A 498,962-nucleotide genomic window follows, 5' to 3' on the forward strand; every position below is an offset into this window, starting at 1 on the left:
GTATGCCTTCATCAGGACTGATTCTAAACAAATTAAAATCATAAGACACAAAATTACCAAACGAATAGAATACATGAAAAAACATTTTTTAGTGAGCACTCATGTCCTAACCCCCTTAAACTAGGATAAGCAGGTTTTCTTGCTATACGAGCACATTGTTAGTACATTCCCTTAAGCATTTCTTTATTCTTGTGTTTTTCAAACAGTGCAATTTATTATATATCCTATTATCTCTGTTTTTGCCTTTCACTCGGAAAAAAGAGCGCCGTTATTGAGGACACCCAGTGATGCCATTACCAAAAAAGAAGTACCTCCCATAAATCAGGTGCGTACCTTGTTGTCCAAATGGATATAGTTATCCATGTGGTTTTTGAACTGATAGTTCTAACTGGAGTCCTTTCTGGTGATGTGGACCTCGCTGCTTTGCCTCAGAATTATTCGCAAAGTTGCTCTATTGCATAAATAAACAACATACATATGCTCGATAAATATTATGTTAATTCTTTTATGACACAGGGCTTTAGTTATTTATAATGATACCCCTCTATCATACCAAAGTTGTGGGTGAGTTGAATTTCCCCTCCTTCAACTTTTACTTAGATTTCCAGTGGTCAAAAATTTCATTTTCAATTTTAGTCCGCCTGAGGGTGTAAAGATAACAATGTATATCCCTGTTTTTTATCACCATATTTGTTCTTGTATAATCATAAGTCTTTAGGTAGACACGTACCTCAATATGGCTGTATTGTTGCCGTGTATTTAACTGCCAGGAGGAGCCACCGTTCTGTGATATAGGTGCCGAGCTCCCTGTGGGGTGAGTATTTCTATTACTAAAAACAATTTTTCTTTGTGCTTTAATTATTAATTTTTTATATATTGTGGTACATTTCCTTTTATGGCTGCTTACCGTTGGAACTGTATGGTTGATTATGACCCTCAAGCCTCTTTAAATTAGGTGAAGGTAAGTTTCACTGACATCATCTTCTTTCAATCGCTGATATCTGTGGGGGTTATATTATCAGCATTATACCTCTATTTGCTATAAGGTTTTATTCTTCAAGTTCTAAAATATTAAGCCTTTTGGTACATTTCCATCCTTACTTTAATTATTGTATTTTTATCTGCTCTATAGAGTTTGGAACTTTAATATTATGTCCTAACGTTTAGTCTATTCACAAGAATCTTTTTACAGTGCCATGTTTTCTTCAGAGCGCTGAGCTGGGTCTCATACCTGTGATATAGCAGTCGGCCTCCCTGCTCCTTCCTTCCTGGCAGTTCCTTCGTCTGATCTCCGCACGGCGTTCAGGTGGAAATGAAACGACCGTGAAGGGCGGTAGCTTAAATAATGCTTACTTGTTAATTTGGCGCCAAAAAGCACTGTCGGCCGCCTAGGTGAAAGCGTGACCGCGTTGCCGCGTTGTTATGGATACCATTAATCACCCGGCGTTTGGGTGGAGGCGTGCTCGCGTTGCCCGCGTTGTTATGGTTACCAATAAACACTCGGCATTTACATTGCCGTGATCGCGTGTTTCTATAAGAGGCGTATGACTTGTACTGAAGTGGGTTTATGCAGCGGAATTCCTCTATCCCAAAGTCATTTTCATAAACAGGACACTAAGTACTTAGGCGCCTCTGATGTGTTATTATTATCCATTTGATTTATGTTGCCGGCGGATAGTTTTAATAGCGCTCCCACCATTGGACACCTGCGTGTTCCAAGCCCTACCGCTATTGGTTTAAAATAGCATGGCAGGCGGCCGCGTCACGAATGTTTTGTTGCCGCGTTGCTATAGAAAAGGAGAGACATCGTGCGAGGAGGGTGCATACCATCCACGTCTCTCGTGGCACTAATCTTTTTGTTGCAGATCGGCCCATTGCTGTTCAGAATATTCTTATAAGCACAGACCCCGGGGTTTTGGAATTTGTTATTTATTCGCGGGGGACCTTGTTTTTTGTGTTTGATACTACTGGGGCCCTATTGGGTACATTTATAAATCATTGGGACATGTAGATATGGCCTCTGGTTCCCGGTACAAACATTTAATCGCATTATTCTTCTGGAGTGAGGGGTAACTCTCATCACTATTTATGGGGGAAAACTAAAGCGGTTGTCACTGACTATCTTTTGTGCTGGATATAAGCGGAAATGGATACATTAGGATCTCGGAGAAACTTATTTACATAAGTTATGTTCTTAATTCAGGATTATCTTCTCCCAGTCCTCCCTTGAGTTCAATCCACATCTCACACTGTTAAAAGAAGACATGTAAAATTGTTCTCTCCTTTTCCTCTTATTATCTAAGTTACCGCCTCTTTTGGACCCTGTAATTTTCTCCAGTCCGCACCATTTTAAGTCCTCAATTTGGTGTCCTGCCTCCTTCCAATGTTCAGTTAGAGGAGCCCCTAATTTGTTTGTCCTTATGGCTGACTTGTGCTCATTCAAGCGTAGTCTGACTTCTCTGGACGTTTCTCCTATGTAGGATTTCTGACACGGACATTGGATCAGATATATGATGTTTTTTGTCCTACAGTTCATGAAACTTTTTATGTTGACTGAGCTTTCATTAACTGTCACTGTTTTGCCTTTTATGATGCTACTACAATTATTACACCCTGAGCAAGGGAATGTTCCTGTTGGCATCGGGGTATTATTGATGGTACGCTGGTTGACAGTATTACTCTCTCTATATGTGTGAACTAGGCAGTTCCTGATAGTTCTATTTCTTCTGTATGAAAAAATGGGCCTAGCTATCGGGATCTGGGTTTTATCTCTTATTAGGTGCCAGTTCCTGTTTATAATGTTCTTTACTTTGTGGCTCACTTGGGAAAAATTAGTTACAAACATGATGGGATCCTGAGGATCCTGGGTCTTTTCTCTGGGTTGAAACAGATTATCCCTATTAAAATACTTGGCCCTTTTGTATGCGTGTCTAATCATTTTTTTGGGGTAACCCCTATTCAGGAACTTCTCCTTGAGGATGTCTGCATGTTTTTCATAATCCTTCATTGAAGTACAGTTCCTTTTCAGCCTTAAGAACTGGCCGAAAGGGATATTGTTCTTCTGTGAAGCGGGGTGATTACTTTGGAAATGCAGCATTGTATTTCTATCCGTGGGTTTCGTGTACAATTCCACGGTCAGGTGGCCATCAGTGTGCTTAATTATAATGTCCAAAAACTCAACATATTCTTTATTGATATGTGAGGTGAACCTGAGATTGGGGTCTCCAAGGTTTAACCAACGGAGAAATTCCTCCAATGTATCTTCTTCTCCTGTCCAGATGAAGAAAATGTCGTCTATGTACCTTCCCCATTCTGAGATATTCTCATAGAAAGGGGCAACAGGATTGTGGATATGTATATCCTCAAACCTGGAGACGTACAGACATGCCAGACTTGGGGCACAGGTGGCCCCCATGCTGGTCCCCTTGATCTGCCTGAACAGGTTATCTTGGAATAGAAAGATATTGTTTTTTAGAATTAATGTAATACATTCTAGGATGAAACGTTGGTGGTGTTCAGTCATATCCTGTTGGTTGCCTAAGATTTCATCCATAATCTCTATGGTACTATCTTGCGGAATATTCGTATATAGCGCTTCTATATCCAAAGTCACTAATATCTGTGTGTCTGGATTGAACGTCAGGCCCTCAATTTTCTGGATCATATGAGTGGTATCCTTGATGTATGCTTCTTGTTTTTGGACTATGGGCTGTAGGAATACTTCGACATACTTGCTCAAAGGTTCTGTAAGAGACCCTATGCATGAGACTATGGGTCTCATTGGTGGATCTTTATGAAAAACATGCAGACATCCTCAAGGAGAAGTTCCTGAATAGGGGTTACCCCAAAAAAATGATTAGACACGCATACAAAAGGGCCAAGTATTTTAATAGGGATAATCTGTTTCAACCCAGAGAAAAGACCCAGGATCCTCAGGATCCCATCATGTTTGTAACTAATTTTTCCCAAGTGAGCCACAAAGTAAAGAACATTATAAACAGGAACTGGCACCTAATAAGAGATAAAACCCAGATCCCGATAGCTAGGCCCATTTTTTCATACAGAAGAAATAGAACTATCAGGAACTGCCTAGTTCACACATATAGAGAGAGTAATACTGTCAACCAGCGTACCATCAATAATACCCCGATGCCAACAGGAACATTCCCTTGCTCAGGGTGTAATAATTGTAGTAGCATCATAAAAGGCAAAACAGTGACAGTTAATGAAAGCTCAGTCAACATAAAAAGTTTCATGAACTGTAGGACAAAAAACATCATATATCTGATCCAATGTCCGTGTCAGAAATCCTACATAGGAGAAACGTCCAGAGAAGTCAGACTACGCTTGAATGAGCACAAGTCAGCCATAAGGACAAACAAATTAGGGGCTCCTCTAACTGAACATTGGAAGGAGGCAGGACACCAAATTGAGGACTTAAAATGGTGCGGACTGGAGAAAATTACAGGGTCCAAAAGAGGCGGTAACTTAGATAATAAGAGGAAAAGGAGAGAACAATTTTACATGTCTTCTTTTAACAGTGTGAGATGTGGATTGAACTCAAGGGAGGACTGGGAGAAGATAATCCTGAATTAAGAACATAACTTATGTAAATAAGTTTCTCCGAGATCCTAATGTATCCATTTCCGCTTATATCCAGCACAAAAGATAGTCAGTGACAACCGCTTTAGTTTTCCCCCATAAATAGTGATGAGAGTTACCCCTCACTCCAGAAGAATAATGCGATTAAATGTTTGTACCGGGAACCAGAGGCCATATCTACATGTCCCAATGATTTATAAATGTACCCAATAGGGCCCCAGTAGTATCAAACACAAAAAACAAGGTCCCCCGCGAATAAATAACAAATTCCAAAACCCCGGGGTCTGTGCTTATAAGAATATTCTGAACAGCAATGGGCCGATCTGCAACAAAAAGATTAGTGCCACGAGAGACGTGGATGGTATGCACCCTCCTCGCACGATGTCTCTCCTTTTCTATAGCAACGCGGCAACAAAACATTCGTGACGCGGCCGCCTGCCATGCTATTTTAAACCAATAGCGGTAGGGCTTGGAACACGCAGGTGTCCAATGGTGGGAGCGCTATTAAAACTATCCGCCGGCAACATAAATCAAATGGATAATAATAACACATCAGAGGCGCCTAAGTACTTAGTGTCCTGTTTATGAAAATGACTTTGGGATAGAGGAATTCCGCTGCATAAACCCACTTCAGTACAAGTCATACGCCTCTTATAGAAACACGCGATCACGGCAATGTAAATGCCGAGTGTTTATTGGTAACCATAACAACGCGGGCAACGCGAGCACGCCTCCACCCAAACGCCGGGTGATTAATGGTATCCATAACAACGCGGCAACGCGGTCACGCTTTCACCTAGGCGGCCGACAGTGCTTTTTGGCGCCAAATTAACAAGTAAGCATTATTTAAGCTACCGCCCTTCACGGTCGTTTCATTTCCACCTGAACGCCGTGCGGAGATCAGACGAAGGAACTGCCAGGAAGGAAGGAGCAGGGAGGCCGACTGCTATATCACAGGTATGAGACCCAGCTCAGCGCTCTGAAGAAAACATGGCACTGTAAAAAGATTCTTGTGAATAGACTAAACGTTAGGACATAATATTAAAGTTCCAAACTCTATAGAGCAGATAAAAATACAATAATTAAAGTAAGGATGGAAATGTACCAAAAGGCTTAATATTTTAGAACTTGAAGAATAAAACCTTATAGCAAATAGAGGTATAATGCTGATAATATAACCCCCACAGATATCAGCGATTGAAAGAAGATGATGTCAGTGAAACTTACCTTCACCTAATTTAAAGAGGCTTGAGGGTCATAATCAACCATACAGTTCCAACGGTAAGCAGCCATAAAAGGAAATGTACCACAATATATAAAAAATTAATAATTAAAGCACAAAGAAAAATTGTTTTTAGTAATAGAAATACTCACCCCACAGGGAGCTCGGCACCTATATCACAGAACGGTGGCTCCTCCTGGCAGTTAAATACACGGCAACAATACAGCCATATTGAGGTACGTGTCTACCTAAAGACTTATGATTATACAAGAACAAATATGGTGATAAAAAACAGGGATATACATTGTTATCTTTACACCCTCAGGCGGACTAAAATTGAAAATGAAATTTTTGACCACTGGAAATCTAAGTAAAAGTTGAAGGAGGGGAAATTCAACTCACCCACAACTTTGGTATGATAGAGGGGTATCATTATAAATAACTAAAGCCCTGTGTCATAAAAGAATTAACATAATATTTATCGAGCATATGTATGTTGTTTATTTATGCAATAGAGCAACTTTGCGAATAATTCTGAGGCAAAGCAGCGAGGTCCACATCACCAGAAAGGACTCCAGTTAGAACTATCAGTTCAAAAACCACATGGATAACTATATCCATTTGGACAACAAGGTACGCACCTGATTTATGGGAGGTACTTCTTTTTTGGTAATGGCATCACTGGGTGTCCTCAATAACGGCGCTCTTTTTTCCGAGTGAAAGGCAAAAACAGAGATAATAGGATATATAATAAATTGCACTGTTTGAAAAACACAAGAATAAAGAAATGCTTAAGGGAATGTACTAACAATGTGCTCGTATAGCAAGAAAACCTGCTTATCCTAGTTTAAGGGGGTTAGGACATGAGTGCTCACTAAAAAATGTTTTTTCATGTATTCTATTCGTTTGGTAATTTTGTGTCTTATGATTTTAATTTGTTTAGAATCAGTCCTGATGAAGGCATACTAGAAAAAAGCCGAAACGCCGCGTCGACCTCTTGATTCTTTGACTTTTTAATATTGTGGTGATCATATTTATGAAAAATGTTTTTAACATGTTTTTATATTGTGTAATTATGTAATAAAATTTAAATATTTGTGACCAAACGATTGTGTTGATATGCTTTTAATCTAAGAGCTTCCCATATATGTGTGCACTTAACGAAGTAAATGTATTATTTTGACTATATATATTTGAATGAATAGCCCATGACATTGTCACTGTCCTAGACCTGTGTTTCTTTCGTGCAACTTTCCTAAAACTATCTCAAACAGAAATGTTTCCACACAATAGAACTTTTCTCAATATTGATTTGATATGTTGAAACAAGTATGTACAGAGTTTGCCTTCCCCATGGTTAAAAACGTCCCTTATTGCAATTTGTGACACCCACTGGTTCCACGCCAAGAGACAACATCCTGTCCCACGAACCTGGACGCGTGTTCTTTCTTTAATCACACAAATTGCAGATACAAGACGCATTCAGGGCTGTTTGCACCTCAATAGATGCCCCTGCTCCTGAAGCTGCAGCCCCTCCCTCTCAGTCACCTTCAAGCACCTCTTAACAGCTCATCAAGGGTTGGAGGTGTGAGGGGTGGGGGCTGCAGCTTCAAGAGCAGGGGCATCTATTCAGATGCAAGCAGCCCTGAATGCATCATGTCAAGTCAACAAGGGAGGTGAGTGGAAGCTGTGCCTGCTTTAGGGATATGCGACCGTGCCCGGTTAAAATTACGAACAAATGGCGTCTGTTAAAGAATCCTTCACGCACAACGGACAGGCAGCCGAAATTACGGACCGTCCGTGAAATTTACGGACGGTTGGTCACCGGGAGCAGGCATGCCAGGCTCTGCCTCTGGAAAGGCTTCCTGTCTTGGGAAAGGGAGATGAAAGGGGCAGGCTCTGAATTAGCAACCATTTTGCTGCAACATGTAGGGTGGAGGGATGAGAGGCCTGCTGCTTATCAACGTTATGTTATGTTATGTTATATGTATTTATATGGCGCACGGCTGCCCCAGCAAAGGGGCGTCCCGGCGCAGACTGTTCGTGCCTCAGAGGGTGGTTGCTGCTGATGGAATATTGCAGAAGACATAACATGATTAACAGAAGAGGTAGGTTTTTATGGCCTTTCTGAAGGACAGCACGTTGTTAAGTCCGCGTATCTGGGCTGGAAGTTTATTCCAGAGCCTAGCTGCTAGGTATCTGAAAGAGCGACCGCCCATCCGGGCTAGTTTAATGTGGGGGACAATAGCAAGGTTCTGTCCTTCCGACCGTAACGCGCGTCGGGGAGTATAAAATGAAAGGAGTGGGCACAGCATAGGGGGGGAGGCAGATTTCAGGATTTTAAAAGCGAGGCACAGCGTTTTGAAGTAGATCCTCTTCTCTACTGGAAGCCAGTGAAGTTTCAGAAGGGTGTTAGTTATAGGCTTGTGGCAGGGAAGTCCAATAAGTGCTCTCGCGGCGGCGTTCTGGACTCTTTGTAATCTAGCTTTCTCTGCAACATTCGTCCCTAGCAGCAGGGAGCTGGCGTAGTCTAGCCGTGAGAGAATAGCTTATTGTACCACCAGTTGGCGGGTTTGGTGGTCAAAGTATTTTAGGATAGGTCTTAGGTTACGCAGAATCCCGAAACAGTTTGCCGCCACTTTTTTTGTGTGATGAGTAAAATTCAGGGCTGAGTCCACCCATACTCCTAGGTTTTTTACTACACATTTGGGATCCGGTGGTTGCCCCATTGCCTCAGGCCACCAGTTGTTCCCCCAGGCAGTAGTATCTTTGCCTACCAGCAAGGCCTCCGTCTTGCCGGCGTTGAGCTGGAGATAGTTTAATGTCACCCAGCTGGTAATGTCAGAGAGAGTCTCTTTAAAGTTTTGCGCTCCCAAGCCGTTCTCATCCTTCAATGCCACCACCAGCTGGGTGTCGATTGCGTAGGAGACTAACGACAACCCGTGTTTCCTAGCTACTTCTGCCAAAGGTTGCATGTAAACATTGAACAGGGTGGGGCTGAGAGCAGACCCTTGGGGCACTCCTTGTTCAATGGGGCATTCTATGGAGAGAAACAGCGGGGTGGAGACCCTGAAGGATCTACCTGACAGGAAAGACTTAAACCAATTGAGGGCCTGACCAGATACCCCTGCTTCCTCCAGCCTGAATATCAGCACCTCATGGGAGACCGTGTCGAAGGCAGCACTGAGATCTAAAAGGATTAGTGCTGCCGTTCCTCCTGAGTCTAGGATGGTTCGAAGGTGTTCTGTCACACTCAGGAGGGCTGTTTCGGTGCTGTGCCAGGCCCGGAAGCCATGTTGGGACCTGTCTAGTATTGAGTTGGACGTCAGAAAGTTGGTCAGGATGGAGTTGACATGGGCTTCCACCACTTTGGCTGGCCAGGGGAGCAGAGATATAGGTCTGAAGTTTTCTGGTAGGTTAGGGTCTAGCGTGGGTTTCTTTATAATGGGGAGACCCATGCTTGCTTCCGGCTGGCGGGTATATTAGCTGTGTGAAGGGACAGGTTAATAATGTCTCTGAGGGGGCCAAGTACTGTCTCATCTGCTTCTCTGAATTGTTCGGGTTTAAGGGGGTCTGCTGGCGAACCTGACTTAATTTTATTGCAGAGAGCCATGAAGTTTTCTTGGTTAAGTGCTGGAATGAAATACAATTTGGGCCTATTAGGGTCGGCTTTGGGAATGAGTTGTGGACTGGCCGAAAAGGAATTATAGATTTTCTGGATTTTATCCATGAAGAAAGTAGCCAAATTATCGCATAATGTGGATGAGGTGTTGGAATTGCCTAATAATTTTTTGGCACTGAGCTCTTTCAGTATTCTGAAAATAGTTTTGGAGGCGTTGTGGCTATTGTTGATCTCTTTGGCGTAGAAAGCTGCGCGAGCCCTACAGATTTTACGGTGGTAGCTTTTTTGTGAATGGACATAAAGGGTTTTGAGAGCAGGATCGTAGTCTCTTCTCCATCTACGTTCCATTTTTTTTAGCTCCTTTCTGAGTAAGGTGAGCTCATCGTTGAACCATGGGCTGGATACGTGAGAGCGTGCTTTGATCCACTTAGCAGGAATCAAAGTATCTAAGGCCCTGTTAATCCAATCACAGAATCTAACATATCCTAAGTTAGGGTCATCGCTAAGTGTTGGAGGGTCAGCTATGAGGAGAGCATGGAATTTCTCCAAACGGAGCTTTCTCCGTGGCCTTTTCCGCACCTGCTGGGCGGGTTTTATATTAGGATTGTCCCCATAGGGCAGTGTCATGGTCACTAGGCAGTGGTCTGTCCAGGTCATGGGGATAGGCGGTTCTACGTTCACGTTGGTCAAATTGGAAAAGATCGGGTCTAGAAGATGTCCGCCGCTATGGGTGGGGCCATTGACAAGCTGGCAAAGCTGTAGGGCGTCTAAATCAGCTATCAGAGTGTTAACCGTATTGTCAGTGGTGATGTCAAAATGGATGTTCAGATCTCCTATGATGGTAAAATTGGCAGTGCCAGTGATCAAGGAGCACATGTTATCAAGAAGAGATGCTATAAAGTTCTTGTCTGTTCCTGGGGGTCTGTAAATCAAAAGACCTACAAGAGTGAGTTGAGGGTTAATGTGGATGTTATATCGGGTACATTCACAATCTTCAATGTCTAGTCTACTAAACCCGCAGGAAAAGTTAGATTTCACCATCATTGCGATCCCACCTCCCCTAGTGTGTCTATTAAATTCACTTTTAAGAACTAGCATGCATTAAGGCCTACGGACTGTGTACCCAATGTTTTCGTCACTTACTTAACAACCTTTCAAATGTTCTAGCTAGACCCGATGACATTTCTGTAATGCTGGCGCAATCTAACATCATTTTACTAATTTCACATTAGCCGTGTTACGTAACATTACTGAAACCACACTACACAGCATATTTACGCTACACCTGTGCCACAATTTTGGCTTGGGACACAAGAACAATGTGATCGGCCGGCCAGCATACGAGAGGCTGTCGTTCGCACCTCTATGGTTTTTCGGTTTCAAATGTGTCCGTGCTGTCAACATAGATACAGGGATGCATCCTTCCTCTCAAAATAGATACATGGATGCATTTCATACATACTATAGTACTAAATACTGGTTCTGCATTTCGTGTAATTTCGTGATTTTTTTTGTGGATTTCTGTTTAATTACACAAAAGCAAACTTTGCAAATGTGCATACCACTAAACCAGTAAAATCATTCTTTAACACCAACTAGATAGATACAAATTAATTTCTATATCCTGGCCTCTTTCTTTTACATACTTTAGGCACGAGTTACTGTCTTTCTGCTTTTGCGGCATGGAAATTCTTTCATTATGGAAAACTCAGCACATTTTCCATTTTTAGGTCGAGCTGACCTAGCATTCAATGCGAAAGCATTGAATGCTGTCAGCAAGACAACTAATGTTACCCGTATTTGGGAATGTGGACAGCAGTCAGACGCGCGCCTGTTCATTGTCAGATTTTACCGCGGGAGCGCGCTGCTTGCTGTGTGTGCAGTGTCAGTTTCGCTTTTCATTAGTTTTGTTTTCCCGAGGCTGGCTTTGAATGAACACGCTTGCTGTGACCATTATCTGTAAATCAGGCTTTTGAATTACATGCTCGCTGTTAGCATTATTTACGCACGCATAGCACACGCAGGCAGAAAGACACACACGCGCGCGCACCCCCCTACTTCCCCCCACTCACCGGCACCCCCCCGCCGCACACACACAGGAGCGCACCTACACACATGCACGCACACACACATACAGAGACCCCCCCCCGCCGCCGCCACCGCCGCATACATACAAGCGCACCCCCTCAAAGCCCCAAAGCCCCACTTACCGTCATTCTAAACTTCTGCAGCCTCCGCGGGGCTCTCCCTCGGGCATGGGAACCCCGCGTCACCAGCACTGCTTCTCTCCGTGGGCGCGGGCTTCCGAAGACGGAAGTCCCGCCCCATGGAAGGTTTCGGATTCGCTCACGTCGCCCTGTTTTCATTTTCTAGTTACAAAAGAGCCGACCACTTTTCACATCTTCTTCTGAAAACGCAGAGCTTAACATTTGTTTTTAAGACTTTTCCGGCAAGAGATATTTGACGGGGCTTAGGGCTAGAAGGAGAGCATTTGCAAATAACAGTCCCGTGTTTCGCTCACGTCAAATTTCGAGATTTTCGGTGTGATCCAGGCTCATCATCTGCTATTAAATTCCGTGCGCTACAGTGGGGCCCACCGGCGCGTCAGGCATCGCCCCTTTAAGAATGCACAGCTGCCTGCGCAGAGATTGGAGAGGGAGCTGCAGAGGGGAGCATCGGAGCCAGCACTAAGTGGCTGAATTGGCGGGGGCTCCAAGCATAGGCGCGAGGATCGCGACTACCGGCGAGGGGGGCGTACCCTAGAGAAGGTAAGGTTGTTAGGCGAACTCATCTCAGTAATTGCGCGACCTCATGCCTGGAGGGGGCGAGACGGGGACTTAAACACCTGTCCTCCGCTTCCATCATATGTGGCCTGCAAACACGGGCTCTGCGCCTAAGCACTGTGGTGCGTGTGATACAATTTCACTGGCTGCAGCCATTCATCATAATATAACATTGCGTGCGTTTAGTCCGTCATTAGTTATGTCTTGGTGTTTAGTATGCAAGGGGCGCTCGTGCAACGGCGCTACGCTACCAGGGAGCACGCTGTACACCCATGTCTAACATATTGGTTATGACAGCTAAATGCAGACGTGAGTACTATTGCTGGGGGCGCGTGCACATCTTCTCTCACAAATGAAATAGGAATATTGGCTATCACCTTTAGTGCGTGCATTGTCACAATCGCAGGCTGCTATCGATTTATTTGTTTTGTAAAAATAAAAAAAAATAAAGTCAGTGCACCCATTGTTACTATCCCAAACAGTGCATGCATAACTGCTATTGCAGGCAGGAACGTGCATGTCTGCTTTCACGGGAAGTGCAAGTAATTCTGACCACCACATCCACCACAACCACATCCCATCCACCACCACCACCGCATCCGCCACCGCATCCACCATCACCACATCCACCGCATCCACCTCCACCGCATCCACCACCACATCCACCATCACCACCACATCATCCACCATCACATCCACCACCACCACCACATCCACCATCACATCCACCATTACCACCACACCCACCATGACATCCACCGCCACATCCACCACCACATCCACATCCACCACCACCACATCCACCACCACCGCATCCACCACCACCACACCCACCACCACTACATCCACCACCACATCCACTACAACCACCACCCCATCCACCACTAGCACCACCACCGCATCCACCACCAACACCGCATCCACCACATCCACTGCATCCACCACCACCACATCCACCGCATCCACCACCACATCCGCCACCACATCAACCATCACCACCACATCCACCATCACATCCACCACCACCACCACCTCCACCACCACATCCACCACCACCACATCCACCACCGCCACATCCACCACCACATCCACCACCACATCCACCACATCCACCACATCCACCACCCCTTCCACCACCACTGCATCCACCACCACCACCACCACATCCACCGCATCCACCACCACATCCACCACCACATCCACCACCACTTCCACTGCATCCACCACCACCACATCCACCACCACATCCACCACCTCATCCACCACCTCATCCACCACTGCATCCACCACCTCATCCACCACCATCACTTCCACCACCACATCCACCACCACATTCACCACATCCACAACCACCACATCCACCACCACCACACCCACCACATCACCACCACATCCACCACCTCCACCACCACCACATCCACCACCTCCACCACCACCACATCCACCACCACCACCACATCCACCACCACATCCACCCCCACATCCACCACCATCACCACATCCACCACCACATCCACCACCACCATATCCCCCAGATCCACCACCACCACATCTATATGTGTGTGGCTCTGTGTGTGTGTAGGTGCAAATGCAATGTTCTTGGATTTTCGTCACAATAAAATACACTGAACATAATCTTCACAAAAGTTATTTACAAACGTTTAAGTTAATGCCATCATAAATTACAATAACTTTTATTTTTTTGATATGCAGTCTGGTACGAAAATGAAGAAAAGCACACAAAGCTGGTATTTTCGCCTCAGATTCATAAATACTTAAAGCTGTAAATGTAAGGTGTAATATGTTAATATTTCACTTCTGTTCTTGGATTTTCGTCACAATAAAATACACTGAACATAATCTTCACAAAAGTTATTTACAAAACTTTAAGCTATTGCCATTATAAATTACAAAAACTTTTATTTAAGTATTAATTATTAAAAAAAATTAAACCATTGTCATTTGTAATATCAATACATGTAAGTCACGTAAATACAAAACATATTGCATTACAAATGCTATAGGTGTCACATTTGCGAAAGTTATAACTATTGGCATTGTAAATGACAAAGCTATTAATTTCGCTATTTTCAAAAATCAAAACATAAATAAAAAATGTGTCATATACAATACCAATAGCTCAAACTTTCCTAATGCGAGACCTATTGCATTGCAAATGCTTGTTTCTTCTTCCTTCCTACATTATTGTGCCTTCCTGCTTGTTGTGCTTCCTTAATCTGATCCTGCACTTTATCAGATTATTTGAAACTCTTGAGTGTATCTATTATTTTTCTATCCATGATATACACCCATCCTCCTGTACCGTACTTAATTTTTTGGATATTTCTTCCGAGTTGCAAACCTTGGCATGTTACTTCTCTGTACAAATTTCACCAGGCTTTACCTGGCAAAAATTGTGTGTAAAATACCCACTAGAGTGAATTTGAGGCATGGCATAAAAAACGTATTTACTTCACATTCAACGTTATCAGTTCACTTCTAATGAACCGCCTCCCAAGAGTCCTCATTCCCACTTCACCACAAAGATTTCCTTACAGACACTTCTTCAACAACATTATCTATCATTTAACTTTTTAATACACCTACGCATTACATGTGATTGTATTTCAGTATAATTGCAACTCCATAACTAGCACTAACAACATTGCCATTTTCGATGCCAACTGCTCAAACTTTAATAATGCGAGACCTATTGAATTTCCAATGCTTGTTCATTACTCCTGGTAAAAACAACATTAGTAAAATCACCCTCAAACTTAAAACATTGAATGTAACAGTAAATATAATTAACACACACTTTAAAATATGTTCCACGGTGGCCCGAATGACCCCCTGCTAATTAAATAAACAAAAACAGAAAGGCCATGACAGGGCCAGCTTTAGCGCTGGTGCGAAAGTCTTTATTGCTGCCCCACCACTGGCCTCTTTCTCGTAGATACCTTCACTCCCACCCTCCAACAGTGCCCTTCATCTCTCCATAGCCTCTCACCCTCATGCCCTACTCCTCAGACTCCCACACTGCCACACTCCACCAGTGCCCCTCATCTCTCTGTAGCCCCACCCATGACCTCCTCCTCGGATTCCCTTACTGCCACCCTCCATTAGTGCCCCTCATCTCTGCGTAGCCTCTCACCCTCATGACCTACTCCTCAGACTCCCACACTCCACCAGTGCCCCTCATCTCGCTGTAGCCCCACCCATGACCTCCTCCTCGGATTCCCTTACTGCCACCCTCCATTAGTGCCCCTCATCTCTGCGTAGCCTCTCACCCTCATGACCTACTCCTCAGACTCCCACACTCCCACACTCCACCAGTGCCCCTCATCTCGCTGTAGCCCCACCCATGACCTCCTCCTCGGATTCCCTTACTGCCACCCTCCATTAGTGCCCCTCATCTCTGCGTAGCCTCTCACCCTCATGACCTACTCCTCAGACTCCCACACTCCCACACTCCACCAGTGCCCCTCATCTCGCTGTAGCCCCACCCATGACCTCCTCCTCGGATTCCCTTACTGCCACCCTCCATTAGTGCCCCTCATCTCTGCGTAGCCTCTCTACCTCATGCCCTCCTCCTCAGACTCTGTCACTACCACCTTCCACCAATTCCCTTCATCTGTCCAAAGCCCCTCCCTGTCACGAGCTCGTCCTTGGATGCCCTCACTGCCTCCCTCCAACAGTGCTCCTCATCTCTCTGTAGCCCCTCCCTCATATGTATTTCATTAGTTGTATAGTGCTACGCATTGTGTAGGGTGCAACAGTCCTTTATATCATGCACACATTATGCAGAGACAATGAATCATACAAGTATTTTAATCCGCCTACAGGGAGTGTCACATAAGCCAATGAGGATTACCAGGTGTAGGAATCTCATGTCATCCATACTGGTGGGTTGTATGTTTTAAGAGGGTTTGGTCGGGAGAAGCACAAACTCAGGATTTAAAGAGTACTCCAGTGGTTGGCTTTACTGATAAAAGTGTATATCTGCCCAAACAAACTCTTTTTAGAAACATTAGAGTAATAAAAGACTGGGACGATTCTAACTATATTGCAACACACACAAAAAAAGAAGTTCTAAATATAACATTCAGGTTTGTATGCAGCTCTTTGATGACAGTTCGTTGGTTGCTGTCATATGTTAGGATTGTAACTTCTGAACTGCAAGTAACCCACTGAGCTTCCACATAAACTACAGTTTATCTGCATTTCAAAACTACAAACAGACAAAAGATTGTTCTCCAGCAGGATCATTAATCACCAGAGCTATCTGGACATGTTTACTGTAAAGCTGCCTCAGCCCAGGGGCCCACTCGCCCTTGACCCCTGCCCCGCACCCTCCTCTCGGTACAATCTTCCAGGTGAGGTCTGTAACGTGCACATACTCTTTCCTCTTAGAAGCCTCCTTTGCTGCAGGAGGCGCTACAGGCGTGAGGTCAAGGGTGGCAGTTGTTGCCTATCAGCCCTTCCAGGCGCTCCCCTCGCACACTGCCCCCCCCCCCCCCCCCCACCCGCCCAGGGGGCCCCTGCCCCGCACCCTCCTCTCGGTACAATCTTCCAGGTGAGGTCTGTAACCTGCACAGACTCGTTCCTCTTAGAAGCCTCTGTTGCTGGGAGGAGGCGCTACAGAGGGGAGGTCAAGGGTGGCAGCTGTTGCCTATCCACCCTTCCAGGCCCTCCCCTCGCACACTGCCACCTCACACACCCAGCCCAGGGGCCCCTGCCCCGCACCCTCCTCTCGGTACAATCTTCCTGGTGAGGTCTGCAACCTGCACAGACTCGTTCCTCTGAGAAGCCTCTGTTGCTGCAGGAGGCGCTACAGAGGGGAGGTCAAGGGTGGCAGCTGTTGCCAATCCGCCCTTCCAGGCGCTCCCCTCGCACACTGTCACCTCACACACCCGGCCCAGGGGCCCCTGGCTCTGACCTCTGCCCCAGTGCTCCCAGGCAGACCAGTGCAGGGAGGAGTGCTGGCCTCACTGGTGCTTGAGGGAGGGAGGGAGGGGGAGGAGCCGGACTGGGCTCGGCAGCAGGGCTGGGGGAGGAGTTACATGGAAGGAGGGGGTATGTAATAGGGATTTACTACAGCTGGGACCAGGGGCAGGAGACACGGAGGGCCGGCATCTCCCGCAGGCGGTGGAGCGCCCCCCAACCCTCCTCATCACCGGTAAGTGCCCCCGGTGGGTCTTTCACTGAGGGCTGGAGGGACCCCGAGGGCAGAGAGCGAGAAATGAGGCGAAGACGTAAAACTGTGCTATTAAAACGTCTCTATGGTGTGTACTACAAGGCACAGGGGCTGAGCCCCCCCCCCCCCCCCCCGCTCCAGTATCGTGTAGTGGGATATTGTGTATTTATTTACTCATCCGATACCGAACATCCTCTCCTATCTCCATAACATGTGCTTGCCGTTCACCCTGTGCAGCGCTTCGATGCCCTTTGCTGGCTCGCGTGACAGGACACCCCTTACATACATACATACATCTTTCATTCATTTACAAGCATAACACTCACACAGCACAGCTTTACTTTACTCTCTGTAACATATGTTGATATTTGTAGCGTGACTCGGACCCCGTTTACAATGAATGAATGGATGGGTGCTGGTTTGTGACTTCTGATAAACACGAATGACTGACAGTGACGGTGATTTGTGATCGCTTCAAACGCCTTCAAGCGAGAGTCACTTTCATCTCCTCGGGCGTTGGGCAGGTGCACTATGAATCCTGGGACTTGTAGTTTTCCTTTTATTACATGTGTGTGTTGAAAAGACTCCAGAGTGTGGCTTAAAATACCCGACCCGTTGGTGCTGTTCGTGCACAATGTCTTGCACCTGTGCAGAGAGGTGTCATCTGACCCCAGGACGGCCTGAGGGTGACCTCGTGACCCGCGGCCAGTGGGACGTCACAGGGACGTTATTATTGGGTTTATGGCAGGGTGCTGCTAAAGAGATTTGTCACACAGAGCGTAGAATCTTTACACACCTGCGCGAATGTAGCGCCTCCCGCCAATGAACGTGGCACTTTCCTTGGCTCGACACCAGGGGTTGTGAAAGTCACATGTGTGCTGATGTCACGGAGATCCTTCTTCACACTTGTGTTATTGTACGCCGGCTTGTATTAATGTGCACCGTTGTTACTGTATGCACACGTGCTACTGTGCAAATCGCTAACACAATGATTGTACACAAATATGGGTTCCTGTGAAAGTTGCAAAACGCATGCATCTATTTCTGTGCACACCTCGTGCAGGCTGGTCTTACTGCGCAGCCGCTTACGTCTCGGTTCAGACCACTATACATGAGTGTCACTGTGTATTCGCACCCCAGACACCAGTCTTAATGACTTTCCATCCGAGGCAAATGTGCTAATCTACACACACGTGTGCTCTGTACAGCCCCCTATACACACGTGCTACTGTAGGGACACTTGTGTTGCTGTGTATATTTTGTAACTGTGCACACCTGTGTTACTGTGAAAACAAGTAAACGTAAGTGATCGCACACGCTTGGGTTTCTGTTATGTGAAAGCGACTGAACACAACTGTTAATGTACAACCCCTTGTATCACTGTACAGATCACACTACTTGGGTGTTAGCTGCTCACACTTGTATTCCAGTGCAAATTACTTACAACACTTGTGTTATTCAATACAAACTGTTCTCTTGTGGAGACCGCTCCAGAGAACTTTGTGGTGATATAAAGAGCGAAGTGCCTGTTGTGGTGCATGCACAATTACACACACACACATCTGTTAATGTGTAGACCAGAGTGCATCCTGTTGCTGCACAAACTTGTCTCATTGTGCAGGCTGTTGAATACGTGCTTTTGTTACTGCACATCCCCTTGTGTTACTGTGCAAACCTTTGTGCGTGGTTGTATTCCTAGAGGTACTGTGAACACTCTTGTAGGTCGCAGCCCACGCCTGGTTTTCTAAAGACCTCTTGGGGACCTTCAGAAAGCTGACCTAGGACCGCATTCCGCTCGTTGAGGGCCCATGGCTTTGTGGTTTGTGGCTCACATTTGCCCACTCTCTACTTGCTGCTTTATTTTTTTTAAATAAACAAGGGGACCCGAAAAGTTGGCTGAGGACCTCGGGTATAAGTCATGAAAAGAACAATGGTCCTAAGCGGTTTCTAAAATTATTAACAATAGTACATAGACCACAATAGGCTGCTATATATTTACCATGTCCAGCCGGACAAGGATTTTTAGTTTTGTTTTGATACATAAAAATATGTTCAAGGATATTCAAACCACAACAGTTGTAGCAGGGCACAGTCCTGTACCGCACTAAGGAAGGACACACAGTGGGGAAGAAAATGACCAACAGAACCTAACAGGCAAAGAGGAGCAAACTGGCCACTTTTAAAATCAGTGTCACAAGTATAACCAGAGTGGCGAACACTGGCAATGGTAATCAGTGTGGCCACCAGAAAGAGTCGACGTTTCGATCCCGTGCTCAAATTGAACCCTATGCCTGTAACTGATCTTCTGGCTGCAATGTTCAATTAAACAAACTGTTCCCGTTTCAGTGGCGGTGTCTCTAACACCCCACCCAACCCCGCCAGCCTCAAAACTTGGAAAATTAAAAAGATAATAAAACAGGTTTATTATCGTTTTATTTTCAAGGTTCTGAGGACAGGGCGAGACTTGGGGGTGGGGCCATCGCGAGGGCAGAGAAGGTGGTTGCACTGTTGTAAGTGCGCATGTCAGTTTGGCCGTCTATGTCAGGCTGACCAAGCCAACATACACACGGAGCTGTCTCCAACCCAGCTGCATTGCGGGGTTGAAGACAGCAAAGCACAGGCACCCAGTCTCTTTGTGGACGCAAATTCCCAGCACTCAGGCCAATTCTGACACTGCCTTCAAACATGAAGGCAGCATCAGGATTGGCCACAGGGAAGGCTGGGATCCTTTGTTGCAGCAAGGACATGGAAACCTGCATTGAATAGCATGACAAATGTAAGGTTTAAAAAAAGTTTATTTGTTGTTTGTTCCCCCGTCTTGCCACTCCGCCCGCACACCAGCCGCCACTGTCCTTTTTCTCTCCTAAAACGCCTATTGTTTTTTCAAGGTATTTCATGTTCATGGGAATCATCCTGAACTCGGAGCTCAAAATGGACTGCCAGATCAACTCGGTCTCGTCCTCCTGCTTCCACACCCTCCGCCTCCTACGTAAGACCTTCAAATGGATCCCCCTCTGTGAGAAGTTGGCCTGATATGTAGTGTTTCCAATTCTGGAACCACTTGGTATCAGTCCAAACAAACCCCAAAGATGTCTGGTTGTAAGTCAACCTTGTTAGACAAGCTATCCTAGTGGTAGCATGGACTAAGCAGCCTTAAAGGCTTAACTTAAGAGGTCGTGTTAAGCGAGCTGTTTTACCACATACAATCCTGTAATCAAATGAAAGGACACCACACAAGTATATATTATAAAAATATATGTATTTATTTCTAAATTACTCCCCAGTACTCTTTATGAGGAAAGGGGCACAAGCGTTAAATCAAAAGCACTGTTACACATATAAAGTTGCACAATTATGGATGAGGGCGGGTGGCCACTCAGACCATATATTAAAAAAGTGGTATAAGTAACTCTTCTCGAACAATGGTTAGGCCTAGGGCCTAGAGATTCGCTGGGAGCAGTCAGGACTAGCAATGATGAAGTCGGGAGTAGCCCCCAGGAGACGGGTGCAGCACGGAAAGTGCGGCGCGCACCAATGCACTGTCAATGGTGCGTAAAAGTCAGTTAAAGTGAATTAAAAGATACTTCCGCTGAACCTAGGAACACAAAACTTTAGACACAGACCCTAGAGGTGTGTACCAGTGTATAGACACCGGCGTTGCAATGTTACCTCACCCACAGGCCGTGGGTGCACAGGGTCGAAGTGGCGTCGGGTTCTGTCACGCAGGTTCTTGGTGCTTGAAGCTGTTGCAGCTGCAGGCGCTGTGAAGCAGAAGTGTCCGGTGCGATCCAAGGGTGGATCGAAGTAGAAAAGTACCTGAAAGCAGAGGGGACAGAGTCTGGGTCACTCAGCAGTGACCAGGGTGGAACCAGGACGGAACCAGGCAATGTCGGGCGCAATCAGGCGGTTGTCGATAGGCTTCTCTCCGCTGTCACGTGGGCTCTGGGGCATCTGCGACGTCCAGGAGCAGGTCACGATCTGTCCCACGTAGGCTCTCGCCGTCAGCACCGTCGGCTTCAAGATTGCAGCAAACAGCACTTGGCAAAAGCAATCCACGCGGAACCGGGAGATTGCTTATCACTCGAACCAGGAGGGTCAGAGTGGGTGCTCCTTTTCACAGGAGCTGGTGCAGATCTGGAGCAACCAGAAAAGCGAGTCGTATTTCAAGTTTCGTCGGCACAGGGGCCACAAGCCAGCTGGCAAGTGACCGGGCCAACGCGTCGAGCGCACACAAGCAGAAGGGCCCCACGCAGCACTCGTCGAGTGTGGAGGGGTGAGCTTTGGTGCAAGTGGAGCTCGGGGCTGGGGCTTCTCAAACCCCGGTGCACAGCTTCGAGGATCACTCGTGGGCTGCACGGTCAGCGTCTCGTGGCCTTTTAAAGATGGCGTGCCCCACGCTTCCGGTCGCCTCCACGGGTCTCAGCTCTGCAGGGACTGTGGATCGGGCAGGTAGAAGGCAGGCAAGCTTGATCTCGTCGATCTCTGTCGCTCGAGTTCCGGCGGGAACTGCAACAAAGCAAGGGTCGAGGGCTGGATGGTGCCTGTTTGCACAGGGTGGTCACTCCTTGACCACAAGGGAGATTCTTCAGTCTTCTTACGTCGTGTAGAAAGTCGAAGGGTCCAGAATTCGTTTCTTATGTTTCTTCAGGATGATCTGAGTTCCATTGGGACTGCTCCCCCTCTTATTCGAATCTCGGGGGTTGGACATCCTGCTAGGTCCCCTCCTATGGGTGGGACCTCGGAAGGGGGTGGTTACACCCCTCTCCTTTGATCCTGGCCGCGCTGGGACAGGGGCTGGGAGGCCCCAGAACCGGTTTGGCCGGATCCTGCAAGGGGCAGCCTTGTGCTCCCCAGGCAGTGTCTGGTTTCTTTGAAACCTCCCTACTCCAATCCACTATATCCTGTCTGGGGTGGTTTGACACCGCCCTGTGACAGGAAACTCTTTGTCCAGGCCTCCTCTGCCGAGTTTCGGTCAGCAGCAGGAGGCCAGACCCGTGTCTGTGGCAGGGGCATCCATTTTGTGGATCTGAGGCTCATTTTAAATCAACCGCGTTTCAGTAAAGTAACATGTCTTCTCCCTTTAGAACGGTGGAATGCTACCCCCGTCGCCAGAACTGGCGAGGGGGTAGTATTCCAATTCGTATGACACCTTACACGACATGTTTCGATAAAGCCAAACCAAAGTTGCTATATAACCGCGAGGATTATAAGGCGCTTAAGAGTATATGGTATGGCGTTATCCCGGATCAGCTTAGGGAGTTGTTCCCGACAGCTGCAGACAGGCTCAGCTCATGCCAGAGCACCATCTCACATAAAACCACGCACTCTGCCTCCAGGATTGATGAGGCCTTCCATAGGAGTGGCTTACAGGCTATATATGTGTCCAGATATAGGTTTAGATATAGGTATACTATATCTAAGCAAGGGGTGATTACACCCACTTGCCCCAGCTGAGTGATCAGCCAGTTGTGTCAATTTAAGAACCAGCCAGGGGTGGCAAAAGCTATGCTTCAGCCCCTGGTAGGCCTTGGTGGCACCTATGCCCTGAGCACCTATAGTGCATGGTACAGGGGCTGACAAGGAGTCCATTTCCAATTGTGGTATGTACCTATAGCACATGTATCATAAATTTAGAGAGAGAACAGCAGGCTGGGGGTCTGATTAGCAGGCCCACAGCCTCAGTTAGTCGAAAACCAGTGAAGCAAAAAGCAAAAATTGGGGTGACCATAGGATAGCAGACCCTACTCTCCTACATAACCCCCCCCCCAAACGCAGGGACATTAAACTTAACCTTGACCAGATAAGTCTTCATGTTCTAAGTGGAAGTACCTGGAGAGACCATCTGCATTACCATGGTCAGTCCCTGGGCGGTGCTCCACTGTAAAGTCCATCCCCTGTAGGGAAATGGACCACCTGAGCAGTTTGGGATTTTCACCCTTCATCTGATTTAGCCACAAGAGGGGCTTATGGTCTGTCTGAATTAGGAAGTGAGTACCAAACAAGTATGGCCTCAACTTCTTCAGGGCCCAAACCACAGCAAAGGCCTCCCTCTCAATAGCTGACCAACGTTTCTCCCTGGGGGTCAGCCTTCTGCTAATAAAAGCAATGGGCTGGTCTTGACCATCTTGATTAAGTTGTGAAAGCACAGCTCCCACCCCCAACTCAGAAGCATCTGTCTGTACAATGAACTGTTTGGAGTAGTCAGGACTCTTCAGGATAGGTGCAGAGCACATGGCCTTCTTCAGGTCATCAAATGCCTTTTGACAGCTAACTGTCCACTGAACCTTTTTGGGCATCTTCTTGGATGTCAAGTCATTCAATGGTGTCACAATGGACCCATAGTTCTTTACAAATTTTCTGTAATACCCAGTCAGGCCCAAGAAGGCTCTGACTTGTGTCTGGGTAGTTGGAGGAGCCCAGTCCTGTATGGTCTGGATCTTGCTCTCCAGTGGTTGAACTTGACCCCCACCTACTAGGTGGCCCAAGTACACAACCTTGCTCTGCCCTATCTGGCACTTAGTAGCCTTGATAGTCAGGCCTGCCTTTTGCAGGGCCTCCAGAACCTTCTTCAGGTGGATCAGGTGATCCTCCCAGGTGGAGCTAAAGACAGCAATATCATCTAGATATGCTGCACAAAAGTCATCCAGCCCAGCAAGGACTTGATTCACCAACCTTTGGAAGGTGGCAGGTGCATTCTTCAAACCAAAGGGCATTACCACAAACTGATAATGTCCACTAGGGGTAGAGAATGCTGTTTTGGCTTTTGACTCTTCAGCTAGTCTGATTTGCCAGTAGCCAGCTGTCAAATCAAATGTGCTCAGAAACTTGGCAGAAGCCAATTTATCAATGAGCTCATCTGCTCTTGGAATGGGATGAGCATCTGTCCTAGTGACAGCATTGAGACCTCTGTAGTCCACACAAAACCTCATTTCTCTCTTCCCATCTTTGGTATGAGGTTTTGGCACAAGGACCACTGGGCTAGCCCATGGGCTCTCTGATGGCTCAATCACTCCAAGCTCCAACATCTTTTGCACCTCAGCCTTTATACAATCCCTGACATGGTCAGGTTGCCTGTAGATCTTATTCTTCACAGGCAGATTGTCACCAGTGTCCACCTCATGGGTGCACCAGTTAGTCTGACTGGGTGTGAGTGAAAACAAATGTCTGTGGGCCTGCAACACCTGTCTGCAGTCCACCTGTTGCTGCTCAGTGAGGCTGCCTGCCAAGGCTACTCCATCAACTGAACCATCATCAGGGTTCTGGGAAAGCAGGTCTGGGAGAGGGTCACTCTCTTCCTCCTGTTCCCCATCTGTGGCCATGAGGAGACTCATGTCCTCCCTGTCAACAAATGCTTTCAAACGATTTACATGGAGCACCCTGTGGGGGCTCCTAGGGGTACCAAAATCAACCAAGTAGGTGACTTCTCCCTTCTTTTCAATGATAGGGTAGGGTCCAGTCCATTGGTCCTGGAGAGCTGCTGGCCCCACTGGGTCCAACACCCACACCTTCTGCCCTGGCTGGTACTCAACCAGAACAGCCTTTTGGTCATGCCAGGCTTTCTGTAATTCCTGACTTGCCTCAAGGTTTTTGGATGCTCTCTCCATGTATTCAGCCATCCTGGAGCGGAGACCAAGTACATAGTCCACAATGTCTAGTTTAGGCTTTTTGAGAGGTAACTCCCATCCTTCCTTCACCAAACTCAATGGACCTCTTACAGGGTGGCCAAACAGAAGTTCAAAAGGGCTGTAGCCAACCCCCTTCTGTGGGACCTCTCTGTAAGCAAAGAGCAAGCAGGGTAAAAGGATGTCCCATTTCCGCCTAAGCTTCTCTGGTAAACCTTTTATCATTCCCTTTAGGGTCTTGTTGAACCTTTCCACAAGCCCATTGCACTGTGGATGGTAGGGTGTGGTAAACTTATAGTTTACTCCACACTCTTTCCACATTGCTATTAAGTATCCAGACATAAAGTTAGTACCTCTGTCTGAAAGAACCTCCTTTGGAAAGCCCACTCTTGAGAAAACTGCAATGAGGGCTTTTGCCACCACAGGAGCTGTGGTGGTCCTCAGGGGAATTGCTTCTGGATACCTGGTGGCATGATCCACTACCACCAGTATAAATCTGTGCCCAGATGCTGTTGGAGGATCCATGGGACCCACAATGTCTATTCCAACTCTTTCAAAGGGTACCCCCACCACAGGTAGTGGTATCAGGGGGGCCTTTGTTGTGCCACCTGACTTACCACTGGCTTGGCAAGTGACACAGGAGCGACAAAACTCCTTGACATTTTCTGACATGTGAGGCCAGTGAAAGTGTGGAACAAGCCTGTCCCAAGTCTTATTCTGGCCTAAGTGTCCTGCAAGGGGAATATCATGGGCCAAGGTAAGAAGGAAGCCCCTAAACTTCAAAGGTATAACCAACCTCCTGGTTGTGCCAGGCTTGGGGTCTCTAGCCTCTGAATAAAGGAGTCCTTCATCCCAATACACCTTATGGGTACCTTGAGCATTCCCTGCAGCCTCAGCAGCAGCTTGCTGTCTGAGGGGTTCAAGTGAAGGGCAATCTAATTGGGCCTGCCCCAGGTCTGCCCTTGAGGGTCCCCCTGTCCCCAGAAACTCAACCTGATCAGGTTCAAGCTCCTCTGAGACAGTCTCCTCTTGGACTGCAGAATCAGTTTCCTGTGAAACTTGATCCTCAACCTGGGGCAAGTGGGAAGGCACAGCCTTAACCCTCTTGCTCCTTCTCTTGGGTTGTGGTTGGTCTATTGTTTCAAGATCCACCACTGGTTCAGGAAGGCACTTCTTAGCCTGAGACCTTGTCACTGCAAGGACATGAGCTGAAATCCCTAGCATTTCTGCATGAGTCCTGTACTCCACTTCTGACCAAACTGAGCTTTCAAGATCATCGCCTAACAGACAGTCTACTGGGAGGTCTGCACTCACAACAACTTTCTTTAGGCCATCTACCCCTCCCCAGGAGAAGTTCACAACAGCCACACTATGGGAAGTAGTGGAGTTGCTTGCATTGGTCACTAGGTAACTTTCACCTAGTACAATCTGTCCAGGGTCCACAAAGCCAGGTGTCACCATTGTGACACTGGCACAAGTGTCCCTGTAGGCCTGAGCCAGTTTCTCATTAATTAAGGGAGTCTGCCTATATTTGCCCAGGTTACTGGGGCTTACTGCAGTGGGCAAAGATAAGTCCACATCATATAGGAGAACTGCCTGTGTGGGGATTCTGACTAGGCCAGATTCCACCTCAGTACCCAGGGTCAACCCTACTAAACCCTTTGGCTGTGTACCACCACTGTTAACTGTACTAGGGGGTGCAGGTGCTTTAGGAGCTGCAGTGGTGGGGACTGGATTTTTCTTAGTGCATTCACTGCCCCAGTGTGAAACTGATTTGCAGGTATTACACCAAGGTTTCTTTGGGCCATCATTCTTCTTTTTCTTGTTTCCATTTTGGGAACCCCCCTCCTTATTACTAGTTTGGGGGCCTGAAGACTTCTGGTCCTTTTCTTTATCTTTCTGATTCCCACCCTTCTGGTCTGTTTTCTTCTGGTCACCTTGGTTCTGGTTTTTCTGCTTAATCCTTGTTCTGACCCATTTGTCTGCCTTCTTTCCCAATTCTTGGGGAGAGGTCAAATCAGAGTCAACAAGGTATTGATGCAACAGCTGGTTCTGACAGTTATTAAGGATCTGCTCTCTCATCATAAGATTGTACAATCCTGTATAGTCTGAAACTTTACTTCCCTGCAGCCAACCCTCCAGAGCCTTCGTGGCACAATCTACAAAATCAGTCCAGTCCTGAGTCTGTGCTTTTTGGGTGTCTCTGAACAACAACCTGTATTGCTCAGTGGTTAGGCCAAACCCTTCAATAAGAGCACTCTTCAGAACAGAGTAGTTTTTGGCATCCTCAGGCCTAACAGTGAGGAGCCTGTCCCTCCCTTTCTCAGAAAAGGAGTACCTTAAAATTGCTGCCCACTGATCCTCAGGGACCTGCTGTACCATGCAGGCCCTCTCAAGAGCAGTCATCCATTTGTGGATATCATCCCCTTCCTTGTAGGGGGGCACAATTTTTGTCAGGTTTCTATTGTCATAGGCCCTGTCTTTTTCTTTAGGAACTTTGCTGCCACCAGTGGCATCTAAGCCACTTAATTTCTGTTCCCTAGCCAAGGTAAGTTTAGCTTGAGCCAGAGCTACCTCCTCCCTCTCTATCTGGAGTTGGACAGCCCTCATTCTGGCCCTATGCTCTTTTCTCTGGGAGGAAGTCATCCCTCTTTGAGATTCTCTTGAGGCACTAGAAAGATGAGAGTCCCCTGATAGAGATCTCACCCTCCTGTTGCCTGGGAGAATTTGGTTATGAGATCTGGAGTGGTGCTGGCCCTCTCCATTCTCATGTAGGTCCAAGTTGGCCTGGTTAAGCCTGGCAACCTGTACCTGGTTTCCCCCCTGATCCTGATCTTCAGGCTCTTCTACATCAGAGTCTTCTTCTTCCTCCTCCTCCACTACATCATCTGGAAGATCCTCATTCTCAGGGGAGTTTATCCCTTCACCTGATTCTAAGGGAGCCTGGCTCACCTTATCTAGGTCATCCTTTTCTAGGAGAGCTACTAGGGAAGGAATGGTAGGGCCTCTGCCCTTTTTTAGCCCCCTGGCTGTGCACAAGGCACTCAGGTCTTTGTGGCTAAGGTTGTCATATCTGGATGTTGTCCCTATAGGATCAACTATTACAGGAGCAGAGCCTGAGGCTCTACCTGTATCAGACATGACTGCTAGTGAGGTGCAAGTGATGCACTTACCTACACTAAGTGGTTTCCTACTGTACCTTGCTAGTGAGTTGTAGTCAGGGTGTGCTAATCCCTTTAATCTACAACTACTAAGTTCAGTAGAACTTAATATGCTAAGCTTTTGATTTATATGTACCTAGAGGTACTTGATGTGATCTTTCAATTTGATAAAGATTGCAATGGTAAAACAAACAGCAAGCTCAAATCCGCACCGCTGCACACCAATGTGAGAAGTTGGCCTGATATGTAGTGTTTCCAATTCTGGAACCACTTGGTATCAGTCCAAACAAACCCCAAAGATGTCTGGTTGTAAGTCAACCTTGTTCGACAAGCTATCCTAGTGGTAGCATGGACTAAGCAGCCTTAAAGGCTTAACTTAAGAGGTCGTGTTAAGCGAGCTGTTTTACCACATACAATCCTGTAATCAAATGAAAGGACACCACACAAGTATATATTATAAAAATATATGTATTTATTTCTAAATTACTCCCCAGTACTCTTTATGAGGAAAGGGGCACAAGCGTTAAATCAAAAGCACTGTTACACATATAAAGTTGCACAGTTATGGATGAGGGCGGGTGGCCACTCAGACCATATATTAAAAAAGTGGTATAAGTAACTCTTCTCGAACAATGGTTAGGCCTAGGGCCTAGAGATTCGCTGGGAGCAGTCAGGACTAGCAATGATGAAGTCGGGAGTAGCCCCCAGGAGACGGGTGCAGCACGGAAAGTGCGGCGCGCACCAATGCACTGTCAATGGTGCGTAAAAGTCAGTTAAAGTGAATTAAAAGATACTTCCGCTGAACCTAAGAACACAAAACTTTAGACACAGACCCTAGAGGTGTGTACCAGTGTATAGACACCGGCGTTGCAATGTTACCTCACCCACAGGCCGTGGGTGCACAGGGTCGAAGTGGCGTCGGGTTCTGTCACGCAGGTTCTTGGTGCTTGAAGCTGTTGCAGCTGCAGGCGCTGTGAAGCAGAAGTGTCCGGTGCGATCCAAGGGTGGATCGAAGTAGAAAAGTACCTGAAAGCAGAGGGGACAGAGTCTGGGTCACTCAGCAGTGACCAGGACGGAACCAGGCAATGTCGGGCGCAATCAGGCGGTTGTCGATAGGCTTCTCTCCGCTGTCACGTGGGCTCTGGGGCATCTGCGACGTCCAGGAGCAGGTCACGATCTGTCCCACGTAGGCTCTCGCCGTCAGCACCGTCGGCTTCAAGATTGCAGCAAACAGCACTTGGCAAAAGCAATCCACGCGGAACCGGGAGATTGCTTATCACTCGAACCAGGAGGGTCAGAGTGGGTGCTCCTTTTCACAGGAGCTGGTGCAGATCTGGAGCAACCAGAAAAGCGAGTCGTATTTCAAGTTTCGTCGGCACAGGGGCCACAAGCCAGCTGGCAAGTGACCGGGCCAACGCGTCGAGCGCACACAAGCAGAAGGGCCCCACGCAGCACTCGTCGAGTGTGGAGGAGTGAGCTTTGGTGCAAGTGGAGCTCGGGGCTGGGGCTTCTCAAACCCCGGTGCACAGCTTCGAGGATCACTCGTGGGCTGCACGGTCAGCGTCTCGTGGCCTTTTCAAGATGGCGTGCCCCACGCTTCCGGTCGCCTCCACGGGTCTCAGCTCTGCAGGGACTGTGGATCGGGCAGGTAGAAGGCAGGCAAGCTTGATCTCGTCGATCTCTGTCGCTCGAGTTCCGGCGGGAACTGCAACAAAGCAAGGGTCGAGGGCTGGATGGTGCCTGTTTGCACAGGGTGGTCACTCCTTGACCACAAGGGAGATTCTTCAGTCTTCTCACGTCGTGTAGAAAGTCGAAGGGTCCAGAATTCGTTTCTTATGTTTCTTCAGGATGATCTGAGTTCCATTGGGACTGCTCCCCCTCTTATTCGAATCTCGGGGGTTGGACATCCTGCTAGGTCCCCTCCTATGGGTGGGACCCAGGAAGGGGGTGGTTACACCCCTCTCATTTGATCCTGGCCGCGCTGGGACAGGGGCTGGGAGGCCCCAGAACCGGTTTGGCCGGATCCTGCAAGGGGCAGCTTTGTGCTCCCCAGGCAGTGTCTGGTTTCTTTGAAACCTCCCTACTCCAATCCACTGTCTCCTGTCTGGGGTGGTTTGACACCGCCCTGTGACAGGAAACTCTTTGTCCAGGCCTCCTCTGCCGAGTTTCGGTCAGCAGCAGGAGGCCAGACCCGTGTCTGTGGCAGGGGCATCCATTTTGTGGATCTGAGGCTCATTTTAAATCAACCGCGTTTCAGTAAAGTAACATGTCTTCTCCCTCTAGAAGGGTGGAATGCTACCCCCGTCGCCAGAACTGGCGAGGGGGTAGTATTCCAATTCGTATGACACCTTACACGACATGTTTCGATAAAGCCAAACCAAAGTTGCTATATAACCGCGAGGATTATAAGGCGCTTAAGAGTATATGGTATGGCGTTATCCCGGATCAGCTTAGGGAGTTGTTCCCGACAGCTGCAGACAGGCTCAGCTCATGCCAGAGCACCATCTCACATAAAACCACGCACTCTGCCTCCAGGATTGATGAGGCCTTCCATAGGAGTGGCTTACAGGCTATATATGTGTCCAGATATAGGTTTAGATATAGGTATACTATATCTAAGCAAGGGGTGATTACACCCACTTGCCCCAGCTGAGTGATCAGCCAGTTGTGTCAATTTAAGAACCAGCCAGGGGTGGCAAAAGCTATGCTTCAGCCCCTGGTAGGCCTTGGTGGCACCTATGCCCTGAGCACCTATAGTGCATGGTACAGGGGCTGACAAGGAGTCCATTTCCAATTGTGGTATGTACCTATAGCACATGTATCATAAATTTAGAGAGAGAACAGCAGGCTGGGGGTCTGATTAGCAGGCCCACAGCCTCAGTTAGTCGAAAACCAGTGAAGCAAAAAGCAAAAATTGGGGTGACCATAGGATAGCAGACCCTACTCTCCTACACCCTCGAACACAGAAAGACAGTTACTCACGCCCTGGTCAAACTCACGTCCTGGTCACAAGCAGGCTCGACTACGGCAGAGCACTCTATGCAGGAATAAACAAAAACCTCACCCGCAAGCTACAGAACATTCAAAACTCTGCCGCAAGACTGGTCCTCAACCTGCAAAGCCATTGCCACATCTCCCAGCACCTGCGCACACTCCACTGGCTCCCCATCGAAGCTAGAGTCATCTTCAAGATACCCACCCACGCTCACAAGGCCCTCCACGACACTGGACCAGCATTCCTGAGCAGCGGAATCAAATTCCATGCACCCCAAAGGACCCTACGATCGGCCCAGCTCTCCTACGCCGTGGTCCCCCGCACCAGAAAGACCAGATGGGGAGGCCGCTCCTTCTGCGTGACCAGAGCTTGGAACAACCTTCTGCTCCACCTCAGACAGATAACATCGCTCTCCATCTTCGCAAGACACCTCAAAACCTGGCTCTTCGACAGCCCACCTCCTTGATGGACTGGAACCTGCGAACACCGCCCCCCCACACACACAAACACACACACACCGTAGCGCCAATAGACCCTTATGGGTGAGTAGTTGCGCTTAACAAACACCTGATTTGATTTGAAGCCACCACCAGAGCTGATTGGTACCTTGACCCCGACTGCAGCCGAAGAAAGAGGACCCCGCCCAGATGGACTCACATTTGCGCATCTAGAAAGGTGAACAGACACCGCGATTGATTGGAAATTCTGCTGAATCTGTGGGGTAGAGGTCCATCCTGAAGCAGCCAACAGAGGGTAAGAGACTTCATCAAATCTTAACTTAAAGCATTTGGCAAACTAGGAAGTAGCGTAGAAAGATAACCAGCACTGTGCCATTGACAGAATCTGGCATATTACCTCTTTTATGTGTCCTAGCAGAGTAGTCGTAAAACGGCCTCGGCAGCGATCCTGCAGAGGTCATATTTTTTTCAATAGCACACTATGAAAGGTGAAATATTTATTGTATAGCCATTTATGGCTTCCAGGACACTATTTTTGGGATAGAACTATCCTGATCGGGCGGAGTTGGCACCTCCAATCTCATATTTCTTAGTCTAAAAGGGTTTTCTCCGTGCCATCGATTTCTTAATACCATTGATATCCTAAAGGAGTGAGAGATGTTTGGTCCCTTGACCCCTGGTCATGATACAGATGGTTCGCTTGACCCCTGGGTGCGATACAGGGTGCGATTAGGATATTTAGGGCATTCCCAAAGAATTTAGACTGGTCACTGACGCACAAGTTTCGGCTCTAGGAGGTTTCGGCTCTAGGCTCAATACCCTTCTTCACTTTGCAGATAAAAGCCAACGCCAGTTGGATGCAAATAACCAGGTGGGAAATGCTTAAAATGATGAACATAACTGAGCTCTGCCTTAATTCAATCAAGGAAGAACTGCATGCAATCTGCCTTATGGTAATACAGCATTGATATGTTTTGGACTTAATGGCCATGATGGAGGGAACGGTGTGTGTGTCAAGATTGATGTAATGTAATGTAAAATACATTTATATAGCGCTACTACCACTCCAAGGAGCATCTTGGCGCTTAATACCAGCCCAGATGGAATAGGTTGGTTAGCTGAAGCAATTCGAAGGACCTTACACCTTTTACACTAGAGCTTTACAAGCCGCATCAGTGAGCGAGAAAACCCAGGTCTTCAGGGCTTTCCCGGAGAGGGATTCTGATGAGATTTGCCGAAGCTGAGGTGGCAATTTGTTCCATGCTCTGGAACCCAAAACAGCAAGAGATTTCCCACCTTTGGTGGCAAGCCTGAATTTTGGGGTTACTAATAAATTCTGGTTAGAAGACCTCAAACTCCGAACGGGTGAATAGCATTTAAAGCCTTTTGACAAGTACCTAGGCCCTTGTGAATGAAAAGCTCTAAAAGTGATGACTAAGATTTTAAATAGAATACGCTTATGTATTGGGAGCCAGTGAAGGGCATTCAGTGCAGCCGAGGCAGATGACTTTCTGGGCCAACCAAGGACCAGGCGAGCGGTGGCATGCTGGACCATCTGCAGCCTGTGGAGCACAGATTTATTCACTCCTGCATACAGGCTATTGCAGTAGTCCAGTCTTGATGCTATAAGCGCCACCGCTACCGTTTTCCTTGTTGACAATGGGAGAAGGTCAAAAAATGTCTTAAGTGTTCTGATGATAGGGAAGCATGTGCCAGCCACGCCAATTGCTTGTTGCTTGAATGACAATAAGCCATCAAACTTAATGCCCAAATTACGGGCAGAAGAGATGGTATTGGGAGGGGCTTCAGCATCTTCAGGCCACCACTGCTTGGGGGAAAACAAATTTTGGGGACCGAAAGGCAATATTTCAGTTTTCCCCGAAATTGCATTTGAGATGGTTGATCTTCATCCACTCAAATGTGGCAGTGAGGCAGTTTTTGAGATTTTCTTCAGCTTCAGGCAGCTCCCTGTCCAGGACCAGGATAAGCTGCGTATCATTAGCGTAAGATATTGTGCTGATCTGGTAAGAGGAGATAAGCTCGATCAGGGGGACCATATATAGATTGAAAAGTACAGGGCTCAAACTAGAGCCCTGGGGCACCCCTGTACTGATGGATTTTTCTTCCGAGTTAAATTCTCCCAGTACCGTGACTTGACGTCTTTGGCTGAGGAAGTTTTTGAACCAAGTCAGCACTACTCCTCCTATCCCTGAGTTGAGTAGACGGTCAATCAAGATTATATGTGAGACCGTGTCGAAGGCCGCCGATAGGTCGAGTAATATCAGGACGGCCTTCTTCCCCTGGTCAATAGCGGTTCGCAGGGTCTCTGCTGAGAACAGGAGGGCGGATTCTGTAGAGTGCTTGGACCTAAAGCCTGATTGGTTGGCGTGCAAGATGTTATTGTCTTCTAGGAATTTTGTAAGTTGTTTATTAACAAAAGATTCAGTCAATTTAAACACCAATGGCAACAAAGAGATGGGACGCCGGTTAGACAGAATGGTCGGATCAGGTAGAGGTTTTTTCTGGAGGGTTTTGACGGCTGCTAGTTTCCAATCGCAGGGAATCTCGGCTGTGGCGAGTGACTAATTAATAACACCATTAATAATAGAATTTACCTCATTGACCAAGGCTCTTAAGAACATAGGGGGACAGGGGTCAAAGGGAGATCCAGATTTGCTAGATAGGATGGCCTGATGTGACTCCTCCAAGGAGATGGGCGAAAATGCATTAAAGCAGGTCATGTTAAAATTGGTCTCCTTGTTTGATTCCATCCTTTCCTTATCAGAGGAAATCCGTATCGGTTGGGGAAAGTCCTTGGCAATGTCTAGAATTTTCTTTTCGAAGTAATCAGCAATGGAGTTGCAGAGAGGCAGGGAAGGGGGGCTTTCCTGTGAGTGCTCTAGGGTTTGTGAAGCTGTTAACAATCTTAAATATGTCCTTCTGTCCATTTCCAGAGGAGGCTATTGCCTCTAGGAAGTAAGATTTTTTTCGCCAATTTAATTGAGGAGTGGTACTGCCTGCGGGCTGCTTTATAAATACTACGGGCATCGACCTCGTAATTCATACGCCACCTACGTTCCAATGATCTTACTTCACCTAACTCTACTTTCAGGGCTAGTGAGAACCAAGGTGCACTCTTTTTGATTTTAATAACTCCTGAGTTTTTTTAGATTCATTGGGTCTGACTGCTTACTTAGTGTTGTAATCCACTCGCAGAACCGCTGATTGTCTGTCGAGGTGTGCCCAGATAGTATGGGTTTACTCTCTTTCTTTCTCCAGAAGATCTGGCTGGATAAGTAATTTTTTCCAGTCGGGTTTATGGCTTCCCACTGTTCTTTTTATAGCTTTCTCTGGGACATTGTTTTAATACAAGGTCAAAAGGAATACATTTGTGGTCTGACCAGGTTTGGACAGAGGGGGGTTTAATGGTCAGAATGACTGAGTTGGAACAAATACAATCTAATATATGACCTGCTATATGTGTGGGTTCCTTAGTCAACAGAGTTAAGCCAAGGACACTAATTATATCCATAAAACAAGTTACCCCTGGTTCTTTAGGGGAGTCTAAATGGAGATTGAGATCCCCTAGCAACGTGAAATGGGCAAATCAGAGCGTAAGATCGCTCAGTACATCCCCAATGCTCTCCAGGAATTCCTTGGGTTTACCCGGAGGGCGGTATACCAGGGCGTCAGAAAACGTCAAGGAGTCATGAATATTTAGACAAAAGGCCATAGCCTCTGACCCCTTAATGTCTGACAGTTCATAAGTAGTGCATGTCATAGTGTTGCAGTAAATAATCGCCAGCCCCCTCCCTGTTGCTCCTGCCTATCCAGACGCTGGATTAGAAACCCTTGCGGGAGGGCCACTGCTATGTTCGGATTACACCAGGCCTTTAGCCAGGTTTCCGTGATAAGGAGCCAGTCTAAATCCCCCTCGGTAATCAAGTCATAAATATGTTGTGCATTCTTGCACATTGATCTTGCATTAATAAGCCCCCCTCGTAAAACAATGGGTCGTGGCTTCCCTTTGGATGCTAGCTCCGGGCAAAATGTTACCTTACAATGTTGACAGCAGACCGGACCGTCCCATGTGTCGGGTTTTAAAACCTCATGGCAGTGAGTAGAAAGGTTATTCAAAGAAAGAAGACCTGCCCTAGACAGGCCGGGGCCTCTAATTAGGGGAACATTACTCATGGCCCCTGACGCCTCCTTGGCGCAGGCGGGCATGACTCCGGCATGGGTCCGGCGCGTCCGCTACGCGGAGGAATGCCGTCCCCTTTTATACTCAACTAGAGCGCGGCAGAGCGCTTAACACCCCCAATATGGCTGCTGTGGAAACTTCGTCTGCTCGGGACCGATCTCTCAGCGTCTATACTCAGCTGAGAGTGGCCCAAGTAGTGGAAGGGGGAGGAGGGATGTCTGGCGGGTAAAACGCTTAGAAAATCAAGCTAAAATGCCAGACACGAAATAAAATACAAACGCTTATTATATCAAGCACAATACAGGTTTTACGCTAAAAATGCTCAAAGTAAAGTCTGTAGAGAAGGACCTCCCGGCTTCCGCCTCAGGAGGGTGAAAATTGCACAGCTAGATCAGGCGCCGGGAAACAGGGAACCCATTTTATACTCAACTAGAGCGCGGCAGAGCGCTTAACACCCCCAATATGGCCGCTGTGGAAAATTCGTCTGCTCGGGACCGATTACTCAGCTGAGAGTGGCACAAGTAGTGGAAGGGGAGGAGGGATGTCTGGCTGGTAAAACGCTTTGAAAATCAAGCTAAAATGCCAGATACAAAATAAAATACAAACGCTTATTAAATCATGCAGAAAACAGTTTTTACGCTAAAAATGCTCAAAGTAAAGTCTGTAGAGAAGGACCTCCCGGCTTCCGCCTCAGGAGGGTGAAAATTGCACAGCTGATGTGGCCTACTGCACCTTCATTCCAGGGAACGACGCAGATAATGGGACACTGACACTTGCCATCCAAGCAGGGCACCGCTTACAAAGAAACATGTGTCTCCTTGTAACCACTAATACTCAATGCACCCCCACTTGGAGGCAAAAAGCACAATTTGGTATTGCTGGTCGTGCCGGACTGAGACAAAGTTAAAATATCAGGCTAAGGAAATGGAGTGTGGGCTGGCTACAGGGACCCAGTAAGGCCAGCTGAACAAAAGTACCATAATTCTGTTTGCAGAACGATGCATTGATCTGCATTGAAGATACATCTTCAATAGCAGAGGCAATACATTGGTTCCAAGATGCAATAAGGGTGTGCAGCGAGGTCCTGATATGTCTGATTCGAGAATCCTGTCGACAAGGTTTGCAATGCGAAGGCCAGTGTCGAGGATGCGAGCTGCAGTGAACCTGCAAGGCAGAGGGTCAATGTCGTTGTCAAGGCTGCTGTCCATGAGGGATAGGAGCACCTTATCCCGGTTAAAGTGTCACACAGTGGTTGGTTCAGAAGGTGGTGCATCGGTTCCAAGGTGCGAGATGCAGCAGAGATGCAAGTCTTTCGTGACAGGTCCAATCCATGCAACAGTGGCGGTGCATCGTTTCTGCTCGAATGAGGATCGCTCCAGCTGAGGAGATGTCGGTTCTGCTTGAGGCTGCGTCGCTCTGCAGAGGACGTGTCGGTCCCACTGAAGTAACTCCTTGGACCCACCTCCAAGGCTCCAGGGCTGGGGTGGCACCTCTTGGTCGGGTAGACTCGCAGATGGCAGAGTCTTAAGTTCAGAACCAGGTTGATTGGAAGTTTTTTGTCTCTGAGACTTCAGATCAGAAGGCCAGCCCGCTAGCCCGTGGAGTCACTTGGGGGTTCAAGTGATCCAGGTCCAGTTCTCACAACCAGTCAAGAAAGCAGCAGGTCAACACAGCAAGGCAGGAGTCCAGCAGAGTGGCAGAACTATCAGCAGCACAGCAGTCCTTCTTGGTATTGTCTTTACAGGTCCAGAAATGTACTGAAGTGGTGGTGTCGGAGGTCTAGTGCTTCTACCCAGTTGGACTTTGAAGTGGGGGAAACTTCAAAGACAAATCCTTGAAGTGCACCGAGATCATCCCTTCTTGCCCTGCCTCCAGACTCACTACAGGGTAATATGCAGCCCTTTGTTGGGGGTCAGAAAAAAGCCTATTCGGTGTGAGGCTGGATCCAGCTCCTGCCTCCATCCTGCCAGGATGGCCCATCAAGTTAACCTAAGCTCCCATTTTGTGTGGCTATCTAGGGGATTACACAAAGCCCAACTGTCACCCACCCCAGACATGTAAACCGAGACAGGCAGAAGGCATCAAATGAATTAAGAGCATGCCAACTTTCTACAAGCGGTACAAAAGGGGGTGGTGATGGATGGAGCATACGAATTAATCAAACACTCACACCCAGTCAAAAGATCTGGGCTTAATCCATCACCGTTCTTTAGCCCACTCTGCCACCCCTGTTCAGACATGGCTTTATGCAAATCAGTCTGACCCCGTGCCTCATGGGAACCGGTTTCTGGCATTCCAGCCGTCATGGCTTGGCAGTTCGGGCCTGACTGTTCCCATGAGGCACAGGGTCAGACTGATTTGCATATAGCCATGTCTGAACTGGGGTGGCAGAGTGGGCTAAAGAATGGTGATGGATTAAACCCAGATCTTTTGACTGGGTGAGAGTGTTTGATTGAATCAGATGCTCCGCCCATCACCACCCACTTTTGTACCGCTTTTGGCCGCCATAAGTGTGGCAGGGTATGCTCAGACGTGAGTCCCTTGCTCACTTTGCCACTGGATTCAAGCAAGCCGGGCTGAAGACGGCAGGAATGCCATAAACCGGTCCTCGGAAGCTTGTTTCCGGTCCAGGGAAGACATGGCTTGGCAGTTCGGGCTGGACTGTTCCCATGAGGCACAGGGTCAGACTAATTTGCATATAGCCATGTCTGAACTGGGGTGGCAGAGTGGGCTAAAGAACGGTGATGGATTCAACCCAGATCTGTTGACTGGGTGTGAGTGTTTGATTGATTCAGATGCTCCGTCCATCACCACCCACTTTTGTACAACTATCTACAAGTGGCATTTTCAGAATTGCAATTTCAAAATCTAACTTCACGCTAAGTTTTGGTTTTAAATTGTGATTCTAGAGACACCAAACTTGAACCAGTGACATCCTTTTGGAAAATCGACTTGGGAGTTTTTCACTACCAGGCTATGCAAAACGAATAAAGTTCATGTCCTGCCTTTTAAATACAGTGCACCCTGCCCTCTGGGTTGTCCAGGGCCTACCTTAGGGATGACATATGTATAAAAAGGGAAGGTTTGAGTCTGGTAAAGGGATTATTTCCCCACGCCGAACTAGCAGTGTAAACGGCACATATAGGCTCTGCAGTGGCAGGCCTGAAACTTGGTTAAAGTGCTACTTAAGTGGGTGACGCAATCAGTGCTACATGCCCATCAGTAGCATTTAATGACCGGCCCTTGGCACAGGGAGTACCACTTTTCTACAGACCTATGTGTAAACTAATTATGCCAATTAGGGATGAACCCATATTACCATGATTAGGGGAGAGCTAACCAGCACTTTAGCACTCATTAGCAGTGGTAAAGTGTGCTGAGTCCTAATGCCAGCAAAACAGAGGTCAGGGAAGCTGAGGAGGCAGGCAAAAAGTTGGGGTTAAGACCACCCTAAGGCTGTCAGGTCTACCAGTCCCCAGTTTTAGAAACTGTGACAGCACAAGATGTGGCACACAGCAGATGAAATGAGCACCAAGCAAACAGCCCAGCTGCACTGCCTGTGAGCCCAAAAAATAATAAAAAATGAAAAGAGGCCTATCGAAGGAGAAAATAGAAAATGCACTTCTGGGTAGGCAGATGTGCACATGAGGCAAAGCAAAATTGCCGATCATTCCCTTACTCTATATGCCTACACTCTTAGTAGACCCGTAAAGCTGCCAGGCTTCATGTACACATACTTTAATACACACACACACACACAACCAAATACTACAGGTAGAAATATTTCCAAAATGACAGCTGTCAAAGTATTGTATATCCCTTTCTAAGCACACTTTGCAAGATTTGTCCCTGCAAAGCTTCTACCCTTGGGTTATCGGAGGGTTTAACCCACACCAAAACCCTTGTCTACTGCTGAAATCTTTGAGATTCTATGCAACAAAATAACTGTCTGCTGGCTTTACCGCGATGTAATTGCAATCCTACCTTAAAGGCATATTGGCTTAAAGTATATTTTTGTTTTCACTATAAATAAGTCGGCCATACTGCCTGTGTTGTAACTTCAGATTAAACAAATGAGACCTTTTGATGTAACTGTTCTCAATGAACCAATCGGGCCTATCATCTTTATCAATGACTTGTCACCATGACAGCCCAGACTTATGGAACTGACCACTATCTTTCCTATAAGGCAATTGTCTGATACTTATAAAATTAATTATCAAAGCTCCAAGGTTCCCACCTGTTGGAGACGCACTCAGACATCCACTGCAGCAACTTTATGAGGTAAAAGCCGGATCGGCGGGCGGATCCAGTTTACAGCATGCCTGTCGATTCCCGCCGGACGCGTTTCATGCTCATTGCACTCTTCAGCGGCGCAACAGTCATTTTGGCATAGAGGCCACACCTCCCACTTAAAAATATGAGCCCTCCAATGGGCGACTTGAATGAGTCAGCGCTGGTTTGTGGGTCTTGTAGTGCGTGCTTCAGTTGTGTGCCTCTGTCTGAGATGTTTCAAGCCCACCAATGGGCCTCTCGCACATCTGACCTATCGCCTTTATCAGTGGCTTGTCACCATGACAACCCAGACTTGCTGAACTGACCACTATCTTTCCCATAAGGCATCGTCAGATACTTATAAAATTAGTTATATCTACAAAATTACAGTTGGCAAAACAATATACAACGCCTCCTAAGAGGGTCTACCGAGGATTATCACAGTGCATATTTTCCATCCCCACAGCTTGTTGTAGACTATGAGCGACACTAAAATCCATGATTACTCTGGTAATCTGTGAGGCTCCAAGTAAGCTGATGCCGGTGCTCTAGAGGGGCTTATACTGCCCGGTACTGGTACCTGCGTGTCTTTCTTTGGTGAGGGAGAGTACCTGCAGTCAGCAGAGGTGCAGTAGTTTCAGTTGGAGAGTACCAGGACTTCTCAGGTGTCAGCAGGTACTCTGGTTAAGGGTACCTGCACTTCTGTTTTTCAATTTCAAGCACAGGCTTTGGGGCAGTGCATTCATTTTTCTTTACTAGGTTAGGTGCCATTTGTCACTTGGCAAGCAGCCTCCTGAACTATTCTACCTCGTGAAAAAAAACGCATCTCCCTCTCTCCACACATTACCATACGCCTCTTTTCTCTTTCTTCTCACTCTCCTCTCCCCCACTCTCTTTCTATTTAAAGTAATTGTAATTGCATTTATATCACACCTACTACCCCGAGAAGGCGTTAGGAAGAATGCCTCTAGTTTTGTTTGACTTTTATGCCTAGTGTTCATCACTGTTTCCTCCAAAATATTCTCCCTGTCCCCACCCCACCCAAAAAAAAAGTTTCAAATCTGCAGCGGTCTTACTCTTCATAAAAATTTTTTTTAAAAGTGCTTCAGACCCTTGCTCTCCCTTTCGCCAGTGCCCAGGTCTCTTTTCCAAGACACTTTACAGTCTTGTCTTCAGTTTCCTGACTACTTTTTCCTCCTGTAGTCTCCTTCATCAGGCTTCTGTGCACACCTGGCGCTCCATTATGCACATCAATCACTCTTCTCCCCCCACCCACCCCCCCCACCACCATCGCCGCCTCCTCCCGTTTGAAATCTCTTGGCGCACCTCTCTCTCTCCACCAGTAGATGTCGCACTCGGCTCAGTATTGGAACTTGTCTCCTATTTCTTTGCATCATATTATTTATTCTTTTGCTGGTAAAGTTCGAATACATTTTTTTTCCTCTACCTCATGAGCAGAGTCTATGATTGTCTAACAGTCTCCTGGCAAAGGGTGGCACTCTTGTCACTAATGCTCGACTGTTTCTGTACTTTTCGCATTTTTCTCTAATTCATGATGTTTCCTTTTGGTCAAATGTGTGTGTATATATATATATATATATATATATTTTTTTTTTCCACTTCTAGACATTTGCAAATTTTAATCCAAACTAAACCATTTTCTAAAAACAAAAACATAGATTCAATTAATTTTTACATCTGTTCACTATGTTAAAATAATAACATACAATTACAAAACTTCTAACGACTTCCAGACCCAGTGCTGCAACGTGGTAGAGCACGACAGGGGAGCAATAGAATGACAAGTAGTGCCATAGAACATACAGCAAGTATTTATTTTTTACATACACCTTGATAATTTATATGTAACTGCACTACCTCGTACTTTTCACCTCTCAACCGCTTCCCACCATCCCACAACACTTTCTTTGCAACCCACCACAGACCACTTTATAGACTGAATTTTTAAAAATTGTAATCTATGTACTTAGGGTGATATTTATCAACCAAACGGCACACACAAAAATTACCATTATTAGCCTAACAAATTTATCTACAACTTCGCAAACGTAACCCTGCACCCAGGGCTTTAATTGGTGGGTGGAGGGGGGCTGTCTGTGGTGGTCTGAGCACCAGCACTTTATTTTTGGGGGCCTCAAAACGGGTCTTTATGGGATTCTATTTTCGGGCCTCGCAAAGGTAATCCATTTTTAGGGCTCAGGCCTGCCGTACACTGCGCAGCAGTGTCGCGCAGCGACAGTCCTTTTCCAAAGGGAATTTGAAAATGGACCTGGAAATTCCACGCAGTTTGTGCGTGTTATTTCCAAGGTCCATTTTCATTTGCCTTCGCGTGCGGGCTGTTTTTTAACAGAACACACAATAGGCCATGGGCGGTGGCGTAGCTCCACCCATGGCCTATTGGTGTCTGTTACGCGCACCAGAGGCCATATGTTTTTAATTATCGCGGCATGACAGCCGCGATAATTCAAAACCTATGCTCGCAGTGGCGTGCGCGCACCCCTCGCAGGCTTTTATTTTTGTAGTTCGCGATCACTTTCATTTCTCGCAGATTCGTCTTGTTTAGATTAGCGGAGGGAGGCTGCCTGCTGTTCAGAGTCGGGGCACATGCCGAGATGCTTTGATGGAGCTGGCACTTTACATGGCGCTGGAAGTGCAGCGCTGCAGCCCCTGACACCAGACGCGTTTTTGAGATTAGCGGAGGGAGGCTGCCTGCTGTTCTGAGTCGGGGCACAAGTGACGAGACCAAGGCCGAGATGCTTTGATGGAGCTGGCACATTTACATGGCGCTGGAAGTGCAGCGCCGCGGCCCCTGACACCAGCCTCGTTTTTTATATTAGCGGAGGAAGGCTGCCTGCTGTTCAGAGTCGGGGCACAAGTGACGAGACCAAGGCCGAGATGCTTTGATGGAGCTGGCACATTTACATGGCCCTGCAGAGAGTGACAGCAGGGTGAGAGTGGCGCAGCAGGGTGAGAGTGGCGCAGCAGGGTGAATGACTCAGCAGAGGGAGTGTTCCCGAGCGAGCCGGGTATGCTTGTGCGCTTACACGGTACACTGACACACAGGAGCTAAAACAAAAAACAGCTGAACACGTGTCTTGGGAGCTTCATGGAGGGAGCCGGCCCTCTGTGAGGGGAGCAGCAAGGAGGGGACGTACCAACCAAAAAAGCGCAACGACTCACAACCTACTGTACGATTACAACACAGGCCAAAGGGCAGAGCTAGGTCTTTTCGTATTACGTAGGGTGAGCAGTGTGTAGGGTGTGCAGTGTGTGAGCGTGCAGGGTGTGCAGTGTGTGAGCGTGCAGGGTGTGCAGTGTGTGAGCGTGCAGGGTGAGCAGTGTGTGAGCGTGCAGGGTGAGCAGTGTGTGAGCGTGCAGGGTGAGCAGTGTGTGAACGTGCAGGGTGAGCAGTGTGTGAGCGTGCAGGGTGAGCAGTGTGTGAGTGTGTAGAGGCAGTGTGTGAGTGTGTAGGGGCAGTGTGTGAGTGTGCAGGGGCAGTGTGTGAGTGTGCAGGGGCAGTGTGTGAGTGTGCAGGGTACAAAAACTAAGTCCACCACACACATAACACCACACCACACCACACACACATAACACCGCCACACACACACATAACACCGCCACACACACCTAACACCGCCACACACACATAACACCGCCACACACACATAACACCGCCACACACACACACAACCACACCGTCAGTGCACACTTTCACCGGGCACAAATACCACCAGCCGTCAGTGCACGCTTCCACCAGGCACACACACCACCAGCCGTCAGTGCACACTTCCACCAGGCACACACACCACCAGCCGTCAGTGCACGCTTCCACCAGGCACACACACCACCAGCCGTCAGTGCACGCTTCCACCAGGCACACACACCACCAGCCGTCAGTGCACGCTTCCACCAGGCACACACACCACCAGCCGTCAGTGCACGCTTCCACCAGGCACACACACCACCAGCTGTCAGTGCACGCTTCCACCAGGCACACACACCACCAGCCGTCAGTGCACGCTTCCACCAGGCACACACACCACCAGCCGTCAGTGCACGCTTCCACCAGGCACACACACCACCAGCCGTCAGTGCACGCTTCTACCAAGCACTTACACCACCAGCCGGCAGTGCACACATCAACTGTTAACGCATCCACAATTAACTATTGTAACAATCGCAGTATGGTGCACTTTACTTTTAAACATATTCATCTAAAGAGCAGCATGCCACCATTGCTACAATTCCAATCCAACCCACATAATTCCACTACACACCACATGCATACACTCCATAACACATGGCTAAACGACATTGCCATTTACAATGCCATTAGCTCTAAGTCAAATAAATCCGAGACCTATTGCATTTCCAATGCTTGTTTTTTTATCGCACTGCAGTGAGACTGTGAGAGCATGCACCTTGCTACTGAGAAGTGCAGACATCATGCCAGGTGAGTTGCATTGTAGGAGAAGGGAAATCCTTTAAAGAGAGCCATTTCTCTCCGGATTTCCCTTCTCTTTTTGCAACATCATCGTAGGGGGATTAGCAGACAGAGCACTAGGCGCGGAACGCCTATTGCCCCGGACTCTCTGAGACAGCTTCCCGGGTGCACACACAGAGCCGCACCTGACTACTTCACAGGTCTTCAAAAGACCATTTTTTTGTAAATGAGACTGTTCTTTTTCACCCCTTTTTACAGCCCCACTCTGCCTATTCCTGAAAGAATTAAGTTCCCTCGAAATTCCGCTCTGGTTGCACCTCTGCAAACGACCGCAAGCAGACAACTCCAGCACGACCGTACTCTAACCTTACACACTGTCTTGTTTTAGTGCTACGAAAACACACACTTTGCCTGGCTCACTTAGTTCTCACACCTCTCTTTAACCCCTTCCATGCTGATGACGGCCCCCAGCCGTCATGCACTACAGTGCTCGGGGCTGTCATAAACCCACCCACCCACTCGCGATTCTGCCGCACAGGCGCAGAATCGCGGCCACATGGAAGAGGTTAATGAAGATAAAAGCATTGGAATTACCTTTATATTCCTAGACTGTGCTTCACATGGAAATATAGAACTGCAGGTTCTCACCACCCCAAATTAGCTCTCTGGTATACTCTCTCGAATGTAAGAAGTACAGGTATTCAGTATCTGTGAGTCACGGACACTTTAAAGCAGTGTTCCCACATACAACTGAACAAAACGTTCTGTTTCTAAATTAACGTCTTACACTGAAAAGCTCCTTTACATTTCTTTCGCTAGATGTACCTTTGTTTAATACACCACCAGAGAAGGGTGGTGAAGTATGCTCCACAAAGAGCAACTCAAACCTTTGTTGTTCTTTATAAGAAACATGTGCCTGTCCATGCTTATCGCCAGCCTTTTCAACCCCTTCAGAGGCTGGGTGGGTGAGTATAACACGCCGTATTTAGGATCTGGGGCGGCGGGTGCACAGAAATAAGAACGTATAGTTGAATAAAGAGCGAGTGGATGCATGGCCAGATGGATGAATGAATGGATGTATCAATGTATGGATGGAAGGATAAATGAATGCATGGACCTGTACTTAGGATAGACGGGTGGGCTGATAGATGCTTAAAATTGGTTCTGAGATAGATGTATCTACGGATATATAGGCATATGGCGGCATGGATGGCACAGGGCTTACCATAGGCGACTGGGCTCATGGATGCTTAAGATAAGTGCAGGAACAGATGTATGTATATAAGTAGGAATGTATGCATCAATTAAACTATGGTTGGATAGCGCAGTGCTTAGGATGGATAGATGATGGGCTTTAATTAGCCTGGGTCTGAGCACCGGCACTTCTTTTCAGGGAGCCTCCAAACGGGTCTCTATCGAGCTCTATTTTCAGCCCTCGCAAACATAGTACATTTTTTGTTGTTTTTTTATTACACTGCAGTGAGAGCATGCACGTCTAGGTACACATGCTGATTTTTTTTCTCCCTACTGAGAACTAGAGACATCATGCCACGTTGTAGAAGGAAGGGAAATCATTTAAAGAATGTTTTTTCTGAACGTACGATAATTTGAGTGGATTTTCCAAAGCGCACAATGCTACTTATCTTGATTTAGACCATGCATAGCCCACATCCCTTTAAGAGGTTTGCCCCCTCCTTTTAGAGCACCCCACTTTTTTCCCCACTTAAAACCCTGACTACACCATAGTAACAAAGAAATAGTTAAGCTTCCACTGACATCTACAATGGCACCAAGATTCATAATTTGCCATCAGCGCTGGCAGCCTTCTACTTCAGTGCAAGAGTGTCTACCAACACAAACATTTGTTATCTACAGAAATGTTGTGTAATTTGTGTAGCAGTCTGTTAGTCACCAGAAAGTATAAAAACGTGGGAATGTGCCAAAGAAACATATACCATACCATAAATCGATTCATAAATGGGCACACAGCCACTACACCACGCTCTGCCCCATCCTTCCTTAACCGTACAAAATTAAAGAAAAAGCCCCAGCAAACCTAGTAGAGCCACTATAGGAATACAGTAAATTAATTTCAACAAATGTCTGCCGGAACGCTCATCAGCAAACAGTATTAAAACATGCAAATTCGCGGGTAAAACACATATAGGCTGTCCGGTTTTCGGTTTAAACCGACTCTGCTCGAAACTACACTACCGAATGAAAATCAGCTGACACTGTTTAAACCGAGTGTCACTGATTTTCAGTGCTGTTGCACCACTTGGCCACTTGATGGAGCTACAGCATTGCAGACCACCGAGGGAAGAGGCAGCATGCAGAAGTTTTCTTTCGTGCGTTTTTAAATGTGCCAGCATTGATTAATGAGGCCAGTGAGCACGGGCTAGAGCAACACCAGGCCCAGTTATATGTGCGATTGCTCTATTCACCCCCGGGGTATGAAGGTGATTTTCTCAACTGTTAGAGGAGGCTCCTGCCCATTGCACTCACCAGTTCTTTAATTTTACCATTCTAGATCCAATGAGCATGTCTGTTTCAACCCCCCCCCCCCCCCTCCTCCCCCCATGGGCCTGGCTCTCGGCTCCGCTGCAGACTCTCATTGTGGTCTCAGCCAGGTGCGCAACACCCATTGATCTCACTCGGCTTCAGCCACCCCCCCTGCCCGCCCTCCTGTTGTGTATGTCAGCCCGGGCTGAGACAGGTTCGCGGGCTGGTTGACGTCTAATTGCAGCTGCACCAGAGTACTTCACAGGTCTTTAAAAGACCGGGTACTTGTAAATGAGGCTTTTGTTATGCTTTGCATGCCTTTTTACAGCCGCTCTGGTTACGGCTGGAAGAATTAGCCCCCCCTGAAATTTGACTTTAATTGCCCGCCTGTCTCAGAGAAACCACACTAAGCGTGTTGTTACGTTGATAATCTCCTCAGTATCCAAATTGTGACATACTTATATACGTTTACACGTTTTATTTCCGAATTTGTCATAGTAGTGTGAGAATGGTTACCTGTGCTATTATTATTTTTTTACACTCTGTAGCATTGGGGAGAGGAGTTGCTTAATGCAGTCAGTGAGCACGGGTCAGACCACCACCAGGCCCCCTGCCTGACTAACGAGGGGGTGAGCACCGAGGGAAGAGGCGGCATGTACAAGTTTCTTTTGTGCGTTTTTAAATGTGCCAGAATTGATTAATGAGGCCAGTGAGCACGGGCTAGAGCAACACCAGGCCCAGTTATCCGTGCGATTGCTCTATTCAACTCCGCCTGACCCGCCTTGTTATGGCTGCTCTCTCTGCAGTTTCCGTTGTTGTAGGCCCGTGAGCAAAGACCACAGTGAATATTAGATGCTGGAAAATTGCACAGAAGCATGCTTTCACTGTAACAATTGGTATGGTGACGTCCATCCTCCAGCACGAACATAGAGAGTAAAAACACAATTATACTCGTGGCTAGTGAGCAGTTTTCATACATGTGTCTTTAGCGGTTTTAAATAGAATGGGAATCAATTGCCTTTGTGATTCCTCATTCCATACCAAGCTATATTAGTAGTTCAAGAGATGAGGAAAATGCAGCCATTTCCCACGTACTGCGGGCCTTAATGGTGTCGATTGAACCCACAGTCACTGCTGTGCAGTTTTCAGAATCCCCGCCTGCCCATTGTATTCAAACAAGAAAAGAGACAGATCACCTTCTACATGTGAGCATGCCGGCGCTAGGCATGGGCAGCTGCCCAGGGCCCCTGCTGGCAGCCCTGGGGCCTCGCGCCTTTAAGGACTCCAGAGTTCCGAGGCCCAGGGGTCCCCCTAAGAGATTAAAGTTCTTCTTTTTTATCACTCTCCCCTGCAGTCCTGTCCCTGTGGGCCTAATGGCTACATCTTCATGTCGATGACAGTGATTACAAAGTTAATTAAAGTGCCCTTGCCTGGGAAGTGAGCCCTGCCCCTGCTAGAATGAAAGGCAGAATATCCTGCTGGGCGCAGAGCAAAAGAATGGCGGTGCATCACAATGGAAACTCCTCACCTAGGACAAGTGTAAAGGGAGCAGGGAGTGAATAACAGGGGTACGATAAACAGAATAAAGGGGGGGGGTGGAGCAGATAGGTGGTATGGCAACGAGACAAGAGGTGCATGCAGAGAAGCAGTATCAGCATGCAAAAGTGGATGGAGCAGAGTTTAAAGTCTGCTGGGTTACAAGAGTCTTAGACCTGGTATTAAATTAATATTGACATTGAAAAGGGGCCTTAACTTTTCCTGCAAAAAAATTCATCTAGTGTCTGCAAAACAAATGAAAGTTCTGAAAAGCAGGTGATGAGACGGGCCGCTCTCCATTTTTGCAGTCACCATCAGAGAGAAAACACAAATCTTAACTCTGCAGAAGCACAACTCTCTGCTGCCTTTAATGCAACTTCAACAACACTCGTTATAGTTCTTTCAGAGTCTCATCATGTCAGAACTGGAGCATTTTCGATATTATAAACAAGGAAGCCATAGATGTTGCTTATTTATCGTATGCAACTGATAATCACTGACAAAGCCAATAGTACCGGCATGTTATAGGTGTCTTTTTACTTGTTGTAATATTTATCTGGAGGTAATGACAGAAGCAGCAAAATACCAGTCGGGCATCGCACTATGCTAAGTACAGATTTATATAGCTTACATGTTTTTAAGCCACTCCCTTAACTACATTAGCCATGCCCCTGTGAAAGACCCCCCTAGTTTTTTCATACCACTTAAAGCCCCTGCTGTCAGGTCAGTATGTTGGCCGTTTTTTTGGATAGTTGTCCTGCTTTATGGTCAGGTGAGCCAGTTTTTACTGTTGATTTTCATGATATTAAAGATTTTATTGCCTGCAGAAAACTAAAGTCTGTGCAGTCTTTCATACCTTACAAAAAACGTATACAACAGGACTTTACAAGTTTAAAACTGCCCTAGTTTGCAAACATGAGACACTTTTCTAGCTAACTAACTCACTTTTGGGGGCCCCTTTTATTTTGGTACTGGGGCCTATTTTCTTTCACACTCTGATGCTGCATGTTAGGCAGGGCCACTGGAATAATGCGATTGTGCAGCGATTTCTGCACAATTATGCATTTGACGCATTTGCCACATATTCCATCATCTTCTGCATAATCTACAGATTTTAACAACAAAATTGCTTTCTATCTCGAACAGTTCAAAAGTTACTAAAAACGCAGCAACACGTCTTGCACATGTGGGAAGGCCCTTTGAAAAGCTGGAATAGTCAACTTCCTATTTCTCACGGCTAAATTTGGGTGTTAAATTGGTACTAATGGGGTGCAACCGGTTCCCAAACAGTGTTACCAAGTTTAAAAATGGCAAAAAAATGAAGTAATATTATTTCAAAATGTGCCGGATTATGCCGCATAATTTGCTTTTTCATGACGCATAATTTACTCACCCTGCCCCATAATTCAGTGGTCCTGATGTTAGGGTAAAACAATGCAGTGATTTTGTTCCGGTTTATATTTCACATGCTTTAATTAATCTTGCTTTCCTCAAGAGTGCTAGCTATTTTCAGCATGTGTGCTACTGTATTTCATTTCACAGCATATTACTCTTGGATGATGCACACTTTGTACTGTTGTATCCAGGTGTTTCTTACAGGCTACAGTTGAGCACTTCGGAGTTGAGGCTGTTGGCAGTACAACTTTCACACTGGGCCTGTCTGTGGGTCAAAAAGGTGTTCAGATTACATGATCATTCAAAATATGGCCTCTCTGCAGAGCATAAAGAGCAATGGTCCTGCATTCCAGTTGTGATTCTATGCAAATGTGTGTGAAGGAGCTACTTGTTGGTCAACGCAACAAGGTGAAAGGAAAATAATTTATTGTTGTTGCTCATTTAGCTTGAACGGCTAACAACCATCGACAAAACCCAGTCGAGGGTGTGCAGTTTGGTTTCATTTTAATTATAAAAAAAAGCTTTCTTTAGCCGGCCAGATCCAATTCCGCGTGGTCTCTACTTAGGGGCCTCACATGTTCCTATTTTGCCCGGGGCCCCACATATCCTAGGACCGGCCCTGTGAGAAACAGTATGTAATGGAGGCCGGTGTCACCATATGTTACTATGAAAACACCATCAGGACTTTGTATTCCCGGTACATAAAACCATCACATAGGTAAATTCGACTTACAGGGCTAGATTACAAGCACCATTTGTTTGCATGCGGCCGCACCTAATTCATTCACAGGTCTTTAAAAAGACCATTTACTTAATGAGGCTTTGTTGCTCTTGCACCCCTTCATAGAGCCCCTGCAAAGGGCATTAAAGCACAACCATTGAAGTTGTTTAATGTTTGTATATTACAACATTAAGTTCCAGCAGCTGTCTTTCGCATTTGGGTCCAGATGTTACAATGCACTTTGAATCTCACAGTTTTATAGTTTTCTTGCAAGTTTTACTTGGAGCACATCATAGTAAATACTGGAATATGCAGTACACAACCTTTAGAAGAAAGAGCAATTTAAGTGATACATCTAATTCATAAACAGCCATTTCCCACTGTTATTCGCTTTGATGTAAGATGGTCTTACCTTTTGAACGATAGAAAGCATATTTGCAAAGCACCATCTGAACATAAAATATACTAAGAGATCTTTAGCAAAAAGACTTTATTTAAATGCTGGTCTGTCTTTCTCCGCAATCCACTCTAAAAAACTAGCTTCATATATTTGCACTCGTCGAAAACAACATCTTTGTGAGACATATTGCGCAAATTATACTCAGGGTATTTAGCTTCTTTGTAATGCCTCTGTTGGCATTTAAGTGCATCAGAACAGTTTACTAATTAATTCTCAAAATTTTTGTGCATGGATCTGAATCTGCTTTTATGAAAATGTTCAGCATACGGATTATACGAGAAATGACCCCAGTAAACTAGGCTAGAAAATGTGATTGCTGAAATAGAAAAAACAGTTATGGCATGGAAAGCTACGTCAGTGGCCAGAGTTGGCCAATTGTGTACTGGCTGTTTTGGCGTTGCCAGTCTCAAGTGCCAATGTCGAGAGGGCCTTTTCACAAGTAAAAGTGTACATGGGAAGGAAAGAGAGAGCGCGAATAACCAAAGAATCACTGAAGAAATATTGTATGGTCTACTACAATAAATTCGACTTGTAAAAACATATTTGGAGGTCATATACACTGTACGTACATTGTTTATATATACCATGCATCAATGAAGAAAGCAAGCAATAATAAAAACAAGTGTTCCATAAACACCGGTAAAACACCGTTTCAGTTGTTTTTTATGGCGCGAAAATGAGTAATCTCTGAGAAGCACTGTTTTTTTGAGGTATTGAAATCACTGGAAAACACTGAAAAAACACCACCAGAATTTACCAAAAATAGAAACTGAAAACAGGAAAGCCTAAACATATACCATGCCATACGGCGCTTTATAAGTGCACCCAGTGGTACTACCTCACCTTTATTAGCTCGACATCTGCACGTTACTAAATTCAGTGTTTTAATGACCAACATACCCACCTCCCCCACACCCATCCCCGCCCTTGCTTAACCATACGCAATCAAACAAACCCCCACCATTCCTAGTAGCGCCACTATACCCATTTCTAACTCACCTTTGTAGTTGGTATGCAGATTTCAAATGTCACACACGCATACAATTCTTTCTTTGTCACACAGTACATGTAAAGCACTGATTTCATCAAGAATGGAACCAGGAACAACACAATTTCTGTCGCTCCACACATAAATACATGTAAATACTTCATTCCTTCAACAACATTCCAAAACTTATCTCCATTGGTTAATTTTGAATTTTCCATACAAAAAGCTACTTAATATTCCGCGCCACATACAAGTCACAAGTTCATCCTATTTATCACCACATTTTTGGAACATTCTACAACACCTTCAGGTTAAAAGTTCATCATTTTTTTAACCTAACGATATCGTTTTGCAACATTTTATCAAACATTTAACGGCACATGCAGGTTAAAAGTTCCAATAGGGGTCAGTGCTTTATCTCCAACTCCAACAGCACCTCAACGTACGCCCCCATCGCCATCAGACCCGTAGGAGTCCGTGCTTTCCACTTTAGAAATACCAAATTCATTTGATGCGCATGAATTTACCTTCGCACTCCCTATATAACACCCCCCCTAAGCACCAAACACCAGTTACACTGTTCGAAACAGAAGTTCCTCCGAGTATGTATAACTACATGCTGAAGCTACTTGGACAGATGTGGCACAGCGGCCAGAACACATGACTTCACAGCATATGACTCACAGTTTGGGCTCACGCTTTCATCCCCGGCAACAGCTCAGCTTAGCAGCATGAGACTGTAGACAGTACCTCACATATTTTCCGTACCCCAGGACTTTCAGACCAGTACGGGTCAGTAGTTCATCATAGTAGGTGTTGGACCTGGCATCATTGGCGTGAGTCTCCCTTCCATTTTGACGGATTGCCTCTTCTGTTTTGATGTGTTTTTACTGGATTTATGCTTTGGGCACTGTCCCAATGCTAATAAGTGCCACAGTGCAAGTGCTTCCTATGTTAAATTAATGTACTAATTGTTAATTGTTTATTCCATGATTGGGTTATTTGATTTATCTGTCAGCCCCTAGTACAGTGCACCATGTGTGCCCAGGGCTTGTAAATCAAATGCTGCGGGTGGGCTTGGAGCACTGATTGTGCCACCCACAGAAGCAGATTATAAAGTGTGTCTCAGGCCTGTCATTGCAAGGCCTGTGTGCAGTCTAGCACTGCCATGTCGACTTAGCCAAGTGAACCCACTTGCCAGTCCTTAAATCTTCACTTTGCTTCATATTAGGCACCCCTATGGTAGGCCCAAGGGCAGGGTGCATTGTAACTATAAGGTAGGACATGCTCTGATGCGTATAGCATGTTCTAATAGTGAATTACAGCCATTTTCGTTCTTCCCGGTTGAAGGCTACCTGTTCTCATAGGCCAGATTGGGCAGTTAAGATTATTACATTCTTATAATCCTGACTCAGGGAACATGGTAGAAATTCGAATTTAGTATGCCTGAACTCAGAATAACAAAATACATCTTTTAGTAAAGTTTGTTTTAATATTCTGTGTTTGCAAATACCACGTAGGTATTTGCCTGCCTAACCATTTGAGCCTGCCTCTGCTGAGTCGTGTATTCCTTGTCTGGGTTTGTGTGTGACAGGGCTGGGGCATTCCAGGAGACAGGCTGGGCCAGCCCAGTGGTGAATAGGGAGATCTGCATCTAGATGGGAGGGAGGAGTTGCACCTGGGACCTGAATAGGGCTGGGCCTTCCCTCTACAATGCTGGCTCCACCTCCTGTGGCTTGTCTGATGTCTCTGCCCTGCACTGTGAAAGGAGAGGAGGAATCATGTCAACAGAGTGCTCCAGAGCTGTATCTTCCCTCCCCTGTGCTGGCTCCACCTCCTGTGGGGCGGCTGATGTCTCTGCCCTCCACAGTGAAAGGAAGAAGAGTCATGTCAACAAAGTGCTCAGGAACTGGATTGGACTAGGCAGAGTCCTCTCTGCCTTCAGAGAACAAGCGATTTTGGTGTATAAATATTGGGACCCTGATCCCAAGGAGAAGAACCAAGGACGCTGCAGGAGTTTGGACTGCCCCTCTGCCAGTGTGCTGTTTGCTGGGTTGGCCTGCAGTGGTTGCTTCATTGCCAAAGGGAAAGGAGAAGGAACTTTCTAAAGACTTTAATCTACAGAATATTCTCCAAGGGCTTGGTCTGTGCTTGCCTCCTGCTGAAGTCTCCGGGCCAAAAGACTTCACCTCCAGCTCCCTCCTGAATTTTCTTGCTGGGAATTCTGACTCCAGACACTTGCGTTCTGGTGGGAGCTGGAAGCGCGACGCATCAAGAAGAAGCAGGTCACCGCCGCAGCTGAAATCATCGCAACGCTGGAAAAGCGAGCCTTCGTCGCATCTCCCTGGAAGCGTGTGTTCATCGAAGCTGCCTGCTGTCACATCACCGGCGAAGCGTGGCGCCATCGTGAGAGTTGCCATCGCACCACCGGAGAAGCGTGTCGCAGGGCCTGTCACAGCTCGTCGCAAGGCTGGCAGGTCATCGCATTGTCATCACATCGCCGCATCAAGGGTGCCATCTTCTCGCATCGTAACCGGATCATCGCATCGCATCAAGGCGCCATCTTGCGTACCGCAATGGGCCCGCAGGCCGAGAATCTACGCATCACCTCCGCACCGGTAAGAAGCACGACGCATCCCCTACTCTGCGCAAGCATTGAGGCACGACTCCTCATCTCCCCGGATCATGGATCCGACGCATTTCCCCTTTTGCGACCCTTTTGTTTACCTTGCGTTGCGCGTCCAGGTACTTTGTTGAGAACTCTGTCGCATTTACCAACAACTTGAACTAAGCAACTTGAATCATCTTTTAAGTAATCTTAAGTGTAGTATTGTGGATTTTTGTCGTTTGAGGTCTTGTTTGTCTATATAACGAATACTTATTTTTATAAAACCTGTGTTGTGTTCATCTGTAGGGTTTTCACTGTATTACTGGTTATATTCACAAATGCTTAAAACACTGCCTCTGAGATAAGCCTGTCTGCTCGTGCCAAGCTACCAAAGGGGGTGAGCAGGGGTTATTAAGTAGTATAATCCCCTTATCGTGACTTAGAAGTAAGGGTCCCTATTTGGACAAAGGTGAATACCATTGCCAACTAGAGACCCCCGATCTAACAGTAGGTATAAACACATGCTGACACTACTTCCTCAGCTGTAGTGCAGTGGCCACAGCACATGACTTCACAGCATAAGTCACACAGTTTGGGCTCACGCTTTAATCCCAGAGTCCCACACCACCAACTGTTGTTTTTGCATTTGTCACACCGAGTGGGACGGGTATGCTCAGACGTGAGTCCCGTGCTCTCCATGCCACTAGAATCAAGCTATCCAGGCTGATGAGGGTTGAAAGCCTGAAACCGGTACTTGGATGCTTGTTCCCAGTCCGGGGAGGACCTGGCTTGGCAGTTCAGGCTGGACTGTTCCCATGGGGCACAGGGTCAAGACTGATTTGCATATGGCTGGGTTCAAACTGAAAGGGCATGGTGAGCAAACAAACGATGGATTTAGGCCCAGATCTCTGTACTGGGGTGAATGTATGACATTGTTCTGCATTCTGTCCATCAACTGTTGTTTTTCCACCTCACCTTACCAGCATCAGACTCTACGCAATACCTCACTAAATTTCCGTAGCCCAGCACTTTTACACCGGTACGCCACAGAGGTTACAGTGCTCCTACCCTCCTCTTTCCAACTTTTTTTTGCCCTTTTTTCCCCCTTACTTGCCTCAACTGAATAACAAAATGTCGACCAACACTTCCTAGTTGCATGAGACTCTAGACAATACATTACATATTTTCTGTACCCTAGGACTTTCAGACCAGTACAGGTCAGTAGTTCATCCTAGTAGGTATAAACACATGCTGACACTACTTCCACAGCTGTAGTGCAGCGTCCACGGCATATGACTTCACAGCATAAGACACACAGTTTGGGCTCATGCTTTGATCCCAGAGTCCCGCACAACCTCACCATACCAGCATCAGATTCTATGCAATACCTCACAAAATTTCCGTAGCCCAACACTTTCACACTGGTAGAGGTGAATACTTTGCTTCGCACCCCCTCTATACAACACCATAAACGCGCCACAGAGGTAACAGTGCTCCTACCCGCCCCTTTTCTACTTTTTTCGCTTTTTTTCCCCTTATTCACTTCAACGGAATCACAAAATGGCTGCCAACACTTCCTAGTTGAAACCGCTCGCAGCCAATCAGCAGCAAGCTCGTAACGCCTCAGCCAAACAGATGGCAGAATTCCCAAATATCAAGATCTGTAAATTTCAATACTTCTAAAACTACTGAACGGATTTACACCAAATAAACAAAAGCGTGCTCTTGACCAAGACCCTTCTCCCAGCCAAATTTGGGGTAATTTCGTTCACCCGTTCGACCTGTAGCCTTGTCTAAAGTTTCCTATGGATATTAAGATTGAGAAACCAACACATTTTGGGGCCCCCTTTTTTCTCGGCCCCCCCATGACGAATCACCCCCAAACGTTCAACATAGGAGCTGATATGAACAAAGAATTGGTTTTGAAAATTTCATGAAGATTCATCAAACAACGCCAAAGTTATAAGCAAAACAAAAAAATGCTCTTCCTATGGAAACTAGGTCCTAACTATAACTACCTACTGGTGACCGTCAGTAGGTAAAAAAAAATATATTTTATTTTTATACTTTACAGAAACACACATTCACTGGATGACGTAATCTGTGATGTTATTTGAGATGTCATCAGTGATGTAATATGTGACGTCATCAGCAGTGCTTTGCAGGGGTGCGAGTTATAGTTAGGTCTACTAACTATAACAGCCAAATTTCTATGGTTTTGTATGAGTGAAATCTCCAACTAACTATAACGTTCCTGAAACCTATGGCTTTTTCAGTGAATATAAATCTAAGTAATATGGAATACTATATACTTATAAACATACACAAATATATATTTTTATATATATACAGGTATGTAATATAAATCTATTTTTATATATACAGCTATGTAATATACACAATTAATAAATATATTTTACATTATATTAATTTTTTTGTTTTTCCCATTACTGTAAAATCATATATAAAATATTAACAAATCAAATGCAAACTATTGCATAAATTATGAAATTGTTTATAGAAAACAAGACATTTACAAAAATATGATTACATATATATTATATAAAAATAAACACATAATATTTTATATATATTTAAATCATATTTAAAAAAAAAGAATTGAAGCCGGAGAATTATAGATGTAGTATTCCCACTCAAGTCTGTGCAACAGTAAGGAAAGTACTTCACTTCAACACATAACCTATGAAACATAACCCAATTAATTTAGATCAAATTATAGATTACTCAATTAACTTCCCACATATACCCCTACAAACCCAACAGCCCACACCTAATATATCACTAAAATATAAAATGATTACACAACTTGCATAATAATAAATACATTTACAATGTTACTGAATCGATTCATACTTCACTTCCGAGTCTATACCCCGACAAAGTCAGCAGCCTGCTTATAATAACCTATGTTAAAAACAGAATTATTACACAATTACATGATAAATAATCAAATAATTGATTGATTATTAATTAACTTTCCACCCTGCAAACCTAGCGACGTGCTATGACCATATACAGCCTTCCAGCTTTAAATGTACACCCCGTTTATTTCAAGTATGCAGCCAGACAGAAGACGTCCAAGGGAAGCCTGCAGGAACCGTTCCTGGCAGCGAGGGGACAGTGAAGCGAGAACCTTCTGCGTTTGAGAAAGTCCTACCGCTGCGAGCTGCTTTCATGCACTTTAGGATTGGTCAGCAGGCTATCTGGCATTCGCCCGGGGGCGGCGAGGGCGCAGGCTCCCCTTGGGGTACGATGAATTCAAAAACAGGGTCCAAGCATGATCCCGCTATTGTAAATTAACCATGGTTGTACTACATAAAATGTCTCCCAGTCCTGGGAACCGGCTGTACCGGACACCCCAAGTGTGCATGAAGAGAGTAGGTACTCGACACCCAGTAGGGTTCATACCATGCACTTAATATCGTGGATAGGAACACGTGAAACAATTCTACATATTTCATTGATACTTTGGGCATTTTTATTACTTTGATATTTTCACTATTTAATATGTTAACTATAATTTCAAAAGTTTTAATGAAACTAGGAAACTATTGCCTCCAACTCACTTATTTTAATTTTCAAATATCGCCCCTTCTTCAAATCCCAAGAGAGACCCGATTTATAAAATACTGAATCCCTCTGGTGAGGTTCTTGAGAGCCCCTGCTTACGTTTGTAGTTTTTCATCCCCCTTCACCCTTCCCAAAAGTCTGTTGGATTGACAAATTCTTAAAATTCGTTTCATCTTGTTTCAAACATTTTGTCTGCACAGACCCCCACCCCCACCCCTTGGTCTTCTATGTAAACATTGAGGCAGGGATTCTGCTCAGGAACAGAACCATTCTCGGGACCATAGAACATCGGCATGTAGGGACCGAGTCTCCATACCACCTCAGTACCTATGGCCTCAATCCGACCAGCTGTAGGGCCTCACTTGCTCTCCTAACCTTTCCAGAGAGACCACTCAATTGGCACCCCAGAACACAACACTCTTGACTCTTCCGGTGATCGCAGTAGCAGGTCACCCCTCCCCCCCCCCCTTTCGTTTTCTCGCTCGTACCTGTCCATAATAAACAGAAAAGAGACACAAAAAAAGTATACAATATTTATTTAAACTATCATGCTCTGATAGACAATAATTGTCCCACAACTAAAAAACAAATACTGGTCAATAGTGTCATTAGCATGATTTGCAAACCATGTGCAATGAAATGCCAGGTCCTATTAGCTATTTACCTAAACCCACCCTCCCTACAGAGGCGAAGTGATTATAGATTATGGACTATAGAGCTCTGGGTTTGAGTGGTTGACTCCATATTTTAGCATACATCAATAGTTGCTCTACATCCCAGCTGACTCTGCACCTTTGCTCTGCCAGCAAGTCACTGCGCTGTGTTTTTATAATAACATGTCCCTGATTATATGACAAAACATGCGTTTTCTAAAACAGCAGCTGGGTGTCTGTTCTGTCTAGGTGCTAGTGTCCGATCTCAGAGATAACCAGAAGCAATGCTTGACCTTGCCTAGGCTGTTCAGACTAAATCCCAGGAAAAGAACTAAATGCAAAAACATGTGCCTACTATGTGTGAAAATATAATGTGGCACAAAAACAAACGTGATATTTGGTAACGTGCTCAAACAAAAAGTGGCCTACAACATGCATATTTATGCCAACATAGTGAAAACGGCAGTGGGCCATGTCGGAACACGCGACAGTATTATGTTGGAAATGCCCATGACTATATTATCTAGGTAGGTGGGAATTCAGAACAGTAATTCAGTGTTTCTCTAAATACCTTAACTTTGTTTAGTGATAGCCAATATTGTGGGTACAGTCTTTTTTATGGTGGCTTTTCCTAAGCCTGATATAGCGATGTATGGGCAGCACGTTAACTTGGAGAAGTGCAGTGCTAAAATGAAGGCACACACGTATGTTCTCCTTTCAAGATGTAAGTGACGGTAACCCATTCGAACATGTGAGTAGCATGCACTTGTGTGCATTGCGAGGTCACTTTGCAGCCTGTGTCTGTTGATCCTCACACTTGCCCCTGTGACCGACGATTGTTGTGAACTTGCTGTTGTTCAGGTAAAGCAAGCACTGGCCAAGCCAATCAGTCTAGATTTTTGTTAGAGGAAGTGTTTGATAATAGTTGAGTGACTTTGTGTGTGTGGCCTCCAGCTGCCCTAGAAACAAAAGAAAGAGAGGTAGCCTCTTTGGCCACAACTGTATGGAAGCTGGAGTGGGGTCTCTCTGCTGAACAGACTGCATTAGCAGAATTAACTTGTACTGTCAAAGACCAGGTGTAGGGAAAAGAGTTAAAGGATCAAATTTGTGTTTTTTAGTGGTGAACTTAAACGGCTTATGCAGCAACATATTCCATAGTAGATGCTTTGGACACAGGACCAGGACTTTCACTCAAATTAATGTTCAAGTGTGTGGGCCGCAAGAGGATACAGAATGGACCAGACGCCAGATGTGGTGGGAATGGTGCATGTGCTGAAGATCACACCATGCTTAGCTATGGGATGAACTCCTGTGAGGTGCCCGCAGGGCAGAAGACAAGGCCGTGAGATCAAGGATGGCCGGGATCATTAAACATATTATGAGGTCTCCTTTAGGACCACTCGTGGCCTTCTTTTCAACCTCAGCAGGCCTGGTGCTCTCTGCACAGGGATGATGGAGCAGGGCCGGTGACCGCCCCTCCTGACCAGATGGACAAAGACAGACCCCAAAAGACGGCTCTTGACCAGCGGCAGACAGGGACCGGAAGTCGAGCTGGGCACCAAGGCCCCAAGTGAGCGAGCCAGGGAGCTAAAAGAGGCCCACATTTGCAAGTCGGAGCAGTTTTGAGCTTGTAAAGACTGTGCAGGTGTTTTGCAAGTTGTGGAGGACTCTACGACCTCTGACCTTGCAGCAGGCCATGTTTACAGTAATATCACATGTCACCAGAAGAAACCAGCCCAGCAGAACACAACACCAGCTCAAAAACCGCCCACACTGATCTGTCCCACCAGCCCTTCTGGCACTGCCAGGCTGCACTGTTGGCCAGTCCACCCCTGCCAGTAATATTACTAACAGAAAGTAGAGTAGAAAGTTCTTAAATTGTTTAAGGACCTACAAATAAATTGTTTTATGTTTAAACACATTTTTATTTCCTTGTTTTTCATATTTAGGAAAATAACACGATGAATATCAGTAGTGTGGGAGTCGTGACGGGAATGGGATACAGGGTGAGGGGTGGAAGGAAGACTTCACTCTGAGTGTGATCTCTTGAGTAGCTTCAGGGGCATCATCTGGCGATGGCCGAGAAGAGAAGGAAAGAGCAGTATGAGGGGATGGAGTGAACTTGTGAGAAATCTGTAGGGCATTTTTTATCCCTGGACCCTATCCCCACCCAAAATCGTTTCAACTGTTTGGAGGCTGTTGGCTGACTCCAGGATAGAGTAGGAGCACTGACTAGTTCCCCCCCCCCCCCGAATGGTTGCTCCCCCTTTACTTCTGTACCACCACAGTCTCCAGGCCCAGTGTTACCAATTCCTGTTACAGCACATCTGAGGGCTATTAACATCATTAGTCAGGATTTATACCAATCTCCATGTGCTCTAATGTCCTGTAATGATCCCACCAGTAACTTTAAACTTGTTTTGTGGAATGTGGCGGGTCTGCAAATTAAGCTCTTATTACCGGATTGGAATGATTTTATTGATGGGTATGATATGTGTTTATTTCAGGAAACTTGGTGTCTTGATCCCCTGTATAAGCCTGTTTTTTCTTGTTTTCATGTACCTGCTATCTCGGTTGGCCGAGGTCGCCCCTCTGGAGGGCTTATGGCATGGGTAAGGATAGACCGCAACCTTAAGATTACTCATCACACGTGTTCAACACTAGATGTTATGAGACTTTCCATCAAGTGCATGAATGGCATTACCCCCTGGGAATTTTTTAATGTATACGCTAGAGACACCCAAGGGGGGGCTAAATACTCCACCATTTCTGTTCTCTCTGATTTGCTCCAGTTGTGTCCTGCTGATTCCTTAGTTCTGGTTGCTGGTGACCTAAATTGCTCGTTCGAGCCTCTGGCAGCAGATGACATCCTTGGAGTTTATGAGGAAGATGCCAGATGGGGCATTCCGTCTTTGTCGCTTATGCCTGTCAAGAGATGGTCACCGGTTGTCATTCAATTGAACGCCCTAATGATAGAATCAGGTCTGAGAGATGTAAATGGGTGCACTATCTCCGATGCTCGGGGGGCAAACACATATAACAGGGTTTCCTGCGAAAGCAGAATTGAATATATAATGGTGGACAGGAGGGCATGGAAGTTAGTGGAGGATATGGTCGTTATTCCATAACCCCCTGTCCCTCACAATGGTGGATCTGTGGCAGAGGAAGGAGTACACCCCCTCTACTAGCTCCAGATTATTAACCAAGACAGTTGTACCATCCAATTGTAATAGTTTTCTCAAGTGGCCAAAGTTTATTATGGACGAGCAAAGATTAGGTGCATCTGAGGAAATTCTTAGTGAGCAGACTTTAAGGCTTTCTGCAGCATGTAAGGACGTGGCTGGGCCTGTGGCGGCAGAAACTATCTACGTTGATACTATAGATCAGATTGGTAATCTGTTTTCAGTTCCCAGTAAAAAGCGCCAGACGGCAGATGTAGAAATTGCAGAATGAAAAAAAAATAGTCTGATTCTTGCTATTAAATCTAGTAATCCACTTGTTGTTCGGCTGGCCAGATTACACTATAGACAAGCCATCACAATAGCTAAGAGGGAGTGGGAAGAATTCCATTGGGATAGCCTTAGAGCAGCGAGTAAATCTAAAAATGGTGAGCTATTTTGGACCTTAGTCAGAAGAACCAATGGCTGCGACCCGGATCAAGTCCCCAATCATATAACGGATAGGGAGTGGTTTGAGCATTTCAGGAAACTGTACGGGGTGATGAGCATTTGGATACTCCAGGGCCCTTTCATGGTGCCATGGCTACTGATTCTGCTCAGGCCCCATTCACTAGAGTAGACAAGAAAGAGGTGCTGGCTGCATTAACCAAGATTGTACCCGCTAATGCCCCGGGACAGGATGGTGTACCGGGTGACCTTTTTAAAGCGAACATCGAAGGTTGGGCCTCCTACTTTGAGATTCTTATGAATGCCTTGTTGGAAGGCTCAATTTATTTCATGGGTAAGGGATGCACACCTAATTTTTAACAGTTTTTTTTCATTTCTTTTTCTTCCATCTTCCTTGTCCTTAGGTTTGTGATAGCGTGCAGATTGGTATGTGGCATGCCCAAATGCCACCAGGTATGACCTAGAGAGTACAAATGGGACACATTCATGCCCCAGCCAAATGCACAGCAATTATGCCGCCCTTGCGGCATTGAACATTTTAACCATTGTCATCTAATCTTCATATTAACCATTGCTTATTTCTCCATTTTACTAAATTCTTCATGCTCTGTATTTTTTAAATCCACGTCTGGAATTTTTTTAGGCTGTTTTCCAAGTTTCTTATATTCATTCAGTGTCCATCCGGACCTCTTCAATAAATACGATTAATGCCAGGCTCATCTCAGGCAGTGTTTATTTCATAAAAACCCAATGCATTTCGGGCGGCAGAGCTCCCTTCTTTGGGGGTCACTAAAACATGATAAAACATTTACCAATTAATCATCCATTCACAGAAATGCATATAACATCAAATGAAATCAACACACTAGTTTCTGCAGAAATACAGCCTTATACTCATCTGTAGTTTCTACGCTTGTGGCTCGTGGTAATCTTACCTAAACTCTTGGAGCAATATCTATTTAATTCATAAATCACCCCTCTCAATGTTGTTCCAACTTGAGCACTGGGCTGTCTGCATACAGATCTGTCCATTCCACGCAACCCTTTGCATCCTTTCACTTCTCCAACCCACATGTTTATCTTAACATTTAAACTACCCTGTCTGCGTCTGACCCTTCAAACCTTCTGACTTTTGTCTCACAGAAATGTTTACAAAGTTGAACGCCAGCTTAATAACGCATTTTCCCTCCCTGTCCCGCTCTTAACTTTCAAACTACTCTCATCCTTTGTTTTCTGTGCTCATGATTTCAACCTTAAATCAAAATCTCACACGTTTTTGGCTGCTTATTAAGTCAAAAAGTCCTCCGAGTTCACATACCTACCGTGTAGGTTAAAACCAAGGTAGGCTAACTGAGGCATTCCGTCAGCACAAGCCGAAGCCTCGCCTGGAGCCCTATCTAGATTTTATCACGAAGCCTAGAGACAGATCTCTTTTTATCCAGTTCAGGATGGCACTCTTCCTCTTCGCGACCGTACTAGCAAGTGGAAGCCACCGCACCAAACTCCTGCTGACTGTCCAACCTGTGAAGGTGTTATTGAAAACATTGCACATGTGTTTTTTGTATGCCCAGCCTATACAAAACCTAGACAGAAATGGCTCAAACCTGTGTGCCTGTTGCTTGGAACCAGGGACCACTCGGTCGCACTCAGAATACTTAAGGCTGATGCTAGTATAACGTTAGTGTGCGGGGTGGCCACATTTTTAAGTTGGGCTTGGCTGATTAGGCTGAAGGCTAGTCGATGAATTAAGCATAAGCAAAATATCTTTTTATATATCCATATATTCACAAAGCTGTTAAAGTTTAATGCATTTTCAATTATTTATTGTAATATAAAAGGTTTTTATATGTAATTTCTTTTAAATGTATTGTTAATGAACTTTGTTTTTAATTGCAAATGTGCTTTTATGATATTATATATATCGAAATAAAGCTTTGTTGACTTGAAATCTGTAGGATCGCCCTCCCAGTCCTTTCCCATTTCCCTCTGCCCCCCTTTCTCTGTTACTTTCTCTGCTTTGTTTAGACACACTCTTGCTGTCTCTAATTCTTACTTCTGCATCTCTCTTACTTGTTCTCTCTTTTTGCTCATCCTTTAAGTGTCTAGTATTTCTTACTCTTTTTTTTCTTTTTGTTTATCTTCCTTTTATCCTTTTCTCTGTCTCTCATTTTGTCTCGTCTGTCTCTCCGGTTTTCTATTTTCTGTATTTCTGTATTTCTGTTCGTGTCTCTCAATCCACAACTTTCTATCTTTGTTTTGCTGTCTCTATTTTGTTCTTTCTTTCTCTCGAATTCCCTTCCATCGTTTTCTCTCTCTTCCGCACTGTACCAGCTCTAATCAGCTGAGCTGCGATCACAATTCCGCTCTGAGCCAAAGAGCCTTTGCTCAGTCCAAACCTGGTAAATGCCAGCACGTGACGTTGACGTAATAACGGTGACTACAGGCTGCCCTGCCGCCCTGTATGTATGGAATAGAGCAGCCCTTTATCTGCATGGGGCATTGCATAACAGCTGCCAGGCTGGCAGGTGCCCTTTGCCCCTCATGTGATTGCGTCAGCCTCTCTTAGTCAAAGGGCGCGCGCCGGCAGGATAAGCTTATGTATCAGAAATCGCTTTGATTTCAGAACACTGTCCTAAGACTCCGCATAGGGCCCGGACCTGCTTGGAATCGCCTCAAAATGTCTGGAATGTGAGTATTTTTTTCAGATTCTGAATTCTCTTGCGACAGTCTGGCCAGGCTGAGCTGGCATTTCATGTGAGCCGGGTGCATTCTCTGGTGTGGGGCAACCCTCTCCCTGGGTTAGGGTTATTCTCTAGAGTGAGCAAGTCCTGGCTGCTTCTTCGAAGGGGAAACTGGGTTTATTTTTCGAAAACGTTGTTGTTCCAGGCAGATGTTTATAAAACCAACCACATCTGTAGAAGCCTCCTCCCCAACCCTACACCCAATGAGCTTCAAGAGAATTATCTGTGCTTCGTCTTTTAGCTGATTTGTTTAGGGTGCACCTCCATCCACACTCCCACATGGCATCTAATGTTTACATGATGGTACGTATTGCAGCACTTCTAGAAACACCCCCTCCCCCCCCCCCCAATAGACTTTGACTTGGCCATGTCTGTCAGCCGTCATTGAAATCCCTCAGTGTGTTGTCTGCGTTTTGAGATCGCGTGCCTTTACGGCTGCCTCGTGTACAGGTTGCTACCGCCTCTGGCCCTTGCCGAGGATAAGCGGAGAGTAAGAGGGGTAGTGAGATGAGAGGAGTCAGAAGGACTGGATTCAATACCGGGCTGATTTGAGTCTTACAAAAATCAGGCATTGAGGTAGAAGAGGATGACGACCTAGAAGCAGAAATGGGGAAAGTGGAAGCAAATAGTGGGGACTCGGAGAAGAGGTCAACATGTTTCATGCCTTTCATAATCCGAGGGATCTTGGCACTTCATCAGGACCATGAGGTCCTTGTCTACTCAAGTTGGGACGGTGTAAGTGCGTGTCTGTGTGATATTGTCTTTGTAGTGTTGTATCATTTATATGAACCTACAGTGTACCTTCTGGATGAACCTAAAGGTGTGGGCTAATGGCCCCTGTCCTTATGGCTAGGAAGGTCACGCACTATCGTACCTAGGAACAGTAGGGGGTGCTCCGTATGGTAGGTAACCTACCCCTCGACCTGCCGACACGGCAAGTGGTGAGCAGCCAAGACTGGAGAAGTGAGAAGCCGAGAACAGAGAAGTGAAGATGGGGTGGGTGAGAAGCTGAGAGCAGGGGAGTGAAGGTGGGGGAGGTAGGATGACTTTCAAAAGCTAGGAGCTAGAGGTTCAGGAGCAGGGAGAGGGAGTCTCAGAAGCTGAGGGAGGAAACATCCAGAAGTTCTGAGCGAGAACTTCAGATCGTGTGCTCAGTGCTTCAGACACCACTGTACACCAGTTCTGAAGAGGAAAGCTGGGTGTTTGGACAATAGAGAGAAAGGGAATTGGAAGTAGAGAGTAAGGGACTTGGAAGTAGAGAGTAAGGGACTTGGAAGTAGAGAGTAAGGGACTAGGAAGTAGAGAGTAAGGGACTTGGATGGAGGAAAGGGTTTGGAAGTAGAGAGTAAGGGACTTGGAAGTAGAGAGTAAGGGACTAGGAAGTAGAGAGTAAGGGACTTGGATGGAGGAAAGGGTTTGGAAGTAGAGAGTAAGGGACTTGGAAGTAGAGAGTAAGGGACTTGGAAGTAGAGAGTAAGGGACTTGGAAGTAGAGAGTAAGGGACTTGGAAGTAGAAAGTAAGGGACTTGGAAGTTGAGAGTAAGGGACTTGCATAGAGGAAAGGGTTTGGAAGTAGAGAGTAATGGATTTGGAAGTCGAGAGTAAGGGACTTGGAAGTAGAGAGTAAGGGACTTGGAAGTAGAGAGTAAGGGACTTGGAAGTAGAGAGTAAGGGACTTGGAAGTAGAGAGTATGGGACTTGGATGTAGAGAGTATGGGACTTGGATGGAGGAAAGGGTTTGGAAGTAGAGAGTAGGGGACTTGGATGGAGGAAGGGGTTTGGAAGTAGAGAGTAAGGGACTTTCATAGAGGAAAGGGTTTGGAAGTAGAGAGTAAGGGACCTGCTTAGAGGAAAGGGTTTGGAAGTAGAGAGTAAGGGACCTGCATAGAGGAAAGGGTTTGGAAGTAGAGAGTAAGGGACTTGCATAGAGGAAAGGGTTTGGAAGTAGAGAGTAAGGGACTTGCATAAAGGAAAGGGTTTTGAAGCTGAGACCAGTGACTGGGAGGCCAAGAGGGAAGGCTGACCGACACCTAACTGATGCATGAAGAGACTCGACCTGAAAGGTGTAGAAAGGACATTGAACTGCATCACCCAATCATTCTTTTTAAGAAGCGCTACCATGCAACTGGATAATAATACTTGAAGGTCGTTATTTGTTTGAACAAAAATCATAACGAAGAGTAAAATTGTAAATTAAAATATAAAAGCACCCGCTACAATCAAGGCAGTGTCTGGGGTTGAATCAAAGAGGCTGATAATGGGTGTCGCTCCATCGCTGGTCCTTTAAGGTTGGAAAGCATTTAGATGTGTTCACCTTTTATGAATTTGCATTAAAATGTCCCTTCTTACAAAAGAATAAATAAAAAGCAAAATGTAATGCATTTTATAAGTATAGGATAGCCACGTCCATAAACCTAAAAAATAATTAATTGGGAACGAACTGCTGAGTGAAAAGAACTAAGGGATTGACCTAAATTCCTAAGGCTTCACTCGAGGAGGGAGAGCACTGAATAAATGACCCCCATCCTAGTGCCAGGAAAAGCGTCCCATATGCAGAAATTTTGTATTCTGAAACATAATTAATACCCAGGAGGCAAACTTGCAGGGTAACAAAAAATTAGGGATACATGAAAAACGGACAGTAGAGAACGGTGGACAAACTAAAACATTAACCATGAAACCCAAGCAACAGCAGTGAGAACCAACATAGTGAGGAGACCGAAGAGTAAATGTGACCGGCAGAAAGAAACTCGAAACACAGAGAGAGACCAGGAGTCACGTAGCAGTGACTCCGGTTCCAATTCACAGAAAAAGTTCTAAATGTTCGAAGCATAAACTTGGATCAAGTCATTGTGGGTTTTTATAAGTCTTCCATGTCAACACAAACCCCAGATGCAGGACGGGGGCATGTACGCGCTCACATTTTCATGTGTCCGCCTGTTCCCCTAACACTTGTAGATTGCAGATAAGAAACTATGTGGAATTGGGAAGATGTGCATTTGCATCATTGTGTATTTTTCCTTTTTAGGTCTCGCCTAGGCAGCGCTTGCGCTGTCTCTTCGAGACATGCTGTATTCAGGATATGTGAGAACAGGGGATAGGTCCGTGAACTTGCAGTGAGGGCTAGACCTTCTTTTAAATCGCAAAAAAACACAGTGCCCAACACCACAGTTACTAAATCAATGCTTAGAAAGGGTAAGAAACCAATTTATTGTAACTTCCCTAAGACAACCTTATTTTGTGTCCATTATTTTTTACTTTTTGTCTTTTTCAAAAAATCGTAACAGAACAAAGGACAATATATTTACAAGACTAAATGCACTTTGTACAAGCTTTAAACACAATAAATTGGTTTCTTACCCTTTCTAAGCATTTATTTAGTAACTGTGGTGTTGGGCACTGTGTGTTTTTGCGGTATTCAGGATATGGGCATAAAGCTGTGCCCACTTTCTGCCAATCTTTTTAATTAGCCTCAGTCCTGTGTAAATGGTGGCTTTTCATTGGCCAATAGCCTTAGTAGTCCCTCCTTAGTACCACCTTGTAACCTCCCATAAGGACACTCCCCGTTAAATGTGTTTCTAACTAAGTTTTAATTAGAGCCTCGAGGCACTATTTTCTTAAAAGGCTTCAGGCAGAACACCCACTTGGTCCTAACCTAGGCTGGAAGTGGTTACTTCACTCACTAGAACATCTCATATTTATATTAGACCGTCTATACATTTCCCATCATCAGCTCCTCACAGAGTACAACCTAATTCGAAATTAATGTAATCCTTCTTTTGTCATATTTCAAAGCTACTCATTCTATATATGGACATAGCTATTTGAATATACTCTTAGTACTGTCTTCCTTGCAATGCATTATGGATAGGGTGGACTTACCATATCTTCTGCAGGGTGCAGAACCATATGTGGCCAAAAGAGGCCCCCTTTTGGCCACATATGGTACTGCACCCTGTAGCATGGCTAGGTAAAATACATTATAAAAATCAAATGAGGGAGGTAGAGCTGGTCGTTGGATTCATGCTCCACAGGAATAGTTACATAAACAAAGTGAATCCAATAGGGGAGAGGGACAAGAGTGATCAAAAGTGATTGAAGCACTCAGAGTTTTGAAAAATACCCCTCACACACCAAAAGGCCCCTTGGTGTCATGCTTCATCATCGGGGTCTTCGCACCCCTCTACCGGGATGCGGCGTGCTGCGACCTACGACTACGCGGGAGCACTTGCAGTGTTGACTATGTGTGGTGTCCAGTGTGTGGGGTATAAATAGAGTGAGTGGGGGGTGTGTAGTGAGAAAAATTATTAAAAAGAGTATCTAAGATTGTAAACAAACATTGGCGAATACTAACTTGTGGCGAATTGACCTTTGAGAAACCCATGTTTGCACATCGCAGGGGACGTAACCTTAGAGACATATTGGTACACACAAGACCAAAACCAACTACAACAGCCCTTCAACCTACGATTGGCATCCAGGGCCATTTCCCTTGCGGCAATTGCAGCAGCTGCCACCTGACTGAAAAAAGTACGAGACTTATTTTTCGGAATGGCACAACATGGGAACAAAGGAGATTCTCAAATTGCAACTCGAAAAACGTCATTTACATGATCAAATGCCCATGCAACCTGGAGTATGTGGGAATGACCACGAGAGCCATAAAAACACGTATAAATGAACATAAAAGCAATGTGAGGTGCAAAAAGAGCACTACCAAAATGGCAACGCATTTTCTGACCCAACAACATTGTGTCAATGATTTGAAATGGACGGTCATAGAACAACTACCCTCAGAGACCGGCCTCTTCCAGAAGGAACAACGTTGGGTGTTCAGATTGGGGACCCATCTGAACGGACTTAATGATGATGTACCCTGGAGTCAATTATCATCATAAAGGACCAACAGTTCTGATTAAAAACAAGGAGTGAATCATGGACACCACGCATGCGCGTGAAACACTCACTACCTTCAGGCATGTACACATGCAGTAACACGACTGCACATGCGCCGTCTATACTGGATCTCTGATGCAGACACTAACCTCAGACCAGCGCAGGCCAAAACATACACGTGAGCCCTGTATGGTCAGGAAGCGGATGCTCCATACATGGTCATACAATCAGTGGCAGGTAACACCCCTAATTAACACACCCTTACATGCACCAATCAGGATGAAAAGGTATAAATACTCAGAACCACATCCTAACTCCACATCAGCGGAGCAGCGTGCGGGGTAAGACGGTGACCAAGGAGTCCTGTACTTGTGAGTATGATACAGAACATACGACCTAAGATAATCGTCCACAAACGTAAGTGTGACAGACTGAAAGATTACAGCTACATTATTATCCACCACAGATAGCCATTGAAGCAACACCCCGGCGTCCTGACTATGCTCATGAAGCCTACAAGAAAGCTTCACAAGTAGGAATACCTCTTACAGTACACCCTAGTACTATATGTGTTAAATGTTGTATGTGTTGTGAGTCCGTTTTTACAAAGCTTATAAAATAAGCATATGGTATGGTTCCTGGTGACTGCACCTGTTTGAACTACCCGCTACATGGGTAACCATTAGTTGTGATTTTTGTCTTTCTACAGGTCATTGTGCTTGTAGCAGACCGCTGTAGGCACACTTAGCCTAATATTAAATTTAATATTTCACTTTTCTTTAAATACACATTTTTTAACAAGACGTGAGTAGGGAGGGGAGGTTGTGCCCCCGTCCTGAGGAAGGAGCTTGTCTCCGAAACATGTCGACAACAACGCACACCAGAGGTCTTGTTCATTATACAACTTAGACCTCAATCTGCACTTCTTTTAACAGTACCAGCCAGAGTCCAGAATAAATTTTTCTTTCACACTCTAGTGCCAGGTACTTTTTAATAATTTTTCTCACTACACACCCCCCACTCACTCTATTTATACCCCACACACTGGACACCACACATAGTCAACACTGCAAGTGCTCCCGCGTAGTCGTAGGTCGCAGCACGCCGCATCCCGGTAGAGGGGTGCGAAGACCCCGATGATGAAGCATGACACCAAGGGGCCTTTTGGTGTGTGAGGGGTATTTTTCAAAACTCTGAGTGCTTCAATCACTTTTGATCACTCTTGTCCCTCTCCCCTATTGGATTCACTTTGTTTATGTAGGTAAAATACATTGCCATTAAAAATGCCAATAACTCCAACTCTGTAGACATGCAGTGCTGATGCCTTGCTTACTAGGGACCTCTAGGGGAAGCTTGCAGTTATGCACCTAGACCGGCAGTGTTGGTGCCTTGCTCACTGGAGACCTCTTGGAGCAGCTTGCGGTACTGCACTGAGTCCAACAATGCTGGTTCCTGGCTCACTATACAAGCATTTGCATTATTATTTGCAACACCAATACCTCAAACTATCAGTAATGTAAGACCTTTTGCATTGCAAATGATTGTTTGTTCTTGAAAAAGAGTTTAAATACAAACACCCTCTCATCACCTTGTTGCTCTCTTCCAGGTACGAACAAGTGGTGCTGACAAGGATGGAATACGCCATGAAGTCCTTGAGTCTCCTCTCGCCTAAGTCACTGTCCAAGTAAGCATCCTTTTTGTAAGAAATGACCTCCAGCGTGTCTCTGGTCCTCGCTCCCTGCCCTCCAGCGTGTCTCTGGTCCTCGCTCCCTGCCCTCCAGCGTGTCTCTGGTCCTCGCTCCCTGCCCTCCAGTGCATCTCTGGTCCTCGCTCCCTGCCCTCCAGTGCATCTCTGGTCCTTGCTCTCTACATCCATCGCATCTCTGGTCCTCGCTCTCTACATCCAGTGCATCTCTGGTCCTTGCTCCCTGCCCTCCAGCGCGTCTCTGGTCCTTGCTCCAAACCCTACTGCGCATCACTGGTCCTTGCTCCCTGCCCTCCAGCACATCAGGTCCTCGCTCCTGCCCTCCAGCACACCACTGGTCTTCGCTCCCTGCCCTCCAGCGCACCACTGGTCTTCGCTCCCTGCCCTCCAGCCCACCTCTGGTCTTTACTCCTGCCCTCCAGCGCACCTCTGGTCTTCGCTCCTTGCACTCCAGTGCACCTCTGATTCTCACTCCCTGCCCTCCAGCACGTCTCTGGTCCTCGCTCCTGCCCTCCTGCGCACCTCTGATCTTCACTCCCCGCCCTCCAGCACACCTCTGGTCCTCGCTACCACCTCTGATCTTCACTCCCCGCCCTCCAGCACACCTCTGGTCCTCGCTCCCTGCCCTCCAGCGCGTCTCTGGTCCTCGCTCCCTGCCCTCCAGCGCGTCTCTGGTCCTCGCTCCCTGCCCTCCAGCGCGTCTCTGGTCCTCGCTCCCTGCCCTCCAGCGCGTCTCTGGTCCTCGCTCCCTGCCCTCCAGCGCGTCTCTGGTCCTCACTCTCTGCCCTCCAGCGCGTCTCTGGTCCTCACTCCCTGCCCTCCAGCGCGTCTCTGGTCCTCGCTCCTGCCCTCCAGCGCGTCTCTGGTCCTCGCTCCTGCCCTCCAGCGCGTCTCTGGTCCTCGCTCCTGCCCTCCAGCGCACCTCTGATCCTCGCTCCTGGCCTCCAGCGCGTCTCTGGTCCTCGCTCCCTGCCCTCCAGCGCGTCTCTGGTCCTCGCTCCCTGCCCTCCAGCACGTCTCTGGTCCTCGCTCCCTGCCCTCCAGCGCACCTCTGGTCTCCGCTCCTGCCCTCCAGCGCACCTCTGGTCTCCGCTCCTGCCCTCCAGCGCACCTCTGGTCTCCGCTCCTGCCCTCCAGCGCACCTCTGGTCTCCGCTCCTGCCCTCCAGCGCACCTCTGGTCTCCGCTCCTGCCCTCCAGCGCACCTCTGGTCTTCGCTCCTGCCCTCCAGCGCACCTCTGGTCTTCGCTCCTGCCCTCCAGCGCACCTCTGGTCTTCGCTCCTGCGCACCTCTGGTCTCCGCTCCTGCCCTCCAGCGCACCTCTGGTCTCCGCTCCTGCCCTCCAGCGCACCTCTGGTCTCCGCTCCTGCCCTCCAGCGCACCTCTGGTCTCCGCTCCTGCCCTCCAGCGCACCTCTGGTCTCCGCTCCTGCCCTCCAGCGCACCTCTGGTCTTCGCTCCTGCCCTCCAGCGCACCTCTGGTCTTCGCTCCTGCCCTCCAGCGCACCTCTGGTCTTCGCTCCTGCCCTCCAGCGCACCTCTGGTCTTCGCTCCTGCCCTCCAGCGCACCACTGGTCTTCGCTCCTTCCCTCCAGCGCACCTCTGGTCCTCGCTCCCTGCCCTCCAGTGCACCACTGGTCTTCACTACTTCCCTCCAGCGCACCTCTGGTCCTCGCTCCCTGCCCTCCAGCGCACCTCTGGTCCTCGCTCCCTGCCCTCCAGCGCACCTCTGGTCCTCGCTCCCTGCCCTCCAGCGCACCTCTGGTTCTCGCTCCCTGCCCTCCAGCGCACCTCTGGTCCTTGCTCCTGCCCTCCAGCGCACCTCTGGTCCTCGCTCCCTGCCCTCCAGTATATCGCTAGTCCTCGCTCCAGCCTTCCAGCGTGTCGCTGGTCCTCGCTCCCGCCTTCCAGCGCGTCGCTGGTCCTCGCTCCCGCCTTCCAGCGCGTCGCTGGTCCTCGCTCCCGCCTTCCAGCGCGTCGCTGGTCCTCGCTCCCGCCTTCCAGCGCGTCGCTGGTCCTCGCTCCCGCCTTCCAGCGCGTCGCTGGTCCTCGCTCCCACCTTCCAGCGCACCTCTGGTCCTCGCTCCCTGCCCTCCAGCGCGTCGCTGGTCCTTGCTCCCTGCCCTCCAGCGCACCTCTGGTCCTTGCTCCCTGCCCTCCAGCGTGTCTCTGGTCCTCGTTCCCGCGCTCCAATGAAGTGATGGTGTCAGGAAGACCTGTGGTCAGAGTGTATAAGAATGTGGACTTTCCCGTCAGCAGCTGGAATTGTGTATTGAATTTATCTTTAACGCTGGTGGTGCCCGGTGCGACAATCTATGTTGGTGCCCCATGACCCCTTTCTTCACGGATAGTACAATTACAATAGTATTTCTCCCAGGTCTCTTCATCAATGCTGTTAACTCCTGGAAAAGGGCCATCCAATTGCCAGACCATTCCTTGTCGGGATTATTCCAGGGGGTGGGCAAGTCAGTCTCATTGGAGTTTTCCCTGGTTGATGAGGAATGATCCAGCAATGAAGGGAGGATATTAGCCTATGCATTGATTACCGCATTATCGTCCGATAACTGCAGTATTTCTTTCACTAACGATCCCCTGAGCAGCACTTCCACTGCTCAGATTCAAATTATGCTGCTATATTCCATTTAACTCTACAGAGCCTACAATTTTCTCTTGCTTCGGCAATCTTTTTATCCTGCTCTTTGCCAGAAAGGTTTTAAGGCATGAGTAAAGTGGGCTCAGGCCCAGGGCCCCAGCCTTTCCGGGGGCCCCCTGATACTCGGCTCTCTTCTGGAGAGATTCTTTAACGGATTACCTTTTTATAATTCTTAAACAGATTGTTTTAAATAGCATTTTCTTTTAATTTATTTTTATTGTGGGCAGCGAGCAAAAGTCTATTGCAGACCTTTTACAGACAAAAGTAGAGCTCGTTTCATGCAACATCCATAAAACTGTTTCTTCATGATTAAAAACAGTATCTCACATGTGAGAAATGGAAGGGTGTCACATAAATTATTTGCAGTAATAATAGTTATATGCTTCTGTGTTACAATATTTATAATTTGCTTTTGCACTGCCAGTGACCTGGCCAAAGAGGGCATGAAAAAGCTGAAACTGGATCATAAATTCAAAGCTGTTCTGAACAGGGGCCCCCAGAATGGGTCTGGCCCATAGCCTCCAAAATCCCTAAGATGTCCCTGCGTATGGGTGATGGAGTACGAAGAGGGCACACAAAAGGCAGAGCACCGAGTAAGGTGGGGAAAGGAAGAGGATATAGGGAGGGATAGTGGAGGCGAATGTAGCGTTGTTATGTCTCCAATACAAATCATTGCAAATGCGCCCCCTGGTGGACTTGGTCAATTGGTGCAGCACTTGATATGATTTGCCATTAACCTGCCACACCAGGCAACATGTCAACCACCCTTCTCACCCACCGTGCCTTTTATGCCAGCATCCTGTTCCGTCTCCTTGATTCTGGTCTCATTTACTATATGTTGAACCCTTTTCACACCTAAGAAGCTCTGGGGAACTACTGCAACAAACACTGTGAATGCAACGAGCTCCTATTAGATTTCAAGCTTATGAAAAAAATGCAAATAACCCACATTTACTGAATTATGTTGGTGTTCTACATTGTGCAAGCACACCCCCTTCAGCCACTCTGTCCTGGCACCCGCAGACGTGACCAGAGAGGAGGCTGGGTTCATTCCTCTGTGGTCACATGTTGGGGACAGAGGTTACCCTGGACAAGGTACTCCCAGGTCGCCTCAGCCCTGGGCCCTCATGGGTTCTGTGAGGCCGGCCCTGGTGCTATCGGTGAGTGGAGGAGGAGGGTGGGGGTGCCGGATATGGAGTGACGTCCTATGGCTCCAGCATCTGTCACTGCTGGGTCTGTGGATTTCCCTCTTGAACTGGTACAAGGCGAGAGATTTCCCCAACACTTGGGCCCTCGCTAGGGGTGGCACGGTACAATACTCTGTATCTTGTACCCCTGATCGGAGGATCACCAGGGACATCTTAAGAATTTTGGGGATCTGGGGCCAAGCGTATTAAGGGGGCCCCTGTTCAGAACAGCTTTGAATTTGAGCCAGTTTCAGCTCTTTCATGCCCTCTTTGGCCAGGTTACCGACCGGCACACTCGTCCACACTCTAAATCTGTTTACATCTAATATTCAGGGATAGGGATGTATGTGTGTGTTTTCAATATTGTAACACAGCAGCAGCTCACTCATATTACTTCAAATAATCTAGATGACCCCCTTCCATTTCTCATATGCGAAGTCCTGTTTTGATATAAAAGAACCTTTTTATGGGTGTTGCATGAAACAGAAGCACAACATTTCTTTGCAAAATGTCTGTAATAGACTCCGACACATCACACATTGAACATAAATTAAATAAACTGTATTTAAAACACAGTGTTTAAGAATTATTGAGGGCCATCAGAGCAAGACTCTCTGCAGATCAGAGCTGGCTCTATCAGGAGCCCCCCTGAAAGGCTGTGCCCTGGGCCAGAGCCCACTTTGTCCATGTTTTAAAACGTCTCTGCACATTCTGAGTAATTTTTGTGATGTGACAAAGTCTTTGCCTTTGACGCCCATTGGGTGCCAACAATCTGTCCCTGACACTGAAATGGTGAGGGGCAAGACGCTCTGATTTATAATAATGTTAGCTTGTTTTTGGTACAGTTGTTGTTTGTCACACAAGGAGCACAGTCAGCCAGTGGTATGGCACAGTTGTGCGTCGGTTTCTGATGATTCATGTTGCATTTATGTCCATTTTTTCACCTGTTATATTATTACCCTAAGTGATGGTACTCAGTTTAGCGACTTCATTAGGATTAAAGGCTGTGTTGGCCTTGCCATCATTCAAACGTGTGACCTGCATATGAACGCAAATCTAAGGAATGACTTTACTCGCTGAGCCATCCCTTCGGGTTTAGGAGCACTTGTGTTTGTTTAGTCAGTGCCATGCAGGAAGTGAACTTTAAACCAGCTGAACTCGTTCACCTGTGAGATGTCCCAATCCTCGTCTGGTTGCACACCTGTCCGATACCAGCCTGAAGCGTGTTTTTCAGTCTAGGTATGCAATAGGGTAGAAATGTCTTCTTAGTGAAATTTCTGAACCCTTTCAAGCTTTATGAAGTTTATAAAGGGCCACAGTTTTCAAAACTTGCAGGCATTTTGCAGAGAAACCTTTTCAACCTTGCAATCCTGCATAGTGTGTCACCCATGCAAACCTGGGGAGAGGATGTGGCCTAGCGGCTAGATAGCTGACATTGGAGCTAGGAAACACTGTTCTAGCCTCGGCCCAACATTGTGTGATTTTGAGCAAATCATGTAAACTCCCAGTACCTACCAAAAGTGAATCTGTCCTTGTGCAACTCAACTGGTGCTCATGTAAAGCGCTCTAATTCCTTCGGGTCGAGTTCGCGGTGGGCGTAGTTGGCGGAGTACTCCTACGCGGAACTCCACGAAGTTGAACAAAAACTCTATGAATTCCTGGCTCCATCCGACTCCCAATTTATAAAACTGAGGCCACATATACTTTTGGTAGGAGATTAGCAGTGGGCAGTGAATATTATAGTATCCAATATCAAAATAATTCTACAAAGAGCTGCAGTTCAACTAGTCGTTACTAGGTGTCCCTCACGAGTCCAATGCAAAAGCATTGAAACCCTTTCATGAAGCTGCAGTTCCACTAGTCGTTACTAGGTGTCCCTAATGAGTTTGAGGGACACCTAGCAATGACTAGTAGAACTGCATCTCTTTTGTAGAATTTATATTATTAGCTCTCCGCTCAGCCTGAGAGCTGCTGCCCATTGAGGAATATTTTTATATTGGATACTACAATATTCACTGCTCACTGCTAATCTCCTCCCATAATGCTTTGTAGGGCCTTTGGTTGGGATTGTATTCTTGCCCATAACTGTGCTTGGGGTGGTCCTAATAGGATGGGAACACCACCAAATTGTTCAGCATTATGTGCTCTTTGTCTTCAAGGCCTCTGCTTGGTCCTCCCCCTAGGTTAGGAGGGACCCCAAAATGATCACCTCTCTCATTGCCTGATATTTTTCAAAGTTCAATTTTGTGAATTGGTTATATGCTTTTTAGCATGTAAAGTTGCTTTATCAAAGCATTTGTGGGTGCAGTTTAGTAGTTGACTCCTCTATGTGGAGAGTGGAGTTACTGCCTTAATTCCGTATTTTTAATGAAATGCTAAGTAAACAAATTTCCAAGATCCCCAGGGTTATAAGTAAGGGTGGGCGGGCTGCTACGCTCCGTGCACGGAGTGTGCGTAGTGCCGGCTTCTACGCATTTTGTGTAGCAGGCGTAGAATCCGGCACTACGCACGCTCCGCAGACGGAGCGTAGCTGGCCGCCACCCGCCTCCCTCCCGCCCTCCCTAAATACTTTAAATTACATCTGTAAATGAATTAAAAGGCACTTACCTTGCCCGCCGCTGCCCGCCGCGTCCCCGGGGCTCGCTCTCTTCGTCGCTTCCGTCTTGGGTAATATTGCGCATGCGCGGCCGCCCGCGCATGCGCATTATTACCCAAGACGGAAGCGACGAAGAGAGGGTGCCGAGGAGACGCGGCGGGCAGCGGCGGGCAAGGTAAGTGCCTTTTAATTCTTTTACAGATGTGATTTAAAGTATTTAGGGAGGGCGGGAGGGAGGCCTGTGGTGCGTAGTGGGGCTACGCAGAGTGCGGAGGTGGGCGTAGTTTCTCGCCCACTTCACGTAGCTCCGCGAAGCCCCACTACGCCCACTACGCCCAGGGTTAGTTATAAACTTCCTTTCCACCAGGGGAGATGCACCCTGCCCACCCCTGGAACACAGAATTTACAGTGCAATACCCACTCTCTCCAGCAGATGGTGCTAGAGGCCAAGACCTATGCTGCGTTTGTCAGGACAAACCCATATAGCCCCAGAAATACAAGTCTTCAGGTCACGTGATTTAAGCCCCTCAATGAGTCCTTAGCCCCTGGGTCTGGAGGGATTCAGTGGGGCCTCGGGTGTCTCTTTGGTTCAGAAATCAAAGCCCACCAGCTTCGTTGAATGAATCTCTTTCAACACAAGCAAACAGTGATAGTCGTTCACTAACTGCATATTATTCTACGGTGTCGTGAGCTCTGGGCAGTTTGTGAGACAAAGTCACAGCTGCAGACTGTCCATGCAGTTTTAATGCAGTGACCATTGGCCAGTGCACGGTGTTGTCATTTAGGCATTCTTTTTTCACCAATTTTTTATTGCCAATAAAACTATAAAGTCAGAAATATAATATCTTGCAGCGTCTCGTTGTTTGTCAACTTCAAGAGCTTTGTAAAGTGCAGAGCTTGTGAAGTTTAACAGAAAATAAGACTAGCCCCTTCCGCGGCCCATCCATGAAGCAGCAAAGGGCAGCGGGTGGACAGACTGCAGCTACTTGACTTAACATGTACATTTGTAAAGCGCACGTTCACCCTGAAGGGCATCTTGGCGCATAGTTATTTATTGTTACCCAACTCAATGGTACTCATTGAATCGACCTCAGACGTTGGACGGCATTGGCAAAGCTAATGGGTCCCAGAGGCGAGACCTATTGGCTTTGACTATGCTTGTTTACTTTTGTGCCTAGCACTCCTTGGGAGTGCATGTGCTTTCTTGCTCTATCTCCTACCTGGCCTTCACCCTCTGCGCTTCTTTAATAATGCTTTTGATTTAATTTTGTGTCACACAGCGCTCTATTGCACAAGTGTTTGTTTTCAAAGGGGTCATTAGCCTTGCTTGATTCATTGGCACTATTGCAGGTTTCTGTGGTCCTAACTTTCCTTTTACCTTAGTAATTTTAACCTTTCTTGTTGTTTAATGCATTCTGTTCCTGTGAGAAGCACCCCTGGTTGCTGCAAGGGGTGCTGGAAATGTATTCATGCACAATGTTTTCTTTCCCTGTGCACTCTAGTACAAATCTGCACTTGGGCAGATGCCTCCTGTTCCCTCTGACCCATTTGTGACCTCCTCGACCCTTTATGCTGCTTACATGTTGGCAGAGAAGTCTCTAACTCATGCCATGTAGATCCGGTTCTCATTTCTACCTAGTTATCATTTAACCCTGGATAAACTAATAGTTTACTTTCTATTTATTTTGTGGTGCTCTAATCTGTCCCACAGGGTACTCCAAAGTGCCCCATGGTTCAAATGTTTATTTATTTATTTATTTATTTATAGTGTTTTGTATAGCGCGGACAAGACCCGTGGGTATCAGAGCGCTTAACAAGGAAAGAATTACATATAAAGATAATAAAAGCAATACTAACAACAAGAGAATAGTGAGGTAGAAGGCAATATACTGTATGGTCGAGAATAAATATATATATTCATAATGACTGTGCAATTAGCATTATATGGCGAGCAAGGCTTGGCTTGTGTCATGGTAACAAACCATGCTCGTTGAGGTAGGGTTATAAGGCGTTCCAGTGCATATCAAGGATAATAAGTATAAATAAATCAAGTGCGGTAGAAGTTATATATAATGATTGTGATAAATAGTTAAGGTTCCACATATATGGATAAATAAATCAAGTGAGATAGAAGTTATATAGTATGACTGTGAGATATAGTTAAAGTTCACACATATATAAGGTAGCAGTGATGTGTCAAGCCTCGGCTTGCGCACGGCATCAGTTCATTGTCCGATGATCTTCCAATTTTCCATGAAGAGGGCGGCCCTCAGTTATCGTAATTGATCATCCCAGTGATCCTTGGGTTTCTCTAAGTAGGGTATCTACTCATCAAGTGGCTCTTCAGTTCTCGTTTGAATGTTACTGTATTTTGAATCTTCCTGATGTTTGGAGGGAGTGAGTTCCAGATTCTGGGGGCAGCTCCGGAGAATGCTCGGTTGTAGGTCCTTTTTCTTGTGGCTAAAGGCTGGTCGTAATAGCAAATCTCTTGCGCTTCTAGTTGTACTGTTACCTCCTGAGATCGTAAGTTTCTTGGCTAGGTATCTAGGTGTGTTGTAGTGAACCGCTTTGTGCGTAATACAGGCCATCTTCATTTGAATTCTGGCCTCGTAAGGTAGCCAGTTTAGTGCTTTCAGGTGAGGAGATATGTGATCGAATTTCTTCGTTCCCGTAATGAGTCTCGCCGCTGCGTTGAGGCAGGCTTTTAGTGGTGCTGTGGATGTTTTTGGCAGGCCCGCTAATGTGGTGCAGCCGTATTCAATCCTCGAGATGACTAGTGATAGGATAGCCAGTTTTAGATCTGTCTCAGTGATAAAGGGTTTCAGTTTTCTTAAGTAATTCAGGTGGAAGCGGGCGCTCTTGGCCATTGAGTTAATATGGTTTTTCATGTCGAGGTACTTATCTAGTGTAATTCCTAGTGATTTGGCTGAGTTAACTAGGGTCGGGGTGCAGTTTAGCGCTGTCACCAATTTAGTCCACTCTATAACTTCAGATTGGCTCCTTGTCGGTGAGATTAGCAGGAATTCAGTTTTCTGGGCGTTTAGTTTCAGATGGTTCATTGTTAACCATCGCAAAGCACTCTTTAGTGTCTTGTTCATTAGGTCAATGTCCTCAAGGGAGGCGATCTTTATGTATAATTGCGTGTCGTCCGCATACATATGATAGGATACCTGTGATTTTTGAAGGATATCCGTGAGAGGTTCTACATATAAGTTGAATAGATCTGGGGATAGCGTAGAGCCTTGTGGGACCCCTATTGCGTTGGGGCTCGGGGAAGAGATTGCTTGGTTAACCAGGAATCGCTGAGTCCTGTTCTGTAGGAAAGAATTGAACCATTTCAGCACGTTTCCAGACAAACCCATCCTGTCTTGTAGTCTGGTCATAAGCACTTCGTGCTTTACCGTATCAAATGCTGATGATAGGTCTAGGAGGATCAGTAGGCAAGATTGATTTCGGTCTAGGGCTTGTAGGGCGTCATCGACAATGTGCAGGATCGCAGTTTCGGTACTGTGCCCTGTTCTGAAACCTGATTGGCAATCATCCAGTAGCGAGAATTTAGCGATGTGTTGACTTAGTTGGCCCTGCACGCATTTCTCAATGAGTTTAGCCAGTAGAGGGATGTTGGTCACTGGTCGATAGTTGTTCGGGTCTGTAGCATCAGCTGTCGGTTTTTTGAGGATGGGCATCACCTGCCCTGTTTTTAGACAGTCAGGGAGGGTTCCTTGTGCAAGTGAGGCGTTTATTATCTCTGTCCAGATCGGAACTAGAGTGTGGCTGATTTCTCTTACACACTTTCCTGGTAATGGGTCTTGAAAGTGGTTGTTCGGTCTAAGTTCCGCCAGCGTTCTGGCGATCTTTTCCTGGTCGTATAGTTCAAATGTGTCCCATTTTGCCTTATTTTTAGTTTGAAGGCTCTCTGGTGAGAGATTGGACTCGTTACTGGATGGAGGCAGTGCCTTAAGGTTAGTTGCTGCAATTGTGAGGTCATCTTCAAGCAATTTAGATTTTTCCGTGCTCCTACACATTGGATTTGGACACTTTGAGAAGATTGTTGTACTTTCTTTAATTAAAATTGGTATCTTTTACACACCACAGGTTATCATGACTCTGCTACGGTAAATTTATTCACTTCATGGTCACTGTTCTCTTGGCTTCAAAGTCAGTAAGAGTTAATTTTTTTTCCTTCACTCCGGTGAAGAACATTTTAATGCGGTGATAAGTTGGCCTGTGCGTGGTTCGTGGAGTTTTCCAATGCGAACTCCGCAAAGTTACAAAAAAACTCTGCGAGTGGCAGAGTGCAGTGTGAACTGCAGTTTGTGCTGGTATTTCTGCTGCTCGGGTAAAAATTCTACCCAAGCGGCAGCTTGCGCTCGCAAACTTACTGTTTGCGATTGCGAACTTACCATTCATGATCTCGAGCGGGGAAAAAACTCTGCTGCGCATCGTGAAGCGGAGTTTTCTGCACTCGGTGAGTTCTGTGAAGTGCATAAAACTCTGCGAGCGGAGCAAAGATCACTGACCAGACCTAGTGATAAGGTGGAACAGCCATCATCCACAAGGAGTCCCTCAACCGCACAACCCCCATCATGGAACACCTCAACTTTCAAATGAATACCTCCAGCAAAACAACGGTCAGAGGCACCCTCGCCTACATACCCCCGAGGACCATGCCCCACCTTCTGCAAGGCCATCTCCGACTTCACCACTCCTTTAGCCATCAATACTGAAGACTTCCTTTTCCTCAGAGACCTCAACTTTTATCTGGTAGACACCAAAGACACCAACACAACCAACTTACCCGAGAGCATGGACATCCTCTGCCTCTCTCAACTAGTCCTGAACCCCACTCACATCGTCGGACACGTCCTGGACCCATACTCTCAGCCAGCAAAAGAATGAAGTACAGCCAAGCCACATAAATCACCTGGTCCAACCTTTCCATCATCCACTTCTACCCCCACATCGTCCTCCCCTCACCCCATCTCTCCTTGCTGGAGCAAAGTGACTTAACCTCTGAACCAATACCCTCAGTGCCTCACCCCCGACACCACCACCGACCTTAAGGTGGCAGTCAAACTTCAACGCCTGGATCAATCACTGCGCCGACATAGTAGCACCCACCAAAACCAGCAGTTCCTCCAAACACCGCAGATGGTTCACCCCAGATATCAAGTCCCACAAGAGCACCTGCAGGCAGCTTGAAAGGATCTGGCGCACCAGCAAAACAAACACTTACTGATCCAATTTCCAACTAGCCCTCAATCACCAACTCAAAACTTCAGTCTGGGAATGCTGGCAATAAGTAATTGGATGACAGGAAACTGTCTGAAGTTGAATTCCGATAAAACGGAGGTGATGTTATTCGGCAATCTTTCCCCTGCCTGGTCTCCCACATGGTGGCCTGACGCCTTGGGACCTCCCCCCCCTCCCCGTAACCAAAGCCAGGAACTTGGGAGTTATACTGGACACCAAGCTCACCCTCATGCATCACGTCAACGCGGTGGTATCCTCCTCATTTTACACTCTGAGGATGATAAAAAAACTTCTACCTTACCTTCCGATGATTATGAGAAAAACTCTAATCAGCGCACTCATCATGGCCCGCATTGACTATTGCAACGGACTGCTAGTCAACGCTCAAGAAGGTGTCCTAAAGAAATTACAACTGGTGCAGAACGCGGCGGCCAGATTGATTACTGGATGCCCCAAGTACGCCTCTATCTCCGGAACACTCCGAGAGCTCCACTGGCTGCCAGTGAAGAAGAGAGCCAAGTTCAAGGCTCTCTGCATTGCCTACAAGGCAATTCATGGTCAAAGACCAACGTATCTGAAAGACTCCTTTCGTCCTTACGAACCTACCAGATCCCTACGATCCTCAACTGCTGGACTACTGCAAGTCCCTAGGACTAAAAGTCTCCTGGGGAGATAGATCCTTCATAGTCACCACCATTAAACTTTGGAATAGTCTTCCATCTTTCATCAAAACCTCCACATCTCTGCTCTCCTTCCGCAGACAGATAAAGACCTGGCTGTTAAGCAATAACTCCTCATGAACTAGTTCTCTCACTCAGCGCCGAGACACCCACGGGTAGTTGAGCGCTCTACAAATCACCTAAATAAATAAATAAACCTTGCCCTAGCCCCCTGCCTCGAAGCCAGCTCCAACCTCAGCAAAGAACTATTCAGCATCATCAAGGAATTCTCCATCTCACATCCACTGAGAACACCGTCACCCACTTTCAGGTGCTCTGCGATACCCTCGTAGACGTCTACAACAAAATAACCATCTATGAAAACGTCCACCCCCAACCTTCTGCAACCAAACTCAACAGATGCCTCAATCTCACCGACCCCCAACAAAATCTCACCAACCCCATGGGAAACACTCTCAGTGCATATAACCACCACCATCATGGGCTCCATTCACTCGGGAGCACCCAGGGATCCCTCCCCGCCCCCCCACTACATGTTCATCCTGGGCAACAACAGCATCAGGAAGGAACTTGCCACCATCATAAATGCATCCAATGCTTTGGCCTCTTTCTTGGAGGCACGTAAACATGCAGAAGTTAAACCGTTCCTCAAACAACTCACAGCGAACCCTAAGGACCTCCAAAACTACCACCCCAGCTCCCAGCTCCCATTTCTGGAAAAAGCAATAAACCTTCAGCTTGCCATACACCTAAAAATCAACAACCTACTGTACCCCTCCCAATCTGGTTTTTGCTCCAATCGCAGCACCAAAACTGCCCTGATCGCGGCGACAGACGACATCAGGACTCTCCTAGACTGGGGAGAAACGGCCGCCCTGATCCTCCTCTATCTCTCCACAGCATCAGACACCATGTCCCACTACACTCTCTTGCATGGACTCTACCAAACGAGGCTCCAAGGGAAGGCCCTCAATTGGATCACGTCCTTCCTCTCTGGACGAACCCAAAGTGTCCACCTCCCACCCTACACTACTGACCCAAAAAACATAATTTTCGGTGTCCCAGAAGGGTCCTCCCTAACTCAACCCTATTCAACACATACATGGCACCCCTGGCCAGATCCTACAGCATGAACACCATCGCCTATGTGGCTGACACTCATCCTCTCCCTATTCTCAGACCGCACCAACACCAAATCTAACTTCCAGAGGTGCATGACTAGCGTTGCAAGCTGGATGCAGAACAGATGCCTCAAACTAAACACCAACAAAATAGAAATACTTCTCTTCGGGAGCAGCAACTCCCCATGGGACGGCTCCTTATGGCCAATAGAACTCGGCCCTCGCCAACATATACAAAGCATGCAAGAAACCTTGGAATCCTATTTAACAGGAGGCTCACGATGAGAAAGCAGATAATGCTGTTGCGCCCTCCTGCTTCCTCACCATGTGCATGCTCAAGAAATCTTCAAATGGCTCCCCATCAGCGTCAGATGCACCGTCACCCACTCCCCCATTGCTAACCGCTTGGACTACGGCAACTCCCTCTATGTGGGAATCGCCTTGCGTCTACTGAACAGACTCCAGACCATTTAAATGCTGCCACAAGGCTCATCCTCGACCTCCAGAGGCGGTCCCACATTACCCCCCACCTCAAGTCTCTGCACTGGATCCTTGTCAGCAAACGTTGCCAGTTCAAACTGCTCACCCACTCCTATAAAAAGCCCTGCACAACAAGGGACCCATATATATCAGCAACTGGGTGAACTTCCATCAGCCCACCCGTGATCTATGATCTGCAGCCCTCTGCATGGTCCACACACCCCATATTCATAGGCGCAGCGGCCGCGCCTTTTGCATCGGGCAGCCAGATCCTGGAACAGCCTCCACCCTCCGAACAGCCCCCTCCCTACAGGAATTCAGGAAGGGCCCAAAGAACTTGACTCTTTGACTAATCGTCTCTGCAGCAGCACCCCCAGCGCCGGGATATCCTCACGGGTGATAAGCCGCGCTCCACAAATACTGATTGATTGATTGATTGTTGCCTTGTATTTAGCTCTGTTTCCGTGATGGATCAAATTAATTCGAGACACCCACAAATGGGTGATCCTATTTTTGAAGCTGTGGGCATTTGGTGCATTGAGTTGTCACCGAGAACTTGACTTGGTGTCCACAGCACAGACCTTTGTGGTGTTACTCTATTTCTTCCAGGCTGCCCAGTTGTGCCATATTGTGATTCTAGTGCACAATATTTGGTAGGTTTGAGAAGGGCTTCTATAGAAAGATTAAAAATACTTCATGTCACGGCTTCAAAGTAGAACATTACAAATAATATAGGTGGGGAGAAGCTGGGAATCAAATTTAGTGGGTCACTGTAAGGCGAGCTGTATTTTTCTTTCTTTGGAGAGCAGGTTAACTATTTTGTGGTTATTTATGGCTCACTGTGGGCTACAGGATGAAATGCCTCACCTTTATGGAAAAGGAACTAGTTCCTTTTTTTAATTAAAGTTTTTTGTCTATAGAGCAGAACACCCACTCACAAAATATAAAATGTGAGTATACGCCCCTCCACCCCCCCCCAAACACTCTATACCACAGCACTCGCCCTCTTCCCTGCCCCGCTAGAATTTTTGTCAATTTTGAGGTCCTGCAAAAGTGATGCTTGCCTCAACACTGTTGCTAAACTGTGGCAGGCTTTGTTCATGCCCTCCCCAGACCATGCCACTGTCCTATGAGTTGGACACCATGGTGCCCACCTAGTTTCCTCATCCGGTAGGATGCTCTTTCCCAGGCTTGGGTTTCACTGCCCTTGGCATCCTAAGAGCATTGATGGTGCCCAGCACATGTTTATAGAGAGTATATAGAAAGTGCCAACTGGGGAAAGTAAGGAAGGCAGCTGGCTGCCATCTTTAAAGACAAACCCCTAATCCTGGAGATCTTAAAAGATTAAACCTCTCTAGGACTGGGGTGTTATGGGTGGGCATTAATGTGGTGAAAGAGAATGCTATCTTTGGCTGTAAGTTTCCACTTCAGATCTGATATTTGTTTGGTCCGTTTTTGAGGTCTGTATAAAAACAGTCTCCTGGCATTTATACCAAGTCCCTGTGCAATGCCAACAACCACAGACAGGATTTCGACACTCCCCGTTAGTGAACAATGTGATAACACAGGAGAGTGACGAAATCCCAGCCGCGGCTGCCCGGGAGGCACTGTGGTAAGCAAGTAAACTACTTTTTCTTGCTTCTATAAAATTGTTGTTTAGGGGACACTGAAGGCGAAGAGAGGAAGAAAAGCTGTCAATTGAGTAATTTAAATTCAGCTTAAGAGCTGTTCTTCTCTGTGCAATATCCAGTTCTCTTTTCTTAGCTGTATTACATTAGAAGGTATAGAAGTATTGTTATAGTGAATGGAGACAATTTCTATTCTGTATACAGTGAGTGCTGATGATGCAGTAATACTGAAACCAACAACAAGTTTGTAGTTCAAAAACCATGTGTTTTATACACCACAAGACAAGCCAACAGAATATATGCTTTAAGGTTATATGGCGGTTTTGTACTCTGTGTGAGTCACTGGTTTTGGTCTATCAATGAAGTTTCAACTCTTCTGTGAGAAACAAGGCAGAAAGTAATCTTCGTTTTGTCCGGTGGGTGAAAAAGAGTGACCCAAGCTCGCGCTCCTGACCCTGGTGCATTATAACTTGGACTCACAAGATCCCGTGTAATGAACAAATCCCAAATGCTGATCCTGATGATTGGTCATTTGTTGTACCAGTTATGATGAAGACCTTCTACGATACCTGACTGAAGGGGCGAAACTTGTTCGACATACCTATACTGACGAGTCACAAAGACTACAAAATTATATTATGTTCCCCCAAAAAGCATGCATTGGACTATAAATGATCTGTACCATCATGAGGGTGTAGGGTGGAGCAATCCTTTACAAAGGGATTACTAAGGGTTTTGAGCACCAACTAGAGGTAAGAGAAATATTGAAACCCTGTTGACAAGCCTCCAGCTCGGACTCAGGAAACTTTTAACTCAAGAGTCTCAAAATAGAAATTTCTTTGAAACTCAGAAGAACCTCAAAGTCCCACAATGAATTGCCTTTCTGGTTCTCATGGAGTACTTCCTCTGTTTCATTCAAGTTTCAGCTAGGAATGTCCCTTTATGCATAACATCTTTGGACTACTGTCAGAATCTTAAATTTCAGTTTATCACAACAGGGATGCAATTAAGTCCCATAAAGGCAGAATACATGTCTCGAGTCCTGCAAGCCCTCCGCTGGCTACCCGTACCTAGACAATTAATGGTCAAGGTACTTTGCATCGTCCCCAGAGCTTTCCAACAAAAGAACCAACATCCCTCCAAAAGAAATTGAAGTCATTCAAAGACAACAGCACTTTGTGCTTCTTCAGTGCCATGGTTCATTCATCCAGCCACCTTATTGTTAGAAATCCTTCGAAGGCGCCCCTTTCTCAAGGCAGATGGCCAGTCTCGAGCACTTTACCAGTCCAGATTCAAAACTTTCAAGAACACAAACTTCAGAAGAGAGGTACAAATGTATCTGTTCCTGAGATAACTGCATCAACTGCTGACCTTGGAACAGAGATTGAATACATTAATAAAGTGAATTTGTAAAGTGGAGACCGCTTCCTTTGGAGCATCCCGACACTAACGAGAGCGGGCCCAAAAGTAAGCTAAGAAGATCAGTGCTGAAGGACTATCCAGGTCTGCAGCTCAGGATGGGAAATGATCTTCTGACCATAAGGCATGGGAAGAGGATTCCTCAGCTTAGGGCCCAAGAGTGAAAACGCTCTCCTCTGCCCCATGTTGCATGTTTGATACACGGCACAGCCATCAGCTGGGGGTTACACGATCTCATGGAGCGGAGACCGTTCAGTGTGAACAAACCACGGTTCTTTCTTGTAGAAGCTTGATGATAGAAGAACAGCGCTGTAAACTGGACTTCTTGGTGCACATATAGTCAATGCAGTTCCTTTAAATAAGAAAATGTCTGACAGCGGGGAGGCAAGTTCTCTCTCCGTAGCATTTCGAACCTGTTGAGTTTGCTGGAGAGAAATTATGGGAAGGCTGAGGTAAAGCACTCTGCAATAATCGAAGTGTGACAAAATAAGAGCATAGACCACGGTCTTCCACTCAGTTCCCAAAAGTACAGGAATAACTTTCCAGAGACATTTCAAGGAATAGAAGCAGGAAGACCTGATGGAGTTAACTTGTTTTTGATAAGCGAGAGACTTGCCGTCTTCTTTCCAAGATCTATCTGCTTCTTCGGGAGTGTGAGGGGGGGTCCAGCTCTGCTCTCTGGCCACCATCCAGGGAACTCCGTCATAGAGACACCCTCGTTAAGAAGTCTCAGTTTTGTCTCCATGTAATTTAAGTGAATGGCGCCTCGTCCTTTCTGCTACAGACCACATGCAACTGAGAAATCTACCTGGACCTATTCGGGCCTCAAACAAGGAAGCCACAGTTTGAGTATCATCATACAACAGTATCACAAAACTACGAAATAGCTTGGCAATAAGTGTCAAACAGATGATAAAGAGTGTTGGATTCAAAATGGAGTCCCGTGGACCCCACACTTCTAAAAGCCTTGAGATGCAGGGCCTGCAATCAATTACTCAGGAAGAAAATCAGCATCACGATGCAGGGTTGTTGATACCAATCTTCCTGAGCTGGTCAAAAAGGCAAGAATGTGGGATGGTAGCCAGGAAAGATTGTCCCTCCTAGGATCCAGAGCTGTAGAACTGTCACTGACCAGCACGCCATGCAGAGAAAATAGAGACAACCTACTCAACCCAGGGACTTCCATCCACCATGACCTCGCAATCATCTCGACATATGAATGGAATTGAATAGCTGAGACCTCCAAGCGGCTCGATATGCCTCTTCACCCCCTGTTAGGAATGCCCACTGCACTCCGCACTCAAAGCTTTGTTTCATGACTGCTGGGATGAAAGACTCCAACCATAGCTCGCCCCCAAACCCCTCAATGGCATAGCAAACCATGTAGGCATTACCGCCCATCTCCAACTAGAAGCTGCAGTAGAGTAAAAATACTCATCTTGATGGTCTGCATGTCTTAACCTGATATAATCTGTGTCACCATAAAACATCTTACACCAATTCACTCCCTGATCCTTCATCGTTAGCTGGACAGCCCTATAGAGGACCTGTGGAACCTCGTCTTCGACTGCAGGGCATAGATACGAATTATTCTAGCCCGCTTCTTAAATAAACACTCAATAGTAACCACGCAGAGTGATCTCCCCACGTTCCTGGTCACCGGAGGACTGGCACATAGTTTACCCTGCAGGTTCCGAATAGTTGCATGTCATGAGCACAGACATCTTATATTGTCAATGCTGAGTACATCTTGGCAAATCTTCTTACTTGACGACTTGTAACGGCATTCTCGTAAAAGAGGACTGGAACAGTCTGTCTGGGTATACCTCTCCCTCCTTCTCCACACCTGTTACCTCCACCCAATCTATACCGTCCCAGAGAGGACAGCGTCCGTGCAACAGCCAACACAGGAAATCGAATTGGGAACATAAAAGACCAGCATTGGCAAAATCTATAGGTCTGGCATTGAATGTCCAGCTTTTGGCTTTGCCAGTGCTTATTTTGCCATACTTTTCCTAAAACTTTATTGTTGGGTTTATTTGGGGTCGCGTCAATAGAAAGACATTGGCTAAAAGCAAACCCTGTGCGGGGGGCAGCTTCTTGTGAAAGAGCAGAGCGCCGTCACTCACAGTGAAGTGTATCAGTGTCTCAAGTGGGCTGACCCACTGCTAACAGTTTATGGGGGTGTAGATGGAAAAAATATGTGAATGACTCAAAAAAACTCCTTTATAGAAGTGTATTGTATATATAATTTTACTAAAACCAAAGGTCTTGGCTAACTTTATACCCAAAAAATTACAAACACAATAAAGGGACCTACAGTGCTAATGCGAACTGCCAGCGTACCATAAACGATGAAATGCTGGGATATCTCTCAAATGTCCTTCATCTCTCCGGCAAGCGCTGCATCCATAACCAGGTAACCGCACCTCTGTGGTCCTCATGCAAGGCATGGAAACACTTTCCACCTAAGCTCAAAGCAAAGGTAACACCCTTCCACCCTCACAGTGTAGTGTGATGTTCATCTGGGTACACGCATCAGCAGCAACCCGCATAGGGACTAACCCCAGATTCATCAAAGTAACATTTTGCGAGTCCTTATTAGCGAATTTTAAGGAATCGCTATTAAAGACTGAAGAACCGGGGTTTAACCCAGCGGCGTCAGGGGCACGCCTAAGATCTTCGAGTTCACCTGTCTTGGTATACAGAGACACGGAATACTTCTGGATGGCGTCAGAGACCAAGTTTATTAGCTGCAGCTAGTAACAGTGATCCTAGAAATACATCACAGTGTAAATTCTCAGGAGACTGCTCATTTTACTAAGGCGAGACGTCTCCTTTTATACCCAATATTCACATTATAAATGTACACCCACTGCACAAAATTCTAGCCAATAAGGTACATTTTCAAACAAAGTATCGCATAACAAAAACTCAATTTACAGTATCCCAACCCAAAAGTTAATTATTAGGAATGTCCCAAATTCAATCTCCACAAGCCGGACAAACCTATAATTGAAAGCATAACCCATGTAATGAAGAAACATAAAAAAGAAACAGTAACAGATGCTGAACAAGATAAGGCATGTGCAAGGAAACTAAAAGTTAACGATGTCCTGAACATTGATTGGCAATCTCAGACAAAGATCGATCAGGAAAATTGGCTTTGCGAGGTCAGTTTCAGGTGAAAAAATCAGTTTCTTACAGTTCATTTCAGAGTCAAAAAGAAACCTAGTTAATGTATACATGAACTAAGAAGGCTAGGCCACTTTATTCGCCAGGCTACCTTCACAGGCCTACGAGAGGGCAACACAAAATGGTGACACAGAACAAAATGGAGTCAGACTCGAGAATCACAAAACCTCAAGACTAGCAAAACTGGATGCATGTAGAAATCGTAATATTTTAGGCGATTTCTACTGCTTCCTTATTTGCGATTTGCTAATTGCTAATCGCAAATAAGGAATGGCTTTCCCATTCATTCCTATGGGCCTGAAGGCCCATAGGAATGAATGAGGAGTCATTCCTTATTTGCGATTCGCAATTAGCGAATCATAAATAAGGAAGCAATTTCAAGAGAAGTGGAGAAGTGTGGCTCACTGGTTAGAGGAGGCAGACCTGGAAGCAGAGGTCAGCCCGGGACCAGGGTTCAATTCCCGGCTCGGCGGGGTCTTGAGTCCTAAAATGTCCATGGACTCGACAATTCTCGCTCTGGTGCCTACTCGATTCACGGGTTCACACTCTGTGACTCTGGGCAATAGCTTGCTTAATCTCCACAACGGCCCCTCGTGGCTGGATGCCTGGCTTTCACCTTGCGGATACCCTGCCGGGGTATCTCACAAGGGAATACCAGGACGTGTTCCCTAAGCAAGCGCCTTGATGCCTTCGGGTGATACGTGCGCTATATAAATCGCAATACATTTACATTTACAAGGGTGTCAGGGTTTCCAAAGGACACCCTGTAGCACCCCTGAAATAGTAATGTACACTGGTGTTGTGCACACACATGTCCAAAGGACATGTTTGTGTGTGTAACATACAACTTGGAAAAATGCACTAAAGTGCCTTTTTCTAAGTTTTCGCTATTTACCACGTAGTTAGACTTCCCTGTAAATAGCGGCCCCAGATTGCGAATTCGCAATTTTTTAATGATTCATGAATTGCATTGAGATTCCTTAAATGCAATTAATCGCAATTTAGCGATTTCTAGAATTGCGATTTTTGCATTTGGGATGATGCAAAAATAGCGCTCGCAAAGGGCCAGATTCTCAGAATCTGGCCCTTTGTGAGCCGATTTCGGCTTGATGAATCTACCTGTAAGCTCTATACATATGATACAAAGAGACTTTAGGTGTCAAAGAATGGAACAGACAGTATTGTATTTCTTCTGTAATCTATTAAGTAGCGCCAGGAGACTCCATTAGGAGTGACAGTTGCGCTTTATAAATTTTCATTTCATTAAGTAAGAATAACTTGTTTTTGATAGAGCCTCTCACACAATAGCTGCACCTCTGTACACACATCAAACTCCAAGGTGTGGATGTTACTACAACAGATTGATCACAAGACGCATTTTACAGTAGATATACACAGGGTTCATGGTGGGGGGTGCAGCAGACTGTATAGAAGGTGTGGGGCTGGTGTGAGTATTAATAAAACTATCTCCGTCTGCCTCTCCTCTCCTTGCATGTCCTCCTAACACGGCTTCCTTCTCTTCAACAGGTGCGTCTCCGTTAGCGCCTCGATGACTCAACAGCTTTTGTCAGGCCCTCCACCGAAACCTCGGCCCTTCCGTGTCAATAACTATGACCGGAGCATCAGGAAAGGAGTCATGGCCGACAGCTTGGAAGACCTGGTCAACAAGGTGCGTGAAGCGAGTGTACGCACTGCGCGTCTCCATCCGCAGCCTTATCCGGTTCATGGCGACTCGTCTGTGTGTTTACTAGTCCAAGCCGTCTCTTGCTTTATTTGACTGGTTCAGGCCGCCTTCTCTGTGCATTACCAATGTCTTGACCACTCTATGTTCACTGGTTCGTCTCCTCTCTTGCATATGTTGGCTTATTCAAATCCGCTCTTCCATGTGTGTGTTTTTTAGTTTAACCCATCTCATGCGAGTATTGGTAGTTCGGACTGACTCCTCCGTATGTTCATTAGTTGAGAACAGCCCTTGTGTATGTGTGTTAGTTCAAATCCAGTTGTTGAATTCAGACTGGTTCAAAACAACTTTTCATCCTGTCACCTCTCTCTCTTCGTTATCTCTTTGTGCTACGCCTTTACACATGTCTCTCTTAGCTTTTCCAGTTGTCTTTTACATGCTCCCTCGTCTGATCTTCTGCTGGTTGAAGCTGCCCTCACCTGTTCAGTTATTCGTGTCTCTGGCTCCTCACCGCCATCTTGTCTTCGCCTCACCTCTAGGTTCAAGACGCTCTGCTGGTTACTGGCGCCATCACCCTGGTTCTGGACGAGGACGGCACGGGCGTGGACACTGAAGAGTTTTTCCAGTCTTTGGAAAATGGGACCGTGTTTGTCGTGCTCGAGAAGGGTCAGAAGTGGAAACCTGGTGAGGTGAGACATGTCAGCGGAGTGCAGCTCGCTGGGCGCTCTCTTTTCTACTGATGTGGAGCATTTCACAGCGTTGCCAATCCACGCCTGATGCTCGTGAGGGGAGCGTGGTCTGTCGTGTGACTCCCGCTTTTATTCACGGGCACAGTTCCCTTAGGCTGCTGATGGTGCGACAAGGGAGCCTGAAATCTAGGCGTGTGCTCGGAGGTGTGCAGGGATGCACAGGGGTGACTCTGTCCTAATGTGTGGCCATGGGTTCGAGAGCTCTGGATCAGCTTGTAGAGATGTGTGGTCCTCTGGGGCTTGCTATTACTTGTTTTAATCCTGGTTTTCTGTGAAACCTGACTTCGCTGTGAGGTGTGAGCTCGTCTCTTCCAATACCCAGAGATGATGTTGCGCCATGTACAACCTTCAGTTGAAACAGCAAGTTTTTCAACAGAGTATATGCTCCACGTCCAAGTGAACCAGCAGGCAAAAGGTGTATGTATCCTCCAGGCAACGATGCACTTGAAAATAAAGGCAGATGTCCTTCTTAATTGTACTGAGGATGTGGTATTCATCAGTGGCACCGATGTAGCGCCTCATCAGTGGCACCGATGTAGCGCTTGTCCCCACCTGTTTGTGCGCATGTCCCCCACTGAACTGTCTGGGATCCTGTCCTCCCAGTCCCCACCGTCCTGATCTCCATCTTTGGCCTTTTTTAACATCTCGGCGCTAATCACAAATGACTCCTCTCCTCCTTCTCTTTCATACTTCAGATTCATACTCCAATTCCCATCCCTCTCCGCGCTGCTAGCCATTGGGTGGCTCAGCGCCGCTAGCTATTGGGTAGCTCAGCGCTGCTAGCCATGGGGTGGCTCAGGGCTGCTAGCCATGGGGTGGCTCAGGGCTGCTAGCCATGGGGTGGCTCAGGGCTGCTAGCCATGGGGTGGCTCAGGGCTGCTAGCCATGGGGTGGCTCAGGGCTGCTAGCCATGGGGTGGCTCAGGGCTGCTAGCCATGGGGTGGCTCAGGGCTGCTAGCCATGGGGTGGCTCAGGGCTGCTAGCCATGGGGTGGCTCAGGGCTGCTAGCCATGGGGTGGCTCAGGGCTGCTAGCCATGGGGTGGCTCAGGGCTGCTAGCCATGGGGTGGCTCAGCGCTGCTCGCCAAGGGGTGGCTCAGCGCTGCTCGCCAAGGGGTGGCTCACTGCTGCTCGCCAAGGGGTGGTTCAGCGCTGCTCGCCAAGGGGTGGTTCAGCGCTGCTCGCCAAGGGGTGGCTCAGCGCTGCTCGGCACGGGGGTGGCTCAGCGCTGCTCGGCACGGGGGTGGCTCAGCGCTGCTCGGCACGGGGTGGCTCAGCGCTGCTCGGCACGGGGTGGCTCAGCGCTGCTCGGCACGGGGTGGCTCAGCGCTGCTCGGCACGGGGTGGCTCAGCTAGGCACTGGGTGGCTCTGCACTATTAGTCAACAAATGGCTCTGTGCTGCTAAGCAATAAATGATTTGGCGTTGGTAGACACTGAGTATCTAATCAATGTTTGGCATTGGGTGGCTTGGTGCTCTTTGACATTGGGTGGCTCAGCATTGCTAGCCATTGGGTGACTCGGCCCTGCTAGCCATTGGGTGACTCGGCCCTGCTAGCCATTGGGTGACTCGGCGCTGCTAGCCATTGGGTGACTCGGCGCTGCTAGCCATTGGGTGGCTCAGCGCTGCTAGCCATTGGGTGACTCAGCGCTGCTAGCCATTGGGTGGCTCAGCGCTGCTAGCCATTGGGTGGCTCAGCGCTGCTAGCCATTGGGTGACTCAGCGCTGCTAGCCATTGGGTGGCTCAGCGCTGCTAGCCATTGGGTGGCTCAGCGCTGCTAGCCTTTGGGTGGCTCAGCGCTGCTCGGCACGGGGTGGCTCAGCGCTGCTCGGCACGGGGTGGCTCAGCGCTGCTCGGCACGGGGTGGCTCAGCGCTGCTCGGCACGGGGTGGCTCAGCGCTGCTCGGCACGGGGTGGCTCAGCGCTGCTCGGCACGGGGTGGCTCAGCGCTGCTCGGCACGGGGTGGCTCAGCACTGCTCGGCACTGGGTGGCTCAGCTAGGCACTGGGTGGCTCTGCACTATTAGTCAACAGATGGCTCTGTGCTGCTAAGCAATAAATGATTTGGCATTGCTAGACACTGGGTATCTAATCAATGTTTGGCATTGGGTGGCTTGGTGCTCTTTGACATTGGGTGGCTCAGCATTGCTAGGCATTGGATGATCAGCATTGCTAGGCGTTGGGTGGCTCCGTGCTTAGCCACAGTGCTGTCGGGGAAAAGGGTGGCTCAGCGCTGTCGGGCAAAGGGTGGCTCAGCGCTGTCGGGCAAAGGGTGGCTCAGCGCTGTCGGGCAAAGGGTGGCTCAGCGCTGTCGGGCAAAGGGTGGCTCAGCGCTGTCGGGCAAAGGGTGGCTCAGCGCTGTTGGGCAAAGGGTGGCTCAGCACTGTCGGGCAAAGGGTGGCTCAGCGCTGCTGGGCAAAGGGTGGCTCAGCGCGGTCAGGCAAAGGGTGGCTCAGCGCTGTCGGGCAAAGGGTGGCTCCGCACTATTAGTCAATAGCTGGCTCAGTGCTGCTAGGCAATAAATGCAAAGAGAACAATTGATGGATAGAATGCTGCACAAAGTCAAACATTCACAACAGTAATGGTCTAATTCCATAGGTTTTTGGCTCCCTTTGCCATTCCAAATCAGACGCAGCCATATGCAAATTAGTCTTGACCCTGTGCCTCATGGGAACAGTCCAGCCCGAGCTGCCAGGCCAAGCCCTCCCTGGACCGGAAACAAGCATCCTGGGACCGGTTTCAGAGCATCGCCCCTCATCAGCCAGGATAGCTTGAGTCCAGTGGTGTGGAGAGCACGGGACTCACATCTGAGCATACCCGTCCCACTCGGGGTGACAAATGCAAAAAGAACAATTGATGGACAGAATGATGCCACAAAACCAGTCCTAGGATTCTTGTTTCCTGTCCAGAGAGGACCTGGCTTGGCCGTTCGGGCTGGTCTGTTGCCATGGGACACAGGGCCAAGGCTTATTTGCATATGACTGGGTCCAAACTGGGGTGGCATGGTGTGCAAAAGTACGATGGATTTAACCCAGCGTTTGATTTGCTCTGCATTCCTTCCATCATATGTGTTTCTTTTGCTAGGCAATAAATGACTCAATGCTGATCGACATTGGGTGTCTCATCGCTGTTTGGCACTGGGTTGGCTCTGCTCCGCGAGGGTCAGTACTATTAGGCACTGGGCTGGCTCTACTCCGCACTATTAGGCACTGGGTGGCTTTGGGCCGATGCACATCTTCTCCCTCATGCTCGAGTCTTTGAACACATAAATGTATTTTCTGACCTCCCCTGACCTGGCCTCTGATAGTCTCTTTCCTCTCTTGTTCCTCCTCCCTCTGCCAGAGGTCTGGGAGAGCTGCTGAACACAAAGGGCACTTTGGTTTCTTCATCTCCTCCACACACAGAGCAGCCCGAGAGCTTCGGCTCAGTTTTGGATTAACCACCCACTCCACTCTGTGGTCCCTCGTGAGCGCGCTCATTACGAGCATAGTGGGCCACAGTCCTAGTGTACACATGGTGCAAGTGGATCTTATTCTGCCTTGTGAAAGTCCTCCTCTTGCTGTTTACTCTCCCTTCACCCCACTCTAGTCCATCTCCCGCCCCTGACCACTGGCCACGAGTTTGTGTCAGTTCCAGCTCCTCAAGTGGATTGCAAAGTGTGTTCACAAGACCCTTATATTGCCACTGCCCACCCAACCCCTGTGCTCAGGCGTTTTTCACCTACTCACTGTCCTCAAATCCTCAGCAGGGTCCATCGATCACTCCGCAGTCTCTGCTATGCCCTCCTCATGGACCTCATGGGTGTAGCCGCTCCACCTACCTTCAAAACTGCTCTTGAAGTCTAACTCCTCAACACTAAGTCTCTCTTGCAGAGGCTTATCCAACGTCTTGCTGTGCTCGCCTCGTGCCCACAATGAATAACTTCCTACTCGGGCTATTCCTGAAACCCCCCAAACGCATGCCCCTCTCTGGTGGCTTAAAGTACAAAATGAATGAATTGTTTTGCTTTTTGTTACCTTCTTTATCCCCGTTACCTTTACCCCCACCCCCCGCCCCGCCTTATGTGACCACTCAGCCGATTATATCTTCTTTGTCGTGGGTTTTCTATTTGCAGTGTCTCTTGTAGAAATTATATCTCTTGCAATTAATACAAATGCAATGTGGGTTATCCTAGGACAAAAACAAGCCACCATGCATTACATTCAAAATATGGCTGAGTAGTGTTTTCTGCTCTTCTCTAGAACAGTAGTTGAACACAACAAGGCTGAATTCCATTGAAAAGTCTGCCTTACACGAGTCCTGGGTTGGTATCGCTGGTTCTCCATGGTATCTCAATTCTTTTTCATCGTCCGCAGAATTCTGGATACCACCTCTCCCTCAGCCAGAAGCAGCCCAGAAGAATTGATGTGGCGCGTGTCAGCTTCGACTTCTACAAGCTGCATCCTCGCGATTTCATTGGCTGCCTCAATGTGAAGGCGACGCTCTACGGTAGCTACACGCTGTCCTACAACCTGCAGTGCTACGGAGCGAAGCGGCTCATGAAGTGAGTAGGTGGTTACAATCTGTGCGCTAGGTGTTGGGTAAGGGTCAGGACAGTAAGGCACTGTACCTGCACACGGTGTTAAAACTGGCCTGTAGCACGTGTAATGATGACGTAAGAGCCTGCGCAGAGCTTGGGACTAGATAGCGGCCAATGTTGGGCATCAGGCGGCCACATGTCCTGTTGTTGAATAAGCATCCTAATTTTTTCTTAAATGTAATATTTATTTATGTGGCGTGTAACATGTAAATCGTGGTCACGATGGCCTCTAGGTGCTTCTCATGTGGGCGAAGACCATGACAAGACACTCTTGATCAAAGTGAGCGAGCAGACCATGGCAACAAAGTTAGGTAAAATGGCAAATTTCGACAGTGTGTTAATAGGTGAGTCTGCCACAGTCTTTAAATCCTGCTCAATATGATTCCTGGGGCTGCGACAGACGTTTGATGGTCATCCTGGCCTTGGTAATCTCCAGATGGGTGTAGAGGAGCGGCATTGGAGAAATGGGCACAAAGTTTGTCTGGGAGGGTAGGGGGGAGCCTGGCTATGCTGATTCAAGAAATCCAACTGTGTAATCTGGATAGATTTTGTGCAAATTAATGAAATGCTTGCATGCACTAATTGATTTTTGCGTGGGATACTCCAACCATCTGATTCGCAGAATAGGGCTCCGCAAAAATTTCTGATAGATATGTAAAACGGAGAGCGCATTAGTGGAAATCGGGTATAAGTCAATCTGGGTGTCGCTATCATTTGTGCAGCAGGTACAGTGATAGCATGCGGTGTTGGGGTCCCTTTATCTCACTTATAAGTCTTGTACTATCCATGCAGACAGCAGGTAGGGTCAATTTTCACTTCTCAAAGTGCCAATGGCACCCTTGCTAAAACACTGAAGGGTAGGGAACACTGGGGGTTTGTATTGCATCATAGTCTTTTTACAGTGCTCACTACCCATATGTGGGGAGGTGAAGCACTTGCCCGGAATGACGACACGTTACACTGCAGAGGGTGTGTGGATGGAAAGGGGTTGTTTGGTTTGAGCTGATGCAGTGTTTTCATGTTGTGCGCAGTGACGACTGAGGTACAGTTACCCTGTCATGAGGTGCATCACATGGCAGTGTGGTGGATGAAGGTATGTGATTGGTGTAATGGCAAAAGGTAATTATAATAAAGACTGAAACATATAGGTGGGTACTCGGAACGAACCTGTTCAGGGGAGCAGTGTATGTACACCCCAAAAGAGGGGAATTGGGCCCTGTAGTCCATATGGCAACATATGTACAGATGATGTTGAGTGAGTGAAAGGACGCCAGATCGAAAGAACTAGAGTTCTCATGTTTTTTTTTTTAACTCAAGGATCCTGCTGCTGCTGTATAAATACACCCCATAAATGAGAAATGAAGTGGAAAAACAATGTAGGTGAGCAACCTGAGCAGTAGCCACACAAATTCTAACCAAACAGTAAGAACACATGTAAGAGGGCAATTCCTCATGGGAGGTTACAACATTCCAAAAGGAAAAACTACTAAGTGTATTCACCAATGAAAAGCCAGCATTTCTAAAGGACAGCAAGAGGAACCAATAAAAAAGATGGGTGTTTTTTTTTAAGCCCATATCCTAGATGTAGCATGTCTCGAAGAAACTGTGCATGCGCTGCCTAGGCGAGACCTAAAAATTGACAAAAACAACAAATCTTTCACATGAGCATCATTTTCCAGCTGCAGCTCCAAGCTGATAACGTTGAATGATGCCACCTACTGGTCTACAGTATCTAATGTAGAAAGAGAATCCAAATAGGCAGAGATTGTCTAGGAGTTGATGAACCCTCACAAACTGGGAGGCTTGTTGCCTTCACAGATTGTTTCCACTTCTGGAAATGCATGAAAACTACTGCCATAAATGACTTTAGCAAGTACCATACAAGGCTGAGAATTATGCAGCGTAATGTGGCACATTTTTTTATAGTATTTCAGTATTTTGTCGTTTCTACATTTATTAACACTGTCTGGACATTGATTACACCTCATTAACATCAGTTTAGCACCCAAATATAGCAATAACCAACAGAAAGGTGAGCAGTTAACAATTGCAAAGGGCCTTCCACTGCGCTGCAACACCTGTAGCTGTATCTTTAGTAATGTTTGAACCGTATGAGCTAGAAACTTTTTTTATTTGTTTTGTTAAAATCTTCATAGTATGCAGCATATGATGGATTATATGGCAAATGCAGCAAATAATGTGAAAAATGCAGGGGCCACACAATCACATACATCCAGTGGCCCTGGGCATGGTGTACCAAGGCAGTGAAAACAACCATTGGCCCTGAGACTTGGAAAGGAAACTCCCTTTTTAACACCTAACCATCCTTTCGAAATTGGCAAAAGGCTGCATTGCTGCCACGCTGCTCCCTCATCTCGCATAGAGCTGGTTAAGCCACTCCGTTTCATATAGAAGGCCACCGGAAACCCACCGTGCACCTCACAGCCACTGGCTGGCATGGTGTCAGAAGCCACCTCCCTCCCCTTTAGGTCAGCAACTGGCTAAGGCTGCCGGGCGTTCTTTTTCTTCTTGGGCCCGGTGGGCTGGAACAATCTCCCTCTGGATTTGCAAGCAATAAATGAAGCATTATTTAAGAAAAAGCTCAAGACCTGGCTCTTCACGCAGAGGCTGTCATCCCCCCTTCTTTCTCTAACTATACCGTGTAAGGGGAACTCTTTCGAGTACCTGTGCCCTTTAGATATCTCATTACATTAACATTCTGACGTCACGTAATGCTTTTTATTTACTATTCAGCATGGTGATTTCAGGAAGGAATAGATTAATATTGTGCCCATGTGCTGGAATCAAAGCTGCAAAGCATCTCAGACGTTGATATTAAGAAAAAATATAAAGATATTTTCTGGAAATAAATCTCTGCTTTGGGGTTTGTTTGTAAAAAATAAAGTCGGTCCTGCCCCAGGGGCATTGAGAGCAGCCCAGAATGTCAATCTTCACCAACATTGCTCCCCATTTCCTCAGAAGGACGTTAGACAACAAAGCCTTTCCAGCCCAACTGGGAAAAAGTAGTAAGGTGGGGTTGGCCAGCACTGGGCCAGCATAGGCGGTGCCTTCGAAGGCACAACCTGGCCATCAAAGTCATAATGAGCCCCAAAGTCTGTTGTTGGGGAGCTCTCTGCTCTGCACAGCGGCGCAGCACCGATGCACGGCTCTGGAAAGAGCGAGAAGCTGCCAGATGCCGCCGGCGCTGAGGAGCGGGTACTGCCAGTGCAGCGGGGCTGCTGGGGGCTGCCAGTGCAGCGGGGCTGCCAGTTCAGCGGGGCTGCTGGGGGCTGCCAGTGCAGCGGGGCTGCTGGGGGCCGCCAGCGCTGAGGGGCTGCCGGGGGCCGCCAGCGCTGAGGGGCTGCCAGGGGCCGCCTATGCTGAGGGGCTGCCAGCGACCACCAGAGCTGAGGGGCTGCCAAGGACCCCCAATGCTGAGGAGCTACCAGGGACCGCCAGTGCTGAGGAGTTGCCAGGGACCGTCAGCACTGAGGAGCAGGTGCCACCTGATTGGCATATTTGATTTACTGTTAAGTCCCTAGTAAAGTGCACTGAAGTGTGCCAGGGCCTTTAAATCAAATGCTACTAGTGGGCCTGCTGCACTGATTGTGCCACCCACACGAGTAGCCCTGGAAAGGTATCTCAGACTTGCCACTGCAGTGTCTGTGTGCAATTTATTAACTGCCATGTCAACTTGGCCAGTGCACCCACTTGCTAGGCCCTACCCTTCCCTTTTCTTACATGAAAGGCACCCCTATTGTAGGCACAAGGCACCCCCATTGACAGAGTACAGTGTATGTGAACAATAGGACATGTACTTGTGTATGTTGCATGTCCTAATAGTGAAATACTGCCAATTTCATTTTTCACTATTGAAAGGCTATCTTGCCCCATAGGATAGAATGGGAAAAGCTTTGTAACATCTTACAAGTATAACTTCCAATTGGGAGGGACAAGATGGAGAAATAAAGCTTAGGCTCTCTGAACTAAATATTTAATAACACAACTTTTAGTAGATATTGTTTTTTAATTTGTGTGTTTGAAAATTCCACTTTTAGAAAGTAGGCATTTTCTTGTTTAACCATTCTGTGTGCCTCTGCCCGTTTGTGTAGCGATTGTATGGTTTTGGAGTGACGGGGGATGGGGATGTGCATTCTCTGTAGACAGCCACTAGGGGGGCTGGCCTTTCCTGGATGACTCACAGCTGAGCTGAATAGACCTTGGCTGCATTTAGAGTAGTGAATGGAGATTTCGTTGCACCTGAATGGGGCCTGTCTCCCTTGCACAATGCTGTCTCCACCCCCTGTGGTCAAACTGCACCAGTGAGGACAGAACTCGTTTGAACTGGGCTCTGAGACCCTTGCAAAAAGAGAACAAAGACAATTTGGGGTATAAGTATTACACCTGAAACCCCAGGACTTTAGATTACTTCTGGAATCAAGCGGAACCTATGCCACAGAGCAGAGCTGTGAGGAGGAGTACTGCCCCTCTGCTGTGTGGGGTTGGCCTGCAGTTGCTGTTTCTTCCAAGGAGAGGACAAACACTGGAACTTTGCTTCGAACCTGCTTGAAGAAAATCTCCAAGGGCCTGTGTGTGCTGGCCTCCTGTTCTGAAGTCGTAGGGACACATGTATGTTGTTTTTTTGTTGTTTTGGTCTTGAAGTTTAGATAAAGATACTTGATTTTTCCTAAACTGGTGTGGTGTCCATTTGTGGTGTTATCACTGTATTGTGTGTTCTAAGTACAAATACTTCACACATTGCTTTTGGGATAAGTCTGTCTGCTCGTGGCAAGCTACCCAGGGGATGAGCAGGGGTTATCTAAAGTGTGAATCCCCCTTACTATGACCAGAAGCAAGGGTCCCTATTTGGGCAAAGGTACCTACCTCTGCCAACTAGAGACCCCCATTTCTAACACTAGATTTAATTTAATTTTATTTCAAATGCTTGCAAACCACAGCCCTTGCACAGCATGGAAGCAGTCACGGAAGAACAAGTTAGGATGATATAGAAAGACGCCAAAAACAAACTCCTATGCTGAAGGCAATAAACTGAGGAGGATCTTTTCATTTAGTTTAGGGGGCCCTGGCAGGAAATGTGAAGTATACAAGTAAATATATAAATACAAATGTAGTTCAAAAACTTGCAAGTAACTTCAAAAGAACCCAGTAGTAAAAAACACTTGAACTTGACAGCGGTGTGCCTTTCCTGGCAGTGCCTACACCCACCAGACCTAAAGATTGGCCCCACTCAAACTAACAGCAGACAGCACTCCCACACTCTCCTTACTGTTCAAAGCCCCGCTGCCTACACCCACCAGACCTGGAGACTGGCCCCATTGAAACTACCAAGTAGAGAGCAACAGAGCACTGTACAGCCCTGACCTCTTTAGACATTGATGCTGTGTTCTACCCTCCACTGCTCTAGCGTTTTCCCTGATGTTCTTCTCTTCTGTCCTCACAGGGAAGCTCTGCGCTGGTCGCTCCTGACCATGCAGGCCACGGGACACGTGCTTCTGGGGACCTCCAGCTACGTGCAACAGCTGCTGGATGCTACAGAACAAGATTTGCAGCTGGATCCAACAGAGCAGCCAATGCTAACACCGGAGAAGCCCACGTCTGCTCTGAAAGACTATCTCCCCAACAGCTGCCGCAGAATGCTGAAGTATTAGCAAGTGTTGTGAACTGGCTGGCTGATAAGGCAACGAGCTGGAGTGATATATACTTCCAGGAAGCATGCTATATATGGAACACAGGAGCGATCTACGGCTGCTCTGCGTTCCTATGGATATCAGAAAATGGGGGTTATGGGGAAGTTCTAAGGTTGCACAAGGATTTTCATCATCTCCAATTCCGTTTAGACTCATTGCGGGCCTCAGACACCAGGTTTGTGATCAAAGGTGCTCTAATTACATACTGTTGTTTTGGGAACATTCTTTGGTGGATCATATTTCCCACCTGGTGCCTTCTACCAACTGGAGACTAGTCGTTCATAGCACTTGAAAGTGGTTGCAGAAAGATTTGGGTACAGTCGAAGATTCAAATGGATGTCAGCAGATCCTGCAAATGGAACCGTGGCTGAGATGCATTGGTCACTTCATTGCCTTTGGGTACAGTAGAAGATTCTGGTGGAAATCTGCAGACCCTGCAAATGCAACCACGGTTGAGATGCATTGGTCACTTTATTGATTAATGTGGTTCATCCTCTGCGGAAGGAGCATTTGCATTCTTACACAGCGGGTTGATGTACTTGATTAGTCGACTGCCCTTACGCATGAAATGAAGTGTTCTCTACTGAGGGCAGTAAGGGTTACGAACAAATGATGAATGGAGCAGGAAAAGGCAAATATTATATCTAAGGAGTGACCTGTGGCTGTTTTAAAGACTCTTAAAGGGGACTCTAGTGCCCATCTTTCCTTCTCCATGAATGCCCCAGGTTGCATGGTCCTCCTTGGAGCTATAGTACTCATGATACAACAGCTTCAGCAAAGCTCTGAAATGACCTGTGGGTGGCACCATATTTTATAGGATTTGTGAGTTACAGGAGTGTAAATTCTACTTGCGTAATTTCAGGAAAACTATGCCTACTTACGTGTAATATGAGGCAGGCATATGGTCCTATATTTGAGCACAAACATATTCTTGCAAATATTTATGATGCGGGCAAGTATTCCAAGCTAAAAAACAAAAAAGTGGAGGAAAACAAAATCCCAGTAAACCGCCTCTCTCATTCCAGCATTCACATTGTTCCTGGGCATTCACAGTACATTTTCACTGCGAATGGTGCATAATTATGCAAAGTGGCATAATAACCTACTTTTTGGAATTGTGTGTAATGGGAGTAACACCGAATTACCAAAACTGTGCATGATTACACTGGTGTAATACAAATTTCACCTTGGCGTATTTCTGATGCAAAAGGTTGAGTTAAGCTCTGGAATGGCATGAGGCGAGTCACCATATCCTATAGGGTTTGTGGATGTAGGTTTATGATGCAAGAGGTTGAGTAGAGCTTGGAAATGACATGAAGGGGTCACCGTATTTGGTCTTACTGACTGCATGTACCTTTGTAATGTAGAAATCAAGGCACTGCCCCATCTATGCTCATTTTCATGTGGCACTGACATTGCTCTTCCTTCAGCATTGAATCCACACCAGGTGTCTTGCCTCCAGGCTTTGCCAGCTTTAATGGATCTATCCCCTGCTTCCACTAGTAATTGCCCCACTTTCTTTTGAGCTAACTCTTCACCCATAGAAGTAGCTGCCCACCTCCCCAAACAGGATCTCTCAATCTCTGGCTCTAAATGTAATCATTTCCCAACAATAGCCACCTTTGCCATAGTTCCCCACTCTCGCATCATTCCCTCCTTTTCCTGTGGTCGAACTACTCCATTGCCCTAACGGCCCTCCTCCCCTCTACTAACCCCCATTATCTACCATCAGCCTCCCTTCTCATCAGTTTTTATTCCTCTCCTCTAGCAGTAACTATCCAACATCCTAAGCATTCAGTACTTCTCGGAGCAACAAGGGTAAAATCACCATTACTGTCTCTGTGATCAATGCATTATGCAGCTCCAAAGTCTGGCAAATTGTTTTTGCTTCTCAGGTTGCTTACCCAGTCCCCTCAGCAGCACCTCCTCTTTCCACAGCATTTACTCCAGCAGTACTAGCCACATTCCAGCTGTGACCACTTCCTCGTTCCTTTCAGTATAATCCTGGCTTCTAAACATCCAGCTGTTAATCCTTCTCTACCCGTCCTCCTTATCCCCCTCTGCGCCACTAACATTCTGTCTATTTCTTTGCTCTGCCAGACCATTCGCTTCCCTGCAGTCTTTGGAGTGGGATTTTAAGGACAATCTTTACTTTTTTCTGGTTTTATCTAGAATGGCTTGTGTTGCAAGAACAGGTCTTGCAAGATGAGTTATTTTATTTTAGATGTGAGAACTCCAGCATTTTTTTAAGAAAAAGTTCCCGATATGTAAGTGCATATGGCTGTCTCTGCAAACTTGAACTTTGCATGGTGCGTCTGTAGAGAGTTTGTGCAATAAGGAGTGTGTTAAAGACACTTTTGGAAGCAGATGCAAATGTGAGACTCTAGAAATAGGCTAAAGATTGAAGGCCATGGGGAAGTGGCCCAACGCATTGAGATAAGAGGCACTATCTACGGTACTTGAACAAAGGTCAGACATGACTCTGAGTCATTATGAAAATGAGAGGAAGTCAAAAGAACAGTGGGCGAGGCTGCACTTCATGAGTCGTTGGCAGTCCAGTACAGAGTCCAGTGTATACGTGAATATGAAGCAGGAGCTCAGTCGCAGAGCACAGTCACAAATCTGTGATGGGGAGCAGGCAGGGACATGTGTTATTGTGGGGAATCATTTAGTACTGCCACTCCTAGTCTCCAGAAGAGCTTGCACCACTGTTGACTTAAACTAGGGGAGGAGGAAGCTTGCAGTACTGCTGTGCAGTGCTTCAATGATGGAGAAGCTTGAAGTACTACTGTCCAATGTTTTAGCTCTAGGGAAAGCTTGCAGTGGTTCTTCCCAGTACCTGAACTGTGAGGAAGCTTACAGTACCACTGGCCAGTACTTCAACTATGGAGAGGCTTGCAGTACTCCTACCCAATGTCCCAGCTCTTTGGAAACCTGCAGAGTTTCCTCCCAGTACCTCACCTGTAAAGAGACTTGCAGTACCACTGCCCAGTGCCTCAACTGTGGAAAAGCTTCCAGGCCTCCTGCTCTGGGAGGGTTTATCAGTGCCTGTGTTTATAGATCATTAATCTACAAAGCACTCTACTGGTTTTGTTATGTTAATCTATAAATCACAGCCATTTGCAGCCTCCCCACACGCCTGTTCAATACAGAGAAACAAAAGTTAGCAGGTAGCAACTTAAAACTGCATGGTGCATAACGGCCACATTCAACAAAAACGATAATAAGCTGTAACTTGAACTGAGCCAGAGTAAGGTAACTTTGAGTTCGGAATAGCTTGCATGTAGCAGACACTTAGTCTGCACCACTTTGGAAAGGTGTTTGGATTTTTGGTTTGCTTCCCATCAGTTCTAAAACATTAACTTTTTTAAATGTATTTTATTATATTTTATCATATTGTAAATTAAAGAAAACACAGTGATGGTAAGAGTGTTCAAATGGAAGTAACTAATGCAGAAGTATCTGAAGATAATGTGTAAAAGAGAACACCAATGCAAATGATTCAACTAGTTAAACATCTTCGTCTTGGTTCACCTACAGTTTATTACAGAATTTAGCTGAATTTTCACCCTACCTGTACTAGTGAACAATTTCCCGGTTTAAGATTAGGCACTTAGGACTACGTATGTGCATAGACCTCAGTTACATTGGTACATTTATACTCGCGGACACTGGGTTTTAATGAATCTGAAACAGTGAGTAACCTCTATAAAATCATATGTTGTGACAGATCTCATACTTTAGCCTCCCCCTTCGCAAGACTTCTTGTGGTTGTAAAGCGAAAAGTGGGATTTTGAGTTACAAATTACAATTTCTGATTTGCTGAGTTAGTATAAGAAGAGTTTCTGACTCTAAAACTGAATTACAGATGATCTATCAGTACGTTAATCGTTTCAGCATTGTAAGGGGTGGAATAAAGTGCTTCCCAATGGAAATGCAATGAACACCCACGCGCCTATTATACTCTAGTATTTTCTGGGGTCCAGGAGGAGAAAAAGTGACTAATAAACATGGAGAGTCTACCAAGCATATGAAACTAGTGCAATTACAGGAGGAGCACCCCTGAAAACCTACGACTTGAATATGTGTTGGACGCATGATGGAATTGTGATGGAAATCGGGGATGTGTAGCTTTACTAACTTGTTTTTGTGAATTGGATGCTCCATAACATGGTACGCTTTAGGAATATGTAGCATGACCGACTTCATACAATTTGAAGATTTTTAGACTGTAACGTTGCTTGTATCATAAGATATTGCCATGTTCTGTGACTATATAATCTGTCCTTTGCCATATAACATGTTGTTTTGTAAGACTTGATATATCACGGCTGGTGTTTTATATCCTGTTCTATTTTAGGATGTGACCTAATTCGTGTCATATAACATGAGGGTGTTGTAAGATTCTGTGTAACCTAACTGGTGTTATTTCACATGGTGCTTTCTGATACTCCATATGATAAGGGGGGTGTTAAATAACATGGCGTATTGTAAGCCCACATAACATGCTGTAGTATTAGACTGTATGGTATGGTTGTCATCAGATAACAAGACCCATCATTTAACTCCACATAATCTGCTCAAACCTATCCATATAATCCTGGAACTGAAAATGATATACCAACCGCTGTTCTGGTGTCATATACTACAAACAGAGTAGTCGGTAAGTGCTTTGGATCTGTAGGATGTCCTTACGCATTGTATTTTTACTATGTGCGATGAGCACTGTACAAGCAGACTGAGACACGGGAGACATAGTCGACATTACACACTTATCGCATACATTTGTAAAATATTTTGCACAATTAAATCTCTTAGGATAGGAATATATTTGAAGACTGTGCTATACAGCAGGTCTGCGTCATGACTGCAGACTATACACATATTAAAACTTTATAGTACCTATTTATATGCTGTTAATGTAACTATATATATATATTGAGGAAGCTATATTGTGTTTTATAATATTACACTAAATTAAATGTCCTTAAATACTGTGTCATGCTTAATTCAATAATGTCTTAATTGCTTGCAATTCATTATGAGGCGTGTGAGTCTGGGGATCGCTACAAGACCGGTGGATCTGGGGACCGCAACAAAACGTGTGGGTTTGGGGACCACAACAAGACGTGTGGGTTTGGGGACCACAACAAGAGGATGCATGGGTCTGGGGACCGCAATAAGACGCCTGGGTCTTTTCACCCTAAGTGGGATGGGTATGCCCAGACTTGGGTCCCTTACTCACTGTGCCACTGGATTCAAGCTAGCCTGCCTGATGAGGGGTAGTACCCCAAAACTGGTCCTAGGATCCTTGTTTCCTGTCCAGGGAGGATTTGGCTTGGCAGTTCATGCTGGACTGTTCCCATGAGGCACAGGGTCAAGACTGATTTGCATATAGCTGGGTCTAAACTGAGGTGGTATGGTGAGCAAAAGAACAATGGATTTAACCCAGATCTCCTGAGTTGGGGTGAATGTATGATTTATTCAGCATTCTGTGCTTCATTTGTTTGTGTAGCACAGCTAGCAACATGAGAACAACTTTGCTGTAGGGGTGTCTGGGAGCCTCAGCCTGTGCTGCAGAAGAGCAGCGATGCAGCAGGTAAGTGCTTTTTTGTTTTCTTTTTGTGTGCTGTCATCTGTTCGTCCTCCCATCCATTTTTCCCTGAGACCAGTCACTCCTGCAAGGCAGTGTACGACACAGGACCCACATCACTCAACTGCCTCCTTCACTTCCAGCAACACACCGGCTCCTACTCTCAGCCTGATTCTCCCTCGCACAAACACCCTACATCCTCGAAAGCAGAACGAGCGACCTAGTCTTTTACATCACACCCAAGACATGGTACAACCTGCCTCCAGACATCAGCGACACTGACTTGCTTCTTGAGTTCAGCAAGAGGCTGAAGACCTGGTTCTTCGACTAACACCCAGAAGACTGCCTACACACCTGCTCCAGTGCCTGCACACCCTTTAGGCGATAAGTCCTGCTCCACAGCGCCGAGTATTAGAAGACTCTGGCCCGTTTCCAAGTATTGGTGAGGGGTGAAATACCCTGCGGATGCAGGTGATTGGATTACCTGTTTGAGAACTAAATGAGAGTTGGATAAGCACAGGTGTGCACTATAAAGGAATTTCGTCCTGGCTTGAGTCCTAATTCCCGATTTTCATCTGCAGCCTTTTACCTCCTTAGTTTAAATCGGCATTAATAATTGGATAATGATCAACTGGGTCACTTATATGAATTTTGTTGCCCTTTGTCCTGATGAGGCCTAAAACTGTTGAAAGGCCGAAACTCGTCGACAGCTATCATTAATTTCGACAACTGTTTTGATTTTGAGATTGTTTGGATATATTCCCCAGTAGCATCATTTGATTTTGAAGCCACAAAAACCTTTTTGGCTTCGTATGCTCCATGTTGCTTTGGTGTTCGAAAAGGAAATAAGGCCAAGAAAAGACACTGCCAGTTTTTTCCTGGTAAATTAATTATTGGGCTTCTTACACAACCCTTGGATTAAGGGTCCACAACAATAAGACATTTTTGACCTCTTGGATCTTTAATAAAATACTTGGTTTTTGGATTTTTGAAACTTCATTCCACACAAGAATTAAATAATGTGTGGTTTGCTGATTTGTATTAATAATGTATAAAATGAAAAAGGATCTTTAAAAATAATTTACAAATCAGATTATTTGTTTTGTTGTGTTTTTCCTTAAATTTATTTGTTGTTAATAACCATTCGATGAACGTTATATTCGATGACAGATATATATCATACAATTGAAGTTGTGATTAGACAGATAATTAGTAGTGTTTGTCTCGAGAAATAATCTTCCTGAAGAAAATACCGTGGCATCATTTTTTTCGTAACTCTCCACAGAGCCAAATAGCACAGCGTGGCATTCCCCTGAGGAAAGAGCCAATGAGCCTACTGAAGAGAGATCAATGGACCTCCTTCTGAAGGCGCTAATAATAGAAGCTCTTCGGGGGCCTTTGAAACTTGTCTTGTTCTTCTAGAAGTAGAAGACGCGCTTCCTGCTGAGGTGTAGTAAAGCTACTCAGATTTGAGGCATCCCGTCTGAAAGGTTTTAGGGCAGACCCATAAATAGCAATCTCTTGAGCTGTCCGCCGGGATGGGTTTTCCCTGACTCAGGTTGGTAAGGTATTTGATCTCTCAACCTGTCGACAGGGTCCCTTAGTTCTGGATTCCATTAGCATTTGACTTCTTACCATTCCCACAACACCTGCGCGTGATTCATAGATAAATTGAAGGCTCCAAGGGGCCAGATGTACGACCCTAAATTGCATCCTCAAACAGGTTTGTGACCCATTTGCGCCTGCAAAATGGCCCAGGGCCATGTACAATTCCTAAATAGCAATTTATTTGCAACTCGCTATTTGGGAATTATGACTTGCTATTAGGAAGGGACATTTCCTTTCTAATAGCGCCCACAAAGTAATGTATGAATGTTTGTGATCGCAATTGAGGTCGCAAAACAGTCGCAAATTACCACCCTCTTGAAGAGGGTGGAAATGCAGTCACAATTCGGGAGGGGACCTCTTCCACTTTGTGACTGTCTCAAAAAATATTTTAAGGGACCACTACACCTGTCCTTTAAAAATTAAATGAAAACATTTCATTTTTTTTTAATGTATTCAGTTTTCCTTTAAGGAAAGCGGGCTGCATCTACATTTTTTTTAAACTGCTTTATTTAAAAGCAGTCTCAGACATGGTGGTCTGCTGAGCCCAGCAGGCCACCATCCCTGGGAGGACCAGCCATTCCCAATGGGCTTGCAAATTGCGAGAGGCTCATTAAAATTCATGAGCCTCGCAATTTGTGACCACATTGGGAATCCCAAACCGTGTTAAACACACTGTTGTACATGCGAAATAGCACCTCACAAATTGCGAGTCGCAATTTGTGAGGCGCTATTTTGCAGGTTGTACATCTATCCCTAAGTTTCCCTGGTGTGGCAGAGATCCCGAGATCTGGAAAGTAAAGAGGACTCTGAGAAGGAAAAAGAAGTGGGAGGTGGTACTGTGATATTTGTGTAATGTGGAGCTGACCATTGAGAGTGGACATCTCGCAGCGCATGAAGGGTGCCTGTAGAGGCACAGGTGAAGGCAGTGCTCTCAGTGCTGTGTCCAGTTGTGGATACTATGCTCCTCCCTGGACACAGCTAAGGAGAGGGACCCTTGGCACAGGTATCTCTCAAGACGCCAGCGCTCCAGCTGCTGCTTGGTCTGGACCAACCAGCCCATGGCTGCAGCCCTAACGTCTCTGCACAATGGTGTCCAGTGACGAAAGCGTGCCCTTCTAAGCACTCCATCTCATTCTGGAAGAGCTTCATGGCTGCCCACCAAACTACCTCACAAAGCGATTTGCTGCTTATTGGCCGACCACATGTCTCATATCCGCCAACCTGGTGCCAATTGTTGACCTAACCTTACAGACATAAAAGCTATGGTAGTCCGTCCTGCAATTTCTAGGGCTTCTCCCTGTGGCATTCCTAACCCTGTGGTTGAAACTGGACAATGAGTCGATCACATTCAGGAGATTTTTATTGGCCCTGCCCCTTTCAGCTGGCATCTGCTGAGTCATTTGCTCTCTCCCACAGTCTGTCCCTTGGACCTCTTACACCTTGCCAGTCAGTTGCCTAAGACAGCCTCGAGCGATCCACCCAGGCTGGTAGACCCTTTGGTTTTTCAAGGCTTTGCTATGCTGGGGGCACATTTAATGGCCCGTGGACTCCAATCGGTGCCCACTGCTGCTGAGTGACCAGCCAGTTCTCACCACAAATGGACTGTAATAAATCTCATCACTGGCTTAGATATATCCATGTGCAGAACCAGTCCAGGGCACTGGAGGGGGGTTAGGAACACTTTAAACAAGCATTGGAAATGCAATAGGTCTCGCATTAGAAAAGTTGGAGCTATTGGTTTCGTAAATGACAATTTTTTTTAATGTGTTGGTCTTGAAAATAGCCAAATTAATAGCTTTGTCATTTACAATGCCAATACTTTAAGCTTTTTCAAATGTGACACCTATAGCATTTGTAATGCAACATGTTTTGTATGTACGTGACTTAGATGTATTCATCTAACAAATACAAATGGCTTTTAATTTTTTTAAATAATTAATACTGAAATTAAAAAAATTGTAATTTATAATAGCAATAGCTTAAACTATTGTAAATAACTGAAATCTGACAGCAGGTTCTGTTGACTATTAGTCTTGGGCACTACTGTTAAATTCCCTAGTGGAGAGATAATCATGATTAAAAAGATGGCAATGAAATCAGTTGGTGTTCCTTGTCTGTACAACTGTGCAGATTTCTGCATTTGTGTATATGCATTCACGTTTTCTAATGCCATATATGGGAGTCTATTACATTCATGCTCTCTAATGCCTGCAACATCTGTGTAAACGTGGGGGTCATAAGTTCAAAGTCTGTCAGGGCTGAGGTAGCCTTTCATCCCTTTGAAGACGTTAAGATTTCGTGCAAACAGGACACTGTATAATCAAGCAGCCGAGCAATTTGATGTCTTCAGACACAAGACACTCGGAAAGAAGACTGGGAAAGCGGATGGGTGGGGGGAGTGCACGCGCGCGAAGTTGTGAAGATGAATTATACAAAAAAAGACTGCCACGCTCTTGAGATTGCTCTGAAGTATTTTAAACACCACCTCAAACAGAGACAAGCTAACGAGGAGGGAGGGGAAGAAAGGAGGGGGGAGGGGGTAGTGAGAGTAAACGGCAAGAGGGTGGGGCGCATGTATTTCCATCGGAGGAGGGCTGCTTTGGGTTTCCAGTCCAGCCCTGGATTAGAGGGAAAAGGTAGAGCAAAGACAGCCTGTAAGTATAGAAGAACAGCGTGAGACTGTGAGGTCATGCAGAGGGCTCGTGCGGGTTGGAGGAAGGCCAGGAGGGCGTGAGGAAGGCACAGTGAACCTGGGGCTAATCTATTCATGTCGAGGTTTTCCATATTGCGCATCACTGCAGGGGACAATGTATCACAGCGTGTGACAACATGACATTTCAAAGCAGCACATGGTGCAGGTCAGGTTAGCCTGTAACAGCGTGCAGTAAATACAGCGCCATGCAGACATTTCCACCTCAAACTAAACACGCTGCAAACACGTGCGGCCATGTATTTATTTTATTTAATGCCTGCTGAGCACGCCTTTGGGCCGCATGCGGCATGTGCTCTGGGTGGCCGGATATACTGTTTGAGATCCGGGGCACAGAAGGGGTACATAACGGTGCTGCCTAAGGATGGTGCGCATCTGTTTTACAAAAAAATCAAAACAAAAAATAAACGATTGAAATATAAATTAATAAAAAAAACTGCAAATAATATTATTAAAGAAAACATAAAAGCAGACTTTGGCCCACCAGCCACGGCTCTGATCTGGACTACTTTCTAGGTTGCCTGCACATGTCTAAGAGCAAAATGCTGTCACTCTCGGTGAAGAAAACAAATGACCAAAAGGGGCGGACATGTTGACCGATGATGTAGGCTAAGCTGCCAGAAGCCAAATGTGAATGGCGCTTGATTTCAGCAATGGCCCTTGAGAGTTCTGTGTGGTTATATACATGTGCGTTTTTTTTATTTATTTTGAAAAATATGAGGCTGGTTACACAGGTACAGCCGACTCTGTGCCAAATAAAAGAGGGGGACAAATGGCACAAAGAACAAAGAGAAGGGGAAACAAGGTAAACAAGTACCGCTCTAATCTGCGACTTACTTTGAAAAGTAAACGCTCTGGGGGTCCAAACCTGAGCGGCAAGGTTGTGCTGGGAGAGAGAGAGTGGGGAGGAGAGTAGGAGGAGGAGGGGGGAGGAGAGTAGGAGGAGGAGGGGGGAGGAGAGTAGGGGAGGCACGGCCTAGCGGCCGTGCAACCAAGAAGTGAGGGGGTGGAGCTGGGGGAGGCTGTGAGAGAGAGAGTGGGGAGGAGAGTAGGAGGAGGAGGAGGGGGGAGGAGAGTAGGAAGAGGAGGGGGGCCAAAAGAGACAAGACGGAGGGAAGGCACAGAAGGGGAGGGGGGAGGAGAAATGCGACACGGCGGGCAGGGGAGGGGGCAGAGCGGGGCGGGAAGAGGGTGTGAAAGCAGCAGGGCAGGCGGCTGGGGGCATGTGCACGCGTTTTTAAGCTCAATGCGCATGCGCATTGAGCTTGAATTTCACGGGCACTGCAAGGAATCGCCACAATTCCTTGCAAGTTGGTTAAAGACTGTTTAAGCCCCCATAGTCTCGCAAGCTCGATGCGCATGCGCATCGACAGGCGAGACCTAAAAACAACTAAAGTAAAAATAAACAGATCAGAAAATGTGTCACATATGAAAAGAAGGGATACTGAATACCCCGGGGAGGACACCCCTTTCTGGACTTCTGAGACCAAGGTTACAGAAACACATCTACTTTCTGTGTTGCATAAGGGCACTAATTAAAAGGTTATCGGAGCTAAATTTTACTAATTAATGTGCATTGAATCTAAAAAAACATTCTACACCTTGGTTGGATTTATATTCAGTGATACTGTCGAGCGTTGAAAGGCTTGTCTTCCCTCCGTTTTTGTGCAACATTTTACTGAAAAAAGTCACTTAGCAGGTTTTCTGTAGCACAATATATGAAAAACTCCCATTTATCTTTCACTTATTTCTTAGCGCAAGACAATCTGCAATTATTATTTTTTTAACTGTATTCCCCACAACATATTTTTACATTTTTGCCCATGCTTTAATGAAATATGAAGTCGCAAATTGTGACAAATTTAGTTCTGGTGATGCACGAAGAAAGGGAAAGACAAAGTGGCAGGGCGAATGGGCAAAGTATAAGTTTAGGCAGTGTACTAAACCGCATGCAAGCCCCTCTTCTCACAAACACCGCATACACACACATGTCCTTCCTCTATTTCCAGAGACATTGATCCACCCAACATTAATTATTACAATTTCAGAAAGAATACTCGGTTTTGGGCCTCCTGGGGTCTCGGCTGCTCAATGTACCGCTTGTGAGCCAATGGCTGGGCTGCATCGCTCGACGTGTTGACCCCACCCCCCTACAAGTTGCACTGCTGCAGATTGCAGATGGAGTTCCGGGCCGTGACTCATTTTCAGCTTAAATTATCTTTAGACTGCCCTTTGTTCTTGGCCATCACTTGGTGTCAGCCAGTGTCTGTCTGCGGGCAGCTTCTGTTATGATGACGCAGTAACAGCTGGTGATGTTGAGCTGTGGTTAATCTCAACCCTTAGGCTAGATTGGCATCTAAGATCCTGCCCTTGACTCGCCTGATAACACGCCTTGAAGCAATAACCCCTGCCCGAGAGGGCACTACATGTAAGGTAATGCAGCAAATGTAGTCTTGAGGGGGCAGTTGAATACTGAAAACTGCTAGGACATCATTTCCCAGGCAGGGCCAGCGCCATTAATTTATTTATCATTGAAAAACATATTGTGACCTTGCTTTTTTTTAATAAAGGATGAAAAGTATGTCAGTAGGACGAGCCTGGGCAGCGCATGCGCTGCCTGCGAGGCATGCTGTATTCAGAGTATGGATTTTAAGCTCCGCCCATATTTTTCATTGGCTTGTGTCAATGTCCTTCGTAAATGCTGTCTTGTGATTCGTTAATATGCTTGTTAGTCCCTCCTTAGTACCGCCTTGTCTTCATTTGTAACCTCCCTTTTAACTTCTGATGTTTCACAGTACCTCTTACTAAGTCTGTAAGCACCATTTTGTTTAATGTGTTTCTTCTACTGCAGGCAGGACGTGCTTTCCGGCAACATTCAGCACGCCATGTGCAATTTCACTTTCCAAGCAGCCAGGACAATGGTGGCTGCTTCTTTGAAATAGGTCTCACATTTACAAGAGTTTGAGCTATTGGAATTGCAAATGACAATGCCTTTTATTTGTATGTTATCAAAAAATATAAATAATAATAAATAATAATAAAGAAATTTTGTAAAGCGCATGGTTACGCCATCTCGGTGTGTCCCCGCACTGGGGTGAGATAGAGTGTCAGCGACCCGGCTCCATGGCCTCAGCGTTAACTTAGACAGAGAACAAGTGGGTTTTAAGCGCCTTCCTAAACCTAACTTCGGAGGTCTCCATCCAGAGATTTATAGGGAGTTTATTCCAGTTCTGAGCTGCCAAGACCCGGAAGTGCTGCCTCCCATTCTGGCCTTCTTCACTTTAGTCACCATCAATAGACCAGTCCCACTGAATAAAAGGCATTGTCATTTACAATGCCAATAGCTTAAATTCTCGCAAATGCAAACCCTATTGTTGGGTAGTTATTATTTGAGCTAATAACTCACATGAATCACCTGAACCGGGGTATGTCGGCGCGCAGTCAACCTGAAGTAGCCGAACACAGTTCTAGAATAATGCTGTATTTAATAATTTTCTACATTGGCTGAAGTCGGGGAAGGTTTGATCAGAAAATGCTAATTTATTTCATAGGGAGGGGGCCAAGTAAGAGACGGCTCTTCCACCACATCCAGTTATTCGTATGCGTGGGATCGACAGTAACTCGTTATCATTGGAACGCAAATTCTTAGAGCGATTATAGCGCTTAAGCCTCTGACAAAGGTACTTAGGACCTTCCCCCTGCTGAGCTTTTTAGGTTAAACAGCATATTTTGAAGACTGTTATTTTGTTTACTGGCAGCCAGTGTAAAGATCTTAGACTGGGAGTGGAGTCGGATCACAAATCGTCGGTGTAGCCGTGTTTTGCACCACCTGTAATTTAGACAGTAGTGACTTGTTGGCGGAGGTCAATAATGCGTTCCATTATCCACCGACTCACCCCAAGAGCCTGTACCAAGGTCTTTCTGGCTGTCTTCAGTAAACGTTGCATGTAAAAACATGTGCCTGTTGTGGATAGAACTTGTTCCTTTATACTAAGTTCCTGGTCTACCCTAACTCCAATGTTTTTTACTACCTTGCTTGGAGTAGGAGGAGTTCACCAGCTTCTCTCTGGTGGAGGTAATAGTCTTTTCTCAGCGGAGGATGCAGTTGGAGCTTTGATCCGCAGACCAACCAATCGTAGCCTCACATTGCCTTACCGCTGTCCTAGGTCATGTTGTTTGGGTTTATTTGGAAGTAGAGTGATGGACTGGAAGACCCTGGTGTGGGATATTGTGGGCCTCCACCGCCTCCATGAACTGAAATGAACCCTGCGTTGCAACCCTCTGATGTCACCGTGCCCGCATCCTGAAGCCAGCGGTCACCCGAGCTATGGTTCTGCCTTGTCTCTGCCCTACCCCCAGGGCCACAGATGGTCCAGTTTGTAGGACACGTCGGAGGTCTATCAGGCAGGCCCGGGCCTTCAAGTTGGTGGTATTGGGGCTGAAGCACAGTCCGCAGCCTTCCAAGTGGCTCACTGCATCAGCACTAGGGGCTGTTTCTAGGCACCTGCCTGTCAGGTAATCAGGCTTCTGCACTCCTGGAAACGCAAAGTCTGGTTCCTTCAGGCATGGAGTCGCTATCCCTAAGATTGGCTACCATCTTTTCTGACATCGAGGTCCATACGCTACAGCGCGCACTCGTTGCTTTTACTCTCACTCCACAACGCAGGAACAAAGCGGCTTTATTACTAAGGAACAGTGCAGATAATACATTTCAGTGTTAATAAGTTGAAGGAGATGAAGAGGAATCTGCTTTTTAAACACTTTGGGGTGTTTTCTGACACTCCGAATGATTGGCTTGTTGATCTGTGTTTAGTTATTACTGTAAATTACCAGCTTGGCTTTATGATAACTGTCAGTGTGTCCAGAGCAGACCCACAAGAAGGGGTTGAAGAGAGACTAAGACATATAGGGCCTGATTCATACAGGGACTAATGACTTGTAAAGTTACAAGTGTGGAGGCTCTGCCCTGAGTGCGGAGGGTCTGCAGCGAGTGCAGAGGCTTTACCCTGACTGTGGAGGCTACGCCCTGAGTGCGGAGGGTCTGCAATGAGTGCGGAGGCTGTGCCCTAAGTGTTGAGGCTCCGCCCTGAGTGCGGAGAGTCTGCAGCGAGTGCAAAGGATCCACCTGAGTGTGGAGTCTCCGCCCTGAGTGCGGAGGGTCTGCAGCGAGTGCAGAGACTCCACATGAGTGTGGAAGCTCCACCTAAGTGTGGAGGCTCTGCCCTGAGTGTGGAGGGTCTTCTGTGTGTGCAGAGGCTCCGCCCTAAGTGTGGGGGCTCCGCCTTGAGTGCGGAGGGTCTGCAGCCAGTGCAGAGACTCCACATGAGTGTGGAAGCTCCACCTAAGTGTGGAGGCTCTGCCCTGAGTGTGGAGGGTCTTCTGCGAGTGCAGAGGCACCGACCTAAGTGTGGAGGCTCTGCCCTGAGTGCAGAGGGTTTGCAGCGAGTGCGGAGGCTCTATCCTGAGTGTGGAGGGTCTGAAGCGAGTGCGGAGGATCTGACCTGAGTGCGGACGAACTGCAGCTAAGGTGGAGGCTCCACCTGAGTGTGGAAGGTCTGTAGCAAGTGCAGAGGCTCCGACCTAAGTGTGGAGGCTCCACCCTGAGTGTGGAGGGTCTGCAGCAAATGCGGAGGCTCCGCCCTAAGTGTGGGGGCTCTTCCTTGAGTGCGGAGGGTCTGCAGCAAGTACAGAGGCTCTACCTGAGTGTGGAGGCTCCGCCCCAAGTGTGGAGGGTCTGCAGCGAGTGTGGAGGCTCCAACTGAGTGTGAAAGCACTGCCCTGAGTGTGGAGGCTCTGCCCTGAGTGTGGAGGCTCTGACCTGATGGAGGGTCTTCTGCGAGTGCAGAGGGTCCGCCCTAAGTGTGGAGGCTCCACCCTGAGTGCAGAGGGTCTGCAGCGAATGCAGAGGCTCTGCCCTGATTGCGGAGGGTCTGCAGTGAGTACGCAGGCTCCATCGTAGTGTGGAGGGTCTGCAGCGAGTGCGGAGGCTCCGGCCTGAGTGCGGAGGGTCTGCAGCTAGTGCAGAGGCTCCACCAGAGTGTGGAGGGTCTGCAGCAAATGCGGAGGCTCCGCCCAAAGTGTGGGGGCTCCGCCTTGAGTGCGGAGGACCTGCAGCGGGTGTGGAGGCTTCACCTGATTGTGGAAGGTCTGCAGCGAGTGTGGAGGGTCTGTAGCGAGTGTGGAGGCTCCACCAGAGTGTGGAGGGTCTGCAGCAAGTGCAGAGGCTCCACCCTGAGTGTGGAGGCTCCACCCTGAGTGTGGAGGGTCTGCAACAAGTGCAGAGACTCCGCCCTAAGTGTGGAGGCTCCACCATGAGTGCAGAGAGTCTGCAGCGAGTGCGGAGGCTCCACCTGAGTGTTGAGGGTCTGCAGCGAGTGTGGAGGCTCCACCTGAGTGTGGAGGGTCTGCAGTGAGTGTGGAGGCTCTGCCCTGAGTGTGGAAGCTCCACCTGAGTGCGGCGGCTCCGTCCTGAGTGTGGAGGCTCCGCCCTGAGTGCAGAGGGTCTGCAGCGAGTGCGTAGGCTCTGCCCTGAGTGCGGAGGGTCTGCATCGAGTGGGGAGGCTCTGCCCTGAGTGCGGAGGGTCTGCATCGAGTGGGGAGGCTCTGGCCTGAGTGCGGAGGGTCTTCTCGAGTGCAGAGGCTCCGCTCTAAGTGTGGAGGCTCCACCCTGCGTACAGAGGGTCTACAGCGAGTGCGGAGCATCTGCAGCGAGTACGGAGGCTCCACCTGAGTGTGGAGGGTCTGCAGCGAGTGCGGAGGGTCCGGCCTGAGTGTGAAGGGTCTACAGTGAGTGCGAAGGCTCCGGCCTGAGTGCAGACGAACTGCAGCTAGTGCGGAGGCTCCACCTGAGTGTGGAGGGTCTGCAGCAAGTGCAGAGGCTCCACCCAAAGTGTGGAGGCTCTGCCCTGAATGCGGAGGGTCTGCAGTGAGTGCAGAGGCTCCAGCCTGAGTGTGGAGGGTCTGCAGCAAATGTGAAGGCTCCGCCCTAAGTGTGGGGGCTCCGCCTTGAGTGTGGACGGTCTGCAGCAAGTGCAGAGGCTCCACCTGAGTGCAGAGGCTCCACCTGAGTGTAGAGGGTCTGCAGCAAATGCTAAGGCTCCGCCCTAAGTGTGGGGGCTCCGCCTTGAGTGCGGAGGGTCTGCAGCAAGTGCAGAGGCTCCACCTGAGTGCAGAGGCTCCACCTGAGTGTAGAGGGTCTGCAGCAAATGCTAAGGCTCCGCCCTAAGTGTGGAGGCTCCGCCCGAGTGCGGAGGGTCTCCACCTGAGTGCGAAGGCTCCACCTGAGTGGGGAGGGTCTGCAGGAGTGCGGAGGCTCCACCTGAGTGCGGAGGGTCTACAGCTAGTGCGGAGGCTCCACCTAAGTATGGAGGCTCTGCCCTGAGTGCAGAGGGTCTGCAGCACGTGCGGATTCTCTGCACTCTTAACTTTACGAGTTAGTAAATCAGGCTCTATATAGGTAAAAGGAGGGGAGCGAGGGAGGGGTGAGTATAATTGGACAGCATCTAGCACAGTAGGTAGAACCCGAGAGGTAGCTGGTCTCTTTTTACATATTTAGAGCTTGTCCACCTTTCGAATCATTGGCCCGTCTTGCACATCTGCTTGTTAATATTCCTGCATTGTTTTCAACTTGCTTGCCAATGTTTTCGGTTATGGTTTGTGTCTGGAAACCCTGGGTCAGTGGTCCTTCTACTCCTAGAACAGAGAAGCAAGGGAGGAGAATCAATTCCAGTTATTGTTGATTACTCTAGATTTTCAACTTCCTGTAACACTGTGATTGGAGAAACAGTTGTCTTCCCAGAGTATGGCCTCTCTAATAATCACCAAGAAAAGGTGTTCTAGAATGTTCAGTTGATGATGTCGGCTGGGGTTTTGAGATCTATTCTGACGTCATTCTCCGGGTGAACCCTTTAAAACGTTATTTCCATGCGCACAGGTGGCCATCTATTCGTGAATGGTCATGCTCAGTTTTTATTCCTTGAACATCTCTCTCTTTTCATAAAGTGGGCCTCTACACATCCCATTGACTGCTCTGCCTATTGTTTTGTGTTACAGCAAACAAATGATGGACGGAATGCTGACAATGTAAACAAATGATGGACGGAATGCTGACAATGTAAACAAATGATGGACGGAATGCTGACAATGCAAACAAACAAATGATGGACGGAATGCTGACAATGTAAACAAACAAATGATGGACGGAATGCTGACAATGCAAACATTCCCCCCCAGTCAAAAGATCCTGGTTAAATCCATCGTTCTTTTGCCCACTCTGCCACCCCAGTTTGGACCCAGCCATATGCAAATCAGTCTTGACCCTGTGCCTCATGGGAACAGTCCAGACCGAACTGCCAAGCCAGGTCCTCCTTGGACCGGAAACAAGCATCCAGGGACCGGTTTCAGGGTATGTCCCCCTTCTTCAGCCAGGCTATTGTTTTATCAGACTTGAAAGATGGACGGTAAGCGCACGCATCACCTAAGAAGACACATATAGATTGCCATCACGGAAGTCATTTGCACACAACCTTTAAGCATGAAGATATTTAGACTTCCAAAAATTGACTGACATTTTTAGGCATGAATTTGACTACTTCCTTTCTCAAGCCGACGGAGTGGCAAACAAGAGGTTATGAGAAGAGCTCTGTTTTTGGAGGATGTTCACAGACAGCGCCCTCTATAGTCTGGGACCATGAACTGCAGCTCATATTTACCTTTGGTGCTTCACTGTGTCTGGGCACATGGTTAAGGCTTTGGGTGGCAGATCCAGTGCCCTGAGGTGCAATCTCTTATTTTGTTGCTTAAGAGTTTCATATCTTTCTGCAGATGCATTTGTGGGGGAGGTAGAAGCTCTCAGAGATAATAAATCCGAGAGCTGTAGCAATCAATGTGAAATTGAAAATGCAACTGAATGTAAAGAAAATCCTCTGGACATTGTTGTAAAGGAGGGACGTCTGAAAAAGCAGGGGTGTCTGAAAAAGGAGGGGCGTTTGAAAGGGGCGGTTGGGCCCATAACTGAAGAAGGCTATGTTAGGAAGCTCTTTAACTATGCAACTTCTAAGCACACTTGTTCTCCTTCATTGGCTGAGTACTTTCAAAGGCACCTCAAAAGGCAACTTTTTAAAACTTCTTTAACTTCTTAAAACTCTATTGGGAAATTGTGCTTTTGAATGCACATTTCATCCAACAAATTGGGCCCGATTCACAGAACTAACTTTAGACAAAATCCTAAACTTACTACTTTTGGTATTCACAGAAGTTAGGATTTTGTCTTAAGTTTGTCTTAGGTCTGTCTTAAGAAAAACTTAAGACAAAATCCTAACTTCTTTTAGGTTTAGGATTTTGTCTTAAGTTAGTTCTGTGAATCAGCCCCTACATTTTAGGCCTGGCCGGCAGAATCTTTCATATTGGCCAAAAACATTATAATAAAAACAGGTATACACATACAGGAGCATACGGCCCGTCTTCATCAACCATGTGTCTGTTTACGTCATTGACTTCCTGCTTTCACCTAATACAGCATTTCCGTGTGAACTTCCATCTTTAAAAATAGTCCACTTCAATGCCTGTGTTGGTGGTCCAATCTCTGCTTTTATTTCATGTTTTTGTTTTATTTATTTATATTTATGACGACTCATTCTTAGGTTTTTATGTCAAATATATGCAGCAACCTTTGGACAGAAACATTTGTATTTTTATTACTTTTCAACCTGCTGTGCCAGTCAAATATGTTTGTGAAAAAAAACAGGGGCCTGCCAAGGCCAGGCCTGTTGGTTTTGTCATTGACTCTCGAAATACAAGTTCCTCCTTGATTTGAGGTAACCGAGAAGTACATGTATTGACGGTTTACAACAAAGTAGCCAGAAGTAGGCAATATATTTCATTTGTAGAAAACCAACATATTAAGCAATAATTTGAATTAAAATTGATTGATGTTCAAAAATATATTAAAGTTTTAAATCCAAATAACAACATTGGCAAGATTAGTTTGAGAATACTGTGTCAAGTTATAGTGTAGAAAGCGAAAATAAATAGGTGAGCTTAAAAAAAAAAAGGCGACAAAACAAAAGAAGGAATGAAAAAAATTAAGTGCAACAAAGGTTAGTGTAGAAGGGAATGCGAACAAAACAGAAATCAGATTAAATAAAGAGGACAACAGTAAACATCCCAGCCCTACAAGCCTTTCAGGGACTATCTAATGTTTCCTTCAGTTGTGTATACCTCCAAAGGGGACATGCTTCATAATGTACATGTAGCCTTCTGATTTCCTTCTGCAAACCTCGCCTGACTTTAAAATGGCCGCCTTCCCTTACCACGGTGTACGTCACTGCTCCACTGTGGTCTCAAGGGGCAATTTAAGTAGGCTGGCTGGCCAACAAGCCAAGCTTAAAGTTCTAACTATGCGTCTACTGAGGGAAAGGTGCAGCGTAGGGTCAGAAATGAATATTCACGCATAGGTCGACCAAGCACCGTGATCAGTAAAAAAAGCACCATCTTTTAACACCATGAGGTAGGGACGTTGTTCTTTCTCAATGCAGGGTTCACGCCTCTGGAACATCTTGCAAGTGCAACACTAGTCCATCAATAAACACTTGGAACTCGAAAAGCTCCTTATATGATCATTTGTCTAGACACGCCTGCATTGAGGAATATTCAGGCGTGCCTTCAAGTTCATTTACTCCTCCAGAGAACGCTCTCAAGAAATTTACTTTTTGTGACGTTCCGTGTCGCAGGAGCCTGCTCCATATTTACGAGGCAGCACTAAGCCACTTTTTTTGGCTTAATGCTGCCTCGTAAAAATCGTTCCCTTTAACACAGTTTTCTGCGTTAAAGGGGCGTGCGATGGGTGTTGCTGGGGGTGTTCCCAGCAACATCCATGGCTTTTAGACACTTCCCCAGATATACGAGAAATTGTAAATCGGAGGCAGTGCCAAAAACTGATGCCTCCCCAGGGGAGGCGTAAGGAAGGCGCAACGGGGAGAAATATCTTTATTTTGCCTTGTTTTTAGCATAGAAAGAGGAAAAAGCCTCTTGTGATTGTTTTTGTGCAAGAAGGTTTACCTTCCCGCACAAAAATAATCGTTCCCCGCAACACAGGCACCCTTGCACCATGGTGCAAAGGTGCCTGCGTTGTTGCACAGCAGTCCATTATGTGGCGGCGCAGGGGAAAAGGACAGGAATGTGCCGTATCCGTGAGATCCGGCGCATTCCTGCCCTTTTCTTTTGCCATAGGGTAGTGTAGCAGGAAGGCCTGCAGCGCTGCCCTACGGCAAAAGCTCGTAAGTGAGGCACTTGGTTTGCAGTAAGCGCTGTACAAGCACAACAAACATTAAAATAAGCATCATACAGGCTATGGTGAGTCTAAAGGAAAATAAAATCAAAAATATCTACTGTGCAGTGCAATTAGGAACACTACCATGGCCACATCTGTAAAGATCGAATCCACAACGCCTTTTTTCCGAGAGAATCTGTCTGGTCTCCTGAGGAGTTACAATTCCCGAAGGAGGCTCGTGGAGTCCAACACCTGGACATGCCACACTGCCCCGTTCTCCTCTCTCAGACAGGCCTGGATCAGCATTGTCCAACCATGACCCTGTCCTCTTCCGTCGCACTGGGACTCTTGAGCAGCTCAGGGCAGCCATTTTGTTTGGCATGGGCACAAGGTTCCGCCCCTCAGAGTGGAAGAGACAGCAAGAGGGCCGTTCCGCGTGCTTTCAATGGCCCTTTATCGTCCTGGTACCGGATCAAGCTGACTCCTTTGGACCACTGCAGTTGTGGGGTCTTGGACGCGTGCACCCCTTGTTTGGAACACGTGCAAGGCTTATGTAAGTTTGTCATCGACCTCCCTCCCTTGCAGAAGAGGCAGGGCATTCTGGCAATCTCAGGCAGAGCTGAAAAAAATAAAAACAAAACATCACGTGGGTGGGTGGCAACTTCTGAATGGTCAGACTCCTGAATCCACGGCTGTCGCAATATGAGCAGCATGCGCAGTACAAACATAGGGGCACTACCGGAGCGTCACTTTTTCTGAAAGTCCAGTGACATTGCTCTCTACCCCATATTTACAAGTTGGCATTGAGCCACTTAGCATGGTTTAACACAGACTTGTAAATATGCCCTTACCCCAGCAGTCTGCAGCAGCAAAGGGGCGTGCAAGGGGTGCTGCAGTGGCCGTTCCGCTGCAACATCCATTGCTTTTTGAGGCTGCCCTCAACCTGGTCTTCGGATGGTGATTCGAGGAGAAATGATTCATTTCTCCTTCGAGTTTGCTCTTTGGATGTGTTCTGCATTCTGCAGCACCTATAGAAACAGCAAATCATCATTAAAGATTGTTTATGTGCAGAAAGGTGCCCCTTCTTGCATATAATCAATTGCCTCTGAAGCTTAGGCACCCTTGCAGTATGGCGCAAGGGCACCTGCGCTGAAACTAGGCAGCTTGTTTAGCGCCAGCGCTAGGGGAAGAGCAGGGGTGCACCATAATTTGTAAATACAGTGCATCCCAGAGTTTAAAAAATGTTGGAGCGCGGCGTTACCAATTTTGGATTAACACAGCGCTCCAACATTTTATTGTAAATATACCCCATAATGTACTGCTTGATTGCATGCAGAAGGGAAATTCCTGAAATTTTAAAAGTTGTCTGTCAAATACCATGACTTTTTTAGTAATTCAGGGAGTGGGATGCCATGACCCTACTGTGCACTTTTTTAGGTCTCGCCTGTCAATGCGCTTGCGAGAATATAGGGGCTTAAACAGAGCTTAACCATCGGGGCGATTCCATGCAGTGCCCGTTAAAAGCAAGCTCAATGCGCAAGCACATTGACCTAAAATGCGCGTGCACATGTAAGCCAGCCATCTGCCACCAGCAGCTTCACTTCAGTTGAAAGGCATCCGCTCCGCCCCCTGCTGCATTAAAGGCTTTCGGCCGTGTCGCATTTCTCCTCCCCCCTCCCCACAGCAATGCCAAGAGCTTTCACTTTCACGGCCGCCAGGCCCTGTCTCTCGTTTCTCCTCCCCCCTTCCCCCTTCCCCCTCCCCCCTCCCCACTCGCTCATCAAAGGCTGCTCACTCTCCTTCTCCCCCGCCCCCACCCCATCCGACTTGTCTTCATTTCGCGCCGATTTTTTTTTGGGCCGTTTCTCCACCCCTGTCCCCACTCGCTCATCAAAGGCTGCTCACTCCCCTTCTCCCCCACCCCTTCTGACTTGTCTTTATTTTGTGCCGATTTATTTTCCGGCCGCCAATGCTTGTTTTTATTTTCTACTGATTGTTTAGATCTCGCTTATTTCTCCGCAGCTTAATGAATAGTTGCCTCTTGCAATATTACTGTATCAGCCACGGTTCAGGAAATAACACTTCACTCGGAAGCAGACTTGTGCTTGCTTATTCCCTGATGGCATCCAATGTATAATCATTCATTTGTGAATTCATTCTTACCCCTCCGAATGTTTATTCCTCTATTTGTGTGCACATTGCCTCGAATATGTGGGCAGCTGTGGGGCAGCTCAGGAGGCTATGTACCCTCACAGTGGCACCTTCAAGTCAAGGGTTGGAAACCTTTCATCCTTCCCGAGTCGATACAAAGAACACAATTTCCTTGTGTAGTCATGCATAGCCTTTTACCCTTCGTATCTCGATACGGACTTGGGGTTGTCCATGCAACTGCTGTTCAGTTTGCGATGAGTCTTGTACAATCATTATTTTATAATTTGTCATTATGCATCAGGCCACGGTCAGGAGCTATAAGGAGTTCTGGAAATAATGTCTTACTAGTTACCTGTTGGTTCTGGTGTGACCGGCTTTGCACAGAGAGGTTCGGACCTCAAACATTAAAAATATTTGTTTTGAAAACGAGGTAAAACTATACATGTTTTGCAGGCAGTTCGTCACCAGAATTGACAAACTATTCCCATACTTAACTCCCTTGCATAGGACCTAGGAGCATCGCTTCTCCACATCAGTAAATCCTTTCTTTCCCTATCGAGAGTGTGTCCACTCCATCTGGATGTTCTAGAGCTCAGAGTTCCAGAGCCCATGCAGCACTTGTAAGCAGCTTAGAGTCCTCCCTCCTAAGGGCTTCCCGCGTCCCACATGGTCTTTGCAAGTCTAGATTGCCAACACAATACCAACCATGGAAAGAAATCAGACAGCAACGTGACCTCATACTGGGCAAAAACACCAGCCGTGGGCAGGATACCCGGATTATGAATATAGAGAACATGTGAACTGTACAGTCAGGACATTTGGTATTTCAAAGCTGCTTGGTAGAATTTAGATTTAGGCAATGCCATTTTTAGGTTTGGAGTTAGCCAATACCTTTTTATTTCACTAAAACTATATGTATAATCTACTAACTTAAAGGCCCTTTTATACAGCTCTCTTCATCCCTTTGTCTGTCGTTGTGTTGTTCACATTTTCTTTCCACCCACAACAACATACAGCAAAGGGTCAGCCTACTTTAAGTCACTGGCTAATTTCATTTTTAGTGACTGCACCTTGCTGTCTGCAATAAGCGCATGTGCACACAAGGTAGTACCCTTCAGTGCCCTTGTTTTTGTTTTTACTTAAGTATTATTAATTTAATCAGCAGGATACTTTTTCCAGCTCTCTGTGTAAGCACAGGGCACATTGCAGCTTTATCAGTTCCTATCTCTTGCCAATGCTGTTGCAAATTCCTTTGGAAGGTACCTTTGTTTATCTCAGTGCTGCTATTTCACAGCATACCATATTGTGTTCCTGAACTCGGTTTCACCAATTGTTCTTTAAAAAAACGCTGCCTGGTGAGAAAACTAAACTTCATTGTGTTAAATGTGCACCACACTTGTTACGCCTTTATTTAAATGTAGGTGAGATGCAATTTGAGCTTTAGTATCCAATATTGCATACTGTGAACTCTCTTTCCTTCCTTCTTTCCATCTTCTTTCCTTCTTTGTTTCTTTTTCCTTTTCTCCAATTTTTTGCATTGCTTCTTACCTTTTTGTATTCTTTCTATCTTTCTTACCTTCTTTTTTGCCATCGCTCCCTCTTTCTTTCCTTCTGGGTTTGACTCCTTCTTTGCCTTTTCTTTCCTAGTTTCTTTTGTTCTTTTCTCCTTTTTTGCTTTGTTTCCTTTTTTCTTTCCTTCTGTAATTCTTTTTTACATTCTTTCCTTTTTTCATTTTTACTGGTTTCTCTCATTCCTTCTTTCTTTCCTTCTCTTTTTCTTTATTTTCCTTCTATGTTTTGTTGTTGCCTTCTTTCCTATTTTTTCATTCTTTCTTTCTTTTATTCCTTTTGCCTTCTTTTTTACCTTTTTGCTTTTTCTGCTTCTTTCTTCATTTCTTGCCTTCTTCATTCTTTTTCATTTTTCCTACTTTTCCTCTTTCCTTTCCTTTCCTTTCCCTTCTTTCTGTCTTTCTTTCATTCTTTCCTTCTTTCCTCCTTTCCTCCTTTCTTCTCTTTCCTTCTATCTTCCTTTTTGTCTTCCTTGCCCTCCTTCCTTCCTTTTTTGTCTTTCTTCTTCCCTTTTTTGTCTTCCTTCCTTCCTTCTCTCCTTCCTTTCTGTCTTCCTTTCTTTCTGCTGAGTTCACGTGCTCCAGCTTTGGTTGGAACTTAAGTGAATCTATCGATCGCCCTCCCTCGATCTATCTATCTATAGCCCCTCACTATATCTATCTATCGCCCTACTCTATCTATCTATAGCCCCTCACTATATCTATCTATCGCCCTCACTCTATCTATTGCCCTCCCTCTATCTATCTATCGCCCTCACTCTATCTATCCCATCACCACAGCATCACTCAGCACCACCACAGCATCACTCAGGGGCACCACAACCTCACTATACGCTACCACAGCATTACTGAACGCCACAGCATCACTCGTCACCACCACATCACTCAGCGCCACCACAGCATCACTCAGCACAACCACAGCATCACTCAGCACAACTACAGCATCACTCAGCGCAACCAAAGCATCACTCAGCGCAACTACAGCATCACTCAGCGCAACCACCGCATCACTCAGCGCAACCACCGCATCACTCAGCGCAACCACCACATCAGTCAGCGCAACCTCAGCATCACTCAGCGCAACCACAGCATCACTCAGCGCAACCACAGCATCACTCAGCGCAACCACAGCATCACTCAGCGCAACCACAGCATCACTCAGCAACAGACAAGTCAACGCCGTCTCATCATCGTGTTTCAGCATCCTACGCATGCTCCGAAAGATCTTGCGTTGGATCCCCACCGAAACCAGGAAGACAGTCCCCCAGGCACTCGTCACCAGCCGACAGGACTACGGAAACACCCTCTACACTGGAACCACAGCCAAACTGCAGAAAAGACTCCAACGCATCTAGAACGCCTCCGCACGACTCATACTGGACATCCCCCGACACAGCCACATCTCCGGACACCTGAGAGACCTGCACTGGCTCCCCGTCAGCAAGAGAATCACGTTCTGTCTCCTCACCCACGCACACAAAGCCCTCCACGACCTGGGCCCCAGGTACCTCAACATACGCCTGACCTTCTACACTCCCACCCGTCAGCTACGATCGACCAGCCACGCCCTTGCAGCCGTTCCACGCATTCGAAGAGCCACCATGGGAGGAAGATCCTTCTCCTACCTGGCAGCCAAGACCTGGAACTCCCTCCCCATCCACCTCCGTCTTACCCAAGACCACCTCTCCTTCAGGAAGCAACTTAAGACCTGGTTGTTCGAGCAGTAGCGGACCCATCTCCCCCAAGCGCCTTGAGACCCTCCGGGTGAGTAGCGCGCTGTACAAATTTCTTGATTCATTGATTGATTGAACCGCAGCATCACTCAGCACAACCACAGCATCACTCAGCGCAACAACAGCATCACTCAGCTCAACCACAGCATCATTCAGCGCAACCACAGCATCACTCAGCACCACCACAGCATCACTCAGCACAACCACAGCATCACTCAGCACAACCACCACATCACTCAGCGCAACCACAGCATCACTCAGCTCAAACACAGCATCATTCAGCGAAACCACAGCATCACTCAGCGCAACCACACTATCACTCAGCACCACCACAGCATCACTTGTTCAAATATGTTCTCTCCCAGCTTTATTACAAATGGCACAAAAAAATGTTAAGTAATGCTATACGTGTCACATTTGCAAATTCTATAAATATTGGCATTTACAATAACAAAATGAATACATTTGCTATTATAAAAACATAAACATAACTTAAAAAATTATTAGATTACAAGACCAATAGCTCCAACTTTTCTAATGCGAGACCTATTGCATTTCCAATGCTCATTTTAATTTATTTTTTAAATGTACCCTATTGTCATTTTGTGGCTCTGGTTACTAACAATGACACGCTTCTTTTTAAAAATGGGGGCGAAGAGTTCATTTACGGATGGCCCCATCGTCTCATTTAGAGTCAGAGGTCCTGCTGGGCTTCCAAAGTCCAAGCCTTGCCTTCACTGTGCGAAACCCTTAACCTGATGGCGCATGCAGCATAGGGCCACCAGATCGCAGTGGCGGTAGCCAAAATGTGTGTGCAAGTCTCTCACCTATGCCACGGCCAGTGTCAGCACACAATACTCCAAAAGGCCAGCCCTCAGTGAGCACTGCATTCACCCTGCATACCCTGATGAAGGCCACTCAGCCCTCTATGAACAGAAACATGTTCACCGAAGAGAGGCATGTATACAGCATCCTTAACAACAATACCATCAGGGGCTGATTCTGCAACTCTCAGCCAATGGAAGCACACTGATGAACGTGTACCCACCTTCAGCACAAGAAGCAACCGCACTCAGCAACACTAACACTCTCCTAACTGGGCCTGGTAGGAAAAACAATGAACTCTTCCTGCTGAAATAATGCATCACATTCTAAACGTGGCCTCTTGAACATTAGGCTTCATGCAAAGCAAGTCAGGCCCTTGTGAAACTCCTACATCATTAAAGATAATCAAACAGAACTCTTGGGAATGCTATCTTTCCTTAAAAGGAAAGAATGGAAAATTCCTGTTCATCAGAACCTATGCATTATTTAGAAGTAAATAACATTACTGTCCTTTTTCACTAAGGTTTTCATCTACAACACAACACTCAAACCTGTACGAAGTGCTAGAGACATCCTAAAAACCTGAGATGGAAATAACTGAGGCCTCCTACTCCTTTAAGGCCTGTCCCCAGGCTTTGGGACAGTCACCCAAAACCTCTTCCTTTGCCCCCTCAGAGAAAGACTCAGACCACAACACAACTCTGGTTAGTTATATAGTTATATGCTTTTAGTAATCAGCACGGCACAAGTGGCATGCTGCGTTGGTTACAAAAACTTACAATATTGAAAAAATTGAGTTTTGTGAGCTGCGCCTTTCTTATCTTCGGCACCGCTCTCCAAACTCTGGGGCAGATTTACAAGCCCCTTGCCCTCCTTTTACGCCGCCGTTGCGTCACTTTTGTGTCGCAGCGGTGCCGCAAAAGATGCGCCATGGTGTGGGGTACTGACAACGTGACCCATCTGGTAGAGGTGTGTCACGTTGTAAAGCTGTGCGCCAAGGAGGCGTTTCTGCGCAGGGGGGGCATTCTGGCGCAGGAACGCCTCCTTAAAGTGGCTGAGAGAAATCTACAAGATTTCACTCAGTCACTTTTGGGCCCATGCAGAGTCAAAACCCTGCGCCTGCTTCAAGCAGGTGTAAGGATTGATGCAGCATTGTAACAATAGGGTCCCCCAGAGCCTTGCTGGAGCTGTGTCACGCTTGCGACGCAACTCCAGCAATGCACCGCTTTCACGGCACAGATGCGTCACGCATCTGTGCCGTTTTTGCCCCATGGTGCGCTGCATTGTAAATGCGGCCCATCCAGGGTGGCGGAGGCATGGCGCAAAATAACTGGCGCATCCCTGCTGATATGCAGGGATGCGCCAGTTATTGTAAATCTGCCTCTCTATGTTTTCAATATTATATGCTTTCTGCAGCGGCACACTTTAACAATTTTATTTATTTATTTAGAACATTTATGGAGCACGACAGCTGCCCCAGCCAAGGGGCGTCCCGGCGCTAGAAGCAAAACAGCAGCAAAGATACGAAAGACGGACTACACAGTAGGAAAGAGAAAGGTTTTAATAGCTCTCCTAAACTGAGTAAGATTGTCAAGGCCACAAATATGAGAGGGCAGAGAATTCCAGAGAACGGCTGCTCTGTAACGGAAGGAACGACCTCCAGCACAAACTTTCCTGACGCGAGGGACCCGCAACAAATGTTGGCCCATAGAGCGCAGCTGGCGGGGGGGGCATAGAATGAGAGCAAGTCTGCTAGGGAACCAGGGGATCCAAGCCTCAAAATTTTGAAAGCTATACAGAGTGCTTTAAACTCAGTCCTTTGAGCCACGAGCAGCCAGTGAAGGCGACGGAGACTGCCAGACACTGAGCATACTCTACGAAAGCCGAAAAGAGCTCTAACTCCGGCATTCTGCACTCTCTGTAACCTTAGCACTTCTGCCTTATTTACCCCTAGGTACAGAGAGTTCACATGATCTAGCCTAGAGATAATCAGAGACTGTATAATGAGCTGTCTGGTCGGAGCATCGAAGAAGCCCAGGATCGGTAGCAGCCCACGGAGGAGACCAAAACAGGTACCCGCTACCTTCTTTGTTTGAGTCTGGAAACTAAGCGAAGAGTCCATCCAGACCCCTAAGTTCCTTACCACCTGTTTAGGAGGGGGAGGGGTGCCTACATTCTTTGGCCACCAGTGCTCATTCCATAGCCCGTGGTCCTTTCCCACCAGCAACACCTCCAACTTACTAGCATTTAGCTGGAGGCAATTGGCTGTCATCCAGTCGGCAACTACCGCAAGATCACCTTGGAACTTAGAGGCATTGTCCCTAGAGTTACCAGATAATGCCACCACCAGCTGCGTGTCATCGGCGTAGGAGACCACCGTCAGCCCTCTCCTCTTGGCAAAAACAGCCAAAGGTTGTACATACAAATTAAAGAGCAGAGGACTCAGAGATGGACCCTGTGGTACTCCGTGCTTGATGGGGAACAAAAAGGGGGAGCAGTCACCTGGTAAGACCTATCTGAAAGAAATGACGCAAGCCATTTCAAAGCAAGGCCTCTTTCAACCGACGCAGCAAGTTGGCGTGGGACACCGTATCAAACGCGGCACTGAGACCCAGAAGGATCAGTGCCAATGTCAGTCCTGCGTCCAGTGCTGCCCAAAGATGTTCTTGAACCGTCAAAAGCGCAGCCTCTGTACCATGGCCAGCACGAAATCCATTTTGCGAGGGGTCGAGTATATTATTGCTGGTCAGGTGGTCCGAAAGAATGGAATCGATGTATGCTTCCACAACTTTAGCAGTCCAGGGGAGCAATGAAATGGCCTGAAATTCTCTGTTTTTTGGCATCCAGAGAAGGTTTTTTGAGCAATGTCAATACTCTGGCCTGTTTTCATGCTGTAGGGACAGTCGCTCGGCTAAGTAATTTATTTACCACTTTGCCAAGAGAGGACGAAATAGTGGGTAAAATTCTCCTAAAGTGGTCAGGTTTCACAGGATGGGCCGATGAGCCTGATTTGATTTTTGCACAAAGCGGAAGTAGCTGATCCTGCTCAATCTGAGGAAATACCTGAGTGGCTGCGCTTTAATTTTCTTCAAAGTAGGTGGGGGTATGAGACCACAGCTTAAGAAGGAGTCTTCAAAACCCACCTAAGGTGGCTACTAACTGCTCTCCTCCATGGCAGCCGAGGCTGCTTCAGAGCACCGCCAGTGGCGCAGCTGCTCCGCATGCACTGACCATCCAGACTCCACCCGCCTACGGTCCTGACAGTCTTGAAACCAAGACTTCAAGTTTTCAAACACACGGCCGGTAACGGAGGCCATATTTTGTGCCTTGTAGAACCTTTTGTTCGACGCCGACTGGAGTAATCAGTGGGGGAGCTACATTTAGCCTGTCATCTCTATTACATATGCTAAAAGCTATCCTGTGGTTGTGAAATTGTCATGTCATACCATTTAGCCTGTAGGGAAAGTTTGAGATGGAGATTACACTCATCTCTAGCTGTACATACGTTTCTGTGCGGTGTGTTCACTCCACCCCAGGCCATATCCATTGGTCGCCAGACTTTATAAATCCGGCCTTCAGGTTCTCAAAAAAAAAAAAAAAGCATCTGCATAGGTCTCACATTTGCATAGTAAATAACAATGCATTTTTATTTATGTGTTTTGCAAACCTGCAAGCTGTGCGTAAGCATGCACTTTGAAGGTTTTCTCACAATTTTAAAATGCTAATAGCTCAAACTCTCGCAAATACGAGAGCTATTGCTTTGCAAATGTTTGTTTCCTCTATTTTGCAGCAGACATGGAAAGAGGAAATCGCCCGCATTGATTGTTTTGTCCTTTCCTGCACAAAAACAATCGCCCCTAAAAATGCAGATAACCATGCGCTATGGTGCAAGGGCGCCTGCGGTGGCCCACGGCAGCCATTTGTGCGCCAGCGCCGGGAGAAAGGATAGAAATGCGCAGTCTCTGATCGATATGGCTCATTCCCGCCCTTTTCTTTTGAAGCAGCAAGAAGGGCTGCGGCGCTGCCTTTGCGTCAAAAGATTGTAAATGAGGCCTTCAATATCTTGATTCACAGTGCTTCCTTTTGTCGGTTCCATGTTCTTTCTACCTGGAATCCCGTGCTGTGCTCCATCGCTCCCCAGAGCTAGATGTGTGCTTTCAAAATACCTCAGATAAAAGAAAGAAAAAGTGATGTCATTTTCTGCAAGTGTGGAGTTTATTATTATTGTGTTTTTTTTGCAGTCTGTCACTCCTCTCTCTCTGTCTCCCTCATGCATACACAATCTAGAGACATATCATAAAAAGAAAAATCTGCAGCTATTAAAAATCTATTAAACTGAAAAAAAATAATATGTAAGCAAATTCTTTTGTCTGAAAATATCTTACACTTAAAGATATCCCAATGGTGATATCTTCATTTTTTTGCATTCTTGCCAACCCCAACAATTTAGGTGTCAGGTTACTGTTTTTAAAATCTTGCCTGCGCCAGCATATGCAAGTGCATGCGCTCTCGCTTGCAAGGCTCTCGTGTGCTATATTGGCCTTGGAACTAGCCCATTGCTTAAAGGCTCGTTTGCACCGTTGTCATTCTTTGCTACCTTCTAATTGGGCAGCGCTTGCCATGCATCACTTCCTTTTCTTTCGGTGGCGCATGGACCAACTACAGATTAATTAAATTTAAATAGTGTCCCTCCGCTGGCCATCTGCTGCTCACGATGTGATTCAGGTTTTATTATTATTTTAAATACTATGATGCGGTCAACACTGGCTGCATCACAGCACTTTTTTTTTACCTTCCCCAAACCACCTCCATCCTTTTTCTTCTCCCGCCCACCCGATACATCCTGTTTCTTGAACCACCCCAACTGCTCAAATGTTGTTTCTTCTCCCTCCTCCCATCCACCCTTCAGACCCTGTTTCTCCTCCCACCTCCCGTCTGTGTTTCTCCTTCATCTCACCCACCCTATCTGATTTCTTCTCCCCCCCCCCCCACGAGGCACATCCTGTTTCTTCTCCGCCACACTCGCCGCATCTTGGGGCATAATACCAAGCAATAGCGATAATTATCGCTATTGCTTGGTTAGAGACAAAAATTTACCGCTGAGCTGCGGCGATTTGTACCGCAAATAAACCTTGGTATTACCAAGGTTGATCGCAAATGCGAGAAAAATCGCCGCAAATGAATGAATATCGCGAAAAAGTCAGCGATATTCATGCATTACTGAGCTAATACTCTTACCCATGTTATCCACCTCCCATTGGATAACATGGCTAATAACTGCTCAGGGCAGGTGTTAGCATTTGGAGATATTCGCGCTTAGCGCGAATATCTCCAAAAGATGGTAATAGAAGATAGCGATGTTAGCAACTGTTCTCAGTTGCTAACATCTTGGCACGCCCACTTTGCATGTCATTAGTGATAAATATCACTGACATGCAAAGTGGGGCCCAAGATGGTCGCTATCTCCTACTAGCTGTCGCTAACTGGTGTTAGCGACAGCTAGGTAATAGGGAGATAATTTTATCTCCTCTTTCTTGTCTTTTAAAGCCAAAAAAGCGGAGATAAACCCCCTTGATAATATGCCCCCTTGTCTCTTCTCCCCACCACCGTTCTCCCATCAATAGGCAGAGGGGATGCCTGATTGGTCTGTGGCCTTTCCCTCTACTTCACATGAAGGTAAGGCCAAGGTGGATTGCCCTTTGTGCCTTCATGGCCCTTAACATATACACATTCCCGAGAGATCTCAAGACAGCTGTGGACAGACACGGTAGGGAAAGAAAGAGGTTGTCATTATTCCCCAGGCCTTGCACTTTTCCTGGGCCCTTCCTTCCTGTTGTAATATTTATTTATAGATTTTAAAGCAAGATTGCACTATTTAATAATGATGGAACTATTAACACACCTAATATCAGTAGGAAGCTCACAGCTGATACAAGCACTAAATGCCGGATCTGAGATGCTCCCCCTTTTCTCTGCAAATGCAATAAACGAAGAATGGAATACTGAACAATGCAAACATTCACCCCAGTAACAAAGATCTGGGTTTAATCCACTGTCCTTTTGCTCACCACGCCACCCCAGTTTGGACCCAGCTATATGCAAATCAGTCTTGACCCTGCTCCTCATGGAAACAGTCCAGACCAAACTGCCATTCAGATCCTCCCTGGACTGTAAACAAGCATCCTGGGACCGGTTTCAGGGCAACACCCCTCATCAGCCAGGCTAGCTTGAATGCAGTGGCTCAGTGAGCACAGGACCCACATCTGGGCATAGCCTGCCAACTTAGGGTGACAAAAGAAAACGCAACAAATGATGGATGGAATGCTGAACAATGCAAACATTCACCCCCGGTTATAAAGATCTGGGTTTAATCTTTTTTTATTTTATTTTAAAGTTTTTATATAGCGCTGGCTAGACCCGGAGGTATCAGAGCGCTTTACATGAGCATCAGAACATAGTTACCGGTTACATCGTTACAAAGGTTACACAGCTATTAGAGCTTGGCAACATAGGAATATTGTAAGGTCGAGATAAAACAATAAGCAGAAATACGTAAGGGGAAAGGCAGGCAAGGGGAAAGATTCAGGGGAGAGGTAACGAGGCGGGAACGCGAAGAGTAGGGTGCCAGACACAGCATGGAAAGAAGAGGGGAAGGGCGACGGGGACACAAACCGGTAGACGAGTCAAAGCAACGTCCAAAGTTCAGTAAGCTGTGATCCAGGGGAAGTGGTATCACTTCCCTATCTCAGTTGTGGGAGGCTCCCTTTACACAGTGGAGGGGTCTCTGAGACTCCAGGCCTACATAAGGGATCCTTCCCCAAAAAGGGGAGAGGGAGTGCTTTGGCAAGGGGTGCCATACCATACCTCAGCTGTGAGTGGCTCCCTTGGCGCAGTGGACTCTCTCAGCGGGTTCGCTGAGACTCCAGAGTATAAATATTGGATCTTTCCCAGCAAGGGGAGAAAGAGTGCTTAGCCAAAGGGCACAAAGGACAGGGGGCTAGGCAGACTAGCAGGCAAGGTGAGAGATTCAGGGGAGAGTGGATAGGAGCTAGGGAAGTAGACAAAGACAGAAAGAGAACTAAATGGAAACAAATTTAAATTAATGAGTTATTATATAGCGCTAGCTAGAACCGAAGGAAACAGAGCGCTTTACATGAGGAACAATAATGTTACAATATACATCAGTTCAAAATTACATAAGTTTCAGGAAAAGCATTTAAAGAACATAGGGGACAAGATGAATGGTGCAAGGAAGGGTAAGGGGATAGGGTAAAGGGGTAGGAGGAAGATAGGACGTAGAGATAAGGGAAAATCTGCCCAAGGTCCGGCTAGGGAGGTGATTGTTCTTTTGCTCTCCATACCATTGGAGAAAATCTAGCCTGGCTGATAAGGGGTGATGCCCATAAACCCCTCTCAGGATGCTTGATTCTGGTCCAGTGAAGACCTGGCCTGACAGTTTGGACTGGACTGTTCCTATGTGAACAGGGTCAAGACTGATTTGCATATGGCTGGGTTTGAAATGGAATGGCATGGGGAGCAAAAAACTGTGTATTTAGGCCCAGATCTCTGCACTGAGGTGAATGTTTACCAGATGTGAGCCCTGTGCTCTCCATGCCCCTGGAGTCAAGCTAGTCTGGCTGATATGAGGTGATGTCCTGAAACAGGTCCCTGGATGCTTGTTTCCGGTCCAGGATGGACCTGGCCTGGCAATTCTGGCTGGACTGTTCTAATGGGGAACAGGGTCAAGATTTATTTGCATTTTTGGCTGGGTTTGAACTGGAGTGGCACGGAGAACAAAAAAACGATGGATTTAGGCCCAGATCTCTGTACTGGGGTGAATGTATGACATTACTCTGCATTCTGTCCATCAATTGTTCTTTTTGCAATAGTTAACCCGAGTGGGACGGGTATGCCCAGACATGGGTCCTGTGCCCTCCATGCCACTGGAGTGAAGCTAACCTGGCTGATGAGGGGTGATGCCCCGAATTTGGTCCAAGGATGCTTGTCGAGGTCTCAGGAGAACCTGGCCTTGCAGTTCCGGCTGGACTATTCCCATGGGGAACAGGTTCAAGACTGGTTTGCATATGGCTGGATTTGAACTGGAATGGCGAGCAAAAACATGATGGCTTTAGGCACAGATCTCTGTACTTAGGTGAATGTTTGACATTGATCAGCATTCTGTCCATCACTTTTTCTTTTTGCATTTCCCTTTTCTCTGCAGCACATTTCTCTTTAACCTCTGTCCTGTGCAGACCTGCCTCAGTTTATTGATCTAGGCCTTGCATTTACAATGACATTCCTGGCTCTGGGCTACTAACCCAGCATTGAGAGTGCTCCTTGAGACTGCTGCTTGCAGACATATAGTGTGCACGCCCACAGACACACACATTCTCTCACTCTCTGTCTCACTCTCATTCTGTCATGACAGTCTAAACGGCATGAAGCACAGTTTGCAAATACAACACTCGTTTGCTGCGATGTTGTGCCTTAAATTCTCAAGCTTAGGCACAATCAACCCATTTTCATTGTTTGCTGCACACTTCCTACTTCTGCCAAGCTGAATACATGCCTCTCTACTACATTAATGTCACAAGTTGTGTGAGAAAAAAACAAAGCGATACTTCTCACTCTTGGGGTCCTACAAGATCAGAATGCACACACCGCCAGTTTGATTGGTGTGTACAGTGTCGGCCAAACATGATATAAACTGTGGCTCGCAAAAGAAAACAAACAAGTGCTCTCTTCAATACATGTTTCCCAGGTTTTTGTGGTGAAACTGGTCATTTCGCCAGGCAGACTCTTCAGATCACCTTTGAGAATAGGAAGACAACTTTCCATTCCAGTGGAGGCTTCAACTATAAAAATATGGTGAGGCGCAGCGGGGCAAAACTCACCATATACCGTGCCCCTAGGTGAGCAGCTCGCTCGTCAATCAGCGTCCATGTGCAGCAAAGAGAGGGACTTCCTTTCTGCTCAGTGGACACCAATACAACGAATCCTGCAGCTGCTCTCATGCTGAGAGCAGCTCCAGGATTGGTGGGAGCAGGCTAACCCAGCACTCCTTTTGAGGCTGAGGGCCCGTGCCAGCAATAACCTGGCTGTTTCACAAGGTATGGTATTACTGGGTGTACAGTGCGCATGTCAGGCTGGCCGTAGCAATTGTGCTGGCCCACCCGACATGCCCACTGCAGGGGCAGCTGCATTCCTGCAATTACAGGAATCAGCCCAACCCAGCCCGGGCACTGCGATGTTTAGGTAAAATGGCATTGACATGACAATTTACTTATTTGTGTGTGCAGGCTGCACTTGCAGCAGGCGGGGCACGGCTCCTCTGCTCAAACGGAGGAGCCACCCTGTTCCACTCCTGAACCTTCTTCACTGAGCAGGGCCTAGAGGGCTGACGCGCAGGAGAGACGCCTTCTCACAGAAGCTTCAGCCCCACCCAAGACAGTCTTCAAACCCAAGCACCGGGTCACACGCAGTACCCAGTATCTATGCTTGCATATTTGCACCGACACCTGGGATTCCAGACACTACTGGCTCTTCTCGCTGGCGAGTCCATTGCTTGCCAGGTTCACCTAGTGATGCTCATGGTAGGGTCAGGTAAGTTAACAGTGGCACTTCTGGTGGGAAGGTACTGATGGGGTGAAGTCGATCAAGCGTCTGCCAGATTGCTGTGAAAAGGCTGCAGGATCACAGCTGCCCACATATTGTGCTGGTGCTACTAAAATACCTTCTGATGGCCATGCCCTGCGAGCAGCACCCACTGGACCCTGCATGCTCTGGAGCCCGGGGAACTGAGAGCAGAGTGTGGTCGAAGATGACACCCACTAAGGGGGCATAGTAGCAACGGCCAGCGATAATGATCGCTGGCCGTGCTTAGCGATAATTAGATTATCGCAGGCTATCTCTGCTTTTTTATCAACAACACGTTACTCCAGGGCGATAAAAATTCCTGAGATAGCAAGATGATCACCCATTTGCAGGGAACACCGCTGGTTTTCCAGTGATGTTCCCTGAAAATGGGCGATAACCTTGCTGATACGACCCACAGGGTCGTATCAGCACAATCCACCCCCCATGTTAGGGGTGGCTATGTCAAGAATTTAGCAGACGTTACTTTTTGGAGAAAACTGCTGTTGGGGCACACTCATGGCCACAGAGAGAACACAGTCTCCCCCCCTAACTGATGCGGTCTGTTCCCATTAGGTACTCTTTCTCTCTTTGTCTACTTCCTCTGCTCAAATCCCCTCTCACCTGAATCTCTCCCCTTTCCTGCTAGTCTGCCTAGCCCCCAGTCCTTTTGTGCCCATTGACTAAGCACGCCTTCTCCCCTTGTTGGGGAAAGATCCATTTCTTATACTCTGGAGTCTCAGCGAACCCGCTGAGAGAGTCCATAGCGCCTAGGGAGCCACTCACAGCTGAGGTATGGTAGGCACCCCTTGCGAAAGCACTCCCTCTCCCCTTTTTGGGGAAGGATCCAGTAAGTAGGCCTTTGAGTCTCAGAGACCCCTCTGAGAGAGTCCGCTGCGTAAAGGGAGCCTCCCACAACAGAGATAGGGAAGTAATACCACTTTCCCTGGGATCACAGCTTTACTGAACTTTGGATGCAGGTTTGACTTGTCTACCGGTTTGTGTCCCCGTCATCCACCCCTCCTCTTTCCATGCTGTGTCTGGCACCCTCCCTCCTCTTTCCCTCCTCCATTCTCTCTCTTCTTCCCCCTGCTTCCACTCCCTCTCCTGAATTTCTCCCCTTGCCTGCTTTTTCCCTTATGTATATGTCCTTTTTGTTTATCTCGACCTTACATGTAACTATGTTTGCCAAGCTCTAATAACTGTGTAACCTTTGTAATGATGTAACCTGCAACTATGGTCTGATACTCATGTAAAGCGCTATAATACCTCCGGGTCAAGCCAGCACTATATAAAACCTTTAAAATAAATTTAAAAAAATAAAATAAAATAAATGCATGTAAGCACCCTTTTGTAAATAGGGCAATATTTTTATCTCTGCTTTTTTGGCTTTTTAAGCCAAAAAAGCAGAGAAAAAGCCCTTGTAAATATTCCCCTAAGTATGGTGTGAAGTCTCTCAGGGGGCTGGCCAAACGCCTTTACATGGTCAGTGAGAACATGAGCAGCAATCCCTGTACTCCACATAGATGTGGTCCTCAAAAGAACTTTCCAACCAATCACCGTGTCTCATTTTATGTCTTCCTGTAAACTAGTTTAGAATGAACCTGGGACACAATTGTAATCTTGAAAATCACCAGGTGGGGATAGTCTGTGTGCACAGTGTACCCATGAGATAGAAAATGTAGATACAAATCATATTTACCAGCCCGCCACAGGTAGGTTGGTTATAAATATGTTCTGCCTCATCAAAGCCTGTGCTAACCCACCAGCATCATCTAGTGATTAGACTTCAAACTCCTCCCAGGCACTACTCCTTTCTTAATATTGTCTTTAAGGAAACCCCTTCTCTTACCCTAAATATGGCCATGCTCTGCTGTGTGGATTGGACGGCCTGCCATCTCTCGGGTCATAGGAGAAACTCTAGCCAATGGAAACATGTGTCTCAAATAATGTGAGAGCTCTCATAACATTTTAGACATTTCATAAATACGAAACAGGTATTCACAGTTTCTCAAAAAGAGGTACCCCCATCTTCTTGAAGAGCAGCACGCTTCAGGCGACACCCAAGAGCTCCTTACAGAATGGCCAGTGCATCGGGCAGGTTGGTCCGGTCGCGCCTTTTACGCTTAGACATCAGGAGGACCAGACATCTTGGAACCAGCATTGTGACGTTTCACTTTTTCTCTGAAGCTCAAAGTTTATTCATTTCCTTCCTAACGTGTTTTAGCAACAAAATACTACTACTACTCCAAATACTCAAAGTAAATGTGGTATGGTAGGCTAGAGCAGCCTTATTAGCATAACTTGTTTTTTTTTATGGTTGATTTACGTATATTTGCAAACCATGACCAAAAACCTCATGTGCTCCGTAGTCGTAAAAGATCCCACTATTGTGAGGTTTTAAGCACAGACTAAATTGGCCATGGGATATTCAAACATCTGATTTCAGACCAACAAAATGAATATCTGGAAAACCCAAGAAGATGAAGAATTGTCCGTTAAACTACTACCCATGATAGGTCAGTCCAGGCCTCGATCACAAAGCGAAGACAGGCGACAAGTAGCCTTCTGTTCGCGACATGAAACAAAGTCAAAGCAGGAGACATATTTCACTCCATGGCCAGACCCTTGAAAAGAAATATGCAAAGGAGAGTATGCCATGAAGAAACAGGAAGCCCACCCAACCAAAAGACTACCCTTAAAGACAGACATGGTCAGGATCCAAGCAGGTTAAGTAAGGGCCCTTCAGACTAATATCCATCAATTAAGGAAGCCTTGAATTGGGGAAAGGGATGGAAAAAGCCAAGGGAGAGCTCCCCCTACCTCAAGGTGTGAGCACCTAACTTAAATCAATCAATGGACAAAGAAAACCCAACTCCAGACCTACAAAATGAAAAAATCCAACCAAAACGGATAGTAGATCAATATCCGATTGGTCCTAAGTGTATCCTTGGAATCATAACACATCACTTGTGTTTACATAAGAGATCACAGACTTGCGCTTTTATATCTGTGGCTAAGGCGCTATACAGATGCTCTCAACATGCAACATTGGGCTTTCTCTCTATCATTGTCATCGAAGAGGGTTTTAGTATATTCTACAGCAATTGCAACAGGGGGTAGTTAAGCACTTCATTGTCAATTCTGATAATGCTTTGCATTTTCAACACACAGGACAGGTCTCCATAAATTAATGTATGTGATCTTTAAGGTGTTACTTTCTCCAACACCCCAGTCTGGGGCCTTACAGAGAGATAAAGTCTGGCACAATTATCAATTTAACCTCAACATTAAATACAGAATCCTCTAATGGTGCCCTCTGACTTAGCCCAGTTTTCAAAATTGTAATCACACAGGCTGGTCTTAATAATTAATACATTTTATTAAAACTTCTCAGTGAACACAATGGCCTTTGGGAGCTGCAGGGTGATGACAAGTAACTTCCTTTTATTACAGTAGGGTGTCAGAGTCAACAATGTGCTCCGACGACACCAAACTAGCTGTATTGGGTCTGGACACTGCCTTTTTCGAGGATGCATGAGCAACTGTGGTTATCGGCCGGGTCGCTCTGAGCGGAGAGGTTTGCAAACGTATGGTCTGCAGCTCCAGCACAGGCGTAGAATTGATTCGAGTGGCTCTCTTCTTTCTTGGAGGTGCAACCAATGTGAATGCACGTGTTTTTGCAGCTTGCAGCTTCTTACCTGTACACCGGGCCTTCTTCAGCACTTGGAAGTCCCCTGTGTCCAAGCTGGCAAACCTCACCCCTAAGCAGCAGGCTTCTCTGGGTGCCTGTGAGACTTTTAGCTTTGGTGGTTTCTCCAAGGGGCTTCTTTGGGTAAGCTTAGGTGCCGTCAGCATGCGCGGTCGGGGTGGCCCCAGGATGTCACCCTTGAATACTGCCGTGCCATAAGGTAATATTATTTCCTCTCTCCTCTGGGATCCCACCTTGCCCATGGGCTTCAGGTGGTCCATGGCCTCTGCTGGGGTCTTAGGCTCAGACTCCATTTTGGCTTTATTCTCTTTCCCTGGGGCAGCAGTCTTGACTCGTGGGGTGGGTCGGGGGTCTCTCGTAACCACAGCTGACTTGCCGAAAGGTAATGAGGAGCCTAGAAGAGCAGCGGTGGCATGCTTGTTGTTGTGTTGAGGTCCAGTCATGGCGGTTGTGTAGGCAGCAGAGGCTTTGTAGCTGTACCGCTGGGTTTGTATACTCCCCACACCGACACTTTGGCCGACAGCATTCCGTTGGCATAGAGCATGTGGTTTCCTGACAGTTGAACCTTCCACCATAAGGTTGATCCCCACGTACTGGGGCACGTCCACTGCAGCCTGGGAGAAAAGGAGGAGGCATTTACTCTGACTTTCTCATAAAGTATACATGTAATTGTATATTTTACATGCAAAGCTATTCATTCCTTATCTCTTAGCACTGCCCTGGAAGAGAAGTAATCAGAGACTCTCAAACTACAGCTTTGGAAGTACCTGTTCAGAAAGTGAGGTGGGCTTCTGAACAAACAGTTTTGGCCTATTGAAAGAAACTCAGGAAGAGTCACTGCTGGAGGTGGTCATGCAGAATGAAATGGCCCATTGAACTCACCATCCAGCGTCTGTGAAGTGACATCATGCGCGCTGCATAACATTTCATATTCTATACTTGCACTCTACACTAACCCAAAAAATGCTGAGCAGAATCATACTGGACTTGGCATGATTCAGAGTTAATATGTTCACTAGTTTTAGAGATATTTCCTTTACAAATCAATCAATCAATCAATGAAACTGGATTTGTATAGCGCTGCTTATCACCCATGAGGGTTTCCAGGCGCTGATTCAAAGGGGTTGATGGTCTTTGAAGAGTCAATTGATTTCACAGCTCAACCGTCAGGAGAAGGAGAGAAAGAACAGGTATGTTGATAGTAGAACAAGAACAAATCATGGGGCATATTATCTAGGGACGGCAATTAATAGCGCAAAGCAAGCTTAGCGCTTTGTTATTTTTCGCCGTCCATTGCTGGAATTTATCGCCCTGGTAACACGTTATTAACAACCCGTTACTCCAGGGTGATATTATTCCAGGGAAATGGGCCAACATCGCTGGAAAACCAGCGATGTTGCACCCAAAACGGGGTTAGCCATGGTGATACGACCCTGTCGTATCACCATAATCCACCTCCCATGTTAGCTATGCCTTAGTCAGGATTTTTTTTTTTTTAACAAAGGGAGGGACCGTGGGGCGAGTTTACTGAGGTGTCATGCTTCATCATTTGAGCCTGCCCATCGTCAGGTCGGCACTGCAATACCTGATGGGCTCCCAAACCGGGGCTCTTTATCAGGTATCTTTTGTTCCTGCTGGTGGGTGCAGTGGGGGCGAGGGGCCTAGTGAGTGTAGATGTGAAGTGTGTGGGGTTAAAATAGGTCAGTTAGTCCTAACAAACCTGTATTGGGGAGTTGGGGAGGTAAACTGCCTAGTATAAAAAGAGTGAGAGGGGCACAGGACTAGTAACGATGTGTCTAATTGTGTATGCCCTGCTCTCAAGTGATCGACATGTTTCGTGCCGTAGGAGTCATATAGATCAGGGCACCTCCTCAGGATCAAGTGGAACGCTATCTGCACTATAGAGGTCAGTAGTAAGTCGAATCTACATGCCCAATCCACAGGTTGTTGACCTGTACAGCAAATAAGAATTACTTGCAACAGTGAGCCGGCGGTATAAAAGGACACCGATTGGGTCTGATGTTAGAACGCTCCTCGCGTTGGACCTACCCTGCCGACAACACCGGGACCTAACCCAATCGGTGTCCTTTTATACCGCCGGCTCCCTGTTGCAAGTAATTCTTATTTGCTGTACAGGTCAACAACAATCAAGGTTGTACTTTTGGCGACAGACAACCAGTGAGATACATGTGCATTTGCTAACATGCTGATCTGTGAGCCTGCTCGCCTATGAATTGCCACATATCCGCTGCACTATACGTCTTCAGTCTTGGGGCTGGCCAATAGGTACATTTGGAGAATTTCTAAGACACCAATGACTTTGGCAGACCAGTAGGTCTAGGCAAGACAGTCACTTGCCTAGATCAAGATAGGACAATAAATAAACACATTTATAATGGATAGTATAAAGGAGTATTAGGTGGGTACAAATGAAGGTGCAGGACTACTATAACACAGCACATACCTGTGAACAGAGGAGATGTGCAAAGATAGTGTGTGCATCTGACAGAATATGAAATGGATATCTACTACTGGAGAGTAGACTGGTAAGTAGTTATGGATAGATACGAAAGGGCAGAGAACAGATGAGATTGTAAAGTACAGCTAGGACTGGGCAGTGATAGATGGATGGTCAAGGATAGCGATCCTAGTATAGGGGACATAGAAGAATGTAAAGTATGTCTAGGACTGGCCAGTGGCAGTGCCAGGAGCAGCAAAAAAATAAAATGACAATAACGGAATGTTATTATCTTTTTATTTTTTCCGCCTGCTGCTGCAGTGCGCGAGAGGGAAAGTCGGAGCTGCAGGGGAGGAGTGATAGAGCACCCCTGAGCACAGTCAATGTTTGGACGGCCCAAGAGGGCCATCCGAAACTGTCATGCGCACTTCCCTGTTCTCCATGCAGGCTGCATTACAACCTGCATGGAGAACATGCCCACCCATCTAGCCCCTTGCTGAGCGGCGTTTCACAGCACTCATATCAATCACAACGCTTCTTTGCAGCTTTGTGATTGGCTTAGGGGTGGGAGCCTGACTGCCTGCTTCCTGTTAAAACCTGGAGTCGGACAAAGGCAGGCAGGAGAGAAAATGCTGGACCGAGTGGGGGCACGTTACTTTTTTCTTTTTTTAAAGCATTCTGCGCCTTCACCCCCACCCGCAAGCTGTGCCAGGCGCCCCTGGCAAGTGGTAAATGGAGTGTTAAGGATATCCATCATAGGATAGGGAACAGAGAAGAATGTAAAGGTACGGCTAGAACTGGCCAGTGGTAGATGGATGGTTAAGGATACCCAAAATAGGATAGGGGACAGATAAGAATAGGAAGCATGGCTAGGACTGGCCAGGCACTTCATTCTAGTCCATATTTTTTGCCCACTATGCCACTCTGGAAAGATACCTGGAATTTGCAAATCAGCCTTGGTCCCACTCAAACAGGAGAAATCCAGCCGGAACTGCTAGTCCAGGTCTCCACTGATTCAGTGTTGAACCCCTTCCATGAACACTTTTTCAAGGAGGTGGCAGCTATTAAACTCTCCTCAGGAAGAGGCACCAATGAGCCACTTTGTATCCTCTTCCACTCTCTATCTACCTTTGTACCTCTGCCTTCTCCGCGTACCAACCTGAACACAATAGTGGTTTGCTTCGATTTGGCCTGGATAGGATTCTGGATGTTAAGGATGGAAGGTATAAGTTGGGATGTATAGGACAGTGGAGATATACTAGTATTCAGCTTTAGCTGTGGAATGACCGTGGGCAGGTAGAGAATCTGTGCCAAGACTGAGGACATTCACTTGCCCTTCCAGCAATCAAACTGTATTTCCTTATCTGGCAGCGCTCTGAAGGTACCCAATGCCAACATGCAGGTTTACAAAAGCACGTCCTTCATTAATAAATGACCAAGTTAATAAAAAAATAAATACACAAATGCAAGTGATGGAAGTTCAGAGGTAACATATGACAGAAAGGACTGAGCCAATGGCTGCTTATAGACAGGATGCTTAATGCCCTGAAGAAGCACAGACAACATAACAAGGATGGGACAGTGGACAGGTACATGTGAAGGACCAGCCAGAACAGAACAAGTGATAGGTAGCATAGTTAGGGAAAGCTAGAACATGACTCTGGAGAGGTTTGTTAGTTAGACATAAGTGGGATGAATCTGAGTATAGAAATAACTCCAGCTGCCCAGCAAAGGACAGCTGGAGTTGGACAAAGACAGTTGGAGTGGTAAGGAACAGCTAGCCCAGTGCACTGGATGCATGGATGGATGATTCAAAGCCAGGGCAAGAGTGTACTGGTTAAGAGGGATGGTAAAGGGTCCTTAAAATAAGACAGTGGATAACCTGGACTGCTAAGTTATATATTGATAGAAATATTGATGTTATTGAGCGACGGTTACCACGAGGGCAGATATATTGGTATTGACACATGGATAGAGTTAGAGGAGCAATATAGACAGATGTTTCGCTAAACAGACATAAAAAGAGGGTGCAGGCTTCTGCGAATGTTCCTCCAAGGGCACTTGCCTGCTTGAATATCAGTTCGAAGCCTCCTATGTCACAGTTGCGATCTTGCTTGCGATCGATCACGACTCGAAGCGTATCCTCCTGCACGCTCCCGCACAGCCTGGTTGTCACCGCTGTGGATGGCGCCATGGTGGGGCTGGCATTGATCTCAATCAGCCAGGGGTGGAAGTTCTCACCAAACATGAAGTCCGCGCCGTACAACTCAAAGCTGTTCTTGCGGAACTCCACCACGTCCTGTGCGGTCTGCATGGCATTGATCACGGCGGCCTTCATACCCGGGATGATGACCTCCGTCCAGACGTCTCGAAACTCCTGCTCCTGCAGATGGACCCGGAACTGCTCACTCGACCACATGTTGTCTGCAGGGACCTGGGGGTGTCGCCTCATGGAGTTCTCAAAGTGCTTCTGAATTGAGTTATTGCAGAGATGGATAGAGCTAGAAAGAGAAGAGAAGGATAACACTTTGCTGCTTTAGTTGTGAACATCAGGGCTCTCTCACCAGCCAAAGCCTGCTAGTACATGGACACTTCTTTTTTTAAGTGAACCACTCACACAATCCCAAGAGGTTCATAGCTTGAACAATAGAGCCAAACAGGTAGGCACAAGCAGGACAGGGCTAATAAGTACCAGAGAGAAATTCAAATATATAATGTATTCTACATGTGTCTCACTTTGCTCAATTTCTACCTGTTGTATTTCTTCTACTATTCACTTATGGGTTCCAGCCAAGAACAAGAACCGTTGCCCTGATTTAGAGTTAGGTGGACAAGGAGCTCCTTCGCAAATGTGACAAAGTAACCTGTCCACAAAACGCTCCGTCCACCGGCCTCATTTAGAGTCAGGTGGACCGTAAGTATTCCGTCGAAAGAGCCCCAGATGGCTCTGTCCACAGAATACCGTCTCTGATTGCCCGACAAATTAGGTGATGTCAGAGGAGGGACCTTATACCAGGCACACTTTTTATGGTGGACAGTGTCAAGTCTTTTTTTTCCTCACTTTCAGCACCAGGAAAAACTTAGCGGTAAGGGACAGAAAAAAAACAATAATGACCCTCACAGCCGGGAAGTAGGCTTCCTGGGTGTGGGGGCATTAGTTTTCTGTTTTTTAAAAACAAAAATCTTTTTAAAAGTTTGACGGCTGCAACCATGGCTGGTAGGACCATTCATCAAACTCTTCCTACATTGACAGGAATCAATATGTCAGAGGTTCTTGTCAATGTAGAGAATTGTCCGCAGAGCTGGTAGACAACTCTAAATTTGGCAAGTGTAGGTACTTTGGGATGACAAAGGCCCTGTCCTCTGACATCCAGATGGAGTAAACTTTGTCCACCAAATTATAAATTAGGTCCTGAGTGTGGATTTAGAAAACTTAGGGGCATATTATCGAGAAACGGCATTAAAATTATCGCCGCTTTAGCGGCAGAAAACTGCTTCTAAAGCGGCGATTAGGGGCTTGATAATATGCCCATGAGAATTCCAATAGAAGCCCATGTTCTGGTGTCAACACGGGCTTCTACTGGAATTCTCAAGGGCATATTATCAAGCCCATTATCGCCGCTTTAGCTGCAGTTTTCTGCTGCTAAAGTGGCGATAATTTTCACGCCGTGCTTGATAATATGCCCCTTAGTTGCAAATGTCCTGCCATACACATTTAGAGTAAATTTCCCAAACTGCATTCAGCGTATACTGTACAAGACTTTTCTCTTTCACTTACGTGTCGAGATTCTCCAGTGAGAAAGGCTGCGTGGAAAAGCGGATATAGCTCTCACGGTAGAACCAGATGGTCAGAGGGTTCCAGTCGGTCACCAGGAACCACTGCCGCAGGTCAAACTTTGTGCCGAAGAGGAGCAGCGGCCTCTCGATGTACTTCTGCACCACCCACTTGCCGTCTTTCACAATCATGGCATCACCATCTACCAGCTTCAGAATCTCCTCCAGGCGGTCCATGCAGATGATGCCTGGCCAAGAAAGTGGGCAATCGATTCATGAAATAGGGCTAATTTAGGAGGATTCTCGTCCTTGAAGAGATATGTCAATCGGAAAGGAGGATAAGAGGAGAAACAAGAGACTGAAGGACAACAAGTTCAGAATGATGATAGATCCTACTCTTAGGGAGCTGCTAACATTCAGCAAGGTGTTAGTACGATCACCCCTCCCCCCTCCTCCTCGCCTAGAGCATCAGAAGCAGGATTTCCAACCTTCTGGCACAAAGACTCAGTCAATGCACCAATGAGATTAAGGAATCCAAATGGACAGCAACCCATACACAACCCACTGCGCAATACTGTGCAAGAGGTGTTTCTGGTAATGTTCAGTCCTGCAAGATTAGTTCAGGGACACAGTGGAAGCCCAAACCCTCTTTTGTCAATGAATAGTGCACTCAAAATAGCACTAACAAACAGGAGAGATGCTTTAAAATGTTTATTTTAAAATCCTAGAGTAGTGCATAAAATACGAACGGTGACCATACAGACTGGAAAAAGGAATGTAGTGGAGCAATACTTCTTCAGTGAAACAGCAAGAGCATTTGTAACGCAGTGAGCGAGTTCTTAACATCCTAACACCCTAAAGCCGTTTCTAGGTGCTATGCTACATTTTCACGCAAGCATTAAATAGCAAGCCTGTGAGACACATTTCTGAAGATGGGTCACAAGGCATATTTGTTTTCGATGCAAAAATAGCAACTGAGCTATTCTCTATCACTGCTGGGCTGAAGACCACTTTTCTGCACTGTTCTCGAAGATGCCCCCGACTGAGACTGGTTGGCACTGCAAACTGGCGTGGCCTTTGGATGGATAGTCCTATTACCAAGTCCTTCTAACCTATTGTCATATCTAGGTTTTTATGGCATATGATCACCAATCTTATCTCTTTATTTATAAAACTAAACTGTACTTACATATTCTAAAGTATCAACAAGCCTAAAGAGGGAGGCGACAAAAGTGTCATCTCAAATCACATAGGGGCCGATTCACAGAACTAACTTAAGACAAAATCCTAAACGTACTACTTTTGGTATTCACAGAAGTTAGGATTTTGTCTTAAGTTAGTCTTAAAACAGACTTAAGACAAAATCCTAACTTAAGTCTGTCTTAAGTCTGTTTTAAGACAAACTTAAGACAAAATCCTAACTTCTGTGAATACCAAAAGTAGTAAGTTTAGGATTTTGTCTTAAGTTAGTTCTGTGAATCGGGCCCATATTGATTATATGCTCCTATAACTATAAACACTACGGGCCCGATTCACTAAAGTAATCTGAGACAAAATCCTACCTATATGGCTTTTGGTATTCACAGAAGGCATTTAGGAGTAGTAAAGTTAGGAATCCTAACTTTACTTCTCCTAAATGCCCTTTGTGAATACTGAACGTCGTAAAGTTAGGATTTTGTCTCAGATTACTTTTGTGAATCGGGTCCAATCTACCTAAGCAGCACAACCAGACATGATGGAGGGACAAGCAGTGACATCCAGAGTAGACTGAACAAGGCCAGGAATGCCTTCAGGATGCTGAACAATGTGAAAAGGTCCTCTCAGCACAGCGCCAACACAAAGCTGAGGTTTTACAAGAGCTGAGTTCTATCGACACTCTTGTATGGATCAGAACGCTGGTGGATGCCGAAGAGCGACATCACCAACCTGTCAGCCTTCCACACCAGTAAACTGAGAAGAACCCTGCACATGCTCTGGCTGTGAACTATCACCAACCAGGAACTGCTCATCAGATGAAAGCAAGAGAGCATGGAAACCATCATTAGGAGAAAAAGATGGAGATGGACAGGACACACCAACACCAGCGAACAAGACTCCATCAAAAGAACAGCTCCCCACTGGACCCCAGACGGGCAGCAGAAGAGAGGCAAAGGATAGGACGCACATCAGAAGAGAACAAGACTCCATCACAACAGCAGCTCTCCAATGGACCGCCAGAACGCCAATGGAAGAGAGGCGAAGGATAGGACACACATCAGAAGAGAACAAGACTCCATCACAACAGCAGCTCTCCACTGGCCCCAGACGGCCAGCAGAAGAGAGGCGAAGGATAGGATGCACATCAGAAGAGAACAAGACTCCATCACAACAGCAGCTCTCCAATGGACTGCCAGAAGGCCAATGGAATAGAGGCAAGCCAAAGAAACACTGGAGGTGAACTGTGGAAGCAGAAAGGAAGACCCTGAACCATAGAAACTTGCACAAGACAGACGAGAACTGGAGGTCCTTCGCTGCTGCCCTACATGCCAGTCGACATATCTGGCAGTATGTAAGTAAGTAGAACTATAAACAATAAAAACATGTCAGCTAGTACAGTGAGCGTCCATATAGTTATGGCAGCACCTATAACTGAATCCAATAAAGTATGCCAGTCTAGATAGACATGAGGCCAACATTTCTGCACGTCTCAGAACTTCACACTTTTTTCAAAAGAGATAAAAGGCTTTGAAAGCAACCTCAGGATAAAAAATAGAAGAGGTTTAATGGAACTGCCATGGTGTTTATGATAGTGAGAAAGAAAAACTCATATAAGGCTACTAGGCGAGTCCATGTCATGAGGGACACCATATTTTATTTGAGTTGTTGATTCTCTAAACCACCATAGTCTACAACTTTAGGGCACATTGTTCAATTGCGGTGAACCATGGTGCAAGAATTAGAATGTATTAGATTGTGAACTGAAAATTTAGAAGTAAGACAGGGTCCCTGATTATATGGATTAATCTGGTGACCCTACTCTGATGGCAAATGGTGACGGCAAGAGGTAGTCACATCATTCGGTAGCTACGTGTGGGATTGGGAGACCTGGGAGTCTAATCTTAGATTTTTCATTTGACCAAATTAGTTGATCAGGGACAAATCTCCTCATCTCCACAAGCCTTGGATTCTGTGTCTTAAAACACTTAAATTATCTGGGAATTTATACATCGGAAATCACGTTCATCAAGAATTTGTTCTGCTGCCATGTAAACAGGATGTGAAACGAAAGCTGGTATCATCAAACACAGGCTTGCAAAGTTGGATCAGTCTACAGGGACACAGGAGCTTCCCAGCCCTAGTAGAGTTCCAAGGGTCTGTACGGCTTCATACTGATTTCCTACAGGCCACTCGTCTTCTGACAACTTGTACCTGAATGTGTATGGGCCATGTCTCCTCCTGACAAAGGCACCTCCCACGTACCACCTACGGCATTCTTACCTCTGCCACGAGATTTGGCACCGGGTTTGATAATCCAGATGTTCCGCTCCCCCTCGATGTTCAGCTGAGGGTTCACAGCTTCCAGCTGTTCTAAGACATGTTCACATCGGTCTGCATATTGATCTGCATAGTCCAAGACTGCCCCATCACTGCAAGAAGAGATCCCAAAGTCAAAACACATGACTGCGCATGTCACTCCACGGAGTACCACTGAACCTGGGAGTGGCGGCGTACTGGACCCAGGTATAGGATTCACGACAAATGTATTGTCTCTCGATATGTCATATACGTAACAGCCAGGGCTTGTCACAAAGGTAAATTGTACGTGTGAGTAAGTTACGTGAGTAACTGGCTCTTTCACCTTGGGTAACTTTACTACTTTTGACTATTCACGAAATCCAAGTGTAAGGTTCCTGAAAAGTGTAGACTTACACAACTCCACCCTCTTAAAAAAGCAGTGACATTTATGAACGTAAGGTACAACTGCCCAAAAAAAGAACATTAATAGGTCCAGCAGCACATGTGTCCAACCACTGATCTTCAACACCCTCCTATAGAAAATAATGGAGATAGGGACTTAAAATAATAGGGGAGAGCACAAGGAAGCTCAGGTTCTGACCCCGAGGAGGGAACAAGAGGCAATAGGGCGCTAGAAGATGGTCAGCCTCCAGTCAAACCATATATCACAAATAGAGCCCACTTCCAGAGTATGGCCAAGTTAATGTGAAGTGCCGAGTAGTGACAAGGGCATCTCACAAAAAGTGATAGACTGGCATCACACACCACCAGGTGTCATGCTTCATCATCTGCCAGTCCTCGCCCTCCAGAAACCCCGTTTGGTGGAGGGCGGGCATACACCTGACGACAGGGATGCACTTTCTAAAGTGAGTGGGGGCCCAAAGAAAAAAGTGAGTCATCGGGGAGGAGGAGAGACACATACCATAGGTGATCCCACGGGGAAAAGCCCAACAGCCACTGAGTGTGACCACGGGGTATTCCCTAGTCCTCCCCTCCTATGGGGCAAGTCATTCCTTTCTAGTGGGTCATTGGACCCCTGAGTGTATGGTGACTATAGGTCACATCCACAGAGTGGCACTACCAGTATTGTATGGTAAGATTGGGGGCCCTTAGTTCGGTCCTGATGAAAGCCACGTACCCACTGGGAATTTTGGCTGAAACATGTTGACCTATTTCTTAATATTCACATAGCGGTGACGGGATGATTATTTTCGTATTCACTGCGCCTTTGCTTTTAGATTCCACACAGTTTCCTTACTGAATAAAGTCGCATGGGGGAACTGTGATGGCTTTTCAAACTCACTTTTTCCTTTGGGCCCCCACTCACTTTAGAAAGTGCATCCCTGTCGGCTGAAGACGGCTGGAATGCCAGAAACCGGTCCTCGGAAGCTTGTTTCCGGTCCAGGGAAGACACGTCTTGGCAGTTCGGGCTGGACTGTTCCAATGAGGCACAGGGTCAGACTGATTTGCATATAGCCATGTCTGAACTGGGGTGGCAGAGTGGGCTAAAGAACGGTGATGGATTAAACCCAGATCTTTTGACTGGGGTGTGAGTGTTTGATTGATTCAGATGCTCCGTCCATCACCACCCCCTTTTGTACCGCTTGTCACTACTCGGCACTTCACATTAACTTGGTCGTACTCTGGAAGTGGTCTCTATTTGTGACTTAAAATAATAGCCCATCAGAAATTATGGTAAGTTAAAATAAATTATTTAAAATAGCCAAAAATATAAATACATATAATTTACTGTTATCAATTTAACAATAATGGGACAATAGTTTTATTAAAATTTCATTGAATTACTTTCAATTAATGTTATGTTTTATAGCCTGAGGGAGACACTGAAATCTATCAAGATCTGGTTTAATTACCAATTTCAAGAGAACAAGGTAATCATTTTCCATTAATTTCTGAAGAGAAATATGCAGCAAAACAGTATTTTAATAGCAAATAATTTAAAAAGTTTTTTTATAACCAATTTTATAGATTTTTAGTGAAAAAACAAACAAAAAGCAAACAAAAGACCATCAGCAAGAAAATACATCAGTGCACAGCAGAAACATGGTGTCGTTATGGCATGGAATACGTCCTGGATAGGAATAGAATATGACAGAAAACAGAGTAATGCCCACCGCAGGGCCACATCAGCCAAAGAGGAGGGTCAATCTTTTATCCTACATTTTGCGATACTTCTTTGGGCATCCCCTAGCTTCGTACAAGGGCTTTTCCTGCGCCACGCACCAATCCACCCCCTGCGCCATCGTGTCATGGTGGGCGCCACCGGGTTTAGCAAGTTTGCCGCAATGTCCCTCTTGGCCACCTCAAGGCTGTGTTCAGGAAGAGTTTGTCTGCTCTGGATCCGTCCAACCCCTCGGTAACCCAAAAGAAGCAAATTCAGTGGGTTAAGAGGAACCTCCCAGCCCAGGACCTCAGTGAGTTCCCCCACCACAGATTCTCAAAAGCGTGTAACCATGGGGCAAAGCCATACCACGTGGAAAAAATCAGCTTATGGTTGGCTACAACGGCGACATGACAAGTCAGGTCGGAGCCATGCACGGTGGAAGGACAGCGGTGTAAGGTCGGTGGCGTGGAGGTAGTATATTTGGACTGAACGGAGCCTCGCAGAGGCTGTGATTGCTTTGGGTGTCATTAATGCGTCTCTCCAATCGTCATCCTCCAGGGTTCCGAGCCATCCCTCCCAACGGTCTCTAAGCCGGTGTAGTGTGGTGGGAGTGTTGTTCGCGAGGGAACGATAGATGCAGGAAAAGCCCCCTTTTCCCAGGTTGCTGGTCATGATTGAGCTTCGGGTGGGGTGTATTCTGGTAGGGAGGTGCCCTCTGAGATGTGGGAGTGGAGGGCGTATTCCTGTTAGGGAATAGTAAAGATCTCTGGAGCGATTCCCATTGGCCATCGTCACTAGGTAAACTTCCACCTCCAGCCTCTCAGGTTAGAAACCTTGGGGTCATCATAGATGACAGTCTATCTATGACTCAGCAAGCCAACAAAGTGGCAGGCATATGTTTTACCATTCTTAAATGGTTACGCAAAATTGTGTGGATGTTGCAATCTACCACCCAGAAGACCGTGGTCAATGCCTTAGTGACATCTCGGCTTGATTACGGTAACATCTTATACCTGGGTTCAAACAAGGCAGTGATAAAGCGTCTGCAACTAGTGCAGAACGCTGCGGCCAGACTGCTTTGCAGAATCCCTAGATCCGCCAGGATCACCAAACATCTTAGGGACCTGCATTGGCTCAGGGTTGAAAACCGAATTCGTTTCAAAACCCTGAACTACCTATTTAAAATCAAAGCTGGCACTGCCCCCAAATATCTACAGGCCCTTGCTAAGCCCTACCTCCCAAATCGCAGTCTTCGTTCAGGCACAGCTGCGAACTTTGTGGTACCAAGGTTCAAACGGGCCAGAATAGGCGGGAGATCCTTTTCCTACCTGGGCCCAACGCTGTGGAACTCACTGCCTATTCATATACGCAAGGAGGAAAGCTATATGAATTTCAGAAAAAGCGTAAAAACTTGGCTGTTCAACAAATAATTGCTTTGACTGTTCTCTCTCCAGTTGTATTTTTGTGTCTGGTTGGTCCGGCGCCGGGAAACCCTTTGTGGGTAGCTGTGCGCCTTACAAGTGCTATAAAATAAATAATAAATAAAATAAATAAATAAATTGCAAGTAACAGTAAAACTGTGAAGGGTGTAGGGAATACTGGGTTTGTAGGTCCTGAAAGGTACGTAGATGGTCACCTCCCCATATGTCCCCCAGCTGCAAGACACCAATGAGATTCCATGCTTTAAAGCCAGATAAGTTAGCAACCTCCTGGAGCCAGGTGCCCTGCCAATGTCGGGTGTATTGAGTCAGTTTGCCCGACCAGTGGGTGTGGTGCAGAGAGGCCCTCCAGGCCAGTAGCACTCCCTGTGTTACTGCGGGCAGGGTTCTGGGAATGGTGTCTCCGTACAGCATTCCCTGGATGCTAGACAGGCCCAGGGCATGTAGTTCCACTCTTTATGCTGGGTCTGACCAACCGCGGTTGAACCAGGCGTGTATAGTGAGAAGCCAGGTTGCTAAATAATAGAGATACAAGTTTGTCATCCTCAAACCTCCATTGAAGGGTGAGATCTGGCATTGGGCGAGGGCCAAATGGGGCCTCCGACCCCCCCAAAGGAACTTGGTGGCTAGACTGTCCTTATCCCTGAACCATGTCAGCGAGAAGAGTAAGGGTATATTCTGAAGTACATATAAGAACCTGGGTAAATATTTGAATAAGGCTATTCTGCCCATGGGGTTCAACGGCAGCGCGTGTCTTCTGAGGAGGTCAGCGCAGACCCTCTTCACTAGCGGGGTTACATTAAGCGACCAGGCAAGGTCTGGGAGGAGGGCGACCCAGATCATAAGGTACATGAAGGACTGTCTCCGGAGCGGTATTGTGGTCTGCCCGTCAAAGCCATCTCTAGAGAGATGAAAGGGACCAGGACGGACTTAGCAGAGATTAGTCGTAGGCCGAAGGCCTGTTCAAAGAGATTCAACGCTCGAAGACAACGGGGTCCCGACTGCGATGCCTCGACCAGAAAGAGCAGAACATCGTCTGCATAGAGAGCAATTTTGTCCTCTCCCAGCCCAGGCCATTTCCACCCCATAATATGCTTGTCCGACTGCATGAGGCAAGTGAAGGGCTCCATTGCCAAAGCGAAGAGGAGGGGCGAGATGGGGCATCCCAACCTCATACCTCTCCTGATGGGGCTGGGCCATGACAGTGCTCCATTGACCAGCACTTGAGCCCGTGGCCTACTGTATAGAATCTTCACCAGGTTACAGAAGTATTTCTCAAATCCCAGTTCCACCTACACCTCCTTAAGGTACCGCCAGTCTACAGAATCAAAGGCTTTCTCGAAGTCAACAAGAAGGAGCCACACGTATGGGGTCAACAACTGGCAGTTTGCTAGAGCTAGGTGGAGGCGCCTGAAGCAGTGTCTGGTGCCCTGAGAGGGCATGAAGCTGCACTGGTCAGGATGGACCAGCTTGGTCAAATGCGGTCACAAGGGGTTGGCTAAGATGGAGGCAAACACCTTGGCCTCTGAGTTAATGAGAGAGATAGGGCGGTAGCCAGAGCAGTGCTTTGAGGGGGGCTGAGACTTAGGAATCACCACGATGGTGGCAATATCAGTTTCCGTGCGGAACGAGCCCCTGTCAGCCGCCTCAGCGTACACCTCCAGAAGGTGGGGAGGTAGTGTGTCTCGGTTGGCCACGTAAACGCCTACGGGAATCCATCCGGGCCCGGGGTTGTGCCTGAGGCCCTGCGAGATATAGCATCATTGACCTCCTCTAAAGTAATAGAGAGGTCCAGCGCCGTCCTCTCAGGCTCACTGAGCCGCGGAAGAGAGATGTGCTCTTGATAAAGCAGCTCCGGGAGTGAAAGACTGGGATAAAAATAGTTTTTATGTATATAAGTGACAGCAGAATAAGAAAGAATTTGCTCAGTGCTCAGGTGATACAAATGTGCAATGTGTGTATCATAGTCTACACAGTATGTATGCTGCCCATGTACTCCAAATTATTGTTATTTTGACAGGTCTACAGAGTATGTTGATGACGTTTCGATCCCCAATCATTACGGGATCATCATCAGGACTTGAGGAACAATCAGTCCAAGACAGTGAAAGGTATATTAAAAGAACAAACATAAAGAAAAGGCAAAGCTATTATTACATTATGAAACATTGTTTTTCTATAAATTTCTCTTCAGAAATTAATACCATTTTAGTACCTTAGATATCATTGATCTCTTAACATTTTTAGATAATTCTATATATCACTTATTTTTACCTATTAGAAATGCATAATAAAAACTTAATAAAAAAGTTACTTTAGGTGGGAATTTATTTTTAATTTAAACTTCACAAAATATTTTAAATGTAATTGCATGTAATTAAATAAAATGTAATTCGAAATTAAGTTAATAGTAGCATTTTTTTTCTCATTTAAATTAAATAGATAAAATCAATTTACATTCATTTATAACATATAAATAGATTTTTCCAAGTTTAATATTTTTATTTTTGTACTTTTCCCTACACTTTACTATTCTGAGATTTCCATCCCAACTATAGAGTCTCCTTATGAGAAGAATAGGGAAAATTAAAAAAGTTTATTTGAATGGTCGTGCTGGTTTAGCAGTGCACATTAAATGGCCCTGTCATAGGCCCGTCCCTGCGTTTTATGGTCCATCGGTACTCACAGACTGGCCCAGTTATCCCCCTCCCAGTGCTTCGGGGGGTTTACGAGTCCTCAATGAATGCCCGTGTTTTACACCTGCCATTGATTGCGGTACTCTAGGGGTACTCAGTGAATGAGCCTGTCATAGTCCGGGTACTCACTGAGTGCCCTTATGGAGTCTTGCCACTGCTCATGTTAGTCTAGAAGTACGTACTGAATGATGACCCTGTATTCATCATGCCACCGCTTGTGGTAGTCTAGAAGCACTCTCTGAATGAACCTGTACTGGTCCTGCCACTGCTCGTGGTAATGTTGAGATACTCATTGAATAACTCTGTAGACAGCCACTTCTCCTGGTAGTCTAGAAGTACTGACCAGATGACCCCTACTCGTCACTGCTCGTGGTAATGTTGAGATACTCATTGAATAACTTGTAGACAGCCACTGCTCCTGGTAGTCTAGAAGTACTGACCAGATGGCCCATACTCGTCACTGCTCGTGGTAATGTTGAGGTACTCAATGAATAACTCTGTAGTCAGCCACTGCTCGTGGTGGTCTAGACGTACTTGTCAATTACCCTGTAATAGTTCTGCAACTACTCATAGTAGTCTAGAGGTACTTATTAAAGGACCCTGTTGTAATCCTGCAAGTACTTGTGGTAGTCTATAAATAATTGCAGAATTACCCTGTACAGTTCAACCCTGCTCAGGGTAGTCTACATGTACTAAATAAATGAGACTGTAGTAGTTTGGCTACCGCTGAATAACCTTATAGAAATTCAGCCACCACTCGGGGAGTCTAGCAGTACTTACTGAATGACACTGTAGTAGTTCAGCCACTGCTCGAGGTAGTCTAGCACTACTAATTGAATGACCCTGTAGTAGTTCAGCCACCACTTGGTATAGTCTAGCTTTACTTACTGAATGACTTTGTAGTAGTTCTGCAGAAACTCTTCCCAGTCCGTGTTGGTCATCATACCAGAGGAGACTTCGCTGTCAATGTCGTTGTGCTGCAGGCTATTTAGGTACCGCTCGCAGGCCTGCAGTGCCGTCTCAACGATGCGACCTGGAACGCGACCACCACCTTTCTTCTTACTGATTTTTTTACCCCCTGAGGAAGAATAAATAAGATAATAGTTTGGTTCTGGCTCTCAAAGTGATCCAACACAACATCATGATGACCTTGTGTCATAAGTAGCACAAAGTAAAATCTCAAAGTCACATTTCAAGTTCTGCCACTTTGATGTATTCGCCAACATTTCTATCTTAAATTCAAGGTTTGCAATCAAGGAAAACATGTCTTCATCAAACTTCTGGCTCCTCTTGACCCCTTCTTCAAGATCCTGCCCTGATTTCTCCAGAGCTAGGACCCTTTCTTGTAATGTAATGGTATATTTATATAGCGCGGCTATCACTCCGAGGAGCATCTTGTGTCCATCTGACAAGTCTTCATTGAGGCAAGTCATTCCTACAGCAGCACAAGCTTTATTTTTGTTCTGCGGGCAATGCCTTCCTGGTACCTGAATGATGACAGAACTAGGCACTCACCTTGAGTGAGGGTAATCTTTGAAGTGGCCTCCATAGGTTCACCATGGGTTGGAGAGTTGGGTGTAAAAAAGCCACTTTTGTTGGTCCTTTGGAAGCATGGCTGCATAGTGGCATGACCATCACTATGCTGAAAGAATAGAATCCAGAACATCTGGACTTCCAGCAGCTACTTCTACCCTCGGTCTCCACCACTGGCTCTACCTCCAGGCCCTTTCCAGTATCCAGGGGCTTCTTCAGCACACTGCTAACACAATACTGTTCTCCTTAAGCTAATAAACCACACCACGTCCCACCAACACCAAGATTCAGTCAGCTGCAGTGGCTATCACCATCTTGGCTGTCAAGGGGTAAGAATTCGTTCAAATTACAGCACCAACATGTTCGACGCTATAGTAGGCCCAACCATTTGGTGCAATGTTCTCCCACTAGTAGGGGAACACGTGACTCGGACTGGGTGCATGGCAAATTTTCTTCTAACTAAATGAAGCATTTAAATAAAGATCACTCTAAGGAAGTGACTGTTCTTCTGGGTTGGTCTTTATACTGGCCAGGCCCAGATTAAGTGTCAAGTGCTTCCTAAAGCCTAACAACTCCCTGCTGAGCAAGAGGAGCTTACCTTGATGGGGCTTTGTGTTGGAGCTGCCCTCCATCTCTGTCGCATTCTCGGCTGCGGGTTCTATTTTCCAGACTTGCTTCATCACCCACTTCAGAATCCCACGGGCAGCTGTCAGCCAAAAATCCTCTAAAAATAAAGCAAAATACTTTAATCTATTTGATTGAAAAATTGCTAATACCTGGAGCTGCCAAAAACTTCAGTATGTATGCGTTGTGTATGTGTCTAGTGTTGTGTCTCTCTATGGAAGATACTGTCTCCTGCCGGAAGCAATTACTGGTGTTAGAGAACACCATAATTATATATATATATATATATATATGTATATATATATTACCTACTGGCGGTCTCCAGTAGGTAGTTATAGTTAGGACCTAGTTTCCATAGGAAATCCGCAACATTCTATTGGGAATAACTTTGGTGCCGGTTGATGAATTTTCGCGAATTTCTCAAAAAAGATGGCCCGCTCCTTCCCTGAAAGATTTGGGGGGATTCGTCAAGTGGGGGCTGAGAAAAAAGGGGGGTCACAAAACGTGTTTTCCCCATGTTATTTTCCATAGGACGATAAGACACGGCTTCAGCCTGTACGGCTGAACGGAATCACAAGAAATTTGGCAAAATGGTAGAGTCTGATTCGCAGATCACCCTTTTGCTTAAATGGTGTAAATCCTTCCAGAAATTCCTGAGAAAATCAGAAGAAAAAAAATATATATATCTATAAACGCGCACCGTGCGCGAATTGGGTGTGCGCGAGCTGAATTCTGATTTGTTGTTAGACGTCTGTCAACATTCTAATCGGTGGAAACCAGAAAGTGTTGGCCGCCATTTTGTGTCCGAGGCTTTAGAGAGGCCAAAAAAAAATTAACGTGCAAATGGGGCAGGGTAGAGACTTCCTGACCCCCTAGGCCTTCTCAGGGGGTCCCTGAAGGACCCCGAAGGCCAGAAAATAAATTTCTTTTTTTGAAAAAAACGCGAGGTGCGCGCACGGTGCTCGCACCTTTTGGCTGCTATTTTGTCATTCCAAGGGAGAAGAGAGCTCAAAACAAAAGTTGAGAAAGTGAAAAGGGGGCAGGGTAGAGACTCCCCGACCCCCTAGGTCTTCTCAGGGGGTCCCTGAAGGACACTGAAGGGCAAAACTATTTTTTTTTTTAAAATCGCGAGGTGCGTGCACGGTGCTCGCACCCTTTGGTTGCTATTTTGTCACTCCGAGGTAGAAGAGAGCTCAAAACAAAAGTGGAGAACGTGAAAAGGGGGCAGGGTAGAGACTCTCTGACCCACTAGGTCTTCTCAGGGGGTCCCTGAAGGACCCCAAAGGGCAAAGAAAAATATTTTATTTTTTAAATCGCGAGGTGCGCGCATGTTGGGAAAAAATGACAAAAAAAATACAGTTAAATAACAAGTTTGAGTGTTTATATGTTAGTTGGCTCTAAAAAGAGCTGTTGTGTTCATTGAGTGTTTTTTGTACCTGCAAGTAAGTACCGATGCAGAGTCTAAAGTTACAGAGGAAGACTCTGTTCCCCTCATCTGTGAAATGTACTCCGTCTCCTCTATAAATGCCTTGCATGTTGTAACGCAAGTTGTTGTGGTATATGGAACCCATACCATAGTCTCTGAGGAAAGCAGAAACACACTTATTCACATGTTTCCTTGCTTTCTCAATCTGTGGGCAATATTGGTTGGACCAGTTCCATTTTTGTCTTTGGCATATATTAGAATATACAAAGGCAGTTTGTGGAAAAAGTGACATCAATTGCCCAAAGGTGTCCTTTAAAAGCATTTCCAGACCTACCCCAGTCAAAGTGCCTAGGTCATTGCCACCACAGTACACAATTATGAGGCCAGGGTGTGGGAGATGCAAAAAGGATTTTAGCAATGGCATCAATTGGTGACATCTCAATCCTCTCTGGCCAATCCACATAATATCCACATTTGGTAAATCAAGGTTGAGAAAGCATCTATTTGCTGCATACCTTTTACTCCTGAAAACATAGCTATGTCCTACAATCCACACTGTAAGCATGTTGAAGGGATACCTGGTTGTACTCAGATGGGCTCTGGAAATGAAATGGCAGTTTCAAAAGTAGGAGTTTAGAAAAAATGTGGATGAGATTCAGTGCACTTGAAAAAAATGAAATGATTGGTGGTTTCTGAGAATTCAACATTGAAAACTAGGGTGCATGCAACGGTTTTTAAAAAGGAGAAATGCTAATGCTTGAGAAAAAGTCATTGAAAGGTACATTGCACAGGATAAGCTGGAATATTGAGAAGTCAAACACCCTTGCTGGTTTGGTTTGCAACATTTGGTTATGAACCTTTCACCTGTGAGTTCAGTTAGGTGTTCTATGAAGGTTACCATGGTAACAGGCAGAAAGAGCTGTGTGGGAAGGTTGAACATTATGTGAGTTTGAAAGTGTAGAAATGTAGAACCAATTTGAATTTGTGTGGGAAGATTTTAATTGGTTATCTACAAGAATATGTGAGTAAAATTATGTCATTCTATGATTCCAGTGACTGGTGCACAATTGAGAGATTCTGCTTAAGAAAATCTGGTGTGTGATTGTCACTGTTTTAAATCTACAAAAGCCAATCAAAAGTGTTGCTTTCAAGTCACATGACTTTACGTGCGCGCACGGGAGCGCGCACGTTGCGCAACCGTCGCATATGAATGACGTTTTACCCGATTTTCGTAAATGCTTTTAAAAACGTGAAAAGGAGGCAGGATAGAGACTCCCTGACCACCTAGGCCTTCTCAGGGGGTCCCTCAAGGACCCCGAAGGGCAAAAACACCTTTTTCTTTTTTTAAATCGCGGGGTGAGCGCACGGTGCTCGCACCCTTAGGCTGCCATTTTGTCACTCCGAGGTAGAAGAGAGCTAAAAACAAAAGTGGAGACCGTGAAAGGGGGGCAGGGTACAAACTCCCTGACCCCCTAGGCCTTCTCAGGGGGCACCTGAAGGACCCCGAAGGGCAAAAAAACATTTTTATTTGAAAAAATCACGAGGTGCGTGCACGTTGCACGTACATTGGAAACAAAAAAATAAAATTAAAAAAAAATAACAAATTTGACTGTTTATATGCTGATTTAAGATTTCAAATATACTGTTCAACTTTATCCAAATCATAAAAAATAGGTGAGCCATTGCATATTTTAGGATACAATCAATGTATTACAATATACATAGGCAGGTGTTGAAAAATAAATATATACAAAATATATTAATTGAAACAGAAATTAGCATTTTAAAAAACTTTGAAATTCACTTAAAAAAACCATAGGTTTCACTCACGTCATAATTAGGAATTAGCATTTAAAAAAACTTTGCAATTTACTAAAAAAACATAGGTTTCACACACGCCATAGTTAGAAATTAGCATTCTAAAACCTTAGAAATTCACTGAAAAAACCATAGGTTTCACATACGTTATAGTTAGGAATTAGCATTTAAAAAACCTTAGAAATTCACTGAAAAAAACATAGGTTTCACACACGTTATAGTTAGGAATTTGCATTTAAAAAACCTTACAAATTCACAGAAAAAACCATAGGTTTCACATACGTTATAGTTAGCTGGAAATTTCTCTCATGCAAAACCTTTGAAATTCCCACTTTATAGTTAGTTCAGCTAAGTATAACTCGCGCGCCCGCAATGCACTGCTGATGACGTCACATATTACATCACTCATGACATGGTCAGTGACATCACTCATGACATCACTAATGACATCTCAAATGACATCACTGATGACATCATTCAGTGAATGTGTGTGTTTCTGAAAAATATTATTTTTTTATATATGTATATCTAAAGGTCTATGGAAGAATAAATGGGTAAATAGGTGTCTGAATGGATTTAAAAAAAAAATGATTGCATAACTGACTTATTAAGTGTATCTTAGTGAATACATGTATTAGCGAGTAATGTTTACATATGTAAATATCTGTATCAGTATATCAATTTGTGTATAAGTGGCTGCATGGGTTGGCGAGTAGCTACATGAGTGTCTATATGGGTTATTAGTTTGTTTTTTGAGTATCAGTATGAGAGTCTGTATGGTTCGGTGGGGGATATTACTTACCGTATAGATACATAAATGACTGACTCACGGTTTATATGTGTTTTAAAGACAGCATGTGTGCAGGACTGTATGGGTGGATGAGTGTGTATATGGGTGTGTTAGTGACTGATTGACTGTCTCAATATGTTGGTTAATTTTGTTTGAGCACAACTTTATTTAAACACAATCATTGTAAACAATGAATTGACACTGACGAAGGCGGGAGCGCCGAAACGCGTTTGTCGATATATTTTTCTGCAACTAATGGAGATGGAATAAAATTCCTAAACTACAGTCTTTGGGAATCGTGTATTGCTTGGAGTGTGCACTTTATACTTCGGCTCTGACATGTACGGACTGAGCGTGAACCGTTTGTAGCATACTCCACTGTACGCAAAGCAGCACCCGCGTCAAAGTGGTGCAACGGCTAGTGGAACAGAGTTTTTTAATTTAAGCTTCCCGGAGTCTGCATTGTCGATATTGTTGCAAATAAAGGTATTCAACCTTCAGCTGCTGTGGTTATTCCTGCAACGAGGCAAAAGTTATATTTGAATGTAAACACGGCGCCCGGCCGTGGGGAATGACCCACCGTAAAGAAAGCACTGGGCCCGAGGTTGAGATAATTTCCTAACCCGTCTGTTGGCGAAGCTGAACATTAATTATTATCAACAAGCAGAACTGGGAAACCCACTTGGGGGATACTGGACTCAATAACTTTGTTTGTGTGCTGACTCCACTTGGGGAACACTTGGCTTTAGAACTACCGAACTACAAGCACCAGCATGCCTTAACACGAAACTCACAAGGATGTCCATTGGGACTATTTAACAGGTGCATGCAATGTGGTGCTGTGACACGCCTTTCAGCGCACAGCTGAGCTGCCATCCCATGAAGAAGGAGCATTTGCCTGCTCCGAAACGCGTCGGATTTCAAAGAATTTAAGCTTCCCGGAGTCTGCATTGTCGATATTGTTGCAAATAAAGGTATTCAACCTTCAGCTGCTGTGGTTATTCCCGCAACGAGGCAAATGTTAGATTTGTGAATATATATATACATATATACTGCACCCAATATAAGGTGTTTATTGGTGTTTATTTCTGGCACAATTATGTCTATTTGTGACATTAATTTGCTATTGGCATAATAGTAAATCTTGCCATTTGCTGAGGATTCCTGGACTAATCATAGCATAAAGGCAGCTGGTGTTGCCATATTATGACTACATTTGACAATCTATCACATAATTGTGGCCATCCATAGAATAATAATATCCATGGCTGACATGATGAGGTAGCTCTTAACACCACAGTGGTGGGCGGCTATGGCACAATTGTGGCTATTACACTGGCATAATCTAGGCATCTTTGGCTTTTTGGTTAGTATCCGTGGCATGTGATGGTAAAACCTGGATACGTGGATCTATGCCTGCCTACCCATGTGATGCATTTGTACTAGAGAAACCACAAGCTGATGTTTAGAGAGAATGCATTACATCTGATTTTTGAGGCAAAACATGGCCAAATTGTTTGATAGAAAACAATGCGTTCCAAGAAACGGGTATGGTGATGTTTGAAGACAAAATGAATGAGAAACCAAGCCATTTTTCATATGCTTTGAATGACAGTTCCTACCGAGTTGTGGAGATTGATAGCTTTTAGTAGTTCCTGGGCGCCAGTGGACACTTGCTGCTGTGGCTGTCATTTTATTAGTCATGTGGAAGCATTTTATTATGATAAAGATTTTCCTGGCATTACTTGTGGTTAACCTGTCTCATGCTTTGGGAAGGTTGGGGTTGTTCTAAAATATTGAATCTTAAATATCATCCAGCTAATATAGTGTACCCGGAGCGTAGACCACCACAATATGATTAAAGTAAATATATACAGTTAAGTATTGTTTTATTTACATTCTCAGCTCTACATCTATTTATCAGAATAGTAAATATATTCTTACATATATTTGTTATTTCATCACATTGTGTTAGCCAATATTGTGGATCAATCAATCAATCAATCAGAGGACTTGTATAGTGCGCTACTTACCCGGGTGGGTCTCAAGGCCCTAGGGGGGGTGGCGCTGGACGTAGTACGCTGGATGCGGGGGACGGTGGCGAGGGCGAGGCTGGCGGAGCGGAGCTGGCGGGAGGGTGTGTGGAAGCTGAGTCTGCTGTTCAGGTAGGCTGGTCCGGCGTTGTGTAGGGCATTGTGTGCGTGGGTGAGGAGCTTGAAGGTGATCCTCTTTTCGACGGGGAGCCAGTGGAGGTCTCACAGGTGGGGGGTGATGTGGCAGCGGCGGGGTACGTTGACGATCAGTCGGGCGGAGGCGTTTTGGATGCGCTGGAGACAACGCAGGTGTTTGGCTGGGATTCCGGCGTAGAGTGCGTTGCCGTAGTCCAGCCTGCTGCTTACGAGGGCCTGTGTTACCGTTCTTCTTGTCTCGGTCGGGATCCATTTGTAGATTCTGCTGAGGGTGTTGTAGCAGGAGGAGGATACGGCGTTGACCTATTTGGACATGGAGAGGGTGGAGTCGAGGATGAATCCTAGGTTGCGTGCGTGGTCGGTTAGCGTTGGTGCTGTTCCCAAGGTGGTCGGCCACCAGGAGGCATCCCAGGCTAAGGGGATGGGTCCGAGGATGAGGACCTCCGTCTTGTCCGAGTTCAGTTTCAGACGGCTGCTCCTCATCCAGTCGGTGATGGCCTTCTTCCCGTCGTGGATGTTGGATTTGGCGGAGTGCGGGTCCTTGGTGAGGGAGAGGGTCTGGTATTTTGGCAATACTCATTATTGTGACACACCTGGGTGGTCACTATTAGTAAATCAATAATGTGTGGTCACTATTGTGGTTGTCTATAAAGTGGTCACTCCTGCAACAGTTGTTAAAGTCATTAGTGCTGACCAGAAGTAGCGCTTGTTATAAAAAAAGGTTGGAGACCTTGCGTTCCTTCCTAGAAAAAGGCTGAGTTAGTCAAGTCAAGTCAAGTCAAAGAATTTATATAGCGCACTACATACCCAGAGGGTCTCAAGGCGCTTAGGAAGGGGAGGAGGATTACTTGTCAAATATCCACGTTTTAAGTTGCTTTCTGAATGCTAGGTGGTTCTGGGTAAGGCGAAGGTAAATGGGGAGTGAGTTCCATATTCTAGCAGCCAGGTATGAGAAGGATCTGCCTCCCATGGTGGTCTTGTTGATGCGAGGTACAGTGGCGAGGGCTTGGCTGGAAGAACGTAGTTGGCGGGAGGGGGTGTAGAAGGACAGTCGTGAGTTGAGGCATTCTGGTCCGATTTCGTAGAGTGATTTGTGTGCGTGGGTTAGCAGTCGGAAAGTGATTCTCTTATTGACGGGTAGCCAGTGGAGGTCTTTCAGGTGACCAGAGATGTGTTCGTTGCGCGGGATGTCTAATATGATCCTGGCTGAGGCGTTTTGGATTCGTTGGAGTTTCTTCTGGAGTTTAGCGGTAGTACCTGCGTAGAGGGTGTTTCCGTAGTCCAGTCGGCTCGTGACCAGAGCATGGGTGACTGTTTTCCTGGTTTCGGTGGGGATCCAGCGAAATGTTTTTTTGAGCATGCGAAGAATGTTGAAACAGGATGAGGATACGGCGCTGACTTGTCTGTTCACTGAGAGTGAAGAATCCAGGATGACGCCTAGGTTCCGTGCGTGGTCTGTCGGGATGGGTGCTTTTCCAAGGGCTTCCGGCCACCAAGAGTCGTCCCATGCAGGGGGGGATGTACCTAAGATGAGGACTTCTGTTTTATCTGAGTTCAGTTTCAGACGGCTGTGTTTCATCCATTCGGCAACTTCTTTCATTCCTTCGTGTAGGTTAGTTTTGGCGGTGCTGGGGTCATTGGTGAGAGAAAGGATTAGTTGAGTGTCATCCGCGTAAGAGATGATGTTGAGGTTGTGTTGGCGGGCAATGGCCGCGAGGGGGCTCATGTATACGTTGAAGAGGGTGGGGCTGAGTGAGGATCCTTGTGGTACGCCACAGATGACTTCAGTGGCCTCGGACTTGAATGGTGGAAGGCGGACTCTCTGGGTTCTTCCGGTGAGGAACGAGGTGATCCATTCAAGTGCTTTTCCTTGTATTCCGATGTTTCTGAGACGTTGTAAAAGGGTGCTGTGGCATACTGTGTCGAAGGCTGCAGAGAGGTCGAGGAGGATGAGTGCGACTGTGTCTCCATTGTCCAGTAGAGTTTGAATGTCGTCTGTTGCTGCGATGAGGGCGGTCTCAGTGCTGTGTTTTGCTCGGAAGCCAGATTGTGAGGAGTCGAGGGATTTGTTGGCTTCGAGGAAAGCGGCGAGCTGGTTGTTGACAGCTTTCTTGATTACTTTGGCCGGGAATGGAAGGAGCGAAATGGGGCGGTAATTTTTGAGTTCGGTGGGGTCCGCTGTGGGTTTTTTCAGAAGGGCGGTGAGTTCAGCGTGTTTCCAGTTTTCCGGGAAGGTGGCGGAGTTGAAGGAGCAGTTGATGACGTCTCGGAGGTGCGGTGCTATGACGGAGTCTGCTTTGTTGAAGATGTGGTGAGGACATGGGTCTGTGGGGGATCCTGAGTGGATGGAGTTCATCAGGCGGATGGTGTCCTCAGTGGAGATTGGGTTCCAGTCGTTAAGGGTGTTCACGGGGGGAGAGTGTTCAGCATATGGTTGGGTGGGTTGGTCTCTGGGTTGGTTGTCGAAGCTGTTGTGGATGTCAGCAATCTTGTTGTGGAAGAATGAGGCTAGGGAGTCGCAGAGGGCTTGAGAGGGGGTGATGTCGTTGGAGTTGGCCGAGGGATTGGAAAATTCCTTGACGATGTTGAAAAGCTCCTTGCTGTTGTGGGCGTTGTTGTCAAGTCGATCCTTGAATGCTGTTTTCTTGGCCTTTCGGATTAGTTGGTGGTGAGTGCGGGTAGCGTTTTTGAAGGCGTCCTTGGTGCTGGTGGTTGGGTTTTTTTTCCAGGCCTTTTCAAGGGAGCGGCAGAGTTTCTTGGACTTCTTAAGATCATCGTTGAACCATGAGGCCTTCTTGTTGCCAGGTTTGCTTTGACGTTTTTTCAGTGGAGCTAAGGTGTCGGCGGTGTTGGATAACCATAGGGTGAAGTTGGCGGCGGCTTGGTCTGGGTTAGAAGAGTGGGCTGGGGTGTTTAGAAGGAGAGATGAGGAGATCTGGTCGATGGTGATTTTGTTCCAGTTTCTTTGCAGAGTTGGTTGGAGGTGGTTGATGGGTTTTGGCTTGTTGTAGGTGAAGTGAACGCAGCTGTGGTCAGTCCAGAGGAGATCCGTAGTGTGGCTGAAGGAGACATGATTGCTGGAGGTGAAGATGGGGTCGAGTGTGTGACCTGCGATGTGGGTGGGGGAAGTGACCAGTTGTTTAAGTCCGAGGTTGGCGAGGTTGTCCAGGAGGGTGGTGGTGTTGCGGTCGTTGAACTTTTCAAGGTGAAAGTTGAGGTCTCCCAGAAGGATGTAGTCTTTGGAGGGGAGCGCGTGGGGAGTGATGAAGTCCGTGATGTCTTCACTAAATTTTGCGCGGGGTCCTGGTGGTCTGTAGAGGAGGGTGCCTCTGAGTGTGGTCTTGGGGTCGATGTGGATCTGGAAGTGAAGGTGTTCGGAGTTGGCGAGGTTGGCGTCAGAGCTGGTTGAGATGCGGATTGATTTCTTATGGACGATAGCGATTCCTCCTCCTGTGTGGCCGTTACGGTCCTTGCGAGTGATCTTATAGTCTTCAGGGATGGCAATGGTGATGTCTGGGGCGGAGGAAGCGTTCATCCATGTTTCTGTTAGGAAGGCGACGTCCGGAGAGATGGTGTTTAGTAGATTCCATAGGTCAATGGCGTGTCTGTGGACCGAGCGGGTGTTGAGAAGGATGCATTGTAGGTGGTTGGGGTCGGGAATCTGTGGTGTGGTCATAGCGGAGTTGTTGTCGGTGCCGCTGAATTTGCAGGAGTAGCAAGAGAAAGGTCCATGGGTGTGTCCAGGAGCGGCTTGGACGCAGCTGGGGGCGCGACCGGGGTTAAGGGCTAGGAGGGTGGCGGCATCGTAGGTAATGCGGGAGGGCTGGGCAGCGCGAGGGGCAGGGGGTCTGGCGCTGGGCGCGGTCCAGGCGCGGACGGGCGTAGACGGGCTTACCTTTGGCGTACCTTCAGCTCGAATGGGGCGCGGTCGCTGCGCGTGAACGCTGCGCGCGGGAACTACTGTCATATATGGATAGTGGAGGGGGAGGGGCGAGGGCGGTTCAGCTGGGAGGCGGGGCGGGCTAAGGAGGAGGTCAATAACAACAAAATGGAGGCGGAGGGGTCAGGACGGCAAGAGCGCTTGGGGGAAAACACAAATGCTGTAACAGAATCACGCTAGCAAATAAAAAATGCTAATGAGCAAAGCGGCGAATTTGAGCACAAGCACAAAATCTGCAAACAAAGTCACGCTGGCAATGTAACAATGCAAATGGGCAAATCGGCAATTTAACTATGCAAATGGGCAAAAGCGTCAGTCAAAGCACGCAGCGGCAATCAGAGCACAAAGCAGTCTATAGTTCTAAATCAGACTCCAAATCAGATCATATGCGCTGTACAACGATACCGCAGCAGCAGGGGAGTGACCACTCAGCTCGGAAGCGAAGAGCGAGTCACGGCGCTTCCAGGTAAGGGAGCGCTGTTTGTTGTCTGTGGGAGGGCGGTTCAGCTGGGAGGCGGGGCGGGCTAAGGAGGAGGTCAATAACAACAAAATGGAGGCGGAGGGGTCAGGACGGCAAGAGCGCTTGGGGGAAAACACAAATGCTGTAACAGAATCACGCTAGCAAATAAAAATGCTAATGAGCAAAGCGGCGAATTTGAGAACAAGCACAAAATCTGCAAACAAAGTCACGCTGGCAATGTAACAATGCAAATGGGCAAATCGGCAATTTAACTATGCAAATGGGCAAAAGCGTCAGTCAAAGCACGCAGCGGCAATCAGAGCACAAAGCAGGCTATAGTTCTAAATCAGACTCCAAATCAGATCATATGCGCTGTACAACGATACCGCAGCAGCAGGGGAGCGACCACTCAGCTCGGAAGTCAAATTCATAGACAAAGCAGCCGCCCTCGAAATATAAAGAGGAAATGAGAGAAAAAGGCTCCAGTGCCTGCAGCTGAAAGGATAAATGAAAACGGAAATGTGCACATTGACTGTGAAAGCAAAGTAGTGGAATGGGGTGGTGAAAATAAGACGTACTTTAAATGTAACTTTATAGGTAGTTCAATGATGGAAACGTTTAAAGTAGGGGTGGGTGGAATTTGAGTAGTCGCGCTGCGCAAAGCTCCGTGAAACAGTAAATAATCTCTACGAGCACGCAGAGTTCTGCCTGTTCGTAATGCTTTTTTCCTGTTCACGAACGCTGTTTGCGTGATTGGGGGAAAATATCTTGCGAACACGCATTTTGAAAGTGCGAACAAGCTAAAATTTCTGCGAAGCCGCGGAATTTTTGGCAATTCCGCGTTCTCCACTGAACGCACAATTACCCAAATTCCGCGAGCAGAAGGGAATTTACCACCCAGGCCTAGTTTAAAGTCAAGACTTTAGGCCCGATTTAGACTTTATCAAAGAGGGTACAACGTTACAAGAGCAATGGAGTACCCTCTCCAACAAATCAAAGTTTTATCCTCCTCATTTTGAGTTGGTTGGAAATTCAGTATGTTTATGGCAGAGACTACTCTGCTTTTGCCGCCTACATACACTTCTGACAGCCCGATGGAGTAAGGGATATCGGAGGGTTAGCCATGTGCTCACCGGCCCTATTTAGAGTGGGCAAACTCAGGCCAGAGCCTGGAAGCTAATGGCTAGTGAAAACTGCAAAATGACCACCTCGCCATGGGAGATCTGTCCCATGGCGAGGGGGTAATTTTCTTTTCTTTTTTCAAACAGAAGATCCCACTTTGATGTTGACGGAGCCGTCCATAAAATTTTCAATACATTTACAAGAACTACCATGACGGCTATTCTTGTAAATGCAAGTACTGTCTGTTGGTCCAGCAGAGATCTCTAAATCTGATGGGTGGTTCTCCCTGAAGGCAACAGAGTGCTTTACTTCGTCTCTCTAATGGAGTAAATTCCCATCCATCCAACATTAATATGGCATTAATATGGCACTATGTTCTAACTGTGAAGTAGTTCAATTGAGAAAACAATTGTATGAAATAAGCATTTCCAAGCTTCATCTTTGAGCCTTGAGGTTGGACAGTATTTATGTGGGTCACACTCCTTGGCAACCAAGGAAACAGTGAATCAGGGGTACGCTACAGGTTGGTGGGGCAGATGCCCTTGGGGGAAGGCAATTGGGTAAGTCAAGGGTGCAATGTCGGCCCCATTCTTTGCAGTCTCAAACCTGTTGCAGGTTTTCCTGGCCTTAAGGTTCAGAGCATGTGCTCTCTTCCAGATGGTCCTCACGCGGGCCTTAATCAGCTTTTCATTGGCTCTGTCTCCTCTTGGAGGTCAGGGGTATCTCCTCATCTACCAAGAATGGAAAGCACCACCTCAGGATGTCATCTGTTCCAAGGATTAGACATAGCTTTGAGAGAACAACCATGGGGTGTGCTGTTCCTGGCATGTCATCTTTCTAAGCTGGTGCTGCAAAACCTTTTCATGAAGTCCACATGCGTATGAGGCACCAGCACAATAGGTAATTATGGGAAATGGCAGGAAGCCAGCGCCAAATCAGAAAGAGCACCACCATCATGTTCAGTTTCCCCAGCCAATCGGAGCAGGGAGCATCTGCACAGGCATTGTTCAAGGATGCCTAGACTGCAGAGAATAGTCACAGTGGCCAGGAGGTGGATTGAGGGAAAGCCAAGAACAAAGCAGACATCCCAACAAATGGTCACTGTTGTTGGGCAGAACTTGGCCCTGAGCTCCTGTGGGGTAGATCACAGTGACTGCCCCAACCCTGCTGCGTGGACAAAGGTGACCTCCCCAACCCTCCCGGACAGTCATGGGATCTCCAATGTGGCTACTCTAGAGCCTCAGGGATGAAAGCCCTTTCAAGGTGAACCTGCCTTTTGTGCTATATATTAATCATGTCGTAGAGCACACCATTCGCGCAGCCACAGACCTCCATGTATGTGTCACGGGACACAAGTGCACAGCAAACGCTCATTTGGAGCACGGGGGCCCATTTGTGTGGTATCGACTGAATGTTCTACAAGAGGGTCAGATGAAAGGAGCTCCGTCGGCTACCACTAAACCGCCATCAACCATGAATCCCACCTATCCTAGAGCCAAGCCCTCCTCCCCTCTGGACTGGGGTACACTCACAGTCGGGCAGGATGCTGCAGTGGGGCACCAACAAAACAACATGGATCACCTCCAGTAGTCACACAGAGGTCATGCCAAGGGAAGAAATAGACAGGGTAAGAAACTAGCATTGGCAAAGCCAATAGGTCTCGCATATGCAAGAGATATTGTGTTTGCCAATGTGTTTTAGCCATGTTGTGCACCTTTGTGGCTGCTGTGGCATGGATAAAGATTTGTGACATAGAGAAAGTGCTGTGGAGTCACGAGGAGTAGCGCAGAGTGACCCAAGGTGGCATAAGGTTTCGTAGAGTTCAGTGGCATAGAGTGGAGTGGCGTAAAGTGCAGTGGCGTCGAGTACAGTGGAGTGGTGTAGAATAGAGTGCTGCAGAGTGAAGTGGTGTAGAGTACAGTGGCGTAGAGTGATGCAGAGTAGGATGGCATAGAGTGTAGTGGCAGAGTGGCGTAGAGTAGTGTGGTGCAGAGTAGATTGCAGTGACATAGAGTGCAGTGTTGCAGAATAGAGTGTTATAGAGTGCAGTGGTGTAGAGCAGTGTTTCCCAAACTGGGGTCCGCGGACCCCCAGGGGTCCGTGACACATTCGCAGGGGGTCCGTAGGCAGCAGTTTTAAAAGCACTGCAAAGTTTCTTGTATAATTAGCAGCTTTAGAGCAACAATAAAAGTGTATAAATAATGCCAGTGATTAATGTATCTGCTGGAGAGAGATAAGAGTTTTGTTTAGTGGCAGCTTTGACTTAACTAATGTAGCACACAGGATTAATATGCCTATTGCAAAGAACGTGTAACATGCATTTTAAAAAGCAGTCTTTTATGTGCATAGGTCCTTGGTTACTGCTTTTGTCACAGAGACTATTTTCTTACTGTGCACTTCATAAGCGACATTCGTTATCTAGCAGATGGACCTATAAACTGTCATCAAAGAGCTGCTTGCAATCTGATTGGTACCAGTTAGTTACTAATGTTTTTTCCCAGTCATTCATTATCCTGATGCTTCTAAAAAGCCTTGTACTGCGAAATAAAACCAACAATTAAAAAGTTAGTCACGGAGATGCAGGACCAACCTTCCCAATAATTTATTTCCTTTTTTGCAAATTCCTTCAATATAAAATCCAACGGGCCACATGTACTACCCTCTTTTATATGCGCAACAAGTTTGCAAACCCGTTTGCGCATGCAAAAACCTATTGGCCATGTACATAGCCTAATTCACGAATCTCCATTTTTTGGCGACTTGCTAAATAGCTTTTGCGATTTGCTATTTGGAAGGGGCATTCCCTTTCAAATAGCGAGTCTCAAAACCATGTACAAATGTTTTGCGACCACAATTGCGGTCACAAAATTCTCGCAATTACCATCTACTTCAAGTAGATAGTAATGCATTTCCAAATGGGAAGGGGTCCACAGGGAAGTCCTTCCCCTTTGCAAATGCATGCACAATTATTTTTTAAGGGTAGACAGTGGTTCCAGGACCACTGCTTGCCCTTAAAAAATTAAACGAAAACGTTTCATTTTCTTTTTTTTTTTTAACTGCACGGAAAACGGACTGCATTAAAAAAAAACGGAATCATTTAAAACTGGTCCCAGACATGGTGGTCTGCTGAGCCCAGCAGGCCACCATCCCTGGGAGGGCTGGCATTCCCTATAGGCTTGCAAATTGCGAGAGGCTCATTAATATTAGTGAGCCTCGCAATTTGCGACCCCATTGGGAATCCCAAACAGTGTTAAACACACTGTTGTACATTTCATTTAGCGACTCACAATTTGCTACTCGCAATGTGTCGCCCATTACGAGGCGCTAAATGAAATGGTCGTACATCTGGCCCCAAAATCATTAGTAATTTGTTTTGTGTGCACATGTGTGTTTTTTTCGAGTTACTGTTTTAATATTTGAAATTTAAATCATACAAACTGCTTGGGGGTCCCCAGCTTCCAGTAGTGACTCAGTGGGGGTCCTCAGGAGCCAAAAGTTTGGGAACCACTGGTGTAGAGTATAGCGGTGTAAAGTGCAGTGGTGTAGTGTAGAGCGGCGCAGTGTAGAGTAGAATGGCATAAAATACAATGTTGCAGAGTAGAACAGAGTGGTGTAGAGTACAGTTACGCAGAATGCAATAGTGCAGAGTAGAGTGGTGTAAAGAGCAGTGGCTTAGAGTAGAGTGTTGCAGAGTAGAGTGTTGCAGAGTAGAGTAGAGTGGCATAGTGTGCAGTGGTGCAGAGTAAATTGGCAGAGAGTGCAGCGGCATAGAGTGGATGCTTTTTTACTAGAGTGGTGTAGAGTGCAATGGCGTAAAGTGCAGTGGTTTAGAGCAGACCGGTGTAGAGTGCAGGGTACTAGAGTGGAGTGTTGCAGAGTAGAGTGCAGTGGTGCGGACTGGTGTGACATAGAATGGAGTAGCGTAGAGTGGAGTTGTGCAGTGTAGAGTACAGTGGCATGGAGCGGCCCAGAGTAGAGTAGAGTGGGGTGAAGTGAAGTGAAGTAAGCCTGGTGTGATAGTGCACTGCCATTACAGACAAAACAATTTCAATTGAAATGACGATTATATTTACACAGACATACAGTTTTACTGATAAACGAATACTGCATACAAACAATAATGTGTGAAAATGTCATCACCTAGTATATTGATTTGTTTTGATTGTATTAAAATATTTGTTTCTACCACGCTTCAGAATTGCAAAAAAATGTTTTATTTGTGCTTCCTAATTTAGATATGCACTGAAATGTCTGCACAGTTCATTTCAGACATTTAAACTTTATTGTGTGCAAGAAAAATAGCCTTTGACAGCAAGATTATAACATAAATCCTCTCACTTTCAAGTCAGAGAAAGAAAAGTAATCACCAAGCTCTCTCGGAAGTCAGAGCGGAACATTTGGCCTCTGTCTTTGAATGCACAGCAAATGTGTCAAAATAGGAACAAGACTTAATGGCCTGTTTACAGAAAGAGAGCACTCAGAAGGATACAGCAAATAAGGAATGCTCTTTGCCAGGGACGAACTCCAGCTGGACAGCCTAAAACAAATAAAGCCAGCAAATAGAAAGCAAGCAAATGTGAGCTACAAACATCAGAGCCAATGGTAAGCAATGGGTTGCATGCTTTCCAGGGGAGGCTTTCCAAATTCCACCAAGTTGTCTTTGGCAAACCACACAGCGCAGGCTTCGACTTAAAAAAACAGGACAAAGGGCACAGCTGCCAGCAGAGTGCCAGGACCTTCTGTTTTACAGCAACCATCCAATGGAATTAAGAAAATGACTGTGATAACAAGTGGTGTCATCTTCATGACACAACAGAGGCAGTGAAGTTATGGAACCAGTTATGCAATAATGAGCAGTGCTATAAAAAGTAGGAGAATTATGAATTTCTTTGTACAAAGGACAGCCATGTTTTAATAATACAACAGTGATACGTGATACAACAGAGAAAGTGGTAAAAACAAATATACATTAATTATTTGAAAAGTAGTCAAATAATTAAATCAGCTATAAAATGTAAAGATTGCCTATCGATCCAACACATAAAAGCAATGAAAGAGGAAGCTAGTGTGTACGGCACATGCGTGTAAGTGATGCTCTTTGAAGGAAAAGTTATAAAACGATGACAATTGAATTAAAGAAGACCTAATTTAAAATATATATTCTATATAAACATAACTAGTGGTTCAAGGAGCCCTCCTGTGCCCAGTTGTTTGACAAACCAGTAAGCTCCAAGCCACTGCTTTCAGATAAGGATAGTTATCAGTCATATTTATCTGTAAGACTTATTATTGGGGACACGGAGTGCTCCAATGGCAAAATTATATTTTGCTTAGAGTCTTGAAAATTCTTGCATTATTTCACAGAAAAGCAGTATAAACGGCACTCCAACTTGTGCAACTGCTTATTTTCATATATCGTTAGCAACCAATGGGCTTGCTTAGAAGAAATTTGGAAGTCTTTTCATGCAGAATAAGTTGTTTGAAAATCTATCTGGGCTAGGTGGAGGTAGGAGGATGTGTGCTGCCATTTCATCTCCAAGTCATGACCATAGAACAGGGATGTTCGACTTTGATCCACAGGAGCTGAATCCATGCCACACTTTCAAGATATCCATGTGAGGTAATTGTACTTGCAGTGAATTTAAATGACAATTATTTACATAGTGCTTCATGGACCCCCATTGTGTGCATTTCCCAGCCATCCATCCCAGTCATACAAAGAACAGGAAAGGTGGCAGAGCTCTCTAGTTTAGATCTTTCCCCTCTTATTTTACCAGCTGTGGACAGAGCCATGCCCATGATGCTTTGCCCATGTCCTGTACCTCTGAAAGAAACACAGCTCTGTGATTGGACAATGATGAGGCAAATACATTCAAGAATGTGGGCCTCAGTGCTACAAACCTTGTTATGGTATAAGCCCTGCAAATTGATGTCACCTGGGAGCCCTCCATCTGGCTTTCAAGCCCCAGGCATCATGCTTCTGAAGCTGAGATAAAGAGGGTCTCTGGGTCAGTGAGAGGCTAGCCAAAGAGGAGCACTACCACTCCTTCCAGTTGTTAAACTTATTAATTTTTAAACAAAAGTTAACTGGACACCAAGTTACCTCTTGACATTGGGAAGAGGCAAGGTATAGATTATGAGTGAAGCTTAAATACTTCTGCAAGTGGACGAGCTCCATCCGCACCAGAACAAGCCCTTGTGGGCATTCTGTTCTCCTAGGAGGGTCCTCCTTAAGTGGAAGGGTTAGTCGCACTCCCTGGCCCAGGAATATTAGCAGTTAAACTTTTCCTATCCAGTCCAATTTCCCTACTCATCCAGGCTATCCTATTTTATGTTTAAACTTTTAATAACTGATAAAACCCCACCAAAAGGGAAACAGCCCTCCTCAGTGTGAATTTATAAACACTGGTAAACCCCAGCACAAACACAAACTAAAATGTCATTCGAGGAAAAGAAAATGAGAGAGAAACAGTCATTTTTATTGCTGAAGAGGGCAACAAACTGACTTTGTTATGCAAGGAAGAAGCAAGAAGGCTGATCTAAGATTATTCTGCGTAAAGTGTGTTCTTTAGAGATGTCACTAAAATACTGTTTTTCTTCCTTTCTTCTTCCTTGTGTTTGCTCTAGCTTTGTGTGCTTAGGAGCAAGTTTTATGTCTGACCTGTTTATTTTGTACATCAGAGAATCTTGTATATTAAAATTATATTTGATCTTTTGGCAGTGTTTAGTTATTTATCTGATTGGTGAAATGGCTGACTCATTTGAATCTTGTCTCTAATCAAAGAGAGCGACCCCAACAGCCAAAGACGTAGGGTTCCGAAAGACAATATGTCAAATATAATGTCCCCTTTGGACAAATCATAAACAAGCAGAAAGACTTGCAACTTTACCACACACTAATCAGTTCCATACATTCAATTTGAGCAAGAACGAAGATGATGCAAAGATAGTCAAAAATTATAAAACTGTACACAATTTATTATAACATTAAAAAATCACAATAATCAATATGTCTTATTACAATACATGCAAATAATCCTAACACAGTGGGAATAAAACATAAAAAGTTTCAATTAAAAATAAAACGGGATACTGTAGTCCAACTTAAGTTAATCATACTCCAAATTCGTATAAGTATCTTTAAGATGGAGACGTTGTGTAGTCCAATGACTTAGCGTATCCCAATTCAAAAGGGCATCGACACGTTTCGGTTTTGGCAACTTGGTTTACAAGCCAACACCTTCATCAGGATTAAAAATTAAAGATTCCCACAATATATGGTATATCTCATTCTTTTGCTATTACCGGGCGTTCATAGATTCCTCCGATACTTGATCTCGAGTTTGATGATCAATTGGTGCACTTCTCATTGCAGACGCCCATTGAGACTTTCATATGGTTTCGGTCTCACAGCGTCTTGCCGGGGTTATACCGTAGATGCTTTTTGAGTTCTAGATTGCGTCGTAGTTGCACGTAGAATTACGTTGCAATATAAGGCTTTTCTGTCCAATAAAGCTCTCACCCAGGAAGCTAGACCGCCCGCAGTCTGCTCACGAATGTGATGCCGTCGTCAACCCCATATTGACGACGGCATCACATACTCATACGAATTTGGAGTATGATTAACTTAAGTCGGACTACAGTATCCCGTTCTATTTTTAATTGAAACGTTTTTATGTTTTATTCCCACTGTGTTATGATTATTTGCATGTATTGTAATAAGATATATTGAATATTGGGATTTTTTAATGTTATAATAAATTGTGTACAATTTTATAATTTTTGACTATCTTTGCATCATCTTCGTTCTTGCTCAAATTGAATGTATGTAACTGATTAGTGTGTGGTAAAGTTGCAAGTCTTTCTGCTTGTTTATGATTTGTCCAAAGGGGACATTATATTTGACATTTGAATCTTGGCCAATATGTACTATCACATTTACCCACAGACACAGAATGTGCCAAACCTATTGATACATCTGTCCTCTGTTGTAACAAGTCCATTTTGATGGGAGGTCAACTGCTAAACACCACAAGCTTTAAACTCTTCAATTCAAGGTGTATTGAGAGGTAACTGTGTAAAGGAGTGCTGTCAACATGTGATGAAAACATCCCACATACAAACAAAATTCATAACGTCAAGGTGTCTGTTCTCATGTGTGATACCTTCGGCTAGTCTTGGTTTCTTGTCGAACTGCACTTTACTGCTGGGGGTTCTGAGACAATAGTTGGAAGTTCACAGCAAAATTTCAAGTTCCAGAGAACAATGTGATGTCTCTTAAAATGTTAGCACTGCCTTAAAACGAGACATTGGCCATGGGAACACTTGGCAGCATTGAATGTGCACACACCAGCAGCACCACTTGTTGTATTTAGACAAAGAGTGCAGAAAAGCAGTGGTGAGCATGCTTAGAGCATCAAGTTTCAGGTGCCTTAGAATGCAGAGCAACACATTCATTTGGTGTAATTCACATTTCTTATGTTTTCACAATGTACCACGCTGTTGGCAGGGTTGACCTCTCCTATAATCTCATAATGTTCCACGAGGAGTAGGTGCATGGCCCCCAACTGTGTACTGATTTTATTCATCAAAACATTTGAATATAGCACTTCTATTTGTTAATCCATTAATAGTCCTGTAAACCAGAGTCCTGGCAGAGTGAGTGTAAGAAACAATGAGATGTGAGAGTAGGTAATGAAGTGTGTGTGCGAGTGTGCAACACACAGACCCTCTATGCACAAACCAACTCACCGCATGTCCATTAGGGAAGCCACTATATACCCTATATTACAGCTCCCTTAAATTAGGCAGGTGCTTCATGACAATCAATACAAACACATGTTTTTTAAGCAGTGGAAAAACTATTTTTTTCTAGTTTGTGATTTAGGCAACTCGAAAAAAAACTGATTGCCACTGATTTCGAAAACGTTTGCAAAACAATGAGAAAACACCACTGAAATCCAGAAAAAATAAACACTGAAAACCAGACAGACTTCACACATGCTAGGCTGCTTTTCCTTCTCCTGGGAACATAACACAGTCGCCTATGTAGGCAGCTAAACAATTAAGGGCATATTTACAAGCCCCTTGCACCACTTTTGTGTCACTTTTCCCATGTTAAAAGTGACGCAAAAGTGGCGCAAGGGGCTTGTGAATCTGCCCCTTGGTATTTGCTTTCCGCAGATTTCAGTTCGTTGTTTTAGGTACACATTAAAAGAATTGTCCAACCCATTGGCAATCAGTCTTGACCCTGCCCTCAAAGTCCAATCTGAACTGCAAGGTCGCCCCCCTGCAGAGAAGGAAAAGAAGGACCCCAGGTCCATTTCAACCATGTTGGGAATCACTAGCGAGGCAGCTTGAGTCGGAAGCCAACTCGAGACACAACGGTAGCACTGACAGCAAGTCAGCCAGGCAACACCACTCAATATGAGCCACTGGAAATCCTCATGAGTAGTATTCCACTCCATTCATTTTACCTTGAGTGTGCCACCACAGAAACTGACCCATCCAGAAGGGCCCCTTGACCAGCCCTGGAGGTCCCCTTTTGGGGGGCAGTAAGACTGACTTCTATGTGTTTGTACTCGTTCTGAAGTTAGCAAAAGAAGCGTGGAAGTAGTGGAGTGTAGCATTCCTATAGCAAGCCTGACCATTGCTAGTGTCCACCCTCACGACAAAACAACAAGTACCAGTTGAAAGGGCGACACACAGCTATAAAACACAAACCAGTGACCGCCCCATGACCATCCGAAGCTTTGCTCCTTACCAATGAAGGCGCGCTTCTCATCTGTGGCTCCTAAGCGGTAGCACCGGGGGAAGAACGTGTCGGGGTCGGCCATGTCAAACCAATGAAGGTTCCTCAGGTTCAGGCAGAGTCCCACCTAGAGAAGATCAGAGCAAGCTAAGGTAACCCTGGACACAACTTCCAGATATTGTGCACTGCAGTTAAGTTGTTTGTCTGCATCGAGCAGGATCTATTGAGAACTACTGATGATGAAAGGTCTCTCTCCCACCCCTCCCCCACCCTCTTGGTCATCCACAGATACTTCTGTTGTTTCTGTAATCACTGACTTTTAATCATTACAATACTTTCAAGAGAGAGGTGGACCAGAAGATCCTCAGCTGTCACTCACAGTTTGCCCATAAACCTATGTTAAAGAGGGTGGCGGAACAACAACAATACATCATGGTATATCTCGTCCACATTGGGTTTGGCACAGTAAACAAGTGTAAACAAGGTGTTTAAGAGGCTATGGGGCATATTTACAAGCCCCTATCGCCACAGGGATGTCCCTTTTTTACAAGGCAGTGTTAAGCCACTTGTTGTGGCTTAACGCTGCCTAGTGAATAAGGACCCCTTACACTCAATACTTAGAGGGAAAGGGGTGGGCAATTGCTGTTACAGTGGGCGTTCCACCGCAACACCCATTGATTTTTATGCTGCCCCATATTTACAAGGGCGGTGTTAATATGGGCCAGCGTCAAAATTAAGAAAAGGAAAACCTAGTCTTAAACAGGCGTAACGAGGAGAAATGTATAATTTCTCCTCGTTTTTGCTGTTTCCATTCATGCTGCATTGTGCGGCACACATGGAAAAAGCGAAAGGCCTTTGAGTGTTTATGTGCAGGAAGGTGTCCCTTCCTGCACATAAACAATCAATAAAACAAATGGCCTTTTGCAACTTCTATGTGGGCTGCATTTAGCAGCCCACATAGAATTTCAAAACGCCATTAAAAGATTGTTTATGGTGCAAGGGTGCCTGCGTTGGCGCTAGGCTGCTAAATTTAGTGCCCGTGCAGAGTGAAATGCAGGGCTGCACCATATTGTTGTGAATACGGTGCAGCCCTGCGTTCAAAAGTGGCGGACCGTGGCGTTGAGCCAAGGAGGCTAACGCCGCACTCCGCCACTTCCACTGTAAATCTGTCCCAATGTTCCTGCCTTTTTCAGGTTCTTTTTCACCTTGATCCAACTAGGTTATATATTTTGGAAATTTAAAGAGGTCCAAGAGGCTGGGTCAGAGCCATGTATACAGGATATCCACTGAATATGTAGGGTTTCCATTTACATTCCTGTCCGGCAGATGTATTTTATCTTGATAAACTTTGGCTTGCTTTTAGTCCTCTTGTGGGGCTATTGCAGCAAATACGTTGCAAGTGCAACATTACGACAATCAGGGTCATTCCATTTCTCCTCTCACCCCCCTTCTGATTGTGAAAATGGAAATTACGTTATTGAGAAAGACCTTCTTGCCAAGATGAAAAACTGTTTTCCAAACAGGGGCATGTGTTAGTGTAGGCCAGGTTTCTGACTGTACTCCTGAGATTATTTACATTTTCAAGTGTTAATCAGAATGAATGTAGCAAAGCAGGATTACGAAAATGATGCTGTAAAATGCAACATTTTGCCAACATTTTTCCTAGGTGATCTTGGGGAGGGCAAACATGGAAAACCTTTCAAGAGGTTCATACTCGCGTGGCACAACATCAAAGTACTGAAATATTTATTTCATGACTGCCCTTCAGAACGCATGACTTTTTGTCCAAATTCTGTAAAAAAAATTGTCAATAATTGCCAAAGGCGACTGAGTCTGATGTAAGTCTAACCCTCTCCCTAGTTTCGTTTATGGAGTTCTGAGAAAATGTCCACAGACACCATGCACTCCTCATGAGAGGAGGGGAAAGGGAAGTGCAGAGAGAGAAAGAGCGCAGCAGGTAAACCCAGGCGTTGTCTCTCTCTCTGGTCCATGTTGCCTGCAGGAGTCACTTTTGGGGTACGAGGAGGGAATTCAGAAATATGTGCACCACCCTCAGGAGGCTGAGGAATGTCCAGGGTCCTGGCAGTGCAGACAGGGCATGAAGGCACTTATTCTTATGCTGTTTCCCTATGCCATGCTAACTGAAAGTATTACAGGAAAAAGATCCTTACTTTTCCGCCCTTGAGGGAGCTCTCGGTGAACCTGAGTCCCAGTAGGGGACCGCTGGGTGGACAACCAGCTTGAAGGAGAAGCAGGAAAACTGGAGAGGGAAGCAGGGGAGTCCTGATGGAAGAGGCAGGTACACAAAATACACAAACTACATGCCAACACATATTATCCACCCTATTTCTTAGGGGGAAATCGAGTGGCCCCAAACCAAAAAATATGTGGAGAAAATAAGTCAGGGGAACAATTGAGGACCGGCGGTGTCCCTTCAACTCGCCATTTTGCTAGGGACTGGACTTCTCAAGGTGGCGTCCTGTCTAGTCTGCTGCCTCAAATGCTCTGGGTACGCTTCTGAATACCCCAGAGGGAGAGGGCTGGGGGATGTCTGACTTTCCGGCACCCTAGTCACAGTGACAGGTAAACCACTGATGGAAAGACAGTACCACAGCTTGCATCAGCCGCCTCTTGTCCACAAGGGGTAAGGACTTTTCAATGGCCCAATTGCGCTCCAAAATGCTCCATCTAGCCGTATTTAATCTATTGTTGAAAATATCTTGCACTAGCAGCGGCATTCACCAACACCTGAGAACTGAATTACGCTGACCAGAGCCATGGGCCATCCGAACCAGAGACGACTCCACCACTTACAGCAGAAGTAGCCAAACTAACCCCAGGTGCCACCAGACCCACCTTGGTGGTGAAGGATCCTGCCCTGGCGTAGTGGTTCATCATCTGCTCCTTCTTCAGGAAGCGGCAGTCGTAGGAATCCCGCCGCGTGGTCCAGATGAAGTAGGGCATCTCATTTCGAACCAGCCTTGACTGGACGAGAGGGAGAGAACAAGAGTTTGAGACTGGCAACGGTTGATCACATGTGATAGTGAAGCGCTCCGATACCCAACGGGTCATGTTGGCACTATAGAAAACACTGAATAACTCAATAAAGAAATGCATACTGACAAAGGGGAACTGATGGTGGAACACAGGTACTGGGACACTGACACTGACATAGGAACACTGATAAGACCACAACCCTAATGTCAGGATGCTGACACAAGGGCACCCACACTGAGGCACCAACAGGGGAACGTTATAACACCTGGATACTGACACTAACATTAAGAAATGGCATAAGTAACATAAGGGCCCCAGCATAGAGGTGGCACTAGACGCCAGATATATCAAGGGTTCTCTTGCGTTACTCTGCCCTGGGAAGGCGTTACTTGGGTAGAGCATTGGTGTTCCTACGCATTCATCCATGGAGTACAGGGCATTCCCAGACTTACAACCAATAGTAAACGTGGGATCCGTCAATATGCTACGCCTTCCCAGAGGAGGCGCAACGAGGAGAATTATGTTTGTTCCTCCTTGTTTTTCCTCTTTCTATGTGTGCTGCGTTCTGCAGCACACAAAGAAAAAGAAAAAAAACTCAAAGGATTGTTTTTGTGTAGACAATTGCCCCTTCCGGCACAATTCTGGCTGTAACACAAGTGCAAGGGTGCCTACGTTGGTACTAGGCTGCAGGGTGTGCATCGGCCCAGAGAGCGAGCAGGAAGGCACCACGGCTTAGCGATATACACAATCCTACCCTCTCTATTTGATGCAGCACAGAGAGCTACTCTTGCGTTGCACCTAATATTAGTAAATCTGTCTCTCGTTCGCCAGCTCTAGAGCGCCAACACTGGCACAGGAAAACTGCCAGAAACTAAGATTATGAAATGCGTGGTACTTTACATTTTCACTAATGTCTCCTCGGAGAAGGTTTATAATAACTGAAACAGCCTGCGCAACCTATAGATTCTTAGACAAAATGTTGGTACATTGGATGCACAATGCACCATTTTCCCACTATTTTAAAAACATTCTAAGAGATGGGGAGATCAGCCCTCCTAACTACCAGTAGGTGGACCAGGCATGTCTGGCACCCACGGGAGCACTGGAATGTTTGATGAGCGCCTCTTTAGAACTGCCGGTAGCATCATCTAGAATTTATAGGCACTTCTTTTACAATGGGCTGTAACATGCATAGATTGGCCCCATCTATTTTTTAATGTCCTAGGGAGTCTGTGGAGGAGTGATTTTGACTCTCAGAACAGCCATGGTGAAGTTCAGGCTCACCTGAGAGTACTTGTTTTTTATGGTTTAGTTCAGTAGAGTCCCTTCAGAACTGCCTGGAAAATTCTTCTATTTATGAGCCCTTGCGTCACTTTTGCGCCAGTGGCGAGTCCCTTTTTGTGACACACCAGCAGGGTAAAAAATGCACCATGTTGCGTCATGTTTACAAAGTGCTGCATCTAGGTAGATGCCTCACTTTGTAACCCCCTGCGCCACATTATACCTGCGCCAGGTATAATGTATGCAAGGTGGACGTTTTGGCACAAGTAAGCCTCGTAGAAGTGACGCAGTGAAATCTATGAGATTTCACTGCGCCACTTCTAAGACAAAAATGCATCAATATCTTATGCCTGCCTCACAGCAGGCGTAAGACTGACGCAGGCCCTTTCACATGCGGCATGCCCCATGTGAAAGGACGCATTGCTGGAGTTGCGTCACTTTTGTGACACACTCCAGCAATGCGTCATTTTTGCACCTACAGATACGTCAGTATTTCTGAAGTATCTGTAACTCCTTGTGACATGATGCGTCTGTCAAGCTGTAAATTTGACGCATCATTGGTGTCGCAAGGAGGGCGCAATGAAAAGTGACGCATCGCTGTTTTCTCACAGTGATGCGTCACTTTTCTTAAATGAGGCCCTTAGATTTTAGCCAAATTCCTCAAAGCATTGAGATGGCAAAGGTACGATTTGGGTCTATTGTAAACAATTGTTCCTGAGGAGTAACTCCATCTGCAGGTTTATAGGGAGAATGAAGCTTCATCACTCTGTGCTATTCAAAGTAATTGGTCAAAGTGGGGGTGGAGTTGGGAAGCATTTTACTTTCCTGGCAACTCCTTTAACATGTAGGCATTTGATTTATCTGGACTGGGCATGCGCCATGAAGCACATTTTACAGAAGAGCGGTCCATGGTTTACGGTATGCGAACAGGGACATTTCGGGGGCACAGGGCAAATATAATATGGCAGCCCCTACTCAGAATAGCTCTGAATTTATGATCCAATTTAAGCTCTTTCACACCCTCTATGGTCAGGTCACTGACAGTGCAAGGCACACACGTACAAATTCTAAATGTGTTTACATCTAATATTCAGGGATATTGATGTACATTTTCAATATTGTAACACAGCAGCAGTTTGCTAATATTACTGCAAATAATCTCTGTGACCCCCTCCCATTTCCCATATGTGAAGTCTAGTTTTGTACTAAAAGAAACTTTTTTATGGATGTTGCATAAAACATTAGCACAACATTTCTAGTTTGTAATAGACAGTCACACATCACCCACATTAAAAATAAATGAAAGGAAAACGGTAATTAAAACAATATGTTTACGAATTATTCAAGGGAGTCAAGTTAAGACTCCCGGCAGAGCAGATGTGGGTCTATCAGGGGATGGGGCCCTGGGCCAGAGCCCACGTTTCCCCTGCCCTGGATCTGCTTGAAATTACTGAGCTCCCTCCTAAACCCCTATTACTCAGGGGATCCTCTCTGAAAACCGATTACTGTTGTACCCATGAAGTTGGCAGGACCTACGGTATGGTTAACTCTGGGTTCCAGAATTAGCACCGCATGCCGGGGCACTCCTAATGATGGCACAACTGCACATTTGAGCCCCTCTCAATACCTTGACCAAGCAATTATAATTCTGGAGGGAGTAAAATCATGGAGTAACGATGCAAATTGTTAATTATGCAGTGTCAGCGCCAATGGTAGAAATTCCAGAACTCACACAAAATAAGGGTTTTATTTATGAAAAACTTTCATCACTTTTGCACCACGTAAAGTAGTATATGCATGATGCGGGGCTCGGAATGCGATTTATGAAGCCACGCAAAGCCACCCTGTGTTATTTGGGCGTTGTGGTGGGTGTTTTCAAGCAACACTTATGTATTTTTAAGCTGCCCCATATTTCAAAATCATGTGAACATGGGGAAGAGCCAAATCCTTACACCTTCCGAGTTGAAGCGTAACAGGAGTAATGTCTTTATTTGTCCACGTTTTTTCTTCTTTCTATATGTGCTGTTTCTGCGGCACACCTAGAAAGAGGGAAACGCCTCTTAAGATTGTTTCTGTGCCAGAAGGTGCCCCTTCAGTGACCACATCAGCACGGGAGATGTGTGGCTCACTGGTTAGAGGCGGCAGACCCGAGAGCCGAGGACGGCCCGGGACCAGGGTTCGATTCCTGGCGCGGCAGGTTTCTGGACCAGGGTCAGCGGACTCGATAATTCTCTCGCCTCGGTGCCCACTCTGAGCAGCGATCACACTCGGCAACTCTGGGCATTAGCTTGCCTCATCTTCACTAACGGCCCCACCAGACCGCCGGGGATGCCTGGCCTCACCCTGGAGATACCCATTAAGGGACCATCTCTCAGGGAAGCCAGGAAGGGTTTCGCAGCGGTCGAAGCGCCTTGGGACCCTCCGGGTAAGTAGTGCGCTATATAAATGCCTATACATACATACATACAGAACCCTCTACCTGAAAGGACTTGCTTTCTCACATATCCCGAGAAATAGAAGTTTGCGGCTCACATTAAGATCCCGCAGACCAGACGTCACAGTGAGACACTGCCCTGCCAGTTTTGAGAGCTCATTCCCTTGTGACTCCATGAGAGTGTCTAACCAGAAGTATTTCTCTTTGTTACAACCCTTGCTTGCTTCGAGAAAGCCACAGGCCTGTGCGCCAAGAGGGTGCAAAATGTATGTTGGTTGTGTTTCTTCTTTTCGACTTAGATAAAAAAAAAAAATGCCACCCCAGGAAAAAAAATAGAATCAAACAAACGGTCTCTGTCGAGTTTGGATTCTCTCAACCCATTTGGGATTACTACAACAAGATGATTTATTCATCCTTCGGTGTCCTTCTCCCAATACTTGAACTTTACCTCAATGGGGTAGGAAGGGGTTTCCCATTTGGATATCCAGGGGCTTATTTACAAGACCCTTGCACCGCCCTTAAGTCCCTTTTCCCATGTTAAAAATGACGCAAAAGTGGCGCAAGGGGCTTGTAAATCTTCCCCCTAGATTTCCCACTATCACCCATTAAACTAGGACGGATCATTTCACCCCTTGCTATTCTCCACAAAAGCAACCCCGCATGCAACGGAGACACCTTCACGGGACATCTTCAGCCACAGCGCCTCCCCCTACATGCAAAACTGACTCTAAAAATTACACACATGGACTCTCAGCAGAAGTGTCTGGGTTGTAAGATAATTTCTGTAAGTGAATCATTCACACTGCAGCTCCTCCTAGCCCAGAAATCACAGAGCTCCTCTCCAGTCTCCAACTCTCCAACTCCCATTCACTGTGCCCTGAGGTTGACATCTCAAATGCATTCAGGTGAACATGCAAGGACTATACCATGGGGACCTCAGTGACTCTTACTTCCCCAGCCCAATGGGGTGCACAGCATCCACGTCCAGTATTAGCGTACATCTAAACTATGGCCCCACACACACACACAAACAAACACTCACACTCAAAAACCTTTCCTCATTTGTAATCGTTTACACCTATATGGATGTGGTGGAATGATCCCTTTGCCTTACGCTGAGCTTAACTTTAGTTTGTCCCCCTGTGAAAGGTGTTAGAAAAGTGGTGCTAGAGAAAGGAACACACAAAGACTGGCACACACTATGTGCCCAGCTGCGACGGTGAATCAGTAGTGCTAAAAATGGGCATATGTGCTCATCAGGCACATGGGGCGTATTGATAATAGGGTCCAAGAAGCATCATCTCACCGACATCAAATAATTACAGAGCAAGAATTGACCAAAATGCACTCAATAGGAAATGAACTCAAAAGCGAACCATGAGGTCGTAGGTCCCATCGGGGTCGTCGTCCCGCTCGTCCTCCTCGGCAGCATCATCATCTAAGGAGAAAAGTCCCACATTAATGCTGAGATTATGACAATGAATGGAGAGGGTGCTGCACTGTTCCTGGAAAGAGATGAGGATTTAAGGAAGGTTTTAGGAAAAGATTTACCTGGCGTGACCAAGGGTGTTACAATGGTACCCTGGGGCATCCATTATGTTGGATGTAATTGCCTCACACACCCCGAAGAGTGTCATGCTTCATCATCGGCGGTTGCTCCTCGTCGGGGAGGCGGTGCAACCCCCGACGGGCTCACCTCAAAGAGGGGCTCTTTGGCGGAGATCTTTCTCCAACTGCCTTTTGGTGAAGTGGGGGTATGTGGGCAGGATGGTGTATTCCTATTGAACTGGTTAAAAATGTAGCAAGGGGTACCGGAATTACCTTTATTCTGGGGGTCCTCTGGCTACAGTTAAAAGGTGGGGCTAGCTTCCTAGGTGTCAACTAGTTAGGGTTGTGTGACCCTAGAAGAGGCTAGGAGTGCATGTGGTCAACATGTTTCTTGCTAGGGCTATAGTAACCGCGATTCTTCAGGACCAAAGTGAAAACAACAACATGCTAATCTCATATATGTTGTATTTGTTACCTTAGTGGATCCTCCTATGCCTATACATAGAGAAGGGATAAGGAAACAGTCATTATATTCAATACAAATATGTGAGTCACAAGAATGCCAGGGAGAAAATGTATACATATATACTGACATGCTGGTGGTACTGAAGGTGATTATCCACATCCATCGCATGCCAAGTGTACTGAGCATGCAATGTTCAAGGTGAGTAGCACACACAATAACTAGAACTGTGACTAGGACTGTGATAAGTGAGGGTAATGCTTAAAAACATGGAGATTTCTTGTTAAAAATGCAGCAGTATATCCATGATTGCCTTCCTGTAGTGTTTGCAATAATGGGCAGGTCTAAAGTGCAGACACCAGTGGGCAGTTTAAACAAATGAAGTAAGCAACATACACTGTGACCTGTGAATACAAAACCGACACTAGACCCACTTAGTATATTGCCCTACTCACCTAATGGTCATATATTAGAGGCCACATGAGGGATCGGCGGTGTGGTACTCCAGAGTTGAGCCCTTAAGATGTGGCTAGATAGGAGGTGGACAAAAGGGGAGAGAGAGCGTCCCTGTATTACAAATGAGTGGGCTGTCTCAAGCCCAGTAATCAGTATGGGACGAAGGGCTCCACGTATGTCCTGCGTGTAGCGCTAAGCGCATTCACCTTCAGCGCTCCGAGTCCGTGTGCGTTGACCTACCACTTACGCACACGGACTCGGAGCGCTGAAGGTGAGTGCGCTTAGCGCTACACGCAGGACATACGTGGAGCCCTTCGTCCCATACTGATTACTGGGCTTGAGACAGCCCACTCATTTGTAATACAGGGACGCTCTCTCTCCCCTTTTGTCCACCTCCTATCTAGCCACATCTTAAGGGCTCAACTCTGGAGTACCACACCGCCGATCCCTCATGTGGCCTCTAATATATGACCATTAGGTGAGTAGGGCAATATACTAAGTGGGTCTAGTGTCGGTTTTGTATTCACAGGTCACAGTGTATGTTGCTTACTTCATTTGTTTAAACTGCCCACTGGTGTCTGCACTTTAGACCTGCCCATTATTGCAAACACTACAGGAAGGCAATCATGGATATACTGCTGCATTTTTAACAAGAAATCTCCATGTTTTTAAGCATTACCCTCACTTATCACAGTCCTAGTCACAGTTCTAGTTATTGTGTGTGCTACTCACCTTGAACATTGCACGCTCAATACACTTGGCATGCGATGGATGTGGATAATCACCCTCAGTACCACCAGCATGTCAGTATATATGTATACATTTTCTCCCTGGCATTCTTGTGACTCACATATTTGTATTGAATATAATGACTGTTTCCTTATCCCTTCTCTATGTATAGGCATAGGAGGATCCACTAAGGTAACAAATACAAAATATATGAGATTAGCATGTTGTTGTTTTCACTTTGGTCCTGAAGAATCGCGGTTACTATAGCCCTAGCGAGAAACATGTTGACCACATGCACTCCTAGCCTCTTCTAGGGTCACACAACCCTAACTAGTTGACACCTAGGAAGCTAGCCCCACCTTTTAACTGTAGCCAGAGGACCCCCAGAATAAAGGTAATTCCGGTACCCCTTGCTACATTTTTAACCAGTTCAATAGGAATACACCATCCTGCCCACATACCCCCACTTCACCAAAAGGCAGTTGGAAAAAGATCTCCGCCAAAGAGCCCCTCTTTGAGGTGAGCCCGTCGGGGGTTGCACCGCCTCCCCGACGAGGAGCAACCGCCGATGATGAAGCATGACACTCTTCGGGGTGTGTGAGGCAATTACATCCAACATAATGGATGCCCCAGGGTACCATTGTAACACCCTTGGTCACGCCAGGTAAATCTTTTCCTAAAACCTTCCTTAAATCCTCATCTCTTTCCAGGAACAGTGCAGCACCCTCTCCTTTTGTTGGTATCTCTAGTACTTAGTACGGACACTAAGCTGCTACTGGACCTTCCACCATCTTGAGTGGTAAATAGTGTCCTTTCGCCTCCCTCCCTTTGGAAACCATTATGACAATGAACCCACTGACAAAGATGTGATGTCAATGTATCTTGCGTGGATAACCAGGACTACCATTTACATGAATAATAGCATGTCAATGTATCTTGTGTGGATATCCATGACTACCATTTACATGATAATAACATGTCAATGTATCTTGCGTGGATATCCATGACTACCATTTACATGAATAATAACATGTCAATGTATCTTGCGTGGATATCCATGACTACCATTTACATTAATAATTACATGTCAATGTATCTTGCATGGATATCCATGACTACCATTAACGTGAATAATAACATGTCAATGTATCTTGCGTGGATATCCATGACTACCATTTACATGAATAATTACATGTCAATGTATCTTGCATGGATATCCATGACTACCATTAACATGAATAATAACATGTCAATGTATCTTGCGTGGATATCCATGACTACCATTTATATTCATTTTAGCCTGTACATGTATGTTGTGGGAATATCCATGACTACCATTTCATTTACATGAATAATAACATTTTAATGTATTTTGTATGGCTATCCGTGATAAATGGTAATTGTATCTTAGATTGATTTCCATACAGCAATTTACATAAATAATATATTGTAAATATATCTTATGTGGGCATGGATCCGACCCTCCTGGATATAAGCTGGACACCAACATTTGATGGAAAACTAAAGAAACGACAAAGGAATTTCCAGTTAAACAGCTGTCACCAATTGGTTCCCCAAGATTCATAACATACTCTTGTTTGCTCACGAACGTGAAATCCCATCAATGTGGCAGAGACATGTGAATTTGAATATGTAGAAGAAATCTTTCTCTCCCTCTCTCGACGAGTCAAATTTCTGTCTAAAAGTATTAAAACCTGACTTTTCTGGTTGTTAAAAAAGCTTTCAATGGATAGAAACTGGTTTATCCTTTACTGTTGGCTTCTTGAGCATTGTCTTTAAAGATGTTCATTTTCCAGCCTTTGCATCCTTGTATCTCGATCTCGTTCCCAGCGCGTGCTGCACCCCATCCTCTTACCACACCTCTTCGTCCTTGCGCTTCAAGGTGTTTTTGTTCTTTTATATGGTTAGTTCCCAATTAAAGGACTGAACTGTCGGCATAGAGCAGCTCATCCTCTCCAATGGCCAGTTTAAACAAGCATTTACAATGCAATGGTCTCGTCTTTGTTAAAGTTAGAGCTATTGGCATTGCAAATGTCATTTTTTTTCATTTATTGTTGTTTTTTTAAACGATAAATATATGGTATTGTCATTTACAATGGCAATAGGTGAGCCTTAGAGAGTAGCGAGACTATTAGCAGTGATTACTAGTTAGTAGTGAGTGACTAGTTGATTAATAGAGAGTATACTTGTATAGAGTAGAGTAGGAGTGAGTTGTAGGCAATAGTTAGTGAGTAGTGTAGATTAGTGGAGAGTAGCATAGAGTGAGTAGTAGATCGTGTGGAGAGAGCGTGTAGGAGTTAGCGAGTAGTAGAGACAGAGTGAGAATTGAAAAGTACTAGATAGAAATAGATGTAGTGTAGTGAGTTATAGATAGTATATGGAGTAGTATATCTTTTTAGTAGAGTGAGTAGTGAATGACTTTTAAAGTATATATTAGAGAGCAGTAGTTAGTACTTTTTAGTTTTAGAGTGTAGTAGAGAGTAGTAGAGTAATAGAGAGTGAGTTTAAAATTGTGGATAGTGTCATTTAGTGAGTTGTGAGGAGTGTGACTTGTACGTAGTAGAGAGTAGTTAGAGGGTGTATTAGAGTGTGATTAGTAGAGTGAGTAGTAGAGTGTGAATTGAGAGTATTAGAGAGTAGTAGAGATTGAGTAAAGTGTGAGTAGCCTACAGTAGTAGTAGAGTGAGTAGTTAGTAACGTGTAGTAGAGTATTAGATAGTTATAATACAGAGTATTATAGTGAGTAGTAATGAGTAGTATTTTGTAGATACAGTTATTAGAATAGTTTGAGTAGGGTATTATAAACTGAGTATTAGAGAGTTAGTAGTAGAGAGTGGTTAAAACGATGGAGGGTTTTTCCCCTTTAAATGACACAATTATGGCTTCTTGAACACCTCTGCAAGTATGATTGTGCGCACATGTATAACTACATTTCACACATGTACAATGTCAACAGAGTATGTTTAGAACGTTAGAGGGTTTTCCCCTTTTAATCTGACAAAACGATGGCTTCTTGGATGCCTCTGCAAGTATGAACGGTACTGTAATAAAGTGAGTGCGCATGCTCGCAAGTTATAGACATATCTACGCAGCAGGCGCTCAACCGATTGAACGCCCAGCGTGTGGAATCTGACACCCACATACAGTCTGAAAACCCTGAAACAGCTTGAGTCCTCTGACCTTTGGAGATTATGCGTCCACTATCACTATTAAAAGGTCTCAATTCTATGCCAGTCCCGAGCGAGCCCTGGATTCCAGCACAGGCAGGCTGCCTCCATCCCGCCCCAGCCCACCCAGCTCTCAGCGTCTGGCACCTGGGGATAAATGATTTGCTCAGAATCACCGGGAGTTGAACAGATGCAGGGCTCCTGGGTCAGGCACGATCTTTGGTGCCTGCATCCCCTCTCAGCTCTGACCTTCGTCAACGGTGGCTCCAATATCACGCCAGTTGCGTGGCCTCCCCAGGTCTGTCGATTTCCAGTCCCACCAGGAACTGGAAAACTTGGAGGGCCAACCACCCAAGCGTTCGGTTCAGAGAGAACGTTTAAATGGGACAGTTCCTGGGTGAGGTGGTGATACACCTGTAACCCAGGGAGAACTGCTGGTAACGAACGCTCCATGTGTTGAGCTCTGAGAGTCGTACTCAGGACCTGTATTGTGAAACTGGCGCTCTGCATACTGTTAACAGGCTACCGACGTGTATTCATATATTAGTCCCTTTCAGAGTGAAAAAGGTCCTGCATGTTCGTTGTCCTTAGTTTAAGGGACGTCAAATTTGAGGCGAGCTATATTGGTGGGATTCCAGGTCAGAAGTGCAGGACCAGTGCTGTTGCCGGCTGCCTTACGGACCACCGTGAATGGTCATAGGAGCCAGCCAGATCTGTGTCAATAGCCTCTATGCTTTTAGGGGCATGGGACCCTCAAAATAGCAAAACATTATTTTGGCTCAACCTCTGAAAATGTTTGCGAGGTTGCTTCGGTACTATAACAAGGAACACACACTGATACAAACAAGTGCACGCCAAGAGTCTGGCATCAGCTGCTTGCCTCTAAACTGCAGAGTTGGTGCCATAATGCCAGGATGGTCAAATGAGGGGAGCGCTTGACCCTGACAAACTTGGTGTTCTCAAGGTCATGAGCTCAAACTCTCTGAGGGAAGACCACAATCCTTCCTAGATTTGGCAATAGTAACCATAAATTGGGTAATAGTAACTCGTGTTACTTGAAGCGCTATATAAAAACAAGTTATTATTAAAATTTTAATGTAAAATTAGACAAACCAGCTTTGTGTCAGGTGACCTGTCCATGAGTCACTGATAATCATCACGGCCCTGTGAAGTTCTTGTGCCTATTGTTTCTAAACTGGTAACTTAATTATCTCGTTTGTGAGTCTGTACAGATGAATGATCCCAATCATCAATGCATTCTTGCTTAAACTTTGTAGAAATTACTAAAAGGGCCCATTTTCGTTCATCTATACATGTAGCACAACATATGTGTGAAATAGATATACATACAGGTGACTGGACATACTTGTCAACATTCCCCGTTATGTGTCACCTCATCTTTCTTTAAATGGTGTCCTTGTGTTGGGACCAGAGGCCTGGCTTTGAGGACTTTGGAATGTACAGTTTACTCACAAAATGACCCCAAAACCAGAAGCAGAAATTCCTCGCCCTCCCTTATAACAAGAACTGTGCCTTAAAATGTAATATTTGCTTACATAAGGGTAGCAGGGGGCAATCGGGGGCAAAACTAAGGGTAGGCGTAGTTCGCGAAGTAGCGCTACGCGAAGCTACGCGAAGTGCACTTCGCACTACGCGAACTTCACGTAGCACTACGCAAGCTGCGTAGTAGCATGTTCGCACTGTGCAAAAAGTGTTTTCAATGATTGCACAGTGCGGACAAGCATCCGGCACTGTGCAATCATTGAAAACGGCATCTTGCACAGTGCGAGCTGTAGTTTTCTGCTGCTCGAGTAGATTATTACTCGAGCTGCAGCTTTCTCAACACAAACTGGTAGTTTCTCATTGAGAGCGGTCGCGAGCATGCGCAACCACTCACAATGAAAAACCTTACCTCCCCCCATTGAGAATCTCGCCGGGATGTAATTTTGCTTGCTCGCGGTCGTGAACATGACGTTCAGGACCGCGAACAAGCAAAAAATGAGTGCTGCACTACGCTAAGCTGCACTGCGCGTGTTCGCGCTGTGCTACGTGCAGCTCGCGTAATGCGAAGTTGCGCAAACTTCGCAAACTCCGCAAGCGTAGCGTAGTGCTTCGCCCAGGCCTACGCAAAACCACTGACTCAGAAACACTGACTGCCAAATTATGCATCTCTATTCCCTTTAAAAACTTGTTGGCCCCAAATGATTAGAAAAGGGATAAAAAGTGCCTTTTCATTAGTGCATGGGGGGTGCTCCAGCAGCAAAGTAGTTACAGCTAAGATGCTTGTACCGTTCCTCTGACCACCACTATCATTCCATTCTACTCTCCGCTTCACCCCCTTCCTGTACCTCTCATTTCATCCTTCTGTTTCCGCTCTCTTCCACCCTCTCTTTTACTCTCCTCTTGTTCCCTTCCGTGTCGTCGCCTGTCCTTCCATCTTGAGGTAGGCGAACCACCCACGGCTGGTGCCAGCCTCAAGCCTTCTGCCTGGCAGTGTCCCCTCCCTGTAGTATTCTCTCTTTTTATATTTAGTTGTTTACCTTTCCATTTTCATCCTTGCCTCCCTTGGGCCCCAAGATATTTCCAGGCACAAGTTCCATTCACCAAACTTTACTCCCCGGGGTGCACGTGAATTGTACGTCATGGGAGCTGAGTCACCAAAGTACCAGGGCGATCAGAAATGGCGTCACAACTCTGGCCACCAGTGATGTCACAGAGTTGACCCCTTATCCCACCCCTTACTCTACAGAAGCCCAAGCAGCCTTCTTGCTAGGAGTGAGCAGAAAAGCATGGAGCAGAAACTACTGAAAGTAAACATGGCTGTCAGGGTCCTGCTTACTTTCTGTTCCTGCTGCTGTCTTCGTGACCCCTGAGACCAGCGCTGGCAAGGGCAGTGCCAGGGGGACTGGATGAAAGCCAGGGGCACCAGCTGCTACCCCTGGCTACCCACAATTGGCATTCAGGGTTATCCTGTGATTCACAACTGCGGTGAACAAGGCATTGAAACCAAGGGACATCATTGTTTTGCAGCAGAGGATTGCAGATTTATTTATAACATGATACATGTGCAAATGATGTAGAAATCAGAGATATTTAGGATTCTTAATGACACACTGCTAAGCCACGTGTGCATTCTATGGTATTACCATGGGGTGTGGTAAATACCGTACTTTATTGCTATTGTTGGTATGGGACAATAGTGCTTGGAAACTCCATATAAGAAGGATAGACTATAATGCACTTGTAATATGGCAGATGGAATATCCCCTTATGTTTGTGATAGAGTATCCCGTCCGCCAACCATATATCTATATATATAGGCTGACATCATGCATATGAGGTGCCAGGAGGGCATGGAAGTTGGTTCGGCAAAAACCTTGGAAGGCCTTTGGTAAAACTTGGTGAGTTTATCCTACAAAATGGCATGATTCCCTGACTCATTTCCAAAAATGCACCAGAAAGCTTACTATGAGCACAGGGCATAGCAGAGAGCACAATAACATAAATGTCTCATAGGTCCTAAAACATGTGCTTGGGAGTTGTTAATGCCAACGCTTTGTTTACATATGTAAATATACTCAGAAGCCCTGCCCCCTCGTTCCCTCTTTTATAAACATTTGAATTTTCGCGTTTGCCCCACATCACGCACCGTCATCGTCCACGCTGTCGTCTCCGTCCGCGTCTTCCATTTCCTCATCAGCAGCCTTATCCTTCCTCGGTGCAGGTTTCTGGATTTTGGGGATCTTCTTTTCCACCCACCCCCTGCTGCGGAGGGCACGGCGGATCACGGGGTAAGGACCGTGGATGGTGAAGATTTTCTTGTGCTGGTGGAATAGAGAAGGTATGTTTGAGACACTCTAATCACTGGATTCACAGGAGATCACTGGATCACTACAGTGAAACAGGAGATAGGGTCCCAAGGGAGGCACAGCTAGTGAGGGACCCCAGACGAAAGATCCCACTCACTAGAGCACACCTTGGACAAAGGTGGCTCAGGTTGGCTTGTAAAGATGAGGCCCCACAGGCAGAAAAGTAGAAAACATCTAGACATTCTGGTGAGAGCTTTTAAGCAGCAGAAAATTTAATCTAGGAACAAAAAATGAACTAAACAGTGGTGTCACAATATCTGTATTGCATACAAAATGGTCCACAGAACAATTATGTGCATTCAAGTCATCCACACATTACTTCTCTACAGCAAGTTCTTTCTATCTGCCTCTAGCTATCATAGTTGCCGGAAGTGGGGTCTCTGCGTCGATGACACCGATTGCATGGAATGGCCCTCAGGGCCTCTTTGGATGAATTATTCCCTTTAGGGCTTCAGCACCTGGGCACATCTGCCAAGGTTCTCTCCTTTCAGACAGGCACAAATTACACAGACTGGATTTCCTCATGGCATGTACACCAATGGGAGCCATTATTACCCAATATTCGGTAATCTATTTAATAAAGTTAGAAAGGGTTAAAGGATAAACTGGCTCTGTTGGGATTCAAATCCATTATTGTAGCATCTATATAGTGCTTAAACCCCCTATGTGGGGCCCTGAAGTGCTACCTACATGGATAGCAAGCTGCTCTGTGTGGTTGGAAAAGCGTGTAGTGTTGTGAGTTTAGTGTCATACGTGTGTGACCATACAGGTGCTCTTATCGTGTCTCGGGTCACAGGCTTCATAGTATGACGGTGGGAAGAAGTGTAAGAGATTCTCGGCCTTATTTATGACGCCTTGCAACAGTTTTCCACCTACGTTGCGTAACTTTTTGTGATGCATCGGCGGCATAAAACATGCCTCCTGTTGCGCCCTATTTACTAAATGACGCATCTAAGCAGACGCATCACTTTGTAAACACCTGCTCTACCATATACCTGCGTCAGGTATAATGTATACAGGGTGGGCGTTCCCACGTAAGTAAGCCTCGTAGAAGTGACGCAGTGAAATCTACGAGATTTCACTGCGTCACTTCTAGGATGCAAATGCGTCAATATCTTACGTCTGCCTCACAGCAGGCGTAAGACTGACGCAGGCCCTTTCACATGGGGCTTGCCCATGTGAAACGACACATTGCTGGAGTTGTATAACTTTTGTGACAGACTCCAGCAATGCGTCACTTTTGTGCCTACAGATACACATCCATCATTGGTGTCGCAAGGAGGGCGCAGTGAAAAGTGACGCAACGCTGCTTTCACGTAGCGATGCGTCACTTCTCATAAAAGAGGCCCTGAGTGTGCATAGTTTGCACCATCCAGGGTAGATACACTCTTTGGGGCCCATTAAGAAACCTAGAACCACTAAGCACTGGTAAGGAACCAAGAGCAGGCTATCAGGTTTCAAGGGGAGACATGGGGGATTAGAACATTGGAATGTTGTGAGCTCCATTGAAAACAATGGAGTGCTCCGGGCTTATAATGGCTGGTATAAGCCTGGAGCTCCAACATTCTAATGTTTCTTTGTTCAGAGGCTGTGAACAAAGTCTTCAGGGAACCTAAGGGGATTCCAATCCCCTCACGCTCCCAAAAGGCTTTGTTTTTTTTGTTAGAACATTCTGTCCTCTAGTGACAAAATGTTCTAATAGCCTTATAGCCCTTCGTAGATGGGCTATACCGCTATTAAAGTCCCTCTCCTTTGTTAAAGGCCCTCGCCTTCGGCTTCGGGGCTTTAACGCTGGAGAGGGCCTTTAATAGATGGTATAGCCCTCTACGGCGGGCTATAAGGCTATATTAAAGATTGTAGGAAGCTGCATCCCACCAACCACAACCGAGAGGCAGCAGGCTGCTGCGTGCGTTTACACCAAAAAAAGTAGTTAATAACAAGAGGACGAGTAGTCCACGTGGCACCATTCTATTCTATTCTTTTCTATTCTATGCTATTCTATTTTATTCTATCCTGTTCTGTTCTATTCTATTCTTCTATTCTGTTCTATTCTGTTCTATCCTGTTCTGTTCTATTCTATTCTATCCTGTTCTGTTCTATTCTATTCTTTTATTCTATTTTATTCTCTTCTATTCCATTCTATTCTATTCTGTTCTATCCTGCTCTGTTCTATTCTATTGTATTTTATTCTATTGTATTCTATCCTATCCTATCATGTTCTGTTCTGTTCTATTCTATTCTATTCTATTTTATTCTATTCTATCCTATCAATCCAATCATATCCTATCCTATCTTATCCTATCCTATCCTATACTATACTATTCAAGTTCTATTCTACTCTTTTAAATTCTATTCTATTCTATCCTATTCTATTCTTTTCATTCTATTATATCATTTCCTTTCTATTCTATTCTATTCTATTCTATTCTATTCTATTCTATTCTATCCTATCCTATCCTATTCTATCTTATTCGATCCAATCCTATCCTATCCTATCCTGTTCTATTTTATTCTATTCTATTGTATTCCATTCCATTATTTTCTATTCTATAATACTCTATTCTATTCTATTCTATTCTATTCTATTCTATCCTATTCTATTCTTTTCATTCTATTATATCATTTCCTTTCTATTCTATCCTATTCTATTCTTTTCATTCTATTATATCATTTCCTTTCTATTCTATTCTATTCTATTCTATTCTATTCTATCCTGTTCTGTTCTATTCTATTCTTCTATTCTGTTCTATTCTGTTCTATCCTGTTCTGTTCTATTCTATTCTATCCTGTTCTGTTCTATTCTATTCTTTTATTCTATTTTATTCTCTTCTATTCCATTCTATTCTATTCTGTTCTATCCTGCTCTGTTCTATTCTATTGTATTTTATTCTATTGTATTCTATCCTATCCTATCATGTTCTGTTCTGTTCTATTCTATTCTATTCTATTTTATTCTATTCTATCCTATCAATCCAATCATATCCTATCCTATCTTATCCTATCCTATCCTATACTATACTATTCAAGTTCTATTCTACTCTTTTAAATTCTATTCTATTCTATCCTATTCTATTCTTTTCATTCTATTATATCATTTCCTTTCTATTCTATTCTATTCTATTCTATTCTATTCTATTCTATTCTATCCTATCCTATCCTATTCTATCTTATTCGATCCAATCCTATCCTATCCTATCCTGTTCTATTTTATTCTATTCTATTGTATTCCATTCCATTATTTTCTATTCTATAATACTCTATTCTATTCTATTCTATTCTATTCTATTCTATTCTATCCTATTCTATTCTTTTCATTCTATTATATCATTTCCTTTCTATTCTATTCTATTCTATCCTATTCTATTCTTTTCATTCTATTATATCATTTCCTTTCTATTCTATTCTATTCTATCCTATTCTATTCTTTTCATTCTATTATATCATTTCCTTTCTATTCTATTCTATTCTATTCTATCCTATCCTATCCTATTCTATCTTATTCGATCCAATCCTATCCTATCCTATCCTGTTCTATTTTATTCTATTCTATTGTATTCCATTCCATTATTTTCTATTCTATAATACTCTATTCTATTCTGTTCTTTTCTATTCTATTCTGTCATATCCTATCCTATTCGATTTTAGGCACTTCTAAATCACAGGCCTCCCAGTACTAAGCAGAAGAACGGCTCCTGTTTCACTCAGGTTTTGACAAATAAGTAGGGTTTCAACTGCTTTTTGAAACTCCGTTCCTGATTTGTCTTGCGTAGACTAACAGGCAAAAAATTCCTTTGTTTAGGGACCAGATAAGCAAAGCACCGACCACCACTTCTAGCCTTCTGGACCTTAGGGGTCACCAATTGGCGCGAGGCAGTGGAATATACGGTTGCATGAGTTGTTGTAACAACGAGGTCCCTTTTTGTGGAAAGCTCTGTGGGCCATACAGAGGACTTTAAACTGAAGGAAGGGAGGGATACTACCAAATAAGTAAAATAATGCCAAATGGGTGAAATAAAAGATGGACAATGAAAAGAAGTTGATGATAAAAAGAGCAGCCATGCAGCTCTTAACCCGTTCGGCGCTTATGACGGAACCGTTCCGTCACGCGCCTCGGATGAGCTGTGCTAGTGACGGAACGGTTCCGTCACGGCCCGCTCGACGTGCCTGCGCGGCGCTGATTTCGCGCCTTCGCGGCGCGTTCTATTGAGCGGGCGCGTTTGTGACGGAACCGTTCCGTCACTAGCACAGCTCACCCAAGGCGCGCAACGGAGCGGTTCTGTCACAAGCGCAGGTGAGCCGTGCGCCCCCCCCCCACCTCCGAGCACTGTGGCAGAATTGCCGCCGCAGTGAAGGGGTTAAGGCAGGGGCAGCGCCCGGTGTACAAATACACCTAAGTGAAGCATGTGGTGGAAGAGCAATCACGGTTGGCAACCTGAGCGGAAACTACACAATCATCAAAGGTCCTGATTTAACCTACATCTCCGAGGCCAAAAGAAGCCAAATATTTGAGCAGGGGTTGGAACCCCAAGCCCCGCTCAATGTCCCAAAGGCTTCAACAGGCAGAGAAGCACCAGTCAGGAGAACCCTACTTGAGTCATGGCTTAGATCCTAGCCCGATTGGTACCCTGCACATGGGAGGATGGAAACAAAGCCCTTGGTTGGCTGCTGCAGTAACTAAACATGGCTGAAATGGCTCACCCAGGGTTAACCTGGCATACTCACCCCTCCGTGCAATCGGAGTACCTCCTTTCAGAGGCTTTCTCCTCTCCTTTTAGAATGTCTTCCCACTCCTCAGATGCAAACCATTAATGCTTTTATCTCGATGAGACTGGATCATTGCAATGGCTCTTATTTCAAGTCTCCCATTAAAATTGTGGAAAACCTCCAAACAGTACTTAACACAGAAGCCAGGCTGATCATGCATATGATAAACAAGGATTCTGTCTCTTCAGCAGTTACCGCTCTGCGCAGGCTCCCAGTTAAACTATTTCAGGCCGGATTTAGAGTTTGGGAGGGAGGGTACCTACCTGCAACTGTGACAGGGTACCCTCTCTGCCAAACTCTCGGTTTGCCATCTGACTGGGCAGACCGACACTATGTCATCGACAGAGTCCACTCTGGCTCAGCCACTGACATTTTCCACCGATGGCCTGATGGAGTACGGGGCTGTTGGAGGTAAGTCCTCCAACCATCTGGACAATTTAGAGTGCATGGTTGGGTGGCTTTTTTTGCTGTTTGTCATCGCCAGTTTACCTGTCTGCAAAGGTGGCTGGTCCATAGGGGGCGCTGTATCAGCACCCCGCTAGCATCTACAGAAAAAGAAAAAACTCACTGGAGTTTGGCCAACAGGAATGTAAGAAGACAAAGTGACAACTTTCACAATTCGTCTACTTACTTTTCCAGCACTGCACTTCACACAGTTGAAAGTGCGCATGTCAACATACAGGGCAGGAGAAAGCAGGAGTCCAGATGTACTGAACATGTGAGGGGCTCTTTTCATTTCAGCTCCTGAGTCATAGTGAAACCATTAGATATGCTGCACATGCCCAGTGTAGTGCAGCTTGTCTAAAGATAGCATCCTGCTCGGGCGGTGACGTGTTTTTAGGTTTTGCCTGCACAGCGCTTGTGCTATGCTTGAGAAATCTATTGTTTTACTATAAACTTAAAAGGCACTTACATCCTGCCTCCGCTCTTTCCTGGCTTCTCATTGGTTCCTGTGCATGTCACTTACCTTTCCACCATTTCTATTGGCTGTAGCATATTCTCCTGCATTTACCAATGCTTGTTCCTCATCTGCTTCTATTAAATACTGTTAACATCTGCTTTTGTGGAACTATATTTTCATAATGATTTGCCTTTTACTCTTGCACTGTATTTATCTAACAATCTATCACTGGGACAGATTAAGTGATTTGCAAAGAATCACAGGACTTTGTGCAACAGGCCGAGACTCAAACCGGGATCTCCAGCTCTCGAGTCAGCAGCTTTGGCCACTGCGCCACATCGTCTCCACGCCTGTGTTATCTGTCAAGGAGCTCTATCCTTCTCCCGGATGATGATTGATGAAAACAGAGCTTTTGTTCATTACATAGGCGAAACCAATGCATTAACAATGCTGTTGACACAATCGCCCCATGCCCGGTAAAATGTCAGGATACAGCTGAGTAAAGAAGGGTCAACCCCCAGTCACATCCAGCCTTCCGATCTGGTAGTCAGAAATCAGCTTCTGACCGCGAGAGGCATGGCTTCGGAAGGCGCATAGAAGCAGAGGAGAGAATCTATGGAGAAGCTGGTCTGCAGAAAATTGACTGGAAAGGTGCGTTCAAGTCCGTTTCACTTCAGTTAGTTTTAGGAGTTGTCTTCATTCATGACTGGGCGCATGAAAAGTATATAAAGTCATTTTCGAGTTGCTTTTCTTTTTTGCAATGCGTAGTGTTAGCATGAGGGTCTGCAGTGACCCCACTTAACCTTCATAGAGTAGAGTGCTAATCCTATTTAATTTATAAGGCACTTGCAACACATTTGCGCCACTGCTGAGTCACTGCTGTGGTCCAGATGCCACGTAAAGCAAGCGCCATGCTGCTACGGATTTACAACGTGACGCATCTAGGGAGATGAGTCACGCCGTAAACCCCTACGCCACATTATACCAGCGTCAGTTATAATGTGGGCATACCGCCGCATTGCGGGCGGTCCATCACAGGAAAGCCTCGGAAAAGTGCATGAGTGAAACCTACAAGATTTCACTCAGTCACTTTTCCGACGCCGCTGCGTCAAAACCTTGCGCCTGCTTGAAGCAGGGGTAAGGCGTGACGCAGCATGTTAGAGATAGGCTGGGTTGGAAAAGTGCTGGAGTTGCGTCGCGCCCATGACTCTAACACTGCGTCAACCTTACGCCGGCCGATAAGACACGAATCTGCCTATCCGTGCCGCACAGTGCGCCGCATTGTAAATGCGGCACATCCGTGGTGGCGCACGTGTAGTTTTGCGTGTCGCAAGTTTTCTGGCACATCCCTGCTGATCTGCAGGGATGACCCAGACCTTGAGAATCTTCCCCCAAGTTGTTACTGTGTACTAGAAGTAGGCGAGCCACTGAAAGTGCAAGTCAGGCTCAAGCCTGCCTCTGGCTCCGCTAGAGGCTCTGTTAGGTTTCCTGTGGCCTCTGATTCCCTCCCTCTACACAAGGTGTGGTGTTATTGGAAGAGCTGCTTATTATGGAACTCGGGAACCAGGTTCAAGTCTTGGCGTCAGCTCAACATCATGTGATTCTGGGTAAATCACCATGGGCCACATGTATTAAGCATTTTTTAGGTCAGAAACAGTTGATCGGTCCGTTTCCAACTGCAAAACTGCTTTTACATATGTATGAAATACATTATCGAATCGCAATTTGTGTTTGGAAGGGGCGTGTTTAGGGCGTCTCCTACAAATACGGATTCTGAATGGGATGTATGAATTTATTGTGACTGAACTACGGTTGCAAAGCATTCACATTTTATCGACTCCTTGAAGGAGCCCTTCCCTTTTGAAAATGGAAAACAAATATTGTTTAAGAGCAGGCAGTGGTCCGGCGAACCCCTGCCTACTCTTAAAAAATGAAACTGCAAAGTTTCATTTTTTTCTTTTTAAATGCGTCCCGTTTTCCTTTAAGGAAAGCAGGAGGCATAAAAAAAAAGACTGCTTTATTTAAAAGCAATAACAGACATGGTGTTCTGCTGACCTCAGCAAGTCACCATCCCCGTGATGGCGTACATTAGTAATGGGTCGCAAATTGAGACCTACCTCATTAATATGCATGAGGTAGGTCTATTTGCGACCCACTAGGAATTGCTAATGCAACTCAAAAGCGGTTCATACATTAAGAATAGCAATTACCTAAGTGCGATTCGGAGAAAATTGTAATCAGGTAATTGGTACTTGAAATAATTAAACATGTGGCCGTTAATCTCCACATGCAGAGAATACCTAGTTTTCAAACTGCAGAAGAATTCACTAAGAGGTCAAAACAAATCTTAACGTAAGGAAAGACAAATATATACCCATTTACTGAATTGTACAGAGGGAACCCCGAAAACCTCGATAAATCGTGGCTCCCCAGCTTAAATTGTGTCTTCCTAGGCAAATATTTAATTTCACTAAAACTCTTTTTATTTCATTATCGTGTATGAAAGAAATTACATTCAAACATGTGCGTTCAGGCTGCCAGTTGTACAAAATGATTACTTTTAATAGTTCAATGATACAATGTGAACTATTAATGTCAAAGCTTCAACGTGTTACAGAAATGCATTTATATGAACTTTTAAGAGAACTACCCATTGATTCATCAAACATCCATTTTGAGATTCCTTATTAGCGAAAAATAAGGATTCGCTAATAAGGAATAGCAAAATGCTATGCATGAAGAACTCGCCTAAAAAATAGCGTTTTCTTAAAATTCCTTAATTGCGACTCGCAAATTGCGAGTCACAATTAAGGAATAACTCCCCATTCATTCCTGTGGGCCTAGAGGCCAATAGGAATGAATGGGAAGACAATCTCAATTTGCGATTCTCAATTAGAGAATCGCAAATTGAGATTGCAATTTCAAGGGTGCCAGGGTGTCAAAAGGACACCCTGTTGCACCACTGAAATCTGCATATGGGTACATCTTGCACACGCACATGCCCTAAAGGCATGTTTGTGTGTAAAATGAAACTTTGAAAAATGCACTTTAGTGCATTTTTCGAAGTTTTTGCAAATTACCATGAAGTTCAACTTCATGGTAATTTGCTCCCCCTATTAGTGAAATCGCTAATTTTTTAACTTTAATGCATTGCATTTAAGGAATCTCAATTTGAGATTCCTTAAATGCAATAGCAATTTAAGTCATCGCAGTTTTGCAATTTCTTTAATTGCTGCATTTGGGATGATGCATCCCAAAGGCAAAAATACTGGTCGCAAAGGGGCAGATTCTGAAAATCTGCCCGTTTGCGACCCGTTTTTCCTTTGATGCATGTGGGCCCTAATCATATTTTACGTAGTTTGTTGTGTGATTTACACAACACATATTTTCACAGCTCTGCTCGTGCATGGGCTCTGAGATCCGAGCCAACTCTCCCTGTTAATTTGTTGTCCTGTCCACCTCGACTATGTACAACGCAGCGCTAAAAGGGATGTCTTTTGACTCATGTACAACAACAATTGTTAAATCATCAGACAGCTGTAGGGCCGAGGTGGTCCAGCTATAACTGACCTAGTAAAGTAAATGATAAAGGGAAAAATGGTAGAGTGATGCACTTAGTACAACCACATGCAGCATGTGAGTCCTTGTATTCCTAGAAAAGCCAAGGCATACTGCCACATCACAATACTCGAAAATGTCATTAGTGTCCTTTCAAAACATCTAGATTGATGAAGCGATTGGGCTCCAAAGTGAACATTTTGTTCTAATGTTTTACAAAATGTTTGTAGTGGAGAATCCTTGAAGTAGGTTGTGCTCTCTAGGTTAGTGTGCTTGCTTGGTCAAATTTGAAGAAGGTATTTACGCCCTACCACTTTCAAAGCTCACTAGCCGCCACTGCCTGTCCATGAGAGACAGTAAACATAAAAAGCTCTTATGGTGGTGGGGCCATTAGATTTACATTTTTCAGAAACAAACTCCCCTTTTGTGAAAATGTAAATCTTTCAGAAGCTTGGTGTAAGTGTCAGTTGTGTTGAAGTTGTGTAGACTGAGATGTGGGAGCAGCTGTGATTTGGGTGCTTGAATTTAAATGCCCCTCTGTGGGGGTGGGATTCTCTGTCTCAGCTGCTAAATAACGAAATGCTTACTCATTTCTCTTACAACTTGAACCTCTCTACTAACATTTAGGAAAGTGTTTAAAGCAATGTTGTTCTAAACCTGTTTCTAACCTAGCTGCAGCGGGTTGATACAGCTGTGACCATCTGCCTGACCTCATGGTGTGGCCTCTCCTCAGCACCATAATACCTCCAGGTGCACTTCCACACTTTATAAATTGTGTTAATAAAAACAATTAGAATGTCTCTACAGCCTTCTCTGCATCTCTTCCTTGTGAAAGGGAAGCTTGACTTTTCCTGCCTGTGCTTATCCTGTTGTGTGTTTGTGTGGAATATTGCACACCTTCTTCCTGTACTGTGTATATTTCTTCGATGAATGCCCAGGTGGACAAACTAGCAAGATCAAGCTTTGTCACTATAAAAACGCTGCAACACATTTTCCCTCATTTGGGATTTCCACACAAGGTCCAGGCTACCATCTCCCTTGTTCTATCCAAACTTGATTACGCAAATAGGCTCTACCACAGATCACCTTTAACGACCTTGAAAAGACTAACGGATTCAGAACTCGGCTGCTAGACTTCTCTTACATATCAAACCGCAAGACCACAACTCCCCTGCCTTGAAAGCCCTGCATTGGTTACCGGTTGCTGGAAGATCCAAGTTCAAGCTGTTTTGTATCACCCACAAAGCGATACATGGAATGGGACCGCTCTTCATCAGGAATAAAATCACCACATTCAACAAAGGAACCTCCGCTCTAAAGGAGCATCTCGCCTCAAAATCCCAAGATACCAGAAAAAAACCATGGGTGGCACATCCGTCTCTGTTCAAGCAGCCAAACTATGGAACTCTTTACCCCCAAACAGAAGACAGCCACCTTATCTTCAGAAAACTACTCAAGAATTCGCTCTTCCCCACATAAGCACCATACGCAAACAGACATTTACAGCATATCCCTCTGTAGGTAAGCATTTATTTTCACTATAGATATGTACCGATCTTTGTGTACTGCTTTGTATAAACATGTAGAATAATTATGTTTTAAAAAAATAATAATAATCAAGTACATTAACAATTGAATACCGAAGTTAATGTTATGTTATGTTATGTTATGCTATTATGGGTCTTCTATAGCGCACGGCTACTCCAAAGGAGTGTCCCGGCGCTTTGTGCTCCAGACCCAGGAAAAGAGGGCAGGTAGAACATAACAAAACAAATAGAAAGGCAGAACAGGATAATGAAACTAAAAGCTCTAGCCAGTAAAAAGCCAGGTCTTTAAACCCTTCCTAAAAGCGAATAAGTTGGATGTGGACCGCAAAGACAAAGGTAAAGAGTTCCACAACTGAGGGGCCAGCAGCCTGAAAGACCGTCCTCCAATACGGGCTTTCTTTATACGGGGGACAACTGCAAGTGCCAATCACTCCGATCTTAAAGATTGTGTCGGCAGGTAAAAGGCCAGCCTCTTTTGTAGGTATTGAGCACCCGTAGCATGTAAGGCTTTGTGAGCTAGTGTCATAGCCTTAAATATTATCAGCTTCCGGATGGGGAGCCAATGTAAGATTTGCAGCAGATTCGAAGCACTGGCTCGTCGATGCAGGCCGAAGATGGCTCGTGCAGCTGCATTCTGAGCCACCTGCATGCGCTGTAAGAGGTATTCCGGAAGGCCCAGATACAGGATATTTGCGTAATCCAATGAGGACCTGAACAGTTATTCTCCGATGTTCCTCAGAGAGCAGCGGAAAGAACTTTCGGAGCATCCTGAGGATACCGAAACATGTTCCTGTGAGAGTCAGCACCTGGGATTTGAGCGTGAGCCCGTTGTCAATTTTAATTCCCAGGTTCTTAGCTGACTCAGAAGAATGAGCTGGAGGGAACATGTCGGCAGGCCACCAGCCTTGCCAGTCCGGTTCCGATGGGCATCCAAAAAAAAGTATCTCGGATTTATCCGAGTTACACTTGAGGCTGTTCAGTTGGAACCAGTTAAAAACAGCCCCAAGGCACTCACGGATACTTTCGCCATCAAATTCTTCGCTCTTCCGGCAGGTGAAAAGAAGCTGGGTGTCGTCAGCATATGAAACGATCTGGGCCCCATAGGACTCCACCAATGCCGCCAGAGGGGTCATGAAGATGTTAAATAGAGTAGGGCTCAATACTGAGCCCTGAGGAACTCCGACTCCCAAAGGCGACATTTCGGCAGATCCAGGGGAGGCCCAGACCGTTTGTCGACGGTTGGCTAGAAAAGAGCGGAACCAACTGAGCACCGTCCCCCTCAGACCGATGTCATGCAGTCTTATGAGGAGATCCTCATGGGGGACGGTGTCAAAAGCCGCCGACAGGTCTAGCATAACTAACATCACCCTGCCTCCGGCATCCAGCGACTCCTTCACAATCTCTGAAACCTCCAAGAGCGCTGTCTCAGTACTTAGGTTAGGTCGAAAACCCGATTAAGATGCATGCAATAGCTCATTGGACTCCAAGAAGTTGGAGAGCACACTATGGACATGTTTCTCCAAGATTTTAGTGAGTGCTGGGAGGAGCGAAATGGGTCTATAATTGGCCGGGACTTCAGGGGCAAGGCTTGGCTTTTTAAGAAGAGGAATAACCATGGCCTGTTTCCAGGTATATGGTAGGGCTCCCTGACTCAAGGAGAGATTCAAAATGGGGTTGGCTAGGGGGTTAACAACGTCTGCCATTTTAGCTAAAAATTTGGCCGGGCAAGGGTCACGTGGCGAACTTTGGTCTACATGTACTTGCTTCCATTGTGCATCTATGTACCTTCCATGTACTTGGATCTGTGTGTTTTCTCCTGAAAAAGCATATCCAATGCACTACCCTATTTCTCATCCTGTGCCTCTATCAATATCTTTAATCTACATATACTTACCTCCTTTATGCATCTATATACTTTCAATGTACTTATGGATCTATGTATTTATCATGTGCTTCTAATTTAGCCTTTCCAACGCACTACCCTATTTCTCAGCCTATACTTCTCTCAATATATCTTTTAGCCCAACTTTCAGACTCATCTCAAACTTCTTTCTACTACTCTTTCTAATGAACTACCCTATTTCTCACTCTATACATCTATCAATATACCCTCTACATCCACTTTCGTTTATCCCAAAACCCCATACCACTACTATGATCCCCAAAATAACCCTTTCCAGACTCCCCATACTCTACTCCTCCTTGCATCATCTGACACCTCTTTTACTATACCGATCCCTCAAAACAACCTTTCTAAACTCTTCCCTCCACAACCCTTTTTTACTCATCCTAAAGCCTCCTACTGCTATGACCTCCAAAAATAAATATATATCTAAATCCTTCACTCTTCTATACCTCCACTATCCTTTTCAATCAAAATAACAGACTAACATGTTCACTTCTCAAATTTCATGTTCCACTATACTAATTCACCACCAATCATTTATGGGTTCCAGAGTAGCGTGCTACTCGGCAAAAAAAAGCTTCAACCCCCCATCAGGGTTACAAGCGCTATATAAATGCAAACCTTTTTTCCCTTTTCTACCCCTCCCCAGCCATTCTCAATCAAAATAAATGACTAACATATCCACCACTCAAATTACTTTCATATTTCACTATACTAATTCAAAACTAATCCTTATGGGTTCCAGAGTAGCGTGCTACTCAACACAAAATTGCTTCAAAATCCCATTGGGGTAGCAAGCGCTATATAAATACAAACCTCTTTCCCTCTTCTATCCCGCCGCCTACCCTTCTCTATCCAAATACCTAAATAACATATCCACCACTCAAATTACTTCATATTTTACTATATTAATTTTCAACACTAATCTTTTATGGGTTCTGGGGTAGCATGGTACTCGCCAGAACTGTGCTTCAACAGGGGTAACAGGTGCTATATGAATGCAAACCTTTCTTCCCCTTCTATCCCTCCGTTATCCTTCTTGCTCCAAACAACTGACTAATAGCCTACACTCAAATTACTTTCATTTTTCACCATACTAATTCACCACTAATCCTTTATGGATCTCCGGAGTAGTGTGCTACTCGCCAAAAAAAGCGATTCAACACCCCATCAGGGGTAACAAGCGCTATATAAATACAAACCTTTTTTCCTCTTCTATTCTTCTGCTATCCTTCCGAATCCAAATAACTGACTAACGTATCCACCACTTTAATTGCTTTCATATTTCACTATACTAATTCAGCACTAATCCTTTATGGGTTCCAGAGTAGAGTGCTACTCGCCAAAAAAGCACTTTGACGCCTCATCAGGGGTAGTAAGCACTATATAAATGCAATTACAATACAATACAGTACAATACACAAGAGAAGCTTGTGGCTGTTAGCTGTGTCTCTATTCTGTGCAAGAAGCTTGCACTGCTGACGCTGCTGCTCTTACGCTTCTGTGCATGCGAGTGAAGCTTAACTGCTGAACCTGCTGCTCTTATGCTTCTGTGCATGCGAGTGAAGCTTGCACCATTGCAGCCCATGCTGTCCCTGTTCTGTGTGTATAAGGAAGTGTGTGATGCTGCTATCTGTGTTGTACCTGTTGTGTGTCTGTGGGAGGCCCCTGCACTGCTCTTGCAGCCTGCACTGTACCTGTTATTTATATTAAGGGATCTTACATTACACTACTACACATGGTGTAGTTCTCTTGTATGCTCATTAAAAACCCTTTCACCCTACAACATCTACACAATTGACATTTATTGTGCATGTGGTTGTATTTCTTGATGTCTGCAATATCTCAAAGTGCTCTGAAGTGCCCATTGCCTCATTACAGCCTCACCATACCGCACACAATGTGAATGGGACAGTTGACAGGGTAGAAGGACTCAAAAGCAGAATGTTTCCCAAACCTTGATGGCCTTTTCTGCAAGGAGTTTGGCATGCTTGAGGCGTTCTGTGTTGATGATCACACCGTAGCTGATCCTGCGGAGTCGGCCATCCGAGTGCGACACCGTGTGACCTGTTGATAAGAATAAACATGTGGTAAACTTCACACCCCATCAGCATTCACAAACAACCGCTGTCCCTCCTATGCATTACTCTCTTGCAACTTGGGAAACCATCAGAGAGACAACAGCTTACACGCAAACCTCACAAAACACACATATCCCATACAGATCAACGTCCACACTCAGTGACAACAAACACCCAGATCTCATTACCATCCTATACACAACAGTTACCACCCTCAATATCAAGAAACAGTCACATTTCATACAGATATACAACAACATCTACATTAAAAGTCAACAAACATCCACATCTCATGACAACCAAACACAAATCAGCATCTACACTCAATATCAACAAACACACAGACCCAATAGCCATTGTATACGCTGCAGCATCTCCAATCATTGTGAACAGACACCCACATCTCATGATCATCTTACAGACAAGAGCATCTACACTAAAAGTCAACAAACACCCACATCTCATGACCATCACATACACAACAGCATATACATTAAATGTCAACAAACACCCACATCTCATGACCATCACATACACAAAAGCATCTACACTAAAAGTCAACAAACACCCACATCTCATGACCATCACATACACAACAGCATATACACTAAATGTCAACAAACACCCACATCTCATGACCATCACATACACAACTGCAAACAAAACAGGTGATGGACAGAATGTGGATCAATGTCACACATTCACCCCAGTCCAAAGATCTGGCCCCAAATCCATCATTTTTTTGCACTCCACACCACCCTGGGTTAGACAATGGCAATATGCAAATCAGCTCTGACCCTGTGCCCCATGGGAACAGTCCAGTCCGAACTACAGAAGCCATGTCCTTCCCAGAACGGAATCAAGCATCCGAGGACTGGACCGGTTTCGAGGTAACACCTCTCATCAGCCCGGCTAGCTTGACTCCAGTGGTGTGGAGTGCCTGGGACCCACGTCTGAGCATCCCCAGTGCACTTATGGCGGCAACAAAACAGGTGATGGACCGAATGTGGATCAATGTCACACATTCACCCCAGTCCAAAGATCTGGGCCCAAATCCATCGTTTTTTTTGCACTCCACACCACCCTGGGTTAGACAATGGCAATATGCAAATCAGCTCTGACCCTGTGCCCCATGGGAACAGTCCAGTCCAAACTACAAAAGCCATGTCCTTCCCAGAACGGAATCAAGCATCCAAGGACCGGACCGGTTTCGAGGTAACACCTCTCATCAGCCCGGCTAGCTTGACTCCAGTGGTGTGGAGTGCCTGGGACCCACGTCTGAGCATCCCCAGCACACTTATGGCGGCAATTGCAAACAAAACAGGTGATGGACCGAATGTGGATCAATGTCACACATTCCACCCAGTCAAAAGATCTGGGCACAAATCCATCGTTTTTAGCACTGGACTGGACTGTTCCCATGGGGCACAGGGTCAGAGCTGATTTGCATAAAGCCATTATCTAACCCAGGGTGGTGTGGAGTGCAAAAAACGATGGATTTAGGCCCAGATCCTTGTACTGGGGTGAATGTAAGACAATGATCTACATTCTGTCCATCAAATTGTTTTTTGTAATTTTCTCCCTGAGTGTACTGGGGTAGCTCAGACGTGGGTCCCAGAGCCTCCACACCACTGGAGTCAAGCTAGCCGGGCTGATGAGAGTGTTACCTCGAAACCGGTCCGGTCCTCGGATGCTTGATTCAGGTCTGGGAAAGATATGGCTGTGTAGTTCGGACTGGACTGTTCCCATGGGACACAGGGTCAGAGCTGATTTGCATAAAGCCATTATCTAACTAAGCATGAGCGGATTTTGCGGATTGGCAATCCGCGAATTTGCGGATTTGCGAACTCGCAATCCGCAAAATCCGCGAATTCCCGCGAATTTGCGGATTTTTTTTTTTTTTTGTGTTCGCCCGTGTTTCTGCCAGTTCGCGAGGGTTTTTACAATTTCGCAATTTGCGAACTTACCTGTCGGGTCGCAAGTTTTGCGAACTTGTTGTTTCTACGTGTCCAACCTGTTTGGGACACTCTTCTTCATCACTGCCACTCTCTGTCACCACTGCCACTCTCTGACTACTCATGCCACCCTCTGGCCCACCCATGCCACCCTCTGTTTCATCACCACACCCTCTGGTTGTCCAGTGTACATTATTTTCGGCAAAGCAAAGCACACCTTCCCTGCCTCAAGTGACCTGAATTAATTTGGGGCTGATTAATGTGTCACAGAATATTTTTTTAGCTGGCACCTGCTTCCTTAGTGCGCCCTGATTAGTGATCTTTTGCACTTGCTAAGTGCTTTCATTGTTGCAAAATTAGTTACAACACCTGCCCTGCCCCAACTGACAATAATGAATTAGGGGCTGATTAATGGATTTTAACTTCCAGCCTGGCTCCTGCTTGTCTCCCTTAGCTGTAATTCATGACCTTTGTGGCATATGTGTAACTATTCTGAGGTTCAGAGCAGGGTCACATAATAGTTTCAACTGGCAACTGAACTCTGGAGGGGCCCCTCAGGAAGCACTACAGGAAATGGCTACTAATGATGTGCCTGAACTTTTGAACCTGGTAAGTAGTTACTTTCAGTTTTGCTTAGATCGTATTTCTGCAATTTCGCACTTATTCGCGGGGCGCGAACTCACGCGAACAGTGCGAGCAGTGCGAGCAAAATCCGCTGCTCGCGGATTTGCGGATTTTGCAGGAAATTCGCAAATCTCGCGGATTGCGGATTTCCCGAAAATCCGCAAAATCCGCGAGCGGAACGGATTTTCCGCCCATGCCTATATCTAACCCAGGGTGGTGTGGAGTGCAAAAAACGATGGATTTAGCCCAGATCCTTGTACTGGGGTGAATGTAAGACATTGATCTACATTCTGTCCATCAAATTGTTTTTTGTAATTTTCTCCCTGAGTGTACTGGGGTAGCTCAGACGTGGGTCCCAGAGCCTCCACACCACTGGAGTCAAGCTAGCCGGGCTGATGAGAGGTGTTACCTCGAAACTGGTCCGGTCCTCGGATGCTTGATTCCGGTCTGGAAAGATATGGCTGTGTAGTTCGGACTGGACTGTTCCCATGGGGCACAGGGTCAGAGCTGATTTGCATTAAGCCATTATCTAACCCAGGGTGGTGTGGAGTGCAAAAAACGATGGATTTAGGCCCAGATCCTTGTACTGGGGTGAATGTAAGACATTGATCTACATTCTGTCCATCACATTGTTTTTTGTAATTTTCTCATCACATACACAACAGCATCTACACTAGAGGTAAACAAACACCCACATCTCATGACCATCATATACACAACAATATATACACTAGAGGTAAACACACACCCACATCTCATGCCCATCACATACACAACATCATCTTCACTAAATGTCAACAAACACCCACATCTCATGACCATCACATACACAACAGCATCTACACTAGAGGTAAACAAACACCCACATCTTATGACCATCACATACACAACAATATATACACTAGAGGTAAACAAACACCCACATCTCATGACCATCACATACACAACAGCATATACACTAGAGGTAAACAAACACCCACATTACATGGCCATCACATACACAACAATATGTACACTACGGGTAAACAAACACCCACATCTCATGACCATCACATACACAACAATATATACTCTAGAGGTAAACAAACATCCAGATCTCATGACCATCACATACACAACAGCATATACTCTAGAGGTAAACAAACATCCACATCTCATGACCATCACATACACAACAGCATATACACTAGAGGTAAACAAACACCCACATCTCATGACCATCACATACACAACAGCATATACACTAGAGGTAAACACCCACATCTCATGACCATCACATACACAACATCATATACACTAGAGGTAAACAAACATCCACATCTCATGACCATCACATACACAACAGCATATACTCTAGAGGTAAGCAAACATCCACATCTCATGACCATCACATACACAACATCATATACACTAGAGGTAAACAAACACCCACATCTCATGATCATCACATACACAACAGCATATACACGAGAGGTAAACAAACACCCACATCTTATGACCATCACATACACAACAGCATATACACTAGAGGTAAACAAACACCCACATCTCATGACCATCACATACACAACATCATATACACTAGAGGTAAACAAACACCCACATCTTATGACCATCACATACACAACAGCATATACACTAGAGGTAAACAAAGACCCACATTACATGGCCATCACATACACAACAATATGTACACTACAGGTAAACAAACACCCACATCTCATGACCATCACATACACAACAATATATACTCTAGAGGTAAACAAACACCCACATCTCATGACCATCACATACACAACAATATATACACTAGAGGTAAGCAAACATCCACATCTCATGACCATCACATACACAACAGCATATACTCTAGAGGTAAACATACACCCACATCTCATGACCATCACATACACAACAGAATCTTCACTAAATGTCAACAAACACCCACCTCTCTTGACCATCACATACACAACATCTTCACTAAATGTCAACAAACACCCACATCTCATGACCATCTCATACACAACAGCATCTTCAATAGATGTCAACAAACACCCACATCTCATGATCATTACACAGGTACACAGACAAAATATCGAGTTTTAAATATCGATATACCAAAATATCGAAGTTCAAATATCGATATACAAAAATATCGAAGGTAAGTAATATCGACAGTCTAAATATCGATATTGGTATGATATCAGTAATATCGAAGTTGTAAATATCGATGTTAACAATATCGAAATTAATAACTTTGATGTTACTAATATCAATTTTTAAATAAATTTAGTGTATATTATATTGTATTTATTATGTTTTATATTTATTTTTAATGTAATTTAATTAAATATTGTCTTTTACTACTGTAGCGGGTTGTGGGTTTATAGGGGAATAGGGTGGGAAGTAATTTAATTATGTTAAATTAATTATTAATTAGTAGGAATTATTAATTAATTGAGAATTAATTTTTAATTATTTTTAATTAATTGATTAATTGATAAATATGTTCTGTAGCAGGTTATGGGTTTATAGGGGAATAGGGTGGGAAGTAATTTAATAATAATTAATTAATTGATATATGTTTGTACATATTTTAATTAATAATTAATTGGTAATTAATTTCTATTAATTAGTTAATTAATTATTATAATTTTTTACATATTTATAATTATTAATTAGTTGGTAATTAGTTATTATTAATTATTTTATTACATTAATTATAGTAATTTTTTTATATATAATTTGTTATTCTTAATTAATTAATTGGGCAAAATAATATTAATTATTAAATTAAATTAATTACAGCAAATGTGCTAATATATTTACTTTATTGTTATTGTTAATTAATAATTAATTGGTAATTAAATAATATTAATTAATTTTGGGTACAGGGGTATTTTTAGGGTTCAGGGTCAGTTTTCAGTTTATGGGTACAGGGGTATTTTTAGGGTTCAGGGTCAGTTTTCAGTTCATGGGTAAAGGGGTATTTTTAGGGTTCAGGGTCAGTTTTCAGTTTTTGGGTAAAGGGGTATTTTTAGGGTTCAGGGTCAGTTTTCAGTTTTTGGGTAAAGGGGTATTTTTAGGGTTCTGGGTCAGTTTTCAGTTCATGGGTAAAGGGGTATTTTTAGGGTTCAGGGTCAGTTTTCAGTTTTTGGGTAAAGGGGTATTTTTAGGGTTTAGGGTCAGTTTTCAGTTTTTGGGTAAAGGGGTATTTTTAGGGTTCAAGGTCAGTTTTCAGTTTTTGGGTAAAGGGGTATATTTAGGGTTTAGGGTCAGTTTTCAGTTTTTGGGTAAAGGGGTATTTTTAGGGTTCAGGGTCAGTTTTCAGTTTTTGGGTAAAGGGGTATTTTTAGGGTTTAGGGTCAGTTTTGGGTTTTTGGGGTACAGGGATATTTTTAGGGTTCAGGGTCAGTTTTGGGTTTTTGGGGTACAGGCGTACAGGGTAAAAACAAAAAAATATTACATTACATCAAATAAATTAGATGAAAAAAATTATAATTACTTTAAATTTTTAAGTGTTTTATTTATTTTAAATGTATATGTATTAGTTTTAATTTTGTTTTAATATTTTTATTTAATACTTGTAAAATTATATGTATTTAAATATTATTTTTACATTATTAATAATACATTTAAAAAAACGATATTTTTGATTCCGAAATTTTTGTACTTCGATATTATTTTTTCGATATTTTTGTACTTACCTTAATGAAGATAGGATTCCGATATTTTTGCTGTCGATATTTTTGCTCCGATATTTTTGCATGTCGATATTCTGTCTGTCGATATTATGTCAGACATTCCATTACACACACAACAGCATATACACTAAATGTCAACAAACACCCACATCTCATGACCATCTCATACACAACAGCATCTTCAATAAATGTCAACAACAACCAGCATCTCATGACCATCACATAGACAACGATACAAAGTATGGGGTCCCAGTGAAAAGGTATCAAAAGTACACAAGCGAACACTTTTTGAAGAAATTTTTCAACAAGAACAAATCTAAAACAAGTACTTGAACACACTGTTATTTAATCAGAATGTGCTTGTTCATGTTACATATTACAGATTAATAGCACAATTGTCATAGTGCCCTGCGTCTCACAAAACCCACCGGCACTGTGTTAGCCTTCCGGCTAACACAGTGCAGGTGGGTTTTGTGAGACGCAGATCGTGCTTTCCCTAGTAACCAGCGAGAACTAGTGATTTTTAGCGCATTTAGAGTTTGAATACCGCAGTTGCGGTTCCCCTGTTGAGGTACGGATACATCTCCTCCGTTTTTTAGCTTTCGCCAGCAAACAGCGAAGGTGAAGTGATTCCATGTACAGCTAGAGCATGAATACTGCGGCTGCAGTTACAGGTCTCCTCTGCATTTGGTCCTTCGCAAGTGAACAGCGGAGAAGAGCGATTGCAGGTGCAGTTAGCGTATGAATACAGCGGCTGCGGATAATCCTACTTGATGAGGCACGGATACATCTCTTTTGTCCCCGTGCATTGATGGAAAACCTGGGACGGAATAATTACCTCCTACGGTGTTAAGGTCTGAGTCAGCTTTGACTATATAATTCTGATGACCCGGTTGGCATCTTATTGACCTTTTGAATTCACAAGTGAATTAACTTATCCCTGGAATTTTATTCGGATACCTTGATGTACCCCGTTTTTCGTTCTCCTGCCCGTGTTGTGAGCTAAACAGCCCAACTTTCCATTGGAAATCAGTGTTCCCCTGGGTCACTTTTGTCCTGATGAAGAGCCCGTTTTAAGGTGTGACGTATACCTACCACTGTAGTCTTGGGGTTGAAACGTCGACGGCTAATACCATACACAAGCTGACGCAACCATCATTATAATTATTAAATATTACCGTCAATAGCATGGTATTTTATTTAATTGTTGAGCATTAGCTGCTCCATTATTCTACTGGCTCAGTGCTCTGAATCCAGGTGTATCGGTTGTTCATGAATTCTTATGTACTGACACTATTGTTTGCACTATGACCTCCTTAATCCTTCACTCTCTGTTCACTCACAGGTTAATTCTGTTGTCTCCTCTTGTTTTTTCTCCCTCAGAACCATTAGGAAGATCTCTCGCTTCTTCTCCCTACCTGCCCTAAAGATTATAGCGATGGCTATGGTGCTCTCGCGCCTTGATTATGGCAACATTATCTATAACGGCGCACCGGCCTATGCCATTCACCGCCTGCAGCTAGTGCAGAACCAGGCTGCCCGCCTGATCCATGGCCTGCCTAAATTCCATCGTGCCACTCCTCTACTGCAGGCACTGCACTGGCTGCCGGTGAAAGAGCGAGCCTTGTTCAAGCTTGGCTGCCTCACTTTTCAGGCCAAAATGGGCACCGCTCCGGAGTTCATTTGCTCCGCCATTAAGCCTTACACACCGGGCAGAGAGCTTCGCTCCACCCATCTGGCACTCCTAACCACCCCCCGATTCAGAAAGAAAAAGGCTGGCGGAACAAAATTTGCGGTTCTCGCTCCTGTGTTTTGGAACTCCCTTCCTGTGGAACTCCGCATGACACCCTCTTACACTGAGTTCCGGAAAGGTCTTAAAACCCTGCTCTTCTCCCGAGCTCACGCTGTCTAACTCCCTCTGCTCCTGTTGTCTCCTCGCAATCTAAAAAGCGCCAAGAAACCGCGTGGTATAAGCGCGCTATACAAATGTTTTTAAATTCAAATTCAAATTCTTTGCACATCCCTCTCTTCTTACACGAACACCTTATCCTACCCTTCCTCTCCCTGGGGCACTATGAAAATTGTGCTATTAATCTGTAATATGTAACATGAACAAGCACATTGTGATTAAATGACAGTGTGTTGAGGTACTTGTTTCAGATTTGTTCTTGTTGAAAAATTTCTTCAAAAAGTGTTCGCTTGTGTAATTTTGATACCTTTTCACTGGGACCCCATATTTACAGCACCCAGGTCCCTAGTGACTTTATTGGGTAAAACCCCCCATCACATACACAACAGCATCTACACTAGAGGTAAACAAACACCCACATATCATGATCATCACATACACAACAGCATATACACTAGAGGCAAACAAAAACCCACATCTCATGATCATCACATACACAACAATATATACACTAGAGGTAAACAAACACCCACATCTCATGACAACCAAACACAAAGCAGCATCTACACTCAATATCAACAAACAGACAGACCCAATAGCCATCGTATACACTGCAACATCTCCAATCATTGTGAAGAGACACCCACATCTCATGATCATCTTACAGACAAGACCATCTACACTAAATGTCAACAAACACCCACATCTCTTGACCATCACATACCTAACAACATCTTCACTAATTGTCAACAAACACCTACATCTCATGACCATCACATACACAACAATATATACACTAGAGGTAAACAAACACCCACATCTCATGACCATCACATACACAACAGCATATACACTAGAGGTAAACAAACACCCACATCACATGGCCATCACATACACAACAATATATACACTACAGGTAAACAAACACCCACATCTCATGACCATCACATACACAACAATATATACACTACAGGTAAACAAACACCCACATCTCATGACCATCACATACACAACAGCATATACGCTAAATATCAACACAAAAACCACAAATCTCATGACCATCACATACACAACAGTTACCACCCTCATTGTCAAGAAACACTTACATCTCATACAGATACACAACTTCATCTACATTAACCCTTTCCTTGCTGCCGTCGGCCAATGGCCGACGCGGCCCCGCCCGCTCACGAAAAAGCCCGCACCGCGGTGGAATTACCGCCGCGGTTAACGGGTTAAAAGTCAACAAACATGCACATCTCGAGACAACCAAACACAAAGCAGCATCTACACTCAAAATCAACAAACACTCAGACCCCATAGCCATTGTATACACCGCAGCGTCTCCAATCATTGTGAACAGACACCCACGTTTCTAGATCATCTTACAGCAGACAAGAGCATCTACACTAAATGTCAACAAACACCAATATCTCATGATCATCACATACACAAGAGCATCTAGGCTGAATATCAACACAAAAACACAAATCTCATGTCCATCACATACAAAACAACATGTAGACTCAGTGTCAACCATATCTCAGGGTCATTATACACTCAACATCAACGACACCACAGGTATCAGCAATTAAGAAGACTGTACAAAAAATACTTCCATGCAACACAAATAGGGGAAATGTCCACACACAGAAGCAGAGGATTTGCAATGCCAGTCAAACCCCAGTATAACAGAGAGGTATGGAGGACATTTAGAATCTCAGGCTCTACCTCAACAGTGAACTGCACCTTTACAAAACCGTGAAAAACTTGGGGCAGATTTACAACCCCCTGCGCCACCAGTGCGTCACTTTTTGTGACGTACTGGTGCCACATCTTATTGCTCCATATGTACAAGGACAGGAAAAGCCACCCTGTGTGGCTTTTCCTGTCCTTGTAAACACGGCCCCTTTACATGCAGCACTTTGCGTTGAATGAGCGTTCCATGAGTGTTGTTGTGGGTGTTGCCACGTAACACCCATGGAACCAGGCACATTTCCAGGTTAACAAGAAGTCATAAACCTGGAAATGTGTCAGTTTAATACGCCACCCTATGGGTTGCATAGCCAGGCGTAACGAGCAGAAATGTTTTAATCTCTCCTCGTTTTTTACCTCTTTCAATGGGTGCTGTATTTTACAGCACGCCTTGAAAGTGGAAAATGCCTGTAGTGATAGTTTTCATGCAGGAAGGTGAGCCTTCCTGCACAAAAACAATCTCCCCACAATGCAGGCATCCTTGCACCATGGTGCGAGGTTGCCTGCGCCGGCGCATGGCTGCTGTTTGTGCACCAGCGCAGGAGAGAACGACGGGAATGCAACATATTTTTGTAAATATGTCACATCCCTGTGCTTTGAAAGTGACTCAGTGGGCCGCAGCCAAAGGGCTTGCGGAATGCACTGAGTCACTTTTATTGTAAATCTGCCCCTCGGTATTCAGCCCATGTGGTACTCAACTTATATACTGTGGTGTAGCATCCAGTAATGACCAAGCTGGACTATGGCAACCAATTACTAAGTGGAGTCTGACACAGCCCTGGCTCTCTCCAACTCTGTCAGAGGCAGTTTTGCATGATGCTACCAGATTCCAGACACGCAAAGACTCACAGTTTTTATCATATAATGCCCTTTTAATGGATATATTGAACTGACACCATGTGCCAGAGAGGTGTCTGGGGGAAAGGCGAGCAGTAGAAACCACAGAAGGTAAACAGAGCTTTTGGAGCTCTGCCTCATATGTATTGCTGAGGCTGTGTTTATGACTCCTGGGGCTTGTGGTAGTAAGGCAGTGCCAAGGGCACCAAAGAACAAGCTGCAACCTCTGACTACCTCTATGTATTCGTGTCTTCAAATCAGCCTCTCTCATGACAAAGACCATTTGTCGAGCCGCCCACAGCCCCTGGGAAGTATCTCTCTCCACCGGCTCTTCCACCCCGAGCAGCCAGAAGTACCCAGACTTGGAGTTCCTCAGCGTCAAGACTGATTTGCATATGGCGGGGTCCAAGCTGGGGTGCTTGGCGAGCAAAATCACAATGGATTAAACCCAGATCTGTGACTGGGGGTGAGTGTTTGAAAAGTTTCAACACTCCATCTATCATTTTATTTTGTGATGTTGCAGAGAAATGAGGGAGAGTGTCTAACTGGAACTTGCATGTGTCCTTTTTACGCAACGTCCCTAAAAGACCTGCCACCCATCCCCTTGGTCATGTTCTTCCAGGTCACCATAGTAACAGGTGTTTTTCAACCCACAGTCAAGAAGGAGAATGTGTGCACCATTATTGAGAAAACACTTAGATGTTAGCAACATACATCTCATGAGGCAGCAGGGTACATAATCAAGAGAGAGGTGTTGAATGGGAAGGAGGATCTACCCCAGAAGTAGTGTTTCCGCTTGGTCATGACCTGCCCTGATAAATGAACTTATGAGTGACGTTTCACACTTGTCGTTGGTCACCTAGACATTATCATGCCTCAATAGTTCTGTGGAGCAGGTGAACCCTCCAATCTGTGTGTTAGTGATGCAGCGGTCACCAGTTCATTTGTTGTAGCTTATCGTACGCGTGAAACCAAACCACTTTCCTATGAACCCCCTTGTGCAGCTACTCAGATTCCTGCTTTACACCAGGAGCATCCTTCTAACCCCATACATTTCAATGAAAGGTGCGGCTTGGAGCCGCATGGTTAGGTTTCATCTTTACTATGGGCTCTGAATGGTCACTAAAACCATGTGTACCTTCTTGTTTGTGCTTCTCTGGGTGACCTTTGCGCCAGGCGTGGCTGTGAGATGGCTTTTCCTGCTGTGGGACCACAGTTTCCTCCCTCATCTCCTTTACAACTGTAATAAAATAAAGGCCACAATGTTAAAAAATAAAAACGTTTTCAGGGCTGTAAAGAATGTTGTTGGCACAACCATTGCCTATATTGAGAGTATCTGCCTACTTACCTGTGAGGGATCTTGCTGCGGACGTCACCCCAAAAAACTCCAAAAGGGGAGTTTATTTTAGTAAAACAAAAAAGTAATGGCCATATGTGCAGGCAGAGTTCTCCCACGCCTCAAGGTGATTGGTTACTTAACCTGCCTGGACCTACTGTAACTCATATGGCAATCCCAGTCAGGGAAATGTATTGATTGAATGTAGGGGTGGGCGTAGTTCGCGAAGTAGCGCTACGCGCAGCTACGCGAAGTGCACTTCGCACTACGCGAACTTCACGTAGCACTACGCGAGCTGCGTAGTAGCATGTTCGCACTGTGCAAGATGCATTTTCATTGATTGCACAGTGCGGACAAGCATCCGGCACTGTGCAATCATTGAAAACGAAATCTTGCACAGTGCGAGCTGTAGTTTTCTGCTGCTCGAGTAGATTATTACTCGAGCGGCAGCTTTCTCAACGCGAACTGGTAGTTTCTTATTGAGAGCGGTCGCGAGCATGCGCAACCACTCACAATGAGAAACCTGACCTCCCCGCGTTGAGAATCTCGCTAGGATGTCATTTTGCTTGCTCGCGGTCGCGAACATGACGTTTAGGACCGCGAACAAGCAAAAAATGACCGCTGCACTACGCCTGTTCGCACTGTGCTACGTGCAGCTCGTGTAGTGCGAAGTTGCGCAAACTTCGCAAACTCCGCAAGCGTAGCGTAGTGCTTCGCCCAGGGTTAATGTTGACCTGCCCTACTCATGGTGGGATGACCATCACTTTGAGGTGGCAATCTAGTAGGGGGCTGACTACTACTTCAAAGGGTTCTGTGACGGACCCAAGTGAGGCTTCCGTAGCAGAAGAACTATCTCATTGTGGTAGAGATAATGTCCTCCGCTCCCCTGATGGACAGAGACAGTTTTCTAAATTCTACCTTGGAGTAAATTTCCAAACAGGAGTGGGACTGGTGACGTTCATGGGCAGTTGTCCAGCAAAAAACTGTTGAACAGCGACACATTTGTAGGTTTGTGTGTCTTTACAAATACTTAATACACTCTTTCCCACCGGTAAAAGTTATTCCCTCGAAGAGAAGCAGTAGGGCATTTTCCATGCAAGAAAAAGAATAAGTACCTCCCTCATATTTTATCAGGGTGCGAGGGACTGGGCTTCTAGAGGAAGAATAAAAAAAGTTTTACAACACAAACTTTTGCCTGTTTGCATCATGCATGTGGCAGTAGAGCAGCCGTCATGTGGTTGATCCCTGGGAGCATGCAGAGAGTACACTAGTTACTGCTGGGTATCTGAAATTCACAATAGAAGTAAGATATACCATGATAAAGAATGATACACATTACAGAACAATAATAATTGTAAAGCAACAGCTGCATGGGGAGGTCCCCTCTACGCAGGGTGGATCTCATGTAGAGCGGGCGGCCCTTCTCCATGGACGTGGAGGCCAGGGCTCTTCTTACCTGGCGGGCTGGTAGGACACCTGCCAGGCACCTGGGTGAAGACACACTGTCTCAAACTAAACACCAACAAGACAGAAGAGGTGCTCTTCATAAAGGATGCATCTCTGCGGGATCCCAGCTGGAGGCCTACTGACCACAGACTTTCCACCAACCCAGTACACACATGTCAGAAACCTCTGGATCATCACCAATAACAAACTGTACATGTCTGCCTAGCTCTTCCACACTCTGAGGATGCGGAGAAAAACTTGTAAGTGGCTGGAAAGACTGACAGACAAGGCTTCATCACCAGCAAGCTGGACTATGTGAACTCTCTTTATGCAGGAAACACCAAAAAGGTCATGAGAAGACTGCAAACCATCCACAACACAGCAGCCACTCGTATCCTCAACCTCCCACACAGGACACACATCGCACCACACCTCAGGGAGCTCCACTGGCTCCGGATTCACAAGAGCAAGCAATTCAAGCTCCTCACCCATAAATGCAAAGCACACACAACTCAGACTACTTAAACAACTGCATACACTTCCATCAACAATTGTACTACTGAATATCGACACCAACCATATCCCGGCACACAAATACCCATGGCAGAATATCAAGGGACCAAATATCGAAAGGTAAGTGCATGTGCGGAAGTATAGATTTACCATTCTTAACCCCACATCTATGCACTTTGAAGATATATGTACCAAGTAGGTACATATATGTGGAGTTAGGTATTTAAAATCTAGACTTACTCACCTGTCGATACTTTATTTTCAATATTCTGTCCTCCATATTCTCTCTCATCAATATTGCTCATTCGATATACAGGGGTACACCGCCATCAACCCTCTAGGCACCTCAGATGAAGCGTATTCCTACCAGCATACACCGCACAGCAGAACCAACAGTTGAGTGTTCTCTTATATTGCTACTAAAGCGTAGAACAAGTTCCAACTACACATCAGAGCTCTTCCTCTCTCTGTGAATGCTACTCCGGGGGCTGGCCTCACACACCTGCACAGCGCCGGGATACTCTCACGTGTGATAGTGCACTTTACAAATACACATGACATAACTACCCATAGAACACTACTACATAACCATACTCTTCTATGCTATGTCTCTGTGCTACCTATGTATATGCATTGTAGCTTAAATACGTAGCTTCTATTTAACTGTGACTACACGGTTTACTATACCAACTTTACTATACCAACTAACTAGGATAAAAATGATGTAACTACACCGTATACTTACACTGTGTCATATCATATGTAAATACACTAATTATATAACTGATTCACAAATAGTAAATCTGTTGCTGCACTGCCATATTTCAGAGACGACTGTTGAGATTATTTGTGACAGACCCAGGATTTATGGCCATTCTTGTATGTTTCACATTTATGCTTGTTGCTCCTAACTTCATGGTCCCAACTCTTCAAAATGCTGTAAAGCTGCGTGCACAGAGGTGTGCTCCGGCAAAGGTGCACATATATTGATGTTGTCCCAAATTGCCGTCAATGATGTCTCAGTCCCACACCCAGGACCTTTGTGGTAGTCAAAGAGAAGACAGTTTTCTTCTACAAAAGTTGAAGTTTGTTAGACTTCAGATCTTATACTCAGCTTAAATAGTAGGGAATGTTGGCTCTTGGATAGTTTTATGAAGGTCTGAAGGATGTGAACATGATTTTCATGGATAAGTTTAAATTGAGTCACTTTAGGTTCAGCCAGGAAGATTCCAGTCACCATGGAGTAGTTGATATTAGCCCTGGCTGGAACAGAGAAGACTACATGAAATGTGGAGAAGGAGGATAAGGACTAGGTCGCCCTCCAAGAATGTATAACCAGACAAAAACCCAAAGTGTTGGGTTCAGAGACCTAGTTCGTGGTTTAGGGTTACTGGCCACTATGGTCAGAAAAGAACCCTAAAGAAAGAAAAAAAATGTCTTTCTTGAGTCCCCTCACTCACCAGGGTTTCCCCATGGTGACATGCTTCATCATGTCCCACCACTTGTGGGACACCCCCGCGCCGCACGGCCACCAGCTGCTGCGTGTGCCCCTTTGCCTGCCCTCCGCCTCGCTGCCTGCCTCGCTGCCGGCCGCCGGCTGACTCTGCTGCTGTTCTGTTTTTGTTTTGTTTTGACCCCCATTTGTGCTTGTTATTATTTTTGTGCCCGTGTTAGCGTTCTGATCCCCATTTGTGCCTGTTGTACTGTTGTTATTATTTTTTGCCCGTGTTAAGCGTCCTCCTTCCTGTTTGCCCGCCTACCTCGCCGCCCTCCGTCTTCCCTCCCCGCTCCCCGCTTCCCGCCACCACCGCCAACCCCGCCCCTTTTTTCCTTCTGTTCCTTCCCCGCTCCCGCCTCCCAGCTGCTCCGCCCACCTGCGCACTTCGCCTTATATGGCGACCGTGCGAACGCGCAGCGGTCACGCGCAGCGGGCGCGCCGATTGTGCGCCGAAGGCGTGCCAAAGGTAAGCCCGTCTACGCCCGTCCGCGCCTGGACCGCGCCCAGTGCCAGGACCCCTGGACCTCGAAGACCCCGGCCGACCCGCCTGACGTACTCCGCCGCCACCGTCATCGCACTCAACACCGGCCGACCCCCAGATTGCGACCAGGCCACACCACGACGCACCCACGGACCTTTCAGCTGCCACGCCTGCAAGTTCACCTGCATCCGGACCTGCCTCGCACCAGCACCCGCCAAGTCGAACACCAGCAGCACCCACCTCAAGTGCATCCTGCTCAACACCCGCTCCGTCCACAGACACGCCATCGAACTCTGGAACCTCCTAGACGCCACAGCCCCTGACGTTGCCTTCCTCACGGAGACCTGGATGAACGCCTCTTCAGCCCCCAACATCGCCATCGCCATCCCAGAGGGCTACAAGATCGTCCGGAGGGACCGCAACGCCAACCAGATGGGAGGAGGCATCGCCATCATCCACAGGAACACCATCCGTCTCACGACCAGCACCGACAACACCCTGACCAGCGCCGAACACCTGTATTTCCAGATCCACACCAACCCGAACACCACCCTCAGAGGCACCCTGATCTACCGACCCCCGGGACCACGCACACAATTCAGCGAGGACATCGCCGACTTCATCAGCCCGCATGCCCTCCCCTCCGCTGACTACATCCTCCTGGGGGACCTCAACTTACATCTGGAGAACAACAACGACCGCAACACCAGCACCCTGCTCGACAACCTCGCCAATCTTGGACTCAAGCAGCTGGTGTCCACCCCCACCCACCTCGCCGGACACACACTCGACGCAGTCTTCTCCTCCAGCACAGACATCGACTTCAGCCACGCCACAGAGCTTCAATGGACGGACCACAGCTGCGTCCACTTCACCTTCAAGAGAACGACGACCCACCACCACCAGCAACAGGCCGCCCGCAGAAGCTGGAACAAGATCACAGCAGACCAGCTCGCCACCTCCCTGAGCCAGCACCCTCCTGCCAGCTCAGCGAACCCCAGCCAGGCCGCCGACAACCTCACGAAGTGGATCAACATCTGCGCGGACGAGCTCGCCCCGCTGAGGACCCAGCCCAGCAGACCCGGCAGCAAGAAAGCCCCGTGGTTCACCGACGAACTCAAGAGCTCCAAGAAGAACTGCCGAGCCCTCGAGAAAGTCTGGAGAAGGGAACCTACACCGGACAACAGGACCACCCTCAAGCTGGCCACTCGGAAGCACCACCAGCTGATCCGCGCCGCCAAGAAAACTGCTTTCAAGGACCGGCTAGACAACAACGCACACAACAGCAAGGAACTCTTCAACATCGTGAAAGAGCTATCCAACCCCAGCGCAGGAAACAACGACATCACCCCATCGCAAGACCTCTGCGATTCCCTCGCTTCTTACTTCCACAACAAGATCGCGGACATACACAACAGCTTCAACAACCAACCAACGCACACCATGACCGAACAACCACCCCCCACCACCACCCTCCACGCCTGGACCCGATCAGCACCGAAGACACCATCCGCACGATGAACTCCATCCACTCCGGATCACCGACCGACCCCTGCCCTCACCACATCTTCAACAAGGCCGACGCTGTCATCGCACCCCACCTGCGAGACATCAACACATCCTTCGACACCGCCACCTTCCCTGAGAGCTGGAAGCACGCCGAACTCAGCGCTCTACTCAAGAAACCAACAGCGGACCCCACCGAACTCAAGAACTACCGCCCCATCTCGCTCCTCCCGTTTCCAGCCAAAGTCATCGAGAAGACCGTCAACAAGCAGATGGCCACCTTCCTCGAGACGAATGGATCCCTCGACCCCTCACAGTCCGGCTTCCGAGCCAACCACAGCACCGAGACCGCCCTCATCGCCGCCACCGATGACATCCGAGCCCTGATGGACAACGGAGAAACAGCGGCCCTCATCCTCCTAGACCTCTCCGCGGCATTCAACACTGTCTGCCACCGCACCCTAGTACAGCGCCTCAGCAACGTCGGAATCCAGGACAAGGCGCTGGAATGGATCATCTCCTTCCTCGACGGAAGAACACAGAGAGTCCGCCTACCACCGTACAAGTCAGAGGCCTCCGAAGTCATCTGCGGCGTCCCTCAAGGATCCTCTCTGAGCCCCACCCTCTTCAACGTCTACATGAGCCCCCTCGCGGCCATCGCACGCCAACACAACCTCAGCATAATCTCCTACGCCGACGACACCCAGCTGATCCTCTCCCTGACCAACGACCCCGCCACCGCCAGAGCCAACCTGCACGAAGGGATGAAAGAGGTAGCCGAGTGGATGACGACCAGCCGCCTGAAACTGAACTCGGACAAGACGGAGGTCCTCATCCTGGGCTCTTCACCCTCCGCCTGGGACGACTCCTGGTGGCCTCCCGCCCTGGGCACCGCACCCAAACCGACAGACCATGCACGCAACCTGGGCTTCACCCTGGACTCCTCCCTCTCCATGACCAGGCAAGTCAACAACGTCTCCTCGGCGTGCTTCAACATCCTACGCATGCTACGGAAGATCTTCTGGTGGATCCCCACCGAGACCAGGAAGACCGTCACCCAGGCCCTCGTCACTAGCCGACTGGACTACGGCAACGCCCTCTACGCCGGTACCACCGTCAAGCTCCAGAAGAGACTCCAGCGGATCCAGAACGCCTCAGCCAGACTCATCCTCGACATCCCACGAACCAGCCACATCTCCGGACACCTGAGAGACCTTCACTGGCTCCCCGTCAACAAAAGAATCACCTTCCGCCTCCTCACCCACGCACACAAAGCCCTACACGACCAAGGCCCGAGCTACCTCAACAGCCGGATCAACTTCTACGCTCCCAAACGCCACCTCCGATCAGCCAACCACGCCCTCGCCGCCGTCCCCCGCATCCGAAGAGCGACTACAGGAGGAAGGTCCTTCTCCTACCTGGCCGCCAAGACCTGGAACTCCCTCCCGACCGACCTGCGCCTGACCCAAGACCACCTCTCCTTCAGGAAGAAGCTGAAGACCTGGCTGTTCGAGCAGTAGCGGCACCCAAGCGCCTTGAGACCCTACGGGTATGTAGCGCGCTCTATAAGTGTCATTGATTGATTGATTGATCATTGGGGCCATCCCAGCTCTCTACCAACTGGGGCGTGCTATGACTTGCGGAGTTACGTAGGAGCACTTTTTTGGAAGACTATGTGTAGTGCAATGTGAAGTGGAGTGGGTGTTAATGATTTTAAAAATATCTAGATGCATCTAGATGCGGTCCGGCAGGGAAGCTGAATAGGTGTACGAGTGCGGCGTCTCCGATCTTGAAGATTGTTTCTTAGGAGACACCACCACCCCCGAGACCATGAGGTGCTATTACGCACATCGGCAAATATACTACGAGGAATAGGAATAGTATGTATTTAGACGCATGCTTTTATTAGTAGCAGCGTTCATTGTCTTTCTTTATATTTTTGCTTATCTTAAGAAGTGAGGAGGAGGCTCTGGTGTGTCGAGGCAGGTCTCAAGAAGTAAGGAGGAGGCTCTGCTGTGTTGAGGGAGGTCTCAAGAAGTGAGGAGGAGGCTCTGAAGTGTAGAGGGAGGTCTCAAGAAGTGAGGAGGAGGCTCTGATGTGTTGAGGGAGGTCTCAAGAAGTGAAGACGAGGCTGTGCTGTGTATAGGGTGGTCTCCAGAAGTGAGGAGGAGGCTCTGATGTGTTGAGGGGGTCTCAAGAAGTGAGGAGGAGGAGGCTCTGATGTGTTGAGGGAGGTCTCGAGAAGTGAGGAGGAGGAGGCTCTGATGTGTTGAGGGAGGTCTCGCGAAGTGAGGTGGAGGCTCTGATGTGTTGAGGGAGGTATCGAGAAGTGAGGAGGAGGCTCTGATGTGTCGAGGGAGGTCTCAAGGAGTGAGGAGGAGGCTCTGGTGTGTTGAGGGAGGTCTCAAGCAGTGAGGAGGAGGAGGCTCTGATGTGTTGAGGGAGGTCTCGAGAAGTGAGGAGGAGGAGGCTCTGATGTATTGAGGGAGGTCTCGCGAAGTGAGGAGGAGGCTCTGATGTGTTGAGGGAGGTATCGAGAAGTGAGGAGGAGGCTCTGGTGTGTTGAGGGAGGTCTCAAGCAGTGAGGAGGAGGCTCTGCTGTGTTGAGGGAGGTCTCAAGAAGCAAGGAGGAGGCTCTGACGTGTTGAGGGAGGTCTCAAGAAGTGAGGAGGAGGCTCTGAGGTGTTGAGGGAGGTCTCAAGAAGCAAGGAGGAGGCTCTGACGTGTTGAGGGAGGTCTCAAGAAGTGAGGAGGAGGCTCTGATGTGTTGAGGGAGGTCTCAAGAAGTGAAGACGAGGCTGTGCTGTGTATAGGGTGGCCTCCAGAAGTGAGGTGGAGGCTCTGATGTGTTAAGGGGGTCTCAAGAAGTGAGGAGGAGGAGGGTCTGATGTGTTGAGGGAGGTCTCGAGAAGTGAGGAGGAGGCTCTGAGGTATTGATGGAGGTCTCAAGAAGTGAGGAGGAGGCTCTGCTGTGTTGACGGAGGTTTCAAGAAGTGAGGAGGAGGCTCCGATGTGTTGACGGAGGTCTCAAGAAGTGAGGAGGAGGCTGATGTGTCGAGGGAGGTCTCAAGAAGTGAGGAGGAGGCTCTGATGTGTTGAGGGAGGTCTCGAGAAGTGAGGAGGAGGCTATGGTGTGTTGAGGGAGGTCTCAAGAAGTGAGGAGGAGGCTCTGACGTGTTGAGGGAGGTCTCAAGAAGTGAGGAGGAGGCTCTGAGGTGTTGAGGGAGGTCTCAAGAAACAAGGAGGAGGCTCTGACGTGTTGAGGGGGTCTCAAGAAGTGAGGAGGAGGCTCTGATGTGTTGTGGGAGGTCTCAAGCAATGAGGAGGAGGCTCTGGTGTGTCGAGGGAGGTCTCAAGAAGTGAGGAGGAGGCTCTGATGTGTTGAGGGAGGTCTCAAGAGGTGAGGAGGAGGCTTTGAAGTATAGAGGGAGGTCTCAAGAAGTGAGGGGGAGGCTCTGATGTGTTGAGGGAGGTCTCAAGAAGTGAAGACGAGGCTGTGCTGTGTATAGGGTGGTATCCAGAAGTGAGGAGGAGGCTCTGATGTGTACAGAGAGAGGTCTCAAGAAGTGAGGAGGAGGCTCTGATGTGTTGAAGAAGGTCTCAAGAAGTGAGGAGGAGGCTCTGATGTGTTGAGGGGGTCTCAAGAAGTGAGGAGGAGGCTCTGAGGTGTTGAGGGAGGTCTCAAGAAGTGATGAGGAGGCTCTGATGTGTTGTGGGAGGTCTCAAGAAGTGATGAAAAGGCTCTGATGTGTTGTGGGAGGTCTCAAGAAGTGAGGAGGAGGCTCTGATGTGTTGAGGGAGGTCTCAAGAAGTGAGGAGGAGGCTCTGAAGTGTAGAGGGGGGTCTCAAGAAGTGAGGAGGAGGCTCTGGTGTGTTGAGGGAGGTCTCAAGAAGTGAAGACGAGGCTGTGCTGTGTATAGGATGGTCTCCAGAAGTGAGGAGGAGGCTCTGATGTGTTGATGGAGGTCTCAAGAAGTGAGGAGGAGGCTCTGATGTGTACAGGGAGGTCTCAAGAAGTGAGGAGGAGGCTCTGATGTATTGAAGGAGGTCTCAAGAAGTGAGGAGGAGGCTCTGATGTGTTGAGGGGGTCTCAGGAAGTGAGGAGGAGGCTCTGATGTGTTGAGGGAGGTCTCGAGAAGTGAGGAGGAGGCTCTGAGGTATTGATGGAGGTCTCAAGAAGTGAGGAGGAGGCTCTGATGCGTTGAGGGAGGTCTCGAGAAGTGAGGAGGAGGCTCTGATGTGTTGAAGGAGGTCTCAAGAAGTGAGGAGGAGGCTCTGCTGTGTTGAGGGAGGTCTCAAGAAGTGAGGAGGAGGCTCTGCTATGTTGAGGGAGGCCTCAAGAAGTGAGGAGGAGGCTCTGAGGTATTGATGGAGGTCACAAGAAATGAGGAGGAGGCTCTGCTGTGTTGAGGGAGGTTTCAAGAAGTGAGGAGGAGGCTCCGATGTGTTGAGGGAGGTCTCAAGAAGTGAGGAGGAGGCTCTGAGGTATTGATGGAGGTCTCAAGAAGTGAGGAGGAGGCTCTGATGTGTCGAGGGAGATCTCAAGAAGTGAGGAGGAGGCTCTGCTGTGTTGAGGGAGATCTCAAGAAGTGAGGAGGAGGCTCTGATGTGTTGAGGGGGGTCTCAAGAAGTAAGGCGGAGTCCCTGCTGTATTGAGGGAGGTCTCAAGAAGTGAGGAGGAGGCTCTGGTGTGTCGAGGGAGGTCTCAAGAAGGGAGGAGGAGGCTCTGATGTGTTGAGGGAGGTCTCAAGAAGTGAGGAGGAGGCTCTGATGTGTTGAGGGAGGTCTCGAGAAGTGAGGAGGAGGCTCTGATGTGTTGAGGGAGGTCGTTCAATGTTTTGGGTGTGATACAGGAAAATGAGCGAGCGCCAGTTTTGCTTTTGCAGACGTGTGGCGTGTGTGCAAGTGAGAGTAGGTCAGAGCGTAGGCGTCTGGTTGGTGGTGAAAATGTTTGGTGGCTGTTAAGGTTTTCTGTTCCTGTGTTGTGCAGGGCTTTATATGCGTGTGTGAGAAGTTCGAGTTGGCTGCGCTTGTGAATGGGGAGCCAGCGAAGCTACCTGAGGTGCGGGGTAATGTGGGTGTGGCATAGGAGGTCGAGTATGAGTCTTACGTCAGCGTTCTGGATGGTCTGGAGCCTATTTAGAGGCTTTACATAATTACTAACCAATAATGGGAAGAGATGTGATCCTTGTGAAATCTGAAACAGGAACTTCTTGGGAACGGATTATCTTTTCCCCTGCATGATCTTATCTTTCCTGTTTTTGATAAAAGATTGGAACCATGTTACTGCAGTATCCGACATCCCTACCCCCTTCTTCCTCCTGTGTATCACGTTACTCAGGGCCTGATTCACGAACTAACTTAAGACAACTTCCTAAACTTACTACCATTTTGGTATTCCCAGAAGGCACTTACTCATCAATGAGTAAGTGCCTTCTGTGAATACCAAAATGAGTGAGTGCCTTCTGTGAATATCAAAATGAGTAAGTGCCTTCTGTGAATACCAAAATGAGTAAGTGCCTTCTGTGAATACCAAAATGAGTAAGTGCCTTCTGAGAATACCAAAATGAGTAAGTGCCTTCTGTGAATACCAAAATGAGTAAGTGCCTTCTGTGAATACCAAAATGAGTAAGTGCCTTCTGAGAATACCAAAATGAGTAAGTGCCTTCTGTGAATACCAAAATGAGTAAGTGCCTTCTGTGAATACCAAAATGAGTAAGTGCCTTCTGAGAATATCAAAATGAGTAAGTGCCTTCTGTGAATACCAAAATGAGTAAGTGCCTTCTGTGAATACCAAAATGAGTAAGTGCCTTCTGAGAATACCAAAATGAGTAAGTGCCTTCTGTGAATACCAAAATGAGTAAGTGCCTTCTGTGAATACCAAAATGAGTAAGTGCCTTCTGAGAATATCAAAATTAGTAAGTGTCTTCTGTGAATACCAAAATGGTAGTAAGTTTAGTATTTTGTCTTAAGTTAGTTCTCTGAATCGGGCCCTTAGTGTCTGCTGAAATGCTGCATAGGGGTCCGGAACCATAAGAAGGGCCAGATCTCTTATGTCCATATTGTCAAAAATGGAGGTCTGTGCATACAGTGGAGAGGATTCAGTGTCTGTCCCCGGTCTAAACCCCGCTGTCAGGAACCCAACAAGTCACATACTTCAACATGTTAATAAAGTTATAATCTTACAGCATTCGCACTGATCCTCAAAATGCAACGTACATCTGTAATGGGTCAATAACTCTTTGGGTTAGCGATGTCTAGCGTATCTTTTGTATAGGGGGTACATACACTTCTTTTAATTCTGAAGGTATTTCTCCCATCTGGAGGAATAGGCTACCTAAATATCCTATAGGCGAGGCAGGGTTTCTGCTCCTTTGTTTTCCAGTTTAGAGGGTCACGGGTCTGCAAGGCCGGCTGCTGGATTAAGACTATTCATAATCTGGATGCTATCAGTTGGAGAAGTCTCAGTGAGGTCACATTGGACTGAATTTCTTCCAGGCATTGATTTTCCCAGACTAGGACTTGTATTAAACTTGGCAAATCCTGCTTTCCCTCAATATTAGCTTCAAAGTTCAAGATCTTTTCATAAAAATAATTCTGTAAAGTGTGGCAACAGTCACTAGACTCGCTTATCATTATTTTGCTAAATATGTGTTCTAAAAAATGTATTTAGGGATATCCTAGTTGTCCCAGTTGGTTATACCTTTCTTCTTGGTCTCAGGCATAGATTTTTTATTGCTACTCCTCAAATGTTTTAGAAATCAATAGTTATCCTCTCACTTTTCATTATGCCATTACCATTCAGGTTTTCTTACTTATCTTTTCATCCCATGTAAGTCTGTGGTGAACCAGCTATTAGTTTGAGGCCATCTTTGCATCTGTGCGGTTGGAAGGGGCTACCTCGTTGACAAAGCTCAGAAGGATCTAATTATACTTCCGTATGACTTGTTGCAAGTTGTTCTTAGTGCCCATAAAATGAGCTGAGAGGAATTTCCTCAGAATCCTTTCATTCAGATTCTTAAAGATTCATATTCTGCTAGTTTGTTGGTGTGGGTAGGGCTCTTATACAGCCACACCATACAATCATGCTTACAACTTAAATATGCTAAGTGCATAAGTATAGTATGTAGCTATAATATCAGTATTAAAATGCTAATGATATACCTATACCATAATCTATATTAACAAAGAAACTAGGTAACACAACTGTGTAACTATATTAACTATGTAAGCATGTGAACTATGTACCTTGCATGGCGGTAATGGAGGAACCTTTGAGACAAGAAGGCTCTCTATCTTCCTGACTTCCACGACCATCGGTGGTTGCACATACTGTACTTTCAGACACTGCAATGGGAGCAGTAGTGGTCCTGCCGCTGGCATCTGACGTGCTATCGCTGGGCGATGGAGAGCCGGTGGCCGGAGAGTCACTGCCAGTCAAGGGCTTGGCATTGGTGGTAGTGGCAGAGCTCATGCACATAGGACTGGCACAGTCAGTACAAATGTTACCAGGGATGGGCCAAGCGATGGATGCAACAGTAGTTCTATCTGCAAAGGACGAGTCAGTAGTAATATTGAATTATAAATTTTTATAAAGAGCTTTTTCTAATCAAAGTTATATTTGTGTGGTGCTGAGTTTCAGGTAGACCGCCATCTACCACCTGGAACGCAGCACCACATCGCTATTCAGAGTCCTTCTTCAGGGGCTGGGGAAGCATGAATCAAACTATAACAGCATCAAAGACCCAGTGGTCCAGGGGTTGTGAGGACGCTCAGGGGTTGTAAAGAAAAGCACAGTTCTACAACAGATGGGTCTGTCTTCCCTGTGAGGATGAGAAACTTTTGAAATTAGAACAACCCCAGCTGTTGGAAAGATCCATGCCTTTAATACAGAGTAGGGTAGATAATGGAGAAGAGGCTGGTCTGAAGGTCAGTCTTCAAGGCAAGAGACCTTCTAGGGATGGTATCATGCCATTACCATGGCGCTACTGCAAGGGCGACCGCTGCTCGACAAGAACAGCGTGCCATCCAGGTAGGCAGGTGTCCTCTGCGAGGATTACATACGTGTTGAAGTTGACATGGAGACAATGACATTAATAAAGTACAGGTGAAGCGCTTCCAGCATTTGAACACCTCACCTTAGCAGAAGATGTTTAGCCAGCCTTGTGCACATTAAACCAATTGGGGAGAGGAGTTGGCCTAACGGCTAGGGCGCTCAACCTCGGACCTGGGGAACTGGGTTCCAGTCTCAGCAATGTCGCTAAACTTCCTGTGATTCTGGGCAAATCACTTAGGGGCATATTAGCAATGCTTTGCTATAACTATCGCAAAGCGTGCTTAGCGCTCCTTTTCCTAACGCCCGCTAACGCAGGTTTTTATCGCGGAGATATCGCTTTATTAGCAACGCGTATCTCCAAGGCAATAAAAATTCCTGCGATAGCGGGGAATTTGCCGTTTTGCAGGGAACATCGCTGGTTTTCCAGCAATGTTCCCTGAAAAACAGCTATAACCTTGCTGATACGACCCTGTGGTCGTATCAGAAGAATCCGCCCACTATGGTACAGGTGGCTAAGTCAGGATTTTAGCCGATGTCGTTTTTGGAGAAAACAGCAGTTTTCTCCAAAAACTAACGTCTGCTAAAATGCTGGGGCAGCCTTGCTGACAGAGCGAAGCAGCGCTATGGATGTTATGACACGTACTGAATGTCAGGAACGCCCACTTTGCATCTCATTAGAGATGCAAAGGTAGGCGTAGTGAAAAAGGGCGCTAACATGGGATTATGCATGTTAGCACCCTCTTGCTGATAGGGCGATGGTTTTATCTCTGCTTTTCTGGCTTTTAAAGCTAAAAAAGCGGAGATAAAGCCCTTGCTGATATGCCCCTTAATCTCCCCGTGCCAAACAAAAAAGAGTGTGTATCCTCATGTAATGTAACTGGTGCTATGTAAAGCGCTCTGATACCCGATTCGGGTCAAGTTTGCGCTATATAAAAGTCTGCAAAAAACATATATATATCAAGAAGGCGCCATCACAAAATGAATAGCGGAAGAGTTGATTGGATCCACAGTAATCTTTGTATGCTCTACTGTGAACCAGTTAGTTATCAATACTGCCTTCAAGTTGGAGTTAAAAATTACTGCTGGAATTTTACTTGAACTTGGCCCTCAGGTGTGCTGAAGGACAGAGTGTAGGTGATGGACAGACAACTGATGCTGGCTACAGTGGTTTCTGTCCGTCCTAGCAGCATCTCTGTATCTACCAGCAGCACCTCTGTGCCTCCTAGCAGCACCTCTGACCCTACCAGCAGCACCTCAGTCCCTACTAGCAGCACCTCTGTCCCTACCAGCAACATCTCTGTCCCTTCCGGCATCCCCTCTGTCCCTATCAGCAACACTTCTCTACCCTACTAGCAGCACCTCGGTCCCTACTAGCAGCACCTCGGTCCCTACCAGCAGCACCTGCGTACCTACCAACAGCACCTTTGTCCCTTTCGGCAGCACCTTTGTCCCTTCCAGCAGCACCTATGTACCTACCAGCAGCTCCCCTGTCCCTTCCTGCAACTCCTTTGTCCCTTCCAGAAAGCTTCTCTGTCCTGACCAGGAGAACCTCTGTGCATGCCAGCAGCACCTCTGTCCTGACCAGAAGCCTCTCTGTCCCTACCAGCAGCACATCTGTCCCTACCAGCATCACATCTGTGCATGCCAGCAGCACCTCTGTCCTGACCAGAGGCCTCTCTGTCCCTACCAGCAGCACCTCTGTGCATGTCAGCAGCACCTCTGTCCCTACCAGCAGCACCTCTGTGCATGCCAGCAGCACCTCTGTCCTGACCAGAAGCCTCAGAGGGGCATATTTACAATAACTGGAGCAACCCTGCATATCAGCAGGGATGCACCAGTTATTGTGCGCCACAGCTCCGCCATCATGGATGCGCCGCATTTACAATGCGGCACACCATGAGGCAAAACCGGCACAGATGCGTGACGCATCTGTGCCGTAAAAGTGGCGCATTGCTGGAGTTGTGTCGCAAGCGCGACGCAGCTGCAGCAATGCTCTGGGGCCCCTATCTATATAATGCTGCGTCAATCCTTACGCCTGCTTCAAGCAGGCGCAGGGTTTTGACGCAGCATGGCCCTAAAAGTGAGTGAGTGAAATCTTGTAGATTTCAGTCAGCCACTTTTAGGAGGCGTTTCTGCGCAGAAGGCCCCCCCCCCCGTGCAGGAACGCCAACATGTGGCGCAGGGCTTTACGACGTGACGCATCTCTCAGATGCATCACTTTGTAAGTACCCCGCACCATGGCGCAGGATTTGCCGCCGTTGCGTCACTTTTGCGTAAATGAGGCGCAAGGGGCTTGTAAATCTGCCCCACTGTCCCTAGGCTCCCACTCTTCCCAGCTAGCGCCGTGCAGCAGAGGTCTCACCCTGAGGCGCTTCCGTTTCTGCTTCTGCGCCGTCCGTGATGTCTACATGTCCTTGAGCACTTTGGGGCCTGTCGTCCGGCTCCTCGGCTTCCACGTCTGTGTCAGGCTGTGGGACAGAAAGAGAAAGAATGGCTCAGCTTCTGATCGGTGTGGGAGACGCCAGCGGGGACAGAGCGCCTAGAAAATAACATGAACTCACACATTCTGTGATGACTTATGGGGAGTGGCAGTCTAACTTCCTTCAGACATTTCTACCTGCTTGATCTCCATCCCCGTCTGACTTTACTGGATACAGAGAGTTTAAGACACTGGCTTCAGGTCAGGATAGCTGCGCCTTCCCAGCTCTCTACGTTCATTCATACGTATGTTTTTAAGCTAGACTTGGTGCACTTTACTCACCACAGTCCGGTCTGTGCTCACAGTACATCACCCACAGCTTCCTCTTACAAGTGGTGTGTTAATATCAGCTGGGTAAAGCAATGGGGCCAGTGCTTAATTTGTAGAAACAGAAGTGCCAGGGCCCTCGTTACGCGCCCTCTACAGCTTGCAGTATCGATTGCCCCATCTCGCGCTGCCAATGACAGGACCAACACAACCACTGACCCTCACACCCTACAATGCGACAACTCAGACAACACCATGCCGCCCGGAGCTATTGGGCAGCAGGTATTAGCCATTTTAATGTATATTGAATTAATAAACAACTGCTGTTCTTCTCATCTGCAAATTACGCAGAAAGTGTCACCATGCGGCACCGGTCATAAGTGCCGCTGTTGGCAATTAGGTGTTGGTGCTGAGCACCAGCTCAAATTAAGCACTGAATGGCACTCACTAGCCAATCATATCTGTTGAAGCGTAAAGGCAGCCCAAGCACATGCGCTGCTGACACAACATGCTCAGGACCCGCCCCCCGACATCACACTTGGTTCTTTCTCTCCAATCCCAGCAGCCCTGTATCTGTCACTCCAATGTGCAGGCAATGCTGCTCAGGCTGAATGTATCGTTCGGTTCAAGAAGGTTAGAACAGGAACGTACAGGCGCTTTATCACTTGCCACCAATGGTCAGATGCTATTCGTGAGGCCGCAGGGCAGGCAGGGGGGGCCTTCTGGGCTATAGCCATGGGGGGTTGGGGTTGTCTGCCCCTGGTAACCTGGAGCTGCTTGTACTACGTTCTATATTCGTTTGCACTCCGAACTGAGCTGAGTACTCCAGGGAGGGTATAGACTGTGTACTCATCAACCAAAAGAAACACGCATTCCCTTTTCAGCCCAATGCTTGGCTTACTTATGTACTTCCATGTTCGGCAGAATGAAATAATGCCCACAGTCATGCTGATTCAGATGCAGGGTTTCACAGTGGACACTGCGTGGTCCTAGCTCAGTTCCACAGGTCTGTCTACGGGTATCTAGTAGCCGTAAAAGAAAGTCATATGCATGAATCATAGCAGGTGCAAGCTCAAAAGTAGGCTTGGTTGGGCTTGATCATCCACAGGTCAGTGTCTGGAGCAAAAAGAGTTCCCTCTGGCATTTGTTGTCCTCTATAATATACAAGATTATCTGAGTGCAGGACACAATCCCCCAGTGTTAGAAATGGGGGTCTCTAGTGGTCAGTGGCGTGCGCCCTGTTCAAGTAGGGACCCTTCCCTCTAGTCAGTGTAAGGGGATTACACAGCTAAAATAACCCAGGCTCACCCACTTGGTAGCTTGGCACGAGCAGTCAGGCCTATCTCAGGGGCAATGCGTAAAATATTTGTACATAACACACAGCAATAACACTACAAAATGGACACCACACCAGTTTAGAAACATAACCAATCTTTATTTAAACCAAACAAGACCAAAACGACAAAAATCCAACATACACAGATCAAGATATCACTTTACAAAGCTTTCAAACAGTTTAGTCCATATAAAACAAGCACTGGCGTTGCCAATAGGTTTCGCATTTGGAAAGTTGGAGCTATTGGTTTTGTAAATGACATTTTATATTTATATATTGTTATTGACAATGCCAATAACGATATATAAATATAAAATATCATTTACAAAACCAATAGCTCCAACTTTCCAAATGCAAAACCTATTGGCAACGCCAGTGCTTGTTATTTACGTCTTTCTTTAGGAGAAGTGTGGCTCACTGGTTAGAGGAGGCAGACCTGGAAGCAGAGGTCAGCCCGGAACCAGGGTTCAATTCCCAGCTCAGCGGGGTCTTGAGTCCTAAAAATGTCCACGGACTCGACAATTCTCGCTCCGGTGCCTACTCGACTCACGGGTTCACACTCTGCGACTCTGGGCAATAGCTTGCTTAATCTCCACAACAGCCCCTCGCGGCGGGATGCCTGGCTTTCACCTTGTGGATACCCTGCCGGGGTTATCTCACAGGGGAATACCAGGACGGGTTCCCTAAGCAAGCGCTTAGATACCGCTCGGTGATTTGCGCTATATAAATACATGTACATACACATTTACATCTTTATTGGCGTCAGGTTTATTTTGTCTGTGTGCCAACCCATGCCCGGTAGAAATTACTTGTCATTCGCAACAGAGCCGACAGCTGCCTTTAAAGAGCGCAATGACAGGGGACGTCATAAACAGATTGTCTACGGAGCAGGCTCGGACAGTTTCCTTGTTGAATATCTCTTTATCAGTTTAAGAAAATGCGTTCACTCATTGGCTACTTTACAAAAGACATCGGAGGTGTGCCGGACATTTTTTAATTCCATTTATGTGATTTTGCTGATGAATATAACTATGTATTTTAAATAAAATATTCTGTTCTGAAATTGTATTGCCATTTAAATGAACATAAATGAAATATTTTATCAGATTAATTTGCTATCGAAATAATCCCAGGGAGAATGTCAACCCGTGATTTAAAGCAAATGTTTCAAAAGTAGCTGGCTTAGTTCTCGTTCGAAGACAAATTATTTTGAATTGTTATTGTTGAAAATGGTTTGTTGTGTTTATTCATTGCACTGGGACACTAAGACACCAGGGTTTGAAAGCGATTGCCGGATCCCCTATTTGAAACCTATTGTGACTATCGGTGTTCGGGAGTGTTAGTTTTTTGCTCACCATTTGACAAAAAATGTACCCTTCAAAAATCCTGCGTCTCAAGAATATTGTTCACAGTGTCACGCATCACGCGGGTAAGCGTCTTCGACACCTTCGAAAACAGCCTCTGATCGCATCAAAGATAGGACAGTGGGCGGGGGATGGTTGGGGTTAGGACCGGGTGTTTCTTTAAATAAATAGGATTATTTGTCATTCCTGTCCAGCGCGAGGAGCGCAGTTGTGGTTGAATGAAGTTTGTCTGAAGTTTGATGTGCCCGGGCATGGTTCGGACAAAAGGACCGGCTGATCTGAGCGCGCGGCCACCGCACCCTCCGTGAAAAGGCCACGTCCATTTAAAGGGGCCTTTCGCGTCTGCGTGATAACTTAACATGCAAGGCGCTAAGTGGCCCAAATTAGCGCCATCAGCTTCTCCCTTTATGTGTTCGCGTACATTTGCGATGCCAAACGCGGCTTCTTAATTTGTTCGCGAACTCAGTGTTATTCACACTAATTTCGGTCGTCTTGCAGCAACTGTATCTGCGATCATTTTTTTAGGAAACGCGATACGAGTGAAATGTATTCTAAGTGAAAAGTGCACCCCTCACCCTCAATCCCTCACCCTCACCCACACTCACCCACACTCACCCCCACTCACCCCCACTCACACTCACCCACCCTCACTCACACTCACCCACCCTCACTCACCCTCACTCACCCTCACCCTCACTCACCCTCATTCACCCTCACTCACCCTCACTCACCCTCACCCCCACTCACACTCACCCACACTCACCCACACTCACCCCCACTCACCCCCACTCACACTCACCCACCCTCACTCACACTCACCCACCCTCACTCACCCTCACTCACCCTCACCCTCACTCACCCTCATTCACCCTCACTCACCCTCACTCACCCTCACTCACCCTCACTCACCCTCAACCTCATGCTAAAGATTTACAAAAAAAACCATTAACAATTCTAAAAGCACTAACTCTAATGCTGCGAGACCTATTGCATTTCTAATGCTTGTTTTTTTTAGGAAACGCGATACGAGTGAAATGTATTCTAAGTGAAAAGTGCAGCTGCCTTCGTGTTCTCTTTTTCCCCTGGGTGGCTTCACGTAATCAGATTTTGGTTAATTTGGTGCAGGGATGGTGAGGTCCCAGAAAGCAATGCAATGCGTCAGCTGCTTACATGCAGGGAAGGTGATGCATCAGTTCCTTGGTCCCAGGGGAGGTGATGCGTTGGTTCCTTACTGTCAGAGGGGGTGATGCATTGGTTTCTTACTGCACGGGGAGGTGATACGTCGGTTCTCCAGACACGCAGCCTCTGTTCCTTACTGAAGCTCAGCGTCAGTGTAGACTTGGTGAACAGATGTGATGCGTAGAAAATCCGTATGCACTGGAGTCAATTCGGCGGCGCCGAAACAGGCTCTGCATCGACTCTTCCAGCCGTGAGCAGATGATGTGTTGATTCCTTCAGCCGCACAGCAGGGCCTGTGTCGGAGTCAGAGCGGGAGTCTCGGACGTTGGGGACATGGTGCTCGGGACTCCCTCTGCGTCGGTTCTTCTGGCTGTGAACAGGTGCTGCATCCATCCTTTCAGCCTCACCACTGCGATGCGTTGGTTTTTCAACTGCACACCAAGCTTGCAGCAGGAAACACAGCGCTGAAGGGCGATGCATGGATTTTCAGCTCTTCTTGCGGCAGAAGCCACCTTCAAGGGCCCAGAGGAGTTCAGGGGCTTCAGATGAAGCCTTCGATGGCCCTGAGACTTCTTAACAGGAGGCAAAAACACAAGCCCTTGGAGGATATTCTCAAGTAGGAGGCGAAAGCAAAAGTCCAGGCTGTAATCTCTCCAAGGCAGAAGCAGCAACTGCGGGCCAACCCAGCAAAGCAAACACAGCAAAGGGGCAGTGCTCCTCCTGGCAGCTCTTCCAGCTCTTCTCCTTGACAGAGGATTCTCTTGATCTAGAAGTGTTCTAAAAGTCTGGGGTTTTAGGTCCAATACTTCTACCCCTTTTGGCCTTTGAAGTAGGCATATTTCAAAGGAATGTCTTTGTAGTGTACAGATCCTGCCATGCTCTGTTTTTGGCTCCAGAGACACTACGGGGAGGGGGGTGAAGACAACATTATGAGAGGCCAAGCACAGCCCTTTTCAGGTGTCAGTGATAGCTCCTCCCACTACTCTAGCTCAGGAAGGCTCATCAGCTTGGTGATGGGCCATCTGGATAATCAGGGTACATCTCAGCCCCCCTTGCGTGACTGTCTAGAGTGAATGCACAAACAGCCCCTGTCAGTCTAAACCAGACATGGATTCCACAGGCAGGCAGAGGCACTGTATAGTAAAGCAGTGGCGTCACTAGGGCGGTGCGGGGGGTGCGGACCGCACCGGGTGACACCACCCACATGGGGTGACACCAAGGTTACGCTGTGTAACACAGATCTGCAGCCTCGTCTCTGCTCTGTGGGGACGATGGGTAGATGATGTCACTTTTTGCTACCCCAGGCACAGTACTGCATACTGAGTTTTCCTCTGAAGAATCTCAAAAATAGATTTCTTTTGCTACTACAGATCTACTGATCGGTCACTTCTTCGTTTCTTCTTTTGTTTTCTCATTTCTCATTGTGGTTATGTTGCATACAATTATGGCTATTTACATTTGTATGTGGTCGTAAAATGTGTGGAATAAAGTGTTTTTTGCGCTTAATGAAGCACTCTTTGTTATTAAAACAGTGTTGTATTTACTTTAGGATTAACGCTCCTCTTCGGATTTCTTTTGGGCCTCGTGATCATATTCATCATGTTATATGCATCTTCTTCCGAATCTGCTCTTTTAAGGTGGTGCCTGTAAAGACGTTGTGTACTACATGAAATCAAAGTTGCAATATACTCTCACTTTTCAGCTAATAATCTCAATATACGTAGTACTTTTTTTCCCTCGCACGATTATTCTTTGATTTGAGTGCTAGACACCTTCAGATGTGGCTTGAATATTTCAGGGTCTTGGGAAATGTAACTGTCAAAGTATTTGTCTTGCCACTTCATTGACACTGGATATATCCAGCTATTAAGTTGACCTTAAACACAGATTGTAAGCCTGCCTCCTCTACAAAACGATGCTGAGCTTTGAAATGAAGTGCAGTAACTATTTATTTTTAGGCAAGTGGCAAAGACAAACATTTTCTACAAAACATAGTGGTCATGTATATTGAACCTAAACATACAGAGCTCAGCTGGGGAGCAAGTTGATGCAGTTATGCCATGCATTTGGTAGACCGTTTTACTAGTTACCTTTGCTTTAATTTTCACACTACGATAAAAATGTTTTGAGGAGAACTTGAGCCTGGGAAGCTTGTTAGATGCCCCCCTCCATTGTCCCAGTCGCTGTGTAAAAAAGAAAGGCATCTGCTTGAGATAGAAACACCCATTGATTCACTAGGTAGCACTTGAACAAGGCCCAAAAAACTACAAGTAATCTGCAGATAGAGGGTTAAGGTACTGCATCTACCACCTGGATACCCTTAAGGGTGATAAGTTTTACAAAACTGGAATTAAATGTGAGGGCCAACAAGGGCTTCCGAGAGTTAGTTAGGGGTTGACTGAGGTCTGCTAAGGGTCTCTTTGGGTCGTCTGTTGTCAGTAGAGAGTGAAAAATGATGGTCTGAGACCATGGTAACAGGGTCTGTGAGAAGATGGAGACAGAGTAAATGGATCTGTGCAATGAGCCGTGGTAGAGTGGGCTTGAACACTGTCTGAGGATCAACTAAGGGTGCTGATAGACACTTGGAATTGTAACAACCAGCTGAGAGTTTATGATGAGAGTTGAAGGTAGGCTGATGGTGCCTCAGGACAAGCAGAGGGCCTCTTAGGGTGGATGAGTGCTAGCATTTAGTTGGCTGAAGTACAGCTTGTGAACTCTTAGTGTTAGCTGCGTGTTTATGGTGCCCAGTTGATGGTTTGTGAGAACTTGCTGGGGTACTGCTGATACCAGCTAAGGGCTAGAGAGCCATGACACAGTTTGTAATGACAAGTCGGGTACCTTCTTTACAACCAGAAGAAAGGTTCATTAACATGTCCCTGCTGACCAGAGGAGACCAGTATCCACATGTTTGTCTAGCTTCTTGTTGTGTTCCAACTTCCACCTGTTCGCTCTGTGAGGTTAGCTTGCTTTGCTGCTGCTTTTCCTCTGCCTGTTTTGTGTCTGAGCGCATCATGCACAGCTACTTCTCAGTACATGCTCTGTGTTGTGTCTTGTGGAAAGGGTGCACTTAAGATAGCATTCTGTACCTGTTCTGTGGGTTTGAGGGAAGCTTCCACTTCTTCTGGCTGTGCTGTGTCTTTCAGTATGTGTGATGTAAGTTTCCACTGCTACTGTTGCCTGGTGTTTGCACTGTTGGGCACTCATTACATATAATGTTTAGTGGGCAGGGTGGAGGTGTGTACCACTGAATATTATATTTATTCTGCTTCTTTGAGTTTAGCCCAATCCCATTTAATATTTCAACAGAGTAAGCCATTTGGTGCGCCCAGACACTATTTCTTTACTCAATGGGAAATCCCCATAAAACATTTTAGTACATTCTTAGTATCATTGGGATGTTACATTTAATTGAATCAGAGATAGTGAAACTGATTCAGATTATTGAATTATTAACGAGGATTTTGAATTACTGTTGTAAATTAGGGTGCATACTCTTTCCTAAGAAGCGCTTGCAAGGATATTTGATGGTATTTTATGTCCAGCATAAAACGATAGTATGTGACACGCTGACAACTGGGGGCCCTATTTACAAAGGCCTGTGACACTTTTATGCTGCTGTTGCACCACAGTTTGTGACACTGCTGCAGCGTACAAAATGCTCCACATTTACAAAGTGATGCATCTAAGCAGATGCGTCACTTTGTAAAGGCCTGCACTACATTATACCTGCGTCAGGTATGATGTATGCAGGGTGTGCATTCCCCCACAATAAAGGGTTGTAAAAGTGGTGCTGTGAAATCTATGAATTTTCACTGCGTTACTTCTAGGACACTACTGCGTCAATATCTTATGCCTGCCTCACAGCAGGCATAAGACTGACACAGGGCCTTTCACATGGGGCTTCCCACATGTGGAAGGACAGATTGCTAGAGTTGTGTCTGTTTTCATGCACACCCCAGCAATGCATCACTTTTGCACCTACAGATACGACAGGAATACTGACATATTTGTTACTCCTTGCGATGTGGAGCGGTATACGTTTAATATGGTGCATCCACGGTGTTGCAAGGAGGGCACACTGAAAACTGTTGCATCGCTGTTTTCACCCAACGATGTGACCGTTTTCATAAATGAGGTCCTGAGTATTTATCATCATATAGAAGTGCCTGGCACTGACCTACGTCCTTTATCAAGCACACACAGCTTGACTGTGAGGTGAAGGAAATTCCTAATGGGAAGCAGCCTGTCAAGCACAACCAAAGTGGACAAATACCAACTAAGCATGAAACACATGTCCAAGAATATCCAGCATTGGCTATACCATTACTAGGCGGCAAACGCTTGAGAGACAATAAATATCAACAATATTGAGGACTGCATTTAGCATAATGCCTTGGGAGTTCCGGTGCAGGCAATATGCTTCTCTGCCCAACAGTTTAATTTGTTTTAGTTAATGAACCCTGGGGATGTTCCTGTGTGCTTCAATGCGGTAAGTCGTGAGGGGGTGACACCATGAGTTACCTGCACCGGGTGACACCAACCCTAGTGACGCCAGTGTAGTAAAGGAAGAAAATGTCCACATTCTAAAAGTGGCATTTTCAAACACAGTTTAAAAAACAACTACACTAGAAGATGTCTTTTTAAATTCTGAGTTCAGGGAGGCCAAACTTCAAATTCTTCCCTTCCCAATTGAAAGTTACACTTGTAAGATGTTACAAGCAACTCCAATGATACCTATGAGAGAGTACGTCCTTGCAATAGTGAAAAATAAAATTGGCAGTATTTCACTATTAGGACATGTAAAACACACTTCCACATGTCCTACCTTTCACATACACTGCACCCTGCCCATAGGGCTACCATGAGCCTACCTTAGGGGTGCCTCACATGAAGAAAAGGGAAGGTTTGGGGCCTGGCAAGTGTGCGCACTTGCTAGGTAGACTTGGCAGTTTAAAACTGCGCTCAAAGACACTGCAGTGGCAGGCCTGAGACAGGTTTGCAGGGCTACTCGTGTGGGTGGCACAATCGGTGTGGGTGGCACAATCGGTGCTGCAGGCCCACTAGTAGCATTTGATTTACAGGCACTGAGCACACGCTGTGCACTTTACTAGGAACTTACCAGTAAATCAAATATGTCAATCATGGATCACCAATCATAACCACAATTTACACAGGGAGTACTTGCATTTTACCACTGATCAGCAGTAGTAAAGTGCCCAGAGTACAAAAAACTGCAAAAACAAAGTGCAGAGTACAGTCAAAAGCAGGAGGTCAGAAGTAAAAAGACAGGGGGAAAAAACGCCAAAGAGGCCAGATATTACACCCTGTCTCTCACTTCAGGCCTCATGTTACCTGTTCGCTGAGTTGCAGTTCGGCAGAGATATCAGTGGTGTGCCCTTCGAGGTCACACAATCAACATCTTCAGCATCAGGTGCAGGATCGCGGCCACAGAAGTCGCTCATACATTTTACGGCTGGGAATTAACATCACAGCGGGTGTTGCTAGTGGTCATGTATCTTTGGCATACACAGGCTCCAGGCAATAGTCCTGAGGAAGACCCCTTTTGACGATCAATTTATCGCAATATTATCTGGGGTCAAAACGTCAACGCATACTTTCAAGTGCTATTGATCACCCATAACAATCGAGAATAACCAGATCGATTACGAGGCGGGTTGGATCGGATTTTCATTTTTTCTCACACTGTATCTAAATGTTTTGTCTTGAATATATGTTAATTTGTTATGTATATATTGTGTTTTGATATGTAAATAGGTTTATTTTCACTTCACGTTATGTTTCAATAAGTGTAAATACACATCATATGTCTGTGTGTGAGCATATATATGTCCTGTTCTCAATGTTTTGAGTGCAAAGTTTTCACCAAATTGGTTATGAAATCACATAATAACTCAGAAGTAGATGAGTTTCTGTTTTTTGGGATTGATTTTGATTTCTTGCATTAAATGGTAGTCTCCTCCGAGAAGAGGGACAAATTGAGTAAATAAGTTGGAAGGTTTTTGTAAACTGATAGGTGGCAGAACCACTGTTCACTTAATGTACCAATCCCCAGGTTCTGTACATAATTGGGTCACCCCATTGTTTTATACCGACATTTGGGTAAAAGAACAGGGTCTGGACCTCAGAATCACAAGGAACAGACCCAGGCCGCTGTGCGCACACCAGATAAGTGGATAAGTTGGGCCAAAGTCCGGTCCCTCAGGGCAGAGGTATACATCTGTTTACCATGCAGGAAGGGGACATTCCCGACCTAACACTCACTCTCTGTTAGCTAGGTCTCCTTCTTACTTGTGTGGTTAGAATTGTTGTGCTCCTCTTTTCAACATGATAAAATTGTTATACTCTTAATTTGGCACATTTAATTTACTCATAAGTCCCTAGTACATGGTGCTAAGTGTATGAAGGGTGTGTAAATTAAATGCAACCAATGGACTGCAGCATTCATTGTGCCCTCAACTGCAAAGAATGTCTCCAGGCCTACCGTTGTAGCTGGCTGTGCAATTTTAAAGCTGCAAATTCAACTTATTAAAATAGCAGCTATTAACAGGCCTAAACCTTCGTTTTAAATATTATTAAGTTACCTCTAAGTAGCCTTTATTGCCAATATGACAGGGTGCATGGTATTTAAAAGTAGGGCATGTAAAAGTTTAATGTTAAACATGTCCTTACAGTGAACGGGCCCTAAAAGCTTGTTTGGCTGTAGCAGGGTTGATTGCTCAGTAGGAAATCACTGGGATACAATATATCGATTTTTGGACTTTTTGAAATATTTATTACAAGGCCAATTCAGTGGTCGGATTTGTAATAAATATTTTGGAAAGATTACTTTTAGAAAGTTACTTTTGCCCGGTCTGAAGTCCCTGTATGTTAACTCTGCATTTTGCCCTCCTTTTTTTGCCGGCCTATATTTAGTATTTCAGTAAGCATGAATGAAGTGTGAACTTACTCCCAGGATAGGCAAAAGAGTCCTTGGGTCTGGGGAGGTGCTGATGTGCTGTTGACAGGATGGCCTGTGGGCTGGGCCCAAGGTCTTGATTAACTTCAAAGAGGCCTCCTCTGTCACAAGCAGATTTAGCTAACACCCAGGCCTGCCCATTTCTCCCCATCGCCCCAACCAGACTGGCCTCCAACACAGGGGGGCTCTTGTAGGCATCACAATGCAAGTTCCTGCTTGAGTGTCAAGAGCTGCTTGACAGGTCTGCTGGGGTTTTTCATATGACATTTGGGGTGTAATTTAAAGAAGGAAACCAGAATGCTAAAACAAATTGTGTGTGTTCACTGTCTAGTGCTGAAAGGTCAGCTTTGTTCTATCAGACTTGTGTCTCTGAGTTTGTTCGGGGTTGAGGGACTACCCAAAACTGGATTTTAGTGTTAGGGCGGGAGGATTCTAAGATTACCATAGTACACTCACCATAAACCACAGCCCTCAGAGCACACGTTTAGTGTGGATGAAGACTTTGGCCATCTTGGAAATGCCTAAAGTGGGAAAGGTTAGTCCGGGAACCTTTATCCCACTTGTTAAGGCGTCCCCAGGGGACATTCCCACCCACTAGAACGTGTGAGGGCAAAAATGTGGCATCTCCACGCACTCAGGTCATAACATTCCTGGACTTGGAAAGACAAGAAGAGGGTTGAATCTGCTGTCTGAGACCTGGGAAAAGCCTTAAAGGACTGAATTAGCTTTCCCTCCTGTACTCAGGACAAAGAAGAGGACTCCAGGGGCTAAGGCTGACCTCCTGTTCAAGCTACAGGTATAGAACAAGCTCCAAGAGGCCGATCCTGCAAATGCCCAACGGATGAGTGACAACTGGACCGGGACTGGACACTACGTGCCTCCCCACTCCCGCCTAGTGAGTCTCTTAGAGGCTCGCCTGTGGTCCCGGGGGCTTTAAAAGTGTACTCAGGTGGTGGTTTGGGACTTAAGGGGCTAAAGTCAGAAGATCAAATCTTTGACTAAGACAAACCTGCTTAGTGTATCTGACCTGCACGCTATCGCTGTCAGTGACAAATTGTGCCTACGTCCTGTCCTACTGTGATCATGGACACTTTGTGCAGTAGTGGTAAAAAACTGGAACGCTCTCCATACACCCCTAAGACTGGAAGAATCGGAAACTAAATTTAGAACTATGCTAAAAACATACTTATATAATCTATAAGCAGCTGAATAAACGGTGGGAGCAGGGATGTCTGTTTCTGAAGACTTGCTCTCCACAGCGCGGGGACACGCCGGGAAGGCGTCACCAGGCGCTTTATAAACTACCTTATTATTTTATTATTATTTGTGCTTCTGGCGCTATTCCTTCTTAAAACTTAAAAAATGTATACCTCCAGTGCCCCATATTGGATTTTTATCAATTTTATGTATTTTTTTTATCACATATTACTCTTTTTTCCAAATCATTTTGAGATTTTTATTGATTTGCATTTCGAGTTTATTATTATGTTATTGCATAAATACTTTACACATTGCTTGTCTGTTGTGTGCCATCGCTGCCAGATGGTGGAGCTCAGATTAATTTAGTGACTTTGAGTGTTCACCCTGACAAGGATTGTGGTCATTATCTCAGGGGGGTGTTTACCCCCTCAACTAATACCCAATTTTCTTACAATGAGGCAGTTTCAGGGATGGAGCCTTGAGTGCGGAGGACTCTTCCATCATACTTTCTGAACTATTTGTTAGGAAGTTAAGTTCTAGTTGTCTGACCTTAGGCATAGCCCTGGCTTGACATAAGAGTTTGGATAGGCTAGCTGGCACCACTTGTTGACAATTTATTTATTTATTTATTTTAAATTCTTATATCGCGCAGGAATCAATCCCGTAAGGGTATCTCCGCGCTATGCTCATCAAGGCATTAGCGTTACATTAGCAGATATGGTGAGGGTAATTGTTACGGTTGGAATGCTTCTCGGAAGAGTAGAGTTTTTAGGGACTTTCTAAAGGACAGATGGTTAGTAGTCAGTCTCAAATCAGTGGGAAGTTTGTTCCATAGAGCGGGGCCGATTGAAGAGAATGCTCGGTCTCCCTGTCTGGATTTTTTTGTAACAGGTGGTTTCAGGAGGGCTTGATTGCAAGAGCGAAGTGACCGACAGGGTTGATACAGCTCTAGTGATTGGGAAAGATATTTGGGACTATCTCCATATAAGCTTTTGTGTACCGTGCAACATATTTTAAAACTGATTCACTGCCGCATAGGAAGCCAATGCAGCTCTTCCAACAGGGGCTTGGATGGAGTCCTAGGTGGTGCACTCATGACCAGTCTAGCCGCCGTATTCTGGACTACCTGCAAGCGTCCCACTGCATCCGCATTAGCAAGTGTCAGCAGGGCGTTGCAGTAGTCCAGGCGGCTAGTAACCAAGGCCTGTACGAGAGTCTTCCTATAGGTATCAGGAAGGTACGGGAAGACTCGTCTTAAAAGGACAATGGTGTGAAAGCACAATCCTGCAATATGGTTAGTGTGCTCCTTGAGGGTTAGTTTTTGGTCAATTTTTACCCCTACATTTTTGACATGTGGCTTTGATGTTGGAACTGGACCCAGGTCCAGCGGCCACCAATCGGGAGACCACAGAAGATTTGCTTTGCCGAAGAGCATGATCTCTGTTTTTGCGACGTTGCATTGGAGGCAGTTTGCAGCCATCCAATGTGACACTGCCCTCATACCCTCAGCAAAGTTTTCCTTGACTTTAGGGCCAAGGGAGCTGAAAGGGTAGAGGAGCTGGGTGTCATCAGCGTAGGAGACTGGTGTGAACCCGTATTTTCGTACAATCTCAGCGAGGGGGGCCACATAAACATTAAACAATGTGGGGCTAAGACAAGAGCCCTGTGGCACCCCTTTTGTGAGCACACTCGAGATGGAACTGTAGGGGCCAAGGCTGATTGATTGCGATCTTCGGGAGAGGAAACTCTCCAGCCAGGATAGTGCTAAGCCTCCTATCCCCACTCCCTGCAAGCGACTGAGAAGGATGTTGTGGGACACGGTATCAAAGGCCGCAGACAGGTCCAACAGCACTAGAATCATGGAGCCCCCTCTATCCTGTGACATTTTGATCTTGTCAGTCACCGAGAGGAGGGCTGATTCAGTGCTGTGGTTGGGCCTGAACCCAGATTGTGATTGGTCCAGGCCCCCTGTCGCCTCGATAAAGCTGGAAATGATGGTATTAGCGTGTTTCTCAGCCAGTTTGCTAATGAAAGGGAGGAGGGAGATAGGGCGAAGGTTGGAGAGCTCTGACCAGGGTAGAGTGGTGTTTTTACGAATGGTGTTCACAACCGCTTCTTTCCAATGTTGTGGGAGTTTTCCTTCGGCAAAGGAGAGGTTTATTAGTTTATGAATGGATGGGCCTAAGGATTCTGTCAAGGAAGGGATCACTTTAGCAGGGATCAAGTCGTTAGGGGAACCATTCTTCATGTTAGTAATGAGCGTGTTCAGTTGCTGTAAAGTTATTTCTGGAATTACATGTAGAGTATTCCCAGGGGTCGTCATAAGGGGGGTTTCAGAGACTACATTCTTTGGGGGACCTGCAACTTGCATGATTTTCTTATATATCCCCTCAATTTTGTCTTCAAAGAACTGGGAGATATTATTGCAGAGGTCTTGGGAGAAAGTGTCTGGGCTCTCACACATTGCTGGGTTGGTGAAGGCCTTTATAACCCTAAATAGCTCTCGAGTGGAGTTGCCTGCCTCGGTGATTTGAGAGGTGAGGCTGATTTTCCTCGCCTTTTTGATGTTTTTATAATAGGAGTTCATAGCTACCAGATATTGTTCCTTATCTTCCTCCTTACGTGTCCGTCTCCAACACTTCTCTAGTTTCCTACATCTTTGTTTTTCTATTTTGAGGGCCTCAGTGTACCATATTTCCCTTTTAGCCATGATTGGCTGTTTAACAGTTTTTTGAGGGGCTAGAGTATTAATGGCTGATGTCAGAGAGGAGTTAAATTTGGAGAGAGATGTTTCTATGTCATCCGAGCTTAAAAGCACTGGTTCTTTCCAGATTTGAGTAAATCTGGCAGGAGTGACTTTGTGCCATGGTCTGCGATTAATGGACTGAGTGGTAGGGTAAGTAGTGGGTTCAGGGGGGTGCAGGAAGGAGAAATCTAACATTTTCTGGTCAGACCAATGGATATACTTAGGAGATGACGATAAACTTTAGGAAGGGAAGTGAAAATTAAATCCAAGGTGTGTCCACCAGTGTGGGGGGGACCATTATTACGGAGATGGAGGCCTAGTAAAGCGAGATCAGTTACAAGTGCTATTGTATCAGAGCGATCTGTAATGTCAATGTGGAAATTAAAATCACCAAGTAAAATAAAATTTTCATTGGCTTTGATGTATGGAGCTAGAAGCTCAGTCAGGGCTAGAGAGAACCCAGCATTGGGTCCAGGTGGACGGTATACTAGTGCGCCTTTCCAGTATACTGTGGGGCTAATTTTGAGGTGGAAGATGATTACTTCCATAGTAGGTAGCAGTACTTGTTCTAGAATTCTGATGTTCAGAGTATCTTTGTAAATAATAGCGATGCCGCCTCCTACCTTTTCAATTCGGTCCTGGCGAAGAATTTTGTATCCCATGGGTAACCCTAAGGTGATGGTGGGGATAGTATGGGGTTTGAGCCAGGTTTCGGTAATAAAGCAAATCTCAGGATTAGTGCTGTGTAGGGTATCCCAAAGTTGTACATGGTGTTTGGGGAGGGACCTTACATTTAACAAAAAACTTTTCCAACCTTTAGCAATAGTGGGATTATCACAAGGAAGCCCGGTTACAATATGGGTATGGGTAGCTTGAAAACCACAAGAAATACAAGAAAAAGGTCCTTCAGGACATGTGGGTAATCTGTTGGTACATGTATGATTGTCCTGGGGCTGTAAGGAAAGAAGATCCTGTGCTGTGTACCTTATAAGAGGACCAGGTAGTAGCATGGCCATTATACCCGAAAAGAGGCAGAGTGGAGGGTCCCTGGCCCCGTCCTGTCGCGGACGGGCGCAGACGGGCTACTCTTTGGCTACTCTTCGGCGTAGCTTCGGCTCCACTGCGCGCGAACGCTGCGCGCTCATGGAGAGGCGAGGGCTAAGTAGCCCCGCGAGACCCAGCTGCTAGAGCGCTAACCGCCAAGCAGTTGGAAACAGGAAGTGGTGTCCTCCCCCTTGCAATCAGAGGGGAAGACGAATCAGAGATCTACAATGCGTCTCCTATGGCAGCGTTACACCCAAACGATGGAAGTGTGGTAAAGTGAGTGTGAGCAATGCGAATTAGCAAATTTTAAAAAGATTAAAAATCCGTATTATATCACAGAGTTAAAAGCAATGAGCAATCACATTCACAATATTGAAGGAGCGCGAGCTCTGTGCTAGAGCCTGTGGCGAGCAGCGGGTCAAAGGTACTGCCACTACCCCTTACCGCATCGCGATGAAGTCAGGCTCAGCCTAAGTAGCCCCGCGAGACCCAGCTGCTAGAGCGCTAACCGCCAAGCAGTTGGAAACAGGAAGTGGTGTCCTCCCCCTTGCAATCAGAGGGGAAGACGAATCAGAGATCTACAATGCGTCTCCTATGGCAGCGTTACACCCAAACGATGGAAGTGTGGTAAAGTGAGTGTGAGCAATGCGAATTAGCAAATTTTAAAAAGATTAAAAATCCGTATTATATCACAATGCGTTATTGCTCATGACCGGAAGTCGGTGAACGCTTCAGCGGGCGTGGTCTGTGCGACAATCAGAAATGTAGGTGTGTAGCCAGGTCTGGACCCTATGCAGTTTGACGATGGAGAAGTGTGGCTCAATGGTGGAGAAGGGTGGCTCAATGGTTAGAGCGGCAGACCCTGATGCAGAGGTCTAGCCCGGGACCAGGGTTCAATTCCCGCCCGGCGGGTCTTGGGCTCAAAATTCCACGGACCTGACAATTCTCGCCTCGGTGCCTATTCCAATCATTGAGTCCCACTCTGCAACTATGGGCAATAGCTTGCTTAATCTCCACAACGGCCCCCACAACACTAAGGATGCCTGGCCTCCACCTTGGGGGTGCCCAGGAGTGGACGCCTCACAGGGAAAGCCAGGACTGGTTCCACAGCGGTATTCGTACAAGCCCTTGAGACCCTTGCGGGTGAGTAGTGCGCTAAACAAGTATCAATTTCTTGGACACACATTCCACATGGGTGGGAGTGGGTGGCGCGTGGGCACTGGCCAGTTAATTTGAAGACAAGTGGGGATGAGTAGGCGCATGGGCTGGGGTCCCTGTTGAGCAGAGGTGGGGTCAACATTTATGTTCCAGTTTGCACATGTCGGTTCGTACTCTCAGTGGCTGCACCAGCACCTCCAACATATTGCCAAGGAGCATCCAAACACAGTGTGAACCTTTACCTTGGTTGCCATGGTCACCATGGGTGATCACCTCAGGCAGGTATTGTCTGCTGTATAGGGCCTTTGACTTCCGCTGACCCGTCTGTCATGGTGACGAGAGATGGAGCAACCACCTGAGAGGAGAGAGAGGCAGCCAAGGTGAGTAAATGAAGGGAAACAGTGCAGACAGAGAGAGAGAGAGAGAGAGAGAGAGAGAGAGAGAGAGAAAACAGGAGTGTCCACAAAGATGCGACAGGTAGTAAGATAAAGAAAAAGAGACCTACAGACAGCTAGAGACACAGGAGCAAAGATTGAGAGAACAGACACCGGAGAAAGGGGGGGGAGGAGGGGGTTGCTAACTGATATAACAATCATTGGCAAAGCCAATAGGTCTCGCCTATACAGTAGCCTAAACCCATTGGCTTTGGCAATGTGCTTTGCCATGTTGTACACCAGTGAGACAGCTGTTCAGCATGGCTAAAAGTTAGTGACAGAGTGTCCAAGCGTGAAGTGGGGGGAGTAAGGGAGTAGAGTGTCGTAGAGTTGAGTAGAGGAGAGTAGAGTTGAATAGTTCAGTGGCAGAGAATAACATAGAGTGCAGTGTCATAGATTGCAGAGTTGAGTGGCATAGCGTGAGTGTGGTGGATAGGGTGGAGTGGATTGAGGTAGTGGGGTGGATTGGATTGGAGTACATTGGGGTGGACTGGATTGGGTAGAAGGGGTTGGATTGAGTGGAGTGGGGGGGATTGGATTGGGGTGACCTGATTGAAATGAGGTGAGGTGGATTGGATTGGGGAGGTTTGAGGGGTGGATTGGATTGATTTGGAGTGCAGTGAACTGGATTGGCGTGTGGTGGGGTGGATTGGAGTGGATTAGATTGGATTGCAATAGCGTGGATTGGGTTGGAGTGAGGTGGATTGGATTGAGTGGGGCGTATTGGTATAAGTGGGGTGGATTGGCATGGATTGGTGTAGGGCGGATTAGAGTGGGGTGGACTGAGGTGCACTGCACGATGATGTGTTAAAGCATCATTATAGAGATTACACATAAGAAAGAAACAGTGTCGCTTTGCAATAAAATACTCCTCATCGTTTGAGAACAGCGCCCACAAGCAAAAATAAAAGAAATATTAGTGCAAAGTGAGAAAAGAAGACTTGGCAAAATAACAGTAGAGGATGCTGAGTGGAAAGCGCCAGAAGCAGCCACAGACAGGGCAGAAATGTATAGAGGGGTGTAAAGGAGGAAGAGCAAAACAGACAAGTAGGAAGGAGCCCAGGGAGAGAGGAGACAGAAATATAACGAGGGAGAGGACCAGAGACATGGAAAGGCAGAACCCAAAGGGGGAGAGCAGAGACAACATAAGAGTGGGAATGAGGCTGAATGGCCCAGGTTCAGGCAGCAGTTACAGGAACCACGAGGCACAAAAGAGTTCAATTCAGATCTTGACATCGATAAACAGCGGTCGAGAAATAAGCAATATAGCAGTCACCTTTCTCCTCAAGCACCAAGTGAGATTCCACATCAACCATACTGTTCCCAAATTAGCATTTATTATGCAAACATCAGCTGGAAATATATAAGAAACAAGCAAACATCTGCTTGCATTTTTTTGTAAATACGCAGATCTTGACCCCAAATACAAGCTTTCCATTGCAGTACATGAAACTATGTTCCCCCGCGTCACTTTCATCAAACTTCAGCTATTTTCTTTTTCTAAACACACTTTTTTTTTAACGTAAATTGATTTTCACTGACAGGAAATTCTCGAATTTATTCCCCAAACCCAGATTGCCATTTACATTAATCCTTTCTATTCTGTTTAGAAACACTAGCGTGTCACCTTTAGCAAATAACAAAATATATAGATAGATAGCAATTTGATTCCTAAAACCATTTTTTTTAAAACACATTTGGTTGAAGTTTACAATTCTAGTCAAACACACGGCATGTACATTTCCACAGTGAGGTGCAAATAACCAGAGAGAGTAAGGGAACCATCGTGTAAGATGCAATTATTCAAAGCGTTCTATGCAAGGCAACGTCTCTTCTTCTTACTCTCCAGTTCAAGCATAAACTAAGGGCATGGAAATGAATCCCACGTGGTATATCATGTTCTCGACATTCGCTCCTGACATTGTCCAAATTGAAGTCTAATCTAACTTCCCAGAAGTACCCACCTCCTAGCCCTCTCCCCAGGCATGCGACTGCCAATTCTCTGTACAAATTGCAGTGTGTGTATGTTACGGTATGTCTTTTTCATTCCTAAAACCAACTTGTCATTTTTGAGAACATAAATTTGGTCTTAAAAAATGACCCAGAAAGAAAGAGAGAGAGAAAGAGAGCACAGACTGGCAAATAGATGGCAGGGGGTGGGGTGGGCTGAAAAAAGAGAGAGAGAGAGGGAGAGAGAGAGAGGGAGTGGGAGAAAAAGGAAGAGAGAAAGAGCAAGAGTGAGGGAACGAGAGAGAGACAAAGAGAGCGGCGTGGAGAGAGACGGACAAAGAGAGAGAAAAAGAGACACAGAGAAGGAGAGAGAAAAAGAGAAAGAGAGAGAGAGCGAGGGGGAGAGGGAGGGAAGGAGAGAGAGACAGAAAAAACAAGATAGAGAGAGGGAGAGTCAGAGGGAGAGAGTGCATCAAACGACAGGCAGAAACAGGCAGGGCACAAGTCCTAAAAAAGAAGTGGGGGAGCTAACCTAGTTAATCAAAATGCAAGTGACATCACGGCGCGTGACATCACAGCGTGTGACATCACGGCGTGTGACACCACGGCGCTTGACATCACGACGTGTGACATCACAGCATGTGACAAATGCAAAAACCAGGAAGTGACATTATAAGAAGTGACATCAGATCTTAAGCCCTCACATATATGTTTAACATGTCTATTATGATTACATTAAAGCACATCTTCCAGTTCACAGAGAATCCCTCCTGATTTAGGCAGAAGATTTGCACTTTTGTAAGGTACACATAAAACAATGTTCCCTTTTGTCTGCGCAAACTTCCTCTACCCATAGTGCTTTAAAAGAAAAAATGGTGGTACTTAAATTATTTCAACGCTTCCTATTGGGTAGTAAGCACTATATAAATGACATTCATTTTGTGTAAATACTGGGAAAGACCAACACATCTGACACTCTTACAGTGCATATCATCAGCTCAACACCGTAAGAAAAGTCAAGCCATTCTTGCCTTCTGAGGACATCCAGTCAGCAGTCCAATCCCTAGTTATCTCACGCTTGGATAATGGTTTGGTGACCTTAGCCGGCCTTCCTATAGCTGGTCTGGCTCCGCTTAGAGCCACTCTTAATGTGTCGGCCAGACTCATTACGGGCTCCAGAAAACATGACCATATCACGCCGGACTTAATTCAGCTTAACTGGATATCCATCCAAGCAAGGATACGTTTCAAGATAGCTTGCCTGACGCACAAAGCTATTCATTACAACACACCGTCTACCTAGCAAAAAAACGTGAGCAATCGGGCTCGAGTAGGAACTTAAGAAGCCCTAATGCTCTACTTTCTAAACCACCCAAATTCAATATGAAAAGAACTTACAACCGTGCCTTCTCTGGTCTCCGAGAATTTGGAATGCTCTTCCTCCCGAGATCAGATCCAACCCATCGACTATTGCATTAAAAAAACATGTCAAGTGGCTACTACTGAACGACCATCTACAGCAATAGCCGGGATGCCATCTTTAATCCACTTCCATCGCCAGCCTGGCAATCTTTTTACAGGTCGCTCAAAATGTGTTATGTTTCTCTTCACAGGTCCTTTTAGATGTACTGCATGCTGTAACTTTTTTAGGTACTTCTTGTGTTCTATTTTGCACTGCACTCTTGTTTTAACACCTTCGATGCTCAAGACGAGCTCAGCTCGTCATGAGCCACGGTGCTCGTGTGCTCATGACGAGCTGAGCTCGTCATGTCTGTTGGAACGCTCGCACGCTGGGCTAACTCCCCTGCTGTGCGAGCGTTCTAAAGAAACAGGTGTGGTCATGACGAGCTGAGCTCGTTATGAGCACACGACCACCATGGCTCATGACGAGCTGATCTCGTCATGAGCACGGGGGCGCTGCATGCGCCCCCTCCCTCCAGCACAGCGGGGGTATATGCCCCGCAGGGAGGGGACTAAAAACTCTTGCCATGTACCCTCCTTTGTACAGGGCTCTGATACCCTTTTTGGGTCATGTTTGCTCTTTATAAAACTTTTCAAATAAATAAATAAGCTCGTAAACAGGGACTGAACAAAGTGAAAAGCTGCCTCTCTTAAGTATGTGTGAAGTACTAACAAGGTGTGAGCCTTTGTTTCCCCTCTGCAGCATTGGCATCAGGTGTGAGGCTCCTGACTGCTCTCAGCCAGGTGACTCCAACAAAAGGAGGCCTGATGACCCCGGAGACTCGGCTTTTGTTATGGGACCAGCAGGGGTCAGAAATAAGAGAGCCCGTCCCCGCCTGCATGTTGTTGTGGATCCAGGGCTAGACTGGTGGTAGCGGGCACTAGGCTTTTCCCTCGGTGTGCCACTAGGGTGGGGGCCGATTTTGGGCCCCTGGGTGCCGTTTTGTTACAGGGCCGTTTTTGCAGCATAGCTGCAAAATGGGCCCTGTAACAAAATCGTCTGAAACCGGCTCCAGCAAAGAGCTCGGCCGCTCCCAGGGGGAGCCGGCCGAGCTCTTTGTCAGGGCCAGTTTCGGTTCACAGTCCGGCCATGTGCGGATCGAAAGCAGACAACGTGCAGGCGCTGCAGAATGTGTCCCGTGTTTGCAAATTACACTGGGATGAATTCAGCATGTTTTGCAGTGGAGCCCAACTTCTTAGCAGGGTGGACGGCGTCCACCCTGTGAAAAGAGTGAGTGGACATTGTCTACCGGTGTGTACCCATGACTCGTGGCCTTGAGACAAGGTCCCGACAGAAGTGAGGAGAAAGGTAATGAGGAGGAAGAGATGGAGATGCAGTTCAACGCACACATCCCCCAGGCTGGCACTGAGGTGCAGTTTCCACCCACACTGCCACCTGGGAGTCACTGAATGCCCTTACAGCCCCCTCTGGGCCACATGGCATGGCGGTGCAACAGTCAGTAACCCATGTACCTGATCCAGGCTATGGGGTCGCTTTAGAGCACCATAAAACCAGCGGTGCTCGTGACTCCTGCCCTCACTCTATTGAGAACCATGGGCAGCCCTGCCCATGAACCTCAATAGAGTGGGGGCACCGACGTTGATGCCTTGGACCAGGAGGCCCAATTGGAAAGGGCCACCATGCCAGAGCGATGCTCGCCCTGCCCTGGTCATGGCGGGAGGACTGTGAGTTCCTTTTCCCACTTGGGTCCAACATGCGTGACACAGTGGCCACCACAGCAGGGAGAAAACTCCCTACAAATTAGGGTTAATGATTTTTTGTTCATTGGAAACAAACTCTTGCTTTATAAATTTATATTCAGAAAATAAAATGCTTTGCAGAGCAGGCGCGTGAAGCATGGCGCCCACACGGCATAGGGCCAGTGTCTTCAGTGGAGCCCCCTGGTGGGAGTCCTTAGATGTGGTAGACACGCCTGCAATGATCCACTCAGAAAAGAATTTTAAAACTGCAAGCTGGCCATTCCCAACATATGGGCCATCAGCCCACCCGCTCCCCTGAACCAAGGCCATGAGGGAGCAGTACCCCAGGGGCACCACATCTGCCCACTTGCGTTTACCAGTTTAGAAGTTCATCAGCTGGCTTTGGCTCAAAGAGAGAGTACATAGAACTCGAGAAGGGTTCATGAACAGGGGTAATTGTAGAGGCATATCCAAGAGAAACAACAGGTGGATGTAGAGCTCTTGAAAGTGCACAGAGAGAGCTTGGGAAGAAGAGTGGAGACATACAGGTCAGCGGCTAAGAGTACACTCCTGGCGGCAGAAGATGAATTGAGGTCAGAGAAGACTCATGCATAGGAAGAGTGCATAGAGGCGCATATTCAAGGCAAGAAGAGACCAGTGGTCCATGGTGGAGGTGTTCCGCGTGTTGACACCATCCTCCCCTATGAGGCTAAATATGTGTCCAAAAGGAACAAGAGAAGGCGCCTACGGTCTTGTTAGAGATGACCGGAGTGGTAAACGGTCTAGTACAGGAACAATTGAACTTTGAATGGTGAGCTTCATACCTCTGATAAGTGGGCCATATTCTGCAGTTGCACTTATTAAATGGTCACATACGCGGCGGCCCTCATATTAAAACCTAAATATTAGTTATTATGTTATACCTTTGTAAATTTCCAGCCCCTCCTTTTTAACGACTTACCTTTAAAGGATGCTGTGAGGGCGAGCATTCTGGGGACCCCTAGTGGAACGTTTGTCCCCTTATCTCTCCCCGTCTCCTCTTCTGTTTTCACAGACTGTGTCCGAAGAATACTGCCCCTTTAACCGCATCCCTGCTGCCGCGATTTTTGCGCTACACAGCTTTTTTCGAAAAGCTGCTTTAGATGACGAGCTCAGCTCGTCATCCGCACACGCCCCCCGTGGCTGATGACGAGCTGAGCTCGTCATCAGCATCGAAGGGGTTAAGCCGGTGGAATTCCTGGATCATGTGACTAGGTCACATGATCCAGACAACTTCAAAACGGAGGACAGTGAAGGGAGTTGGTGTTCAAGTGGACCGACCGTTGAAAGAAGCCGGGAGAAGACGCTGGTGAAAACCTTCATCGTGACGCCAACGGACGAGGAAGGAAGCTACTGAGAAAAGCAGAAAGACTCGTCGCCCTTGGAGACGCGCTGAAGTGAAGGAGCAACGGATGACGACACAGACGGGCAGCCAGACCCTACCTGGCAACGCGTAGCAGCGATCCACGGTCCCGGAGGGATGTGGCTCAACAAGGTACCGGGCGGTTTGGATTGGTTTGGGGCCGCACACTGAAGGAATTCAGCGGGGAGGTAGTTACCGAAGGTGGGGAACCCGAAGCCTCTTCGTCATAGAATTAGTACACTAAAAGGGACACATTGGTGGCGGTAAGGGTGAACCCCCCCCCCCCCCCCCCCACCTCCCCGGCTTCCTGTGAGTAATTAGTCCGAAGTGAAGCATTCCCCTGACGTTTTTTTTTTTCCTCTTTCATACCCTTCCCTTCTGTTGGCGGTCTTCTCTTCCACATGGGACCTGCTCAACAAGCCTGCCAGCACTGGAGCACCTAAACATCATTTAGTCACCACGAAGAAACTGGGCCAATTTCACAACTCCCAGAATTCCTTACAGCAAGGACTGTCGTTTCTGTTTTCTGACCCACTATATTTTCACTTTATCCATCAAAGACTGACTTGTCTAAACCTTAATTGTCAGCCATTAAAAAGACAACCCTTTAAAAGAACATTAGTTGTCCTGGTCTGCTTCTCCACCGCGCCACAGATGCATTGGAACACGCTGCAGAACTTTACATTTGATAATAGCAAACAATAAAAGACATTTCAATTTCTAAAGAGAATTCTATACACTGCTGTAAACACCAAAAATAATAGCAAGAAACTGTATTACAAGTCACTTACAACCTAGTAAATTATATAATTTAAATCGTATACTTAACAATATTAGTACTTTGATATCTGTGAATCTATACCACGCAATAAGAAATAGTTAAGATGCAACGTTGTAGAAAAGTATTTTGGGAAATATTTGTTTTACTATATAGCGTTGGTTTATAATGAGGTTTCAGTCCTGTACTGTTTTTGTGTTTTATTAATTACAGTCCTGAGGAAGACTTGTGGTTGCGAAACGTGTTGACAGGTTGCGATTAGAGATAGGGAGATGTTTGTCAATAGGGATTAATGCTGGGAGGAGAATGCTACATCAGGTGATTGACTCCTTTGCTCATGATAAATTAACTGAATTCATCAAAGAGAATAAGTGCCTCCTCATGGTTACTTTTATAAGCAGTCCTTTGAAGTAGGAGAGGGCCAGCAAGTCCATCTATTGGGCCCCTTCCCAGATTGCTGCAACGCTCTATCCCCTGTGTAGTCTGTAGTTCAGTAGTTACTATTACTGCATGGTCTTCAGCTGAGTAGATACTATAAATGTATGTTTACCCCAATGTTGTGCATCTTACCCATACCACTTTGTAGACAAGGATATTCACTTCCTCCCCACCACTCCTGCCGGAAGCATGCCTGCGCAGTTATCACCCTACACATGGAAAAACAACCTCCTGGGGTTACCACGCAATAAACCAAAACGAATCCCATGTTTAGGTGTCTGGGCGAATGGGGCAGTATCTAGAAGCCATGGTTACAGCTTCGAATTCAGGTTAGAAATTATTAAAAAGTTATAGAAGTATTTGGATGGAATGGATGAAAGGGTGGAAGGGCTGCAGGGATGGAGGGGGGGGGGGGGCGATTAGGCTTGAGTGGGAAGGAAGCATCAGTCCTTGAGACCCTACATCCCCAGAGGCTGGTGACACTACTCACCAAAAAGAGCGTCAAGAAACTGCTGGCTGCCAAGAGCTTCACAGTGGACTTGACGCGGGGTGTGGCGAGGCGTGCAGCACTCATACGGTTCCAGGTGCAGTGCAGCCTGTATGTGGGTTACATGCAGGGGTTCTGAGCAGGCGCAGGATGCAGTGGGACTAATTTCCCCCAAATGTCTCTTGTAAACATTGCAACTCAACGGGAAGGCCAGAGGCTGTGCTGCGTTATGAGCTCAGAAGTCAGAGGTTCCTTCGGAATTTACTTAAAGATACTTAATGCATTGTAGCGGGCAATAAATGGGTGACCTACAATTAAAAAAACAAAAAACAAAGGGAAAGTGTGTGACTATTAGACTAAGGGATCACCAATCACTACAAATAATTAAAACTTATTTGATAATGTTTGAAAACGAATGTGCTCTGGTGAAAGGAGGCGGCGATGCAATGCTTATGGGTAGTGCTAGTGACCAGAAAACAATAGTGAGGAACAGTAAAACAATTTTAAATAAGTTCATGGGCAGGTTTTGAGCTGTAGCAGTCAGGCGATGAGAGAGCCACATAGGCTAGTAAAGCATCTAATGTCTGAAGGGTCAGCTTCTTACAAGAGAGCAGCCCAGAGCACAATATGGATAATCGACGAACGTTTCGGCACCTTAACAGATACATGTCAAGGTCTTCACCATGACATCCTGCAAGAGCGCGTGCTGGACCTCAACATGGAGAACCTTGATTCTTTGTCCGAAACAAACTAACCTAACAAAACCATTTATGAGTAAGAATAGGAACAAAAATATTAAAAATTGCACCAAAGTCTGTCTTTGGAAAAAGTATGGTGAGAGGCAATGAGAAAAAAAATTGGTCTAGCGCAAGATGTACAATAAATCAGGATTGTATGACAGATCATAAACAAACAGCTAATGGACAAATATTTAGGGACAGAAAAGCATAACAATTCTGTCATATAAAATGAAAACTGAGAAACGAAGCCACAGTCAATCAGAATGGAAGGCAGCTACAAAACCTGTGGGAGCCTTTGGGCGACATGTACAAAGCTAATCCTTTGCGATTATAAAATAGCGAATTTATGCTGTTCGCTATTCGGTAATCGCAAACGCCAATGTACAAATGCGTCTTTGACACATTTTGCGATTCCCAGTGTTACAAATAGATCTACCTTATGAATATTAATGAGATAGGTCTTGGATTGCAACCTATTGGTAGTTGCTAAAATCACAGGGATGGTGGCCTGCTGAGGTCAGGAGACCACCATGTCTGTGATTGATTTTAAATAAAGCATTTTTTTTAAGTGCAGCGTTTAAGCATGCTGCAAAAAAGAAAGATGAAAAGTTCTCTTTTCATTTGGTAAGACTGCCGGCTCTTGTTTTACAAACATTCACAAAGGGGAAGGGGTTCCACTGGAAGTAGGTGGTAAAATGAGAATGTTTTGTAACCTCATTTCAGTAACAAAATATTCAGACATTCCACTGTGATTCGTTATCAATACAGAATCACAAACCCAATTTGCAATTCGATAATAGGTTATCTAATCGCATATAGTGCTTTGTAAATTTGAAAAATAAAATTTACATTTGCAAACGGACCACAAAAAGCGTTGGTACATGTGGCTCAAAGTCTGTAATCCAGTTGGAATAAGAACTGTGCACGGGGCAATTGAAAATGTGTTAGATCTGTGAACAGAGAGACCCGTGCTTGTAGTCAACCCCCCCGCTTTAGCAGCTACAGGGGGGGGGGGGCTCTTGATGAGTCTCTTCAGACTGCAACTCAGCAGAAAAAGACTCATACTTAAAGTGACAGTGTGGGCGGGCGGGTGGATGGATGGATGGGTGAGTGAATGAATGGATGGATGTAAGTTAGGATGGATGAGTAAAAGGGAGTGAGGTTGGATGAATGCATGAATGGGTAAAAGGGTAGATGGATGATGGAAGAATGGATGGATGAGTGAGTGACAGGATGTATGATGATGAATGGATAAATGGATGGATGGAGTGAAAGGCTGGGTGGATGGGTTGAAAGGATGGATGGAAGGATGAGTGAGTGAAAGGATAGATGTAAGGATGAATGAGTGAAAGAATGGATGGATGAGTGAAAGGCAGGGTAGATGGATAGCTGGATGAAAAGGTGGACGTATGGATGAGATAAAAGATGAATGAATGGATGGATGGATGAATGAATGAATGAAAGGGTGGATGCATGAGTGAATTAAAGGATGGATTAGTGAAAGGGTAAATGGATGGATGAGTGGATGGACAGGCCAAAGGGTGGATTGGAGTGAAATGATGGATGGCTGAGTGAAAGGGTTGATGGATGAGCGAAAGAATCAATAAATAAAAGGATGAATAACTAAGTGAAAGGATGTATGGATGGAAATGTTTGATGGATAAGTTTGGAGATGGATGGTTAGGTTTGGATAAGGATGGGTGGGAGGATGGACGGAATGGTGACAGATGGAATGTTGGACGAAAGACTGAATAGATGGCAGAATGTACAGGTGAAATGGTGGATATTAGCAGGTGGATTGAAGGATGAAAGGATAGATGGATAGATGCTCTGATACAAGAGACAAGCAGCCTCTTCTGCAGAGGGCCACAGTGACTTGCTTCGCTTGCTTGGTGCCGTAAGAGCTTTGGTTCAATGTGGGGATATTACAATTTCTTGGTACTCCCTTGCTTCACGTGGCTGAATTTTTTAGCACAATAATAAAATGAATATTGACTCTATTTTTAGTCATAATATTGCTTATAGCTGTTTATGTTTTTACCTAGGCGTTTGAACTAGTTTATTTATTAATTTTGTTTTGTGACGGAGGCAAAGTCTAGAAAACAATATTTTCTTTCAGAAAACAAAACTCATAGCATCCTGGTAAGCAGTAGTTTCCACCTCCTCAGACTTTAGCTCTGGGTGGAAGTGTTGCACGCTGATCCTCTCGCACACAGACTAGGTTTGATTATCTGATTCACACAGGGCACTAAGCATCCATCTTCATACGGGGACTTTCCGTGTCCACTGTCACAATGTCATTCACATACTAGGAAAGCGCCACATTTTCACAACCAAAGTACAATCTAATCCACTAGATCTGTATTACTTACATAAATTGTAGTGTGACTGCCACACACATAATAGCAAAGTGAAACATTTTTGCTAAAAGGTCCAGCTGGTCTATTGTCTTTCTTATTATTTATCTAAATAGTAGTGCGGCTGACATTGTGGGTGCCACTGTGCTTTCTACACATGCCACAGGGTTTCCAGCAGGAACCCCTGACATGGAGGCTTCAGTACAAGGGGATTCTCACAACCCCTGGACAATTAAAAGACTGTCGAGCAAAGATCAGCCTAGGGGTGGCGACCAAGGCCTCGTCTCGATGCTTCCGCTTTGGGCTCCTCTGAGGTGAGCCCATGAGCTCTGGTCGAGGCTGCATCTTTCACAGCCAGAGTTGATTAGTGTGTGGTGTATGAACGACCATTGTGTGTATTGGCATGAAAAATTGATGCTTTCTTTCCAAGCACCTATCAGACGAATACACAAGTTATTTACAATTCACACAGACATAACACCTGACCTTGAAACCATTAGCAACAAGAGGAATTTCAACCAGAATTAAAGTACAAAGTCCATCACTTCCACATTCTTACACTTTCTGTGAGGAAAAGCCACTAACAACTTAAAGTAATTTATTGCAAAGGCACAAAACACAGCTCTGCTGTCTTCTGCCATAAATCACCTCCCTGGAAACTCTAGAAATCACAAATTATAAATGAAGCGCGGCGCAGGCAGTGATGGAAGCAGATATCAGTTCCAAGGTAAGGGTGCAGAATTGTATAATCACAACAGATAGAGCAGAGAGGAGAAGAAATGCCTAACTGAAATGTGTAGCCCCCTTCTGCTCTCACCCCCTTTGTCCCCCTCCAGCCCCCACCCGCCAGCCCCCTATCACTGTGTTCCATCAGCAGCAAGTTAGGGCTCACGAGTTGATGTACTTTGTAAGAGGACACACGGTCTGATTCACAAAAGTAAACTTAGAACAAAAGTCTAACTTAGACCAAAAACGCAAGATTAAGAAATACATTGCATGCAAAACTGGATTTAGTGTGTGTTTAATAGTGAGTCCATGTACGAAGTTGTCTGTGGAAAGACCCACGCTTCAGTTTAAAAAAAAACACATTAGAGCCATAACTAACTATGGGATAAATTACAATACAATCCCACAATGCATCTGGACTAATTGTGTGCTGGCATGCCTTGCAGTGGGCTCCATCCCCCTTTGGCAAGTTAGAACTTCACTCAAAAAGTGTGCTTTTTATGAATTGATGGAAATGGGTTAAGCCATTTCAAGAAATTGGCGCTGGAAGAGGCAGAGACGCTTTAAGGCATGGGCAAAGCAGCATCGTCAAAGGGGCATGGGCAAAGCAGCATCGTCAAAGGGGCATGGGCAAAGCAGCATCGTCAAAGGGGCATGGGCAAAGCAGCATCGACAAAGGGGCATGGGCAAAGCAGCATCGTCAAAGGGGCATGGGCAAAGCAGCATCGACAAAGGGGCATGGGCAAAGCAGCATCGTCAAAGGGGCATGGGCAAAGCAGCATCGACAAAGGGGCATGGGCAAAGCAGCATCGTCAAAGGGGCATGGGCAAAGCAGCATCGACAAAGGGGCATGGGCAAAGCAGCATCGTCAAATGGGCATGGGCAAAGCAGCATCGTCAAAGGGGCATGGGCAAAGCAGCATCGTCAAAGGGGCATGGGCAAAGCAGCATCGTCAAAGGGGCATGGGCAAAGCAGCATCGTCAAAGGGGCAAAGCAGCATCGTCAAAGGGGCAAAGCAGCATCGTCAAAGGGGCATGGGCAAAGCAGCATCGTCAAAGGGGCATGGGCAAAGCAGCATCGTCAAAGGGGCATGGGCAAAGCAGCATCGTCATAGGGGCATGGGCAAAGCAGCATCGTCAAAGGGGCATGGGCAAAGCAGCATCGTCAAAGGGGCATGGGCAAAGCAGCATCGTCAAAGGGGCATGGGCAAAGCAGCATCGTCAAAGGGGCAAAGCAGCATCGTCAAAGGGGCATGGGCAAAGCAGCATCGTCAAAGGGGCATGCAGCATCGTCAAAGGGGCATGGGCAAAGCAGCATCGTCAAAGGGGCATGCAGCATCGTCAAAGGGGCATGGGCAAAGCAGCATCGTCAAAGGGGCAAAGCAGCATCGTCAAAGGGGCATGGGCAAAGCAGCATCGTCAAAGGGGCATGCAGCATCGTCAAAGGGGCATGGGCAAAGCAGCATCGTCAAAGGGGCAAAGCAGCATCGTCAAAGGGGCATGCAGCATCGTCAAAGGGACATGGGCAAAGCAGCATCGTCATAGGGGCATGGGCAAAGCAGCATTGTCAAAGGGGCATGGGCAAAGCAGCATCGTCAAAGGGGCATGCAGCATCGTCAAAGGGGCATGGGCAAAGCAGCATCGTCAAAGGGGCATGCAGCATCGTCAAAGGGGCATGGGCAAAGCAGCATCGTCAAAGGGGCAAAGCAGCATCGTCAAAGGGGCATGGGCAAAGCAGCATCGTCAAAGGGGCATGCAGCATCGTCAAAGGGGCATGGGCAAAGCAGCATCGTCAAAGGGGCATGGGCAAAGCAGCATCGTCAAAGGGGCATGGGCAAAGCAGCATCGTCAAAGGGGCATGCAGCATCGTCAAAGGGGCATGGGCAAAGCAGCATCGTCAAAGGGGCAAAGCAGCATCGTCAAAGGGGCATGGGCAAAGCAGCATCGTCAAAGGGGCATGGGCAAAGCAGCATCGTCAAAGGGGCAAAGCAGCATCGTCAAAGGGGCATGGGCAAAGCAGTATCGTCAAAGGGGCATGGGCAAAGCAGCATCGTCAAAGGGGCATGCAGCATCGTCAAAGGGGCATGGGCAAAGCAGCATCGTCAAAGGGGCATGGGCAAAGCAGCATCGTCAAAGGGGCATTTCAGATGGAGAAATTGGACGAGTACAGCCATCGTGAATTAAAACAATTCTGCATCGAACTAGGTATCGCTACCACCGGTCTAAGTACCAAAGACGATTTCAAGCATGCCCTAGAGTCCTGGGCAGAAACCGGGGCCGTCGAAACCACCGACCAAAACATCGCAGCAGTAGAAAAAAACACCACGGCCCCCGAGGAGCGAAGAACGGGTCTCTCGCAAGACGAGATCCAGGAACGAGAAAAAACACGGCTACATGAACTAGAAATGGCCCGGCTCAAAATGGATGTTGAACTTAAGTTGGCCGAACAAAAACTGAGCTTAGAGCACCTGCGTCTCCGAGAAGAAAGAGAGGAAAAACAGAGACAAAGGGAGCTCGAGGAAAAGAGACTGGCATATGAACACGAGCGCAAATTAGCTGAGATAGACTTACGCAAGCAGCACAAAGAATTAGGGGTGCCCGAGCAACCCCACACCCCAGGGACAACAGATAAGAAGGTACACATCCCCAAGGATGTCGTTCGAGAATACTTCCGAGAGGACGACATCCAGCAATGGTTCAAGGCCTACGAAATCGCTATGACCGCCCACCGGATCGATCGAAGCGACTGGGGAGCCGGTCTATGGGGGAGATTCCTCAATGAGGGCCGCGATGCCCTGCTACAGCTCCCGGACCACCAGATGACCTCCTATGACCACATGAAAGCTGCCCTCCTCACCCGCTATGGGCTCACACCCGAGATGTACCGTCAGAGGTTCCGAGACTGCACCCGCATCCCGGGTACAACTTGGGTGGACTACGTGAACTATTTTAGCCGAGCCTTCGAGGGCTGGATCAAAGGAAGCAATGTCACAACTTACGAACAACTATTCAACCTCATGGTGTGGGAGCATCTATCAAACAATTGCTTCATTGAGCTCCGGCAGCACCTCCTCGACAGCAAATTGACTGATCCACGGCAGCTCGCAGCCGAGGCTGACCGGTGGGAAATCACCAGAGTGGGCCGAAATGGATCCTATGAACAGAACCGGAACAACAACGGTCAGCACCGTCCCCGAGGAGGAGGAGGGGGCCAAGGACGAGGAAGAGACAACGCTCCGGTCGCCTCCGCTACCAGCACTACCCCCCCGGCCAACTGGGGCAGCACCCCGGCGCGACCGGGATACAGAGCCAATGTCACGTGTCACCGATGCCAACGAGTCGGCCACTATGCAAACGACCCAAATTGCCCACAGTACCAGAGCCCAAGACCCCGCCAAGTGGCCGCTGCTGCCCTGGGGGAAGAACAGATCTCCGAGGAGCAGGAAGAATATGAGCAAGAGCATCAAGAATGGGAGCCAGCCGCCATGGCTCTAGCATGCTTAGGGGGGAAAGACATGGTCCCGCGGGTCCCCCTACCCGCTAACACCCGGAAGTACAGCCAATGGGTGAGCATCAATGGACGCCAGGCCGAAGCCCTCCGTGACACCGGGGCCAGTGTAACAGCCGTCCGCTGTCACCTGGTGACCCCAGAACAGTTCCTACCAAACATTCTCTGCCCTGTCCGTTCAGCCGATAACTCGGAAAGTCTGTGTCGGATGGCCTGCGTCCCTTTCGAATGGGGAGGGGTCTCCGGCATGTTGAAAGTGACGGTCCGGGATGATGCCCCCGTAGACTGCCTCCTGGGAAATGACCTTGAAAGCTCTCCGTGGGCAGCCGTAGAACGAAGAGAACACCTGGGGATGTTAGGCATCCCGGACTGGGCGTGCGTCACCACCCGGTCCATGGCCGCCCGTGCCAATCCCCGACCGGAGGAACCCGAATGGCCGGCGCCTCCTCCCCCGGTCGCCCCAGTCGAAGACACCGACCGTGCCGTCCCCCCAGAACCAGCTCAACCTCCGGACCTCGCTGGCCTCGACCAGTGGCATCAAGAGGGGGGGCCCCACTCAGGAGCAGTTTCGCCAAGAGCAGAAGACCTGTCCCTCCCTCGAGGGACTCCGCCAACAAGCCCTCGCCCAGAGCGCAGGGGATACCTCCGGAACACATTGGATTTACTGGGACAATGATCTGCTATACAGTGAGCAAAGGATCGCGGAGCTGGGGGCCAGCCGAGTGCTAGTGGTGCCCCTCCGTTTTAGAGACTTCTTGCTAAACCTGGCCCACGATGTCCCCCTGGCTGGACACCTGGGTCAGGATAAAACCTACAGCCGCCTAGTGACCCACTTCTTCTGGCCCAAAATGAGGAATGATGTACTCCAGCATTGCCGATCTTGCCCCACGTGCCAAGCCAGTGGAAAGAGCGGCCGCAAACTAAAAGCCCCCCTGCAACCATTTCCCGTGGTCACCACCCCGTTCGAGAGGGTCGGGATAGACATTGTGGGGCCCCTGGACCCCCGTACAAGACAAGGACATCGGTTCATCCTGGTACTGGTGGACCACGCCACCCGCTACCCCGAGGCTGTTCCCCTGCAAACTGTGACAGCCCCGGTAGTCGGCCGGGCCCTGATGGGGATCTTCTCCCGTGTGGGCTTCCCCCGAGAAGTCGTCAGCGACAGAGGCACGAACTTTATCTCTAAATATATGAAGTCCCTCTGGCAACAGTGTGGGGTCACCTACCGATTCACGACCCCCTATCACCCTCAAGGAAACGGACTCGTTGAGCGGTTCAACCGCACGCTCAAAGGGATGATTGGGGGGTTGGAAGAGCCCCTCCGTCGCCAGTGGGATGTGCTGCTGCCGTGCCTCCTCTTCGCATATCGAGAGGTCCCCCAGAAGTCCCTCGGCTTCAGCCCATTTGAATTATTGTATGGACATCCCGTACGGGGGCCTCTCAGTCTAGTCAAGGAAGGCTGGGAAATGCCCCCTCTAAAGAACCCTCCAGATGTCTTCAAATACCTCCTAACCCTTCGCAACCAGACCCGACGGTTCAGAGAGCTGGCAAAAGCAAACTTGGAGGCCAGTCAAGAGGACATGAAAAAGTGGTATGACCAAAATGCCTCCTCCATCGAATTTGAACCCGGAAAAATGGATTCAGTCGTTCCTATCGGGCCGTGGTTTCCAAGTCAGGCAGGGTGACTGCTACTCCAGGCGAGTGGCATTGGATCAGGGGGTTCCACAGGGCTCGTCCTTAAGCCCTACGCTTTTTAATCTATATGTGGCCCCGGTCGCCTCCATAGTGGAGAGCTACGGTCTGCGCATGGTGTCATACGCCGACGACACGCAGCTGGTCATCTCCCTATCGCGTGCACCCGGCCTTGCGGCGGACATCTTCAGAGCATGCATGCAAGATCTTGCTGCCTGGATGTCTGCCAATTGCCTTAAACTTAACGGCAACAAGACTGAGGTGCTGGTGGTAGGGGGAGACCGGGCGGCGTGGACGTCGGCGTGGTGGCCTCCTTGCTTGGGACCAGCACCTACCCCCTGCCTGGAGGCGAGGAATTTAGGTGTCTGGTTCGACTCCGACCTTACCTTTGGCCCCCAGGTCAACCGGGTGGTCGGCACCTGTTTCGGAATCCTTAAGACTCTCAGGAAGGTTTTGGAGTTCCTTCCCATCAGAGCCCGCCGAACATTAGTGCATGCTTTAGTCACGTCCAAGATGGACTATGGCAACCTTCTCTATTTAGGAATCCCCGAGAAGAATCTGAGCCGCTTACAGGTCTTGCAAAATGCCGCTGCTCGGCTAGTTCTCAAACTTCCTAGAAGATCAGCCTCCAAAGCCGCGCTCCAGGCCTTGCACTGGCTTCCGGTCAGGAGCAGGGTAGAATTCAAAGCCCTCTGCACATGTCACCGGATCATTAATGGCAGGGCACCCCTTCCTCTTCAGGGTCTCCTGACACAATACGAGCCATCCCGCGCGCTAAGATCCTCTGGTTCAGGGCGCCTAACTATTCCAAAGGTGTCCAGAGCAAGGATGGGTGGCAGGTCCTTCAGGTACCTCGCCGCATCCTGCTGGAATAAACTTCCAGTAGCGCTGCGTCTGGAACCATCAGAGCTTATCTTCAGAGCCAAGCTGAAAACATATCTCTACACCAGATAGCGGCCCTTCCCGCAGGACTCCCTCTGAACACGCTCACATTTCAGCGCGGGGACACGCCGTTGTGCGTCACCATTGCGCTCTACAAGACCCATTATTATTATTATTATTATTATTATTATTATGGGTGATGTCTCCCACCGAACCCTGCGCCTTGCAAGACAAGTGGACGGGGCCCTTCAAAGTAGTCGAGCGCAAGGGTCCTGTCACCTATCTCATCGACATGGAATCTTCACGGAACCCCCTCCGAGTCCTCCACGCTAACAGACTGAAACCCCACTTTGTACGTTCAGAACTCAGCCTCCTGATGGCCACAGACAATGGAGCCGAAGAAGACTCCGAACCCCTCCCTGACCTCCTACGGACTCGGGAGAAAGATGGCTCTGTGGATGGGGTCCGACTCTCGGAGGCCCTCACCCTGGAACAACGCCAAGAATGTCGAGACCTTCTGTTGCAGTTCGCCGGCCTGTTTTCCCTCACCCCAGGTGTCACTTCCTGGTGTGTGCACGACGTGGACACGGGGGACAGCCCCCCTATCCGCCACCGGGCCTACCGCGTACCAGATCGGGTACGGGCCTGCATCCAGGAAGAAGTAACCAAAATGCTCACGCTCGGGGTCATTGAGCCCTCAGACAGCCCCTGGGCCAGCCCAGTAGTACTGGTCCCCAAAGCAGCCCCTCCCGGCACCACACCGGAACTCCGGTTCTGCGTCGACTACCGGGGCTTGAATGCGGTCACCAGAACGGACGCACACCCCATCCCCCGGGCAGACGAGCTAATCGACCGCATGGGAGCTGCCCGCTACCTCAGTATTTTCGACCTGACGGCGGGCTATTGGCAGATCGGCCTCACACCCCGGGCCCAAGAACGATCTGCATTTTCCACTCCTGATGGCCATTATCATTTCAAGGTCATGCCCTTCGGCATGAAGAATGCTCCAGCAACATTTCAGCGGCTCGTCAATCAGGTCTTGGCCGGGCTCGAAGGATTCAGCGCCGCCTACCTAGACGACATCGCTGTGTACAGCCACCATTGGTCCGACCACCTCCACCACCTCCGAGCGGTGCTACAGGCCCTTCAGCGAGCTGGCCTCACGATCAAGGCCAGCAAATGCCAAATTGGTCAGGGGTCCGTAACCTACCTCGGACACCAGGTGGGAAGCGGCCTGGTGGCCCCTCTGCAGCTCAAGATTGCCGCCATCCAGTCCTGGCAGCCCCCCATCACCCAGACCGAGGTACGCGCCTTTCTGGGACTCACGGGCTATTACAGACGGTTCGTGAAAGACTATGGTACCATAGTGGGGCCCCTCACAGAACTCACGTCCAAAAATCAACCCAAGAAGGTCAACTGGACCCCAGATTGTCAAACAGCCTTCGAACAACTGAAGGCCGCCATGTGCTCCGCCCCTGTGCTCCAGGCCCCCGACTACAGCCGGGAATTCGTCGTCCAGACGGATGCCTCCGACCACGGCATTGGGGCGGTCCTGTCTCAATTGAACACCGAAGGCCTTGATCAACCAGTGGCCTTCATCAGCAGGCGACTCCTACCTCGAGAACAACGCTGGAGCACCATCGAGAGGGAGGCCTTCGCTGTGGTATGGGCCCTCAAAAAGCTCCGGCCCTACCTCTTTGGCACACACTTCCGGGTGCAGACCGACCATCGACCCCTGCAGTGGTTGATGCAGATGCGGGGGGAGAACCCAAAACTACTACGTTGGTCCATCTCCCTACAAGGGATGGACTTCACTGTTGAACACCTGCCTGGGCCAGATCACGCCAATGCGGATGGCCTGTCCCGCTTTTTCCGCCTCGACGAGGAGAGTCCCTGTTAGACGGACCGGGAGGGTCGGCCGAGGATAAGGGGAGAGGTCTCCGGGGAGAGCCGTCTCCGACGATCGTACAGACAAGTAACTTCCCCCCCCCACAGACGGACACCACACAAGGGCAAAGTTCAACGATACTTTATAGGCAATTCTTTAAGTACGATGAATGGTACAAGGAGGTCTGGACTCAGGGGTCCCCTCGATTCTGGTCTCTGGTTTGGGAGAAGGGTAGCGGGACAGTCTTGTTACCAAAAGATGGAAATAGCTCTCAATCCTCGAGCTCGGCGTTCTAGATGATCGGGCCGCGGCGGAGCCAGCAGGTCCCGAGATGGACGAAGGAAGCGACGGTCCGCGGCGGAGCCAGCAGGTCCCGATGAAGATGGTAGTTACAAACGGTCCGCGGCCACGCCAGCAGGTCCCGACGACGATGAAGGATTACGAAGGTTACGAGGGTTGCGGCAGCGCCAGCAGGCAGGACGATGAAGCACAAGGCAGAGCTACGGCAGCGCCAGTAGTCCGTCAAGGATGAGTTCTTCTCTGCGTCTCTCGACTCCAGGATACAACTGCCTTCCTGCTCTGGAGCTGCCCCAGTTATAGGGCTGGTGCCCTTTGATGTCCGGACCCTCGCACTTGGAGGTCGGGAGGTCCGGGATGAGGGAGTCCAGACACCCAGCAGGGGGGTGGAGCCAGCGCCCGGGGAGGCGATGGGCGAGCGGCACTTGGCGGGGGAGAGCCATCGACGCCTCTTTCTCCCATTGACTTGCCAAGTAGCCCGCTCACCTCCTGGGTGGATGGTGGTGCCGGGATGTCTGAGGCCTGGCTAGGCCCAGGGTTGAGGTCGATCGGGGGTCAGGCGGCCTCGTGGTGGAGTGTCCAAGATGGCGCCCAGGCTGGGCGCGCGGGCCAGTAGTGGGTCGGGCCCACGAGGTCGATATGTTCAGGAGCCGGGGTCCCGGAGGGGACGGAAGACGAGCAGTGGTGGTGTGTGGCACTTGTGTGACCGGGCTCGGGCCTGGTCGGGCCGAGGGGGGAGCGGCCCTTCATGTGGCCTGTCCAACATGCGTCCCCCCCAGCTGAAGGCGGGGAGAGTCACCCATCCTCTTGGGGACTCTCCTCGTCGAGGCGGAAAAACCGGGACAGGCCATCCGCGTTGGCGTGATCTGGCCCAGGCCGGTGCTCAACAGTGAAGTCCATCCCTTGTAGGGAGATGGACCAATGTAGTAGTTTCGGGTTTTCCCCCCGCATCTGCATCAGCCACTGCAGGGGTCGATGGTCGGTCTGCACCCGAAAGTGTGTGCCAAAGAGGTAGGGCCGGAGCTTTTTGAGGGCCCATACCACAGCGAAGGCCTACCTCTCTATGGTGCTCCAGCATTGTTCTCGGGGTAGGAGTCGCCTGCTGATGAAGGCCACTGGCTGATCAAGGCCTTCGGTGTTCACTTGAGACAGGACTGCCCCAATGCCATGGTCGGAGGCATCCGTCTGAACGACGAACTCCCGGCTGTAGTCGGGGGCCTGGAGCACAGGGGCGGAGCACATGGCGGCCTTCAATTGTTCGAAGGCTGTTTGACAATCCGGGGTCCAGTTGACTTTCTTGGGTTGATTTTTGGACGTGAGTTCTGTGAGGGGCCCCACTATGGTACCATAGTCTTTCACGAACCTTCGGTAATAGCCCGTGAGGCCCAGGAAGGCGCGTACCTCGGTCTGGGTGATGGGGGGCTGCCAGGACTGGATGGCAGCAATCTTGAGCTGCAGAGGGGCCACCAGGCCGCTTCCCACCTGGTGTCCGAGGTAGGTTACGGACCCCTGACCAATTTGGCATTTGCTGGCCTTGATCGTGAGGCCAGCCCGCTGGAGGGCCTGTAGCACCGCTCGGAGGTGGTGGAGGTGCTCGGGCCAATGGTGGCTGTATACAGCGATGTCGTCTAGGTAGGCGGCGCTGAATCCTTCGAGCCCTGCCAGGACCTGATTGACGAGCCGCTGAAATGTTGCTGGAGCATTCTTCATGCCGAAGGGCATGACCTTGAAATGGTAATGGCCATCAGGGGTGGAAAAGGCAGAACGTTCTTGGGCCCGGGGTGTGAGGCCGATCTGCCAGTAGCCCGCCGTCAGGTCGAAAATACTGAGGTAGCGGGCAGCTCCCATGCGGTCGATTAGTTCGTCTGCCCGGGGGATGGGATGTGCGTCTGTTCTGGTGACTGCATTAAAGCCCCGGTAGTCGACGCAGAACTGGAGTTCTGGTGTGGCGCCGGGAGCGGCTGCTTTGGGGACCAGCACTACAGGGCTGGCCCAGGGGCTGTCTGAGGGCTCGATGACCCCGAGCGTGAGCATTTTGGTTACTTCTTCCTGGATGCAGGCCCGTACCCGATCTGGCACGCGGTAGGCCCGGTGGCGGATAGGGGGGTTGTCCCCCGTGTCCACGTCGTGCACACACCAGGAAGTGACACCTGGGGTGAGGGAAAACAGGCTGGCGAACTGCAACAGAAGGTCTCGACACTCCTGGCGTTGTTCCCGGGTGAGGGCCTCCGAGAGTCGGACCCCATCCACGGAGCCGTCTTTCTCCCGAGTCCGTAGGAGGTCAGGGAGGGGCTCAGAGTCTTCTTCGGCCCCATTGTCTGTGGCCATCAGGAGGCTGAGTTCTGAACGCACAAAGTGGGGTTTCAGTCTATTAGCGTGGAGGACCCGGAGGGGGTTCCGGGAAGATTCCATGTCGATGAGATAGGTGGCAGGACCCTTGCGCTCGACTACTTTGAAGGGCCCCGTCCACTTGTCTTGCAGGGCGCAGGGTTCGGTGGGGGACATCACCCATACCTGTTGCCCAGGTTCAAATTCGATGGAGGAGGCATTCAGGTCATACCACTTTTTCATGTCCTCTTGACTGGCCTCTAGGTTGGCTTTTGCCAGCTCTCTGAACCGCCGGGTCTGGTTGCGGAGGGTTAGGAGGTACCGGAAGACATCTGGGGGGTTCTTTAGAGGGGGCATCTCCCAGCCTTCCTTGACTAGGCTGAGCGGCCCCCGTACTGGATGTCCATACAGCAGTTCAAACGGGCTGAAGCCGAGGGACTTCTGGGGGACCTCCCGATATGCGAAGAGGAGGCACGGCAGCAGCACATCCCACTGGCGACGGAGGGGCTCTTCCAACCCCCCAATCATCCCTTTGAGCGTGCGGTTGAACCGCTCAACGAGTCCGTTTCCTTGAGGGTGATAGGGGGTCGTGAATCGGTAGGTAACCCCACACTGTTGCCAGAGGGACTTCATATATTTGGAAATAAAGTTCGTGCCTCTGTCGCTGACGACTTCTCGGGGGAAGCCCACACGGGAGAAGATTCCCATCAGAGCCCGGCCGACTACCGGGGCTGTCACAGTTCGCAGGGGAACAGCCTCGGGGTAGCGGGTGGCGTGGTCCACCAGCACCAGGATGAACCGATGGCCTTGTTTTGTACGCGGGTCCAGGGGCCCCACAATGTCTATCCCGACCCTCTCGAACGGGGTGGTGACCACGGGAAAAGGTTGCAGGGGGGCTTTTAGTTTGCGGCCGCTCTTTCCACTGGCTTGGCACGTGGGGCAAGATCGGCAATGCTGGTGTACATCGTCCCTCATTTTGGGCCAGAAGAAGTGGGTCACCAGGCGGCTGTAGGTTTTATCTTGACCCAGGTGTCCAGCCAGGGGGACATCGTGGGCCAGGTTTAGCAGAAAGTCTCTAAAACGGAGGGGCACCACTAGCACTCGGCTGGCCCCCAACTCCGCGATTCTTTGTTCACTGTATAGCAGATCATTGTCCCAGTAGATCCAATGTGTTCCGGAGGTATCCCCTGCGCTTTGGACGAGGGCTTGTTGGCGGAGTCCCTCGAGGGAGGGACAGGTCTTCTGTTCTTGGCGAAACTGTTCTTGCGTGGGCCCCCCCTCTTGAGGCCACTGGTCGAGGTTAGCGAGGTCTGGAGGTTGAGCTGGTTCTGGGGGGACGTCACGGTCGGTGGTTTCGACTGGGGCGACCGGAGGCGGAGGCGCCGGCCATTCGGGTTCCTTGGGTCGGGGTTTGGCACGGGCGGCCATGGACCGGGTGGTGACGCACGCCCAGTCCGGGATGCCTAACATCCCCAGGTGTTCTCGTCGTTCTACGGCTGCCCACGGAGAGCTTTCAAGGTCATTCCCCAGGAGGCAGTCTACGGGGGCATCGTCTCGGACCGTTACTTTCAACATGCCGGAGACCCCTCCCCATTCGAAAGGGACGCAGGCCATCCGACACAGACTTTCCGAGTTATCGGCTGAACGGACAGGGCAGAGAATGTTTGGTAGGAACTGTTCTGGGGCCACCAGGTGACAGCGGACGGCTGTCACACTGGCCCCGGTGTCACGGAGGGCTTCGGCCCGGCGTCCATTGATGCTCACCCATTGGCTGTACTTCTGGGTGTTAGCGGGTAGGGGGACCCGCGGGACCATGTCTTTCCCCCCTAAGCATGCTAGAGCCATGGCGGCTGGCTCCCATTCTTGATGCTCTTGCTCATATTCTTCTTGTTCCTCTGAGATCTGTTCCTCCCCCAGAGCAGCAGCGGCTACTTGGCGGGGTCTTGGGCTCTGATACTGGGGGCAGTTTGGGTCGTTTGCATAGTGGCCGACTCGTTGGCATCGATGGCACGTAACATTGGCTCGATATCCCGGTCGCGCCGGGGTGCTGCCCCGGTTGGCCGGGGGGGTGGTGCTGGTAGCGGGGGCGACCGGAGCGTTGTCTCTTCCGCGTCCTTGGCCTCCTCCTCCTCCTCGGGGACGGTGCTGACCGTTGTTGTTCCGGCTCTGTTCATAGGACCCATTTCGGCCCACTCTGGTGATTTCCCACCGGTCAGCCTCGGCTGTGAGCTGCCGGGGATCGGTCAATTTGCTGTCGAGGAGGTGCTGGCGGAGCTCAATGAAGCAATTGTTCGATAGATGCTCCCATACCATGAGATTGAAGAGTTGTTCGTAAGTTGTGACCTTGCTTCCTTTGATCCAGCCCTCGAAGGCTCGGCTAAAATAGTTTGCATAGTCCACCCAAGTTGTACCCGGGATGCGGGTGCAGTCTCGGAACCTCTGACGGTACATCTCGGGTGTGAGGCCATAGCGGGTGAGGAGTGCAGCTTTCATATGGTCATAGGAGGTCATCTGGTGGTCCGGGAGCTGTAGCAGGGCGTCGCGGCCCTCATTGAGGAATCTCCCCCATAGACCGGCTCCCCAGTCGCTTCTATCGATCCGGTGGGCGGTCATAGCGATTTCGTAGGCCTTAAACCATTGCTGGATGTCGTCCTCTCGGAAGTATTCTCGAACGACATCCTTGGGGATGTGTACCTTTTTCTCTGTTGCCCCTGGGGTGTGGGGCTGCTCGGGCACCCCTACTTCTTTATTCTGCTTGCGTAAGTCGATCTCAGCTAATTTTCGCTCGTGTTCATATGCCAGTTTCTTTTCCTCGAGCTCCCTTTGTCTCTGTTTTTCCTCTCTTTCTTCTCGGAGACGCAGGTGCTCTAAGTTTATTTTTTGTTCGGCCAACTTAAGTTCAACATCCATTTTGAGCCGGGCCATTTCTAGCTCGTGTAGTCGGGTTTTTTCTCGTTCCTGGATCTCGTCTTGCGAGAGACCCGTTCTTCGCTCCTCAGGGGCCGTGGTGTTTTTTCCTATTGCTGCGATGTTTTGGTCGGGGGTTCCGGCAGCCCCGGTTTCTGCCCAAGACTCTAGGGCATGCTTGAAATCGTCTTTGGTACTTAGACCGGTGGTAGCGATACCTAGTTCGATGCAGAATTGTTTTAATTCACGATGGCTGTACTCGTCCAATTTCTCCATCTGAAATTTCTCGGTGGATCCGCTTTCTTTGTTTGACATCGTGATTTCGTCGTGGGGTGAGCTACTTTCTGTACGATTATGCGGTGATTCGGATCGCGCCGCTGGCCACCAATGTTAGACGGACCGGGAGGGTCGGCCGAGGATAAGGGGAGAGGTCTCCGGGGAGAGCCGTCTCCGACGATCGTACAGACAAGTAACTTCCCCCCCCCCCACAGACGGACACCACACAAGGGCAAAGTTCAACGATACTTTATAGGCAATTCTTTAAGTACGATGAATGGTACAAGGAGGTCTGGACTCAGGGGTCCCCTCGATTCTGGTCTCTGGTTTGGGAGAAGGGTAGCGGGACAGTCTTGTTACCAAAAGATGGAAATAGCTCTCAATCCTCGAGCTCGGCGTTCTAGATGATCGGGCCGCGGCGGAGCCAGCAGGTCCCGAGATGGACGAAGGAAGCGACGGTCCGCGGCGGAGCCAGCAGGTCCCGATGAAGATGGTAGTTACAAACGGTCCGCGGCCACGCCAGCAGGTCCCGACGACGATGAAGGATTACGAAGGTTACGAGGGTTGCGGCAGCGCCAGCAGGCAGGACGATGAAGCACAAGGCAGAGCTACGGCAGCGCCAGTAGTCCGTCAAGGATGAGTTCTTCTCTGCGTCTCTCGACTCCAGGATACAACTGCCTTCCTGCTCTGGAGCTGCCCCAGTTATAGGGCTGGTGCCCTTTGATGTCCGGACCCTCGCACTTGGAGGTCGGGAGGTCCGGGATGAGGGAGTCCAGACACCCAGCAGGGGGGTGGAGCCAGCGCCCGGGGAGGCGATGGGCGAGCAGCACTTGGCGGGGGAGAGCCATCGACGCCTCTTTCTCCCATTGACTTGCCAAGTAGCCCGCTCACCTCCTGGGTGGATGGTGGTGCCGGGATGTCTGAGGCCTGGCTAGGCCCAGGGTTGAGGTCGATCGGGGGCCAGGCGGCCTCGTGGTGGAGTGTCCAAGATGGCGCCCAGGCTGGGCGCGCGGGCCAGTAGTGGGTCGGGCCCACGAGGTCGATATGTTCAGGAGCCGGGGTCCCGGAGGGGACGGAAGACGAGCAGTGGTGGTGTGTGGCACTTGTGTGACCGGGCTCGGGCCTGGTCGGGCCGAGGGGGGAGCGGCCCTTCATGTGGCCTGTCCAACAGTCCCCAAGAGGATGGGTGACTCTCCCCGCCTTCAGCTGGGGGGGACGCATGTTGGACAGGCCACGTGAAGGGCCGCTCCCCCTCTGCCCGACCAGGCCCGAGCCCGGCACCTCCAGTGTCACACACCACCACTTCACGTTTTCCGTCCCCTCCGGGACCTTGCCTCTGAACATATCGACCTCGTGGGCCCGATCCACTACCGGCCCGCCCGCCCAGCCTGGGCGCCATCTTGGACACTCCACCACGAGGCCGCGTGGCCCCCGATCGACCCCAACCCTGGGCCTGGCCAGGCCTCAGACATCCCGGCACCACCATCCACCCAGGAGGTGAGCGGACTACTTGGCAGGTCAATGGGAGAAAGAGGTGTCGATGGCTCTCCCCCGCCAGGTACCGCTCGCCCACAACCTCCCCGGGCGCTGGCTCCACCCCCCTGCTGGGTGTCTGGACTCCTTCATCCCGGACCCCCCGACCTCCAAGTGCGAGGGTCCGGACATCAAAGGGCACCAGCCCTATAACTGGGGCAGCTCCAGAGCAGGAAGGCAGTTGTATCCTGGAGTCGAGAGACGCAGAGAAGAACTCATCCTTGACGGGCTATTGGCGCTGCCGTAGCTCTGCCTTGCGAACTATCGTCCTGCCTGCTGGCGCTGCCGCAACCTTCGTAAACCTTCATCGTCGTCGGGACCTGCTGGCGTGGCCGCGGACCGTTTGTAACTACCATCTCCATCGGGACCTGCTGGCTCCGCCGCGGCCCGATCATCTAGAACGCCGAGCTCGAGGATTGAGAGCTATTTTCATCTATTGGTAACAAGACTGTCCCGCTACCCCTTTTCCCAATCCAGAGACCAGAACCGAGGGGACCCCTGAGTCCAGACCTCCTTGTATCATTTCACCGTACTTAAAGAATTGCTTATAAAGTATCGTTAAACCTTATCCTGGTGTGGTGTCCGTCTGTGGGGGGGGAAGTTACTTGTCTGTACGATCGCTGGAGACGGCTCTCCCCGGAGACCTCTCCCCTTGTCCTCGGCCGACCCTTCCGGTCCGTCTAACAGGCGTGCAGCATCGTCAAAGGGGCATGGGCAAAGCAGCATCGTCAAAGGGGCAAAGCAGCATCGTCAAAGGGGCATGGGCAAAGCAGCATCGTCAAAGGGGCATGCAGCATCGTCAAAGGGGCATGGGCAAAGCAGCATCGTCAAAGGGGCATGGGCAAAGCAGCATCGTCAAAGGGGCATGGGCAAAGCAGCATCGTCAAAGGGGCATGGGCAAAGCAGCATCGTCAAAGGGGCATGGGCAAAGCAGCATCGTCAAAGGGGCAAAGCAGCATCGTCAAAGGGGCAAAGCAGCATCGTCAAAGGGGCATGGGCAAAGCAGCATCGTCAAAGGGGCATGCAGCATCGTCAAAGGGGCATGGGCAAAGCAGCATTGTCAAAGGGGCATGGGCAAAGCAGCATTGTCAAAGGGGCATGGGCAAAGCAGCATCGTCAAAGGGGCATGCAGCATCGTCAAAGGGGCATGGGCAAAGCAGCATCGTCAAAGGGGCATGGGCAAAGCAGCATCGTCAAAGGGGCATGCAGCATCGTCAAAGGGGCATGGGCAAAGCAGCATCGTCAAAGGGGCAAAGCAGCATCGTCAAAGGGGCATGGGCAAAGCAGCATCGTCAAAGGGGCATGCAGAATCGTCAACGGGGCATGGGCAAAGCAGCATCGTCAAAGGGGCATGGGCAAAGCAGCATCGTCAAAGGGGCATGGGCAAAGCAGCATCGTCAAAGGGGCATGGGCAAAGCAGCATCGTCAAAGGGGCACAGGCAAAGCAGCATCGTCAAAGGGGCAAAGCAGCATCGTCAAAGGGGCAAAGCAGCATCGTCAAAGGGGCATGGGCAAAGCAGCATCGTCAAAGGGGCAAAGCAGCATCGTCAAAGGGGCATGGGCAAAGCAGCATCGTCAAAGGGGCAAAGCAGCATCGTCAAAGGGGCATGGGCAAAGCAGCATCGTCAAAGGGGCAAAGCAGCATCGTCAAAGGGGCAAAGCAGCATCGTCAAAGGGGCATGGGCAAAGCAGCATCGTCAAAGGGGCATGCAGCATCGTCAAAGGGGCATGGGCAAAGCAGCATCGTCAAAGGGGCATGGGCAAAGCAGCATCGTCAAAGGGGCATGCAGCATCGTCAAAGGGGCATGGGCAAAGCAGCATCGTCAAAGTGGCAAAGCAGCATCGTCAAAGGGGCATGGGCAAAGCAGCATCGTCAAAGGGGCAAAGCAGCATCGTCAAAGGGGCATGGGCAAAGCAGCATCGTCAAAGGGGCATGGGCAAAGCAGCATCATCAAAGGGGCATGGGCAAAGCAGCATCGTCAAAGGGGCATGGGCAAAGCAGCATCGTCAAAGGGGCAAAGCAGCATCGTCAAAGGGGCATGGGCAAAGCAGCATCGTCAAAGGGGCATGCAGCATCGTCAAAGGGGCATGGGCAAAGCAGCATCGTCAAAGGGGCAAAGCAGCATCGTCAAAGGGGCAAAGCAGCATCGTCAAAGGGGCAAAGCAGCATCGTCAAAGGGGCATGGGCAAAGCAGCATCGTCAAAGGGGCAAAGCAGCATCGCCAAAGGGGCATGGGCAAAGCAGCATCGTCAAAGGGGCATGCAACATCGTCAAAGGGGCATGGGCAAAGCAGCATGGGCAAAGCAGCATCGTCAAAGGGGCATGGGCAAAGCAGCATCGTCAAAGGGGCACGCAGCATCGTCAAAGGGGCATGGGCAAAGCAGCATCGTCAAAGGGGCAAAGCAGCATCGTCAAAGGGGCATGGGCAAAGCAGCATCGTCAAAGGGGCAAAGCAGCATCGTCAAAGGGGCAAAGCAGCATCGTCAAAGGGGCATGGGCAAAGCAGCATCGTCAAAGGGGCATGCAGCATCGTCAAGGGGGCATGGGCAAAGCAGCATCGTCAAAGGGGCATGGGCAAAGCAGCATTGTCAAAGGGGCATGGGCAAAGCAGCATCGTCAAAGGGGCATGCAGCATCGTCAAAGGGGAATGGGCAAAGCAGCATCGTCAAAGGGGCATGGGCAAAGCAGCATCGTCAAAGGGGCATGCAGCATCGTCAAAGGGGCATGGGCAAAGCAGCATCGTCAAAGGGGCAAAGCAGCATCGTCAAAGGGGCATGGGCAAAGCAGCATCGTCAAAGGGGCATGCAGAATCGTCAAAGGGGCATGGGCAAAGCAGCATCGTCAAAGGGGCATGGGCAAAGCAGCATCGTCAAAGGGGCATGGGCAAAGCAGCATCGTCAACGGGGCATGGGCAAAGCAGCATCGTCAAAGGGGCATGGGCAAAGCAGCATCGTCAAAGGGGCATGGGCAAAGCAGCATCGTCAAAGGGGCACAGGCAAAGCAGCATCGTCAAAGGGGCACAGGCAAAGCAGCATCGTCAAAGGGGCAAAGCAGCATCGTCAAAGGGGCATGGGCAAAGCAGCATCGTCAAAGGGGCAAAGCAGCATCGTCAAAGGGGCATGGGCAAAGCAGCATCGTCAAAGGGGCATGCAGCATCGTCAAAGGGGCATGGGCAAAGCAGCATCGTCAAAGGGGCAAAGCAGCATCGTCAAAGGGGCATGGGCAAAGCAGCATCGTCAAAGGGGCAAAGCAGCATCGTCAAAGGGGCAAACCAGCATCGTCAAAGGGGCATGGGCAAAGCAGCATCGTCAAAGGGGCATGCAGCATCGTCAAAGGGGCATGGGCAAAGCAGCATCGTCAAAGGGGCATGGGCAAAGCAGCATCGTCAAAGGGGCATGCAGCATCGTCAAAGGGGCATGGGCAAAGCAGCATCGTCAAAGGGGCAAAGCAGCATCGTCAAAGGGGCATGGGCAAAGCAGCATCGTCAAAGGGGCAAAGCAGCATCGTCAAAGGGGCATGGGCAAAGCAGCATCGTCAAAGGGGCATGGGCAAAGCAGCATCATCAAAGGGGCATGGGCAAAGCAGCATCGTCAAAGGGGCATGCAGCATCGTCAAAGGGGCATGGGCAAAGCAGCATCGTCAAAGGGGCAAAGCAGCATCGTCAAAGGGGCATGGGCAAAGCAGCATCGTCAAAGGGGCATGCAGCATCGTCAAAGGGGCATGGGCAAAGCAGCATCGTCAAAGGGGCAAAGCAGCATCGTCAAAGGGGCAAAGCAGCATCGTCAAAGGGGCAAAGCAGCATCGTCAAAGGGGCATGGGCAAAGCAGCATCGTCAAAGGGGCATGGGCAAAGCAGCATCGTCAAAGGGGCATGCAGCATCGTCAAAGGGGCATGGGCAAAGCAGCATCGTCAAAGGGGCATGGGCAAAGCAGCATCGTCAAAGGGGCATGCAGCATCGTCAAAGGGGCATGGGCAAAGCAGCATCGTCAAAGGGGCAAAGCAGCATCGTCAAAGGGGCATGCAGCATCGTCAAAGGGGCATGGGCAAAGCAGCATCGTCAAAGGGGCATGGGCAAAGCAGCATCGTCAAAGGGTAATGCAGCATCATCAAAGGGGCATGGGCAAAGCAGCATCGTCAAAGGGGCATGGGCAAAGCAGCATCGTCAAAGGGGCATGGGCAAAGCAGCATCGTCAAAGGGGCAAAGCAGCATCGTCAAAGGGGCATGGGCAAAGCAGCATCGTCAAAGGGGCATGCAGCATTGTCAAAGGGGCATGGGCAAAGCAGCATCGTCAAAGGGGCATGGGCAAAGCAGCATCGTCAAAGGGGCATGGGCAAAGCAGCATCGTCAAAGGGGCAAAGCAGCATCGTCAAAGGGGCAAAGCAGCATCGTCAAAGGGGCATGGGCAAAGCAGCATCGTCAAAGGGGCATGGGCAAAGCAGCATCGTCAAAGGGGCATGGGCAAAGCAGCATCGTCAAAGGGGCATGGGCAAAGCAGCATTGTCAAAGGGGCATGCAGCATCGTCAAAGGGGCATGGGCAAAGCAGCATCGTCAAAGGGGCAAAGCAGCATCGTCAAAGGGGCATGGGCAAAGCAGCATCGTCAAAGGGGCATGGGCAAAGCAGCATCATCAAAGGGGCATGGGCAAAGCAGCATCGTCAAAGGGGCATGGGCAAAGCAGCATCGTCAAAGGGGCATGGGCAAATCAGCATCTTCAAAGGGGCATGGGCAGAGCAGCATCGTCAAAGGGGCATGAGCAAAGCAGCATCGTCAAAGGGGCATGGGCAAAGCAGCATCGTCAAAGGGGTATGGGCAAAGCAGCATCGTCAAAGGGGCATGGGCAAAGCAGCATCGTCAAAGGGGCATGGGCAAATCAGCATCGTCAAAGGGGCATGGGCAAAGCAGCATCGTCAAAGGGGCATGGGCAAAGCAGCATCGTCAAAGGAGCATGGGCAAATCAGCATCTTCAAAGGGGCATGGGCAGAGCAGCATCGTCAAAGGGGCATGAGCAAAGCAGCATCGTCAAAGGGGCATGGGCAAAGCAGCATCGTCAAAGGGGTATGGGCAAAGCAGCATCGTCAAAAGGGCATGGGCAAAGCAGCATCGTCAAAGGGGCATGGGCAAATCAGCATCGTCAAAGGGGCATGGGCAGAGCAGCATCGTCAAAGGGGCATGAGCAAAGCAGCATCGTCAAAGGGGCATGGGCAAAGCAGCATCGTCAAAGGGGCATGGGCAAAGCAGCATCGTCAAAGGGGCATGGGCAAAGCAGCATCGTCAAAGGGGTATGCAGCATCGTCAAAGGGGCATGGGCAAAGCAGCATCGTCAAAGGGGCATGGGCAAAGTGGGCGATTGCCCAGCTCCCCCTCCTTCCAAGCGGACCCCTGGGAAAGTCAACCCTCTCTCTATTTGACCTCTGCCTGTTCTATTGTTCAATCCAGTCCTCTCTCCCTCTCTGCCTGCCTCGATATATGACTTTGTATATCTTTACTGTGTCATCTTAAGGATTTTGGGGGTCCTAAGCTAGACATTTCACCAAATGTTGTTTGGCTTTGTTAAAATTAACATAATTTAGCATTGCTTGGCATCACGCGAGCTTCAATTAGAAGAAAATGGGCAATAAAATGTACATTTGTTCCTAAAGGCCCCCACAGATTATGTTTTGCAGAGGGCCCCCAAATTTCTTAAAGTGGCACTGTAAATGGGTTTCCAGTTGGGCCTAAAAGGGTTAAAATGTTAGTTATGGCTGGAATTGTGGTGTCAGATATGCTCTAATTGGTCACTTTAAAGCGGACTAGTCAATCCTGATTGGCTAGCCACAACATGAGCATTATGTTGTGACATTCATCACAGGACTAAGGGACATAGTCCCTGCGTCCTGAAAAAGAAGTAAAAAAAAATAATGAGGCAGGCTTAGCACACTCTTACCCCATTGCCATTGACGCTCAGTTTGTTTATGCTGTATTTGACTATGCTAGTATCACTGATCGTCAGTGACGTCACCAGTACTGTAATCTGAGGTCATCAGTGATGTCATAGCATGTCATGAGTGCTATACTATGTGAGGTCAGAAGCGGGGGCAGAGGTCATAGGTCGCTCAGCAAACTATCACTGGCGAATTTCAGAGTATCTTTTTGGGTTTTTTTAAACATACGTTTTTACCTTATTTCAACACCTACCTATAACGTCAAAATATTTACATTACTCCGTGGCAGTCACCAATGGGTAGTTATAGTTAGATCTGCTATTCCATAAACAGAGCACTGTTTGCTAATAAGTTTGGCGCTGTTTGATGAATCTTCACAAAACTTTCCAAACACAAAGTTCCACCACCTCCAAGGTGATCCATCAAGCAGGGGGGGGTGGCCAAGAAACAGGTTGGATCCCAAAACGCAAAATCCTCATTCATTTTCCATAGATTCTTTTAAGAAGCACTACAGCAAAAACAAATGAATGGAATTACACCATATTTGGCAGGAAGCTAGATCTTGGTCCAGAAAGTGTGATTTGGGGATTAATTGTAAATCGGTCCAGTAGTTTTGGAGATATTAAGTACCAACAATATTTATATAGCGGGACGGTTGGGTTGGAGAGACTCTCGCTAGACTCCCTCAAACCCAATTTTAAAGAACAGAGCCTTTTGATTGGCCGAGGAGGCTTTTTACCCTTGGGCCATCTTGCTAGTTTGCAAGGCTCAGATTGGCTGCTTCCAACATGAGGCAACATGCTGCAGGAAGCCATTACAGGAGTCAGGAACATTACATAACATAATAGAACAATATAATATACACAACACAACACAACACAATATAATAGGGCAGGATAGAGATACCCCGCCTTTCCTAGTTCCAATGCGGCGGATACCCTGGGGCCAAAATATATATTTTTTAAAGTTGCGATCCCGTGGAAGTCCTTCAAGACGTGTAGGCCTCCTGCAGGATTACAATTATTATTTTTTTAAACGCCCATCGCCGTTTAAATTTATACGTGGCCCCCCTCACAGAGCCTTAATCGCCCATGTCTACCCCATTTCCAGAGGACAAAAATGTTTTAATACAGAAGGGGGCTCACGGCCCACCTCCCTGAGCCTGTAGCAATGCCCCGGGATCCCATCGCCTGGGGCCGAGTACATTAGTTTAAGGGGAGGGACACGCGGCCCCCCTACCTGAGCCCAAATCAACCCTGGAGACCCCAACCACTGGGGACAAACAATAGATAGAGAGGAGGTGGACGTGGAGCCCTTCCTAGAGTCTTAAAAGGACCTGGGGACCCCATCTCCTAGTGCCGCCTCTTTACCTGTGGCCTGGGTAGCCCACCCCGAGGACATACTACTTTTTCCTGCCCCCAGGACTGTAGACTGGGAAAGAAGTGTACTCCAACACAACAGGATCTTTAAAAATGCTTCCACCAGGTGGGAGCACACTCCTGTTTCCCTGCCCGTGCCCTTGCGGACAAAGAAACTGTGATTGCTCCCACCCGGCGAGAGCATTTTCAAAGAGCCCGTTGGATGGGTGTACACTCAATGGAGTAGCTAGACCTTGTGCCGCCCACGGCGGCCCCTGCGTTTACCGCTTGTAGGATCGGGGGTGCTGGCAATTCCTGCGACGGACGTCGGTAAGAGGGAGGGTAGGCCACCGTCCCCAAAACTCATGCTGCCCGGGTCGAACCACCTGCCCACGCCCCCATGCTTGATACGTCACCGAGCACAATTCTTTCCCTGTCTACAGTTTGTGTGCCCCCTTCCCTATTAATAGTATTGGGCCCAGGGGGGATGACGTCCCCGGGCTCCACTGGGGCTTGAAGCGGGGGGGGGGGGGGCACATTCCCCTTCCTCTATAATTAGTGTATGGTACCAGGAGATGGGGTCCCCATGACCTAGTTGGGCTTGGGGAGGGGTCCATTTGCCCAATCTCCTATTATAAATGTTTTGGCCCGGGGGATGGGGTGCCAGGCGCCTCTCCAGAATCAGGAGGGGGGAGGTCTGCTTACCCCATCCCTGCAGGGCCAATGGTGGCTCGGGAAGGGGAGGCGCATACACCCCCTCCACTTTTTAAAAACAAAAAGCCAGGTTCTGGCCACGGGTCAGGGCCTGTGACCACCACCGCCGCACACAGCTGAAGGCCACGTTTATTTATTTCTTTATTTATTTATGCAATTTTATATAGCGCGGACTTTACCCGAAGGCGTCAGAGCGCTTCACAAAAGCTCCAGTGCTCCAGTGGTTGGGCTTACATTTGGTAATTAGCTGTGCAAGTCTTTCTTGGACGCACAAGACAACAAACAACATTTCTGGCAGCGGGGCATGCTAAATTAATTGCCCCATGACATCTCCACTGGCGACGTAAAGCCTCGTGCACAGCATGCATCAGGCACAGGTGTGCAACCACAACTTGCAGTCAACACACATTCGAGTAAATGCACTCGCGCGCCCTGGGATATTTCCCAAAAAATAGACTTTCCAGGACTTCAGCAAGAGAACGTTAACTTTTCTACATGGGTATCATAGATTTGTAAACATGCGGTACATTAAACAATGAACCCTGCAGACCTAACTCGTCGAAGTGCCAAGGATGCCAGCTGGTTGTTAGCGCCGGAGCGCGGGCGTCTAGGCGCTGCGAGTGGATGGACAGGGCATGCGCTGAACCTTACCCCGTGCCGCCCGCGTCCACCAGTGTGCTGGCGTCCCCCAGTCGGCGATGGGTCGCTGCCCCTGGCCTGGGGGCCGGCGCCAGCACCAGTTGTCACTGGACCTGTCCCCCTTCCATCCACCGAGCCGCTGGGCGTCAAGCATCAGAGGGGCGAGGACCCTCCGCCCCCTCCAGGTACCAGGAGCTCTGGAGCCTGCAGAGAATCCGTCCTCCTGCCTCTGTTTGCTGTCACCTGGAGACGGTTGCCATGGCAGCAGGACACACAGCCAATGGCTGCTGCTGCTTCTCACCGTGCGCACCCGGCTTCTCAGGACGCATCCTGTCCGGTCCGACCAGTTCGTGTCTGGGGTCGGCGACCACTCGAGAAGACCCTCTGAAGCGCTATAAATGGACAGGTGCGCGTCGGTGACAGAGTAAACACACATTGGCAAAGACAATCGTACTGGCTTTTTTAAAGAGAAAAGGTTTACAAAACTTCAGAAAGACACACCGTGGGAAGGTTTTCCCAATCTGGCTAAGAAAGGCTCGCTAAACGGGTACAACACAAGTAGCAGGGGTGCAAGCTTCCCTCGCACACAGGACACGTGCAGAGGCGGAAACAGAGCAAGGCTATCTCACACACAACAGGTATGAAACAGGAAGACAAGCTGCACACTGCCTCTACACACACACACGGGAGATGCAATGCAGGGCCTGCCATCACACACAGAATGTGGACAGCAGGTTTTCTGCACAGAACAGGAGTCGTGCAATAGACAAGGTCTAGAAACCCACTCTGTGCAGAGGTTTCCAGCTCATCTGGTGCCACAGACACCCTACTGGAAATCAGCTGCTCAGCGTCGCCACGCATGGTCTGGAAAGGCTCTCTGAGCAGAGGGTTCCAGCTCACCTGATGTGGTATCGCCTCTTCACCAGGTCACCTCTTGAAGAGAGCGGTTATCGTGTGACACATGGTGGTCCCGTGAGAGTCAGCCGGTGTGAGAGTGCGTTCACAGCAGATCACAACAGCGCCAGCTTCACTATGGTGGCTGGAATTCCACTATCCCTTCACAGACCAATCAGCACTTAGAAATGCTTTGCCCATTAAAGACACCAATAAAGGTTTGTTCTGGAGGGTGGACTATGAGGTGCAGAGCTCATATTTGGTGCTTGATTGTATAGAGCCTTCCTCCAGTTCAAGCCCGCAATGCTTTTACACTTATTTTAAAAAAATCTTCATTATTTTATTTCTGTCTCTATAAACTATAAAGACAGAGCGACAGTTCCAAGAATGTAGCGCTCAATGCATCCAACCCAGAGGCCGCCACAAACCCGGATCAGAGGGTCAAGAACTTCAATGCCTGGATAACCAACTGCGTGGACAGCACCGCCCCCATCAAGACCACCCGGCACATGAGATCCACCAACCAATCAGTCATTTGTTAAGCGCACTACATACCTGCGAGGGTCTCAAGGCACTGGGGGGGGCGCTACTGGTCGAACAGCCGGGTCTTGAGTAGCCTCCTGAAGCTCAGCAGGTCTCGGGCCTTGCGTAGGCTCAGTGGGAGGGTGTTCCATGTCTTGGCGGTGAGATGGGAGAAGGATCTCCCACCGGTGGTTGTTCTTGGGATGCGCGGGACGGTGGCGAGGGAGAGGTCGGCGGAGCGGAGATGGCGGTTGGGGCTGTAGAAGGAGAGCCGTATGTTGAAGTAGGCTGGGCCGGTCTTGTGGAGTGCCTTGTGTGCGTGGATGAGGAGCTTGAAGGATATTCCCTTGTTGACGGGGAGCCATTGCAGGTTTCTCAGGTGGGGGGTAATGTGGCTGTGTCGTGGTACGTCGAGGATCAGTCGGGCTGAGGCGTTTTGGGTGAGTTGTAGTAGATTGATGAGCTTGGTCGGGGCTCCCACGCTGAGGGCATTTCCGTAGTAGACTCTTCTGCTGACGAGGGCCTGGGTGACTGTCTTTCTTGTATCTGTCGGGATCCATCTGTAGATCTTGCAGAGGGTGTTGAAGCAGGAGGAGACTGCGTTGACTTGCTTGGTCACTGAGAACGTTGAGTCGAGGATGAATTGATGGAGCAAGGATTCGCACGTAACACGACTTGCTCTCTTTCATGAACCTCGCCTTAAATCATAACTGTACTAACTCCGATTGTTTGTCATTTATTTGTATTTCCCCAACACACGGGTGTCCCTAGGAGGCTTGCCTATGTGTTTTTCATCGTAATCAAGCTTGCACATTAATAAAATGGCCGCTTTGCAGAAATCCAGTCTGCGCATGCGTCGGTCATACCCATGTGATGTGACGCACTCGCAATCTGGAGGGAAAAGTTCGCTCATGCGCAGTGGTGTTAAAATGGCCGCTTGTCACTAATCATGCTTCATGCTATCTTAAGCCGCTTTTGTCTATGCATCTTTTCTGCACTTACTCTTAATGCTATAAGTATTATAAAATAAGGGATTAAGAGTAGTTGGTCATGGTGTACAGTGTATTCATTTTATTCTGTGTTATTAATTTGTTTTCGCTTACTTTTCATGTACCGCGTAAATGAGGGCCTTGAAGTGGGGATGGGAACCATTTTGAAGCTGACGTATCCCTCATCACGTGATCAAAGATCTGGGACGTGCAGCAATGGAACCTGGCCGGTTGGCCATTGAAAAAGGGGACTGTCCTTTCCAGGCGCACCTTCGCCCTTGAAGACCTGCTATTTTTACTCTGAAATGCGCAACAATGTTGCAAACCTTTTCTTCACTATTGTACTTTCCCACACGTATGCCTGGGAACCCAGATGTTAGGGGGAGGGTAATGTCACGTGAAACACGTAATAGAAATATAGGTGGTGACAAATGCCTTAAACCACCTCCCTTGACCAATCAGAAGATGGGACTTTGGCATTTTGCAACATTTATGGGTGGTCTTGGGGACTTAAACCTGTATAAATAGCCTAGCTTAGCTTAGAGAAATTGTCCGACTTTTCCGAGTAGCAGACCTGTCACTGACCCTACGAACTCTATAGGTGCCTGATACAGAGTGCTGCGGAGCATTCTGCCTGAAACTTTCCACAAACTCCAAGGGGTGGAAATTAGTCCTAAGTGCTAAGCGAAGCACTTTGCTGGGAGATTCGAAAACCCAATCGGGGTTATTGGCCGATTCCGTGCAGGAGAGGGGGTAACGCTGGCGTTGCATCCGATGCTGTGAGGGGTTGGTCGTGCCTTGGTGAACCCAGTCCTGACCCAGACCTGAGGGGTATCCTGTCCTGACTGTCTATGAGCTGTACCTGCTCACCTTCTGGTATTCCCTGAATCCTTGAGGGTCCTTGTCCCGTTCTTTCCTAACTGACCCGTGGCCAGGGTTAGTCCTCATTCTCACCTAGGTAAATATTGGCATAGGTGTCTGTCTATACTATACCCTTAACTTTTCCTCCTCTGATTAAAGCAATCTTGCCTGTGATATTCTCCATTTCTCCTTTGAATGTAATTTTATGCAATTGATGATTAGTAAATGTTCCACTTTTACCCTTCCTATAGGACATTGTTAAACCCGACTGTTTATCTAGATTGTTCCACTTATTCCCTTTCCCTTAGTATGGTTGCCGTGAAGTTAGAAAGATAGCATAAGGTTTAGGAAGTAGTATAAAATTATTAGGTCACACATTAGGTCTTCCTCACGTCCTTGCCCTAGATTAAACTGTATTAGATAAATGTCCATTATGATTCATGCCCTATAGTGTTCCCTTTTACTCTATGATACTCACTTTAATCCATAGTTACATTCTGGTCCTAATACTAATCATTGATGTATTACTTGGCATTTGCCTACTTGTAATGGCATTTTCGTTCTAAACTTATACTATATAAAACCCTTAAAACCATCAAGGTGTCTGTGGTCATTATACATTAAAGAAATACTAAAGGTATTAAATGTGTAAAGTAGAATTTTCTCCCTTTTAGGAAACCCTTATCACCTGTCCACTGCTAGCTCCTGATCCGTCAGGAGTAATGTGCCTGTGGTAAGTCAGGCACATGAATAGTGAGTGGTGTAAGAGTCACCCACTCGATTACTGATAGTAGCGTGGCAGAGGTTTCACCCGGTTCATTGCAAAACACGGTCATCATATGCACGCCAGGGCCCAGTGCGTGGAAAATTGGTAATCTAAGTGACCCGGGTGACCCGCGCGCTCTATCAGTAATTTCTGGTAAGCAGAGGATGGTTAGGACTAGTAAGATAGGTAGATAAGATAGTTAGAAAAGAAACCGTGAAAAATAAATGTGCTGCTAAAATAGTTTTTTTAATATTGATTGTGTTACTTAATATTTTATTGCAAAAGAAATCGATTTCAAAAATTGTTTTAAATGATTTTATATATGTATTGCTGCTAAATATTTTATGTTTTGTTAACCAATTGTGTGTGATTGTTGAGTGTTGTCTGAAATCCCCGGGGAATTGTATAACGGATGGTGAGTAGAATCCATCGCGTTCTGAGGTCATTTGTAGGGAGGAAAGGTTAGTGCATGGTTCAAGTGGAACTGGAAGCGCTAATTAGGTCTTTTTCGGAAAACTGTATGAATGACAGTGATGGGACTGCTGATAGAAACCTTGGTCTGATATCACCTAGTAAGGGTCACACTAAGGGAGTAATAGAGTCATCGGAGCTTGTATGATAGCAAAGGGAAACGCTGACGAACCCCAGGCTTAGTATATATCCCGGGAAGAAGTGGATGAGACTGGGTAATAGCAGGTTTTCTAATGCTTGCGTGAGGGTAGGCAAGAGAAGTCTATCCGAAGTGTATGAAAAGTAGACAGAAGTGGTTTACTTGCAGTAAAAGAAGAACTTTCTATCTCTTTAGAACACTCCTACACAATGGCGAATGTTACACGTTGTTGACTAAAATTAACCATAGCACCTTAGAGAAAATACAAAGTTTCCGTTACCTTGTAAAGGAGGGAGACAGTCGAAGGGCTGCTCTGACGTCACTCCGTGCCGCGCTGGGATTGGCTAAACCAGCGGGGTGTGTAGTGAAGCTAAAATTGTAAGGGAGGGGTGAGTGCCGGAGCGTGAGAACGCGTCTCGCGAAAAGGCCGCGCACTCATTGGTCAGGAACTTTTGCAACCTCTGTACTGATTCGTTGTTGAGAAATTGGAGTCGCGCTAGCATTGGAAGCACAAACGAAGTAAAAATTTTCCGCACCGAGCTTATAGATTGTTACGAGCGGTGTATGTGGTACCCTGATTTTCTGCATGATCCACGAAATCTAGGGTGTCATAAAGAGTTGATGAGCAGAGGCAGACCTCACAACATGTACGGAGGAAAGAGAAAAATGTCATTTGCCAGCAAGATAAAGAATTTCTTCAAAACTGACAAACCCGTACGAACTAGGGAGGGCGTGATCATTCCTCCGCCAGATACTCCAGCCTCTTTCATGATGTTAGAAAAAGGGTATCATACCTGTGTATGGTTAGAGAACTGGGTAAAGTACACTGCGGAGGATGGAGTTTTAGCCTTTCCCATTGATGGTACTTTTAACGGGAGAGTCCTATTTAACCTGAGGACCCGAATGAATGAATTACATCCCAGACCTAGATTAACTCAGTATGAAGCTCTAGAGGAATGGGAAATTGAGGCTCTAGAGCGAGACAGACCCCGAATGGACAAGGGAGTGACCCGATGGTATCCAAAAATGGTAAAGGAAACCAAGGAGCAGAAATTGAAACAGTGGAGACAAAATATGATGGTAGAAGGGTTATTCCCCATGTTCGGAGCTAATGAAATGATGGGAGGGAAGAAATGTACTGAGAAAACCCGACACATGATGCCCCTGGGTGAATCGGAAGATGAATTTTTAGAGGACTTATTTATGAAAGGTCCCCCGCCTTATAATGAAGACACCAGATCTCAAGGCTTAACTACTCCATTGAGACCTTCAGGAAGAAGAAGTACTAGTGAAGCCGATTCCACAGGGATAGAACAGAAAAGAGCGGGAGGAGAGGGATTTGGTAGACCCGACCCCGTGGTCCCGAATTACAACCCCTTTGGCGAGGAAAGACCAGTTTTATCCACTCCATCTGCTCCGAATATATATCCTTCTTTAGTACCCCAAATGATACAGGATCCCCCCATGAATCGAGTATTACACGAGCAGGAAAGGGATGCCCTGAGAGGACAGCGGAATGATCTCATACATGCTGTAAGAAATGAGACCCCCGGCTGGCCAGGACTTGCACCCCAGCCAGTCAGAGACCACCACTCCTATGTAAAATCGACCCCTGCTCGCCCTCTAGGTAACGCGGCGCGGGCAGCCAGGCCTAACTCGGAGGACATGTGAAGCATTTGCGCACGCACCCACCAACAACAACATCCCCGGCCTCCCACAAAAGGAACTCCACACCATATATATATAAAAATAGTTTCTGTATTAAGCAGGACACATAGGAACATACATTGTACAAGGTGCCAGGGGCACGGGCAGGGGCTACAGGGAAGAAGGTACGGCGCAGGGCCAAGGGACCACTGCTAGGAATCACATACAGGGGACATCTGATATTCAGAGGGGGGCGAAGGAGGTCAAGGTACACAACATACAGGAGCACCGGTAGAGGTGCACATAGAATACTTGTAGGGATCACTCTAGTCTTAGTCCATAGCCATCCACAGGCCAGCGGGCCTTTCTAGGGCAAGGGGCCCAGAGTCTCAATGTTCATGGCAGGGAGCCCAGGGCAAACCTAAACGCAGCAGTTGCCCACTAAGTGCTGGGCAACTGAGGGACGTCGTGTGGGCCTCGCCGACCCTGGGGACAAGGAGTGCCAACTGGAGGAGCCACTCGGGCTCGAGAACGAGGGGGGGCATTGGCACGGTGGAGCCTCGCAGGGCTCGGAAGTAAATGGGGCCAAAGGGGGAGCCTCGCCGGGCTCAGAGATGAGGGGGGGGGCCCAAGGCGGAGCCTCGCCGGGCTTGGAAGCAAAGAGGGCCAAAGGGGGAGCCTCGCCGGGCTCGGAAGCAAAGAGGCCCAAAGGGGGAGCCTCGCCGGGCTCGGAGGTGGAGGGGGCCAAGAGGGAGCCTCTCTGGGGCTCAAGGAAGGAGGAGCCGTAGGCGAAGCATCGTGGGAGTCCTTCCGGACTCTGGGGCCCAGGGAGGAGGCCTCGCGGACCCACAGCACTCCCCAAGGCAGAGGAGCGTCCCGTAGCCCGCCCGCACTCACCCGTTGTTAGAGGCGGCGGCTCCATGGGGCCTCAGCTCTTCGGCATGGCGATGGCGGCGCTCCCTCCTCCGGGAGAGCCCTCGACTGCCGGGTGCGCCTGGGGAAGCCCTTCAAGGTCGGGCCAATCCCTGCGCGGCCCCGCAATGACGCGGTAGGAGTCCCGGCGGCCAGGACCAATAGCGGGGCGGCAATGCTTTCTCCGGGGCCGCCAATGGCAGCGCGGCCCTGGATAGGGAGGCGGGCACAGCGCCTCCACAGCCGACTCCGGGCTGCAGCGGTGAACTCGGGGAGGTAGCGAGGAGTAGGCTTCCTCGTAAACAGGCCACGCAAGGAGGTAGGCGAGTGTGAGAAGTTGGCCTGGTATATAATGCTCACTAATTCTAGTGATCACTTTGTACCATGCCAAGCAACCCTTATGATGATGGTTGTAATTCAACCTTGTAGACCAGTTATCCTAGTGGTAACGTGGACAAAGCAGTCTTAGGCTAAACTCTGAAAGGCATGTGAAGCCAGCTGTTATACCATACACAACCCCCTTGAATACCAAATGAAAGGGACACCACACAGATATATATTGAAAATATATATTGATTTATTAACTATTAAAATCCCCTGGACTCTTTATGAGCACAGAAGCACAAGCGTAAAATCACAAGACAGTTTAAAATACACAAAAGTTGCACAATATGGATGAGCCCTAGGGGCCACCTAAACCATATACTAAATAAGTGGTATAAGAGATACCTAAAGGAAAGTGAAGAGGCCTAGGGCCTTGGGAATCGCTGGAGCTATTCGAGACTGGAGTTAACTAAGTCGGGAAAGGCCCACGGGACTCGGGTGCAGTGTTCAAAGTGCACGCACTTCTCAATACAAAGTCTATGGTGCGTAAAAAGCACAAAGTTAGAAAGTTAGGAACCTTCCGAGTGGCCTACGGAGCTGAAACTTAAAACACAGGCCCTTGGGATGTGTACCAGTGCAGGAGCACCGGCGGAGCTGAGTTACCTCACCCACAGGAAGCGGGTGCACAGGGTCGAAGATGTGTCGGGTTTCGTCACGCTGGTCGATGGTGCTTGGAGCTAAAGATGCTGCAGGCGGCTCGATGAGAAGAGTTCCGGTGGATCCAAGGGTGGATCTGAAGAGTTGAAGACCTGAAAGCAGAGGGGACAGTGTTCAAAGTCACTAGCCAGTGACTACCGTGGAACCAGAGTGGAACCAGGCGATGTCGGGTGCAAACAGGCGTTGTCGGGTAGCTTCTTTCTGCAGCCACGTGGATACCCGGGGTCGAGGACGTCCAGGAGTCGGTCACGAGCTGTCCCACGTAGGCTTCTCGCTGTTGGCGGTGTCGGCGACCTGATCGGAGCAAACAGGCCTTGGCAAATGCAAGCCACGCAGGAGTCGAAAGATGCTGTTCACTCGGACCAGCAAGGTCAGAGCGAGGGCTCCTTTTCACAGGAGCTTGGGTAGGTCTGGAGCAACCAGACCTGCTGTTTAAATCTTCGGGTTCGTCGCCAAGATGGCCGCTGGCCGCGTGGCTAGTGGCCGGGATGGCGCGTCGAGTGGCACAATGCAAAAGGGCCCCACGCAGATCGTGGAGATGCTGGAGGGCTGATCTTCGGTGCAAGGGCTGCTCGGTGGTGGGGGTTCTCAATCCCCAAAGCACAACGTCGAGGATGCCTCAGAAGCTGCGCAGTCAGCTTGTCGGGTGTCTTTCAAGAGGTCCGGTCCCACGTCGCTCGGTGCCTCCACGGGTCCCTTCTTCGCAGGGACTGTGGATCGGGCTCTGAGAGGTCTGGGAGTCTGGTTCTTGTCGGGCTCTGGGCTCGGTCTCCGGCGGGAGGCGGCGGCAAAGCAGACGTCGAGTCGCTGGTTGGTACCTGTGTTCACAGGGTGGTCACTCCTTGGCCACAAGGGAGATTCTTCTTCAGTCTTCTGTGCAGCAGAATGTCGAAGTCCAGTCTTCTTCTTAGTTTTAAGTTGATTTCGGGATGATCTGCTGTGCAATGGCACTGCTCCCCCTCTTATTCCCAAACTGGGGGTGGATCACCTACTAGGTCCCTCCTCTGGGAGGAACCAGGAAGGGGGGCGGTTACACCCCCTTTCCTTTGTCCAGCTCCGCGCCAGGACTGGGGCTGGAAGGCCCCAGAACCGGTTTGGACTGGCCTATGCACGGGGACACCTTGTGTGCCCCGGGCATGTCTGATTCTTTTCAGCCCTGTCCTACCTAATACACAAAATCCTGTCTGGGGTGGTGCTCGCACCTCCCAAGGCAGGAAACCCTTTGTCCAGGCCACCATCTGCCGAGTTTCGGTCAGCAGCAGGAGGCCAGACTTGTGTCTGTGGTGGCAGCGTCCATTTTGTGAAGCTGAGGCTCTGTTTAACTTTAACCGGGGTTAAGGCTACGCACATGTCGTGTCCCTCTAGAAGGGTGGAATGCTATCCCCGTCGCCAGAATTGGCGAGGGGATAGTATTCCAATTCGTATGACACCTTACTCGACATGTTTTGATAAAGCCAAACCAAAGTTAGCATTTAACCGCGAGGATTATAATGCACTTAAGAGTATATGGTATGGCAATATCCCGGAACAGCTTAGGGAGTCGTTCCCGACAGCTGCAGACAGGCTCAGCTCATGCCAGAGCACCATCTCACATATTTCCAAGCACTCTGCCTCCAGGATTGATGAGGCCTTCCATAGGAGTGGCTGATAGGAACATATGTGTCCAGTTTAGGGTTAGGCACAGACATACTGTACCTAAGTAAGAGGTGGTTACACCGACTTACCCCAGCTGAGTGATCAGCCAGTTGTGTCAAAGATGGAGGCCAGGCCAGGGGTGGCACAATACGTGCTGCAGCCCCTGGTAGGCCTTGGATACACCTATGCCCTGGGCACCTAGGGTGCACTATTACAGGGGCTCATAAGGTGAACCAGTTCCAATTGTGTTATGCACCTAAGGTACATGGAGTCCATTTTAAGGAGAGAGCAATCAGCCTGGGGCCCTGAATAGCAGGATCCCAGGCCAACTAAGTCAAAAACCAGCTAAACACCAGGCAAAAAGTTTGGGGGTAACCATAGTCAGATATCCACCTTCCTACATAACCCCCCCCCAAACGAAAGGAGATAAGGCTATCCTTGACCAGGTAAGCCTATATTGCCTAAGTGGCCATATAAGGAAGTACCAGCTCTGGCTTGGTAACCCCCTGTCTCATGGTCCACTAAGCAATCCCTCACCCTAAGGGTATCTGAGGGTCTCCACCATAGGGAATCTCTACCTGTGGTGTGTCTTTGCAAAGTCAAAGGCTGGTGTTGGGATGGAGTACTGAAGTGAGTTTCCTCTGTAGGGCTCAGCTTCCTCCAATCACTCTCCACCATGTGTGCCTTTCTTTCTCTGACTGAGTTGCACTGTGCTCTCAGGGTCAACCTCTGGCTACCTAAAGCTGGAGGCTGGGTCCCTCTGTTTGGCTTACTGGAGGGACAGGTCAGGTTTGGGGCCTTTTGGTCCCAGGTTTGGCTGTGCCCAACAATATCCATCTGGGGGAGGTCCCTAACTACTTTTAAGGGGGATCCCTCAGGAGTTTTTAAAGTTTTCACCTCACTAGGGCTACTAGTTTCGGTGCCCCTAATCTGTTGATGGGGGTGCTTTATTTGACAGGGGGCCCTTTGGGTCTCACTGTCCTTCTTGTCCTCTGCAGCCCTGGGCTGAGTAAGGCAAGGTAGAGAGGGGCAGGTTACCTGCTCCAGACTGGGTCCCTCCTGAGAAGGGTCCACTGCCATCAGAGGCTCTGTCAGGCCAGGCCTAACAACCTCTGGGACAGTTCCTTCATCAGGGGTAAGATCAGTTCCCTGAGGAGGCTGATCTTTTCCTAAAGTCTGGGGGGAGGGAGATTTCTCTTCCTCCTCAATGCTCTCTGTTTGGGTGGAGTGATCCATCATTTCAGGCTTCACTACCCATGTATCAGTTTGAGTTTGGGCTGTGGCCATCACAGCCCCACCAACCTTTTCAGGAGGAGACTCAGTTTGGGTATGGGCTGTTACTAGTACAGCCCTGCTACTCTTTTCAGGAGGGAAGTTATCTAAAGATGGGGCTGAGGTTTGCTCAGCCCTCCCAACCTTTTCAGGAAGGACATCTTGAATTGGGGCTGTAGCCATTACAGCCCCACTAACCTTTCCATGGAGATTTACCATTCTAGAATGGGTTTGCTGTTCAACCTCAGCCCAGGCTGAGATTTCCAAATCATTACCCAGTAGGCAATCTACAGGCAAGTTTGCTGACACTGCCACTCTCTTTGGGCCAGTGACACCTCCCCAGCTAAGATTGACTACTGCCATGGGATGATTGGATTCTATGCCATCAATGTTTGTCACCTGATATTTGGCATCAGGTAAAAGTTGCCTTGAGGGGACTAGACATTCAGCCACCATGGTGATGCTAGCCCCTGTGTCTCTGAAGGCCTCAACTTTCAAGCCATTGATGAGGGGCTCCTGTCTATACTTGCTCAAAGTGTTTGGGCAAGCAGTGAAATTGGCAAACCCCATGCCAGTCTCATAGACAAGAGTATCTGAGTTAGGGGACCTGGATAGGCCAGAGTCCACCTGTCCTCCAAAAGTAAACCCACCCAAATTCTTGGGGGTGCTCCCACCACCTGGGGGACCACTGCTAACAGTGACAGGAGGTGTTGGAGCCTTACCTGGAGGTATATTCTCCTTATTGCCATTCTTGGGACAACAGCTATCTGTTTTGTAATGCCCCACCTGTTTACAGGTATGACAATAAGGCTTTTCCTGGGATGTAGAAGTGTCTTGGGACCCACCCCCATTCTTGGAGTTTTGGGGCCCTGGGGAAGTCTTTTCCTTACTTTTATCCCCACCCTTCTCTTGAGGCTTGGTAGTCTCTTTCTTTTGGTCACCACCCTGGTTCTTAGGCCTGATCCTGGTTCTGACCCATTTGTCTGCCCTCCTACCCAATTCTTGTGGGGAGGTCAGATCAGAGTCAACCAGGTGCTGATGTAGAAGCTGATTTTGACAATTACTTAAGATTTGCTCTCTCATAATTAAATTATACAATCCTGTATAGTCAGTAACCTTACTTCCCAGCAACCAGCCCTCCAGAGCCTTAGTGGCACACTCAACAAATTCAGACCAGTCCTGAGTCTGTGTCTTCTGGGTATCTCTGAACATTAACCTGTACTGTTCAGTGGTTAAGCCTAACCCATCAATCAGAGCACTCTTCAGGACCATGTAGTTTCTAGAATCCTCATCACTAACTGTGAGGAGTCTGTCTCTGCCTCTACCTTCAAAGGAGAGCCACAAGATTGCTGCCCACTGCTCCTGAGGAATCTGCTGTACCATGCAGGCTCTCTCAAGTGCAGTCATCCATTTGTGGATATCATCCCCAGCTTTGTAGGGGGGCACAATCTTACTCAGGTTTCTTGTATCAAAAGACCTGTCTTTATCCTTCTGGATAGTGCTGCCACCAGTGGATCCTAATCCACTCTCTCTAGGCTGTCTTGCTCTAGCAAGTTTCTCCTTGGCCAGGGCAACCTCTAGTTCTTGCCTCTGGATCCTAAGCTCAGCCTCTCTCATCTTGGCCTCATGTTCCCTTCTCTGAGGGCTAGTCATCTCCTTCCTGGAGTGACCATGAGAGCCTCTAGAGACATGGGAGGTATTGGATTCACCTGAGTGATGCCTCCTCCTCCTATGGCCCTGGTTAAGTCCACCTGGGGGTCTGAATGGGTTGTTACCTGATTCATTCCCAAGTTGACTTAAGTTAGCCTGGTTCAGTCTACTGACCAGCACCTGACTATCTCTGTCATCATCTGACTCACTGCTTTCCACCTCCTCCTCCTCTTCTTCTTCCTCTACATCTACCTGAGGAGCTCCAGTGGTGGAGGCTTCCTCATCTACCAGGATGATAGGGGCAGGGGTGTCTACAGTGTCATCCTCTGAAGGATGGCCTCCTTCAGCATCCCCTGTGGGGTTTGCTTTAGAGGTCTTTAGAGCCTCAGACTGATCCAAGAGCTCTCTTAGGTGGTCTGTAGTAGGGGAAGGCCCTGTCTTCAGACCCCTTAAGACACAAAGCTGTCTTAATTCCTTAAAGGGAAAAATAGCAAACTGGGATGGTGCCCTTGGAGGGTCACTCTCAACAGGAGTAAGTCCACTGGACCCCTCTGTTCCAGACATTGCTCTAGTGTGGGTGGATGTGTTGCAATCTACCTACACTGGTGTTTACCTACTAAACCTATCTAGTAGTTGTAGCTAGGGTGTGCTACTCCCTTTGCTCTACAACAACTAAGTTCAGTAGAACTTAAGTATACTAGTCTTGTTTTATATGTACCTAGCAGGTACCTGTATGATCTTTCAAATGATAATCTCAAAGATTGTAATGGTAAAACAACAGCAAGCTCAGATCCCAATCCGCTGCTCACCAATGTGAGAAGTTGGCCTGGTATATAATGCTCACTAATTCTAGTGATCACTTTGTACCATGCCAAGCAACCCTTATGATGATGGTTGTAATTCAACCTTGTAGACCAGTTATCCTAGTGGTAACGTGGACAAAGCAGTCTTAGGCTAAACTCTGAAAGGCATGTGAAGCCAGCTGTTATACCATACACAACCCCCTTGAATACCAAATGAAAGGGACACCACACAGATATATATTGAAAATATATATTGATTTATTAACTATTAAAATCCCCTGGACTCTTTATGAGCACAGAAGCACAAGCGTAAAATCACAAGACAGTTTAAAATACACAAAAGTTGCACAATATGGATGAGCCCTAGGGGCCACCTAAACCATATACTAAATAAGTGGTATAAGAGATACCTAAAGGAAAGTGAAGAGGCCTAGGGCCTTGGGAATCGCTGGAGCTATTCGAGACTGGAGTTAACTAAGTCGGGAAAGGCCCACGGGACTCGGGTGCAGTGTTCAAAGTGCACGCACTTCTCAATACAAAGTCTATGGTGCGTAAAAAGCACAAAGTTAGAAAGTTAGGAACCTTCCGAGTGGCCTACGGAGCTGAAACTTAAAACACAGGCCCTTGGGATGTGTACCAGTGCAGGAGCACCGGCGGAGCTGAGTTACCTCACCCACAGGAAGCGGGTGCACAGGGTCGAAGATGTGTCGGGTTTCGTCACGCTGGTCGATGGTGCTTGGAGCTAAAGATGCTGCAGGCGGCTCGATGAGAAGAGTTCCGGTGGATCCAAGGGTGGATCTGAAGAGTTGAAGACCTGAAAGCAGAGGGGACAGTGTTCAAAGTCACTAGCCAGTGACTACCGTGGAACCAGAGTGGAACCAGGCGATGTCGGGTGCAAACAGGCGTTGTCGGGTAGCTTCTTTCTGCAGCCACGTGGATACCCGGGGTCGAGGACGTCCAGGAGTCGGTCACGAGCTGTCCCACGTAGGCTTCTCGCTGTTGGCGGTGTCGGCGACCTGATCGGAGCAAACAGGCCTTGGCAAATGCAAGCCACGCAGGAGTCGAAAGATGCTGTTCACTCGGACCAGCAAGGTCAGAGCGAGGGCTCCTTTTCACAGGAGCTTGGGTAGGTCTGGAGCAACCAGACCTGCTGTTTAAATCTTCGGGTTCGTCGCCAAGATGGCCGCTGGCCGCGTGGCTAGTGGCCGGGATGGCGCGTCGAGTGGCACAATGCAAAAGGGCCCCACGCAGATCGTGGAGATGCTGGAGGGCTGATCTTCGGTGCAAGGGCTGCTCGGTGGTGGGGGTTCTCAATCCCCAAAGCACAACGTCGAGGATGCCTCAGAAGCTGCGCAGTCAGCTTGTCGGGTGTCTTTCAAGAGGTCCGGTCCCACGTCGCTCGGTGCCTCCACGGGTCCCTTCTTCGCAGGGACTGTGGATCGGGCTCTGAGAGGTCTGGGAGTCTGGTTCTTGTCGGGCTCTGGGCTCGGTCTCCGGCGGGAGGCGGCGGCAAAGCAGACGTCGAGTCGCTGGTTGGTACCTGTGTTCACAGGGTGGTCACTCCTTGGCCACAAGGGAGATTCTTCTTCAGTCTTCTGTGCAGCAGAATGTCGAAGTCCAGTCTTCTTCTTAGTTTTAAGTTGATTTCGGGATGATCTGCTGTGCAATGGCACTGCTCCCCCTCTTATTCCCAAACTGGGGGTGGATCACCTACTAGGTCCCTCCTCTGGGAGGAACCAGGAAGGGGGGCGGTTACACCCCCTTTCCTTTGTCCAGCTCCGCGCCAGGACTGGGGCTGGAAGGCCCCAGAACCGGTTTGGACTGGCCTATGCACGGGGACACCTTGTGTGCCCCGGGCATGTCTGATTCTTTTCAGCCCTGTCCTACCTAATACACAAAATCCTGTCTGGGGTGGTGCTCGCACCTCCCAAGGCAGGAAACCCTTTGTCCAGGCCACCATCTGCCGAGTTTCGGTCAGCAGCAGGAGGCCAGACTTGTGTCTGTGGTGGCAGCGTCCATTTTGTGAAGCTGAGGCTCTGTTTAACTTTAACCGGGGTTAAGGCTACGCACATGTCGTGTCCCTCTAGAAGGGTGGAATGCTATCCCCGTCGCCAGAATTGGCGAGGGGATAGTATTCCAATTCGTATGACACCTTACTCGACATGTTTTGATAAAGCCAAACCAAAGTTAGCATTTAACCGCGAGGATTATAATGCACTTAAGAGTATATGGTATGGCAATATCCCGGAACAGCTTAGGGAGTCGTTCCCGACAGCTGCAGACAGGCTCAGCTCATGCCAGAGCACCATCTCACATATTTCCAAGCACTCTGCCTCCAGGATTGATGAGGCCTTCCATAGGAGTGGCTGATAGGAACATATGTGTCCAGTTTAGGGTTAGGCACAGACATACTGTACCTAAGTAAGAGGTGGTTACACCGACTTACCCCAGCTGAGTGATCAGCCAGTTGTGTCAAAGATGGAGGCCAGGCCAGGGGTGGCACAATACGTGCTGCAGCCCCTGGTAGGCCTTGGATACACCTATGCCCTGGGCACCTAGGGTGCACTATTACAGGGGCTCATAAGGTGAACCAGTTCCAATTGTGTTATGCACCTAAGGTACATGGAGTCCATTTTAAGGAGAGAGCAATCAGCCTGGGGCCCTGAATAGCAGGATCCCAGGCCAACTAAGTCAAAAACCAGCTAAACACCAGGCAAAAAGTTTGGGGGTAACCATAGTCAGATATCCACCTTCCTACAGCGAGGTAGGCACTCGCTGGGCGTCTGGCAACTCCGTGGGGCAGGGCAAATGCCGGGTGGCACCGGCTCGATGAATCCAGCGCTCCCAAGCGCTAGGGTATAGATGCTGCGCTCTCAGCGCTAGGGATCAGGAGAAAAGCGTTTCCCAGAGGCCAGATAAAGGTTGCAAGGTCCATAGGGAGTCTAGGACCTCAGGTGGAGCGTAGCCGCTCCTCGGAGGGGGAAAACCATCAGGAGTCCGGGAGTAGGGCAGGGCCCAGGGAGGCAAACCAACCCTGAGCCCAAGCAGCAGCAGCTCCTGGTAGATTCAAGTTTGAGAACAAGAACAAGTCCAGAGTGTCACAGCACCCTTTTTATACACACATTCTTGGTCTGAAGGGGCAGGCAGGGGGAGAACCAGCTGGAACTGGTTATGGGGGGATTCTTTACACTGGCCAGGCTAGGAACATCAGCCGCACCCCAGGGGGTGGAGCCAGCATTGTCTGGGGAAAACCCAGCCTCATTCATGACACTCAAACCAGACAGTCAATCCACAAGCAGACCCAGGCTCACTCCTCCCCTCACATCAGCATGCTAAACACTCCATTCACCACCGGGGCAGACCCTCCCAGATCCTGGGAGCCAGGCTCACCAGCCAGCCCCGGCCAATCATACGCCAGGCACATATTCCACAAATATGCCAACTTCCAAAAGGGGGACTTCTACACTAGACACACTCATACCTCATATACCGTTGCGCAGCATTCAATCTCACGAGTTCATACATACCAGACTTGACCCTGCACACCCTACGCATCGGGAACTACCGAGGACTCATCCATTCCCCATGCATTCCTATGGAAGGGTAGGTCGCTCTCTCCTCACACTCACTCAGAGGGGAAATCACCCTCCCCAGGTTACATATACCATAAAAACTTCAGGGGCGGACCTGCCAGATGGGCCACGTCCAACACATGCCCCTCCCAGCCCAAACGCCGGGTAGACCAATCACTACCGTGATGGACTTCCCTGCTGCAGGGCGGTAGAACATGGACGTGGCTCGCGCTACCGAGACACCCTCCAGTTCGACGCCTACCTGGGCCGATAGACACACACAGGCTAAAAACCAAGAAAAATAAAAAAATAAATAAAAAAAAATAATAAAGACATAGGTCCAACCAGGCCACCCCCCTGGCACGCCTTAGTTGTCCGTGACTAGGACCAGGCCCTAGGCCACCCAGATACCACTGGTCCCTGCAAATCCGAAGTGGGGGGTGGTAACCCCGGGCCCACAATAGCCCTTCTCCACTCCCTTTCTCAGGGTAGCCACGACTACCACTGTTCCTTCCACCTAGGGTCCACACCCTCAGGCTTGCCAGAGGTCACGGGCAAGAATGCCCCACCCTACCTCTACTTCTGAGGTTCCGCGTTCTCCCAGGAGAAACACCCTCAGAACACACTTTCCTAACAGTCTTGGAACTTCCTTCCTCCACTGGTCTTCCACCTGGGAACTAACCGTTCAGCTCTCCCCAAGGCAAGCCGCGGCCGAGCCAGCAGGTCTTCCTTGTCCGGGATACAACCCAACATAAAGTCGACAAAAACGAGCCGCGGCAGTACTAGCCGGTCTCAAGGTTCAGCTCTCCCCAAGGCAAGCCGCGGCCGAGCCAGCAGGTCTTCCTTGTCTGGGATACAACTAACATGAATTCAACAAAACGAGCCGCGGCCGTGCCAGCAGGTCTCGAGGTTCAGCTCTCCCCAAGGCAAGCCGCGGCCGAGCCAGCAGGTCTTCCTTGTCCGGGATACAACTACCATAACTTTAACAAAACGAGCTGCAGCAGTGCCAGCAGGTCTCAAGGTTCAGCTCTCCCCAAGGCAAGCCGCGGCCGAGCCAGCAGGTCTTCCTTGTCCGGGATACAACTTAACATAAATTCAGCCAGGGCGACACCTGACGCCTAAACCACATTCAGCGGGGTACGGAACGCATGATGCATCAAACACAATTAGCAGGGCAAAAAAAAAAGGGGGGGGGGACACCTGACGCATCAACCACATTCAGCGGGGCACGGAACACATGCTGCCTCCAACACATTCATCAGGATAAGGAAGGACAAGATTAACGTTGATTCAGCAAGCTCCCCATCCCAGAGAACTCATACTCCATTACTCAGCATACCTCACATTCATGCACATACCGTTCCCTAGACTGGTAGGACAGTTTTCCACCGCCCCTGATTCCTCAGCCTGACCCTCGGGGCACAGGTACCATTACTCTAGGGCAGGGACAAGGACCATACATATTTGAACACAATTTTGCAACCACCACTGGATCCCACCCTTCTGGTGAATCCAAAAAAACCATATTACACTAGGGAGATGATTTACCCTCCCAAGCTAGGGACACCTAACTCTCAGCATACATGTACATTTTTTTTCTACAGAACAGATATTTAAGTAACCCTTAAAACTTTCCACAGGACGGGTATTTCTAACAATCTTTAACATTTTTCACAGACATTTTTTAGCAACCTGACCTGACCCTATGTGGCACAGGTATCATTATTCTAAGGAACGGACGGGGACCATACATATTTGAACACAATTTTGCAACCACCACTGGATCCCACCCTTCTGGTGAATCCAAAAAAAAACCATATTACACTAGGGAGATGATTTACCCTCCCAAGCTAGGGACACCTAACTCTCAGCATACATGTACATTTTTTTTCTACAGAACAGATATTTAAGTAACCCTTAAAACTTTCCACAGGACGGGTATTTCTAACAATCTTTAACATTTTTCACAGACATTTTTTAGCAACCTGACCTGACCCTATGTGGCACAGGTATCATTATTCTAAGGAATGGACAGGGACCATATACATTGAACATAATTATGCTGCCACCACTGGATCCCACCCTTCTGGCGAGTCCAGAAAACACATTGTACTAGGGAGTTGATCTACCCTCCCTAGCTAGGGCCATCTAACCAGAACACATCTTTCATAGGACGGACATTTACGTAAACTCTTAAAACAATAATCTCTTTTCTTTGCGACCATTTACAATACAGAGTTTTGTAGGGAGGCCAGTTATCATTGTGGTACTGCGCAAACACAAGTCCGGATCCCACCGCTAGCCACCAGTGTAAGAAATGAGACCCCCGGCTGGCCAGGACTTGCACCCCAGCCAGTCAGAGACCACCACTCCTATGTAAAATCGACCCCTGCTCGCCCTCTAGGTAACGCGGCGCGGGCAGCCAGGCCTAACTCGGAGGACATGTGAAGCATTTGCGCACGCACCCACCAACAACAACATCCCCGGCCTCCCACAAAAGGAACTCCACACCATATATATATAAAAATAGTTTCTGTATTAAGCAGGACACATAGGAACATACATTGTACAAGGTGCCAGGGGCACGGGCAGGGGCTACAGGGAAGAAGGTACGGCGCAGGGCCAAGGGACCACTGCTAGGAATCACATACAGGGGACATCTGATATTCAGAGGGGGGCGAAGGAGGTCAAGGTACACAACATACAGGAGCACCGGTAGAGGTGCACATAGAATACTTGTAGGGATCACTCTAGTCTTAGTCCATAGCCATCCACAGGCCAGCGGGCCTTTCTAGGGCAAGGGGCCCAGAGTCTCAATGTTCATGGCAGGGAGCCCAGGGCAAACCTAAACGCAGCAGTTGCCCACTAAGTGCTGGGCAACTGAGGGACGTCGTGTGGGCCTCGCCGACCCTGGGGACAAGGAGTGCCAACTGGAGGAGCCACTCGGGCTCGAGAACGAGGGGGGGCATTGGCACGGTGGAGCCTCGCAGGGCTCGGAAGTAAATGGGGCCAAAGGGGGAGCCTCGCCGGGCTCAGAGATGAGGGGGGGGGCCCAAGGCGGAGCCTCGCCGGGCTTGGAAGCAAAGAGGGCCAAAGGGGGAGCCTCGCCGGGCTCGGAAGCAAAGAGGCCCAAAGGGGGAGCCTCGCCGGGCTCGGAGGTGGAGGGGGCCAAGAGGGAGCCTCTCTGGGGCTCAAGGAAGGAGGAGCCGTAGGCGAAGCATCGTGGGAGTCCTTCCGGACTCTGGGGCCCAGGGAGGAGGCCTCGCGGACCCACAGCACTCCCCAAGGCAGAGGAGCGTCCCGTAGCCCGCCCGCACTCACCCGTTGTTAGAGGCGGCGGCTCCATGGGGCCTCAGCTCTTCGGCATGGCGATGGCGGCGCTCCCTCCTCCGGGAGAGCCCTCGACTGCCGGGTGCGCCTGGGGAAGCCCTTCAAGGTCGGGCCAATCCCTGCGCGGCCCCGCAATGACGCGGTAGGAGTCCCGGCGGCCAGGACCAATAGCGGGGCGGCAATGCTTTCTCCGGGGCCGCCAATGGCAGCGCGGCCCTGGATAGGGAGGCGGGCACAGCGCCTCCACAGCCGACTCCGGGCTGCAGCGGTGAACTCGGGGAGGTAGCGAGGAGTAGGCTTCCTCGTAAACAGGCCACGCAAGGAGGTAGGCGAGGTAGGCACTCGCTGGGCGTCTGGCAACTCCGTGGGGCAGGGCAAATGCCGGGTGGCACCGGCTCGATGAATCCAGCGCTCCCAAGCGCTAGGGTATAGATGCCGCGCTCTCAGCGCTAGGGATCAGGAGAAAAGCGTTTCCCAGAGGCCAGATAAAGGTTGCAAGGTCCATAGGGAGTCTAGGACCTCAGGTGGAGCGTAGCCGCTCCTCGGAGGGGGAAAACCATCAGGAGTCCGGGAGTAGGGCAGGGCCCAGGGAGGCAAACCAACCCTGAGCCCAAGCAGCAGCAGCTCCTGGTAGATTCAAGTTTGAGAACAAGAACAAGTCCAGAGTGTCACAGCACCCTTTTTATACACACATTCTTGGTCTGAAGGGGCAGGCAGGGGGAGAACCAGCTGGAACTGGTTATGGGGGGATTCTTTACACTGGCCAGGCTAGGAACATCAGCCGCACCCCAGGGGGTGGAGCCAGCATTGTCTGGGGAAAACCCAGCCTCATTCATGACACTCAAACCAGACAGTCAATCCACAAGCAGACCCAGGCTCACTCCTCCCCTCACATCAGCATGCTAAACACTCCATTCACCACCGGGGCAGACCCTCCCAGATCCTGGGAGCCAGGCTCACCAGCCAGCCCCGGCCAATCATACGCCAGGCACATATTCCACAAATATGCCAACTTCCAAAAGGGGGACTTCTACACTAGACACACTCATACCTCATATACCGTTGCGCAGCATTCAATCTCACGAGTTCATACATACCAGACTTGACCCTGCACACCCTACGCATCGGGAACTACCGAGGACTCATCCATTCCCCATGCATTCCTATGGAAGGGTAGGTCGCTCTCTCCTCACACTCACTCAGAGGGGAAATCACCCTCCCCAGGTTACATATACCATAAAAACTTCAGGGGCGGACCTGCCAGATGGGCCACGTCCAACACATGCCATAGCTCAGATTAATCCAAATCCTGAAGCCCTGACGATTCCAGTAACCATTGGTCCAGTTTTTCCCCTATATGGGGACAGAATGAATACTCCAAAAACTCCAGTCATAACCCCGATGATGCCCCCGCCCAGAAGGGAACCACTCATTATTGATGACCAAGCAAGTGAATGTGAGTCCATGGCTTCCTTGATGGATCTGCCTAACAGGGAACAGGGAACTAGTATGTCTCGAACGGGAACTCAGACTGGGAACAAAGACGTACTAATAGAGTCTTCATCAGGAACTCAAAGTGCGACAGTGGTAACTCCCGAGGAAATAGAAAGATGGACCCGAGAATTAGAAAAGGGAACCCCTCATCCGAAACCACTAGATATTTATAAGCTAAGAATAGAGCTAGAGGAACTGAGCGCAGGGAATGTGGGTTTAGAACGATTGAATGTCCGGGAGGAAGATGAGTTGTTGTTCATGTGCAAACACCTTACTCGGAACGCAAAAATATACTATGACAAATTAATGGACACGGCAGTATGTATGGGAATAGATATCAGCAGATCCAAGGTACTACAGAAATCCTATAGGGTAGAATTTTCAGACAAAGATCTAGAAAACCTGAATACCGCAGGGAAGAAGACGCAGATTAAGGAACTGATAAACTTAGCACAGAAATGGGGAGATCTAGACAAGTGGAAAGCCAGGTGGGCAAAGAAAAAGGAGGATAGCAAGGAGCGACCACGGACTGCTGAGTACGCCCTACAAGAAGTGGACAAACCAGAAAAATTATGTCCCATGAGAGAAGTCCCAGGGGGAAAATATGTCCATGTCCCTTGGTCCAGACAAGATACAGTATCATTTACCAATGACTTTCCAAAATTACGGGAGAAACCAGTCGATTGGTACCGACAGGTCGAACGCTTCATAAAAGTTCAGAAATGTCTTCTGAAAGACCTGGATGGTTTTTTCGACATTGTGGTGCCTGTAGATTTGTGGACCGACTGCAAAATTGAAATCGATTGGCCCAGTGAGGAGTACGAGAGAGACTCTGTAACTGGAGCTCCCGCACCTGAAGTAATGAGAAAGTATGAACAAGTCATACAATACTTGAAGAAAAAGGTACCTGCAAAGGAAACTGATTGGACCCGTATAGATAGAACTACCCAAGAGCGTGATGAATCAGTCCACTCCTTTTATGAAAGGTTACTACAGGTGTTCAAAACTTACAGTGGAATCGATAATGTGGACATGAAGGATATGACCCATTTCAGTTATCGATTCGTGTTAGGATTGAGGCCTGAAATATCCCAGTGGATTAGAGACAACAAAATCAGTTGGCAAGGGAAACCCATTGATGATGTTCTCAAATATGCCAAATACTGCGAAGATGAGATCGAGAACAAAAAGAAAGCCCTAAAGGAGAAGGTAATGAGGGCTCAGGTAAAATTAGCTGAACAACAAGAAAAACAGTTAAGTAAAATGACTAATACTAATAATGCACAAAATCCGAATGCTGGGGGTGGAGGCAGGCCCCGGGTAAAAATGAGTAGAGAAGAGGCTATGGGAAAATTCCCCTGTCACGGGTGTGGGGCATTGGAGAGATAAGTGTCCGCATTCGCAGGCTGATAATGCCCCCGTAAATGGTTTAAATCCATAGGTGCAGAAAGAGGGGATCCGAAAGACCCAACAGCAGGTAAATCAACCCCCGGTGCCACGCGCTCTTAGACAGAATTATAGGAATCAGGGTCAACAGAATGAAAGGGTCGAAGTGTGGGAAGGAGAGAATGAAAGAAATGCACCCATTCCACAGTACCTGTTAAATGATACTTTTCTCTGTGATGATCAATACTGACGGGGCCTGAGAGGGGAGGACAAGGAGTGCGTGCTTGGCGCCTCCTTACCGGTAGACCAGACTGGACCATACATTGAAGGAAAGGTTGAAGGGACAGATGTCACCTTTCTGTTGGACACTGGTGCTACCCGTTCCACTGTGAGAACAGCGGACGTTCCTAACCTACCCCTCTCGGGAGAAGCTATCCAAGTAGTGGGAGTTTCTAATCAAATAATCAGTACTCCGGTAACAGAACCTATGGAAATTTCCATAGGAAATTTCAAGGAAATGCACAGATTTGTAGTCTGTGATTCCAGTCCTGTAAACCTATTAGGACGAGATTTGCTGTGCAAAATGCGTTGCACCATCTTTTGCTCACCAAATGGTGTTGAAATTCAGACCCCAGATGAAGATGGCCTATACAAATTGATGTTACTGAGGCCCGACACAGAAATTAAGCCCATGTCCATTGAAAGTCTACCTGAAGAACTCCAATCGAGTGTAATACCTGAAGTTTGGGATTTTACTGGAAAAGATGTAGGCTTAATGGCAAATGTAGACCCAGTTAAAATAGCTATAAAAGCAAATGCTGTATACCCAAATACCAAACAGTATAAAATGAGTGCAGAAGTGAAAGAAGGAGTCGCAAAGGAATTAAACAGATTGCTCAAAGCAAACATCATTCAGGAAGTGATGAGCAGTCCCTGTAATTCACCCATACTTGGAATTAAGAAGCCTAGCGGAAAATATCGGGTAGTGCAGGACCTGCGCAAGGTAAACCAAATTGTAGTACCTTGCTGTCCCATAGTGCCAAACCCCGCAGTAATACTGTATCAAATTCCTTGGGAGGCGGAATGGTTCACTGTCATAGACTTGTGCCATGCGTTCTTTTCCATCCCATTGCATCCAGAAAGCAAATTCCTTTTCAGTTTTGAATTCAACAGCCAGGTCTATGTCTGGAATCGTGTCCCCCAGAGGTACACCGAAAGTCCATCGATTTTCAACCAGATTCTAAAGAAATGCCTTGAATCCTTAGTACTGCCTAAAGAGTCTGTCCTGGTACAGTACATAGATGACCTGCTGGTAGCATCTAGAAGTCAAGACGACTGTGTCACTGATACCATTGCCTTGCTGAATCACCTAGGAAAAGGAGGACATAAGGTCTCACCAGACAAACTACAGTTCTGCAAAACCTCAGTAAAATATCTGGGGCACCAGATAGAGAAAGGGATCCGGAAAGTCACTACAGAAAGAATTAAAATAATTCGAGAAATGTCACTACCAGTAACCCAGAAAGAAGTAAGAATGTTCTTAGGAGTTGTTGGGTACTGCAGACAATGGATCGTGGGTTTCGCGGCTATAGCTAAACCCTTGATTAACATGACAAAGAAAGGAGCGGAAGACCCAGTCTGTTGGAATGATGAATGCATGACTGCTTGGGTAACATTGCGGAATTGTCTGTGCACAGCTCCAGCCTTAGGAATGCCTGACTATTCCAAGAACTTTGAATTGTTCTGTGACACGAGAGACAATTGTGCGATCTCGGTCCTAACCCAGGAACATGGTCTGATTAGACGTCCCGTGGCCTACTTTTCGGCCGCCCTAGATCCAGTGGCTGCTGGATTACCTGGGTGCCTGAAAGCAGTAGCTGCTACCTGTACTAGTCTAGAGCAAAGTGAGAACATTGTGATGGGACATCCTGTCACTGTATTTGTTCCACATTCAGTTGTGATCTTACTTACCCGAACAAAGACACAGTATCTCACCCCTAGTCGGCTGACTAAGTATGAGAGGATTCTCATCGGTGCAGAAAATGTAATAATTTCCCGATGTAACATTCTAAACCCTGCCACTCTATTGCCCCTTCCCATTGATGTAGAGGCAGGAGATGAAATTGACCATAGCTGCATAGACTTGACTGAATTTAGCACACAACCCCGTCCTGATATCAGAGAAGTGGCCTTGGTTGACGAAGACCTCAAAATGTTTGTGGATGGTTCATGCTTGAGACATGAGAATGGAGGTTTGAGTGCTGCCTATGCTGTAGTCACTTTGGAAAAGACCCTGGAAGCTTCCTATCTTTGCGAAGTTAAATCTGCTCAAGTAGCGGAGCTCATTGCTCTAACAAGAGCTTGTAAAATAGGGAAAACAAAAGAGTAACTGTTTATACTGACAGCCAGTACTGTTATGGGGTTGTTCATGACTTCGGCCAGCTCTGGTTGCAAAGAGAATTCATGACTTCCTCAGGTTCTCCTATCCGAAATGGAAAACCAGTACAAAACTTACTAGAAGCCATCCAATTGCCCAAAGAATTGGCTGTGGTCAAGTGTGCGGCTCACCGATCTGGAAATGATGAGGTGACAGCCGGAAACAGATATGCTGACCAAATTGCCCAGTACTGCGCCCGACACAAAATGTCCCTCCTAATTAAATTATGGGGAGGTGAAAGCAGCTGCCAACTGATGTTGTTTGAAAGATTGGGAACATGGGATGAATTGAGAGAACTACAACAGACAACAGACAGGGAAGAAAGGAACAGGTGGAGGCAGGATGATTGTCGACCAAGGAAAGAGGATGGTGTTGTGGTCCACGCGACTGGTATGCCTGTACTACCTGAACGACTGGTTACCGCAATGGCACGGATAATACATGAACCAACACATATTGGGAGGGATGCCATGTGCCGAATGTTTGAAAAGGTGTTCCACAGTCCAAAATTCAGGAGCACAGCAGACAAACTTTGTCAGAGGTGTTTAGTGTGTCAACAGTTCAATGCAGGAAAGAAGACAGTAGTGGAACAAAGTACCATTGGGAGAGCAGAAGGTCCCTTCATTAGGATGCAGGCAGACTTCATAACAATGCCCCTGTGCAAAGGATATAGATATGTCCTGGTCATAGTTTGCTTGTTTTCCCGGTGGGTGGAGGCTTACCCAGCAAAGAAGAATGATGCCCTGACTGTAGCTAAATTATTAGTTAGGGAACTGATACCACGCTTTGGAATTCCTGAGACAATTGAAACAGACCAAGGTGGACATTTTTCAAACGAAGTCCTAAAAGAACTCTGCAAAGCATTCAAAATGGAGCAAAGGCTGCACTGTGCCTATCATCCAGAGGCTTCTGGAATAGTCGAGCAAATAAACGGCACTCTCAAGTCCAGGCTGGCAAAACTGTGTGACTCCACAAAAATGAATTGGATAGAAGCTTTGCCCATGGTGCTGATGAGCTTGAGAAGTATTCCAAACAAAAAGACAGGCCTGAGCCCCCATGAAGTGCTGATGGGAAGAATGATGCGACAGGCATGGGTACCTGGACACAAACTGCTAAGTATTTCTGATGATATGGTGCTAGAGTACTGCAGGCAGTTGGGTCACCAAGTGCGTTCTATCTCTCACCAGATTGGAGAGACTGCTGTCGAATGGCCTACAACTCCAGCAGACAATCTGAGACCAGGTGATTGGGTGGTGTTAAAGAAACACACCCGGACGAGTTGCCTTGGACCGAAGTGGGGCAGGCCTCGACAAGTGATCCTTGTCACCACAACTGCTGTGAAGTGTGCTGGTGTACCAAAGTGGATCCATGCAAGTCACACCAAGAAGGTGACTGGAGAAAACGCGACTGAAGCCGAAGGTAGTCCAGCTGAGAAGACTCCAGAAGAGGGTCCGGATCCCGCTGACATCGAACTACCAGGCACAAGTCAAGAAGTTGAATGGTTTCCTGCTGATGACCAGGTTCTTGATCCAATAAGAACCAGAAAATACTCTTACCTAGGTAGTGAGTGGGACAGTGCAGGTGAGTCAGAACAAGAAGGAGAAGGTCAGATCATCAAAGCCATCATAAAATCTGATCAGGGAATAGGCCAGGTAGGGACAGATCAAGTCATCGACACTCCTTCTGAGACAGAGGAGACTGGAAAGGGACAGATAGTAGTCAAAGCAGAAGTTCATGCGGAAGAAAAACAAGAGATCGAAGAGCATGAACAAGGCCAGTTAGTAATAGATGAACGTGTTCAGGAAGAAGAGTCCAGTGAATCACTCACAAACGAAGATCAAATACAGTCTAAACCTGAACTAGGTCAGCTTAAGGACCAGGCAGAAGAAATAGATGAAAGACCTGGAACTAGTCAGACAGGAAGGGAAAAAGACACTGCTGAAGCAATAGTGCGACAAAGAAGAAAAAGCAAAAGAGTTCACGAGGAAGAGCAAGTTTCCTCGACTACAAATAGGATCGAAAAGAAGGATGAACGGGAGGAGCCAAGATGGCGACCTGAGCGGACGCACAGCCTTCGGCTCCGCCGGCCCCGGAATCCCGCACCTGGATCCTGCTTGCAATGTTCGTCAGTTTTCGACCTGAAAGGTGCGGGCCACGGAGCTGATGTCATCGGTGTTCCGCCGGCCTCTCCACCCGCCCGGATTCTGAAGTTATGGGCTAACGCGCCCTGGCCCGGGACCCAGCCTGCTCCGAGCCGCTCGGTGGACCTCTCGTCCCCACCTGCAGCAACCTTGGTGCCGCGACGGTGGAACTGGACGACGCATCTTTGCTGGGACGCGACCTGAGTGCTGCCTGCTAACGGGGACCGGAGTGCATTCCCCGGACTATGGATGACGGAGGGCAGCGGCGCCTGACCAGTGAGTTCTTTGTGCCTGGCCGCCATACTTGTTTTGTTCTACGGATCCCTCCGTACTGAGGCGGTGCACTCTGCCCGGTTTTGTACACCTCGCCACGTAATTGCCGGCTCTGGGCAGATACCTGCATCGGACGGAATACGACTGGCCAGGGGTTTTTCGCTGCTGCCGGGTCGCGTCCCGCTACTTTTCCCTGTCCTCCCCCGGCGCTTCAGACCCGGGAGGGAGACAAGATGGCGATACCAGCGGCTGGCCACTGAAGGGCAGTCCGACGGAACGACGGCCACTCCGGTGTGCATGTGATCGGAGCACATTCATCCCAAGGACCTGAGACGATGGGGACCCCACAGTCTGATGTGACGCTGACAGATGTGTTGGCAGCCCTGGATGAGCTGCGTTCGATGGTGCAGCACAGCTGTAGCGCGCTGGGGGCGAAACTAGACGCCTGTGCCCGGAATTCCACCCAGAAGCAGGAGGAGGGTTACCCACATCATTCCGGACCGGGGTTGCCGCAGCTTGCCGCCGCAACATTGTCTCGAGAAGCAGCTGAGGACGAAACTGTAACCCTTGTTGTGGCGGGCGGGGATCTGTTGCCACTTCCTACTACAGTCTTTGATACATGGTTTCCCTCCTGCCCCGCGCTCTCTTGTGTGCAGTCACTGGAGATGTCGGGGATCTGGCTGCCAGTGCTTTGTCCCCCTGTTTCGTTCCCAACATGTTTGCCTTGGGCTCTGTTCGCTTCGCTTGGTGCATATCACGGCTGGACCATGCCAGGGGGAACTGATGCTGCGGCGGAATCCTCTATTGGGACCGGACGCCATTTGCTCCTAGTTTTTGCACCTCCCCTCTCCCCCGGGCGGCCATCTTCTCTTCTTCTCCTGCAATTCAAGGGATTGCCGAGCGGAGGGGGCGAGAGACAACGTCCCAGATCGGGCCAGGGATAGGAGACTTTCATTGTTTGACACCCGGGCGGGTGGGTGGAGGTAGGGTGGTTCTCGATTTTGGCCTGTTTTATCACGGACTGTGCAATGACTCTCCCCACATGATTGCTTGCTGTTGCTCTATCTGATGTTGCTGTTGGGGCGGGTATTGCTTAACGGGCCGGTGGAGCTCGCCTGTATGTTTAATTGACCCTCCTCTCGGATCTTCTCGATGGGGAGTCCAGGGACGGGTTTCTGTTCCTACTCCCCGAGTTATTGGATTATACCTTTTCTTTTTCGCTTTCCCTATTGCTTTCTCTCCTTCTTCTCTTCTTTTCTCTTCACTCGCTATATTTCGGGTTTATGGGGCGACAGACACTCTGCTAGGGGGGGGGGGGCAGGCCATAGCCTCTGCATGTGTGTAGGGTGGGGGGTTACTTTTAGTTTGAGTTTTTATTTCTATGGTGCCTTTCTTTGTTCTTTTATGATTTTTCTCTTCTTTTTGGGCCCGTGCTAGGTGTACTGGGGGATGGGTGGTGGTGTATATGCAGATGGGTTGTTTAGGCAGCTTTCTGGTGATTGTCTATTTTGTGGCCATCCTCTGGTCGGGACTTACATGTTGTGAAGCGCTTCGCCAGGCACTGATGTTTCTTGTCAAGTCCCACCTACATGGTCCTTGCTTCTTTCTTTTCGTAGTCACTGTGCGGAACACTTTGACCTGTTCTTACTATTTGCGCAAAAAAAATCTTAAATTTAACCTACATTGCTCCTGTGCCTGGGAAGTATGGCGCTTTACATATTGTCATTTCATCGTAACCGTTGCTATGCCGCATTTCCCTGGCGCCGTATTGCGTGCACTAGTGCTACATGATGTGTCGTGGCCGGCCGGATGGTTGTAGGCCCGTATGTGTACTGTTTATTGAGCACAATAAAGGTTTTCAAAAATTTAAAAAAAAAAAAAAGAAAAGAAGGATGAACCCCGATATGTAAAAAGACTAAGAATAAGAATAAAAACAGTCGAAGAAAAACTAAAGGACCGAAAAAGGGCTGAAAGAGAAGGAAAAGAAGCCCGAGGAAAGTCCATCCGAAAGGGCGGCAGAGTAAAGAAACAGAACAGACTGTATCGGAGCCCTGAGTGGACCTATTTGGTGTTGGAAGAAATTGATGAGCCCGAAGCTTGTGGCAAAAGCGACGAAGGGTCCATTGCTGATCGGAGTTCTGACGAAGACCCTCCTTGAGGTGAAGCGAAGTAAAACCTCTGCTGAAAAGAAACGAAGAGGGGTTGAGAAAGCCACCTGTAAGATAAAATGTCTGATTCAAATGTCACTGGAAGGTCCAGATTTAGCTGTTGCAGAACCTGCTGTAAAATATGCATCTGTAGTGTAGTGGTGCTAGTAATGATATGGATAGGATTAACAGTGTTTATACCTTTTATGATAAGCAAAGACCCTAACATATATCCTACAGACTTGACGACACAAGACGCAGAAGTTGTACATACTGAAGAAACACCACGAAGAGTGGAAAGACGTGACAATGCAATGAGTCTGAGACATACACGACCCGACTTAGAAGCATCAGATGAGGGAGAACTACATTATCACCAAATGAAGAACAGGACACACTTAAATGCTTTCGCTAATCTTTTAGTGCACTATGTAGAAGCTATGGAAATAGAAGATTGCTATGTCTGCATGATGCTACCTACTTCAGTAGCTGAAGGCGTGACATACCACCATTTACCCCTGACCTATGGAATTTCCTGTAGTATTTTAGCTAGTTTGTTCTATAGAAGCACTTTACAGTACTATTACTCAAACACTGACGTTATCTTTTCAGAACTTCCTATTAGAGGGAATCTGAACCTTGTACATACCCTTGGTGGAGTGACTCGCTACATGGGAGAATATTTCCTGACTATAGGTGACATAGACTTAAATGAAGCCAGAAAAGCTAACTTGACTTGTTCTTTACATGCACAAGAGAAAATGTTCTTGAAAATGGCAGAGAAGAGAAGGGAAAAGTTTCAGAAAAAGGCAACTGACGAAAAGAACAGAACCCCTAGATGGGCAGAAAACATGGATAACACCTCACAAAGCGAAGTTACTCCTGCTCTGTTGCTGGATTTTGAACGGAAAGGAAAACTCTGTCTTCATAGAGAAAAGACTAGTTATTATAACAATGTATTCATTGGTTCCAGCGAGTGTGAACATAATTACAAGGTAATTGGAGGTTGGGGTTTCAAAAATGGGTCAGAACCTGTGTTTCCAGGAATTTATTATATATGTGGAAACAAGGCTTATTTCAAATTGCCGGATCACTGGTATGGAAGCTGCTACTTTGGCATTGTCTTCCCGAAAATATACCATGTGAACAATGCAGCTGGAAGCAATGAGATTACGAATGGCTTAGTGCGTAGAAAACGTGAAATTGTAGGAGAAATTATAGGTGATATTTTTAGTGCACTGATACCTGGAATGGGGGTAGTTCTAAATACTCATAGAATCTGCAAATTATCTACCGTAGTGGATCGGTTATCAACTGACACTGCTGCTGGATTTCTGATGATCAATACCGAAATCGTTGCGATCAGATCAATGGTTTTACAGAATCGCCTTGCTCTTGATACCTTATTGGCAAAAGAGGGCGGAGTCTGCAGGATGCTGAGGGCACAACATTGTTGCACTTACATTCCTGATAAAAGTGTCGAAATTAGGAAGTATATAAGAAACATTACTAATTTGGAAAAAGAACTCAAACCATTAGAGGTTGACAGTGCCTGGAAGAGACTGACTGATGGTCTCTCCTCTGTAGGTAGTTGGTTCTCTAACTTAGGTAAAAGTCTTATATGGAAAATACTGATGCCAATAGCTGGAATAGGTTTGATTGTTCTGATCATATTCATCTGTTGCAAATGCCAGAAATGCAGAAAATATATAGTGAATAAAAGAGGAAAGCGAAAGGCTGAAGAATTAGAATTAGAAGAATTAAGAAACCAGATATATAAGAAAATAAAGAACAATCATACACACAGAGAGGCGGAGAGAAAGCTCAACAATAAGTTCATTGAGATTGAGATGGATGAATTGGATGAATGAAGTTGGCATCTGTTTTCATGTGTAGTGATGATAGTAAATATCATCAAAGAGGGGATTGATGGAGCAAGGATTCGCACGTAACGCGACTTGCTCTCTTTCATGAACCTCGCCTTAAATCATAACTGTACTAACTCCGATTGTTTGTCATTTATTTGTATTTCCCCAACACACGGGTGTCCCTAGGAGGCTTGCCTATGTGTTTTTCATCGTAATCAAGCGTGCACATTAATAAAATGGCCACTTTGCAGAAATCCAGTCTGCGCATGCGTCGGTCATACCCATGTGATGTGACGCACTCGCAATCTGGAGGGAAAAGTTCGCTCATGCGCAGTGGTGTTAAAATGGCCGCTTGTCACTAATCATGCTTCATGCTATCTTAAGCCGCTTTTGTCTATGCATCTTTTCTGCACTAACTCTTAATGCTATAAGTATTATAAAATAAGGGATTAAGAGTAGTTGGTCATGGTGTACAGTGTATTCATTTTATTCTGTGTTATTAATTTGTTTTCGCTTACTTTTCATGTACCGCGTAAATGAGGGCCTTGAAGTGGGGATGGGAACCATTTTGAAGCTGACGTATCCCTCATCACGTGATCAAAGATCTGGGACGTGCAGCAATGGAACCTGGCCGGTTGGCCATTGAAAAAGGGGACTGTCCTTTCCAGGCGCACCTTCGCCCTTGAAGACCTGCTATTTTTACTCTGAAATGCGCAACAATGTTGCAAACCTTTTCTTCACTATTGTACTTTCCCACACGTATGCCTGGGAACCCAGATGTTAGGGGGAGGGTAATGTCACGTGAAACACGTAATAGAAATATAGGTGGTGACAAATGCCTTAAACCACCTCCCTTGACCAATCAGAAGATGGGACTATGTCATTTTGCAACATTTATGGGTGGTCTTGGGGACTTAAACCTGTATAAATAGCCTAGCTTAGCTTAGAGAAATTGTCCGACTTGTCCGAGTAGCAGACCTGTCACTGACCCTACGAACTCTATAGGTGCCTGATACAGAGTGCTGCGGAGCATTCTGCCTGAAACTTTCCACAAACTCCAAGGGGTGGAAATTAGTCCTAAGTGCTAAGCGAAGCACTTTGCTGGGAGATTCGAAAACCCAATCGGGGTTATTGGCCGATTCCGTGCAGGAGAGGGGGTAACGCTGGCGTTGCATCCGATGCTGTGAGGGGTTGGTCGTGCCTTGGTGAACCCAGTCCTGACCCAGACCTGAGGGGTATCCTGTCCTGACTGTCTATGAGCTGTACCTGCTCACCTTCTGGTATTCCCTAAATCCTTGAGGGTCCTTGTCCCGTTCTTTCCTAACTGACCCGTGGCCAGGGTTAGTCCTCATTCTCACCTAGGTAAATATTGGCATAGGTGTCTGTCTATACTATACCCTTAACTTTTCCTCCTCTGATTAAAGCAATCTTGCCTGTGATATTCTCCATTTCTCCTTTGAATGTAATTTTATGCAATTGATTATTAGTAAATGTTCCACTTTTACCCTTCCTATAGGACATTGTTAAACCCGACTGTTTATCTAGATTGTTCCACTTATTCCCTTTCCCTTAGTATGGTTGCCGTGAAGTTAGAAAGATAGCATAAGGTTTAGGAAGTAGTATAAAATTATTAGGTCACACATTAGGTCTTCCTCACGTCCTTGCCCTAGATTAAACTGTATTAGATAAATGTCCATTATGATTCATGCCCTATAGTGTTCCCTTTTACTCTATGATACTCACTTTAATCCATAGTTACATTCTGGTCCTAATACTAATCATTGATGTATTACTTGGCATTTGCCTACTTGTAATGGCATTTTCGTTCTAAACTTATACTATATAAAACCCTTAAAACCATCAAGGTGTCTGTGGTCATTATACATTAAAGAAATACTAAAGGTATTAAATGTGTAAAGTAGAATTTTCTCCCTTTTAGGAAACCCTTATCACCTGTCCACTGCTAGCTCCTGATCCGTCAGGAGTAATGTGCCTGTGGTAAGTCAGGCACATGAATAGTGAGTGGTGTAAGAGTCACCCACTCGATTACTGATAGTAGCGTGGCAGAGGTTTCACCCGGTTCATTGCAAAACACGGTCATCATATGCACGCCAGGGCCCAGTGCGTGGAAAATTGGTAATCTAAGTGACCCGGGTGACCCGCGCGCTCTATCAGAATCACCAAACAGGCAAGATGGTACACCGAAGAACTGAGAACAGCATAACGTGACTACAAGCGACTGTAAAGAAGATGGCACGCAAGCAGGACCTTCGACAGGACCACTTTCAAAACTTCCCTCAACCTCTACCACCGGATGCTGAGGGAGAAGATGAATGCCCTGGCTCACACATCAAAACCAGCTCCAACCACAGCAAAGATCTTGCCCTCATTGACAGGGAGTTCTCTAATCCTGCAGCGTTGGGAGGGGCTTCCTGCACATTAGAATATGGTCTTCAGTGCAAAAGGGTAATTGACAGGAGTATGAACAGAAGGGTAGTGCAGCAGCCGGGAGAAACAGAAGCAGAGCACCAGCCGTACTAGCTTTTCAACCACAAAGAGTGCACTACCAGCTCAAACACTTCTCACTATCTCACACACATAACGTGTATTTGACACGCATAACGTATTTATAAAGCGCACTTTCACCCCAGGGTATTTTGGCACTAAATAACAGAAGTTTATTGTTACCCAACTCAATGGTAGTCATTTTATCGACCTCAGAAGGATGAAAGCCTGAATGGACCTGCCGGGACTTGAACCTGTGACCATCAGTTCGAACACAGACCCCTACAGTGGGCGCATTAGTCCACGAAGCCACCAGACCCGGTATACACAAACACCCCTGCCGAACACAGGCACCAACAGTTAGAACAGCCCTCGCACACAGAGCAGGGACTCTTTAAAGAGAAACACAGCCTTGCCTCACAGAAAGCATAGCCACAGCATGCGCAAGAGAAGGGCACGTTCTTTTTTTAAAACATACACAGGGCTCCCTCTAGTGAGGCTAATGCATAACTACAGGCCAAAACCTAAACGTTGATAAATTCAAAAGGTCTGGTGTTAATGAGATCTCGGCGAAATTATAATTACGCAGGCGAAATTATAATCACGCAGGAGTAATTGAAGTGATGTCACATTACTCGTTTGATTCTAAATTACAGAAAATTATGAAATAATATTTGCATAATTATGAGTATTGTGGCACAAAAATCCTCCTGCAGGCGCACAAGAACAACACTTAGCGAGCACGAGCGGCTGCTGCTGTTCTGTAGCATTTAGTGCTATCTTCTTGGCGCAAATTGCATCTTTGGGTCCATTTTTGACGCAATAGTGTTGTTTGCGCTGAGAATAGCACTAAAGAACAAGTTACTTACCTTCGGTAACGATAGATCTGTAAGAAACAGTAGTTAGTATTAGATTCCTTACCTTAGAATATCCCCAGGCGTCAGTCTGGATCCGGAAACTTTTGCGTAGCAGTACCCCTGCGCGTCGGTAGGCGTCGTCTGCAGGCGTCCCCTGCGGCTCCGCGACCGTCGTCGTCGTCGTGCGCCGTGATGACGTCGCTGGAGTATATAGACGCCGCCTCCGCGCGCTGACGTCAGTTCTTTGCACACAGCTTTTCCGCGCCAGAACACGCAGAGCCATGAGAGAACCAACACTGGTGCCATTTGAAACTAGGGCCCTGAAAGGGATGACCTTAACCCTAGGTATCAGTTCGCAGAACGGGGAGGATGGGTGGGGCGGTAAGGAATCTAATACTAACTACTGTTTCTTACAGATATATCATTACCGAAGGTAAGTAACTTGTTCATCTGAAAGAAACAGGTTAGTATTAGATTCCTTACCTTAGAATAGATACCCCAGCAATACCAACCCCGGTGGTGGGTCCGCAAACCAATACAATCCTACACCAGAAAGTCCTGGAGGACCGAACGGCCAAAGAAACCATCCCTCCGGACTTGACTGTCCAGGCAGTAGTGCCTCGCAAAAGTGTGCAGCGAGGCCCACGTAGCCGCCTGGCAAATGTCCTGCAAGGGGACTCCCCGGCCCAGGGCAGTAGTAGCCGCCGTGGCCCGAGTGGAATGGGCCCTCAGCCCAACAGGAGGCTCCTTCCGAGCCAAAGAGTAGCACGCTTTGATGCACAGAACGACCCACCGAGAGATGGTCCGTTTATGTACCGCCCGTCCCTTCTTCGCACCCACGTAGCCAACAAACAGTTGGTCATCCACCCGGAACTGGCGTGTGCGATCCATATAAAATGAAAGCGCACGTTTTGGGTCCAGACGATGGAGCCGCTCTTCATCCTTTGAAGGATGCGGAGGTGGGAAGAAGGAGGGGAGGGTGATGGACTGCCCGATGTGAAAAGCAGAAACTACTTTGGGCAGGAAAGAAGGTCTAGTTCTCAGAACCACCTTGTCTGGATGAATGGACAAGAAAGGAGGTTTGACAGAAAGAGCCTGAGCTCACTCACCCTCCTGGCAGAGGTGATGGCAACCAGGAAGGCCGTCTTTAAAGTCAGGAGATGGAGAGGACAGGAATGAAGTGGCTCAAAGGGAGCACACATCAAGAAGGTTAGAACCAGGTTCAAGTCCCACTGAGGCATCACAAACGGAACAGGAGGATACATGTGTGTGATGCCCTTCAAGAATCTTGTTACAATGGGGGACTTGAACAAAGAAGGTTGATCAGGCAGCCTCAGAAAGGCCGAAAGGGCAGAAAGGTAGCCCTTGATAGTGCCCAGAGAAGAGCCCTGCTGGGCAAGGGAAAGAAGGAAGAGAAGAACCTCAGAAAGAGGGGCAGAGAGAGGATCCACAGCCTTTGCTGTGCACCATGCCACAAACTTGTTCCACCGACAGGCGTATACCGATTTCGTGGAGGAACGCCTGGCTGCCAGAATCACATCACAGATTTCAGGAGGCAAGTCAAATGGCCTCAACTGCCGCCGCTCAATCTCCACGCATGGAGGTTGAGGCTGGACAGGTTCGGGTGGAGGACCGTCCCGTGCTGCTGCAACAGAAGGTCCTCCTGAAGGGGCAGGCGGATCGGGGGACCGACTGACATGCTGAGTAGCTCGGGATACCAGTACCTTAGAGCCCAGTCCGGAGCCACAAGGATGACTTGGGCCCGGTCGCGCCTGATCTTCTTCAGCACTCTGGGCAGAAGTGGTATAGGCGGAAAGGCGTATAACAGACCGCAACTCCACTCGCGCCGAAAGGCGTCGCCGTGCGAGTGCCGTCTTGGAAACTCCAACGCACAGAACTGATGACATTGCGCGTTCTTTTCTGTGGCGAATAGATCTAACCAAGGCTCTCCCCATTGCCGAAAGAGGCCTTGCGGCACGTCCGAGTTCAGACGCCATTCGTGATCCATCGAGCACCGACGTCTGAGTTCGTCCGCCCTGGCGTTCAGAGAACCTGCCAGGTGTTGAACCGTCAGAGTCACGCCCTGATGTTCCAGCCACTGCCAGAGGCGCAGAGCCTCCTGGCAAAGGGTCCACGACCCCACCCCGCTTTGCTTGTTGCAGTACCACATGGCGGTGGTGTTGTCCGTGAACACCTGCACTACACTCCCGTTGACAAAGGGGAGGAACGCTTTCAGTGCCAAACGAATCGCCCGGAGCTCCAACAGGTTTATATGGAGCCGGGACTCCGCCGGAGACCAGATGCCTCTGATCTCCACCTCTCCCAAGTGGCCTCCCCAGCCCTGGAGGGACGCTTCCGTCACAACAACGTGCTTCGGTTGGGGAAGGGAGAGGGATCTGCCTCTGACCCAATCGCGGTCCGTAAGCCACCACTGCAGTTGTCTTGCAGTGCCCTCTGAGATCAAGACATGGTCGGACAGATTGCCCTGATGCTGGGCCCACTGAAACTTCAGGTCCCACTGCAGAACCCGCATCCGCCACCGGGCGTGATGCACCAGAAGGATGCAGGAAGCCATCAGCCCCAGCAGCCGCAGCGTCAACCTGACCGAAACCCGGGATAACGGCTGAAAGATGGGAATCAAAGCCTGTATATCCTGGACTCGCCGTTCCGGAGGATAGACCCGAAACTGGGCCAAGTAGAGAACCGCTCCGATGAAAAGGAGCTTTTGAGAGGGACACAGGTGTGATTTCGGCACATTGATGGAGAACCCCAGCTGGTGCAGGAGGTCTGCCGTCATCTGAAGGTGGTGGATGACTGTCTGGGGCGAGCCCGCCTTCAACAACCAGTCGTCTAGATAGGGGAAGACTGAGACCCCCAATCTGCGCAGATGAGCTGCGACCACCGCCATCACCTTGGTGAACACCCGTGGGGCGCTGGTAAGGCCGAAGGGGGGCACGATAAACTGAAAATGCTCAAGGCCTACCGTGAACCGCAGGTAACGCCGGTGGGCCGGCAGGACGGGGATGTGAAAATACACATCCTGCAAGTCCAACGCCACCATCCAGTCTTGCGGGTCTAGAGCAGCCAAGACCTGAGCTAAAGTCAACATCTTGAACTTCTCCTTCCGGAGGAAGCCGTTGACGTTCCTTAGATCCAAGATAGGACGTAGGCCCCCCCTGTCCTTCTTGGGTACCAGGAAGTAGTGGGAATAGCAACCACGTCCTACTTCTGGCCCAGGAACGCGCTCGATGGCCCCCTTGGCCAAGAGGGCCGTAACTTCCTCCCTCAGAAGTGCCAAGTGGTCCCCCGACACACGGTGGTTCTGCGGTGGCATGGCTGGAGGAGTTGTCTCGAAGGGGAGGGAGTAGCCCATTCGGACGAGCTGCAGCACCCACCTGTCCGATGTTATTGTGCGCCAGTGGGAGAGGTGATGGCGAACCCTGCCTCCCACCGGCGTCACATGGGCCTGAAAGCACGGACTAGGAGGATTTAGTGGCAGATGCTGCGGACGGAGGTGTGGCCTGACCTCGCCGCTGTCCCCGACCGCCACCACGGCGGTTTCCACGGCCGCTAACGCGTTGATAAGTCTGTTGCGGCGCGTGGCTGGCAGCACGTGTGGGACCACCCCTTCCTTGGCCACGAAAGGAGCGAAACGAACCCGTTTGCTGGCGCTGGGTCGAGAGTCCCAAGGACTTGGCCGTGACCCTAGAGTCCTTGAAGCGCTCCAGCGAGTGGTCCGCTTTGTCGCCAAACAGGCAACTGCTATCAAACGGCATGTCCATTAAGGCATTCTGGACATCCGCCGAGAAGTTGGCGGATCTCAGCCAGGCGTGGTGACGAATCGCCACCGTCGTTGACATCGCTCTGCCCAGCGAGTCGGTCGTATCAAGACCACACCTGATGGAGTATCTTGCTGCGTCTTGGCCTTCAATCATAGCCTTGCTGAGCTTAGCCCGTACCTCCGGCGGGCATTCAGGCAGCAGGTCCGCGACCGTATCCCACAGAGAGTGGGTGTAGCGGCCCAAGAGGCACGCGGTGTTGCAAGACCGCAGTCCCAGACTCAGGGACGAGAAGACATTCTTGCCATACTGGTCATACCTCTTTGATTCCCTGTCGGGCGGAGCCGACAGGAATGCGGTCTGGGAGGTTGAGGCCTGGATCACCAGACTCTCAGGGGTGGGGTGGGTGGACAGAAACTTGGGGTTGTCCAAACACAGATGGTGGCGTCTGGCCACGTTCCTATCAACAGGCGAACCTGAAGCGGGCCTGGACCATGTGCCCAAAAGAACGTCAGTTAAGGCCTTGTTGAACGGCAGCAGTGGCTCCTGTGGGCATGACTGCGGTTTGAGTACCTCAGTGAGGATGTTAGTCCTCACGGCCGCGACGGAGAGCACAAGGTTTAAGGCCTTGGCAGCCCTCATCAACACCACTGAATAGGCAGCCCCCTCCTCCGTAGCCACGGTAGGAGGTGAGACAAAGCCAGGGTTGGGGGAGTCATCCAGACCACTGGCGTCACCCAAGTCACCCGTCCAGTCCATGTCGTATTGACACTCACGTGTCAGAGGGTCCTCAGACCCTTCCCAACCCTCTCCGTATTCTACATCCTCACCATACTCTGAGTCAACAATGTAGACCGGCTCCTCGGGGTTCACAGGCCCCATCGGCGTTGAGCCCGGCGTCGAACGACGCCGGTCCGACTCTGCGTCCGGATTCGGAGAGGGATTGGGGACGGCGCCGCCCGGAGCCGGCGCCGGGGAACAGGCGCCGCGCGGGGGCGGCGCCAGGGGTTGCCCTGATGGAATCGGCACCGGAGAGGCCGGTTGACCAGCCGGCGTCGAACCCGAGGGCCCCTGTGGCGCCGGGATCGGAGCCGTCGGCAGCAACGGGGCTGGAGCACCCGACGGCGTCGAGGCAGGGTCACCCGAGCCGCTGGGGCCCCCGGACAGGTTCACAGGGCCCGAAGGCGCCGCAGAACCCGCCGGAGGAGAAAGAGCCCTCATGGCCACGAGGAACGCTTCTATCTCCTTGGGCGACGCGCCCTGCCCAGGGACCGCAGGGTATGGAGCATGACGTAAATAATTAATTTACTCTCTTAATTTCTATGCAGGTAAGTACTTAATCAATAATAACTCAATCGGAAAGAAAGAAACCAGAGTCCGTGGTGTTAGAGTTTCTAAGGGGTTTTATTCCTCAAAAAGGAATGGTCATGACCAGGATATCATGTTCTTCCCACCACTGGGGTGGAAGAAGGGATAGTAAGAGCGCGCTACATTTTATTGACAGTACATAGCTTATATACTTAATTCATGTCATAAGAAAATGGTATAGTAGGCGTAACAGCTGAGAGAAGACAAGATAACAGTATACACGTGTTACTAGTACGTAATCAGAAGGCGTGGACTAGGCGTGAACTGGAGGTGTGTGCTAGAAAATGTCACAGATGGGTGTCACAAAGGGGTGGCACTAACAGAAATGTTGCAATGTCAGCAGAAATCGGAAGCTTGGATGCGCGCGCAGCTGTATGACGTGTGATTGACGTGGAACTGGAGGGTGCAGGGACTTGACATTTACACTAACGGAAAGAGACAGAAGTCTGGCATGTCAGATCAACTTGTACTTCTATCATATCTGATATCTGATGTTTGGGAACCATATTATCTGGACGGAAAGGTCTCTAGGGCAGAAGCTATTCTATACTGACTGTAAATGCGTGTATATGCGCCTGAGTGTCTGCATGAGAAGCGTGGGGGCACGGGGCCTTCCATGGAAGCATGGTAACAGAAGCTATGAATTACTTGCACTGAGACAGGTCGGCCCTTTGGCTCTGCAGCTGGGGAGGATGTTTACTGAAGCTAGTAGGCAGGAATGTATTTTCGAGGAGCGGAACAGATAACTCGAAGGTTATAGTCAGTCTTGGCAGAAAGCAGGCTGAGCTGAGCGCGAGGGGCCGCGCTGGAAGTAAGTCAGAGTTCACGGGTACAGAGGCAGCCTGGGCAGAGGCTGTCAGAGTCAAAAGCCAGAAAAGAGGCTCGATGGCAGAAATTCAGGGCCTACTCCGCCAGAGCAGGAAAACATGTAAAGTACACTACAAAAAGACGGTGGCATGGCATACTTAGGAACGGACCATTTAATCCATTCAGGGTGGATCTGAAAGAGGACATATTAACGTTGGACGCAAATGTATTTGCGTCTTCATAGCTGACACAGGAGGGAAGTTACATGCACTTTAAGCTGGTACATGGAGTCGGTGGGGTACGCGCTAGGGAACACAACTTGACCATAAAATTTATATTTCCTCAAGCAGGCCGCGTCAGCGACTCACGCGGAGCCGCGGGGTGGGGCCACCCGAACCCCAGGCCGCATCGTGCGAGCATCGTGGGGAGTCGGGGGTACGATGACGACGCCCCAACGTTTTGTGCTTCCTACCTGAGGAACCAGATGAATGGTGACGACTCCCAGAGCGCCCGTGACCGCTCCCTCGATCACTCCCTTGACCTCCGGCCGGACCGGGACCGCTCTCGACGCGGGGCCGACACCCGGAGCTCGAGCAGCTTGCGGGACCGCTCCCGCCTAGCTTTATTCGTCAAGGCCCGGCAGTCGACGCAGGCGTCCACGTCGTGGTCGGGGCCCAGGCACCGGAGACAGAGTCGGTGATGATCCGTGACCGACATCGTCCGGTCACAGTCGTCACAGTTCTTAAAACCGGGCATCCTACCGGCACCGTAGAAGATTCAAAGATCAAAAAAGATCAAAAAACTTGGTCACAAGGCCGGAGTACTGCTCTTCGAATCTGCGCTAACTGGCGCGGAAAAAAGAAGAACTGACGTCAGCGCGCGGAGGCGGCGTCTATATACTCCAGCGACTTCATCACGGCGCACGACGCCGACGACGGACGCGGAGCCACAGGGGACGCCTGCAGACGACGCCTACCGACGCGCAGGGGTACTGCTACGCAAAAGTTTCCGGATCCAGACTGACACCTGGGGATATTCTAAGGTAAGGAATCTAATACTAACCTGTTTCTTTCGGATCGCTGGTTTACACTCTTTGCGTCGTTTCACCTAATTCTGCTGTAATTGTATGTAATTACACTACAGCGGATCACATAAATTACACCCAACCGTACTTTAAGTGGGTAGAATGAGCGGGTGGTTTAAGGCATTGATGGAGGAGGCACTATACTAGGAGCCTGGTTATTGAGGCACTTTAGTAATAGAGGCACAGAATGTGTCAACTGTTCTAACTTTTCTGTAAACCAACATAGCCAAAACGTAGCCGATGGACATACACATGGACTGAAAAGTCATGAACATTGCTACACTGGAACTGCGGTGTAATACACTAACTATTGTTTGTAGCAAAGTTGGAACCTCTTCGGTTTCTAAAGTGCAAACATTGTGTTAAGGTAATAGTGGTGCAGGTGTTTGGAACAGAGAGTAACGCCGGAGACTTGTTGGTTTGCCCGCGAGGGGACGCTCTGATGGCCTAACTCAGGAGCGCAACGCCCATAGGGCTAAAAGTCCTTCAACCCCCGTCGTGTCTCGCAGCTCGAGCTCCTGTGGGCTCGGCTGGGAAGTGCCTGCAGTCTTCTCTCCGGCAGGCCAGTTTTTTTCACAGGTCTTTAAAAAACATTTGCCTTCCCTACAGGAGCTCTCCCCGGTGAGGCCCTACAGGAGCTCTCCCCGGTGAGGCCCTACAGGAGCTCTCCCCGGTGAGGGAACTGGGGCTGCGAGCTGCGAGCACTTCCTCTCGTGCTATTTTACTCTGCTTACTGTGTTTTACTCATCCCGCTTTTGGAGCGATTTTTAAAACTATAAAATTGTAAAATTGAGCACTTCCTACCTCACTGTTCCGCTTTTGTTTGGGGGACTTGAAAAGTTAAGGGGAATATTTTATTTAGGCACACTGACACTTGAACACCTCCTGCAGTCCCTCAGCCGGCACAACCGCTTTTGGCGACACTCGGCCGCGGTGGGCGCCATCTTGAGTCAGGCGGGGACAGCGCTCTAGTCGCGCCGTCCTCCCGCCCATTTGTCTACTTAAGGGATCTTTCCCTCACGCTCGTTGCCCTACAGGAGCTCTCCCCGGTGAGGGAACTGGGGCTGCGAGCTGCGAGCACTTCCTCTCGTGCTATTTTATTCTGCTTACTGTGTTTTACTCATCCCGCTTTTGGAGCGATTTTTAAAACTATAAAATTGTAAAATTGAGCACTTCCTACCTCACTGTTCCGCTTTTGTTTGGGGGGCTTGAAAAGTTAAGGGGAATATTTTATTTAGGCACACTAACACTTGAACACCTCCTGCAGTCCCTCAGCCGGCACAACCGCTTTTGCCGACACTCAGCCGCGGTGGGCGCCATCTTGAGTCAGGCGGGGACAGCGCTCTAGTCGCGCCGTCCTCCCGCCCTCTTCTCTTTCTATAACATGTGCAAACCGGCCAGACGGCGCAGCGGGCGCGCCGGACGCGCGCCGAAGCCGCGCCTAAGCCAAGCCCGTCTGCGCCCGTCCGGACCGGACCGCGCCGGGCATGCCGCCCAATTACCCCCTACAATCAGGTATGATAGAAAAAATTTACTCGCCTTACGTTCACACACAGTTAATCACTACGCCGATTGCCCCCCCCCATTGACCCCCTATCCAGTCCATTCTCATGTTTACATTGTAAATGGACACCCCCTGTTTTAACCTCTGAAGAATCTCACTCACCTTCCCCCCTGAATACCAATCCCATTTACTTCAAGGGAGGTCTCATTAATGCTAGATCTCTAGCCTGTCACAGTCAAGACATATTTGATTTAATATCAGACCACAACTTAGATGCCCTCTTTATCACCGAAACGTGGCTCAATGACTCATCCAATCCTGATTTGGCTACTGCCCTCCCTCCTGATTTTACTTTTTTTAGGCGGGACAGACCGCTTGGGCAAGGCGGTGGGGTAGCATTTGCAATAAAAAAAAACCTTCCCCTGCCACATATTCGACCTAGAACATCTCAAAGAAAGTGAGGGCTTAGGCTTCTCAATCAAAATTAATGCCGCTACTTCCTTTTCGGGGGGGACTTCTATACCGTCCTCCTGGGAATGCCACCCCTTTTCTTGACTCATTAGATGAGGCCCTGGGAACACTTACACTGCGCTATCCCTACTTCACCTTATTAGGAGATATGAATTTGCATTTGGAGTCTTGTGTGGACCCCCATGCCATTTCCTTCCAACATTCATTAAACATCTTTGGACTATCCCAACATGTCACTGCGCCCACCCATCTCGCAGGTCATACCCTTGACGGTATCTGCTCTAACCTTACGTCTCTGACCACGTCCATTCCGATACCACAAGTTTGGACTGATCACTCCTTTATTCCGTTTGACATCATGACACAAGCTCCCACTCTGCCCAGCAAGAAACACCCCCCCTCCTCCTTCACAGTCAACTGGAGGAAAGTGATGGAACACATTAAGCTGGACTCTCAACCTTTACCTAAATCCCCGAAACCTACTGGAGATGTAATAGCCGACTCTCATAATTTCCATACTTGGATGGATCAAATTGTCTCGGCGAACTCCGTACCTAAAAACCAACATGTGAAACAGCATAAAAGAAAACCTAACGCACCTTGGTTCACCCAGGCCCTCTCCGATAGCCATCTTCTATGTAGAAGACTTGAAAGAAAATGGAGAAAAACGTATGATGAGGCCACAAGGGCACTTTATGTCCAACAAAGGAAACTATATCTCTCCAACATAAAAACGGCTAAAAAGGAATACTTTACTAAAGCCATAAATGAGGCCCATCAAAAACAAAAACTATCTTTACGATAGTTAAGTCCTTCACCCATCCCAAAACTCTCGCATTTGAAATCCCCCCCCCTCTGCAAGCCTGTGCAATCAAATCGCAGACTTTTTCGTAGAGAAAATTGTTAATATTCAGAAAGACTTCCCTTCTCCTCTGACCACATCTCACGCGGAAACAGACAATTATCCCCCTCTTTCTAACTTCAAACCTGTCTCTATTCAACAAACACGCAAGGCAATTCTGGCATGCAAATCAGGAGCTCCTACTGACCCCTGCCCTCCCAGCATCCTGCACCATTTGATTGATACAGTTAACCCTTATATCAACATCATCATCAATGAATCTCTTGAGTCAGGGATAGTGCCTAATGACTGGAAGAAGGCCATAGTGAAGCCTCTGATGAAGAAGCCGAACAAATCCCCCACCGACCTGACCAACATGCGCCCCATTTCATTACTTCCCGTCCTTGGTAAGATCACGGAACAACTAGTATATGAAGAGCTAAAAACTTTTGTTGAGATTGGTAACATCCTGCATCCGCAGCAGTCGGGTTTTCGTTCCGGTCATTCCACCAAAACAGCCCTTATAGAACTAGCTGATTCCATCAAGTTCCTGCAGGATGAGGGCAGGCAGGCCGTCCTCATCCTGCTTGACCTAACAGCAGCGTTCGACACCATCTCGCACGTCATCCTTATCAACAGACTGCGAGAGATTGGCGTGACAGACACAGTTCTGGCATGGGTTACATTTTTCCTATCTAATAGGTCCCAAACTGTGTCCCTGGGTCCCTATCTATCCAGCGAGAAACCTATAACATCAGGAGTCCCCTAGGGGTCCATATTAAGTCCTCTCTTTTTTAACATCTATATGGCCCCCCTCCTCGCTGTGATAGAATCTCATGGGATCCTTGTCACGTCATATGCTGACGACACACAACTTGTCGTCACGATCGACAAAAAGTGTACGAACGCAGAGTCGCGTTTCCAAAATTGTCTTTCTGATATTTTCCAGTGGCTAAACAAAAATCATTTAAGATGTAATAGCGCCAAAACTGAAATCATACCGCTGAGTAAAGATCTATCCTTCTGCCCGAAGGACTGGTGGCCCATAGGATCTGAGGCCCCACCCAGCGCCGTACCTTCAGCACGGAACCTGGGCGTGCAATTCGACTCATCCCTCTCTTTCGACGAACACGTCAGGATCACGGCTGGACACTGTTTTGGACTTAAGTCCCTAAAGAAATTCTTTGACCTCCTCCCCATTGCAGCCCGAAAATCAGTCGCGGTAGCTCTAAAACTCTCCCGACTGGATTACTGTAATGGTTTAATGGCGGGAGTGAAAAAGTCCACCCTCAAAAAGCTGCAGAGCATACAACACGCAGCTGCTCGATTGGTGCTGGGACTTCCTAGAAGGTCATCAGCCTCCACGGCGCTAAACACTCTCCACTGGTTACCATTACACAAAAGGATCTTTTTTAAACTCCTTCTTACCGTCTTCAGAGTTATGAAAAACTCAGGGCCCCTTTACCTTGCAAAGCGCTTTACACGCTACCACCCCCGCGATGTCTGAGATCCTCTGGCAAAAATCTTATCACCATTCCAAGATTTAAGTACAAAACCAGGGGTGGGAAAACCTTTACCGTCTTGGCAGCCAGGGCAAGGAACACGCTACCGGTCAATCTTAGATTGACGGACAAGGAGAGCACCTTCAGAAAACTTCTAAAGACATGGGTGTACCAACAATGAGACACCTCTGTATTGGCAGCCATCTAGTTTCAGCTTCTTTATCTTTTTTCATCTTTTTCCATTTTTCACGTACTCGTCGCACGCTATCTTAGCGCCAAGATGCTCCTTTCGGAGCGAATGTCTGCGCTCTATAAATACCCATAAATATCAAATATCAAATTTGCATATTTACATACCTTTGTAAACTGGTTACCGAGGCTTAGTTTGTTTCTAGTTACAGTACCCCATTGGCCCCCACTCTGCCTATTCCTTTGCTATAGGGTGAGAATGCATTTCATGAAAAGGAACATAAAGTAGGGTTGCAAAATAAAAACAAGCACTGGCGTTGCCAATAGGTTTCGCATTTGGAAAGTTGGAGCTATTGGTTTTGTAAATGACATTTTATATTTATATATTGTTATTGATAATGCCAATAACGATATATAAATATAAAATGTCATTTACAAAAACCAATAGCTCCAACTTTCCAAATGCGAAACCTATTGGCAACGCCAGTGCTTGTTTTACCTTCCTTCTAACTGCGCCTTTCAGAAATGTAAGATGACTTAGCTACAGATTTTCAAGACGCTGACGAACAATGTAGAGAAGAGTGGTGGGCGAGAGACAGACGACTGTAACGCAGGCACGGGGGTTGTGAGACACGGAGGCAGCGTGAGACCACATACCATGTATGTTACACACATATTCCCATAGGTCTGTATTACACAGACAGGGGGTGGGTTGTCTGTGAGAGAGAGCCTGTGTTAGGCGGGGGAGAATGAGTTAGACAGAGTGGTAAGAAAGGAGGTGGGAGGTGCACGGCCGTGCTAATTACAACACACGGCGAGAGCAAATGGAAGAGACACAGGACAGAATAAGGAAGGGAGACAGCGGAGCGTGAGGGGGTAATAAATAGACTAGGAAGATAAAAAGACGGAGAGAGGGATGGGGTATGTAGCGACGCAAAGAAGGAATAAAAAAGTAGTAGCGAAGGAGGATAAAGGGAAAAGAATGAACAGTCGGCAATAAAGAGGGGAAAGAAGCCCGAAGAAGGGTGCCGGGCAGACAAAGAAGAAAGAGGCAGGCAAAAGCGGAAAAAAGTTGCTGGCATATAAGCGTTTCAGAACCCCAAATTTCTTTAAGGGTTCTTCATCAGGACCGGGACTAGGCCAAGCACTGTGATACACATAAGAAATACAAAATGAGTGATTAGATAGCTGTCCCTAGTATTAAAATTAGCTCTACTTATCGTTATAAGCATAACAAGGTTGTCCTTACCCTTCACGCTTGTAAAATAAACACAGCAATATGAAACCCATGAGGGAACATATGTCCTCTTTAAATGCAGGTTTCTGAAAATAGTAAAGAACAAAATACGGGCTTAGTAGAGCTGTACAAAAACGACCATTAGTATGAGTAGAGTAGACTTTACTGAAACAGCACATTGTTTGTGGAGTAAATGTCCATGAAAAGTAGAACTTCTGAACATAGTTTAAAACGCGATCTCAGCTACCTTTTACCCGTGTAACTGTTGTCAATTAAAGGTGGACCTAAAGCGTGGTCACACTTCTTTGACTAGTTGCGTGGGTATATTGTTGCCATAAAAATGAAACAAAACTGCTACAACTTGCCCCTGAACCATGGGCTCTGTGGTGGATTGCAGTTGTCATAGAGAGAAGTTTGAGAAAGGTTTCACATTGCGGTGACCCTGTGTAAAGTAATTTAATATACGAGTGTAATCAAGAAAGCAGCTTACTCAGTAATTACACTTTTAAGCAAACTGATATAGACTGAACGACCGGCACCAATATTGAACAGCAATTGTACTCTGGTGCTGGAAGAGAGCCATGCGGAGAATGCACAGCATTCCCTCTAAGTCTGTGCTCGGACAGAGTGCAAAGTGGTTGCTGGGTGACGGCTAGGGAGGGGCTCCTGGAGCACAGGGGGCCCCCCGCACCGCGGGAGCTGATTGAACTCACTTCATTCATGAAGGCATCAACGGCAGACTCTTAGCATGTCGGTAAATTCCTGGATGGATTTAAACAAGATGTGAGCGTGTGCGTGAATGCAGAGTGCGCTCTCTCTAGCACGATCGAACAGATCCTCATAACTTGCCTGTTTCCAGAAGCTTGAGCAGTCAAATTTCAGTCCGGCGTGCACGATTCACTGCGTGTCAGAAATGCGGAAGTTTAACAAAGCTCGCATTGGACCTAACTTGTACATTCTGATAATGTGAGGGGGGCATTGCATCATGGTACTAGTAGTCTAACAACTGGCCAGAATGATTAAAATTAAGGAAACAAGCTATGGCATCATACCGAGAATCAAACATGGAATTCTAAGCTCCTGACACCAACAAACTTACCACGATTAAACTGCGGGTAGAGAGACAAGGGAAGCCGGATGGGGGCGGGAGAGCCTGTTGGGGGGGGGGGGCGGGAATGCGTGCGAGGGGAGAAGTGTGGCAGGCAGATGCGCGGAGGGAAGCCGGATGAGGGCGGGAGAGCCTGGTGGGGGCAGGCGGATTAGGGAGATGCTCGTGTAAATATTTGTAAGCAAACATTTTAATAGTTTCAATATAAAAAAAATACCTGATACACATGCTAAATTCTTCAATGCGTACTTTTTAGTTTAATCATGAATGACGTTGTGACCCGCGCCTTGGGGAGGCTCGGGGATTCTTCCTCTCTCTCCTTCCCCTCGAGGGAAGCCGGATGGGGGCGGGAGAGCCTGGTGGGGGCAGGCGGATTAGGGAGATGCTCGTGTAAATATTTGTAAGCAAACATTTTAATAGTTTCAATATAAAAAAAATACCTGATACACATGCTAAATTCTTCAATGCGTACTTTTTAGTTTAATCATGAATGACGTTGTGACCCGCGCCTTGGGGAGGTTCGGGGATTCTTCCTCTCTCTCCTTCCACTCTTCTATTGCCGGGCTGCGAGCATGAAAGTGGTGAAGGTGGGTGTTGACCAGCTGCAAAACGCACTAGCTGAACCTGGATATGAGGTAGCACTGCGTGTGGTGCGATGGGCAGACTGCATATTTTTTTGCCCTCATACTCCATTAATGTAACACAATGAAGCGGACAATGCATCTGGTAAAAAAAAGCTGCACGCAAGGCATAGATGGCGGAGGGAGGGTAAAGGACGAAGCGTCCAAGTAGATTTCTTTCATTAAGAGCGCGCCTGCTTTGTGGGTGACAGAGGGGGGGTGAGGAAGGGGAATGGAGATTAGTGTATTTAGATTAACTGAGGGTGAGGGCCAAAACAAATGCAAACACAATGAAGCAGACAATGCATCCATAAACAAGTTCACACCCCAGCCTCTTGTCACCGCAGTCCTGCCGCAAGTTGAGAGAACAATAGTCGGCTGGGTCTGCTGCAAATCACAGAAGAATAAAAAAGCAAGCTCAAGAAAGAAAGTAGCCTCTTGTCACCGCAGTCCTGCCGCAAGTTGAGAGAACAATAGTCGGCTGGGTCTGCTGCAAATCACAGAAGAATAAAAAAGCAAGCTCAAGAAAGAAAGTTTGAAAGCCTTGATGCAAGACAAAGGCGGAAGAGCTGCACTGCACAGATGAAAACGCGCGAGTCAGCAAATTGTATTGATTAACAAGCTAAACCCGGGCAAGCAAGACTATTCCGCCATGCTCGGCTCCAAAAAGCAAATGGCCGGATGGGGGCGGGAGAGCCTGGTGGGGGGGGCGGGAATGCGTGCGAGGGGAGAAGTGTGATAGGCAGATGGGCCGGATGGGGGCGGGAGAGCCTGGTGGCAGATGGGCCGGATGGGGGCGGGAGAGCCTGGTGGGGGGGCGGGAATGCGTGCGAGGGGAGAAGTATGATAGGCAGATGCGCGGAGGGAAGCCGGATGGGGGCGGGAGAGCCTGGTGGGGGCAGGCGGTTTAGGGAGATGCTCGTGCGTGTGTGGTCACGTGACCCGCTTTTGTGGTCACGTGACCTCACATGCACTGTAAAGAAACCGCAGTGGAAACCGCAGTGGTTTGACTATTCGATCGAGCCCATGAATTTTCGCCATTCCATTCGCAAGCGAATGGTAATAGGCGAAACCTAATGACAGCCATGTGTTGTTTAAAGAGCCTGCAAAGACTTTGTCTTGACCCCAAAAAGGGTTATAAATAAAAAAGTATGTATTCATTTGTAATTTGACGTTTTCTGTCTTTGTTCCCTTTAAATATCAGTCATTGATCATTCAGGCAGCCCTAGAACACAATTAAAAGTGCTTACTATATATATTTGCTGTTTGAAGTATGCACAGATAAATGCTGAAAATAAGCTTTAGGTGACTGCTTATTTTTGTATCTTCTGGGACATCAAAATAATGAGCTGGCAATCCTAATCACAAGACTGGAAGTTTGTTGCAGGATCAGCACAACATGTATTTCCTCCACCCTCGATCCCCGATTAATACCATAATAGCAATAGTTAAACTTATATCTGAAACCCTACGCCGCCATCAATAACATGTGGATTTACTTCAAGCGTCTGGGAATGCACCCAGCATTCAGACAACTCACTCCTCATTCTCGCCCTTCACTTTCACGCTCACTCTGCACTCAAAATGCACTAGTGCTGTTCACGCTCTACCTCACTCTACAGTCACACGAGCACACTACTCTCCCCACACTGATGTGACACTTCACTCACCTGTCCCCCTTGCTGACCAATCAGCAATCTCACTCAAACCAGCCCATCGCTAAAAATGCATTAATTCGTCCCACTCTGCACTTACATCCGGACCCAAATTCATATGGTCACCTCCAGGGCTTTAAGTGGGCGGGGGGGGGGGGGAGGGGGGTCCGTCAAAAGGGCGTGGCCTATGCAATTAAGGGCGTGGTGTAAAAAAAAACATACGCTAAAAAAACGTGCTTAGGATAGTGTGCATCCTGACTGGTATTTTGCTGCTTCTGTCATTGCATCCAGAAATATATATGTAAAGCATTACACCTACGGTAGTTTATAAGTATCAAGGACTCCCTGAGAATTAAATACAGTAATTCCTAGGTCAGGGAAAGCAACATATGAAATATAACAACCTAGGCAATAAATTCTTAACAATTGTGAAGTAAGAGACACAGAAAAAGAAAAGGAATTTATAATACCAAAAAATTCCAAGACAAGAAATGTATTTATACATTAAAACAATGGGGACAAAATTCTTTTACAATCAAGTAAGGGAGTACATTTAAATCAACACTGTAAAATACAATATACAAAAAACAAACAGAATTAAAAAAGTGGCATGGATAAATTCTCGACGCGCGTTTCGGCGACCAGCGCCTTCTTCTGGAGTAGCCACGTAATACCTATAAGAAATAATGATATAAAATATATATGCTATTTTTATAAAATTAACAACAGTCTACAACGCATAAAAACAAAATTATATCTAAAAAAGAATATTATATAAACTTTTCTGTGTCTCGAACAGGCCTACAACACATAGTATACATGACAAATTTTCATAGTCAGCGAACATTCGAATTCATTTTAGGTCATTGCTCGTTAACCCATAAAAAGTTCATTAATGTGGGACCGATGGATATGGCAAGGCGAAGGTGAAAGGAGAAAAGGATAGTGGCCAACTTTAACTAAACAATAAAAGCTAGGCGGCACTCTATTACTTTAAATGTTAATAAACTTATTTCAAAGAAAGTATTGTCTTATTATTATATAGCGAGAGTTATGGTTATACTCTGATACATGCAAAATGAATTTAGTAAATGCAGAACTTACAATTTTTAAGAAATTAAGAGTGTGTCTTGATTACGATAAAATCCATGTAGAATATTTTGATCATGAACTCCTATGTAGTCAGCTCGGAGTATTCACTTAAGGTAACGAATTTTCTGCATAAAATATATATTTAAATGAAGGTGAACCAGATTGGCCTCGGATAATTCATATTCCTGTTATTTCTACCCTATATGCTGTATATTATTGTGTTATGGCATAGGGATAGCTATGTAACAGGTCTATCTATGGCATTAAGCTGGCGATACATTGGGTTTATTTTATACAGCTATATTTTATGTAGTGCTGCTAAGCGCCTATTCCATAGTACATTCCTTATAGAGACCAATGTCTACAAGCAGGTCAGAAATTAAGTAAACTTGATTTTAAATTAAATCTAGTAACCTCCTAGAGAGACCTATCTAAAAAAGACACCGGCAATTTAAAAGGGATGCGCAGTAAATAAACTAAACGGACCTATCTAGAAATTACATAGAAAGGTCAAAGAATAAAAAAGATTTGCATAATTACCTTTAGGATAATATACGAATTATTTTGATATCAAAAGGCATTGACACTGATAATAACGCAAACGTTACAGTCTGTAAGCTGCAAGTAAAATAATTGCAGTCACTATATATAATCAAGATAAGGTACGACAATTGAGAGTTTGTTATTCTCAAACAATTACCTGAAATACAATGCAATGTGCATAGCCTCCTGGTTGCCAAAATAGGTAAGTGATAAGCTGGTAAGGAAAAGCAAAATGAGTATTTAAAAACCAAAGTTCGATACGTTTTTGATAATCATGAGATTTGCAAAACCTCCAAAAACAAGGTGTTTAGTCATAGGATGTCCTGAATTTACCTTAGTTTTTAAATTTGATGGCAGGATACCTCTGATAAGATATCTCAAGGTAAGGGGCTCTGGTTCGATGCTCCCACTGAAAAATAGGTGAAAAGTGCGGCATAGTAAGATATTGCGTTTAGAGATATACTAGCCGCAACTTTGTTATATACAACATTCTCCCTAATTCGGCCCACACTCACCGTATTTTTTGTTAATGTGTAGCGAACCAGGGGCGGCATACAGGCAACTTAGTTTCGGGATACAAGCGGAGCAAACAAATGTTTCCCGCGCAAGCTATTTAAGCGCTCAAGTAACGGTCAAAAGGCATCTATTTCCGGAAAAAATGATGTCAATGGGTACACAAGGCCGGAATTGTGAAGGAGGCAATACGTGAACATTATTTAGTTGTTACGAAAATAAGTTTATATTATTTTTATATTTAAAGGATGTACCAGTTTTAGCGTTTTATTAATATAAAACTTGTTTACGTGTCCGACTGATTACAGAACAGGACCCGACCAAACAAACAAAAATTGGTTCTGTTACCACGTAATAACAAAGGAAACTGACAACAGACTGGGGATCATTTAGATACATTCCAATTGTTCTATGGTTTCGATCTTATTCTATTCTAGCGAAGATATAACGTTACATACGAAGATTTATCTATCAGGGATAGAAAACCAAGTTATTTAGAATACTTATTAATTGGAGGGGCAATCTTTTTGCGAGAAATCGATCGACTATTTTAATTCAGGTATTTTATTGGGGGGGGATCTCGATTATATATAGTGCAACCTTATTGTCTAAGTTCAGCAAGTAAATATATGTCTATAGTTGTATATATTTATTATCTTATCAAAATTTCAAAAACTAATATTAAAAAGAAACTAAAAATTCTTTAATGACAAAATTAAAAACACTGACTAAATAAATAGTCACTGATACTTCCATATTTACTATAAAGGAATATCCTATTTTATAAAGTTACCTAAATGATGATATATATTATTATAAGATTAACAAATTGCATTTTCCCATGGGATTTCACAGTTTAACCCGTTTTTAAATGTGTCAAAGATAAACATCCCAAAAACGTTGCGCTTTTTCCTAGTCTGCGTACCGCCTTTAGTCTCCGGTATGTGTATTTTTTCAAGTATTCTCCACTTGAAATCTTCGGGGCCATGATTATGTTCGACAAAATGTTTCACCAAGGGTGCCAACATTTTCTTTGTTTTTATTGCCGAACGATGCTCTGTTAGGCGTACTTGAATGGGTCTAGAAGTTTCTCCTATATATCCAAGCAAGCATGGGCATTGGATAAAATAGATTACATTGGGGGTCTTACAGTTCCATAATTCTCTAGCTTTGGTCGTATGTCCATTGTGACTAAACTGCTCACCTGAGATGATGTTACTGCAGGATTTGCACATAGAGCATGGTATTGTACCTATGATCGGTTGATTTGTGAGAATGGATTGTTGTACTAGATTCTGCTGGCGCGAAGGATCTTCGAATCGCGAATGGACGATATGATACTTAATGTTTTTATTGCGTCGTTGCGCAAAAAGAGGTTTAACTAATTTTTGATCGTCAGAACAGTTACTATTAAGAATGTGCCAGCTTGAATTAATGATCTGCTTAACTTTGGCATTAACTGTTGAATGTTTAGTGATGCAAACTATCTGCTGATGTTCTTTCACAGGTTTGACTTTAAGTAGGCAGTCTCGATTGTAATAGCGAGCCCTTTTATAGGAATCCCTCACCAGCCGGTGGGGATATCCTCTTTCCATGAATTTTGCCCGCATGATTTTTGCTTGCATGTCAAAGTCTTTAAGAGTAGAACAATTTCGTCTCACACGTAAAAATTGTGAGAAGGGAATACTATCTCTTTGGTTACGGGGATGAAAACTTTTATAATGTAAAAGGGTATTCCTTGCTGTTGGTTTAACAAAAAGATTAACTTTAAGGTGATCCTGATCATTAAAAATGACAATATCAAGAAATTCTACTCTATCGGAGCGGATATGTGCAGTAAATTTTAGATTTATATCCGCAGCATTGATCCAATACAGAAATTCTGATAGTGTTTCCCTCCCATTGGTCCAAACAAAAAAGATGTCATCAATGTATCTGGACCAATGGGAGACCGATTAAAAAAAGGGGGCAACTTTGTTGTAAATGTATTTATTTTCAAAGGCAGCCATATAAATATTAGCTACCAATGGTGCTACTGAGGCACCCATACTCACTCCCTTAATCTGACGTTAAACTTGGGAGCCAAATTCAAAGATGTTTTCAGTAAGGACTATCTTTAGACATGCAAGAACAAACTGCACAGCGCAGGGTATGTTCTGTTTTTCAATAAATTCTTTGGTAGTTTCCATGGCTGCTATAAGGGGAATACTACTGTATAAGGATTCCACATCCAATGTAACTAATAAATCATTCAGGGGGTAAAAGGTAGGCTGCAATCATATCGCCAGTATCTCTCACATACGAGGTGATTTTAGGAATATAGGGGTAGAGGTAATGGTCTACATACTTTGATAGGGGTTCTGTTATTGTGCCTATGGTCGAGACAATTGGCCTGTATGGGGGATTCTCATGATCTTTATGGATTTTAGGTAATCCATATACACAAGCCAATTTTCCCTGATTAAAATTCAAAAATTCATATTCTTTATTTGAAATTTCTCCATTCTCTAAGGCCTGCTTTGAAATCCGACGTATTTCTCTACTACGGTTAATTGTAGACTTTGAATTAATTTTCGAATAGAAAGAGGGGTCATCTAGCATCTTAGACATATTGGTTTCATATGTAGAATAATCTAAGACTACTATTCCTCCTCCCTTATCACATCCTTTTATTATTAAATCTTTATTGGGGGATAAGGTCATTAAGGCTGAGTGCTCATCTTTATCCAAGTTGTAGAGCGGCTTTGGAATGAACTTTAAGGCCTGATCTAGCTTTTTTAAAACTACTAATTCAAATGCTGCGACCTCTGGTCCTAACTGATCTAAAACGGAACTAAATGTGGATGGAAGACTGACGGTTTTCATATTATTAATAATTTCTTCTCCTGAATCACCAGAATCAAAGAATCGTTTGAGGCAATTTTTTTTAAAAAAGAGATAATGTCACAATATAGCTCAAACCAATTAAATGAGGAGTGGGGCACGTGTGATAAGCCTTTAGATAAAAGCCTCATACTATTGATATCTAACTCAGTATTGGAAAGATTGAAAATAGGGATTATTTCCCTGAATTCCAATATTGGCGGCTCCTGGTCTCTCTAATGAACTGGGGTTCCTCTTGGGGATAATGATGCTGAGGTTTGTAACCTCCCCTGTCCGGACCTTGAAATTGTACTCTAGGACGTCCCCGGTTCGTTCCTCGGTTCCCTAAAAAAGGTTGGCCTTGATTACGCTTTGTTTGAGCTGCATTAAAATTTGCCTCAGGTTCATAATAAGCCTCATTTTCATTGGCATCACCGAGCCGTGAGGGCAACGGCAATACTGCCTCTAGAACTGACCCAGGGCAGGACGCTGCAGCCACCATCCTCGCCGCCACCGCCGAGAGGGCCGGACTCCAAGCCGCAGGTGCCCCGGCGGTCGCGGACGCAGCCAGCCTGTCACAGCTGAGCGCCCGGAGGCGCGATAAAACAGAGGTGCGCCGAGCGCACACTGGGGGCATAATCCGAAGAACCGAGCCGTGAGGGAAACAGCAATACTGCCTCTAGAACTGACCCAGGGCAGGACGCTGCAGCCACCATCCTCGCCGCCACCGCCGAGAGGGCCGGACTCCAAGCCCCAGGTGCCCCGGCTGTCGCGGACGCAGCCAGCCTGTCACAGCTGAGCGCCCGGAGGCGCGATAGAGGTACGCCTTTCGCCTCGCGAGTCGCGCCCGGGAGAAGACCGGGACAAGGGCGGGGCCGTCTGTGGCCGTCAGTGGACTTCAGCGGCCGGCCGGCTCACCCATCTGACATTTCCTTTTAGGGGAGTGAAGTCCCATTGATCATGGCAAGTACTGTTATCACGCCTGCACTGGATGACTTCCCATTTCCGCCCCCCTCTTTTGAAACTCTATTAGAAAATGCTTTAAATATGGTGTCCAACGAAATCGCCAACACAGAAAGGAGAATGTCAATGAGCAATTCTAACACAACCCCTAAGGACCCACCAACACCTATTATCCCTATTTCCCCTGTGGTACTGATTACGAAATCTACCTCCGGCTCTTTGCCACAGGAGCCCGTCCCGAACGAAACTGGCTCTGCCATCATCATTGATTCTCAGTCTGACACTATCTCATCCAATCTGGTGAATGGAAGCAATAAACCGGCAGGGGAAAAACGTAAAAGGGCCTCCACCAAACCTTCTGCCAATAAAAGGAGACAACCCACTTGCAACAAGAACCAGCCCTCAGCGCAGAGTATGTGGACTAAGCAGAAACAACAACCTTCGAGTGGGCCATTAATCTCCATTGCTGACTCGGAACTTGTTGATCTCGATGTTACTCCCACTCATACTGACATTCCCATTGGTAACAACAATACAATATGGACACAGACTGCCCCAGTAGGGGATAATAACCCCTTAACTAAGCAAAATGGGAATCTAATATAGACAATTGTGGACACTATTTTTAAACGTTTAGAGAGTCAAATGATCGTACAGTTTAAGAATGTTTTTAAGAGATTGGATAGGCTGGAAAAGCTGGTAAAAAATGAGGAAGCTAAAAGAAAGGGAACTGTTGTCCTTGACCAGATTAGGGGGGGATCGTCTACTGAAAGACTTGGAGACACTTAGTAACACCCTATCCACCGGGGGGCCTGTCACCCGTTGTATTACTAGTACTAAATCTGCCAATGCACCCACCATTGGCGGTACCCAGACACCTAGCCAACTACCCACCCCTCCTGTAAGAACTAACAGTACTGGACACAATAAGGCTGCAACCAGTTTGCAACCTAAAACAATTACACCTAATGCCTCGAGCACTTTACATCGTGCCTGCTCTACCACTAGCAATTCGAAAGACTCTCAGATACCAGCAAGATCAGGGTCTAATTTGGCCAGTACTAGTAACACGGGTCGGTCCAGGGACAGTAGACCTAAAAAACATCAGGGACCCGCCTTGCACTTGCCCCCTGATGCCTGCCCTTAGGTCTTGGTTTTGGCAGGCATTCCATCACTCAGAGGGACAAGGCGAATCATTGGTCCAGTTAAACAGCTGACAAAGCACAAAGAGGTGGGCTATGATATATCAAATGAGACCGTCTCAGCCCGTAGGGTATCGTGGGTAGGCCCCCTATTTAAAGACATCCAAGGTGACTGCATTGTCATTAATTTCAGGAATCCCGGCACAGTCAGATTTTTGCTTAATACAAACTCGGCACGATCAGGCCCGTCCACTGTTGTAATTCCACTTCCCCTAAGTTATTTCTATAGACCCCCACAAAGGCCACTATATCCAGCACTCTCTCCTTTTGGGCTATATAATAGGTTTGCACCCCTATCAGACCTGGATACCTTGGACTGACCACCAGTAGTCAAGTTAGCATCCACTATAGTGACTGATCAGTTACCAGTGCCAGCGAACCAAGACTTCGTACCAACGACCTCTGTGACCATTCCGCCTATTGTTAAGAATAAATTGTCATGCACCACAGAAACGTTAGGGCAGAATTCTGACCGGTCCCTTATGAGTTGGAACATAGCTGGCCTCAAGTCGAAATTAAAAATCAAAGAATGGTCAGATTGGATAAAAAAAACTTTGATATATTAATGATGCAGGAGACCTGGTGTACCACCCCACTCACACTAGAAGGGTTCTGTTGTCACAATCAAATTGTAAATGCCCCGCCTATGGGCCGACCAAGCGGGGGCCTTTCAATCTGGGTAAAGATAAAAGCTGGTGTGCAAACCAAATTGATTAAGAGCAATGCAAAGTGTTTTATGGCCTTGAAATACACCAACAGGTTAAAGTTATGTTTAATCAATTTTTATAATAACCATTTTATATCTCACCCAAATGAAATTTTTTTAATACTGTTCAAATTTATTGATGATGTGATTGTCGGGCAAAAACATGGAATTTTTGATGGCATTTGTATTGGTGGAGACTTTAACGCTCATATGTATCGTAGCAATTATACGTGTAGGAGTGGAGAAGAATTGAGGGACATTCTCGCCCCTCGTGTCTTATTAAATGTTATGGAAATTGCCGGCACTGAGGGAAATGATGTTTGTACCCTCACATGTATTGGTCAGGGGAGTCCCTCAACTATAGACTATATATTGGTCTCCCCAACACTGTGTGATATCTTGGAAAAAGCCGAGGTTGTTTGCTCCCCATATAGTGACCATTACCCCCTATTAATACAACTAAAAAATCATGGGACTAATCAAGTTGAAATTAATAGGTTAACCAGAACAAAAAACCTAGAAGCATCAACTGATGGGTTAAGGGTTGTATGGAAGGGAGTAGACAACAAGGGCATCCTAGCACATGTGATTCACAAACATCTTACACTAGTTATGAACTGCCTGGCCTGCGACAAACCGGGGCATGTTATCATTGACTCTTTCTGTGAACTCTGTATTGCCATCAAAAGAGAGACCTCTAAACCAGCACGGGCTAATAGAACTAGCAACCCACGCTGGTTTGATTCATCGTGTTCCCGGGCTAACAGAGATCTGAGGGACGCTATTAAGACCACACGAGAGATTTGGCACTTGTAAGAACATTGAGGGCCAGATATAAGTCCACATTACGTACCCGCTCTGAAGCATTATTTAAGGATCATTGGGAGGCTCTTGTACGTACTGCTGCTTTGAAAGACACTACTGGGTTTTGGAGGGAGGTTAAGGCCCTCAGATCGCTCGGCTCCAATTTAACACCTATCAATTGTAATATCACGGGGGATACATGGGCTGAGCACTTTTCTAAAATGTATGCTGTCTCAGGGCCCCCCCCCCTGGACACTGTCTTCCCGGTCAGGCCCTTGAAGATCGAGTTACATGAGGTTGAGGATGCCATATCAGAAAGTGCGGGCAATAAAGCCCCTGGCCCTGATGGTCTATCAATAGATCAAATAAAATCAGAACTTAGTTTTTGGGCACTCCTCCTTTGTAACCTTTTCAATAATCTATCCGATAACTCCATCCCAGATTCATGGTCTAACAGGGTTATCGTCCAGAATTTCAAAAAAAGGCGACAGATCAGACCCAGGCTGCTATCGCCAGATATCACTGATCGACAACACTTTAAAGGTTCTCGGGAGGGTGCTTTTTAAGAGGATAAACAGCTGGGCTAACGATAATGATATTTTACACCAATGCCAGCTCGGCTTTAGATCCAATGTGGGCACTGTTGAGCAATGTTTGAACTTAAATCTGTTAACCGCAAAATATACTATAGTAAAAAAGTCCCCCCTGTATTTTGGTTTTATGGATTTAAGTTCTGCCTTTGATTTTGTTAACCGTTCACGTTTGTGGTCATTACTCCTTAAATATGGTTTAGATGATTCCCTGGTTTATTTTCTTTCCTATTTGCACAGGGACTTAAAAGCCCGTGTTCGCATCAATTGTGAGGGTGAGCTTTCCAAGGACATTTTAATTGGCAGGGGGGTCAGACAGGGCTGTGTTCTCGCCCCCTGCTTTTTATTCCGTATATCAACGAGCTGATCAACACCCTATGCACCTAAACCAACGATGTTCCAATCGTTAATGGCACCCCCATCCCCGCCCTATTATACACGGACGACGCTGTGCTAATGGGCCGCACACCCAACGCCTTACGTATTTTAATTTCAGGCTTTGTCTCCTTTATGGCAGACTTGGGTCTATCTACTAATTTCAACAAATCGTATATTATGAACTGCGGCCCTAAAATATATAACATCACTACAATTAAATCTGGAGAAAATACCTTAAAAAGCACAAGCACTTTTCCGTATTTGGGACTACTCTTTTCAAACTCAGGATCCTGGCAACCACATGTTGCGTATGGGAGAAATAAGATTGGGAAATCTATTAACTCGGTTCTTTCCCTTCGTTAACCTAGACATGCAGATGTTGTTTCCTCCCTTATAAAGATTTACCGTACTCAGTGCCAACCTACTGGCACGTACGGATCAGAGGTGTGGGGATATTCTAAATGTATCTCCATTCAAACTGAGGAAAACAGATTTTGTCTAAAGGTATTGGGGGGGGGGGGGGGGAGTTGTCTCTGCTGCAACATACGTTTGCCATAAAGAACTCAACTTACCCTTTATAGAAGACTTCATCCGTTCAAGACTAGCACTTTTTTGGCTAAAAATTTGACTTAACCCTTTGGCCACTTTAACACGCAGTATACTTACTGATTGCCTACAAAGTGATAGGTCCCATCATATTACTTGGTTGAACGCGGTAGAGAAAAGTCTGACTAGCGTGGGGTATGGTTCTTCATTTACTTCCCCTAACACCATAGACCACTCCCATAAGAATAAAATTAAAGGGGCTTTGTACAACCTTTATAATATGGAACGGATAAGACTGGAATATCTAAAGCCATCTGTTATTAAGTACTCTACCCTTTGCGACTCTAATGTTGGTCTATCAGTGTCACCTCAGAGATATCTGCTTACTACATTAGGTAGATGGAATAGGAGTCTTCTGTTCCGTCTCCAGGATGGTAGTATTGTGAATCGGTTAAATTTTCCTCTGGGATACAACAAACATCTTGATAAGCTGGATTGTCCATGTATGACGGGTGGTAAACAAAGTCTGGTGCATTTCTTCTTTTTCTGTAATTTTTATAGGCTGTACACCACTCGCTACTTAATGCCGTACTGTCGCAGATATGAACTTAGAGACTTTAATCTGGCATTAAAAACTTTTCGAATGTTAAAGTCAGACGAGGAGATATTCTGTGCAAGCTCCCGTGCTTCTATGGATTCAGTATGACGAAGAGTGAAATTGCATCTTTTGCACAAATTCCTTTTTTGCACACTTTGAAGGATGTATGTACGATTGTACATGTGTAAGCTCTCCTCTATATGAAATGATATTTTTACCTTTTATAAATTTTTGTATAAATCATTATTCGGTTCCATTAATTGTACTAATATGACGTACCTGTTTTAACTATGACTATTTTTAATGTATACTGTACTTTTATGGATGTATCTACTCCGAATAAAGATCATTTGACTGACTGACTGTTTTCTGATAAAGAAGTTAGAGACACTACAAAAAAGGTATTAGAAGCCTTCGAAGAGGAGGGCGTGGCTTAGGTTCGGACAAAGATGGACACCTCCTAGCGAGGCTCCATGACGGCTCGGGAGAATTGTGGCCTCCCCGCCGGCTCTGTGCCGTATTCTGCACACATTTGGAGTCCTGTGGCACAATGGAGCATTGAGACTTCGGATGCAGCCTCTAAGACGAGAGAGGACACCAGTAATTGCTGTTGCGGCGGGTGTTTCCTTTCCTAAACTCAGGCCCACCTTTTTAATTTACTGCCGCTACGTTTTTCCTGTCACACGGAGCGGTGTTTTGGCTTACATGCGTCTCCTCACACTCATGCGAGTTTTTTTTCCACCAATAAGCCTGGCGTTCACCACAATGAAATACTGTGTGTGACAGAATTTGCTTTTCTGCATGAACTCCTGTTTTATTTCCCTGATGGTATTTACACAATGAAATACCAGGTTGCCTAGCTGTAATTATTTCCGCATTAGGTAGCTCCACTTGGCTCCATGTTTATTTTAATCTCTCCTACCGGGATTGTATTTCTCTGCATCCTTAGATGTTTCTAACTGAAGTTCATTTTCACTTTTTATGGGGCTACTCCTCTATTAGTAGCCCTAGAGGACTGTAATCCTTTTAGTATCCTTTTAACAGGCATGGAGGATTCGGACTGTAATAATACTCCTCCTTCGATGGGAGCTATGCTACCATCATCAAATATTTCAATTTCAAGTGCCAAGCATGCATCTAAAGCAAATACTTTCTCTTCACTTGTAGCTGGCAGACGCGTTAAAAAAGATCCTCCATCATCAGTCACTTCTCCTCCACCTAGTTCCATGGACTTGCTCCTTGAGGAGATCAGAGCACTTCAACCTTATATGGAGGAAACCAATAAAGGTCTTCATGATATAGAGGATAAGTGGGTGTTCATGGAAAATAAAATTGTGCAAATGGAACGTTTAGACTCTTGTGATGCCGTGGCGATCAAGGTTTCCCCTATGCAAATGGAAAGTGCTAATCTCAAGAAACAAGTGGAAAATCTCGAAATCGAAATAGGTGCAACAACCTACGTATTTATGGATTGGCAGAAGGCTTGGAGGGTCCGGATCCTATGGCATTCTTCAGGTCTTGTCTTCCGAAGATTCTTGATCTACCGACCACCTCAACTGTGAACATTCAAAGAGCTCATCGCCTGGGTCGTGAATCACGTGCCTCGTCTACATCTACTAAACCAAAAGGGGTAGCATCTATTTTTTGGAGTATACTGATCTATTGAAAGTTATTCAAGCAGCCAACCTTAAGGGTTGAATATCTTGGCAGAGTTCCACTCTTTTCTTTTCCCAAGATTATGCTAGGGAAACAGCTGATAGGAGAAAGGCGTTTTTGGACATGAGCTGTGTTCTTCGCAATCGGAGTGCTCAGTTCGGTCTGTTCCACCCTTGCTGGTTTAACCCCTTGCATGCATCGGACGGCCCCTGGCCGTCAGACGTCACAGTGGCATTGTGCGGTGGACAGCCGGGGGCCGTCCAACCCCCGCCCACTCATTATTTCCCCAGCACTGCGGCAGAATTTGCTCCGCGGTCAAGGGGTTAGGGTAATTTGTAAAAACAAAACTACGACTTTTGAAGATTCTGCTGTGTTACAACAGTTTTTTGGTTAATTGCAGGGAGGAAGAAATGGATATAACCAGACTTTCAAGTTTCTGATTTGGTTATATGTTATTGTTGTTTGGTGCCTCTTGGTGTTATAAGTATATATTTTGAGTATGGTCATTAACTGGTACTCATATTCTGTCTTGTCTTTCCTTTTATTAGGTGCGGTCTTTGTCTTTGATCATTATTCTCTCAACCCATTAGGCTGGTGTACCCTTCCCTCCCGATCCATCATGGATTTTCTGGTTGGCTGTTTTGTCTTCCTAGTGTGGTGTCATCACCCCCATTTTGTCAGTCTTCTTTGGTATGTCCACTTCTTCCTTACTTGTCTGATTCTACTTTTTTCCCGTTTGTCATTTCCTTTTTGCTCTCTTTTCTGACAATCTATATGTATCACTATATCTTTTTTGTATCTCCTACATACTTTTCTCCTTATGCTTATTATTATATTGGCTTTTCACTCTCTTAACCATGTGTTATATACATGCTATTCAATTTTGGTTTATTGCAAATGGTTTTTCGATGAAGGTTATTGCATTTACGATTTTAGTATGCCTTAACCACTGTTACTCTATCTCAAACATATATTTGTGCTACTATAATATAATGACTTTAAGAATTGCTTATTGGAATTTTAAGGGTTTGGGTTGTCCTATAAAACGTAAGAAAGGTTTAACACATCTTTCTCATTTCGAAATGTAATATAGCCTTGCTGCAGGAAATTCACATTCTGGACAAAGAAATATCTACACTCAAACGACAATGGGTGGGCCATATTTTTGCTTCTTCCAGAACTTGGAAACATAATGGTGTTGCTATCTTATGCCATAAACAGTTGGAAGTACAAGTGAGAACACAAGATACTGATACAATGGGTTTCTATTTCATTGCTAGTCAATAAAAAACCCATGAACATTTTTATTAACCTTTATGCAGCCACTTACCCAGATAACACCTTTTTGGCCTGACATCTTTTTTACATTGATGTCTTACAAAGGTGATTGTTTAGTAGTTGGTGGGGACTGTAACATGGTCTTTGATCCCATTATTGATCGGAACGCTAAATCTAAATTCATTCCATGTCGCATGCACTCCCAATTCACGTCTGCTCTCCACTAAAGATCTGTTGTAGATGCTTGGAGATTATACAATCCTACACTTTAAAAATACACATTTTTCTCCCTTGCACACCTCTCCCAATCTCGACAGGACTATCTAGTCCTTCGAAATCTGTTACAAAACAGGTTACTAGCTCAAGTAAAGAAGCCATATCAATTTCAGATCATGCTCCATTTATTTTGGACTTGGATACTTTTCCACTTACTTAAGAAGTTAAAAGGTGGAGATTTAATAATTCCCTCTTATTAGACCACCAACTTCACTCAAAGCTTTGAATCATTTGAAAATACTATCTTTCTTGAAAATCAGTACCCAACAATGTATCTTCAGGTTATAGGGGGTACTTTTTAAGCTTCCTCAGGAGACGTTGTCATCTCTTTTGTATCCAGTAAAAAGGAAAGCAGCTTTCATTCAACTGAAGGCAATTAAAATTCATATTAATCAACTTGAAAAAGCTTATCTTCAAGGTAATTCTAAAACATGTTTAGAGGAGCTTATCCACAAAAAGTGCCAACTCATTCTTGCTCAAATCCTCCACCAAATACTACAGTGGTCACAATAAAGTTGGAAAATTGCTAGCAAAGGATCTAAAAGATAAAAAAGAACGCACTAAGATTGAACCTATCCTCACCTCTTCTAATACAGGCTATAAAAACGAAGAAATTTTAACAGAATTTACTCAATTCTTTCAGAATCTTGATACTCTGGAGTTTCATGTACCTCAAGAAAATACTCAAATATTTGTCTTCGATTACTACTCCTTCTCATTTCAACATTGTTTTTTCATCACTAGTTAACATTCACATTCAGGACATTTCAAATGCTAGCGCACTATTAAAAGGGGTAAAGCACCAGGTCCTGACAGCTTTACCGATTTGCATTTCTCTAAACTACTCCTTCCTAAGCATTATCAACTCTTACTCTCCTTTATCTCTTCTCACAAGTCTAGTGGCTCTTTTCAAGATGCTTTAATTTGTCTTATTCCTAAAGACAAAGATCAAGCATTGTGTAAAATACTACAGGTCCATATCTTTAATTAATGTAGACTATAAAATATTTGCCAAAATTCTAGCTCTCCGTTTAGAACGCCTATTACCTCAGTTGATTGGTCATGAACAATGTGGTTTTATAGAGGTCAGACATAAATAATAGTCTATTTTTTAATGTCCTTAGCAAATCAACCTCCTATAAACATTCTCTAGCCGCTATTCTCTTTAGACACAGAGAAGGATTTCGATCGAGTCAGCTGGCCTTTTATCTTTTCCACTCTATTCTGGTTTAGGTTTGGTCCTACTTTTATTAATTCTGTCTCTTTGTTGTATTCCTCTCCTGCATCAGCTATTTTAGTTATTTGGCCTTCTCTCCATCTTTTTTACTTTGAGGGGTTCGACAAGGATACCCTCTTTCTCCTCTTCCCTTTCTTCTGGCTCTTGAACCCTTTATGATCAAGATTCGTTTAAATGCCCAAATTACAGGTTTTCATTATGGTGATAATCAGTTGAAACTTTCTGCTCATGCCGATCACATTCTATTATTGATCACATCCACAAACTTTGTTACCAACTTTCTTATCAGAGGTGGAACTTTTTGCATCAGTCTCGGGCTATGAACTGAATCCAGACAAGTGTGAAAATCTTCCATTAAACACGTTATGTTTTCATGCTGATTTTGCCTATTCTCAATTCCACTGGAGTCCAGCTAAGATGAAATATCTTTGCTTATAGTTTACTCCATCTATTAAAGAAACTGTTTTTCTCAACTTTAAGGGATTACATACAACATTAAGATCACTTACGTCCCTATGTAATCCTCTACTTTTGTCTTGGTGGGGTCGCCTAGACACTATAAAGATGATGCTAGTACCTTTACTTTTTTATATTGCTAACATTCCTGTAAATATACCTAATTCTCAATATAAGTTACATTATTCGATCTGGTCTAAATTCCTGTGGAATAATAAGAAAGCTTGTTTGTCTATTTATAAACTTAAAAATCCGAAACATATAGGGGGAGAGTACATTTTCCAGGCTTTCATTCCTATCATACAGCTTTTCCCCTCAATCTTCTTTATTATTACGCAAAGAACTCAACCTACCCTTGTGGACTAATATTGCATTTTTTTTATCCATTTAAAGATTGTACGACTTACACATAGACCACCATCTTCATCTCTTCCTATCCTTAATAAGACTTGCAACATTTTACAACCTATTATACCTTCTTACCAAGACCCTAAAGAACAATTTTTACAATCTTCTATTTGGTGCAATAAAAATCCTCAAGATTAATAACAAATTTATCTTTTGGAAAACTTGGCATGCTAGAGGTCTTTGTTGGGTTTATCAACATTTTCATAAAAATAAATGCATTTCTTTTCCTTCTGCTCAAGCACATTTCTCTTTATCCAATTCCTATGAATCTCAATATTTTTCTTTAATTCAATTGACCTACGATCAACTATTGTCAGTACCTACTGCTACATCTTCTAATCACAATATACGGTCACTTCTAACTAGTTCTCCTTCGGCATCTCAATTATATAAACAGATAACCTACCCTTCGTATACTCAATGTGGAAATTTCTTGGGAAATCGACCTTTTCTATTTGGAATCAAATCTGGACTAAAATAGGAAAACGTCTAGAGCAGCTAATACTACTCAGTCTTTGTTTTTCATCTATAATAGACTTATACACACTCCTCTTTCGCTATCAAGATGAACTCCACTCTCTCTTCTTCCTGTTGGACATGCAATGCTGTTTCAGCAGACTGGAAACATATGTTGTTTGAATGTTCACATGCCTACAACTTTTGGTTGCAGGTTTGCCAACAAATCAATATTTTTCACAAACAAATCCCTTTTCTTTTTATTAATCTGTTCCCAGGTAGGGTTTCTGAAGACTGGGCTACACAATACAATAATTTCCACATAATTGACTTACTTCTGGCAGTTTCTTTTTTAACAGGTTACTAAGGCATGGAAGGATGGTACTACAATATCTTTCCAGGCTTGGTGCCATGGTGTCTGTTACAATCACAGCCTAGATCGACGTGATCTTTTATGGTTACCCATCACCAATTTTTTAGACATATCTGCAAACAAGACAGGCCTTCATGCTCCACGGATTGAATAAGTGCCTAAACCTCCCATGAAGTGAGTTTTGTATAGTTTATGATATTTAGAAATTTAATTCCCATTTCTTTTTACTCTGTTATTTAATTATACAGTGGTTAGATAAGTGTTAAATGTGTACGATTGTTACATTTCTTTCATATTTTTTTACATGCTTCATATACCAACTTAATAGTTCTTATATATGGATTTTATCTTGATTGTACACATTGTATTTTTTCTTATTTTCTATTATAAATACAATCGTTTCTTAAAACTCAGAAACCTTCGAAGAGAATTTAAAATCATCACGTCAATTGCGGTATTAATTTTCTTTCACGATTATGTTTCTCATATAGAGTATGCAAGTTCAAAAATACTCATTTGAATGGCTCGTAATGAACATAGTGGTAGAGACAACAATGAATTTCAGGCACTTCCAATATACACCATGAGATTGCAGAATGTAGGAGCCATAACTATGTCTCTGTTCCCAATAACTTTTTCATTTTTGGTTTTCAGAATGGGTGTGACAGAATCAGTTCAGACAAAGGCCTCTAAAGTTACACTAACATCCCAAGTCACACTGAGGAGCTACCCATCTCTTCTCTGTCCTTTCCGATTCCCCTTCCCCCCACTTGGCAGGCAATTAGCCATTACAGGTGAAGGAGTGATGCCTCACAAGCGCAATGCGCAAATGGTGGATTTGCAACCTTCCAGAAAGATCTATTCATATAGTTGTCAGGTCAGTGATTTTCAGTACATATCAAAAGTGATTCGGACACCCAATTGTGAGCTTTCAAGGTTATTTAGGAACATGGGATTCTAGGCACGCCTATCGACTGCTGGAAGAAAATGTGGTCAAAAATGAACGTAACAGTTTGAGCGCAACAGCAGATGCCAGGATTATTTATGAACAGCATGTAAATCAGCAGCAAAAAGATGTCGTAAAAATATTGCAAATGTTTTGGCATTTGATGTTGCTCGTCGGAACTGCATGAACGCTCAGCGTATGCTGAACATGGGGGATTAGTTGCAATGTACGCTCCGGTGAAGAAAAAATTTAAAGGGGAAATAGCTTTTAGTGTAATTACAAAAAATTAGACATGTGGACGTCCATACAAAAGTAAAATACAAATGATCATGCATTCTGGGTAGGAAGCATTACGAGGGGTGCAATACTTAACGTAAACTTTCAAAAGTTGGGATGGAGGACAAACTATGCAAAATTATACAGCCATTAACAACGCAGAGCTGCTGCAGACGCACATGTTCCCGCTCTCTAGGCAAACGTAGATCAGTGTAAATGCAGAAATTCTTAAGAGAACAATTATGACAAAGATGTAGCTACTACGTCACAAGTTACCTTTGACTTTTGCTCTCTGAACCCAGAGTCCCTTCGATCTCTCACTGATGGTAGCTTTGTGTTTGACCCTGTACAGGGCTCCGCTGCACTTCAGTTAAGATCAAGCTATACAAATTCTGCAACCATGAATACATACATACATACATACATACATACATACATATGTAGTTCTGCACAATAAATAAACCATCAAAGCATACATGATACCAAGGCCAAACAACAGGCAAGAAGCTGGACAAAAAGAGCTTTTAATATGAATTAAGAAAAAGTGTACAGAAAGTGCAAAAAGCAGAACAAAAAGTACAGGTCCTTCGTTCCCCCATTGCAGGGTGTACCCACTAATTTCAGGCAAGGAGGGCAGAGAAGGGAGTTGAAGTAAGGGGAAGGAATACGCCCGAGTCGCCATTCACTCCAAGACATTGTTGAAAGGCCAATCGGACTGCTAATTTACGAAACCCTGTATACAAAAGGAGGTACTTGCTGGACAGGAATGTATGATTGCATCAGACACTCTGAGATGATTTTCTTTCAGAACGTAAATTTGCATTTTCTACTTGAATTGTCATGCGCCCCAACATTGAAGATTAAAAACAGTACCGTGAACACAAGATCTTCATCTGGCATCAATTCCATTCTGATTCGCTTTGCCATTTCCAAACAAAATACCATAGGAAATCCAGAGTTGCCCAAAAACGTCTGATGTTATCAAACTGGCCATTTGTCTTACACAGACCTTAAATGTAATACATGATATGTGGGTGGTCCCACCTGCATGACCCACTTGTTCTCATTTAGACCGGGATTCATGGTAAGTGCTGGCACAAGGGACAAGAACGCGAGTACCCATACACTTTTAAATAAGAAATTGCAGCTGCATTGACCGGGTGATCCAGCAAACAGTGTACTTTATTTGACCTAATCCAGGCAAATATTGTAACCGATTGAGGTTGAAAGCAGGAGTATGAATAAGACTGTGTGGATATCTGCAAAGTTTCCACACCAGAATCCTAATCCCAACCAGAGGACATTAAAGGGGAAGAGGAAACAGTTACCCTACAGAGCCAAGCATCTTCCACACTTGATGGGTACTCAATGAACAACGGAATGAGTGGTAAATACACAACGCTCAGGGACCTGTTACTAGTATTTCCTTGTTGTAAAGCGAAAGAACCTCTGGTCAGTGTCTTAAAAATAAGGTAACAAAGGAAAAAGGCATGTTTAACCGATGACTGGTCTCCCAAATTCCTGATCTTGGAAGTCACAACTGCGCAACAAACTGCATAAGTAACACCGAGATGCGCCCATGAAATCCTAATAAACCCCCAAGGTGAAGGAGGTGGGGGGTGGACTAGAGTGATGCAAGGGCTCCAGTGAAGAGACCCAATCCTCTAATATTCTTGAATTTGTGTAGAAGGCACATCACCAGAGCAGGTGACCGAGGCAAAGAACACTTTAATTTATCAGCCACATGATCACTGCATTACCAGCTGGAGGGCTCCTTCAAACACTTTTGCCGGAAGTCCCGCCCCACTTCCACCAAGCTCCCTCCATTGAAGACCCCATTTGGAAGCATGTATGCCTAACATAAGGCAGTTTCTGAACGCACTCATGATACAGATCAATGCGACAGGAAGAGAGCTGTTGTACCAAAAGGGAACATATTGGGAGAATCAATATGAAGCAACTATAGCAAAGAATTTAGAAAATACAAAAACGCAGTCATAATAAGCACAATACTTCTTCGGTCCACAATAACAACTGAAACAAACCATGAGGATTGACGGGCAACAGAGAACGCAGTCTGCGCGCCCTTTGACAATCAACAAGGTTTGGCAACGTCTCCTCATGTCTTTCCTCAGCAGATCAGGCCTTCGGTTTCCCTATCCTCCCCCCACAGCCCGTCCCAGACAATGTGGAGCAGTTGTACAGGAGCTCATGAGGCAGCAGACGTCAGTCGAACATTCAGGTTTTTCAAAACTGTCAGAGAAAAAAAAAAAGAGGAAATTAGTCATAACCCGAGGCATGGGCGTACGATGCACAAGAGGATCAAAGGCAGACATATCTTAGGAGCTAAAAATGCATTACAGGATTATTTTAAGTTTTAGGCACTTGTAAGGTTCAAGGATACCTGTAATACAACTGGGGAATTGGGGCAATGAAGTAATAGGGTGTGTATGCTTGTGTACAGGATCAAGGTGTGTCTGTTTGAGGGAGCGGTGAATATCAACGTATCTGCGAGACACCTAAACAACACTTTCAGTGGCGAATGGACAAGCCTTTAAAGCACTCACGAGAACAATTTCCAAACAAAATAATTCCAGAAATTATGGATTTTTGCACTGCACTACAGCTGGAAAACAACTGCCCAGTTAATATCTAACAGCAAGCTCTTTATTGGCCACATATGCAGTCCACGTGAAGTTGCCTGGCAACAGCAGAGGTGCTCATAGTGTCAACGTGGATGGTAAATCATCCACAATGTAAAAGGACTCCTATAAACTGCATGGAACATATCTGAATACTTGGCCAGCAGGACAAACGGTAACTAGCCCCAGGGAAGGTCTTCAAGAGGATGCTTGCGGCAAACCAATTCAAGCAGCATTTCATGCAAAGCAAACCTATGGGTTAAACCAGGACCATGCCCAATATCCCGGGGTTGACTGTTAATCCAGGCAGAGCTTATAATTTACTTCCACAGCAGTTTAGCAAATAATTGCAAACCCATCATGAAGCATCAACTTAAACAGTAAGGAAAACAAAAACAGACCTTGTAATGCTCAATGGAAAGTTGACAGTTAAATGGGCTCAACATAGTTCCTGTCAGCAATGCTTCCCTGAATACTGAATACCCACCAGAACTCTGGTAGAACGTTTCTAATCTTTAACCTAAGGCTGCCAAGAGCAGTTTTGCTTTCAAATTCTTTATCCAAGCAGCAGAATAAAGGACACAGTTTCCAAGAGACTGTCGACACATCACGGACCCTCATATTCGACCTGTTGAAAGAATAAAGTCCAGATATACCTTTTTGCCCACTCTATCATGAGAGCACTGGGCCCCACTTTGTACCTTGGAAGTTTGGAAAACTAGGCTAAGATGCTAAACCCCTTTGGTCTGCAGAAAAGGCGGAGAGAAATACAGATAAGTCTTGTAAAAATAAATCATCTACTTCTCACTGTCATCCTAGTCTCTCCTTTGGAGCTCCTATGGACTTAACGATTACCACCATGAACATTTAAGAAATGTACCCAGCCAAGAGTGTTTATTCCAGGAAGGCCAGGCCCCTTTAAGTGTACTGCAAGTTCTCCTATCCATTGCACACTCGGATCCATTGCTGACGGATGACGTAGATGGATACAAGCTCAGATTATGACAAGGAGAACAGATGGGACCCAACTCCTAAAACAAACAAGGTCTGTTCTACAGAAAAAAAGAGCAACATAACCAAAGGGGGATCCACGGGACAAAACTTGCTAAGGAGGCCAGGGATGTATTACTGAAGTGCCTCGGGGGCGGAATGGGCGTTTGCAACTGCTTTATGAGCCCACAGGTACTTTGGTATTACAGAAGGGGCTATAGACAGTGGCAGTGTTTCCCGGACCCGCTGGCCTGCTTGGGACGATCAGCCTGTGTTACCAGCTTTTGCGTGTTGCGAATCAATGAGAATTTTAATTTGCTGAAATCGTGAAGATTGTTTTAGAATTTACACATCTGTGACACTAGAAATTTAAAAGTGCACACACTCGCCGAAATTTCACCTGAGGCATTAGCTTCCTGAGCGCTCGCTTACCCGTGATTGTGTTCCGGGGAGGGAGGACACCACTTCCGGTCTCGCTGAGCGGTTAGCGCTCTAGCGGCCAGGGCTGACGGGGCTATTTAGGCTGAGCTTTGCTTCCCCGCGCTGCGGTAGGGGGACAGTGGCAGTGTTTCCCGGACCCGCTGGCCTGCTTGGGACGATCAGCCTGTGTTAATAGCTTTTGCGTGTTGCGAATCAATGAGAATTTTAATTTGCTGAAATCGTGAAGATTGTTTTAGAATTTACATATCTGTGACACTAGAAATTTAAAAGTGCACACACACGCCGAAATTTCACCTGAGGCATTAGCTTCCTGAGCGCTCGCTTCCCCGTGATTGTGTTCCGGGGAGGGAGGACACCACTTCCGGTCTCGCTGAGCAGTTAGCGCTCTAGCGGCCAGGGCTGACGGGGCTATTTAGCCCTCGCCCCCTCCTGAGCGCGCAGCGATCGCGCGCAGGAGAGCCGAAGACAGCGCCGAAGACTAGCCAAAGAGTGGCCCGTCTGCGCCCGTCCGCGACAGGACGGGGCCAGGGGCCAACCACTCTGCCCCTTGTTACTATGGACTGCTCTATGATCGCCCCTTGTATCAGGTATTCACCACATGCTCTTCTGGCGCTACAACCCCAGGGGAAACATAGTTGCACTAATAGAACGCCAATATGTCCAGAGGGTCCCTTTTCTTGCATTAAATGCGGATTCCAAGCTACTCACTCCAACATCATTGTTGGACACCCCAGAGACAGTATAGACACCCAGGGAGGCTGGAAAAGCTTTCTGTTAAATGTTAGATCACTCCATAAACATCATATGCAATTATGGGACACTATTCACAGCATTCAGCCTGAGATATGTTTCTTGACTGAAACATGGCTGAAACCCCATACCATCCCCACTATCACCTTAGGGATACCTATGGGATATAAAATCCTTCGTCAAGACCGCCCTGAGAAGGTAGGAGGCGGGACTGCCATAATATATAGAGATGCATTGAATATTAGAGTTTTAGAGCAAGTGATGCTACCTACCATGGAAGTAATGATCTTTCATCTAAAAATCAGCCCCAAGGTACACTGGAAAGGAGCATTAGTCTATCGCCCGCCTGGACCCAACGCTGGGTTCTCCCTTGCCCTTACTGAACTGCTAGCCCCCTACATGAAAGTTAACGGAAATTTTATTTTACTTGGAGATTTTAATTTTCACACTGACATTGCTGATCACCTTGATACGAATGTATTTTTGACAGATCTTGCTCTTCTAGGTCTGCATCTCCGAAATAGTGGACCTACTCATTCAGGTGGTCACACCCTGGATTTGATTTTTACTACCCATCCCAATGTTCACTGCCACCCTCCTAAGCACATTTATTGGTCTGACCATAAAATGGTAGATTTCTCCTTGTTACATTTACCTAATCCCACAAATCACCTTGCCACGCAGTCCACTAAACGTAGACCATGGCATAAAGTCACTCCTGCCAGGTTCACACAAACCTGGAAACAGCCTATATTCTCAAACTCAGATAACATCGATACTGCTCTCTCTAAGTTTAACTCCACACTGACGGCAGCCATTGACACCCTGGCTCCCCAGAAAAATGTAAAAAAAAAATCTACCATAGCTAAAAGGGAAGCATGGTACACTGAGGCCCTTAAAATAGAAAAGCAGGGATGTAGAAAGTTGGAGAAACTTTGGAGGCGGACAGGCAATGGGGAAGATAAGAATCGATACTTGGAGGCTATGACCACCTACTATAAAAATATAAAAAAAACAAGGAAAATAAGCCTCACCTTCCAAATTGCAGAGGCGGGCAACTCTACAAGAGAACTATTTAAAATCATACAGACCTTCACTAATCCTGTGATGTGTGAGAGCCCAGATACTTTCACTCAAGATCTTTGTAATGAAATATCTAAGTTCTTCGAGGATAAAATAGAAGGGATATAAAAGAAAATTATCTCAGTCTCGGGTCCCTTGGATGTCGAGGCCCCTGAAATCTCCCCTATGGTGACTTCTGGGAAAACCCTTCATGTAATCCCTGAAATAACCATCAAAGATCTGACTGCACTTATCAATCAAATGAAGACCGGCTCTCCTACTGACCTGATACCCGCTAAACTAATCTCCCCTCTGAACGAGATATTAGGACCCTCTATTCAGAAATTGCTGAACCTCTCCTTTGCCGAGGGACAACTTCCACAATCCTGGAAGGAAGCGGTAGTGAACCCTATACGCAAAAATTCCACCTTGCCCAGGTCAGAACTCTCCAACCTTCGCCCAATTTCTCTCCTCCCTTTCATCAGCAAACTGGCAGAGAAACACGTTAACACCATCATTTCCAGCTTTATCGAGGCAACAGGGGGCCTGGACCAATCTCAATCTGGGTTCAGGCCCAACCACAGCACTGAATCGGCCCTTCTCTCTGTGACAGATAAGATCAAAATGTCACAGGATAGAGGCGGTTCCATGATCCTGGTGCTGTTGGACCTGTCAGCAGCCTTTGATACCGTGTCCCATAACATCCTTCTCAGCCGTTTGCAGGGAGTAGGAATTGGAGGCTTAGCTTTATCATGGTTGGAGAGCTTCCTCTCCGGGAGATCACAATCTATCAGCCTGGGCCCCTTTCGCTCCATCTCAAGGGTGCTCACGAAGGGGGTGCCACAGGGCTCATGCCTTAGCCCTACATTGTTTAATGTATATGTGGCCCCCCCTTGCTGAGATTGTGCGGAAGTATGGGTTCATACCGGTCTCCTACGCTGATGACACCCAGCTCCTCTACCCTTTCAGCTCCCTTGGCCCTAAAGTCAAGGAGAACTTTGCTGAGGGTATGAGGGCGGTGTCACATTGGATGGCTGTGAATTGCCTCCAATGTAATGTGGGAAAAACAGAGGTCATGCTCTTTGGCAAGGCGAGTCTCCTCTGGTCCCCAGACTGGTGGCCATTAGATCTGGGCCCAGTACCCACATCCAAACCTCATGTTAAGAATCTAGGGGTAAAGTTGGACCAAAAGCTGACCTTAAAGGAACACACCAATTACATCGCAGGGTTGTGTTTCCACACCATCGGCCTTCTCAGACGTGTCTTCCCGTATCTCCCTGCCACCTATAGGAAGACACTTGTACAGGCCTTGGTCACCAGCCGCCTGGACTACTGCAACGGCCTGCTGACATTAGCAGATGCAGTAGGTCGTTTGCAGGTAGTCCAGAACACAGCGGCGAGATTGGTCATGAGTGTACCGGCCAGGACTCCCTCTAGGCCCTTGTTGGAAGAGCTACACTGGCTCCCCATACGGCAGCGTATCAACTTTAAGATATGCTGTACGGTCCACAAGTGCCTATACGGAGCAAGCCCTAAATACCTGTCACAATCTCTTGAGCTGAACCAGCCTAGCAGGTCTCTCCGCTCAAGCAATCAAGCCCTCCTAAAACCCCCTGCTACAAAGAAATCCAGACAAGGAGACCGTGCTTTCTCCTCGGTTGGACCTGCCTTATGGAACAAGCTCCCCACCGATGTAAGAATGACCACCAACCACCTGTCTTTTAGAAAGACATTAAAGACCCTTCTTTATCAAGAAGCATTTCTGTCCTCCTAACTCCTTGTGTCACACTACCTGATGATCCTATGGCTGGCAAAGCGCGGAGATACCCTTACGGGATTGATTCCAGCGCTATATAAGAAATTAAAATAAAATAAATAGACGATTGTGTGGCTTATTCTGTAATACAGATAGCGCTTGTACAAATGTTGCGCAAGCGCTATCTCAAGATGGTGTTCCTTCATCTTAATGGGGGTGTGGCCCATGCAAATGAGGAAATCTCTTGAACTCTGCACCTCCACTGTATTATGGACATGAGCACAGAGGTAAAGAAGCTGTCAGGTGGCACACTTAGTCCGCCTCCTGAATGCAACCCCCTAGAGAGTCAAGATGGTCCTATGGATCCCCCCAGACATCTCCTTGCAGGCGATTGCAGTCACTCACTGCACCCATCTGCAATGGGACCTCTCTTAAAAGCGCAGGCAGGTGCCGCCTGCACACAGTAAAATGGAGCATCTTTGAAGCAGCAACTGCGCATTTCATTTGAATGAGCGGGCCAAAGGTCAGCACGGGTTTACGGCATCCCTGAGGACAGCGTATTCATTCTAATAGGGTGCAATTTCCCTGTTTCGCGCATGGTGCACCTGTTTGAAGGTGTGCCGTAGCGCAAACAGGGAAAGTGCATACTACACAAAATATTGCCCAGGAAAGGCAATATGTTAGACAAGGATGGGGTGTTCCACTCTAGGTCTTGCAAGCATTCACTCTCTTCTGGGGGCAGACTATTTGCAGAACAAACTTCATAAACCTCTGGACAAAGGTAATTAACCACCTCATCGCTGACTGCCTGCGGCCCGACAAGGAGCATGAATGTGACGGTTACTCCGGAACTAGACCTCTGCATCAGGACGTTTTGTGTTCCTGACCCAAAGGATGCCAGGAGTAGGTTCACGAGAGTGTACAATTTAAAGTTGTTGGATCCGTGCAGTCTTGTCACTAACATAATGGACAAGGCAGGAGAAACAAATGTTAATGCATGCAGGCACATCCAGGGGGTCACATGCCTTTAAGGGAGCACAAGTTTTGCCATATTGGCCAAGAGACTGAGCTTTAACCTTAAAGATGACCTTAAGTTAGGGAAATTGGCAACATCAGGGGCTAAGAGTGGTCAATTCCATAACTCATTCAAAAAAGTGGCAATATTTGCGAGTACCGACAGTAAAAATATCCACAAAAAGTATTACTCAACTGAGTTTGCGCCCAAGGCAGGAACTGCTATTCTCACATCTCCGGTTTGAAGTGGTCCCCATGTCTGGCAACGGTAAGACCAGTTCCCAGTTCTTAATGTGATGGAAGCGTGACCAAGTTAGTACACACTTATAGGGAAGTTTTGGTGATACACATGAGTAAATAAAATAGACCATGTCTTCAGACTGGGGTTTTACAGCTCTTTGGTTCAGCTGTATCCTCCCTACATTTGCTTTGTGACAAGTCTCCTAGGCAGGGAGGTGCAGATCACATCTACTAGACTTAGGCCTTTTTTGCCAGCAATATTGGCCTTCTCCAAAATATCAGGAAAGGGGCCTGGTTGGTCATCAACTGCAGGTAGATTAACGTATGGGGCATGCGCCGTCACTTTAGAACGGGCGTCCTCGTCCCACAGCAGATCCGGATGCTTTAGGGCCTCCTTGGGATAGAAAGCGCAGCGCAAGAGGAGAGTGGATCTGGATCACATTTAACCCGGCAAACATGAATTTCATGTCCCAAGAAAAACATGCATATGTCATTGGCATCAATCTGCTATCAGATCGCCTTAAATTCCAAGGTTTGCCTAATTTACAGAGAAAGACAGGAACCTTTCAGGCATGAAATACAGAGGGATGGCCCGTGAAATGGCAAGGTTTATCCTGCTCCCATACGCAAGGATCAACATCTTGGCTCTGTTCTTTCAATGAAACAGAACAAATAGTTCAGGTGTGTACGGATATTTCAGCCATTTTCGAATCATTGTTGGGTTTGGGTATCGTGGGGCACATTTCTAAGTTCACCTGCTGGTGCGTAGATTGCATGACAAGGCAGACCTTTGCGGTACGCTGCCCAGCACCAGGTGTGTGGAGAACTCCAGGGACCTTATTCATATATGTTGGATATGGCAAATGAGGGAAGTCCAGATACCCCATCAGGCCAGACAACTCTTAACACTCTTTATCCGCTCTGTCAAAGGTGGGAAGAGGTGGTGGAGTTTTAAGCCCATTTTCATCCAGTCAGAGGAATGACTATTTGAGAGTTCATGTTCACCATTGGCATCGAGTAACAGCAGTAGCTGTCCTGGATTGGAGGGTGAGCTAAAAGGGATTTGTTAAGGGTTGAGAAATTTTGTCCTGTGTATCTTTGCTTGGCAGTGCATGAAGACATTGTGATGGTTGATATAAGGTTAAGTTAGCAAATCATTTGTTTCTAGAAAACTAAAGAAATTAAGAGGCTGCCCTGGAACATGCCAATTTCATAAGTGAAAAACAAAAGGGGATTGAAGACAATAACACAGAAGTTATAGAAATGCATTATCCTATCGATGGTGGGGCTTGTTGCATTACTAAGAGAAGGATGGATTTTAGCTGTGCAGAGCACAACTATTTAAAGTAAGAAACCTTTGATGAAAACAAATATAGGTACGGTGTCCAAGAGGAATTTGGAAAGGGGGGGGGGGAGGGGGAGTGGCATTGAGAACAAATAATAAGGGCACACTTACATTCTTAAGAAACTCCTCAGCCACAATTCGAGCCCTTGCGTTGACAGAGAGCTTCATCTCGCTAATCTCCTTATCGATCTCCTCCATGAAATGGATGACAAAGTCTACCAGCTTGTGTTTGTACATTTGCTCAGTGTGGAAGTTTGTGATCAGAAAACTGATATCGTAACCCTACAAGTGGGGTAATAAAAAAACAAAACTTTAAAATCCTGTCATGCTGCGAAAAGTTTCATCAACCAGTAGGTAAATTCACTGCAGACTTCAACTCACCTCGACAGGCTTTCGACGAAGGATGAAGAAGTTTTCTGCTCTCATCATCATGAAGCGCATGAATTTGTGGCACAGAATTTTCTCAATTTCATCAGCCTAAGAAGCAGAATGTGAGAATGTCTTTAAAGAAACACACGAGGACCGGGCAGCAATGGCACCTTTCCGTAAGCAACGTACCATGGCTAACATCATGGAGCCCTTCTTGTTTCTATAATACAAAGGAAAAGTCCCCTCTTTCACTTTACACATTATCCCACCAGATTCACCCCACACACCACTAACTGCCAACTGCACTGATCGCTGTAGTGCAGCGGTCTTCATAATAATAATAATAATAATAATAAGGGAATTTTATAAAGCGCCTGGTTACGCTCAGATGGCGTGTCCCCGCGCTGAAACCAAAGAACTCAGAAGTGGAGTAAGCTCGGTTATCGTGAAAATAGATAGGTTTTTAACTTATTCCAGAAGCAGGATTCAGATGACTCCAGGCGGAGATTAAGAGGTAGGGCATTCCAGCTCTTCGCCCCCAGGTAGCGAAATGATCTTCCTCCCATGCGAGCCCTCCTTATCCTAGGAACCTTTAATAGGCCTCCATGGGAGGAGCGCAGGGAGCGTGTTGGTACATACCTGGTGACGAGATTCTGGAGTGGTGCTGGTGCCTTCCCGGCAAGGATGCAATGACAAGTACAAATAGCCTTAAATTCGACTCTGCTCCTTACTGGCAGCCAGTGGAGGGTCTGAAGGGCAGCTTTAGAGGTCGATCTTTTGGGAGATTTTAAAATGAGGCGAGCTGCCGCATTCTGTAACACCTGAAGGCAGTTTATTACTTTACAGGTTGCTCCCAGATACAGCAGATTGCCGTAATCTAGGTGCGATGTGACGAGGGCATGTACCAGCGTTCTATGGACAGCCGTAGGAAGGAGATCTAAGACCTTCCGTAGGTTTTTTAGAACGCTAAAACAGACACCCGCCACACGACCTATCTGGGGCCCAAAAGACAGGTCAACGTCGAGCCAGACTCCAAGGTTCCTGACTTCCTGACGAGGTGTTGGAGCCTCACCTAAGCAAGTGGGCCACCAGGCCGACGACCAAACAGATGGGTTCCCCCCCACCACGAGCACCTCGGTCTTGCTGCCATTTAATTTGAGGCAGTTAGGGGGGGCCCCTCAACCACGAAAAGCCCAATGAGATGACCCAGTGGGTTAGTGGGGAAAGCTGTGGCAAGGAGGAGGACTAAAGCTTCCCCTGTCACTTCTTAAGTGTGTCTGAAAAATAACAGCACTTTGATCAATTATCAAAATGATCTACTCGAGGTAAAATTGACAATCTTTGCAATGATTGAAATACTTCCAGCCCAAGTCGCTAAGCAGTTTAGTCTAGTGACGGACGTGGCCTTTTGCTTTCTCAAGTCCACACCTACAAACGACTTGACGATGAATGGGCCCATGCCAGGCTGCCAGACCAAGACCGGGCAACTACTGGCAGGGTCTGCCCCTTTGTTTTTGCTGAAAGAGCTGGGCATCGTTTTGTCGCAAATTAATTTGTAAAACACCCGGAGTGCAGGCTGAACTGTCATAGGTTCAGGTACGCTGAAGTGCAGGCATTTTATTTTCAAAGACCATTGGCTCGGATAGTTTGCGGATCCATGTGAGCTTCCTACTCAGTGGAGGGGTCGGTACTGATGAGAACTTGCGGCTGGGAGCAAGGAATGACCTGCACAGTAACAAGTTCCTCTTGTTCCTCTAATGAAGTTGGTGCTGACCCCTCTGCTCCGCCAACACTAGATCTCCCAGCTGATCAGTTGACTGGGGGGAGAGTGCTTGCAATGTTCAACACTCCGTCCACCATCCCCTTTGGTTTTGCAGTCTCTTGTGGCCGTCTTACCTGGCACTGTGCAGAGGGCACCCATGCAGGTCTGCAGCTGTTAGTACTATAAGGCCCCACCATTCCTTACAGTTTCATTCTCACTGTCACAGGATGTGACAGTTGGCAAAAGTGAAGCAGCGTTTGACATGCCATCACTCTCTCGTTGCTGGTTTAAGCTTTTCCTGTCACTTTACTGACTACGGCTCCCAAGAACAGTTGTGTTTGCTGGGAGCAAAGGTGAGATTTTGTGGCATTGAAGTTGGACCCTAGTAAGAATGTCTGCGAGTCTGTGTTTGAGAATGGGTGAGAAGGAGTGAGTGGGAGTGAGTGAGAGTGTGTGAGAATTTTTCAACGAGAGTACAAGTGAGTGCTGATGAGGGTGAAGTAGGAGTGAGTCCGAGTGAATGTATGTGAGTTAGAACATTAGAGAGAATAAGTGAGACTGTGAATAAGTGACAGTGAGTGAGAACGTATGAGTTGATCAGTGACAGCAAATAAGTAAAAAATAAAAAATAAAAAGAGTGCATGAAGATGGGTGAGTGAGTGCAAGTGAGTGGGAAGGAGAGTGACAGAATGGAAGTATGAGACTATGGCGTTATTCTTGAGAGTCTGCTTGTGCCCCTAGCATACAGGAGGCACCCATGGCAAGTTACTGACACGGATATACAGGAGGTAATACTTAGCATTAAGAAGATAAACAATGGCAGAGGGGAGAATGTCAACCATTAGAAGACGCGACTCTTGAAATACTAGAGGTCATTTATGATGCAGAGTTACCATGGTATTTGGACGGCACCAATAGCAAAATTCTGGCACTGACATATTGTACGTAAATTCTGGCCTAAAGACCAACTAAGGCATGTACCCATGACAAAATGCTGGACCTGAACCATCGCAGGTAATCTTGACACAGGGGCACCCACAGTTCACTTTGAAACACATGATATTTGATTGGCTTGGCTCACCTCAAAAGGCTTCAATATTTAATGTATGCCCTTTCAGCACCTATGGCTTTTTAGCAAATTCATTTAAAAATTGTGTTTTAAAATGCACGTTTTCACCCCACTGTTTTCATTTTATTTTTTTCTTGGAGCGGGGCTGTTTTTACTCGAAGTGGCCAGTTTCACTCGCTTTGCTTAGAGGAGTCCTTGACCATAACAGGACTGAAAGAGTTATAGGAGTCTCCTCTATCACATGTGCAATTCAAGCTCACAGTGAACAAGAGCTTAAAGAGACACTCGCATGTGGAGGATAAAGCCACGTTTTCTCACAGACACCATGCCTGGATGACCCTGTTTACTTATAAAACACCGGGCCTCCAAGCATATTTTGGTCTGGGGTATGGCTGGAAAACTAAGGAAGTCTTTTTAAAACACAGGCTAGGGATCCTACCCGCCATTCCTCACTTACCACCATGGCTGAGACAGAACTATGGGACTAAATGCCGGCTTTGCGGAATGGGGACTGAAGACCTAGAACATCTACTATGCACATGCTCGAGGCTGAACAAGGAAAGGGCAGCTCTGTTGAAAACAACCTTTAACGAACTAGGAGTCCGCTCACGCAGACAAGCCGTCCTCGCCTGCTTCTACCCTGGTCTCTTGACACTGAACGGGAAGCTGGTGAAATTTTTGAAACTAGCGGAATGGAAACAAACAACCCAGGCAGTTGGCTAAGAGGGAATCTTGGGCCAGGGTCAGGTTGCCACGAACAATATATCCTACCTGCACTTTTTACTGTCTTTTATCTTGCCTTTTATTCAAAACCCTTGTTTTTAAAGGTCTCTTTTAATTTCTCTTGTGTGACTTGTTTTTTAATGTATTCTTTTTGTAATGGTTTTTATTAACCTAAAAACAATAAATTACTTACTTACGCTTTGCTTGCTCACTACAATACGAGATAACTATTGCGCCCCACTACTTTCAACGTTCATCAGCCACCACTACAAGAACAGAAGGTCTTGATAGGCATGGTTTACTCTGACCGCTTTCATTGGGACCACACCACCATATTTTAGGGTTTTCATTAAATAAATGAATTCAGCATTGCAAGGCTTACTCGTCTAATTAAATAAAAAAAGTGAACTCAAAAACACATTTATAAACAAGACGTTGCCATTCATTATTGTGACTATATGAAAAATGAAGTTTTTAAACAAAGCGTTCACCACTGTGCTTGGCACAACGGACTCCACCTTGCAAATGATCATGAAAAGAATGGATTAACAATGAGGAATAATGTAAACCGATAACAGCTCATATTCAAAATATAACTTGCGCCAATTAATGCATGTGAAGATAACCACAATTGCTTTTTTAAATCTCATTCCTCTCCCCATGACCCATCAATATCTTTCTCGTTCCGGGGTATAATAGGAGAACGGTTAAGTCATACCGCTGTCGCATTGGGTCTTCCTCCGAAGAACACGCAATTTGTATGTAATACAAAGAGTATGTTTTCCTGGACTATGTCAACACCCTAACATAGATGGTATCTAAAATAGACATTTAAGGTTGTTTTTACGATATTGATCATTCAGATATTAAGGAACTTCAGCATTGTCAATCACGAGATGAAACCAGCATCTAGGTCATGTGACATCACTTCCTGGGGGAGAGTATTAAGGGTCACTGACCATATAATGTAACTTCTTGTAGTGTCATTTATGTCAAAAGGAGTGTGATGTCATCTCTCCTACCCTTGGAATTTTGATGAACGCATGTCCATGCACAAGCCACCTCGAAACCGAAGCCTCTACTTAGAAAACAGAACCTTGCAACGTCCACGCCCAACGTGACCAAGCGTGTCCAGAGCACGTAATCTACAGCTACACAGAGTGCAAATCTTTCAATTCACACAGTTCATTCATTTTATGGGAAAAATAGTTTTTGAATTTTTCCCCCCTAACTTGCCTGGCCCAATGTCAATTCAAAAGGTAGTCATGTTGCAGCCTTGTACACCGCATAAACTAATTGTAATAAAATGAAAAACATCACTTTTTGTCCGAGTTTAATGGAGTAAATACTTCCACGCACTAATACGAGGCTTCGCTTCTTCACAGCTAATATAACTGTGCAATGTGTTTTTTGGTTAAAAACGACACTATAAAAATGTAATGTTGACCATGCAAGTCTAGAGGGTTTTCCAAAACGTAGTAGTAAGTCCAAGTCTGCACCTCTGCATTTTTGGACCCCACTTTAATTAGGAGTTGTTTTGTGTATGTCAATTCGTCCCTCTGCCTTTTTTCCTATTTCTTCCATCTTATTTTGATCTCATTATTATATCATGAGCGGCGGGTACCATAGTGCATCCATTCATCTTCCTTCCACTGCGCTCCTCTCTTACCAGAGTCTCCTTTTCTCCATTATTTAGTGTATGTTTTGCCCAGGACACCCTCCCATAACGACTCCCGCTCAAACTCTTCCTTTTTTTTTCAACCTCGAGTCCACCTCTGTTTCCAAATCTTTACGTTTCTTTTTGTTGTCTTTTTCATGCCTAGAGCCCCCACATCGCCCTTGCTTTCTGTTGTGGTGGAAAGACGCTGCGGCATGCCAAGGAGACCGATTTACAAATAAGCTTTATTGAAGACACAACCCGGTGCCAGCCCTTACCAAGGTGTCAGGGGCGACTGACCCCAATAGAATTCCCTCCGCCTTTCAATCTAAGCCGAACCTTATAAATAGAACATATTCAAATGTAGGAATGAAACCCATGCAAATGCAACTACAGCATAACACTTCCCCTCTCCTTTTTTAAGTCCCGGTTACTTATATTCACCTTTTCCATAAAATGTTACTGGTGTGTACGTGTGGTATCTCCCCATCAAGACTGCTCAGCGCGTCTAGGTGGGGGATTCTGCAACCTGCACATTAGGTACATTTTCACTGAGAGTAACAAGTTTCTGTCCCATGATTAACAAGCATTAAGCTTCACTGACCTGTACTGAAAGGAAACACACATATGCTGGGTTGATTTTCTAAGAGTTTCCTCCATCTGACCAGTGTCTAGCCAGAGCCCTGGTCAGTTGAAATGACAATTGTCTTTGACCCTTCGCTGTGCTGCTTGCTACTTTGTTTTTAACTCGATTTGGACCTTAGGCGTCCCCAGGGTTTTATTCCTAACATCTCCACCCACCCACTCGCCACAATCTCCATTCCTTCAGGAGGGTGCCCGTGCAGTGACTCGCCATAACAGATACTGACCTGCTTCACTGCTATGCTGACTCGTACAGAGTTGATGGACCCTTCTATTAGCACTTTCTCCTTTTCATTTCGACTGATTATCACCGGCTGCAGGAGCAGTTCTTTGCTACTTCTGGAATGGTAAATAAAGAAATAACAGCGTATTAATAAGGTAAAGCCCGAGCATCATAAGTATTATTTAAGTAAACACCACAGCAATGTTACCCATCGGAGGTTCAAGCCCACTCGTTTGTCTGCCTTCTCATTCCACCGCCCTCCTTTCAAGGTGTAAGCAGACATACAGTAAGAGCTCCAAAGTCTTTGCCGCAGGAGAAAAGGGGATTTTAATTTTAAAATTAAGTGAATTTATATAGTGACTAGCCAAGGCGTACAACAAAGAGCTTTACTGAAACTGTGAATTAAATTGATCTATTTTTTTTTTGTATCTACTTTTGCTTTAATAAGGGTTTGGTCCTCTCCCAGTAAGCTTCTTTTACCAGCCAAATAGAAATATCTTCCAGTCTATTATGTTAAAGCTAATTGACTTTCATCAAAGCCGTGCTCTCCAAGCAGACATGCCCAGTCAAGATTGACAGATGTTTCCACTCATGATTAAGGGGACTGCGGACGGACACTTTCCTGATGGTTAAATGGCCTCAATCCCCATCGGAGAAACAGGAGATACGGATGTTCGAGTGAACGTGAAACCTCTTCTGACTACAGAGCACAACCGTTGTCTACATTTCATGGTGTGCAACTCATGCGTCTTGGTTCTGTATTGAATATCTGCCTTTCTGTCTATTTCCAACAAGTCTTCGTCCTCTCTGTCAGAGTTTGTGCATGAAGCAGCGGTAGAATAAAACATTTCTTGTCTGTGTAATGAGCCGTTATCACCGACATCCCTGTACAGATAGGCCCATCTGAAGTAGAGAGCACAGACATGCTTGTAATTCCATCCCAAACGCCTTCCATCTCTCAGCTGTAAACACGTCAAACCTGTACAAACAGCTTCCAGAAGATTATGTCTGGCCTCACCTGCGTTGGCAGCTCGCGAGGTAAGGCGTGTAGCGACAGGCGCAGCCTTTCTAACTAGACTGTTGTTGCTCATATTCAAAGTGACTGATAAATTCAAATCCATTAGTGGCCCAAGAACTGCACCGCGTCCTGCAATACACGGTTAATGTGCTGTACCTGCACCCAAGCACGCGTCACACTGGGCGTATGCCCAGCACGCGATAACATTCACTACCTTAGTTAATGTGTAACATAACAGGAACCAGCACACATGGATCTATAGCTTGGCCCGCCAGAGGTTCATGCTTATCAAAGTGGGCAGGTCTTTTAGTTGTATCACAATAAATCTTAAGCATTCACAGCAAGGCGCCGCGCACTCGGGGCTCTCGAGCTTTAAACCAGTAATACACATGAAACGTCACTCGAAGTATTCTGCATAAAGGCATACTCTTGATAATCTCTGTGCCGACTCATAATTCACATTAAGATTTATTTAAGTAAGTCGCAGTTAATAAAAGCTTTCTAACAGAGAAAAGCATCACATCTAGCCATGGAAGGGGGACTGGAAACGAACAGTAGGTTGTCAAACAGACTTTGAAGCCTGAAATAAACTATTTATTTTATTTATTTTGAAAGTTTTATATAGCGCGGACAAGATCTTTGCAGATATCAGAGCGCTTTACATAGTAGGGGTACACGAGGGAGGATAGACAAACAGGTAAGTCAATAAAGCTAACAGTACAGATAGGTGGTCGTGGATGCAAAGCCAATCATGTAAATCTGTAAATCAATAAGACAAGTAATACAAATAAGCAACGTGGTCAAACATGTAGAACAGATCGGTGCAGAGTCTTTAAGGAGTTCGAAATAATAGTTCAAGTGTATTTAGCCATGAGGATAGCTTTTACTTCTTTCTTGAAGAGTGTGGTGGAAGAGATGAGACAATGAGATGATGACAATGGTCAGATGGAGCACATGCCAGTGAAGCTTAATGCTTGTTAATCATGTGACAGAACTATGTGTCCCAATTTAGAGTGGGAATGTGGAATGACCCCGATTCTGCTTACAAGGTCAGCCCAATCACATCCAAGGGATTAGCTGGTTGTAGGTTTCAGGGTACATTCGTCAGTGACGGACATTAACACAAACACTCATCATGAGGACATAACTGAGCCCAGTCCCGCTGGGGCTGAGCTCTCAGCTACATTAGACCCGCAAGGCCATCCCACAATTAAATGCACCGACTGACAGAGCGCCCACGGCTCGCGTTGGAGGAACAGAGGAGGCAGTGTTAACAGATGGACAGGTTTGGCAGTAGAATTCCAGCCTCGGACACCCTCTTTCTTTTACAACAAAGCACCCTCCTTAAATTGCAAAGTATAAGTGACGTGAACAGAAATAAAGTGGGGCATCTTATTTGAGTATTAAAATAATTCAAGCTACCTGGAGGAGTGATCTTTGCTATACAGATGTATCGCTGCATGTTCCATTGTTATGAATATTAACATAAGTAACAAGCTGTACCAAAGGAACCGAGGCAAACACTGGTAACTAGAAGGATGTCACGGCTTCAGAAAACGATGGGGAGTTACTTTATCCATCTTAAACTCAGACACTTCAAATATTCACCTTCCTAGTAACAGATTACTAATAAGTTACATTTAGGAGGAGGTATGACAAATCGAGCTTAAGCCAGGCACAGGGCGCTGCTTAGCCAAACAGTTTAATAGGTCTAGAGTTAATACCCAGGAACGATTGTTCGCAGCGGGCACAGGTGACAGGCTACACTGTCGCAGCAAACAAAACAACTACCCACAACTTGCTTCTGTAATATAAATCTTAATTTATTTAATCACAAAGGATTTTATGTAAATAAGCATATCAAAAACATGCTTTAATAATATATATTTAGTATAACAAACTAGCTGCCACATCTCCCCAATCAGCAAATAAAAAATACACATCATACTCTCACAATGCATACATATCGTTCATACCTTCAAACCATGACAAAGCCATCATTAAAACCCATGTAATTAGCAAAGTACAGCACTATAGGAGGACCTGTGCATAGCTCCTTTGAGTATTCCACTCTATACAATTTTATAGTAATTCCTCAATTTTGGATATCAAACAAACAAAGAAAACCACTGCACTTAAGAGCACTAATAGGTTTGCTTGGTGTCTGTACAACTGTAGCGCAGGTGTCAACGCGTGTTTCGGTCAACAGTGGGCAGCCGACAAAACACCACCTTCAGGGCCCAAGCGCAGGTGTCAACGCGTGTTTCGGTCAACAGTGGGCAGCCGACAAAACACCACCTTCAGGGCCCAAGATGATCAATAAAACCAACAAGCATTTGCAACGCAATAGGTCTCGGATTAGGAAAGTTTGAGCTATTGGTCTTGTAAATGACAAATATTTTTTTTATGTGTTGGTTTTGAAAATAGCTAAATGAATAGCTTTGTCGTTTACAATGCCAATAGTTTTAACTTTCGCAAATGTGACACCTATAGCATTTGTAATGCAATATGTGTTGTATTTACGTGACTTAGATGTATTGATATTATAAATAACAATTGCTTTAAAAAAAAATAATTAATACTTAAAAAAAGATTTTGTAATTTAGAATGGCAATAGCTTAAACTTTTGTAAATAACTGTTGTGATGATTATGTTCAGTGTACTTTATTGTGACGAAAATCCAAGAACAGAAGTGAAATATTAACATCTTTTTGTGACATTTGTAATAAAGCTTGAAACATTGAGAGAACATATTTGAACCAGTTGTTGTTGAATGGTTGCACAGATTGATGCTGTGGTGGCGCTGAGTGATGTTGTGGTGGCGACGAGTGATGCTGTAGCGTTCAGTGATGTTGTGGTAGCGCATAGTGATGTGGTGGCGCCCCTGAGTGATGCTGTGGCGCCCCTGAGTGATGCTGTGGTGCCCTTGAGTGATTGGTGCAGAGTGATGCTGTGAGGATGCGATAGATAGAGTGAGTGTGATAGATTAATAGATTGAGGGCGATAGAGTGAGGTTGATAGATGGACTGAGGGCGATTGATAGACTGAGGGCGATTGATAGACTGAGGGCGATTGATAGACTGAGGGCGATTGATAGACTGAGGGCGATTGATAGACTGAGGGCGATTGATAGACTGAGGGCGATTGATAGACTGAGGGCGATTGATAGACTGAGGGCGATTGATAGACTGAGGGCGATTGATAGACTGAGGGCGATTGATAGACTGAGGGCGATTGATAGACTGAGGGCGATTGATAGACTGAGGGCGATTGATAGACTGAGGGCGATTGATAGACTGAGGGCGATTGATAGACTGAGGGCGATTGATAGACTGAGGGCGATTGATAGACTGAGGGCGATTGATAGACTGAGGGCGATTGATAGACTGAGGGCGATTGATAGACTGAGGGCGATTGATAGACTGAGGGCGATTGATAGACTGAGGGCGATTGATAGACTGAGGGCGATTGATAGACTGAGGGCGATTGATAGACTGAGGGCGATTGATAGACTGAGGGCGATTGATAGACTGAGGGCGATTGATAGACTGAGGGCGATTGATAGACTGAGGGCGATTGATAGACTGAGGGCGATTGATAGACTGAGGGCGATTGATAGACTGAGGGCGATTGATAGACTGAGGGCGATTGATAGACTGAGGGCGATTGATAGACTGAGGGCGATTGATAGACTGAGGGCGATTGATAGACTGAGGGCGATTGATAGACTGAGGGCGATTGATAGACTGAGGGCGATTGATAGACTGAGGGCGATTGATAGACTGAGGGCGATTGATAGACTGAGGGCGATTGATAGACTGAGGGCGATTGATAGACTGAGGGCGATTGATAGACTGAGGGCGATAGATAGACTGAGGGCGATAGATAGACTGAGGGCGATAGATAGACTGAGGGCGATAGATAGACTGAGGGCGATAGATAGACTGAGGGCGATTGATAGACTGAGGGCGATTGATAGACTGAGGGCGATTGATAGACTGAGGGCGATTGATAGACTGAGGGCGATTGATAGACTGAGGGCGATTGATAGACTGAGGGCGATTGATAGACTGAGGGCGATTGATAGACTGAGGGCGATAGATAGACTGAGGGCGATAGATAGACTGAGGGCGATAGATAGACTGAGGGCGATTGATAGACTGAGGGCGATTGATAGACTGAGGGCGATAGACGGTTGTGTGTGGGGGGGTGGGGGGATTTATGTGTGTGGGGGGGTTGAGTGTGTGTGGGGGTTTTGTGGGGGGTTTTGTGTGTGGTTGTGTGTGTGGGGGTGTGTGTGGGGGTGTGTGTGTGGGAAGGTGGGGGGTGTGTGGGGGTGGGAGGGTCGGGGTGTGTGGGGGTGTGGCTGTGTGTGGGGCTGTGTGTGGGGGGTTGTGTGTGTGGGGGGTTGTGTGTGTGGGGGGTTGTGTGTGTGGGGGGTTGTGTGTGTGGGGGGTTGTGTGTGTGGGGGGCTGTGTGTGGGGGGTTGTGTGTGTGGGGGGGATTGTGTGTGTGGGGGGGTTTGTGTGTGGGGGGGGGTTTGTGTGTGGGGGGGGTTTGTGTGTGGGGGGGGTTTGTGTGTGGGGGGGGTTTGTGTGTGGGGGTTGTGTGTGTGGGGTTGTGTGTGTGGGGGGTTGTGTGTGTGGGGGGTTGTGTGTGTGGGGGGTTGTGTGTGTGGGGGGTTGTGCGTGGGAGGGGTTGTGTGGGGGGGGGGTTGTGTGGGGGGGGTTGTGTGGGGGGGGTTGTGTGGGGGGGGGAGGGTTGTGTGGGGGTGTGTGTGTGGGATTGTGTGTGTGTTTGGGGTCGTGTGTTGGGTTGTGTGTGTGGGGTTGTGTGTGTGGGGTTGTGTGTGTGGGGTTGTGTGTGTGGGGTTGTGTGTGTGGGGTCGTGTGTGGGGGGTTGTGTGTGGGGGGTTGTGTGTGGGGGGTTGTGTGTGGGGGGTTGTGTGTGTGGGGGGGTGTGTGTGGGGGGTTGTGTGTGGGGGGTTGTGTTTGGGGGGTTGTGTTTGGGGGGTTGTGTTTGGGGGGTTGTGTTTGGGGGGTTGTGTTTGGGGGGTTGTGTGTGGGAGAGGACGACCAACAGATGAGAGAGGGAGGAGAGATAGAGAGAGAGAGAGAGAAAGCCATTTGCTTAGCTATACAATACCATTAGCAAAGCGATTTGCTTTAAGTTAATCAGAAGCGAGACCCATTGCATTTTCAATGCTGGTTTTGTTTGGTCTGCAACCACTATCTGCGAAGTTGGTGGCTGGATAATTTTTTAAGGTCATGCTAAAAATAGAATATATATGATTGAATAGATGGCTTATGCCGATTGAATATTGTATAGTTGTAGGTACTAGTTTTTAGCAAAACCTTTATTAAAAAACAAGGTTTATTATGGTTATTAATAATATTATTATAGTGGGGGGCGGAGCTTGCTGGCGTCCATGAAAGACGTGTGAGAGCTGAGCTCCTCGCCTGAGCCCCTTTAATGTTCGTCAAAGATATCCTTTTTGACGCCTTACTGGCCCTAGCAGGGGCAGTTTTTGCTTCTACGATCCCCAGAGCTGATAGGGGCACCTTCCCGGATCGAAATCGGTGGTGGCATCGATCAACGGGCCGGCGGAGTTTGGCGTGGCGGACCAGGCCGCAATCCGCGGACTATCCTTGGAAGCTGCCCGCCCTACGTAACGCTACGTGCGGCGTGAAGTCCCGGTGTGGCCCCGGGCTGCCGGACTGCCTCCTATCCTGTGGTTCTCCTGGACTGGTCTGCACCGGTGCTTTAATCATTGGACTCTACCGCACTGCTCCTTCGACTGTGTCCACTGTATCTCAACGGCGGAGCCCTGGGGCGCTCCGGAGAGGCCCGGGAGCCCGGCGGCGGGAAACTGCGTCCTACAAACGCCGGCTGGCGGGCGGCATTTCTACTCTAGCCTGCTTAGGGACTGGAAGGGCATTGGTGCCGGGACGTGTTTTTTGGAGTGTGCTGGCGCTTCTCGGCAACCTGTGGTGAGACCTGCATCGTGGCGAGTGTCTAGGGGTTGAGATCGTCCCTCTGGTCTCGCCTGTACCACGCGGCCCGCGGCCGCCATTTTAGCCTCCATTCTTTGCTACGCTCAGGACTGCTTAACGGAGTTCGCTTTCCCGGTGCCCCCCCTGCATTGAGCCGCCTCTTGCTCTTTGCCTCGTCAACGCACTGTGAGCACCGCCATGGGAAAGGGCGACAGAAACCAGCCGAAGCTCACGTTCGAACAACGGAGGCCGAGGGGCGCGGAGGGGGCTCCTCCGGAGACCTCGTCGCAGGCGGCTGATAGCTCGCTTTGCGCGGACATTCGCGAAATGCTCTGTACCATGGAGAAAGGTCTGCAGGAGAGTATGTCTGCGATTGGCACAAAAATTGACGCTTTATCCTTCAGAATGGACCGGATGTCGGAGAGGGTGGACAAACATGCTGAGAGGTTGGATATGGCGGAGCGTAGGCTGACGGAGGCGGAGGAGGCCCAGACGGAGTGGGATAAGGACCGTAAGCAGTTCGGTCGCCTCCTCCAGGTCATACAGGACAAAACGGAGGACTTGGAGGCGCGTTCACGGCGCTCCAACGTCCGCATCACAGGGGTGGCGGAATCCCCCAACACTGGCAAGATGGAACTGTTCGTTGAGAAGTTGCTTCACACGCTGCTGGGGGAGGACGTTTTCTCCCCCATGTTTATCGTCGAGAGGGCCCATCGCACTCTGGGTCCCAAGCCGCAGCCTGGCCTCCCGCCGCGGCCAATCATTGCAAAACTTTTGAATTACAGGGACCGTGATTTGGCTCTGCGGCTGGCGAGGGAGAAGGGGGAACTACAGTTTGAAGGCATGAACATTTCGCTCTATCCTGACTTCACGGCGAGAGTACAGGAGGAACGGAAGCGCTTCGGCCCCTATAAGAAACAGATGAGAGATATGGGGCTGGACTATGCCATGCTGTACCCGGCGAGACTCCGGATCAACAAACAGGGACACTCGCACTTTTTTACCGACCCAGCGGACCTGAAAAAGTCGCTTAAGGAATGGGCTAAGGAACAGCGTAATAGCCCGAGGGGTCAACGTACAGATGAGGAGGAGGCTGTGTCTTTAGATGGTCAGGGGTGAGCTGTCCTTCGCCCCAGAGCCAGGTTTGGCTAATTCGTCGTGAGTGATTGTGTTGCACTTCAAAACCCGATGTGCCTTTTCTTTGCTTTAATTTTTTGAACCACGGTTGATGAGCCCGGAGTAGTGCCGCAGAGCTGGGTTCTTGCTGACATTTACTGCTGCACTTCTGTTTTTGGGGGGGTGCTACCTGGAGGACATTGGGACTGGTCATCCACCACTCTGCTTGCTTTCCTGCTGGGGCTGGGGTGGGGTGTCGAAAGAGGTGGGGGTGGGGCGGGGAGCAACGGTCGTACCTGGTCCTTGTCAGAGCGTATTATTGTCTGGCTGGAACCTCTGCCCCTGCGCTTTCGGCTTCTTGACTCTCTAGGGGGTCTTGGGTTTGTAGTGGGTTGTGTCGGGTGGGTTCGGGGTGGGTAGTGCCATGCTCTGTCTGACCGGGTTGGGGTTGGTCGGCTGTGGGTGGGTGGTTGTTTGCTATGTTCTTGTGCTGCTGCTGATATGTTATGTGGGGTTCGGGGTCTGTTGGGAGGGGGGTCGGTTTCTGCCGACTACTGCAATGTGTCTGATGCTTCGTCTGCTCTGCCCTACTGTTTTCTCTAACTTGCTATGTCGACCGCTGAGACTCTAGGACCAGAGAGCGCCCTGGGCTCTCTGCGATTGCTATCATGGAACGTGAGAGGGCTTAACGATTTCCGTAAACTCAGGAAGGTTTTGGCGTACTTGCAGTGCCACCGGATTGACCTCGCCACACGCAGAGCTCAATGGAGAAAAGCGTTCTTCACCCTACTCACCGTCTCCTCGACTAGAAAATCCGCACACAGCCAAACTCTCTCCATCTCCCCATCCCGGGTCTTTCCAGGCAGAGCCACCATCACTATTTACAATACCGGGATTGTCCTATTACAATCCACAGACAAGAACCTGGAACTGCTAGACAACATGTTCCCCACCTTCAAAGAACACCTCTCCAAGTCACGGACAAACACGCATATCTCCCCCAATTCCACCAACCATGACCTCTCAGCTGCATACTTTTCAATCAGGGACACACCTACCACCCCTGACCTCCCATCCCCCACCCACAACCTCACTATCCCAACTCAGCACCCCATCTCAGACATAGATCGCTCCCCCTCATACGCCGCCCGTTCCCCCGCCCCCTCCACCAACGTCCGGACCTCCACACATACCCTCAACACACCTTTCACACCTACAGCGGGCATTAACACCCCGCTCGGCGCTGACAGCACAATCCCCACACTTAACACTCCCAACTTAGTCCAGCACCAGAATCACACGCATTCTGACAATTGCCCCCTTTTATCCCCCCCCATTCTCAGTCCTCACTACCCACCAATCTACTACGCAGAACGTACTCCCTCTCTTAATTTAACGCCCCTTCCCCTTAACAGGACCATCTCCACTCCCACTCCCCCTCCTACTCTCAGCCCCTACTATCCTCCTTCCAACACAGCTACCAGTCTCCCAGCCTACACGTTGTCCCCCACGCCTACCGCCAATGCCCCCACCCATAACATCAATTTCCTCCCTATCCCATTCACTCCCCAACAGTCCAGAACCTCTCACCTCCCTAACCCTATCCCACGCTCCAACACAACGCAGACCTGCTTGAACACCAGCCCTCCCCCTCGCCTGCACACGAGTTCCCTGGCCAGCCAATCACCCCTGACTGCCACCCCCACCCCCACCACCTACCCTACGATGGAACTCATCATGGCCACCCTCACTCAGATCAAAGAAGACATCCAGGTCATCAAAGAACGACTCTCCACATGTCCTACACACCACCCAGCCACCTCCACCCCCCTTCCCAGCCTGCCTCCTTCCCCCCCGGCGGTCCCCCACCCTCACCACGCCCCACACCAGGCTTCAAACCCTGCTCATAGGCGCAGCAATTCCCGTAGTCCTCAGCATCGCCCCTGCAACGCCTCACACATCCACACCTCCCCCCCGGCGGTCCCCCACCCTCACCACGCCCCACACCAGGCTTCAAACCCTGCTCATAGGCGCAGCAATTCCCGTAGTCCTCAGCAACGCCCCTGCGACGCCTCACACATCCACACCTCCCCGCCAAATGTGTCCCCCACCTCTCAGGCCAACTCTCGCACTCAGCTATGCCCCAAGCTGACATCAATCCCAGCTCTTAATCGCAACAACCGCCCTCGCCGCACCCACAACTCTTCTTCTGACCTCGACACACTCACCCTTCTCCGCTCCTATGAACCAGCCCCCCAAACTCACACAAGCACCCCACACCGCAACATTCCCACGATACACCCAAATCCCCTTAGACCACCCACATTAAACAGCAGAGCCTCCATCCCCAATAACCTTAGAGAAGTCCCTCTCTCGCTAGAACAATCTAACACCCTCTACACACCCCGCCTCAAATGCGCGCTTCTCAACTGCAGATCGGCGACGAAACACTCAGCAGCCATTGCTGAACTCCTCTTATCGCAGGGCCTTGACCTAATCATCTTGACTGAAACGTGGCTAACTGAATCCTCGACACCCATAATGGACATTCTGGTTCCTCCCAACTTCCACATTATCAGGCTCGACAGAACAGGCCAAATAGGTGGCGGAATCGCATGCATATACAAGAACAACCTCTCTGTTCAGAAAGTCAATTCCACATCCCTGCCATCCCCAACATCCTGTGAATACATCTGCCTCAACATTATTAGTGAGGGCAAACCGATATGCACTCTGCACAGCATATACCACCCACCCAGGGACAACCTCACCTTCTCCCAACAAATCATGGATTTGATCTCAACCAATTCCGGTCGCCAGCTCACCCAAATATTCCTTGGTGACTTCAACCTCCGCTGGAATGACAGCAGCGACGCAGTGGTAAACAGTCTTAAAAATTTCCTCGATGCCCTGAACCTCACCCAAATATGCAACAGTCCGACCCATGAGAAAGGCTCCATCATCGACCTGATCATCTCCAAGGAGCAATCTATCCAACTTGAATCCATCCAACCTTGTGACTGGTCGGATCACCACATTATCACATTCTTTATCAACGAAAAAGTCAAAGTCAACCCTGTGCAGCTCTCCAAGCCCAAGGTCTGGAAAAGAAACTCGAAAAAGCTCAACCCTGGCTCTCTGCCCCCTAACAGCTGCAATCTCCTACTCCCTCCTGCAGGCGCCTCGGACGTCCAAACCCTGACTGACCACTATCTCAACACTATGACTTCGATAATCAATGAGGCTGCACCTATGCAACTAAAAAGAGTCGCCACTAAAATCTCCAAACCATGGTACGACGGGAGTCTCAACGAAGATAGAAGAGACATGCGAATGGCAGAACGGACCTGGAGATCAGCCCCCTCTGCAATGCACCTAAAAGAGTTGAAGAAGAAGAGAAACGCCTACTTCAGGAAAATAAAACGCTCAAAATCGGACTTCTTCCGCCTCCAACTTAACCAAGCAAAGAACCGCCCGAGAAAACTGTTTGAGCTAATCAAATCGCAATCCAAAGAGCTACCACAACCACTCAACACTGGGAGTGTGGTACCCTCATGTGAAGACTTCGCTGCTTTCTTTATCCAAAAAACCGACAAAATAAAAAGCGATCTCCTCACTGACGCAAGCCTCTACTCCAAACCCAAATGCCCAGCACCCGTTGAACCAAAAAACAATGCGACATGGTCAACCTTTGACACATATTCGGAAGTAGAAATTGGCAAATTACTCAGCACCCTGAAACCTTCCAATCACCTCACGGACCCCCTCCCTGCCTTCGCAGTAAAAGATTTTACCCCACTGATTCTCCCTCTCTGGACTAAAATCATCAACAGCTCTCTCCAACAAGGAAGCATACCTGACTCCCTCAAAGTTGGTCAGGTCACACCTCTACTAAAGAAACCAACAGCCGACCCCGCGGATCTCAACAACTACCGTCCCATCACCAATATCCCCACTCTCGCCAAACTGCTGGAAAAATGTGCACAACTACAATTGACTAAACACATTGAGCAATTCGATCTCCTCAACCCTCACCAATCAGGTTTCCGAGCAGGACACAGCACAGAAACGGCCATGACTCACATAATTGACGACGCACTTCAAATGCTAGACCAAAATGACACCTGCCTCCTCATCCTTCTCGATCTCTCCTCCGCATTCGACACCGTTAAACATGAGAATCTAATAGAACTACTAAACAAAAGAATGGGCTTATCTGGAACTGTCCTCAAATGGTTCACTTCCTTTCTCCGCAACAGGACGCAGAAATTCAAGAGCAACAACCTGATGTCCACGCCAGTACCTGTAACGCTAGGCGTCCCCCAAGGATCTTCTCTATCCCCAACTTTGTTCAACCTAGTCATGGAACCGCTCACCACTCTGCTACAAGAATCCAATGTACACTTTCACATGTATGCCGATGACACCCAACTCTACCTCAAACTGCAATCTCCCAATGACATCCTGCTCCTGAACTCAACGATCAGATGCACCCAATCCTGGCTTGCCGACAATCACCTCAAACTCAATGCCCTGAAAACAGAGTTCCTTCTGATCGCACCTCCAGCGAAGATAACCACCACTCAACATTGGCTTAAACTCCTAACCGCACTCAATGTCCAACCCACCATCGTGGAATCAGCAAAATCTTTAGGCATAACACTCGACACCAATCTCAACATGCAGCAACATGTCAGCAAAGCTACAAAGGGAGCGAACTTCCAGATCAATACTCTGAGGAAACTTAAACCCTACCTCCCAGCCAAAGACTTCCAAACAGCGGTGCAAGCACTAGTCATCCCACGAATTGAATACGGCATCACCTCCCTCTGTGGACTCCCACTAACTACAACCGCACCACTAAAAGCATCTCTAAATGCTGCAGCGAGACTTATCACGGGGTCAAAAAAGCACTCCCACATCACCCCTGACTTGAAATCCCTGAATTGGTTGCCGTTTGAAGCCAGAATACATTTGAAAATAGCCTGCATGACACACAAGGCTGTACACCTAAACTCACCCGGCTACCTTGCTCAGAAATTGACAATCTCTGGGGGAACCAGAAACACGAGAGGCGCAAACAATCTTCTGCTGAAACCTCGAAGATTCCGGAAGGAGAAAACATACAAGCGCTCTTTCTCAGGAATGGCGCCTAGGATTTGGAACTCACTCCCTCCCGAAACCAGGCTTCTCTCTTCCACTACACTCTTCAAAAAAGAAGTAAAAGCTATCCTCATGGCTAAATTCACCTGTACTACTATCTCGAACCCTATCAACACCCTGCGATGATCTTTATTACTTGCTTGACCCCTTATCTATTTGTACGAGCTGTCTTATCACCCACTTGATTGCTTTGCAGCCACCCAATTGTATTATTTGTATTGTATGATCTACTGATTTACTTATTTGACTTTGTTCCCTCATGTTCCCTTCTGTACTCTGTGAACTATCGACCTACCTATTTGACTTTGTTCCCTCATGTACTCTTCTATGTAAAGCGCTCTGATATCTGCAAAGATCTTGTTCGCGCTATATAAAACTCTGAAAATAAAATAAATAAAAATCTGCCGCTTTCCAGTCCTATGTTGCAGGTGAGGGGTCTTGGTTCCGCCTGTGTCGCTGCAGGGTTTACCACGCATGCTAGAGGGGTGATCACCTGGGCTAATCCCAAATCCCAATTGTCGCTGAAACGGGTGGCTGTAGACCCAGAAGGGCGGTATGTAATTGCACGGTGTGTTGGGAAGGGTCATGATCTCTTGCTGGTGAATGTGTATGGCCCCAACTACGATTCCCCAGATTTCTATTCCTGCTGGCTGACAGCTGCAGGCAGTTTGTGGGCTCTAGAATGCTGTGGGGGGGGGGGGGACTTTAACTTGGTGTTGAACCCAGACCTGGACAGATCAGCGGGCCCCCCTAGATCCCCGGCTGCTTCGGCGTTGCTTCTGTTGTCTGAATGTGTGAAACTGGACTTGCTTGATGTGTGGCGTCATAGACACTCGGGGCGGGGTGGGTTCACCCATTACTCGGCCTACCACAACATCCATACACGTATAGATTACTGGTTTGTTTCCCGCTCCCTGCTTGATGCGGTGAAGGGGTGTACAGTGCTGCCGCGCACACTGTCTGACCATTCGCCATTACTCTTACTGCTGGTTGCTCCTCCTAAGAGGATTCCCCCATTCACCTGGAGGTTCCCCCCGTATTCCCTCCTAGATGAAGTTTTCAGAGGGGAACTAGCCGAGGACATAGAGACCTATTTCTCAACCAATGTGGGATCGGTGGATAGCGTTCAGGTGCTTTGGGATGCGTTTAAGGTGTACATCAGAGGGATGACTATGGCAAAACACTCTGGGGTGCTCAAGGCTATTAGGCGCCGGCTGCAACTGCTTGAAACACAACTCACTGACCTGGATCGGCAGGCGGTGGACTCGGGTGCTGCCACAGACGCAGACACACTTAAGTCTTTGCTAGAGGAATTTCAGGAGGAGGCGGATAGGGAAATTAAACATATGGGCAAATATGCCACAGCGCGGGTGTATGGGGAACGGGAGCGGCCTGGTGCTCTCCTGGCCAAACTGATGCGCAACAACAGGCCCCCATTGGTTATTGAGGAATTAGTGACTGCTGCTGGGGAAGTGGTGGCGGAGGAGCAGGATATCCTAGCGGAATTTCACTCTTACTATACGGCACTCTACTCTTCGAGGGATGCCCACCTTGAGGAGGAAATCGACGACTATTTAAGTTACATCCAAATGCCCTTCTTGGCCGACTGGCAGAGAGAGTTCCTTATGGCCCCAATCCAAAAGGAGGAGATAACGGAGGCACTGGAGGGCATGAAGTCTGGTAGTGCTCCTGGAGCGGATGGCCTCACGGTGGCGTTTTACAAGGCCTTTCAGGACAAACTCGTCCCGTATTTGATGCTCTTGTTTGATGACATTTGTCAACAGGGCAGCATGTCGAAATCCATGAGAGAGGCGCTGCTTATTACCATCCCGAAGCCAGGCAAACCCCCTAATCAATGTGGCTCTTACCGACCGCTGTCGCTGATCAATGTGGACGCGAAACTGTATGCCAAGGTACTCGCGACCCGTTTGGCGCTGCTGGTCCCGGACCTTGTTGCCCCTGAGCAGGCTGGGTTTATCCCCTCACGCAATCTCACTTATAACATCCGCACGGTACTGGGCACGATACAACATGTCAAGCAAGAAAACAAAGCTGTAGCCATCTTCTTAGACATGGAAAAGGCCTTTGACTCTGTTGAGTGGTCGTTCATGTTGAGGGTCCTTCGTAAGTTTGGACTCGGTGAGCCGTTTCTACAAATGTTGGGAGCCCTATATTACAAGCCCACTGCGAGATTAAAGATAGGGAACTTAGTCACTGCTCCTATTGAGATTGGAAGGGGCACGCGTCAGGGCTGTCCCCTCTCTCCACTGTTGTACGCCATGGTGGCGGAACCCCTCGCTTGCGCTATACGAGAGTACCATCGGTTCGAAGGGATAAACTTCCCGACGTACCAGATTGGTATCTCAACATACGCGGATGACACTCTGCTATATGTCCGGGACCCGGAGACAAACCTCTCTGCGGTGCTGCGGGAAGTGGTGAGATTCGGGGCCTTATCGGGCCTTCGGGTCAACTGGAACATATCGGTGGCGTTGCCCTGGACGCCGGTGACACTCCCTTTTGACTCGGAGTACCCGTTGCAGTGGACCACAGACTCTATCCGCTACCTGGGGATACGCATACATACTGACCCGTAGGTCCTGATACGTGAGAATTATGGGGTCGCCTATTCCAAACTGGTGGATGATGTCGAAATGTGGTCCAGACTCCCGCTTTCTCTCATGGGCAGGATAGCACTCATGAAGATGGTAGTGCTCCCCAGATTTCTTTTTCTATTTACGAATATACCGGTGGTCCTTTCCAAAGCCTTTTTCCGGCAACTTACTCAGACGCTCGTCCGCCTTGCGTGGGGGGGAAAGCAGCCGCGGGTGCAGTGGCAAACGCTCACCCTTCCATATGAGCAGGGGGGCCTTGGGGCTCCAGACCTGGAGCGGTACTATAGGATCGCTCAGGGAGCACATCTTCATTCATGGATTCATGGGGATCCTGGTATCCCTCATGTGAAACTGGAACGGCTCTTTGCAGACCCCATCCCGCTCCCGGCCACAGTATGCTATCCACCTGATCGAAGGGTCGGCAACCTGGATTCTATAGCAGCCACGAACCATGCTTGGCATGCACTGGTTGGCTCCAGAGAGAGTGTGCTGCTGTACTCCCCTTTGCTCTGCGTGGAATGGGCAGCATGGCTGGCCCCGCTGACGGAGAAAGGCGTCCTGAAGGCGCTACGTGACTTGGGTATTGTTACCGTAGGAGATCTCTTTTTAAATGGCACCCTGAAGACGTTGCAGCAGGTCCTTCAATCCTGCCCTGGGGCAACGCTGTTACATAGCTTCCAATATCACAGGGTTCGTAGAGCGGCTCTTGCCATATTGGGCCCGGAACTGGCTGAACCGCAGGAAGTGCCAGAGCTCACGTATATAATCAAGACCCCCTCTTCTCGCAAACTGGTCACGGCTCTCAGGACACTGGGCGATAGACACCAGCAGTGCCCCCCCTCCAAGGCCCGCTTGGCCTGGCAGGCTGACCTCCAAACTCCTATCTCAGACGACATGTGGCGTTATTGCGCTACCAACACTAGAAAAATCTCGCTCAACAGTCGACACCGTCTGATACACTTTACATTTCTACAGCGTGTCTACTACACGCCCGAAAGGCTGCATAGGTATGGGCTGCGGGAGTCGGCGAAGTGTGAGCGCTGCCACTTCCACACGGCAGACTTTCTCCACATGGCCTGGACTTGTCCTGCTATTCATAAGTACTGGGTAGAGGTCTTTGCGGACCTCAGCACTATTCTTGGTGAGGAGATTTTGCCCGGCCCGGCACTCGCATTGCTCGGTTTTTCCAAACCGCTCCCGGTGGCAGTGCGGCGGCTTGCGGACATGGCGTTATTGACGGCAAAGCGTCTAGTTGCCCTGTGTTGGATGAGGGGGCCAGTTCCCACGAAGAAGCGTTGGGGTCGGATTTACTTTACTGTTGCACGCAATCAGAGGTGTACAGTGAACTACTACCTCCGAAGAGTCGCCCCAAAAACTTCTGGGGGTTGTTTAGGGCGTTTCAGAGCGCGTAAGAGGATGGGGAGTCAGATCCTGAGGGGGAGGAGCTGGATGTGCTGCAGGAGGATGGGGTTGCGGCGGCTGTGGATGAGGAGTGTGGTAGTTGAAGGCTTCAGTGTTATGAGTGAGTAGTGGATCGTGCCTGGTCTTCACGGTGCGTTGTGTTGGAGGGTTGCTTGGGACGGCTGTCCTAGATGTGGATAGGCGCTACCCCCCACCTGAGCTTTGTTTCGCCCTCGTGGGCATGTGAGTTGACACCCATGGCCCTATTGAGGGGTTTGTGGAAGTGGTTCATGGTGGGAGCGGGCGAGTGGACACGGGTTTAGGTAGTCTGGCTAGTTTTTGGGGTGGGTGGGCTTGTGTTTGACTGGGGGTTTTGGTTCCTTTTTACACCTTTTCTTGGTTCCCCTCTGATGAAACTACATCCCTGGGTCTTCATGCAGTTACTACTGTGTGTCTATACTGATCGTACCATCCTGACACACTACACAGCGCTTAGAACTGACATTGCTGGCGCTGCCAGGCGGGCTTTCCTTTGATATATTGCGATCAATCATCTGCTGCTGCCACGGACTGAAGCTACTGCACGCTTCTTCTACACCTGCAGTTACGCCTCCGGGCTGTTGGTTTTATGGCTGTGTGTTTTATCTTTTCCCAGGGATTTGAAAATGAACTTTTGATGCCGCCGGCCTCCGGGTTGTAGGCGATGATGGCTGTGTGTGTAACCCGAAGGTGTAATAAAGTACAAATTTAATAAAAAAAATAATATTATCATAGTGTTTCTCATTGGAAAACTGAACATGTAACTTGTGTGTTTTTTCTTTACTTAACTTATTTTTGTGCAACAATTCACCATTGATCTCCATCGAGATTTCTCATCCCTTTTGTAGACTTTAGTTATTTATTGCATGCATATTTGCCTATTAGTAAGTTCAACATGGTATTTGCAAAGCCTCTGAGTTGGCAATGCGCTTTTCCCTTTTGCACGTGTGTTCATTGATTATATTCACATTGCGGCCAGAATTCGCTGCTCTTTTTCTGTCAGGGTGCATTGCTTGGAATGGCGCACAATGGTCATGATGGAACGTGTGGGGAGGGGGAAGGAGAAATGCGAGTCACGGCCGCCAGGCTGTGAAGTGTGAAGCAGTGGGCGGGGAAGCAGATCCCTTTGAAGCTGCTGCCTGCTTGTGGGGACTGGGAGGAAGGGTGACGAGACGCAGGCCTTGCAGTGAATAATTATGGGAGGAGAGATGCTGGCCTGAGGCAGAGCGCACCATATGGAGAGGGAGGGGGGTGGGCCGAGTGCAGGAGAAATGCTGCTGGCAGGGGGAAGGCTCGGGCAAGCTCGATCATGAGGAGCTTGTCACGTGATTCTATTCTCGTGAACTGTTAGAAATCCGCCTGTTAGGAATTTTCTGGTTTAGCAGTAATAGGTTCGAGTAAACTCGACCTTCTGGTTTAGCAGTAATAGGTTGAGTAAACTCGACCTAAAAATGGAGAGAGAGAGAGAGGGTGGTTGGTATGGCAGCCCAACAATGCCCCACTCCATATTATAATTCTTAACCTCGGAGACACTTCAGTTTGCATTACTACAATGTATTGACAAACATGCATATTTGTTTGGCACGGTTATGAGGCCTTCCCCAAAGGTCACTTGCATTTGGAAACTCACAGATCGGACTCATTGCAATTTGAGAGGATCTCCCTTCTAAGATCTCATTTGAAAACATCACAGCACTGTTTCCTGTTGTCACAGGGAAAGTGCTGGGGTGAGCTCTGCGAGTATCCACTACCTGGAAGCTAAAAAGCTCTTAAAGCTGACATTTACTGAGCTTATATATGTCTGGCCATCATTAAGGTTCAGAGACAGAGTAATCATTTCAGATAACATAGCAAGAAAAAAACAAAGATTTACGGTCTGACTCAATGTACTTGCTAAAAGTTAAACATCAGAGGCCATAAAACAAAGAAGAGGGGACAGACCAGTGGCAAACAATTGTTACTCCTGAAATTCAAGGTCACAGAACCATGCCTGACATGAGACCAAGGGGTCAGAAACCAAAAAAGGCTCATATACACAATCATGGACCAGACCGCTAAGCTAAAGACTGAAGACAACACAGAAAAACAAGCTATTTTCCTTCAGGCACAGGACATAACTCTAGATAAAGGGGAAGACATTTTCAACACTATTACTCTGTGAATCAAAGGTACTTAAGGGAACTCATTCCTTAGTAAGAAACCACGAATAGTACAGTCAAAGGACTGTTTCCTTTGCACCATTCAAGTCATAGCGAGGGCACTTGTAGTTGGTCTCAGTGTGAAACAGATCGAAATGGTTTCTTACCTGTAGGAGTAGTTATGATGCTCGAAGACTTTCCTGGATTCACACCATGTGTTTTAATCAGCTATCTAGCTGTTTGGTTCGAAAAGTCCTTTGTCTCTTGGGCAATGACAAGTAGATGGGCCTATCTCTCCCCTATGATGTCAGACGCAACCCCAGAGGCCTAGTGAAAGTCCTAATCTTCACATTCTTTTTTCTGCTTTGCTGACCCGACTTATCTTTAGGGCTCAGTAAATTTTAAGTAAGCATGTTTTTTTATACTGTTTTAATATTGTTTGAATACTCACAGGTCTTCTAGAGGAGGCTAGATAGTTGGACGTTAATCCAGAAAAGTCTTGAAACTGCAAAACTATTTCTACAGGTAAGTAACCATTTCGTTGTGAAGCCCGCAGCACAAGCGCATTAGGAGAAATACACTTTCTGACCGCCGTGAAAGTGGTTGCATCCAAATCATGGTAGTGGGACTGCCGAATCCTTGTCGGGCGGTCCCATTTCTACGACAGGTCGAACGCTTGTCTGACTGGCATCGTAATGAGGCCCTTAGTGTTTCTTGAACTGAAGCGGACCAACCAAATCAGCTAAACTTGAATCTCACTTCTGGTCTGATAAGAGTAACTACAAAAAGAGACAATGGTTTCCCCCAGCAGGGATTCACATGAATGGTCTTTTTGACCCTTGTGCTGCACATTCTGTAGGGTCTGGACTGTTAATGACTTGCAAGGGGTATAGCTACTTATTTTCAAACCTGGCAGCTATTTAACTGAAGTTAAATGCCCTGACTTTAGGCAGCACAGTTTCGGGTACCCAAACTGGACACTGGGCTGCACAATTCATAACCTTAGAAAATGAATGCATCAGACTCCGCTTAACAAAACAAGGACTCTCACCTGTAGTAATGGCTAGTCTCACTCAAGTTCAACTCAAGTCTTACCTGACTTCAACTTCGGGTTTGTTGTGCCGTTCTACGACCTGCGATGAGAAGTTCTCCAGGCATAGTGCCGCCTGTAGAGTGGCACGAACTGCATTAAGATACGGGCGTAGTGTAGCAGTCTATGAAATATAAAAAGAAAAAGGAATTACTAAAGATACCATTTTGTAGTGAAATGTTAAATTTCTTCTAAAAGGGTAAATTTTAATCGAAAAGCAGTATAAAATGGTTACATGTTCGCAACTCTTAATAATTAGAGGCTACTGATAATGCTCACTGATTAATAAGAAAGAGCCTCAATGCAAAATTGGTGTTTGATGGCTTTCTAAATTTAAACGAAAAAATATGCAATAAAAACAAAATGTATCTAAATTATTGTGCAGTTTTAAAAACCATTTTGGGGGCATCGGTTAGTAAACGTTTTTTGATATGCGTCAATTTTTTTAAATAGACAAAGATTAAAAAATGAAGAATCAGTGTAAGACCAATACAGAAACCATGACCGGTCACTTGAAATAAATTAGGGGCCTAATTCTTAAAGAAAGTCACAACAGTGCGCTCGGGGCACACTTACGAATTTCAATGATTCCCAAGAGTTTACAGGAGGAGACCTGGAAACATAACTCCTCAAAAAAAATTGTGAGTACCATTTTTGGATGAGCAAAGATACACACATTTGCTCATGATAAAATCTGCAAGTGACTACAAATTTACTTTACCTACACCTACCTTTTCCCCACCTTGGTAAACGCTTTACTTGTACCCTTGTCAGAAGTAGATTTCCAACCTTTTCCATCTGGGAACAGATCTGAGAAGAGTTGGTGAATACCCTTAAACATGCAAGTTTCTGGGTAAGGCAGACTGCATTACAACCCTAGAACTACTACTTCCCGTCTTCATCCAGGCCCTGTATGCAGATTTGCAGAATGACAGCAAAATCAGAGCCTTGCAAGAATCCAAACCCTGATATAATATGAGACCTGACATAACCAGAGTGACTATTATCAGAGTTCTGGTATGAGAACGTGGTCATAATGTCTCAGTTCATTACCTGGCATTAAAAGGGACATGTGGATTTTTTTTTACAGGATAAATGGATTAATGAAGCATTCTTGTTTAATGGACAAGTAGATATTTTATTAAAATATATGCTTCCTAGAGGCAGGTGTACCAAGGACAGGAACAGAAACCATTTTTAGTTTTAATGCACATCACAGAGAAAAATATGATATTCTTCTTGGTGCAAAGAAAAAGTTGTACTAGCCTTGAATTACTATACCTTCAAGATATAACCCGAATGACAAACAATAAAGGACAAAGAATAGTATTACCCCACAAGCTCTGGAACAGAGGAGTACTCAGTTTTGTGCACATGGGATCAAGCTAAAAGACATTTTCACGGTGCACGATGGCCAAACGCAAAAGTGGACTAACCTATTGGCCCACATGCAGGAAAGGGCAGAAGCAAAATGTGAATGGACGCTCACAAGACCAATGGATGAACAGTGCTGGACCACGGACTACTGTATAGTTCTGGTTGAGAAAGAAGTAGTTTCCATTTCCATTGAAAAGGCGTTTTTGATTTGCCTATAACATTTGACCCCATGGGCGGATCTACAAGAAATATGTCAAACCAGAAGCCTAGTCAGATAAGGTTCAGCGTGGCAAGATTTGTGAAGATCAGTGAAGTCGAAAAATAGTTACTGGGGGTGAAAAAGAAGTGTTTTTCCATTTGGTTGTGCCTACAGTCCACACCTCTTAATGGATTTACACCAAACCGGGCATGGAAGTAGAACTTTACTCAGAAAGTGTGCTTTCATTGGTTTTGGGTAGTTCAGGAATCTAACGACTGCAGGCGGACAAGCCCCCGCGAGCAGCCAAGGAACCCCACCCAACATTCTTCCTTTTTTTAAATGTTTTTCTTGGTGCTGCTGGACTTCCACTGGAGCACAGGGAATCCGTGATGGCTTCCGCTGGACCCTGCAAAACCCATGTTTCTTTTTTCATTTTGGCCCTTTTGTCTGGTAGTGCACTGGCATTTACAGACTGCTAATTATCCAGTGAAATGACCACTAAATTTGCACAGACACAGTTAAACTGTTATTCAGCTGTACTGCATACATATTATATTGTGTGGAAATCAGATTTCAGTGAATATGTATCAACTGTGCATCACCAAGTTAAGTATCTTGATTCAAACTGCTGAAATTGTACAGTTGACTTACCGGTATTTACATTTTCTTATGTGGTACAAAAATAATCACATCTTACAGCTTTTCCTTTCACAGTCCCTGAAAACCAGCAATATTCCCACATAATTCACTTTACTTTTCTTTCTCTGACTGCGGAGTGAGAGGAGACTGTAAACACCAATCTTAACGTTAAAAAATAAGCAGCATTTTGTCAGAAGACCCAGCCTGACATTTGAAATCTGTCTTTGAAGTACAGCAAATGTGACACGATAAATACAGCATTTAAAGTCATCTCCATTTATTGCTTGGACTTTGGTGACCCACCAAAAACAAGCTCGCAACCCACAGTTTGGAAATACTAGGCCAAAGTATCACTGCCTGCCCCTTCTATGTTTTGTTCAGTGTTTTATTTTTTGTATAATGTCCTGGAGTTCTGTGACGGCAGCACAACACTATTTTTCCAACAAGCCCTTAATGTCTTACCAGCTAAACAGATTTACACCAAACCTCAATAAGCACGCTTTCCAAGAAACGAAAATTTCTGCCAAATTTGGTGTAATTCTATTCAGCCGTATATTCTGTAGCGTTTCTGTATATGGCACATAATGAAAGTGGAAAACATACCATATCAAACAAAAAGGCAATTAAAAGACAAATAATCTGACTTCAAGACACTCACCTAGATGGTCAACAAGTTAATAAGTGGAATACAGCACCTTGGATAGAAAATATTGGGCCAAATGTAGCAAGCAAATTTACAGTCGCAAAAGGTCAAATCTGAGCCATGGCAACTGCATTTTTAAATACACAAACCCAAATTGTAAGGGGTGTGAGTAAATACTTAATTGGTATTCGAGAAGGGTATGTAATGGGCGTCCCTTCCAACTACAGATTCCTTAAGTTATGTATTCATGTTTTGTGATCCCAGTCTGGTCGAAAACCTGCTACTGTGGCCTTCACTTTTTTTATTTTAATAACAGGCAGTGGTCCTTGGGACCACTGTATATTCTTTCAAATTGTTGTATTTTATGTTAAAGTCATCCTATTTTCCTCATAGAATCAAATAGCTACATTAAAAAATCTTCATTTAAAAGCCATCATAAACATGGTGGTTTTAGGACCCCAGCAGACCACCATTGATCGGTGGGCAGCAATTTGAGATCTACCTCATGCATATTAATGCATTTGGTCAAATAGAGACCCACTATGATTTGTTACTTTGTGATCCAACTTAATATATATGTTGGTTCGCAAAATACAAAAGGATTCGGTAGACATCAGTGTGCAAATTGCAACAACGTTTGAATACATTTTAGTACATTCGATATAAGAAATCCGAAATTGCAAATCGTTTGTATTCACAATTTATGATTACCTATTTTGAATATTAGTACAAGGACCAATAATTTTCTAAAAAACATAACCCTCTCGTATTAAGAGTGGCACCATAATCATACTAAGAAATACCGATAGTCACTAGAAAACTTAAGGATGTTAGATAAGCCAACGAGACAAAATAAAATAGAACAGTCAGTCAAGAGTATTTGTAAAGCGCGCTACTCACCCGCTAGGGTCTCAAGGTGCTGGGCAGAGGGGGAGGGGGGGGCTGCTACTGCTCGAAAAGCCAGGTCTTGAGTTGCTTCCTGAAGGAGAGATCGTCCTGGGTGAGTCGTAGGTGGGGAGGGTGTTCCAGGTTTTGGCCGCCAGGTAGGTGAAGGATCTTCCTCCGGTGGTGGTTCTGCGGATCCGTGGGACGGTGACGAGGGCGAGGCAGGCGGAGCGGAGTTGGCATGTAGAACGTGAGGCGGTTGTTGAGGTATTCGGGGCCCAAGTCGTGGAGAGCCTTGTGTGTGTGGGTGAGGAGTCTGAACGGGATCCTTTTGCTGACGGGGAGCCAGTGCAGGTTCCTCAGGTGGGCGGAGATGTGGCTGTGTCGGGGGATGTCCAAGACGAGTCGTGCTGAGGCGTTCTGGATGCGCTGGAGTATTTTCTGTAGTTTGGTGGTGGTCCCAGCGTAGAGGGCGTTCCCGTAGTCCAAACGGCTGGTGACGAGGGCCTGGGTGACCGTTTTCCTGGTTCCAGTGGGGATCCAGCGGAAGATCTTACGGAGCATGCGGAGTGTGTTGAAGCAGGAGGAGGTAATGGCGTTAACTTGCGTGGCCATCGTGAGGGAGGAGTCAAGGATGAAGCCCAGGTTGCGTGCGTGGTCCGTGGGCTTGGGTGGTGGGCCCAAAGCAGGGGGCCATCAGGAGTCGTCCCAAGCGGAGATGGATGGACCGAGGATGAGGACTTCCGTCTTGTCGGAGTTCAGTTTCAGGCGGCTGAGCTTCATCCAGTCTGCGATGTCTTTCATTCCGTCCTGGAAGCTGGCTCTGGCGGATGTGGGGTCGTTGGTGAGGGAGAGGATCAGTTGGGTATCGTCTGCGTAGGAGATGATGTTGAGGTTGTGCTTGCGTACGATGGCTGCGAGGGGGCTCATGTATACGTTGAAGAGGGTGGAGCTGAGCGAGGAGCCTTGAGGTACGCCGCAGATGATCTTGGTGGCTTCTGCGAGGAAGGGCGGGAGACGGACTCTTTGGGTTCTGTCGGAGAGGAAGGTGGTGATCCATTCCAGGGCCTTTCCATGGATCCCGGCGTGGGGGAGGCGGGTTGTCCGGGTGCGGTGGCAGACCGTTTTGAACGCAGCCGAAAGGTAGAGCAGGATGAGGGCGGCGCTTTCTCCGTTGTCCAGCAGGGACCGGATGTCGTCGGTGGCCGCAATGAGGGCGGTCTCGTGCTGTGGTTCGCTTGGAATCCGGACTGCGACTGGTCGAGGGAGCCGTGTGTCTCCAGGAAGGCTGTCAGCTGTTTGTTGATGGTTTTCGATGACTTTTGCAGGGAAGGGGAGGAGCAAGATGGGGCGGAAATTGAGGTCTGAGGGGTCTGTGGTGGGTTTCTTCAGGAGGGCGCCGATCTCTGCGTGCTTCCAGCTCTCCGGGAAGGTGGCGGATATGAAGGAGTTGTTGATGGTGTCCCAAAGTATGGGTGCAATGATGGAGTCGGCTTTGTTGAAGATGTGGTGTGGGCAGGGATCGGCTGGGGAGCCAGAGTGGATGGTGTTCATCGTGTGGGTGGTATCTTCCGTTCTGACCTGAGTCCAGGCGCACATGGTGGTGGTGGCGGGGGGTGTAGGTTCGGTGGTGGGGGTACGTGTTCTGAGCGCCAAAGCGGTCGTGTATGTCGACGATCTTACAGTGAAAAAAGGTGGCCAGAGAGTTGCAGAGGTCTTGAGAAGGCGTGATGTTGTTGTCGCAGGTGTTGGGGTTGGAAAGCTCTTTCACGACGTTGAAGAGTTCCTTGCTGTTGTCGGTGTTGTTGTCCAGTCGTTCTCTGAAGGATGACCTTTTGGTGGTGCGGATCAGCTGGTGGTGTTTGCGGGTGGCGTTCTTGAGGGCTGTCATGTTATCCGTTGACTGGTTGTGGCGCCAGGCTCTCTCGAGGTCACGGCAGGATTTCTTGGAGTCTTTGAGATAGTTGGTGAACCACGCGGCTTTCTTGCTGTTGAGGTTGCTGGGAGGGTTTTTCAGTGGAGCAAGGGTGTCGGCGCAGTCGGTGATCCACTGTGTGAGGTTGCGGGCTCCTTCGTTGGGGTCCGTGGTGTTGGTGGGAGGGTTTAGGCGCAAGGAGGTGGCGAGTTGGTCGGTGGTGATCTTGCTCCAGCATCTTCGGGAGGTTTGTGGAGGGCGGTGGTGGGTCGTTGTTTTCCTGAAATTGAAGTGTACGCAGCTGTGGTCGGTCCAGTGGAGCTCAGTGGTGTGGCTGAAGGAGATGTGGTTGCTGGAGGAGAAGACAGGGTCGAGCGTGTGGCCGGCGTAATGGGTGGGGGTGTTGACCAGTTGCTTGAATCAGAGGTTGGCAAGGTTCTCTAGTAGGGCGGTGGTGTTGTTGTCCTGGTCGTTCTCCAGGTGGAAGTTGAGGTCTCCTAGGAGGATGTAGTCGGGGCAGGCGAGGGCGAGCGGGCTGATGAGGTCTACGATAGCCTCGCTGAAGTGTGAGCGTGGTCCCCGGGGTTTGTAGATGAGGTTTCCTCTGAGGGTGGTCTTGGGGTCGGTGTGAATCTGGAAGTGCAGGTGCTCTGCGGTGGCGAGAGTGTCGTCGGTGTTGGTCGTGATGCGGATAGTGTTTCTATGGGCGATGGAGATGCCTCCACCGGTCTGGTTCACGCGGTCCCTCCGGATTATCTTGTAGCCATCCGGGATGGCAATTGCGATGTCGATTTCGGGGGCTGAGGAGGCTTTCATTTAGGTTTCTGTGAAGAAGGCGTCGTCTGGTGCCGTTTTGTCCAGGAGGTCCCATAGTTCGACGGCGTGCCTGTGGATGGAGCGGGTGTTGAGCAGAATGCACTTGAAGTGGTTGTTGTTGGCGGCTGTTTTGGCTGGCGCGGTGCAGGACCGAGTGCAGGTGAAGTAGCAGGCGTGGCAGATGAAGGCTCCGTGGGTGCGTTTCGGGGTGGCTTGGTAGCAGGCTGGATGTCGGCCGGTGTTGAGTGCGTGGAGGGTGGCGGCGTCGTAGCTCAGTCGGGTTGGCTGGCTGGCGGGATCCAGGGGTTCTGGCGCTGGGCACGGTCCAGGTGTGGACGGGCGTAGACTGGCTTGCCTTTGGCACACCTTCGGCGCGCAATCGGCGTGGCCGCTGCGCGTACGCGCTGTCCCCGCCATTTAGGAGCAGCTGGGAGGCGGGAGCTGGGTGGCGAATGGGGAGCGGGAGACAGGAGAGGGGGCGGTGCTGCAGAAGAGCAGCGGCTGGGAGCAGAGGGGGGAAGAGCAGGAAAGCGGAGCGGGGGAGAGCGAGGGCAAGCCTGGAGATCGGGGCAAGCCTGGAGAGCAGGGGCCCTAAGGAGAGGCGGCAACAAGAGGGCCAAGCTGGCAGCAGAATCCGGGCAAACGGGGACCGTGCGGTAGTGGAGTGACCGGGTCTAGGGTCACAATATTGTAGTAGGGTTAGTATATGGTTGCCATCATGATAATATCTAATGGTTGAACAATCTATCCCTTGATCTGCAGCCATAGATAAAGGTTATGGAACTGCCAAGTAAACGTAGACTAAGGGAAAGAGCAATAATTCCAAGGAGAAGAAAAGAAGACTTCCGAAGAAGATCCTATACCTGTTTATAATGTACTCACTTCAAAATATATTTCTAGTTATTCATAACCCGGAATGTTCTTCAGCTTGTTTTTCAAGATCCAATAGGGAGCTCATGTGACCCAAATTAACAGGAAACGTGTCTGTATAATGATTTTGAATATAGCAGAGTAGTTGAATTGCTGCTCAGTGGAGAGAGAATGAACATGAAAAAAACACAAATTATGTGAATCTGATGAACTGGTATCATCCCTAAAGGAAGTCCTCAGTGGATCATTTCCAGGAGATCCACATAAAAGGAGGCTTAATGAAAAATATGTTTATGGATCAAATAGTACTTCATAAAGTTTTAAAGTTCAAGTTTATTTGAATTGATTTTGTTCTCTTTGGAGAACAACAAATAGGAAAATTAAGAGCAATAAAAGAACACCTGGTATAAAAAATTATTAGGCATTCATACTAGTAAAAATGTATAAAAGTTTAAAAAATGTAAACACGTTATAAACACACAAATTCGTTGGGAGGAAACTTAAGAAGAGAAATCAAGCTCTGTACAGTTATGGTGTTACACTTTGTTTGGATTGGCTTTATAAACCGCTTTCTGGCCACCGACCCATGTCAAGTTAGGGCAAACGAACAAAACATGCTTCAAGTCTTGCACACCACCTTTACAAAGGTCACAAACTACTGGCATATTCATTACGAGTCCATTTACAGGTAAAAGATGGACTACGATGATTAACATACTGGAGGTAAGAAAACAGAAAAGAAGAACAGAAGCACAATAGAGGAGCGGAAAGAACGCATTAGATATTTTAAAATGTTATTTTGTCCTGGGAACATTTACAGATTAAAAACACTTTGGCTAAATATCCAAACTATCGAAATAATGAGATAATGGTCCAAAATACTTAAAACAGTCCGATAGTTGACACATTCATAAATAAGCCTGTGTGGAAATGTTGTATACAGGCTTGCAAGCTAATTTCTCTAATAATAATAATATAAAATGTACAATAATGGTGAATTGGAACCAACAGATTAACACGAACCCTAATGCATCCAGACCAGAACTGATTAAATCCAGAGAGATTGCAATAATTATCAGTGTACAGTTTTTTTTAAAGCAAATTATAGTATATGTAGTGCACATCATTTATGATCTGCATTATATGCTTGTCACTATTGCATGCACTAAAGTCTATTTATTGAAACTAATAAAAAAAGTTATTTAACACTAAACTAAGTCCACAGAGAGTGCAAGACCGAACTTAGCCATCGGAAAGAAACCCAAACACTGCTAAACGTAAGAAAAGATTAACAATATTGACAGAAGGAGAAACAAAAGCTCTAGATAGGGTTATTCTGGATTTACTGTCGGCAGTTGTGGGGTTAGAAGCTAGATCTAGAGGAGTAGGTAAAGCAAGGTACAGTGAAAATAGTGGTTTTCATGATTATTACTAGGTACCAAGCAAGATTGTCAATTATGCCTTATATTACTTGTGATATTTATAAAAAGGACCGCAAAAAAAGCTGAACCCCATTTAAGTATTACACAACAACTGGAAATATAGCATTTTACGCTAATGGCCTCTTAAGTAATGCCTCTGTGCCAAAAGGGCATTAGAAGGATGAAACCATATTAAGAATAAAGTCCAAAGTAGGACTTGATATAAAATACACATACGAAAAAAAAAAGTGGCAAATAAGCTGGAATGTAAAACACATTTAGAAATGAAAAGCAGGAAATTCGATCATATACAGAAAGTATTTTAAAGTGAAATGTAACAAAAATGGAAAAAAGCTATAAATACAGGGGCCAAATATTTATACCTCAAATAATGTTACTATGTCAAATCAATTCCATTAAATGGATAGGCACAAACAAGGTAAACTTGCCAAATAGCCATCCAAGATGAGCAGTTTTATTTCAGATAGTACGAGTTCAAGAATCTCATGGAATATTTAGCCTTTAAAAAGAGTTTGGTTTTCAATGGACCTCTAGATTTGTTATCAGGTGAGATTAAGAAATACAAGCTAGAGGAAAGCAAAGATATGCATTATCTACGTCTGCTCCCTACAGCCACTTCAGCACAACAGCGAGGATGTTTCAAACCAGCATTGGTGAAAAGTGGGTACAGGGTAAAGCAAGATGGCGTCTGGCTGACGGCGGCGGTTCAGATCGCTCCAGATGCCGGGAGATTGACCGCGGCTAGGGTGTGCTAAAACAACGTGAAATAGTTAGCAATTTCAATGGAAACGCCCACCTGATGACAGACTACGCGGCGGCGGAGAACCTGATTTCGGCGATTTTGCTGTCTGTGTCAGCAGTGCTTGTGGAGCTGCAAGAGCATCGAGTGAGAGCCTGCGGAGTCGGCGGAGTTGGAGGCGGTGACGTTTACAGCCAGGGCAGCGGAGCCCAGAGCCTCACCAGCAGAGCACTCCTAAGGATCCATTCGGTGCAGGTTGCTGTGGAAGTTGAATCTGTGGCTAAAACTGTAGAAATCACCAAGATTGCACCAAAGAATACCCGTGGAGGATGGGGGAAGATACCTGGAACAGGTGGGGGTACCCCAAAAGGTAACAACACAGGCTAAAGAACCGGGAAAGGAGTCGGGGAAAGGCACCAAAAATACTCCAGGTGAGCCAGCTGATGCACGAAAGGGAAAAGACACGGGGACATGGAGTAACACAAGGGGGAGAGGACCCACGCCAGGGGAAGCGAACATTGGTGGCCTAAAGAGCATAACTGGCTTTTTTTCCCCTGCTAACCACACAGGCCAGCAAAAAAAGGCGCATGAACATTAGACAAAGATAGCATAGCCCTAAGGGAATCAGGACGCGCAGGTCGGCCCCCAACAGACCCCAACTATAGCAGCTCCCACTGTAGCACTCATTGAGCCAAGACTAAAAGCTATCACCCCGAGAACTGAATGGGGGGTATATAGAAATGGACACCGAGACATCTGTAACCAGCACAGAGAAAGGTGCGGGGGGTGCAGCGCAAACTCTTGAACGAAATCAAGAATGGACAGTTCAACAGGTCATAACGGAACAAGGCCTAAACGCGGCACCTGAAGATCCCTTAGGTGAGGACCAGAGGATTACGAATGCACTAGTCCAGGAGGTCACCGCTAGCAGTGGAATCTGTGGGGCAGAGGACACTCAAGAACTTGGAGATAACATTTTCCGTGACGGATGGATCAGAACCCACCCCCAAAGAAGCGGAGACCGAGGACAGCGAAAGTGTCTCACGGGCTAGCTCAGAGGTGGGGGCTGGGGCAGGACTAAAACACAAACATACGGCAGTAAGAAAAAAAAGGCTGACAAGGATACAAAGGGACTCTCTCCCAGGAAAAAATAGATCAACCTCGAGCTTGAAGAACCCATTCGGATGTAGCTCTTAATTGGGATTACTCAGCCACCAGGAATGTGTATCCAGAGCACCCGGTACAGGAAGCAACAAGAACAGAGGATGAAACCCCCTATTTACGGACAATACTGGAGTCTATAAAGCAATTCCAGGAGGAGGCAAGAACAGAGGGAAAAAAGAACAGGCTGGCTACCAAGAACCTACAAGGACTGTAAGAAAGGTGGCAAAAATCTGCACCAATACGAATACTAGGTTGGCACAATTGGAAGAACGCGCGAGCCAGTTGGAAGATTGTCAGGGTAAAGACTAAGCTAGACTAAACTTGTACGATAAACAGTACTTGGATGTGCAATGGAAACGGGAAGACCTGGAAAACCGGCAAGGACGAAACAATCTCAGGGTCCTGGGAATAGAAGAAGGGGCAGAAGGGGACGATATCAGGGCTTTCGTCTTGAAATTAATTAAGGGAGCCTTCCCAGAACTAAGCCAGTGGGAGTGGGAAAAAGAAATACAAAGAGTTCACCGATTCCCACTAGCCCTCAAGAAAAATTATACTAGACCACAGGAAGGAGCACCAAGACCGAGAGCTATATTGGTATATTTTGGGAACTATCTGCTGAGAGAGGAAGTTTACTCTAAGGCTTGCCCGAATGCTAAACGATCCTATGACAATCAGACATTCTTCACTACCCCTAACTTCTGTCATCTCACCGTCGAGAGACGCTGGCGACTGAGAGAATTGGTAGAACCATGTCGGCAGATGGGCCTCCAGGCGTATCTTATGAACCCGGCAAGGCTCAAGATCATATATAAAAATACCACTAGGGTATTTTTATCTGAAATTCAAACCAAAACCTACATGGACACACTAGGACCAGGAAATGGAAATGCTGAACCCCCGCGAGAATGAGAAGAAGGATGATAAACTGAGTAATCGATATGGATATCAACATTGATATTGATTCCCTATGAAAGCGATATAGGTAGTTATAAGAAACAGACTAGAGTAGAGTGGGGTGTGGGAGTGGAAGTTAACACAGTTAAACATTTAATGGGGTAACTTTTGATTCAGAGGATGAATCCAAGGGGGTGATTTAGAGATAAGCACACCATAGAGGAAGGTACATATTAAAAAGCTCTGCATCTGGAGGTCGACCGCCAGGCACCATCACAGAGACCTTAAGTCTGCTTGCTTTTGCTGGGGGGGGGGGGGGGGGGGGAGAGGAATAAGGGGGAGGGGGCTCACCAAGGGGGGAGGTTCGGGTTGGGTCTCGGGGTAAAAAGAGAGAGAAAATCATCAGCTAACAAAATAAATCAGAGTGTGGCACACAGGAAAACAGAAGGTGAATTTAAACACACTTCATGCGGATAGTTACATTAAACATATGTGGATTGAATGACACAAGGAAACGTAGGGATGTGAAAGAATATTTGAGATCAGTACGTGCTGACATAATATGCCTGCAGGAAACGCACGTAGAGGCCTCCCGTAAGTTCCTACTGGAACAGCTGGGTTACCAACTTCTAACATATACCACGCAAGGAACCAGAACAAGGAGGTTGGCGATATTAGCATGAGCTAAGGTGTTAACAGCAAAAATAACTCACAGATAAATATGGGCGCTGGGCTAAAGTGGAATGTCAGATACAGGGATGGAACTTCACTCTATGCTCTATATACGCCCCCACAACCGATGACCCGGAAATATTAAATCAAGTCAATACCCAGATGGCGTCTTGGCCTCTCCCAATAATAATGTGTGGGGATCTAAATATTACTGTGGAAAGATGACCCGGCCAGATTTAAAGGCCGAAAGAGAAAAAGCCACAAAGCCCCGATTCAACTAATGAGGGACAACGGCCTCAGATATGTGGGAACAACAGAACCCAATCGGGGGAGGCTGTACATATTACTCAGCACCACACAAGGCCATAGCACGTCTAGGCTAATTTTTGGTCTCGCCAACGTTGATATCACTCTCTAAAATAAACCGGTTGCCACTGGTAATATCGGACCACAAGCCCCTAATATTAGATGTAGGAATTTCAAATAACCAGGCACAATTCACTAGCTGGTCATTCGAGAGAGCCTTACTACAAGATATGAATTATGTCACACATATGGAAAGGTGGCTAAAGGAGTTTCTAGAAATAAATAGAGGGTCAGTGCAATCTGGGGTAGTGTGGGATGCATTGAAAGCCGGCATCAGGGGGGAAACAATGAGCTATTCCATCAAGCGCAAAAAGGCAGAAAAGACGGGGATGGAGGAGAAGAGGAGATTGATCATCACATTGGAGGAAGAACTAGTTCAGGCCATCAGTCGCAAAGAAGATCTCAACGAGATTCTACAGGAATTAGCCCTAGCTAAGGCAGCGGTGGGGGACTCAATCGCTTCTAAAGCGGCTGGAAAATTCTTAGCCTGGAAACAGGAGCAGTACGAGTACAGCAAGCAAGTAGGACGCCTATTGGCAATCAAAACTAGGCAAGCAGCCACGAGAGGGGACATCTCAGAGCTATCATCAAACACTGGGGTCACAGCTACCGCACCTAAGGAGATCTGCCTGATATTCCAAGACTTTTATCAAGAGTTATACAATGCAAATAGGGGGGCGGCCAGAGAAGACAGAGCAGTACCTGGAGTCGGCGTCTATTGAAAAATTTGAAATGGAGGATAAAGAGGCCATGGAGACTTGTTTCTCCCTCGAGGAAATACAGGCAGCGGTCAGTGACTTACCTGCCGGCAAGACGGTGGGGCCTGACCTCATCCCATTAGAGTTTTATAAAAAAAAATCCTTCCTGTATTACAAGGGGATTTATATAAACTTCTGATCCAAATTCAGAAGGGTGATGCACCCCCGACATCTTGGGGAGAGGCCACAATGGTGGTATTCCTGAAAAAAACCAAACCCATCTCAACCATGTTCTTACAGGCCAATCAGCCTTATGAACAGAGACACAAAAATGTGCTCAAAGGTCTTAGCAAGTCGACTGAGCTCTAAAATCGGGAAGATAATCTCGCCCAGGCAACATGGGTTTATCCCAGGGAGGGGCACCGCAGACCACATTAGAAGAGTCTGCACGCTTTTTGATGGTGCGGCAGCCTCACAAGACCCTATGGCTCTTATCTTATTAGGTGCCGACAATGCCTTTGATAGGGTCTTGTGGAGCTTCCTATGGTCAGCGCTAGAGAAAGCTAATGTCGGCAAAGGGTGCATAAGGGCTCTACATGCATTATATATAAATCCCAAGATCAGATAGAGTAATGGGTGAGGTAAGCGGAGCAATAAACATCGGGCGAGGGACTCGACAGGTCTGTCCCTGGTCCCTGCTACTTTTCGCCTTTTACATCGACTCATTTATAAGGAGAATAGACTGCAATAGAAACATCTTGCTGATAATATAAAATGGGTACGAGACAAAAATCCTAGGCTACGCCGATGACTTGGCGATTACATCACCCAAACCAATGTCGGCGATGGTAGGAATAGAAAGAGAGGCGATATCTTTGGGGCATTATCGGGGTATAAATTAAACCAAGGGAAGACTCAAATCAAGGTTAACAATAAAATTACATTGGTAGACCTAAGAGTGACAGACTCAGCGGTCGGGAATAACGATAACTTCTGACCTAACGAACCTAGTAGAGAAGAATCTTGCCCCAGTGCTTAAGAAAGCTAGGAAAGATCTAGATAACATAAATAACTTACACTTACCAATAATAGGCCGCTGCAACATAATAAAAATGCTATTTCTCCCTAAAATGTTATATCTTTTTAGGACGATCCCACTAAAGTTCAACGGTAACTGGTTTTAAGAGATGGCGGGAGTCGCGAATCTATTTATCTGGGCAAAAGGCTGAATATGCATCATCTCTTACGCGGATGACACTCAACTGATCCTCTCTCTCACCAAGGACCCCAGCACCGCCAAAACTAACTTACACGAAGGAATGAAAGAAGTCGCCGAATGGATGAAACAAAGCCGTCTGAAACTGAACTCAGACAAAACAGAAGTCCTCATCTTAGGTACATCCCCCTCTGCATGGGACGACTCCTGGTGGCCGGAAGCCCTCGGAAAAGCACCCATCCCGACAGACCACGCACGGAACCTTGGCGTCATCCTGGATTCTTCACTCTCAATGAACAGACAAGTCAACGCCGTATCCTCTTCCTGCTTTAACATTCTTCGCATGCTCAGAAAAACATTTCGCTGGATCCCCTCCGAAACAAGGAAAACAGTCACCCACGCTCTAGTAACGAGCCGACTGGACTACGGAAACACCCTCTACGCAGGTACCACCGCTAAACTCCAGAAGAAACTACAACGAATACAAAACGCCTCAGCCAGGCTCATATTAGACATCTCACGCAACGAACACATCTCTGGTCACCTTAAAGACCTCCACTGGCTACCCGTCAATAAGAGGATCACTTTCCGACTGCTTACCCACGCACACAAATCACTCTACGACATAGGACCAGATTGCCTCAACTCTCGACTGTCCTTCTACACCCCCTCCCGCCAACTCCGCTCTTCCAGCCAAGCCTTCGCCACTGTACCTCGCATCAACAAGACCACCATGGGAGGCAGATCCTTTTCATACCTGGCTGCTAAAACATGGAACTCACTCCCCGCTTACCTTCGCCTCACTCAGAACCACCTGGCGTTCAGAAAGCTGCTTAAAACGTGGATATTTGATAAATAATCCTCCTCCCCTTCCTAAGCGCCTTGAAACCCTCTGGGTATGTAGTGCGCTATACAAATTTTATGACTTGACTTGACTTGACTTGTCTTTGTCAAAAGAGCGGGGGGTCTGCCAGTACCAGATTGTAGGGTATATTATTGGGCAGCAGTACTCCAATATGCAAGAGGCCTCCTGGGGGGGTACTATCGAAGACAAGTGGAGAGGCAGCGAGAGTATCCCAGACACATACAAGCTTATAACATCTGTGGCTAAAGGCTGGCTTTTAACATATAGCGAGGCAAATTACTACAAGAAAGTAAAATTTAAGACACTGGGGGCTGCAATGCCAGTATGGACCTCGGTCAGGAAAAGGCTAGGTATTGGCAGGATGAATCATTATACTCCCCTATTCAATAATCCTTCACTGCCGATGGTGTTTCATGATAACATAATGAAACGGTGGGACGCGCTCGGCATTAAAACTATAGGGCACTTCACAGATCCCATCGGTATAATCACCTTTGATAAGGCACAGCGCCTTTACCATCTAGAGCGCAGAGATTTCTTTAAGTACCTGCAGATCAGATCTGCCCTAACAAACAAGCATTGGAAATGCAATAGGTCTCAAGCGCAGAGATCTCTTTAAGTACCTACAGATCACGTCTGCCCTAACAAACAAGCATTGGAATTGCAATAGGTCTCGCATTAGAAAAGTTGGAGCTATTGGTCTTGTAAATGTAATATTTTTTTAAGTTATGTTTTTATAATAGCAAATGTATTAATTTTGTTATTGTAAATGCCAATATTTATTGAATTTGCAAATGTGACACCTATAGCATTATTTAACATTTTTTGTGACATTTGTAATAAAGCTTGACTCAATCAACTGTACATTCCACGATGGCCATTTTGTGAAGGCTAGTCATTGTTGCAGGAGGCGGCTCTTTGGTGTGGGCTCCTTTAAGACACTTAAGAATAGATAGCACCATTCATTCTAGTGCCACCTGCTTGCAATAGCCCCACGTTGTGCTGTACATAGGATTTGTCTCATCATCCACCATAAAAGAAAACAATCACATGCCACAATGAGATGCTTTTTGACAACAACCTCATCGCTATCAAAAAACATGGGAGCAATTTATTAAAAGCCGCAGTACTGTGTGTCTTTAAAATATTCTGAAAGCTCGTCGACATTACATAAAAAAAAAAAAACAGAATGCAATGCATGCGCATTATTGACTTTGGACCCTACTCCGGATCAATGTGAAACTGAAAGAAAGTGTCCCTGTGCTATCTTAATGAGCATTAAAATAAACATTTACAGGGCTGTTTGGAGGTATTGGGGGACGGCATGGGGAGATAAGGTCATTTACAAACAAGATATGGCAATTACATATTTGAAACCGCTGCTGCCAGTAGGGCTGCGGATAAGAGATATGCTGCATCTTAAAAGGGCCAGGATGAAGCCATTTGTATACTAGTGAAATATGCTTTTTTTTTTAACTGCATTTGTGCCTGTTAGGTATGGATGGGGATGGAGCAGGCACCTAAAAGACTGGAACAGAAAAAATCACGTTTGTGATGTGACAGCCAGATCAGCTGATGTTGGAACAGAGTAGAGTTTTAGTGCTGGCTTGAAATGCTGTTGTTTTGAGCAAATTATTTAATGTCTCAGTGGCCACCATAAGTAAATGCATCCTTGTGTAATGTAACTGGTGCTTATCTTAAGCGCTACAATACCTTATGTGCGAGTTCACGGGATATAAAACCGCATAAAAAAATTAGATGTAGGGCTAAATATGAAACAATCACTTATCAAGCATTCACATACAATAAGCAGCGTCTTGCAAATGTCGAGAAAAAGAGTGAATCGGTCAATTGTAAGCAGAATGGTGCTTCTAAATGAAAGCCTGGTAAACCTCAAAACATTCATTTTCTATTAAAAACGCAGAATGCCGCGGTAAAAAGGTCACGGCGAGTGTTGGTTTTGTAGATGGAAAGCAATGCAAGATTAACAATCAACCCAACAGGCGCACGAAACACCAGCTAAACACAAGGTTAGCTAAAACAGCGGAAAAATAAACAAGCCGGTACGTTAGAAGGGAGACAAGCTCTAGGCATTGGTGTGGGGGGGGGGGGGGGGGGGGGGGGAGAAATGCGACACGGCCTGGCGGCTGTGAAAAGTGCGAAATGAAAGCCTTTGATGCAGCAGGGGGCGGAGCGGATGCCTTTCAAGTGAAGCTGCTGGGGAAGCAACAGATGGCCGGCTTTCATGTGCACGCGCTTTTTAGGTCAATGCGCTTGCACATTGAGCTTGCTTTTCACGGGCACAGCATCAAATCGCCTGATGGTTAAGCTCTGGTTAAGCCCCAATATATCTTGCAAGCGCATTAACAGGTGAGACCTAAAAAACAAGGGGGCAATATGGTATTCAACAGAGAAGAAGTCATGGAACAAGTACGGAGTGAGGGGGGATGCACAATTTCACATGTATACGAGGAACTGAGCCAGTACTCTGAAGATGATCAGGGGAAAGCCTCTGAAAAATGGCGAAGACAATTGAATTTAGAAGGGAGCGAGTTTGAAACCTCACTTAAGCTGGGAAATACAGTGCTAAAGGTAGCAAACCTCCAGGCACAATACTTTAAAACTATCCATGAGCTCTATAACACTGCATATAAAATAGCTCGCTGGGGGGGGGGGGGGGGGGGGGGGGGGGGAGAGAACAAGTGGCATAACCTGCCCACGATGCCAAAGTACCGAAGCTGATACAACACACGTTTGCCTCCTGCCCAAGCTTGGACCCATTCAAACAGTCATTAGAACAGTTTTGCAACAGAACATTAGGGATTTCTGTTAGCTTAACCAATGAATTAATGGTATTGGGCGTAGTCAAGGAGGGTGTCTCCGTAGATTACCAAGAATTTATTTTTTTAGTGATGGCGATAAGCAGGATATGCATAGCTTGTTTATGGAAAGACCCAAACCCTCCAACATTCCAACAATGGATTTCACGGCTATTAGCTACATATAATGAGAAAGCACTATATGAAAAAAAGGGTCAAAAAGCTGAACAGCTGGGGAAACGTATCTGAACTTCAATGGCAGAATGGAAAGAGGATGGAAGGAAGTCAAGGGTAGTAATAGCAGCATGGAATACAATTGGTGGTCAAGAGGCTGCAGTTTGTCTAGACACTCATTTAACGTTGTAAATATTGATCCCTTGTCTCCTTTTTTAATTTTTTTTCTTCTCTTTTCTCACTTCCTTCTACTTTTGTTTATTTTCCTTCGACAAAAAACTTTGACAGAAAGTACTCTCTGTGTAACAATGAAATCATGAAAATATGTACTGATGATCAATAAAAACATTTTTTTAGAAAACCAGGATTAACAAAGCCATAGGTCTTGCCTATGCGAGATCTATTAGGTTTGACAATATTCTTTACCCTTGCTACACATGGCTGAAAAAAAAAAGAAAAAGATTTATTATTATTGTTATTATTACATTTCTTATATAGCGCCAGAATCGACCCCCGAAGGGGTATCTCCGTGCTTGCCTTGGGAACCCGTCCTGGCTTTTCCCTGTGAGATAGCCCCTACAGTGCATCCCCAAGATGAAAGCCAGGCATCCCGCCGCGGGGGCCGTTGTGGAGATTAAGCAAGCTTAATGCCCAGAGTTGCAGAGTGTGAACCCATGATTAGGTCAGGCACCGAAGCGAGAATTATCGAGTCCATGGACATTTGAGCTCAAGACCCTGCCGCGTCGGGAATTGAACCCTGGTCCCGGGTCTGACCTCTGCTTCAGGGTCTGCCTGCTCTAACCAGTGAGCCACACTTCTCCACTTTATGACAGTCAGCATAGACTGTCTTATAGCGTTTTTTTGTTGTTTATTTTTTTACTCGCAGTTATGATGCACTGAAGGCAGCACTACTGTATAAACCATACTATAACTTTCCTGTAGATCTATAGTCTTGGGGGCCGCAAGCACACTGCTGACCTTTGCATGAGGCCCCCTAGTCAAAACAGGCAAGCATGTATTTACAAGTTAATCGATGTGAAAGACAGCAAGTAACTAAGGTGTCCTGCACAGTTAACTTATGGGCCACCTTCATTTTTAAAGACATTCCGCAACAAACTTGTGAAGTATGAAAAAGTGTCTTCAGAATTTCCCAAACTGTATTTTATTGACATGCAGAACTGTTTTATCGTGGTAGTAGTACATCAGGCTAAATCAGTGGAAGTATATATATATTTTTTCAAGGAACAGTTTTCAAACATGAAATTTGAAACGTTCATGCTTCCACTCACCCTGACAATGCCAATACTGACCTAAGAGGCGTCAGTTACGTGTACACCTTGGACGTCCTGGGTTTGCTATTCTACATGGACAACATTTTAGTCAAATCAAATGTTGGAGACATTTCGTATAGCGCACATCCTGAAGGCATGCATTTTAAGATTGTATTGTATGTAATAATAAAGAACAAGCATTGGCAAAGCCCATAGGTGTCGCCTATGTGAAATCTATTGTCTTTGTCAATGTTTTTTGTCCATGTTACCGATGACTAGAATTAAAATGTGAAATACCGGAAAGAGCTGCCGACTTGGAGAACCGGGTTCCAGTCTCTGCAACTGCTCAACATCCTGTGATCCTGGTCAAATCACGTAATCTACTGAGGGCCATTAAAAAGTGTCTTTGTGCAATATAACTCGTGCTCTTATTAAGAGCTGAAATACTTTATAGAACTTGGAGTGCTTTTTATAAAAGCTGCCCGTATTGTGAAAAAAGGAGTTCAGTACACGTGCCAGTATTCTAAGTGGGGAGAAGAGGAAGCCTGCGAGAGACGAAGTCCGTGAAGGGAAAGAGGAAGGGTCAGGTTGCGATGCAGTGGAGTAGGAGGCGGCGATCACACTGAGCCACAGGGAGCACTGAGACGGCTGATGGTCGCTAGGCATTGGAGGGGGATTGCGGCCAGAACTGGTCTGGAGTTGGTGATAGTAGAAAAATATAGCAATTATCTGTAAACAGTAAATTTCCTGGACATTTTGGCCCCTGTGCCACTGCACCTGTAGCACCATTCAAATAAAGACCCTAGTGACTGCAAGGTAATTTGCACTTCTGACTGCTTGTTTGGTAGTCAAATATAGCAGTGATCAATGGGTTTCCTAGACCTTTTGGCCCTGTGCCACTGCGCTATTCAAATCATAATCCTAGAGCATGCAAGGTAACTGCACTTGCGACTGCTTGTTTAGTAGTAAAATACAGCAATAATCTGTGTTCAGTGGGTTTCCTAGAGCTTTTTGCAGCTATTCCACTGCACCATTCAAATCATGATCCCAATGCCTGCAAGGGCAACTGAGGACATTTTTTATATCCAGGAATATGTGTGTCCCGAAAAATTAACAGTTGCAGACAGCATACAAAATTAGTGGGTAGCAAATCAGGAGCATGAAAGCTTTCATAAAATGCACTTTAAACGTATCCAGGTCTCCAAAACGAGTTGCCACATATGTCAGAAATAAAGCATATGCTTTATACATCAAAGAGTAAACCAAGCATTGTTAAAATGTGTTATGATGTGGCTGGCTCTTTCTTGTGATAAGATCTTATCCTGTGCTTCACAGTGAATGGGCCATAAACAATGCAAATTAACCAAAATCACCACGCTAGGCTGACACATAGCAGCAAATGTGAAGAGATAAGAACAAGATTTACAGGCCTGTGTATTACAGAAAACGGGTTTGTGGAAGAATATTGTAAACACGGTTTTGGCATGGGGAGGTAGTATGAATGAATGAATACGCACTTATATAGCGCATGGCTACCCATAAAGTATGAACTCAAGCTGGACAGCCTTAAACAAATAAAGCCAGAAAATGAAAGCCAGAAAATGAAAGCCAGGAACGTGAGTTACAAACCACAAAGCCAATAGCAAGGAATGGAAGGAATGCATTCCCAGGTCAACTTACTGAAAGTCCCCAAGATGTCTTGAGCATAGCCACACAGCTGCGCTGTCTGGTAGGCTGCAACCTTAAAGATTTTCGCATCCTAAATTTGAACATCTCAAAGTATATTGCAATGTTTCTTAGGTAATACTATGAATTGAGTCAAACAATTATATATAGAAAACAAATAGTTATATTCCTCGATGTGATTCCCCAGGCATACCTCAAATCTTTAAAGATGATCCAGGCAAATGCCATACAAAATTACAGGATCATGAATAAGTGAATGTATTTGAAAATAGAGAGGGAACCTCCTGAAAGACCCAAATCAAAGAACACACCCAGAACGTAGCTAGGTCAAATACATGCACAATAAAAGTTGCATCTAGAAAGTACAACTATCTGTAATAGTGGCCCACTTTCTGTACAACATGCTGATGGAAAGCATAAGTATAAGATGCCTCCACACAGTATAGACAATAGTTCAAGATTGCAAAGGATAGAATGTTTTTGATGTGGTCATACTGGCAATCTGGAAACTGGAGTTTACTGAACAGATGAGAAATATTAAAGCATATTGGGGCTCTTCGGAAACATGCTTGTATATTCACTAAAATGCACTGTAAGAAGTGCTTTGTTTGGAGAAGAGTTGAATCGAGAACTTTATTAGTAAGAATGCATAACTTCGCTGAACGAAGTGGGCGATTATATACACAGCATTTTTTGACCTGGTTAAAGTATATATGCACATTATATGAATAAACAAGTGTGCTTAATGAACTCCCCTGTGTGCCCAGCTGGACCATTGCTGCACTCGCTCAAAAGGAGAGCTGCAGCAGCTAGATGGCTGTCTCTCTGTGTGTGTTGTCTGGAACTGATGCTGCGCTCACTTTAAACAAGAGAAACAAAGAGAGACAGCCCTTTAGCACTCGCAGCGAGTGCTAAAGGGCTGTCTCTCTTTGTGCCCATCTGGAATTGATGCTGCACTCACTCAAAAGGAGAGCTGCAGCAGCTAGAGGGCTGTCTCTGTGAGCCTGTCTGGAACTGATGCTGCTCACTCATAACGAGGGCTGAAGCTGCTAGAGGGTTGTCTCTCTGTGTGTGTCTGGAACTGATGTTGCACTCACTTAAAACAAGAGCTGCGAGTGCTACAGGGTTGTCTCTCGTTGTGCCCATCTGGAAGTGATGCGTCCCACACAGCACCTATTCGGTGGGTGATATCAGAGGGTTTTTATTGACCCTCTGATATCCAATTGTTATTCCCTCCAGCGCACAAAATGACAGGAAGGCTCATTATAAGTCAACTCAAACAACTGGAAAAGGATGTATATATAATGTTTAAGGCTCTTATAATAGATCGTTAAAAAGAACAACGATCACACTGCATTAAAAAAGCCTGGAGAGTGGCTGCTCGAAAGTGGATTGGTTTCATGAAATTACAAAATCAATGTAAACTAACTTTATCAAACTTTCTACAATAGACAGTATTTAGGTATTCAATGGAGAGAAAATATGAGCAAAAGAAATGACGGTAGCTATTTATTTGTTTCATTAAGTATTTTAAAAAATGTTCAACTGTGCTACATGCACTACTCGACAGGCTTTCCTTCGTCACTTGGTCGTAGAGGGATTCCAGTGGCCTGTCCCCTGCAAGTCTCCACAAGCCTTCCCTTCTGAAGATCCCCTCTACAGCAGATACCCCGAGGCCCCACGCCCTCCTGCGTATCCCCCGGGTCCTTCCTCTCCGGGCTCTCACACGTGCCGGCCCTACAGCTCGTCTTGTCACCTGCGGTCCTGTACAACAGCCCCCTCCTCACTCATATTCGGCCAACTGCAGACCTCTCACAGGCTACTGCTCCTGCAGTGGACAAGAGACCCTCAACTAAACATTCATTCATAGCAGGTCAAACATGCCCTCACATACTCTGCCTCTCACACATGCCCTCCTCCTTCCTGCATATCCTCACATACTCTGCCTTTCACACATGCCCTCCTCCCTCCTCCTTCCGGCATATCCTCACATACCCTGCCCTCTATCCCATATGCCCTCCCTCCTGCAGGCCCTCACATACCCCGCCCTCTATCCCATATGCCCTCCCTCCTGCAGGCCCTCACATACCCTGCCACTATCCCACATGCCCTCCCTCCTGCAGGCCCTCACATACCCTGCCACTATCCCACATTCTCTCCCTCCTGCAGGCCCTCACATACCCTGCCTCTATCACATATGCCCTCCCTCCTACAGACCCTCACATACCCTGCCACTATCTCACATGCCCTCCCTCCTGCAGGCCCTCACATACCCTGCCTCTATCACATATGCCCTCCCTCCTACAGACCCTCACATACCCTGCCACTATCCCACATGCTCTCCCTCCTGCAGGCCCTCACATACCCTGCCTCTATCACATATGCCCTCCCTCCTACAGACCCTCACATACCCTGCCACTATCCCACATGCCCTCCCTCCTGCAGGGCCTCACATACCCTGCCACTATCCCACATGCTCTCCCCTTATGCAGGCCCTCACATACCCTGCCCCTATCCCACAATCCCTCCTACCTGGAAGTCCTCACATACCCTGCCTCTATCCCATATGCCCTCCTCCCGTCTGCAGATCCTCACATGCCCTCCCTTTAGCCCCCAAATCTCTCCTGCAGGTTTTCACTTGCTCGCCTCCCCCACCCCTGCAGGTTTTCACTTGCAAGTCCTCTCCCTCCCTCACAGGCCCTACTTCCCTCCTGCAGGTTCTCACTTGTCGCCGTCCTTCCCTGGAGGTCGGACCTCCACCTCCCCTGGCCCACCCTTCAGGACCCCACCTGACCCCCCTCTTAGAGTGCACTCGAGTCACCTCACCCCCTTCCTTCCTGGGGGGCCTGGGCAGCCCTCCGTCAGCCCCCAGTGTCCCTGGCTGGTTTCCGGCGGGATGGTCCTCACATTCTTCTCGGACCCTTGCACTCTCATGTGTTCCCTCCCTCCCTGCAGCCCCTTCCTGGCTGACCCCCCCCCCCCCCCGACTCAGCTCCTTCCAGCCAGAAGCCCCTCTTCCAGGCGCTGCTGCCCCTCCCCAGCCTCGCACACAGAGCCCTCCCCACCTCCGCATGTGCCCCCTCCCGGCACAGGGACCCTCCCCGCGGGACACCCCCAGTACCCCCCCTGCGCCGACCCCACCCAGGACTCACCATCGCAGCTCCTGTCCGGGAAGGCGGAAGTCCTGGACGCGCATGCGCAGCTGTCACTTCCCGGCGCAGCCTCGGGGCGAGACCATTACTGACAGGGGGGGCGAGGCTGGAGAGCACCCGACTGGCCCAGTCTGTTATCACACCGCACCCGACGCCGTGACTGACAGAGAAACGCACCGAAGGCGCAGTGCCGAAATACGGGAGCGGGAAACACAGAGCAACGCGAGCTGAAGAAGGTGCACCCCCGCGGGATGGTGCGTCCCTCCTCAAATGCCCATATAAGGGCACGAGCAGTGGAGGTGGGAGTGGGCGGCTGCCACGGAGCCCCGCGCGTGCCTCAATGCAGCCAAAGGTGCATTGGAAAGTTGACATTTTCTGTCATGCACGTGCCGATACATGGTTTAGCTTCCTTTTAAATGCACCCGAATGCTATCATGTTTTCAGAATTTTTACTGCAGAATTTGTAATCATTCGGGAAGGTTACTGTGGGATATTCATAGTGCCAAAATAGGCAACTCACCCCAACTTGGAGACATAGCATGCACAGCAATAAATAATCACATGAGATGAGATTTGTTTGTTGGGAAACATTTCACTGCAGGTTTTATTTCATACCAGAAATATGCCAACACGGTGGGTCTACTTACGTCGATCCAAGGGCACGAAGCGGTGACTAATCTAAGCTGCCCTGCCCGCGTGATGAGCTAAATGCACCTTGGCCAACCCAATCGGTGCTACCATTTTCTGGGGTTATCCCCCTAAAATACAGTGCACCACCATTCTATCGCTTTACTCACTCCTTTTTAGGGCAGATCGTATCCAGTCAAGCTGCCGGTTGCTCAGGCTTACAACTGCCCGAAGAGCTAGCAGGGTGCCATCGCTTTCCTCCAGGGTACTGCCATAAAAACTCCTGGGGTTGTTTGGCTTATGCACCCCTATTGTGCTTCTGAAGAGGGTACCCCTATGTACAATTCAAGCCTCAGGATCGCCCTGTAACTCCGCCAAGCCCTGGATGCAGCCACCGTCATATCTAGGGCTCACAACCATGGCAGGCTCCATAATCTCCTGCAGAAGTGTGGCTCAATGATTAGAGCTGCAGACCCTGATGCAGAGGTCTAGCCCGGGACCAGGGTTCAATTCCCCGCCTCATCGGGTCTTGGGCTCAAAATTCTACGGACCTGATAATTCTCGCCTCGGTGCCTATTTCAATCATGGAGTCCCACTCTGCAACTCTGGGCAATAGCTTGCTTAATCTCCACAACGGCCCCCACAACGCTAAGGATGCCTGGCCTCCACCTCCCTGCCCAGACCCCAGCTTTAGCATTTACTGGTAAGCATCGAGGTGTCTGTAAACATATTAAAGTTGTGGCCAACTGCATACCCCTCTCTTTATCTACTGACCTCCCTAAGTGTAGGTGGGCAGCAGCAGCCAGGAATGGGGTCCCTTGGGGATATAAAGCAGCACTTGTCATAACCACACATCTGTGTGATACAATCCATTGCGCACTGTCTGCAAATATGTGCGTATTCCTTGGGTGTTGGTTAATACCTGGATGGCCCCCATTACTTGGATAATCCCATTTATTAGAGTCAGACTGCTTACTAAGTGCCACACCCGCAAGTGAACCTGTAGACATGTCTTTAAATTAAGCTGTGTCATGTCCTATGAGGACGCCCGGTGAGCCTTCTCACCTAATCCAAGACAAAGGTGGATCTGACCACAGGGGGGAAAGCCTGAGGTCCTCTTATGGAACTCCTAATATTCTGCTACATTTCATGTCATTATTGCCTACAAAACCCATCAGTCTGACTGCGATCACAGCTGCTGTGTCGCCATGCTGGATTCCCCAACCCCATCATATGTAGCCGATACACCTCACCTATTCATACAGATACTAACACATACTTACTGTCTTATACAATCACTGACACAAGCACACACTCATCCATACAACCACTCCCACTATCACTCACTCTCATATATAGTCATTTATATACTTCAATACTCACATATACTGCCTTTCATATATGTAGTTACTCACCCCTATACCACTGAGACATCCATTCACTCACCAACACAGCCATACGCACACTCACTCACCCATACAGCCCTTCACAGACACACTCCTGAACTCATACACCCAGTGAATCACCCACTCACACATCTATGCACAAAGTCACAACCACCCCCACCGACCCACACAAACACTCAGGCACGCATGCAGATACTCAGGCAACCAATCAATAACCCATATAGACACTCATGTAGCTACTCACCAACCCTTGCAGCAGCTTACGCAACTGCAACACAACAGTTGATGGACGGAATGTTGCACAATGGCAAAACATTCATCCCCCAGTCACAGATTTGGGTTTAATCCATTGTTATTTTGCTCACCACACCACCCCAGTTCAGACATGGCCATATGCAAATCAGTCTTGACCCTGTGCCTCATGGGAACAGTCCAGCCCGAACTGCCAAGCCATGTCTTCCCTGGACTGGAATCAAGCATCCTAGGACCGGTTTCTGGCTATCAGCCAGGATAGTTTGATTCCAGTGGCATGGAGAGCACGGGACTCACGTCTAAGCATACCAATCCCACTCAGGGTGACAAATGCAAAAACAACAGTTGATGTACGAAATGTTGCACAATGGCAAAACATTCACCGACCAGTCACAGATCAAGCGTTCCGTCCATCATCCCCTTTGATATCGCTTTGTTGGCCCTAAATTGGCAGGGTATGCCCAGATGTGGGTCCTTTGCCACTGGATTCAAGATTATCTGGCTGATGAGGGTTATGAATCCGAAACCAGTCCCAGGATGCTTGTTTCCGGTCCAGGGAAGACACAGCTTAGCAGTTCGGGCTGGACTGTTCCCATGAGGCACTGAGTCAAGACTGATTTGCATATGGCCATGTCTGATCTGGGGTGGCTTGGTGAGCAAAATAACGATGGATTAAACCCAGATCTGTGACTGGGGGTGAATGTTTTGACATTGTGCAACATTCCGTCCATCAACTGTTGTTTTTGCAGTTGTGTAAGCTGTAGTTGTCCACTGTGGAGGAGCTGAGGGAGGTGGTCAGTGTGCTCCCCACAGAGAAGGCACATGGCTCGTACGGATTGCCTGACGAATTTTGTAAACAGTATTTCAATCTCTTCGCCCCTAGATTGACAAGGTGCAGGCAAACAGGCTCGTCCCACTGTCCATGTGGGAGTCAGTGATTATCACGTTGCTTAAGCCTGACAAACCAGCACATAAATGCGACTTATACTGGCCCCTTTCACTTATAAATTGTGTCTCAAAAATTTTGAAAAAAATTGGTAGCTAACTGGCTGGCACTCCTCCCTGGGCAGGTGCGACCTGATCAGCCTGAATTTGTTTCGGGATGCTCCACAATCCACAACCTGAGCATCCAATTTGCTACAATGTAAGATATTGACCCTGACCGTGACCCTGCTGCCATTTTCTTAGATGCCTCTAAGGCTTTTGACTCCTTTGAATGGGTTTACCTATTCACGGTGCTGGGTAGGATAGGCATACCCAGGGTTTTTTTCAGTTGGTTATTGTATACTGCACCTGTAGCACAATTATGTATCAACAATGCCTATTCTGCCTCATTGGTGATCACTAGGGGCACGTGGCAGGGGTGCCCCCACTCACCTCTCCTTTTCGCTGTAGCCATGGATCCATTGGCTGCTAGGCTTCTGCAGCTATTCTCAGTACGCTCAGTGGCGTAACGAAACTTCAGCCCCCCCCCCTGCAAGTTACATGGAAGGGGCTCCCCATGCTCCAGACCCATTCTAGCCTGCTGCCCATGCACAGTGCTGGAGGGGGCGGCAACCTGCAGCTCAGGGTACCCCCTGCATTGCAGGGGCTATTGTTACGCCACTTACCCATGGGGGATCTGTAGCTCTATATGATGATTTAATATGTCACACCTCGAATGAACCCCGCTTCCCAAGTAGAATGGGAATGTAACTGGAGAAGACACATATTAAACAAGCATTTACAATGCAATAGGTCTCGCAATGACATTGTTTTGAGCTATTGGCATTCTAAATGGCAATGCCTTCTATTTGAGCTATTGGGATTGCAAATGACAATGTGTTTTATTTATGTTTTGGTTTTTAAAACAAATAAAAGGCATTGTCATTCGCAATGCTAATAGCTTAAAGTTTTGCAAATGTGCACCTTTACTGCACATTTTGCACTATTGAATTGACCCAAGGCAGCACTGCACACTGTATGTAGGGTTTGTACCAACATCATAGGTGTACAAAGTTGGATCCACAAAAGATTTCTAGGATATACAATCATACATACAATGGAGGGGTATCTAAATACAGACATAATACATTCATTGCAATTGTTTTACCTACTATGGGGTAATCCTGAAAATCTGGCTTGGATCACTCCCTTTTGACCCTACGATGGACATCTCCCTATAGACAGACAGTGGATGAACGCTCACTTGTGCTCACACAGCCCGTGCTTAGAAATTTCCAGACCTAAGGTTCTGCTTTCTGCTTGGTAACAAGTTTATTTCTGTTAATAATGCAGTGTAAATGGTCGGGCTGAGAGCAGGGCTATACAGAAAGTCACTCTTAATTTCCTATCCTTAGCATGGTACCTAATGTACAAATAAATCCATGAACACCACTGAAGGAATTTTGAAGGAAATGACCATTTTGCTCCAAAATAATCTTGCTGCCTACTAAAGGTGCAAATATACATAATTTAAAACTCCTTTTATTTGTAAAGGGCATCTTGCTGGTGTAACCGCACATCAAACATTGCTACACCAGAAACGCATAATTAACTTACATCTTGAAAAAATCAGTATGCAAAGTGGATTTTATGTACAGAGCCAATGGTGGCTGTCAATGGTGTGAGCTGGTTTGTCACAGAGGTATTTTTCACCATCAAAGGCAAACCAGGACAGTTAGCACTGCTCCTCCGAAGCAATGTAGTCGCATCACCCATGCACCCTTGATCAAAGTATACACTATGTCCAAAAATATCAAACATGCTACCTTCCAATGTGCGGTTTCGAAGTGACAGTGTCTCATGGAAGCCAGCTAGGAGCATAATTCTATCTAACAGCTGCTTACAGCTCACAAGCGTGATGTTTCCTTGAGGTGCCTTTGAAATCACACTCACAACACGTGTTCCAAATCTGCAGCCATGCACCACCAACAAATGTGTGAGATGCAACCTTTCCGACTTTTACACCGGAGCGGTTATTTAAATTTTACTGAGCTTATACGACATGGTCGCCATGTCATAAACCTTCAGAGCAGTGAAAGCAATAATCAAATCAAGCTACCATCTCTATGCATAACATTACCGCCGAAACCATTCAACTCTGGTCTTTTAAAATCCATTTGAAACCCTCTTGGGTTGAGTTTTACGTGGGCGGACTGTCCAACATATTGTGCCAGCCTGTCAATGGTGCTCAGGTGTGACAGTTGTTTTCCACGTGGGAATGACCGAACGAAAGATTGAATGGGAAGATGAACAAATGAATGAGTGCTTGGGTGTAGCGCAGCTCTGTAAACCAGTTCGATACTGGCCACATCACAACAGTACCTCTAAGTGCATTTTCAGAGTAGGAAGAGGCTCTATTGGATGAAAAGTGTTTTGTCTAATGAGCACAATGCAGCCACACCAAGGCTGTCAGGGTTACGTCAGATCAGGTGACAGCCTCTGGCACCTGACCTGACCCCATCTGCTTGGACAGCCCAGCTCGCATTATGTTTAGTTCACATTGATGCGTCCGTGTCGGATCACTGTTTCTTGTGCGTCCTTGGCTTACTTATATTGGCTGTACCCATATATCCATAATCCCAAATAAAGGTTTCTCGGCGGAGATTTTATTGGGGAAAGCACGGTCACGGACACCTCTCCTTGGGAGTTACACAGGCTCCCAGCACATGGCCCTTTATTTAAAAACAAATCACACGCCTAATGCTGCGGTCCAGACAGCAGAACCACCCGCCGAGTGCGTCCCGCTGACCCCACTGTGCAGGATGCCAACACCGACCACCTACCTGTGCCACCTGCCTGCTGCCTGCTGCCCTCCCAGCCCCGGGTTACAGAAGCCCCAGAGCCGTGCACTGTCCCTCTCCAAGGGCACGGCAGCACGGGGACTCACTGGGCTGCTGCAGGTGCTGTTGTTCGCTGGGCAGCTGCACTTGCTGCTCCGGGGCGCCGAGGGCCAGCCTCGCCCCATATGATGCCCGTGGCATTGTCCTTAGAGGCGGCGGAGGTGCATTTAGGCAGGGACAGCGTCCTCCCGCGGCCCAGCACGGCCATTCTTCATCGCTTGACGTCTGCTCGGTGCTCGGTCTGCATTTGAGGGTTCGCGGCAGTGTTCGTGATGCGCTGTGTTTGCCCTTAGGTGCAATGTGCTAGTCTGAGAAACCGAGCTGGGTTCGCATCCTGAGCGCACACGGCTCAAACATTACACTGTCAGCGTGCAACACAACTACAATTGCTTCGCTAAATATATTTTGAACAAGTGTTTATGTGCAGCATTGTCTAACAGGCCAAGGGTAAAGGGTGCGGTCTTAGTTTGTCAGGCTCAAAACAGAGCAGCATTAAAAACAAGAAATAGTAATTTAGAATCCAGGTTAGAATGAGTAGTAACCAGGAAGTCAGGCATCCTTGCCCGTGACATGGGCGGGGCCTGTGACGCGGCCGGTGTTGCTCGTTGATGCGGGGCTCCCATCATGGAGGGAGAGCCCCGCGGTAGCGTGAAGATCCAGAGAAGTGCCCGCGTGTGGAGATGCGCCGGAGAAAAGGAGCGCAGCGAGGCAACGCGACAAAAGAGCACGGTGAGTGGAGGGGGGGGGGGGGGATATGTGTCTCTGTGTGTGCGCGTGTGTGTGTGTGTGTGCGCGCGCGTGAGCCCAGTGAGTGGTGTGTGTGTGTGTGCGTGTGTGTGTGTGTGTGTGTGTGTGTGTGCGCGTGAGCCCAGTGAGTGGTGCGCGCGTGAGCCCAGTGAGTGGTGTGTGTGTGTGTGCGCGCGTGAGCCCAGTGAGTGGTGTGTGTGTGTGCGTGTGTGTGCGCGAGCCTAGTGAGTGGTGCGCGCGTGAGCCCAGTGAGTGGTGTGTGTGTGTGTGCGCGCGCGCGCGTGAGCCCAGTGAGTGTGGGGTGTGTGTGTGTGTGTGTGTGTGTGTGTGTGCGCGTGTGTGCGCGTGAGCCCAGTGAGTGGTGCGCGCGTGAGGCCAGTGAGGTAGGTAGGTAGGTGTGTGTGTGTGTGTGTGTGCCCGCGTTTGGAGATGCGCCGGAGAAAAGGAGCGCAGTGAGGCGACGCAACAAAAGAGCACGGTGAGTAGAGGGGGGGGAGGGGATATGTGTCTCTGTGTGTGCGCGTGTGAGTGGTGCGCGCGTGAGCCCAGTGAGTGGTGTGTGTGTGTGTGTGCGCGTGAGCCCAGTGAGTGGTGTGTGTGTGTGCACGTGAGCCCAGTGAGTGGTGCACGCGTGAGAGTGGTGAGTGTGAGTGTGAGTGTGTGTGTGTGTGTGTGTGTCCAGTGAGTGGTGCGCGTGAGCCCAGTTAGGTAGGTGCGTGTGTGTGTGTGTGTGTGTATATATATATATATATGTATATATATATATATATATATATATATATATATATGCCTGGGGGGAGGGGGGGGGGAGTGTGTGCGCGTGGGAATGTGTCTGCGCATGCGTGACTTTGCCTGTGTGTGATTGAGAGAGCATGTGAATGGGAGGCAGGGGATGTGCACGGCGCCGTGCGCGCCCTCGAGGAGGAATCTGAGACAGCAGAGGCGCGTGCCCGAACGCTATCTCAGATTCCCACGAAACCGCGACAATAGGTCCTTCGCTGACGCTCGACCTAAAAACAAGTCAAAGAGAACACAAGGGTTTGTGGCAGTGGTGGGATAAACCAGGAAGTAGGCCCAGGCTGCGGTGGCTTGTATCCCGTCTTTTTTAATCCACTGGCCTGTCTTCTTGTACCCAGTTTTTTTTAATCCACTGGCCTGTCTTCTTGTACCCAGTTTTTTTTTTAATCCACTGGCTTGTCTTCTTGCTACAGTCCACATTAGCAGACATAAACCAGAAGGCCAGATAACAAGATGCGCTGCACCTTGGTTGTTCAGCGTTCATCTCCTAACCAGTAGAAGAACATTAGCTATTCTCTACGTAGCCAATCAATGCTGTTTCACAGAACATTCTCTTGACCAATTACCATATTCTGGTAATGTGTGTACCATCTAGCATCCTAAGGCCAGAAACAAGCATTCAGGCAGAAATTGCTAGCTACAGAAAAGCTTGTCCGGGAAGGCTTTTTCTACACAGCTCTGGGATTCTAGATGACCACCAAGGCAGGCATGAATATATTAGCGTTCACTGCAACTGGTTCTCTTCCCTCCAGCATACCGACTCCCTTGATGGGTTCCAGTGCTAAAGGGCCAGCCCAGCAGGGCTTACACCGAGGGTTTAAAGTAAGCATATCTAAGAAGCACGGGTGCCACAAAAAGCAGGGGCCTTGTTAGGTCAATAGGCTTGTTCTGCAGTTAATTTCTAAATGTATGCCTGTGTTGATGAAGAGGAATATGTAAGCGTCACTATGTGTAAGGTAACCTACATTTTGCACCATACGTCCTCAGGCACACCCATCTACAAGCATGTGAATCACAGAAGAATTTCAGAGCGCACTATCATCCTGTGAACTAAAAAAACGATTTTTTGTCAAAAGAGGTGCAGGCAAATGGTCAAGCAGTGGGGGATGTGTACACTTGTGTCCTATGAAAAACAATATTCTAGACTACATGCACACTGGCAGAAAACTGTGAAAGACAATGATAGCCAGCTAAAAGCACCCATATTACTACTGTACGAAGAAAATGTAATGTTACCGGCTCCAAAATGGAGGTTGCAGTGTTGTGGACTCTCCCTCACACGCGCAACTAAAGTAATCCACAAGGACTGAATGAAGCAAGGACACAGTGATCAGACACAGAACTGCTAGTATTAGGCTTAGGTAGGGTTAGTGTTGCAAGGAACAGGCAAGTATAAGGGCATCGGGAAAGAGTAAAGAAGTGCAGCAGAACCCGAGATCACTTGGTCCCCTGGCTTCTGATGGTGTGCGTAATTGAACAAACATTATTCAAACTATCGCGGATGAAGGGTAGACGAACCCTGATAATGTTTTAATAATCCTGTATCAAAGATGCAAGTGCTGCAAGACTGACGTGGCCAAATGGATAAAAATGACATTTTCGAAACAAATCTGCTAAGCCATAATTTCAACAATCAGTCCTGAAGAGAAATTCCTCAAAAATAGGAACTTCTGAGCCTAGCAGAAATCCCAGGAAGATCTGAACAAACTAACGATTAATGGATATGCCTTCACACTGATCACGCACCAGTGAACCCAGAGGAACAGACACAGAGGTGTCCCGGACAACACTCATACAGTCTTGCGCAGCAGGCGACCACTCTGTGAAGACCCTTGCCTCCAGAGGCACTCGATGATTCAAACTCGAGTACATAGCCAGAGATGGTCACCATGTCTAATGGGACCAGGTCAGACAGCTCGTTTTTTTCTTTGCATTGTGAGACTTGTGGCTTCTTCCAGTTATAAACACAAAACTTCAAATACCAGAATGCAGAGAAAAAAAATACTGGGACCAGAAAAGTAACTCGAACTTCACATTTTTGTAAGAGACAGAACGACATGCTTAGCCTTAGAGTTTCACTAGAGTGATTTATTTTAAGAGGCATACTCTCAGATGACGTTAATTAAATATGGTTTTTACAGGCAATCACATGTACAAATAACCCACAGTGGCACATATCCAGATGTGCACAACCCCTCCATCTGGTGTAAAGGCACAGCGCGCTGGAGGGCCCCTCTGGCTAGGTTGGCACTTCGGAGATGCGGGTACTTTTTAAGCCCTCTAGCCACAAACTCCCTCCTACATCCAGAATAGACCCAAGTGAGTTAGAATCACCTCGTTCTCCCAACTAGGCCTAGACTGGTAGAACTAAGGCAGACCGATTCTGCTTACTTCCGTACTGACCCGACGAGGGGAGGCTCCTGCTGGAGGGGTGCAGAGCCCATGCAAGGTCGAGACGAACGCTCTTATGTCCCCACTAACCTGGAGGTCGAACAAATAATTCTTCCTTGGTGGCAAAGTAACAAAAACTAACTGTTTGACTGGTTAAAGAAAACAATCACGGCGCTATCTAATGTGACAAATATGTGTACGTGCACTAACCGTTAACTAGGCAAACATAAGGAAAACACAGCTGTGAGTTGTTGCTAACAGGCTACATTAGCCTGTATTGAAGGGCACTACTGCCACCTAGAGGCAACCGAGCGCACAGCGCACACAGAATGATGGGTAGAAGGAGAGTCACCGAGTGGACTGCATGCTCTTGGGATGGAGACGGCGGCCATGCTTGGAACTCCTGCGCAGGATGACCCCCCCCCCCCAGAAAGCAAACACTCAACGGCGGGCACTAACCTGTAATGACAAGGATATAGTGTAAAACTAAAAGAGAGAAGGACCGCAAGGAGACGGGAAAAGAATCAACAGAAGGTACAAACAAGCCGTGAGCGTGCACTCTCCCGAACTTCCGGTCTCGGGATGTGCACGCTCACGGCAGTCGTGGGGCGGGACTTCCGTCTTTTGGAGAAGCCCGCGCCCACTCTCACAAAGTGGATGGCAGCAGAAGTCAGGAGAGGCGGCTGAGGCGGTAAGTGGGGCTTGGCACCTGTGTGTGAGCGTGTGTGTATGCAGTGTGTGTGTGTGCGCGTGCGTGTATGCAGTGTGTGTGCGCATGTGACTGGAGAGGCATGGCTGACCCTGGCAATCGGCTTCTGGAGATGTGCACGGCTGGGGGGGGGGGGGGGGGGGGGCGGGGCATGGCATGCGCGTCCACGAGGAGCAATCCGCGCTCGTTCACCAGTTGAACTCCCTTGAGGAGCCACTCGCTGACAATAGGTCGAGACAGAGCTCGACCTAAAAAGGGTCCTAAAACAGCAAAAAAACACAAAATCCAGGATGCTTTTTTGAATGCAAACCTATGACAGTACCTACAAGCTTTGTCAGAATTTCACAAAAGAAAGGGTAAAGTTACTAGTTGATGCCCTGTCAAAAAACACACACAATGCACTGTAGTGTATATAGATCACTGTTTTCAGGGTCAATTAATGGGATAAAAGGCTAGGAAATGCTTTGGTTGTTAAATCAAATGTCAAATTTGGAAAACTGCATTCCTGTTGACATGGAGTGACCTTACAAAAATGTAACGAAAGCCGGAGCCACCTTTAAATGAACACTATGCAATGCCGGCTGTAAGAGCCCTAGAGGATTTAACCAGGCTCAGTAGCATAGCTATCATTGGTGCAGCCCACTGCACCGTACAATGGCTGCATTTGACTACTCAAGCTGTAAGTAGGAGGATGGTTCTCCTTACTTGCATTACGGCTGTGTACACCCTTGATACGCACTGCCCACATGTGTAATTTATGCAGCAGCTTAAGTAAAATCTCCTGGCAGTTGCTTATCTATTTTCTTAATTGAGTCAAGCCTTGGTATGCAGGACATTCAAAGATCCCAGACTCAGCAGCTGATAAAGAACGTTGGGCATATTCTCAAGGACTTATCGCTGATTTATCAGCACTTTAGCGCCGCAAAATTGGCGATAGATTTATCGCCCTATTCTGAAGCTGGTGCAAACTGCTGACATCGCCAGTTGACCAGTGATAGCTGCCACAAAAAACATCGCCGTGGATGAGAGCAACAATTAACGCTAATGATATGCTGAGTAGGCGTTACCATGCAAAACCACATGAAAACACCACTGTGCGACATTCACATCGACCCGCCTGAGCTCCGATGCAGTCCAAAAACAGGCGATAGGGCGCCTTAGCAGCAGGGATTTAACACCTGCCTTTTACTGGTGTTAAGCAGGATGACAACCTGCAGTCTGAAAGGCAAGTTCAGCCCACAGCCACATCTGAAGACCAACACATGTCGTGGAGCTACTGATCATGCAGATCAGAGACCCAAGAGGGCCACATCACCAACCGCCACCACCCCCAGGCCCCACCCTTTGGACTACCACAGAGGCAGCGCAGAACAAGACAGCTGACCTTCCAAAAACTGCATGGCCTCTCAGCCACACAATTGGTCTATCACCTCCGTAATGAGAACGTGGTTTTCCTGCGGACTGAAAAGCGGGCTCCTCATTTTCTCCTTGCCTTTCCCTGACCCCGAGGTCACTGGCTGGTTGTACGTGGGGCTTGTGGGGTTCTACTTGTCCTCTGTACTTGCTCTGGCTACCTCCATGGTGCTTCGTAGTTGTTTTTTTGTTGCCGCTTTTATAGTGATTTTTCCCACCTTACTTATAGGACTTGCAGGCCTGGCGCTGCTTATCGCAGAATATTTTTATCGCTGTTGTGCCCATCGCAACTTTTTTCACGTTAGGGTGTAGATTTTTATCGCTATCCCAGTAATTTTATTGCATACATTTGACACCTAATTGGGAAACTATCGCATGTTACCACCGTGTTGTGAATACGACGTTAACACTGAGTTATTTTCCCGCGATATGAAAAATTACGTTAACCTTTTTGGGCGATGATTGTAGCACGTTCTTGAGAATATCCCCAGTCATGTTTTAATAAGACTCATTAATTATACCAGTCTTTTAAAATGAAAGCAGGACAAATAATTCTGAGGTGTGTAACTAATGATTTTTAAAACAGTAAATTAGAGATGTGTTTTACAAACAAAAACCACAAAAGAACTGGTCCTACAGAGCGTGGTTGTTCGCACTTATGGGCTAATGATCAAGCCCCTATCGTCACCACAACGTCAATTTTTGTGACATTGTGGTGGCGATAGGGTCAGCACCCTGTTATCAAGACAGCGTTAAGCCACTTAACATGGCTTAAAGCCACGCTAAGTGGCTTATTGCTGCATTGATAATAGGTCCCCTTTCACGCTAAAGTTAGCGTGAAAGGGGGCGTTCAGTCGGTGTTGCGGTGGGCGTTCCACCACAAAACCCAGTGAAATCGATGCTGCCACCTATTATCAAGGGTGGCGATAATAGGTGGCAGCGCCGAACTTAAGACCAGAAAAATCCTGGCCTTAAGGTGGCCGAAACGAGTAGAAATTCTTTATTTCTCCTTGTTTTTTTCTAATTCCATGTGAGCTGCCTTGTGCAGCACACATGGAAAAAGAAAAATGCCATTGTTTGTTTATGTACAGGAAGGTGTCCCTGCCTGTATATAAGCAAACCGTTTATTAAAATGCCGTTTTGTAACTTGCATGTGTGCTGCATCAAGCAGCACATATGTAAGTTACAAACTGGCATTTTAGGATTGTTTATGTACAGGAAGGGACACCTTCCTGTACATAAACAAAGCTCCCTGCTTGCAGTCACCCTTGCACTCTGGTGCAAGGGTGCCTGCGTTGGTGCTAAGTTGTGAAACTTAGCGCCATCGAAGGGGGAAAAGCAAGGCTGTACCATATCCTTGATAATATGGGGCAGCCTTGCTTTTCCGAAGTGGCAGCGAGAGGCGTTAAGCCAAGAAGACTAATGCGTCTCTCCGCCACTTCCTTGCTAATATGCCCCTTAATCTTCAAACTAACGAAAACCAGCGTCGCATGTCACGTGGGCTATCTGTCTGCATGCTTATTTCAGAAACCAACACAATCCATTCATCAACAGAGCCTCTTTGAGAAGCTAATCACTGTCTTAGTCGATGGCACGTGCTGAACTCCGAGCAGCCACAGAGTACTGTGCTGAGGGGGCTCCCTGCAGCTCTACCCCCCTCACTGCGGGGGCCTGTGTTACGCCCCTGCTGGGGCAGCACCACTACCTTACGCCTCCCCAGAAGAGGCATATCATGGAGAAATATTTTTATTTCTCCCTGCTTTTTCCTCTTTCTATGTGTGCTGCATTCTGGACGGTGCCGCTTCCTGAACAAAAACAATCCTGACTGCAAAGAAGGCAGCCTTGCACTGTGGTGCAAGGGTGCCTACATTGGCTCTAGCCAGCAAATTTTGCGCCAGCCCCGGGGTGGAAAGGAATATTTAATCAATACTGGACATTCCTACCCTTTCACATTGGCGTAGGGCAACGTAGCAAGAAGACTTGCGGCTCTGCCCAGCACCAATTCCTCATAAATGAGGCCGTCAGTGCACATGAAGCAATGGTTTAAAAACCCATGTTTCACTGGAATTATTTAAATCTCATGAAGTATTTCCATGCTACCTGGACATCATCATTCCCATGAATGATGACTTTCATCCCGACTTAATTGTACACATCTAATTGGTCATAAGTAACAAAATGCATTAAACAAATTAAAGCATGGAAACATACTGCTCCTATTTACATTTACTCTTAGTTTGAGCCACTTTTTTTCCATGAAATGTAAATGAAACTTCAATATTATTTTGAAAACACAGCACATTGTTATTTGGACATAGAAGACAGTAGCAGCGAGAGTGTTTACTTCTACATGCAAAGCACACTTTTTACACAGTAAAATTGCTGTCTATATAACCCCATATCATTAACACCATAAGTGAATCTTTTTGTTATATAGGACAACACTTTAGCCAGAACCACTGGAATTATGCAATTTTCTGGCTGCTGCATTTTCCGCATAAATATGGAATCTCCATATTTGCCACACAATTCTGCTGCACAATCTTCAGATTTCAACGAAAAATATATTTCTATCTGAAATGGACCAAAAGTTTCTAAAATGTGCAGCAACATGTGTTGCCACACAGTGGCATTCCCTTCGTATTGGTCACTTTGCCGCGATAAGCCACATAATTTGCCTTCTTTTGTAGCATAATTTATTCAACTCTGACATAATTTGGGCCTTCCCTGGAGCATAATTCCAGTGTCCTTTACAACAGCCCAGTACTGGCTCAGGGTTTACAAAGATCAAATTACGCTCCGGGTTTCCCAGTAAAAACGGGGCTGGTGCGGCAGCTGGAACTATGACGAGATCCCCAGGGCGGAAACCATGAATATTGTACTTACCATGTAGACTGAGCAACATGGCCGATGCCCAGTGGAGCTGTTTAGGCAAATATAGAGGAGTTTGGCTCCAGTTCACCCCTCGACTGTCACCTACCCAGCCGGACATTGGACATAGAATTTCTTTGTCTCCTTGGTGTGTTTCCTTCCCTCCACCACCTCCTCCCTCCCTGATCCTCTGGCATACTCCCCTTTCCAGCTGATACGTTAATGTATTTTGTTACTGTGTAAACACTGTTTTTCTCCTTACATTTATTATTGGCTCCTGTAACTGATGTAATTTTGTAACCTGTTACTCGCTGATCCTCATGTAAAGCCGTGGTGCCCAAGCAACTTTGGTTGATGCCCGGTGGAGCTGTCCTATGCAGCTATAGAGGCGTTTGGCTCTGGTTCACCCCTCGGCCGGTACTTACCCAGGCCGGACATCGTTTACCTCACCTCCCAGTTGTGTTTTCCTACCTGCATTCTCTACCTCTGTTTACCATTCCCCCTCTACTTTTTCACTCCCCATAATACGTGTGTATTCGCTAATAATCTCACATTATTGTGTAATCGCATTTTTCTTCTTTTCTCCTATGTCTATATTTGTCTATGTAATTAGGGAATCTGTAACTCACTGATCCTCCTGTAAAGCGCTGTGATACCTCCGGGTCTAGCCAGCGCTATGTAAAACTTTACAAATAAAATACATAAAATTAATACTCCTGTTAAAAAAATAAATAATAATTTTGCAACCTATATCAATATAAATAAGATGAAATACTTAACCATGTTGCACTTCACGGTTCAGTAATATAATCTCTGGATTATTATGACATTTATAAACCATTCGACATTCAACCTTGATGGCCCTTGCTCAATGCTTTATTGGACCATAACAAATACGCTTTATACATGACTTTCTACAACAGAATAAAAGTTTACCCAACTCAATGAAAAAATAAAAAGCTAAGTCAGTCTTGACAGGATTGGAACCTGTCACTGGCGAATTAGACACAGCCCTCAGAAGCTAACTTAATTGGCTGAGCTCCCTCTCTTTGCAGGTGGGTGGTAAAGGTCAGAGAATTTTTAATAAACCAGAAGGCCTGAGGCAGAAAGGCGCTAAATAGGCCCTTTTGCTGCAGGATTCACCTTCATTGACAATAGCAGTTTGAGGCTGTCGCTGTCTATCTGAACACGTAGGCGGCCTCCCCTCCCCAGAGTGAACTGGCAATGACCACCAAGGTCAACCTGTGAATCGGAGGCAACGCTGAGAAGGCACCAACAATCGATCATTCCCATCGCCACCAATGAGCCCTGAAATCCTCCATCGTAAAATTAAATAACTATATGTTTATTATAAGGCACTTGTGTTACCAAGTAGTCTCGCGTTGCACTTCCTTCCATCAATTTATTCGACTGGCCCGAGTCCCGCCCACTGGCGAATCCCAAGTAGTTAGCGCCTTATCATTGTAATCAGTCAGTCATGTGAAAGCGCGAATAAAAAAAGTAAGAATCATGGCATACTTTTCATAGATATAGCGCTGCTCTTTCTTTCCAAATTCCCAGGCGCAACAGCTGCCTTCTCCTGCAACATACTTCTCCATTAACTACAACCCCTCCAACACTAGCAAGGAGGCTCCTCATTCAGGGTCTAATCCTGGCAAGATTAGACTACTGTAACGCTTTATACTTGGGAGCCCCTGAAGCCACCCTGAACTCACTGCAAAAAGTCCAAAACGCCGCAGCCCGCCTACTTACGGGCACACCTGGAAGATCCTCCGCCAGGCCGGCCCTCAACTCTCTCCACTGGCTCCCAGTCAGAGAAAGGGTCGTTTTCAAAGCCCTCTGTCTGGCCCATAAAACCCTCAACAACAACGGTCCCCCACTTCTGAAAGAACTTCTAATCCCATACAAAGCAGAGAGAAATCTCCGGTCCAATACAGAAAATCTCATTGCAGTCCCTAGAGTGAGAAAAACCAAGACCGGTGGCCGTCGCTTTTCGGTTCACACGGCTAAACGATGGAACCATTTACCCCGGAAACTCAGGACGGAACCGAACTATCTCCAGTTCAGGAAAACCTTAAAGACCTTACTTTTCCCGCAAATATAATTTCACTAGCTGGCTAAAACCCCTGGAGAAGCAGATCAGCGCTGGGATGCTCTTCGGAGTTACTACGCGCTTTACAAAAACCATTAAAATAAAAAATTTAAAAAAAACTAACGTGGTGCCACCCGAATCTCCCCTGCTTAATCGGTATCAATATTCAGAAAAGGGACACCACTCAAACTTAAAAGCACAGGAATTACACCTGCGTGGCAGTGGCGCGTGCCACTGCGCGGCCAGCTGTAGGCAGAGGGGCCAAAGTGCATCAGGTGGCCTCTCACTGAAGGAATTCTAGAGGTCTTGTGTTATCACCGACGGAGTGTGAAAAACAAATTCACTTCTACACGCCACCACAAGTACACTACCTCCACCACCACCCACCGGAATGCTTGTGTGGTATAGTATTTACCCACGGAGCAATCAAAAAGCAAAATGCTTCTCTCTCCACATGTGTTTGGGAGCTATGAGGAGTACCACAGCTACACAAAATCAGAAGGAGCATAAGACATAAAAGGCTCAGATGGAAGTGAACAAGAGAGAAGGAAGGCAGGTAAACTCTCCTCCTACCAGGTGCCATGCAAGGCTCTCCTCCCACCCACCACTGCTGCTCAACTGGGGGCTCACATGCACGCTGGCCTGCTGGCACTCAGGGGAGCACCTGCTGCCACCTGACCCAGATCCTGGTCTCGAGATCTGGCAGCTGACAGTGGCAGGACAGGTGAGCAGGGCCGGGAGGCTGTAGGGGCCGCGCCGGGTCAAATCCATTCACCAACAGAGCCTCTTTGAGAAGCCAATTTCTGTCTATGTGGATGCCGTGCACTCGCTGAGCTCCGAGCAGCCACAGAGCACTAGTCTGTGCTGAGAGGCCCCCTGCAGCTCAGGCCCCCCCTCAGAGCAGGGGCTGCGGGGGGCCTGTGTTATGCCCGTGATGATATTAACGTATCAGCTGGAAAGGGGAAGTTGCCAGATAATCAGGGAGGGAGGAGGTGGTGGAGGGAAGGAAACACAGCAAGGAGACAAAGAAAATTTATATCCAATGTCCGGCTGGGTAGGTGACGGTCGAGGGGGTGAACCGGAGCCAAACTCCTCTATAGCTGCCTAAACAGCTCCACTGGGCCTCGGCCATGTTGCTCAGTCTACACTGTAAGTGCAATATTCATGGTTTCCACTCTGGGACCTCGTCATAGTTCCATCTGCCGCACCAGTCCCATTTGTACTGGGAAACCCGGAGCGTAATTTGATCTTTGTACACCCTGAGCCAGTACTGGGCTGTTGTAAAGGACACTGGAATTATGCTCCAGGGAAGGCCCAAATTATGTCAGAGTTGAATAAGTTATGCTACAAAAGAAGGCAAATTATGTGGCTTATTGCAGCAAATTTAGTGTTAATATTACCTTGTGATTCTGACATTTTTACACTTTGGCGCTTCTGTGCAAAGGGGTCACCTGATTAGTACCCCTTTGACACACAAATACAGAAATAAGCAACAGAAAAGTGATCAATACGAAGGGAATGCCACTGTGTGGCAACACATGTTGCTGCAAATTTTAGAAACTTTTGGCTCATTTCAGATAGAAATATGTTTTTCGTTGAAATCTGAAGATTGTGCAGCAGATGATGAATTGTGTGGCAAATATGGAGATTCAATATTTATGTGGAAAATGCAGCAGCCAGAAAATCGCATAATTCCAGTGGTTCTGGCTAAAGTGTTGTCCTATATAATAAAAAGGTTCACTTATGGTGTTAATGATATGGGGTTATATAGACAGCATTTTTACTGTGTAAAAAGTGTGCTTTGCATGTAGAAGTAAACGCTTTCACTGCTACTGTCTTCGATGTTCAAATAACAATGTGCTGTATTTTCAAAATAATATTGAAGTTTCATTTACATTTCATGGAAAAAAAGTGGCTCAAACTAAGAGCAAATATAAGCCGGAGCAAGTACAGAGGAGAACCAGAACCCCACAAGCCCCACGGAGGACCAGCCTGGGACCTCGGGGTCAGGGAAAGGCAAGGAGAAAAAGAGGCACCTGCTTTTCAGTCCGCAGGAAAACCAGGTCCTCATTACGGAGGTGATAGAGCAATTGTGTGGCTGAGGGGTCATTCAGTTTTCTGAAGGTCAGCTGTCTTGTTCTGCGCTGCCTCTGTGGTAGTCCAGGGGGCGGACCTAGGGGTGGTGGTGGTGGGTGTTGTGGCCCTCTTGGGTCTCCGAGCGGCATGATCAGTAGCTCCACGACATGTGTTGGTCTTCAGATGTGGCTGTGGGCTGGGCTCCCTTTCATACTGCAGGTTGTCATCCTGCTTAACACCAGTAATAGGCAGGTGTTAAATCCCTGCTGCCAACGCATATTATCGCCTGTTTTTGGAACGCATCGGAGCTCAGGCTGGTCGTTGTGAATGTCACAAAGTGGTGTTTTTATGTGTTTTTGCCATGTAACACCTACTCTGCATATCATTAGCGTTAATTGTCGCTCTCATCCATGGCGATGTTTTTTGCGGCAGCTATCACTGGTCAACTGGCGATATCAGCAGTTTGCACCAGCTTGAGAATAGGGCGATAACTCTATCGCCAATTTTGCGGCGCTAAAGTGCTGATAAATCAGCGATAATTCCTTGAGAATATGCCCAACGTTCTTTATCAGCTGCTGAGTCTGGGATCTTTGAATGTCCTGCATACCACGGCTTGACTCAATTAAGAAAATAGATAAGCAACTGCCAGGAGATTTCACTTAAGCTGCTGCATAAATTACACATGTGGGCAGTGCGTAGCAAGGGTGTACACAGCCGTAATGCAAGTAAGGAGAACCATCCTCCTACTTACTGCTTGAGTAGTCAAATGCAGCCATTGTACGGTGCAGTTGGCTGCACCAATGATAGCTATGCTACTAAGACTGGTTAAGTACTCTAGCGTTCTTACAGCCGGCATTGCATAGTGTTCATTTAAAGGTGGCTCCGGCTTTCGTTACATTTTTGTAAGGTCACTCCATGTCAACAGGAATGCAGTTTTCCAACTTTGACATTTGATTTAACAACCTAAGCATTTCCTAGCCTTTTATCACATTAATTGACCCTGAAAACAGTGTTCTATATACACTACAGTGCATTGTGTGTGCTTTTTGACAGGGCATCAACTAGCAACTTTACCCTTTCTTTTGTGAAATTCTGAAAAAGCTTGTAGGTACTGTCATAGGTTGGCATTCAAAAAAGCATCCTGAATTTTGCGTTTTTTGCTGTTTTAGGACCTTTTCTTAATATGTGTCTTCTCCAGTTACATTCCCATTCTACTTGGGAAGCTGGGTGGATTCGAGGTGTGTCACATCAAATCATCACATACAGCTACAGATCCCCCATGGATAAGTGGCGTATCGATAGCCCCTGCAGTGCAGGGGGTACCCTGAGCTGCAGGTGGCGGCCCCCTCCAGCACTGAGCATGGGCAGCAGGCTAGAATGGGTCTGGAGCATGGGGGGGGCCTTCCATGTAACTTGCAAGCTGGCCCCCTGAGGTTTTGTTACACCACTGACATGAGTAGGCCTATCTTGACTTCAGCGAGCTGCAGAAAAGTCTTGATGTCAGTATGAGAGGATATACTCAGATTGGCTTCTTCTCAAGATCACCATTAACTGGAAAAAATCTAATTTCCTGCCTCTCACGTCCAACACGCCGCGCTTTGTGCCTGAGTGGCGTGACGACTCCCTAACATACCTGAGAATATGGATGCGTAGAGACCCAGAGGTGGTTATCCAAGAAAACTATGGGATCACTATTATTCATACAATGGAGCAAACAACTTGCTGCATATCACTCCCGCTTTCTTTAGCTGGCCAATTAGGCGTAATTAAAATGGCAATACTGCTCCAGATCAGATATTGCATCTTTTAATAAAAAATACCACTGCCACTCAACAAGGCCCTCTATGCAGCTCTTCGATTGAAGATGGTTAGACTGGCATGGTCTCGTAATCAACCGAGGATTGGGTGGGAGACCCTCAGGCTACCCTTTGGACTGGGTGGGTTTGAGGCACCAGATCCCGAGCTCTACTATTTGTGTGCGTAGGCACACTTTGCCCATTACTGGTACAGGGCGGCCCCTTTCTTATCCCACTTACCAGTTGAGACTGACAGTATGTCCCCACCAGTAGAGATTCACAGGTTTGGTCTGCAGGAGAATGCAAACTGTGCCAGGTGTGGTTCCCCGGGGGCATGGTTCCTCCACCTGGCCTGGTCATTGTTGGACCCGGCCCTTTAGGCAGGTTCACCCCAAGACTTTTTGCTTTTTCCTAGCCTGTTTCTGGAACCTGGTGGTGGTGATTTTAGGCCTCTGTGCACTTTTTCACTGTGGTACAGTGTAAAGTGCTTGAGCTCTCTGTGTATGTGTGGTGAGTGACCTGCCCTCCCATAGGAATGAATAGGGAAAATGTATGCCCATGGTAGTTCTTGATGTGTGGGGAGAGCAGGGTCGAGTTTGGTATGTGTAAACTCGTGAGATTGAATGCTGCGTAATGATATATGCGGCATGAATGTGTCTAGTCTAGAGGTGCCACTTTTAGAGGTTGGCATATTTGTGTAATTTGTGTCTGGCGTGTGATTGGCTGGTGAGCCTGGTCCAGGATTGCCTGGGCCTGCTTGTGGATTGACTGTCTGGTTTGAGGGTGACAGGGGCTGGGGAGCCCCAGGAGGTTGTCTGAGTCAGCCCGTGGATGAAAGGCTGCATCTGCTGCAGGGAAGTGGGAGGAGATGGCACCTGGGAGTGACCAGGGCTGTGCCTGCCTGACCACAATGCTGGCTCCACCTCCCGCTGGGCGACTGTCACCTCTGTCCCTGATACTGAAGAGAGTTCCCTATAACCAGTTCTAGCTGGTTCTCACACTGCCTGCACAAAGACTTCAAAGACTTTTCCCTGTATAAGAAGGGGTGGCGTCCCCTTCCAATTTGTTCTTGTTTTGGAGCTTGAATCTTGCCAGGGGCGTTCTGCTGCTTGAGCCCAGGGGAATCCCTGGGCCCTGCCCATCCCCTGGACACCTGATGGACTTTCCTGGATGACTGAACCACTGAAGGACTTCCTGGGACCCTCTGCCTTGCCTGTGGTGATGGGAGACCTTGTTTTGGCCCTGGAAGCCTTGTCCTGTAATGCCCTACAGCTGCTGGGACCCTCCTTGCTGTGGGGGTCCTTTCTGGAGCGTTTTGGTGATTTCTAGGCTCCCCAGCGCCTCGTGGGCGCTTTTATCTTGATGTCTGGCAGGGCGCTGTGGTTATCCCGTGTGGGAAGCGCTCCTGCCCTTGGTGTGCCTCCCGAGTGCTTCGTGTGCACTTTATTTTTTATGGACGGGTATTCTCCCGTTTATATGCCCCTCTACGAGTGCCTACCTCGCTGGTATGTTTATTTTGTAAACCGAGGGTGCCCACCCCTCACTGCAGCCGTAACAACACACAGATTGCCGCCACCGCGGCCCGCCTGGTTGTGGGCGGGGCCTGCGACGGAAGCGGAAGTGCGGCCGGGAGAAGAGGCGGAGAGTGGTGATGGCCGCTCGGGGCCCCCGTGATCTGGAGGGAGTCCCGGGAAGAGAGGAGGAAGCGTTGCCTGCTGCCGGGGCTCCCGTGTGCTGAGGGAGCCCCGGGGAGAGAGAGAAGTCCGGCGCGGGAGTAACGAGGCTCCCATGTGTCCGGGAGAGCCCCGCCTTCACCACCAAGAGAAGCGCTAACGCCGCTGCAGAAGAAGAGCCTCCCCTGCCAGAGCCGGTGAGTAGGGCTCCGGGGGGAGGCGACGGATGTGGTGCCAGTGAGGGCACCAAGCCAAGAGCGGCCCGTGTTCTGAGTGGGCCGCTTCTACCATTGGGGGCATTTGGTGACTTCGAGTCCTCAGTGAAGGACTCCAATGAGGGGCAGAAGAGAAGGGAGGGGTGCCGGGACACATTGTCGGTGTCCGCCCCCCCAGTAGCGCGAGCTCGCGCTTATTGTCAGAATGAAGCCACAAAGGCTTCAAGGGCGGCCCCGTTTGGCAGTGGGTCGCCCCAATGTGGAGGTAGAGCCCAGAGAGGCTCCCGCCCCAATTTTGATTTACGAGCCCAGCGAGGCTCGAGGGGCCATTGGTTGCAGGGCCTGAGGGCTCGAGGGGCCTATAATTGTTTAAGAGCCTGTGTGGCTCCAAGTGCGCAGTTCAGAGCCTGTGTGGCTCCAGCAGTGGCGCAGTTTGCGCCTAAGGGTCAGTGAGGGCCCTGGCGCAGTTTTGTTGGTCCTCAGGTGCCCAGCAAGTAGTGGGCACCTGCTACGTTTAGGCTTGTGCTTGGACTGGCGCTGCCTGGCAGCGCGCCCTGACATTTGGACACAGGGCGTCTTAGCCCGAACAAGGCCAGTTGGCCTAGGGACCGCCACAGGTGGTGGCTTATGTAAGTTTTGCGCAATTGTATGGTTATTGCACCTCTGATTGTGTTTTCTTGCATCATGTGTTATTCCTGCACCTCTGAATGTTTCTAGGCATCATGTGATTTTTGCGCTATTGTATTCTGGCACCTCTGAATGTTTTTAGGCATCATGTGTCTTCCTTTTCATGCGCTGCACCTCTGAATGTTTTAGGCATCATGTGTCTTCTTGCGCTGCACCTCTGAATGTAGTTTATTGCATCATGTGCTTAGTTCTGAACACCGCTGAATGTGTAGGTTTATGCATCATGTCTTTCTCTTTACTACTCCTCTGAATGTATATTTATGCATCATGGGTAATGTGTTCTTTCCTAGACCCCTAAACGCTGTGTGATACTTAGGTGGTTGTCCTTACACCTCTGAATGTTTTAGGCATCATGTGTTTTCCTTTATTACTCCTCTGAATGTGTTTCATGCATCATGGGTAATGTGTTCTTGTTTATACCCCTAAATGTATTTTATTCTTAGGTGGTTTTTCTTTTTAGTACAGGTGGTCCTAGTGAGGTCCTGGTACCTGTTCCCAGCAGTTACTGGATGTGATTTATAACTGTTATTTTGTGCTATACTTATTCTAAGTTCTAGAAGTGATTTTATATCCTATATTCTATTTCCAAAAGTGTTGATTCTGACAGTGGCCCATGTGGCCCTGTCCTGTACATAATCCCTTGTGAATATTGCCCGTGCCAGTTGGCACCATGTATATTGTGTGATACTATCTGATGTGTTTTTACAATACAAAAGTTATTTTATAATAACCTTGTGTGGAGTTTCTTTTGTGGTGTGCCTAGTATGTTGTTGCTGTTGTGTGCTGGCGCAAATGCTTTACACATTGCCTCCGAGTTTAGCCTTACTGCTCGTGCCAAGCTACCAGGGGGTGAGCAGGGGTTATCTTGGCGTGTGACTCCCTTGCCCTGACTAGAATGGTGGTTTCTGCCTGACTTTGGCGTCAGCCTTAGCCTACCAGAAATAGCCAGTTCTAACATTGTTGGTCAGCGGTGCGATTTGGACTTGTGTTTGCGCAGTGCCACAGCGACAACTGGCTACATTACAAAACTCTGCATTTTTTTAGATAGTCACATGTTTGGGATTATTGTTTTGGATTTTTGTTTTTACTCAAGAGTGTCATTTTCAAATGTGTTTCTGCACTTTATGTTTAGTGGCAGATGAGAGAAATTGACAGGGCGGGACGCCAGTAGAGGGGGAAGTTCCCATAGATTAGGAATCCCTTGCTGGGTCCAATGCCCATCCCTGGTCCTGTCCCTGTGTGGGTAGATGGAAGAGAGGGAGTGTGGAGGAGAAATGACTAGCTCAGGAGGGTGGTTATCCCCTGAGTGTAGTGTGTGTGTCTGGATTCCCCAGTATGGTAGGATCCAGTGGTGGCAGCTTAAATGTGTCCAGTGCATGTGAAGTCCCATTCCCAGTTCCCAGAGTATAGTTCAAGTTCAAGTTCAAGAATTTATATAGCGCACTACTCACCCAGAGGGTCTCAAGGCGCTTGGGGAGGGGGATCATTATTTATCAAATAGCCAGGTTTTAAGTTCTTTTCTGAAGGAGATGTGGTTCTGTGTAAGGCGGAGGTGAGTGGGGAGTGAGTTCCAGGTCTTGGCTGCCAAGTAGGAGAAGGATCTACCTCCCATGGTGGATCTTTGGATACGCGGGACTGCGGCGAGGCCTTGCCTGGAGGATCTTAGTTGGCGGGTGGGTGTGTAGAAGGATAGTCGAGTGTTGAGGCATTCGGGCCCTAGTTTGTAGAGGGCCTTGTGTGCGTGGGTGAGGAGACGGAATGTTATTCTTTTGTTGACGGGAAGCCAGTGGAGGTCTTTCAGTTGTCCGGTAATGTGCTCTTGGCGAGGGATGTCCAAAATGAGTCTCGCTGATGCGTTTTGGATGCGTTGGAGTTTTTTCAGTAATTTGGCTGTAATTCCGGCGTAGAGGGTGTTTCCGTAGTCTAGTCGACTCGTAACCAGTGCATGGGTGACAGTCTTTCTTGTCTCGGTGGGGATCCAGTGGAAGATTTTTTTTAGCATACGGAGTACGTTGAAGCAGGAGGATGAGACGGCGTTGACTTGTCTGGTCATCGAGAGTGAGGAGTCTAGAATAAAGCCAAGTTTGCGTGCGTGGTCTGTGGGTATGGGTGCTGAGCCCAGATCCGAAGGCCACCATGAGTTGTCACAGGCAGAGGGGGATGATCCTAGGACGAGTACCTCCATTTTGTCTGAGTTAAGTTTTAGGCGGCTGTGTTTCATCCATACGGCTACTTCTTTTATGCCTTCGTGAAGATTGGTTTTGGCGGTGTTGGGGTCTTTGGTGAGGGAAAGGATCAGCTGGGTGTCGTCAGCGTAGGAGATGATGTTAAGGTTGTGTTGACGCGTGATGGAAGCGAGTGGACTCATGTAAACATTGAAGAGGGTGGGACTGAGTGATGATCCTTGTGGTACACCGCAGATGACTTCGGTGGCTTCTGATTTGAAAGGGGGAAGTCGGACTCTCTGAGTTCTCCCAGCTAGGAACGAGATGATCCAGTCCAAGGCTTTTCCTTTTATGCCGATGTTGCTGAGGCGTTGGATGAGGGTGCTGTGACGGACAGTGTCGAAGGCGGCGGAGAGGTCGAGTAGAATGAGGGCCACTGTTTCTCCGTTGTCCAGTAGTGTTCGGTTGTCGTCTGTTGCTGCGATGAGGGTTGTCTCGGTGCTGTGTTTGGTTCGAAATCCGGACTGTGAGGGATCGAGGGAATTGTTGGATTCGAGGAAGGCAGCGAGTTGACTATTAACGGCTTTCTCAATGACTTTGGCCGGGAATGGGAGGAGGGATATGGGGTGGTAGTTTTTAAGTTCAGAGGGGTCTGCTGTTGGTTTCTTCAGGAGGGCGCTGACTTCGGCATGTTTCCATCTTTCTGGGAAGGTGGCAGAGTTGAAGGAGCAGTTGATGACATCCCGGAGATGGGGTGCGATGATGGAGTCTGCTTTGTTGAAGATGTGGTGGGGACAGGGGTCGGTTGGCGAGCCGGAGTGGATGGAATTCATTAGGCGGATAGTGTCTTCAGTGTTGATTGGGTTCCAGGCGCTGAGGTTGTTAGGGGGCGGTTTAGGTTCAGAGGGGGGTGGAGAAGATTGTTAGTTGGAACTGTTTTCGAAGCTGTTATGTATGTCGGCAATTTTGTTGTAGAAGAAGGAGGATAATGAGTCGCAGAGGTCTTGGGAGGGAGTGATGTCGTTTGAGGCTGCGGTGGGGTTGGTGAATTCTTTGACGATGTTGAATATTTCCTTGCTGTTATGGGCGTTGTTGTCGAGTCGATTCTTGAATGCTGATTTCTTGGTGGATCGAATCAGCTGGTGGTGTTTGCGGGTGGCTGTCTTGAAGGTGGTCATGTTGTCAGTGGTTGGGTTTGTTCTCCATGTTTTTTCGAGAGTACGGCATAGCTTCTTGGATTTCTTAAGGTCATCGTTGAACCAGGGGGCCTTTTTGCTGTCTTGTTTGGTGTGATGGTTTTTCAAGGGTGCTAATTCATCAGCGCTGTGAGTGATCCATTGTTTGAATTTGATGGCAGCTTGGTTTGGGTCTGGTGAGAGGGCGGGTGGGTTTTGGTTATGCGATGTGAGGAGTTGGTCGGTGGTGATTTTGTTCCATGTTCTTCGGGGAATCGGTTGTGGGGGGTTGTGGGTCGAGGTGGTTTTGTAGCTGAAGTGAACACAGTATGTGCCTGGTGCTCAGTAAGAGGGGTACAGGTTGTGAGTCAGAGGCAGTGAGGAACTGTCTCACCAGTCTGGAGGGGGAGTGTGTGGATGAGTGGTGTCTTGAACTGGAGGAGTTGGTGTGAGTTTTTTTTTAAGGAGCTTGCACGTGAGGTGTACCTCTGGTGGTGTGCAGGAGGTCCTGCAGAGGCACTGGACAAGAAGGTGAATGTCTGGCGGTGTGCTAGATGTCTTGCAGAGGCATTAGGGAGTGGTTCCAAAAGGAGTGGCTTGAGTATCTGATGATCCTGTGAAGGAGAAGAGGTTACTGTGTAGCCCAGCTAGATCCCAGTAGAAAGGGTAGGGTGTAGGGGCCACGTCCTGTCTCAGTGGAGGCGGAGTGAGTGTGGGACGGTGTGTCCTACGTTGGCCCGAAACCCTGCCTGAGGGCCTGGAGGGTTCCCTAAGGGAGCGCCAGGTCAGGCCTACGCTGTACTTACAGGTCATTTGAGGAGGATCTTCCTGTGTCTAGAGGATGGGGAGTGTCTGTAACCAGAACTCTGGCAGTCCTGGTGTTGGGCAGTACCGCTCCTAAGTGGAGGGTGCAGAAGTCCTGGCTCGCTGAGCATTTGACCGTCCAGAGTGCTTGACCATTTGTGGGGCCTCTGGAGGTCGTTCCCCGAGGAGGGGGGAAAGCCAGGTTGGGGTTGTGGCCTGACCTGGAAGGAGTACTGAAGGAAATTGTGTCACTGATACGCCGCTGGTGTGTGCTCTGTCTAGCCTGGGACATACTGAGAATTACCCTGTGATAGGGAGTACTGGAGGAGAGTGTGTCGCTGATACGCCGCTGGCTTGTGCTCTGTCTAGCCTGAGACATACTGGGCCTGTAGTCATGGAACTGGAAGGGGGTGCAGAGGGACGGTGTCCTTACTTCTGACCCCGGTGCAACCTGAAGGTTTAGATCTTAGGTTGGGAGATTAGAAAACTTCTAGGTCAAGAGGAATCCCTGCCAAAGGGGATCAGCTGAAGAGACTGAGGGGGCTGCCCTTGCTGTGTGTTCTGGGGCTCACCTGCAGTTTGTTGTTTCCACTAAGGTAGAGGAAAGGGGACTTTGCTGTGTGCTGTGTCCCCCCACCTGCTTGAAGAGGAACTATGCTGTGTGCTTTGTACCTCAGAAGTGAAATAGTTTCCAGGTGGTAGACCAGTGATAGAGTGAGGTCCTGATCTGGTAGGAGAATTGTGTTCTGGTGAGTGCTTCTCTGTGAGTGTGCGGGAACCCAGAAGTAGAGGTAGGGTGGGGCATTCTTGCCCGTGACCTCTGGTCAGCCTGGGGGTGTGGACCCTAGGTTGTCGGATCAGTGGTAGTTGTAGCTACACTGAGAGAGAGAGTGGAGAATGGCTATTGTGTGCCAGGGGTTACTGCACCCCGCTCTGTGGATTGGTTAGGACCTGTGATCTTTGGATGGCCTAGGACCTGGTCCTGGCTGTGGATGACTAGTGAGTACCAGTGGGGTATCCTAGTTGTGTCAGAGAGTTCTTGTTTGGAGGAAACCATGTAGGTTCAGAGTGGCGAAAAACTGGAGGGTGTCCCTGCCGTGTGGGCCCGTGTCCGTGTTTTGTCGCCCAAAGCAAGGAAGCCCTTCAGTGGAGTGATTGGTCTACCCTGCGTTTTGGCTGGAAGGGGGTTGTGTTGGACCCGGCCCTTTAGGCAGGTTCACCCCAAGACTTTTTGCTTTTTCCTAGCCTGTTTCTGGAACCTGGTGGTGGTGATTTTAGGCCTCTGCGCACTTTTTCACTGTGGTACAGTGTAAAGTGCTTGAGCTCTCTGTGTATGTGTGGTGAGTGACCTGCCCTCCCATAGGAATGAATGGGGAAAATGTATGCCCATGGTAGTTCCTGATGTGTGGGGAGTGCAGGGTCGAGTTTGGTATGTGTAAACTCGTGAGATTGAATGCTGCGTAATGATATATGCGGCATGAATGTGTCTAGTCTAGAAGTGCCACTTTTAGAGGTTGGCATATTTGTGTAATTTGTGTCTGGCGTGTGATTGGCTGGTGAGCCTGGTCCAGGAGTGCCTGGGCCTGCTTGTGGATTGACTGTCTGGTATGAGGGTGACAGGGGCTGGGGAGCCCCAGGAGGTTGTCTGAGTCAGCCTGTGGATGAAAGGCTGCATCTGCTGCCAGGGAAGTGGGAGGAGTAAACATGGGCGAATTTTGCGAATCTCGCGTTCGCGAATTTTGCGGATTTGCGAACTCGCAATCCGCAAAATCCGCGAATTCTCGCGAATTTGCGGATTTTTCTTTTTTTTTTGTGTTCGCGCGGGTTTCTGCCAGTTCGCGAGGGTTTTGTACAATTTCGCAAACGCGAACTTACCTGTCGGGTCGCAAGTTTTGCGAACTTGTTGTTTCTACGTGTCCAGCCTGTTTGGGACACTCTTCTTCATCACTGCCACTCTCTGTCACCACTGCCACTCTCTGACTACTCATGCCACCCTCTGGCCCACCCATGCCACCCTCTGTTTCATCACAGCACTCTCTGGTGTACATTATTGTGGCAAAACAAAGCACACCTTCCCTGCCTCAAGTGACCTGAATTAATTTGGGGCTGATTAATGTGTCACAGAATATTTTTTTAGCTGGCACCTGCTTCCTTAGTGCTTCCTGATTAGTGATCTTTTGCACTTGCTAAGTGCTTTCATTGTTGCAAAATTAGTTACAACACCTGCCCTGCCCCAACTGACAATAATGAATTAGGGGCTGATTAATGTGTCACTGGATTTGAACTTCCAGCCTGGCTCCTGCTTGTCTGCCTTAGCTGTAATTCAGGACCTTTGTGTAACTATTCTGAGGGTCAGAGCAGGGTCACATAATAGTTGCAAGTAGGCAACTGAACTCTGGAGGGGCCCCTCAGGAAGCACTACAGGAAATGGCTACTAATGATGAGCTTGAACTTTTGAACCTGGTAAGTAGCTTCAGTTTTGCTAAGATCGTATTTCTGCAATTTAGCGCTTATTCGTGGGGCGCAAAGTTGAACTGGGAAGCCGCAAACTCACGCGAACAGTGCGAGCAAGCCATAAAATCCGCTGCTCGCGGATTTGCGGATTTTGCGGGAAATTCGCGAATCTCGCGGATTGCGAATTTACCGAAAATCCGCAAAATCCGCGAGCGTAACGGATTTTCCGCCCATGCTTAGGGAGGAGATGGCACCTGGGAGTGACCAGGGCTGTGCCTGCCTGACCACAATGCTGGCTTCACCTCCCGCTGGGCGACTGTCACCTCTGTCCCTGATACTGAAGAGAGTTCCCTATAACCAGTTCTAGCTGGTTCTCACACTGCCTGCACAAAGACTTCAAAGACTTTTCCCTGTATAAGAAGGGGCTGTGTCCCCTTCCAATTTGTTCCTGTTTTTGGACTTGAATCTTGCCAGGGGCGTGTTGCTGCTTGGGACCATGGCCCTGCCCAGCCCCTGGACACCTGATGGACTTTCATGGAAAACTGAACTACTGAAGGACTTCCTGGGACCCTCTGCCTTGCCTGTGGTGATGGGAGACCTTGTTTTGGCCCTGGAATCCTTGTCCTGTAATGCCCTAAAGCTGCTGGGACCCTCCTTGCTGTTGGGGTCCTTTCTGGGGCGTTTTGGTGATTTCTAGGCTCCCCAGCGCCTCGTGGGCGCTTTTATCCTGATGTCTGGCAGGGCGCTGTGGTTATCCCGTGTGGGAAGCGCTCCTGCCCATGGTGTGCCTCCCGAGTGCTTCGTGTGCACTTTATTTTTTATGGACGGGTAATCTCCCGTTTATATGCCCCTCTATGAGTGCCTACCTCGCTGGTATGTTTATTTTGTAAACCGAGGGTGCCCACCCCTCACTGCAGCCGTAACAACACACAGATCGCCGCAGCCGCGGCCCGCCTGGTTGTGGGCGGGGCCTGCGACGGAAGCGGAAGTGCGGCCGGGAGAAGAAGCGGAGAGTGGTGATGGCCGCCCGGGGCCCCCGTGATCTGCAGGGAGCCCCGGGAAGAGAGGAGGAAGCGTCGCCTGCTGCCGGGGCTCCCGTTTGCTGAGGGAGCCCCGGGGAGAGAGAGAAGTCCGGCGCGGGAGTAACGAGGCTCCCATGTGTCCGGGAGAGCCCCGCCTTCACCACCAAGAGAAGCGCTAACGCCGCTGCAGAAGAAGAGCCTCCCCTGCCAGAGCCGGTGAGTAGGGCTCCGGGGGGAGGCGACGGATGTGGTGCCAGTGAGGGCACCAAGCCAAGAGCGGCTCGTGTTCTGAGTGGGCCGCTTCTACCATTGGGGGCATTTGGTGACTTCGAGTCCTCAGTGAAGGACTCCAATGAGGGGCAGAAGAGAAGGGAGGGGTGCCGGGACACATTGTCGGTGTCCGCCCCCCCCCAGTAGCGCGAGCTCGCGCTTATTGTCAGAATGAAGCCACGAAGGCTTCAAGGGCGGCCCCGTTTGGCAGTGGGTCGCCCCAATGTGGAGGTAGAGCCCAGAGAGGCTCCCGCCCCAATTTTGATTTACGAGCCCAGCGAGGCTCGAGGGGCCATTGGTTGCAGGGCCTGAGGGCTCGAGGGGCCTATAATTGTTTAAGAGCCTGTGTGGCTCCAAGTGCGCAGTTCAGAGCCTGTGTGGCTCCAGCAGTGGCGCAGTTTGCGCCTAAGGGTCAGTGAGGGCCCTGGCGCAGTTTTGATGATTCCCAGCTGCCCAGCAATTAGTGGGCAGCTGCACCGTTTAGGTGTTAGAATTTCACAGGTGCCCAGCAAGTAGTGGGCACCTGCTAAGTTTAGGCTTGTGCTTGGACTGGCGCTGCCTGGCAGCGCGCCCTGACATTTGGACACAGGGCGTCTTAGCCCCAACAAGGCCAGTTGGCCTAGGGACTGCCACAGAGGGTGGCTTATGTAAGTTGTGCGCAATTGTATGGTTATAGCACCTCTGAATGTGTTTTCTTGCATCATGTGTTATTCCTGCACCTCTGAATGTTTTTAGGCATCATGTGATTTTTGCGCTATTGTATTCTGGCACCTCTGAATGTTTTTAGGCATCATGTGTCTTCCTTTTCCCTGCGCTGCACCACTGAATGTTTTAGGCATCATGTGTCTTCTTGCGCTGCACCTCTGAATGTAGTTTATTGCATCATGTGCTTTATTCTGAACACCGCTGAATGTGTAGGTTTATGCATCATGTGTTTCTATTTACTACTCCTCTGAATATATATTTATGCATCATGGGTAATGTGTTCTTTCCTAGACCCCTAAATGCTGTTTGATACTTAGGTGGTTGTCCTTACACCTCTGAATGTTTTAGTCATCATGTGTTTTCCTTTATTACTCCTCTGAATGTGTTTCATGCATCATGGGTAATGTGTTCTTGTTTATACCCCTAAATGTATTTTATTCTTAGGTGGTTGTTCTTTTCAGTACAGGTGGTCCTAGTGAGGTCCTGGTACCTGTTCTCAGTAGTTACTGGATGTGATTTATAACTGTTATTTTGTGCTATACTTATTCTAAGTTCTAGAAGTGATTTTATAGCCTATATTCTATTTCCAAAAGTGTTGATTCTGACAGTGGCCCATGTGGCCCTGTCCTGTACATAATCCCTTGTGAATATTGCCCGTGCCAGTTGGCACCATGTATATTGTGTGATATTATCTGATGTGTTTTTACAATACAAAAGTAATTTTATAATAACCTTGTGTGGAGTTTCTTTTGTGGTGTGCCTAGTATGTTGTTGCTGTTGTGTGCTGGCGCAAATGCTTTACACATTACCTCCGAGTTTAGCCTTACTGCTCATGCCAAGCTACCAGGGGGTGAGCAGGGGTTATCTTGGCGTGTGACTCCCTTGCCCTGACTAGAATGGTGGTTTCTGCCTGGCTTTGGCGTCAGCCTTAGACTACCAGAAATAGCCAGTTCTAACTGTTATGCAGTGCCGTTGGCTGTATGCCGGTACAACGCATGCTTTTACAACGCGTACCGTTACGACGCAGGTTTTACAACGCAAGTCGTTACAACGACTTGCGTTGGGGGTGCTGGATAGTGAATAGTTTAATTTACTATTCCAATTCCAGTCCCCGTGGATAGTAGGGAAGGTGTTGTATAGTAAATTAAACTATTACCTATCCTAGAGCGCCCTCCAGCGAAAGTCGTTGTAATGACTTTCGTTGTTAAACCTGCGTCGTAATGGTACTTCGTTGCAAAAGTTCCGTTGTAAAGGATGTTCCCCAGTGCCGTTTATGGGTACTGGCCTGAGGTGCAGGCCGCGTTCTAGGACATGGTTGGCCGCAGGATACAGATCAATCCCACCAGGGCACTGCTGGAATACATAGGGGAACTGGCACAATTTACAGTGTTGGCCCTCTTACTAGTGAATAGGCATGTAGCTTGCCGGTAGAGCAGAGGGTGGTTGCCCAAATTCAAATATTGGTGACGGGACATGCAGCTCTGAACAGCTTGAGCTTTACTCAGATTTGCTTCTGGATGCTTCTCTGCCTGTGATATTTGGGTTCCATTCCAAATATACCTGCTTGCACGTGATATGGAGGTGCGCAACGGGGCCTCTGATGCTGTCGAGTTGGGATTAGGGGCTGAGGGCGGTGGTTCCTGGGAATACAGTGTTTTCCACCCCTGATGGATACTCCAGCACCATGAGAATGAAGTGATGGCCTTGGCATCAGAGTTTTTACAGAAGTTTAGTACTTTACAACCTCACAACACAATGACAAAGTTACAAGTTCTTATGGGGTTTTTGAACGTTGAAGGAGCTTACTGGCTACCCCTTACCTCATTGGTAATTGATGTATTTTTTAGATGGTTTATGTCTTAGAAAATGATGTAGGTGTCCTGATAGAGAGTTAAGCTGCATGTCCTCTATCCCAAATAGCTGAAACCTGCTTGCTCAATGTGCTCAGGTTGCTTAATTCATTGCAATCAAGCCTGTATCCCGACCAAGAAAAAGATTGTTACTATGTACACAGGCTCAAAGTGTGAGCTCAGAGTGACTTTCATGGCATTCAGACTCTTTAATTTTCTCTTTTCAGTTGATCACATTTGGGCTCTCTGAGAACTCTGAGCATCTTTAGTTTGAATCAAGCACCTATTAGAGATGGGTATCACTACCCTAATGACACCTGCTTACAAGTGAATATATGAGCGTCATCAATGAACTCTGAAGAACCGAGATAAATCCTGTGAAACACATGTTGGCTGGTTCACTATAATGATTGACTTGTTAACCCTAAACAATCTTGGTGCAATTGCAACTGCTGCCCTATTAAAGCAGAACACATGTAACCTAAGAGTTCAATATTAGAATATTACAACCACTGTACAAATGTAGTTGTGAGTGTGGGTGGAGTTTGTGGAAGTTTGAGTGTGTGCAATTGCATTTGTAAATGAGAAACAGAGTGTGAATATATATGTACATTTGTGTGTGAGTGCATCTAAGGCAGATTTAGAAAGTAATGAGGTGAACCTGTGGCGAGTATTACACCCACCACTTTCAGGGATCACCAGCTGGCACTGTCTAGTTGGGATCTATTGAAAAGTGGAATGATCCTACAATACTTTAACCTGGAAGAACACAAAGAGAACTATTCAAATTGAATACCATGTTAAGAATTTTGAATTTCATGAACACTTAAGCTTGACTTTTCTATACTCATAGATTTACAAATGACATTGTCGATGTATAACTGTTATGATTGCCATTTTTTAAACTTTTGATCAGTAAGCCATCATAAAAGAATTGAAGTGCTGCATAGTAATCAGAGCAGTTCATACTTTTCATTGAGACAATGATACTGCTTTTACTTCTAAAGTGTTTATGGCTGCTGCATCTACTCTGGGAGTAAGACTACTATACTGGCTTCTGTTCCATCTGGAATCAAACAGTATGGTTGACGGAGCCAGTGGTGTCCTAAAACAAATCATCACTTCCCATGTGGGAGTTGTTTAGTGTGTCCCTTGACAAAAAAAAACACATCTGTGACTCTTCGATCTGGAAAAACTTGGTCACTGAATCATTTCAGTAACTGCAACACAACCAACGTGGTGTATAGACTAAAATGTGAATGTGGGTTGGAGTACATTGGACTCACCACACGGAAGATCAAACTCCGCATTCAAGAGCACGTCAGCACAATAAGGATTGGAAAACTGACTACCAAATTAGTGCAACATTGCCACCGCAATAAACACACTTTTACGTGGGTAGTGTTGGAGAGAGTGATGGGCGATGTTCAGTCTGTGGAAAGACGCTTGATCACTAAGGAGGCGCGCTGGATATATCAAGAGCAAAGTGAACAGAAAGGGCTGAACGAACTCCTTGAGTGGAACAAGTTACGTTAAATGATCTTAGTGGCTGTTTCTGAGCGCAGTAGTCTACTGTCCCCTTTACACTTGATACCTCTTCTGATTGCCTTTCCCAATCTATATTTATTGATGGTACATATAAAATTGTGACACCGACATACTATGATTAAATACATTATGGATTGAGGTATTAACAACATCCACTCTCCCTAGATTGAGCCTAGGTACCTTTACCTCTGGAATATGTCAACAGAAGCTAGCCCTGTGTCCCATGGACCCTGCACTTTAACCCAGAAGATTAAGGTCGAGGACTCTAATTTTGAGTAATATAGTGCTACATCAGCCTCACACTTTACAAACATGGCTGCCGCCGCATTTGATCATGACCACACACTGTTCAAAATTGGCCGTCATTTTATTAACACTTTAAGGAACATCCTGTTAATAAACCAGCCCTTGCCATCAATAGATATGGTGACGCTTTGTACATAGACATCGACAATGATTAATACGCCCAGGCGACTTCCATCGCCGTAAGAGCCAAAATAGGCGTGATTGCCGGACTTTATGTTCGAAAATCCACTCTTGCATTGTATGCTTTATAAGTCTGTTACATTTCAGGATTATACAGACATCGCCACACTATTCGTATTTTTACATGGACTGGGGGTCCGTTTACAAATGGCCGCGGCAGTTCCCCCACTTCAGAACCGGCATCTGAGCATGCAAGAGTCACCTGACCCCGCGGTCCAATTGGCAGCCGGGTACCGCGGGAGTCACCTGACCCTGCGGACCTATCACAGCACCTGAAAATCGGCAGCGATGCCAGTAAAAGAAAAGGGCTGCACTCGGTCGGTGTTCGAGTGCTGAGAGGACGCCGACCTTTACTCTTCCACCGGTAACATTTTATCCACTTTGTTTCAGGCCAGCATACTTGTACAAGGTAGGAGGAGGCTCCGTGACCGAGATAACCTAGTTTCTTTCTGGTCTTTTCTTTTAGTAATTTCTCTAAGGGGAGATAGGACCACGCTCACCTATGGGGGCTGGATTCCGGATTTTAAAGTCCTCCTGTCTGGTATGAGAGGCAAAACTGCTTGAAGGGTAATAATGACACTTACCCACACAGCGTGGTTGTTTGACATTACATAGAGTTTGATGTGCAGAAAATGGAGGGGAACACCAGGTGACCGCACATATGTTTGTTTGTATTACAGCATTCGAGAATCAGTGTCTCTTGCAGTGGCATTAAAAGTGAGTTGCCCTGAAGAAATTGCCTGATAGAAACCAAGGCAATGAAACATGTCGGCTGTAAGTAGGGTGTGAATCGATAGGTAGTATTCACACCCTCCTTTTTTACTGTTTATGTGTTTACTGTTTGCAACAAAGAAAGGAACGAAAGTAAAGTTGATGGTCCTAGTTGCGCAGTGTCTTATATGTTAAATGTTCAATGTTGTTAGTTGTGTTACATATAAGTTGTGTTCACTGCACCATCCACTGTCTTTTTATTTTTTTGGGGTTTGAGACACATTTACGTTATAGCTTGATGGCACCAATGATGAGAACAGGGCCAACCTGGTGAGTACCAGCCAGGGGTCCCATTGGTGGTTCGCCCGTGAGGTGCCATCTCGCTTTTCTCACATTTTTTGTTTGTGCTGTCCTATATGTATAGATCAGAGAGGTTGTTTTTTTTAAAGAGGCAATAGACTGAAACATTTGGACTATCCTTATATTGAAAGGATTCCCTCGGGTGACGAATGTCCACCGCTAATGTTTACAGACCAATAATTGAATATTGCCACAAGAACTAGGACTGGTGTTGTTGATTAGCTTATAGAGTGGAGGGCGTCCTAGTTTTATTTGTCTTTCCCTCTAGACTCCCATTTTTGTAGTGTCCTAAAACAAGCCATGAATACGTATTGGATACAGGATTGACGTGGTTCCACAATCTTTATAGGACTCAATAATATGCCTGGAGGAGTATTAGGTGGAAGAACCCTATGTCAAATGATTTTTAGCATTCCGATGTATGTACCTGATCTGAATTGAATTTCTGAATATCCTGGAAGTGAGAGTAAAAAATCTCCAATATGAAATATTCTGAGTCTGCTGCTGATGGATGGCTCCCAATATCGAAGCGCTAGCTTAGGGACCAATACCAGAGAAAGAAGCCTTACAGACCACCTGTTCCAGTTCTTGGGGTATAAAGCACATACACAATAAACTTGCCACCTCTCCTTTCTATGAAATAAAACAGAAATGTGTTGATTGATCCCATCAAGAAGCACCATGTGGCCAAATCTGTTCACGAGCCATGCCAAAGTGCCTCCACATTAATCAAGTACATCCTCTCCCTATTCTAAAGTTACCCCAAGAAAACTACAATAGAGTTAAAATTAGTAGTTCCATTCCAGTGACTGATGACCTATATGTTTCTCCAGCTGTACAACTGTAATCAAGTATTGATCCAGAGGTGGTGCAAGCAATATCTTCAAAAATTACTGTATCTTGAAATGAGTCCAATCCAGACCCTGAAACAAGCTATCCTCTTTGCATCTCTTCAAGACACACATGAAATGTCAACCTCTACAATTAGTTGATGCTGCAAATGCATGTTTGTTGCAGCTACGTATATCTGCCACTGTGGCCCTACATTTGGATTTTCACAACAATATCATATTCTTTTATGGATTACTCCATTCAATGTTTATGGAGCATGGGCACTATCTGTCTGAAAGTTTAACACCAGCTCAAGTGATACAGGAGCTGCAACCACATTATGCACAACACAAAGCTAAAAGAGACATTCATGCTGTCAACATTACTTCATTTCTACAACATGATATAGTTACTTGAGAAAGGATCCAGCGACAGATCTTATGTCCTACAGAAATGGTTTGAATTCCCAACGTTTTGAGAATTTCATTGGATGACAATGTCACACTGGGTCATTTTGTAAGCTTATGGGACATGAACGCTGTTAAACAACTGATGACTAATTTGTGTTTGTATACTTCATTAGGCAATGAAGATCCATATCTTGATGCAAGTAATCATCAGCAGTTGTTTTTATTTCAATTGTTATGGACACCACTATATTAAATGATCAAATAGCCAAAGGTAACCATATACGTTTATGCAGTGGGAGCATTGTGGATCTCCACCGGTTAACAGTTTTAGACTTAAAAAAATATATCCTCACTTTAATAGTGAAGGCAGATGAACTCCATCTCTATTTTATTAACTGCATCAGTAACTGTATGTCTTTTTAATATGTATGCCGATTTTTACTAATTTTAAATTGTCATATGTTTTATTCTTTTGGTTTTATGGTTGTATGTCCCAACCGAATAAAGCTTGTTTTGATTAATTGTTGAACTGAATTAATTTGAAAAAAGCTAAAAGTTTTTGATTGCTTGTCACAAAATTTTACATTCAGCACAGTTTATAGATTAATTTCTACAACAGGGTTATACTTATTGAAAGGACAATATGAATATTAATTATTATATATTATTAGAAAGGTGTTTGGGGTACTAACTTATGGCTGATGGACCTTATATCTTGTTTGGAGCATGTATGACTGCTTGAGAAATTATATTTTTGGATAAAACTGTGCAACCGTCTACTTGCATGAGCTTTGCTTTTCAGATTTGAAAACACCATCAATTGCTAAAATTAGTTTAACATGTTGCAGATTGGAAATAAAAAATATCTCGCTGAACAGAGTCAAATGAAGTAGTTCACAATGGTGCTTACAACACACAGTTTGGTTTGGATTAGTATAAGGCCAGCAGATATTAATATGTGTATGTACAGGGTTCTGTATAAAGCTACAAGTCCACTGCAAATAGAGCAGTTCTTAGGTATAATACTCATTTTCTCAAACATAAAAGACAACAATATAGAACAAAATATAGAAGAAGACTAAGTTGTAAAGATAAAATAGGAAAGTATATTGACTTTTGATTATTATACATTATATTAACTTTAAAACACAGATTAACTTAAAAAATATAATACATTAAAAAAATACTCTTACTAATAAAAAATATATGAAAAGTATAAATTACAAACATAAAATATATACTTTAAAATAATTGTATAAAAATAAACAAGATGTAAAAAAAAGTCATAAATAAAAAATATATATTAAAAATCACATTAAAATTACAAACACTAAGGAGCCCATGAGAATCTCGGGCAGATCGCCACCACCCACATGGCGGTGGCGATCCGCCCGAGATCCATCCCTACCTGCCACCCATTTCCCCCCACCATATTACTATGGCGGGGGGGGGGGGGACCGCAGCGGACAGAAAGACCGTCTGCTGCTTTTCCGCCCAGTCAACAAGTTGACCTGGCGGAAAGGAGTTTAATATGGTGGCGGTGTCTGTCAGACACCACCAGCCATATTATAATCGGTGCGGAAACATGTCTTTCCGCCAGGGAAAGGCATGCGGTATTTGCTTGCGGGGGCATGTGGCGGCCCCCTAGGGACTCTGGGGGTTGGGGGGTGCACATGGGGGGTAGTTCCATGCACAACATGCCTTCCTGGCGTTGTGGCGGGCGGTGCTGAGTGCACCGCCCACCACAATGACAGGAATGCAGGATGCGCCCGCCACTGTAGCAGGCGCATCCTAATGGCCCTCACAGGACCCCCGCTCTTATGATGGGTGTTCCCGTTTCCCGATAGAATGACGGGCGGACAAAGTCTGCCCGCCATCCTAATGCTTTGTCCGCCCGCCATCCTAACGTGCCCCTAGGTAGTAGAAAAATAATAATGCATTAATAACCTAAAAGTTTAAGTAATTCAAAATATCACTACAAAATTCAAAATATTTTTAATTAAAATAACTCTTAAATGAAGACTTTTTTTATTCAGATACAACAATTTGCCTTGAAGGGGTATTTCACTACTCTCTCTCCAACCTATGCTACAATAGGGGAAGTGTTAAACTTTGGAGGGATCAGATTCAATATTCCTCTGCAAAGTATGCAGCAGTAGGGAAAGTGTTGAACTCTTGAAGGGTTAGATTTAATATAACCACTACAACATGAGCAACAGTAGGGGAAAGTGTTGGACTTTAAAGGGGTCATATTTACTATTCTCACTCTATCCTGAGCAAGAGTAAAACAATAGCAGGGAAAGTGGTGATTTCTTGTTAGGGATACGATTTAGATTTACTATTTCCATCCCAATGTAAGCAACAGCAGGGAATGTGTTAGACTCTTGAGGGGTGAGATTAACTATTTCCACTCCAACAGGGTACGTGCTGAGCTCTTGAGGGATTCAGTTTTACTATTCCCACTGCAACATAAGCAACAGTAGGGAAACTGTTGGACTTTTCAGGGGTCAGATTTAATGTTCCCTATCCTTCATTAATACAAAATAAATGACATATTCATAGAATAAACATAAAATGTTTCCAAAAATATATAAAGTACATTTACAACTATATAATTTTTATGTTATTAGAAACAAAAAACTCACAATTAACATATACAATTTTACATAACATTTTATAAAAAATAAAATGTGTTTTTTAAAAAGATTCAAATGACTTTCCACCCTCATATTCCAACAGCCACTAAAACAAATTATAATAATAACAGGAAAAAAAACAATGCACATTATTTTAAAAACTAAGAACACTATAACATTATTATACAAAAAACCTTGACCGTACTGTAATAATGATCCAAATTATTCAATACAAGTACATAATTAACACAATCAATTTAATAATTAACCAATTAAGAACCAAAAACATTTTTAAAACAATCTATTAACTATCTAACAATTATAAATAACTAATAATCAGATGAATGGATAAAAATGTATATAAAATGTAAATAAATTCAAAATAAAAATTTCAAATCTTCCTACCACAATCCCGTATAAACTGCAGAATTTGCCCAAAAATTGGCAATAAATCAAAAAACTTAAAATAGATTATAGAATTTAAAAAACACTTCAAAGATAATTAAACAAACTTAATATTAAAATAATACTAGCTTTTAGCATAACATTTAATAAAACTAAATTAATTATAAACAATATTATATACAAATATACAGAAGAAAATGCAAAAAACATTTTAAATAAAGATACTGGTATCTTTTGTATTCTCTCAAATTTCTTTTTGATATTTGTGTTGCACAATAGTTTGACAGAATGCAAGTTTTACATGGCCTAGGTAGACAATTTGCCATATTTCACAGTTGACAGAACTACCTGAAACACGTCAAGCAGGAGTTGGTGAGGATGCAAGATGCCTAAATGGCTGATAAGGCAACCATGTGTCCAGTGTGACATTCCTCTGTAGTCTACACTGGAACCTAGGTGGGGAATGGAACACGTAGCGTAGACAGCTACTAAACTGCACCTACAAATGCACAAATGCTTTGATAAAGCAACTTTACATGCTAAAAAGAATATAACCAACTCACAAAAGTGATCTTTGAAAATGAAAAATATCAGGCAATGAGAGGTGTGATGGTTTTCCTAAAATCATCACCCCTCTCACTGCTTGCAAAATTTTCATTTTCACTTTCGTGAAATGACTATATGCATTTTAGAATGTAAAGTATATTAGGTTTCTGTTTATTAATTGGGAGCCCAAAAGAGCGAATTCACTGAGTTTTTGTTCAACTACGCCCACCCTTACTTTAGAGGTTAATTTAGAAATAGTACTGGAAAGGATGTTTTTCACCTCATAGATCAGGATGAGGGCTTTTCTAGGTCTCACTGGATATTACAGAAACTTTATGGCTAACTATGCTGTACAACAAGTAGACTAGGAGGGTGATCTGAAATGAGAAATATCAGAGAGCATTCAATGATTTGAAGGTCGCACTTGACTATGCATTTGTATTCAAAGTCCCTGACTACAGTTAACCCTTCAATATTCAAACAAATGCTTCCAATAAAGGGGTTTTGACAGTTTTTGACCATCTCAATAAGAAATACTGGGAGCACTTAGATGCCTTCATCAGCTACAGGGAGCAAAACTGGGCAGCCATTGAAAAATACACTTTTGCAATGGGTTTGTTCCCTCTGCAGCTTCGGGCCTTACTAATTTGGTACCAAGTTTGTGGTACAGACTGATCACAAAACTCTCACAGGTGGCTGACATTTATTCAAGGAGAAATAAAAAAATTGCTCAATTGGTCTATGTCTTTGATGGTACTGGACTTCATGGAGCAGTACAGGGCAGGGTCACAACATAAGTACGCAGAGGGATTTTTGAATTGGTTTACTCATTAGGAAGACTCAGCTTCTTAAGAAAAGTTCACCTTCATGACTCTGAAGATCAATCATCCCCGTTTGTATATCATCATAGCAAGCTCTGTAGATTTTTGGACCCCGCCTCGCTACACATGACAATCCTGGGTGTCCACTGTGACGTGGAACATGACCCAGAGTCATGGTATGAAGGAGCCCATCAAGGGCACCTTCCTTACCAAACATGACTTCTGTCAGCTTGCCAACGACGCTGTGTGGTCGACGGGGGTGTTTTTGCGGTTACTCCTCGATCCATGGGTTGAGTGTGCCCACTTTGGCCTCAGTGATTGTGGTCCCTCAAAGTCATCTTTAAAGCAGTAGAAGGTAAGCATGGGCGTAAAATCCGTTCCGCTCGCGGATTTTGCGGATTTTCAGTAAATTCGCAATCCGCGAGATTCGCGAATTTCCCGCAAAATCCGCAAATTCGCACGCAGCGGATTTTTTTTTCTTGGTGATACAATTTTGCGGCGTGCGGTGTAAGTTCGCAATTGTGAACTGGTACAAAACCCTCGCGAACTGGCAGAAATCCTTGCGAACTGGCAGAAATCCTTGCGAACACAAAAAAAGCATTCAGCAGGTTCAAAAGTTCAAACTCATCATTAGTAACCATTCCCTGTAGTGCTTCCTGACAAGGGCCCCTCCAGAGTTCAGTTGCTAGTTGCAACAATTGTATGACCCTGCTCTGACCCTCACAGCAGGCTCATACAATAGCTACAAGTAGGCCACAAAGGTCCTGGAAAAAAACATTGCACTGCAACAGAAAGCAAATTACAGATAAGGAAGCAGGTGCCAGACTGGAATTTTAAAACAGTGACACATTAATAAATCAACCCCAAATTAATTCATGTCAGTTGAAGCAGGCAGGTGTGCTTGCTTTTTCCCCCCATAATCTAAAGTGATGATGAACCAGAGGGTGGCATTGATGTACCAGAGGGTGGCATGGGTGAAACAGAGGGTGGCAGGGGTGAAACAGAGGGTGCTGGGAACCAGTGATGATGAACCGGACGAAGAAACAACATAATCGTGACCGTTGCGAGCCGACATGTAAGTTCGCAATTGCGAACTGGTCCAAAACCCTCGCGAACTGGCAGAAATCCTTGCGAACTGGCAGAATTCCTTGCGAACACAAAAAAAGCATTCAGCAGGTTCAAAAGTTCAAACTCATCATTCGTAACCATTCCCTGTAGTGCTTCCTGACAAGGGCCCCTCCAGAGTTCAGTTGCTAGTTGCAACAATTGTATGACCCTGCTCTGACCCTCACAGCAGGCTCATAGAATAGCTACAAGTAGGCCACAAAGGTCCTGGAAAAAAAAATTGCACTGCATCAGAAAGCAAATTACAGATAAGGAAGCAGGTGCCAGACTGGAATTTTAAAACAGTGACACATTAATAAATCATCCCCAAATTAATTCATGTCAGTTGAAGCAGGCAGGTGTGCTTGCTTTTTCCCCCCATAATCTACAGTGATGATGAACCAGAGGGTGGCATTGATGTACCAGAGGGTGGCATGGGTGAAACAGAGGGTGGCAGGGGTGAAACAGAGGGTGCTGGGAACCTGTGATGATGAACCAGACGTAGAAACAACATAATCGTGACCGTTGCGAGACGACATGTAAGTTCGCAATTGCGAACTGGTCCAAAACCCTCGCGAACTGGCAGAAATCCTTGTGAACTGGCAGAAATCCTTGCGAACACAAAAAAAAAAATCCACAAATTCGCGAGAATTCGCGGATTTTGCGGATTGCGAGTTCGCAAATTCGCAAAATTCACGAACGCCAGATTCGCAAAATTCGCCCATGCTTAGTAGAAGGCCAGTGGCACCTCGGCCACTGGTTTCCACAGTGGTCCCAGCAATATCCTTTGGCGGAGGCTGATGACCCTCCTGGGTGATCAATCTGAACTCAGATATCATACCTGGGTCCAGGAGACTCAGCTGCAACTTTTGGCCAACAAGAATCGGTCTCTTGGGGCGACAGTCAGCAGTGATTTTCTCAAAGTGGCTACTGACATGCCAAGATGGGCTACTTAAGCTTTGTTGGCCGTGGTGCAGGTTCCAGGGGGTCAGCCAACTGACGCTTGGACTCACTTCTTTGGTCTGGGGCTTGGGAATTAATTTTCCCGAAGCCAGGAGCGACCGGAACAGTCCTCTCTTCCCTAGCTGAAGGTACAGGAGGTGTAGTTCAGCAGATGGCGCAGCCTCTCTTTGCCCAGTCCAGGGGTTAACAGGGCAATTTGTCTTTGTTCCTTTCTCCAGTTCCTGCGTGGTCCGAGGTTCAGGGTGCCAGTTGTGCCATATTTATGTCCAGAGAGTGCCGCCAGGTCCCTTTCCTTTTGGTAATAACTTTCTGGCTGTGTGGCATCAAGCAATCCCAGAGTGCACAATGCTACCCACTCTCAAGATGTCTGAACCGTTTTCTTGGCTGTTAGGCACTTGGTAGTCCAACCTAGAGATGTGGCTACCTGTGGGCTACATGGTCATAGTTAATCCGCGCTTGGTAGTCCACCCTAGAGGTGTGGCTACCTGTGGGCTACATGGTCATAGTTAATCCGGGTTGAGCACTGGTTTCACCTCTCTGTTCCTGCCACCAGCCTGTCTACCTGAACAAAGGTGTGATTGCCGTTTGCCCAGCAAAGTTGGCTGTGCATTTGAAGATCGCCTTTAGAGCTAATACCCTAAGTGGCTTCTACCAAAAGGGGAGGTAACACGCCAATCTGTAGTAGGCAGTTATTGATTCTAAGTCTGGGAGACGTTCACACTATTCCAAAGGAGTGCAGAAAGCTATTTGGTTGCCAATGACTGTGTAAGGCAACAGAGTTGCAACTTTCTAAAAGTTGTATTTCTTCAATAGTGACATTAAAATCGACTTAGACATCAAGTCAGGTTTAATGCCATGACTGATTTGATATCTACAGTCTCCATCTCAGTGGTCCCATTCAGAAGTTAACCAGGTTGAATGATTAGGCAGTAGCTCTGTGTTAGCTAATGGGGCTACTTACTCTCCCCCAGCAAAATGCCAATTTGGAAGTGCTGCTATCAGGACATATATATATAAAATACAAGTCCTATTTATTAGTCTACAGCTCCCTCCCTTAGGGCTGAATAGGCCTTCCTTAGGGAAGACTTACCTATGTTGTTAATGGCAGTAGGGGACTTGCCATTGGTTTTAGTGGCAAAGTGGAACTAGCAGTTTAACACTGTCCTTCCAGGCTGCAGTGGCAGGCTGGCAGACGTGTTGTACTCTGTTACACACAGGATGGCACAACCCGTGCTGCAACCCTGGGTGGACGCTCTGCCTTACAAGCCCTGGGTATCCTGGACACCATATACCAGAGACTTATAAGTAAGTTAGTACTACTTGCCAATTTGGGGTCGCCAATTCGACATACACTTTTTAAGGAGTTAGAACACTGGCTCTGAGGTCATTAGCAGGACTCAGTGCACTCTCAGAGTACAAAAACAGCAGCAGCAGTTTGAAAATGTGGGGGTGAACAAGCAACAGGTCCCATAGCAAGAATCCCCAGAGCTGTGGCCCTTCTTTTCTCATCTTTAGAGTAGGTCTGGGTGAAATATTAATTACACCAGAATAATTAGAGTAATTTCAGTAATTATGCATTATGCTTATGATACCAAATTATGCCAATTTGGGTAATTAGGAGCAATTTGAGGCAAAGATCCTACCACAGGAGCACAGGAACAATGAACGAATAGAGAGCAAGTGGCTGCTGGCGACTGCTGTTCGTGTCCTGCAGTATTTCGTGCTTTTTACTAACTGCAAAATGCATCCTCATTTGTGAGAGATTTACACCAATGATGCCCACCCCTACGTTTTTCCTGTGAGAAGGTGGCCTGATATGCAGTGCTCACTATTCTAGTGAACACTATGTATCAGTCCAGCAACCCTTATTGATGATTGGTTGTAAGTCAACCTTATAGACCAGCTATCCTAGTAGCGTGGATACGAGCAGTCTAAGGCTAAAGACTCGAGAGGGCGCGTTAAGCCAGCTGTTTACCACACATATACCCCTTGAATACCAAGTGAAAGGACACCACACAAGTGTTATGAAAATAAACAGTTATTTATTTAAAGATCACAACAGCCCTGTACTCTTTATGAGGACAGGGTACTAAGCACAAACCAAAACTCTTACAAAAATACTTAAGTTAGCACAGTATATACAAATGCCCGAGGGGCACGGAAAACCATATACTCTGAAAGTGGAATGCGAAATTCCTAGCAGGTAAGTACAGTACTAATAGCTTTTGGAATCGCTAGGACTTGACTAGGGAATCGTTAGATTATGTCTAGGAGGCCTAGGGGACTCGGGTGCAGTGTGTGCACTCTCACGCGAGATGCGGGACAAAAGTCTATGGTAGCTAGGAATTAGAAAGTTAGTGTTCTCGGGCGAACCCGACCTGGTAGGGAGAAAACGAAAGTAGATTCTGACCCTTGGATAGTGAGGCTATGCTGGGGCACCGAAATGCCGAAGTTACCTAGCCCAGGGGCTGCAGCTGCATAGGTCTGAAAAGACGTCGGGAATCCTCGTAGACGGACCAGGAGCCGGAAGAAAAGATGCTGGCCGGTGACCAGTGAAGAAAGTTCAGTCGGATCCAAGCCTGGATCTTGAAGATAGATGACACCTGAAAGCAGAGGGGACCAAGTTCGAGACTACTAGCCAGTAGTCAGTGGGCACCAGGAGGGCACCGGATGGTAGCCACCTCGACTAGGTGAGTGGGTGACGCTTGACTCGAAGATCTCACGGACCAGGAGGCGTTGTCGGCGACCAGGATGGAGGATCGAGCTGTCCCACGAAGATAGAAGCTGTCGGCGTCGCTGGACCCAGGATTGGGCAACAAAGCCTTGGCAAATTCAAGCCCACGCGGTGGACCTAAAATGGCGTCTGGAGTGGACCAGGAGGGTCCGGGGTGCCTCTCTTGAAGAAGGAAGCAAAGGCCAGCCTGGAGCAACCAGACCAGCAGTCGTGAAGTCGTTGGGCGTCGTTCAGAGGGCCACAAGCCAGCCGGCTAGTAGCCAAACAACGCGGTGCACAGCAAACAGCAGAAGGGCCCCACGCAGATCGTGGAGATGCAGGGGGGCTGATCTTGGGTGCTGGAGCTGCGCAGGGTCGGGGCTTCTCGGACCCCAAAGCACTCACCAGTGGAGGACACGGTGGGCTTGCAGTAAAGATGTCGTGCAGTCTTGGCGATCGTCGGTCCCTTGAGGTCTCGTCGCACTCACGGTTCTCAGCTGGGCTGTAGAGGTGAGTAGAGGTCAGAGGGGCCAGGGAAGCCGGGTCTCGTCGAGCTGGGTCGTCGGATTCGTGATGAAGGACTTGCAGCAGACCGCAGTGTTCTTTAGGATGGTGCCTGCGGATGCAGGGTGACTACTCCTTAGCCACAAGGGAGAATCTTGAAGAAGAAATCGTGAAGTCCTTTCGAAGAAAGTGGTATCTTGATTCCAAAGATGATCTAATTTGAACAGGGGGCCCGCTCCTATCTTTATACTAAAAAAGGGGGCTGACCCGGTGACTAGGTCCTGCCTATGGGTGGGACCAGGAGGGGGGTGGTTACACCCCTCTCCCCTGCCGGACTTCCCCAGGCCAGGGGCTGGTGTGCCCCTGGAACTGGTTCTGACTGGCCTATGCGTAGTGAGCACCGGGGTGCCACTCAGCAGTCACCTTCCTGAAAAGCCCTGCCTACCCAGGATACACAAAACCATGTCTGGGACGGTGCTAGCACCGCCCCGGACAGGAAACCCTTTGTCCAGGCCTCCCTCGCTGGAAGGACTCCCAGCAGCAGGAGGTCAGACTCGTGTCTGTGGTGGCAGCATCCATTTTGTGGAGCTGAGGCTTCAGTTAACTTTAACCGGGGTTCACAGTTACATACATGTCGTGTCCCTCTAGAAGGGTGGAATGCTAACCCCGTCGCCAGAATTGGCGAGGGGTTAGTATTCCAATTCGTATGACACCTTACTCGACATGTTTTGATAAAGCAATACCAAAGTTAGCATTTAACCGCGAGGATTATAATGCACTTAAGAGTATATGGTATGCGATATCATGGAACAGCTATTAGGACTTGGTTCCGCAAGCTGCAGACAGGCTCAGCTCATGCCAGAGCACCATCTCACACGATTCCAAGCACTCTGCCTTCAGGATTGTCAAGGCCTGCCATAGGAGTGACTGATAGGAATCTGTGTGTCCATTTTAGGGTTAGGTATAGGTATACTACACCTACAGCAAAGGGTGATTACACGACTTTGCCCCAGCTGTCATGCAGCCAGTTGTGTCAAATTTAGGAGGCCAGCCAGGGGTGGCATAATACATGCTGCAGCCCCTGGCAGCCCTGGGTACACCCATGCCCTGAGTTACAGGGTCTGATAGGGTGGCCCAGTACCAATTGGAAATGTACCTAGGGTACATGGAATCCATTTTAAAGAGAGAGCAGTAGGCCTGGGGTCCTGATTGGCAGGGTCCCAGGTCGACTATGTCCAAAACCAGCCACAACACAGGGCAAAAAGTTGGGGGCAACCATAGTCAGGATGTACCTTCCTACACAACCCCCCCCCAAACGAAAGGAGATAAGGCTATCCTTGTCCAGGTAAGCCTCTATTACCTAAGTGGCCATATAAGGAAGGACCAGCTCTGGCTTGGTTTCCCCCTGTGTCATGGTCCACTAGGCAACCCCTCACCCTAAGGGTATCTGAGGGTCTCCACCATAGGGAATCTCTGTCTCTGGTGTGTCTTGGGAAAGAAGAAGGCTGATGCTGGGTTGGAGTACTGAAGTGAGGCTCCTCTACCTTTGGGCTCAACTTCCTCCAATCACCATTCATCATGTGTGCCTTTCTTTCTTTAGCTGAGATGCACTGAGCTCTCAGGGTCAGCCTCTGGCTACCTAAAGCTGGAGGCTGAGTCCCTCTGTTTGGCTTACTGGAGGGACAGGTCAGGTCTGGGGTTTTTAGGCCCCATGTTTGGCTGTGCCCAACAGTGTCCAGCTGTGGGAGTTCCCTAACTACTTTTAAGGGGGATCCCTCAGGAGTCTGTTCTATTTTCACTTGGCTAGGGTTACCAGCTTCAGTGATCCTAATCTGCTGATTAAGGGGTTCTTTTGGACAGGGGGCCCTTTGGGGTCCACCACTGGCCTCCCTGATCTCTTCAGCCCTGGGCTGACTGAGACAGGGTAGAGAGGTGCAGGTTACCTGCTCCAGACTGGGTCCCTGGGAAGGTTCCACTACCATCAGGGGCTCTGCCAGGCTAGGCCTGACTACCTCTGGGGCAGTTCCTTCAACAGGGGTAGAGTCAGTTCCCTGAGGAGGCTGGCTCTCACCTAGTGTCTGGGAGGGGGAAGACTCTTCTTCCTCCTCAATGCTCTCTGTTTGAGTGGAGTGATCCATTGTTTCAGGCTTCACAACCTCACTATCTGTCTGAGTAGAGGCTGAGACCATTTCAACCTTGCCAACCTTTTCAGGGAGGACTGGTGCTTGGACTGGGGCTGTAGCTATTACTGCCCCACTAACCTGTCTGGATAGGCCTATCATTCTGGAATGAGTTTCTTGTTCCACTTCAGCCCATGCTGAGAGTTCCAGGTCATTCCCCAGTAAGCAATCTACAGGTAGGTTATCTGTCACTGCCACTCTCATGGGCCCTGTGACATTACCCCAGCTGAGCTTGACTACTGCCATGGGATGCCTTCTCTTCATTCCATGAATGTCTGTCACCTGATAAGTAAAACCAGGGGTCAGTTGAGCAGAGGGGACCAGATGGTCACTCACCATGGTGAGGCTGGCCCCTGTGTCTCTGAATGCCTCAACTTTCTGACCATTCACTAACACTTCTTGTCTATACTTTCCCAAAATGTGGGGTCCAGTAGTGAAGTTGGCAAACCCCATGCCAGTCTCACAGACAAGAGTGTGGCCAGGGAACCTGGCTAAGCCATAGTCCTCCTGATTGCCCAAAGTAATGCCCACCACATTCTTGGGGGCACTCCCACCACCTGGGGGATTACCACTAGTGGTAACAGGAGGTTTAGGAGTATTACCTGGGGGTGTATTTCCCTTATTACCATTTTTAGGGCAACTGGCATCACTTTTGTAATGGCCCACCTGTTTACAGGTATGGCAATAAGGTTTCTTCTGTTCTGAAGGAGTGTTCTGGGACCCACCACCCTTGTTGGAGTTTTGGGGCCCTAGGGAAGTCTTCTCTGTGGATTTATCCCCACCCTTCTCTTGAGGCTTGGTTGATTCCTTTTTCTGGTCACCACCCTGGTTTTTAGGCCTAACCCTGGTTCTGACCCATTTGTCTGCCCTCTTACCCAATTCCTGTGGAGAGGTCAACTCAGAGTCTACCAGGTGCTGATGTAATAACTGGTTCTGACAATTATTTAAGATTTGCTCCCTCATAATTAGATTATACAATCCTTTAAAATCAGTAACCTTACTACCCAGTAGCCAGCCTTCAAAAGCCTTAGTGGCACAATCAACAAAGTCAGTCCAATCTTGAGACTGAGTTTTCTGGGTGTCTCTGAACAGCATCCTGTATTGTTCAGTGGTTAAACCAAACCCATCAACCAGTACATTTTTCAAGACTTGGTAATTGTTAGCATCCTCCACCCTTGTGGTGAGGAGCTTATCTCTACCTTTACCATCAAAGGAGAGCCACAAGATAGCTGCCCACTTACTTTGGGGAACACCCTGCACAGTGCAGGCTCTCTCCAAAGCAGTAATCCATTTGTGGATGTCATCCCCTTCTTTAAAGGGGGGCACTATCTTATTCAGGTGCTTTGTATCAAAACTCCTTTCCCTATTGCTAGGTTTATTGCTGCCACCAGTGGGAACTAGCCCACATAATTCTTGCTCTCTAGCAAGGGCAAGTCTCTCTTTGGCCAGGGCAAGTTCTTCCCTTTCAATCCTCAGTTTGACTGCCCTTTCTTCAGCTTCATACACTCTCCTCTTAGGGGAAGACATTCCTCTGTGAGAAGAGTTGAGAGAGCCATTGGTTCGAAAGGATCTGCTAGAGCCTCTTGATAGAGACCTAACTCGTCCATTCCCAATGTTAAGCTGACCTGAGAGTGGGCCCAGGAGTTCCCCAGTACCAAGCTCATGTCTGCTTAAGTTGGACCTGCTTAGTCTGCTGACTTCTACCTGTCCCTTATCTGCCTCATCCCCTGATAACTCATCCTCATCCTCAGCAACATCTGCCTCAAGGAGGGGATGGATATCAAAGGGACCCTGTAAGGAGGGCAAACTTCCATCTGGATTAGAAGGGTCTGGGTTACCAGCCCTACTGGCATCATAAGCCTCTAAGAGACCAATCAGAAAGGAAGTGGTGGGGTTAGACCCCTGTTTTAGTTTCCTGAGAGTACACACTTGTCTCATCTCATGGAAGCTAAGAGCAGTATATTTTGAAGGGATGACCTGTGGAGGGTCAACTGACACAAGGGGAGACTCAGTGTTTCCTCCTGTGGCCGACATACTGCTTCTAGTGTGGTGTAAGTGATGCACCTACCTACACTATGTGTTACCTACTGATCCCTTGCTAAGAGTTGCAGCCAAGGTGTGCTAAGCCTTGAGGAGCTACAACAGCTGGTTCAGTAGAACTCAGAGTATTCTAAGCTTTAGTTATATGTACCTAACAGTACTTATGTGATCTTTCAACAAGATATTCTTAGGATACGTGTGGTAAAACAACAGCAAGCTCAAATCCCACCGCTGCCACCAATGTGAGAAGGTGGCCTGATATGCAGTGCTCACTATTCTAGTGAACACTATGTATCAGTCCAGCAACCCTTATTGATGATTGGTTGTAAGTCAACCTTATAGACCAGCTATCCTAGTAGCGTGGATACGAGCAGTCTAAGGCTAAAGACTCGAGAGGGCGCGTTAAGCCAGCTGTTTACCACACATATACCCCTTGAATACCAAGTGAAAGGACACCACACAAGTGTTATGAAAATAAACAGTTATTTATTTAAAGATCACAACAGCCCTGTACTCTTTATGAGGACAGGGTACTAAGCACAAACCAAAACTCTTACAAAAATACTTAAGTTAGCACAGTATATACAAATGCCCGAGGGGCACGGAAAACCATATACTCTGAAAGTGGAATGCGAAATTCCTAGCAGGTAAGTACAGTACTAATAGCTTTTGGAATCGCTAGGACTTGACTAGGGAATCGTTAGATTATGTCTAGGAGGCCTAGGGGACTCGGGTGCAGTGTGTGCACTCTCACGCGAGATGCGGGACAAAAGTCTATGGTAGCTAGGAATTAGAAAGTTAGTGTTCTCGGGCGAACCCGACCTGGTAGGGAGAAAACGAAAGTAGATTCTGACCCTTGGATAGTGAGGCTATGCTGGGGCACCGAAATGCCGAAGTTACCTAGCCCAGGGGCTGCAGCTGCATAGGTCTGAAAAGACGTCGGGAATCCTCGTAGACGGACCAGGAGCCGGAAGAAAAGATGCTGGCCGGTGACCAGTGAAGAAAGTTCAGTCGGATCCAAGCCTGGATCTTGAAGATAGATGACACCTGAAAGCAGAGGGGACCAAGTTCGAGACTACTAGCCAGTAGTCAGTGGGCACCAGGAGGGCACCGGATGGTAGCCACCTCGACTAGGTGAGTGGGTGACGCTTGACTCGAAGATCTCACGGACCAGGAGGCGTTGTCGGCGACCAGGATGGAGGATCGAGCTGTCCCACGAAGATAGAAGCTGTCGGCGTCGCTGGACCCAGGATTGGGCAACAAAGCCTTGGCAAATTCAAGCCCACGCGGTGGACCTAAAATGGCGTCTGGAGTGGACCAGGAGGGTCCGGGGTGCCTCTCTTGAAGAAGGAAGCAAAGGCCAGCCTGGAGCAACCAGACCAGCAGTCGTGAAGTCGTTGGGCGTCGTTCAGAGGGCCACAAGCCAGCCGGCTAGTAGCCAAACAACGCGGTGCACAGCAAACAGCAGAAGGGCCCCACGCAGATCGTGGAGATGCAGGGGGGCTGATCTTGGGTGCTGGAGCTGCGCAGGGTCGGGGCTTCTCGGACCCCAAAGCACTCACCAGTGGAGGACACGGTGGGCTTGCAGTAAAGATGTCGTGCAGTCTTGGCGATCGTCGGTCCCTTGAGGTCTCGTCGCACTCACGGTTCTCAGCTGGGCTGTAGAGGTGAGTAGAGGTCAGAGGGGCCAGGGAAGCCGGGTCTCGTCGAGCTGGGTCGTCGGATTCGTGATGAAGGACTTGCAGCAGACCGCAGTGTTCTTTAGGATGGTGCCTGCGGATGCAGGGTGACTACTCCTTAGCCACAAGGGAGAATCTTGAAGAAGAAATCGTGAAGTCCTTTCGAAGAAAGTGGTATCTTGATTCCAAAGATGATCTAATTTGAACAGGGGGCCCGCTCCTATCTTTATACTAAAAAAGGGGGCTGACCCGGTGACTAGGTCCTGCCTATGGGTGGGACCAGGAGGGGGGTGGTTACACCCCTCTCCCCTGCCGGACTTCCCCAGGCCAGGGGCTGGTGTGCCCCTGGAACTGGTTCTGACTGGCCTATGCGTAGTGAGCACCGGGGTGCCACTCAGCAGTCACCTTCCTGAAAAGCCCTGCCTACCCAGGATACACAAAACCATGTCTGGGACGGTGCTAGCACCGCCCCGGACAGGAAACCCTTTGTCCAGGCCTCCCTCGCTGGAAGGACTCCCAGCAGCAGGAGGTCAGACTCGTGTCTGTGGTGGCAGCATCCATTTTGTGGAGCTGAGGCTTCAGTTAACTTTAACCGGGGTTCACAGTTACATACATGTCGTGTCCCTCTAGAAGGGTGGAATGCTAACCCCGTCGCCAGAATTGGCGAGGGGTTAGTATTCCAATTCGTATGACACCTTACTCGACATGTTTTGATAAAGCAATACCAAAGTTAGCATTTAACCGCGAGGATTATAATGCACTTAAGAGTATATGGTATGCGATATCATGGAACAGCTATTAGGACTTGGTTCCGCAAGCTGCAGACAGGCTCAGCTCATGCCAGAGCACCATCTCACACGATTCCAAGCACTCTGCCTTCAGGATTGTCAAGGCCTGCCATAGGAGTGACTGATAGGAATCTGTGTGTCCATTTTAGGGTTAGGTATAGGTATACTACACCTACAGCAAAGGGTGATTACACGACTTTGCCCCAGCTGTCATGCAGCCAGTTGTGTCAAATTTAGGAGGCCAGCCAGGGGTGGCATAATACATGCTGCAGCCCCTGGCAGCCCTGGGTACACCCATGCCCTGAGTTACAGGGTCTGATAGGGTGGCCCAGTACCAATTGGAAATGTACCTAGGGTACATGGAATCCATTTTAAAGAGAGAGCAGTAGGCCTGGGGTCCTGATTGGCAGGGTCCCAGGTCGACTATGTCCAAAACCAGCCACAACACAGGGCAAAAAGTTGGGGGCAACCATAGTCAGGATGTACCTTCCTACATTTCCCATGTAAATAAAGTTTCCTCAGAAGCTTGTAAAATATCTGCGGTAGGAAGACAAAGGACAGATCTTGAAAGGACTCATGTACAACAGCAAATATTTTATCTAAAAGTAGGTGGCAGTATTGCAAGGTGAATTATATCAATTAGGAACTAAGAAACCTGTATTGTTCGGTTTCCATGACTTTTCATGACAGTCAAGGGAAGAAGCTGCGGCAGTGAGCGGCCATCTCTGCCTGAGTCAGACTACACCCCTGTGGGCTATGTATTTTAATGTAAACAGCATAAGAATGAATTGTTAAACATTGTAGAATGCTATGGATAAAATCTACTGTGATGGTTCCTACTTTATTTACAATATAAGGCAGAAATTATGTTTTTCAACCTCAATTTTGATTTATATAGACTGAATCTAACATTGAATAAACATCTTTCGAGTAGTATCAAATTCTGAGATCACAGATGACATGAGCTTTAAATGGATGTATGACGTAACAACGCATACATTTACAACGCACACCATTACATCACAATTTTTACAACGCAGAATCCTTTACAACGAATGCCTTTACAATGCATGACATTACATAGCAGATGGTAATACAACGCGTGCCATTACAACGTAAGAATAGGTAAGTATATTATTTTATAAAAAAATGTAATTAATAAATATTTAATTAATTTTATTTATTAAATTAATTTTTAATTACTTTTTAAAAAATAGTATAGGTGTATTTAAATAATATTCTAACTCCAGGGGAGTGTAATAGTAGGGTAAGTGCTGGATAGTGTAGGGGTAAAAATTACTTACATTTACATTTTTAAAGAACTATTTTTAATAAATAAAAAAATATTTTAATGTATTTATTACATTTATATAAAGTATTTTTTTTAAACTGAACCCTAAAAATACCCCTGTACCCCAAAACCCAAACCTAGCCCTGAACCCTAAAAATACCACTGTACCCCAAAACCCAAACCTAGCCCTGAACCCTAAAAATACCCCTGTACCCCAAAACCAAAACCCAGCCCTGAACCCTAAAAATACCCCTGTACCCCAAAACCCAAACCCAGCCCTGAATCCTAAAAATACCCTTGTACCCCAAAACCCAAACCCAGCCCTGAACCCTAAAAATACCCCTGTACCCCAAAACGCAAACCTAGCCCTGAACCCTAAAAATACCCCTGAACCCTAAAAATACCCCTGTACCCCAAAACCCAAACCCAGCCCTGAACCCTAAAAATACCCCTGTACCCCAAAACACAAACCTAGCCCTGAACCCTAAAAATACCCCTGTACCCCAAAACCCAATCCTAGCCCTGAACCCTAAAAATACCCATGTACCCCAAACCCCAAACCTAGCCCTGAACCCTAAAAATACCCCTGCACCCTAAAACCCAAACCCAGCCCTGAACCCTAAAAATACCCCTGTACCCCAAAACCCAAACCCAGCCCTGAACCCTAAAAATACCCCTGTACCCAATAACTCAAAACTATATATATAAAATTACTTAAATTAATTTTTTTTTTAATGTTTATTAAATTAATTAAAAAAATTGGAATTAAATAAATGTTTAAATAAAATAATATACTTACCTATACTTACGATGTAAAGGCATGCGTTGTAATAGCATCTGCTATGTAATGTCATGCGTTGTAAAGGCATTCGCTGTAAAGGATCCTGCGTTGTAGTAGTTGCGTTGTAAAAGTAGTCCGTTGTAAAAGTTGCGTTGAAACGGTTGTATACCGCTTTAAATAGCTCTAATACATAAAGATAGACCCTTCTGTAAACAGAAAAACCATTAGTGCACCTTGCGTTTTTCCCCAGGTGATTTTGCCATCATATTACAAGTTTTGTAGGTCAGAAAGGGGAGCAATGCATGTTTGTGGTATTACCTCATGCAAAGTCCATACATTTAGCCCATTACTGACATGTTGGCTCTACAGACGTTCCTGCAGGTTCTACCTTGTGAAAATTGTGTAGGGAAAACGCCCGTGAGGGGGATTATTTGATAGCCCTTCCATATGCAGCAAACCATTTGTCAATGTCATCCCCCTTCACAAAGCTTGGCACGATGCCTTTGGGCACAGGAAGGCTGTGAGCCACCCCACAGACTCTGTACTTTCGCTGCCATTTTCTTAAATCTGACCCTCTTTTCGTTGGCGGCCAGTCTCTTTCCCTCCAGGGCCAGTACATTTTCTTACATCTTCAGGGCTTTTAATCCTGCCTGTAGTTCCCTGTGAGCTTTCTGGGACAGGCTGGTGCAGGCTGAGTTGACTTCTCTACCAGCTCTAGAGGATACCCTTGTAGGAAGGTGCTGGGGCATCTTCCTATCTATCATTCGCTTGAGCAAACTCTGGTTCAGAGGTGATCTGGTTTAGCCGCTCTTCTGCTCAGCCCTTAAGGGCCTCCCCCAGCTTGCTCCTCTTGGCAGTGGAGTGGGCTAACTAACCCATTCCCCTTCACAGAGCTCTTAGCTCTGACATCTGGAGGGTAGTCAAGCTTGTCAGGTCAAGCTCCATCTTTCCCTTTTACTTTTCATAAAGTTCAAAAGTTAGAATCAAATAATATAGAAAACATGTTTAAATGATCTAGTTAATGACTTAATCCAAATTAAAATTCAATTTTTTTTTGCTCTAGGTCAATTAAACTTGATAGCTGCATGGTGTCACTAAGGGGCCGATTATGATGGCAGGCGGACCTGAGTCCGTCCCCCACCATAGAGTAGGAGGGACCGTCCGCAGGGGCAGCGGCGGTCCCTCCATGCAGATTAGGATGTGACCGCCAGGGTGGCGGTCACATCCTCTATTTTTAACATTGCGGCGGGTGCAGCTTCAAGCTGCACCCGCCGCAATGTTAAAAATGCATGCACGGCATTTGCGTGCACAAAGCGGCAGGCACCGCGCAGTGCCTGCCGCTTTGTTCACGCAAATGCAGGGGGGTACCATAGGTACCTCCCAAGTGCACCCCCCACCCCCCTTCACCCAGGGGGCTCGCAACGGGCCCCCGAAGTGAAGGTCCGTATGCTTTTCCACGGCGGTAAAGCCGCCGTGGAAAAGCCTACTTTGTACACCATCATAATATGGCTGGCGGTGTCTGATAGACACCGCCAGCCATGTTAATGCTTTTCCGCCGTGGTCGGAAGGCGACCGCGGCGGGAAAGCGGCGGACAGATTCAAAGACCCACCAGCCATCCTAATTTGGCGGTGGGTCTTTCCTGCATCCGCGGCGGTTTTCCTGCATCCTCCGGGCCGGCAGTGGATTCTGCCAGCCCGGAGGATGCGGGAAATCGGCAATCCTAATTTGCCCCTAAATACAAGTTCTAGAACACACTTCTAGGCAACAATGTAGATAACTAGGTTATTAGTTAAAAGGGTTGTAAGACTTCATCAAATAATAATGCCACAATTTACTGAAAGGTATACAAAAAAGAAGTGAATGGAATGTTTGAATTAATCTCACCCACTGGTAATTACTTAGACCAGATCCCAGTCCATTGTTATTTTGTACTCCATTCCACTTCAGTTTAGATCTAGCCTTATGCCAATTAGTCCTAAAGCTTAGCCCTGCTCCAATGGGGACAGTCCAGCGCTAACCAGTAGGCCTGGTCATCCTTGAACTGGAATACAAGCAACCTAGGACCGGTTCAGCCCTGTCTGTACCACGTAGGACGACATACTAAAATACCAGGGGCAGCTCCTCCGCTAAGCAGAACGTCGTCCTACTGATTTAAAGCAGTGCAAAGTAAAAAAGAAAATGATAATAACGTAATGTCCGTTATAATCCTTTTATTTTTAATACAACAGCTGCAGTGCAGCCAGGTTCAGAGCAGGGCGGCCTCCCTTGACGTCGAAGCCGGAGGAGAGATGGCTGCACCTTAAGTGCACATTACATTTTGGCCGGCCGTCTTGGGCCTCCCAGAAGTGATCACTTGGATTTGGACAGGAAGATGCGAGTACAAACGGAAAAGACTAAGAAGTTACTTTCTAGCTTCCCCTAGGTGGGCATCTCGCTCATTGTCCTCTAACAACCTGTTTAAACCATCTTTTTCTCTGTTGCACACACAACAGAGGGTGGTCCACTTGGGTTTGGCTATGCAGATGTGAGTACAATTAGACAGGACCAGGAAATCTGTAGTTTTCACTACTGCTGCTTTGAGCCCCGTATGGTACATTGTAATCATGTACACAACAACCTCTTTTAATCACCCTCTTTTGTCTTGCAGGCTTCACAAACAGTGCTACCCATAGAATGAACTGTCTGAAGCACAAACAGAAATGACTGGGTAATTACATGGTACATTCTCCTTGTGGTGAATCTGGTATGCTGTTATATAACAATTTGTATCGGATATCTCTTCCTCGATGGCAAGCTTCACAGAGAGAGATACGCCTGGATTTTGACAGGCAGACATCCAAACGAGGCAACAAACTTTGATTTCACTGGACTGGGTGAAACATTTTGTTTCTGAGATTAAAAACCTGGTGTAAACTTTTTTTAAATGTCATATATATTTTTACAGGATAACGTACTAAGACCAGATATTGGCAAACTGTTCCAGTGCCCTGCTGCCACTTCTTCAGACACTTGTGATTCACCACAAAGAAAGAAATGCCACTTGGTTTGGAAAGAAAAGAAGGGATGAAGGGAATTATGGAGACTGAGATGCAGACATCAAAGAACAAGAATCACATACCACTGAGAGAGTTGTTTCAATACCATCTGGATGTGGGCTTGATTTGCAGAGCATGTGCCAAAGCAAAGATAGTTGGTGACTTTTCTATGGCAGAAAAAAAATTGAGCAATTAATCAAAATTGGACAAATTAAAATGCCTTCCGAATAGCAAAGCTCACGATTCTGCTCTGGCAAAACTATGAAAACAAAAGTGGTGCTGCCACGTTTGTTTTTGGAGTGCACCCCATGCTGAAACTACCACCGTCAGAGCAAGCAGGCTACAAACAGTTGAACAGGAAAAGTCCTTGCCAGAAGAGATTATGATTATCATCAATGTCTTGTTGGTGGTCGGGATGAACAATTCAATGTTCTCTATTCAAGACAAGAATGAAAACTAGTGCAATCACAAAAGTAAAATACAGAAAAATGTATTGTAGAATTAAGAATAAAAACAATTCATATCATACCTATACATAACGTGGTTATCTAGAGTGCAGGCTGCGAGCAATGCTTCAGCCTTCTGAACATCATATGTCAAGATATAGACTAGAGGAGAAGCATGGCAATGACTGGCAGAAGAAGCAAGCATGTCACACATCTAGTGCTGCCACTTGACTTGAGCCCCTCAGCTCTCAGCGTGGCATGGGTCCGCACATTTTATACCCTCTACGTCTTCCGCAAGTCACCGTGAATTCAGTTTTTTGTGCAGAAAACTTTAAATACCTATTGTAACTTTGAATTTAATGTGTTTGGCCTTTTGATTTACATGTTCTTAAATGGTCCAACATCTTGTATTGATTTACAGGGTTCTAATCAAAAGTATCGAAAGCAAAAAATGTTAATGGTGCAACCTTATTCCGAGTACTGCATCTGGAATGTATAAGCTCTATTCAAGTGAGCAACTGTGGCAGCCCCTCCGCTAAGGGGGGGGGAGGGGGGAGCGTCGCTCGACTGCTCGTTGAGCAGTGTAAAATTAACATTAAATGATAATAAAAAAAAGTTATTATCATTTTATTTTTCTTTGCTAGACTCCAGCGTGACTGGGCTCGCCGCCATCAGAGGGACCAAGAGTGGTTTGCACTCCCTCCCTAAGTGCGCATGGCCCTTTGGGGCTGGCCAAACACTCATGCACAGTTGGCATGTTCTCCACTGGGTTGTGTTGTGCAGCCCAGCTGAGAACATACCCAGCTTCCCAGGTACTGACTGAGTGGCCATACAGGCTCCTGCAGCGTTGTGAATGGCTGGGAGAGTCAGGGAGTCTGGGTGATTTAGGTGGCAGAGAGTGAGGACGGAGGAGGGATGTGCGGCGGCGAAGAAGGTATGTTTCTTTTTTCTTTTCATGCTTCCCCCTCCAGCTTCCCCGTCTCACCACCCCCATAGAGAGGCTGCCACCACTGGTAAGCAATGCATGCTGTTTAGGGGGGTAGCTACATCACAAACTGCATTAAAGAGGGCTCTGTGAAAATGCACCTTTTGTGTTTCAGTTTCAAACAAAACTTTAGAGAGGTTGTCAAGGATTGTGTTAGATCCCCCTCTTACATTGCACACCGTTGCATGTTTTTCGTGCATGAAGCTTGGCCGCAGAGTGCAGACACCCTTAATTGCCACACACAGTAAAAAATTAGATAGAACATTGCTTACAACTAGGACCAGGGCTGAGCACCTAGCTTGTTTGGGTGGTGGGTTTGGGGATTGGGCCAAATGAAAAAACAAATGTGCAAGGTCCTCTGGAATGCTAGCACCGCTGTGACCTTGACACAGCCTTCTTTGCTGCTGCTTGCGATGCCTCTGGTTACCTGGATCATGAACAACATGGCCAGACTGGGGTAAGGATGCTCCTATTATTGCTGATTGGGCTGTGTGTCTATATGAAAGGAGCGGTGCTGCTCTGCTGATCAACAAACAATGCAGGCACTGCCTTTACCACTGAAAGATTGATATGCATAAGAGGATACTGGAGGATGGGTCAGACGTGGAGAAACCAATATGAAAGGGGAGGTGATTCACCAGTGTTAACCCAGGGCAAGAAGAGCCGGAGAGACTGTTTTCACTAAGGGTACCACAGAAGGTTGTCCCTCAACCGCATCCACATTATATCAATGCTAATTACCAAGTATGTTGTTGGCCTTGGAACTATGTTTACTAATGCACACAAAGTGCAATAGTGAAGTATGTACTCTATTTAAAGATTAAGCATTGTCTAGAGACTGGATTAATAACCTCGATTGGATAGTACTGAGTCTCTATACCCAGACCACCTCCAAGTCAGCCTTGGACTGCTCAATCTCTATATGCTTAGGGTCAAGTGCTAAATGGCTGTAAGTGGTGCTCAGTTTTGGGCTGAATAATAAAGTTTAACCTCAGGATATCAGGGGCCATTTTACACATAAGGTGCATTGTCCCTGTTGGTGCCACCATGACACGCCATTAAATTGGTGCGCCTGGAGCAAAGAGGGACACTGCACCCTATTACTGATAATATTGGGCCCACAGGGCAGCCACAAACTTGCAGCTGCCCTGGAGATAGGTGCTTTAAAGCAGCTGCTCACTCATTCACTTTGAAGGTTTTGGGGTGATTCCACCTGCTTGCAGAGGGGTGTCAGGGGAGAGGGGTCCATAGGACCTCTTTCCCCCCTTCCATTGGGGTTCCCATCATTACTCTGACTCTACTCCACCTCTTTGTAGCACACAGTCAGTCCACCTGCAAAAAGCCTCATTGCTTCAGCTCCAGTGCAGATGAGGGAATGCTCCCTTGTAACAGCGCTGGTACTTTATGTGTGCCAGCACTATTTCTATTACAGAAGAGGCCGCACATGTGCCTGCAGACCCTTCTGTAACACTTAAGTGACTAGGGCACAGAAAGCAGGAGTAAATGTCAGTTACGCCCCCAGTGCACTTATGTAATATGGTTACAATTGTATAAGGCTCAGATTGTCACAATTTGAGCCGAGTACCCTTTGGTGACATGGCATGCCTGAAAAAATTCGCCCAGCTTCCTTCTAGCAAATCTTCTTTCTAGTTACTGTACCTGTTCAAATGATTGATGAAATAGGACCATTCAGCTGCTTGAAGAATGGCCTAATAAGTATGCGTGATCACTGAGCCAGTATTCTCATCCTAATAAAGTTAAATTGACCGACAAGGTAATACTTAATATTTCCTAATAATCGGGAATAATTTTGTATATACAAAGAAGAAATGTATGGCTGGACCTGAATCCCAGACTCCTAACCATGAAGGTCGTAGCCATATTCTGAAATACAGGATCTAACTCTTCATTTGAGTCCTTAACATATATGTCCTGTACCCTGTTTTTGATTTGACCAGGATCATTGCGAAAGTGCATAATTTACCTCGATAAAATTAGGGCTATTTGAAGCTAAAAAAAGGGCCAAGTGATCTGCGTATAAAAATCTTATTATAAAATCTGATATATTAGGACTTGGTTTTATATTCTTATCTAGTGTGATATGTCTGGTCTATGGATTTAAAGAAATCCACAAATAACACAGGAGAGCGAGGGAAACCCTGAGAAGTGCCCCTGCCCAGTGTTTGATCTGTAAAAGAATGAGTGCTGGTGCCTGAACCTCAGCTGAGAAGCCTGCGGCCAGAGATATAAAGGTAGGGGCGTGGAACACCAAGGGTGCATTGCTGGAAAACCACATGATGACTCTTAAATGCACTAACAGACACTCTGTACCCTTTTATCTCACTCTTGCAGGCTCCTGCCTTTCCCCTTTGTAATGGTTTTTCTGTCATTCTCTTTTTCTATCTGTTTTGTTTATTATTCTATCTCTTGCTCTCAAGAAACCTCTGGCCAGGAAAAATAAGTTCTGGTCTCCCCCACCAGCGACCACCAGCTCACATTAAGCACTGCACCACCAATTTACTGTTCGTCACAAGCTCAGCCTGTGTGCCTTGGTAAAGGATTGATAATGACCTAATGAACTCTGTCAAAAAGTCAAAGCCTTTAAGTCTTTTGCCAAACATACTCACCTAATCAAAGGCTTTTTCTATATCACAAAACCAAATGGCTAAGGATTCCCTTTTGTTTCTTGCACAATATATGTCAGCCATTGTCAGTGGACGATAGATCCCAAAGTTCTATCCAGAATAAACATGTCTGATTAGGTCTTATTAATAAATGTATCAGGGCTGTCCGCCTGCGAGTATAGATCGTTATCATTATCTTCTAGTCAATATTTAATAAGGTGATTGAGAAAAAGGATCCCCATACCTCTACATTCTAACCAGGCTCAAAAAATGTTACTAGCTTCCCTTTCCCAAAGGAAAGTTATGGTGTCCCCCCTCCCACAAGTATTCATCCATTCACTTATTTAAGGTGTAGTGCTAGGTCCTCAACAGACATGTTATACATTTTATATATGACTGAGAGGGTAACCATCCAAGTTATTTTCAGTTTGGGAAGGCCTTAATCAGGGGTGAGTATTTTCAAAATCGCAATTGAGTTTTTGGTGTTGCGCTGTTAACCTGTCCAATTTTGCTTTCCTCAGAAAATCCACTACGTCTATATTTGATGAGTCTTTTCTTGATATGTCTTGGTAGTATATTAAGAACATTTCCCCTATTTTGTCCTGTGTATTAACCACTTCCTCGATGACAGGGTCCATTATAGTTTTGATCTGATTTTTAAGCGCTCTAGTTTCCAGCATCCAGACTATAAATGTGTATATGTTGTTATTTTTCTGAATGTTTTCTGATAAGCTGTTTAAGGGTTTCTTTGTCCTTCTTAGTGTGGAATGGGTTGTGCTCCTGCCCGAGGTTCTGACCCTGTTTCATTAGTGTCAGACACTGGGTCACTAGTGGTCCAACACTTGGTGTAAGTGGATCCGTTGTCTCCGGTCCTGACTTACAGGGTTAGGAACCACAAGGTTCCTCTTAATGACTCAAAGCAGTATCCTAGAGTTGAATATCGTAAGCTAGTGTCAACGCCTAAGTCACAGTTTTTGTGTGGTCGCAAAGCAGCCTCTCTCACAGTTGTGCCTCTCTTATGAACTGCACTTTCCCAAGCTGTTCTATATCATTAAGGACCATATTAAATGTGCCTATACTTATTTAAATATGCCTTCTATTATCAGAGAAGGACAAGTCGGTTCAAGTAATAGTTGCTTGAGACTATTTGGGTCCTCAGTTATCAGGCTTTAGTAGTTGGCGACTCCCAACCATTTCTTCTTAATAACAAAATGAGCCATCTTATAAATTGATCTAGTTTTTTCTTCAACAATATCCAACAATTGTTTTTAGGTCGAGCGACCTATCTCAATGCGCATGCGCATTGAGCGGGAGCTCGATATATAGGGACTTAAACAGAGCTTACCGAGATCAGGCGATTCCCAGGCGATTTCTTGCAGTGCCCGTGAAAGCTCGCTCAATGCGCATGCGCATTGCCATAAAAAGCGCGTGCACAGACACCAGCCCCCCTCCCACAGTCATCCCCAAGCGTGCGCTGTGCCAACAAGCCTTTGAAGTGAAGCTTAGCTTCACTTCAAAGGTATCCGCTACCCCCGCCCCCTGCTTCACACGTTTCTCGCATTTCTCCTCCCTCCCTCACCTCCCTCGCCCTTCAGCGTGCCCTGTTCACCCTGCTCCCTTTCTGCCTTCGTTCTTTCCTTTCCTTCTTTTGGCCCGTCAGCCTCCATCCTTTCTTTCCCTCTTCCTTGTTTGTTGTTGCAGTTTTTATACTGCTTGTTTTTCATTTTTAATACTCTGACCCTTGCTTGGCTTCACAGCACAAAGACCCCCTACCTTCTTGCTTTAAGGCAGACGCACCTGAAGGTCGGCTTTAACTATTATGGGAGGCTTGTCTTTTAAACAAATTTCTTGGGGGCTGTTTTTATAAATTGTTTTTATAAAATTAACAAAGCATGTGAAACATCTTTTCACACAGATCTCACCTATTTTGACCTCTGAAGCTAACCAATTTTTCTCTCCATACTCTGTGTATTTACTGAAAATAATGGGCATTTGTTCGAAAAATCTAGAGCACCCATTCTTATCTCAGATTTTATTACCACATAAATCCGTTTTGCCTGCAAATTATGATAATATCAACTGAAAAATGCATTTCATCCACATATTGAGAAAGTCCAGTAAATTCCCTAAGAAATAGCCAAATGATTTTTTTCCACTCATTGATTATTTATTATTATTCGTTTTTCACTTTGCTCGTTTTTTCACAAAGCCCGTGTGCAATCTTTGAACAGGTTTAAGACCCGCACGTTGATTAGTTTTGAGCCTCCACATGCTGGGCAGATACATTATTATGTTCCTGACAGCATAGACTCACGCTCTCTGAAAAATATTTCAACCTGTTTTCATTAGAGAAAACAGTCTTTTATCGAGATACCGTCACTTTTCAACTATATCTTCAGTATGTAATGCTGCGTTATCATGCTCTGCCCCACAAGCTTCCCCCAGCGTGCGCTCTGGCTCAGCCGAGCCGCACTCCTCCCACACCTCTCACACACAAGTGAAGCTTCACTTCAAAGCTCCCACAGATGATGATAAACACCCGCAGGCACGCATTCACACGGAAACAGTCGCAAACACACAAACACTTCTACAACAGATGTCCCTTCAACAATTTTCTAACAAAGACTGACAGAGACACACAGACCTTCCCAGAATAAATGCACGTGAAAACGGACAGACACGCACCAGGACACACCACACAGACGCACACTGTAGGGGTGTAACAATATCCTACCACTCACGCCTCCAGGGTCACCAGGTCACGTGCATGTTACCCACCTGTGTGCCACTGGTGTTATGTCAATAATGCCCAGCTCTGCTGATACAAGGCTTCTAGACAATATACACAACCACCCCATCCACCAGCACCACCACCACCACCGCATCCACCATCACCACATCCACCACCACCGCATCCACCACCACATCCACCATCACCACCACATCCACCATCACATCCACCACCACCACATCCACCATCACCTCCACATCCACCATGACATCCACCACCACCACATCCACCACCACCGCATCCACCACCACCACCAGACCCACCACCACTACATCCACCACCACATCCACTACAACCAATACCCCATCCACCACTACCACCACCACCGCATCCACCACATCCACTGCATCCACCACCACATCCACCGCATACACTACCACATCCACCATCACCACCACATCCACCACCACCATCACATCCACCACCACCACCACATCCACCACCACATCCACCATCACCTCCACATCCACCATGACATCCACCGCCACATCCACCACCACATCCACCACATCCACCACCACCACCACATCCACCACCACCACCACATCCACCACCACATCCACCACCATCACATCCACCACCGCCACATCCACCACCACCACCACATCCACCACCACTTCCACCACCACCGCATCCACCACCACCACATCCACCACCACTTCCACCACCACCACATCCACCATACCCACCACCATCACTTCCACCACCACATCCACCACCACATCCACCCCCACCTCCACCACCACCATATCCCCCAGATCCACCACCACCAAATCTATATGTGTGTGGCTCTGTGTGTAGGTAGGTGCAAATGCAATGTTCTTGGATTTTTGTCACAATAAAATACACTGAACATAATCTTCACAAAAGGTATTTACAAACGTTTAAGGTATTGCCATTATAAATTACAATAACTTTTATTTAAGTATTCATTATTTACAAAATTAAAAGCCATTGTTATTTGTAATATCAATACATCTAAGTCACGTAAATACAACACACATTGCATTACAAATGCTATAGGTGTCACATTTGCAAAAGTTACAACTATTGACATTGTAACTGACAAAGCTATTAATTTTGCTACTTTCAAAACCAACACATAAATAAAAAAAGTGTCATTTACAATACCAATGGCTCAAACTTTCCTAATGCGAGACCTATTGCATTTCCAATGCTTGTTTCCGTAGGACAATGGACATTTGAAAAAAGTTCCTCCAGAATCCAAAGGTTGTATCTTGACCTTTTAACAGACATCTTTCGTGAAATAAGTTAGCTGTAGCCTTGGTCCAGTCTATTTGTTTTGACATGTTAGATGTAAAACAATGATTTGCAAAATGGAAATAGAAACACTGTATCCTGGTGACAGGGACTGGGAGTTTATCTGAGGATGTGACTTGTCTGACTAAAGTTGTATTATGTTCATATATATATATACTTATAAAGTGTAAATATGTAGAATTATCCTCATGTAACGTGCTTGGTTCTATTGTGAAGCGCTCTGACGCCTTTGGGTATAGTCTGCCCCATATAAAAAATGCATTAAATAAATAAAAATAAATAAATAAATAGAGCGTGCAGTGCATAAAACCGAGGATCATCGCCCAGCAGCAGAATTCCGTCGAAAAGCGTGCTGTTATATTTAACAGTGAAGACAGAGTTTATT

General features: G+C 46.9%; 2 protein-coding genes and 1 long non-coding RNA gene across 4 annotated transcripts; 1 reads left to right on the top strand and 2 right to left on the bottom strand.

The window, feature by feature from the left end:
* The first annotated feature begins 17,269 nt into the window (after positions 1-17,269).
* CIDEC (cell death inducing DFFA like effector c) lies at positions 17,270-109,948 on the top strand. Of its 2 annotated transcripts, none has more exons than XM_086939376.1 (6): positions 17,270-17,408; positions 71,927-72,004; positions 93,764-93,905; positions 94,457-94,606; positions 99,020-99,207; positions 104,705-109,948. In XM_086939376.1, the coding sequence occupies exons 2-6, from the start codon at positions 71,952-71,954 to the stop codon at positions 104,910-104,912; spliced, it is 741 nt and encodes a 246-aa protein (XP_086795502.1). In that variant the 5' UTR covers positions 17,270-17,408; positions 71,927-71,951; the 3' UTR covers positions 104,913-109,948. The 2 variants fall into 2 exon arrangements, with proteins under 2 accessions (XP_086795502.1, XP_086795501.1); XM_086939375.1 differs by lacking the exon at positions 17,270-17,408 and adding an exon at positions 65,149-65,371.
* Positions 109,949-124,531: 14,583 nt separating this feature from the next.
* Positions 124,532-430,747, bottom strand: TTLL3 (tubulin tyrosine ligase like 3). The gene is made up of 15 exons (XM_086939577.1): positions 430,596-430,747; positions 406,099-406,217; positions 385,525-385,636; positions 379,457-379,552; positions 202,139-202,313; positions 193,482-193,543; positions 188,250-188,378; positions 185,406-185,520; positions 163,872-163,997; positions 162,629-162,818; positions 155,463-155,611; positions 151,990-152,233; positions 150,277-150,712; positions 145,743-146,367; positions 124,532-126,750 (listed from the first exon to the last, which is right to left on the bottom strand). The coding sequence occupies exons 1-15, from the start codon at positions 430,596-430,598 to the stop codon at positions 126,533-126,535; spliced, it is 2,799 nt and encodes a 932-aa protein (XP_086795703.1). The 5' UTR covers positions 430,599-430,747; the 3' UTR covers positions 124,532-126,532.
* On the bottom strand, positions 245,092-299,070 carry LOC147693129 (uncharacterized). The gene is made up of 3 exons (XR_015299853.1): positions 298,912-299,070; positions 262,724-262,836; positions 245,092-245,200 (listed from the first exon to the last, which is right to left on the bottom strand). It is a non-coding gene; the product is annotated as an uncharacterized LOC147693129 (long non-coding RNA).
* Positions 430,748-498,962: the final 68,215 nt, after the last annotated feature.

This window comes from Lissotriton vulgaris, chromosome 9 (genome assembly GCF_964263255.1).
Source record: "Lissotriton vulgaris chromosome 9, aLisVul1.2, whole genome shotgun sequence".
Taxonomy (NCBI): domain Eukaryota; kingdom Metazoa; phylum Chordata; class Amphibia; order Caudata; family Salamandridae; genus Lissotriton; species Lissotriton vulgaris.

Bases quoted from the DNA above. Each gene is read 5' to 3' on its own strand.
- CIDEC (XM_086939375.1), top strand. The intron at 94,607-99,019 runs GTGAGACATGTC...CATCGTCCGCAG, and splicing joins AGAAGTGGAAACCTGGTGAG to AATTCTGGATACCACCTCTC. The intron at 99,208-104,704 runs GTGAGTAGGTGG...CTGTCCTCACAG, and splicing joins GGAGCGAAGCGGCTCATGAA to GGAAGCTCTGCGCTGGTCGC.
- TTLL3 (XM_086939577.1), bottom strand. The intron at 202,314-379,456 runs GTGAGTTGAAGT...CTATTCCACCAG, and splicing joins TTCGTCGAAAGCCTGTCGAG to CACAAGAAAATCTTCACCAT. The intron at 150,713-151,989 runs GTAAGTGAAAGA...TTCTCTTTCTAG, and splicing joins TCACTGGAGAATCTCGACAC to CTCTATCCATCTCTGCAATA.